Source organism: Mus caroli, unplaced genomic scaffold (genome assembly GCF_978045245.1).
Source record: "Mus caroli unplaced genomic scaffold, Mus_caroli_1 scaffold_16, whole genome shotgun sequence".
NCBI classification, from domain to species: domain Eukaryota; kingdom Metazoa; phylum Chordata; class Mammalia; order Rodentia; family Muridae; genus Mus; species Mus caroli.
This window is the reverse complement of record NW_028227271.1, coordinates 37,706,740-38,283,455: the sequence shown is the minus strand read 5'-3', so window position 1 is coordinate 38,283,455 and position 576,716 is coordinate 37,706,740. Positions and strand designations below refer to the sequence as shown.

At 41.5% G+C, this 576,716-nt stretch overlaps 4 protein-coding genes and 1 long non-coding RNA gene across 10 annotated transcripts; 1 reads left to right on the top strand and 4 right to left on the bottom strand.

The window, feature by feature from the left end:
* The first annotated feature begins 11,307 nt into the window (after positions 1-11,307).
* Efr3a (EFR3 homolog A) lies at positions 11,308-97,535 on the top strand. 3 transcript variants are annotated; one of them, XM_021182859.3, is made up of 23 exons: positions 11,308-11,522; positions 41,913-41,989; positions 45,921-46,048; positions 47,204-47,354; positions 52,069-52,190; positions 57,223-57,372; positions 60,473-60,610; positions 66,286-66,364; positions 69,574-69,709; positions 72,192-72,353; positions 73,926-74,040; positions 75,249-75,300; positions 77,090-77,262; positions 77,653-77,728; positions 78,459-78,620; positions 79,244-79,375; positions 80,367-80,434; positions 81,308-81,435; positions 85,457-85,548; positions 89,686-89,734; positions 90,552-90,655; positions 91,090-91,139; positions 94,855-97,535. In XM_021182859.3, the coding sequence occupies exons 1-23, from the start codon at positions 11,513-11,515 to the stop codon at positions 94,958-94,960; spliced, it is 2,460 nt and encodes an 819-aa protein (XP_021038518.1). In that variant the 5' UTR covers positions 11,308-11,512; the 3' UTR covers positions 94,961-97,535. The 3 variants fall into 3 exon arrangements, with proteins under 3 accessions (XP_021038518.1, XP_085687470.1, XP_085687471.1); XM_085831344.1 differs by lacking the exon at positions 11,308-11,522 and adding an exon at positions 12,639-12,657; XM_085831345.1 differs by lacking the exon at positions 11,308-11,522 and adding an exon at positions 12,641-12,657 and having other exon boundaries at positions 41,913-42,056.
* Positions 97,536-101,986: 4,451 nt separating this feature from the next.
* On the bottom strand, positions 101,987-133,760 carry Oc90 (otoconin 90). Of its 4 annotated transcripts, XM_021183995.2 has the most exons (14): positions 133,715-133,760; positions 125,777-125,839; positions 124,891-124,947; positions 122,011-122,185; positions 117,588-117,700; positions 114,855-114,983; positions 114,678-114,716; positions 113,671-113,721; positions 113,157-113,204; positions 109,475-109,528; positions 108,178-108,291; positions 107,146-107,317; positions 104,375-104,481; positions 101,987-102,276 (listed from the first exon to the last, which is right to left on the bottom strand). In XM_021183995.2, exons 1-14 carry the CDS (start codon positions 133,758-133,760, stop codon positions 101,987-101,989), a joined length of 1,458 nt encoding a protein of 485 aa, XP_021039654.1. The 4 variants fall into 4 exon arrangements, with proteins under 4 accessions (XP_021039654.1, XP_085687756.1, XP_021039655.1 ...); XM_085831630.1 differs by lacking the exon at positions 113,157-113,204; XM_021183996.2 differs by lacking the exons at positions 113,157-113,204; positions 113,671-113,721 and having other exon boundaries at positions 107,146-107,320.
* Positions 133,761-147,923: 14,163 nt separating this feature from the next.
* On the bottom strand, positions 147,924-184,499 carry Hhla1 (HHLA1 neighbor of OC90). Its single transcript, XM_021182717.1, has 16 exons — positions 184,421-184,499; positions 183,379-183,438; positions 179,062-179,118; positions 178,168-178,224; positions 177,325-177,405; positions 173,112-173,195; positions 172,932-173,015; positions 167,423-167,506; positions 166,681-166,737; positions 166,490-166,576; positions 160,747-160,974; positions 158,084-158,320; positions 155,272-155,340; positions 154,883-154,957; positions 148,692-148,848; positions 147,924-147,972 (listed from the first exon to the last, which is right to left on the bottom strand). Exons 1-16 carry the CDS (start codon positions 184,497-184,499, stop codon positions 147,924-147,926), a joined length of 1,545 nt encoding a protein of 514 aa, XP_021038376.1.
* A 14,085-nt stretch (positions 184,500-198,584) lies between these two features.
* On the bottom strand, positions 198,585-482,775 carry Kcnq3 (potassium voltage-gated channel subfamily Q member 3). Its single transcript, XM_021183338.2, has 15 exons — positions 482,387-482,775; positions 243,152-243,242; positions 242,291-242,417; positions 240,421-240,593; positions 236,870-237,025; positions 235,389-235,499; positions 233,472-233,567; positions 232,015-232,109; positions 228,142-228,168; positions 217,526-217,728; positions 216,482-216,584; positions 213,974-214,105; positions 211,746-211,844; positions 209,432-209,516; positions 198,585-207,647 (listed from the first exon to the last, which is right to left on the bottom strand). The coding sequence occupies exons 1-15, from the start codon at positions 482,773-482,775 to the stop codon at positions 206,913-206,915; spliced, it is 2,622 nt and encodes an 873-aa protein (XP_021038997.1). The 3' UTR covers positions 198,585-206,912.
* On the bottom strand, positions 346,532-352,480 carry LOC147000763 (uncharacterized). The gene is made up of 4 exons (XR_015045652.1): positions 352,378-352,480; positions 350,889-351,031; positions 350,345-350,397; positions 346,532-346,594 (listed from the first exon to the last, which is right to left on the bottom strand). It is a non-coding gene; the product is annotated as an uncharacterized LOC147000763 (long non-coding RNA).
* Positions 482,776-576,716: the final 93,941 nt, after the last annotated feature.

The window sequence follows — 576,716 nt, the reverse complement described above, 5'->3', positions numbered from 1 at the left end:
AATCCATAGTGTTACATAGTCAGGAGAAAAAGAAAAGTGCATTGCTACTCATAACAACAACATCACAAATCAGTCTTACACTCAGGAGCCTACCTTAGTCCATTTGTGCCTGTTTAGCAAAGTACCACAGTCTGGATTAACTCTAACAAATTAGAGGTTTGTTTCTTAACATTCTGAAGACCATTAAATCCAAGATGCTTTTCTTGGCACTAGGACCTGATGAGAGTTTTCTTTGTATGTGATGGAAGGGCCAAACAGGACAAAAGGGATAAACACCAGAGCCTCATCTGGCAGGAGAGTTAAAGGACGGGAGAAAAACAAAACAAAACGTATCTTGATACTTAGAACAGCAATCAATTCATGAGAACAAAGCCATCAGAACTTAATCACTCTGTGTGTGTAGGTGTGTATATACAAGTGTACACATGTAGAGGTCAGAGGTCAAACTAGGTCTTGCTCTTGGTCCTGTATGTATGTATGTATTCAGAAGACAGAGTCTCTCACTGGTACCTGAGTCTCATCTACTAGGCTAGACTAGATCACCAGCAAACACTAGGTAGGGATTGATGTGTGTCTGCCTGCACAAGTTGAAAAAGACACATCTAAGTCACTCTACCAACCATATAGGGATGCATAGGTAAACCTGGCCAAATTCCTTCATATATGGCCCAGATCAGTAGGACCTCCCAAAGGATGCACAACAACTGGCCTAGAATCCTAGCCCTTATTTCTCTTTGATTCAGAGTCCTTATTTGTACAGATGAGTAAGTGGTCATCATCTCATAGAGCACTAATGAGGAATAAGTATGATTTTTCTATTAAATGAGGTAGTTTGAGAATGATCAATACAACTTAACGATAATCATCTTAACTTTATCGCTAACATGTAAGTATAGTTTCAGGCAGATGGATTTATATTGTCTACTTAAGCTAACTGTATTGATGGTTTCAATTTATGGTCTGCCTCTATGTATCATTGCCCTCTGATTTTTATTTTCTCCTCTTTGATGACAGGTACTGTCACATGATCTCTTCTGTAATAAGCCCTGATTAAACCAAAGCTTGAAAAACTGTTGCATATCAGCACTGTCTCCTTTGGAACCCTGCCCCTGTTATGTGAACCACTATAAGCTGGTGTGGTGAAAGTTGAAAAAGACATGTCCAAGTTGTCCCAGACGATGTTATGTAAAACCAGCCATCCCCAAGTCACCCTACCAACCAAATGGGGATTCATAGTTTGACCTGGCCAAATTCCTTTTTTTTTTTTTTTTTTTTATGGCCCAGATCAGTAGAACCTCCCAGAGGACACACAAACCATGAGAAACAATGGATGGGGTTGTTTTCCAACTCTGAGTCTCAGCTGGTTTGTCTTATAGCACTGTTGTGGCAATAAGTAACGGATGCACCGTTTGTTTATTGAAGCAAGATGGGTGCTTTGTTTCAAGCTTATACCAGTCAAGTCAGCACTTCTGATTCTGGGATAGGATTAACAGAGAGATGTTCAAACTGGGTTGATCCTTTGAGAGCTATCTCCTGGTCATCTCTTGTAAGGAAGTGTACAGAAAGAGAAATTAGCCAGTGAGATTTGAGAGAAACAGATCGTGCTGCTGTCTTTGACACTCTTCCATTTTATAATCCCAACCTTTTGAGTTTGTCAAATTTCTGGCTTACAATCCACATATCCTTATAATAAATTCCCTCCCCCTTTAATGATAGTTTTAAGCTAGCTTAAAATGATTATTAATTATTGTAAATGAATGTGATTTAGAGGTAGGGTTTTTAATCTAGCTGATTGTCTTATTTTGATAGGTACTAAATAAAGCTTCTCAAGGTGCTCATACTATTAACATAAGTTTCCTTTCTCCATATTTAGCCCAAGAAAATTTTGGTCTTGACATATACTGCACTTGGGATTTTATGCAGTGTTTCTCCTTAATTGTAAAATGCCAGACTTAATGGGTCTTTTCGGAAGGAATAAGCAACTCAGTAATGTAGTCCATATTTTAAGACCTAATAGAGAGAAACACAGATTTATCTATGATGCTACAGAGAACTTTTTTTATAATATTCATCAATGATTAGGCTTTATTTCACATCAAAGCACCCTCCTGAGTTTAGCTGTGCATATCATTATTGGAAAACATTATTTTTTAATGAATTTTATCAAATAGGTAGTCAAATATTCAGGCTGATCATAGCTTAGCATGGTGTGTATGTGTGTGTGTGTGTGAGAGAGAGAGAGAGAGAGAGAAAGAGAGAGAGAGAGTTCGACTGACAGACAGATATCAGGTTAAGTGTTGGTCCTCAGTTGCTAGCCACCTTGTTTTATGAGCCAGGCTCTTTCACTGTTCTGGAGCTATCCCAACAGGCTATTCCTTCCTTGAAGACCCAGATCTATTCCTTTCTTTACCTTTCCTGTGCTGCGATTACAAGTGTGCACCAGCTCTTTCATGTGGGCTCTCGGGATAGAACTAAAGTTCTACTGCAAGTGTGAAGCTCTATATTTACTAAGCCATCTTCTCACTCCCCATATATCAAGGTTTTAACTGCATTTTATATTTGCTTAAATTCATAGCAGACATGGGATTTTTGTTTTGTCTTTTGAGTAATTGGATTTCCAACCACATCTCTCAGTGTTAGTTGGAAGCATTGTCAGATGACAAGGGCTAGTTTCTGCATGATTCAGTCAGGCCAATGCTCTAAGCTCTGAATAGTTTATTGCCAATATTACCTGCTTCTTGTAATCTAAACAAAGCATGAGTCAGAGGCATATTTCTACTATTTGCCTCATCACTTATACAAAAGCATTTTGTTTTAATGCTGCATTATACTGTGTCCATTTAAAACCAAACGTAAGCAACAATTACGATTAGGAATATAAATGTATATAAAAATTAAGCCACCTCTTGTCCTACTTATAAGAATAACTGTTAAATCAGCTGTAGGGATGGAAGGATGGTTAATATACAGTTACAAAAACCACTATACAGACACACAGACTTCTCCAAAGCTCACAGCTTTGATATCCAACACCAGGAAACTAAGGATAAAAAGAAAAGAAAAAAAAACCTTAGGATATAATAAATATGATTGATTGATTGATTGATTGATTTATCAATTCGAGGTCTTGCTATGTTTCTTAGACAGGTCTCAAACTCTTAGACTCACATGATCTTCTTGCCTCCCAAGTAACTTGTACTGTGTATGCCAAAATATCTGACTAAGTCTTATGTTCTTAAAACAAAACATTTAAGTTGAAAATCTAGGACCTAAAGAGAATCACAGCACACTCAAAGTGCTATCCATAATATTGCCTCTAGGCTCTCTAACAATGCTACACAAAGAGGATTCCCTACAATGATTTCAGCTATCTGCTTGTGATATTTTATTTTATCTTTCCATGTTTGTATGGAAGTCTACTACTCTTCCATCCCAGGTCATTGTTTATGAATAGAACATGACTGCATTTGGATTTTTACTAAACTGCTTGGCTTTGTGTCTACCTCTTCCCCAGATAAATAGGATAACTTGTGATAATATCTAACTATAACCATATTTAATAGGCAGTTTCTGCCCAACTTCCCAGTTATATTTGGGACCAGGGCATCACAACCAAAGGACAAAAATTGCATGTTCCTCTGGAGGCAGTATTTTACATTTTATTTTTCAAAGAAGAGCATAAACATAAGTAGAATTTATTTTGAAATCAATGGTGAAAAAAAAAAGAAATCAATGGTAAATGGTCATAACCTTCTATTTCTACCTCATTCCCAAATGAGAGACAAGCAAACAATAATTGTGATTGTAATTTAGCTTCTAGCCCATAAAAGAAGAATCACTAGGAGACCTTCCAGCATTCTTTAAGTGGCAAATATGTATCTCTTTGTATAACCTGTATCTGCAGCTCCTGGTGGGTCTATTTACTTTTTAGCTAACTCTATTCTGTGGTTAACAGATGGGCTTTCGGGGCAGACAGATGAGAATTCAAATTTCAAGGTTATTCCTCACTTGTATGACTTCCAGAGACTCATTTAATTTTTTTCAAGTTCTGATTTCTACCCTACAAAGTTGAAGACAGCAGTGTGTATCCAACTGTGGGGAGTAGGGTTGGGGCTGTTTCTCTAGCTTATCACAGAGACCCTCTTCTAATCCTTCTCTTGTCTGTGCTTCTTATCCTTATACCCTTTGAGTTCATTTATACTCCTTTTTCTCCTTCCTGGTTTCTTTCCCACTTACCTTCAATATTCCTTAAGTATCTAATGTATTCGATGACAGGAAATGAGGCAGTAAGTCTGATGTACTCCAATTGTCATGAAAGTCTTGTACCAACCCTTACTGCCTAGAATGCTACTGTATTAAAGAGGGTGTTTTTTCTTCCTTTTAGCAAATCCATTCCACCCGAGTTAAATGCTAAAGCTAGTTAGCATTTTAGTAAATAGCAATGAGAGACAATGCTTCCTTCTAATTGTTTAAAATGATAGTGTTTCTTAAGGAAGGGTTTCCAGCTGTTTTGTCTGATTTAATCAAGAACTCTTAACCTTATTGGTTCAGGATTTTGCTCCCTCTCTACTTGAGGTTCTTTGTAGAAGGCATACATGACTGAGATGTTGGCTTAGGAAATGTTCAGGAGTGTGTGCCTTGCACAATGTCCATGTTGACTCAGAGAGGCTGGGTAATGAATAGAAGTCTGTCTTTTTCTTTGGTCTCATTAGTATTTCCAGTTATTTTAGCAAATTCATGAGTTAAAAAAAATCACTCTGGAATTCAGATGTCTGTAGTCTCAACATGGAGATGTGTAATCACCTTCAGAAATGGTCACATGAGGCAAAGGACTGGATGAGTTAGACCCCCTTGTGCTTCAAGTTTTTCCAATGCCAACTGATCTCAATCATGGTTGATAATAGACATAAAAACACATGGAGAAGTTAAGGCCTTTCAGTCAGGTCTAGGTCCAGGCCATGCATACTAAATCCCATCTGTAAGTCTTAGGATTGGGATCCTGATATTTGCATCTTGGGGCACTCCCATGGTGACAACAAAGTACAAGCAAGATTGAAAACTACTTCATGGCTCAGGGATTAAGAGTACTGACTGCTCTTCCAGAGGACCCTGATTCAATTCCCAGCACCCATTTGGCAGCTCACAATTGTCTGTAACTCCAAGATCTGACAACAGACATATGTGCAGGCAAAAACATACCAATGTGCATAAAATAAAAGTAAATAAATTTTAAAAAATGATTGAGAACTACTGCTTGTGAAACTAAGGATGTGTTTCTTTATTGACATTCCCAATTGATAGTGAGTAAACGTAAGTCCAGAGAGATTAAAAGTATCAAGGGAACAGACAGAATATCCTCCAATAACTATGATTTCACTAGCACTGAATAGTTAGTTAGGTTTATAATATCAAGCACGAATTCCTCTTGTTGAGCAGGCCTAAGCCCAATTAGATAGCAGTTGGTAACCACCAAGGTATGTGTGCCACTACTACACCCATAGGGTTATTGTGCCATGCTGGTCAATGGTGTTGCTCATGGGCACCATAGCTGGGTAGGACTCTTGGTTGCTTCCCTCCTTTCGAAGCTTGCATAGTGTTTTCTGGTACTATGAAATCTAGTTCTCAAGGAGGGGGCTTTCAGGTCAGTTCTACAACCAATAATATAGTAAACCAGAATAATCCCTAACAATAATCTATAAATCTATTTGTCCTTATACTCACAACTATGTATGGTATTCACCACTCATGAAGGAAGCTCCTCTTCCACGGTGACCACCACAGGAAACCAATCAACATGCAGAGTGGTGGAATTCAGTTCCAATGGAGGCACCTACAAAAATATTTCCATATCTAAGGTTCAGGGAACATGGTGAAAGTTTACACGATACAGGTACCAAGGCTTTTTCTGAGATTGTGTCTCCTAGAAACATCAGAAATTTGACTGATAAAAATCTCACCAACACAACTGCCCACACAGGAGCTAAACAAGGAGGGATCAACGGACATTCGAAACTAGGATCTCTAGGATAAGTTCATGAGGCCTCAACTGTATACCAAGAACTACAGGCAACAGAGTACAGTGGGGAGAAGGAGAGGTTGTCCTCCACAAGGAAGAACACACCAATTAGTTATAAATACCAAACAGTTAGCCAGAAAAAAATACATACAAGTAACATTATATGGACTCAACAGCTTATACCTAGGCATACATATGAATATACAAATACATATACACGTGCAATAACAATTGATGAAAAAAAGAGGCCATGTAATAGAAAGCAAGCAAGGGGGAATATTCAGAAAGATTTGAACAGAGAAAAGGGAAGAGAGAAATGTTGTAATTAAAATACAATCTCAAAAATAAACAAAACTACAAGTAAACAAATGGAAAAAAAGACAAGATAAGTGGAATGTACAACTCAAATGCAGGGATTGTAAGTCCCAAATACATCCAATGTGTGTCTCATAAGAATTGGAAAGCTGTGTCGTTAAGTAACGGGAATGGGGGTGGGGGGAGTGAAAAGAATTAAACTTTCAAAGGAGGAAAATTAGTGGTGTTATTTATTTTGAAAATTGACTAAAGTTGGAAAAATCTGATCACATCATGACTTTGGGGGAAGATAGTTTCAGGAGAATAGACACAGTTATCTTTTATAACCTGCAAGTTTGTTTCCAGCTGCTGTGGAAGCACTAAGATGCATGCTAATTAAAAATGAATCATCCCAGAGCAGGGTGCAGAACCTGAAGCACATATTGGCCTAATCTTGGAGCAGAGCTATTTTGAGGAATTGGGGCCAAAAACCAAATGCCCTAGTAGGAATGTGGACAATGACCTTTCTAATATAGTTTTGATCTTTTAATTATTTTCTAAGAAGGGATAAAACACCAAGGGACAAAGGACTTCTATTTTTAATGGCCTATATTATGAAAGTGTACCAGTAAATATAGAAAAGAAAATGTTTCTCTATTGAAGTACTAATGAATGTTTTTTTTTTGATTCAATGCTAACAGTTTCAGAAGACTATAAATACAATAAAAGGGCCTTATTACTACAAACTGCCATTAGCAAATGTCTCAGGCCTTCCCAGCAGAGAATTAGAAAGGAGAGTGTGCTAAGCTCAAATTCCATTGCCTCTTTGCACATTTCTCTCAAGAACCTTCTCCAGTTATCTCTGGGAGTCTCTGCTGCCTCCCACGTGCCATACAAGGCAGGAGGCATTGAGGGACACATTGAGGTATGTTTACATGGAGGTAAGAAGTACCTTAAGATCAATTTATGACTCTAGGTAAGTCTCTGAAATTATAGATCCTATTATAAATACCAATGCTGTTTTGTATATTTGTCGCTTATTAAAGCATTACTGAACCACAAATATTAATGATCTTTTTGTCAGTCATCTCTGTATTTTTCAGAGCAAGCCATGTGGCTGATATTTATCATGCACAGTTCCAGAACATTTTACAGGTGATGAACACCTGGGTTTCCTGCACATCCTACCCTTACCATAGATACAATGGACTCCTTTAGCATAAACCTATATGGGCTCTCCTAACAAAAACTTTCAGGACATATGCCAAGGAGAATAAAGATTCGATTTTGAGCATTCTTAATTGCATTAAATACTCATAGGAGTTTGGAAGAATGAACAAAAGTTTCCTAGAATAAAGGATGCAGAAAAGCCAGGTTTTGAAAGGCCTCTACATTCCAGTAGTAAGTGAAGGGAAAGAATTTTGATGCTGAGCTATAATGAGTTTTAAGCAAGGCATAGGTATCATTATATTTGCATATTAGACAGTGTGCTTCACCTCCTACATACCCTGACAAAAACATAGCCTCAAATACCCATGGATCACACATCAACAAAATTCATCCTTTCATGAAGGGAGATCTAAAAGGTGGGCACACCCACCCTGTTCCTGGACAAGAGATGAACACTGCTGTGATGGATGGGAAAGCCTAGATCTCAAGTCCTACTTGAGATTGGCTCAGAGAGAATGGGTGGGGGAAAACATTTGTAAGCGGAAACAAGAAAGCAGCCTGGGAGAGGTCAGTCATTTGTTCTTAATTCATATAGCCCAAGAAGTGGTGATGGATTCATTGCTCTGAGCAGTATGAGATGAGGAAATACACAGGCATTCTTTGAATCCATTTTTAAAAGCCAAAACACTGCTTGCTATATGGGAGAAGGGCTACCCAAATCTTATGTGCACTCACTAAGAAAAAGGTATGAAACTCCAAATGTTACGAAACTCTGTCTCCTGTCTTTCAGCTGTCCTTGTTCAGAATCCTTGGTTGCTGATTTCACTTTTGGCAACAATACAAACCCAAAAGACCAAGGGGACAAAAAGACAAAGATATTATGTGCCAGACTCTTTCAATGCTTTGGTATCTTTTTTTGGTAATGTAAGTAGAGATGTCTGCTTTTGGGAATCATACCTGCCTTCTAGGGCACAGTGTCCTCTGAGTCTCTCTCTCTCTCTCTCTCTCTGTGTCCCCCTCTCTCTCTTTCTGTCCTCTGTTTCTCTGTATGTGACTTTGCTGTCTCCACATCCTTCTTCAGAGGACTCTCTTCAACTTCTACATTTAGCAGCTTCTGTCTCTGGGACAATAATTTCCAAATTTTCCTTCCTGAGTTCTTTAGAATGGGAATTTACAATCTGGTATATCCAGCTGGCTTCAGCCCTTTCAACTTGGATGTCTCTCCTGGATGACTCTTTAAGCTCAAGATAGCCAAGATAAGCTCCCATCCTCTCCTTGTATTGCTCTAAGACAGCATTCCTTTCCAATTTTTCTTTTGCTCCCCTGGCACCACGAGCTTCCTTGTTCCAACCTTGGAGTTATGTAACTAACAGATGCTGCTTTATTGCTTCCTATTCAGCAGCCAACAAATCACAGGGATTCTTTTTCAGAGTCAAGATTTGGCTCTTTCTTTTTCTACAGCTAAGCAGTGCTAAGCACCCAAGAGTCGTTTCTGCACCAGTATTGATGCCTCCTAAGTGGCTGATTACCACCAAGATTTCTCTACCAGGCAGCCAGTCTATGCCTCAGTCCTCTGTTACTGATAACTTGATACTATTTCTCCAATAATGAGCATAGAATAGTTTGTTAAATAATGAATCCAGAGCTTGAACACAAAGTTGCTTATTGACTCCTTCTTTTTTACCTTCACTGTTTTTGTGCACTTGAATAAATAGAACCATACTTTCTTATCTAGAGGTATTATTCCAGGATCTCCCTTGAATACAGAATGGCTTAGATTTCAAGTCCCTTATACAAGACACCACTGCATTTGCATATAACATACATGCATCTTTCCTAATACTTTAAAATTATCTCTAGATTACTTATAAAAAGTACAATGTAAAAGTTATGTGAACAGTTGTCATATTATATTATTTAGGAAAAATAAGGAATACAACTCTTTGTTCTCATCACAGATAAAAATGGTGGTTTTCTCTTATACATTTTCAATTTAACCTTGGTTAAGTCTGAGGATATGAAACAAGAAGAGCCAATAGTGTGTAGAATTATTGAATTAATGGGCTCTAGCTCACCACTATCTGCCAGGCAAGAATATGGGTGTTACAATGTACATTTGTATTCCTACTTATAAATATGGACATTTTTCTATTCCTTTAAAACTAGGTATCCCAATGGCAGAATATCATTGCTTGCAACAGTATCATTAATATTACAAGGGTAAAACCTGACAGTATAGGCATACAAAGATAGTTAAAGTCTTGGAGAGACAAGTGAGACTAGGAAATAATTTAGAGGTCACACTTCACTGGAGCCTAAGTTACTTTTTCTGTAACTATGATAAATTTTCTGATATAAGCAACTTAAGAGAGAAAGTGTTTACTTTGTTTGGTTGATTTTTAGTACAGGATCTCACTGTGTAGCCCTAGCTGGCCTGAGACTTTATATACAGATCCAACTTGTCCTTAAACTCACAGAGAGCTGCCTGCTCTGGCTGGAACCAAAGGCACACCCCACCATATTGAATCTAATAGAAAGGGCTTCTTCTGGTTCACAGTTCAAGGTTGCAGTCAGTTCTGGTGAAGAAGTAGCAGCAGTGGACTGTACTGCTGGGAAGCCGAGTGCTCTGTGTGTTCTGCTGCTGAGCTGTCTCTTGGCACTTATGCTGTCCAGGTGTTCCCACCTCAATTAACCTAATCAAGATAATCCTCACAGGCATGCCCAGAGGTCTGCATCCCAGGTAATTCCAGATTCTGTCAGATTGACGACTCTACAATCACAAAACCTGTTTAAGTATGGGCTTCATCCTTGCTGGTTTGTCCTTCCCTGTCGGCAAGGGACAAGTCTCACATCTCTTACGTGTACTTCCCTTCACTCGTTTCTATGACTCACTCGAGAAATTGCTTCTATTCTCCACCCCCTTCCTCCAAGGCCTTTGCTAATTCAAATTCTCTTTTATTCCAAGTTGACTCAAAGAGTAATTGCCCTCAGGCCTTCCTGCTTACTTCATCTTCTTTATCTCCTCCTCTTCAGACTTCACAATCTTATTTCTTAAGCAGAAAGTTGGCACTACACTCCAGGGTATAGGTCTGCAAACCTAAGTGTATAGTTACATCATCCCATATGCTATCCAGCAGCATTAGCTCAGGACTTAGTAATATACTCATTACTAATTCTATAGTAATTCTATAGCAGAATTCTATGTCTATTAAATGAGCCACTTTGGAAACACAGTATTGGACTTCTGGACATTGCTTTTATTTCTCTAAAGGGGCTGTGGCCAGAGTATGTTATGTGTACTGCCCACATTAGAGATGCCCTGGCTCTAGGGTTGACCCAGATTTGTGACTCCTAATAGACCCATTAAGTAGAATATTAATGATACCCAGAGCTAAGAACAGGGTTAGCCAAGTGTTCAGAACTTGTTCGAAAGAAGAAGACCAAGTCCTGAGGACTGTCTCACTTTGAAAGTTACGGGAAGCCCCAGAAGGAATGACATTTTCTTCTGTCCCCAGAGAAAATGCTCAACCATCACCCCAGATAACCCAAGTGCATTTCAAAGGCATTGGGCTTTCCGACACAAATCTGGCAGTTAAATAGATCCGAACGGGAGCCTGGGTAAAGTCGCTACACTCAAGGCTATCGGCCTTACCCTCACAGTCCTAAAGTGACCTTGCAGTTAAAACAGTCAGCCTTCCTGCTGCCCACTCTGCAGGTAAGGGCAAAGCCAAGCAGTCACCGCTTGGGGGCCGAGTTTAGCGCTTGGGGGCCGAGCTTAGCGCTTGGGGGCGGAGCCTCCCAGTGGCAACGCGCTGACGTCACGGGCGTGGGTCGGCCCACCGCGTCGTCGACGGGGCGCGGATCACGGCCGGTGGTCGCTGTACCCGGTCGGCGTCCGCTCTCTCGGCAATTCGTCCTCCGCCCCGACGAGGCGTCCGTGGCCGGGCTTTCGCAGTCATGCTGCGGTCGGCGCGGCTCGCGCTTCCCCTCTGAGTCCCGGGACGGCGGCGAGCGCGGCGAGCTCGGGTCGCCATGCCTACCCGTGAGTGTCGGGCCAGGCCGGGCGGGCGGGCAGCGCCTCCAGGAAGCGCCGGTCCTCCCTGAGTTAGTTTCGCTTAGACTTCAGCGTCCCGTGGGCGGGGAGCGCGGGATCTCTGTGCACCCTCGGGGAAACTGAGGCGGGAGCGTTACGGGAACTGACGGCGGCCCGCGGTGACGGCGCGGTAACGGAGATCAGTGCGACCCGGGAAGCCCGGGCTGGTCCGCTCGCCGCGCGGGCCCACCTGGACTGTGCCCCCAAGGTCGAGGCCTGTGCTGCTTTAGTTTGAGGGACTTAGGTCCGAGGGACAGACTGGAGCCCTCCCTGCGGCCAGAGGCCGGGCTGCCCCAAAGTGTGTCAGTCTGACTACTTCTTGGCTGACTTGAACGCGGTTTTGGCTTGCCCGCCTGCGGTGGGACCCGGGCTCCACTCACAGCAAGCATCCCGGCTGTCCCAGAGGGACGATAGGTTTCGAGATGACCCTGGTAGTGGAGGCTTAGAGAGAGAAACACTTGTACTACAAGGTACTACAGTTGCTAAGAGTGACCCAGATACTCACGCTGAAGCTTTAAATCATGTGGCCCACATTGATTACGTGCTAACTGGGTGGCTGATGCTGGTTATGGGTTTTTGAGGGTCTTTGCAAGTAGTGCTCTTTTAAGTGTCTTACCATAGGATGTTTAAAGACTTGTGAATGTTTTTCTCGGAATTCCTAATTAGCCCTGCATGGTTTCTGTAGACATAAGTACGGAATTTCTAGGCAGCTTCAAATGCACAATTTCTTCTAGTGTTGGGTAAAGATTTCTTTCTGAATAATAGAATGATTTGCCTCAGAGCTGTGTCAAACCTTTCATCATAATGTAAAGGTCACTTTGACCCCTCAAATACCAAGTGTGTTTTATTTTGTTTGCACGTTATTCTGTGTTTCTCATTTTACATTTCTGCTTGATTCCTCCAGCCTGGAGGTATATTCTCTGTATCTCATGTTCATGATCATTATTGCCAGTTTATTAATTCTTACTCTCATGTTCTGTTATTTGACTATTTGGAATTAGCACCGTGCCAATCTTCTTCTGGGAAACGAAAGGGGAGAAAGATAAAGGACATCAAAAGATGAGACTGCATATGGACTGTCTTGGTAAAATTCCCATTAAAATTCTGCAAAATCATCAAGCTTTTAGTTATGTGCTAGCATTATCTAGTTTCCTTGAGACGATGCTGATAGTTACATTTTTAGGATGTTTGATTTATTTACTCTGTCCAGTGAGTTTTCCATGAACTCCCATGTCAGATTGCTCACCGTCAATAGAAGGTCAAGAGAAATGGTCATGAGTTATCTGTCAGTTTGTTGCTGTGCATCTCCTGTAATCCAGGGGAGATACTGATGTGGACAGAAGTTCAGCTCTGAAATGGTAGCTCTTGCTTTTTTTCTCCTGATGGTCAGAGCCCTCAAGGTGTCCGAGATACTTCAGTGGGCAGGAGTGCTTCTTAGATGTCCCGTGTCTAAAGTAGACACTAAATGTATAAACAGAGACTGTGACACAGCCAGTCACTGTATTATGGTATTATGGGTGCTTTTAGGAAAAGAAATTAATTTTTTTTTAAAAAAACATCGTTATTTAGATGTTCAGCCAGTTAACCGTTAAGTGTTTTAGCTAATGAAATGCTGTGTTTTTCTACAAACTGAAGGGTTAAAGAGGATCGCTTTAATCTCGGGTTCTAGAACTCTGCAAGCAGCTCACAGATAAATCATTCTATTGTTGTTTTTGTTGTTCACTTGGAATTGAAATGACACTGATAGCAGAAGCCACCTTCACCTGCTGGAGCCACGCTGGCCAATCAAGTGTGTGCCTAAGGAGTATTGTTTAGTTGGAGTTGTCTAGTGAGCCAAGAACTCCTTGAGGAAGCATCTAGAAGGATGTCTGCCAGAAAGGTCCAGCACAGAACAGCTCCTGTCCTTGTCATTCCATGTTTAGTCTGTAGTTGGCTGGCTGACATCAGGGCTCTCATTAGATGATTTTTTGTTCAAACCTAGACTGAAGTTTAACTTTTAATGTCAAAGGCTTTTGAGTTGGAAGGAAAGTTTAGGTTTCTTAATCCAATCTTTTTATTTTTGAAGATCAGGAGGCAGAGGCACAGATTTTTTTTTTTTAAATCACAATTTCATTTTGTTTTTAGACAGTGGCTCATTATATAGAGCAGGCTATCCTAGAACTTGTGATCCTTCTGCCACTGCTAAAGGGTTGTGGAAGTGTAACACCATGTATGGGTTTTAGTAAGTCTTGATGGCTTCTTGAGGTCATAAATAGAGAGGAACCAGTACTTGGACACATATTTGGCCCCTTTACCCAATATCTTCATTGAACATAGATAATGTTTATTTGTCTTTAGCCAAAGTTGAATAAACTTTTTGTTTCTGTATAAGCTATACTGACAAAAATGTAAGCTATGCCAAAATTCTATGAATTTTTTTGTAAACTTCAAGAGACATTTGCTTATAAAAAAGTTGATCATTTGCCCAGACTTCAGCCCTGCCTCAGGAATCTGGGAAGAAGGCGGGATTCTGCAGGTGCGCTAAGCAATACTCCATTATAAAGGCATGGATTTAAAGTCTAACAAACTGCTTTTATGGAAGGGGCTTCTTAATTCATCCACATCTTGTGTTTAAAAACAAGCCCAATAAGATGTGCTCTTATGTATGAGAAATTATTAGATATTAGCTGGGAGAATTCACTGAACTGTTTGTTGTTTGTTATTAAACTGTTTTCGGTGTGTGGCTGATGCTTTCTTTTGACACTTAGATATCATTGCTATTAGGTTAGGTCTGTTAGACGGTGGTAATGTGGGTGCGACCGCCGACTGCCTATACTTGAATAAGGCTAATTATATTTAACTGTTATCACTGTCTTACAGACGAAGTGCAGAATGAATCCTGAAGGATGGGTGATAATTGGAGTTTTTAGAAACATTACATGTTGTTTTAGCTTTATATCACTGTGACAAACCTGCAAAAAGACATCTTGAGAGAAGATTAAACTTGACTCATGGCTTCAGAGGTGCCAGTCCAGAGTCCACTGAATCCATTGCTGTTAGACCTGTGGAAGTATAGAAACATGGCCAGAAAGGATGGTAGAGGAAGGCTCTCACAAGAAAGCTGTTCACCTTTAACAGCCAGGAAAGAGAGACATAGAGGAGGCTCCAGAGGCCCACCCCACAGTTATTTCTTTACTTTAGTGCACGTGTGTTCCATTTGCTACGTTAAAGCTCACTAGCTAGCAACCAAGCCTGTGCTCTTTAGTTTTACCAATTTGACAGAATCTGGAATCAACTGGAGGACAGGTTCCCGAGCAGCATACTCATGGGGAATTACCCTGATTGGGCTAAATGAGAGGGAAATACCAGTCCACTGTGGGTGGCATCATTCCTTTGCAGGGAATCCTGGCTTGATAAATTAAGGAAGACTGCTGAACTCCAGTATGCATTCATCATGCTCTGCTTTCTCATCATGCATACAATATATCCACTGCTTCAGACTTCTGCTGCTTTGAGTTTTCTATCATAAAGGACTATACTCTTGAGTTCTTGAGCCAGAATAAACCCTTTCTTCCTTGAACTGATTTGTCAGACTATTTTATCACAGCAACAAGAAAAGAAACTGAAGAAAGCTTTTTAGCAAATGAGGTCAGTGGGCATTTAACATTGAGACCCATAGGACATTCAAATGCATTCATGTTATTTGGTTTGGAGTCTTGATGTTCATTCATATTTATTTATATTATCGTTTGTCCATGTTTCTCCCCTCCCATATTTCCTTCTTTATCTCTCCAGCCTTCTTCCTTCACCCAGAGTTGTATTTTTGTATTTTTTGTTTTGTTTTGTTTTGTTTTTGTTTTCTTCTCACAGGATAACTTTTACCTTGATACTGCTTTGATTGCTATTTGAAAGACTTCTTTTTCTTTTTTTTCTTTTTCTTTTTCTTTTTCTTTCCTTTTCTTTCTTCTTCTTCTTCTTCTTCTTCTTCTTCTTCTTCTTCTTCTTCTTCTTCTTCTTCTTCTTCTCTTTTTCTGTTTTTGTTTCTGTTTCTGTTTCTGTTTCTGTTTCTGTTGTTTCTTTTTCAAAAATAGGGTCTCTGTATTGTTGGCCGGCCTGGAATGTACTTTGTAGACTTGGATGGATTCAACTCAGAGATCTGCCCTCCTCTACCTTCTAAGTGCTGGGATTAAAGACATGCATCCCCACAGCACATGAACCATAAGCTTCAATAAGTTCCATTCATGAGTAAAAGCAGACCTGTTTTAAAGATTATGCAAATGTTGAGATAAGGCTGGAGGAGGTAGGAGCCAGAAATGGAATAGTTTCATTTACTCTTGTAGTGCAGAGGAATGGAATAGTTTCATGTGCCATTGTAGTGCAGAGAAGCAATTAAGGACTGAAAATATGTTCACAGCCACAGTGGCTATTTGTAGGCATACTAGCACTTTCCAACTTACTGTTTGTTTTGTTTTGTTTTAATAAAGATATGTTATAATCAGATTTTTTACCAGATTTTCCGGGATGTTTTTGAGATGGAAGACAGTGCAGATGTCTGCACTTCATACTATAAATGAGAATTTTCAGCCTTTGTACCATTGGTCCCTTGGACCAGCTATTTTGGTGGTGGTGGTGGCTAAAGGAGGAAGTGGTAGCAGGAGCCTATGTTTTATAGAATACTAGCAACATCTTTGGCTTTTATCTACAAAGGCCACCAGCAGTACCTGCCTCCCACCAAAGACCTCCACAGTTGGAAGAACCAAAACTGTTTACAGACATTACCATATATCCCCTGGAGGACAGAATTAAAATTATAACCTCAAAAGAACTGCTCTAGTTCTAAATATTTAAATATTACAAATCAAGCTGTGTCCACAGCCTGTTCTGCTTTCAAACCATTAGGATGTTCAGCCCACCTGTGACCTGAAATGACTCCTTAACCCAGAGGCTGAGACAGCTTCTAGGCCTGTTCTGGTCAGCAGTGATCTACTTGAACTTGACCCTAGAATTGACTCTAATCAGGTTCCTTCAGGGACTAGGGATGTATAGCACCTCCCTTGCAGTATCTCATTTTTTTCACCAGCATTTAAGGAATGTTTTATGTATTTCAGTAAACTGTCTGAATAATTGGGCAGATGAGAGGAAGAAGCTAGTTTTCTGGGGGAAGTCAGTTTCTACTACTTTAATTTTGAATGGGCAACTTAAAAGCAAGACCAGTGGAAGCCAAGTTCCTCTGGTTTTCTAGGGTAATAACAACAACAATAATAACAGCAATAATAATAAGCTATTATTATTGCTGTTGTTATTATTATTGCTAGTTGTCCCTTACCCTTCCACATACATAAAAGGAAAAAAATAAATAAAAGGTCCTTTGTGGTTTAGTAGGCAGAGCTAGGAGCTGAGTGTGTGAAATGAAAAGAAATATCATGGTTGAACTCTGACATTGGATGATCTAGTCGTCATTTAGTATTCTTCTAGTAGTGTGATGGGCTATAGTTGGCAAACCTCATTCTCTACAGGATAGCATATTTCTCCTTAGTCTAGTGACTGTTTATATTCTAGATAGTGCAATTCTGGATTTTAGTAAAGATGGTACCATTACTCCTGTAGTTTTAGAGCATCTCTGTTACACCCTGAGTGTTCTTGTCTGAATAGCATTTTGAATAGGGGCTCCACTATATGTGTGTGTGTGTGCATGTGGGTTTGGGTGTGTTTTAATTATTTCTCTTTTTTTACATACTCCATTTTTGTATGACATTAAGGTTGCCTTTTCGGGCTTTAGGCAGGAAATGGTCAACCTGTTAGTCTATGGTAGTAGGAAAATCTTTTGTGGGTATTATTATTGAAATATTATGTATTATAATATATAGTAGAAGACATGAGAAGGCCCAGTTGGCCACCAACTATTTCAGGAAAGATGGCCAAGAAGATAGGATATCAACATTTTATCCAGGTTAAACATCTTATATATTTTGCTAAATGAATCCTATTGAGAATCTAATGAATATCCTGATGATTCTTCCTCAGGAAAATGAAAAATGTTACCCCAAATTTCTCTATAGTTTGAAATGACTTACGACACAGCAGAATTTGTTAGAAAGATCAAACAGATCACCACAATGGCGTGAAGTCCATTGTTACTCAGCAGAAACATGCCGTTCTCAGTACTCCGCTTTTGCTTTTTTTCTGCTGAGTTTTACATATTTTCCCCAAATATTTTAATTATGTGGCTGAATCTTCAGCATATTTTTATAAAAATAATGTGTCAAGAATTATAACTCAAGAATCACTTAAGACAGTCGTTGAGCCATGAGGATATTTAGTCCAGTTGGCAAAGGGGCAGCTGAAATCAGGAAGACTGTGTACCACTCATCTGGATCATGCTTTGCCTCTAGAACCCAGGCTGTCTGAATCGTGAGAGTGTGCTCACTACATACATCCCATTCCTCCACGACAGAAAGAGTTGAGGAGAGAAGTTTGGTAGAATCACGGCTAACTCAGGAGCTAAGATAATTTATTAAATTAAAAACTGACAGTTTTATTTATACAAATCTGAAGGTAAAATACTACCAGCCTTATATAGTTAAGAGTACACACTTATATCTGCTATCCATTTTATTAATAAAGAATTGCAGATTAAAAGCTGCTGGGGATTGGTTCTAGTGCTTTGATTTAATTCTGAATCTTTGTGTCCAAACAGTGAAGGTCCTTGACCCCTATTGGTTTTTGATCGATCAATAAAGATGCCAGTGGCCATTGGCGAGACAAAGGGAGATGGAGTGGGACCTTTAGATATGTGCAGGCTAGGAACTGGGAAAAAGCAGACAGAATTGCCATGACTCAGGGGAGAGAGATGGATCAGATTTAGAGCTGCAGAGGGAAGATCATCTGAAACATAGGAGGGTAGGGAAAGTGGTCCCAGAAGGGCTGACCAGAAGCATCTTAGGCAACAGAGACCAGTGAGCCTCACAGAAGGTAACAGGGTAGCAAAGTTAAAGGTAGATTTTAGGAGGTGTTGAGCTAGGAGTACAGGAAGGAAAAGTATGCTAGCCATGGGAGGATTAGAACTGCCCAGTCTTTGAGTAGCCAAGACATTTCAAAAATATGCTAATATATGTGTGTGTGTGTTTTCATTGGAGGATCCAAAGAGTTCCTGGACAAGTGGCTGAAAGTGCTTGACCTACTGGGAGCCAAAGTGGAGTAGCTAAACTCACTGCTACAAAAAGCCAAACCATTTTTGGTTTGATAGGTTGTCAGAACAATAATATATGGAGGCAGTGAGGTTCAATACAAATGCTAGAACTGCAGATTGGTTCAAATTTCTTTGGAAAGCAGATTAAAAATGTATTATCAACTGGTCTAGGGTTTATATCCACTGGCCCAGTGACTTCTAGGAATCTATTCTTAAATGAATTTTTTTAATTATTTATTTTATTTATTAATCACTTTATTTGTTTACATTTCAAATGTTATCCCTCTGCCCGGTCTCCTTCCATGAACCCCCACCCTCACCCTCACCTCATCCCCATCCCTTTTGCCTCCCCTGCCCACTCACCCACTCCTGCCTCACCCCTCTAGCATTTCCCTTCTCTGAGGCATCAGACCTCCACAGGACCAAGTACCTCCCCTCTCACTAATGGCAGATCTGGCAGTCCTCTCTTACATATGTAGCAGGAGCCATGGACTGGCCATTGTTTACTCTTTGTTGGTAGTTTAGTCCCTGGAAGCTCTGAGGTATTGGGTTAATTGATATTGTTGTTCTTCCTACAGGGTTGCAATCCCCTTCAGCTTCAGTGCTTTCTCCAACTCTTCCATTGGGGTTTCCGGGATCAGTCCAAAGGTTGGCTGTGAGTGTCTGCATCTGTCTTAGACAGGTGCTGGCAGGACCTCTCAGGATAGTCATACCAGGCTTCTGTCTGTAAGCAGGTCTTACCAAAGAACATCGAGATATTTTTGCATCAAAATGTCTGTGAAGCCGGGCGTGGTGGCGCATGCCTTTAATCCCAGCACTCGGGAGGCAGACGCAGGTGAATTTCTGAGTTCGAGGCCAGACTGGTCTACAGAGTGAGTTCCAGGACAGCCAGGGCTATACAGAGAAACCCTGTCTCGAAAAACCAAAAAAACAAAACGAAACAAAACAAAAAAATGTCTGTGAAAACCTAGAAACTTGTTTCCAGTAACAGGGAATTGATACATATAGAACATCCTTTGAAGCCATACAGTGGTGGCCCACGCCTTTAATCCCAGCACTTGAGAGGCAGAGGTAGGCAGATTTCTGAGTTCGAGGCCAGCCTGTTCTACAGAGTGAGTTCCAGGTCAGCCAGGACTACACAGAGAAACCCTGTCTCCAAAAAACCAAAAATCAAAAACAAGAAAACAAAAAACCAAAAAAACCAAAATATTATGCATTAATTAAAAAGAATACTCATGAAGCCACGCTATAGTAATTCCAGCCCTTGGGACACTAAACTAGGATTTGAGGCAACCTTAGGCCACATAGTGAGATCCTGTCTCTAATCAACAAATTAGACTAAAATAACACCAAGCAGACTTATGTACAGTGTTTTACCCATAACACAGGCTGAGCTGAAACTAGCATTCCCACTGCCTCAGCTTCCCAATTGCTGGGGATTATAATTGTGTACTAGTATGCCTGGGGAATTTGTTTTCTTAATTTGATTTCCAAATTTTCTACATTAACACTCTATAATTAGAAAAAAAAAAGAGCTTAAGGTTATAGCCTTAATGCAACTTTTTCAAAACCGAAAACAAGACATTGGAACTACTGAACAGTTTCTTCTTGTAGCCTGCAGACTAGGAGAAAAAAACAAACAAACCAACCAACCACATGGTGTTAGCTACATAGGAAAGCGGTGCCTGGCATCTGATTGCTGTGAGATGCTCAGAGATGTGAGCTTCAGTGAGTGCTTTGCCAAGGTCGGGCAGTGTGTTGGTGAACAGGAAGCACAGGAGGGGGCAATCTATCACTTGTCTCTTCTGATTGAAGTGTTTTATGCTTTATTAAGTAGTGGTTTTAGTCTTGAAATCCTGAACAGGTGAGATGAGTCACTGTGGGGGAGTTCATTTTATGGGAGTTGATAGTTTTTTGTATCTTCTTTGGAATGAATGTCTATTGTGGAGTGAATACAGTTTTAAGCAAGTGGGATCACAAAGTGAATGTTGGCAGTTCCTGCTATGATTAATGTCAGACCTGTCAAAATTCTGCCAGGCTCATTCAGTTCTTGAAATGAGCCAGTTCTTGAGGATGTTCTGAAGGAAATAGAAGCTAAATAGTATTTTTATTCTTTCCATGGAAGGCATCCCATTCCTCTTTGGCACCTTTGTCTCTTGCTCTCTAACTCTAATTATTGTTGGCATAATTCTATATTTTATTAAGAAATGAACCACTCTCTCATTGTACCTCTGAACTAAATTTATCTATTCTAAATTTAGCCATTAAACCATTTGTTGCATGCCTTCAGGAGGAATTATTTCTAACTGCCATCATTTCCCCTCTTACTTGATGAGTTATTTAACCTCACCTTTTCTCTTTACCATTTGCACTCCAGTAGTTTTCTGGATAATGGTAAATATTCTTCACATGTGACTCCCTAATGGGCATTTTTGAGCAGATGTCTTGATAATTCACTACCTTATTTTTGGTGCTCCAGTTGCAAGTTAACTTTAAGTGGCTCTCACACCTGCTGAGTAGACTGAAGTACAAGGTACCACATTTGCTGTTATGATTCCTGGGATCTCATGAACATGCAAAACACGCTTGATTAGCACAGGTCCTGAGAAATGAGAGGAGTGCCCCTTTTGTGACATCTAACTTAAATTGTTGGTTTTAGGAACTTAGTTAAAAGGGTTTTGTTTTGCTTTGCTTTCCTAGATAATTGACTCAATAACTGGGAAAAGATAGTATCTCTTAAAAATTTGTAGATGCAATATTATATTTATGTAATTGTTTGGTTTTAGAGGCAGAAATACTTGTTAATGTTTTAGGACAGGCATGTTGGCAGAAAAGGATAGTTACTCAGGACTTAGGTTGACATTCAGAAGTTCATTGTCTTCAATTTGCTGAAGCAGATGGGTAACTTGTCCACTCCACCCTAGCATTTTTAATGGCTTTAGAAAGGTGAAATATACTTGGCACAATGGACAGTCTTAGCCTTGTAACACAGCACTTCACAAAATGGAACTATCTAGATCCCAGAAAGAGATGACAGATAGATGGGTCAGTTCTTTTCATAGTGACTTTATTTACGAAACTCCATTCCCTGGTGTGGCACAGGATGTTTGCTGCTTTTAACCCTCATTGACAGGCAGAGGAAGGGAAGCCTGGGGTGCCTCTGAAACATGAGTTTTCAAAATGCCCCCTTCCATGCCAGGTGTAATAATGTGAAAAAGGTGCCAAAGACATTGAGCAGGTGGCCCACCCAGCGTTGATTAGAGTAGCTTTGCTTTTTGGTTTTGGTTTTGGTTTTTTAATCTCTTATATGTGATGTTCTACATTCAATTTCTGTAGGAAAGTGACATTGACTGCTTTTAAAAAGTAGATAGAAAATACAAGATGTTTAGAGTCAAAAGCTCATGAACTCTGAGGCAAAACCCAAAGCAATTTAGCTGATGGTGTCTCACCTTTTTGGACTACCAGTCTCCAGGACTGAATATATTATAGCTCTTCTATGTAGTTATTTCTGTTACAGATGATGCAAGTGTGCTAGTAGATCCAGGGATGTTCTCTTTCAATTTTGCTTTTCTGGTGGATATGTTAGGGACATACTTAATATTTTAATGCCTACATTTGCATGGCATAGACTAGATAGTGAATGCAGGGTTGGATAAAGAAGACCCTAGCTTCAAAAAGGTTATACCATTTATTATGCACATGCAACATAAAGGAGATTAAAAAAAAAGCCTTGAGAATGGCTGTGGTAGTTCAGGAGAGAGAGTATCCATGACACTAACAGAAAGATGAATAGACAATACTTTCAAAAAGCAGAGCGCCTTAAATGATATGACAGAAATAGTGAGCATACCAGAAAGGCTAGCGTAGGGGAAATACTCAAAGTAAATCATAAGAGTGGGAAAATGACCGTGCACAGACACACACACCCACACAGACACACACACACGGGGGGGGGGGGGAGGTTATCAATTCTTTTGTTCAGTGTCAGATAGATATTGTTATAGCTGTTGTCTTTGGTAGAGGAGCAAAGTCTAATGGGGGAGCACAATCTATTGGGGAACAAAGGTGTGTTTAGCAAATTTATCCTAACCAGAGAGTCACATGAGGGTTTGTACTTGTTTTCTTTTTTTGTTTGTTTTATTTTGTTTTGTTTTTCGAGACAGGGTTTCTCTGTATAGCCCTGGCTGTCCTGGAACTCACTCTGTAGTCCAGGCTGGCTTTGAACTCAGAAATCCACCTGCCCCTGCCTGCCAAGTGCTGGGATTAAAGGCGTGTGTCACCACTGCCTGGCAGTTTCCTATGCTAGTCAGGCTATCTGTTTATGGTAGCTTTTGAGTAGTTCAAAGTAGCAAGAAATAGTAGTAGCGACATTCTCTTACAGTCTGACCTGATATTATGACAATCGAGAAAAAATTTATGGAGCATCAAGGAAGGTGTTTTAAAATTTTGAACTTCAAAGTAGTTGTCATATTTCAGGCCCAATACATGTAATCCTATACTTCTGTTCTTAACTGTCTTGCCACTGCTTCCTGTCTGGGAGAAGAGACTGTCAAATTATGTTAAGTGTATGCAGACTGGTAGTTGGGAAGTTTGCAAATAGAAGTTAGGGCACCTCAGTATGTGTAATCTAAAGCAAAGTGTATAGAACCAGACTACTAGTAGCTTATTCTATTGCTGCTGTGTTCAAGCTTCATTGCATTATGTATTTGTGAAAGAATGGAGTGGTTTTCAGGCAGCAAATGGCTGTGTGCATGTAATAACGTTCTTGAGGAAAGGCTTATTTCAACGACAGAATTGAAGAGTGATTAGAGACTTGTTGTCTGTCACTAAGAGCATCAGTTTGCTTCATTGAGACCTTTTTCCTACACTAATACTGCTCTCTCTTCCTTCCCTGTGAGCTCTTCAGGGTGGTGTGATGTGGTGATCAGGATCTTTTTGCTGTTTAAACTGTGTAGATGACTGCTCTTGCTGTTGGGTCTTCCCTGATAGGTATAGTAGCATGTAGATAAAATATGGAAAGATGATGGTAGTTCCCAGCACCATGGGGAGGGCTGAATGTAATTACTGGTACTTTAGCTGCTCTGCTTTTGCCACAGTGGCAGCTGATTCAACCACTTTGACATTTCTGTCTAAAGTTGTCCTGTGACTCAGTCAGTGTTCGTAAGTGCTTAATGGTGTTTGCACAGGGGTGAGATGATTTTCTATTGATCCTTTCCGTTTTTAAGAGTAAACCTATTATTTAAAATTTAAAAAGTACCACAAATACTTAGTTTTCTAGATTCTTTATGTATAATTCCACAGAAAATAGGTTGTTTGCTTATATCTTTACTTTCAGACTTGAGAAATTTTAGCAATAGATTGAAATCTTATGGTAGTATAATATGTTTTATGATCCATTCCAAAAATATTGATTAGAAAGTTTCTTTTTACAGTCTTGTTTGTTTGTTTGTTTTTTGTTTTCATAATATAACATTTTGCCAACGTCCCATCTTGACTGGGTGAGGGCTCCTGAGGAAGGGGCTTCTGGGAGCTGCGAAAGTAGCAACTTGAAGTCAAATCATGGGTTACATAGAAGCTGACGGCTTAAATTCTGCTTGAGACAGCTTTCCAGACTCCCCCACCTCCCTGAGACAGCTCTCTCTTGCAATTCCAAAAATTCTCTAGATAGCTCATCTCTTGCAGATCAAAAGCCCAGTCTTTTATTTACACATCAATTCAGTCATTACACCAGGTTCCTTTTTTATTTTCCCATGAATCAGCATTCCTTAATGACTCCTTGAGTTTCTTAGAAAGAGACAGCAAACACATTTTTCTAACATTGCAAATGAATTCAGAGATCTGCCTGCCTTTGTAAGCACAGACTATGAGCTAGCCGCTTGGGGTCCTGTCCTGGGATTACCATTTCTACCATGCTTGGGTACAGCCTAGCTTTGTCTCAGGCTGACCTTGAATTTAGGAATCTACCTACCTTTGTATTCTGACAAACTCATTCCAAGTGCAGCCGCCTCTGTTCTTTTAGATCTACTAAGTTCCGTATACAGTTCATATTGCATCCTTATATTTTTCATAGTTGAGAAGTTATATATTCTTGAACTGAAGTTTTCAGAGTTCTTTCCCACAGGCTTAAGGACTGTCCTGAAGGTGTCAGCATTTACCATTTTGCTGAGACATTAGCCACACCCTTGTCTCTTGACTTGTGCTATCTGTGATTATCATGGCATCATTAACCTTGGCAGAGGGCATTCTTAAAAGGAAGAACATGAAAATACGGACTGTATTATGCAAACAAGCCTTAAGGCCCCAGCAGCCATCAACACTCATGGAGGCCCACACCCTGCTGGCTCTGTTCCAGGGGCAGGAAACCATGTTACACTTGTCCCTTACACATGGCCAAGCAGGACTCTGTAATATTTTTATTAATCCTTAGGGAATTCCATAAATTATGTCTTGATCATGTTTACCCCCACTCCTGCTCCAACTCTTCCCAGAACCACTCTACCACTTGCCACTTAGTGTTGTCATCATAGTTGTTGTTGTTGTCCTCTTCGCCAACCTCCTCTTCTTCCTCCCCTTCCTCCTCCTCTTTCTTATTTAGAAGAGAGTGCCTCAAAGCAAATATCCTTGTCCAGTGGCTCCTAATAGTCTATTCATCTCCTTCCCTGCTGTTCCTTGAGCCTTAAGTGTAGGGGTTACTTTGTAAATGTATATTGACCCTCCTACCCCATAATTAGTTTATCTCTGCATTTTGACCACTTTGGCTTTTTTAATGTTCTCTGATGCAAAAAGCTTTTTTTATTTTTTATTTTTATTTTTAGGTTTTTGGCAGTTACTCCCAGAATACAAGTGTCTTTTAAAATATCCTGCCATGGTGGTTATTGTTGTGGTTTGTTGATGTTAGGGCTGGATAAAATTACTGATTTTTTTTCAGTTTGCAATTTGCTTGGCTCCTCCCGAAACTATAAGAGAGAGTTCTCAGTGAGGAAGTCTTCAGGCCAAATCCAGATTGATTCCTTCAGATTGTTTATCTGAGGTGTGTGGTCTCTTCAGCAATAGGGTGTTACCTTCATTTCTGGAAGGCATTGAGAGTGACAACAGTGTAGACTGTCTGGGGCATTCTCTTAGACTTCCTTCATCAACAGCTCAGAAGGAGCCTTTCCATGCCTGGCACTGGATTGTTTGTTACATATCCTTATTATTGGAGGGTGGTATTTTTTTTTGTTTTTTTTTTTTGTTTTTTGTTTTTTGTTTGTTTTTTTTATATTTTTTTATTACATCTTTTCCTCAATTACATTTCCAATGCTATCCCAAAGGTCCCCCATACCTTCCCCCTACTTCCCTACCCACCCATTCCCATTTTTTTTGGCCCTGGCGTTCCCCTGTACTGGGGCATATAAAGTTTGCATGTCCAATGGGCCTCTCTTTCCAGTGATGGCCGACTAGGCCATCTTTTGATACATATGCAGCTAGAGTCAAGAGCTCCGGGGTACTGGTTAGTTCATAATGTTGTTCCACCCATAGGGTTGCAAATCCCTTCAGCTCCTTGGGTACTTTCTCCAGCTCCTCCATTGGGGGCCCTGTGATCCATTCACTAGCTGACTGTGAGCATCCACTTCTGTGTTTGCCAGGCCCCGGCATAGTCTCACAAGAGACAGCTATCTCTGGGTCCTTTCAGCAAAATCGTGCTAGTGAATACAATGGTGTCAGCCTTTGGATGCTGATAATGGGATGGATCTCTGGATATGGCAGTCTCTAGATAGTCCATCCTTTCATCACAGCTCCAAACTTTGTCTCTGTAACTCCTTCCATGGGTGTTCTGTTCCCAGTTCTAAGGAGGGGCATAGTGTCCACACTTCAGTCTTCATTCTTCTTGAGTTTCATGTGTTTAGCAAACTGTATCTTATATCTTGGGTATCCTAAGTTTTGGGCTAATATCCACTTATCAGTGAGTACATATTGTGTGAGTTCTTTTGTGATTGTGTTACTTCACTCAAGATGATGCCCTCCAGGTCCATCCATTTGGCTAGGAATTTCATAAATTCATTCTTTTTAATAGCTGAGTAGTACTCCATTGTGTAAATGTACCATAATTTCTGTATCCATTCCTCTGTTGAGGGACATCTGGGTTCTTTCCAGCTTCTGGCTATTATAAATAGGGCTGCTATGAACATAGTGGAGCATGTGTCCTTTTTACCGGTTGGGACATCTTCTGGATATATGCCCAGGAGAGGTATTGCTGGATCCTCCGGTAGTACTATGTCTGGGTTAAATCTGGGTCTAGATTTTCGGTTGTGTTGGGGTGCCCAGGACTAGGTGGGGTGGGAGTGCTGCGTTCTGATGATGGTGAGTGGTCTTGATTTCTGTTAGTAGGATTCTTATGTTTGCCTTTCGCCATCTGGTAATCTCTGAAGCTAGCTGTTATAGTTGTCTCTGGTTAGAGCTTGTTCCTCAGGTGACTCTGTTAGCCTCTATCAGCAGACCTGGGAGGCTGGCTCTCTCCTTATTTTCAGTGGTCAGAGTATTCTCTGCAGGCAAGCTCTATTCTTGCAGGGAAGGTGCCCAGATATCTGGTGTTCGAACCTGCCTCCTGGCAGAAGTTGTGTTCCACTCACCAGAAGCCTTAGGATCCCGTGGGGAATCCTGTGTGGGTCCTTGCGGGCGTCCGGAGACTCCTCTGGCAAGGCACCCCAATACTCGAGTGGACTGGAAGGGACTTGTGCCCCTGCAGAGGCCGGGTTGCCTGCTTCCCTAGTTAGTACAGTCTCAGGTTCCGCAGGATTGGATTGGAGCAGATGCTGTGTTCCACTCACCAGAGGTCTTAGGATCCCGTGGGGAGTCCTGTGCGGGTCCTTGCGGGTGTCTGGAGACTCCACTGGAAAAGCACCCCAGTGCTTGAGTCGGAGGGTGGTATTAAGTGGCAGAACTTCAATTAAACTACACATAGCCCCCCCCGCCCCCCAATACTGTAAAGTAACCATAAAATAATAGAATTCTCTTGGCTTTTTCAAACTCCTTAATGTGATTTATCCCTTTATCTTATCTCTTCCTCTGTGTGGTCATTCCTTCTTCAGTTTAGTTTTTATATTCATTTTTATCCCTGCTCCCCACTTCAGAGCAACTGTATCATGAGTTGGTTATTATAAAAATCAATCATTTGTATAATCAGTGGCCACAATGTATTTATTATAAGAGAATATGTGCAAATTTCAGCTTTTGAACTTGTGAAAGTATCTTCTAACATATGTATCATCTCCTGTAGGGCTTGAAAGACTGTTGCTGTAGCTCAGTGATAGCTCCTGCCTAGTATAGATAAGGTCATGAACTCAGTCTCCTCACTGAGAGAGAAAGAGAGGGTAGCTGGGGGAAGGAAGGGAACAGAGGTAGGGAGAATGAGAATATTCAAGGTTTCTGTGTTTGAGTTGGAAGTATGGGGAAATATATCAAACTGAACTTGAAGGTTGAAATTATGCTTTTGTTGAACTTTTCCTTTAGTTAAGCCTGCCCAACAAATTCTGTGCTATGTTTTTTCCTTCCTAATTTAAATTTAAATAATAGAGATATTTAAAATATTTTACTAAGATTAATAGTTGAGACCCTACAATACAATTTAGGCAGACATCTTAATCATTCAGTTAAAAGGAAAATCTTTTAACATATGGTGTAGATGCTGTGGGTGTTCTAGAATCTATAAGAAGAATCAGTGCTGTTGGCATATTAAATGTATTTCTTCTAAGAATAATCTTGGAATTTACAAATACTCCCACAGATTTAACACCTTTGTTACATTATGACTAACTAGGAAATAAAATATTGTTGAAATTTAAATAGTCAATTAGAAAGCTGTTTTGAATTTTGCCCAAAATACCTCATATTTTATTTGTCAAATATTCATAGGATGTTTAGTTAAAAATAACGTAACCCAGCCTCCTCATCCTGGCTAGACTTATGAGAAAGGCATCTGTGGATGGTCACTGTCTGAAAGGTCCCTTGTGCTCATACTTGGGAAGGGTTGTTTACCCTTAATTCAAGGATTCCTTTCTCAAAGCTCTTTTACCTGGGTTTATTTAACTGGACACTCTACTTGTCTCCCCACCCCTCCTTTTTAAAAAAATGCTCAACTAAAAATCTGCAGAAAAACTCAACTCTGATTTTGGCTCTATCAAGTATTCATTGTGGACAGCAGGGTAGCAGTACATTGATGCTACGTACATATTTGTAAAGTCACAATAAAGATGTATTAGAAAAGAAGAGGTTTTAAGAGATAGCATTTACAGCATATAATTTGAAAAATTAGCCACAGAGTGTACCTGGGTTTAATGTGTAGTAAGACTGTTTTTTATGTTACTCATTCATTTGGTCTCCTTTTCCCAAAGTACATTAGTAGGCTTGTGAAAATGAAAGATTATTAAATTTCAGTTCTTCAACATCTCTTAATTCAAAATATTTATGTCTGGATTTAAAAAAATCATATCGTATTTTTTTTTAGTTTAAAATCTGTAAACTATTCATTTTCAGACTACTGTAATTGCGACTTTTAATGTGTAGACACGGAGAACTAAATGGAGTCTGTGTCCTTAGGTTATAGTAAATCAAAGGATTCCCACTCTATAAATAAAATGAGCCTAAAGCTTTGATGGACTTGTATGTGGATGGATTTACTCACAGAACTTTTGTGAATGATTTGTATAAATACATTATTTTTTCTGTTTGACTTGAGACATTCTTTCAGTTGAACTATGGGTGGGAAAGCCTTAAGATAGCTGAGGTCCTCAATGGCCTTGGCCATTTGAGGTACTGTGCAGTGGTAGGATTCTCTCCACCTTTTCCTAAGAGGTGCCTGTAACAAGGATGGTTGAGTTTTGCTGCAGCTCTCTTTCTGATCCAGCACCCAGGTGACTTCCCATAGGAGCAAACTCCTCTCTTCTTGCTTTTTGATAGTCACATAGGTATCTAGGGCCAGAATTGAATTTGTAGCTTCTCTGCCTGTTCCTGTGTTCTTACATCTGTAGAGTTATTATAGAATCCAGCCTAACGAATAGTAGGAAAGAAACGATCTTCTCTGGAAGCATTAAACTCTGTAGTCTGGTAAATTCTCTGGTAGGCTTTTACTTCTCATTTTGCTGCTGTCTTCTGCATGTTTGTGTCCCTGGAGAGCAATGGCAATGATTGTTTAAGCTTTTGTAAGCTCCCAAATACTTTAAATGTGTTGCTTTACTCTTCAAATTAGACCGTATAATCCCCCCTCTTCCCCAGGCTATCTCAGGATATCAGTAGAGTAGACAGCCATAATTAAGAGCACAAGTTAACTAATCTACCACACCTAGTTGTATGCATGACTTTGTACAGTGTACCATTTTGTCTCCTTATTTGTGAAGTTTCCTATCTTAGGGTTATTCTGAAGATTAAGTAGGGAGAACCCAGATGTAGTGGACACTCAGACATTTGTTGAATGCAATCTGAAAGAATGAGGCTGGGGGATGAAGGATAGATAGGAGCTGGGATGTCTGGGTGGATTAGGTTCTGGAGCCAGTTAGAACCCCTGAGACTTTACTTCTGTGGAACACTGACTGTACTGATGCTGTGTTAGTGTATCATGGCTGCTGTAACCAAGTACCACAACCTGAAGAGTTCAAACAACAGCCTTTTTTTGGCTAGCAACTCATGGACTAGAAATCTGAAATAAAGGTACAGGCAAGATTGGTCATTGTGAGCCCTATGAGGGAAGTAGCTGCTGAAGGCCTGTCTCTGGTTTGTAGGTGGTTATACTCTTGCAATTCTCTCCTGTGTGCCTGCCTTTAAATTTACCTTTTTCATGAGAGTGAACACTAATCAACTGGACTACAGACCACCTTGATGGCTTCATCTAATTAGATGACCTTTGCAAAGACCTAATCTACTAATTTGGGTACATTGAGAAGGACCAGAAGTTAGGGGTTCAATATAGGGATTTTAGAGGAAGACTTATCCCATATCAAGTGTATTTCAGATGCTTAGTGAAGCAAATTTGTTTGCTCAACAGTGCTTTTATTTATTAAACTTTGGTATGAACTGATGGTATAGTTATTTTTTCTTTTTCTAAAGTAGTATATATTTATTTATCTAAGTTAATAAACTATATCTAGTATATTTGCTAGAATTGAGCAGAGTCCTATTTTCTTGCCTATTGCTTTGTTTCCTCCTAATGGAATGGGAAAGGAATATATAAAGTTTGACTGAAATATCAAGAAATGAATGTAATTCTCTGGAGGCCAAGTTAACTTTCTGGAATTTGAATTAATTTCAGAAATGCTATCTTTGTATTATGTACAAAATTTAAGTAGAACATTTAAAGTATGAGTTGCCTGGACCTCAAAGAACCACAACCAAGTGGCTTAAGACAAAGTCAGGTCCAGACAGAGTTGTTGGCATTGTTCCTGAAGGCTGAGAGAAGCAGCTTTTCTTGCCTTCTCCAGGTTCTGGTGTGGCCAGCAGAGCTTGCTTGGCAGCACATCTCTTACACTTCACCTTTTCTCTCATGTCTTTATTTTCTTTCTCCTTGTAGGGATAGCAGTCATTAAATTGAGGCTTCTTAATCTAACATGACTCACCTTAATTTGAGTGCATCTATCTGCAAAAAGCCCTATTTGCAAATAAAAGCAGAGTCCCAGGTATTTTTAAGGGAAACAGTTTCAACTCACAGCAGTTTTCATTACTTTAAAATTAGCTGTGCTTCTAACTCCTCATTTTTTTGACACAAACAATGTGCTTGAGCTTGGGCCTTTTTTGTAAAATATAGTTGTGCTTTCTGCTTTTAAACTTTGTCTTCCTGTTTCAGCAATTTTGTTGGAAGCTATGTTAATCTTACAGTTTTCTTTCTTTCTTTGTAGTCCTTCAATGGTAGGTGTGCTCTGATACGCAGTACTACTAGCATATTTATTTTGTATAAGCATTTTTGTGTTTTCTATGTGAGACTGTTACTATAGTTGTTAATGTAGTTATACTTTAGAGCTGTAGAAAGTTCAGACTGTGGTGAAGTTATTACTCTTGTACAATGTATTTGATATGGGAAGAGTTCCCAGGATACTAGCTTATGTGACGTACAAACCACTTCAGAACTCACTGAAATGCTGTTGAGGAGATGGCTCTTATGGTAAGGTGTTCACTGTGCTGAGTTTGCTGCCTAGCACCCACATCAGAATAGCCAGTTGTCACAGTATGGATTTGTAATCTCAGTTCTTGGGATGAAAATACCCAGATTCTGTGTGTTTCATGAATGTTCATTGAGTGAGACAGCTTCTTTAAGCTGTTTTTTTGGTAGGAATAGATAACTTATAAGCAGGTTGAATGAAAGCAAAATTGTAAATTCATTTTCTTTGGTCCTTTAAATTAAAGAAACTTGTTACCAGCTATTGCACATACACGTTGTATTTTATTTTTGACGTTATCAATAGGTATATTTTTAGCTGCGATTGGGATTTTATGTATTTATCATGATTTGCTCTGAGAAGTAAAATGCTAAATTTGAGCAGAGAGAGTCTAGAGTCAGAGGTGTTGATATATACCCCAAAGACAAGACACTGTCCCCTTGACTTTCTCTATCTTGCCCTAACTGGACATTAAAAACATTTTTTTTTGAAGCTAATGGGTTGTTTCCTCACCCCACTTTTTAAAATTTTTTGCTGGCTAGTATTTTCAGTGATTGAAATTGGTGCTATTGGTGCTTTGATGTTTAATATTTTCATGTTTTTCAGTTCCAACATAAATTTTCTATAGCCTTTGCCTTTTCTCTGTTTTTCTTTTAAATCATGGTTCCTAGCTTTTATCTGAGATAATTATAGACCACCTCTTCTCTTTAAACATATCATCTCCGCAGTGTATAGTAGTTTGAGTTAGAGAAAAAAGCCATTGTTTACTTAACTGCTATAAACAGTTACACTCAGAAGAATGTAAAGTTTTTTAATACTTCTAATAGTGCTGCCAACACTTTGTAGAGGACATTAATATACCCACACACACAATATCACACCAGTTTAGTTTTCAACTATGTGCAATCTTCTTACCTCCTTTTTAAAAAATATTTTTTGTTTAAAAACACTTGATTATGATGAACTTATAAATAAAAAAAAAAGCACACAAGAAAATTAACCACCTACTTACCTCTTGACACATATGGCTTACTCTCTTTGTCATGACTGCTATCCAAGCATATTTGAAGTTGGTCTGTCACTTTTCAGGGTCCAAGGACATGCTCTCAGGATTAGGAGAGAGCCACAGTCTGCACTGGGTGCGTCAGAGACTAGCAGCTTTTCTGTCCTGGCCACAACTCTGCTCCAGTTTCTGTGTCATTCACTGGATCCCTGCATATTTGTTTGCAGACAAAGCTGCATCAGATACATTGAGAAGGAAATTCTATTTTCTTATTTTAATATATCCATTAATTTTTCCCAAATGGTGGTTTCTGACAGTTTTCAAATAAATTCTGTTGTGTTATTTTCTCAAAGTCAGGATTATTCGGTGTTTTATTGCTCTTGTCATTGGGTACCTCTGATATTATTTTTAAAAATCTGAAGTTAGTATACCATACAACACAGTTAAATGTAGATATAAATCCATATGCTTACTTCCTTTAAATAGCGTTTCTAGTACCCAATTTTATTTTTAAACTAAAATTGCAATAATATGGAGGGAAAGTTGTTGGATATAGATCAATAACAGGCTGACTAAAGAAGAAAAGCTAACTTAAAAAAATGCAGATGGCATCTGTCTCAGAACAGTTTGAGAAAGTAAGTGTGCAGGAGTTTTCTATAAGCTTTCCTGCTGTAGAGCAAGGGATTTCAGTGCCCTGGAGGCCATCTTCTGAACAGAGCTGGTGCCTTACTTCATACATTGCACTATTGCCCTTTCTACCTATAAGAGGGATGTGCCTTGGAATAAAAACCAAGTGGTGAAATCGAGACAGAAAGGAGAGGTGGTGCATAATTACATGTGGAAAGACTTGTAATAAAATACTCCTCTAATGGATTACAGTCGGGTTTTAAAGGGAACACACTCCTGAAGGTAATACTTTGTTGCCTTTCCTCTCCTATGACCCCACGTGTAGTCGCCCAATTCATCCCATGCTTTCTTTGGGACTGTTCCTTTCAAGGCCATGTCCCTAGAATATGCATTTTGATTTTCCCTGGGCCACCCTTGCATTCCCGCTTGTTCTATTACTGTGCAGTTGTTTCACTGCCTCATGATTCCTGTACCTCAGTCCTTCCTCACCAAGCCTCACATTCCAGTTGAAGTGCAGGGTCCTCAATGGGACCTTGCTTGACTTGAGCCATAAGTATTTTCTTTCTCCTCTGAGTTTCTGTGGCTCTCATGACTGTGTAGTCCATCTGACACTCATATCTCTTGTCTTCACGTTTATGTCTCATTTTAAAGCCTAAGTTTTAGCCACTGTGTCTAGTCTAGTCTAGGTTACCTTTTTTATTCCCATAATTCTTGTTCTTAATGTAGTATTATTCTTAACGTATGTATGCATGTGCATTGAAGTGGAGTCATAACATGAATATAGTCACAACAAGAGAGCAAGAGGTGTACTGGGGCATGGGTGAATCCGACTGTAAGGTCACTGATTTTGATTGCATGAGGCAAACAGCCTACTTTGACATAAGCGAATGACTAGCGTAAGCACTCTCTTCTAAAAAGGTTTTGGGTATCACAGAGATCTTAAAGTGCTGATGTTTTTAAAACTTCAAATAAGAAGTTTATCCCTTTCACCTTACTGAGTTTATCAGCCTGGGATGTTAACAATTGCTCAGCTGACAGTCACTTGTTTTCTAGAGAAATGATTGTCTAGTGATTTTTTTTAGAAAATCCTATCTTGTAGGGGGAGTAGGTTTTATCATTACTGACTTGATTTTTAACAGTATATAGCAGCAGGTATTAAATACACTTTAAGAATCAGTTAATTTTGAGTCCTTGTTCGTTTGCTGAATAACATTTTTGTCAATGCCTGCTCTATGCCACACATTCAACAAGAGCTTGAGGGACTAATGTTCTACTGGTAAAGAGACATGCGAGTAAATAAGTGCAGCAGTATAGGTGTCATGATGGAAACCGTTTAGTTGGGCACATGAGTTATCATGGCCTTTCCCACTGCAAAGTATACATTGTAGGGCTTGCAAGAAGGCTGTTGGTAAAGTACTGAGTCTTTTGCTTTTTAAATAATTTATTTTATTTTAAACTCTGCATATGTTTTTGTGTGGGAATGTGTACATATAAGTGCAAGTGTTCAAGGAGGCCAGAGACATTGGATCCCATGGACCTGAAGTTACAGACAGTTGTGAATTCAGGCCTTCTTGAAGAGCAGTACACACACACTCTTAACTGCTAAGCTGCCTCCCAAGTCCTGATAACCTAAGCTTGATCCCAAGAATCAATGTGAAAATAAAAGAAGACAAAAGACTTGTGGCACACATGTAATCTTCTTTTTTTGTTTTCTGATTTTTTGAGACAGGTTTCACACATGTAATCTTAATACTAGAGAGGATCATAGGGGTTGCGTGGCCAGCTGTTCTAGCCACCTTGATGACATCGGGACAGTGAGAAACCCTGTCTCAAAAGAAAAAAAAAAAGATATAGAGGTAGGCAGCACCTGAGGATCAGCAACTGAAGTTGTCCTCTGGCTTCCACATGCATGGTCATAAAGGTACACCTACACACACAGACATATAACCTTCATATATACACAGGAACACATAGCAAAGCAGTCTGAAATAAAATAGCCTTTACATATATCAGTGAATTCTTCATATGTTACATATAAGAACTGAAAAGGCTTATGTATTGTTTAACAACAGAAGAGCAAAAAGACAAGTGTTATACTAGATCTTCTGATAATGACAAGTAGTATGGTTAGTGTTTGCCTGGTCATGTCCTTAGGCTCAGATTGTACCTAAGTATGTCCACACAGTACCAGAATGTAGTGTGTGGCCCTGTTTATTGTTTTGTTTTGTTTAAGGGTGGAGATGTTGGTTTGCTTTTGCTGCTGTTGTATTTTGTTTGTTGTTTGTTCTGTGCCTATTCCTCTGAGGCAGGGTCTCTTCTTGAACCTGAGGCTTATGTTAATAGGCTTTCCTATTAGAGTTGTGGTTACAAGGAAATGCAGGATAACGAGCTTGGTATGTAGGTGCTGGTATTTAAAACAACGAGCACAGTTAACTGCTCAGCCATCTCCTCAGCCTTCTGACTCTGCATCGGATCATAATTTTCTGTTTCTAGTGTGTTGAGTTTCATTTCCTATTCCTCTTGAGCCATCCAGACATACACTATAGAAAAATAATAGCTTTTAAAAGTTATTTCTGGCCGGGCGTGGTGGTGCATGCCTTTAATCCCAGCACTCAGGAGGCAGAGGCAGGCGGATTTCTGAGTTCGAGGACAGCCTGGTCTACAAAGTGAGCTCCAGGACAGCCAGGGCTATACAGAGAAACCCTGTCTCGAAAAACCAAACCAAACCAAAACAAAACAAAACAAATTTCTGTTTTTAAGTAATATAATTGCATATGTCCCCATCCCTCCTTCCAAACCCTCCCATATACCTCTCCTTGCTCTTATTTATATGCCAAAATTTAATTAATTAAAGATTCATATGTTTTGGATTCCATTTACTCAGCATTTTTGTTTTGTTTTGCTGCTTGTTTATATGCATAGTCTCTTTGCTTTTCCAAAGATAATCCTGGGAAAGTTCAAATAGACATGACTAGGGCTTGAGTGAGTTTGTTGGAAGGGATTAGAAGCTAGTATCTGCAAGAAGGACTCATAAGGAGAAAGGGCACAGGTAGGCTCACTTCTTATTTAAATTCCAGAAAGACATCTCTCTTAAGTAGCTATATAGATGTTTTAAGGTCTTACTGAATGCTAATTGGTCTTCGCAGAATTCGATAAGGATATTATCCAGTTCTGAATAGCTGTATCTTTAATGTCAGCAGGAACTTAGATAAGCCCCAGCTCTCTACTCTCTGTTAATTAATTAGCAGTAAAACGAACCAGATACTTCCTCACTAGTAGGCTACAGGATCATGAAGCAGGAGGATGGACTAGAAAACAGTCTCACAACATGAAGGACTATGTCCAGGTGCCTGCCGCTGAGCCGGAGAAGCCATATGAGTTCACCTCTCCAGGAGAGTCATCCCCATGGCTTTATCTGAGTAGGTCTAGGGCTTCTTATCTACAGGTTTGCCGTGTTCATGTGTGTGTGTGTGTATGTATGTGTGTGTGTGTATACATATATATATATACATATATATATATGTATATATATATATATATATATATATAATTCTCTTATTTGACTACTTAGAATAGTTGCTTCTGTAATTTTTATTGCCATATGCTTTTTAACTATATATTGCCTTTAATCTAATTTTACAGAAACTTGAGTAAATTGAAATTTTTTAGTTAATTTCCTATGCTGTGTTTGGTTGTTTGATTGTTTTTTATGAGTATTTTCATTTGTGAAAGGAATTTTGCTTGAGGCTCTTCTGAGAAAGTGTTATTTCCTAAAGTGGCAGCACATTCCTTATCTTTGAGGTGTATGATGTGTCACTGTGGTAAGGTTTGTTGAAAGAAATTGGTACATGAATTAGTGTGGCAGTTTCTGTTTGAAGCCACCAGGTCTGGTCTGGGATTATAGGGCCCTTCACCCTTACTAGCTTTGCACTTTGGGGTAGATGAGCTGCTGGGAGCACTCCCTTGCTGTAGGTAATGACTTCCTCTGAGACTGGCTAGAGGAGTCATGCTGTGAAAAAGCCCTGAGTACTGTGCTATGCAGGTCATGTTCTGAGCATAGCGCCTACCCCTCCTTGTTCTTGCTCATTATTGAAGCTGTGTGAATCCTATATGACATGTATTGATGTATTTATTGTATTTATAGCAAAGGTTTCACACTGTGGCCAGTATTCTCTAAAACATTCTCCATCTTCCACTTTCTCTTACTGTGGAACTGCTTTCACTTTGTCACTAATAATAGCATTTTCTTGAATGCTTCCTTACTGAGAGCTTAATAGATACATTTAATTAAGTATTTAATTAGTGTGGTACTAGTAATGGTCATGTCATCTTTACACAAGGAGAGGACTTGGGTGTAGGTGGGTAAGTCTGGCTGGCTGGTTGTCTCTTTTGCACTTTTCCCTTTTTCTCATCTGCAGTCATGAATAGTAGGTCAAGGCTTACCGAAAGTGAGGACCAGGACTGTCATTTGTAGTGCACATTCAACTTTGTTTTTCAAGTTCTCTCAACCAGAAAGTGCCCTTTCAGTGAAGTTAGCTTGCTGAGAATCTTCTCACAGGTAGTACTGTATTGTGGAGGAGACATAAGGCACTAGGACCCATGTGCAGCTCTACTGCCAGTCCTTCCCAGGGCACAGTATTGGGCCTTCCATTGGTGCTGGCCGAGTGTGCACCTCCTCACTGACTGTTGGCTTCATCATCTTCTCAGCACCTCAGTGACGGCGGCAGTGGCATGGTGCACAGTCGACTTTTATTTATCTGTCAGAAATACAATCTCTGCTTTTTAGCTTTCAGAGCCAGCTCTCCAGCTCTTCCACCTCAACCCCCAAGATTCAAGCCTCTAAGTTAGAAGCAGTAATTTAGCTGTCTGCACCCCTCCCCAGTACTCAAAGGATTGCTTTATTTTGGGGTCTAAGTATTATTTGAATATCTTTGATGTTAATCTGAAAATATAACTATATAGTATTTGAATTATATGAATTTTTTCTTATTAGAAAAGCCTTTTGAGTATTAGATAACATTAAATAGTATCAGATACACTGCCCAAGTAGTATTGCTAAATTGTTTGCTGTTTTTATGACAGTTTATAACTTCCTCAAAAAATATTCTTTTATATTTTCTTATAACAGCAGTGTTGGGAAGAGCTGGGAATTTTAATTTTAGACACCGAATTCTTACCCAGTCATTACTGATCAGCCAAATTACTGATTTCTTTTGCTACAGACTTTTTTAACCTTAAAATTTGTATTTTTTTTCTCTTTGGTTTTTCAAGACTAGGTGTGCAGTTGTGTATTATCAGAAAGGGTAATAGTCCTGACTGTCCTGGAACTCTCTGTCTTGGACTAGATTGGCCTCAAACTCAGAGATTGGCCTGCCTCTGCCTCCTGAGTGCTGGGATTAAAGGCATGCGCTATCACCTCCTGGTTTATTTCATTATTTTAAGTAAATATAAGTATTTGCCTTTATGTGTGTCTGTGCCCTGTGTGCATGTTTGGTACCCTTGGAAATCACAAGAGGATATTGGATCCCCTGGGGCTAAAGGTACAGATGGTTTTGAGTCACCATATGGATCCTGGGAATAGAACTTGGGGCCTTTGGAGTAGTCAGTGCTCTTAACTACTGAGCCAGCTCTCTAGCTTCTCCATCCCCATCTCCAAGATTCTTGCCTTTATGAATCAGTAATGATAATCAAGCCTTGTTTGCTAGGAATGCTGAGTGATACATACACAGTGGTTTCTGATTGGGAAGGATGAGGGACAGATCCCCCTCAGATGAACTCTTGTTTCATTATTGCTTTAACAGTCTCACTTTATTGCAAACCTAGGCTCATTTCTCTGTCTCTCTGTCTCTGTCTCTGTCTCTCTGTCTCTCTCTCTCTCTCTCTCTCTTTTGGGGGGTGGTGGTGATGGGTGCTATGCCGAGCAGTCAGTTGAAAATTGGTAAAGAGCATATACTTCATAAAGAATTTGAGACTCCAGAAAATTGCTTCATACTTAGTATTACTTGGTATAAGAACAAGTTTTCCTCTATTTTCAATATTCTCCATATCTTGTCTTGGTTACTAAATCCATGTAAATGTATGGTGACACAGACTTCCCAACTCAGCTCATAAGTGGGGGAACAACCATTTTATATTGTCTCAAGGCCAATATTCCTATTAAGTTATTGGTGTGCAGGGTAAGTTCTTTCCAAATAGCTGAAGTGCCTTACCCAAGTCACATAGCCATCCATAGAAGGGCCGGGATGAAGCCGGTTTGTTGGTCATTCCCACTGTTAAGTCTTGTTTTTTTCTGTTAATCTTGTTTCTGTGGAAGGCTGTATGTAAGACAGAGAGTGCAGATTCTCCAGTGTTTGTTTCCATTTACAGTTTAGGGTTTTTTTCATTTTTTTATTAGATATTTTCTTCATTTACATTTCAAATGCTATCCCAAAAGTCCCCTATACCCTCCCCCCGCCCTGCTCCCCAACCCACCCACTCCTGCTTCCTGGCCCTGGCATTCCCCTGTACTGGGGCATATGATCTTCTCATGACCAAGGGCCTCTCCTCCCATTGATGGCCAACTAGGCCATCCTCTGCTACATATGCAGCTAGAGACAAGGTTCTGGGGGAGGGGGTTCTGGTTAGTTCATATTGTTGATCCTCTTATAGGGTTGCTGACCCCTTTAGCTCCTTGGTTACTTTCTCTAGCTTCTTCTTTAGGGACCCTGTGTTCCATCCAATAGATGACTGTGAGTATACACTTCTGTATTTGCCAGGCACTGGCATAGCCTCACAAGAACAGTTTAGTTTTAAAGCCCATTTTTTGGACATATTTTCACAGTCTAGAACATATCCATTGAAAAATTAAGCTATTTTTTTATAAAGTATAAAGAATGGTTAATAACACAAAGGCTTTATATAGGTTTGAAGAACTCTATAAAATACTAGAACATTTTAATGAAGTTATTCAAGTATCAGTGAATTCTTGAAAGCATCAGTGCCAAAATATTGCTAAAAATAGACTGCAAATACCATTCCTGTGTTGGAGCCCCAGAGGGAGATAGGAAGCATGTAGGAAGCCATAGAAAAGGTAAGATGTGACTCAGAGACAGAAGTGAAGAATCCGGCAACAGAGGCTTGGTGAGATAGAGCATCACACTCATTCAAGAAATATCCCAGTGCTCTTGTGTCTTGTTCCAGTTGCTTGGGATTTATGAGTAAGCAAAAGAATGTGTTCTGCCTTCCTCTGAGCTTATCTTTTGGTGAAGGTGACTGATGGTTACCAATACATAATACGACAGTTATTTAGTATGTTGGACGAGAAGCACATTTAGCAAAAGTAGAAGAGAGTCGGGGCAGCCAGTTAAATGAGCAGTTCTAGACAGAGGAGTCAGAAGAGGTTCCTAACTCACTGACACAGCAGGACCACTGTTTTGGCTGCAGTGAAGTAGATGAGGCACGTAGATGAAGGTTGGAGGTGGGCAGAAGATAAAGGCAGGCAGGTGCTGCCATGAGTTTACCTAACACATTTAATGTAGGGGTGTATGTGTTCCTGCACTCTTAGGAAATGCTGTTTTTCAAGGAAGAGAGAAGAAGTAACAAATGTCCTTCTTTTTGAATTTGCATACCTTTTCTCTTGCTGCTAGTTTAAACTAAACTTTTTGTTTGTTTGCTTGTTCAATACTCTATTGCTCGAGACAGTCAGTCACTTAGTAGGTACTCAGTACTTATTTCTTGAATGAGCAGATGTGATCTATATGAGCAGAAGAATGTTCTACACATTCATGAGAGATGTAATAGAACATGACGTGTAATGAGACACTCATGAGTCACATCCCTGGCTATAGCTCAGCACTGTGTTCAGAGGTGCTGAGCACTAGTACTGCAAAGCACAGAAAGCACGAGAGAGCCTAGCATCTCTCCTCACATCCATTTGTTCATTCTTTACTGCTTCTTTACTGAATTCACCCAGTATTACACCCGCAGAGTTTAGAAATGAAAGATAAGGCCTGTCCGTAAAGTTAGCATGTCCCAGGAAAGACAGATGAGCCATTAAATTAGAGGCTTATATGCTACAGTAGGATTTGTGAGCATCTGTGCTTAGGTACCACTGTGTCAGAGTTTGTTGCAGCTGATTTTGTCTTCTGACTCCTAAGGTAAATTGAGTAGGGAAGAATCTACTAAGTTGATCTCTCAGGCAACTGTTTCTGAACGTACTTCTAGTTCTACTTAAAGCCATATCCTTCATTTTTATGTCTTACTGGATGATATAGTTATCCGCAGCAATGTCTAAATTTGATGTGTGATTGAAGATGTAATAATTAATAGACTATACCCCTGTTAAACTTATCTTTAAATGGACAGTGAGTGTTCAGAAGCATGAACTTCTGGGTCATTTTGCAATATTAATCTTTCTATTCCCTTTTCATTGTTTTAAACAGGGGTGTGCTGCTGCTGCTCTGCTTTGCGTCCTCGCTACAAACGTCTGGTGGACAACATATTCCCTGAAGACCCCAAAGTAACTTGATCTCCATGCACTGCTCCTTCTCTTTCTGACCCATTCTGCCCCTGCTCAGCTCCCTAAGGTTCCCCTCATTTCATTGCTCTTTTGTCCCATCATCTCATCAAGTGAACTTTAAACTTTTAATTTTTACATGCCCCGTGCTTGCTTACCTTTCTCAGATAATAGGAACAAATTTGAAATGATAGCTGCATGGTGTCCTTTTCCATTTAGATAGATTAGTAACACTCATCAAACATTCAGGATCCCGTGCCATATACTATGTGCTCAGGATACAGCTGAATCGTGAGTGGTTTCTGCATTCAGTAAGCATAGATAGAATATCAGCAATCTTCACACAGTGAAGTGTGATAGAGAATTAAATATATGCAGGGTGCTGCATGAATAGATGAGAATGATGGCCAGTTTGGGATTAGGAGAAGAAAGACAAAGGAAATGAAATCTAAGCTTAGATCAAACAATAATTTACAACAGTTAGGGATAGGCCATCTATTCTTTTTGTTGTTGTTTTGTTTTTTTAAGAGAGAATTGAGATCATGAGAGACTTTTGTAGACAGAAGCTATTTGCCTTTTTAAAAAGTACTTCTTAGCTGGGTGTGTTGGTTAGCTTTATGTCACCTTAACACACTATGTCCACAGTGGAAAGAGGGGACCTCACTCATTTAAGAAAGAGTCCTCACCAGATTGGCTGGACAAGTCTGGTCACAGAGCATTTTTTTAATTGATAATTATGTGAGAGGCCAAGCTCACTGTGGGCATTGCCACCTATAGGCTGGTTCTCCTGAATGGTTTAAGAAAACAAGCTGGGCAAACCACGAGGAGCAAGCTAGTAACCAACATTCCTTCACAGCCTCTGTGTCAGTCCTGCCTCTAGGATGCTGCCTTCAGTTTCTGCCCTGACTTTCCTTGTAAATGGACTGCAAGCTATAAAATAAATAAACTCTTTCTTCCCTAAGTTGCTTTTAGTTGTAGCATTTTATAATAAAAATAGAAGTCCTAACTAAGATGCTAGGTATGGTGGTGGTATGTAATTATATTCACAGCATTTGTGAAGCTAAGTCAGGAAGAATGTGAGTTTGGGACCAGCCTGGCCTACATAATGAAACCCTGCCTCAAAAACCAAAATAAACCAATTGGAGTTTGGAGGATAGCTAGGCTGACTGCTTTCAGGGAGACTGGGTTTGCTGGACACTGCTCAGCTTTTCTAAGGCTCTTAGCTTTTTGATAAAGGTACATAAAATGTGATGCAAATTGAATTCCAGAAAAATTTTTAGTGAAACCAACTGTCTTCTGGTTATGTTAACATTAGTTTATGGTTGATATGTTCTTTTGATTAAAAAAATTTTAAGGGGTCATCTGTATATAAGAATTTATCAGTAAATACTATTGGCTGTCAAATATCATGGATCATTTGTGATATATAAAAACCCTGAAAGACATATTTGCTTTTTTTGACTCACATAAAGGATACTAAATTATGATAGATAAATTAGTCTGACTCACATAAAGCATACAAATCATGGTAGATAAGTTAGTAAATAAAATGCAGGTGGTAGTAGTACGGTCTCTAATGTGAGAAAGTGCCATGTTGTGTTCATATTCTTTGGGAAGCATTCTTAGAGGAAGTAAGATCTGCTAAGCACTGAAGGATGCCCTCATCTTGATAAATGAGGGTTAGTGTCTTCCTTGCAAGTGAGAAAAATTCTTGGAAACTTACTTGTGTTCAAGGTAAAGACAAATGGATCAATTTGACTAAGTTAATGTTCTGTTGTTTTATCTCTAGGGCATAGTGGATAGTTAAATTGTTGGTGACAGATAGACTGAGTAGTTACATAATTGTGTTCCAGAGAAGTATATACGTAGTTTTTAAAGCCCAGGTAGATGGCAGAGTATGGAGAAACATGAAACAGGCCAAGGTGTCTAAATCATTCTCTTTAACTTGTACTAAGTGCTGAGTTTTGAGCTGTTGTAATGACAACAGGTAAACTGAGGAATGATTACAAAAATAATATTTTGTCAAAGATTGAGATACATTTTATTGAAGTAACAATCATCTATAAAATAGATTTTAAAAACAAGTTTTACAAACGTAACCTCCATGTTGTAACTACTACTCAGTTGTCACCTTTGCTGTTTTATTAAACACAGGCATCTTGTAATGCATTCAGAATGATTCAGACAGTAGGTGCTCAGATGCAGAAGGGTGTGTGCCCTAATCGCTGCCTCCAAAGAGTTGAGGGAGACAAATAAATGCTTTCCTATAATTCCCATGTGTCATTTTATGGAAGCAATTAATAGGACCTATCTCAGTTCTCATGGGCTCTCTCACTGGGCAAGTATAGTTCTTTGCTGAGTTTGGCTTCTGTGATGTCTATGCTGCCACTGTGCAGCATATTGAGTGGCATGTAGTTGACACTCAGTATCTATTTAATGAATAAGATAACTGCATGCTAAAATATAATATTGAGGATAAGTTCCATGAGCTAAAAGATATTACATACAATAGAATCATCCAATCTCTGAAGAGCGTGAGTGAGAATGGAATTTAGTTCTTTGGAGGACCTCTTTTTTTTTTTTTTTTTTGAGAACAAAAACTCTCACCATTTTTTTTTTTTTTTTTCAGTACAAACTAAAACAGGCAACTGGTTTAAGGTCCACGACTTTCTTTTTTTTTTTTTTTAATATTTTTCTTACATATTTTCCTCAATTACATTTCCAATGCTATCCCAAAAGTCCCCCATACCCTCCCCCCCACTTCCCTACTCACCCATTCCCATTTTTTGGCCCTGGTGTTCCCCTGTACTGGGGCATATAAAGTTTGCATGTCCACTGGGCCTCTCTTTCCAGTGATGGCCAACTAGGCCATCTTTTGATACATATGCAGCTAGAGTCAAGAGCTCCGGGGTACTGGTTAGTTCATAATGTTGTTCCATCTATAGGGTTGCAGATCCCTTTAGCTCCTTGGGTCCTTTCTCTAGCTCCTCCATTGGGAGCCCTGTGATCCATCCACTAGCTGACTGTGAGCATCCACTTCTGTGTTTGCTAGGCCCCGGCATAGTCTCACAAGAGACAGCTATATCTGGGTCCTTTCAGCAAAATCTTGCTAGTGTATGCAGTGGTGTCAGCGTTTGGAAGCTGATTATGGGATGGATGCCTAGATATGCCAGTCTCTAGATGGTCCATCCTTTCATCACAGCTCCAAACTTTGTCTCTATGTTTTGTTCCCAATTCTAAGGAGGGGCATAGTGTCCACACTTCAGTCTTCATTCTTCTTGAGTTTCATGTGTTTAGCAAAATGTATCTTATATCTTGGGTATCCTAAGTTTTGGGCTGATATCCACTTATCAGTGAGTACATATTGTGTGAGTTCCTTTGTGATTGGGTTACCTCACTCAGGATGATACCCTCCAGGTCCATCCATTTGGCTAGGAATGACCTCTTACAGTGCAAGCTTTGGGCTCAGTCCTCAGCTCTGGAGATGGGAGAAAGCTATATGTATGTTCACTGTTGTAGATATTAAAAAGTACAAACTACATATAACATTTACAACATTTAAATTGAAGCAAATTTTGTTTGAAAATTTCTTTTTAGTAAAACATATTTCATTGCCTACATAGTGTTAGCTACTTCCCTATAATGAAAGTTCTGGAAACAGTCATTGTTTGTGATGGTCCTTCAAGTACTTTGCTTTAGTGGGATTTTTTTTTATATCTTTTTTAGTGGGATTTTTTTTTTATATCTTTTTTATAGTTCTGAGCATGTAGAATTTTTAACATTAGCACCACAGAGTTTATACCCAAAAGGTTTCAGCAAAATGTGTATTAATTTACAGTCTTCAGAGATGAGATGTAAATTAGACAACACTTTGAATGAATAAATGAATAAATAAGTTAGAAAATGTAGATCATGCACTTGTTATTATTTTCAGGATGGCCTTGTTAAAGCTGATATGGAAAAACTGACATTTTATGCAGTATCTGCACCAGAGAAACTCGATCGAATTGGTGCCTACCTGGCGGAAAGGCTGAGCAGGGATGTTGTCAGACACCGTTCTGGGTAAGAACACGAATTACTGAACGATCTCTTAAAAATCTTTCTAGGCAAAGTCATCTCATGAATTTTTGTGCCAGATAGGCAAAAACAAAAACAAAAAAAAACCCAATACACAGAGGATAAACCCTGGGACATAAAGAAAAGTATGCGAGCCATGTAACTGCTGCAGCTTCCTTTTCCTGTGACTCAGGTTCTTATGCAGGAACTCATGCGGTAACCACTGCCTCTAGCTGTGGCATCTACTAGTTTTGTTAACTTCTCATTGAAAATAGGTTTAAAGGTGTGATACAGTGTTTAAAAATCCATGTCTAAATTGAAAGCAAATCAGTATCCTGTTACCAGTTAGTTTTTGACACTGCAGAGTGAGTGAGTCCTGTCAGACTTAGATGCTCAAGTGCTGACTGTGTAACACCCTGATTTGGTACTGCCATGTTTGTTCCAGCGTCTGCTGATAAAGGAATCCCGTCTTAGCCATTCTCTGCCTGAATAGTTGTAGCTTCACAGTTTGAACTGAAAGTGCTTTGTATTGTGACAGTGTATCAGCCTAATTTCTAAGAGTACCCTGTTTTCCAAGTGACACATTGCCTTGTTGTTCCTCTACTCTGTCACCTCTTAAGATATTTCATGGGCAGTTTGACAGTTGATCATTGACTATCAACTAAAATGGAATCTAAATTTTATTGTATAAAATCTTCAAAATCTGTTGATTTAAAAAGGGAATTTAATTCCCTTATATTGCTCTATTGTTGCTGGCACTATTTTATTTTTAAATATAAGTATATATATTTGTATTCACAATAATTATATATTTATATGTAAGTAAACATATAAGTACATATATCCTTATTTACAAGTACAAGGAAATAATGTTGGAGACAGAGATAAATTCTTGTAGTACTATAAAAATCATTTACAAATAAATATGGTTAAAATCCTGTCCGTGGCGATCAAGACAGATTACAAACAGGTAGCATCAGTAGCTCTGAGGTTTCTTAGGGAAGTGGATTAGTACGGTCTAGCTTTGATGGACTTCTAAACTAGGTTTTACTTTGCCTTTCCTTTTTCTGTGCATCTAAGTAAACCTATTTGAGTGAAAAGCAATTAAAGAATTAAGAGCACTGCTTTGACTTTGTTTTGTTTTGTTTTGTTTAAACTTAGGTACGTTCTAATCGCTATGGAGGCATTGGACCAGCTTCTTATGGCCTGCCATTCTCAAAGCATCAAGCCATTTGTAGAAAGCTTCCTTCACATGGTAGCAAAGCTCCTGGAATCAGGGGAACCAAAGCTTCAGGTTCTTGGAACAAATTCTGTAAGCAAAGCAGTTGTTTTCACTAAGTTTAAAGAGGAGATCTGGAGTTAATCTCTTCTTAGAATGATGATATCTGATCCAAGGCCATTTCCCAGTCAGGGCATTTGGACACACAGTACAGATGACAGTGATCACTGCGCTCTCTCCAGTGTCTTGGTCTGAATAGAATCTGTGAGATTCATCTATCATGGAACACCTGTGTCTAGATGAGTCTAATCCTGTCAGTTTGATTTTTCTCTTGACCTTCTCGTTACAGTGCTAACCTTGCATACTACTGTTTTATTTAACTGCTTTTCCAAAAGCAAGAGTGTTATTGAGAAGCATCTGATTTGTAATGAACAGTTACACAGTTTTCCTATAACTCACCAATACACTCACCTGAGTGGAAAGCCTGGGTCTACCCATAGACTGAAGAACCAGTGTTCACCATAGCCAAAAAAGTGAAGAAATCCTGATGTCCATGGACACCATGGTTAGATGAGTGGATAAATCAGAACATAGTGTAGTGTTTCATTGTGGTTTTGTTTTTTTTTTTTTTTCTTAAACCTTCTTAGTTTCTGTCAGTCTCTGAATAAATGTCTATCCAAGTTCTTATTTTTAAAATTAGGTTGCCTTTTAAAATTCTCCACCTTATCAGATATATGACTTGCAGTATATTTTCTAGTTCTATGTTTTGTTTTATACTTTATTGATGAGTTGCTTTGATGAAATCTGATTCATTTTTTTATTATCACCCCTTTTATGTGCTCTTAGTATTCCTTATAAAAAACATTGCCTAACCCATGGTCAAAGATTTACCCTCAGATTTCTTCTAAGCCTTTTATATCACTTCTGTTATCTACTTTGAGCTATTTTTGCAAATGATTACATATGACTTAGGGATTCAATTTTGTATATATTATATATATATTCAGATATCTCATTTTCACTTATTGAATATTCTGTATTCTCCCTACTACTTGACTATATATAAAACCTGAATTTGTGTTTCTTTCCTTAGACCACTTCTGAATTGTTGCTTCTCACTATATTCAGTTCCTTCTCTCCTGAACATAGTTTTTAAATTAAAAATGGGAAATAACATGCCATGATAATAAAATAGTGATGTTTTTACCTTTCATTTCTGCTTTTGCTTTATAGTTTCAGTCTTTCTGAGGAAGCTTTAAGTTATTCAGCCTATGAGACTATTTTGTATGCCTACCCATAGTTTACTAGGTCTTCCAGAATCACAAGATTAGTTGGTGTTTAGGCATTGTCCCAATTAGTGTTGTGTTGGTGTGAAAAGAGAGCATGAATAAGGCATCTTGTAAAGGGAAGCATTTAATTGGGGGCTAGCTTACAGTTTTCGAGGGTGAGTCCATGAGCATCATGGCAGAAAGCAAAAGGCATGGCCATGGAACAGTAGCTCAGAGAGAGCTTTACATCCTGACAAAGAACGAGACTGACCTGGCCTGGGTTTTTGAAACCTCAAAGCCCAAACCAAACATACTTCCTCTATCAAGGCTATGCCTTCTACAAAAAACTAGACTGCCTGATTGTTCTCAAATAGTTCTACTAACCCAGGACTAAGCATTTAGACGTATGAGCCTTTGGGGGCCGTTCTCATTCAGAACACCACATGTGCAATTACAGATACAGGAAAATATAATGTAGGTTGTGACTCTGACTGTGGATCTGAGTCTGTGTTGCATGTGTACTTACATTTAGTCAAGTTAGACAACCTTCATTTCAGTAAGAACAGTAGTGCAGTCTGATGAGAGCTCTGTGTGTGTGATGCTCCTCGAGTGGGGCATAGCATCATTAGTATGATCATAGTAGATTGTCATAAAAGCTCCACAGTGTAATTCTATAGTATACTCAAAACCTCTAACATGATTTTATCTCAGAGACAAATAGTGGATATTTCCAGATGAAGTTAGATGATATGATGGGCTTGTTTTCAGGTGTGGGAGATGCTAAAGGCTTTTCCTATTTCCTTTCCAATTGGATGAGGAACTTTAGGGAGATGGCTTAATAGCTGGGGATAATGTAGAGCGGGTAAATGTGCATTCCCAGAAGTTTAGTTACTTGTAGCCAGCAATGCTATTATATTATTTCAGTGTGTCATACAGGCAAAAGATCAAAACCCTCATATCTTACCTTTAGTGAATGCACTAAATTAAGTGTTGTATTACCTTAGGCTACTTTTAAAATCTATTTGCTGAAAATGTAATTTTAATTTTGTAGAGGTGCTGAATACCTTATATCATCAAATATGATGAACCTTTTTTTTTTTTTCGAGAAATATGATGAATCTTGATTTATTGTGTTCAGTATTTATTCATGGTTATTTGTATATTTTATTTTAATTTGTGACATTTACCTTTTTATGCTTGTGATCCAGCATGACAATAATAGATAAAATGTACTTACATTCTCCTTTGTGTCAGAAATTGTGTTAGAAAAAAAAGGCATGAAGTTGGAAGTGGGTGTAGGGGAGCAGGAGAGATCCGGGAGGAGGGGGTGATGGGTATGATTAAAATACATCTATTCACATTAAAATTCTAAAGAGTTAGAAAAATATTAATCAGTTTAAATTTTAAAAAGACAGTGTATCAGGGACTTTTTATTCGTATTTACTCCTTCTTTGTTGTACATAGCTTCAAAAATACAAAAGCATAGAAAATATTACATTATACCACATATACATTGATTTACAAATGTTTAAAATAACATAAAATGGTGTAAATACACTTTAGACCTTTCTAATAATCTGAAATCAGAATTGCTCTAAAGCCTACAGCTTTTGAGCTCTGTGATAGGTTGTCAGATTTACGATGCTCCATGGCCAAGTTAAACAAATATCCCATGCATTCTGCATCAATATTCTGAGATCTGAGACACTATGAATTCGAAAGGGGTATGGGTCTTATAATAAAAGAATTTTGTGAGCATGCCTGGAGAGATGGTCCAGTGGTTATATACTGCACAAGCATGAGAACTGAAGTTCAGATCCTCAAGGCCACATAACGAGCCTGGTATGGTCTCCTGTGTTCCTGTAATCCCAGCACTGTATTAGGCTATGACAGGAGAATCTCTCTGGATTGTTGGCCACCATCCTTGCTGCAGATTCAATGAAAGATCCTGCCTACAGAGAATAAGGCAGAGAGTGCTAGAACACCACACAAATATGCTCCTCTGACCTCCATGCATACATATGGGCACATGTACATACACTCACATACACAGGCCCAGAAAACAACTAAAACGTAGCTTGTTAAATATAATAGTAATAATAGCTATAAATGTCAATAATGTGCAACTTTGGATCAAGTAGATTTCTTTTAGATAAACATGTTATATACTAGGCTTTTCAAATATATTGCATTATTTAGTTCACAATTGGAAGTGAAATTCCTATTTGATGTGTGAGGAATCACAGGTAAATGATTTGTCATGAGACAAAAAGAACATTGTACCTGTAGAGAGATTCAGTCCTAGGTCTTACTCTAGAGCTTGTGTTTATATAGTTTGTGCTATAAAAGTACTCCATAGTTTTGTGTACTATGAATCAGGGAAAATATAGATTGCTTTTATGCTTTAACTTGTTTGATCCTTGCCATTATTCAAGCCTCATCCCTAATCTTAATAATTTTCTTTAAGTATTGTTGAATCATATCCAGAAGGAACAGTCAGCAAAATTGGTTATTACAGTAAAGCATGGGCCTTCAGCCTGTCTGTCCTGCCATGTATGATGAGTGTCTGCAGGCATTTTGGTTTGTTGTACAGTGGAGTCTGAAGCGTAGGTGTAATCCAGGAGGTGAGAACTGCTCGACATCCTGCAGTCCCCGAGGAGGTCCTGTAACTAAAGCTTTATCTGGCTCCCGATTTTAGTAGTGTTCCAGATGAGGAAGCGTGCACCTAAAGGATTGCATGGTATCTCAGGGTATCTCTTAAACATGTCTGTTTCCCAAATAATAAAATAAAGTTTTTTTCCTCCTCCTCCTATTCTGTCTTCTCCTCCTCCTTCTTCTATTATTATTATTATTATGATGATGATGATGATGATGTGTGGGGATGTATGCATGTGTGTATGAGTTCTCATACCCATGCATAAGTATGTAGAAGAAAGAGCTAGACATATGTACCTTTCTCTGTTGTCTTCCACCTTAAGAAATTAGCACAAAAGAACTTGCAGTTTGCAGAATTAGGACTTCCATGAACTGGGAGAGCTCCTCTGGAGTGTCCTCACATTTTATGTCCACTCTTATATCTGCAAGGGCAGTAGAAGCTGTCTGCCATAGACAGTTACTTAGATTATCTTTGTATTTATAACTTTCAGTAACAAAAGAATTAAGGTTTATCCTCTTCAACATCCCCCTCACATCCCCCTTAGTGTCCATTTTTGTTTTGTTTCTACCTTTTTATTCTATTTTAAAAGTGATGTGTTTATTATAGCAAATTTGAAAAATACAAAAAACAAAAGTGTAAAAGTAAATGTCTTAGAGAAAATCAGTCAGGTTGCAAACTTTTTATTTAGAGAGCTGTAGTATTGGTTTTCTAAAAGATAATTATTACAAAATCCCCTTTGTACATATACAGTATTTGTTGTTTTATGTGTTCCATTTGCTTATTTGGATGTTGCTTGTTAGTGTAATAGATAAGGTGGCTAAATGTGTTTATTCACTTTTAAAAGGTGACGTATTTTGTTTGTATTGTTATTTTTGTTTTTTAGTTTGTCAAATTTGCAAATATTGAAGAAGATACACCATCCTATCATAGACGTTATGACTTCTTTGTATCTCGATTCAGTGCCATGTGTCACTCCTGTCATAGTGATCCAGAAATACGAACTGAGTATGTACTGTTTTACCTCATGACTTACCTTAAGTGATTGATACAAGAATTGACTGAATATTGTGCTGCTCTACTTCATAGTGACTACAAAAGGCACGAGAGATGCTCATGAAACAGCCTCCATTGTTAGAACATACAGTATTCAGCTGAATTTGCAAGGTGAAAGTGGTTGAAATTCAGAGGCCTTATTCTCGTCCAGAGGGACCCACATCCTCCTGCCTGTTTCAGTTCCTGTTATCCTGTCATTTCTCTTACTTTCTGTCTGGCCCAGGCACATGGATCTGCTTGCTGTCTTGGGATCACTCTGGGCATGCCCCTCTTCAGTCCATTCAGAAGCTGTGTTCTCAGTCTAGTGTGCTCAGCTTTGTCCTCACTTCACTCAGGGTTCGCTCCTGGATGACTTAATTACTAGCCTCACTCTCCTCTTACCTACTGCTTAGCTACTTGTGGTTGTTCCTTATCTTTTCATTTTTATTCTGTTTTTGTTTTGTTGATACAGGGCCTCTCTCTGTCATCCTAGTCACTCTAGACCTTGCTTTGTAGACGAGGCTGGCATGAGCTCAGAGAGATCCTCTTGTCTCTGCTTCCTGAGTGCTGGGATTAAAGGTGTGCACCACCACTCCGAACCTTTTCCCTTTCCTGTTCTCTTGGTAGAGAGCAGGACAGGAGGCCAGGGGTTTTTGTTCTGAGCACTGCTGTATTACTGAGCACTTTGACTAGTGACTAATGGTGTGGAGTTAAAAATCAAAATCAAAATGATGCTGATAAACAATATTAGTGTGAGCATTACTGCTAACCTAATCAGAGGTTATATTAGTAATGGAGAATCAGTGTATTTTCTCTGAACTACTTCAGAGTGTGCAGAACTTTAACTGGAACTTGGTAGACCCCCAGCAGGTACACACAGTGAAAGCAAGCGTGAGACTTATGGGTCCCTGGAGAAAGGATGCTGAGGAGAGACTTTACAATCATTTTCTGCCATGTGACTGGCCTGACTATAATTTCTCCTCATTACAATCCAGGCCGTTTATTCACTATGTGATGTCTTAGAAAAATATTGTAATGACTTAAACCTTCCTGGCCACCTCATCACTACTAAAATTTTATTTCCTAACAGACATTTTAAAATGTTTTTAATCATATAAGAAAATGTTTTTGAATAAATCAAACATGACCTTATCTTTAACTATTTATTGCCCCCTGGTGGAAAACCTTGTATTTTGAACATACTACTAGAATTACTTTTTTTTTACTGTATTTGCATAATTTCTCCTCCCCTCTCTTCCCTCCAACCTTTTCTATCTTCCATCAAGTTCATGACCTCTTTTTTCTTTAATTATGATTACTTTATATTTGTGTGGGAGTGCATGTGTGTGTGTGTGTGTGTTTGTGTGTGTGTGTGTTTAAATTTATAAATACAACCTGCTGAGTCCATTTAATGTTGTTTATATGTCTTTTTTTTATGGATGACCAATTAGGGGTCATTTATCAGCACAAGTTTCTGAAGTTAGGAATTGCCAAGTTTTCATTTGAATCACTGTTAAAACAATGTGTCAATTAAAATGCTTGAAGATACAAGTTGTACTTTTTTTCCTTGAGTAAAAGTCAATTCAGTTTTCTTCAGTTTATTTAAATTTCTTTTCAGGTTCCAACTTAGATTCTTATTTTTTATCCTTTTACACTTTAGTAAAATACAAGTCCTGCAGAACCTTGAGGCTTGGACAGTCAGAGATGAGTCTAGAAATTATTCTCCTTCCCTTCCCTATCCACCCAACTTTAGTTTCTTTCTCAAAAACAAATAAAAACCCAGTACAATAATGTTTCTCCAAACCAAACCAAGAATACAAAATAAAGCAGTAATTCACCAACTGTAAACAAATGTAAATGTGTAGGATCTCGAGCGCATGGGCATTTGTGCACGCACACACAGACTTGTACTATGGAGTCCATTATATGGTGTTCATCTACTCCTGTCCTGGAAGGGTTGCTATACTTGGTGTCACACTCTGTTGGAGAAAACGGATTTTCTCAGTGACAATTCTTTTGTTAGCCTTACCCTAGTAGCTAGGTTTTTATCCATCTATCCATCCATTTTTGTTTGTTTTTTACTTATTCATTTTATATTCTGCTCACTACTCCCTCCCATAATCCTTCCCCCCTCCCCTTCTCCTCTGAGCAGGTGGAGGCCCCCCTGCGTATCCCCCAACCCTAGCATTTCAAGTCTCTGAGGCTAGGTGCTTCCTCTCTCACTGAGGCCAGACAAGGCAGCCGAGCTAGAAGAACATATCCTATATACAAGCAACAGCTTTTGGGATAGCATCTGCTCCAGTTGTTCAGGACCCAAATGAAGACCAAGCTGAACATCTGTTATATATATGAGGGAAGGCCTAGGCCCAGCCCACGTATATTCTTTGGTTGGTAGTTCAGTCTCTTAGAGCCCCAAGGGTCCAGGTTAGTGGTCTTCCTGTGGAGTCTCTGTCCCTTTAGGACTGCAATCCTTACTTCTGTTCTTCCATAAGAGTCCCTGTGGGTGTCTGTATCTGTCTGAGTCAGTTGGTGGGTCTGGACTCTCAGGATAGCCATGTCAGCCATTCCTGTCTTGTAAGCAAAACAGAGTATCATTAATCATCAGAGATTGGTACTTGCCCATGGGATGGGTTGGGTAGTTATTTGTTAGCTACTCCCTCATTCTGTGTTCCATCCCCAATCCCTGCACTTCTTGTAGACTAGATAAGTTTTGGATCGAAAGTTTTGTGAATGGGTTGGTGTTCCTATCCCTCCACTGGGGTTCCTGCCTGGCCACAGGAGGCAGCCTCCCCAGGCTCCCTATCCCCAATGCTGTGAGTCACAGCTAAGGACACCCCCGTTGATTCTTGGGCACCTCCCCTATCTGCCCATCCATTTTAAAAAATAAATTAAAATATAAACTAAAACAAGAAGAAACATGTCAAAGTTGTACAAAATATACCAACAGAAGGAAAAGAGACTAAGAGATGGCTCAAGAATAAGAGACTCACTGGAAGCCAAAATACATAGGTGTAGGACCTGGGGTAGATCCATGCAGGCCCCATGCTTGCTGCTTGAGTCTCTGAGGTCATTTGCGCTTTGCTCAGTTGATTTAGAGGGACGTGTTTTCTTGGTGTCCTCTACCCATCTGGCTCTTATACACTCTTTCCACTTCTTCTCAGGGATTCTCTGAACTTTGAGGGGAGGGATTTGATGGGTACATCACATTTAAGGCTGACTATTCTAAAGACTTTCACTCTTTCCATAATGTCTGGCTGTGGTCTCTCTATTTGTTCTCATCTGCTTCATGAGAAAGCTGCTCTGATGCTAGGTGAACAAGGTGCTGGTCTGCGGGTAGAGCAGAATAGCATTGGGAATCATCTTATCACTACATTTGGCTTTATCACTACATAAGTTTTATCTTAGGTGCCTGAGGTATGTAGTCTCAGGTTCTTGGTCACTCAAGCAGTATTGGGTGTGGGCTCCATCCCATAGAGTGGACCTTAAGTCAGATCAGACATTGGCTGGCCACTCCCACAAGCTTTGTGACACCGTTGCTCTAGCAGATCTTGCAGGAAGTACACCAAAGCATTTGTGGCTGTATTAAGATTTTCTTGTATTTCTTTACAGAACTAGTTAATACTTGTAAATGTATACATCATAGTCTAATTTCTCTAAGAACCTGCAGCTATAAGAGAAGTCCTCAGTATTATAGTGACTGACACACAAATAGCTAACGCTTGTTGACTGTTTACTGTGAGCAAGTTCTTGTTCAGCTTATCACTCGACTGTTCACAGCACCCTTAAAGCATATATGATACAAATTTATTCATGTGGAAACTAAATTGTCTTGGGGACCAAGACTAGATAGATTATACTGGTCAGGACAGGCCTTAGAGCTGGATTAGGTGCTAGCTGTGTAGCTGAAGTGGCTCATAATGGTCACCAGCATGCACCCTCTGCCTTACAACAGGTCACCACCGTCTCCTGATCCACTTAAGCTCCTGTCCTTTCGATAACTTGTGCTTGTCTTCCTTCCCAGGGAATAGCATCAGGTATGTAGAGCAGACACCCTCTGTAGTGCTGGTAGATTTGCACTCTTGTGATCAGTACTTTAGAAAGAAGCCTGTATAGGCAGAGCTTTGAAATAGGCAGAAGTTGTCTTAAATCTTCCATTCCATTTCCCGTTGGTGTCTTATTCCTGTCATCCCCATTCTCCCTACCTGTTGCTTTTGAATTTTTCACTGTACCCCCATGGGTTTGTAACACATTACCACTTCCTTCTCAACATTTTCTCTTCTTTAAATATGTTACAGCAGTGTTAGGTGAGCAGAACAGAATTCCAATTGCTAATCAGATGGTGGAAAGGAAGGAAGGAATTGAGAGTAGGACAGAAGGAGGTAATTTGAGCAGTACCTTGTAAGAGACATGGGCTGGCAGCTGACTCTTCTTGAGACTTTGTCCATCTGCAGTCTGTGCAAACTCCATCACTTCTCTTCAGTCTTTTTTTTTCCCCTAGGAGAATGAAGGCATGAGGAAGCTGGGGCTTCTGAGTGGTGATAGGACGCTAGGGCAGCACTGATGAACCACAGTGCTGTGAGCATGTCTATAGACAGCTTTAAGATGAAAGCTCTCTTTCTAAGGGAACAATGGGCAGAGTATATAGAAGTACAGTGCCACCAGGAGCTGGGAGCTCCTTGCTCGGCTCTGGGACTTCACAATAGCTAATGTTAGAGAAAGCTTTGCTTTTGGCTGCTTTTTATTAACACATATTACATGTACTAATCTTCCTGTAGATTACTGCCTTTAAACTTACTGATGTATAAAGATGATGGCTAAACCACCTTTTTAAATATATCTCTTTCCACCTTAGACTTTTGAAATTTCAATTTCATACCTATATTATATATAATTCTAAAATATTTTACGGTTGAGAGAGCAATATCAACATACATTCTTTTAGGTAGATAAACAGACTTGTTTAAATAACCTGTTTTCATGGGTCTTTCTTTTCCCATCCTTATAGGATTCGCATTGCTGGAATAAGAGGCATTCAAGGTGTGGTTCGAAAAACAGTTAATGATGAACTTCGGGCTACCATTTGGGAACCACAGCATATGGATAAGATTGTTCCATCCCTTTTGTTTAACATGCAGAAGATAGAAGAAGTTGACAGGTATTGTATACTGAAGTTGAGTCTGCAGAGATGGTTCAGTATTTAAAAGGGCACACTGTGCTTGCAAAGGACCAGAGTTCTCTTCTAGGTACCTGGTTTGGACAGCTTGGAGTTGCCTTAACTAAAGTTCTCAGTAGATCCATTGCTCCCCATGGACACTTTCATTCTCATGCACGTACACATACACACACACACACACACAGACATTTACATGACATTAAAAATAAAAATCTCTTTTCAGAAAGATACTGAAGGCTGTATTGCATTGTGTATGTGTTCGTGTGCTTGCCAGAATAAGAATGTTTGATTTCTCTCATTGTGTATGTAATAATGTCATAAAGTTAAGGGGGTTTAAACGTATGGACCGTTTTAGAAATATATTAATCAGAGTTGTTAATCACAGGCACATATGGCACATAAGCATACTGCATCAATAAGGTAATAATACATTTTTTAAATGAAAATTTTATTTGCTAGATATATATACGTGTGTGTGTATTTGTTTAAATATACAGTGGAAAATAAATTATTATTTTAGTATGTAGTACTACTTATAGTTGTAACCATGAGAAACAAATTATAGCTGAACTTCTATTCTTCCTTAGAGATCTACTCTGCTTTCTCTTAGGGATATAAAACTAATCAAAATAAAATAATAATGACTACTATTCACTGCATTTTCTTTTTTGCTGAAATAAAAAATTTTATGTAGTGTATTTGGATCACAATTTTTTTTTCATTCTCTCTTTTCCACCTCCCCATTCATATGACTCCATGCTTACTCTCTCTCTCTCTCTCTCTCTCTCTCTCTCTCTCTCTCTCTCTAAAACAGGCAAATCAAAAACCAGAATAAAAGAAAAGAAACAGGAAAAACATGAGGAACACATACATATACACACAGAGCTACAAATACAACATCAGAAACCATAATATATAAACAAAGACCAGTGATTAAAAAAATACCGAAGCAAAGCATTATGAGACAAAACATCTCAAAATCCCATGGCCTTTATTTTGTGTTGGCCATCTCCTGCTGGGCCCCGAGCCTGCCCTTACATGTGGTTTTTATACCAGCAGAGTGAGTTAGGGGTGGTGGCTTGTGTTTACTTACCTGCTCAGCTCTGAGCCCTGAGAGAGGGCTTCGATGAAGAGATCCCATTTAGGACTAAGTGTTCCAAGATATCTCACTCTGGACATTGTCCATTTGTGGGTCTCTGTATTTGACCCCATCCAGTTCATGAGAGAGCTTCTGTTACAGTGGCAGAGTGAAACACTGATTAAAAAAAACAAAACAAAAAAAACCCCAAAAAACTAAAAATCAGGCATGGTTGGTTTCTAATCAATATCTCTAAGATATCTGAAATGACACACTACTTTTGGGTATATGCTGGATTTCTTCTTACCCCCACAGTGCTCAGGTGCACTTGGCATTTTGAATGTTACCCAGCTTCTCTAGGCCAGAAGCGTGCAATCCCCCATGTTACTTATGCAGGAAGGATGTTATTCAGTAGCTAAAATAGAATTATCCAGTTATGCCTATGGTTCCTGCTCTTGGAAGAGGAATGCACAGCATCAAAATGGATTTGGAAATGAGGAGCAGTTGATAATTTTATGCTAACACAGATGGAATAATATATATTCTGGTTAATGCCAACTTCAGGAAGGATTGATTTTTAAGCCCCGGATGTGACTATCTCTAGCTTTGTAATCCTCCCTAAAAGTGGGATATATTCTAGAACCTTCTGTATTTTTCTTATTTTTAGTGCTATAGCTAAGGCTTAAGATTTTCCTATCTGAAATATTTACTATATAAAGATCTCTAGCTAGTCAGGGGCCTGTTTTCCAATGAGACCTGATGCTATCATAAGTAAGCTAGAAGGAACACTGGGGACACAAACTACTCTTAAAAGAGCAGGCCCCACGCCCAGCAGTAGATGGCCAATAGAAAGTGAGCTCAGTAGCACCTTTGGAGGTTATTTGTCTTATAATGCTCTTCACACTTCTTCCCATTTTATTAATTTTTTTCTATCTATCTGTCTATCATCTATTCTCTCTTTTTCCCCTGCAGGTCCTATGCATGTGGATTGTGGCTTCCAGTTTAGTGTTTTTATGGGATTACTGAATTTGCACATGAGTGGGTTTCTGTTTCTTGTGCCTTTTTCTTTTTGTTTCTTTTGTCCAGTTCCAATGTGTTAGTTTTTGTTTTATCTTATTATATTTTATTTATTATTCTCCCTTAGAAGCCTGTTTGTTTTCTGAGAGACAGACAGAAAGGTGGTGGATCCTGATGGGACAGGAGGTAGGGAGGAGCTGGAAGGAGTACAGGGAGGGAAACATAGTCAAGGAATATTGTGTGAGAGGAAACAAACCATTTTCAATAAAAGGAAAAGAAAGACAAATGAAGCAGAGACTATGGGTGCCGCATCATAAGTTGTATGTTTCTGGTGTAATCCTAGTGCAACAGATGTATATTTTTTTATTGTTGTTACAATAAATATGTTGCAAAAAAAGCATAAAAGTATGTCCCAAGATGCAGACAAAACATACTTTCTACTGAAAAGTCTCTATATGCAACTATTCTCATTGGTTTAATTTTTTTCATTTTTAATTCTTGGATTCTATTTGGATATATTCTTCAGCTCTTTTCATTTGTCGCAGCTATAGTTACGTAGGGGGTGGGCCTGTACTCACTCAGATCTGTACTGGTGTGGATGTTGATACTGTCTATGAAAGTGAGATAGGAGCTGCTACATTCTGCTGCTTTATTTTTGAGACAGGGTCTCACTTACCAAGTTGGCCTTGAACTCAGAGAACTTCCTGCTGGGGTTAAAGGTGAATGCCACCACACCCAGCCTCTGAGTGTTTTACTGGCATAAAGGACATCCTATTAGAAACAAGTTCCTACCTACTGGAAAGATTGTATGCTTAGCTCTGAGGATGCTAAGTTCATGAATTAACTTTTGAGTTAAGCTTTAATTTTATTTGGGGATAAAACAAAAACAAATATTTTTTAACATTTCTGAGAAGTAAAGTTTATTGTTTACCCTTTAGAACTAAAATAGACTTTTTTTTGCATTGGCCTTTTTTATTTCTTTTTCAGTCGCCTAGGCCCACCTTCTTCCCCCTCTGCAGCTGACAAAGAAGAGAACCCTGCAGTGCTGGCAGAGAGCTGTTTCAGAGAACTGCTGGGCCGAGCAACTTTTGGGAATATGAATAATGCTGTTAGGCCAGTTTTTGCGTGAGTACTTGCTATTTTTCTAGTTATCCGTGAAGGTCGCAATGGGCATCCATTATGTGTTTGTTTGTTTCCTTTAAGTATGAATACCATGTACTACATCACTTTACCATGCATATCTCCTTATATCCCTTGAAATACTTATGTGGAGTGAGAAATTAGGCAGTGTCACCAGCATGTGATGCACATTGCTGCCCTCCCTTCTTCCCTCTCTATTTCTTTTTTTCTTCAAATTGAACCTAGCACCCTCCTGTAGAGCTAAATCTTACATTTTCTTTCTGCCTTTACTAGGAGCTTAAGATTCTGTTGACTTTTCTGAATAAACTCCTATTTTACTCAGAGTCTAATCAAGATAAGAATATTGAAGACCTCACTGATCCTTACATGGTGTCTTCCAGGCTCTTATGCAGTAAATTTCTCTGCATAATCAGTATCCTGCAGGCAGGCCTTCCAGGTCTTGTGCTCCTAATCCCATCATAGCATGATAGATCAGTGTACTCTGATATCCTGTATAATTACTGGGTGGTTTTGCTGATCTCTTCTTTGTTACAATTCAGCACCATCTCCTCTTCACCCTCTGGCTATAGTGAACATAGCGTATGCAGAATATTTTCCATGTAACGTCTAGAATTCTTACTGGGGGGGGGGGCAGGCATTTTTACCTCAAGTTTCAGAGTTAACCTTCAAATACAAGAATTATTAAGTAGCAAAACCATACTAAAAATCAAGAGTATCATCACCTCTTCAAAATAACTTGTGGTCTTCCCTCTTCCCTATCACAGTAGCCTTACAGAAATACTACTAAAAAGTAACCAAATTGTGTTAAATATAGTAAGGCAGATTATATTGACGTATGCCCAAAAATTTAGGCCAAAAAAAAAAATTTAGGCTAGTTAGATACAAGGCCAACTTTACCACATTAACTACTATACTTGAGTCGAAGAATTTAAACTAGGCTTTTGTCTTCCCCCCACCTTTTTAAATTACAATGTTTTTCATACTATATATTTTGATCATGTTTTTAACCTTCCCTCAACAACTCAGATCTTTCCTCTCTTCCTGTCCACCCAATTTTATCTTCCTTATCTTTCTTTTAAAACAAAGCAAAAAACTACCACAAAAATCAAAACAAGCAAAAGAATGAGACAAAAAAAAAAAAAAAAGAAAAAAAACCACCACCAACAAAACAAAGCAAAGTGAAACTAAAAGTCTACAAAAATACCATTATTTGTTTTGTGCTAGTCAGTCAAATATGCATTGGTTCTATCCTAGAGTGTGGTTTGACATTCCCAGTGAGACTCCATTGGAGAAAACTGCAGAGCATCTTTGTTAAGGATGGAGCCCTGTTTCTACATCCCCCACTCAGTGCTGGGACCTCATTTGGGTTCAACATTTATAGATCCTCTACATGCTGTTGCCACAATCTTTGAGTTCATATGTATATCAGTCCTGTCCATCTGGAAGACCTGGTTTCCCTGTGTCTGAAGACAATTCTTTTTTTTTTTTCTTTTTTTTAATTTTTAATATTTTTTATTACATATTTTCCTCAATTACATTTCCAATGCTATCCCAAAAGAACCCCATAGCACCCCATGGGTGTTTTGTTCCCAATTCTAAGAAGGGGCACAGTGTCCACACTTTGGTCTTCATTCTTCTTGAGTTTCATGCGTTTAGCAAATTGTATCTTATATCTTGGGTATCCTAAGTTTTGGGCTAATATCCACTTATCAGTGAATACATATTGTGTGAGTTCTTTTGTGATTGTGTTATTTCACTCAAGATGATGCCCTCCAGGTCCATCCATTTGCCTAGGAATTTCATAAATTCATTCTTTTTAATAGCTGAGTAGTACTCCATTGTGTAAATGTACCATAATTTCTGTATCCATTCCTCTGTTGAGGGGCATCTGGGTTCTTTCCAGCTTCTGGCTATTATAAATAGGGCTGCTATGAACATAGTGGAGCATGTGTCCTTCTTACCAGTTGGGACATCTTCTGGATATATGCCCAGAAGAGGTATTGCTGGATCCTCCGGTAGTACTATGTCCAATTTTCTGAGGAACCGCCAGACTGATTTCCAGAGTGGTTGTACAAGCTTGCAATCCCATGTTGAGTCATCCATCACTTCTAGCTCTAAACTCCTTTCTTCCTTCCCTTCTGCACAGACCCCTGAGACTTGAGGGGAATAGTTTGTTGAAGACATCTCATTTAGGAGTGAGTGCTCTAAAGTCTCTTGTTTTCTGAACATTTTCCAATTGTGGGTCTCTGTTCAATCCCATCTGCTGTAAGAAGTTGCTCTAATGTAGGTTGAGTGAGGTACTGATCTCTGAGTATAGCAGTATGCCACTGGCAATCATTTTATTGCTGTTCTTTTAGCAGGATAATAGTAGTAGGCTTTCCCCTAGACCCATGGCATTTCTAGTTTCAGGTTCTTGTCCACTTTAGGAGTATCAGGTATGGGTTCCAAACCAGAGAGTGGGTGTTAAATTGAGGCAAGAGGTTGTTGTTTATGCCTATAGTGTTTGTGCCTATATTACACCAGTGTATCTTCCACGTAACTCCCTCTTGCAGGCCTCAGGGTGTGTAGATAGGTGATGATGATGAGTACCTTTCTCCTCTGCTAATGCACAGAGTACCTTGAATACTAGTCAGTAGTAATGAAGCTTCTAGTTATATACCAGCTTGAATTCCCCATGTTTATTGACAAGTATGCGTTATCTTCATCAATAGGGTCTTGCCTTATGTTTTTATAAACTATTTAATTAGTTAACTAGATGCTAAAAATTGTCTACAAGTAAGCTACTACGTAATAGAATATATGAAGAATAACACCAGATAGATGAGGGACATGCACAATAATTATACATGATGAGAAAAAGGTCAAAAAGTGTCCGTCATATAAAATCAGAAAATTCATACCTAACAGAATTTGAAGTAGATTTCTTGAATTAGATGTGGCAAATATTAACAAAATTGCTTTGGTAGTGTTATTTGTAAAGTATATTTTGGTTCAACATTGAAACAGGCATTTTATTTCAATTGTTACTTGATCTATAAAAAAATAAAAGAGTGTCCAAGAATTTTAAACATCAAATTTTCAGTCAGCAGCGAGTACAGGACAGCTGGCATACTGGATGCAGTGAAGGAGTTAGTGTGAAACAAGAGGAGAAAGCCTAAGTTACACGGGGGAAATCTCAACATTTTATCTTTAAGTTTTTAGCTAGTTATTAATTGTCAATTAACAATTAATTATTAAGTCTTTAGGTAATTATTGGCAATTTTAGCTAAAAGTTGAGAAATGCCCAGAACTAGCCTTTGAAGTGTTATAAGCTAGCTTTGAAGCAGGGTCCCTATGTTAGTTGGTTATAGGAATGAAGTTCTGTACAAGGTTTTAGGCCTGTGAGTCATGGCCACCAGGGCTTGTTTAAGTGGACACTTAAAACTAAGTGTACTGTGTAATCATCCTTATTTTTTCGATTGCTTAGGTTGGTTTTCACCAGGTCCTTGTGGAGCCCTGCGTTTCTTTCCTTTTCATCAGCTGACACCTCAGTCACTGACTCTTACAAATCTTGAAGATGGTTCTCAGAGTTTAGTGTTGCTTGTGTATACATGGAATGATTGTTGTAGCTTAGGCTCTCAAACTAAACTCCTAAAACTAGTATCTACTTAATTGTCTTTGACTTCATTCACTGAAGCCCTTCCAGGGATATCAATGAAATATGGCATAACAAGTTATAATAAGACTAGGCACAAACTTTCATATCAAGGCTAAATAAGGCAAACCAGTAGGAGGGAAAGGGCCCCAAGAGCAGGCAAAAGAGTCAGAGACAGCCCCACTACTACTACTAGGTATCCCACAAGAACACTAAGCTATACAACCATAATGTATATGCAGAGAACTTACTTAGACCCATATTGGCTTCCTGATTGTCCATTCAGTCTCTGATCCCTTCTGAGCCATGGTTAGTAGATCCTGTGAGCCAGTCCTTCTTCCTCCTTTTCTGAGGGGATCCCCCAAGCTCCACCTAGTATTTGGCTATAGTTCTCTACAGCTGCTGGATGAAGCCTCTCTGATAACAGTTGGGCTAGGCTCTGGTTTATAAGTATAGTGGAATATCACTAGGAATCATTTCATTGGCTCTTTCTTTTTTTTGTTCTTTTCTTTCTTTTTTTTTTTTTTTTTTTTTTTTTTTATCCAGTCACGTTTGGTTCTATCTTAGGTCTCTGGGATATCCAGCCTCTGGTTCCTGGACCTACAGGGAGTGTCATGCATGGGCTCCCTCTTCTGGCATGGGTCTCAATATGAACTAGTTATTGGTTGGCCACTACCACAAGTTCTGTGCCATCATTACCCCAGCACATCTTTCAGTCAGGACAAATTGCAGGTTGAAGATTTTGTGGCTAAGTTGATTTCCTAGTCCAACCATAGGAAGCTTTGACAAATGTCCAGTTCAGACTTTGTATCCCACAGTATTAGCAGTCTTTTTTTTTTTGGTTTTTCGAGACAGAGTTTCTCTGTGTATCCCTGGCTGTCCTGGAACTCACTCTGTAGACCAGGCTGGGCTCGAACTCAGAAATCGGCCTGCCTCTGCCTCCCAAGTGCTGGGATTAAAGGCGTGCGCCACCACTGCCCGGTTTATTAGCAGTCTTTGATAGGGTCACCCACGTAGATTTCAGGGTATTTCTATTGCACTAGGTTTCCATATCACCCCTGACCTTTTCCCCAATTCCAGTTATCTCTCCAAGTCCTCTCTTCCACCCTTCCCTACCCCTCCTCTTATGCCCCTCCTGTTCCCATCCCTACCTTCCTGCAGTCCGCCTGTGAAGTCTATTCTATTTCCCCTTCCCAGGGAGAACTTTGTGTCCCCCCTTGAGCCCTCCTTGTTGCCTAGTCCTTCTGGGTCTGGATGATACAGTTACTGTCCACTTACATGTGAGTACCTAGCATGTTTGCCTTCAGAATCTGGGTTACCTCACTCAGGACGATGCTTTCTAGTTCTATCTAACCTCTCACTGTACTTACTAGCCTGAATCGTAGGTGTATGGTTGACATTTCTGGAAAGACATGCTTCTTATAGCTCCCTGAATTCAGAGCCCAGACTAAGACTAGGGGAGTTTTGACAGTCTATTTCTACAGAAGATACCCCTGTTTTTTGTTTAGGTTTGTTTTTAAATTTCTTGTACATTTGCTTGTCCGTCTGGGGAATCGTGTCTTCTAGGCTTGTGAGTAGTGCTGCGAGCTCTGTAGTCTGATGGGACAGCCTGGCCTTCACAAGTGCTTCCTCAGCTTCTCTGTAACTTACACATCTGACACTCTTGACACCACTAGTGCTGGGCATGAGATGGAAGGACATGTATCTGCATCCTTTGGATAGGCTAGTATTTGTTATTATGGTATGGCCAAGGGAGGCAGTTAGAAATGTATGCCATAGTTCTGAAACTATGAGAACCCTGCTTGTTTCTTTGTTTTTCGAGAGAGTATTTTTCTATGTAGCCCTGGCTGTCCTGGAAATCTCTCTGTACTGTTGACCAGGCTGGTCTCAAGCTTAGAGATCCACCTGTGTCTGTCTCCTTAGTGCAAGGATTAAACATGTGTGTCACCATGTCTGGCTTTTGTTGAAGGTTTTAAAGTAAGATGTGCTTAAAACTGAGTTCTTAATTTTTAATTGTTATTTACAGGCATTTAGATCATCACAAGCTGTGGGATCCTAATGAGTTTGCAGTTCACTGCTTTAAGATTATAATGTATTCTATTCAGGTAAGGTTTAATCAGCTCTTTGTTTATTCAATGAGTACTTATCATTCTGATGGATGAGGGTATCATCAAATAAATGGACAACTAACATGCAGAGCATTGTTTTTGTTTTGTTGGGTTTTTTTTGGTTTTTTTGTTTGTTTTGTTTTGTTTTGTTTTGTTTTGTTTTGTTTTGTTTTGTTTGAGACAATCTCACTCTAGCTCTGCTTGTCTCAGAACTTGCTCTGTAAACCATGCTGGCCTTGAACTCAAAGAGAGCCGCCTGCCTCTGCCTCTTGAGTGCTGGCAATAAATACTATCACACCTAGCACAGGCATGTGTTTATTTGTATATTTTTTTCTCATTTACTTTTTGTTTTTTTATTACCAAGACAAAAATATCTAATAAAAGGATTAGATAATGTTATTGGGCCACTTTTAATTGTGCCATTATTTAAGTCATGTATTTTGAGTCCCTGTTATGCAGGTGAATTGGAATTTGTTCTAACTTCTAGTCTTTATAGAATCGTCTGTGTTTTGTTTTCTCCAAAGGATCACTTTGGGGCTTTTTTTTTCTCCTCAGAATCTGAACAGACTTGATTAGCTCTTAATTGAGATGGGATTTCATGTCTTCAATTTTGGATTTTTCACTCTGCATTCTTTTTAATATATTATACTATTTTAAGCAAATCCCTTGTAAGTAAAACGAATATGGGTCCTAGTTTGCCTAGGACAGGCTTATTGTATATATTTACTAAGAATGTCTTCATCCTCAGTTACAGAAGTGCCCTCATCAGACAGTCAGCTAACTAGCTACAGCAGGCAGGCTTCCAGGAGGTTCATGAGTAGCGTTCGGTTTCCCAGGCAGGAAGATGGTAATAGTGGTGTGTGTGTGTGTGTGTGTGTGTGTGTGTGTGTGTGTGTGTGCGTGCACCCTCGTAGTTCTACATAAACCAAAGTAAACATTGACTGGCTTCTTACGTGAGGTTGTTAACAAAGTGCCAGTGTCAAGACAGAATGTCAGAAAGCTCTAGAGATACCAATGACATTAATACCAATGGAAAGAACTTTGTGCTTTTGAGCAATAGTTTCTTTTTAATTTTTTATACTGCATGAATGTTCTGTCTGCACATACACTTACATGCCAGAAGATGGCATAAGAACCCATTCTAGGTGATCTTGAGCCACAGTGTTTGCTGGGAATTGAGCAGAAACTCTGGAAGAACAGCCAGTTTTCTTACCCACTGTGTCAACTCACCAGCCCCTTCTTTTTCATTTTTCTTTATAATTTTATTATCCTGGTTGAGTATTTTTATGCAATATTACATACATTAATCAGTTTTACCATACTAATTTCCTTTGCCTCTCTAGTTAGGCCTCTTACTTCACCTAGACAGTTAGCTTCATTTTCTTCTCTTCTCTATGTATATAATTTTACATATATGATGTATATATGCACATATACAATCTAGGACTCACACTTGACTTAATTCACTTAATTTAACATCCAGTTCCAGACTCTATTTTCCTTTAAACAATGTAACCTCATTCTTAATGGCTGGAAAAAAATTCTATTGTATACGTATACCACATTCTTAATATGCAGTCATCCACTGCAAATATGAGAAAGGAAAGCCGCTTGGGAACAGGTCTGTGGGTCTGTTGAAAGGAGGCAGAGACTGAGATTTGGGGATAGTGTCACTTTGTTCTCTTTGTTCTAGCATCGTGCACAGTAGTGGACTCACTCATGAGCAGGTAACACGGATAGGTTTCGAGGGCAGGAGGCAGAGCTCTGTTGGCAAAGTACTTGCTGTAAATGTGAAGACCTGAGTTTGAGCCATCGAACCTGTAAAAAGTCAAGCATGGTAGCACAAGTTTATGGTCGTGGCACAGGAGAGGTCTACTCAGATGAATTACCAAGGACAGTGTGACTGTCTCAAAAAAGACAGGGTGGATGGTATACCTAAAAAGGTATACCTGAGATTTATTTATGGCCTTCATGTGTACTCACAGCACACAGTAAAGGTTTGGGGGAAAAAAGAAACATGGTCTCCATTTAAAAGAGTTCAATCAGGAATGGAGATACACATTTTTAATTATATGGGAGGCAGAAGTAGTTGGATCTCTGAATTTGGTGCCAGCCTGGTCTATGTAGCAAATTTTAGACCAGCTAGGACTATGAATGAAAACCCTGTGAAATGAATGGAAGGAAGGAAGGGAGGAAGGGAGGGAGGGAGGGAGGAAGGAAAGGAAGGAAGGAAGGAAGGAAGGAAGGAAGGAGAAAAGCAAAAGAATTAAACTGGAGTTAAATGTTTTTCTAGCTATATTACTTGCTTTATTTGTGTGTGCATTTGTTTTATGTCCTAATATTTTTTTTACTGTTACTTATCAAAGTCATTTGTGAGTCCTCTGCTCTGCGTTTTGTCAGTTACACACTGATAGATAGTATTTTCTATCTATCACTGACTTGTGGTTATATAGACTTTGACTAGAGAATGTTAAGGTGGCCATAATAGAGTTTATCTATTGGTGATAGATAGCTTTCATAATTGATTTTCACTTTTTGTCCAAATGATAGGAGTATATTAGGTATTGTTCATGAAATTCTCTAAACATATAAAGAGATTAAAATTTAGCTATAGTTTTAGTCATCTTTGCTCTTAATATATTTATGTGTATGTGAGTGTTGAATGTGCACATATGTGTACTATGACATGCATGTAGAAGTCAGGAAAATACAAGACTCAGTTCTTCTACTTGTCAAGGTAGGTTCTCTCTCTCTCCTTTCCTCCCCTCTCTTGTTTTTAAAATTATTTTTATTTTATTGATGTGAGTGTTTTGCATGCATGTATGTACACCACATGCATGCTCAATGTCTACAGAATCCAGAGGTAGGTATCAGATCCTTTGGAACTAGAGTTAAAATCAGTTGTTAACTGCCTTGTGTGTGTTGGGAACTAAAGCCTGAGTCCTCCAAAACAGTGAGTAATCTTAATACCTGAATCATCTCTTCCCCCCGCCCCCAAGTTAAATACAGCATTTGGTAATTTCCTGTTTTTATTCAGGATATCACTAGTTTGCAGTATCACTGTTTATTCTTTAAAGAAATTTTTTTTTTTTTTTTTTTTTGGCAGTCACATGTTGTAAATTCCAGTCACTTATAAGGAGTGGTGAAGGACCACATCATGCCTTTTCATTCTTATGGATATACCATATGCTGTTTCCTTCCTTTAGGCTCAGTATTCTCACCATGTGATCCAAGAGATTCTAGGACACCTTGATGCTCGTAGGAAGGATTCTCCACGGGTTCGAGCAGGTATCATTCAGGTTCTTTTAGAGGCTGTCGCCATTGCTGCTAAAGGTTCTATAGGTGAGTGACAATAAAACACAAAAAGTAATAATAGTCTCCCCAGTATTTGTATAGGAAATACCCTTTAAGATCACTCCACAAGCCCGGCGTGGTGGCGCACGCCTTTAATCCCAGCACTTGGGAGGCAGAGGCAGGCAGATTTCTGAGTTCGAGCCCAGCCTGGTCTACAGAGTGAGTTCCAGGACAGCCAGGGCTATACAGAGAAACCCTGTCTCGAAAAACAAAACAAAAACAAATCAAACAAAAACAAACAAACAAAAAGATCGCTCCACATATTTTCACATGGCCTATAATTTGAGTGTACATGTATGTGATTAGTCTTTCCTTCTGTTTTCCCCACATTCTTTTCCTTCTATTTCTAATTCTAAAGCCTTTATTAAGGCTTCAGGATATGATTTGTGTACTGAACATTGTGTAAATATAGACTTACAAAGCGATGCAAGTCAACCATTTCTGTCTCTCTGCCTCTCACTCTTTCTTAAAGTTCTCAAGTATTCAGCCCAGGGCCTTGCACATCCTAGATAAGTGTTCTACTACTGAAATACATCCAAGCTCCTTTTAGTTTTCATTTTGAAATGACATCTTAGTAGACATTCCAGGCTAGCCTCGACTCACTGTGATGACCACGTGGGCCTTAAGCTTGAAACCTTCCTACCTTAGCTTCCTGAGTAGTTTGGGATTTTAGGCATGCACTGCCAAGCCTAATTCAGGTTCAAAGTTCCTAGTCCAAAATCTGAAATGCTTCAGTGTTGAAACCCATGAGTGCTGACATGAAAGTGGGCCACAGTTGTTGTAGTCCCAGCATTGCAACCTCACAGTATCGCCATGCTGAGGAGTATAGTAAACACTGATGAATTTGGTTTGCATATGAAGCCTGTCTCTAAACTATGCACATGTAGCTGTTACTAATACTCAGAAACATATATATGAAGGCCTTCTTCCATGTGTAGTTTACGTAGATAATTCTAATTCTGTACTATAAAGAGACTTTGATCACATATAGCCTGAGATAACCAGGGATCAGAAAACTGGAAGGATGTGGATTAGCAAAAGCAGAATATTTTGTGGTCCAGTTTGCTGGAATGTGAAATTACAGTGCAAGCAAGTCATTCCACAGTTCAGGAGACCTTTAAAGACTAGAGGCGTGCTGCAAAGGGTAGGACTGGCTAAAGAGAAGTGCTGTCACTGTTTTAGGTGGGAGGACAAGAGCTCGACCTTGCTCAGCATGCCTGGGAAGCTGACCCTGTGTGGGGTAGCCTAGACAACGAGCTTGATGTATAATGCATCTATGACTAGGGAAATAAGGGACTGTGATAAGGTACGAAAGTTAGAGGGAGAGTATAGCTATAGTTTGATTGCTCAAAAGTGAAGTGGAAGCCTTGTCTATTGGATATTCTAATATTCCTTCAATGCTAAATAAGAGTGAACATTTTGGGATATGGACTTTTCATTATTTGTCTTGTAGTTTAGCTCATAAAGGTAAAGATAATGGAGTCTACTGGTGTACACTGTTAATCACCCAGCACTTGGGAGACAGAACAGGCTGATTTTTGTAAATTCAAGGCTAGCCTATTCCACACAGAGTTCCCAGTGAGGCCTTGCCTCAAATGAGAGAGAGAGAGAGAGAGAGAGAGAAGGAGAGGAGGAGGAGGAGGAGAGAGAGGGGGGAAAGAGGGAGAGGAAGAGGAGAGAGAGAGAAGAAGAAAGAGGAGGAGGAGGGAGGGAGGGAGAGAGAAAGAGAGAGAGAAAAAAAAGGGAGGGAGGGAGGGGGAAAGGAGAAAATAGATGAAGGGAAAGAATTAGTTGGCAGATTAGTTTAGCATATGAAATGGAACACGGGTGATATATTGATCATCATCATGTTTACTGATGCCCACCCACTGTGTGTTAGGTGTAGTGAGCTAAGATCTTTGTATGGGGGGACAGTATTTAACAGTGGCTTCATTTCTGGAGAAGTTTATAATTGTGTGTGGGTAATAGGTATGGAACCTTAATTAACAGATAATATGATTGAGAAAAAAGCAGAGAAAATCAGTTCACTAGAACTTGGCAGACTGAAGAGTTTCTGATAATTGGAAATTCTTCAGTTTTTAATCTCAGGAGAAATAAAAAATTTCTCTGACAATGAACTACGTAGCTTTATGGATTCAGTCCTCAGTCAAATTACATATCATTTTAGTAAACATTCTTTTGTACAGACAAGGTTAGATCAGTAGAAAGATTTGGATAGTCCTTTGTGTATATGAATTTGTGTAGGTACATGCATGTATTTGTAAAGAGCAACTAGTTCCTCATATTTGCCAAGAACATGTTTGTAGTGTGATGGTGGGACTTTGTTGTTTAGTTAGACAACCTCAGAAAAATGATCATGACAGCTCATAAATTATTAGTACTATTGACAGAAAAAGAAGTAACTGTAAAGTCTGCTGAGCAGTGTGAGAGTCACTCTCAGGTATAGAGACTCACAGATGATCTGTCACAGGGCCGACAGTGCTGGAAGTCTTCAACACCCTGTTGAAGCACCTGCGGCTCAGTGTGGAACTGGAAGCCAACGATTCCCAGAAGGGGTCTGTAGGCAGTGTCACCGTAAGCTCCAAGGACAACGATGAGAAGATTGTGCAGAATGCTGTCATCCAGACAATAGGTTTGTGTTTCAGTTCTCAAGTCACTGCATGAGAGCCACTGCATGCCGATGCCGGTGTTCTCACAGAGGCTGCCTGGCTTGTGCTGTGCATTTGTCAGAGTGCATTTGTCATGGTGTGGACCTCTAAACAAAGCATAAGAATGCTATCCTCTACCCATTTGTGCCTGCTGTTGACACTTTAGGCCAGTTCTTCCGTTTTAACTTCCTCGTCTCGTTTATGTAGACATGTGTGCATGAATGTTTATGAATATGTATCTATAAGAAAAACATGTATACACATTTATTTTTTAAAAATAAATTTACTAGGTATAATAAGTTATATAAATCATGGTCTTTTTCTCCCAAATTATTTTATTTTAATTGAAAAGGATTTCTATACAGTATATTCTGATCATGGTTTCCCCTCCTTTATCTCCTTTCAGCTCTTTCCCACCTCCTTGCCCTCCACCAAACCCCATGTTCTTTCTCTTTAGAAAGAAAACATGAAAACAAACTAAAATCTAAAATTTTAAAAATGAAAAATAAAGAATGAACCCAAATAAGACACTCACATAAACACCCAAACAAAACCCATAAAAATGCAAAATCTAAAATTACAATATACAGACAAGACCAATAAGACAAAAACAAACAAAAAACACAAAGCAATAAGTTACAAAACGTTAATAAAAATACAACTGAGTTTGTGTTAGCTATCTACTGTGGGCCATTTGGTCTGCCCTTAAGTATGGATAATATACTCAGTGAGATCCCATTGAAGAAAACTAACTTTTCCTTTACTACTAAATTCTTAAGTATGTTTTTCCACAAAGAAAGGTTTTGTTGTTGTTGTTGTTGTTGTCTTTTTTTCTTAATGTAACCAAAGTTTTCAAAATTGGTAAACATCACTATTATTTGTGAGTGCTTACCTTTTTTATTCTCATTTCTCTGAGAAGAGACTAAATGATCTAGGCTGAGAAGGATACTGTGAAATTCTGATTTTTAGGTGTTGTCTGGAGTAATCTACAGATGAGTATTACCCTGCATGTGGAGCGATGCTAAAGTCATTAGGTACTACTCAGTATATAGTGTTTGGGCAATTGAGGTTTTCTGGTATTTACCAGATTTAACAGCACAGGAATTTAGGTTCACAATCTGCAGATCTGCTAAAAACTACTAACAAGTTTATCTAAATATTTACATTATATTTGGTGTTAGATAGAAGAAATTATAATTTATTTAGCATTATATGTAGCTTGAACATAGTCATTGTTTTAATCTACTTAGCTCTGTTTAAAAATTTCAACTCTGTGGGCTGAGGAGATGTTCTGGAGAGACAGCACAGGGGTTAGGAACACTGTTCTTCCAGAGGACCTAGGCTTGATTCCCAGCACTCACATGAAGGAAGGCTAACTACACGTGTAACTTCCTCCTGTGACCTCCCTCGATTCCAAGCATGCAAGTGGTACCTAGACATTTGTGTAAACAAAATGCCTATGTACACAAAATACAATAAAATAATTTTTAAAATAATTTTGGGTTACGTGGGGAAATTGCCACTTTTTAATTTGTTAAATTTGTCTTTTTTTATAGGATTTTTTGGAAGTAACTTACCAGACTATCAGAGGTCAGAGATCATGATGTTCATCATGGGGAAAGTGCCTGTTTTTGGAACATCCACTCATACTTTGGATATCAGTCAACTAGGGTAAGTTCTCAGACTGCAAATGAACTCAGTGTTAGATTTCATTTTCTTTTAACTCAAGAAATTGTTAGTGTTTTGAAATTTTGGTAATAAAAAGCAACAACAGTGTTTTCTTTGGTAGTAGATCATTAAGCTATTAAAGCAATGGTTAACATACTTTTGGGATCATTTTAAACGTAAATTCTTGGGATTTTTTTTCTTTTTTATTGAAGAAATGGAAGATTATTTGGCCTGTGCATTGTGTGTCTGCACATATGCATGATAAAACTGAAAGTTTTCTGAAATCTTAAAACATTGAGAGTGAATCAAGAATACTGACTTAGGATGCTAATGATCCCTCTTTATAGATTTGATTTGGTAATATACTTAAACCTTAGTTAATATGTTAAAATGACCTCATTATGACTTATAAGTGTACATAATTATTCAGTTGTCATAAAAAATTCTTAAAACTTTTAAGGTGATGGAAATCCACATGTACAGCACACTGTAGCCCATCGGTTCACATAGTCAATAAAGTGCTAAAAACAAGCACTGTCAGCTGGAGAAGGTGGGATAGGACCCTAAGTATGGTAGGGGAACATATTTCTTTAACAAGTAGCCAGGAGTGACAGCTACTTGTTAAATGGAAAGAATAAATGGGAAAGGGGTATTAGTGACACAAAGAGTAAAAACCCACCAAAGAGTATTCTGTGCTTACAAAAGTACTATAGTTCTATCTTTTGATGGGGAAGAGTATAAGTATCTGTGCAATGTGCAGTGTTCAAATAGATCAAAGTGGCATTTCCATCTCCATTCTTAATAACCATAACTGTTGTGTTCATGTTGGACAGTTGGCATATCTGTACATTCCTGGGTCACTTTTCTTATATATTACTTGGAGGATTTAATCTTCATATCGGCACATCAGTTTTTGTTCTTGAAGACACAATTCAATAATTTGAATTTTTTTGTTTAAATTATATAGATAGACATATATATATTTGTGTGTGTGTGTATGTGTTTGTGTGTGTCTGTATATATAAATATATATACTTAATTTATATGAACTTTATTTTAGTGTATAAAGTGAGTCATGGCATAAACAATTGAAGAAATAAATAAGTTCTATTTAGCCAATGAGAACAAAGTTTTAAAATTAAAGTATTTTAAGTAGATGAAGTTATAAATATAAATTATTAGTAGTAACACCAATACTTTGTATGTTTTAGGGATTTGGGAACCAGGAGGATTCAGATAATGCTGCTGAGATCTTTGCTCATGGTAAGAAATTGAACAGTTGTGCGGGGCACATCCCTTTAATTACTGACAAAAGTGGCATCACTGCCAGCTTCCTTCTTCCGTCCTCAGTGAGAATCTGGCTGGTTATTTCTGCATCTGTGCACTTGAGAACCTCTCCCTTCATCTTCTATTCTGCCGGACTTCTCACTAGGCGATGCTCTTCTGTCCTGGCATTTTGTTTGATCTTCATTATGATCAAGTTTACAGTAGTCAGAGACTACTACTGTACTGGAACATTTTGTAGATAAAGATAAGTACTATGCTCAAAGGGGTTAGGCAGACAGAGTTGAAAAAGTCCAAGGTCAATGACTTCAAGACTAGAATTCAGACATGACAATCTGTAGTGGCTTCTATAAACTGACCAGATAATGGTTGGTTGCTGACATTTGTTGTTTTAATGTTTTTAGTGGCAATACATAACAGAAAATGGAATAACAGAGGTCCTCCAGTACTGTATAATAAATATGCTCACTTTTTCCTTTCTTAATTTTTAATTAAAATGTAGGTACTTAATTTTTCCCCTCCCTCCAACCCTTTCTTCCCGAATCCTTGCCTTCAAATTAATGGTCTTTGATTCTTTATTATCATTACATATAGCAAATGAATTAACAAATGAAGCTTGCTGAGTCCATTTATTGCTGATATGTATATGTTTTAGAGTTGACAATATAGGAAGCTTGTCTCTGGGGAAGATTAATTCTTCCTTTCAGCAGTCTCTAATTCCCTGTAGCTCCTCATCTAGTGGCTGTGGCCTTGTGAGATTCCCTCCATCCATGTTGGCATATCAGCTGCTGTTGACTGGCATGTCAGATCCTATTTAAGATACACTGTTTTCATTTACCTCCTGTCAAGGACAAAGCAGGGACTGGTTTTTCCAACCAGTGTGTTTGAAATTCATTTCAGAGACCTTTCCTATGCATCCTTTCATACTCTGTGTTTCATGTTTGGGCACAGGAGATGTTCTGTGCTTTCAGTCTGAATTCCCTTCCTGGTGTGTGTTATAGAGGGCGTTGGATCTAGTTGAAGTGATGCTTATCAGTCCTTTCCCATATGGTTTTATTTGTTGTGTCTTTGTATTCTGATGACATAAATATTGTTGCTTTGGTTTCCATAGAAAATTTTCTTCATAGAAAACAAATTTTGCAAATATTAAAATACCACCATGCTTCTCATCCTAATTATACCAGTCAGCTTTGTGAATTCTTCTGTGGCATAGTTTTTAAATGTTTAATAGCACTTAAGTATAGTCTCCTTCAATGTTTAAAATTAAAGGAAGGCTAAATATTATCCCAAGTATTAAGTTGAGTAACAAACACAATTTTCCAAACTGAAAATATTTCCTATTCCCCAGTAGTTTCATTGAAAATAACAGTTTGCAGGGTCAGCCTTTGCAGTTTTCCACCTGTACTCTCTGTAAATGTGTTGCCCCTACCTGTCTCCCTGGCTTCCTCTGTGTAAGGGTGTATCAGCCTGCTTGACAGACAGCAGCCAGGACAGAGTTGACAGGCATGTAATGTAGTACTTACAGTTGAGCCTGCACATGGGACCACAAACCACATATGAGATGTGCATCTTAAACTTGCTTCAAATTACTGATCCTGACATACTAACATCTTGACTGCCCGACAGGGTTCCTTCATATATTTCTTTAGGCTTGTGCCTATAGTTTCTGTTTCCCAAACAGAATTTTGTGATTAAAAAGAGAATGTGATAATTTTGCCTAAAGACTCACGAGAACATCTTTGTTTGTTAATTTCCCCCTTGTAATCAGGTGACTTCTGGATACAAAGCCAAGACAATTGTTACTGCACTGCCTGGGTCATTTCTGGATCCTCTATTGTCGCCATCCCTCATGGAAGACTATGAGCTGAGGCAGTTAGTCTTGGAAGTAATGCACAACCTAATGGATCGCCATGACAACAGAGCAAAGCTCCGCGGTATCAGGTGACTCACCAGACTGGGCTTCTGGGCTTCAGGAGAGCTTTTAGTTTTCTCAATCAGTGTGTTGAAATCTGTGTGTTGGGGGGGGGGGGTATATTTAGTTGGTGTCAAAATGACTTATTAATTTGATGACTGCACATGGATTAAAAACTGGTTTTTTTTTTTGTTTTTTTTTTACTTTTGCTTTAAGCCGACAAATGGCACTATGAAGGAAGATAATATAACTCCTGGTTAACCATGATCATCTAGTAATATCATTTCATATAAACATTTAAAATGTTTGTAGCTGTGTCACCATTCAAACTTCTTAGTTCAAATATAGTTCTTCACGAAATACAGGGTATCAGAGCCAATGTGCTGTTCATTAAAAATGATTGATTATATTGTTTGTAGGATAATACCAGATGTGGCTGACTTGAAGATAAAAAGAGAGAAAATTTGTCGACAAGATACCAGCTTCATGAAAAAGGTGAGGCCACTGTGTGAAGTGTAACTGAGCACTCTAGATTATCAGGCGGGTGTGGACTAATCTGCAGCCTTAACTGAAGCTATAGCATGGAGAAGCCCTTTCCCGGCCAGCCCCAGCCTCCCACTCCCACCACACTCCCTCACCTGTCAAAAGTGCATGTGCTAATTTAGGAAAAAATGACTTGTTAGTATGAAATGCAAGTATATGCGCATGGCTATTTTATTTATTTTAAAGCGATCCACAGTTTAACAGAAGCATCTCTTGTATCCCATTTTCTAAGTCCGTACTCTTTCTTAGAGGGAATCTTAGAGCGATATTACTATTTTTGCCAGTTTTTGTATATTGAATGAAAAGAGTCATAAATTATATGTTCTTTTATATTTAATTTTTTCAATTTAGTTGTGTTTTGATGAAATACATCTTAAGTGTTTTGGTGACACCATACATATTATATTATATGTGGTGTAAGATGATCCAAATTATGCATTTGTTGGCTGATATTTGGGTTTGTTCCTCTTAGGATACCACTAGTAATTCTGCTGCAACTATGCTTGCCCCTGCATTATGCTGTACAGTTCCGTTTCTCCATGGCATCCCATATTGGGGATTCCTGAGTAATAGTTTTAAATGATGCAGAGGCACTAGAGAACACCAATTTGCTTTGTGCAGTCATTGCTGTTATGTGTACTACACTGTTAACATACAAAATTACCTTTTCTGTATCTTTCAGAATGGGCAACAGCTATACAGACACATATATCTGGGCTGCAAAGAGGAGGACAATGTTCAGAAAAACTATGAGCTGCTTTATACATCTCTGGCGCTGATAACTATTGAGCTCGCCAATGAAGAGGTGGTTATTGACCTCATTCGATTGGCCATTGCTTTACAGGTATGCTTTATAACATTCCACTGAAGAAAAATTCTTTTTAGTGAAATAAATATCACTTATAGAAAAGTATGATTATTTAAGAACCTGATTTTTGATTAGCAAGGTTTTTGGTTATAGATTCAATTACAGTGAATATAAGCTGTGTACTAAAGTCATTTAAAACCTTTCAGCACTTGATGAAAAAGTCTTTGTACTTAACTTCCAGTCTACTGGAAAGGATAGTTTTTAATAATTGCTATGTATTTGTAAATTTTTAATTATCTCTTTATTTACTTTATGTGTATGAGTGTTCTATCTGCATGTACACCCTCATGTCAGAAGAGGACATCAGATTCCATTACAGATGGTTGTGAGCCACCGTGTGTTTGCTGAGAATTGAACTCCGGACCTCTGGAAGAGCAGCCAGTGCTCTTAACCATTGAACTATCTCTCCAGCCCACCAAGTGGCGTTGTTTAGTTGGATTTGAGTCTTACATAATAAAGGGGCAGCATGTAGTGCATTTGCACACCCACCATGTGTTAATGTCAGCTATCTAGACTATCTTCAGTGTCCCAGTGGAATCACCGAGAGGATGATACAGTGTGAGAACTTGATCTTCAAATGTGTTTATTTTCTACTTAAGGACAGTGCAATTATCAATGAAGATAACCTGTCAATGTTTCATCGTTGTGGGATCATGGCACTGGTTGCAGCTTATCTCAACTTTGTGAGTCAGATGATAGCCGTTCCAGCATTTTGCCAGCATGTTAGCAAGGTGAGAGATGGAGAAAAGTTCTTAAACCTAGTTTTCTGTAAAGACAGCTAAGTTCTGAGTACTTAAATAGATAAGTGGACAGACAGACAGATGGGTGGACAGATACATGGATGGATACATACATACATATATGGATGGATGGATGGATGGAGGCTGTGAAAATATGAGGTTCTAAATCAAAAGTATGGTTAATGTTGTCATGTTTGGGTTGCTAACAGTTTTTAAGTTGTTGTTGTATAGAATAGAGTATTTTCCTGTTTCACGTTGAACCATTGTGAATCTTGACATCTTCAGTTCTACTTCTTTGTTGAGTGAGAGCTAGAGGTGGATGATTAATATGCCTCTTTGAATTATACCATCTTTCAGCATCGTTTAACTTTCTTCAGTGGTCATTACAGTGACTGACATGATTTCATATCTATTTCAGAGTCCTTAACTTAGTGTAATGGGAACATGCACCACTGAAAGCCTTGGTCGAAGAACCTTGTTTTTTAAGAGAACTTGTAGCACATTTTGCTAAATGTAGGTTTTTGGTGCATTCTAACAGTTCATTCACTTAGAACTCATTTGCATATTTGTGGCCTGGGTATTGTTAAAGTAATCAGGCCCTTTGGGGAGCCACCCTTCCCAGTGCTCTGAGCTGTGTGCGACTACTGAGCAGAGCACACAGGGAAAAAAGAGCTCTTGAAGAGATTTCTAAAATAAGTCTGTATTATTTTGCCACATGCTCTGTTTTTCATAGTATGTTTAAGTAACTGTAACACATTGTTTTTCACTTCGTATATTTTATTATCAGTCTTTTGATAGCTGATGATTCTTTAGTATTATGTGAAAACAAAATGAGCTTAGTTTGAATTCAGAGGTAGACTTGTAGTGCTAAAAGGTATTTTTTCAGTTTTGTTCTTAGTTATTCTGTAAATGTTCATTGCAATGTCATAAGAAGTGAGATTTTTTATTTTTAATTTTGCTCTGTGTTTTTTCTTGTTTTCAGGTTATTGAAACTCGAACTATGGAAGCCCCTTATTTTCTACCAGAGCATATTTTCCGAGATAAATGCATGTATGTGAATTCTTTATATATGAAGGAGTATAGAGAGAGAATATATAAACTGGTCTGCTTATAATGATTACAAAGGATTAATTATTGTTCTAGGTTCATTATTATCCTGATTGTCTCATTTCTGTCACTTAATCCATATAACCTTTCCCTTATGTTATAAAGTACTTGTACTCTATAGATGTAGATATGCACATAGTCCTGAAAATACCAACTTTATCCTACTTTGTAAAATGTGGTAATATATTTCTTAATTATAGCATGGTTTTGGTATGTGTTCTCATGTAAATGAACACTTCTATTCAATTTTCTTGTTGAAGGTTTCCAATAACATAACAACACATCCAGCTACAAGGACAGCAGTAAAAGCAAACTCATGTTATACATCTTCCTTGTGTTACACAGGGGATGGCTGCGCCTTGATAACACTCTGGGCTCTAAGAGCAGAGGCTCAGTACTGGAAGCACCGACATAGGCTAGAACACCCCAGTGGGAAGAGAGCATGGACCTCCTGTGCCTACACATGGGCTTCCTGTCCTCCGTGGCTCTGGGCGTTGCATTTACTCAGCTCCATTTTCACTTTTTCTCCTCTATATTTTACTTAGTGTGAAAAATAAAACCTGAGCTTAGTGTGGTACATCCTTTAATGTTCAGTGATGTTCAGACATTAGCAGAGTGACAAGGCTTAGTTTACTAGTGATGCATGACTGAAAGAAGAGTCCTAACAACAGGGATTTGCTCACTTAAAACACATGCATTTTCTCTAATCTCCAGGTAGCTTATACTTCCATCTTTCAATGTAGAAATCCTTGCTGTCTTACCTAATCTTGTTCAGGAATCAATATTGAATAATTGTTGTTTTGATCAACTTGACAGGCTTCCGAAATCTTTAGAGAAACATGACAAAAATTTATATTTTTTGACCAACAAGATTGCGGAGTCCCTGGGTGGCAGCGGATACAGTGTGGAGAGGCTGTCAGTCCCTTATGTGCCACAGGTGACAGGTATGTCCCGTAAATCACCTCATTAGAAACTTTTTGTAAGTATCTAAAGATGGAGATAGGATCAGTCCTTTCATACATAGGAAAATTAAGTGTCGGTTTTTCTGTTATTTTTAACCTATTATTCATTCATTTGTAAGTTTAATACGTTAATATTTCTTAAATAAGCAAAATGAAATATTTTTTAAACAACCAAGTTCACATTTGTCATTTAAAAGACAAAAAAGCAAAAAATAAAACCATAGAAGAATTCTGTAATTTAAGTTTGTTTTGTTTTGTTTTGTTTTGTTTTTTTAAAGCGTTTAAAAGATTAAATACTTTTACTTTGGATTTAGCTGTCTTTTCTTCAGGCCCAAAGCCTCATAAACCCAAGCAGAAGTACAAAGGTAACTAGCTATATAGTTCCCCCTGGTGTCGCCTGCCCGTCCTGTAGGGAAAGCCCTCCCTGGATGCAGTGTTTAGAAAACGGAGCCTTGCACTGTGTATTTAGGTGCCTTTCTGCTAGCTGTCGTTCTGCTCTGTCCTTACCCGTAGAGTACTTTGCCATCTTTCCTCTCCCCTGCTCCCTTAACTGCAGTTCATAGTAAAAGGTCTTGTACTTATTCTCACATGTAACCTTGCTTCTTTTATTTCCTTCTCCCTCAGAACAAGCTGCATACTCTTTCACAGTGCCTCCTTATCAGGGTATAATTAGTTACATGGCTGGGTAGAAATCCCAAAGTATAAATAGACGTTTTCCATTTATAAAGTTGATGTTTAAAGTTGCCTAGTGTGTGGACCTTGTATCATGTAGGAGTCTTAAGAGTGATTTTTTTTTTTTTTATGGCATACCCAGTTTTACTCAGTTATTCCTTTTTTTTTCCTATGAAGCAGTTGTCTACTATTGATTTTAAAAATTATGAGCAGTTAAGAACAGTAAGGCATTAGCTCCCTTCCACACTAACATACTGAGGTTGAAAGTAAGTAATTTGATTAGCTAACACACTAAATTTAGCTGTCTTTCTGCTCTTTGAAGTGCTTAATAATTTTATTTCACTGACTTTTAATGAGATCAAAGATTGGCAGGCATTCAGAATGATCCAAGACAGCCAGGAACAATAGTCACCATCTTTGAGTCTCATGACCATGAATCCAGTTCGTGCACAACTCTAGACCTGACAGCAAGATCAGTGGTAGAACATTTGACTGCAAAATGATACAAATTGCAGTTTTGATCCCCATTTCTTGGGAGAATGAAAATACTAAGCTATCAGCAGAAGGTCAGGCATGCTGGCATATGCTGATAATCCCAGCACCCCGAAGGCTGAGGTAGCAGGATTGCTGCTTTGCCATGCTTCTTAACTGAGTAGGCTTACTGTATGTCAGACAGTGAGGAAGATGGTAATGGAAGGATGTAAGGTTGATTACTATCTTGAGAGATTACAACCTCATGGGGAGGCCAGGTGAACAATTCTGTAGTTCTGGAGATGATCTGCCTGATACTGCTGAACCACTAGTGTCTGAGCAAGTATTGGCTGACCCTGCATTGTTTCTCAGTCAAGCTAGTGAATGCATCACTGTGAACTGCATACCACTGTATGGTGGCTAGACCATAGGCTCTATCTACAATAGTTAGTCGTAACTGCCCCATAAAGTTAGTGCATAGCTCTATGCAAACAGAATCCAAAGCAAGCAAGGTAGGTAGAGGTTCTGATTTTCATAGTCAGGTTACAGTATTTCCTTCATAAGTGTGGTTTCTCCTAAACCCCAAAACACAGGTGGTTGAATGACTTTGATAATATTACTCTAGCTGTATAGGACAGAAGTTTGATCCATTGTATAATTTGGTTTTAACATGACAACCAGTGGGGCAATTATAGTAGTTCTTAAAGGAGATAATGAGGATGTGGAGTGAAATCATAGTGCATGCTGAATGAATTCCAAAGGGAATGTTGCTAAATGCTAAAGTAACTCTGTGCTTACTTATTCTAAACAAAGGCTTCTGTAGAGGTACTGGTTATAAAGGTGTGTCTGGACATTGCTCTTATTAGGTAATTTGGCAGTCAGAACTTGTTAGGAGCAACTTTTTCTGTGTCTCTCTCTTTCTCATACAGACATCATAATTTATGTATATGCAGTGCATTAATCAGTGGGCTTACAGTTATGTTTATATGTCAAAGCTAGGATGGAAGACATTTACTTCAGAAAAGGTTCCTCTAGCAGGAGAATGGAAGAAGACATGTATTAGGTTATTCTTAGTAAAAGTCTAAGTAAGACAGATGAAGATTGCTTTAATGTAGGCAGTCTTGAAAGAGAACGATATAGAGATAAAGATGACTTGTTAGGCACAGACTTGGGATGAGGACTTTGCAAACAGAATTGATGAATTAGAAGTTGGAGGTGTTAAGTTGGCATTTAGTGGAGATGGTGTTGAGTGCTGGTCAGCCTGGAAGGTATCTGTAGAGTGCCTCCCAGGTGCCCATTACAGCCAGAGTGTTATTGGCCAGATAGATCCCTTCTAGCAATGAGAGTAGGACAGGACGCAATTGCTCTGTTACCACATGTAAATGGTCATCCATAACAGAGGAAACATGATGAGCTGTGCTTTCCAGATGCCTCTCGCTCCTGTGGTTCTGACTGAGAGAAGGTATTGGAAAGTACTTGTGTGGTTCTGAAAGTCAGAGAGATGGAACTATATCCTTTAGGACTAAGGCATACGGGGGCCCGCAGCTCACTTAGCATTTCTTGAGGGTGAGCATGTGCCTTGGAGTGCCTGATAGCTGTCCTGAGCCATTCCAGTAGGGGTCGAATAAGCCTCTGGTTCTGTGGGTTGGGATGCACAACATACTTTCCTTCTTCCTTATAGAACCATGGTTACTAGCTGTATCCTGTCCTTTTCATTACAATGCTTGAAAGAAACATGCAGAAAACCCATAGTTATGTGAAAAGCTCAACTCTATATCTATAATCATAAAAAAGAAAAAAGAACAGGACAAGATGATATCTTATTACTCTTAGGCTTGCTGTTATCACAGAAGTTAAAGATGACAAGTGTCAAGAGTGTCCATAACAGAGCCTTCCACATTGACGGCTCTCATGATCAGTGATACTGTAAATTATTATAACTAGGATTGAGGTTTTTTTTTCCCAGAAAACTGGAAACGTAACTATCATATGGTCCAGCAATCCCACTTATGAGCACACCCAGAGGAGTTGAAGTCAGTGTTTGAGCTGTCTGCACACTATCTCCCCTGTAACACTCACTACTCACAAATGCCAACATGCAGATATCCATATACAGTGCCAGTACTATTCAGAAAAATAGTTCTCCATATCTATCAACAAGGTGAATCTAGAGGACATTGGGCTGGGGGCATGACAAATACCAAAATACCATATGACTACATGCAGTCACCTAAGAAGACTTGCTATCCAGTGTTTTATTACACAGCATGGTGATCATTGATAAGTATTGTGTGTATTTCAAATTAGCTAAAAAAGGAACTAAGGCTGGCAAGATGGTTCAGCAGGTAATTACTCTTGATTCCAAGCCTGATGACCTGAGTATGAGTTCTGCAACCTACATGGTAGGACAGAACTGGTTCCCCTTCATTCTGCTGTGACCTCCATATGTGGACCAACATATAGGTGTTATATATGTGGATGGGCATGTGCATGCACACACAGACACCACTGACAGAGAAATAAATACAAAACAAGTTCTTTTAAAATCAATTCGAGGATTTTAAATGTTCTTACTACAAGGAGATGGTTATGGCTGAGGTGGGTGTTGCTGATTAGCCTTTGTGCATTCTCTGCAGTCCAACATTGTACTGCACCCTAGGAATAGCAAAAGCAAGTGCTTTACAATCTAAATAACATCTTCAAAGTTGAGAATGCACTGCTTTAAATATTTAGAAAGAACAACTCTACCCTCCCCCGCCACACTCACTTTGTACATTTCCTTGTAATCTAAAATAGTTATCTGACTAAAACTCAACATTTCTTACTAAGGAATAATAGAAGAAAACAATTTTCATTTCAGATGAAGATCGCCTTTCTAGAAGAAAAAGTATTGTGGATACTGTATCTATTCAGGTGGATATTTTATCCAACAGCATGCCTTCTGATGATGTGGTAAGTTGCTAGAAGGTTTGGTGGAGAACTGTCTTAAGGTAGTCATTATTTAAAAGAAAGTTTTCCCTTCACACCTATAAGGGGGAGAAACTACAAATCTAAATTATCCCCAAGTCAACTGAATTGTTAGAAGAAAATATAATTTAATTTTTGTGAAGCCATTTCAACTGCCCATCAAGTTGCATAAACTTAATATATATTATTGGACTTTTGCATTGGCGTTCTATAGGACAGAAAGAGCTATGAAACAGAACCAGGTTCTCTGATTTGTTTTGTTATACTTTAATTATGGTATGTTATGTATGCCTTCTTAAGCTCTCCAAGTCCTGCTTATTTTTTTTAAATACGTGAAATACAAAATACAAAAACAGATGGAACTATACACCTCCCAGGACGCCATATCTCCACTTCAGAAGTTCACCTGTAAGGAAGAACTATTTTTCATTTTCGATATTAGCTATTACGAATGTGACTTAAGCCATTTCAGTGCACTGCTGTTTAAGCCCTGGGTGCTTGCACTGCCATCCACTGGATGCTTTCCTCCTGTTTCAGCAGAGCACAGACAAGTACCCTGCTGAGTTGGAGAAAGAAGAACCAGCCAGCACTCAGTTGATAGCAAACTCAGAGTGACACAGTGCTAGCTCTCAGCTCAGCTTCCTCTTCCTGACTTACCCATTGGTTTTCTTCCTAGCTATTTCATTATTTCTCATTGATACAGTATAAATAATTAATGGATTATCCAAGCAAGAACCCAGGAAACTGAGTTACCTGAATTCATACTCTTCTCACTCCCTTAGCTTTAAACTCTTATCAGTTCGTTTGTCATTACTTAGTGCTCAGGAAACAAACAACTTAAATCTTTGCTACTCAACTCTTCATTATACAGAATTATTTTATCCTATCAATCACTTATTAGTAGAGTTCAAGAGCATTGAAGTGGGCTTAGGAGAAAGCTTGCTTGGTAAAGTCCTTAATGCAAGTCCCTAGCATCCACATAAACAACAAGGTGCTGAGATGTGGAGACAGGCAGATCCTAGAGGCCCATGGCCAGCCAGTCTAGGCCAAATGTCCAGCTTCAAATTCAGGGAGGAGACATTGTCTCAAAAAAAAAAAAAAAAAAAAACAAATGGAGCATAGGAGATGGCAGAGTGGATAAAGCACTGCCAGGTATCCATGAAGACCAGAGTTGGGGTCTCTGGTACCTCAGAAATGCTAGCAGATGTGGCATCGACCTGTACTTTCAGCATTCAGACTGTAAAGACAGGATTGCTATGCCAAGCTAGCTAGCTGGGATTGATGAATCAGGGTTTATCAGGAGACACTATCATAGTATATAAGGTGGAGAATGATCAAGGAAGATATTAGACATCAATTTTGGGGCTTCCAGACCTGCACACAAGTGACCTCTAAACATGTGGTGTTTTACGTACACATGTGCAACACAAGCATGCAGGAAAAAACGGGGTAATGCTACTCTGATGGAAACCTGATGGGGGCAGTGAGGGAATGAAGAAAGAGTAGATGATTTGGGCTGGAGAGATGGCTCAGTGGTTAAGAGCACTGACTGCTCTGCCAGAGGTCCTGAGTTCAATTCCAAGCAACCACATGGTGGCGCACAACCATCTGTAATGGGATCTGATGCCCTCATCTATTGTGTGTCTGAAGACAGCTACAGTGTACTCAGATAAATAAAAAATAAATCTTGAAAAAAAGAATAGATGACGTACAGAGAAGACAAGCTAGTGCCAGTGGGAAGTCTTTATCGGAGAGCAGTCTCAGGTTGTGGTCATTTGCGAGGAGGAAGCTGTGCCTGGCAGTTTTTGCGCACATTCTGCCAGTTTCCTGAGCCTGATCCCAGGGGTCTGAGGCATTGGTCCTTACTGGTAGTACACATTCATTCAGGACTTGCATTCCTTACATACTCCTTCAAGGTGTTCTCTGCTCCCCACACTGAAGGTAGGTAGAGAAACAACTGGAGAAGACATCCTCACATCAACGTTGGCCTCGGCATGCTTGCACTCTCCACCTGTGCACACACACATATGTGCATGCAGTTAGAATAAAGAGGCCAAACCATCCTGCTCAGATCTACCTCTTTCTTCAAAGCCACTGTAATGTGTACAATTCTGTTAGTAAAGAGGAATCATGCTAGCTCTTTTAATGAGTTGTGAGTTTCTCTTGTTATCATTTCAGTGAAGAAACTTACTCAGAGCCTTGGCTTCTAGGCTTAATTTTAATCAGGAACACAGAATATTTTAATGGTTGTGCTTTCATTTTTTGTTTTGCTTGCCTTTTTGTTTGTTTGTTTGTCACTTGAGACTGTTGTAAAGAATCAGTTTGCTCTGATAAAATAAACTGAAAAATATTTACATGAAGACATTATAGGGGGAAGATTCTCTGAGTTTTACATTAAAAGTTTATTAATACATTAACTTTTCAAAGACAGTGTGCTGTAAGTCCTCAGTTATATACATCAAACACTGGATGTCTGATAAATACAATTTAGTGTCACATTTACTTAAGCACATTTGAGTTTCAAACTCACTGGAATTTGCTTTTATACATTAGCAATGGTTATTCAAATGCCAAGAGACGTAACAGAATTGCTTTGTAGCCAAAAATAAGTACCTTATAGTGAGGATAGGAGAACTATTGGTTAGATATTTCCAGTTACTGGTAAATATTTATTTCAGCATTGATCAGTAAAAGCTAACATAACAAGAAAACTAGCCTTCTCACTTTTCCTATGTTCTTTGTCCTGTACTGTATATAGTTTGTTTGGTTGGTTGGTTTTTATTCTGAAGTGATTTAGCGCAGTCTAAGAAAAGTGAGTTTGGTTTTCTTCATTTAAATGCTACTGCTAGATTGCTTCTGGTACGAATGATTAGCCAGAGCCTAATCTTGTATATCTGCTCCAAATATCTAGAATGCACCTGAAGATTCCAAAGTTTAATCTGACTGCAACTAGAACTGTGGCCCTCAGTAGCAAAGCTGAGGTAGTGGGACTCTTGCTGCCTGACTTCCGGCTAAAGCCTTTGTTAAGAGACGCTAAGGTGCAGAACATGAAGTCTTGCTTCCCTTAGTCTTGCTGCCTTAGACTTAGCAAAAGATGCTCATGAGCTAAAATTAGGGATGACCGAAGTGCCAGGCAAGTACTCGTGTATCCTACCTTTGCTTAGCTTTTACTCAGATTCTATAGTGACGATGCATTGCTCGCTGTGAAATGGTTGCTGCCTCCTAAAGTACCACTCTCCATTTTTTTCAACCTCAAAAGTACTAACTTTTAAAAGTCATAAAACATTAAACTTTATAGTTTTGCACATATTTCAAAGCAAGAAATATTTGAGATTCCAAGCTAAAGGGTATTCATAGGAAATAATAATAATAATAATAATAAATGATGGGTGACCTCAGAAAACCCAGAATGTGCTATTTCAAGGCAAATACTTCTCAGTATAGTTCTTGAAAGCTTCATTTTTAAAAAATGTGTGTGAATGTTTCACTTGCATATGTGAGGTCAGGGGAGGGTGCTGAGTCTACTGGAACAGGAGTTAAGGACAGATGTGAGCCACTGTGCGGGTGCTGGGAACCAAACTGATCCTCTGCAAGAACAGCAAAGAGCAGCAGATGCTCTTAAGTACTGAGCCATCTCTGCAGACCATTCTTAGAACCATTCAGAATCTTAGGTTATTTTATGTTTGATTTGTATACTATCTATAGTTCTAAAATTATAAAGGTTCTGTAATGATTAGTGCTTATTCACTATCCAGCTAAAAGTATATTTGTAATCTTGGCCTTGATTACTTCAAAGGGTCTCCTTACCAAGCACAGTCCAGTCACTGGGTGTCTTATGGGTCTTTATACACTGGAGGCTGTACCTTATCCAAAGGTGCGGAGGTGCTGCCTAGTCTGCCAGAAAGATACTCTTCTCTGTGTCCAATCAGGGATCCACTGCAGTAGGCCATTTCTATGGCTAGCGAAGAAGTGCAGAGCATTTGCTGTTTGAAATATCTCAGATCAAGCCAATTAAAAGAAGGAAAAAAATTAATTGTCAAAATGTGTAGATGACTTGTACTTTGGTAAGAATATGAATTATATTCACTTTTCTTGACTCTGTTCTGCTTACACTCCCTCTAGGTTAGCAACACCGAGGAGATCACCTTTGAAGCACTGAAGAAAGCAATTGGTAAGCTGGGGAGCACTGTTCCCTCCTAAAACTCATGTCTGCTTTGGTGGGTTTTAGATGTCACAACATGAATAGAAAAAGGAAAAATACTGTTGGTTTCTATAAATTAAATAGTTTATTTAAATACATTGCTTAAGCTTTTAAATTGTCTAATATATGTCTACACATAAGCAAACTGTTATAAACAAGGTAGACATTTCTTTATTATCTAACAGACTTTGTCTAAACCATTAGACAAATTAGGCCTTAATTTTTTTTTAAACCCTTACATTGTAAGGGGAATTTTACATATTGGCTGTAAATGACCCAGCTGTATTTTAGGTCTCTATTTATTGGGATCAAAATGCTGTTTAACAAATACTTAGCAACTCATGTTCAAGGGCAGAATAGTTGTACATAAAAGAGTTAATTCAAAAAGCCCTAGTAGCCCTTTGACTTCTGGTAAGTTACTGTTTTCCCCTGTATATGTCAGTATATATGCATGTGTATGAGTGTTTGTAGGTTTGTGTATGTGTATATCCTATCTATGTGTGCCTGGTATGTTTGTATATTTGTAAATGTATATATTTGGTAAGAGATGCAGGAATTACCTGAAAGTAGGCATTGTGCTGTGGAGCTTTAACTCTTTCTTAGATTTAACTTTTTTTCCCAGATATTTGTGTTGTCTAATATTAAGTGAAACATTTAAGGAATGTTTTTTTGCTTTTTCTTGAATAAAAGTAGCCCTTTAATCACTCTTATTTGGGGGTGTATAGATCATTGGCTGTCATGGTCTTTGGTGGGATTTTATGACAGTCTTTATCTGGTCCTTATATAGATACCAATGGAATGGAAGAACAGGAAAAGGAAAAGAGACGTCTTGTGATAGAGAAGTTCCAGAAAGCACCATTTGAAGAAATAGCAGCACAGTGTGAATCCAAAGTGAGTGAATCTGTGTGGAATGGCTCTTGGGAGCTTATTCTGGTCACTGGGTGGCAGGACCCCAGCTTTAGACATAACCCACACATCCAGCCTCTGCAGGCAGAGGGGTGAAAGCTAAAGAATGCATTCCTGTGATGAAGCTGATGGGAATGGCAGGTCCTAAGCTGAGTGTTAATGGCCGTCATTGCTTTGATGTTCTATTCTGTTTTGTTTCCAATGGTTTTCAGTGATTTGCTATGGGAATTCTGTTGAATATATTACAGCTTGTGGCTGTAGAACTTGATAGTGTGGGGATGAAGAAAAGACCAACATTTAATTCCAATAGATATTGCAAATTAAAGCAGTTTGTATGTCAGCTTCATAGTTACAGTTGTGCTTTGTCTACTGGGTATCTGGTAAACAGTACATTTGTTAACATTTTTTTTCCTTTGCAGGCAAATTTGCTTCATGATAGACTTGCTCAAATATTGGAGCTCACCATACGGTAAGGGGTTAGCATAACAGTAACAGCACAGACTATTGGAAGCTCTGCATGGCTGTATGTGTTTCCTAACTGCCTTGCACTAACTTTAAACAAGATCCAGCTGGCAGCCCTTTGTCTCTGTTTACAGTGGGAAGCTGAGCAATTTCATGTCCACTCATCTGGCATTCCTAGGTTTCTCTTTTAGACTATCTTTTCCTCTGTGATGGATCTCTAAACATCTGAGTGGCTTGGAAGACCCACATCTAATGTCATGTTTAACTAGGATGTCATTTGTATTTACCCATCCATCTGTAGTTTAATATGCTTCCTTCTATCCAGAGCAGTAACACTGCTACCAGTGTGGATGGGTCATTTCAATCACTGGCTTTCCTTGGGTTTTCATATGTCCTTTTAAGTTATTATGAGAATTACATTCTGAAGTTTATAATATCACCACTGTTGGTCATTCTGAGTCTGTCTCTCCTTAAGTAATTCAGCCTGAGAAGGAGAAAGGCTCTCTGTGCCTTGCAGAGGTGGAACTGCCCCATGGTCTTACATTGACGTCAATGTGGAAATTGGCCTGTGGGTAAGGTAACCCCGTAGAGGACACACATATAGACTTGCTTCTGGAATTTTGTTTTGTACATTAGCTAAATCTTTTATCTTATGACATAACTCAGTCAGTCAGTCTCTCTCTCTCTCCATATATATATATATTTATGTGTGTGTGTGTTTGTATCTTAAGCCTAGGAGAGACTGGTCTCCTTGACTTGTTTTTATTCTACTGTTTTCTGCTTTCACATGTAAGAGAGTTTTTGTCAACATCACACATTTCTCACTGTTTTTATGTTGCTAAGGAGAGAATTGCTCATTTGCACAAGTTCAGAAGGGAAATGACTAAAATATAAAATGTGCTATAGACTTTCTTTTCAGAGAAAAATGCCAAATAAGGAATATTTAAAACTGTCTGTTAGTTAAAATTCCAAATACCTACTGTGTACTTGGCCTTGGGCTGTGCACGTTATTTTAGCTTTTTCTGTTCTCAGCATGGCCTGAAAAGTAAGTCAGTGCTGCCTCTCAGTTTACAGACAAGGACACCAGAGCTAGACAAGTAATGTAACTGCTATTGTCGTACTTAGAGACAGACAATTAGAATCCATAACCTGGGTTCTTCAGTGGACTGGGGGTCACCGAGTTAACTTGGGTCACATTTTTGTGGGTTTAAAATGTTAAGAACAGCATTCTAGTTTTAGTCTTCTTAATACCATGAATTCCTCTGAGCTTTGGCTGAAAACTTGGTTCTAGTTAATATTAGCAACACTTGGAGTGTCCCAGACACAGTGCTGGGTACACTGTTTCAGTAGCAGCCCATCCATGGCTGCCTCTTTGAAAAATGGATATTCTGGGACAGCCTGTGTGATACACAGAGGCTAAAGGCACAATGAGGTGCACTGCAGGTTTTTAGGCCTGTCTGCACATTTTCTCCTGATCAGCCAGAGAAGAGAGTCTGTGCTCTACAAGAGTGAAGCAGAACCATGTTATACCAAGCCCATGGCTTGGGAACAGAGGAGAATAAAGGAGAAATACAAAGCAGTTGTAAAATGAGCAGCAGCAGCAGCAGCCACCACCGCCATGACAGTCATGTATCCAGGATGCGAGACTTACTTGCTCTCACCCTTTTTTCCTGCCTTTGTTTACCGGACTCTCACTCTCTTCACGCGATCGTAATAGTAAACCTTAACATTCTTATTCAAATATTAAAGCATTTAATTAAGAAAATGCAAATGCAAAAATGGTGTGCAAGATTTAAATAGTGTCAGTAGCTCTCGTGACCCCGAGGGCACCAGCGGCTTCCTGATCTCACTGGCACACACACATTCTCACATGCTCTATCCAGGAGCCGCCCGATGGCTCTCCCCAGTAGCCTCCCAATGCTCTCTGAAGTTTCCTGGTACTTGTTCTTTAACAATAATGAAAATGTTTATTGACCATGCTTATTAAATAACACACTTAAGATATGTGCATTTCACTCTGAAAACGATCCATTACTAAAACATTAAAAGGTGTTACAAATATTGGAATACTCGCAAAATTATTTGCTAGAACAGTATATCATGGAAATAGGAAAAGCAGCTGCATAATGTAGTTCAGGGCAGTTCAGGATTAAAGATAATTATATGAAGCTAATACTTGTGCAAATTATTAATTAGTGAAAACATTCATAACCATAGGATACTAATTAATACAGACTATGAAATAACTCTAAGTCTGAGTTATACTTAATATTTATATACAAAAACCTCATACTTGGTCCTTTTTTCAAACATGTATTTACTTTTGTATATGTGTGACAGAGGGTGGGGCTCAGTGGATAACTTTCACATGTTGGTTCTCTCCTGCTCTGTGGATTCCCAGGTTTGGAGACAGCTACCTTTGCCCACTGAGCTGTTCTGCCTGCCCTCATACCTTGTTTTTAAAAAGTTAATGAGTATCATAAAGATGTCATCTCTATAAAGATTAACCCATTATTTTAGTCAAAGTGTTCAGAGAATGTAGTTATTAATTTATGTTTACAGAAAATGCTGAGGGCTGTCTGGAAGAGTCCTTCTGCAGGAGGAGATAGGAGAATACATAAGAGATGGATCAAAGACACCACCTAGGCCAAGGGAAACATGAAAGTCTAGTTGTTTTTTTCTATTACCATCATCATCACCATTAATGTATTTATTTATTTGACTTTTTTTCAGACATTGTGTCTCCCTGTAGGGTCAGGCTAATGTTGCTCATAGGGAGCCACCTACTTCTGCTTTCTGAAAGCTAGTATTAAAAGCATGCACCATAAAGCCTGGCCTCGTGGGATTTTTAGAAGGGTGGGTTTGTGTAGAAGTAGGTAGAATACAGAAAATTTGAGAGCTTCCATGTGTGGCCAAGGGTGTGTTTGTATATGCATGCACACATGTACATGTGACACTAATTAAAAGGACTGAGGATTAAATAATGGATTAGCAAAATATATCCGCATTATATAACAAAAGATTAATTTCCTAAGGTGTTTTGTCTGAAAAGGATACAGTTATTTATTTATTTATTTATTTTTATTTTTTATTTAAAAAACCAAAAATGGATGCCACAGAGCTGTTTATCACTAACAATAGCTCGAAAATTAAAAAAAAAAAAAAAAAAAAAAAACGAAGTAATACATTTATTTTTACCTTCCAGGTTGGCAAGGATTGCCTCTAGTCCTTAAACCACTATAAATTTCCAGGATACTATGAATCTACTTAGAATCAGAAACTCTTACTCATAAGTCATTAGAACAAGGATAAATGGGTAGATGCATGAAGATGTGTGTGTGTGTGTGTGTGTGTGTGTGTGTGTGTGTGTGAGATTTATAATGAAAATGAACCTTTATTTGTCCAGTAGATAAAATATCTTTATATCACACTGCCATAAGAGTGATATGCATTAAGATACATGTTTTATTTGTGAAACAGAGTAGCTCACAAAAACGCAGTGTTTAATACACACACACACTCACACACATACACAGAGATACATGGTCTGTTTTGGACTTAAAACAGCCAGCATCCCTATCCATTTCGTATACATTGTCATAGCTGGCCCACACCTCCTCTGCCTTGAGCCCTTCAGTTAAGGAATCTTACCTTGCTGTGTGCAGGCAATAGTTGAATACCATGCATGCACCTTCTGATGGCACCATGTTCTTATTTTACAGCCCTCCTCCCAGTCCATCTGGAACATTGACCGTTACTTCTGGGCATACCCAATACCAGTCCGTCCCAGTCTATGAGATGAAGTTTCCAGATCTGTGTGTATATTGACTGGCTCATGAAGACTACAGCATTTTAAAAGGACCTTAAAGCCTGCAAAACAGGGCCAAGACGAGTTTCAGGATTTGCATAGTGTTTACTGGAATGTCCTGAAGTGTTATGGGACTTGTCTCTACCAACACTTGTCATGCTGTATTAGAAGTTTAGGGACCCTGATTTAGAGTACCTCTGGAGATAGGCTTATACCACGTTAATTTGTTTGAGGTTCCTGTTATCTTTTTAGATTGAACAGGTATTGCTTTCACATTATGCTCTTGTTAAATAGTATATTTTAAACTTTGCACAAACATGATTTTAAAAAAATATATTGAAAATGTATGAAGTGTCTGCATAACTGCTTAGAAATGGGTTGCTTTTATTTTCTTTTTTTTCAAAAGTAAATATATTCCTAATTTTAGGGTTGCAAATTCTCTCCTGCTTTCTAAATCCGTGCTTCAGATGGACTGTGCACACATCCCTTCAGTCCCTCCATAGTAACATGTGGCAGGCATTCCTAGGGTGTCAGTGTTAGGAAATATCTACTGGATAGTATTCCCACCCACCTAGGTACCCATCTGGAAACTGGCCAGATCAAGCTGGTCTTGTGATACTGTGTTTTCTGCTTCAGGTTAAGCTCTTGAACCCCTTCGAGCTCGCTCTTGGAGTGGGAAAAGGTGCAGTGTTTCTCATATATGATGTGTTAGTTTACAGATACGCTTTGAAACTACAGTTGTATTTTGCTATGATTCCATTAATTAAATGAAATATATATTTACCATAGAAAAAGAAAGACATTTAAAAGAGCTACCTGTTCACCTGTGCAGAGTCTATGCATTTCAGTTTTTTAGTGAATTAATTTACATGTTATATTGTACATTGTTTGAAGTCTTTATTGTACAAAAATTCTCCCAGTAAATCTTTTAATTTGTAAGAGTTGAACCAAAACTTGTATGCATCTCTATGAAGATTAGTTACATACTTCAAAACAGTCTGTGTGTTCTTGCTAAGGTGGATGAGTGAGTTGCCTTTCACTAGTGAGACTTGTAAGACTACAAGAGCAATGTGTACTGCACATGCTAGGGACACCACCACATGCTAAACAGAAGCATTCTGCAATTAGAAAATTCTCTTTGCACCATTTTGTGGAATCACTTTGTATAACTCTACCTGTTCAAATTCAGTTTTTTTTTTATATAAAACAGTACTCCTATCAAAAATTGTAGCTCAAAAACTAATTAAGTTTTAGTTTTGTGTTTAAAAAATGAGATAAAGTATAGGATGTTTTATCTGTGTGTTTTTGGTTATTTGGGCACCATTAGTTCAAAAAGAAAGAAAAAAAAAGGAAGGAAGGGAGAGAGAAAGAGAGAGAGACCAGGCATGCCCAAAGCTTTGACTATTTACAGCAGAGTAGAACATCTTGCAGAGGGGGGTCTATTTGCTATCACCTCTGACAAGACAGCCCAGGCTGCTGATTAAGTGCAGATACACCAGACCTTGTTCTCAAGAGGGACAACGCAGCTGCCACTGGAAGACCAGTGCCCTGTGCGAGCTCCCACTGTAGCTTCCCTCACACCAGGGGTACGTCGCCAGCTAAGGAAAACCTCATGCACTTTCGGTTCCCTTTTTCTTCTTCATTTTAAAAGAAGGATATTATTTTTTGACTGCTTTTAAAATCCTAACAGGGGGACATGCAAAAACAATCATCATCCACTTGGATGTCATTTTATAAATTAACACTGTGTGCTTTTGTATGGAAAAATATATAATTTAATAGTATAAGAAAAAGATATATATTCACTTGCATTCATGCAGAACACAAGCTTTGCTGTACAAAATGTTGTGTTTCTTAGTGATTTTAAAAGGCATGCTTTGCATGCAAAGGAAAGCCATTGCAGTTAGTCTTTTCTCATACTTGTATCTTGGGTTTTATAAACTGCTGGTTTGAGTTTTATTACTCTTAAGCCACAGTACATGTCTGAATATCATAGGTCCATTAGACTGAACTGGTTTTATTGACAAGGGTTCCCAAACAATGGATATTTGTCTGATTCTTCCACTTTTGCAGGGATCACATTTGGATGCGTGTGCGAGCTGTGCTGTAGCTAGTTCAGGTACTGAATCTTTAGGACTTGCTGGAGTTTATTGCATCAGTCTATTTTGGCAGGTACGGGATACTCAAAGCATTTACTGTTCTCCTTGCGGTATTCAATTGGTTCTATTCTTGTGTATGACTCCAAGAGGTTAAGTTACACTTTCCTCCGATGCTTGTGATCCTGTGCGTCTAGCTGCTTACGTAGTGTCACTGAATCTTCCCTGAGCTCTCATACTCAGTCTCTCTCACTTCTCTTTCCTCCTCCTGGTCCTCTTGCTTCCCTCTAGCCTCCTTTAGAATTCATTATCCTTTAGAGTAATACCACCCTTAACCAGCAGTTTAACTCCCCACTCCCTCAAACGGAACTCATTTGTCTCACTAATGCTTATACATGTATTACTGTAATAAAGTAAGTTTTTTAATGTAAATTTTTCATTGTGCAATAATATGTAAGCAATAAAAGAAAAATAGCATCGCCTATGTATAAGTGCATTTTTGTTATAGCATTGTGTATGTAGAATTAAGCTTTTGCAGCAATCAGGTTACTCAGGTGGATTCTTTTCCACATATATGAGAATCAGAACCATAACTTAGGAGCATGAAGAGAGCCTAGATTAAGGGATGCCTCATCTAGGAAGTTGCTGTCTCCTTGTTAACCCTGGTGACTTTTTCTCACTACACTACCTTGCTCCATAAATTAAAGAAAGCTTCCCAACAAAAGTAACATCTGCATATAAGCCTTGTCACAGGCTCTGCCATGGGAAACCTAGGCTGCCTTCCTAATACAGCACCAGACTGCCACTGTCTTAGCCCTGTAGGTTAAGGACAGTCATTCCCTTTCCCTGACCCTGTTCCCACTGATACACTGAGAGCACTACACAAATGCAGCCCCAGGTTTTCCACTATGACTGTCAGCCTATCTTTTGTCATCTAGTATGAATTAGTGAAAAGCAAAACCAGAGTGTGAAGATACACTGCATCTTGGCTGAGCTGTGTGCAGTCACTAGCTTACCCTTGAGTTAGAGACAGCGTTGCTTCTAGGCCTTATGACGCCTGTGGCAAGGCTTATGTGCAGGTTTTACATTGAGAGGTGATCTCAGAGAACCTTAGCAAGGGGATGTACTGTGAAATAGAAGGACAAAGATATGTGTCCCATTTTTAACCCTCACTGGTGCCTGAAGAGATCTATCCTGGACATCCTAGAGAGTCTCAGAGCTCCCTACTCAAGACATGAAAGCCAGGAAAGCATTTCCCTTTTGATGTTTGCTCCTGAACAAGGGTGGCCCTCTAGCATTTTCTAACACAAAGTATTATCCAAATACCATGTTTGTGAGTGCAGATCTATTGCCCAAAACTCCTTACTGCCAGCAGAACTCAAGAAACTTCGGGAAGCAGGCCTGCGGGCTCCACTTCCACAAGGTAAGTCGCCCTTGCAGAAGTGGGGATTAGAGGATGTGAAGCCAGGCAAGGGTTTTAATAATCTTCATTTATAAGAAAATGCCTTGGGCCAAGGATAGTGATGGCTGGTTTTTTATAGTGATGGCTTGTAAGGAGCCGTCCTCACATTCGCCATTATAAGATGGCACTGACACCTGTGTTCTAAGTAGTAAACAAACCATCTGCACATGCGCTGGGGTAGTTTCCCACCCCATGTGCTCTGCCTTTCCCGTGACGACAACTCTGGCTGATGGGCTGCAGCCAATCAGGGAGTGACACGTCCGAGGCGGAGGACAGTCCTCCATAAAAGGGAGGGGGCTCCGCCATCTCTCTCTCTCTCTGGCTCTCTTCTCCACTGGCTCCTGATGGGGTAAGCAATAAAGCTTGTGCCGCAGAAGATTCCGGTTGCCCTGAGTGTGTTCTTACCAGGGGGAACAAAAGCGGCGGGCAATAAATGGTGCCGAAACCCGCGAGCTACTACATCATGGGGAAGGAGCGTTTAATGAAGTGTTCCCGGAAAACAGACTGTTGAGAAGGATCCGGTGTGGATTCAGAACTCTTCAGCTGGGGAACTGTGGTAATGAAGTGTTCCCACAAAACAGACTGTTGAGAAGGATCCGGCGTGGGTTCAGAACTCTTCAGCTGGGGAACGGATGGGCGTTCGTTACAGCTTTACAAGGTATGTCTGGTCTTGAACTTTCTCTAGTGTTAAAAGCCCTTTTATTTCTTTTCACATGTCAACAAGTGGTTAAGGCAGGGTGGAGAATTCTGGACAAAATTCAAGACAGTCTATCAGAAGTAAAGCGGGGAGAGAGAGAGCAGGAAAAAAGAGAAAGCATGGCGCGCCAAATAAGTATACAGGCCTTTCCACGGGTCTTGAACCCAAGGAAAAGTTAATGTCAGGGAAGAATACCTGGGGAGAGATTAGAAAGAAAGAGGAGAAAAAACAAAGGAAAAAAGAAAAGTTAATGTCAGGGAAAAATACCTGGGGAGAGATTAGAAGGAAAGAGGAGAAAAGAGACGAGTTTAAAGAGCCAGTTCTTAGTAGCTGTGAATCAGATAAAGAAATTAGCCCTTCTGAGAAAACAGACTTGGAGGAGGGAGCAGCTCGTTATGAGAGAGAAATGCGAGCTTATAGGTCAAGAAAAAAGCCAAAAGCGGCTGGCAAAGGCCAGCTTGCTGCTCGGTCTCCAGGCAGTTGGCTTCAAGGTCATAGTGCACCTCCGCCCTATGCGAGCCCCCTCCCTGCGTAGTGCGTCAGCCCTGTGCAGAGAGGCAGTGCGTGGACTCGTTCATTTCAAGAGAGGCACAAAGGAAGATACAACAGGCATTTCCGGTCTTTGAAGGAGCTGAGGGTGGGTGTGTTCACGCTCCGGTAGATTATACACAGATTAAAGAGCTTGCCGAATCGGTTCGTAAATATGGAGCCAATGCTAATTTCACCTTGGTGCAGTTAGACAGGCTTGCTGGCGAGGCATTAACTCCTGCCGTCTGGCAAATGATTGCAAAAGCCGCTCTCCCCAGTGCGGGCAAATATATGGAATGGAGAGCTCTATGGCAAGAGGCTGCACAAACGCAGGCCCGAGCAAATGCTGCCGCTTTGACTCCAGAGCAGAGAGATTGGACCTTTGACCTGTTAACGGGTCAGGGAGCTTATACCGCTGATCAAACAAATTATCACTGGGGAGCTTATGCCCAAATTTCCTCCACGGCTATTAAGGCCTGGAAGGCGCTCTCCCGAACAGGTGAAGCCACTGGACAATTAACAAAGATACAGCGGCTGAACGTCATTGTTCAGAGCCAGATAGGCCCAAAGAGATGGTTAAATGGAAAGATGTTTTAAATAACAAATGGAAAGGCCCGGATCCTATTTTGATAAGATCCAGGGGAGCTGTTTGTGTTTTTCCATAGAATGAAGACAACCCATTTTGGATACCAGAAAGACTCACCCGAAAAATCCAGATGTCCCTCATCATGGTGATGCCCAGGGCGACAACAGCAAAGGGAAAGCAGCGTTGGGAGATACAGAATTGGACGGCTAAATTTGAACAGACCCTTTGAAAATTGAGACTTGCCCCACGCACTTGGACCTGTCCCTGACCTAAGGACTATCTTTTCAACATTTTCCTTCTTTAAAGAATGGGTGGGGGTGGAATTATTTGGAGCTGTTCTTTGCTGTGGATTAGTGTTGCTTCTCTGATTGGTCTGTAAGCTTAAGGCCCAAATTAGGAGAGACATGGTGGTTATTTCCCAGGCGTTTGCAGCACTAGAACATGGTGCTTCCCCTGATATATGGTTATCTATGCTTAAGCAATAGGTCTCTGGCCACTCAGCTCTTGCACCCCACGAGGCTAGTCTCATTGCACGGGATAGAGTGAGTGTGCTTCAGCAGCCCGAGAGAGTTGCACGGCTAAGCACTGCAGTAGAAGGGCTCTGTGGCATTTATGAGCCTATTCTAGGGAGACATGTCATCTTTCAAGAAGGTTGAGTGTCCAAGTGTCCTTCCCCCAGGAAAAACGACACGGGAGCAGACCAAGACCCATTCGGGTGATGAGCCTGGGAGGAGGTTTTGTGTAAAGCCCCTATTTTACACACTGGGGATTTGACCTCTATCTCCACTCTCATTATTATGGGTGGCCTATTGCTCTTAAATAAAAGAAAAGGGGGAGATGTAAGGAGCCGTCCTCACATTCGCCATTATAAGATGGCACTGACACCTGTGTTCTAAGTAGTAAACAAACCATCTGCACATGCGCTGGGGTAGTTTCCCACCCCATGTGCTCTGCCTTTCCCGTGATGACAACTCTGGCTGATGGGCTGCAGCCAATCAGGGAGTGACACGTCCGAGGCGGAGGACAGTCCTCCATAAAAGGGAGGGGGCTCCGCCATCTCTCTCTCTCTCTGGCTCTCTTCTCCACTGGCTCCTGATGGGGTAAGCAATAAAGCTTGTGCCGCAGAAGATTCCGGTTGCCCTGAGTGTGTTCTTACCAGGGGGAACAAAAGCGGCGGGCAACAATGGCTGTGCCTCATGGTGCACTCCTAACAAAGGTAACAAGTGTATCTGATCATACAGAAGCACTGTCGTCATCATTAGTGGGTCATTCACAACCATGGGCAGCCATACTCCCTTACTTTCTAACAGAAGAGCAAAGTAGCCTTTAGAGGCTAGGAAATCAAGCGCTCTCTCCAGTTGTTCCTGTCATCACACCTTTGCAAGCCACTCAAGCACCCATCCATCCACAGAGGCGGCTCTTGACATGACACAAGCCATGTGGCATAGAGAATTTATTGAGCTTCCATAGTGAACTACAGGAAGAAAAGAAGGGCTGTCATCTGCAGTCATTCTCCAGACACATGTATCTGTGCTGACAAGTTTCAGGAGGCTCATGGATAAAGGGGAGGCTCATGGATAAAGGGGTGGCTGTCCCTGCTCCCTTGGAGACCCTACTAAGGTTCCTATGGGTGAGCCAAAGGACTCAGGCAGCTTAGAGCTACTAGCACGTAGCATCTTATCTCCCACCGAGGGATCTGGCCCCCAAAGGACCAGGAGGCTTTTCCAGAAATCTTCTTAGGCGTTCCATCTGCGGTGGAGCTTCCTCACTATTCTCCTCAGAACTGGAGTCCACAGAAGAGGCCAAGGTGCCCTGGAGCATGCCATCCTCACAGGACACAGGCTCGCCTTGACACTCAGCTCCGTCTGGTGACTTGAGGCTTTGATTAAAGAAGGCAGAGGCCATGCACTCAGCTGCCATCTGGTCACAGGCACATAGTAGCTTCTCACACAGGCTCTGCCCCACACCTTAGCAAGAGCAGAGGAGCAGATTTGAGACACCAGATAGGGCACATACCAAACCTCATTCATTTGCCATTCCTGACCCCATCTTGCACAGTTCCGCTGGTGGCATGTAGTGTTTCTAATGGTCTAGTCTGTTCCTTCTGCTAGGAAGTAGCCCTCTGTGTTGCTCATCTGAGCCTCGCCAGATTCACCTTGCACCTCATCACACTTTGCCTTACTTCTTGTTTTTAAGCTCCGGAGTATTCCAGAATACTGTGGAAAATGCCCATGCCATCTCAGAACCTGTTAGTCTCCTATCAATCTCACCTCCTTTCCTGACCTCCTACCAAGTCTTTGGTGTGAGCAATTTGAGGCAAGGGTCACACACATTTATTGTCATTGCAGTTTGAATCTTAAATGCCTTTCAGAGGCTGTGCTAAAGACCTGGTTTCGAGCTATGGGGTTTAGGATGATTAAATCCCAAAGGCTCTGGCCTTGTAAGTGAACTAACACATTGATGGATTTGTAATTGAATGGCATTAGGTGATGAAAACAAGCAGTGGGGGTCAGTGGAGAAAATAAGTCATGGTATGAATGGTGGTTTGAGCAGGTTTGGCCCCATAGACTCATATTTGAATGCTTGGCTCATGGGGAGTGGTACTATTAGGAGGTGTGGCCTTGTTGGAAGAAGGGTGTCACTGTGGGGGCAGGCTTGGAGGTTTCCTAAGCTCAAGCTCTGCCCAGTGTGGGAAACAGTTTCCCCTCTGCTGCCTGTGGACCAAGAAATAGAACTCTCAGCTCCTCCAGCACCATGTCTGCCTGCAGGTTGCCATGTTTCCTGCCATGATGATAATGGACTGACGCTCTGATACTAGAAGCCAGCCTCAATTAAATGTTGTCCTTTATAAAAGTTGTCTCGGTCATATTGACTCATCATAGCAATGAAACTAAGTCTCTCTCTCTCTGTCTTTCTCTCTCTATCTCTTTCTTTGTGTGTGTGTATGTTTGTGCTATTTAACTCTGGCCTAACTGACTTCCATTCATTCATCTCCCTACATTTTCAACCTCCATGAAGAGAGAAACTTTGCCATGATGTTCTGCCTCTACACAGGCTCTTAGCAATAGAGCCATTATGACCATGGGTGGAACCCATAATAAGCCAAACTACATCTTTTGTTAAAGGTTGATGATTCTCAGCTGCTTTGTCACAGTTATTTCCATAGTTCCAAATGAAGGTTTATTGGCTATGTGGCAAGCTGAATCAGTAAGTGAGCGAATGACACAAGCAGTGTCATAGAGACCTATGTGCTGTGCATGTCATGTACAATCAACAAGGAGGACAATAGACCCATACAGTTGCTTCCCCAGTTAAAAAGGAGAAAGCTTTGCAGAACACAGGTGAAGCTCCACAGGAGTCATTTCCTTCTGAGCTACAGAGCAGCCTAGGGGAAGCACATTTGCTGCTGATCAGTTTCCATGGGAGCCAGTTGTAAGGGTACTTTCTCATGTTCTCAGGACTGACACTTACAGAGGTAGGACCCATTGTCTCTGCGGGAGACATGATGCAGAGTGGAGCTGTGTTAGGTCCACCATCAGCCAGAGCCTTCCATCCCTCTCCTTCATGGCATTCTTTAGGTGATCAAATCTGGAACAGGGTCTGTTTATTAGGAGAAGGCGGAATACTTTAAAACCCACTGGATAACTTAAAAGGAGGTTCCAGGTCTGAGGCAATGCTATTTGCCTGCCTAGACCTCAACTCTTCTACTGCCTTCTGCCTGTCTGATGTCTGAGGTCATTTGCTTCCTCTGTAAAGTAGAAAAAGCAATGGAGTTGCTGCTTAGGACTAGTTTAAGGATTAACTGTGCCTATCAAAGGCTTAGAACCACGCACAGCATGCATGGGCTCAGTAGGTAGAGATTACTGAGACCATCAATTAGTTTTGACGCTTAAGGTGGTAGACTTGGGGAAAGGATGTAAGCTCATGTCTTAAAGTAAAAAAAAAAAAAAAATAATGAGACTGATGAAGGTGTGCCAGGAGAAGTGTCTGTAACTCCGCTCCAGCCAGGATACAGACAGGAAAAAAAAAAAAAAAAAAAGGACTCTAGGCAGCCATCACACTTACATTTGGCCATGTGGTCTTCACATACCACAGATGACCGAGAACGCCTTCCATGGAGGCAGCCCACTTGTCTCATCTGCTCCAAACAGCAGTGATGGGACAGACAGCACCTAAGACCAAGGAAAACTTTTATTTACCATAGTTCCCCACTGATCCAGGTCTTTTTATCTCAACACTGCATGGGGTGCTAAAATTTGCCAAGGGCTCTTTTGTCAGAGTACATGAGACTGGCTACTACGTGCCTCAAAGTCTGTTGAGGTCATGTACAGCACCAGAAAGCTGCCTCAGACACAGCATTAACCCCATTGTGTATACCTGAATTTCTACATTTTTCTTTTCTTTTACCATGACTCTAGATGGCAAATCCACTTGTCTACATATATTCCCAGCAGATCAGAATGAAGGGTTTTTCAAGAAGGGTGCCTCTTGTTTTTGGTTTGGTTTGGTTTTCCTAGACAGGGTTTCTCTGTGTAGCCCTGGCTGTCCTGGAACTCACTCTAGACCAGGCTGGCCTTGAACTCAGAAATCCACCTGCCTCTGCCTCCCAAGTGCTGGGATTAAAGGTGTATGCCACCACAGCCTGGCTAGAGTGCCTCTTTAGTTTGTACAAGTGTCCATGACAATATAGTGACCCATCTACATCCAACTTTCTATATAATAGAACACTTAGCTTCACTTATATAAGTCACCTCTTTAACTCTCTACCTAGATGATGGGAGCCACAAAGATCTGCATCCAACACGGGTCCCAGCATAAAGCAGGGCTCCAGTAAACAGAAATGAATGAGTCACTGTCTTGTATTCAGATCCACCTATCTGGCCTGACATATCAGGATCTTCGATATTCTCCTTAGCCAGATGTCTATTGAACACTTGTGACGGTGCCAGACAATAGAAACTTATGATCATTCCCTAGTGCTCCATTTTTAGCTGTCTACGGACCTTTAAAATCCACTGGGTAGCTAAGAGGAGGTTTCAGGTCTACAGCAACACTGTTTTCCTGCCCATACCCCAACTTTCCCACTTCTGCCTTTTATATAGGTTGCTTCCTCTATGAAGTAAGAGTAATGGAGCTGCCTCCTTGGATTGGTGTGAGGATTAATTAGCTATGCCTTTCAAGCACTTCCTCCTGGAGACCAGACTTGTAACTTGTTCTGAGCCCCACAGCAGCTTAACCAATGATGCCAGGAAGAATAATCCTACCTTACACACTCACAGTACTCAGTAGCTGAGGTCAATGTCTGACCCAGTTTCTACTGCCACTACAGAGGAGCCATGCTGTTTTACATGAGGATTTTCCAGGGTTACAGGGGTGGAGTGGAAAGTGAGCACAGTGGTTGCAATCTAAAGTCAAGGTCATTAGGAATCAACCTCTTCATGCAAATCACATGTTTATGACTTACAAATACATGGTAGTGAGATTACATTCTTGCAGAACATGACATCAATGTGACAAACTGCCATTCAGAGTTTCTACCTAGACCTTTTGGGATTTAATTTCTTCCTGTAGATGCCAAAGCCATACCAACTTATTATCCCAACCACTCAAATTTTATATTTTGATAAAATATAGTCAGGGATTAGAAGGCACCCTCAAAATTGCCCAATTTTTTTGTCCCTGCCTTCGATACCTCAATGAAGAGTTCTGTGTGCTCTGGAATCTCAACACTATTCAAACTCTGTCATGGAGGACAGAGGGCAGGCTGTGGAATCACATATAACCTCACCATATATAATAATTGCTGCAGCAGCAGCTTTAACTGCTATAATTAAATTTTTAGTAGGGTCACCTTGTGAGAGGTTCTTTGGGGGGTGGCCCTTGAGTTATTTCCTTCACTGAAAGCCATAATGACTGTGCAGTAGAGAAAGAAGAAGCAATCTTAGTGGTAAACACTAAATGGCATGGAAGGTAGATGAATGGATAAGTAGATGATGGGCGGATGATGGGGGGATTATGGGTGGATGATGGATGGATGGTGGGTAATGGGCAGATGAGTGGACAGGTGGATGGGTAAGAAAACTAGTAATCAATCTCCCAGACCCTATCAATTATGCTATCAATTATGCTCTTGGCATATGTTTTCTACTCAGGGTAATCCCCATATAAGTACTTAGTTCATCAGTGGACTTTTGTCTGATTGCCTATCTCTTTCACTGGGAAATCTCTTGTGTTCAAGAGAGTTGGGTTTGTTCTGTTTTTGTTTTTGTTTTTTTGTTTTCTGTTTTGTTTAGCTATAATCATGTTTGTATTTCTACTACCTCACTTAATGCCTGGCACAGAAAACTGACCCCAGGGATGTGTCCAGAGTGTATATCTATGTGAATGGATGTGTATATGAAGTCAAGGAAATTCCCTGAAAAGTGGTCGCTATAAAATTTAGCAAATACACTTAAAAGTTGTTAAGAAGTTAAACATTGCCTTCTTCTGAGTTAACCAAATGCGTACCCCTATTATCTATGTGGACCATTGCACAAGAAGTCAGTCTAGAATCACTCAAAATGTGTGAACAAGCCAGCCTTTCTAAGATGCAATCTGTGGTTGTAATGAAGCATCAAGAGATCAGGCCCAGCCTGACCTGTCCCTTTGTTAGAGGAATAGCTAACCTCCAGCTGCTCATTAAGAAAGTTGGTCTGTTATGTTATCAGCCAACCTAAGTGAGAACATATCCATAGCCCATTCCTTGAGAGACTGATGTAAAGCCCAGTACAGATGAGGGTCCTTACAGATGTTAGTGACCTCATTTGCCATCTGTCCCCACCCTTCTCCATCCATACCTATCCAGGGTGTCCCTTGGCTCTCCTCTTCCTTCTCTTCCACAGTAGCAGCCGTAAGTTTCAAATTCCTCTGGGCAGTGGGATGTTAGACAGAAGAGCATCTCTCCAAGCTGCAGCATGGCCGTCATGCTGTCCCCATCACCCAGATGCACGAAGGCCAATCTGTCACAGGCTGCTTAAGAATACAGACGCTCAGGAGAGATAGGGCCAAGTTCCAAAGAGGAGTGGTATTTCCACATTGCATGAGAACTACTTTGGGAGGGCCCTTGTGTGCCTTGTTCTCTTTGTTTCAGAGAACAGCTTTTCTTCAGCTTCTGATACTCTGTTGAATTACTTATTAAATCTCCATAAGAAATGGGACTTGTCAGGACTAAAGATGCTGTGTGGACCACACCTTATTGTTGAGAGGACTCTAGCAGCCTGCAAGGTCTTAGCTATCCTCTTAGGCTTTGCAGGCACATCATGTTAGCAAACCTTGTGGCTTTGCATTTTAAGGCCTTGGCTTTTCTCACCCCGCTTCTGTTTCGCTGTCTCTCCTCATACCCTTTCTTATCTGCTTGAAACTTTCATATGTATGCTCCACAGCTCTACACTGGAAGCCATTGGAGGCTTTCCCAGATGGGGCTGGGGGCTCTTCCAAGGTCGTTTGGGAAAGCATCCAAAGGAAGAGAGGCAGGATGATCATTAATACCCATGTGTTTCGTCATTCTAGTTAGGCAACCACACACAATGTGGTTTTGGTCAAGATCCTGTATCCTAGGCCAGTAGAAGCATAGTGATGACAGGACAGAGCCAGGGGACAGAAAACCCTGGTTCTTGCCCCATCTCAGCCACATAGCAGCTGAGGGGCAAAGGTAAATTTTGTATCCTTGAGCCTCAAAGAGCTTATTAGTAAGGAGGCGAGGGTGATACCTTCTATTCCATCAACAGGACATGGTCAGAATCTACAATTTAAAAGGCTATGTTAACAGAGAGTTTTAGATTCCAAGGATAGGATAGGCCACATACTCCTAGATTCTGGCTCTCACCTACCTTTTCCAGTTGCTTCCTGGGAACCATTGTCAACAGATGAGACTCCCAACCTCAATGGTTTGATGCCAGCAGAGTGGGTTGTACCTTTAGCTAGGGCAATAATCTCCGCAGATTCTGAAAATATACAGCTTGATGACTCAGAGTTATTTGCAGATGAACTCAGAGACATTTGCAGATGAACACATACATGGTCAAGGCCACACACAGACATAGAAGGAGAGTGCACCTCACATTGTGTTTGCAGACATGAAGGAAGCTTCTTAGACACTCACAAATTCTACACAAGTATCTCTGAGTGTCTAGACTTAACACTGCCAGGACCATGGGATAGCCCATCTGCATTGTCAGCTCATGGCTGAGAACTGTGATGATCTTTCAGTCCTGAGATTGGATTATGTCTACAATTGTACACCTGCCACGGGATACATCTAGATGCTCAAAGCAAGTCAAGAGGCAAAGAGAAGGATAGAAAATGTAGGATGACCCATGGCAAGCAGAGACCCACCCTTAAACCCTTGCACCCTCCCAAACTTTCTTGTTCAAATACTGCAGCTGCTCCTCATCATATTCAAGATTATGCCAAGGTCCTTCATCCCACTTGCAGGTTGCCTGATTGCATCCTTTGCCCAGTGAAGCTGCTTGGGGCAAGGTGTGGTCATTTGAATGAGAAAGGCTCATGTGTTTAAATACTTGGAATTGTTAAATACTTGGAATTGTTAAATACTTGGAAGTTTAGAAGGTATGGCCTGCAAGAGGAGGTATGTCACTGGAGGCAGGCTTTGAGGTATCAAAAGATTGGCACCATTTTGAATCAGCTGTTTCCTGCTTGCTCTTTGAAATGTGAGCTCTCAGCTGCTACTCCAGCCACCTACCACCTGCTACCTCTTTGCTATCATCATGGACTCTAGCCCTCTGAAACTGTAAGCTCCACATCAACGATCTCTTATAAGTTTTTCTTCACTATGTTGTTTTATCTCAGCAATAGGAAAGTTACTAATGGAAGCGGCTACTAGAAAATACCTTGAATATTAAATGTATCTGATTTTACGTAATGGAATGACAATTGATTTTAAATGGGAAACTAAATGTAATTTCACAAACACATATTTACCTGAGACCCTTTCATTGCTTCCTCTTCATGTGTCTTTTAATTCCACACTTGTACTTTATAGAGGAATATAGAGACCTTTTTTTTCCAATTCTTTGTTCCATTCAGGACTTGATCCAAGGCTCCTTTGGAACTCATTTATGTCAGAAGCTTCTACATGCAAAGGCAGAGGGAGTTAAATGTGCTTACCTGGACTTGATGTGGTCCTTGAAGCTTGTGTGTCTTGAAGATCTTGAACAGACTCTGCTCACAAGGAAAAACAGACAGAATGAGTGTCAACTTTACCCTATGTGCTTTCGTCTCTGGAGGCATAGCTCTGGATCCAGACTGACATGACCTGCTCCCACTGAGATATCCTAGGGCAACTGATGTTATCAGGGTCACTAGGGGACCAAAGGGAATCCCAAAGAGACATGTGTGTTTGCAAATGTCCCAGCAGTTTGCAAGACAGGGAATTGCAGAAAGGCTTTAAGCCTGTGTATTATGCAGAAATTGGAGGGGGGAAATACTTAAAGGAAAGAAAATCATGTATTTTAAAAAAAAAGCATCAGGCAGTCCAGGACAGTGCAATTGCATGCTGCTGTTGGCTCAAGGAGAGCAGTTGAGCCATGGGTTTTTGTGAGTTGAGTCCTTCTTAACTCTTACAAAGCTCCTATTGTATTCCAAACTATATGTCAATACAGACTTTGTTTTTCTGCCTCACTTAATGGCAGCTCACAAGTAGGGATCTCCTGTTCACCCTTGTCACCCCTCTTGGAGAGATGAGAAGACAGACATACAGGAGAGTTAAGACATGCCTCAAGAATGAAGAAGTTAGGTAGTGGTGGTATGAAAAGCCATGCCAGCTGAGGTCGAGACTCAGGCACTATGCTAAGTTCAGATTTCACTTTCCACTGTACCATACAGAGGCGAGACAGCAGCAGCTTAACCAGTATAAGGGAAGGGAAGCACTGACTTCAACTTAACTTACTTGCAGATGAAGACAAAATGTTGTAGAAAATTCAGGCTTTGAAGCTGACTTGTATGAACACAGTTGCCACATCAAAGGGACATCTGGACCATCCTCTGTTGGGGCCCACTGATCTTTTCAAAGCAAAACCTACCAACTCAGACCCAAGGAGTTCTGAACTGACACATCCTGGGTGAGTGACACCACCCTCAGAGTTTCTCTTTCATGGGATAGCAAGATTCCTGGGACAAGGGAGAATCCAGAGTGTGTGTCTGGTAACTAATGTCTACACACTGAAGACCTTCAATGATGGTACTGCCCATCAACAAGTATTCGCTTACTTATTCATTCTGAGTAACTAGTGAATAATTATTGTCAGTTGCTTACACTCATTGTGGTAGTTTGAATATGTTTGGCCCAAGGAGTGACACTATTACGAGGTGTGGCACTGTTGGAGTAGGTATAGCCTTGTTGGAATAGGTGTGTCACTGTAGGCATGGGCTTTAAGACCCTCATCCTAGCTGTTGTCTCTTGAACAAGATGTTGAACACTGAGCTCCTCCTGCACCACACCTGCCTGGAAACTCCTGCCATGATGATAATGAACTGAACCTCTGAACCTGGAAGCCAGCCCCAATTAAATGTTGTCCTTAAAAGAGTTGCCTTGGTCATGGTGTCTGTTCACAGCAATAAAAACATAACTAAGACACTCATTAATTAAGAAATGGTTGCAAATCACTACGAGCATGTATGGGTAAGTCAGGTTCACCAACTAAAATTTGGCCTAGATATTTTTAGGTTTGATGGTCATGCTTGCATTGAATTCAGAGCTGAGTCCAGCTCACTACACATTTCTGGCTGAGTGACAGAAAATTTAAGATTCCTGGGCATTCATGTCCTGCATTGTCTTAGTCAGGGTTTCTATTCCTGCACAAACATCATGACCAAGAAGCAAGTTGGGGAGGAAAGGGTTTATTCGGCTTACACTTCCATGCTGCTGTTCATCACCAAAGGAAGTCAGGACTGGAACTCAGACAGGTCAGGGAGCAGAAGCTGATGCAGAGGCCATGGAGGGATGTTCTTTACTGGCTTGCCTCCCCTGGCTTGCTCAGCCTGCTCTCTTATAGAACCCAAGACTACCAGCCCAGGGATGGTCCCACCCACAAGGGGCCTTTCCCCCTTGATCACTAATTGAGAAAATGCCTTACAGTTGGATCTCATGGAGGCATTTCCTCAACTGAAGCTCCTTTCTCTGTGATAACTCAGCTGTGTCAAGTTGACACAAAAATAGCCAGTACAATTGACCCCTTGTCAACTTGACACACAAACACATCACTAGTAAGCCTCAACCCTTACATTCTTATTCATCCCCAAGATCTAAATAACTTTAAAAGTCCCACAGTCTTTACATATTCTTAAAATTTGAATCTCTTTAAAATATCCATCTCTTTTAAAATCCAAAGTCTTTTTACAATTAAAAGTCTCTTAACTGTGGGCTCCACTAAAACAGTTTCTTCCTTCAAGAGGGAAAATATCAGGGCACAGTCACAATCAAAGCAAAAATCAATCTCCAACCGTCCAACGTCTGGGATCCAACTCACGATCTTCTGGGCTCCTCCAAGGGCTTGGGTCACTTCTCCAGCCATGCCCTTTGTAGCACACACGTCGTCCTCTGGGCTCCAGATGCCTGTACTCCACTGCTGCTGCTGCTCTTGGTGGTCATCTCGTGGTACTGGCATCTCCAAAACACTGAGTGACCCCTTCAGTCCTGGGCCTTCAATTACAACTGGGGCTGCACCTTCACCAATGGCCTTCCATGGCCTCTCACAGTGCCGAGCCTGAGCTGCTGTGTGATCCCTTCATGCCTTCAAAACCAGTACCACCTGGATGACCCTTACACATTACCAAGTTCCACTGCAGAAGGAGTACAACCTTGCCTATCTCTGGAACACAGCCTCTTTGTGCTTTCAGAAAACACTTCCCAGAAGATGTCACCTCAACGATGCTGGTCTCTTCTTAATCACCGCTAATTGCTTAGCTCCAGCTAACCAGCATCAATAGTCCCAGTAATGCAAAGTTTTTGCTTTAGTAGTTCTGGTATCTTGTTAATCACAGCTGATTCTTCAGCCCCAGCTAACCAGAACTACAAAATCTTCACAATAAAAACAGCAATGGCCCTGAAGAGAGTCTTTAATTTTCCCTCTGAAATTTCACAAACCAGGCCTCCATCTTCTGCACTGTTCTCAGCATTATCTTCCAAGCTCCTACACAACATCTGACAGAGCTCTTAACAACAAATGGCTCTTCAAGCCCAAAGTTCCAAAGTCCTTCCACAGTCCTCCCCAAAACATGGTCAGGTTGTCACAGGAATACCCCACTCTGCTGGTACCAATTTGTCTTAGTCAGGGTTTCTATTCCTGCACAAACATCATGACCAAGAAGCAAGTTGGGGAGGAAAGGGTTTATTCGGCTTACACTTCCATGCTGCTGTTCATCACCAAAGGAAGTCAGGACTGGAACTCAGACAGGTCAGGGAGCAGAAGCTGATGCAGAGGCCATGGAGGGATGTTCTTTACTGGCTTGCCTCCCCTGGCTTGCTCAGCCTGCTCTCTTATAGAACCCAAGACTACCAGCCCAGGGATGGTCCCACCCACAAGGGGCCTTTCCCCCTTGATCACTAATTGAGAAAATGCCTTACAGTTGGATCTCATGGAGGCATTTCCTCAACTGAAGCTCCTTTCTCTGTGATAACTCAGCTGTGTCAAGTTGACACAAAAATAGCCAGTACATGCATAGTCTGAAAATGAGCACCGTATTTCCTCTGGGGCCCTCTCTAAGAGTAACCACTGAAAAAGAGCACATGGATTTGGGTAGCATCTCCACTGTGTCCCACGCCTCCCTCTTGGATGCCCTTTCAGCTTACTTGTTCTGGAGAGGGTTGTTGGTGTGTCTGCTCTCACCTCACCAGCCACTGTGGAAAGGAGACATAGTTTTAGTATGGATCAGTAAAACAGATTGAGAGTAAGGACTGAAGACATGGGGAAAATCCACCTTCTATGAGGAAAGACTCTGTAGAGTGACTGTACTGATAGCTACTCATACATTTAGTATGCCCACTAAATTTGGATTTCAGATAAGCAACAGGCACTTTGCTGGCATAAGTGTATCCCAAGCAAGACTTGGAGGGCACATTAAAACATATGTGTTGTCCATCCCAGCAAACCTGCAGCTGTGCATCTGGGCCAGCCTGCAGCATTGTACCTCTGGTCCTCTAGAGATGAAGACAGAGGGGCTAGAGAAGGCGAAGGAGTAGAAAGGGGATCCTTGCTCAGAACAAAACAGGCAGGGAACATCTAAGGGAGCTGATGTCATCAAGCCAGTATGGAGTGGCATAAATGGGACAAGGGTGGTTGGGTCACCTGTTGCTCTATGCTTACCTTCTCCGGACAGGGCTATCTGACTGGTATCTGTGGGCTTTTCAGGAATCCCTGGGAAAAGAGAGTCTCCAACAGCAATGGCACCATAATACATTGTAAAAACTGAATGTAGAAGGTACACAGAGATACATGTATGTACATACATCCTATGTACACATGTATGTACACACTCCACCTTCATACAAGTACATCCCCATACCCATGAATACATACACACACACCATGCATGCACCATTGATGGCCATACACACATGCATGCACTATCTTCATATCTATGCACACTCTCCACATATACAAACCCAGCTCCACACCAACCTACACACTGTGGACTGCTCCTTAACAAAATTCCTTTAAGGATGGAGACCTGAGCCAGAGAAAAGGATACAGGAGATGCCAAAGTGACAGTGGACCCATCCCCAGATGCCTAAAGGTATCAGCAATGAGAGGGCAGAGAAATTTTGATAGACAAGTAAACTTGTTTTTATTTTTTATTTTTCATAAGACCCATATTTTAGAGTAAGAACTATGAATTATATGAGTCCCACAAAGACTCACCGGATAAGCAACCTCTCCTAAAAAAAATCTCCTGAGTCAGGCTGTGCTTTCTGCTCAGGTTCTAGGGGGATGAAGAAGTGGAAGAAGAAGTAGAACCCTCTCCAGGGAGGCCTAATAGCCAGGATGTCAGGGAGTGGGAACCATCTTCCTCTGAACCAGAGGTGCTGCTCCAGTCCTGTGATGTACCAGTCCTCTGACCACACAGAGAGAATGTGGGCTCTGAACCCTTGCTGGATTAAATTCACATCCACCCACTGGCAAGGGCACAGTTGGTACTAGCATCCTTTGATATTGGATACTCAAACTAGTCTCTTTACAAAGGGAGGCAGAGTCAATGTCATTGGTGGCTACACCCTCTGTGAGCCAGGTCTGCAGAAGAGATGCCTGCACCAGCTGCTACCAACACAAGTCCTCTGCAGTCCAAAAAGAACCAGCTATGTTGAGAAGTTTACCTCTAGGCAACAGTGTTGCAGCCTTCCCACTAGTTGTCTCTGTAAGAAAACACATGGGAATGTGGATAAAGCAGTGGACTTGGATGTTGAGGGGCTGGACTTGGTATCTGAAGTCACCCACTGCAGCTCCTGTCCAAAGCTCAGCTCTGCTGCTGGGCTTAAGCCCAGATATCCTACCTGGAGTCTGAGGGAGGCAGAAGGAAGCATCCAGGAAGTTCAGGGAGGAGTTGATGCCAGACTGAGCCAGGCACTCCACAGCAGCCTTGTCACACGTACACAGTAGGCGCTCACAGGGATCCTCGGACTCTACATACAGGAAGGGTGGAGCAAGGTAGAAAGATCAAACTTGGAATCCCAGTAGGCAAGGGTGGCTCCTGATCTGGGCTGTCCAAACTTGTTCTCCTTGCAACTTTCTAGCAATGATGTGACCTCTTTGGTTTAGTAGACCCAACTACATGTCACATATATCCAACCCACCAATCTGATGTACAGGGTCCACCTGTATCCTCTATGGGGACTGGCCACACCCATACAAACTTTCTACCTCCATCTCCCATCCACTCATGTCAGTGGTCCCCAGACTAGGCTTCCCAGTTCTGTCATTCACTGTCATGAAGAGTCTAGAATAGGGCAAGGGCTAGAGCAAGATGAGAGGGGTATCTCAGTGGTAGAGAGTGCTTTTCTAGTACATGAAAGGCCCTGGGTTCCATCCAGGAAAAAGAAAAAGAAAAAAAAAAAACACTTTAATTGAAGTCTGTGTATTGATTCAGAACCTCTTCCTGACTTTCCAGAGTTACCTAGGGAGTGTCATGTGGCTATCGCTGGCTACGGCATCCATTGCTCCTTGGATGTCATCTTTTCCCACACTTCTTGCCAGTTTCCTCTATCCCCCATTCCACACTGGGCACCTCAGTCCTGTCCATGTTCTGCTTGCTCATTGTACCCACACAGCCATTTAGAGTAAGAATCGCTTACTACTTCAAATCTTTTCTCAAGGAAGATTTTAATGCCCTTCCTGTTTAAACAGAGTACCACATAGCACCATCTCCCTGACCTACATAACTCCTGACACTATCTAACACATTTGCAGGGTCTGACTGCCATGCTTTGAATGTTAAATGACACCCAGAAACTCATCTGTATTATTGCTTGGTCCCCAGCTGATTACATGGTTTTGGGAGAGTGTGTTTGGTATATTTAGAATGTGTAGCCTTACTAGAGGAAGTGGATCACTAGTTGGAAGGTCACTGGATGTCAGTTATGGACCACTATCCTCCAGGTGTGGTATGGATGTTTCCATCCTAAAATTAGAGCAACTGTGATAATCCACACAAGACATTTACAAGATTAGACCTACCAAATTAGCCCCAGAGAGAGGAGGGAGGGTTCATGAACTGTGGGCTTATAAGGTGGTACAGGAGAGCACTCAGGAAATTCTCTAGGAGGCCAGAAGTTTCAAGAGACCCTGTCTCTGTCTGCCACAATACAGAACCAGGTTAAAGTTGCTGGGTGAAAGACAGATCTTCAGTGGAAGCCTGGTAACTTGCCCATGACCCTGTAGATCCCGACTAAACTCACTGGCTCACCAACTAGACTTCGGTGGAATTATTCCTGGGTCTGTTGTTAGTACCCTGCCAGGGGTATACAGATGTTTATTTATCTCCCCATTTAAAAAATCCATACAATAAGATAACAGCCTGGCCCTGCTTCTAGCCTGAAGGATCTGCTTTCAGACTGATGCCACATCACCAACTGCTTTGTTCTCCTGATACCATAGCATCTAACTAAGTCTGCTACTATGCCTTCTTCATCACCGTGAACTATGTACTCTGACCCCAAAGCCATCTTAAAGCTTTCGAAGTCACTCCTATCAGACACACTCTCAAAGGCTTGACAAAGGTAACTAATGCACGGACGATGCAGAGAGAAGTCCAGGAGGTCAGGACCACACCCACCCTGCATGGTTGCGGCAGTCTCAGTATCTGTGTGCAGAGTGCATGAATGGATGTCCTTTTCTATTTCCACTGGCTTCTCTGCCCCCTCCTTCCTCAGTGCCTCCCTCTATCTATTGTTAGTGCCCAGCCTCCACCAGGCTGAGCACCTGGTCCTGGGAGTCACTGGGGCCTTGGTTCAAAGTCTGGCTCTACAGGTGAGCATCTCTGTGACTTTAGTCAGGTTGTTTCATCTCTCAGAACTTTCCTTCTCTTGTCTGAAAACTAACAACAGTGATTTTCATTTAACACATTGCTGGGAGGGAAGATCAGAGTTGCTGTGCATGAAGGCCAGGCTCTACAGCGGGCACACAGGAGACTGGCTAAATCTAACACTTTGACCTGCAAGACTCTCTTACTACTCCATGCCTTTGCCTATGACTTCATCCAGGACTGCCTAGACATGTGAAATAATATTCCTAGAGTCACATGATAAGTCACAGGAACATATGATTTGCACCTGCTTCATAGAAACAGCAGCCACCACCAGCCTGACCCCTCATCTCTATATCTACCTCCACTCACGACAATGCACCACCCACTGCTTCAATCATTTCTCAAGCTGGCTTAATGTAATTTCCATAACATGTCTTTGAAGGTGATTTTTCTCCTTTCTGTTCTGTAGTTACGTTAAGGAAGTATTCTACTGTTGCATGGTGAATAAATAGCAAACAATTTGCCACTCACTACAGTTACCACAAGTATAAATAAATTATAACTCAGATGGTATTCCAATCAACTGTTTCAGTCATTAAAAAAAAAGCATTCATTGCACATTAACTACGTGTGAACCACAAATGCATCAATCAATTATGTTTCAGCAATGGCATTGATGATGGTGGTGTCAGAGCAGATGGATCCCACGTGGACCACATTGGTCATTTCGTGCCCCTTCTCTGGGAGGCCTGAAAATGCTCACCACATGTGATCTGTTTGTTGGTGCAATCCACATCTGCACTGAGCTTGGCAGGGTCCTGGAGACAGTCCATCTCAACAGCTTCCTCATAGCACCTGCGATGCTGGAAGCAGCAGCTGAGACAGGTTGGGCAGGATCAAGAGAGACCATGGTTAGGATCCAGACAGGCAGGCACGCTGAGATCATGCTGATGTCTGGATGGTATCTGGCACTGATCTGTTTCAATGCTCAGTCAGTGTGCACATGCACACACAATGCACATGTGCCACCTGCTGTCCTACATGCTTCAGATGAAAGTGTGCATCACCTCTGCCCAATCAATGTGCAGTTGTATGTGGTGAGCCACATGGCCTAGATCTCAGCTGGAGGACATAGTGTAAAAACGGTCCAGGGAAGAAGATGGGCTGGTATACCAGGCCATGTCTGAGCACTTGCTTTGGATGCTACTTTTGCTATTGTCACCACATTCTGCATTCACCCGAGTCAGTATAAATAACGGAAGTTGCCCCTCCCCATCTGCCTCTGTCACTCTTCCTGGCCTCACATGGGAGCTGACATCTCTAAAAAAAATCCACCTTTGCTAGAGATTTCAGGGGCACCTCTATGACTTGCTTAAAATAACCAGTGGTGACAAAGCCAAGGCTATTTTGAAGGGTAATTTCACATCCCTAAACAAAGAAACCAACACTGAAAGTTAGCTATCTATCAATCATTCATGCACTGGAGAGGCAGAACGGTTACAAGTTCAAGATATGCCTGGGCTATATAGGAAACTCTGCCTCAAGAAGGCAGAGAAGGATAGGCACGAAAAGAGGTATAAGATGAAGAGAAAAAGAAAAGAGGGCCATGAGGATGAGAAAGAAGGGGTGGATTAGCCTTTAATCAGGGTCAAGGTGAGAGAGACCCCAGCAACTATGCAGAAAACAGAAAGTGGCAGTAGTCACTGAGCCAGAGAACATTTCAGCTTGCTTTATGTGGATTCCTGTGTGAGATGCACAAGTCCTCTTGCAGCACAGGTGGTTTCCATATTGCAAAATTGTCTCTCTCCTACCATGTCCATGCATTCGAGCTCTATGAGAGACGTTTGAGATGCTACTCAATGATAAGCAAGTGACGAATGGGGAAGGAGCTTATGCTCTGTGGGTCAGTTAGGAATCTATCAGTGAGAAAGAGTAGCATCTGTAAACAGCAGCTTGGATTATGTGTGATGGTGATATTAAAAGGAACATTAAAGGTAACATTTTAATGCAAACATGCAGTTCCTTTCTGCGTGTGCAAACAGGACCTTCAGGACCCAGGGACCCAAGGGACTGCTATGAGGTTACACAGTGAGATGGGACAGAATATCTAGTATACATCAGTCCTGAGGAAAGTATAGACATGTATTACAGTTAATGCTTGACATAGCTTGCAGGGTGTTGTTGAGGGTCAAACACAGAAATGAATCCGAGCTAGAGAAAAGCATGAACTAAGGAAGTCTGTGGTCTTTGGTTGCAAATAGGGGAGACCTCAGACTTCAGGAGAGAATGGGAGGTTCTAAGGCATTGAGAAGACAAAAGTGTCTGAATACCAGGGAAGGAGACAGCCATTCTCTTACAGACTGACTTACAGACTCCAGGCTAGGAGCTACTGCCTCTCTTAGTATGGGCAGAATTATGGGTGGCTACCTTTCTCTGAGGTCCTGGGACACAGGAAGAGGAAAAATGAGACCTCAGTTGTACAAGCAGCCTTGATGTTCAAGTTTGTGGTACAAGGAGCTGATGACTGGGGTTCTGCAGCTGGACAAGCTCCAACAAACACCAGGGATTTGCCTTGGGCACGTTACTTATCTATTTTTAAAAAAACTAACCTTACATGAGTCTCATGGTAATAGCTAACACCTTTGAGTATTCCAGCAACTGCTCCAAGCATTTACAAGTAATGTTCTTCTAGTGACCCTGCTGTGTATTGCAAGTCTAGAGACCAGGGCCCAAGCAGGGGAGGAATGGATATGTTGCCAAGGAAGCCACAATGGGAACAGGATGTGGAATTGGGCTGGCAAAGATGCTGCTGATTATCACTGTCTGTTTCTCAGAGGGAATGAGGAAGATGCTCATCACTGCTTTTGTTACAGCAGCTAACATTTGCTGAGCTCTAGCCATGTTCTTCCTTCTCTGAGCACTGGATAAATACAGCACTTCTCAACCTCCCCTGAGTGCTGCTCAGCAGGTGTGACCACAACTGTGAATATTTATATATGCAGACTCTGAGAAGCACGGCTCTATAACCTGGCCAAGACTACCCAGCAAGGTGGCACTGCTACCAGGTTCAGGGAAGCAGTCAGTGGAGAACACTGCAACAAAGAAAACATGCGGAAGGATGGTGACCTTCAGTACATTTTGTTCTTATCCTGCCTATGGAGGATTTCTTAGATTTAAGAAAACATCTATTACAATAAACAGCAGCAGGGAATCAAGGTGTGTAAGTTCAAGACAGAAACAATCTGTTTTCTAGGGTGTTTGGAAACACCCACCCTATTGACCAAAATGGACAAAGTCACTGAAATTAGATTCAGCCCACCATTCCACCTTGAGGACATAGGACCTTTGATCATTCTTTCTGGGTAGGAGACAGTGATGAATGACTCCTTTATTTATTTGACTTCTTGGTTTATTGGGTGTTCAAAGCATTAAAGGAAGCAGGAATGAGGACTTAACAGAAAATTATGTTCTTAGAATTGGACCTGGCTTCACATGCCCTGCAGAACCAATCCTTTAGCATCCCAGTGTCAACTACCTGACCCTGGTCCCTAAAATGGAAAACTAGCCCTTTGTTCCAAATGCAACTTGTATCTTCTCCTGAAGGTTTGAAAGGAAAGTAGAGATGGTTCATTGTTTAACTGCAAAGCTATTATGCTATGTCAAGCAAGAACATATCCTTTTCAATGCATTCATTTTTAAGCTATGAAAAAGAGTTAAAAGTTGGTCACTTCCTCAGTCAGTGGGTCACTAGGACCGGTAGTAAAAAGAAAGACCATAGTGTGTTCCCTCCTTAGAGGACAATGAGTGGACTCCAGAGACAGACTGTGTGCTTGCACTTGCCTATGGAGTAGATACAAGCAAAAGAAGCTCCACAATGTGAAGAACAGAGAACCAAGGCAACTGGAAAAGGACGTCTTTCAAAAAATGCCAGGGCGAGTATGAGCTGTCCATCATGGGGCTCCATAGAGTTTCTGTCCTGCCTTCTCTGAGCCCACATGGATAAAAAAAAAAAGTGCATGCCCTGTGGCATTTCATTTTGGGCACAAGATAATGCCAGAGAGATAGGACATTAATTATGAAATAGACTTCAGATCAGGTTCAATTTTCTAGTTCTGATGCTGTTACCATGGTTACAGCCACTCTTACTAATATACTAGCCCTGGTCTTCCCCTGCTATGGCTGCTGCTATTACTACTACTACTTCAGTCTCATTATTGTTGGCATTGATACAACTATAGCTACCTCACTACAGTCATTGCTACTACCATCCCTACTGTGACTGCTTCTACAAGCCCAGTCTTGTTTCCATGGTTACTGTTACTCTTCACCACCTCATAACTAGGCACAGTCACAATGCCTCGTTCAGTTAGTATTTAATCATGTAAACCAAAATAGTGACTCCGAAGTAAGCACTACAATTACCTTCACTTTTAAAGGGAAAGAAAATAGAATATAAACAAGTTAAGTGACTGAGTAAGGAGCAGAGAAGGAGAAGTGCTGAGTCATGGGTAACAGTGCTTGAATTTGAACACATAGCAACAGATTTCCCAAGTCAGTCAATAGCTCAGTTGGCCCTCCTACTTCCATACTTATTGACCACACCCCTGTTAAAACTTGCTTAATGTTTTTAGGTTTCAGTTGTCATTGCCCATCTTGCTACTTTGTTCAAGGGTGCAGCTTCCTTGTCCATAGGGATGAAGCACATCTTTAGTGGCTGTGCACATTTTTTTGCATTCTATACTAAGGCAGGAGTAGTGATTTGATTATCTTTAGCACAGCACACATGGGTTGTTATTGTTTATGTTTATTGAAGGTTGGATAGCAACCCCCATAGCTGCTTTTTCTCTAGTTGGCAGAAATGCACTGGATAAGGCTTCCAGGTCCCCCCTCAATGTATTTTGTATTGATACATTGAACTGTTATAACAAGGATCTTATGCTATTAATGTAGGGAACCCCATTTTAGAACAACCCTGCAATATAGTGTTTTCATGACAGATGCTCTTGTGTACCCACCTACAACAACATCATTAGTTATACTGTACTGTGAAGAGATGAGTACCAGTTACCCTCCAGTAGGTAACAGAATTAGATCTCTCCTGAGTCTCTCCTCTGGGTCTCTGTCTATATTTGTTCCATCCAAGGTGTCATCCGGCTGCAGTGAGCTCACCTGTGGTTCATACTCACCTATCAGACTCGTCCACAGGCATCCCTTCCATCTCAAACCTACAGGCACAACCATAGTCTTCAAAGTCCCGGGGGCAGAGGCCAGTTACACACCTCATACTGTTTACAAACTGGAGGAGCAGTGGGAAGTTGGTGAAGACAGCCTGCAGCCAGGTGAAGTGGGAACCTAGGCAGTCTGTGGGTGGGGAGAACAAGTATGGTGGGCACAGGGAACCCAAGTGCATGAGGAGTTCCTTCCTTGGACTTCCTGCAACCCTGGCTGATGTGACATCTTGAATGTAGTTATTACATGTAGTGTAGTCAGTCAAAAGCAGCTATGTAGCTCCAGCCATAGTATACCTACCTGATGTCTTCCTTACTAACAAAACTAAAAAGTTATCAGGAAGGTAAGCCAATTTGCAAAATTTCACTATTATTCTTAGCTGGTGACTATACCATGACTATACCTCCATGATAGTGACTAGGCTCTGACTGAGCACATCCCCCATATCTGGGCAGAAAAAGACTTGAGGGAGTTTGTCAAAGACTTCTAGAAAATATTTGCTTCCTAATACAGAAGTAGAAACATGTAAGAAGGTACCATTGGGGCATGGGGTGATGGCCCAGCTTCTAAACTGCTTGCATTCTCAGAATCCATATAATGTCAAGTGGGTATGGCCAATCCCTGTAATTCCAGCCTCAGAAAGCAGAGCCAGTAGATCCCTAGAGCAAGCTGACTAGCCAGACTGCGCCTATTGGTGAGCTCTGGATTTAACAGAGTTACCCTGAGTCAAAGAACAAGATAGGGAGCACTTGAGGAAAAACATTAATATTTAAGACATCAAAACTGGGCCTCCGTAGACATATGCACACATATACTGTAAACTCTCATATGCACTCCACCACTTGCGAATATGCACACGTATGTGCATACCATATGCAATATATATATATATATATATATATATATATATATATATATATCCATCTTGCTACACTCAGACTGTTGTGTGAGCCTAAGGACACCACAAGGACACAGCCTACATAGTCAATTAACCAGGGCTCAGACAGGGTCATAGAGACTGAAGCAACAATTGTGGAGTCTGCATGGTTCTGACCTCGGTTCTCTGTACATATGTTATGGTTGTGTAGCTTGTGTTCTTGTGGGACTCCTAACAGTGGGAGTGGGGTCTGTCTCCAACTCTTCCTTGCTTTTTGGACCCCTTTCCTCTTACTGGGTTACCTAGTCCAACCTTAGTATGAGGGGAGGTGCCTAGTCTTACTGCAATCTGGTATGTCATGATTGGTTGATATCCATGGGAAGCCTGTACTTTTTGGAAGGGAAACTTAAGAGTGAATTTAGATGAGAGGTGATGTGGGGGCAGGAACTTGGAGGAGATGAAGGAGGGAAAACTATGATTTGTACGTAATATATGAAAGGAGAATAAATTAAAAAGAAAAAAGAAATGCTGTTATGATCTATGGAATGATTAGTTTGCTGAGTGAATCTCTAGTGGCTTAGTGATGAAACTATACAATTATAAGCTAGTGTAGAAAGCAGATAGGGAGGGCATGCAAACACACAGTATTTGAGCACCTAGTCTGTACCAGTGATTTCCAATAGTTCCACAATCGTTCACACATGTGGTATATTACAAAGCTTTTGCCTTCAGTGTGATAAACTTCACAGAAATCCTGCCAGGTAGGGCAGTGTTCTGTCACTTTCGCATCAGAGGTAATGTCGCCAATGGTCAGAAACTTGCTCAAGGCAATAGCTGACACTCTCCCTTCAAGTACACAGCGCAGAAACTAGCAAGAAAAACACTGCTTATTTCAATTCTAAACCTCAAGCGTCATATTCCCATCCTCTGCTTTTCTGGTGAGAGGACCATTCTATGCTGAAGGAGGTGACCCCACACTGCCACTCAGAGTACACAAGATGACAGAAGAAACTGATGGGATAGAGGTGTGGCCTGTGAGCAGCAGCCCCACTAGCCTGTTATGGTTTCTTTCTACCTTATTCAGGCTCCTCTTCCCTTCTCTTGCTTTGTTTGTTTCCATGATGTCTACCACTAAGTGAAAAATGACTCAGTGCTGTTGGAAAACCTTTCTAACGTTTGTGTGCTTACACAGATGTGCATTTTCATTCAGAGACCTCCATGGCATCCACAATGAGTGGCTCCATTCCCAGCCTCTTCTAACCAAACAGCAGGTTCCAGTGGCCCTGACTGGGCCAATTGCAGTATAGCATTATTTGATAGGCATCGTCCATTTCTGATGGTGAGCGACCCTCATGGTATACCAATAGTTGTATAATTGAAATGAGACACACATGAAGTGGGTGACGATCTTTGGAATCTTTAAGATTCACATGTACTTGCTAGTTGGAAGAGGAATCCAAAGCATATTAGTATAGAGGATTAAGGTCTAGGCATGAAGAATGTCCCCCTTGGGTGGGTGGGAGGGAGAGCATCCTCATAGAAGCAGGGGGAAGGGAGATGGGAGAGGGGGTTTTGGAGGAGAAACCAGGAAAGGGGATAATATTTGAAGTGTAAATACATAAAATATCCAAAAAAAAAAAAAGAAGAAGAATGTCCCCCTTCTTGATTTGCAGTCTTGAGGAATCCACATAATTCCCATGGGCTCAGCATCCACACTTGTGCAGCAGGGATACCATTCTCTTTCCAGAACAAGGAACCAAGGAAAATGAAGGCACATGACTCTCTGATGTGCCTCCCATAACATTCCTGACCTCTTAGATGCTTGCTACATGTTGGCAGTTGGCTGAGGAGGCCAAGGAGATCAAAGACAGAGAGCAAGACCCCAGTGATTTCCTCTAGCTTCCAATACCTCTTTAGTCCTGACCCTCAATGGATTAAAGCAATTTCAGATTTCACTTACCAAAAATTTCAGCCACACTTTCCACGTTTTTAAACACTCCGTTGAAGAAAGTGATATCTAAGTAGAAGGAAGACAAACCTGAGTCTTGGTTTGGCCTCTATTTCTCTTTCTACTCAGAGATGTTAAACCTTTTCTCTTTTCCTAAGAACAAATTTAACCTTAAGCTAACTTTTTTGTAGCATGGGTTATCATGGAAACCAATACAGATGTGATTGGAGCAATATTCCTAGGCAACTTTGCCCACTTATTATAAAGAAAACCCATGACTTCTGGGTGGTATGGAATGTTTCAACTGAGAAGTACTCCAGAGGATAAATGCATAGAGCCAAGGCATGGTGCCTATGGACATAATATTTAGGATATCTATCAGGGAAGTGTACAGTTATGAGAGTGACAGGATCCCAGGACTCTGCAATATCTCACCCGTTTCTTTCTTATCAGGAAGCCTAGAGTGCATTTATGTTTTTTTCCTTTTTTGAGATTATAATATAATTACCAAAATTTTCTCTTCCCTCTCCTTCCTCCAAATAGTCACATATGCTCTTCCTTGTTCTCCTTCAAATTCAAAGCCACCTTTCCCCCTATTTGTTACATACAAACATTTTCAAGCTAAGATTCAATCCCCACAGTAACCGTCAATATCACTACATTTACTGTCTTTCCTGGTTTAGTATTTCCATTGAAATCGGGCTCAGTTGAGAGAACACTAAAGCATGAGACACCAGGAGGAAGGCTAGAGAGATACTTTTGAGAACCATCTAAGTGCCTACTTGCAGATGCTAAAGCAATTAGGATCCCAGGGTATATTCAAGAAGGGTCGTTGTCTCTGCCAGTATCCTAGACAACTTTTTATTTAGCTTCTGGGCAAAGGTCAAAGGATTCTTACTTATATTTTTTGATAGTCCTGGAGGCAATTCCTGGGGATTTGGTGTGTCCAGAGCATGGCCCCCTGTAAGTAAGTCAGACAAAGAGAAAGCAAAGTTAGCACAAACATTGTACTGCCCCTTGCTGGGCTGAGGCAGAGAGGTGACAAACAAGACAATGAAGATACCTCCTGCCCCCAATTCAATACCACATGGATTTTTATAATACATATGCTGTGTTTAGTCTAGGTGGATCTGAGGAAATAAAGAGGTGACATGAAGATCCCTGGTGTTTCCTAGTGGATGACCTTAATGGTTGCATTCTAACCTGAGGGAGAGACGTGGTAACTGCTTAGCTGTTCTCCCCTGAGAAGCTAGAGTGTTATTTAAACTGACTGTTGTCTGGAGGCTTCTAGAGATAAAGAACCAGCAGAAAGAAGTGAAGGCATAGATAAGATTCCAGTTCCCAAGGAATTCATATTTATGGGCAAGGCTACCCTCCGACTATTAGGATCCACATCTCTTTGATACAGGGTCAATACGCATTTTGATGCAACCAATATGATGTAGGATTAGCTCAGGTTTCACATATTCTTCAGTTGATTTTGAAGACAATCTCCTAAAAGCCTGCCTTGAACTATGCTGCCTAGAGGTATATGACAGAATGGGGTAGGCTTCATCTTATCCACCTGTCAAGGTTTGTATAAGCTTGGTCCAAGGAACAGCGGCGCTATTTGGAGGTGTAACCTTGTTGGAGTAGGTGTGTCATTGTGGGCGTGAGCTTTAAAACCTTCATCCTAGGTGCCTGGAGGTTAATCTTCCACTAGCAGCCTTCAGATGAAAACGTAGAACTCTCAGTTCTGCCTGCACCATGCCTGCCTGGATGCTGCTATGCTCCTGCCCTGATGATAATGAACTGAACCTTTGACCTGTAAGCCACCCCAATTAAATATTGTTCCTATGATGTTGCCTTGGTCATGGTGTTTTTCACAGCAGTAGAACCCTAACTAAGGCACTATCCCACCATGGCAGAAATATGGATGTACCTGGGCCAGCCAATGGAATGAGATTGGCCATAGATCCATCCCCTGATGGATCAAAGGCACATGGGTTGCCTGACACTATCATCATAGTTAAAAAATGTGTGTGTGTGTGTGTGTGTGTGTGTGTGTGTGTGTGTGTGTGTGTGTGTTGTGGCACTTGTGTAGGGTAGTTCAGGTACTCACAGAGCCCAGAGATATCAGACACCTTGGAGCTGCAGTTACAGACAGTTGTGAGCCAACAGATGTATTGAGAACAGAGAACTGAAATCAGGCCCTCTTAAAGAACAGTCTCCCTATGCTCTGTCTCCCAATTTCAGTAATATTTATTATTCTTTGATGATTGTGTATACTTTTAACTGTGGAGCCCTATCTTTAGCCCCTATCACATCATCGTTGTCTTTCTTCATCAAGTTGACAAACTCAGGCCTGAGACTTTGTCACTGTTTGGAAACCTTGTTCATCTGAAAGCCGCAAGAATCAGCCCTCAACGATGCATGAGAAATTCAGTCTGTTCATGAAGATGCCCTAGTTGGTCTGCTGCTTGTTTCTGGTTTGGGCTCTGTTTGGCTCACAAAAGGCTTCGCAGCTTTATGTAATTGGCACTGGGGATTGGGGGGGTGGTGGTAGGGAAAGAATTGTCTTGTGCATATAAGATGTTTGGGCAGGAACCCAATGGGTGATATAGTTGTACCTAGCTAGTAGTATTCTCTCTCTCTCTGTGTGTGTGTGTGTGTGTGTGTTTGTGTGTGTTTAAAAGTACTACTGAGAGAGAGAGGGGAGAGAGTGGGGCAGGAGAAAAGAGGGGGAGAGGGAGGGGAAGAGGAAGAAGGAAGAGGGAGAGGGATAAAGAGGTTTGTCATTATCTATTTCTGCCCCCTCCCATTATATCTCTGCTGGGATCAATCTCAGGGCCACACATAGCTAGGTCTTGCCACCCCCCTACTCCATTATTACAAGGTTGCCTAGAATGCACTGTCTTTACAATGTTTTTGGTTCAACCTTCTGCATACCTGTGATTGCAGGTGTAAGCCAACATGTCTAGCTGGCCTTCTCCTGATACTCACTTGACTAAGATTTGAGAGCTGCTGCTCTCAATGTCTTCTTACACAAAGACTTAAAGCTGAGCTGAGAGGACAAGTAGCAATTGCTTGAGCCAGTTGTGCCTGTGGCTTCTGTACACATTTTAGCCCCTCTGTCCTGCCTGTTTTTCACTTTTAAGGATAGAACAGGAGCTAAACCTTTCCATGAACCTTCACAGATCAAAGGTCAGTGCCCTCGATTTTCCACCCATTCCTTTGATGACACCTACTGATAACAAGAGAAAGGCAGGGAGCAAGCCTGGCTTGCTGCTATCAGGTAATCACCACTTGGTCAGTAGGGGCTCTCTGAAGATGACCTGGGACAGCAGAGAGTTTTTCAGATAAGAAAGAGACAAAAGTGAATAAGTTCAGCTATAAAACTCCATGCTGCATTAGAGGGAGCACAGCAGGATGGTCCAGTAGAACTCTGCTCCTCTGGGCTACTATACTCCAACTGCAGAGCCTCTCTCCATTCTTCTGACATGCTCTGAATCTTTACGCCGTGTGTGGTCACTGTTGAAAAGCCTTGACCTTGACTCAGTTTGGCCTAGCCTGCTCATCACATGAGGCACAATCAAAGAGCACTGAAGATTTCCTCACTCTCCCCTGGTTTCTGAATTCTTTGTGTATTTTCTGTTCTCACCTCCCAGCCATCACCTCTAGCTGCCAAAGTCTTTCCATGTTGATTCTCTATGCTGCTGTGAATCTCTCGAGGACAGGAGCCTTCTTATGGCTACTGTCCTGTGCCCTGGTGTCCACTGGACACAGTAAGAGACAACTCATGTTTTCATGTGGATGAGGGAAGACTGTGGAGGATGACTCGGAGGGACATGTGATAGGAGGCCCAGAACCCAGTCTGTCTGATGTGGCTGTACTTGTCCTGAATGATGGGTGAAGATGAAGATCCTTGCTACTGCCCGAGGCTTCAAATATGTCTCCCCAGGGATAGCCAGAGAAGTAACTGACAGGTAGGAGTTTGAGGCTGATTACCAGTAAAGGAACAGTAGGAACTGTGGAGATGTAGGGGGTGGGGCATCTGTGTCACAGTGAGAGCCCAGCTGCCTTAGGCTCTAAGGAATGAGACCCATTACTTGAATCTTTCAAGTTTTGCTGCTAACCTGAATTCTTTGCATAAGAAAACATTGCGGTTTTAGGCTGCCAGTCGAAATTTAAAATAGCGTGTTTTGTAATCCAGAAAACACGCTTGTAAAATGTCATCAGTTTAGGGAGTGAAAGAAAGATACTTTGCCTTGAATAAATGCAGGGCAGGTCACAGAGGCTGTGAATGGACTGTAAGTCAGAGAGATCCAGTGGAGCACATGACCTCTAGGCTATTTGAGTGGCTTTCAGGGAGAATGGATTCCTTCCTGTCTGAGATTGATGGGCTTTGGGGGTGAGCCCTGCAAAACCTTCCTCCTGTGGGGCCAGAGAGATGCTCTGGGCTTGCTTTCCATTTAAGTCCTTGTCCCTAGACCCTGAGCAAATTCTTCAGCACAATAGCATCTGGCACAATTGCTAAACCTACTGCTTACTACTGCAAAGGCTGCTTAATGCTGACAGCCTTTGGTGATGTCTTTTCTGTGTTATCTGTGCACACAAGCAGTATTGCCTTCCTCCACGGGGAGCAGGAAATTGCTCCTTGCCCAGGCAGATTGTAAGGTATATGAATCTCCTCCAACATACCCACACTGTATACACAGTGAGGATGTTGGCATCCATGCCATTGCACTAGGGACTTAAAAAGCCATCCTGGATTCTAAATTACCTGTTCTAGAAACTGATTTAGATCATAAAGGAAGTGCAGCCAGAGGTGGGGCAGATGTGTAGGGAAGGAAGGATGACAATGGTCGAAGATACAAGGTAGAAGCAGGAGCATCCCTGTCAAGCACATTGATAGTGCTGGAGTTTGCCTGGATCATTTTGTCTAATTTCCCCAGGATGCAGTCTATACCATGTTGTAAACAATACATATGAAATTCAGCAATGAAGCAATACTGACTGACCCGGCACACAAAGCTTTTCTCCATCTGGCCCATGGCCCATCATGCCCTACAGTGCCAAGGCATTGAAGGTCATGTGCTATGTACCTTGCCTTGTGCCGTGTCTGGATTTGGGCCCCTTCTCAGAACCTGCTTCCCTTGTCTGATTTTCTGGTTCAACTTGAAGTATACAGAGTCTTGCTTGACTCCTAACCTGGACTGTGTTACAGACACAGTCTGGGTAACCTGTCTGGTTACACAGACAACCTTCCTTCACTGTGTACCCACTCCATGTTGAAATAATCTACTTAGGCAACTATTTCTACATTATACTCGGGACCTACTGAAAGCAAGTACTATCATATGTCATATGCATACATAGAAATTTTGCTGACCATATGAATTCTTTGTATAAAAAATTCTAATTTTAGATTACTGGTTCAAATTTAATATTATACATCTTGTAATCTCAACAAAACTAGCTTGTGAAGTGCCATTAGTATAGGGAGTGATATTTATATATCTTAAATATATATATATATATATATATATATATATATATATATATATATATCTTTTAAAAAGTTTTCTACTCCCCATATATATTTTGATGTGTGTTTATGTATATATGATAGACATTATGCATATGAGAAAGAGAACATGCAGACCTCAATATATTTGTTGGTGAATGAAGGAATGAATATATATCAATAGAACTACATGCTGAATGGTCAATGAGTGGTTACCTACTAGAATTATAGAATCTTCATGTAAAGAAATATTTTTGTAGTTTTAGTTATTTATTATTTATATGAGTATACTGTAGCTGTCTTCAGACACACCAGAAGAGGGCATCAGATTCCATTACAGATGGCTGTGAGCCATCATGTGGTTGCTGGGAATTGAACTCAGGACCTCTGGAAGAGCAGTCACTACTCTTAACCACTGAGCCATCTCTCCAGCCCCCAAGAAATATTTTTTGTCTGTTTTTAAAGACAGGGTTTTTCTGTGTAGCCCTGGATGTTCTGGAACTCCCTCTGTAGATCAGGCTGGCCTTGAACTCAGAGGATCTGTCTTCCTTTGCCTCCTGAGTGCTAGGATTAAAGGTATGTACCACCACTGCCCAGCTAGTGGTTTTTGGCAAGGGGCAAGAACTTTAGAAAGTAGAGAACTTTAAAAAAAGTTTTATCTTATGTATTAATGTGTATAAATACGTGTTAATATTTGCTTTTATCTATACCACACATTTGTAGAGCCCACAAAGGTCAGAAAGAACACAGAATCCTCTGGAACTGGAGTTACATACGGTTTTCAGCCATCATGTCAGTATTGGGAACTGAACCCAGGTCTTCTGCAAGAACAATCAGTGCTCTTAACCAGTGAACCATCTCTCCAGCCCCTAAATCTATGCCTGAAGAAGGATTTTTCTCAAATACTCTTCCACAGTAATGAAAAACTAACATGACAACTAAGGCATTTTGAAATTTTACCTCAGTGACCTCAGGGGCAGATACAGATGTTATCTCTTGGAGAATGGAAGCTCAGCTTATTGAGGGCCCTATGGCATCTTCAGACAGGTGTCATCCTCTCCACACTTCATAGTCCCTATATCTCTCTCCAGCCCAAGAAATTGCCAACAGGTATACCAGCAGACCTGGTTTCTGGGGACTCAGGACTGCTCAGGTAGACTTCTCCTAGATGGCCTTTCCAGACCGTCTTCAAACCAAACTGCAGCCCCAGAATGCATGAACTGCCCCAATTCTCTCTTGCTGCAGAGCTGGACCTTCCTGCTTGCTGCTCTACTTCTTATGGATATTTCTTCTGATGAGAGACTTTTGTGCCCATGATAAGGCCTTAGTCTCTATCTCACAGGAGATACAGACTAACATATTTCTTCCAATCCTATTGGCAGAACTCCTGAAATGTCCTTTGTACTCTAGGTTCTAGCAAGTTGATTGGTGAGGCAACCCCATCTCAGTGGTTGTAAGACTCAGCAAAACTTTGGGAGTAGGCAAAGAACACATTCAAACCCACACACAAATTGGTGTGATGGCACCTAGAATGTCCATGACGGTCATGTTTTCAAAGCCAAGTGTTTGTGTTTGAGGGTAAAAAAATCTCCAGAGAACAAAAATATTTGTCAAATGATTCCTCATAATAGAGGATAACAATTTTCACTTCATTACTGAAATGTAGCAGTCAAGGAATAAAGGAGGTAAAAAGAAAGCAAGAATAACAGAAGGAAATATTTATTGGTCACAATTTTATAGGAAAAATATAAATGGTACACATGAAAAAAAAGGCAGCTTTGAGCAAAAGGAAATTTACTCTTTAGAAAGAAGAAAGCGGTAGCTGCCAAAGAGAATAAGCTTTTAAGAGTATGAGAGGATTCAAATCCTGACAAGATTGTTTAATCTGGAAAATACACATAGATGGAGGTCAGAGAACAAGCTGTTGGCCAGTTCTGTTTCAGAGGGAAGGCTTATCTGCAGGTGAGCAACTGAAGTCCTCTCTAAAACATTAGATTGCCATTGCCATTCTGAACTTATGTGCTTCTGGGCCAGGTGTAAGCCTCATGTGTTTCATCTGCTTGCTTGGGTCTTGGCCAATATAAATGACATGCATGCATAACATGTGGTGCCACTCACTGTCCCTGCTGCTGGAAGAGATGCCTGAAGAGCGTCTCAGAGGCAGTGATTAGGCTGAGAGTGTCTCTTAGGATGAGAAAACAAAGAACAAGGGGCCTGATCCATGAGTGATGGGAGCCACCTTGGAGGAAGGAATGCAGTGGGTTTATGTGTTTAAATGAACAAGGAGTTTGAGGGTCTTCCAATTGGCTGGTGTGTAAGGAATAGAAATGTTTGACTTAGTGGTTCATATGCCCACAGAGACAAAAAGAATGTTGTTTCATGTCAGAAAGGCCAATGTGCCCCAAAGACTTAGCAAATTAGATGGGGCTATGTAGTAGCTCACAAGCAGAGGGGAAAGGAACTGCACGCCTAGAAGGAGGGAGGAGCTTACCAATAAGACACTTGGGTTTTGACCCAACTCTTCTCCATTCTGAACCTTATCCAATACTTTTAAGTTCTGGACAGGGTTTCTATTTAAATTAATTTTTATACACAATATATTTTGATCATATTATTTTCCATACCCCAGCTCTTCTTCACATCTTTGCCAACCCAACTTCACATTCTGATTTTCTCTCCCTCCCTCTGAATAAAAGAACAGAACAGAAAACAAAAAGCAAAGGGAAACATAAACATGGAAAAATAAACCCAGTAAGATCAAAATATGAAAACAAAGCACATACACATACACACTACACACACACTACACACACATACAACACATGCAAAACAGTACACAAATCACACACATACTACACACATACAACAACACATGCAACACACACTACACACATACAATACACATACCACACAAACACATACACACACACACATATAACCAACAACAGTAGCAATAACAATAACAACAAAATCATGGAGCCTGCATTTCATTAGCTAGCTACTCCTGGGCATGGGTCCTGTCTGAAGTGGTTGATATGCTTATTGACACAACATTGGAAGAAATTGATTTTCCCAATAGAAATCAATTGCAAATAGTGTCTTGGTAAAGGTTGGGGCTGAGTGTCCACTTCCCCTCTATGCTGGGATTTTTCTGAGCAGGGATTGAAATAATTAACATTAACTCTATAACCTAATACTGATGTTTGGTTCCCTTCACTCACTGGGCAGAGGAATGAAGAGGATCTAATGAGCAAGTCAGCTGGAGGACAAGAGAACATCCCTGCATCCCTGTGAAGTTATCAAATGCTAACCTGGAAAGGCAGTACTTACCAACACAGGGGGCCATCAGCATACCGACCATGAGCAGCATAATCATTGTGGCAGTGCAGAGGACAAGGTGTAGGCATAGGCTAGAGCAGCTTCCTGGGAGAGCCAGCAAAACATGACAAGGATGCTTTAAAAAACCCCACATGAGAATCAGCAGAAGCTTCGCATTCCCTACGGCGACTCAGCTTATCCAGCTGTAAAACGGTAAGGTAGCCATATTCTCCCCCAAAGACATGGCAGTGTGCTGTGCTTTCCCTCGTTTATTTCATAAGCATTTACAGCAGATCTAGCATGAGGGAGGTGGGTTTGAACCCTATCAACACCACCGTAGATATGAATAAATCTGGTGACCACATGGTGGTGCTGCCTGCCAACAAATTGTGTGCCTCACCCCTACACCCTCCCTTCACACAGCATCTCAACCTTTCTTTTCTTCCTTGGTTTTTGAGCATCTGGATTATTTGGTTGCTGTCCTAGTATATCACTGGATAATCCTCAGAGGCTGTTCTGGGGACAAAGAAACAAGGTAGGAACAAAAGTCCTGGAACCCTGCCACGCTTTATTATAGTTTCTTGTGTTCAGATTACCAAGTATTTGACTTCAATAGGCACCCTAATGCCCAACAACTGTATAGTTAATAGCACGCAGGGGATCAGAGGGATTTTAGGATAATTTTCTCCCTAGTTATAATCCCCTAAACAGTGGAAAATGATTGGTTGATTTGTGCTTTAGATCATGATTTCAGGACATCGTTTGAATGGCAATAGAGCATGTTCCAGGCTGCTGGATAGATCTGTAGATGTTGGGCATTGCACAATGGAGCTTGGCCAAGAGGGCATATAGAAACCCCCAAACAACTAGGCTAGACTCTCAAGTGTGCCCTCTGCAGAACACTTTTATAATGTGCTTCTCTAGAGGCAAAGGAGGTATTCCAGAGGTTAGGGGTTGTCATGCTGGGGTCACCCTGCCCATAAACTCAGTTTACTCTGAGTGAGAAGACATGTGGACTTCAAAGTGGCTTCTCTACAAACCTGTCTCAAGCATGGCCTCTGGTGGCTACAAAATGGATGGTGTTATATGAAAGAAAGAGCAAGGAGTGAATGCTTGAGGAATCTGTTTGGACTGAGCGCCCTCTAGTCACTGACTGCTATCTGATTTTCCTTCAGCACAATGCTCTACTGTATTCATTTCCTAAAACAGAAGAGTCCTTGCTGTCCAACAAGCTCTTCTGGCTCTTTGCAGAGCCAGCCTTGATTGCCTTCTGTTCAGGCTAAAGCCAGATTGAAATGAACGGATGATGAGACAAGTCTCCCAAAGGGCTGTGCTAAGGACCTCTACTAGTGTGCGGCAAAGGCATCTCAGTAGGAGGAGGATGAAGACCCTTTTGAAAATCAAAACTCATAAGGCTGAGGCTACCATACCTTGGGCAATGCAGTCACCATCTAGCACTTATAACGTCTTGTGGTCACTGTTTCTTAACTTGGAAGGGCCATGCATGGGCATCATCTTAGTCAAATTGCAAGTTTTAAGATGAAGCCTTCAAAGCTTGGAGGCTGTTGAATTATGGCACAAAGGTCCCACTTGTGCCTGACTCCCAGGTCAGCACTGTTACTGTGGTAGCACCTGCCTGGTAGCTCTTACAGGGCCCAAGTGAGTTAATCTCCACCCACAAACTGTGATAACTGAAGTACAGAAGCTGCTCATGAAAGGGGGATTGCAATTGCAGCAGCTGGCTACACTGTAGCCAAAGGCTCTTCTTGTCCCCTGTTTGTGCTGAAGCCCTTCTTTGGGAGATAAAGTAGGGGTACCAGTTAGAGCTGCCACCTTTGACCCAGGTCTCAGGAGTATATTCCCCCCACTGTCCTTGATCTCAGGTTACTTAGGCTGAGGGCTACTTGACTTCTACCTCCTAGAATTTATGGGAGCGCAAATAAGAAAAGTCACTGAAACATAAGGCATGGATCCACGACTAGTCTATTTTAAGAAATAACTTATCATAGAGAAGAGAGGAGAGTGGTGGGGAGGTTGCTTTGTACAGAGTTTCAGTTTGGGAAAGGGACATATTCATTTCTGAAAGTGACAGTGAAAATGATGATAGAAAAACAAAAATTTACTTCACACTACTGTCCATCGAAAATGGACAAGATGGTAAATTTACATGTATATATATATGTGTGTGTATGTGTATATATATATATGTGTGTGTGTGTGTATACATATAACATATATTGTATATGTTATAGATATCCTAATATACAATTTTAACTAGGTTATAAATTTATGGATCTTGTTCCTTACATTAATTGGATCACAATTTGTGTCAGGTGGCCCACCAAATGTGCTCCATGCACTGTCCAGAAACAAAACCTTAAGACTTAAAAATGAAAACAAAACAAAACAATATAAATATCAATATGCCAAATTGCATTTAAACGATGCACAGGCACAAGGGGAGCAATGTGAATGCCAGTGTCTGTGCTTCAAACCATTAACCAATCTAATCTAAGTCTTTGCTCTGTAGATTCTACCCTCACCTGTCTGGTCAGCCACATGATCCTAAACAATTAGCTTCCTAATTGTTGTTACAATTTAGTCAGGAAGCCTATATCTTATACCCCGAGGCTGCCCTTTGTGGCCATCCCCCAGTAGAATCCAGGCCACCTTCTGACAACTTATCCTGTGGCTACTTGACTCTATCTTGGAACCAGACCATGATGATTGGCCTGGATCAGCCAGGCTCAGTTGCTGGATGGATGGAGCTCATTTTTATGAGTAACAGTTTGTCTGAGACTCCTGGAGTTGATCCAGGAGAATCTTGCCATGAGTTACCAGGCAGGAACTCTATCCTCAGGTCCACTGATCCACTGGAGGCACCCTAGACACAGTTGTTGACCCACAGATATATGGGACCCTTGCTGAAGTGGTGTGTGTGGTAGGGAGGTTGAGCAAAGGAGTTCCTAGTGCAGTTTAACAAGTGTTGTCAACTTGGCACTGCATCTCCTTCTACCAGGACCCAGAGTGCCTTTGGAGTCCAGCAACACCCCAAGTACCATCCAGGAATCACACAGTGCTAAAGATCTGACCCTTCTTCCCTTCCCATCTTTTCTTTTCTACTTATTCCCTCTTTCACACATTCACTTCTGCCATCTATTTCTCTTTTCTTTCCTCTTTCCTTCTCTCCCTTCTCCCACCCATATCTGTCTTCCTCAATCTATTTCTTCCATCTATCTGACCCTGCCTCCTTCTCCTTTCCCATTCCATCTTCACCCTCTTCTTGCTATCTCGTTATGCAATCACAAGGAGGAGGTACCTACCGTGAAGTGAAGCTCCACTCGAAGGCTGTTGAATGATCCAGTGTTGCTTGGCTTTGAGGAAATGGGGACAGTGTCTTTTATATTTTAGTCAAAGACCCCTGGTCATGTGAGCACCTTCCCAGACTCATACCAAGAGCTTTTCATGCACTCTGGCAGGTGGGCTGCATGGGAGGGGAGGAGGTATCATAATGCCATGTCTTGGCACAGGTGAAGGTTCTATATTAAACAGTTCCATCTTGAGCCCTCTGAGGAGACCCGAGCTCTAATTAAAGAACAATGGCTGCCTTGTTCCATATACCCCACCCCACTTCAATGTCTCAGAGGCTCTCTGATTATGTCTGAGGATCACAAGGGAATAACTCTGGAGGCCGAAAGATGTTGAAAGTCACAGGCTCCCTTGCTGGGAAAAAGGCAGGCTTTGTCTTGCCTAGTCATTGCGACAGTGACTCTTTAGAAGTCCCTGCTTAGACATGGGGATTTGCTTTCTCATTCCTTTATAGTTTTCTATCCAAGTTGTGGGGTACAGTCAAATGTGGGCCTTATAATTAAACTCCCTAGGTTCTACTTCCAGTCCCACTGAGCTCCATCTTGGCTTTCATGTCTGCTACCTGGATGCCATCCATGCACTTAAAAACGCTTTAGGGGCTTTTCAGAATCTTCCCTTCTCTGCATAACTCTTTGTAAACCGCTTTCCTTTCCAGTAGTATGCCACCAGTGGTAATGAGGACTTTGTCCTTGTCTCTACAGTTATCACAGCAGGATGTTTGTGTAATCTTAGGGGGAGAGAACAGAGAAGCAAGTGTTTACAGAGGTATTTGTCCCGTCTCACATGTGCTATCACATATGACACAGATCAAGTCAGCCTGGCCATGAATCCTCTGAGGTTGAAGCTCTTGAAGGAGCAGAACTAGTCAGATGGCTGTAACAGGGTCAGTGGAGTCTTCCCAGAAGACTCCACATTTGAAGGGCTTCTCCACATAAGAAGTTGTCCTTGTGTGTTAGAACTTCTGTCTGTATTTGCCATTAGGTCACTCAGATGCACTGAGGGTCTGAGCTATATTTGCTTAAGTCTTATTCAACAAACGCAGATGAGCTACTGTCTCTAAAGCTGTCAAGTCAGTGGGACACATGTCTCAAAACAGCCAAACTGATCCTCTGTGGATCTCAAGAACATTGCTACTAAATGATGTTAAGGCATTAACAATCTACATAGGAGGGAAGTTCTAGACATTTGCAGAGGAATAGAAGATTTTTCTCCCATAGCTTGTAAAAGAATGTGATGGTTTAAATATGAACTTAGCCTGTAAAAGGATGTTATGGTTTCAATATGAACTGTGTTCCACCATAGGCAAATGTGGTGAGTACTTGGTCCCCAACTAGTGACACTATTTTCAAGAAACTTTGGGAAGTAGGACCTAGCTAGAGAAAGACTAGTAAATTACTACCAGACAGATCTTGTTCCTGGCTCTTTGACTGTCTGTCTGTCTGTCTGTCTGTCTCTGTCTCTCTCTTTCCATTCCTACCTTCCTATCTCTCTTTCTTACTCTGCTTTCAGTTGGCCATGGGACAAGACCCCCTCTCTGCCATGTGCTTCCAATGTGCCAATCGCAGGGGTGGGGCAAGCAAAGTTTAAATCTTCAGAAACCAGGTGCTGAAACAAAGTGTTCCTACTTGAGATTTTCTATCAGGTAATTTTTCCACAAGGAGGTAAACATATCTAACAGAAAGAATGTATTTTAGAATCTGTTATTGATACTCTTGTTCAAAGGATTCTTTTCCTTGGGTAATGTCTTGCCCATTAAAAGATTGCCCATGCACCTATTGGATGCCTGTGGTAATCCCCACCAGACCCTCTAAACAACATAACTAGACATCTCCATAATGCTAAATATTGTCTAGAGCCATAACTTTCTATTTTCTTCTGGTAGAATAGAGTGAAAACTAAGTTTCCCTAGAAACACAGACAGAAGACAGAGTTGTTCTCAGTAAGAGTTTAATGACAGATTCCACTATGAAAGCAGCTGAATTCTTTACTCACACGAGCCCAGAACTACACTTTGCAGAAAGAGAAAAATGCATGCAATTACATAGAGACATGCTCTGGGACTGAGATGCTCTCTCTCTCTCTCTTTCTCCTCTACTACTTTCCTTCTACTTCTCTTCCACTCTTTCTCTTGCCAACCTAGATTTTCCTTTGTGTCATGGAGTATATAGAAAAGTTCCTTTTCCTTCCAGGAAGAGTGTAGTTTAAGTCCAGGTAATCACATAATCTCCTTGGTATCTGGGGCATACAAATTTTCCATCTACTTTACCTAATTAGTTAAGCACTGGTAGCCATATATCCATGAATTAGAATCCCAGTTCTTTGTCATCTCCTGAGGCTTGCTACTCTTCTTCCCTATCACATACGTCAAGATATACTTGTTTTAAGTCTTTCTTAGGCTCTGGGAGACCAGCAGACTCAACCATTGGGCAAGCAGTTTGCATGTGGACTTTGTGTGTTTCCCACCATTGTTCACTCAGAAGGTATGATTGTAGAAAACTGGTCCCATATGGACCTCTGAGCTCTTGTCTAAATACACTATCAGATCCCAACACAAGCTTCTGAAGTACTCCATATTTGAGCCTTGTCAAAGTATAGTCATGGCTGGTTAGTAGTCTCAATAAGGAGAGTAGTTGAGTCCACATGGGCTCTCCTCAATACAACAGCCTTGCATGTAGGCTTGAGCTACCAACCTATCCTAGGTGATAAGTGGCTTTCTGGAGACCTTTGGCCATCCTTTTGTTGTCAGATAATTCCACCAGAGAACAAGGAGACAGTCTAAAAGCTGAATAGAAAGTCTGTTTTGCCAGATTGCAATTGCATGGGGAATTTGCCCAAATCATGTAGCCCTGAGACTTATCTTTCTTTGCCTTTGATGCATAAAAACTATACCTTGGTCACACACTTCAGTTACCAAGAACAGTTAGTGAGGAAACTACAGAAGTCAAAGAGCAAGGTTATATTTAGAGTCTTCCACAGAGGCTAGCCTGGGTCTTTAATGAATTAGAACTTGACTCCCACTTGGGCAGGTAGTGTGAGTCTACATTGCTGTAAGGTCAGAATGGTGTCTCTAACATGGTGTCAGTTGTGCTAAGGTCTCAGGGCCTGTTACTCTTTCCTCCCCAAAGCCCTTAATTGATATGAACTTTGTCCATTAAAAAAATGGCCCAGCCAAATTAACTTAAACACACTAAAAGGGACATCCTTTTTACTCCATTGAAGTAGGCATCCTTTTTGGTCCTTAGAATACTGGTTGTAATTACCTCATCTTTGCAAACTCAAAAGGTCATTTCTTAGCCCCTCACATCATAACAATGGGTACTAAGGAGCTTGACAGCTGTGTAAAAGTCTTAAAAGTGTTCAGACTAAAAGCGGACCTTTTTGTCTTTCTCGATGGGAATGCACATGCTGCTTCTCTGTACATGCCCAAGCTCTATACCCTGAGCCTCTTCTTGTTCATGCAAAGAAGTATCAGGACATTCAACTATCTTCTGGAAGAAGGGACTGTTTAGTTTTTGGATTATAAAACTAAAGAATCCTTTAGAAAGAGACCTATGATAAGAGAGGGACACCAGGAGGAAAACTGGCCTTGGTGATGAAGAGCAGAGGGTTCCCAATTGGACAGTTGGAACGTGCAAAGCTGCTTAGATATGCTTTATACAGACCTGTGCATTTAGTGGGAAATCAGAGGACTAAGAATAGTGGAAAGGGACCTGATACAATTAAGGGGCCTTTTCAGTATGTGGGTGTGCAGAAAAATCTGGTTCAGCAGGTAATAGGTATTCAAAGGAAGTTCTGATCCCCCAGCTCCCAAGAAATCACCCCTAATGTCTGGAATAATTCAAAAGGAGAATCTTTACATAATAAACTCCAGGTTGCATGTGTAGTTTATGCAAACATGTGACTTATAATGGGCTAGGAGTACTCAAATCCAGCCCTTCAGTCACCCCATGCTTAAGTGACCAGACACCTAGGTTCACGAGTTTCTGTCCTGACAATGTTCCATATGTATTATATATTACCCATGTATATTGTATGCATTATCCCATATTATTGCTGAGGAGTGATGTATAATAATTGTATGTGCAAATGTCAAGGAGAACAAGAAGCCTATGCCTGAGCTCTTCTGGAAGCTTCTCTACCTGTCTTTTTCTTTCTATGATACACAGTGTAGATATATCAGTTTTTCTGAGCTCTGCTATCTATCTACTGAGTGTCTGAGCCCTGGGGTTTTCTAAAGGATGACAGAACACAGTGGGACATACAGAAGAGAAGTCAAGTTGGGAGAGAAGTCAAGATCTCCACATCTCCATGCTCACGGGAAATGTCTTCATCACCTCCTCCTTGGGACCTTAGAAGAGAATCTTGATGCTGTAGCACTGTAAGTCTGATTGGTTGTATGTAGCCAAGTAGTCATCAGTTGTACAGTGCCATATTGAGAGCTCTCTGGAGTGTGTCAGGCCTTTTCAGTTTATCCTCTTGTGGGTTGTATGCACAGTAATATGAAGCCTACACCCCAGTCCTCCTGGTATCAAGACTGCTGCAGGCATAATGGTAGGTTCTCAAACCCAAATCATAACTTTCCTTTGCACTGAGGCAAGCAGAGAAGCCTGGTGTTACCCCATTGATTATAAAGCTTCTGCCTTTGATGCATTACACAGATTGACAGGACACAAAAGCTCTCTGCTTCCAAAGAAAAACCCTTCCCTTCTACAGATGACTTGGCTCGGGCATGTTGGATTCTGAAAAATACAGCTGAGCTGGAAATGAAACCAGGGTGAAGGTTTGGTGCCAGAAGTTACTGTTAGGTGCTCACACAGACTTGCAGACATTCTCAAGACATTTTTGCTTCAAGGCTGAAAGAGCAAGAAAGGGCATCAAGATTGGAATAGAATAGAGACATAAAATCAAACAGTACCAGCTATAGTTCAGGCTCTTCTTGAGGGAAAGCACAGGTCAGGTCCATTCTAAGGGATTCCTAGGAGAGCCCCCTTGCAGCAGCAGAGTGGGGGAAAGCACAGCCATGTGTTTTCACTTTCTGCACAGCTGCTATTGCCCTAATACCCAACTGTATCCAACTCATTTCCCCAATTTGCATTTAAGTCATTTAAACTCATTAATACACTGATCAGTAAATGTAATATGTGTTTAGAGGTTTCAGCAGGGTAGGAAGGAAAGACGAGATATTAGATAATGTGCGGGCTAGCTATTCTATGCCAAGCACCAAAGTGAGGGATTTCTGTCCTTGATTCGGAACCCTCACCCAGTGAATGGAGGATTTCTTGTCCTCTCTGCTTTAAATTATTTGCATATACCTTGGATGAGAATTCCAATGTTTGGTGGGATTTGTTTTCTGTTTTTTGTTTGTCCCTTTAGCTTGCATTGGAACTCAGAGCCTAAGAACCTTGCCTGGGTCCACACAGAGACAGCAGTGAGTGGTTGGCTGACTCCAAAGCCTTCTGTACTTCTTGCAAACACTGAGGGGTTGACTGAACACTAGGCCCCCTTGACTTGATGGTATCTCTATGAGCTACCGCAGTCCTCTGGTCTTGGTTAAGGTGAGACAACCTATCAGAGTCACAGAACCTTCCATCAAATGAACTCGACACTGAACAATCACATAAGTAAGCTGTATACTTACTTCGAGAATGGGACACCCTCTTCACCCTCTGACAGATAAGTGTAGCATTCTTCAGAAACCAAGAATAGTATTCCAGACAATACCTACAGGTTCAATCATAGTTGGGAGTGGTCACTTTCCTGTGATGGCCGGCCATAAGACAGCCAGAATCAAAAAGAGTAATTACATAAGTATGAACAAGGCCCCCTTTGCACATCAGAGAACCTCCCCCCCTATTTATCTTTATAGAGTATGGGAAAAAGGGTAGAGAAGAATGCTTGCTAGGAAAGAGCTCAGACTTTGTAGCCAATGAGATTAATTTTTAATCTTAGATCTATAGTTTACTAGGATGTGTGAGTTTAGGTTGGCTACTTAATCCTCTAGGCCTTAGTTTCTTCATTATGTAAGTAAAAGGCAATACTACAAGATTAAGTGAGATGGTATATGTGAAGTCCCTGAACTATACTAGTGTCTATATGTTCAGTTAGAATGTTCACTTCTATTTGTGGGAGAAGGAACAAGGAGGGAAGAATGCTATTATTACACTTATAGCAAATACATTGCAAAGAGAAACTCAGCTCCTGGTCTGAGGCACTCAGGGTTGCTTTAGAATGCCACAGTATAGAGATCCCATGAGCATGCTGTCAGGAGAGGTTTCAGCCCAGGCTATCAATGACTTATTGTGATATATCTGGCATCTGAGGTGGTTGAGTCAGGCAGGCTGGAATTCAAACTCAGTCCTCTGCAAGAACAGGTCTGTGCTCTGAACTGCTGAGTCATCCCTTCAGTCCCAGCTATTTGGATTTTATCCTAAGTAGTCCAGCCTGTGCTAGAAAATACTGTAACTCCAATAGTCCAAAAGATCAATATTTCAGTCAGAACCTCATCAGGAAAGTGGAAACAACGAGGTGCTTTAATAAAGAAAATTCACACTGGATAGTGGTCCCAAACAGGTTAGAAGAGAAGAAGCCAAGGAAAGAAGGAAGGAGGCACCCCTGTGTCTGTTGGACAGTGAATGAGCAGCCAGAAGAGACAGAAGTAAGTGTGTGAGGAACACAGAAGGGATGGGGTGTTCTGTGTTGTTATGGCAGGTGGAGCCTCAATAGAGACACCTATTTCTAGAAATGCAGAAGTGTAGAAAAATTTATTGGCCTCTCCATTCTGCCAGTGTCTTCCATTTTCATGAACAAACAAGAAACTGGATGGCTAGGCATTCTGGGAAATGGAGTTTGCACAAGCCAGATGGTTCAGTATAAAGCTGACTAGAAACAGAGCAGAGGCGTGTGCATCTCAATGACTGACACAATAGGATCACTCTTCTCAAGAACCTGGACCTCCTCAAGGACACTTAAAGAAGGGATAATGGGTCAAACCTGGCCAACCCAGTACAGTTCAACACAGTATCTAAGCATTTGGTTGCCATAGTTACAGTATGTCAGAAGTCACAAATGTGCCAGAGAAGGATGCATGCAGCAAGTGCAAGAGAGCAATGCATAAGTTCCAGCACAGTCACTAGCCCAACAGTACAGCATCCTTTGTTCTGGTCAGAATACCATCTACATCATCTCATTTAATTTTCCCAACACTGTCACAGTCGCAGAACTATTGCAGTCTTTCTGTGAAAAGAGCTCTTGGGTAGGTGGGTTGGAGATCAGGGGTAGTGGCGAGGGGATAGGGGATTTTTTTAGAGGGGAAACTAGGAAAGGGGATAACATTTGAAATGTAAATAAAGAAATATCTAATAGAAAAAGAAAAAGAAAAGAGCTCTTGGAACTATGTGACATGTGGCCTGGAATGTGGGCAGGATTAGGTACATTCTGGGATAAATCAGATAAGGTTCAAAGAGACTATGTGAGTAGACCCCCAACACCACATTGCTTGTAGGTTACAGAATCTAATTTTAAACTGAAGCCTGCCTTCTTCCAGCCCAATACAGTAGTTAGCCAGCTAAATACTGGCTTTGGGCCCTTGACTCAACCCTTCTTAGCCAGGATGATCATGTATAGGGATTGTTGGTTTTTTTTGTTTGTTTGTTTGTTTTTTTTTTTTTTTTAATTCAACACGTCTCATCTGTTTCCACTGCAGTAAGGATGTCAAACTATGCAGTGAAAGGAGCTGCATTAGGATGTGGTACTAACAAGTGAGGTGCTTTGTGAATCTTCAGACAGGGTCAGAAGTTCCATCGTTTTGTGGCCTGTTCTCAAAAAGCTTAAGTTCCCTTTTGGAGTCTTACTTCGCATAGCTTACTTGTTGGATGGAAAGTTTCTGCCTCTTTGATCAGGAAAGAGTACTTCATGATAACATGGCCATGGCCAAGCCTAACGCAGAATATCCAGGTCCTTCCCTCAAGTTAGTACAGCAAAGCAAATCACTAGTAGGTAAAATAGTCATACGTGGCAGGGAATAGAGTGAAAGTTGCGTTAACAATGAGCTTTGTTGGATTACTTAGAGGATACAGCCCTTAAACAGAAAAGACTAAACTAGTGGTTCTCAACATTCCTAATGCTGTGACAACAGTTTCTCAAGTTGTGGTGACTCTGACCCATAAAAGTTATTTTTGTTGCTACTTCATAACTGTAATTTTGCTACTTTTATGAACCATAATGTGAATACTTTTCAAGATAGAGGTTTTCTAAAGGGGTTGAGAACAACTGGGTTAAATAGTCATGGAGGAAAAGCTTTAGTGTCTGCTGAGTTTGTGTTCAGGCTTTGGTATCAGGGTTAACTTCAGTGCTATCAGTATGAGCTGAGCTCTGAAGTACTCACTGATGTCCAAGTTCTTTGCATCATGAGCTACAGATACCTGACAGCCTTGGGGATGTCAGTATTTGTAATCCATTAGAAGTGATATGGACTTAGTTTCTGTCATCCTACAAGATAGGAAGTCATGTCCTCATGATTGTGCTAGGGACTTCAAAATTGGAAAAGTCTCAACAGAGGACTGTGTTGAAAGAGACTTTAGGTGAGAAAGAGAAATTAAGGAATGTGAGTTTTAGAGCTGACAGAATAAATGGTTGAGCATCTAGGGTTCTTTTTTTTTTTAATTAGGTACTTTCTTCATTCACACCTTTAGTGCTATCCCAAAGGTCTCCCCCCTCCTCCCCACTCCTCCTCCCCCCCACTCCCACTTCCTGGCCCTGGTGTTCCCCTGCACTGAGGCATATAAAGTCTGCACGACCAATGGGCCTCTCTTTCCACTGATGGCTGACCAGGCCATCCTCTGATACATATGCAGCTAGAGACACGAGCTCCGGTGGGCACTGGTTAGTTCATATTGTTGTTCCACCAATAGGGTTGCAGTTCCCCTTAGCTCCTTGGGTACTCTCTCTAGCTCCTCCATTGGGGGCCCTGTGTTCCATCCAATAGCTGACTGTGAGCATCCACTTCTGTGTTTGCCAGGCCCCAGCATAGTCTCACAAGAGACAGCTATATCAGGGTCCTTTCAGCAATATCCCGCTAGTGTATGCAATGGTGTCAGCGTTTGGAGGCTGATTACGGGATGGATCCCTGGATATGACAGTCTGTAGATGGTCCACCTCTTCGTCTCAGCTCCAAACTTCGTCTTTGCAACTCCCTCCATGGGCATTCCGCTCCCAATTCTAAGAAGGGGCAAAGCGTCTACACCCTGGTCTTCGTTCCTCCTGAGTCTCATATGCTTTGCAAATTGTATCCTATATCTTGGGTATTCTAAGCATCTAGGGTTCTATATGTTTTATTTCTTTTAAATTGAGGGAATAGATTAGAAAGACACAGAAAGCTCTATGGCAAGACTTGAGGGGAATGAGTTGATAAGCAACAATGTGGGTAATTGAAATGACAAGGTCATTTTAAATAGGGATAAAGGAAGCAGTGGGGTCTGCCATTGTTGCTACAGACACAGCTAACACCCCAAAAGTCCTAAAAGTCTCCAAGCCATCTTCCTTTCCATCTCTGCACTTGCCATTTTATTCTTTGCTGGACTGACTTCTCCAGTTTTCTACTTCCATAACTTCTATTCCTCCATCAAACCCTGGATGTCTCTCTTCTGATGGGGTCCTATAGCATTTGGTTCTGGATCTCCTATGTCACTATTACACTGGTTTGAAATTTCCTGCTTTATATTACCAAATTCTCCACTAAATAAAGCTTTGATTTCAAATTTCAGAAGTACTATTATTCAAAAACAAAAATACTATACCCAGTTATACAACCCTCTCCCACATTGGTATTCTTGTAATGTATTTAATATTTTACATGACTTTCTGGAATAATTTACTATTCAGTGAAAATGTAAGGACAGAATGAAGGCCAGGTGAGCAGGTGCTTTAATCCTAAAAATTAACCCAGAATTCTCCAAGGGAACTTCATTCTTTCCTTCTTATTCTTACCATTCTGTATGTGTATGTGTGTGTGTGTGTGTGTGTGTGTGTGTCCATGCAGAAGCCAAAAGGGGATTTGGAACTGGAGTAAAAGACAATTGTGAGCTACCTGATATAGATGCTGGGATCTGAACTCAGGTCATCTAGAAGAGTGTTAAGTGTTCTTACCTGCTGAACCATCTCTGTAGTCCCATAGGAATGTTTGCATTTGTGATGCTTGTCAAGGAAGTATGACTAACACATTTTTACTTGGATAGGAGACTTAGTCCTAGCACTTTTATTTTTATTTTAACTTGAGCTTTACAACTATTATGTCCCACCAGCCAACTATGACCCAGTTCCTAGATCTATTTGTAATTCATCTTTAAAACACCTGCCTTAGTATAATACATGACTGACAGAGAGTAGAGACTCAACACACTTTCAGTTAGTGAGAGAAAAATCTGTTGAAGTGGGCTGACTCTAGATAATACAAAAAGCATTGTTTTGAAAATTTTCCTTTTCTTCACTGTGAAGAAATACCCCTTCCTTGTCTGTTTACATTCCTGGGTCTGTCAACTTGTTTATTCCCCTCTTCATTTAAGTAAAGCACCCAAGCCTATTGAGGCAAACTAGATCAAATCTAAAAACAGACTAGGGGAAAGGGTACAAACCTGGGATTGGTGCTCAGATTTGGTGGATAATGGAGATTTTTAAAAAATGAAAGATAAAGTTAGTAAGGGATAAAGTTAGTAAGGTTTTAAGATGACACTGAGACTTGAGAAATTGGTCCTCTGCTTACTGGGGAAGGACATGAATTTCTACTGTTTAACAATCCAGAATAAAGCCCAGAAGCATCTTCTATCAGTACTGGAAGACATAAAGATGCCTAGATCCTCTAATGAAGTGTGATCAGCCTCCTGATTTTCTCTGGCAGGTAACAATTGCTGTGAATTAAAGAGCTGTAATTTAGATAGGTAAATATTTTGATTGTATTTTTCCTAGAAAATTCCCTCAAGTATAGGACACTGGTATCCAAAGTCCTTGGTAGTAGGTAATTCTACCACACATAGTGTGATTCATCTCTGTGCAATCTAAACTCAACTCACCGTACCTAAACTCAACTCAACTCAACTCAACTCAACTCAACTCAACTCTCCCATCATTTAATCTTAATCCAATCTAGAATATCTAAGCACAACTCTTCTTTACACAACTCATTTAATCTGAAATTACCTCATCTCTATTAGGGCAATCCAGTTCAACTCAATCAACTCATCTCAACCCAACCTAATTCATCTCAATTCATCTCAGACAAAATTCAGCAAAGCATAGCTCAGCTCAACTATATTTACCAGATCCTGCATTTTGTTTTGAGAATGTAGAGATGAATAAAGCCCTGTGCTCAGAGATGTAAAAATCTAGTGGGGGCACATTGTAGAGTAAATTCTCTTATGTCACCTGTCACCTGCCTGGGAATTATCTAATGCCTAGCCTGATAAATTTCAGAGAAACCACATACAATAAGAAGACTATAACTATTTAGTATTCATTGCCTGCCTGGGGATTATTTAGTGCCTTGCTACCTGGTAACTTTCAGAGAGACCACACACAATAAGAAGACTATAACAATTGAGTGTGCAAGGGAGTCACTGTCCCAGGTTACCTTGTGGCTTCTGAACTGAAATCCCGCTTTTGGATTGCACAGAGGCATTGCTGGAAGAAGCGGCAGAGTTCCATCAGACATGGGGTGAGTTTCTTCATGGCCAGGGGCAGAGGAGTATCTGTAATGGCCTCTTCTTGGAGGAGTGGACGAGGACACTCTGGAACATGCAATCACAGACATATGAAATCAGTAAGAGCTCAGCAAACATCTTCTCTTAGGTATGACTTCTGATAGGTTTACACAGTCTAGCCCTTATTATAGGTAGATTGGAAACAGACAATAGAGAGGGTGGTTTCATTACTGTTCAGTGAAGCTACTGTGGGAATGTCAAAAGACTGGTAGAGAATGATAGTAATAGGGTTCAGGAGGAGACCAGGCATGGGTTCTCTGAGGAGCATACATCTAAATTGTAGAATAGAAATGCACTGGGGTCAGGGCATCACTGGTACAGAGGGTATCTTACTATCATGCAAACGGATAGTTGGTAGAGGTTGGGGGAGATGGATAATGCTTTAAATACAGAGGGTGTGCTGCGGTATGTTGTGTGTGTGTGTTTGTGTGTGTGTGTGTGTGTGTGTGTGTGTGTGTGTGTGTGTGTATGTGTGTACATGCACACACACACATGCATGTGTAAGGCCTCAGGAAGGTGTGATGATTAGTATTGACATGTTGAAAGGATCTAAAATCACTTGGAGTGGATTAATTGAGGTGGGATGGCTCACTTTAAGGGTGGGTGACAACATCTCATGAGGTGAAGTACTGGACTGAATAAAAAACAGGAAATATTCTGGGAACCAAGATTCATCTTCCTCTGTTTCCCAGCAGTAGATACAATTTGAGAGCTGGCTCTCAGCTCCTCCCGCCAGGGTGGACTGTACCCTTGAACTGTGTGCCCAAATAAACCTTAAAATCCTTAAGTCACTATTGTCAGGTAATTTTGTCACAGCAGTAAGAAACTAATGCAGAAGAGAATTACAGATTCGAAAAATGAATCTAGCAATCCAAGTCTGGAAGCTGGACAATGGCTTCTGAGCTCTCCTCCTTTGGGAGTAGGTTGATTATGTATCATGTAGCCAGATCTTCATTATTGTTTAGTATGTGACATTTAGGAAATGAATACAAATATTAAGCAAAGGAGAAAATAAGTTCTTAAAGACCTCATCTTATCAGATCTCCTAAAACTGCATCAAATTCCTGGGGCTGCACCCAGGCAATGTTACTGAAAGACCCACAACGTGAGGACTCCCCCACGTTCTGACTCAGGAGAGGCGACACCCCAAATCACACAAGAAACGGTCTTGCTGCAACTGCAAGAGGATTTTTATTCGAGAGCGTTCTCGGGCCCATGGTCATACACCACGCAGGGGTAGAGGACCATGGCGCCCCGGGTAGCTGTATAAGGGGGTATTTAAAGGAAGAAACCACAACTCAAGGAAGTGGGGAGGGCGTTGTTGGAAAAATACCAAAGATACCAGTTAAGAGTCACAAGGAAGTGCAAAGTCACAAGAGTCACAGAGAATACCTGGTAATTGTTCTGGTTAACTCTCAGTTTCTAAGAGCCCCTAACAATAGCACATTTGCATGGCAGTTTCCGGAGTTGGTCAGGGTGACTTTCTTTGAATGAACACTCTTTGAACCCAGGAAGCAGGTAGGTGGAGGAAGGAATGTCACTATCAAGGTATGATTAGCATACCTTGGAGCAATGAGTCACAAAGGTCACATTCCCAAGCCTAGAATTTTGTTACTTCTTCATTACAAGAAGAATGACTCAGAGTCAGCATGCAGAGCAACTGAGAGGACTCAGGAAGTCCTTCCACACAGAGCATATGGCACTATTCCTGCCGTGGAGCAAACATAAATAATAGCTAGTATTGTTGATTTACTTATTGAAAGATGTTGAGAGTCTACCATGTGCCAGGCACCAACAAACTAGTAATACAGCAATGAACAAGAAGGAGCAGGGCCCTCCTCTCACAGGGCTTGTCACCTAGGACTAGAAATTATATTAGGATGTTACAATTTACACAGGATGGGCCACCCATCACCATTAAACAAAATGACACAACATCTAGAAATGAACAGACAGGGATAGTTGCTTCTCTAATGTTGTTTTGACTGTTGCCTAGCAGACACCCTGGGACTATCTAGTTTTATAGGAGGGTGAAGCTTTTGATTTGATTTGATTTGATTTGATTTGATTTGATTTGATTGTTTTGAGACAGAGTCTCAAAAGTTTAGGTTGACCTAAAACTTGTCATATAGCTGAGATAATTTTAGAGTTGTAAGAATACAGGAATGTAACTATCTGTAAATATAACTTATTTTCTATTGAGCATTTTTTGTTTTTTACAGCTCTGTAGTGGTACAAATTAACTGATACTAACATGTAGCTACTGTCTGAAAACACTACAGATAACTCCTATTTATAGCAATGTAAGTGTCTGGCAAGTGTACATTTGTTTTTTGTCACATTTCAGATAGAAGAACTATAACTATAAGTTATAAATCAGCAAGCTCCTTTGAAATTACTTCCCTATATTGGCTTGTAAATCTGATACCCTACACATACAGTGTTAAGACCTTTCTGATCTTCTCATCAATTACTGAATTGAATAGCATCTTTAATATACTACACACTTATATTCTAAATTTTACAAGACTTTTCTTGTGGTAGTATGGATGGAACCAAGGTCTTCATGCTTAGCAAGAGACCAACAACCAAACCTAACCCCACTCTGGGAGTTTTTAAATAATAATTTATCAGCAACTGCTACCCTCACTCCAGTTAAGTCTGCTTGACAGGCCGAGAGGCCTGGAAGCACTCATGAGGCAAAGAGTTTCAAGGAAACTATGCCTCCTGGAACCTTGGCATTCTCAAAATCCATATACTCAAACCCTATCCCGGTGTTAGTATGGTGTATCCTCTCTTTCAGTATTGTTTTATTACAAGTGCCTTTAAAGATTGAATTTTAACATAGGTGAGCCTCCACCAGTGTTCCAACATCCTAGAAAATCCTTGAAGCCAATGAGCTTGGAATTCAGTAGGAATTCAGTGAGGTTACCTATTCAGTAACATTCAAATTTACTTCTAGTAGAAACAGTGAAACTAATTAGGTGTTACAAAGAATGGAGCTAGAATAGCTCAGGGCTAGTCTGCAGAGTGATTACTTAGGACAGTAGTCAGTTTCACCCAAACAAGGGAATACACAATGGCCTAGTGAATAGGTGGATTTACCATAAAAGAGTTAGGGAATCCTCCTGAGACAGGTTTCTTCACTAGGCCCAAAGGAACTGCATGATCAGGCATTTACTAAGAACCCCTGGTGGTAGGCTTACCAATAGACTAGCATTACACTTGGCTCCCTTCTTAGTGGTAAACAAGGTCTGGTCCCCTCCATCTTTTGATGTATACATTCCTTATGTTTTGTGTCACTGTAACTTAGCTGATGTGTCTCGCCTGGTTTCTTGTTATTCTCCTGTATAAAAAAGTTTGATGCTCGATTTGACAAATTACACTCAGATTCAATACATTCTCTCATGTAGTTTTTGTTTGTCATTCGCTGTCTCCTTCACCCACCTGCAACCAGAGACCTGTTCTATGCAGGTAGGAGACCCAAAAAGGGGGATAGTCTATGGCAAGCAACATTTAGCAAATAGAGGGTTCACAAAGCTATGGAATTTTAAAACATGTAGAAAAAATACTTTTCCATGAGTCTGCTAGAACATTAACTACCCCCATACCACAGAGAACAGCCAGACTCCCATCAATGTGCCATTTAGCATCTACGATGAGCCAGGTACTTCCCTCAGATTTTTTCCAATGATTACCTCATCTAGTCCTTGTAACAACTGTGAAGCAGATATTGGAAGTCTTGTCATATAGAAGAGTTTACTGAGCATGAAATAGATCAGTCACACTATTGGGAGGGAGTGATTCTTCACAGACCTGACTCTAGGCTCATGCTCAATAAGCACCATACCCCTACTGTATAACCAGCATCCGTAAGAATGGATTTGTACACATCACTTCCATGATACACTTCATATGTACTTCTTGGCTTCAGGGAGTGACCTCAGGAACCTACATGATCTAATAGAGGTCACTCCTACAGTTCACTCAAGTACCAACACATCACTTTAATTCTGATTCCTAAACATGACCTGAATCTCGCTGACTATGCAATTATGCTTTACTCTTAGCCACATCGTCATATATATATATATATATATATATATATATATATATATATATATATGAGTCCCCTCACTGCACCTTTTATCCCAGTATCTCTGTAGTTTTCATTCTGAGGTCAGGGATATCATTGCACAGTACATATCAGGACATATGGCTTTTCATTGCCTCAGAACATGGGCCAGATTCCTTGTCAGGGCAGCATCTTGCTCTTAATTTCACTCTTTCTGGCCTCAGTTCCTATGGATCTTACTTTCACCACAAGAATTCTAGCTACAGAGGCCCTTCTCAGTCCCCAGGAATGTCAGTTTTCTCGCTTCCGTGGGTTTGCTTATGCCAAGGCTCTGTAGGAGTACATGCTTAGCAGCATCTTGTCAGAAAGTACTTTTTCACTTGGGTCCCTGCATGACTTCTTCAGCTAAAAGGATTCTCCTCCTCACTAGCTGTACAAAGTACTGATTATTTCTTCACTCAAGAACTGTATAATGCTCTTCCTTTACTAGTCATTTGTAGTGTGTGTGTGTGCATGCCACATCTTAGAAGAGGTAATACAAAAATATAAAATGATCACAGATATTGGAACTAGGCATATATGGTTTCCAAATTCAGCCTCTTGTCTATAGGACCCATCAGAATCCTTTAATGAAGATAGCATTATCTGCCTTCAAGAATTATTGGACAGATAAATTGAGATATCCCTAACTCTAGGCCTTGCACATAGTAGGAGCTCAATATATGTTCACTAAAGAGATAATTGAATGACTAATAAAAACCTTTGTGGGATATTTTAAAAATGATTTCTGAATGAGTAAAATAATTTACTCAAAGATGTCAGAACCTCTTTTATGAAGTAAATGCTTCGTGAGACAGATGATAGACAGAAGGATGGAGATGGCATGCAGTAGATAGGCAGATAGCAATGTATTAAAGAATCATCAGCAGAAATGGCTAGGAATATATGGACAGATAATACATGATAAACAGGTGGATAGACAGACAGAGATAGCTGTATAGATACAGCTATAAATATAAATATGGATGTAGATATAGCTGATGTGTGTCTTAGAACTTTGACAATATTCTTGGCACCACCAGTGTTTTTCTTTAGATATCCTAGGACAAGAGACACAATTTCTTGGTAGCACAGTTGTGCCTTTGTGTCTAAAAGGCCCATTCATCATTCACTGGAGCCTGTTAGGATTGAAGTAAGTCTGAGGATTTATGAAACAGGAGTCTGTGCAGGCTCCAGCAACTTAATAATGCCCTGTTGACATATGACTGACCAGTGCTGAGACATTCAGGAAGTTTGTATGGGAAGATATTCAGGAGAAGGTGGGGCTTAAGGACCTATCCATCTTTGAGGGCTTACTTTATCTCCCTTTTGTAGGGAGCTAACAGTCCAGAAAAAAAAAGTATGTGATAGCCAAAAGTTGAGAATAGAAATTCAAGTCTTGGGAGTTCTGTAAACTGTATCTAGGACATGGCAGCTTCTCAAACCCATTGAATGGAGTGCTCAGGGATACGGCTAGCAGGGCATCCTTTAAAACACAGTCACAGGGAGTTGTGTCCTGCAGTTGGGGCTTAGATTTTGCAGCAGTCATTTAGGCCTTCTCTCTCTGATCAGTCAACCAGCAGCCAACAAGCTCATCACGAGAGCAGCTTCTGCTTGCAAAGTGATCAGCACATTTTCTAGATGTTCACTCAATGAATGTTGATCAAATTAAATAACGCAGAGCTTTAAAATCCCAAGTCAATTCAGCATGCATTATCTTAATACAAAACAATGTAGAAGGGAATAAAGAGAACAGATGTTTTTAGTGTTCACAGTAATTGCAGTGGTTCTTGCTTTAAATTGAGAGTATCAATCCTGGAGGCTACCCTTCATAAAAGTAGTTGAGCTAGATTTGCATCCTAGCAGTCTGAGTTTACATTGATAAAACAAACCTTATTAGACTATGCAACCACATTCGTAAAACACAAGCTTAAGCAACCTACTCACTTGAAACTTGATGGGCTGCTGGGACCCGGGCTGGCTCTTTCTCAGGGATGGATGGCCACTCTGCAGGAATACCATCTGTAAAAATTAAGAAGAACATTCTCCAAAACTGAAATGAGATGCCCTTGGGCCATTATACACAAACAGTCCTAACACCTTCAAGGTGAGGGTTCTTACAAATCCACAGAGGAGTGATAACCCAAGAAAAAGAAGTGGTTTAGCTACAATTTTGCAGTCCAGCAATGCCATGAAATCAATTCTTCTGATTCTTTCCCTGTAATAATGTACAGTGAACACATGCTTGCAGGTGCTGCTGCGCCACTGTTCCTCTTCTCCCAGGCTACACTTTCTTCTGAGCTATGCAGTTTCTTGGTCAGACCAAGCAGTCTCACCTGTCTGTGGGACTCTAGGAGCTGGAGCTTGGGTTGGGTTTGTAGTCTGTGTTCCAGGCATGAGTGTTCCTGAGAAGGGAGGAGAAAGATGACCATGCATCGCTTAAAGGGGAGCACCATCTAAAGAAGATGCTTACATTCTTACCAGTTTGACTGACTAGGCAGACACTAAGATAGATGTTGAAGGTGCAGGAGTAAGAAATAGAGATGCAATCAAGTTCTTCCTGGAGTACGTAAGGGAATGAATGTGTCCCACCAGTTACTGGTAACATATGATGGAGCCATTGGGAACTTGCCAATATAGTAAGATATAGTGACACTGTATGGCACAACAATGATACTGAACAAGGAAGTATATGAGTATGGACCCTCTGAGACAACTTGTATTGATCTGATACATAGTCTACATATGGACTTCAGCCAGATTTATGATAATCACTTGTCAATCATTTTAATAATAGCCTAGATTCTCAATTCACCATCTGTCTTTCATGCTCATAAAGTTTTGGTTTTAGGACCACTTCAGGCCCTGATCCCTGCTGATATGAGTCTGGTCTCTAGCAAGTCAGCAAAACAGCCATCAGAGAGAGAGAGAGAGAGAGAGAGAGAGAGAGAGAGAGAGAGAGAGAGAGAGAGAGGGAGGGAGGGAGGGAGGGAGGGAGGGAGGGAGAGAGAGAGAGAGAGAGAGAGAGAGAGAGAGAGAGAGAGAGAGAGAGAGAGAGAGAGAGAGAGATCCTTTCTGAGGATGAATGAGAAGAATAAGGCTGGGGTACAACCTGATCTAATAGATTGGCACCCAGTTCAGCAGGCACCATTGTTGACTGCAACAAGGAACCTATGGCTAGTGAGAGTAGGTCTGAAAGGCAGAGCAAAAAGCGTCTGCAAAGAGGAAAGAGCAATTAGTATTGTTCTGTGGATGGACTCTAGGAAACGAAGTGGAGAGTTGGGGGGAGGATGCTGGGGAGCTCATGTTTCAGCCAACACTACTATGATGTAGTCTACTATTTATGATTGCTCTTCTGCTGGGACTAAGTTTTATGGTGTCCAGTTTGACATGGCTGTCACTCCATGATCCTCCATGTGAATTGCAGAGATGAATGCTACAGATGAATGCTCATTCACATTTAGTCCATAACTATCAGAAACCCCAACTCCAATGGTAAACTCATTTTCTCAGGAAGAATCACCATCTTTTGATTTCTATTCAGGTAGAGTGACTAGACTATGACCTCCACTAACGAAGGTACCAGTAGCGGTTGCTTCCTTGATGGATCTCTGTGTAAATCTTGACAGTTGAGCCACATCCAACTTGACTATGACTATCATTTAGTTTGACAGACTGGCTCTGTGATCACAGAATACTGAAGTTTGTAAGGGACTGAGGGCCCTTGATGGTGCCTGTTGTGGGTAGCTTGGGTAGCTTACAAGAGTTACAGGAAATGATTGCTGTCCAAATGCTTATATCCTAAACCAAACTCCTTGCCCTGAAAACTCTTAATAATTACAAGAAAATGGAAACTCAGAGGCAGAAGAAAATTTTCTCTGAACAGTGTATGTAGTTAAGGCACGATCACAGTCCAGCTGTATCTAAATCTGAGGTAGAGCTGACTTTTAAGGTGACTGTGGTTCCATTGACTAAAGCAAAGTGAATTTGTTTAAATTTCCTCTACACTAGTACAAGGGAAAGAGGGAAAGGAAGTCAAAGGAAGAGGGTTAGAAGAGTGAATATGGATGAAGCATGTTACCAGCACACATGGCAATGACATCATGAAATGCTTTACAATTAATATGGAAAAGTAAAGAGGGGCAGCTGGAGAGTCCTGTGAAGAAGGGACATTTGTTTTTTAATTCATAAATAAGAATAAATGAGTGGAATAAAGAAAAGAAGGAGAATAAGTTTGTTTTATAATCATTTATGAAATCACTACTTTTTCCTACTTTTCAGCATGTGTATTAGATTTCAGAACATTAAAAAGGCATACAAGGAACCCCAGTGGAGTAATGGAGACACCAACCCACCCACAAAAGTTGCATTCCAAAATTTGTCCTGTCTACAAGTAATACAAGCACAGGGGATGAAGCAGAGACTGAGGGAGTGGCCAACCAATAACCAGTCCAACTTGAGACCCATTCCATGGGTAAGCACCAATTCCTAACACTATTAATGATACTTTGTTATGCCCGCAGACAGGAGCATGTTGTCCTCTGAGAAGTTCCACCCAGCAACGGACTCAGACAGATACAGGCACTCACAGCCAAACAGTGGATAGAGCTTGGAGATTCTTACAGAAGAATAAAGGAAGGTTTGCGAGCTTCAAAGGGGACAGGAACTCCACAGGAAAACCAACAGAGTCAACTAACCTGGACCATTAGGGCTCTCAGAGTCTGAACTATCAACCAAAAAACATACATGGGCTGGACCTAAGCCTCTTGGCTCATATGTAGCAGATATGCAGCTTGATCTTCGTGTGGGTCCTGAACAACTGGAGTGGTAGCTATCTCAAAAGCTGTTGCCTGTAGGTGGGATATGTTCTTCTAGCTGGGCTGCCTTATCTGGCTTCAGTAGGAGACAAAGTTCCTAGCCTCAAAGAGACTTGAAGTGCCACAGTAGGAAGGGAGTGCCAGGGGCCCCCTGCCTTCCCAGAGGAGAAGGGGACAGAGAAGGGGAAGGATTGTGGGAGGAGGTGACTGTGAGGGGGCAGTGAGAGGGATATAAAGTGCATAAGTAAAATAAAATAAAATTTTAAAAAGAGGTTTTTTAAAACAGACTTGTTCAAGTGTGATTGCAAAGAAGATGAATGGTGTCTCTCACCTGAGGCCCTGCTGGGCTGTGCTAGTCGGCTGGGTGTAGTCAGTATTCCAGTAGGATGCAACAGGTTTCCTGTGCTCCTGAGCTTCTGGGCATCTTCAGTGGAGGCTGATGTGGAGGGAAGGCTTGCCCAGGGTGGTCCTTCAGGTGTGCTATCATCCACAGTCAGTGGCATAGGCATGGATACTGTAGGTGCTTGTGTGTATCTATTTGTCCCCCATGGTGTTCTGGTCATGTTCCCTGAAGTGTGTTGAAAGGGACAACCATTGGTATTGCTGTACTTGATCTCCTTGATCATGTGTAAAACTGCAGACATAAAAAAATGCTCTCAAAGGGCAAGTGAAATATTTATTTATAACACAGATAATTATTACATTTTACTGGGGAGTGAAAAAGACAGATTAAACTGAATTTTGTTTTCTTTGGCAACAAGCCAAAAGAAACACCTGGAGAGATGGCCTGGTTTTGCAGAAGACCAAAATCTGTTCCCAGAACCCATACAGTGGCTCTCAATCACCTATATCTGCACCTCTAGGGGATCTGGTGTCGTCTTCTGGCTTCTGGTAGTTTCATGCAAGTGATGCACATACATTCATGCAGGACACAGGCACTCATGCATACACAGAAGATAAAACTAACTCAGTCTTTGAAAAATAAAACCCCCAAATCCTCTCTAAACCTCTTAGACCCCTAGGAAGCTAGTGGATGTGGTTGGGGACAGGGGAGCTGTCTCAAATATACGAGATTTATTTCTAATTATACAGTAGGATGGGAAGGTTGTTTGAGATGAGGAGATCTGCAGGCAATGGAATGGCCTGGTTTTCTTCACACTGTGAAGCAAGTTACTTATTTTAATTATTCAATTTGTTCTTGGTTTTAGTGTTAGAGAATTCCGGGCCTTGCACATGCTGTGTATAGTTTTGAATATGATTGTGTTTGAACAGTAGTTCTCTTACATTGCTTCTTGTGTTTGTTCACAGCAGCAAAGAGAGTACCAAATACACTAAAGAAGCACTTGGCACTGAGGTACATTCACTGCCCCTTTTAGCCTTGACATTAAATTGGAGATAATTAATGATAATGGTGATGGTGGTGATGGTGGTGGCGGTAGTGGTAACAACTCACCAAGCTTTCCATAGTTAAGCTAAATATTCCCTAATCGTCTTTAAAAAAAAATGATAGTTTCACATTGGTTCACGTGGAAAAAAAGCTAATAATCTTTTCTCTCAAATTACAGGGCTAATTGTGATGGATGATTTTACAGCTGTGAGTTAAGTGGGGGAACGTTTGCTTATCCAGAACACCAGCTCTCCCTTCATGTAATGATGCCATTACTTTCACGAAAGTTCTGAGGTTTGCCTTATATGAAGCAGTGTTTCCTTTGAGGACCATGGGCAGGGATTTTATGACTTTTCTTACCTCCAGAAATCATATATTTTTACATTATACTGGAGTATTTTACAATTTTGTGTAGTTTTCACAATGTAAGTTACGGTATTAGCTTTTGGTAGAAAATCTAAAAAGTTGTAGTTGGTAGAGTTGAATTCTATTCCACTCCACTGTTTGAGACACACCCTTTTCACAGCCTGCTTCTTCTTGTCCATCCTTACCTCCTTGAGGGAAGGCTTTTTGCTATGCTAGGATGTCCTTCTTGGGCTTATACATGAAAGAGCTCAATGTAAGTTAGTTTACATCATGAATATAGTTTGCTTTCCTGTAACTCCCTTCTATCTGTGAGCTTGAGAGACAATGGGAACATTTAAAGAGCCATTTTCAAACTGTCCTCCTGGCTGGAAGCAAAGGATATCTTTTGATGAGCGAGTGAATGAATGAGTTGTACTGATGCAGATCCATCCTCGGCATAGATAATACTGTTACTGAAAGAGATCACTCAGTTTTGTACATGTCTCAGGTCACTGCATTGTACCTTTTGTGTTTGGTGACAATACTGTCAATATTGCATACAATGTGGTAGGATTGACTAGGAAAAATCTTGCCCAGTAACTGGTGGCATCATTTCATGTTGGTGTGGAGTCACTAACACACCTTTTGGTATGGATCTCCAATGAGGAGCAAATTAACCAATCTGTGCCTTAAAATGTTGACCTCACTGTTTCCTGTGAATTTGCAGAGAAAGACATCTACCTACATTGTTGAAGTAAAAATGTCTTATTCCAGCAGTTACTATCATCATACAAGATATTGTCAGTGGGGGAGGTGACGTTAAGGATATCAGAGAACTCTTGGTATTATTTTTAGGACTTTGTTTGTTTGTTTGTTTTTTGAGACAGGGTTTCTCTGTGTAGCCCTGGCTGTCCTGGAACTCACTCTGTAGACCAGGCTGGCCTCAAACTCAGAAATCCACCTGCCTCTGCCTCCCAAGTGCGGGGATTAAAGGCATGTGCCACCACTGCCCGACTATTTTGGGGGACTTCTTAAGACAGTGGTTTTCAGTATAGATATCTATTAATATGAATTCTAGAAGTACATATCATCAGTAAAATTTCCATCATTGACTGACTCTTCTGAACCCTGCTACATTAAGCTGTGGCATCATTTTAGGTGCTGGGAAGAATTAGATGGACGTGTTTTGTTTAATTATGTGAGACTAAAGGAAACAGAAGAGAGACACAGCAGAGTAAAGAAAAACCAAGAAAGCATCTTACTCGAGCTTGGGGAACCACTGTGTGTGCCTATGGTTCCAACAGGAAGCTCTGGAAACATCTGTTTGCTTTCTGTCAACTCTTTCTCTGAAGGAGCACTTGTCTTTGTCCAGGGGAGGGACTTCAGAGCAGATACCCATTGTGTGCTCCAGCGTGCAGAATATGGTCTTAGAAGTGACTGCTGGCTTTGAGTTGTGAGCCTTGGAGTCCTTGCTGTTCCCCTGGTGGTTGCTCCTCAAAGGAAACAGCCAATGGTAGTTTTAACTTACTTGCCACTTTGGGCACATAGAACTGTTGAGTCACGAAAACACAATTAGGCAGTAGTTATATAAAGTGCAGACATTATGATATTACTGTGAGTGGTACCAAATGTCACCAAAGGATGTTTTCTCTTGAATGAACAATGGGGCTAAATATCATACAAGTGCTGTGTGATAAACTGCTGTGAACAGAAAGTAAAGTTGTCAGATCTAAGAGTGCCTGGCTGACTGTCTCTCCTGATGACACTCAGTGACTTGTCAGAGCCTGAGTGTCTCTCTGCAGTCCTCAGCTGCTCCATGACTCAGATCCTTGTCTCTGCAAGAGTAATGAGGCCCATACTATCTGCCCTATGGCCACATGTAGGAACATAAAGTGAAGCTGGACTTTCCAAAAGAAACTACTTGAAAGACTGACCTTCAGCAAGACTGGTAGATTTTTTAAAATATGAATTTGTCTAATGACCTTGCTTATTCCACAAGGGATAGGAAAAAGAGGTACAAATGTTAAATTGACTAATGCTCTCCTTTAGGAAGACTGAGATGATGTTAGGCTGAGATAAGTGGACCTAAGGTGAGAGGTACCCATTAGCCTACAGGGTTGCTTTTGCTGGGTGGAAAGGTCTGATCCTCACTTAGCCTGTGTTGGATTTTATTTGCCACTTGCCCTTTGGAAGGTATTGAGTAAAGGGAACTTACTATGTAATTGCAGGAGGTGATCCTATTGGAAGAGGGTTTTGTGCATTGTGTATTCAGATGCTGATTTCTGTGCCCTGAGATCTAGTTATACTCTGGACATAGGCATTGTCATGGATATTGAAGACTCTCCTGTACCAATGTGGTATCAAGTATGTTCCCCAATTGGTTAATACAAAGCTGAACAGTCAATGTGGTGGTTTGAATATCCTTGTCCACTGGAAAGTTGCACTATTAGGAGGCATGGCCTTATTGAAGTAGGTCTGGCCCTGTGGGAGGGGGCTCTGAGGTCTCCTCAGTTCAGGCTCCATTGAATGTGGAATCAGACCCTCCTTCTGGCTCCCTTTGGAAGATAGTCCCCTCCTGACTGCCTTTGGATCAAGATATAGAACTCAAAGGTCTTCCAGTTATCATGTCTACCTGTATACTGCCATGCTTCCTGCCATGATGATAATGGATTGAACATCTGAAACCATAAGCCAGCCCCAATAGAATCTTCTCCTGTATAAGAATTGCTTTGGTCAAGGTGTTTCTTCACAGCAATAAAACCCCAATAAATCCCCTATTGGGGATCTGCTCTTCAGAAAGAGCACTAAGACAGCCATTGACTGCGCAGAGAAGACAGGAAGGCTAGACTTCTAATCCCAGTCTGGGGTTCCAGGGAGGAAACCTAGGTAGAAGGAGTTCACCAGGAGGCAGGTGAGGATCCAGGAGAAGGGCCATAAGATGAAGGAAGAAGATGGTCGCCATGAGGTCTGATAAGAAGGTCACCAAAGGAATTCTCCAAAAGGACAGACAGCTACAATAGAGTGAACAGACCAAATGCATATAACTCAGGACATATGGTTAGCTAGTTAGCATAGAACATGCTATGTTTGAAACACCTGATCAGTTATTGTGCTTAAAATTTGTTGAATAAATCTAAGCCGGGCGTGGTGGCGCACGCCTTTAATCCCAGCACTCGGGAGGCAGAGGCAGGCGGATTTCTGAGTTCGAGGCCAGCCTGGTCTACAGAGGGAGTTCCAGGACAGCCAGGGCTATACAGAGAAACCCTGTCTCAAAAAACCAAAAAAAAAAAAAAAAAATCTATAAGTCTCCATCTCAAACATTTGGGAGCTAGCTGCATCAGAAAAAAAAAAAAAAAACCTGCCTTTTAAATAGTATTCTATAGACTCCCAATTCTCCTTTCTTTTCTCCTGTTTCACATTTAGACCTCAAACTTCTCACATTACCTAACCCTTGATCCCAAGTGTTAGACCTGGACTAGGTCTTCTTAGCCCAACTGTCACCTGACCAGGCAAATGCCCATCAGGCATTTCAGCAGCACTGCCAGTGTGTAGATAGCTTTTCTTTTTCCAGAGGATCTGTCCTTACTGAAAGAGGACTACTGGGACCCAGGATTGAAAGTGGGGGTGAAAAGCTGAGACTGACTCAGCTCTCAGTTCCATCCTCAGAAGCAAGCAAGAAAAGGTACCTTGTTATAGGCCTAGTTCATCTCCTTACCAAGTGACCCTGTCCCTTGCAAAATGAGCTTTCTTCTACACCATGGCCAAAAGATGTTCTGCACTAAAACAAACCAGACTACTGCTATAGAACTGGAGCATCACTGATTGTGTTTCTCCATTCACTGTTGAGACACTAATGAAAAGCTTACTCTGTGCGAATGTCATGGGACACACTGATGAATAAGGCACTCCGTGGGATAGCAGGTGGTTGTTCTCCTTCAAGGTTCGTTCACTGAGGAGGTTCACATGTAAATGTCACTGTGGTGTAACCTATTGTGACTGAGTTCAGATGACAAACAGATACTGAGTTGAGCCACAAAATATAGACTATGGTTGGGAATCTTTAGGACATGAGAAGATAGCATCTGGGGTGACAAATGACAGACCTTCAGGAGTATAAAACACCACAGAGTAGGACAAAACCTCCACATAGAGATGACAGAATAAACAAGCTTGAACACAATACTGGGAAAATGTTTTGTGCTACCAACATGGACATTGATTTCAAATTGAATGTAGACAAAGAATCATGGGAAAATAACAAATACATGAAGAAGAAAATGTGTTCTCTCTAAGGGCTCTGGAGCCTCTGTTGCTGCTGACTGTTGGGTTTGATCAGGTAAGGGACATACCTAAGTCATATCTAAGGACCATTGCTCTTGTGCCAAAGCATGGACAGTTTAAAGGGAGAATGCAAGAGCATGACAAAAGGAACTTAGCCATAGTCCATTTTATGTACATGATGAGAACTGGAGACACACACACACACACACACACATACACACACACACACACACACACACCAGGTGGACTCAGAGGAGAGCTAGATTTCAGACTACGTGTGAAGAAGAAAGAGGACTTAGCAGTGGTTCCTAAATGGCACCTGGTGACACAGAACACAGATGTTGTTGAGAAAAGAGGTATGGGAAGATCCTGAGAATTACAGAGGAGCAATGACTCTAGAATGAGAATCAAAATTTTAAATATCTTCAAAAGCCCAATAGTGAACACCAGCTGTCTTAGTCAAGGGTTCTATTCCTGCACAAACATCATGACCAAGAAGCAGTTGGAGAGAAAAGGATTTATTCAGCTTACACTTTCCACATTGCTGTTGATCACCAAAGGAAGTCAGGACTGGAACTCAAGCAGGGCAGGAAGCAGGAGCTGATACAGAGGCTATGGATATGTTACTTATTGGCTTGCTTCCTCTGGCTTGTTCAGCCTGCTCTCTTATAGAACCCAAGACTACCAGCCCAGAGATGGTCCCACCCACAAGGGGCCTCTCCTCCTTGATCACTAATTGAGAAAATGCCCCACAGATGGATCTCATGGAGGCACTTCCCCAATTGAAGCTCCTTTCTCTGTGATAACGCCAGCTTGTGTCAAGTTGACACACAAAACCAGCCAGTACAATTGACCCCTTGTCAACTTGACACACAAACACATCACTATTAATCCTCAACCCTTACATTCTTATTCATCCCCAAGATCCAAATAACTTTAAGTGTCCCACAGTCTTTACATATTAAAAGTTCAATCCCTTTAAAATATCCAATACCTTTTAAAATTCAAAGTCTTTTAAACACTCAAAGTCTCTCAACTGTGGACTCCAATAAAATAACTTCTTTCCCCAAAAGGGAAAATTTATCAGGGCACAGTCACAATCAAAAGCAAAATCAGACTCCAACCATCTAATGTCTGGGACTCAACTCATGAGTCTGGGCTCAACTCAACTTCAGGGCTCCTCCAAGGGCTTGAGTCACTTCTCCAGCCCTGCTTTTTGTAGCACACATCTTTTCTTCTAGGCTCCAGCTGCCTGTACTCCACTGCTGCTTTTGTCCTTGGTGGTCATCTCATGGTACTGGCATCTCCAAACACTGCTGTCTTCTGCTGTAACTAGGCTTCACTAACAGCCTCTCATAGGCTCTCTTCATGATGCCAAGTCTCAACTCCTTTGCATGATCTCTTCTGAACTGGGTCATCAATTGCAACTTAGGCTGCACCTTCAACAATGGCCTTCCATGGCCTCTCATAGTGCCAAACCTCAGCTGCTCTTCATGACCCCTTCATGCCTTCAAAACCAGTACTACCTGGGTGACTCTTACACCTTACCAAGTCCAGCCACAACACAAGGTTCAATGTTGGCTATCTCTGGAACACAGCCTCTGTGCTCTCAGAAAACACTTCCCAGAAGATTTTACCTCAATGATGCTGGTCTCTTCTTAATCACCTCTAACTTAGCTCCAGCTAACCAGCATCAATAGTCAATAGTAATGCAAAGTTTTTGCTTTAGTAGTTCTGGTATCTTGTTAATCACAGCTGATTCTTCAGCCCCAACTAACCAGAACCACAGAATTTTCACAATCAAAATAGCAATGACCCTGATAAAAGTCTTTAATCTTCCCTCTGAAATTTCACAATCCAGGCCTCCATCTTCTGCACTGTCCTCAACATTATCTTCCAAGCTCCTACACAACACCCCACAGAGCTCTTAACACCGATCTTCTAGCTCAAAGTTCCAAAGTCCTTCCACAGTCCTTTCCAAAACATGGTCAGGTTGTCACAGGAATACCCCACTTCTGGTACCAATTTGTCTTAGTCAGGGTTTCTACTCCTGCACAAACATCATGACCAAGAAGCAAGTTGGAGAGGAAAGGATTTATTCAGCTTACACTTCCATATTGTTATTCATCACCAAAGGAAGTCAGGACTGGAACTCAAGCAGGTCAAGAAGCAGGAGCTGAGGCAGAGGCCATGGATGGATGTTTCTTACTGGCTTGCTTCCCCCAGCTTGCTCAGCTTGCTCTCTTATAGAACCCAAGACTATCAGCCCAGAGATGGCACCACCCACAAGGGGACCTCCCCACCTTGATCACTAATTGAGAAAATGCCCTACAGCTGGATCTCATGGAGGCACTTCCCCAACTCAAGTTCCTTTCTCTGTGATAACTCCAGCTTGTGTCAAGTTGACACAAAACCAGCCAGTACACCAGCAATAGTATGTAAAGTGTCAGTGTGGGAGTAAAGTGACAGGTGTTCCTCACTGGGGAGAAAGGATACAGCAGCTACTCAGGTCCAGTTGCTCATTGTCATTGAGAGGAATATCCAGGGTGGCCAATTATTTTCCCCAAATACTCCAGACAGAAATCAATTTTTTAAATAAAAAAAAATCATCTGATTTTAACACTATCTAATTAAAAGAATACCTGATGGTCACATTTCTTCTATAGTAAGCTGAGGCCTGGTGGAGGGTGGGGCACTCTGGCCTATATAATAATTTACACTCACCCAAAGCACTGGACACACCACTGGTAAATGTGTAGTTGATAACAGGGGATTTCTCCACCATCTCCCAGAAGTCAGAAAGATTCCTTCCTGAAAAAAAAATCATATCATGAAGGTGGATTGTAGGTCTGCATGCTGGAGTATGAAGGAAGCTCAATGCTCACCCAGAGAACCTCCAGGTCATTGCTGCTCACCTGACTTTCCCACCATCACACAGATGAAGACACAGTCCGATTCATTGGTCTGACTCACTGTAAGACAAACCAGCACAAAACCACAATATTGCAATGGCCAACCAGGACATGGTCTCTAGGATCAGCTGTAAGGCTAAAATATTGGTTCTGTCTGTCTGATCCCCCATTCAGCATATCATGTATACTGTCTCACTGAGCCCTCATTACCATCACATGAAAGATGTGAGCACATGTCTGCAGACCTTTAACAGAGCATCCCCAGTGTTTTTAGAGACCAATGTGTTTAGGAACACAGATTTATATAAGATCTCCCAGCAGCAACCCAGGAAGCCTGCAGCAATCTCATTCATACCAGCCATTATTCATTTGTAAAAATGTTTGACCTTTTGTAGTATGTAGAAAGTAGTCACTTTCCCCGAGTTTACCTTTTTGTCTTTAAAAATAAAGGGGGGAAGTTATAGCCACTGCTAGACTCTGATGATACCCTCCCTATGTTGATTTTGATATTTGCCCTTCAATTTGTGGGACTTCAGAAGATCCCTATTTGGATGATGGAGACATCAAGGACTGGTGTTAGAAACAAGCCCACGTCTATAACCTAAATAGAGCTTACCTGAGGGTGTCTGGCAGCCTGACCCATAACAGAGCTTGGCATGTGGAAACCTACCAGGCTTTGCTATATTTTTTTTTTTTTTGAGGAATACTAGACCTGAAGCTTGCCAAACACCTTAAAAATACACACCAGAGAGGATGGAGGTTGACTTAAAAATCTCAGTGAGGTAGCTTGTAGAATTTCCAACAATGTCCACCAGCAATGCTGTGAAATCTGCAAGATAAATTGAAGAAGCTCTCTCAATTCTGAAACTGAGACACAAGGGGAAAGAGGTTTCATTTAGATTTTCCTTTTCTCAGAATAGATTTTACAATTGTAGTTTAAGTTAATATGTTAAAGACTATTGATACTCACACATAGAAAATTACAAATGAAAAAACCAGTAAAGGCAAATCCAAGGAGAGAACTTTTATAATCCAACTCTCTCTCTTGTAATATCCAAGAGCTACTAAGATCTCCCTTACTTCATCTAATTTTGTTAAGCTACCAGATCTATGCAAGAGGAAACAAGCCCTCAGATGTGTAAGGTCTATTTATACAAAGTTGGAATTTGAAAATACAGCAAAATTTAATGTCAGGTTGTGAATTACAGACTTAAAAATAGACAGGATCTCTACACAATATCAACAGGAATGTCCTCTTTGCCCCACTTTATTTAGAGCATGGAAGAGAAAGTCTGGGAGACTTCTATAACACTTTTGATTGCAGAACCATTGAATACATTCTGAACGAGAAGCCCACTGGATGACCTCCCATTGTGCCTCTTAGAGATGCTTCTTTTCCTCATCAACAGGATGGAGAGTTGCTTGGAAGAACAACCAGACTTGAAAACACATACCCTGTAGATGCAGAGTGATGCCTTATGATAATCAGTAGTTGGTGGAGTAAGTCAACACTAGCAGGAGATGGGAGATGAGCCTGAGTCACAATGTGACAGTGTCTTTACATGGTTACCCTGTGTGCTGTCTGGTTTTGTGTGTTAACTTGACACAAGCCAGCCATCAGAGAGAAAGAAGCCTCAGTTGAGACAATGCCTCCAGGAGATCCAGCTGTAAGGTATTTTCTCAATTAGTTAATGGGAGAGGTCCCAGCGCATTGTGGATGGTTTTGTCCATGGGCTAGTGATCCTGTGTTATATTAGAATGCAGGCTGAGCAAGCCATGTAAGCAAGCCACAGCAGCACTTACCATAGCTTCTGCAGAAGCTCCTGCCTTCAGGTTCCTGTTATGCTTGAGTTCTGTTCGGGCTCCCTCAGTGATGAACTACAATGTATACCAATGTGGAACTGTAAGCCAAATAAACCCTTTCCTCCCCAACTTGAATTTTGGTCATAGTGTTTCCTTGCAGCAATAGAAATCATAACTAAGACACCCTGGATGAAGGAGTGCTATGTAGCATACCTCTGCAGATGTTGACACCACTCTGTCCAGAAGGCTGGAGAAAACGATTCTCTTCTTTCTGTATTATGTTGTAGAACTTATTAATGTGTTCAATCTCATTACTCTTCCATCTAATTTTTTTCCACTTCTCAAACTCTCCTTCATTAATTCACTTATCCAACATATATCCATAGAATGTCTACAATGTGACAGACAGCTGCTAGGTACTTGAGATTCTTGTAATATATACAGAGGAAGTTAAAGTTAATTGGGGGGGCATAAAAATGGATCAGCATGCAAATATATTTGTCACAATTCTGCTGACTTGTGTTGGATGTCCAGGAAGGACTCACATGATGGAAGTAGAAAACCTACTCCTGAAAGTTGTCCTCTGACCTTTTCATGTGTGCTATGGCACACTACTATGACATGTGCATGCTCTCCCTCCAGCAAACACATAAGTAAATATGTTTAAAACACTGTAAAATTAATGGGAAAGAAAGACTTAGAAGTTGAATGATAAAAATGCAAAGATTCATAGAAGCTATGAGCAGCACTCTGAATCCAGATACCAAGGATCAATCCTAGTTCTGCCCAAGGATTAAAAAAAAAAGATGGTAGTTGACCAGAGTCCTATAGCATATTATAGAGCTTGGATTTGAGCTGAGATTCGCCTTGAGCCAAAAGTCCTCTCCTCCCAAGATATCTACCACCCACTCATACAACCTGTCACTTGGCATCTTCAGCCCACTTCCTCTTTGAAAGGATGTTTGCAACTCTTTCATTTGGGTTTGAAAAAAAAAAAGCCAGCCATTCTTACTTTCAAGTTGTTCATTGTTCCTACAAAAATTCAATTAGCTGATTTACTAACAATGCTCAGAGATGCTTTATGTCTAAGCCCCTTTATGTGTAAATAGGAGACAGGAACAAATTTTGGCTATCCAATTGGTGATGATTTTAAAACCACTTTTTAATATTCAGTGTAAACAGGCTGTGGAATCCATTTGAGCATTGCTGACAAAAAAGGGTAAATGCCTGTAAGATTTCTAGAAGTTTTAACAAATTGGATCACAACAAGATTGTTTCCCTGTCAGCCAACAATTCCATTTCAATGGCTTTATCCTACAGAGATAATTTGGCTAGTGCTTCAAGTGATTCTGCACAGGTGCACACCACAGCACTGTTTATAACAGGAAAGGTTGTCAGGAATGGGAAACAGGTGAATAACCATCACCTTGTCCTTCAGTCACCATCTTTTTGAAGGACTGGGCATATTTCCATATATTGAGATAGAATACATTTTAAGACACACACTCCATAAAAATTTATCAATTATACATATGATGGAGCATCAAGGCATCACTATACCTTCAAAATAAAAGCTTCTTCTTGCAGTAGATGGGAATTAATACAATGATTCACAACTGGACAATGTACAGACAGCACTTTTGGAGCATTCAGCCTAAATTGCATTTCATTATCAAACCCCTCCTCTCAAAGCTCAGGGATTGATTTTGAAGAGTTGACAGTAAGATCATAAGAGTCAGAGTTGATAGACCATGTCAAGGAAGCAAGACAACAGGACTGATGCATGTGATGTTTCAGAGACTGTGACAGAACACACATGACCTGCACAGATTCAAACTAGAAAGCCCCACCCATGGAGGACAAGTGGACATAAAGTGCCACCCTTAGCCAAGAATCTACTTGCAACTGACAACTTTTGGGAAAGGGAAAGTCAGTTTTCTCCAGTGGAGTGTCACTGAGTGTATCAACCACACTCCAGGAAAGATGCTGTGCTCAGAAATAACTGAATTCTATGTATGTTTGTTTTTGTGCACTCTTTATTTTGTTATGGTATGTTTCTTTTCTTTTGTTTTGTCTCATGTTTTAGTTCAATGGTTTGATTTTCTTTCTTTTTTTTGTGTGTGTGAGAGAGAGCATGTTAGATGCAGAGAGAGATGTGGAGATTCTGGGAGAAGTTGATGTGAGGAGATATGGTCAAAATATACAGTAAGGAAAATTTTAACAATAAAGTAGATAGAATTAAAAAGTAAGTTAAAAAATATGCTCTAACATTACTTTAGTAAAAGAATGTTAAATCTTAGTTAGGGCAAAGCTTCTTTTTTTCTTCTTAACAACATTGTATCTTCAAGCCTTCTTTTCAGGGGTGTGGTCATATCAGTGCACAATGCAATGTGAATGGTGTCTGCACTGTAAGTGTATGGCAAGTGAGTAAGCCTTCCATTTCTTCACACCCTTGTCTTATCACTAGAGTGTGGTGGTAAACTACCTTTCATCCACGAACAAAGGCAACACCTTATAGAAAGCAGAGCAACAAGTTAGAAGGAACCCGGGCCTTTATATTTAAAGGTTACATAGCTAGACTAAGTGTTTCCAAAACATATTAATATAAAAATACATTAAATATTTAAGTAGAAAAAAAGAACAAGGAAAAGAACCCCTTGCTTCTTTTGCAATCTATATTTTATTTTATTATTTTATTTTTTGGTTTTTTGAGACAGGGTTTCTCTGTGCAGCCCTGGCTGTCCTGGAACTCACTCTGTAGACCAGGCTGGCCTCAAACTCAGAAATCCTCCTGCCTCTGCCTCACAAGTGCTGTGATTAAAGGCGTGCGCCACCACACCCGGCTGCAATCTATATTTTAGCATGTAATCAGAGGAATCTTTTTACAGATGTGGTACAAACTGTAGGAAGTTGCTCTGGTGCTGCTATGCATCCAAATGCTAATTTCTTTTCCCGAAGATCCAGTTTCTCCAAAATGAGCAGAACTTCACATGCATCCACTTTTGTTGTGTAAATCTTGCCCGTTAAGTTATCTCTGATTGGTTGATAAAGATGCCTGCAGCCTGGGCTAGGCAGAAGATATGAGGCAGGGTAGAGGTTACCATGGTTTTTGGCGGGGAACAGAAAGAGAGGAGAAGGATGAGGAGGGAAAGGAAGAAGTTTCCATGGAATAGATGGATTGTGAGCACATGGCCATGAGGGCCAGTTTGTTGGGAAGGAGTGCTCTAGGCAGAACATGGCAAGAGATATCTCGGGGTTACTGAGTAGGAAGTAGGAAGTAGCATAGAGAGTTGATATCTGCCCAGTTCTAGTGCTTTACAGATTATTATTTAAAAAAAGGTTTTGTGGTTTTATTTGGGAACTAAATGATCTAAGGTGGGTTAGAAACCCCTAAATAATATGTACCACCATAACCAACTTTATAGTTCCTTGGCACTAGAGAATCACACTATTGCACTGAGTTCCTGAGTTGTCCTTGTGGCCTGTAATCTGCCAGGCAGTTATTGTGCCTTCATTTAATTTCTGTCCCTTCATCTAGACCAGTGGTTCTCAACCTTCCTAATGCTGTGACCCTTTAATGCAGTTAGTTTCTCATGATGTAGTGACCCCCAACTGTAAAATTATTTCATTGCTATTTCATAACTGTATTTTTCCTACTGTTATGAATTGTAGTATAACTATCTGATATGCAGGATATCTGATATTTGACCCTCCCAATGGGGTTATGGCCCACAAGTTGAGAATTTTAAGAAACATGCAATACATTTGGATTATAAAAGCAATATATAGTGGTGCACGCCTTTAATCCCAGCACTCAGGAGGCAGAGGCAGGTGGATTTCTGAGTTCCAGGTCAACCTGGTCTACAAAGTGAGTTCCAGGACAGCCAGGGCTATACAGAGAAACCCTGTTTCAGAAAAAAAAAAAAAAAAAAAAAAAAAGCAATATATAGTGTCATTGAAAATAATTCCAAACATTGCAAGTCCATATTTGTGAACAGTCTACCATTTTGAAACACTTTAATCTTGTCATCAGAGATAATAGACTTTCTGCTTTTCAAATAAATACATATTTTATCATTGATAACACTATACTCTGGATACTATCTAGAATTTCTTTTCCTATCTGAAAATTCTTGGGAACATTGATTCCCTCTTAGAGGCAATATCTGGCCACACACACTCATTGTTTACTATACAGGTTACATTTCAAAATTTCCCAGTGGTGTATATTTACATTTTTCCATGATTTTGCCACATAAACAATGGTGATGAATACCCATTTGTGTATATACAGAGATGTCTCCATAGAAAAAAAAAAACAGACAAGGAAATATGCACACATTTAAGTGTAATAAGCATCACTATGTTTTATTTTACTATGAGAAAAAAAATACACCCAATGGCACAATCAGAATTGAAAAAGCTACAAGGTTATAGTGGACTCCACCTACCTGATAAGTCATTGGTCCTATTGCTCAAACAGTAGCAGTGCCTGGTAGGGAATTTGGCTGGGTCGACTGTCTTTGGGTTGGAAACTGTGAAAAGAAAGTATTTCCTTAGTGCCATGACACTGTGCCTGTCCCTGAGCCCCTCACCCACCAAATCACCACAGGAGAACTGCTATCACTTACTGTTGTAGATGGCCACGGAAACCTTGTGAAAGGCAAATGAACTATAAGAAGTGATGCTAAGCACGGAGAAGAATTGCTTGCTATCTGTGAAGAAGGGGAGAAAGAAGCACAAATGCTTGCTGACACAGTTTTAAATAATTAGTACTACCAATACCTGTGACTTCAGTTCTGGGAGGCTGAGTTAGGAGGATTGTGTGTTTGTAGCCAGACAAAGCAATAAACTGAGACTTTTGTCTTGAAAAGCAAACAAAAAAGGAAGGACATGTGAGGGAGAGTGAATATGTGCAAGGTAAAGGATGTATTTATATCAAAATGTTGTAAATAGACATCTAGACCAGTGTAATAAAATAGAAGACCTGAACATGAATACATGTAACTATGGTCACATGATAGGTTTTAGTTAGGGTTTTTTTTTTTATTTTTAGCAAATAGAAATTTGAAGAGATGAGTTTATTTCCTTTTACAGATTGTGTCCATTATCCAGGTAGGTCAGGCAGGAAATCAAGACTGGAGCCTGGGGACAGAAACTGAAGCACAGATCATGGAGGAGTACAGCTTATTGGCTTGCTTACTTGAAGCTTTCTCAGGGCCATCAACACAGGAGTGGCACTACCTACAGTGAGCTGGACTCTGTCACATCAATTATCAAACAAGAATATATGCCACAGGCTTGTTTATAGACTAATCTGGTAAAGGCATTACTGCAGTTGAGGTTCCCTCTTCAAAAATTACTCTAGCCTGTCTCAAGGTAACATAAAATTATCCAGTACATAATATTTGCCAAAGGTGCCAAAAACACACATTGGAGAAAAGATAATATGTTCAAGAAGTGGTGCTGAGAAAACTGGATTTCTACAAGCAGAAGAATGAAGTTAGATTCATATCTATCACCTTCAGTGAAAATTAACTCCAAGATGAGCAAGTCTCAACGTAAAACTTGAAACTCTAAAACAGTTAGAAGAAAACAAGATACAGCTGTAGGAAAGGGCTTTGCAAATAGGATTCCATTTGCCCCATTATTAAGGACACAACTGACACCTGAGATGTTGTAAAACTAAAAGACTCTGGACAACTAAGGAGACAATGAAGTGAAGAAGAAACACATATATTGTGGGAGGATCTTTGTCAGCTATGCATCTTACAGAGGACTAATATTGAGAATAAAAACCCCAGAAGTTAAGAAAATAAATGACCAAAGTTAGGTAACGGGCTATGGATCCAAAGAAATAAAAACATCCAATAAATAACTCAAAAGTGTTCATCATCCTTAGCAATTAAGGAAGGGCAAAATGAAACAACTTTGAGATTTCATCTCATCCCAGTCAAAATGGCTAAGACTGACAAATATAAGCATTTCTATTTAGGGAGGAAAAAAATTTTAAAAAATGTAAATAAATTTTCAAAGGAGGGCAATATGTTGGAATAGATCCTAGCTCCAATGAACTTGTCTGCAGCACAACTTCTATACCTGGGGCTCAGGAAACATTGCAAAAGAGGAGAAAGAAATATTGTAAAACCCAGAAGTCTAGAAAGTCTGCTGTGATAATATTTCTCCTATATATCAAAGTGAAGCTACATCTGCAATATCAACAATATAGCTGCACCCAACAGGACCAGAACAGTTACAATAGTAATATTCAAGCTAAGAACGAAGGGGGAATATCATGGGTTCCACACCTAGACAAGGATCTATAGGCAACTATGACTCCTGAGAGAGGAAGAATTAAACCCTTTAATGGATGAAACTACTAACCTGTTATCTACTACAAAGTCATCTGTGGCCATAATATATTGACTAACAGGTTGTTTATCTATGATTCAATCTGTAACATAACAATAAAAAGTCATTGATTTGAAAGGGAGTGAGGAGCAGATATGGGTTAGAGAAAGAAAAGGAAAGAGGGAAGTGATATATTTTAATTAAAATATTTAATAAAAATATATTGTAGCAAACACCATTATTTTATATACATTCTGAAAAGAGAAAAAAGAACATAAAAGAAAATGAGAATAAAGTGAAGAAATGAGAAACTATTTTATGAGCAAATAGAATAGAAATGCAACAAAGTAATGATAAAAGTCAATACCAGTAAAAAAACAATGTCAAATATTTAATTATTATAGACTAAAATATTAACCAGCATGGCACAAAAGTACAAAAGCAATTATGCATGCCTTGGTAATAACTAACAGATCTCTAGCTGGACATAGGGACTACCTAACAAGAGGGAAATCATGCCTGGTCCTGAAAACCTAGGAAATCACCCATGGCTAATAAGGTCATGTATCTTGGAGGAGAATCTACAACCACTACTTTACTAAGCTGGTATAGCCAACTACATTATAAATGAAAAATAAAAATAAGTATAGGTCTCACCCCTTATCAAAGAAATGTCTCCCTGCAACAGACCAACATCACCACAGATAACCATAGCTAAATGCAAAGATCTGTGTGGTGTTAACCCCAACTGGTAAATCTAGAACACAGCATCTACACCCAAGGCTCAGGGATTGTAGAGGGAAGAGGGGCTGGAAAGACTGTAAGAGTCAGAGAAATAGGAACTTTGTTATGAGATGTTGACTCCTATCAATGTCAAAGAAGCCACCCCCCCCCCCGTGAAGTCTCATCGTCCATCGTCATGGCTTTCTAAGCAAGATCTGAACAAGGACCATACCAATAAACACGTTAATTGTGAATTGGGAGATCCCACAGAGCTTCATCTCTGAACAAAAAAATCCCAGGTAAATAAGGAATGCTGAAAGTCCAAGAAATAGTCCCTTCTGGAGAAGAGCCCAGAAATTGATTTTTCAACACCGAGTGGTAAATCCCGAAATCACATACATATGAGTAACATTACATGAACTAAGCAGGTTATATGTAAATATATAAAGGAATGTATACATATACACATATATATCTAACAATGATTAAGAAATAGAAGTTGATCAGGATGTGAAGTGGACAAAAAAATAAATTTTTGGAAAAAAAAACAAATGGTAAAAACAACAAAAGAGAAATAGAGGCTGCAAATCTGAGAAAGCTTAGCATGTATGCATGTGAAGGGTTGGCGGGAGGAGGGGGATGGGAAACACAATGTAATGTCATTCTATTTTAATTTTTAAAAATAAATGAAAAATAAAATGAAAACATTAAACAAAGAAACAAACAAAAACACCCTACTATAATAGCAGTTGCCATCAGACTATCTGATCCACCTGGCAACTCTAGAATTCTCTAAATGACCATCTAGGGTGTAGTGATTTCTCCAAGGTGTTGTGACAAAGTCCCACACAGTTAGAGAGAAAAACATGAGAAGTTGAAAATCTCATGATTTTAGAGACCAAAAGCCTGGGAAGGTGGGTATACAGAATTCTGTGTATGTATGTTGCGGTAAATCTCCAACCCAAATAAGCCTGGGCAATTAAAACACAACTCAATTAATATGAATACATGCTATGTGCCTAGATTGGGCAGATCTACGCTACCATCTTCCCCATATAAGAGAACCCTTATAACTTGAGATTTCTCCAGGCCAGGTGCTTCTGCTCCACTTCCTTCTTCCCCCTTCGTAGTCCTCTCTCCCTTTCTCTCTCAAAACCTTCAGCTCCACCTTCCCCTCTTTCTCCGCCCAATCACCGGCTCTAGCCTTTATTTATAAATTAAGGTGGGAAGGTTTGCAGGAAATCACCTGAGTGCCTACTCATTCCTTGTTCTCAGCCCCTCACAGGAGAACAGAATTAATATCAAATACAATTAACCCCAGGGCTATCTACAACATATGTATCTTTTAGTTTTTACTAAAATAGATTCATGAAATCCCCATCATTAAATACCTGCTGCCTATAAGTTATTTTGATAGACGCTAAAAGAAAATTACAAGAAGGCTAATAAGACAATAGCGTAAGCCTTAGAGCTCCTTTCAGCTTAAAACAACATATATTAAGTCATATAAACTTAATGAATAGCATTTCTTAGGGTGATACAGTTGTGATTGCAAATGACAGCCCTGCACATGATGCTCCCAGACCTCCCATTTCACGATGATGTATTCATGGTTGCCATGGGTTAAATAGGACAATGTGCTCTCCATTCTGAACATGGAGACACTATGGTATAGGTGTATAACGTATCCTGTCCAGGTCATAGATAGACTGAAAGGTAAGCCAGTACAAAGGAAGTCCATATAGACATGGTCTTTAAATAAGTGGTTACCTTTTAAAGCTCTATTGAGCATGCCATTCACAAGCTCTGTCAGGTTGAGTGTAGACAGATCCACTGACCTTGCTGGGAGTTCTGAAAGAGATTTCAAAACATCTCTGATAGGATGTGCTCTGTAACAGAAACAGTTTCTCATTTCCAAACTTGAACCAGAACTTCTTCAAGCACTTGTTGAACACAGACTAAGTGCCAGGCACAAGGGACTCAGAGGCAAGCAGCAATTCGTGTCGGGAGCTCAGTAGGTGAGAGTCAGTGGCACATACTGTGACTCACATAGCACTTGTTTTTAGGGATTAGTTTATCTCTGTGTTTGGAGAGAGCAGGAATTGACAGATTGCCCCTCATCCACAGGAGGAGGCTCAGGGTCATCACGAGTGTTCTCAGCACCTCTGAATTTGGAGATTCATGGTGGACACAAGTGTGGCACGGTACTGGCTTCTACTAAAATGTTATTATATTTTAAAATTCCACAACTCCAATATATTGGATTCAACCCCAGAAATGCCAATTTAAAAGAACTTGAATATGACCTATAAACCAGTATGGAGCATCAAAATCCCCCAGGTTTTGGTGTGTATGTTTACCAGGCTATTGGTTAAAATATTCCCTTCTCTCAGCTGTTACTGTGGACCAGAAAACAAGGTAGACAGAGTGATTGATGGTCATCTATCCTCTTTTAATGTACTTTATTGTTGGCATTATCTTTTCCAATTTTTACTTTATGCTTAAATGATATTACCCCTGCTGTGCCAATTGGGGATTCTTTTAGAGACGTGGAAAAAACTTGCTTAGCAGTCTAGATTCCCATACCATGGTGGAGGTAAGGAGACAACTCACCTGTAGTTGCGAGAACCTCTACTCCCTTTACCATCTTTTTTTCTTTGAAGACAGACTCTGGGAAAGAAAAAAAAAAAAACATAAAGCATACATCTCCTTCCAGCTCTGTGAGTAGGATCTAAGAAATTCTGAGAAGGGAAGAGACTGGGTCTTCCTATACTTGCTCCTCTAATTCAGTTTTAGGTCTAATCTGCAGACCGGTTGTGGTCCAGAGAACCATACACTCATAAATCAAATACATATAATGCAGTGTGTGTGATCTACCGACCTCATTAACTGAGTCAGGAAACTGGGCTTCAGAGAAAAGAATGACTGGTCTGACTTTGAACAACTAAGCACTCTCTCTCTCTCTCTCTCTCTCTCTCTCTCTCTCTCTCTCTCTGTGTGTGTGTGTGTGTGTGTGTGTGTGTGTGTGTGTGTGTGTGTGTGAAGGGCTCAAAATCCACTTTGTAGAACTACAGTACAATGGGCCTTCATAGTATCAGGCCACTTGCCTGTGAGTTTCTGGCTTCATGAAGCTTCTTGTGTGTAGCTTTGGAGGAAGGATACCCATAAGCAAAGGCAGTAGGAGTTGTAAGGGCAGCAACCTGGCCCTAGGGGAGGAAAAGGCCTCTTTGAGACAGTGACTGTCCAGGAGAATTAGTTGCTTTGAATCAGAGGGTGGAGACTTACACTGTACCTGTTGCTATCACTGCTGCAGAGATGACTGTTCATGGAAATTAAGATGAAAAGCACAGAATATTAAAGGTATAGAGCTTAGGAAACGTGCCCAGGGTTCCTGACGAAGGAAGGACGGAAGGAAAGAAGGAAGGAAGGAAGGAAGGAAGGAAGGAAGGAAGGAAGGAAGGAAGGAAGGAAGGAAGGAAGGAAGGAAAGAGTAGGGTAGGACTGTACCTGATGCATGAAGGAAGGATCCGTTTTTCTCCTTCTTGAGGCCTTCATTTCCAGACACTGAAACAGAAGTTTCCACCAGTGAAATGTACACTAGGGGACATCCTCACATAGTATGTAGCATCCTTAAAAATCATCTTGTCCATCACTTCCTTTCAAGGATGGAGAGACAAAACAAACAAACAAACAAACAAACAAAAACAAACAACAACCACCACCACCAACAACAAAAATCCACAAAGATTTAAGTTATAGACCCAAATCCCACAACAGGCAAAAACCAAGATAAAAACTGAAACACAGGCAGAAGGGATCTTCAGTAAAGCAACTCAGCTGTGATTTTTGTCTTGGTTCATTAAAGTATATTTAGTATGCTAAATAGTGTATTTCATTATAGTAGGAAGATATATTAGGATGTAATATGTGTCTTCTCCCCTTGCTCCAGATGCCAAGTCTTTCATTTTGTTTTGTGACTCACTGAGTATAACCAGGGCCACTCTGGTTATACTGAGTACACTAGGCAACTCTTCACTGGCTACATCACTAAAGAAAATGATATCCTCTCCTCCATCATGTCCCAACTGCCATTAGCTATGGAATTATCCATGTGAAATTGTTATTGACAACTGTGATTAAGCCAATGGAGTGGGTTGGCCTGATGCTGCTTGTATTCTATTGCTAAGTCTGGAAGAGGTGGTTGACCAGACCATCACATCCTCAAGTGATGCCCTGTGAATCTTCTCCCCATTTTAATTGGTTAATAATAGGCTAGAATCTGTGTCTGGTCAATGGAGCAGAAAGGTGGGACCAGAGGCTCGAGATGGGGTGGCAGTTAGAGATGAGAGGGAGAGGAAGAAGACAGAATAGGAAGAGGTTGCCATGGACCAGAAATGCATAGCCAGGAGAAACAGCAAGTAACAAGGGGCCTTATAGCTTGGGAATAAGTTAGTATAGTCCTAGATCTGCCTGTTATAGGGATATGGCTTATAATGAAAATATCTAAAGTGTGTGTCTCTTATATGGCTTATTAGGATTGAAAAACCCAGCAACAAGGCAACTTAAGTATTTAGTCCTTTTATTAATGACCAGACCAAGAGTGGGACTCGTGCCTCTGAAAAAAATCTCTTGGTCCCGAAGCTCAAGCACAAGATTTTAAAACATAAATCTATAATGAAATCGGTGTTTGAGCCGGACGTGGTGGCGCAAGCCTTTAATCCCAGCACTTGGGAGGCAGAGGCAGGCGAGTTTCTAAGTTTGAGGCCAGCCTGGTCTATGGAGTGAGTTCCAGTACAGCCAGGGCTACACAGAGGAACCCGGTGTCCAAAAAACAAACAAACAAAAAAAATAAACAAAAACAGAAAAAACGGTGTTTGCATAGAAGGCTACAATGGTGAGGGATTTGGGGTAGCCTAGTAAAATCTGCTTTCTTTGTATAGCTCAGCAGTATTTTTCAGAGACCACATAATATATTTGGACCATGGAAAAGGCCATGGACAATCCCAGAAGGGTTGACAAGGTGAATGTGACTGTTAAGACTGTGGACATCTGAGAAATGACCTGGCAAGCACAAAATAAAGTTAGGATGGGATATCATTACCCTAGTCATTTCGGATATCCGGGGCAGGTCTCATGAGCCCCTCCCCCAACTATTACTGGCTTAGTCTGGTGTGGGTCCTATGAAAGCAAATGCAACTGTTGTGAGTTTATGAGGGCACGCCGTGTCATAGCGTAAAACAGCGTTTCCTGGACATCCTTCTCTGCCTAGCTCTGATACTCTTTCTGCCTCGTTTTCCATGATGCCCTCAAAGTCTCCTCCATAAAAATTTTTGCTTAAAGAAATCTGTGACTCAACATCCATCCATCCATCCATCCATTATCTATCTGTCTGTCTGTCTGTCTATCTATCTATCTACTATCTATCTATATTTCAATCCATCAATCTATCACTTCCCTCTCTTTATTTCTTTTTAGACATTATTCTAGCTTTGATTTCAATATACCATTTTTATTAATTCTTTGGGAATTTCATAATGCATATAGTGAATTCTCGCATACACACATGCATACAGCACACACACACACACACACACATGCCCTTCTCATAATTCCTTCCAGATCAATCTGCTGTTCCTCTGTTATGTAGCACTGCATTCTACAGACAAACTCATTGAGACAGAAAATAAACAACTTAAAATAGTTTTAGGAAGCCTCATATTCACTAGGAACCTTCCTCCTCAAGATTATATAAACAGCAAAGACAGCTGAGAGTCACTCTCAGACAAGCCCGTCTGCCTGGCAGAAGCAGGGACCAGCTCAGTTGCCTGGGAGAAATAAAAACCAGCTGAGCTTCCTTTTAAGAGGATCGGAGCAACTTGGAGTGTACACTTTCCAACCTTCCTTAAGGCTGTGCGGTGCACTCCAGGTTTCTAGCTTTTGTGAGCTGTCAACATGTCCAGATGGGCTTTGGTGATGCAGCTATCTTTGAATAATTTCTGTTCCTGTAAGTGGCCCCTTACCCATATTCCTATAAGTAACCCTAGTTACTTACAGTTCACTAAGTTGGACTTTGGTGGTATCTGTACTTTGTTATGTTGTAGGTTGTGCATCTATGATAAGTAGACATGTGTGCTTCATCTCCCCAGGAAAAAATCTGTTCCATTCTAGAACACCCCTCCTCCATTGCCAACTTCATGTCCTCTTTTATTTATAAGCTACTGAATCCAGTTTGTGCTGCCCATATACTCATGGGTGTGGGACCATTCACTGGAGTGTGTTTGACCTAGTAGGGATAACATCTTTAAAGAAAATAGACTTTTCTTCTCCTAGAAGGCATTCACTCTGAGTAGCTCTTCAGAAAGGGGTGGGGCTCATGATCTCTTCCAACCCTGCAATGTATAAGCTTTGAACATCAATAGTTACATATGCCACTCTCTTCTAAAGTTAGAAATTCTTGTTTTTCAGTATTTGTAAATAAATTTGAAGTATACGGTCAGTGTCCCTGAAAACCAGAAATAGTTTTCTGTGGATCAAGTACATTTCGTATTATTTGCCTTTCAGATTGTCTTATTTGTGTGTGTGTGTTCATGTATGTTCACATGTGTGCCGGTGCACAAGCATGTGAGTGAGGACAGAAGATAAACTTGGCTGCTATACCTTAGACAATGCCTACCTTTCTCTTTTTAAAAGTAATGAACTTGGAACTTAGGTAGATAAGCTGGCTGGCTAAGGAACTCCAGAGGTTTACCCATCCTTGGCTCTCCAGCACTGGGATTACAAGTGCACCATCCCATGTTTGCCCTAAAACAAAGCAAAGCAAAGCAAAACAAAACAAAACAAAAAAACTTGGGCTCTGGGAATTGACCTTGGGTCCTTAGGAAATCACTTTACAGATTGAGCTATCCTGCCAATTCTTACCTCTTTTTTTTTGGTCTGAGACAGTATCAATGTAGCCCAGGCTATCTATCTTCAAGCATGCGCTAACTCCCTGCCCTTACCTCCTGAATGCTGGAATTTTAGGCATGTGTCACCATATTTGGAAAAATCTCAGGTGTCTAAAAGCATGTCACTCAGAAGCTGATTGCAAATAATTGTTGGACAGATTATATGCCTTTGCTTTTGGATAAAAAACCAAAACAACAAACAAACAAACACCCCAGCACACTAAAACTTTACCATAGCTGGTATCTGACAGTTTTCACACCCAACACCTATTATTTTTCTTAGAACAAGCACCTTTCATTCTTTCTCATTTCCTTTGGCATTGGAGTTATCCTCATTTAAAAGGGAGAAGCGTGGAGGCTCAAGTAGAGTAAGTAATTGTGAATAATTATCACACTCACATACAGGATACTGGTACAGCTGCTGGTTCTGGAGAAAGAGAAGTAGTTTCCTGTGGAAGTATTTTATGCCCATTTGGTACCATCTGCCTTTTGAAGTACTAGATGCTCTACTTAAGAGGAAAATTTAGAAAATGAGTAGAAACTTCCATCCTTCCTAAAAGCCCAATTGAATACTAAAGACGTCATCCCGCTCATGCTCTAAAAGTTCCGAATGGATGTGCAGTGTCTGGTTGCCATGTGAGCTGTTTTACCAGGTACAGTTCATTAGTCAAGTTCATACCATGTAAACCAGGAAAGGTAAAGGCAGGAGAGCTGTTCCACAGGTGATGATGTCAAACAACAATGCTTCCATCATAAATTTCATCATTTGATAGAAACCACAGTCTGTGCAGATTTGCTAGGATTCCCCGGAGGGATTGATTCAGAGAGCTCCAGAAATCTGCTGGAGTTAAATGAGCTGGGGGAGATGCCAACTCCCTACCTGTTGCAGGTGCGGGAGCCATTTCTTTATCTTTCTTGCCTTCTCCTTTAAGACCAGACACTACAATAAAATAAAATAGGCTTCATCAAAGAAGTTACAGTGAAACCATAACATCAGGCAGAAGTTAGTCCAACTTACCTATGTTTACAGATGAGAGAACTCTATCTAGAATCCTGTGATTTGTTTAAAATCCCATGTGTTTTGTTCACTCAGTCATCACATATTTATTGAAGACAAATGTGATTGAGACTGTTACTCAGCATCGGAATCTGTTAGGTATTGTATGTGTCGGAGAGGCAGATATAAAAGAAGGGAATTCTTTAGTGTAAAGGGTAGTAATTACAAAAAGTGCTTTGAGTGGAGTGTGACCATGAATGACAGGAAGCCTGATCTCAGCACAGGAATGTGGAAGTCTTCCCTGGGAGGGCAAGGTGAACTGAGATCTGAGAAGGAACAATGTCTGGGTAGGTAGGCTCTAAGTGGTAGAGTGCTGCCCTACATACAGTCTCAGTCCTGCATCACCTGTGAGCATCTTTCTGAAGAGCTGACTGAAGGTCAACATGTTGGGGCGTCAAGAAAGAAGGAGGTGGGTATTTTATGGGAGCTGGTGAAGATGAGGTAAGCAAGATCATTCGTAGCAAAGAAAGAACTTGGATTACCATCTAAACAGAAATAAGACATCATTGAATCATTTGTGTGGGAACCATGGAACAATATAATAAAGCGATGTAATCATCTAAATCCAAAGATCACTTAGGCTGACAGTGCAGAATGGTACAATAGGAGAATGAGTGAACTAGTTCAGAATACTCCCTTGGTGGGAGAGCAAATAAAGACCGGTGCTGTGAACAAGGATGGAAGAGGGACAGACTTCTGTGGTGCTCAAGCATGAAAGTCCACAGGAAAAGTAACAATGCGATTAGCATTTTGATCAAAACATTTAAGATTATGCATTGAAAGATTGCTGCTGGGTTTCTTAAAGCACAATAAGTAGCACCCTCATAAAACATACAGAATAGATACAAGGAAGTGAACAGCTCACCTGCATTCCAGAGAGAGAGGATACAGGCAAGACCCATACACAGCCTTATTGGAGGACAATGAAACAGGAAGCTCTGCATGCTTGGAAGCCTTGACAACCTGGGAGCAAAACATCAAGCTCTTAGAGGAAGCTAGCCTTGCTTAGTGAGCACTCTGATGTAGAATGTTCTGGAAGCAGTGCTGGGGGAGTCATTGGAATATAATCTCGTCAGGAAATGTTGAGGTTGTGCTGAGGTTTAAAAAAAATGGGTTCCGTGATTTCATTGGCTTAATTTTGAAACAAAGCTCATTTTTTGTTAATGCCCATATTTGATTATGAACCGTTGGAGAGGAAGCTCTGGCCCATATAGTTACCCAGGAGCCTAATTGTGTGGACTCTACCAATTTGTAGCTTTTAACCTGTTAGCTGTAGATTCCTTAGCTATGGTGATGGTGGGAAGGGCATAGCTTGTGGGTCTCAGAACAGCCCTCATGTGTTGGCAGAAAGGGATGTTTATTTCTTAGTTACAGTCGAAGTCAGAATCATGGGTCTACTCTGAGTGACTGCAGGAATCTGGGAATATGGCAGGTTTACCTGCGTATTTTAGGGGCATTTATGTAGTTTCCAAGATGAGAAATAGCCTCTAAAGACAAAACAGTGCTATTAACATTACTCTTAATATATTAAGTGTTAAAATTATGAATGTGGGTAACTCTTACAACTTGCCTGACTCTGTGGCATCTGTGACAACCATCTCTGACAGTTCATTCTGTAGCATGACAGCTAAAGTAGAAAAGAATATACTAATGACCAAAAAGTTATTGAGCACTTTCTGTGTGTCACATACCACACAGAACACTGGATGTACATTTTCCCTCAGTGAAGCCTTTCTGCCCTAAATTGAAGTCAGCATTGTCTTCAGCTTAGGGGCCATGAGAATATGCATAGGATGAAATCTTTCCTCCAGGATCAGGCAACATTTCTGTGCCCTGCTGATGATCTTTATGTATAAAATGAACAGTTGCAAGTGTATTCTGAAGTGAAAACAGGATCATGAAATCCAACAACTAGTGCAATTGTTGGTCTAGAGGGGGTGTCTAAGGATCTCAACTGTCTATCATGCCATTACCCTTGACTCTTTTCCCCCTCCCCTTCATTGTCTGCACTAGCAGAACTTCAGATCGACCCAGATGATGAGAAAATACAAGTTCATGCCTGAAGAAGTCGCTATTTCTATTTCTGTAACAGCTACACATATTTTATTGATTGCTGATCATCGTGTCAGCAACTTCCATTTACTAAAAGTAAATGTGTTAAACTTCATTGCTTTAAGACCCTGATTTCTTCTGATTTTTGTCCATGGAGGAAAATGTAATTTTTCCTTTAGTTTGGATTTCTGTTCATCTCCATTGGACAGAATCCACTACAGGTCTGGCAGAAGGTAAGCAGAATCAGCAAGTGAGAACAGAGAAAGCTCAGTTAAACTAAGCTTGAGACAAGCAAAGAATGTTATTTTAGGCTTTCCCACTCAGTGCTTGAGACAAACCTGACTTGGAGAGGCAAAGGGTTCTTGAAAGAATTTCAAGCTACCTGACTGTTTAACTAAAGATGTGATGTTCAAAGCGGTTGGTACTCCAACAAGCAAACAAATACTTTCCTCCATGTGATGGGCTCGTAGTCCTCAACGCTTATAAAATCTATATCACCTCTCAAATATTTTTCTCTGAAACTAAATTATCATTATTTGTCTCATTTCCCATGGCTACTATTATAATATCTGCAATCCACTTTTCCTTCAGTGGCACTTGCAAAGAAGTAAACCAGCAAAAATAATGACTTACAGTCAAGCCCCCGAGGGATTAAGCCGCCCGAAGACATGACACTTTTGCACATGGATTATTTTGAGTTGAAAGCTATTGAGAATTGACAGGCATAGGAAGTAACCTTTTCAGTGATTCCTTTATCTGACAAAAGGCATACATTTTCCAAGAATGGATTGTGCCATAATTTTCATGTCCAGAAAGATTTTCATGGCCATAAAGAAGATGGAAAATTGGCACGGAGTACAGTCTGCACACAGAGCTCACCTTAAAGTGAGCCTTGTCTTCAGTCTGTTTCCCTCATGGACTTAATGTCCCACCTCTTGAAGCTCCAATGACCCTTTCTTTGATTATATTTCCTCTCACAGCTTTATTGACCTCTTACTAAAAGAGTATGTAAAACTCTGGATCTAGTTGCCTCTTTCCCAAGAATGGATTTTCATTTTAAGTCTGTGAGGACTGGCATAAGCATATGGGACACCACACTTCATTTAATCGAACTTTGTTAGTTCAATTCGTAGCTCCCCAGGCATTGATTCTAAGATTAGAGGAAATATTACTTTTTTGTTGGTAGGCTAGATTCCATCCACTAAGCCTCCATGTTTAGACACAGTCTTTGTGTATTATTTTATATGCCTATCATATTAGATAAATAAGACCTTTTGTGTAACATCAAAACAAAAAGATCAGAGGTGGACCCCTTGGCTCATAACCACATGGTTTCTTAAAGGAGAACCATGTGTGATGGATCATGTCTATAAACCCAGTCTTCAGGCAGTTGAGACAGGAGGATCATTCTGAGTTCAGAGCCAGCCTAGGCTAGAAAGCAAGTTTCAGGCCAGCCTAAAATACAATGTGAAAACCTGTTTCAAACTAATAAAAAAATCTAAAACAAAATCAAACCCCAAACAAAAACAAAAAACCCAAGTCCAAACCAACCAAACACAACATTTAACAACAGAACTGGAAATTCTTTCCTACCTGCAAAAAACCTTCCCAGAAAGTCATGGAAAGGACCCGATGCTAAACAACAAAATTGATGACTTCCAAGTATTTGAATGGATGGGAGGGTTAGAAGCCCAGAAACTCCCAAGAAGACAGATAAAAAAAGTGACTTGAGACCAGTGGATCAAGATCCATCCAAGAGTCTTATGATACATCCTTATTTTTATCAACAACAGCTGTAGTATTTTTGGCATATGCAGTAAGATCTTAAAATTTAGAGTCTAGGTCAACATTTTATGGCTTCCAGTTAATACAGAGCACAGATTAATGTATGGTTTGAACTGACAAGCAAGTCTACTTTTCCCATTGCACTGTGAAAGGCTTAAGATAGCTAGCTCTTCGCTGCAGAAATCTCAGTGACCTACAGGGAAGAAATGCTCACACCGATGCACCACAGGTGCCTGAACAGCCAGAGTGAATGTGAGATATTTAATTCTCCATGTATCTTTATGATCATTTGCTCATTTGGTTTCTAGCTTAGAACCAGCTTCCTCTTCTTGAAGAGGAAGTGGAAGCTGGGTTAATAATTGCTCAAGGCCATTACGATGGTGATAACAGCCCGGGATTTTAATCCCAGACAGCCACCACCACAACCTTTAGAGCAACTCGAACAGGTGAGGGGCTGTCTTTTCAAAATATCTATTGAAGAGGAAAAGATGCCACCTTGACATTAGTGGCTATTATTGTCATTCCATAGTCTGAAGAAAATGAAGCCTAGAGAGCATTCATTTCAAGGCAAGAAGAACAGAAAAGCCAGGGGGGTTGTCTGTTTCCTGTCTGAGTCCATAACAGAGTTGAGATTTACTTAGCTCAGAAAGTTAAATTTGGCAGCAGCTACCTTGCTGTTAGACACATCTCGGGGCATTCTTCACTTATTGGTTCAATTTCTTGGAATGAAGATCATATTTTCTTTATCTCAGAAGTAAGGACAATCAATCTGTCCCCCCACTGGCTCAAGAATGCCTTAAGATCCTAATCAATACCATAAAGGAAATGGGCAGCCACAGATTGTGATCAAAGTATGCACTCTTCGCTCAACGTGCTGAAGATCTGGCAGAAAGGACTCTTCTATCTGTCAGCCTCCAGGAGCCAGAACATAGGAATTACAGAATTCCTTAGCTGAACTCACGCTTTTGGGGTGAGGAGACCAAAGGCAGCTTAAAATATCTATAGTATACAACTCACCGGTCTCCTGAGCAGGATGAATGACTTCAAAGAATTTAGACAGCCAAGAAGATTAGCAGTGAGGTCAGAATGGTAGGATTTATATGAGTTCTTAGTGAAAGATACAGGGCGGGGCGGGGTTGGGGGAGTGGGGAAGGCTTGATAACTTTGCTTTAAATCCTCTGGCTGGGGGGGAAGGGATAATAATCCTCCCCCAAACTCTGGGCAGTGAAAGAGGATCATCTCCATCAGAGAAAAAAAATGCCTGTGTGATAAGCTGAATAGAATCCGTGCCCTGAATGACAAAGCAGCGATTCAGTCAGGGATGGGAAAACTTTCCGGAGAGTAATTACTCTGTGGGGGGAATGGCACAGCAGGAAGCAGGCGATGAGTCTCCCTTCCTGTCCTGGTCATCTTTGGGCACAACACCATCTGGCACACAGTCAGCTAGAGTCTTGTAAAGAAGTGTGTCCAGGCTGAGGTCAAGGATGGCAGGTACCAAGAGTAGGAGACTCAAGCCAACCAACTGCTCATGTGCACAAGGCTTTGAACGAAGGAAAGATGTCAAGGTTTTAAAAGTCAGGGGAAATAAGCAAAGGAGACTATTCTGTTGACATAAAAACCACATAGACAGATTTTAGGGCTGATAGGTGCTGTGTAGAATAAAACCACTAAATGAAGTAAGGTTGTTTTTCCTAGACCCTGAATTGTCCCAATAAGCTAGTCAGGGCCCAGGCCCATAGGCCTGCATGTTTCTGTTTAGGTAGAAGCTCTTTTGCCCTTCCTCTGGAAGAGAAACTAAGTTCCAACTCCTGCATCCTAGTAAACACAACTGGCAAGTAAACTAAGGTAAGGTAGTTGAGGTGCAGGGCAGCAGAAGCGTCTTTAGGATTTAGAATTCTGACTTTCTCTGGGGTTTCAGCAGGGAATCATGATGACTGAGGTCAACACCCCAAAGGACAGCTAAATCTAACATCTAATGCTTGCTGTTTTACAAACCAACCAACCAACCAACCAACCAACCAACCAACCAACCAACCAACCCAACAAGTAGCAAAAAAGTCACCAGAAGTGTGTTTACTTACAATTTTGGTGAGAACTAGGAAGAGAAAACTTCTCAGGATCTCTCTACTTTTCCTAAACCAAGGGCTGCAGTTTATAGAAAAGACGAGAGAACAGGAGCTAGGGGACATGCATGTGTGGATTCAGCTGTGAGACAAGTTACCAGAACCTTTTTCTCTGGCAGTTCCTATGTGACTTCCAGGACATCAGGGTGTAATCACTTCAGCATGAACGTTTCAGTTTGTGGTGTGTGTGTGCACGTGTGTGTGTGTGTGTGTGTGTGTGCGCGTGCGTGTGTGTAGGCCATGTTTAACTGAGTCATCATCTATTACTTTCTGCTTTGTTTTTGAGGCACAGTCTTTCACTGAACCTTGCAGGGAGGCTCCAGGACCCTGCTGTCTCTCCCCTAGCTTTAAGGTCACAAATATGTATTGCTATGTCAAACTTTTTTTTTTTAATGTGGGTTCTAGGGATCTGAAGTCAAAATCCTCCTTCTTCCTCAGTAAGCACTTTACCCACTGAGCCATATCCCTTGCCCATTTACTTAATTCTTTAAAGTTTCTATTGCAGGATTACATTCAAGTGGTTCTAAAACATGGAATTTTAAAGTCTGAAATGTCACTGGCTCACAGGATTCTTAATAGGATCTGAGACCATTGTCTTCCCATGCCTGCTATTTCCTCCTTGTCTCCTATACTGACACCTGTGCTGCTGCTGATAGCTAGAGAAGAGACAAGGGTGCTGTCTGAGCTGTCCTGAAATTTGTCATGACATCAGGGGCCCTGCTGCTGCTGCTGTCCCAATACTCCATTTCCAGAACAACTCATTGGGCCATCTTGTGATACCTCAACCCTTGGGACCTTGCTCACCCAGGGACGTCCTCTTCTCTCTTCAAAGGCCAATTCCTATTTGCTCAGGAGCATGCTTTGTATTCTCACAACTTCCTCCTCCATATGATGCTTCTGGTGAACCCTTCCCCTGGGCTAGGCTACACCAGAGTCCCTTGATATGATTCCCTGGACCTTTAGCACACTTCCCATGCCTCGCCAGTTCCTTCCCAAGAAAACCCCGACAAAGGATCTTGGCTGTTTGCCTGTTGATCCCTCTGCTCCTGATGTCATGGGTGTACTGCAGGTGCTTTCCTGTACATCTTGTCATGCCTGCTGCTCTTAAAGCTCCTTAAGTAAAGGTCTTCCTTCATGTCTGTTGTCTTTCTTGTCCTAATTGGTGGAAAGACTGGGCTTCTGTAAATGTTGCCCTTTCCCGTCCTTAAATCCGTTTCCATCTCCCTATAGACTCATCCTCACAAGCATGCAAATATACTATTATTTTTTGAATAAAACAAATACCTCCTTGCTTCCTCATAGCTCTCCATGTCTTTCATTTTTATGGTGACAATTATCAAATTTGTTCTGTAATTCAGTGCATCTATCCCTTTCCTTTTCCTAACTCAAGACACAACAGTCAGGCATGACATCAAATATGGTTCCCAGGGATTCCAACTGACTGACCATCTTCTCATATAAGAACCCAGCAGCATTCAGTCCCATTAGCTTTTGGTTCTTTTTTGGGGACACTTCAAGCTTGCCTTCCTCAATGGCATACACTTGATTTTCCTTATTTTATTAGGTGTTCAAACTCAGCTCACATTGGTGGTTCCTCCTCATCTTCTTATTCTCAGTGTTGTAGGTTTCAATCCTTAGAGCGCCTCCTTTTACCTCTATGCTTGACTACTAGGTGATGCAGTTATACTTTATGGCTTTAAATGTGTTTCATGAACGTGAAAAATGATATGAATGTATAGATAAACATTGGTATATCTTTGGCCCTAAGCATTCTTCTTAACTTTGAATTCGTTTTGTGAATTTGTGCAATGATATGCATATGGAAGCTAGAGGACATCTCCAGTGTCTGTTGTTTTTTTTCTTTTTTCTTTTTGCCTTCCTCCTTGTGTGAAACAGGTTCTTTTGTTGTTGTTGTTGTTGTTCCGTCCTCTGAGCATGCTAAACCCATGTGCTTCTGGGGATACTCCTGTCTCTGCCTTCTATTACACTGAAGAAGAGCTGGGAGTATGGATGTGCGACTTTGTGTTTAGCTTCATACAGGTTCTATAGATGCTAATTCAATCCTTGATGCTTTCTTGGCAAGTGGTAAACACACTGAACCATTTCCCTAGACTCCATAGACCTCTGCTGCTCCATCCACTCATTCTCCTCATTTTTCTTCCCACAATTTATTTATTTTATTCACATTACATCCAAATTACAGCTCCCTCCCTCCTCTGCTCTCATCCCACCCTTACAAATCCCTCTCCCCATTACCCCTCCCCTTATCTGCAGAAAAGAAGCTCTCCTTTGGGTACTACCGCACTCTGGGACATCTGATCTCAGGAAGACTAAACACCTCCTCTCCCACTGAGGCCCAATAATCAGGCAGTTCAAATAGGGGAAGGGGAATGGCAGGTCACACAGTCAGGTAGCCCCAATTGTTAGGGGACCCATATGAAGATCAAGCTGCATATCAGCTACAAATGTGTGGGGGCTTTAAGGTTCAGCCATTGCATGTTTTGGTTGATGGTTAGGTCTTTGTGAGCCCCCATGGGCCCAGATTAGTTGACTCTGAGCACTTCTTGTGGTGTCCTTGACCCCTCCACCTTCCTCAATTCTATCATCTACTCTTCCACAAGACTGGCTAAACTCTGCCTGATGTTTGGCTATGGCTGTCTGCATCTATTTCCATCCACTGCTGGATGAAGTCTCTCAGAGACAGTTATACTAAGTTCCTGTCTGCAAGCACAACAGAATATCATTATTAGGGCCAGGGATTGGCTATCTCCTGTGGGATGGATTCCATATTGGACCAGTCATTGGTGAGCCATTAACTTAATCTCTGCTCCATTCCTGTGTATCCTGTAGGCAGGACACATTTTGGGTTGAGGTTTCATTTTGTGGGTGAATTGATGTCCCCCTCCTTCTACTGGAAGTCCTGCAGTAGGTGGCCAGTTTAGACTCTATATCCTCCACTGGTAGAAATCTCAGCTAGGATTGCCCTCACAGATTCCCCTTAGTCTCCCCTTGAAGAGATAGCTCAGTGGTTAAGAGTACCACTTGTACTTCCAAAGGACCTGGGTTCAATCATCAGGACCTACATGGCAGCTCCATGAAATTAAATAGTTCTCATTTGAATTGTTGCCAACATGATACTGTTCTAGACTGACCTTTCTTATTCTATTTTGGGCCCTTCAGACATTTTCAATACAGCAGTCATGGAAGCCAATTTTAATATAAATAACATCTCACCACCCTCTTCTCAAAGTATTACAGTGAATCTCTCCTGATTCAGAATAAGAACAGCCAATATCCTAAAAGCCCACTATGACTTGACCAGTATTACTTCTTTAATTTCTTCTCATTGACCGCCTGCCTCTGCTAATTCCCTTGGACTTGAACTCACCCGAGGCTGATCTGATCAGAATCAGAAGTTGACCTGCCATGAATGTTTTCAGACCTGATGTGGGGGCCCAGGACAATCATTCTTTTCTTAGGGAGGATACCTTACACATCCCTAGTGTGGGGAATCTATTAAGATCTGGGTCAGTCAGATGCTGGTGCTCATTGTAGGAAACTGGAAAAAACATAGTAGATTCCCAGGAGTGTCTAAGATGTGAGGCTATGAATGGGCTTTTGATCCATTTATGCAGATGGAAAGGGATTCTTTTCTCAGGGATATAATTTTTCAGGTCTATCTCTCATGTATTTGATACTCATGATACTGAGAGTTTTGTTGCAGAATGTGCACATGGGTGCATGATGTTCCCATAATCACCAGTTGCCCATAGGACCTTCCCTTGAAGCTAGTCACTGACCTTGTAGTTGAAGAGCAGTGATGACAGCCTTTATTCCAAGAGGCTCCTGGCATTAGAAATCCTGTTGTTAATGTTAGTCAACTCACCTCTGCTGGCCTACACTGTAGTTTGATTCTGAGTGCTTCTGTTTCTGTAAGTAGGATTTTACACTGGACTTGTATGCTACATTCTGGCACTGCCTGCCCCAGATCACTTCTGCCTGCGTTCCAGCTCACTGCAAGTTGAAGTACAGCTCTCTATGCAGATATCTCTTCACCTTATTTGACTGTATCTCCTCACTTCTCTACCTAAAGGCTGGAGCACCGTGGAGCTCATTCAGTTGTGGCAAGAGTGACCCAAGAGTGCCACTTAACATTATGGGATGGCCTTCAGCCAGCAAATAGTAGACTCTAGCAAGCTCCTGTATATTCTTGCAACATGTTTTTTGGTCTAATTTATGTAACTTCTCAGAAGTCTCTGTGAACTAAGACCATTAGGTCACAGAGATTAACTCCCTGGGACCTTCAAGGGTAGGAGTAATAATGTTCATGCTAAAGGTTTTGTGCTGTTTATAGCTCTGAGAAACCATGTTGTTCCAGGATGAAATCCTGTCCTAATCTTTATAACTAATCCCTTTATTAAGTCTTAATTTTGGGACAGAAGAGAAGGAGTCCTCAAATGCCTTGTCATATAGCATGGAGACCTATGTTAGATCCTTAGAACCTTAGTAAAAGAGCCAGGCGCAGCAGTATATACCTGTAATTGGGGACAGGACATTCTGGATAACCAATATAGCTTGAGCCATGAATTTCAGCTTCACTTGATCTATGAGAAAATTTTCTCTCAAAAATATTGTCATGCGCAATTGAGAAAAACACCTGACATCAACTTTTGTCCTTCACACGCATTTGCAAATGCGCCTACACACACACACACACACACACACACACACACACACACACACACACACACACATTAACACCTTAACTTCTGTAGTAACAAGGTGACTTTTTGATCTAGTTTGTCTTAGATGGGTACAACCCACACTGTCAAGTTACTGGAGAAGCCCAAGGGATAAAGGTGAATGAGCAAGCTTCATTCATAGATGGTAACTGATGTCGTCCTCATGAATTAGTGGCCAAGAATCAAGGCTCTGAAATGAGACTTTTTCAGCTCAAATTCTGGTTCTACCTCTGTGACTTTGGGTGAGTGACTGAACTTCTCTCAGCCTCCATGCCCCAATTTACAAAATTGGGGATAATAATAGTTCCACATCCAAGAAGGTTTGCTGTGCAGATGAGATGAGGCAATTCACAGAAAACAAAAGATGTTTATTCTCCATTAAGTCCTTGTTGGAATCAGCTCTCTTATTCTCATGATATCTGACAGCACCGAGCTTTGGAGAAGCTTTTAAAGACAAGATCCAGAGAAGAAACTCGACCCTTTGTAAAGGGGATTCTGATGATAGGCAAGCTAATTCTGTAGAGCAGGTAAAGAATTAACCATCCAGGAAAGACCACAGACCAAAATATAAACAAAACAAAACAAAACAAAACAAAACAACAACAACAACAACAACAACAACAACAACAAAAAGCCAGAGAGGTGGAGAGAGCGAAAGGAATAGAGCTTTTGTGGAGACAGGCTGACATGTCCTGTTGAGTTAGAGATGCAGGGGAACCTTGAATCAGTAAAGGTGATGCTATAAAGGAGTTACTAATAAAGTTGCTTAGGAAATATTAAGTTACAGAATGGAGAATTTAGCTAAAGGAGCAGTGCCTTCAAAAATGACCAGGGCATAAGTAGTACACTTGCCAGATCTAGTCCATAACAAAACCCTGACTTATAAGAGACCCATGGACCTTTTCCCATCTGAAAGAAAACACCCATAATTGGAAGCTCAAAGGGGATAGCACAGGAGAACAACCATCCTTGAGCTTTTGTCTGCCACCAAATCCTGGTTTTCTTATCAAGAAAGCATAATTCTGGCAATGTCTTTGCTGTGTAAATCCCACATTTGCCCAAATTCCAGACTTGCAGTCTCCTGTTTAAAAACAGAGTGTGATTTGGAGCCCAGACCTGAAAGAGATTTAAGGATGACAATGTATGTATAATGCAAAACCTGAGGTCAAAAACTGGCTTACATGAGCCAGTAAAATAATTGTTTGGGTTCATTCTTGTTTGTGCATTAGCCAGAAGCAGTCACATATTTTGTTAAAGAGTGTCTCCTTTATCCACTTTTAAATGCTTGGAGTGATTTTGTACAGAGAAGGCATATGAATCCTGTAACCATATGGATAGGTGAGGAAATACAGAATTGGGAGTTAGAGCTGGGGAGGGTATTCTAGGTTAGGCATTGTATACAACTCCTGGGTCTTCTCATCTTTATCTTCATCTTTCGCAGATGTTTGTCCCTGAGTGGGCCTTTTTCTTTACCCTCTTCCTTTCCCTGGAGAAAGGAAGCACTGCTGTCAGGAAGCTTGTCTCTGCTTTCCCTAACTGTCTATACCTTCTAATTCCCACCATGTATTTTAGCCGTAGAAAGGTTCCTTAGCATTGAGTTCCCCTTTCTTGGTCTGCGCTGACAGTGTGAAGCCCTTGCTGGCTTGAAGAAATTCAGAGTTGTCTAGTGTGATAGTTTCTACCCACAGGCTAGTCCCAGGTCAATGGTGGAGGTGGTGAAGAGAAGGCAGATGCTGCAACAACCAGAACATTGTGAAACAGATGTTATGTTAGCTTTCTGGGCAGGACACTCAAGGCAAAACATAAAGTGTTGCCCAGCAGATGAGAGATTCATCAAAGACTTCCCCATGGTACCAATGTCCTATCAAAGTCTTGGGAATGAGTTTCCAATAGGAACTTTAACATTTTCAATTAACAGCCTGGTGTGTGAGGGGAGCTGCCAGCTTTTATGAAGTAGGACACATAGAATATGTTTCTGTAGATAATGCACCAATAGGTGGGTGGAAATTTGACAACATACTAGAAGGTAAAGCAGATGGGGCATGGCTATCAATGATGACTTATTAAAAAAATAATTTAAGCTATAGGTGGCATAGAAAAGTAAAGGAGTAAGTCGCCCAGGTTTCTATTTCTCACAAGACCACTGTTTATAGGACTTTAAGGGATGGACAGATTAGATTCAGGAAGATTAGGTGGGAGAGACAAATGGTGTTGGTGGGAAGAGGATCTTGAAGAGCAACAAGATAGACCTCACAGACTATTCATGGTGACCCAAGAGGTCAAAGTCTACTCTGAGGTATCTAACTTGATGGGACTATGGTATAGAATGGGAATGTATGGGGCTAGAGGTGGAGTATGGAAAAGGCCAGATGATGGTATTTGTTATTGAGGAGAATAGGGAGTATTGGTCTTCCTGCAATGAAAGGAACTGAAAACATGGGGCTGGGAGAATCTTTTTGCTTGGTCTTTAGTTAGGAAAGGAGTTTTTCCTTGGAAAGGAAGAAATGCTGAAACTACAGTCTGATGATGCTGGTAGAGGCAGAGGTCAGAAAGCAGGTGAGGTTTCAGACCTTGCATATAAGCAGAAGTTCTCTCCAAGAGGAAGTGAATTTTTCCCTTTGTCTTGTGGCCTTTTTGACTTAGAGCCATTAAGTTCCAAGACTGTTGATGTGTCTGAAAGGCTCTGTCTTTTTGGACCCATATCCTCCCTAATGCTGCATTTCAAGTACAATATCTCCTTACACTTAGAGTGTTCTCAGTTTCCCCAAAACTATACACACCCCTGAGTTGCTTACCATAGGCAGAGGATACTATTAAAGAAAAGACTTTACTTTTAATAGAATACACCTTCTCTAATATCTGCCAACTCTTATAATCATCTTCCCATGTGGCTTTGCTAAATTACCTTTGCATTTTCCATCGAGGACTCATTTTCTCTTAAGGAGCATTCATATAATTGTACTATAGGTGAACACCTTTCTTTGTGTGTTCACAGACTCTTGATTCGCTATCATTACACGTCACTGAACTGAAATGATCTTGATGCCAATGTAGTCCTGGTATTCCGTGGTAAAATAGTGTACCTCAAATGCTAGGCACAGTGTAGAGGAACTCCAGTGAATGTCTATTAAGTAATAAACAAGTATTTTTTTGAACAGAACTAAATAGAGTTTGACATGAAAAAAAAAAAGCAAGAATGTTATATAAGCAAGGATCATAGATATCCAAATGTTTAGGAGACAAAATTGGAAAGTTGACCCATGTGTTTGTGTACTCACCAATATCCCAATTCACAACCAAGAATCAGTATATTCTGAGTTGATTATTTTGAAATGTGCACCATTAATAAGGAGACAACCTTTGCCAAATTCTGCAAATAAATTGTTGTCATGTGTATATTTGCAACTCTAGTCATTTCTAGGGAAAGTTTTTTGGCTTTAACACCAGTTCCTCATCCTGAGCTCTACTGAAGACTACACATCCCATCTTCCTGTGCAAGCTTGTTAGTACCACATGACAAGGTCTGGCCAATGAAAATGTGACCAGAAAGTCACTGAATCCCAGGGAGATAATAAGATGGTATGACTTTTACATTTTCTAATTTTCTGGCTATGCTTGATAGGTGGATGGAACTGGGTTCTAGTGTATTCCATGCTAAAAAGGACCACAAATCTTTGCATTACTTTTAACCACTGTGACAGTCTACGATGGATCTTAATTTGGACGAGAAATAATTTTTTGTTGTAGTAGGCCATGAATATTTTCAAGATTTTTCTGTAGCATCAACCAGTACCTTTGACCCTGTGTTACAAAACCCCGAAGAGCTGTTCTGACACATTTCAGAAACATTTTTTCACAGAATCATTGAATCATCCATTTATTAATAAGTGGTGCAATCTTTATTGATTTTGAGATAGAACATAAAAAAATCAGGTAAGAATTGTTTGCATAATATATATATGGAAATCAACCTATTAAAGTTGTCAAATATCGGACAGAGCCAGAATATAAATTACACATACAGTTTAAAAATTACAGGAAACCATATTATAAAGAGCACTAAAGGGCACTTGTGGAATAGTTGTGTTCCCATGTAAGCCAGAATGTGGAGAGCCTACTCAGAGCACGGAGACAAATCCAGGGAGCAAGGCACCAGAATTCTATGCCGTAAAAAGGGGTGAAATAAAATCAACCTAAAATCAAATACAGTGACTCATGTCATTGCAAACCTCAACTTGTTCTTCCACAGTAGGTGTCTTCCATCACTACTATATCAGGACCAGGGAGAGGGGGGTAGTCACAGCCCATCTTAGGCAAGAGGGAGAGATTCTTTTTTTTTTTTTTTTAAATGGAAAGGACTGGCAGAACTGATAATGTGCATCCATCCTAAGTTAGCTTTTCAGAATTGGGCATAGGTTCTCTCTCTAACAGCTTGGGTCTGCAATTTGACTGAAGGGCTATCCAAATCCTCCATTTAGCCCTCAGGGAAGGCTGGAGGTTGGACCTGATCTCTCATTCCCTGGAAATGGATTCAGAAGGGCAAAGCATGGCCCAGTTAGGAGATCCATTTGGTATCCGTGCAGATTCTTGTTCTCTTAATATTGAAAGATGGAGTAATAATTGATCTGCACTTTTGGCCTCTCAGAGAACTTCTTTTTTTTTTTTTTTTTTAAAGGCCTGTTTGTGTCTGCAAAATTTCAAAGCCCTGAAATAAAGATACAGTCTAGAGAAAGAAGATGAGAGTCAGCTGAGCCTGAGATACTTTTGAACTTGTTCAGGTAAATATGGTGACAGAGGATCTGTGGGGACCAAGAACAAAGGGTGTTTGTGGGAATATCTGTGGCTACCAAACTCTAAGGGCTAATGGACTCCAATGTGAACTGTGTGAATAATTTATGCAGCATCAGTTTCTGCCTCCGACAGCTGGATGGTGAAAACATCCAAAGAATTTGCTGAATAGTCAAAGGGAGCCGCTGACAGTCTTTCTTCTACTCTCCAGGGCATGGGTGGGTCTGTGATCATTTCATTGGAACGCTGACTGTGCAGAAGAGGGAATTGTTTTCTTAGGGACCACAGGGCCTGACTGGGGAGCATTTATACTGCCCTGTGAGACTTGGGGGGGGGGAGGGGTAGAGCCAGGGGATAGGAAAAACTTTTGAGATCCATGGCTTAGTGTAAAATCTCAGTTCTTTCTCTTGTACTATGTGACATCTAGGCAACTCTTTTTCTTTCAGCTTTTGATGTCTGTGCGGCCAGTGACAGCCTTCCGGTGGGTTTACACTAAGGGTGCAGCATGCAGGCATCAGAGAACTGCATCACACTCATGCATGCAACTCTTAAGGAGAACACAGAGGGAGCTGTTCTCCTATCCCAGACCTCAGTTTTGCAGGCAGAGTTGAAGAAAGGAGCACTGAAATCAAACTGTCTCGTCTTTTCATAAATCTTAAGTTTCCAATTGGAGTTTGGTATATTCCAAAGTACTTGGCTAGGCTTGGTTAATTTTAAGCCATTATCGGGTTGCTCAGATCTCTGAATTTTTAACATGTCAAAAGATTACTATTCTTTCCTGACACTTACTTCAATCTTGAAGGAGTGCCATTGGGAGGAGGGGAGATTCAGGCAGAATGACAGTTTTTAAAATAATCCAGTAAACCAAAGCCATACCATAATGTGTCACTTTTCTCTTTAAATCTTTCAGAAGTTTTTGGAACAGCCCAATCAGGATCACTAAGACATCCTATCTTACCAATGGGTTTAATACAGATTTCTGTGGGAGCACTGTTAAATTCTGGCAAATGTAAGCACAGCTCAAGTGGAAACTCAAGATTTCTGCATGTGAATCATGAGATACCAAATTTTTCCCTAAAGTGTCGCCACAATTACACAAACGTGATATGTTTTAAGAAGGACAGATCCAATGCAGCTTTTGGCAAAGAGTATGTACTCTTTGAAATGTCTATGAAATGGCAAGGATGAGGATCCCCTAGGGTCAAGTGAGAGGAACTAGACATGCTCAGACAAACCCCAGATATTCCAGTACACAGTCACCTATGGTTGAATAGGAAGTTTGCGGCAAGTCAGATTCCCAAAGAAATCAGATCCTTAAACCTATGGAGAAGTCTCATGCAGTGGGGCCAGTATCTGAGGGTGCAACCCAAGGATCTGTGAGTGGCTCTTAATGAGTCCAGGGGATGAACCAAACAGGTAAACCTGTCCAATCTTTGCAGCATAACGAGAGACAAAGCAGGAATAGTCAGAAGGGTGGAGAGAAGTTATACACATGGTTAAAAGGTTGTTCTTCAGTCTCTCCCCAGGTGTGCTCATTGGCAGGAGGTTTCTCTGAGCCCTTTGAAGATGAAACATTCAGATGGGACATCTTTGTGACATGGGAGAATAAGTCCTATTCTAGAGATAGTGAAGTCTCAAAAAACATTTCTGGTTCAGCTGTTTCTCAAGGGAGTCAGACAATTTATCTTTCAGCGTCACCAGAAATACTCCCATCTCTAACATCTGGACCAGGAGTCAGGACACCTGAGTCCTAGGACCACTCTTCTACCTGATCTTTATTTTACTCACAATGAGACTCAGAATCCCTGATGTCTGAGCATCTGTGTCCTGGCCTAAAAAAACATGGGTGATCATTTTCTTCCTCTGAATATTTTAGAACATGCAAAATTACACTTCCTCAATTCCGTTGAACTATGATTGATTCTAGAAGGATACTGACATTGAGGCTGCTGAAGGCTGAGACCATAGTTACAAGGAAGAATTTGAACAAGTTTTGACCTTCTTCTTGAAGAGGTCCTATTCATGGCAAGAGTGCTCCCTGGTAGTCATCATGCCACAGTTGGCTTTCCATTCATATTTAATTAGTTTTTTTTTTTTTTTGTCTACATCTCCTTAAGTCATGTTTTAGAGAACACTGTTACATCTGGCACTCTTTCTCCAATAGAACTTTCACCAGCTAGCAACTGAGAACCACATTCTTAATGCTCCTTCCAGTATTCCTTATCTTGCACATTTTGATGGGAAAAATAATTATGTTCAGTTGCAGACAGGTACATAGTTAACGACTAAAAAAAGAATCCTAGTTTTATCATGCAATAATTTGAATTATATCTCCACCAGCTTTTTTTTTTCCCTAAAAAAATATTTTCTGGTGTAAACTTAGAATCCGTAGGTGATATCACTAACTGATGTAATGGAGTCTATACATACTATAAAAACAGATACAAATAATTATTAACAGTTTTGGCATGGACCAGTCACTGCACTAAGAACTTTATACATAGTTGATTGTCTCACTTGAAATTTTAAATAGACTGAAATAGTTCTGAGTGTTCCAAAACTCAAATTTTTAATACAAGTCATCTCTATCCCATTTTTGTTTGTTCAACATTAGCTTCACACCATGGTTTCCAAACCTCTGAAAGCTACATAGGTACTCTGACCCCTAAGATTTATTTCTATAGCTGGGTACCACTAAGCTATATTCTGCTGCCCTGTTTAGAGTAAAGATAGCTCAGTTTTGAGGCATGTAAGAACAGTATGTCATTTTTGAATATTTTTCGATACAGAAAGCAAATGTAGGTTAAAGTTCATGGTGGAAATAGCATGAACTTTTGAAGACAAGTGAAGACAAATTTTAAACCAAGAACACCTCTGTGGTCCTGGATTTCTTGGGGGCACATGCTCATGAGAACCAAAGAGTATCTATTCTAGGCAGCAATGGAGTGAGAACTGGGGTCGGTCTGGCAGCCTTGTCAACAGTCTAGTTGACTTCTGAGAACATTTCTTTTCTTTCTTCCGTATACTCCGATCTTCAATTTCCCATGAATGAGTTCCTTCTTTTTCAAGTAGATGTTGTGCCATGGCCTGTGCTAGGCCCTTTTTTGTCAATATGGTGAAACAGATGCCATGGCTACTTGTCTGCCCTCCACCGTGACAGGATATAGAGAAAAAAAGCTTTTTTTTTTTTTTTTCCAAAAAACTTTCAGAGCCCAAGTGCTTACATCAATTATTGGATGTTACAGAGTCCAGAATGGTGAACTCAAATGCAAAATCCCCATTCAATGTTCCCAGTGGGGGAATATTCATATTGGTAGACAGTTGTCCACAGCCATGAAATCAAGTATGATGAGTCTAAGACAACTATCAACAGTTGAGGACATGAGTTTTCTTACAGCAGAGACTAGCTCTCTGGTCTTTGAATGTTTGTTGCATAATTCTTGGTATTCAGTGATATCTAGAACATCTTGCTAAATGAATATTTCGTTGTTACACTCTCAGAGTAGCATGAAATAATGAGAATAATTTTGGCAAACTGTGAGTAGATTCTGTGATGCTATCGTTTCTAAGGGTGTTTACTTTTGAGCTACAATGTTTAGAAATGCCTTGTACAGAATAGATATAGGATGCACAAGTGTTGCTTAATTAATTTGGTTTTACCTATACACTTTGGTGTTTTCTAATTATTTCTTCATAAAAATAAAATTTTAGAACATCAGTGTCATATCTAGTAAGTCTGAATTCTAAGTTTTAAAAACAGACAGTAATTGAAAAGAACTTTCTCAATTCAGTGGGTTTTTTCCCCCTTCTTTCTACAATTTCACTTTATCTTAAGTTTTCAGTATCTGCTTATATGGAAATATTTAATAGTTAAAATGTTACAATTTCACTTTTCTTCAGCCTGATAGAATTATCTTTAATTAGCATTTAAAAATTCATTCTTCTTATTTTTTTCTTGCTAAAATATGTCCGATTAATGTGTGTGTGTGTGTGTGTGTGTGTGTGTGTGTGCGCGCGAGTACACACACACAATGTGTCGTGCCATACTAGGGATCAAAGCCAGAATTTAATGTATGATAGACAAGTACTCTACCACTGAGTTATACTTTCATTCCCATTTCTTAAAAATTGTAAAGTTTAAATATATTTTAAAGCATGGCAGCCAAATACATATAAGACAATTCTTTAACCTGATAAAACCATTCCTGGTTTTTGTGATGGAATTAATTTCTCAGTCTTTCTGGGTTTCTGTTAAAAGTGTTATGACTTCCTAGGCAAGCTGCAGAGCTACTGATGTGCTTTCCAATACATATTATCTTGGATTATTCCGTCCTGAGATTCTTTTGTGTTACAAAGGATCTTTATAGAACTCACATTGACATTTCAACTGAGGATCAGAACACCAGCCATGACGACCATGCAGTGTATTGACATGTTCAGTTGAATACATTTGGTTGGCTGGTTTAGATATCTTTTTAAAAAAGGATAGTTCAATAGAAGGATTTCAGATTATCTTATCTTTCTTCTGTTTGTTTCTTAGATGCAAACAAGCAGCTCTTAGGGCCCTTAGTATTTGTCCTGTATTTGGCTGATACAGACAACTGACTAGACATATACCAGTTTGGCAACCAACACAAAACTAATTCCTGCCACTCTGATTTTGAATCACCAGGGAAGCAAGCCTATAAACTTAGAGCTTGTTTGGAAAAGAATGCAAATTCCAGTTCAAAGAATTCTTGGCCAAGATCCCCATTTGAACTCCTGAAAATACATGCACCAGAGATTGGGGAGGTAAGGAAGGGACCATAGATGAAATGCCACGACAGTGGGAAGAGGGAACTTACATAGCTCACCTCCAGCAAGAAGACAGGGCATCAAGTGAGGGAAGGGGATGCCATCCCACAGCCAAAATTCTGACCCATATTTCTTCCTGTCTGAAAAAACTGCAGGGATGGAAATGGAGAGGAGCCTGAGGAAAAGAAGGTCCAGTGACAGGCCCAAAGTGGGGTTCAGCTCAAGGGGAGGTCCCAAGGACTGACACTATTATTGAGGCTATGGAACACTCACAAAAAGGGACCTATCATGACCACATTCTGGAAGACCCAAAAAGCAGCTGAAAGAGTCAGATGCAGTTATTTGTACCCAACCGATGGATAGAAGTAACTGACCCCTTTGGTTGAATTAGAGAAAGGCTGGAAGAAGTGAGGAGGAGGGCAACCCGGTAGAAGGACCAGCACTCTCAATTAATCTGGAGCCCCGAGATCTCTCAAACACTGGGCTACCAACCCGACACCAGACACCAGCTGATATGAGGCCCCCAACACATACAGAAGAGGATTGCTGGGTCTGGGTTCAGCCAGCGATGATGCACCTAGCCCTCAAGAGATTGGAGGCTCCAGGAAATTTAGAGGTCTGGTGGAGTGGAGGGAGGGGAAGGACATCCTCATGGAGACATGGGGTAGGGAGGAGGTATGGGATGTAGAACAGTTGGAGGGTGGACTGGGATGGAGGAATAAAATCTGGAGTGTAAAAATAAAATAAATAAAAACCAAAAGAATAAAATAAAACATGAATTATTTGAAAAAGTGCATCTTAATGTAACAGCAATGTTAGAAGGTTGTGAAAGAATGTTAATGTTAGGAAAAACCATGCGGCACATATTATTCGCCATCATTTTTGTTTCTGATAACTCATGGACATAAAAAGGGATAGTGTAGGTTAGGTGCTAGGTAGGGCAGTTATTTATGGTGAAAAAATATATAGGAAGAGCAGATTCAAGAACCAAATCCCAAGGAAGAGGTGTAAGTTTTCTTAGATTATAGCCAAACTGGCACCACTGAAGTCATATTGAAAGATTTGCGGGAAGAGGCCCATAGCCTTTGTCTTTCAGATTGCCAGAAAAATCAATTGAAATCTGTAAGAAAAGCTTTACCTCTAGTGTGTGTGACTGTATTAATATATTGCCTGCCTTGGACTTAAATGTCACTATTCGTATATCCATTCATGAGACTCTCCATGTTGGCTATTTCTACCAACTCACAGTGCTTGCCATCATTCTTGGAACTGCTTTGGTTTAAGGTCCTCTCATCAAGGGGACAAACTTTCATTATCACTGTATTCTCAGCTCTTTATACAGGACCAATCAGCATGTAAGTTGTAAGAAACTGATCTCTGAGGACTCTTTCCCCAACACAGGGCAGAATACTAGCATTGGGAATTGATGAAAACATCAAGTAGGTGTCTGCTATGATATTTATGGCTCTTGGCAACACAGCAACAGCACTGGTGAGAGTCATATTCAAACACTAAATAAGGGTATTTTCATCATCTTGATGGTCATCATGGCAACCATTTAAAAACCATATTTAAAGGCATGAAATGACTGAGACACTAATACTGTGGTGATCCACAAAGAGTAGCCAGTTTAACCTCATTAGAGGTTTTCAGCAAGTAGCAATATCTCCCAATAGGCCACATAGTGGCTTGTGCTTAACATTCATCTTTCTGCAGCAGGGCAGGGATTTCCAGGCTCTTGGTTGTCACATCAGGAGCTCTTTTGATTTTGTGTGGTTCTAGTATTTTCATTGAGAAAATCTGGAGAAGTAAAAGTGGGTGATTCTGGGAATTCTTCCTATTTGTATATTTATAACTAATTTGCATTCCCCATCCTGGATCCCACTTGTAAAACATCCAGTAAACATGCTTTGCAGTCAAAGCAGACATCGTTCTCCCTTTAAGTAAAGACTGAAGATTACATCCCATGGTTAAAGAGTGCTGGTGTCTTGGTACAATTCCTGGGTTCCAGTATGCAAATGGGATAGCGTGAGGGGAGACTGTGGTAAGGGGTGAGTCCTCAGGTGGAGGTTTTGAGTCCTCACTTTCCACAGGACAACCAAGTGTCTCAAGGCATGTCATTTGCCTTACATCCAAAACATATCATTTTGAAATAGAGGACAGGGTAAGGTGATTGCTCTTGATTCTAATCTCCATTTTGGATTCAGGTTCAGGTAAGGCAGAAGAAGGTGTTGGAATTTCATTTTAAAACACCAAATTTAGCTCCTGCCTAGAAGGCCACCCCACTTCTGGTAAATTTTATTATCTTTGGCTACAGAAATTGGGAACTATTTTTTTATGTTTGTGGCATGTGTGCAAGATTTCTCTTCACCAGTCTATAACACATGTGATGTTATATTTTGAATCACCAACATCTTATGGTTAAATAAACTGAGGCACCGTACTGAACAACGGGTAGACCAAGTCTCCCTGAGAGCTTTTACATAATTTTGCCAGCCTTCCTTTAGTGAGATAATTGTTTTAAATCTTGGCTTTGGGGTTGAATGACTATCTTGTTCCTATTCTGTTTGCTCAGAGGATAGCCTCATTGTAATGCAGGATGTTTTGGTTGAGAAAATTATTTCCTTGCTTTAGAAAACAGTAAATTAACTGGAGCGTTTACACAAGGGTGGGGGGATGAGCCTAGAAATAATTTAAACTATGCTCTCAGCTTATCTGAATCAAAACCCAAACCAGCCAACCAAACAAATAGCACAGCTCATCAATAAGTCTCCCTGTACTTGTTCAATTGTGATTAAAGGAAGAAGAGCAGATAAATGTGTATCTAGAAGAGACTAACAGTGCCTTTTATATAGTGTCAAGTCATGCAAACCATGCTGAAAAGGAAGCGATTCTGTTGCAGTGAGATGGGGGAGGAAGAAGGCTGTGAGAAGCCCCTGCTTGCAGGGGGGCCACCACGCACATGCATGCGCTTGACACAGCCAGTGGAGTCCCCATTGTAAGCGCTAGTTGTGAGAGTAAGTGAGCTGTACAAAGTCTGTCTACAGTACCAGGAGTCAGCCAGTGACCCCTTTTAAGTGGGCTTGTTGGAAGGGGTCCATATGGAATCTGAAATACCATCTCCAGTGGATGACATAGGCATGGAACCACTGGGTGTGAAGGGGTCTGTGTCCGTGTCCGTTTCTCCTTCAGCCAGGTACCGCTTTTCCCTCATCCAGCTCGATCCCCCACTGGGGCCAAATACATAATCATCTCTGTCTTGTGAGATGCTGAAGCCACTTGGAGACCGCTCCAGTTCCTCGTGATTGACGGACATGAGGGACAGAGGTGTATCACTGTCCCTAGTGATGCTGCGTCTCTGGCGGGGTGAGATGTGGTCCGAATAGGGACCTTGCAGTTCTGTCTGGGAGTGGTAGCTCACACATGAGTCCAGAAGAGTCAAGATGGGCAGGACTGTGGGCCTCTCTGCATAAGTACTTCCCGAGGAGGGAAGGTTAGTTTGAGCCTTTGTAGAACTGGGTCCCCCTCGGGTCAGTTTCACAGGGTCATGTGCAAAAAACCCGTAAGGGCCAACTCTGTCGATGGGCACCTGGTGGAAGCTGTAAGGAGGGTCGGGGGGCCCTGCCTCTGAGTAGTTGCAGATGATGGTTTTCAAATCAGAGTACCTGTTGTCTTCTTTCTTCTCCCCTTCGGCTGGGGAGGAGGCCCCCTTAGTTGGGTAGTACTCAGTGACATGTACCTGCAAGCGTTCCATATGCTGCATATGCATGTCCACAAGGAAGTCCAGTTTCTTCCCCATGTCGTGAACCTGAAAAATAACAAGCACCAGGAGTCACTATTTCTCTGGGAATAAGGGTCACAGTCACTGTGCTGATGGGTTGTTTGGCAAGTCTTAGTATAACAGCTACAACAGTCTCCATGTCTCCTGCTAGAAGGCCCTGTATACAAATTAACATTCATTTAGAAATACACAGGCAAGGATGACACTGCAGTCAAAGATTGGAAATCCACAGACAGTTTGTGAATAAGTGTTACAGGCTCTCATTGTCCTCCTTTGGAAGATATGGTAAGATTTCAGTCAAGATGTGGGGTTCTTGTTTTGTGTAAATTTTCTTCTATGTAAGCATATAGGTTGTTTGTGTCTGTTATTAATACTTGGTAACCTAAGCACTGGAGGGCAGTGACAGCAAAAATGGAGTTTTACAAACCTAGAGACCCAATTGGGACCCTCAGGCAGTTATGGAAAGTGCTTCTGCTTTAGGTACGGCATTCATAAGTAGGAATGTGTGGAGCGCAAATGCAAAGTGCATGCACATCTCTGTAAGAGAGAGGTGGTCCTTCCCTGACAATTCACATCTGTGAATACACACAAGTCTGTGTACCTTTGTGTGTGCTCTTCCTTTTCAGACAGTTCACAGGTCACAAAATCAGGCAAATGAAAAACCTCATTGGCTTAATGAGGTGCTGAGTCTCATGACAGGTCATGGTTAATGCACATCTGAGGTGTAGTTATAAGGAATATTTAGGCCGTAGCTATTTGACTTTATGCCATGTACTTTATTGGCCTAATTTTTACAACCTTATAAGGTCAATGCTATTGTGATTTCTGTTTCACACATGACAAAGCAGTGACCAGAGAGATAACATAACCTGTGTAAGGTCACAGGGCTAGTAAACACAAGAATCAGGATTAGAAATTAAAATTTAAAAATAAGAAGCAGGAGACCAATCACTGACATTTTCTCTCAATTCCTTGATATTGGTTTAGTTTGGGGTGATGGATCATCCTGGAGGATATTATTCCTGGAGAAATGTAATGGAGGTATTTATCTAGTGGACTGCAGAGATAAGCTCCATTGGGGTGTATTATGTTAACCTCTCTTTGCACCCTGAATGACCCTTATCCATAACCGAGGCCTCCTCTTGAAAATAACCCACAGATTGGGACTAGAGCAAAAGAGAACAGAAAGGAACATGAAATGGTGGGCATAGAATTGACATCTATTAAGAAAGTACCATGGAATGCATGGACAGCAGTGACCATTCTACATAATTCACATGTGTTGGCTCATTGAATCCTCATGGCAATTTTATGATGTATTGAATTCCCTGTAGGACAGACAAGCAATTCTGAGGTTCAAAACAGTAATTAACATGTGGGTGATAACCCAGCCAGGAAAAGCAAAACTGGGGAATTAAAATTAATTTCCCTATCTTTTCTGTTTTTAAAGTGGTAGGTGATATTTATTATGCCTTATCTCCATATGGAAAAAAATGGCACCTGGAAAACAGTTCTATGGAACTGGAAGGATGGCTTGGCAGTGAAAAGCAGGTGCTGTTCTTGGGGATGACTTGGGTTTGGATCTCAGCATCCACCTAGTGGCCAAGAACCATCTATAGCTCCAGTTCTGAGGATCTCTGCAGGAATCAGTCATGCATGTGCTGCTCATACATTATATGCCAGGAAAACACTTATACATATAAAATGAGAACAATTAAATCTAAAACAAAGAAGAAAGCACACACACACACATACATGTGTACACACACACACACACACACACACACACACATGGCAATAGAAGGGCTTACCTGTCTTTCAACTTTTACAAACTTCCCCATCATGCTTTGGTCTTCAGTTTCTGATGTGGCTGCCCTGGCTACATATGGTTCATTCCTAAGGAAAAGCCAATAACCGTAAGATCATCGTATCTGTTTTGATTGTGCGAGGTCATTCCAACTTGGAATACCATGTACATGGGACCATGGTTTTTCACTCACACGGACAAAACCTGGAAGAGGTTCCTTTGGCATGCTTAGTCAGGACTGCGGATGCCATTCGTACCTTCCTACAGGAAGATGCTAAGATAGCCTGGAAGATGTGGCAAAAGAGGCTTTGCTTTGTGTTTGTGAAGTCTACCAAGTATCTAACAATGCCCAGAGTGTTTATTCTTTTAAATTAACTTCCTTGCCTTTCAGTCTTAGGGCTCTTCCACTGTAGTGTCTGATCTCTAAATTTCCATGGAGTAGGCATACGTGCTTCACATGGTTCATTTTGTTAAGAATGGCAAACACCTGCAGCATCCAGAAAACAATGCTAGAACGTTCCTCCAGGAATCAGGGGAGGTTGTATTTTCTCTGTGTGCAATTATTATCTTCCTACATTCTAGTTCATTCCGATATTCTTACATTATGTGGAGATAAGATATTTCAAAGACACTTGATGTTGCTAAAACCCATTCATGTTGGGTTTTTTTCTTGACAGCTGTTTTTCCCTAAGTCATTGCCTCTGCTAAGCTACTTCTTTGTCTGAACAGTCTTCAACTAAAGCAAATTTCAAAAATTAGTGTCCTGGTGCTACATCCAGTCCACCAGCGTTTTATTTCTCTTGCAAAGGTAAATTCAGTTTGATATTTAACTAAAATTCATTTTAATTAACATGGATAAATTAGAGCTTTGAGTGTCCCTTTACCTATTTTCTGGGTGAAGTTTTGCCTACATTGCAAATCTACAAAAATAGTCCCACAATTTCTTATTGTTACAGACCTCTTTTCAAGCCCCTAAACTTTCTTATGAGTTTTGTGACTTCAGGAGTTAATATCTCTCAGTGTCACTTTTCTTATGTATGATACAAGTGTGATGAAGTACCCACCAGGGAGGTAGAGGACTACATGTGAGAATGCACAGGATATGGTCCACATAATGCTGTTTTATATTATTTTATTTGATTTATTAGTTTGTTTATTTTGAGATATGGTTCCCTCTGTACCTGGGGTTGGTCTCAAACTCAAGATCTTTCCTGTGTCTACTTCTCAAAGGCTAGAATTATAAATATGTACTACCACACTATACTCTTAAAATGTTTAAAAACAGCCCTCCACACTATCTCATAAATGAGGAAGTTGTGAGTTGGATGTAGTCTTGCATTCCTGCAGTCCCATTAGTCTGGAGGTTGGAGACCATCCTGTGCTACACCGTTTAAGGATAGACAGGACTAGGTCATGAGACATTCTCTCAAAAACAAATATTAAACCAGCACAAAACCTCCAAAGTAATTAACCAATTACTTATAATAAAATAAACCAAAAATTTTAAGAGTGGAATTCTCCAAAACTATATTTACTTTTTATAAAAATTGCATTATATGAAAACAGGACTCTTTGTTAACATTAGCTACGACAGAACACAGCAACAGTCATTCCCACTAGAAGGTTCAGCGGCCTCGGGTCCCATTATTCTTTATTGTATGCCAAACCTACTCCTGAGGAGTAGATGCCTTCTTTTACCATGCCAACGCTCTTGACTCTAAGATGAAGCAAAGTAGTCCCTCACTTATTCATCTTGCTTGCCTTAAAGATGATTTGGAATAAAGAGACACAAGTGCAAACTGTGGACCTTAAAAAAGGACAACACTTGTTCAAACTTTAAAATATTTTTTTGGAGCAAGGAGAATTATCTGAGTTACAGCATTGTTAGAGCTGCTGGCATCTGTATGCTGTCTCTCACTTTGTCTTGGAAGGGGTATCAGTCAAGCTCCAGAATACTGTGCAGGAGGAAGCAAGTGAGCTGACCAAGAACGCATTAGCTCCTCTAACATTAAATATGTTCTCTTTCAACAAAACTCATGAGTGTCCTCTTGTTTTATAGCCAGGAAACTGGTTATTTTCTATTTGAAAAAAATCCCACAGAAATAAGTGTCATTTATATGTCTTTGGAATAGGAGCATAAAGTCTCCTGCACAAAAGATTTTCAAGTGGCCACAACCTGAACCTGCCTTCCAAGTCTCTATTCATTTTCTGTGGGAGAGGGTTGATTTCACATAAAGTACCCAAGCTGAGATTTGGGGATGGATGCACTGCATAGGCCTTGTCTCAACAGTGCATCGTTCCACAAACACAAGCCCCACCTTGGAGACTGCTGGGATGGGTAGGTAAATGCTGACCCTTTCTGAGACTTCTTATGTTTTGGAGTGGATGGAGGTCCAGGGGTGAAAATCATATCTATTCTGAAAGAAGAAGAAGGGGAAGAAAGCAAAGGAGAGATTAGATTAAACAAAGCTTTGTTGTTGTGAGAAAATAAATTCTTACATTTCTTAATTCAAATGTGGCTCTGTGAAAGGGGGAACATGAGAGGATGAGAAAAAGAGTAAAAGGAGAGATATTGCCATGCACGATATTGCTATCTTCTGAAGTCTGAGGGAGTGAGAACATTTTCTCATCTCCGGGGTACCAGAGGGAGACAATCCACAGACTGGGTTAAGGGTTTTGCCTTACTTCTTAGTGCTAATGTCACATGTATATTATGTCTATCTCATCTTCCACCTCTTTTGTTCATCCCCAAACTTCCTAATTAGAGAAGATCTACTGTCAGACTCTAGGTTCCATTTTTAGCTTTATAGATCCTTGATGCTCTAATGGAAGGATGGTTCAACCCTAGTTTCAGCACCATGCTTCTATTTCTGTACAAAATACCTGCTCAGCAGAAAGATGCTGTCCACCATGCTGTGGAGCAGGGGAAGAGGTGGTGGGGTGCAACTCAGGGTGACCACTAAGATGCATCCAGAAATAGTCTTGGGTTATGTTTTCCTCTAGAAACCCAGCTTTATTTCCAACAGACACTCACAGCATCATTTGAAGTCAGGCTTGTTTTATGTCTGGCCCACTGAAGAATGTAATGTAATCTTGGCAGGCAACCTCCAGCTAAAATCCCCCAAAACACATTTTCTTGATAACTATCAAAAATCATGACAGTGTAATGGTCTATCATGTAAACATTAAAACTGCCTGATAGTTTTGGAGTCTGGCCTGTTGTTGGGAACACGCTGTCTTCCTCTGTCTCCGGGACATCCATATTTGCATAGATGATAGCATGGAATGACTGAAAACTTGTTTATACATAATACATTTGTTCAGCAGCTACTGAACCTGACCACTGTGTGGGGGACAACTAGAAGTCATGAATAAATATACTTCCTAGATAACACTGTCACCAAGAGCTTCATTGGTGTAGTGCTCCTACTAAGTCAGGAGGATACTCCATTGGATGCAGAGGCAGAAGGCCATGTGACCATTGAATTGTGTCAGTTTCTCTTCAGGTCTCTCATATGAGGGAATTACATCACTCATGCCATGTGTATTTCTGAGCAAATGCATGCACATTTTTGTGCTAATACTATATATATATATATATATATATATATATATATATATATATATATATATAATATTGCTTCATATGATTGCCAGATCAAGGCAGAGTTTTGATATCATACATGACATACATATATTGATTTGTTAGGTTTTCAATTTCTAGACTGGGAAACTTGGAGTTAGTAAATTTGGACTCATAGCTTTGATTTCTCAATAATAAATAGGGAATATCTTATGGATAAATATCTTATGGAATTCTAATGAACCAGATGCATATATGTAAAGAACTTAGGAGATTAATAAGAGTGGTGGTATTACCTAAAAACAATCTTCCCAAATGGTGTCAATTTGCTTTGTATTTCCAGTTATGAATAACACTTAAATAATTCTTAAATTCTTAAAAAAGTGAGCTCGAGGTCAGCCTGGTCTACAAAGTGAGTTCCAGGACAGCCAGGGCTATACAGAGAAACCCTGTCTCGAAAAACAAAAACAAAAACAAAAGTAAATTCTTAAAATGTGGTTGAAATTTTACACTTAGAACAAAATCAGCTGAGATGTTAAATGATCAGAGTTTCATAATTATCCAAAGCACCATGGACAGGACCTAGTTGATATATACATGTCTTCTTTTCTCCATCAGACCAATCAGAAAGCTAATGTTGGCCAATGAAATAGACCAGGGCTTCTCTGGAGCTTTGAAAAATTGCCCTAAATAGAACATAGTAACAGTTGACTCCTTTAGAAGGGACAGAAGCCTGCTCACCATGGTCCCATTACTCTATTCCCTGCCAAGGCCAAGTCTGAGAGTAAAGCTCCTTGGCCCACATATATATCCACAGTGTTAAACGGGTCCTCCTGTTTGTGAAGTTTCTCTGCTGTATTTTGCATTACTTCTGAATGCCTGTCGCTTGAAATTCTATAGTCATATGACTTGGATTCCTTAGTAGCTGAGAGAACATAGTCCTTTCTCATCTGAATGGATTACCTTGTCTGTAGGTACTTTATCCTGGAAAGCATGTCAAGATGTCCGGCGGAATACTGCTCAATTACATCTTTCACGTCATAAGGCCTCAACGTCTCCTTGAACTTTTTTTTATATAGACGGAACTGTAGAATTCTGTAACGCAAAGGAGGGGCATTTGTTCACCATGGGCAGATATTGAAGGAAACAACTATGCCTATCCAGCAAACTCCAGACACAGAGGGAGAAAACATAAAGGGAAGGCCTGGTTGGCAGAATGCTGGCCTTGGATTCTGGTGCTTCCTGCCCCTCTGCTTCTACTGGGCTGGCTCCTTCAGTCATCTGAATAATTATAAAATTGTAGCAACAACAACTTTGAACAGTTGTTGACTAGTCATCACATAGAAAACACTACATTTCATGCTTTGTGACCAGTCTTCTAATAGATCAGTTTGCAGAGGAGCAGCCGTAGCCCTTAGAATGCAACATCTCATAGGTCTCCATGTCAGAACTGGATCAGAGACAGGTTTGGGTACCAACAAGGATGAAGCTCTTGGTTGCTCTCACTGTCACACTGTTTTCCATTTGAGGATGGCTGGTGTTTTTCCTCCTATAAGCTGCATGTTAGATTTTTCTCTGCTGTGACAGAATAGCAGACAGAAGGTCTTAAAATGGAAGGTTTTATTTCTGCTCATAGTTTTATGGGAATGTCAACTGGTGGGGAAGGCATGGAGGAAGAAACATCTCTTAAGGGTACCATCCAGAGCCCATAGTAGTTTAGTCACATTATAGACCAGGAAACAGAGAGATCAAGATACAGCAGGGATCAAGCTATAATAAATCTTCAAGTGCCATCCCCATATTATAGTCTTAATTGTGCCTGGCTAGGTCTATGTCAGAATATTCAACAATCGTACAAAAGAGCACCACTTCTTGCAGACCAGGTGTGCAAATACCTGGACATTCTACATCCAAACCACACTGGTAGTTAAGCATGGTGTTATATGTCTACAATTCCAGAACTTACAGGTAGAGACAGAAAGGTCAGAAGTTTAAGCTCATCTATAGATGGACAAGGAGAGGTAGACCAGGATGACATGGGACTCAGTTTCAAGATCTCAAAATGAGTAAGAAAACCAAACCAGAGCAGTAGTTTCTAATTCTTTTGCTCTGATCTCCTTAGGGCTCTGTTCTGTGAATTTATACAGGTTCCGTCTAGCATGGAGACACCTTCACTCCCTCCTTCCTGAAAATCAACAAGGCTCCCCCTAAAGGCTGCTGCCCTCTTTGGATTCCATCTTTCTGTTCATAGTGTCAACCTAAGCTTACAGCTTAGTGTCAGGAGGCTCCACCCCTCCAAACCCGACCAGTTCCCATTGGCAGGAGTCTTCTTGAATGACACAGTTCAAGTTCATTTTGTCTTAAACCTCATGATACAGAATTTCTTGCCAGTTTATACCTGCCCTTTACCTAGCTTCATGTGAAGGGGAACAACTTCTGTGGTTCAGAACAGTGGCTCAGAGATTTTAATGGAATTCAGCCCATGCTCCCTCTTATGCTGTGTGTGGCTGTATGTGCTAGGATAGCAACATTAAATTCTTGAGATGGAGACCTAGGGACCACAAAACCTAGAATATTGACCCTTAAAAGAAAAGAGTTGCTATACCTTTAATTAAGGCATCTGAAAAAATTATATAAATTGGAGTGCAGTTACAGGAGCCTGGAATATCTCAGTAGAGTCCCCCTCTGGATCAGTCTGACCAACTGGTTTTCCCTGAATGAGTCTGCACAGTCATTAACAAATGTAACAGATGCATTTTTACCTAACAGCCTTCCTGTCACATCAAACACAATGGAGAGGAGACACACCTCAGCCTTTGCTGGAGTTCACATCTTACAAGACTGTTTGGCTCCTTTGTTTATTAGACTGGCCATCTTGCTGGAGATAGTGTAACTAATTTCTGTCACCCATTAAAGTGAGAATATACCCAGAGCCTGATATATTTTCTTTAAGAATTAACATATTCTCTTGATTTCCCTGAAGAATTCTCAAGCAAACTAGAAACAGAGCATATTATGTTCTCTTGATCAGACAAAAGCATCTATAATTTATTCTTGTTAAAATGCTGATTCAAAAGAATAGATGGACAAAGAGAGGCAGGAAAAAAAGCTATCCTTAACAACTGAGGTGATCGTCGAGGAAAAGCTCCATGGGTTCTTATCACACACTCTGATGCCCCTTATAATATATGCTGGTTAAAGTCAGCCTGCGATGACACTGATGGATGTGCTGTCAGGAAGGTTAAAGCAACACTGTTTCCAAACAGATGTCTGACTATTGTGAAAGAAAGAATCATTGTACTGTGGGTAGCTTTCTTCATAGAGTAAGAAGTATTAACAGAACCCGACTCAAGGTGACCAGGAAGTGGCTCCTGTTTTCTTTCAAGTTCCAAAGGTTCTTTACCAGCTGTGTCCTATGGGCATGAAGGTGAAGCCTGGGGTTGGCATTTAGGTGGGGAGAAGGGTCATCACCTGACAGCTCGGATGGCAGCCTTTAGGGTAGGGATCATGTCTTCAATGAGGAAGTCATTCCCATAGCCCCTGTCTTCTGCCATAGGGTCGCCTGTCCCAGCATCTGTGAGGGAGAAGTGTATGTCAATGGAGTCCATCATAAATGGAAAATCTCAGAGGCCGTTGTGGAACCAGAATCTCCAGTGTGTACCTTATTCACACCTCAGCTTTATTCCCATATTTTGGACCCCAGTTGTGACATCATTTACCCTTCCTTAGCATCCCCACTCTGTGGTCCAGAAGCTAGAATCAGAAATAGGAGAAGGTCATAGCTGCTGTGAAGGATGATGCTAGGAGGTAATTCTGGAGAGCTATGCAGGTGTGTGTGTGGGGGAGCCCATGAGCAGCAAAAGGCACACATGTGGACCTCACACTGGGACAGACCTGAGTTGGGTTCTTGCTGTCAGAATTTCTGCTCATGACCTTGGCAGGTCACTTTCTGAGTTACTGGAAGCTTTCAGGAGAAAGAAACCAGTGTGAAGCCCTTGGCAGCTTCAGACACCTAGAATGACATTTTCCCCCTTGTTTTGCCTACTACAAAGTGGCATAGGTTCATGAGGCCATTGTTTCTATAGTTTTTAACACAGAGAACATTTTTTTCTGATGCCTTTTTCTCCATTCCTGAGGGTTATGGTGTGTATATTTCCAGATAGTGATGTACCTGACTCTCTATATCTGTCCAGTTGCCCTTCATGACAACTGGCTCATCATGGCCACCCTTATCAATCACAGTGCAGGTCCTATGGCTCCTTGGAAAGGTTTTGATTTGAAGCACAGAGGTGATACTAGCCTCCTGCACTGGGAACTTTCCTCATTTATGACTCTTCCACTATGCCACCGATACATCCAGCCCAAGTAAAGTGAGGCTTGAAGTTGGTTGAAGGAGGGATGGGAAAGATTTGCTTTGTGGATTCAGGAGGTCTTCAGCAGAGAGAGGGAAAGGTGAGAAGGAGAGGGAGGGCTGGGAAAGGAAGTGGAGAAGCTGAAAGAAGAGAAGGGCGTTACCTTCAGAACTCTGCCAGAAAGCGTAGGCTTTCATGCGGAAGGCGGTGCGGAAACGCTCTTTATTGTTTAAGCCAACAGGCTTTGGCTCTTTGGAAGGGCTTTCTTCTATGGCATCTACATTCAGAGGGGTAAATAGCTTTCCTTTAGTATTGCTACCACGAGGATTAGAAAGGCGAACCCGATCCAAGAGACCCAGCTTTTGGCTACAAAATAAGCAAAAGTGAACAATTTTCCTCCTTCAGTGCAGGTTCTTGTAACTTCCCATCCCTCCCTAAAGAATCACATTCTCCTCTGAGGAAGTGTGGACACTGTGCACCCAGAGAGATAACCTGATTCAGCAGATAGGAATTAGCTAGGTTTGGGGAGTGGTTCAAATCCTAATTCTACCTGTGAATATTTATTATTGGTTACATCTTGAGCAAATTTCCAACATCCCTGGATTTCCTCCTGTTTTTATGTGGAGCCTAAAACAGGGACAGGATATGCAGTGGCATCCTTTACCAAAGCAGTTTCAAGTGCCTGCAGTCAAGTTCTCTAAAAAAATACACTATAGATCAGGGAGAGTTAAGGTAAGAGGGAAGGTACATTTACCTATCTTTTCTGAGAATGTCTTTATAATTGTTAATTAGTTACCTTCATTAGTCTTTTCTAATACTTAATTGATTAAGCTTTATCATAGTATGCATGTATTGGAAAAGATGCAGTATCTATAGGGTTTGATACTATCTAAAGCTTGTATGGGGGGCTTGTAATAGATCCCCCACGGACAAGATACTACTAATGTGTAGTCATATACAACAAAAGTTCTTTGTTCTTCATGCTCTTCTTGCTATCAATAACTTCATTTTTCTCCTTACCATTTCATGGTGTCCAAATAGTGATGAACACAGATAAATTTCATCACACACCAATCAATCACAAAAGTGTGACGTAAATTACACAAAGAAGGCACATTTTAACCATTGTCCACAAACAGATTCCTCTGACAGAACCTAGTGGGTTCATAAGCTTTAATGGGGAAAGTTTGCTTTCAAATTATTAACTTTCAAAATTAAACATCCCTTTCCATTATTAGTGGAGGTGACAAACTCATTTCCAGTCTAATATTGTGAGGGTGTTTAACCCAGCCCCAGGTATATGTGGCACAAGGTACACCATAGAGAAGCTCTTGTGTGATTCCATCGAAACATTATTTCACAAGCCTGTTTCAATAGAATGTTTCTTTTATTACTATACATTACAATAAGCAATTTACATTTATTTATGTCGTGTGTGGTTGTGCAAGCATGTGTGCCACTGTGCATATGTGGAAGTCAGAGGATAACTTGCAGGAATCGGCTCTCTCCTTCTACCATGTGGCTTCTGGAGACTAAACTCAAGTCATCAGGCTTGCTGGCAAGGGCCTTTACCTCCAAGCCATCTTATCATATACAGTGTAAGTATTCTTCCATATATACCACTCTCCAAGACACACAACCAGGCCCTCTTGCTTGCCAGTGCCCTTTCTTGCTATCTCAGCCAGTCTCATCATTAAGTGCTACTTGAAACAATGTCTGTATATACTGTACTCTGGGAAATTCAGCACTCTAGTGCTTCAAAGGCACAGGTTTTCCTCTGTCACGGAGGAGGAACAGCCTACTTGGCACTTCTAAATGGCCAGCATACCTCACATATAACCTTCAAGGACAAAAATCGGCTGAGTGGGGCCATCTTGATAACCCATGTGACCTAGGACCATAACTACTTCTTTCTTCTTCTTCTTCTTCTTCTTCTTCTTCTTCTTCTTCTTCTTCTTCTTCTTCTTCTTCTTCTTCTTCTTCTTCTTCTTCTTCTTCTTCTTCTCTGGTTGCAAGACTCCTTATGTGTAAGATGATGACTTTATGCTTGCATTCACAGAACTTATTATATGTCAAATGTGCTAACGCACGGGAAATTCTTATCCCCATCTATGATGCAGGAAGCCTTCACTAAGCACTGGCTGTCACCACTATTTTAGAAAATAATCCTCTTCTCATAGAAGCAGTAGAAAGCTGATGACATGTGTGGAAGGGATCAACATAATTCCTTGGGGCATAAAGGCAGGCTTTTGTATTTCAGTTTAAAAAAATATATGAAGTGAGACAAGCGTGGGGATTTATAGAGCATTTTATATCTACTTAATGCTTGCCTTAAAACTCAACATTCTGCTTTGGTAAAAGATAAAATGTGAAGATATTAATTACAGATATACTAAATAAGGACAAAATTAATGACAGCTACTTTGTCCTGACCTGGAATTTCGGCATAACCTCTGAATACAGGAAGGATAATGAGAAGACTCTCTTGGTCTATCAGTTCTGAGATTCAAGATTCATTTTCTTGGAATCCAGATGCCCCATTGCATCTCTTTAGAGTCTGAATTGCTTTCGCCATGCTCATTTAATAGCCCACTGGTCTCAGATGACACTTTCAACTGTCTCAGGAATACAGATGCATCGGCATAGAAGCCTCAGCTCTGATTTACGACAGACTCCGCACCTAAGAGGCTTACAGAATTCTCCCTCCAGCAAAGTGGATGCTCAGCTTACTTATTAATTGGGTTGCATGAAATCTGAGACCCCAAAAGATAATGAAGTGCAAGGCAATGTTGGTGAGTGAATCTCAAAACCCATTTCTGTCCCTCTCCATATGGACTCCCAGTGCACAATACAGGCCCTGTTCTTGGAGTACAATGGAGAAGGTGCTGACAACAGTCTTCCTTGGAGAGTAAGAGTCCCTGGTTTGTTAAGTGCAGACAAATAATATCCATATTTGGATTTGAAAACTGAAAACAGATGAAGTGGGGATGAAAAAGTAAAATCAAACTGGTCCTGGGTTTCTATTTCTGATCCTAACACCCATGTTCAATGGGAACACTAGCCACGTTCCATGGTGAAAAAGTTATCTGACATTCAGAACTTTGATGTGCTCTGATATCTACACGGAGAAACTATATCTCTGTTTACTTCTGAATTACAATGAGTCTCATCTGAAACTTTGGCTGGGGCCTGAGCATTAACCTCCAGGATAACATTTCAACATATCTAGATGTTCAATATAATACCCAACATGCAATATTCCCATAGCATGTTCCAAGGGATTCTCATCTATGGAGCTTAACCACCGGCATTCAAAATCATCAACTCACTGATGATTTTTGTGCTACTTAAGATGGTCTTAGAGGGCATTGGTAGCATCTAACGACAGTTTAGTTAAACAACAATTTGGGAACCTCTACTTGGCCTCTACAGAGACCACGACAGAGTATAAAAGTGAAGAGCAAGTGCTTGTCTGTGTTGGTCTCCTAACAATGTTTTCTCCATGTAGTCACTTTTGTGCATCAACAGTACATCATTTGTTTGACATTGATCCCTAGAAGGCATTTGCTTTTCAGATGGAACAGATGCATCCCAACTAGCATGTGTGATCAGTAGTAGCATGGTTCTCATTTCAGTGTCTAGGACACTGAGACACAGGGAGGTTGTACAGGGTGCTCCAAGTCACCCAGAACACAGGACGAGTCATTTCTAATTCCTGGGACCACTTCTTAATTCTACTACCTTATTACTTTGAGTCCCTGGTGAGAAAAGATACAGGACTATAGATTTGAAGGGATCCAGGCAGCTGGGTTCAAAATCCAGCCATGGTGTGGTTCTCTGTTGCTGTTTGTAATCTCACGAAGCTCCATAATCTTCTTCAGTATGTTATTAAAATGAATACTACTATTACAAGAATGTCTAACCCAAATCTCTTGCCTTGATTCTGATGGCTTTCTACGATGTACAATCTTATCACATTTGCTTTTCCAGAAGGTAGTGAGATGGAACAAGTGGCACACATCTCCCTAGGCTACTGAGCCAGTATGGGATAATATTAAAGCATATTAAAACCTGCTAAAATTACTCTTAGTGTTAATGATAAATTACTTAAGTTCTGATTATCAGCACTCCTGGTATTTCATTTTTTCTTGAAAAAAAAAGCAGCCTTTGGGAGTTTGGGCATTCGAATTTTCTAGTTAGTAGCTATTGTATTATCTCTAGCTCCCTTAGCAGTCTTGAGCAAAAAGGCTGTCAGTCAAATGGTCAGCCAAATTACCCTCACGTTACTGCCAGCCATCTTGAACTGCCTGTGGATGTATCTAGAAAACTATATGACAAGGCCCAGCCTCAGTCAGGGCTGTTTGAAATAGTTCATACCATATGCTATGATTCGCTGAGGTGCTGAAATGGTGAAGCTGTAACTGGGCTAAAATTAATGACTGTGCTTGCCCCAAGAATAGACTCTCAGGTCTATTATCAAGCTGTTCAAGTGCCCTGAGTGAGGAAGCCTCTGGGAGCTGACTACCCTGTTCTTCCCACAGTTAGTCCAATTAAAGGCTTCTTTTGTCTGGCCTTTCCACAATCTTTAGTTGCGGGTTGATCTGGCAACACAAAGAAGGACACAGAAGAGACAGCAGTGGGGGCAATGATGGCACAGGCAGCAGGAAGATGTGGCCAGGGCAGCAAGAGCAGAGAAAACAGCAAGACAGTGAGGACAAATAGCTGAATAAGACACAGATGTGTTTGAGAGCAGCCAGGACAAAAAGAAGAGCGTCTGAAGTAGATGATGGAGAGAGAGAGAGACAGAGAGAGAGACAGAGACAGAGAGACGGAGACGGAGACAGAGAGTTGGGTGCTGAGAATTCAAGATGATTAAATCTGTGAGGAGGCAGAAAAGGAAATTTGTTGTTGGTCCAGGTCTCCAGGAGAATTCCAGAGAGCTGTTGAGTCTTTAGGATCAAAGGTTTCAAATAGACACCTCTCAGGCTGAGATTCATAACACTGGTTGTAGTCAATGACTGAAGAATCCTCATAGCTAACCCTTCCTGGAAGCTTCAACATCATCTCTATGAAAGGGTGAAGAATATTTACTTCATAGGATTACACAGGAGTGGTGAAACTTGTAGTACATAATGGTTCTAATACCACAGGCCTCATGAGCCTTGAATATTAGAGGGCTCCACCTGCAGTTACTCAGACCTGCTGACTGTTCACAGCTCACTGATGTCAAACACAAAATACCCAGGAAAACAAGAGATATCAAAGAGTAGCGTAGAACTTCTCCATCATTGGTCAGTTTCTATCTGAGTAGAAGAAACGGGTCTTGCCTAGATTATTACCACAATAGACCTTTGAATTATATCTTCTTCCACATAAGTTCAAGACCGAAAATATGCCTATGAGTGTGAAATCAATATGCTATATACCTATGAGATATAACCAAGTTAAGTCATACTGGAGCAGGTGGACTTTTAATCAAATGACTAGTGTCTTTATAGTAAAAAGAAAAGAGAGATTGACATAGATATTCTAAAGAAGGAAAAGACCGGGAGAGGTAGAGACATGGATTGGACTGATGGCAAACCAAGGATTGTCAGTGGTCACCAGAAGCTAGGAAGAGGCAAGAAAGATCATACTCAAAATTTTGGAGGGACTATGGTCTAGGCAACACTTTGAAATCAGAATACCAGCTTCTTGAACCATGGTAAATTTCATTTGTTTTAAATCATCCAGTCATTCAGCTTGTGGTAATTTTTTAAGGCTGTCTGGGGACACTAACATATCAATAATTGACAATTGAATGGCTAATTAAGTACTGCCTTCAGAATTGTGGGATGAGAAGAGCTGTGCCAAGTTCCTCTGAGCTAAGGAATGAGGAGCTTGTAGGGAGAGATGTTACATGACATGTATATAGAGAGGAACATCCTCTTTCATATTTTCACAGACACAAAAATGGAATTTCCATACGTTCTGAAGAACCTAGAACAATACATTAGCTGTCAGCTAGTTCCCTCCCTTTGGAGAGGTAAGTCATTTGCTTGGGTTATCAATGCAAATGGATACTCATTGCTTGAAGGAGTAGGTCACATTTTCATAATCAGTAACCATATATGGTATCTTTCCAGATTTTCTTGGATCAAGGAGTCATAAGGGTCATGCCATACATACCCTTACTTTGGTGGTGGGGACAGTATCTGGCATGTCCCTTTGTTTTTATCAAAGCCAGACTTGGTGGGAAGTATTATGAAATGTCAGGCCCAGAGCCAGTACTGCAGATAAAACCTAGGTATTGATTCCTCTCTGACATCTAAGTCCCAACCTTATCATAATCCAGTGTGAATGGTGTGTTTTAAATAGCTCTGATATCCCAATTATTTCCCAGGGAAAATAGAGAGATACATAGATAGCATTTACCACATGACAGGGATCACTCAGGATATAACACTTTGGCCAAAATCTCGGTCCAGAATCTATTATTCTGCAGCTTGGGCCATTGTTGTAGGTCTGGAGAGCAGGAGAAAATACTAATTGTACAGGGTCACACTCGAACCTCTTGTTTTGTACTGAGTAGAGATTTTCTCATCAGTAAAATTAGGGGATTGGGTTAAGTGCTGTCAAAATTCCTCTTTCCCTTTTACAATCACTGATTCTATGGTTTGGAAAGACTTTATTGCCAACAGCACACATGACTGTGAGACGAATTTCATGTGGTGATGTCAGAGGGACAGACAGTATGAACTGCACTGGGCTGCATGTTCTTCCTTGCACAATGGGTTCTGGCTCTGTGCCTTTTCTGGTCTCCATAGCCTCTTCTGCTGGCAAGGACTGCAGCCCTGTGAGCCAAGACAGGGCAAAGGAAAACAAACAAGCAAAGGAACACCTGCAGTGATCATATAAGCAACTGCAGAGATTAGCTCTATGCTTGGGACCAGGACCTGTTGACCAGACCAGCTAGATGCAAGCACTTCTTTGTAGATTTCTATATACAAAACCTGTGCATAGTCCTTAACCTCTTTGAATCTCAGTTATTGTGCATAAAATGAAGATTAAAAATAGTACTTAGATCATAGGTTGACTGTAAGGTTTGATATACATAGAGCTGTACTGGGCAAAAGATACTCATTCTTTTTAAGTTACTGCCATTGTTTTAAATTCTTTGATCCAAAGAATAATCTTCTACTAATTGAGAGAGTCATAATCCCAAGGCAAGAGAAAAGGAAGGTGTCTGCAATGATGTTTTTGCTCTTCAAAGACAAATACACATTCTAAAGGCTGTTTGTCATTCAGAGTGAATTGTTTGAAAATACAAATGAACAGTTGGGTTCAAGCAAGCAGCTGTCAACACAGTTACCTGTTTTCAGAATTTAAAACTCATAGTTTCCATCACAAAGACACCCTAACTTTCAGCAGGAGTCTTGGTGACTATATTCTGAGTACTTATAACTGATGGTTAAAGTCATGGCCAGAACATAAAATGCCAGCCGCTCCCAACACAGTTTAGGATAAATGAAGCTTAGTATAGTTTAATTTGGATGATCCTTGGTGCAATATTATTACCAAGACTTTGAAATTAATGGATGGACATTATGACCTGGCAGATAACAACTGTTTTTGTCTGCTTGCTGTTACATTCATCATTCATGTGGGGAGGGAGTATGTCATTACATTTAGGAACTTCCTCTATTCTTTCAGTTTACCCAAGTGAACTCTAATGGCATTTGTCAATCATAATACCTTAATCCATTGTGGTAGAAAAGTACCATAGGGGTTAGTCAGTAGTACTCTCTATTTCTAAGCCGAAGAAATTGTCCAAAACATGAATATATACTGAAACTGGGCCAATATGAAGGCTTCCCTAGGTTTTTGAAATGGCTAGCTCATGAGTATTAAGTCTACAGAGGAAAGACAACATTTTATCATGGGTCTGTTAGCAAACACAGATGAATCAATACATGGAAAGTCAGTGATGAGAGTAAAGCCATCATGGAATGAAGAAAGATAGAAGATGAAGGAGAAAAATCCAGAAAGTCCTTATCCTTGAACCCAGAGGCTTCTGACCTTCAATTAATGAATATGTCAGCTATTACATTTCTTTTAAAAGTTAATGTAAAGTAGTGTAAATTGACTTTATGATACTTATATAATATAGACTTTTCCCATTCATTATTCATCTACCCACTATCTATCTGCATCCATCCCTCATCCATCTATCTACCTATTGGATCATAACTTATCCATCTTGCATCTACCCACTTTCTATCTACTATGTATTTACTACCACTTTTACCTATCCTCTGTCTACCCACTTTCTCTGTGTATGTACACAAAGTTGACCAGGTTGTCAGGTTATGTTGAAGTGCTTCAGAGCTATCAGGTCTACTAGAGAAAGCAGACAAGAAAAAAGTCTATTAGGCAATCATCAGTAGACACCAATGACTCAGAAGGGCACTGAAGCAGGATCAAAGGCAAAACCACCGATGGGGTAAGAGTGAAGAGTCAGAGAATGTCACTTTCAGCAGAGTACATTGGGTAGAATCCCAAGTAGAACAGGCAACAGAGTCATATGGAGTCATACAAGAAGAGTTCTCTGCCAATGGAGACTCTGAGGCCAGATCATGTCTCCAGTGAGTTAACTGAGTTCTCTTGGTATTCATGAGGGCATTGACTACTTGCACTTTAGGGATATTCCTCTACCCTGATTATTATTTTGTGTTTGTGTGGAGTGTAAGGTGTGTGAGAATTTTCTATCAACCCCTTGAAAGTAGCATTGGGTAAGATAGGTTATTTATTCACTCATAAATACTTATTTATGGTGTTCCTTCTATATTTCAGACATAGGTTTAGCCTCAACACACACACACACACACACACACACACACACACACAGTAGATATCCAAAGCAGGTAAGAAGAGGTAGGGGAGCCAACTGCTTCCATTTTTATAAGAGTTAAGCAGCATATCCTATCAAGTGTTCATCTCTCTGTGAGCCTATCATGGAAGTCGTCTCTTTTTCTGTTGGTTAATCTCACGAGCATACATGCGAAGAAAGAAGTGTAACATTATCTGAGCCAATCCTCTAGTCAACCATAAGTATTCAGCTGTGCTTATGTTCCACAAGCCAGTCTACATAATCAAAAGAGTCAAGAAAGCCCTAACTAAACGCTCACGTTGTAAGCAAGCAAGAACTTGAGATCCCACCAATATGCTGACTAAGTGATTCCTTTCTTCCCCTAAAGAATATATCTGGATCTGAAAAGAAACAGGAAATGTAACTCTTTCCTCGTGTTATCAAACAAGCCAGAAAATGTGAGCTGTTTGTTCTAGAAAGAGGTAATAAGATAAAGTTCAGATTTTACTATATTTGGAGATAATAATGAAGTGGGACTGGAATGTCAGTTGATTGGCAGCCTACTGAAGAAGCTGATCGTAAGGTAGCAATGAACAGGAGCAAGTTTTCTTTCATTTAAAGCATCTGTTTACTGTTAAACATTTAGATGTCACCTGGCTTCTTGTAAGAAGGAACTGAGCCCATACTTCCTCAAGATCTCTCTGTCTCTTACTCTAGGATGTGTGTTTATACTTGCTCCCATCACCTCCCTCGCCAATCTACAAGCCCTCCCTGACTACGGTTCAAATCCTGGATGAAGATGATTGAGTGGCATCTGTAACCAACTTTGATCTCCTTGCAGGGAGAGCCAACAGACACCCAACTCTAACTCTAACAAATCAGGTAATAAATTGCTCTCTGTACCTTGGCAGAGTGGAGGGTTCTTACAAAGACACAAATAAGCTCATTGCTGCTTTTCAGGGAACCTCTTTTCCATTCCCAAAGAACCTCCCCTCCACCACCCCCCCCCCAGAAATCCTCAAATGTACCTATCTGGACATCAATTGAACCAGAATCAGAAATTCCAAGGCATATTTAAAGTAATATTTAGTACACGTAGCCAGTAACTATAGTGCAGTATATTCATATATGTGTGTAAATAACAGTTAACTATAATCCAAAACTGCTACATGGAAATTTCCAGAAAATAGTCCATAAATTTAAATCAATACATCTGTGAGCTGTGTGCTCACATCTCACTATATATCTCACACATCACCTCACACTATTTTACAAAAATGAATCATCTTGTTTTATAAACTAAAACAGGGTCCAGATCTTGGGCAACTTTGACAGAGGGTTAGGAAATTGAGAAAAGTAGTTATATACAACCCTGAACCTTTTCTTGCCTCTGCAGCAGCGTGCAGTATTTATGATTTATTGGAAGCCTCGGGTGTGTGGGGATCATGAATTGCAGTCTGTATTTGCTTTCAGAAATGCCATCTGGGAGTCCAAGGAACAAATGGGAAAAAGTACAATGGTAAACATTATTTTAACATTCAGATCTGAGTTTGATTTTTGGTTTTGTTAGTCCCTGTGAGAATTCAGAAGGGACAGATGAACCTTTCTGAATCTTGGTCTCTTTATACTCAAAGGAGGATAGTAGGACTAATCTCACATGGTGACTGTGCAGATCAACTCTGGTTACCTTTTTGGAGCTTAGCTCTAAGGAGATAGACATTTGGTATGTAGCTATTGCTATTATTCATACGAAGTTGTACTTGACTAAATTCACATGAAATGGCAGAGGAATTGGTGGTCAGCAACAGAGTGAGCACCAAAGACTAACTTGTGACCAACAAGGCTACCTAGCAGCTTTCCAGCATGCAGGGCTGAACCCTCCCCCCAAACCAATGGTGAAATGGAGAGGGTATTTATAATCAAAAATGTACCTGGCTGCTGCTTCCAGTTGTTCTTTCCTATGGGGGGGGAAGGGGGGAGAAAAAGAGAAAGACCCATAAACAGCATGAAATGGTTCATTCTTGCCCCAAAGTCTGTCTTAAAGCTTCCCTTGCAAAGCAGAATAGGATAAATGAAAAAAAAAATTCTGGAAAAGGACGGTAGGTGTGGAAGGAAACCGAAGGATGAGGCGACTTTGCCATGTGCCCCATGTCCCTGCCACCACCATTTGGTCCTGTGCTCCCATTTGTCTCAGCTGCTTATTCATCAAGAAAGTGAGTAACAGACTACTCAACACCAGGATTTATCACTGAACTCAGAAAGTTTGTTTTGAAGTAGAGTCACATCAAGAAGTCAAGACTGCCAAATATAGTTGTATATTCCCATCCCTCTCTACCAGCATGGTCAACAGTGTTCACTGGACAGTAAATTATTTCAAGTCTCTTCTCTCATCAGTTATTATTGTAAGTGCTGTTTTTTGGAAACATCAATTAAGCTTTATACCAACTCTAAGAGTAACTACTGTTGTCATACTATTTTTTTTTTCTGTTGAGAAAGTTGAGGGACAAAGAAGTTAAGTAAATTGCCTAAGGTTTCAGATGTAAAGCAGTAGAGTTGGAATCCCAACCCAGGCAGTTTGTCTTTAGAACATGCCCTGTAGTGATGAGGCATAGCACAGGCTGGCCACTTATTTACCACTCTGAGCCTTTGCTCATCTCTGCCCAGAATCTTCTACCCTCTTTCTCTATGTAGAACAGTCTTTCCCATCCAAGTCCACTGGGCTAAGCCTCAATCCATACAGGGTGTTCTAGCTCTGGGGTCACTAACAGTGGCTTCCTAAGGCTATAATTTCAGAACTCAGTGTCTTTCTTTCCAATTTCATCTCCACTGTAGTTCATGGATCCCTCCAGTGAAGACTTAATCATAATCGATCAAATAAATTGTTATGAATCATGTACCAAGACATATATAGTCATATCTTACTCCATTTTACCCTCACAACATCAATTTCTTCAGAAATGGGCATTTTTTTTTTAGATTTTCTTTTTTTTTTGCTTCATTTCTTTTTTTAATTTTTAATATTTTTATTACATATTTTCCTTTTTAACACAAATATCCCTTGACCCAACCTGTGGGATGCAGGTGAATATATGCCGGAGTACCAAATACTTCTTTTTAAAATAATTTTTTCTTCTCAGACACAAAATGGAAAGAACAAGAGTGTTGGCTGAAGAACTGGGCTCTGTGTTTTGTTCCAGCATATGTACTTGCCAGATCACATCAGGTATTAGTCTCAGTGTTCTAACTCTTCACTTATAAAAATGGTCATAACGGATGGACAAAGAGAGGTCCAGTAGAAGTCACAAATGAAGACAAGATTTCTTTCTGACATAATGAAATTACCCTGGAGTTAGTGTGTTTAATGTTATCCAACTTTGTGAATATACTCAGATCACTAAACCATCAGATTCTTTTAGAGGGAGTTAAATGTATCTCAATAAAACTGCATTTAAAATGTAAATAAAAGGAAAAAAATCCTTTAGAAACCAGGTGAGGAGACAATGGTGTGTATCTGCTTTTCCTCTGTTACTAGCATATGGTGTGGGTTGGCATTCAGGGACATTCCTTTCCCAAAGGAATGCTTCACTTCAGAGTGGTTGCTAAGCGAGTTTCTCTAGTGACTTTGTCCTTTTGTCCTTGAAATAAAACAAGAAAGAAATGTTCCCTCTTAGTTTAAAAGCCATTCCCATATTACAGCAGCTGTCTGCAACACAATGTAGCCCTCAAGTGTCTGACAGCCAGGACAATGCTGTATTTATAATAAATCAACCAAAAAGAATAGGCCCATTGCCAAGGCCTTGGGATGCAGAGTAAATGAAAATCTTCTAGACTCTACATTCAGTCTGGGTACACAAGTTCTTGGTTTTGAGTCCAAGGTCATTCTGTTTTTTTAAGGGGGAAGAAGATACTGTCATATTCTAGGGAGGCTCTGATTTATGCAGTCCCAGCATCTAAGTCTAGTCAGTAATAGCAGTAGTGGGATTTTAGAAATACAATTAGCAACATCCAAAAAAGTAAGTCTAAGTTAGAAGATACAGTGAATAACTCAAACTTGTTGCTTTATTTAATAATTCATCCATTGCTTCTTGCCTCTTCTACAAGTTAAGCCTCCTTGACTTCTTCCACAAGTCAGACCTTCTGTCTCTTTTCTCTTCTTATTAGTGCTTTATCTCAGCTCATGGCATCTGACCTTCCTGAGAAGTGAGAGCCCATTGATTGTGAGGCAGGAAAGGCTCTTCTGGGACAGGGCTTGCAAATCTCGAAGGTCATGGTCAGGATCTACAGTTTCATCTTGGTTATGGTCATCAATTGTAAAGTTTTAAAGCAACCAGTCCATAAAACCAGTGCCGTTCTATTTCCTTCAATCTTTTAAGATTGATTGATGAGTAGGGGGCAGTGTGTGTGTACCTGTATGTGGAGGCCAGAGAACAAAGTGTAGGAGTTGGTTCTTTCCTTCTGCATGGGTATTAAACCCAGGTCATCAGGCTTAGTGGCAAGTGCCTTTAACCACTGAGCCATCTTGTTCACCCAGTTTCCTTATATCCCTAGCCCTATATCATGGTGAGAGGAGAAGGACACATGGAGGCAACGTGCATTATCCAGTCACAGATCTCATACTGAGTGCGTGGGAGACTTGGGTAGGTGTTGAGAGAGCTACTTCCCTACTGTTGGGTTGCATTCTGATTCACTGAAATGACAGTGTACCATGCTTCAGTAAACACTGCTTCAAAAGCAGACAGCACCACAGCAATGAGCTAATTGTGCCTCTACCTTTTCTGTTTGGTCAAGGGTTCTAGAAGTTCAACATCTGCCTATATCCAAAACTATAGTTTCAAGGCCACAACATCAAAACACTGAAAATGAAGAGCTCGTTTTGGAATCCAGGCAATAAGAGCAAGTGCATCGGAGAACTATCAAAACATCCAGGAATTCTGAGCCCTAGGTCACTGATTGGTAAGCAGAGCCTGGTCTCATCATCTGTTATCCTGGTATTCGGTGCCCACCATGAACCATTATGGAAGAATGAAATAATGGCTCCTTGTCAAGATGGTTTTACCACCACCACCCTTCCATCATAAAGTCTGGAGGTGTATGTTGGCTCTGTATGTTCAAAAAATGCATCAACTCTAATACCCTCCTGTATTTGTGAGCACTGACTTATCTCAGAGAACCTGCCATAACTAAAGGAAACATAAACTTTGATATTTGAAATGCAGTGGACATCAGTGCATGTTGCATTCCTCAATCCTTTCCTGAAGGTGGTCCTAGGAAGAGGTTATCCATCATTATGACCTTCAGTTCAATCTTCCAACCCTGAGAACATGAAACACTGTTAATGGCTTTCCAGGACTCCTTGGTCATCTGAGCCCTTCTTTCCTTTGTGAAGTTGTCTGTGAGTATAGGTTAGACCAGGTGAGGGAATTATCAGACAGGTAGGAAAGCTGATTGTGCTGGCTTCAACTTCCTCTGTTTTCTGATTCTGTTCAGAGCAACATTTTCTAGCGCCATGTTGTTTACCTCTAGGTGCCCACTGGAATCATCTAGAGGTCTTTAAAGATTTGTGATGCCTGGTTTACTTTTGAGGATTCAGAGTTAATTAGGTTGGGTATGTTTTAATATCAAGGTTTTGTTTTTGTTTTTGTTTTTAAGTTATCCAGTGATGTTAACATGTGGCTCACACTGGGAACCATTTCCCATTGCCCTGGAGAATATTCTTTTGCAAACCCTGAGAAGATAATACAAAGACTAGACCATGGTAATGAATATCGCATATACTCTGAGCACTCAGATAAGTGACTACTTGCCTGAAGAATGGGAAAGAGACAACTGATTCATAAAATCTCCAGGTTGCCACCAGATCCAACCTGTTGGGGTTGGTAGCATAATATCTCCAGGCAGCCTGAGGAGGAGAAAAGAGGAAATGGAATGACATGGCCATCATATGAAATATTTACATAGCATTCTATGACAAAAAACTCTTAAGGTCTTGACTCCTAAAAATTTGAATTTGTTTATATAGCTAGGATTCAGAAAAGCAGAGATTCTTGGTTTCTGATAACTTCTTTGAAGAAAAAACATTCCTGACCATTTTAGAGCTACAACTGGTGTTGTGATGAGCTGGGATATGGAGAAATTAATTGGGATGGAGAGAAGAGGAGGTAGAAAATCTTTGAAAGGAACAGCGACTATTCTTTACAGAAAGCTCCTTGGGACTGACCAGTCAATAAAATAGGATAATAGACAGTCTTTTGTGCTACTTTTGTGTATATGAGAGCCTGGAAGGTGGCTCTCATAGACTTAACTTCTGGAATACTCTAATGGCCCAGGCTTTGAAGGTTTAAAGGAACAAGCAGACTTTGAACATTGAAACTGGTTTACAACCATATCATGTAGGATGCTATCTTGTTGTGTAGGACCACAGACACACAGCAGCACCCATTGCAGCTAGATAAAACCTCAGGATGTACATCAATATCCTCGGCACTCAGGAAGGCACGGCTGGGACACATGCCCTTGCTCCCAACAGCTCATACAATCCTAAGATATAAACTCCCCCTGTCGTCTAATATGAAACAGTTACACTTGTCTCATCACTGTTATTACTCTTCCTTCAGCCTATGGTTAGAGCAGTAACAGTGATGGGCAGAACCAGGTATCTAACATTTCCTCTTCAATGTTTGTTGAGGGTCAGGACAAACTGGTTCAGTAGCCAATATTTTGAACATGCTTGTGCTCCCCCCTTTATTAATGGGCTCTCTACTGTTGACAGACAGGAAGGGATCACAGAACTCATTGTAGTTCACTAAGTATCTGGGTTGTCAGCTATCTTTTGGGGTGTGTGTGTGCATGTGTGTCATTGGATCAACCCTAGGGTGGGAAGATTAAGGAGGCTAAAAGAAGTCACAGGCCTAAGCCACATTTTTCACTCCAAAATTATCAGGAAACCAAAAAATCAAATGGTTTTGCTCTTGAGTGTCGAATCCATTTCTTGAGTAGCTTAGAATTTGGGTGGAAAATGGTAAGGCTTTCACTATCAACACACATAGATTGTGTAGGTAACCATGGTGATGTCTCTAGCCACCTAGAAGGGAGCAAATGCAATCTGGTCCACTCCTGCTGAGGGATATGCTTTTGTTCTTTCTCTTTTTCTCTGTCTCTCTCTCTCTCTCAGATACACACACACACACACACACACACACACACACACACACACACACTCACATCCCTGGGCCCATCCTAGTTCATGCTCAGCTACACAGACCTGGATGAGTTCCGCGGCTGGCTTCCTTCTCTTCTCAAAGTGCTTCTGACGGTGCTGCTCCTGAACCTTCAGTGCCAGTCCTGAGCCAAGGATGCCCTGCAAAAAGAATTCAAGCCTGTATCAGCTGCACTAGGCTCTCTTATCACCCCAGCCTTACATCTGGGGTAGCAGAGAATGTAGGTCTCAAGGACACCTGAAGTCTGTGTTGACATTTGAATGTGAAGTATCACACACAGGTTCATGTGTTTGAACCCTTGGTTCTTATCTGGTGGTCTTTTAGGAAGGTTGTGGATCTTTGAAGAGGTGGAAACTTACTGGAGGAATTAAGTAACTGGAGGTGGGTAGAGATGTTTTGTAGCTTGGTCCTACGGCTTATCTACTCTGCTTCCTGACTGTCAATGTGATGTGACCAGTTATTTCCTGTCCCTGCCACCATGCCTTCCTTGCTATTATGTACTGTAAGGCAAAGTTAAATCTTCCCAACATATTGCTTCTTTATAGACATTTTGGTCATAACTATAAGACAAGGGATTCTGCAGTAGCAATAATAGGTGAAATAGAGCAAAGGAAGAAAAGTCCTGCTTTCTTCTGGAGAGACTAGGGAGTCTGGTAAAGTGAAACAAGCCTGAAACCAAAGACACCTGGCTTGCAATCTGATAGCCACAGTCCAGGTGTGACACTCTAGTCACTCTCTTATCTGTACTCTGTCTTTATAGGACCACTGGCTCACTGTGGGTCATAGTACCTATCTGACAGCGATCTCAGGGACAACAGGGAAAACCTAGAAGACAATCAGGAAATGTTCAATAAGAGATATGACACAGAAAAGATGCCCTGCATATGATAATCAAAATCTAAAACACTTTAGCTGCTTGAACAGTGTCCTGGGACATGTACAATAGGCAGAATTTCCAAGAATCAGATCTGCTTTATTTTACAGGTCAGATAGTCATGTGGACTAAGCAGATAGACACATACATTTAAAATGAAAGGGAATTAGAGATGGCACAATACCCTGCCCATCCTTTGCTTGTTTCACACGTGAGAAAACTTGTTCAAGAACATCATAGCAAAAGTCAAATAGCTGGGAACATACATATAAGTTGGCTAGTAATGAAGAAACAAATTCTCCAGTTTAGAAAAAAAAGATGGAGGAGCAGCAGAGGGATTTTGGGCTAAGAATGTTCTCTTCAAGCTGCATAATGAGGAGCCAGGCTTTAGAACTGGCTTGGCTTGGGGGTTCCTGGCTCCACATCCCAGGCGTGTTTCCAACCTTTAATTGCACCTCAGTTTTTAACTCATACCCTTGCCACAAAGAGCAAATGAGATGATGCAGGTAACACATTTGGCATGATTTAGGCACACAGTGAGTCCAAGATGAGCTTTCTATTTTCACTCTCATTATATCGCTGCAGAAGGAAGTTATTCTTTCACATGTCAAGAACAACTCTTGAGAGAAATGAAAACATTCAAAAATTTAAGGCAGAAAGTGTTAGGCCAAGAAAAAAAAAAAGTAATTCAGATGTGAAGTATGTGCGCTGTGTTAGGTTTTGGGCATCAACAGATGAAGACGGAGCTCTAGCCCCTAAAGATATCAGTCCTTGAGGTCAGGCAGAGATGGAAGCCTGCTAATGCACATGGAGTCAGAATGGCTATGGGAGGGGGCCACTGTCTTTGACTGAAGATGGTAGTACTGTTTAGCAAATGAGGAGGCATGTGAAGACATCACTCCTGGCACAAGGAAGCAGCACAAGCCATGGGGGAGGGGTGAGGCACCACTATGCTGACATAACAGTTGATAAATGATAGGATGTGGAACATCTAACTCAGGATACAAAAGGGTGAAATGTGAGGCTTGGAATTTGAGCTGGGTCTAGGCATTAAGGGGAACTTCCTGTCACAATCGAAGGAACTTACTGCCGGAAGGGCAAAAAAGGAGACGCCGATTAAAGAAAAGGTGGCAGCAATCAGACGTCCTTCCCAGGTTTTAGGTGTCTTGTCTCCATAGCCAATGGTGGCCAGTGTGATCTGAAAGAGAGAAGCGTTCAGACAGGGTTTCCCCAGATAAGGAACAGCAGGGGCAGTCAACAGAGCTCTGCTGTGTCAGCCTCTGCACCTGCTCGATGCTGCTCTCATTTATATGTAACAAGAGTCCTGCACCACTGCTCGATTTAAGGTTAGAGGTGTCCAACTAATTGTGAAAATGTGCACACATCCCTCTCTCTCTCTCTCTCTCTCTCTCTCTCTCTCTCTCTCTCTCTCTCTCTCTCTGTGTGTGTGTGTGTGTGTGTGTGTGTACAGTTGCTTCTTTATAGCCATAGCTTTCACATCTTGGGATTTAACCAACTATGCTTCAAACATTTCAATAAAACCAAATGATAAAATAAGACAAGTAAGAATTACAGCCTACCAAGCCTTTACATAGTATTCACATGTCATTAGGCACTAAAAGTAATCTAAGTTTGATTTAAACACATAGGAGGATGTCTTTGGCTCGTATGCAAATGCTACAGTGTTTTCTAGAAGGGATGAACACCTATACATTTTGATATCTTTAGAGAAGTGGAGGAAACTGAAATCAGCTTCCTGTTTCCACCACAGAATGGCTGTATTTGTGACTATATGGAATTTGTGACTATATGGATCTATGTGCAGCCACGTGATGAGTTGTGTTTGTCAGAGGATTTGTGTATGTCCTTATCTGTGCATGCCTGACTGTTCATGTGTTTGTCCTGAGCAGTCTATTCCAGTGTGTGCTTATGTGTTTATCGGGACACAGTTCACAACACCATGGCCTCTGGAGCACATTTGCTTGCCTTCAAATCTCAAGTGCCTTAAAGTAAGTATTAAACTATTTCACCTTCCTTCTATGGTTCTTGCCTCAGTTTCTCACTTTAAAAAAAAGGCTAACATGTGTTTGGGTTTAAACACTAGTTACTTAGCATAGTGATGTGAAGCAAATTAAGACTTCAGTGAGTGCCAGGATTAATACTTGTATAGGTGTTCACACTTTTATATGTGTCTTCAGGTCTGCATGTCATGCATATATCTGATACTGTTTTTCTTTCTTCTTCTTTTTTCCCCCCATTAACATGGCCTGAAAGATCTTTGCCTAGGACTGACAAGGCCAGGTCTCAGATAACCATGCAAAAAGATTGTTCTGGATTCTAATTTCTTACAAGCTCCATTAAAAAAAAGTTTCTAGGTACATTCCTCATTGGTAGAAGCTTCTTGATTCTTCTGTGTAAATTCGAAGGTGAAAGAGGTCCAGCCCTCAGTGGATGCAGAATGAAGTTGAGTTGAGTGTGCCCATACCCTGCTCTTCACTTCCCTCTGCATGTAGTGGTCAAGTCTCCATACGATCTCTCTAGGATCGTATTTCAAGGAAGGTGACTCACCAGGCCCCACCACAGAGCATCTGCATAGGTCTCAAACTCCTCCTTCATTTCCTCTCCTTGGGCATCCATTTCTGGCACATCCTTCTCCACCAGGTAGACAAGAAATGAAGAAAGGATGAGTGTCAGGAAGCCTATGTACCAGGCAGTGATGAGTTCCTAGAACAGTGAACAACAGAGGGAGTCAGCAGGAAGTCCTCGGTGGAAGCTTGAGCCAGGCAGTCTGGGAGTTGGAGTCCATGCTTGTTTGTCATGTTTACCTTTTCTGAGTCTCATGTCCTATCCATGGAAAACGGTGTGTGTGTGTGTGTGTGTGTGTGTGTGTGTGTGTGTGTGTGTGCAAGAATGCAGACATTCCCATCATTAACTACTGGAATGTTGTAAGTTCCAGGAGAAGAAAAGCCCTCTTCGTCTAGGTGACCTGATATCATAACTCAGGAGGTTTCCTGAGAAGGTGACTGGTCAGGAGAAAGTGTTCAGAGACAAGCACAGAATTTGGGAGACTCCATGTGTCACAGAACTGCACGGAGCAGTGAAAAAAAAATCAGCTCCGTGGGCAGATTAGCAGCAAAAGGCAGTTAGTAAGGCCCAGGAGACAAAGCCACGGAGAAGGACCCCACACTACCACCCTTTCACTGAGTGCTTCAAAGCACAACTAATCTCTCTTATCCATAAGATGAGAATTTTCATTTCATTAAACATACCAGTTATGTTAGGTGAATATAGTTTCGTTTTAATCCCAGAAGTGTGATATGGGGCTGCCTCAGATTGTCCCTAACTGCTAACTATCATTATCTCATGCTCTAGGAGGCCTGTGATTTTTTTTTTTCTATCTGCAAATAGTTTACCTTTGGAATGCTAGGGACACTTGAGAGGGTCTAAATGCAACAGCCCTGAGAGGACCTGGGGTAGCTGCTGGTGCCTGCTCATGCTGGTTCCTGCTGATGCTTTTGCTATTGCTGGATTATTGATCATCGGGGATATTCAGATGATGTAGACTGGACTTGCCCTAAGGAACGTCCTGCTCCTAAGCAGCAGGAAGTAGTCTAAAGAGGTCTATGCCCCTTTCCCTTCTAACTTTCTTTCTCTCCTACCTAGAGTTGAGGGGTTGGAAGGGATTAGGGAGGAATAAGGGTTGGAAGGGTATAAGACAATAGAAACCAGTAAAGTGGCTCAAAAAATGTGCCTACAATGTGTAGCATACTGATTTTCAAAATAATAATAATAATAATAATAATAATAATGTAGAACAAAAGAGTCCTACAGGTGTCCTGGATACCCTTGGTGGAATTCAGACAAGCCTTTTTATGTTAAAGTGATTCTTGCATATTAGAATATATGAAAACATAAAAGACAAACGTGACTTATGATCTCATAGATAGTGCCACACAGTGAGAAGCAAACACAGATCTGTGATTGGTTAAAAGGAAATGCTAGAGTAAGGAGAACCAAGAGGTGGTAAAGCTTCAGGCTGATGGAGATGATCCCTAGGGGCCTCTGCTGCTTGATGTCCTCTGTAGAGGCTTAGCCTGGTAGAGTGGGTGGGAGAAATCAAGATTATAGGGGAACATGATCTGGATGTAAAGCGGTGTTTTTACTGGGGCATCTCAGGGAGCTCTTGTTGGCAAAGCTGTCTTTCCCATGGCAGTCAGGAGAGGCTCACTGGCAATTCTTACTGCATTGGCTCACAGAGTTGCTGCTGCCCACACTACCCTTTCCTGCAGGACCAAATGAGGAGGCTCCAGCCATCTGCGTTCACTTCTTACCTTCATTATGGTTATTTCCCTGGATTGTTTTACCCCGTTAGAGAGAGTACTGTGGTCTGAATGAGAACTACCCTTCCTAGGCTCAGATATCGAACATTTCTTTCTGGGCTGGTGGTGCTAATTGGGGATGCCGTGGCAACTTTAGAGGTTAGGGCTTAGCTGGTAGAAGTGGGTCACTAGGGGTGGGACTTTGAAAGGCTTCCTTGGTTCCACTTCCTGTTCTGCTATCAAGTAAACAGCCTCCAACACACAGCCCTGCTGCCTCAGTGGCTCTGCCCAACCTTCCCCACAACAGTGTACCGAAACTCTGAAACCGTAAGTCAAAATACATCTTGCCTTCCTCACTGTTTTATCAGGTGTTGTGTGAGGTCAGTGTCAAGATAAGAGAGCCCAGTGGCTTTTCCTTAAGAGTGCCACTGTTTTGTATTCAGTCTGCTTCTTCCACACTATTAGGCTTCTCTTCTCATGGTCTTACTTTCCCCACGGTGTCGTACGTACACGGCACTCATGTATACTCACATATGCAAAGGCAAATGGTACCAATACTGGAGTGGGAGGTTCTCCTCTGAGGGTCTGCCCTCAAAGAGATCTGATAGGGGAAAGGAAGTTGCCCACTCCTTCCCCAGGGGCTTTCTGAAGACCCCTACAAAGCCTCTTGCTGGTGTAGACTGCAGCTGGGAACCTCTGCCTCCCTGGGCTCCTGCAAGCCCGAAGATTGCTTGGTTGTTTCTTTAGAAACAGCTGCTTGATCATGTGCAGCATGCAGATACACCAGCTGTGCTGGATCATTAGGTGGTGGGATAATGGCTGGCATCGGGAGTTAAAGTGGGTTTCGTAGTCATTTACAACACTGTTCAAGCAAATCCTGACTCTGTATAACTTTCACCAGCAGCTCGGTAGCGGAATCTATTCTCTCCCATGGCAAGTATTCCAGCAGTTAGCTCTGGGATCAAGGGACTGTGACTGCTGTATCACCAGTGTTGGGAAGTAGAGGCATCAAATCTTTTCCTGTTTTTAAAATCTGTTCTGCAGGATCTGCAAGGGCTTTTTTCCCCTGCCTTGGTGACTCAGAGCTCAGTTTCCTGACACATGAGACCCAGCCAGCATACCTGACTCTGGAAGCATGAACCGATAGAGGTCCTGGGGCACATTTGTCATGGGAGTGGTGCTTGGCTTGTTGTAACTATAGGATCAACACTAGAAATCTCACCCTGGTAATACAGATTTTTTTCTTCTCAGTGTCTCTGAATGTCAGAGAAGTCAAGTATAGAACTTGTCCCAGAGTGCAAAAAATGGATTAATTAAAAAACAAAACAAAACAAAACAAAAACCCAAAATAACACGGATAGAGTTTGGATCCAAATTAGTCAGTGGGACTCCAAAATTCTCCCCCCCCCTCACTTGTTATATGCTGCCTTGTGTGAGTTCATTCTACCCTTCAACCATGTGGGGGTATGGATATTACCACTGAGCTGTTGAATCATAAATGGTAATCTCAGCTGTAGAAATGAGAAAACTGAAGGCCAATGAGAGGTGAATGACTTTTGCCAAACTTACTAGCTTATAATGGAACTGAGACTTAAGCTCAGGTTTGCCTGTGGTCTATATCTACCTCCCTGGGCTACATCTACATATTTTTTCTCTACTTCCTCCTCTTTTTCCTTGTTATTATCATTGTCAGTTTTGGCAGCATGACTACCCTCATGGACACTGCAGGAAGATGGTTCTGTAGAAAGGTACAAGTAGGAGAGAAGCCTTCTTAATTGATGGCTTTTCCATAACACTTACTTTGCTGTGGGCACAGATAGCTGAGCCCAGGAGTTTCCAGGTGCCACCCCTTCTATCCATTCGAAGCATGCGCAGGATCTGCAGGAAGCGAAGGCTTCGCAGGGAGGTGGCCAAGACATTGCCCTGGTTTCCCACAGCAACCACTGGCACAGAGGCAATCAGTACGAAGATGTCTGGGAAAGAGAACAAACCGTGGCAGAGAACAGAGAGAAGGTCATGCAAAAGAAAGACCCCATTTCTAGCACTGTCTAGGAGCTGATGAACATGTATCAAGCAGAGGCTGTTCTAAGCAGTTGTATTGAGCGTGACGTCATGCCAGTGATAATGGATTATGCTGTGAATGATGAGGAAATGAACCTTTCGACACCACCACTGACTTCCTAGGAGCTAGGGACAGACCCCGTTAGGCTCCACCTCTGGTTCGTACCTCTGTGCACAGAGGTACAATTTCTCAACGTTCCTTATGTGGCACTTGGCATTTGATAGCAGATGAGTTGTGGAGAAGAGGGCATTAGGGATTGCTCAGGCTCCAGAAGTGAAGCCTGATGCTCAGGCTCTGTTTTAATGTGGTTCTTCTGAGTAAGCAGAAAATGAGACGGGATCTTGGGTGTTAGTCATTGAGCGATTCGTACAGGGGCGTTAGATTTTTCCAGAACTGTGGTGTTAAGGTGCTGTGGTGGTTTAAATGAGAATGGATCCCATGGGCTCATATGTTTGATTGCTTGGTCCCAAAAGGTGAAACTATTTGGGAAGTATTAGGAGGTGTGGCCTTTTTAGAGGAGGTGGGTCACTAGAGAAGGCGGGCTTTAGAAAGCTCAACGCCACATTAGGCTCAGTTGTTCTCTCTCTGCTGCCTGGGGATCAGGTTGCAAGCTGTAATCTTCTCTCTCTCTCTCTCTCTCTCTCTCTCTCTCTCTCTCTCTCTCTCTCTCTCTCTCTCTCAGCTATAATCTCTTAGGTGCTCTTCCAGTGTCATGCCCAGCACTGTGATCCATACTGTGATGGCTGCAGACCAACTTTCTGAAACCATAAGCAAGTGCCTAATTAAATGCTTTCTTTACAACGATGCCTTGGTCACGGTGTTTCATCCCAGCAATAGAAAAATAATGAAGACTAGTAGGATCTGCTTGCTAGTTATGAAACTGGAAGAACTCAGTTCTGTGAACTTCAGTTTCTTTCTCTGTAAAACAGGTAAAATGTGGTCCAGCAGAAACACACTGTTGACCACCAATGGAGTGGCACTTCCTATCCCCACTGGACTGGAAGACACGGGTGATTTGAGCTATTTTGGTGACCAAGTGTGCTTCTGTTTGGGCACTGGGGATATACACTATTTGGTGCTTTGTGGTTTCTTTACAACCCAAATGCAAAGAGTGAGCCCAGTCCTCAACCACCAAGGATCACTACCTGTCTAATATGTCAAGGAACAGTTCAAGGAGATGGATTTTCTCTTTTTTTTCTTTTTTTAATTAGGTATTTTCTTGATTTACATTTCCAATGCTACCCCAAAAGTCCCCTAAACCCTCCTCCACACTCCCTTTCCCCCCACTCCCACTTCTTGGCCCTGGCATTCCCCTGTACTGAGGCATATAAAGTTTGCAAGACCAAGGAGCCTCTCTTCCCAATGATGGCTGACTGGGCCATCTTCTGATACATATGCAGCTAGAGACATGAGCTCTGGGGGGTACTGATTAGTTCATATTGTTGTTCCACCTATAGGGTTGCAGACCCCTTTAGCTCCTTGGGTACTTTCTCTAGTTCCTCCATTTCAACACCAGATATTTTGGCACTCTTCACCCATAAAACTTTCTTAGAGAAATACTATAGGAGAGGACTGAGGCCACCACTGGACCCAATTCTCAGGGCTTACCCAACATGCACAGGGGCTTCCTGGCAAACTTTAGCCGTCCACGCCAGCCTTTGTATCGACAGCAACATCCTGCAGCCCAGATCCTCAAAGCAAACTCAGCTCCAAAGATGAAAATAGCAAAGGTTTCCTGTGTGAAACAGGGGATGGCACGAGGTTACCTAGTATCCAGTGTCAGGACTACTGAGCTCAGAGGAAATGGGTATCTGCTGCTGCTGCACTAGTGGCGAGGATACTGGGGCCAGGGGAAGAAGTGCATGTTGGTCATTGTGACAGCTCCTGTCTTCATCCCGCCATGTTAACCCTCTATGCAAAATGAATCCAGGTCTAAGCTTTTCTGAAGATTCCATTCCAACCAATCACTTTTTTTTTTGGTCCACTGAATCTATTAAAATACCCTATAAGTGAGGTCAAACACAATCTGCTAACCCCACCCAGAACACTCAGACTCTGCTATCCTAGCTGGCCAGTGTTGCTAACCTTAGCTTTTGAGCCAGCCATTGCCTCATGTGTTTTGTAGTGTTATCCTCAGTTTATGTTTTGAGAAATCAAAGAAGGGTCAAGGTTTAGCATGGAGTACATCTTTAGGTGAACTTTTAGAGGGCCAGGAAGCTATGTTTTTATCATTTAATACTGGTGGTTTGGGCTTGGACTACATGCTCCTTATTTCTGTCCAGAACAGTGGATCATCATCAGGAAGGCTATGCCTATGGCAGGCCTGGCAAGACAAAGGGGGCATTGCTTTTTCTTGGACCTTGACTTGGCTAGAGACATTAGGAATCTGAGATCTAGGCCAATAGTTTCCAGCTAAATGGCACCTAGAGCTTCCATCCTGGAGTACAGTGCCAATGAACCATAGCTTACCAGCAGCAAAAGCCAGTCTCCAGACACAGTCTCATATTCCTTGAAGGTGGTGAGCACGGCCAGAATCAAGCATCCCAGGACAATCAGGAACCTAGAAGGAAGGAAGAAGGGATGAGGGAGCTTTAGTCCTGGCTGGTGCAGCAGAAAGGGGGGGTCAGTGAGACACTGAACAGTATAGTGTCACATGCTTTATAGGTTACTTCATCCATCAGCCACAGCAACCCTGAAGGTGGGAAAAATGATGAACAGCACTGAGAGTGGTTAAGAAAGGAGCAGGGAATGCCAGTGCCAAGAAGTGGGAGTGGGTGGGTTGGGGAGCAGGGCTCTGGAAGGGTATAGGGGACTTTTGGGATAACATTTGAAATGTAAATGAAGAAAATAAAAATTGAAAAAAAGAAAGGAGCATGCTGTTGCTCGATCAGTTAGACATTTTAATTTTTTTTTTTTTTTTGTCTTGGAACACATTTTCTGACTTCCAGCCTTGTCTAGGAATTTAACCACAATCACCAACCTCTTCAATCTGTTAGGCTTTTTATTTGAAATGAATAGCTTTAACTTTTAAGTAAAACCTACCTACTCTGAGCCCTGAATCCTCTTCTCAGGTGAGGGTGATGACAGTGTTGATGGTGTCAACATCAGTACCTCTCCCCACTACATTTGGTCATCACCGTCACATGCCACTTCACACATGCCAGTTCATCATCCTTAGAGTGACTCTTAAGGTCAATATGGCCATTCCCCTGCTGTAGCATTTTAAAGAACAGTATTGTGTAAAATGTTAAGTGCTTGGTTCTACAACATACAGCACTAACCTCAGCTCTATGAGATGTGCCTTCAGTTGGCATTGAACATGGAAGTGGATGCCAAGGCTGAGTTGGTATATAAAGAAACACCACGTGTCCCAGAGCCCAACTCCTATAGCAGAAGTAGGAGTCTTTCAGACTCTTCCCAATATCTCATCTGGTATGCATGTAAACATGGGGATGGCTCCACAAGATGTACATGGCTGTACCCTGTGACTCATGCTCTTGTATGATTGCTTCAACCAAGTCCAAGCGGACACCAAGACTCACTCCTTCTTTGCTCTCTTCATTATATGTCAAAAGCCACTAGATAGTCATGCCCATGACTGTGCCACACTGCATCGAGTTACATCTCCACAGACTGGAGGTAGAGAATCTCTTTCTGGCCTCAACAAGGCCTCAGCATAGGACCGAATTAGACCACTGATGCTCAGAAACTGTGAGTTGCATAAAGAAATGGTATCATTAAAGTCCACCAAGATAGTGGCAATTTGTTACATAGAGTGGTAGAAAATTCAGTATGGGATGGGAATCGGCCAAGTGCATCTAACTTTCAGAGTTGGATGACCATGTGGTCTGTGTTGCTTGGTCAGTCATACTCCACTCCTGGAGAGCAGAGGCTGTACCAGGTTTGCTTATATTCAGTGACTAACCCAGGGCTCAGAGCTCTAAGTAACCAAGAATTGCTTAAAGAAAATATCAAAGTGACTTCCATAATTCCCTGTTGCTGGAATTAAAGACACAGAACACACACACACACACACACACACACACACACACTTTCTTACACAGACATGAGTACACTGGATAGTATGTATACAAGTTATATACATACAAATTATATGATTGGTAGATCACCAATGTCAGTTTCTGGTTTCAATCCCTGGCAACACACCCATATATGACACACACATATGATACATACATACACATACACACATATGACACACACACAGCACATAAACATACAGTGTATTGATCGAGCACTTGCTTAGCATGTGTTAAGGTCTGGCTTTAATTCCTAGTACCACATGTGAACACATGCACACAGAGGCATATACGATAGAGACACATAGTGTACATACATGTGTATGCACACATATGCATACATATAACAGCTTCCCTGTGTCTGTTGTTTGCTTTTCATGATTTTAGTCATTCATTGCTAGCCTACTCTGAGAATATTAAATGCAAACTCCATAAACAAGCCATTGATGGGTATTACATTACTTTATTATGATTTATTACTGTCCATGTTCTACTCAGGTTAGTTATTCCTATTAATCTTGTACTGAGCTTAGTCTGTAAATTAAGCTTTATTACAGGCAGGCAACAAATATAGAAACACACAGTATGAATAGTTTGCTTCTACCTACTATTTGGACATTTACCGAGCACCCTAGCACACATCAAAAAGGACCATGGAGATATCTGTATCTATATCTGTAGTCAGCTCAATGAGTGCTGTGGTCAGTGATTGCTGTCATGACTGGCGAAAGAGAAGGGATGAGGAGGTGATAAGGGTTTCCTGAAAGATAATCCTCCTGGTGGTCTCAGAAGGACTGAACAGAGTGACAGGAAGAGCAAGAGGAGCACATTGAGGCTCTTGTTGCTAGGATACGACAAAACAAATGTCGGGTGTGTGGTGGCCTCAGGCCCAAGAAGATGAGAAGCTTCGAGAGAATGTGCTGAATTTGAAGTCCAAGTGAAACTCTACATCGTGTCAATCAAAACCCAAGATTAAACTTTACAAGAAAGGTTGATATCCTATGGACCTAGTCTAACACTGTGGGAGAGGAGGTGGAGAAATCACCTTTATCCCACCATGCAGTTTCAATCTAGTTCTGATCAGTCTGCAGCATGCAGCACCCAGACTTAACCAGCAGGGGGCAGCCAACAACCACACAACTAGCTATGTACCGGAGTCATTGGGATCTACTTTCTGAGACTGGAGAAAGACCAATAATTTATGAAACTCAAATCATCTAGGAAGGCCTTCTAACCCCAAGAAGAGAAGACATTTTTCAGCTTCTTGCAAAGTTCAAACTGTCCTTAAAATAGCTCGAGTTCAGTAGTCAGCCTCTGTCAGCCTTGCTGACAGAAGCCAGATGTGTCTGAGCTGCAGCAGCACCTGCCCTTCAGGTTCCTTTGTCTGGTGCTCTGTAGATGCCCCACTAACATTTCTTTTTCTTCTCTCCTGTACCCTTTGCAACTCTGAGCTCCCTCTCTGCAGCCCTTTCTGTTTATTTCCCTTACCCCTCACTACCTTGCTCATCCCTGTGTCTCTTCTTCCACCCCATCCCTACCTTCCTAGGCTCTGCGCACTCACATCCTCTCCCTCACTCTGTGGTCTTCAGGCCTAGAATAGGAGGTTTGGGAAGAGATCCCTGAGGGGATTTAGCAGGGCCCTTCTGTCCACAGTTCCAGGCTGTGTTTGAGAGCAATGCTGGTCGGTGTCAATGCCGTCCTCATGCCCTTCCCCCAGACACAGTCACCTCCATGCTTCTCCTGAAGAACTCTTTCCTTATCTGCTACCATCTTTCAGCCAAGCAGGAGCTAAAGAAGTCAGGGGAGAAACACATCAGGGCACTCTGAACTGCACACTATTCGGAACTGTATGGCTCAGGCAATCAGTCCCAGGCTCAGTGCGTCCTGCCCAGGTCTGCTCAGTACCAGACCTCCACCAGGCAGCACCCAGGGAGACACAGACAGCTCTTCCGTCAAGAAGGTAAAGGAGGACATGCCATGACACTGAGATAAGGAGGTGGAAAATGCACACACATATGTTGCCATTTCTATTTGGTCTTTTCTTTCTATTTTCCTGAGAACATCAGTGGAGCCATGGGAAGAGTCACTACTTTATATACATACTTATATAGGTAAGGCCAGAGCTTCCAAGATCAGGTGACAGCAACACCAAGGGAACAAGAGACTCCACTTTGCTGAGAGCCAATAAGAGACCTTGATGGAGAATTTGCAGGGAATCCACCAAGTAGGTGAAGGTACCAGGCCACCCCATTTAACTGGGAGGATAGCTCCCTTTCTGCTCCTCTGGACTCTCACATTTGAGAAGTCTTCAATCAGGGAGCCTGCTGGGACTTTCAGTAACAGTGGGGCAACTTTCCACCAAATGTCCCTCAAGGCTAGGGAGGCAGGCAGCAGCTGGATACACTTGATTATCATTAGAGTTCCTTCATTGAAAGTGATGAAAGTTCTCCCATCCTAGGCAGGTGTAGGCAGAATGAACTAATGGAACGGGTGTGCCTGGCTCCTTCACACCTGACTTGCCTCAAGGCACTGCCATGGTTCCTGGTTCTTGAGCAGATGAAATACACCTGACAAAGAGTTGCTAATAAAGTCTACATATGTAAAGAACTCAAATATTTCAACAATAAGAAAATCAAATAACTAAATTACACTGGTCTAAAAATCTGGATATATGAAATATCTATGTATGTACATATACACATAATATACATATAATATAGATATACATATTATATATATATATTAAATCCCAACTGGTCAAGGTCTCAAAATAATATCTGATTATTTTTTAAACTCTAGTATGGACTGGTCGAGATTGCCTGGAATGCAGGACTCCAACTGCTGCCAACTTATCTGAAGGAAATGCTATTATCGACTGGTAATGTTTGTTAGATAAGAAACAGGACTAAGTCTTTTTTGTTTTTTGTTTTTTTTTATTAAAAAAAAAAAGACTTAACCAGGAAAAAAAAAAAAAGAAACAGGACTAAGAATGTGCCATCCCCTAGAGACATGGACATGAGCATATAAGCAATACTCTTATTTCCCTAGTGTTTCCTTCTCCTGACTCTGTTCATAATATATTCCCCACGAAAGTTCTAGCAACCACAACATTCAAGGAACCCCGAGAAGCCTGTTTTTGTCCCTTTAGAGGCCCAAGTAAGCATGTGAGCACAACATGACACTGGCGGCAGAGTGATGGTGACACCCTGGCCTTCTGCTCTCAGCCTAGTCTGTCTCCCACAATGCCATTTTTTGTTTTGTGTTCAATAAAGTGGAGAGAGCTTTGACAGGATGTAATGTGTTGCCTTTCATTAAATCCCAACGATACCAGGGAAACAGATGAACTATTACACACCAGGACATTTTAAATGTGATAGGTGTTTTCTTTGCCTTTTTTGAGATCTGACCTATGTTCTCCCTTTTCCTTCTGGAACTCATTTTCTCTGCTCAAATGTATCACATGCTTATTTATCTGCGAGGTTCAAATAGTTCAAAACAATGTCATGTGATGTCAGAATCTAACAGTACATATGAAAAAGTACAAAGAGTAATTTTAAAATGATTCAAAGTGATTGCTTCTTTTTATCCTATGATGAAAGGACTGCAACTACAACAAGTTAAGAACACCCTGTGAACAGAGGCCACATCTCAGGGTGAGCCAAACAGTACATACACAAGCTAAGCAGAGCAGTGCTCACATGTCATGATAAAGAACAGCTAGAGACGTATCATCTCTGGACTAGACACAGGGAGATTAGAAGAAAAGAGCCCAGGGGAAAGTACCCTCATCACTACCTTTCCTGTCTCCACTCTACCCTTAAAACACATTTTCTCATTATTTTTCTAAGTAGACTGATCAAGTCCCAGGTCTTTAGCAAGAAAATCTGGCTCTCCTACATCACATCATTCCACAACATAATGAATATGAGGAAGGATCCCACAATATGCTACCTACAAGAAACTCACTTTTGCACCAAAGGCCCAAATGTGTTGTCAGTGAAAAGACAGGAAATACTTTCCCCTGAATAGTAACCAAGGTACAGCAGAAGTGGCTCTAAGAATATCAAACCTTTAAGCAGAAGTGAAGAGCAAAATTGCTATGAGAGGCCCAGGAGAGCATCACAGACAAATAGGTTTCAATGCATTAAGAAGACATAGAAGTTGTAACCAAATGCACAACCAACAACAGAACTCCAAAATATACTAGGCTTCCCTATGCTTGTCTCCTCAGTCTTTATCTTTCTAATCATAGCAGATTTAAAATTTAATTAAAACATAGAAGACTCTCCAAATTCTATTTCCTTTCCTAACTCCCTATTTTTCTCTCATCCAATTGATGTATCCTTTGTCTTCCAAGGATGTCCTTAACTGATCTTAAGATCTGTCACCTTCTCTATTATGGTGCCCTCCTTCCCTCAACAAACTACCGGATAGTCACTTGTTACATATTAGGAGTTAAGAGTGGACCATACTTGCCTCTTAAAAGCTTGCACTCCATCTCTTGCTCTAGAAACAACAGTAGGAGAATATTCTTCTGATCACTCACATAGGATTTTGTTTTTCACTCTTCATAAACTTTTGCATCCCTTGACATGCCTGGGTACTCTAGGCTGTGAGCATCCAATGACAAGCACAGTGCATCTTAGATTGTTCTAATGAAGTAAGGATCCTATGATTTCCTTTGGGGGAGCAAAGCTCTTGGCACAAGGCAATACTTGAAGAAGCTTTCAGTTTTCATTTTATTTCCGACTCTGCTGTTTCACCTCTGTAAGCATGGGGGGAAGCTCTTTCTCCATGTTTTCATGTCTACATCTATGACGTATACAACCCAGGGAAATGGCACCATAGGTCTTTTTGGACTGTTTTTTATGGGTTCAAGATGGAAAAATCTGAGTTCAGATATCAGCTGTGCTACTTGCTACATGGAGGGTGGTTTCATCACTTGCAAATGGCAATGGCACAAGCTCCTAATTCAGGCTGCTGTGAGAAGTAAATGAGAGAATGCTCTTGGGTGACATAGTGTCATGCTTGTCACAGCATGCTGATCTGAAATTTCTTAGCTTGAATGGGTCATGCCAGCAGCTAGGTTCCACATGGTTAACAGACTCACTTAATAGTTCATCAACATCCCAAAATTACTTATTTAAAATTGAAAAATCTATGAGAAATTAAAAGAAGTCAGAGTAAGTCTGTGTGTCAGTTCCATCACAGACTTCCTTGTCCACATCAGGCTGAGTCACACGTTGCCTATTTCTAAAGAGCCTTTCAGATTCATTCAATCTTCTATAAGCAAACCATAATTTTGGAGGTTTGTGGCTTCTGCCTTGGGATAAGGTTATCGGCTTTCTCCAGACCTAGAAACTCTCTGTTCTCTTCTGCAACAATAACAGTTGAAATACACACCAAATTCATTAGCATACACATAACACTCCTTTGACTCTGTTCACATTTGACGTTTCCATATAAAGGCAGTGTTGTCCTAACTCTGACAGATTGCAAGGTGTCTCCCTGTTGAATGGTGATAGGAGCCATTGGCAAGGTCCTTCCATCTCCACAATGCCCCAACTGTGGTATCTGTTACTATCAATTTGGCATCCAAAATTTGCGTGACAGGCTTCGATATGCCACAGAGAGATGTAGAGTTATATTTTAAGGATCTTCCTAAGATCACGGCACCTGCAAGGTTTCCCTGAAAACCCAGAGCAACAAAGGAAAATATTGAAGGCTGTGGAGTAGAGCTGTAGCACACAGATACCAAGATGGCCCCAAGATTCATCTTAATGACATCCCTGGGGAATTCTCACCACTTAAAAGAGGCTAGGTAAGACTTGTTTCTAGTGGGTAGAATATGTTAAGGAGATGGGATGCTATTTTGGGGATTAGATTATAAAGGACTGTGAATTCCATTTTGCTGTAGACTTTGCTTTCATGAAGCAAGCTGTTAGGCTAGATATATCTTCATAGTATTGAAATAAAAGCACCATCCACCCAAAACTGAATCCTTCAGGAACTGGTGTCTCCAAACAGCCACTAAAGGGATTTTGATAGAGAACCATCTTTAGCTGAGTCTTCACATGAGACTCAGTCAAGGCTTATGGCATGATCCTGAGAATCAAACCTGAAGTCCTAATACAGAGGGAGAGTGTGGGAGGAGGAGATTAGGGAGATAGATGAAGAAGAAGAAGTGGAGAAGAAAAGAAGGAGGAGAGGAAAGAGACATTATCTCTCATGTGTAAGACTGTGTTTTGGGCAAGAATGCTACACAGCAAGAGATATGAATACAGTTTTACTTAGGTATAGATCTTGTCCCAGCTACCAGAAGACCTTGAGAAGACTTTAGTTTTCTGAAATCTCATTTCATTATCTATGAAACGGGAGTAACAAACAAGGGGATCTCTGATATCTGAATACTCTTTACTCAAGTCTTGTCACATGGAAGATCTCAGACAGCATAAATACTCCTCATAACTAAAAGGTATTTTCCTAATAGGGGCTCCAGGCTGGTGAGATTAACAATAAACATTGGAGTGTCATGGCTTTGCAGATCAGGCTCTGCTACCTCAGCAGACATCTTGAATAGCTCAGTCAAAACCATTTCCCAAAGAAAGAGGTTAAGCTTACAAAGCATACAGGATTGTATGACAGTTGATGGAAATGATGAGAGAGCTGATGACTGGTTGATTGATGGAATGAGACAAGGTCACTATATATATTGCATGCTGGCCTCAAACTCACAATCCTACCTGATTATTATAGACATGTGCTACCACAACTGGATGAAGGATGTTTGAAATACAATGGAACAAATACAAAGGATGCTCTTGAAAAACTGAAGACAAACCAACTGGTCCATGAAAGGGATGAAACATCCCGTGATCTTTGGATAAGTTCTTTTAAACTCTACACCCAAAACAATGAGAGAGCAATGTAAAGAGGAGTGGTTATTTATTTTAGTTCATAGTACTGAAGGATTGGTTCATAGTTGCTCGGCCTTATATAGTTGGGCTGAACAGCATGGGAGGGTGTGCTAGAGAAGAACTGTTTGCCACAGGGCAGCAGAGAAGAAGAAAAGGAATGATGGGAGGGCACAAAATGGTGCCTCAGTGACCTAATTTCTCCACCTAGATATCACCTCTTATTTTACGTAGTGCAATAATGCCACCATATTATAAATCCATCAAGGGATTAGTTCCCTCTAGAAGAGAGTAATTTTCTGCTGATGCTCTTACAGACATACATAGAGGTATGTTTCACTAACCTATGTTTCTAAATTTTATTGACTTAACAATCAAAATTAACCATTGCAATTCTTCTCTCTCAGAGGGTTGAAATAATATAATGTGAAGTCATGTGATGTCATATAATTTGGCTTTTTATAGCCCCACCCCACGTGGCTGCTGATAGTGTGCCTGCGCTCCAGTGGATAGTCCCACACCTGTGCACATTATTGTCAGTAGTAATTGGACTCACGGTGTTAATAATAACAATAATAACAGTAACAGATTAAATGAAATTGGGAAAGAAGTGGCGTGATTCCTGAAATCAATCTGTAAGCCCCACACGCTCAGGGACCAGGTAACTTCACAGAGCTCTGTTAATTACACATCAGAAGAATCATGGACAAGAAGCTCATGGACAAGAAGAATCATGGTATAGAATCTCATGGGACAGCCAAGCGAGTAAGGATAAGTATTCAAAAGTGTCAATATATCAATGTGCTCAGAATTAGGTACTAATAGGATACTAATCAAACACTAGATTTTTTTTCTTATGCTAATACAAGATATGCCAAGCACTCACTTAACAGTATATTTAAAATGATTGTTGTTATAAGCTTTTGTGCTCTTGAAAAGAGAAAGAAAAATGATATAACTAACAATACCTGGCCAACCATTACTCTACATGCACATGAGTACCCAACCCACTGTCATGTAAGGTAGTGCAGATTTTTACCATCTGAGTTAACAGGTAGCAAACACTGGTCCTCAGACCAGATATAGCTCACTGCTAATTTCTGTAAATCAAGTATTTTTGGATCACAGCCATGCTCACCTGTCAATGCATGACTGCTTTTATAACATGGCAGGAGAGTTGAGTAGTTGCAATGGAGAGATCTTCTGATGTAATAAATATGCTAAGAATATTTATTATTCCAGTTCTCCAAGAGAATGTGCCAGCAAATGAATAGCATCATCTCAGGACTATTTACATATCTGATGTCATGCAGAAAAATAATAAACCTAAAATAGGAGACTTAATCCTAAAACACCCTTGCTAACCATAGCATGCTTTGAGAAATGACTACATGAGTAAACCAGGCATATCCACATTTGTGAAGGAGTTCACTGAAGAAATTAACACAAATGATGAACAAAGACTATATTAGGATTTATATGCCTGCCATTAGAAACATCTGTATAAACTCCATGGTATGTCACCATGGTGAATTGTTTCCTTTCATTCACATCTCCCTTTCCTCCTTCTTCCTCCTTATCTATACTCCCTTTCCCCTCCTTTCCCAACTTCCTCTTCTTTTTCCTCCTCTCTCTCCTTCTCCATCTCCCTTCTCCTATTTTCCTTCTTCCATTTGTGGGACCGGGATTGAACCCAGAGTGTCCTTGGCCCTAGGCAATTGCTCCACCACCAAGCTCCCTTCATATTCTCCCTTCCCATGTTCTCCACCCAACTCTTAAATCCATCGCACCATGCCACTTCCATTTCAAATCCTAAGTCCCTTGGGCTAGCTCTGTAGCTGGTCAGACCTTGGGCTTGTAATCCTTCAGCATCAATCTCTCAAAGAGTTGAGATTGAGGCGAAAGCACTTCTTGAGTGTTTTGTCCTCTCATTCATACTTTAAAAGTACAACATCAATGTTTACACTCACTATTACTGCCCTAGGCTTGTATCTAGATGACACTAATTGGGTGCCACTTTGAGCTTTAAAGCAGTCATGGGAGATTTCATCATGGAAAGACTAGGGTTCCAGAGATAAACTGGACATGCCAGTGTCTCATGTTTAGCCTTCTCCTTGGTTTCTGAATTTTCATAGGGAGTAGCATGAAGTGCAGCCCTGTCAGTATGTTCAGAGTTAATGGCTGTAACATCCTTACTGACAATTAGTTGGCACTCAATAAATGCCACTTTCCTCGCAGTTTGCTGACAAAGGCATGCCCACTTACAAATTATTCATAATTGGGAGCATAAACCTAGAAGCAAAGGGGAGCTGAGATTAAATTCTGACCTCAATGATTATTGTGTAACTTTGGCTAGGTACCTTAATTTCACTGCTCCACCAATACCTCCCAGTTATTTTGAGTTTCCCCAAGAACTCTAACAAGAATGAATCATCCTTAGATTGGGGTTAGCCTAAGATATTGGGTTAGTGCTTGACACATATTAAAATCATTACTCCGAGTATTATTATTATTATCATCATCACAATAAAACAGCATCTGGAGAACATGTAAATTCTCAGTAGCTGGAAATAATTGTTTTTATTAAGTACTTCTGGGCATCGCCTTTAGAGAATACTCCCAAATGATGCTAACCTATATTTCTGCATCTTTTACACACTGTCAACTGTAAGACATTACAGCTGTATGTATATCCAAGAAGGAAAAACTTCTGATTAAGTTATGTTAGCCATTGTGATATCTCTCATCCTCCTTCTAGAGATGTGAAGCTGAGAAAAATATATTTCCAACTAAGGCCTTTTGTATCTCCCAATACCTCCTGCTCTAATGCCTATGATGTGCAGCTCTTCTCTAGCACACCTAATGCCACTGTCAAGCACACCATCATCACATCTCCCTTGGATCATTCTAGACTCCTGAATGATCTCCAGCGTCCTAGAACCTTAACCCATCCAGTCCATCTACCACACTCATCTTTCTCTGCCTCTTCCTTATTATGCCTGGCCTCCACATTCACTAATGCCTTTGATTGGCTCAGCTCCTTTCTTCGTCTCCATATTCCTCCCACTATGCCCCATGATCACAGAACTTAGGTCTTGGACTACTTGATTTCTTAGAAAGCAAGGCTCTGGGGAGTCAGGCAGACCTGGGTTTAAGTACTGCACCATATTCCTAACCCTGCAGACTTGATCACAAATGTTTCACTTCTAGGAAGGGTCCTGGCTAGTGAAATGCCTGTGTGAACACATCCAGAGAGGCAGGAGAGCATGTACAATGCTGTAATGTTCCTGGCCCTTCCAGCCTTGCGGCATGACTACATTTCAGTCAATTCCTCTTGTCAACTTTTAGCCAAGGTATTATGTCACCTTGAAAACCTCCAGGAGTGATGTCTCAGGGGAAAATAATTGCAAGGTTTTTTTGTGGATGAGGCCATTAATTTAGAAAAGATGATCCAGGGAGTTGGAAGAAAACTACTCAGCTCATTGTCATCAAGACTAGAAGTTTTACAATATTTATATTTCATTATATTTCATAATGTTATACCAGAGATCTGGAGAAGGTATGTTCAGTGTCTAGTAAGAGCTAGAAGCAAGAGGTGCTAGTATGCCTTCTTTGCAAGTGTCTGTGAGACAGCAAGGTAGACAAACAATGATGTCATTTAAAAATCTATAGACTACAAATTCCAGTTAATTCTGAAAACAAAACATTCTTTGCGTCACACTGGACAGTGTTTCCGAAGGTCAACATCTCTTTCCTGTTAGAATTATTTCAAGTATAAAAAGAAAGATTGGTTTACTTAATATTGGATAGCATCTACTCTGGACATTTAGGCACCATTGACTCTATACAAGTCAAGGAAATAGAAGTAGTATACTACCTAACCAGAAAACAGTAGATTCCTAGTGAGAGTCTGCCCTTGATCTTTGCTGTCCTCCCTCTAGTCAGTGTGAAAAAGACTGTGCTATTTGATTTCTCTGAGCCTTAGCTGCCTTAGTTTCAAAGTGGCAATAGCATTCATTGTGACCTTAGTAGAGACCCAAGAGAGAGGATGTGAAGCCCCTGACAGATGCCATGATAAGTAAAGGTGTTAAAAATGTGGTTTAATATCAGTATCAGCATGACTGCAGGCAATGGATAGAGTACTGTGTCCTAGGTCAGAGCAGTGACCATACAAGCAGGCTATATCTATGATTATCCAAGGATAAAAGTCACCTCTGGGTCCTGAAGAGATCTGCTGCTCTTTCCTGGGAGCAAGGATGAAGTTTTAGACACTCACTAGAAGGTAATACAGGAAATAAGAGGTAAGCATACGATCTGCCTCTGTTATTACAGAGTAACAAAAATAGAAAGAGGGCAGATGCACACACACACTCAGAGAAGGTATCTGCATCATCTCCCTAGTCCTGTTTCATGTCATCACAGGCAGAAGGATAGATCTCCCGAGAGAGCTCTAGGCTTTGCAGTGTCTGGTCCAGAGCACCTGCCCTGGGTCACCTTGGTTCTGGTGGCCTCCTAGCTTTTACAGTCCCCATTGCCGGCCAAAAGAATTACATCTGCTGACAAATTCCTAGTTACCTTGCAAGTCAACAGAGAACTTGACCCTATACTTTTCTAAGTCTATGAATTCAAACACTCCGTGAAAAACACTGGAAAGTAAAAGTCAGAGAATTATCATATTGAAATCTAACCTAATAAATCAACTACTTTCATTTTTTCCTCTGTCTCTTTCTGGCCCAAGGAAAGGAATAAAGATATATTACAAATTTGTATTGTCTCATCGCTGCACTCAGTGTTTTATCTTATTAAAGAATAAATATCATTCTGCTTGATTATAAAATATTCAAAACAATCATGTTTAATGAAAGAGCTGCATTCTGTGACATAGGAGCCCTAAAATATGCATAACCATCCCTCATTGCCAGCTATTTAGGTAGCATCCAAGTCTGTGCTCTGACAAAGTCTGCAATGGAAAATGTTTGTGCATCTTGTTCTTGTTTATTAAAGACCAAGTCTTTATAGCAAAGCCCTGAATATCTTTCTGAACTTAAGGTCCTAGAAAAAAACCCAGGTATACCTAGGTTACAGTTTCACAAGTCTGATTAAGGCTTTGTGATTACAGTGAAATGGAATTTTCCAGATTCAGAGCCAAATTATCTTGGGCTGTCTTCAGTACTCTTGATAGTCACTCATCACCCACCCCTGTGACTGACCTAATATCTTTGAGACTATCAGATAACACTCCTGGAAGGTACTAGCAGACCACTAGCTTCCATCAGCTCCAAGGTCCTCAGATATCATCTGAAACCTACAACTGAGATTTTTTTTTTTGCTTTAGCTTCGCTTGCTTACCTGATGTATACAGCAGCATATATTTACAATGCCTTGATTTATGACTTTCCTTTCTTTTGTACCTATGAAAACTTCTTGAGCCGGGCGTGGTGGCACACGCCTTTAATCCCAGCACTTGGGAGGCAGAGGCAGGTGGATTTCTGAGTTCGAGGCCAGCCTGGTCTACAAAGTGAGTTCCAGGACAGCCAGGGCTATACAGAAAAACCCTGTCTCAAAAAACAAAAAACAAAAACAAAAACAAACAAACAAAAAGTCTTGAACCCTATTCCCTATTGGCAGATGTATTTGAAGAAACCTAAATCTGCTTTCCTGGTCTGTGGCAATACATATTAAACATCTAAACATCTTAAGCATTTGTGAGGGTTTAAGATTAACTTGATAGGATTCAAAATCAGCTAGAGTGTAAGCCTGTTCGCATGCCTCTGGAAGATTTTCTAGATTAGGTTCATTGACATTGGAAGACTCACCTGACATAAGGGCAGCACCACTGTATAATCTGTCCACTGCATACAAGGGAGAAACTGAGCTAAACACAAGCAGTCACCTCCCTCTGCTTCTTGATTGTGTATGACATGATGACGTGTGGCCAGGTGCTTCAAGCTCCTGCTGCTGTGGCTTCCCCACAATGATGGATTTTGCTTGGAAACTGTAAGCCAAAATAAGCAGACGCCTCTTTCCTTCAGTTGTTCTTGGTGGGCTGTCCCAGGAATAAGGCAAATAACTAATGCAATGCACAGATTCTCAATGTATTCTACCAGGTTGTATTCTATAAGGATTGAAGTATCCACACTTTGGTCTTGCTTCTTCTTGAGTTTCATGTGTTTTGTGAATTGTATCTTGGATATTCTGAGCTTCTGGGCTAAGGAACACAGGGTCCCCAATGAAGGAACTAGAGAAAGGACCCAAGGAGCTGAGGGGGTTTGCAGCCCCATAGGAGGAACAACAATATGAACTAACCAGTAACCAGTAACCGGTAACCCCAGAGCTCTCAGGGACTAAACCACCAACCAAAAACCACAAAAAAACAAAAAACAAAAAACAAAACAAAACAAAACACCCAACAAAAACACATGGTGGGACTCATGGCTCTAGCTGCATAAGTAACTGAGGATGGCCTAGTCAGCCATCAATGGGAAGAGAGGCCCTTGGTCCTGTGAAGGTTCTATGCCCCAGTATAGTGGAATGCAAGGGCCAGGGAGCAGGAGTGGGTGAGTTTGTGAGCAGAGGGAGGCAGAGAAGGGATAGGGGCTTTTTGGAGGGAAAACCAGGAAAGGGATAATACTTAAAATGTAAATAAAGAAAATATCTAATAAAAAAATTAAAGGAGCTTGTTTCCATCTCACCTCCAATGGGACTGGATATTCACACCTGGTAAATATCTTGACAGCTTAAACATACAATATGGCACCTGGAATTTTCATTTCAGTGTGAAAAAGTCTCCTACCAAAGGACTAAAGATTTCCTAGGAACATCTGTGGAACAGGGCTTCTGTAAGAAAGGGTAGCTGGTCTTCTCAAGAATTATGAAGTTTCCTGACGTAATCAATTACTTCTACCTCTACAGCAGCCAAATCAGGCGCTAGCCTCTTCAACTGCACTCTGGATAGAGACAATGGGGGAAATGCTAGCATGTAACTGGCATGCGACTTTTCTTACCATGCTCTGCAGACTCATTCGAACAGAACTAATTGGTCCCCTCAGATGCAACCCAAAGGTACGTCTACCTTACAATGTCTTATCCTATTTGCTCCTCTCTACCAATGGGAGCACTGCTTCTTTTGTGAGCCACACACCTAGACACAAAGTAAGACCTGGGTTTCATTGCTGTTTTGTGTTTTGTCTGTTTGTTTTCTCCAAACAGGGCACAAGCACAGATTATTCTTTTTTCATTTGCAAAGCTCTTTAGATTGAAAACATTTAGTGGCTTCAAGTCCCCAAAGTGAGAGGAGATTACAAGGAATAAAGTCCCCCCCCTCCCCACCAAGTACATCATGCAGTCATTAGGATGGTAGAGAAGACATCTGTCTGCCCAGCTGTGGTTCTATAAACAATGGACATCACTGGAAAGTCTCTGAACAATTCCCTTCACTCCCTGGGCTCTGGTTCATATTCTGTTGCTAAGTCTGTCATCTAGTACATGTTTACTAAGTACTGCACCTATTAACAAGGGACAGAAGTGATTAAAAAAAATCAGCCCTGTCCACAAAATATTTATGGCCATCAATGAAAGCCAACTATTTCTAGTACCTAGTATATATGGCTTCTATTCCTGAAACCAGAAAGATGTTCAATAGCACCAACATTCTTGAAAACTACCAGCTTCCTATTATTTATCTTTAAGGCTAGATAGTATGGAAAAATAAGAAGGCAACGCAATAGTCACTGATGTGAGGATGTACTTTAATCTTGTTTCTGTATGTGCTACTCCCTGAACAGCATCGGACTTACTTGATCTTATGCAAATCTTATTTAAGCGAGAGACTTTGGGCAATTTACTTGGTAGTTATAATCTGAATTTTTGTGTGATCTCCTCTGTTGTATAACAAACAAGCACACACTTAGCAGCTTAAAAACTACGTAGTTATCAAAATCATGTTTGTGTGAAGTAGGAAAGTATAGGAAATGGTTTAGTAATCTGGGATTCCACTTCATTTGAGCCATGAACATCCGCCTTCTAATAATGAATTTAGCAGGCTGCAATTCTTACCTATATACAATAAACTTATACTTGCCTCTCAACAATGCACACAGCAACCTGGGACCCTGCCCTCAGCTGAACTGAGCCACACATATACCCTACTCTGAACAATAAAGGAAGTTTTTCCTACCTTTAATGACCATCAAATTTAGATTCTCTTCAACCACCTTCTGCTTACAAGAACAGGAAGGCAGATCCAGCAGGTATAGATGCAAACTAGACAAACCATGCCCTGCAAGTGAACTCTCAGGGGAAATTTTCTTTTTGCCATCTTATGTTCACATGCAATTGGGCATACACATGACTAACACTAGATGTTGGGAGAAGGGGCATGTGTAAAAGCATTTGTAAAATAGAAATGGTTATAAAACTTAATCTACCAATCAAAATACAGAGCCACCCAAACTCTGTCCCATAATAGCCTGCACTCCCTTCCTTTAAACACCACAAAAGATGCCCAAGGTAATAACATGGAGACCTTGAATACTGTAATGAGTATTCTTGGTTGTTATCTTGACTATATCTGGAATGAACTACAATCCAGAACGTATAAAGATCTTCTGTAAAGGTAAAGAAAGGTTTAGGTTCAGGTATGATGTCTTTAATCCCAGTACTCAGGAGACAGGGATGTAGATCTTTCAGTTCGAGATCAGTTTACAGAGCAAGTTCCAGAATAACCAAATGTAGGCAGTGAATGATGTAATAGAACATCAAGCAACAGAATTTGGTATATTTGGCCATATACTTCTGGCTTTAGTGTCAAAAGTAGAAGGAGTTACAAGGCAATTGATATTGGTTAGCTGGAGCTAAGAAATTAACAGTGATTAAGAAGAGACCAGGACTATTGAGGTAAAATCTTCTGGGACATGTTTTCTGAGAGCACAAAGAAGCTGTTTTCCAGAGCTAAACCTTGTGCTGGCAGCTGGAATTGGTAATGTATAAGAGTCATCCAGCCAGAATTGGTTTTGAAGACATGAAGGGGTTATGGAGAGCAGCAGAGTCTTGGCACTGTGAGAGGCCAGGAAAGGACACTGATGAAGGTTTAGCTTCAGTGTAGTTACAGGATGGAAGGAGTCATGCAAAAAAGCTGAGGCATGGCATCATGAAGAGAGCCTATGAGCAGCTATTGGTGAAGCCTAGGTGTGCGGGAAGACCCTAGGATATTGGAGATGGCAGTACCATGAGATGAGCACTAAGAACAGCAGCAGCAATGAGTGGAATCAACCAGATTCTGTAGTGCTTCAGAGGGTAAAGCTAGAGAAGTGACCCAAGACCTTTAGAGGATTTCAGAAGATCCTGTGTAGTCCCCAGACACTGGAACAACAAGTTGTGAAGCTGAAGTTGCCTTGGAGACCCCAAGAGGTTAGAGATGCCAGAGCCATGGGATACCTGTTGAGGAAAGCTGATAACAGGGAGTAGTGCTGCAGTCAACAAAGCTAAAAGGAGTTGGAAACTAGACATGGAGATACAGAGTTTGGAGTATGTCCAGATCATAAGGGAGTCTCCTGATGCTGTGTTTGGATCAAGATGTAGGACTCTTGGCTCTTACAGCACCGTGTTTGCCTGGACACTGCCATGCTTCCCACCATGTTAATAATGAAATGGATGTCTGAAATTGTAAGATATCATGAATTAAATGTTTTCTTTTATAAGAGTTACCTTGGTCATGGTGTCTCTTCGCAGCAATGAAACCCTAAATAAAACAAGTACCCTCATCTTGTGATCCACTGACTCTTGACTGTGTGTCCAACATATTCTCTTGTTTTACTTTCATAAGCTCTCCTTGCTACTTTGCAAATCTCTTTGAGCATTAATTTCAATTCTTCGAGTAAGAAGTAAAGAACCTGGAAATATCCATTCTAGACCCTGATCACCAGTAACATATGGATAGATAATTTAGCATAAGCAGCTAAGGTGTCAGTGCAGTTTCAATCAAAGCGTCAGACAATGCTAGTACTCATTATAGGCTTGGCTGGGGAAGAATAGCTTCTCAGTTTCTTGGGTTGTTGGCATAATTCATTCTCTGTTACTGTGGGACTCATGCTAGCTTGTTTCTTCAGAGTCAGCAATGAAGAGAGGACTCCAGCAAAATGCTGTGCACTTTGATGCTATTATGCATGTTAGGTGAGGAGAAAGTAATCATTGCCTTAAAGCATCTCTAGCATAATAGTCTGGAAGGTATGGAGCTTATAGATGGCCCTTGATGGATGAGCAAACTGAGCACCATGTTCTGGTCACAGAATACTCAGTAGATGTAGGCATTAATAGAATCTGTACAGAAACCACTAGATACCATGGTGTTTTCCTCTGTACATGGTGCTCTTCACTTGCTGCTTTCTAGCTCACACCTGCTTCCATCCATTAGATTTTTCAGATGCTCACTGATACTCTGCCATGTTCAAGGCATTGGTCAAAACGCTAGGCAAGGCATATGTCATGTTTTAAATCTCCCAGTATTCTGGTGGCATATAAGTATTATGACTTTGAGGAGGGGCAAACAAACTCTAAAAGGTGTAAAGTCATGTATGGTGATGCATGCCTTTAGTACCAACTGTCAAAGGTCTGGAGAAGAAAGATTATGAGTTTGTGGTTAGGGTGGGATGTTTCCAAAACCAAACAGACAACAGCATTTTAGAATAATAAAATGTAAAAGGCATTTATAACATCAGGCCTTTGTATTCTTCACATCATCTCATTCCACATTAATGTACCTTTGAGTTTTGACTACATTTCATTGCAAAAACTGATGGCAATTCAGAGCTGGCTCTAGCATGAAAAAGCTGTTGTTTAACTGACTTTTGTGTCTCTACTCCTTGTGAAAATCCAAGTCTGCCCTCATTTCTTATTCACCATTTTCTCATTTATGAGTATGTCTGATTTCTAGACAACACTTTGAATCCTTTGAAATATCTCCCCCAGAGCTTGATGGATGATTCCAAGAAAATCATTATTTTTACATGAGAATCAAATGTTTACTTTAAAAATGATCTTTTGACAAAAGTTACATATATTACTGTGTAGCTAATGAGAATAAGTAGTAAGAGCGGCATTCACATCCTACCTAAATTTATCTGGTCTCAAGATATATGCTTTTGACAATACACTCTTCCTCACTATTCAGAGTATTGTCTTCAGGGCCCTTGGTGGTACTCAATCCAAGTGCCATATGAAGAATATTGTAGGGTTCTATTATAACCACACAATCTATACATGTTCTCATATGTGTTAAGTCATTTACTGACTATTTATATTATTTTATATAATGTAAGTACTTAGTGAATAGCTGTCACTCTGTTTTGATTAGGGAGCCAGGACAAAAATGTCTACATGTACAATACAGACTGTACAGAATCACTTTTTTTTTTCTAAATATCTTTTCAACTCATAATCAGTTGAGTCCATGGACATATAACCCAATTTTAGAAGACAGTTTTAACCACAGTGGATGGCTCACTAGAATTTTCTGCGTGTTTGCCCAGTTGACCTTGGTCACCCTTGACTCCTCACACATGTTGGCACAGTTGCTACCATTCTCAGGAGGTTGTATTTCTCACCCCTCTTAAAGCTTCAAATACCCAGGCCTTCACCACTGGCCTCCCCTGAGAGTTCCCTTAGAGGAGTAGTCACTGACTCCCCGAAGTCTACCCAGGTGGCTTTGCCTCCCATCTGGAAACATCTGTAATGACATTTTGTTTCCAGACACTTCAAACATTTCAAGGCATCACTTCAAGTGGTCTGTCTTCTCAAGTCATGCTCTATAAACTTATGACAGACTCTCAGGCCTCTCTGCCATCTCATGACTGTCTCTAGGATGTGGCCAACTGTCTCTAGGATGTGTTGACTAAGGGATCCTTAAACCTGTACGTGACCCTCATTTCAACCAGGAAAAACAAAAGAACAGAATATAGAACAGGAACTTCTCAGACCTTGTTCTTCCACACATGTATCTCTTTCCTCTCTGCCTTGGCCTTCAGTGATGTCACCATGCCAGTGGAGCATGACCTTCATTTTCCCCTACACAGACATCCATAACACAAGATCACTCTGTCCAGACTTACGCCACACTTCATACCCAGCTTTGTAGCCTCCTCCTCACTGTTGGATGAGGCCACTCTAATGAGACAGGTGTCAATGACAGCTTCTGAAGTCATTAGAGTCTAGGTCACTCACATGACACCCAGACTATGGAAAGCAAACTTACATAGTTCCAAAGCTCCAGCCTGTTTATTTGACATATTTATTGTTAAGGATCAGCAGGTCATTCATCACTGGGAAGTAATTGACTTCTTCCAATACCTTACCCAGGCTTTCACATTTATCTTTTTTCAGTTCCACACTCTGAGTTGAGTCTACACCTCTAGCTGCTGTACTCATATGGGAACAAAATTCTTCTGCTGGAGTGCATTGCCCCTCTCAATTTGTAATCAGGATGTAGGCTCTCCCAGAGTGGCACTGTACACTGTTTCACTGGCCAGGAAGTCCTTCAATTCGACTGTCTCCTGGGTTTCTCCTTTCATCTCCCAGCCATCTTGGAGATAAAGAAGTTTTATTCGGGCTTGGAACTCCAACTTTCTGGGCCCAGATTTTCAGTACCAGACTTCAATCACTCTATATTTAAGAGCAGCTTCAAATACCATGCCAGGATTGGTCCTACGAACTGAGCACTGAGCGCCTGTATACTGTATCCCTTTGTGTTTAGCTGATTGTGTCTATCTGTGTCTTACTCATAGGCCAGAAGCTCCAAAGATGTGGGGTGAGGGAGGAAGAGAGAAAGGGAGGGGCGACAGAAAGAGAGGTTTCTGAGGGTCCCTTTGAAGTCTACTCCCACCTCGGTAGGCCATTGTAAACTGGCATGAAACCACCTTTGCCAGGGCCCATAGGCAAAGAACTCAGATTCACTTATGAAGTTCACTTAACCTCATGGGGTACTAACAGGGACTGAGTAGTCAGTGCTTGCTGAGAATGAGTTATAAGGGTGAAAGGAATAATATGCACACTGGACAGCTAGCTCTTGATTCATTCTGTACCATTCAGACAGGTAAGTATGAATGTGTATGCCACAGAGAAGGCAGTACTGGATAGAACAGTAGACGCATGTCTTTCATTCTATTCCCTGGGAATCTGAATCTGGTGCCTTGAACAGAGGAGTTGCTTAAGAAGCAGCTTCTAAATGAAGGTAGAACTTATGAACTTTCCTCCACTCGTCCCCGCCATGATTGAGGCCTAAATCATTTCAGATCTGCTCATTCACAGGTCCTTCTCCAGGACTTGGTTACTTCCAAATAAGTGGAATTACAGACTGCCAGGCAGGCTTCTGTAACACACTGTAGGGCTATCTCTACCATGGCTGCAGAAGGCAGACTGACCAACTCCCTTTGCGTCATGAATCTGTAGTCTTTGGAGAAATCATTGGGTCTTTCTAAACATTAACTTCATCACCTGTCTGAAGGATCAAGGAACTTCAGCTGACATCTGGGGAAGGGGTAGGTACAGAAAGTGAAAAATTTCACAAAAGGGGTGTGTGTGAACAGTGATCGAAGGGAGTCATGGGGCCGGGCAGGGGGAGACACATCCACCATATCCCACAGTAGGCTACTTAGCAAGCACTAATTGTCTCAGGGTCCTCTTGGACACCCAGATAGGGTCCAGGAAGAACTATGTTACTCTCAGCTTATATTTGTCAAACTGATAAGAGACTAGTATGCTCCAGCCAACTTGTAGCACCCTGACAGTTCTCTGTCAAATGCTCAAGAATTTTGCAAAACTGATAATTAAATATGGCCATCTCCAAAGACTACACTATATAAGCTTACACTTAAAGTGCTCTTGATACAAAGAGGTGGGATGATCCAAATTTTTCATCACCTATAACAATTACATTTCACTCTTATACCTGTATTTAAACCTGTATGATGGAAGATTAATGTATATTTCCCTGCCCAACTCTACTCAATGGCCTCATGAAATTTGCCAGGAAAATTTATGCCTCAGCAATTGGCAATCATTTATCCACACACCAACAGACAATAGAGAAGATACTGAAAATGTGTCCAGACTGAGTTCAAAAGAAAGAACTCCAGCTACTCATCTACTCCTCGGATCCGTGTTTAGTGATGGCTGTTCTAGGTTCATTCTGTTGATGTGATAAAAATTTCTGAAAAAGCAACTAGGGAGAAAGGGTTTGTATGACTTATAATCCCAGATTATAATCCATCACTGAAGGTAAATTAAGCAGCTAGTCACATGTCTCCACAGTCAAAACCAAAGAGAGAACAAATGAATCCTTGCTTGTTAATTTGCTCCTCAATACTCAACTGCTTTCTCGGCTCTTAAACTGTTCAGGACCCCTTGTCTATCAAATGGTGATACCCACCATAAGCTGGGTCAATTACCAATCAAGACAAATCCCCAAAGATATGTTGGCAGGCTAACCTGATTCAGATAACTCCTTATTATTACTTCTTCCCAGATGACACTAGGTTGTATTACATTAACGGTTAAAACTAACTTGCACATCACCTATGTGTACAGTAATCTTCATTTCCCCAAGGCTGATCTGCAGCAACACATTTAAAGAAGATTCTTGAATATCTCCTCAGTAGGGGGAAAGCGTCTAAGAATACCAAGTGTCTAAAGTATTCCATGTTTGTGCATCTCATGGGCTTTGTAACTCCTGGGCAGAATCCAAGCAAGCTATCAAAGAGGGGTTTCTTCAAGCCTGTTCCAATAAGGTGGTAAGGATGTCTCAAAGACAGATCATTGAGTGTTTTCATGCAAATGGCTTTGCCAACCTCTTTGACAAGCAATTTACTCTAAGGAAGTTAAATTTTTCAGCCTTGTTTATGTTATTAATTTGCTTAGCCAAGTGTGAGTTTGTGAGCATGCCTTTAATAGAGGGTGCAAAGACCTTGTGAAGTGAGTCTTAGCTCTGAAACCTAAATGAAGGGATTTTTATGAATCCTACCAAATGACCACACACTTTCCTGTACCACGGAGAGGCTAAATATCTCCTCCATGTCGCCTTGGTATAGGTGGAACCCACAGAAGAGGCACAAGATGAAGAAATGAATAGACTCCAGCTGTTGCATCCTGAACACACCTGACAAAGCACAGCACAGATGTAACCCTCATGGTGGAAGAACAAGAGATTGATAAATAGCAGCCCACTTTGCATTTCATCATTAGGGCCTCAAACAGCACCTGGTACATGGAAACCATACAGGAAGCCTCTGCTAAATGAGCAGATGAAGGCTTCCAGGCCATAATTTTAACAACAAATGTCTCGTAACAGCAGGAAGAAAACCATCATGGAAGGAGAGGATCGAGATATGAGGAAGTTATGAAAAAGAATAGAGATCTTTTCATGTCACACCATGCATAATCTTTACAAACATTTGGAATTCCCATATTACAGATTGGAAAAATCTAAGGTTGTTAAATTATACTTTACATTACTGTGATCTAACACCTGAAGATAGGAACTCAAGGGAGGAGAGGTTTTTTGTTTGTTTTTCTTTTTAACTTATTATTTCAGAGAAGTCAATGCATGATTTCTTAGACTGATGTGCTCAGGCAGAACATCCTGGTGTCAGGAGAGTGACCATGAAAGTCAGTTCTTCATCTCCTTGTAGACAGCAATCAGAAGTAAAAGGAAGGAACAAGGAATCAGATATTATCTTCAAAGGTAAGCTTCCAGATACCTACATCCTCAGCCTACGTGGCATCTGTTAAAGTTCCCAGAACCTCCACAAATCATGTCACCAGCTGGGAACCTGTGTAGGACAGTCCATACAAACTCAGAATTCTTTTCAAGACAAGTCCAGTATTGCACTGGTAGGAAAGGGCAAGAAGAGGGTGTCCATGTTGCATCTGTCTCACTGCAATTACACATCTGTGCTCCTTTCTTGTTCATTGCAATGGATGGAAAAGTTCCTGGAAGTTGTCAATTTCAAAAGAAAACCTTCACTATCTGTCACAGAACACATAAAGAATCTCTTTTATAAGACAAGCTAGAAAACTAGAATCTCAATATCAATGTTGGAAACACAATGGGGATCCAACATCCCTTCCTCACTTATATTTCCCCTTTTGACTATGGACTGATGAAACTGGAAAGGGGTGTGTGTGTATGGCCACTTGTGCATGCACTACTTACTTATTTCCCATGTTAAATTTTGACTAAGCGTAATGCTAAACTCTACTCAAAGGACCTCTGTCCCACAACTTTGGTTTAGGAGGGCTTACCCAAATTTCTCTCTTGTAGATGAGAAAATTCAGCAAGGTCAGAGTTATTTGGCCAAGGTTAATACCAACCTGACATTTGGGAACCTGGTATAGGCTTAATTGTCTCCAAGGCACATTTTAATTAACAGTTCTGTCAAATCCCAATGGGCTTGGGATCTCCTAGGGACCTTGCTATGTGAGTATTCTGATTCAGCATGTCTGGACTGAACTTGACAAGCTCCCAGAGGATGCCAATATTAAGACCAATCTGGACAGGCAAGACCTTGCACATACTGCTGGCTTCATGCACAGCTCAACAGAGCTTATCCTGGTGCATGGCATGACTTCTTAGTTCATCCTCTTCTGGTAGGGGTGCAGTGTTCAATTGATTAAATTATATTGGTGACTTAATAGGGTCAGGTAGGCAGCTTTTTCTTCCTAATAGAACCTGGTCCCCTTCTTCCCTGTCTTTCTCTTCTCTGGCCTGTGACACAGCTCTAGTCACTCGTGTGCCCTTTCAACTTCCCTGGTCCTCCCGTTTAAATTTCATGCAGATGCCTCAATAAATAGCACATGAACCTAGAGTCTTGCCCCTTTCAATCTAGCCCATAAATGTTGGTTATTTGATTGCAAATCTGGTATCATTTTGCAGATTCTTTCCACCAAAAGCCACCCACCACCTCTCTCCCCATCCCCCAAGTCCTCTCTAAAGATACTTTACCTGCTGTGGATACTCTAATTCAACATAACATTGAACAAAAGGAAAACAAAAGATTTTGCTGCTAAGAAAAATAAAGAATTCATCTAGCCCATTTAATCCATGCCTTCTATCTTACACATGAGGAAAATGAGGTCTGCAGAGGTGAAACAGATGCCTAAGGATCCCCAGGAACCACTAAGAATAAGCATGAATCCCAGGACACTATAGATAATGTTTAGGTTCTCTGGATCACTCTCTTATATTGTTCTCTTCATAGATTCTCATTCTCACTCATATTCTCATATTCTCGTAGTCTCATATAATCATATTCTCTCTCTCTCTCTCTCTCTCTCTCTCTCTCTCTCTCTCTCTCTCACCATACATTTCTTCTCCCAGATCTATCTATCATCTATCTATCTATCTATCTATCTATCTATCTATCTATCTATCTATCTATCATCTGTCTATCTATCTATCATCTATCTATCTATCTATCTATCTATCTATCTATCTATCTATCTATCTATCATCTTGGTCATGAGATCTGGAGCTCAGGGGCAGTTAAGGATAAATAAACAACACTGATTGCAGCCACTACTGATACCTTTCTCCAAAGTAGAGGACAATGTTAAGACACTATGGGTAACTCAACCTCAGTCCCCAGGCATAAGAAAATGGATGCAAAGCTGTTACATTAGTAAGCTTAGGTCTGAGCTCTTGGGCTTGTTGAAGGAAATATTATGCTATTTTTAAAAAATCAGTGACTTGTTAGTCACCTCCAGCTTAGGATGAGGTTAATCCTTGTCTCAATCACAGTCAACTAAAAATATCTGAATTTATCAAGTTGATGTCAGTAGGTAGTGATATCTAAAGTTAGTGAGCTTCTACATCAGCTCATTGATCTTAAAACTAGAACAAGTGGCCAGAAAACAAATTCATTGTTAGGAGTCCCACAAAACACAAAGCTAACCACAACAACATATATACAGAGGACCTGGTGCACAGCCATGAAGGACCTGTGCTTGCCACTTTAGCCTCTGTGAGCCTGTGTCCTTCTCTGATTTTTTTGTCTGCTTTTGAGACTCTTTCCCTCCTATTTGGTTGCCTTGTTCAGCTTCGATACTTTTGTCAGTCCTTGAGGACTTTTGCCTCGTATTATTGTGTCTTCTTTGGACCATTTGCTGTTGTCTCCTGGAGCCCTTGTCTTTTCTGAAGATAAAACAGAGGGAGCGTGGCTTTGGGGGAGATGGGAGGTTGTGGGTCGCTGGAAAGAGTGAGTTGCAGAAAGTGAAGGGACAGGAAACTGCGATTGGAATGTATTTTAAGAGCGAAAAATCCATTTTAACGTAAAAGTTAAAAATGAAACGACAAATTCACTATAGGTTATTAAATATGCCTTGAGTGAATTGCAGACAGAGAAGTCTATGGCTCTTAAGAATAGCAGTGGGTACTGTGGCTAGAGTTCTAGTAAACATCATTCTGTGCAGCAGGAAATAGGAAGAGGTGCAAAGAACTATGCTGGAGAACAAAGGCACACCAGATGTAGAGGATTTAAAATCTGAGATGCGCATTCTAATGCATCCCAGTGGATCTGTCCTAAGAGGAGAAAGGCATGACAAGGCATGTAGACAGAAATGGGACTTCCCAAGTCATAATGCTCAAGCTAGGGCTAGGTTCCTGGGAGTAACAACAATGAGTTTACTAAGAAAGAAAAGATTAATCAATACCAGCTTAGATGTGACAAAAGTTAAGAAAGGTGGGGCAGGAGCAACTACTAGAGACAAACACTTGGGAAAAATTGCAATGTGTTTCCAGCCATCACTGGCTGTCTTGTGTGAAAGTGTTCTACCATGTATACGTTCATTTATTTCTGATAAAGAAATCCATGCAATCAACAAAACTGGGGAAATAGGATTCTTTAGACAGTAATATTAGCTTCCCACGGGAAGGAAAAAGGGAGTAGTGGAAGATTTCCAAAAATCTAAGAGTTGAGCCATGTGCCACGAGCTATGGGGTCCAGATAGAAAAGAGGCACAGTGTACCTCCTCAAGTACTTCTTGCTGTCTGCCCAGCAGGAAGGCAAGCAACTATGGAAATCAATGGAATTCCACAAGAATGGTACTATGGTGGAAATGTATGCTAAGTGTGTGTAGACAGGAAATGGAACAGATAGCAAATTGACCTTAACAGCCTCAGAGGTTAGGGATGGGGGTCTTTGAGTTTATTACACTTTCTAGAGGGAAGTGTCCTCTTGTAATAGTTAAAGGAATGGTTCTAGAACATGGATCTCAGCACGCAATCATTGTTGAAAAGGCAGTGTGAGCTCTGACTATCACACTTCCCGAAGTAAATGATATCACATTTTAAAATGCATAAAGACAACCTAAGGAATTTTCTTTAAAAAAAAAAAACACTTTGGGATTGCCCCAACCCGGCATTTAAAATATGTGAAGCATATGGTTGAGCTACTTGTAAACATATTGACCCTGGGGCACTCTGGTGCTCCAGGCAAGTCCATTCTCTAATAGAACAGGATCTTATTGACTGTTGATTCTTTAGTAGGGCACTCAATGCCTGGCAGACAGCAGGTGTTGAATACATGTTCGTTAAACATTAAAAAAAAATCAATTCTTGAAATAAATAAAAAAAGTCTAAGTTTTAGAAGCATAGTTTATTTTCAGATAGATTTAATTTATTGATTTCAGCTTTCTATTTGCATCTTTCCAGTGGGTAATGGAGATAGGCTGCAATTAAAACAGACACAGGATGAATTGCTTTTCACAGTTTAATTTCATTGATTGATTAACTTGGTTGGGCTCAGGTTGATGGTGACGGCTGTTGTCCATGCTCCTCCTGTGGGTGGGGACTATTGGTATCTACTTGCCCTTGATCTGGAGAGTGTGTTCTTCTAAAGAACAACCTTCAGCAGCCCTCCAAGATTCAACTGCTCTGCTACTAATTGGTCTCAATTAGTGGGATCTACAGTACCTCTTGCCAATCCACAGGAACATACCGCACCTTAAGAATCAAACATGAGGTAAGTTTTCTCATTCTGCCACATTTTCCATCCCCTCAACGTGTTAAAATTAGATTGATTACGGATAATTGACTCAAAGGGAACAGGACAATCTCGCTTCGATGTGATGGAAAATATGCTGGACTCAGTCTTTACTGAACTCAAATACCCTGACTTGAACTTTTTTTTTTTTCTTCTTAAAGCTTTCAGCAATGCTCTGTGCTGTATTTCCATCCTGGCCATTGCAATTTGCTATGTTTCAGAAGAATTACAGAAAGACGATTCAATTCATTACAAGGATGGTAAGAGGGCCAGAGGGAAGAAAGAGGAGGGAGAGAACAGAAAGGAGGATCAACTCTCCTTAGCAGATAGGACCCTTTCTGTGCTTAAAATTTACAGTTAGAGGCTGCATTTAACTAAGGATTTACAACTAAGATTGAGACAGTGTTCCTACCAGTTTGTCCTCCTTTGCACAGAAATTGGAAGAGGTTTGGAATGGATCCCAAAGAGATTCTAGCAAGAGTTGTCATGTATGAGCCTCAAGAGGAAGACCTGTATACTTTGGTAGAAGTAATAAGAAGAGAATGGTGCCCAAATGAAAAGGACTCTTAAAATAACCTTAAAATGGTACAATGAAGATAAAACCGCTGGAGAGAGTGCCAAATCTCCACTCAGTGGCAAAGGATCGAGTAAGGTTTTACCCAGAGCTGAAACCATGTGACAGGAAGTCAGGCTATCTTCCTCGAAGGATTACTGGAGTCAATTTCAAAGAGAAGCAGACTATGGCTGGAAAAGCTGTGACATGCTCTACAGTCTTCTAAAGATCTCACCAGATGTGAATGTGATCAGGAAGGTGACAAAAGGCAAGATGGCAAGTGCATGGGATTCAGGAATGAGGTGTAGTCCCTTCCTCTCCTCATAAAGCCATCAGGATTCATTCAGTCATGAACACTTGATACTGAAGATCTGATCTAATCTAATGACTTTTCAGAGAACTCATCTCTAAATGCCATTGCTGAAGTAACTCCACATTCTTTTAATGCCTTGAGTGATTACTTTCACAGGCCTAGGGGGTCACTCACCATATTTACACCATCAAGCCTTGCTTGCATGTGAAGGCAACCAGGTGCTTTGACATAATGGGGCTGCTCACATCACTTTCTGAAAGCCAGAAAAGTCCACTGTTCCCCAATCTGGCCTTAAGTACTTCATGTTCATGTCTCAGAAGTAGGCACAGTTGGATATCCACACAGCAAGGTGGCAGAAACTATAAATCAGGGTGCTTTGTGAGATGTCACAAAGCATTCGCCAGCACATCACTGGCTAGCAAATACCAGCTGGCAGCCCAAGGGAGCTACAAAACCAGGCATCTAGAACAGCTGTTTGCAGGTAATACTGCCTGCCATAGAAGTGGTGACTTTCCTATCTGAGACAAGCAAGGAGTCTCAAGTACTAGAATGGGGAGTTCATCTCAACGGGCTCTCCCTATCCAGACATTGATGAAGGATACTGAGACTGAATTGTTAATGACATGCACATGGAAATTAAGCATCATGCTGTAGAATAAACAGAGTTAGGGGTATACATGTTGTTTGTGTGGACGTGGGAATTGGAGGCAGGTTAGGGAATTAAGGTTTTAGGCGATGTCTAAAATAAGTAAAGGAATTTATAGGGAGTGTATGCAATAATTGGAATAACTTCCCAGAATAACACAGAACTTGAATGTTATAAATTTATACCCAGGCTTGCTGTTTGCAAAATGATCCCAGGATCCAGCTAAGCAAGGGCCCTGCTGTTCTGGAAAATATAAACAGATGAGGCTCATAGCACTCACCTCAGGAAATATCACCAGCATGGTGTCAAGAGTAGATGATTGTGGAGTAGGAAACTATAAGCAGAGAAAAACTTAACGGAGCCTACCAAGACAAATGGTAAACAGCAACTATGCTAGAGAGGGAGGCTACTCCCTGTCTCCACTTTTGTCAGCTGGAACCATTTATGTTTTGTTGAAAGTGTCTCTGGCACATGGATCCGGTGGTTGGGTGGGTGGCAATGCCATTGGCTAGATTTCTGGAAATGACAGCTCAACTGAGCCTCTCCACTTCCTCACCTGCCCTTGGTGATTTCTCCTTATCTCTGGGCTACCATGAGCAGTGTCACTGAAATTGGTTTGCTGCCTGGACTCAGCCCTCTATACCACAGGCACTTAGTTTGCTAGTATTTCTTTTCTCTCTCTCTTTTATGTATATACTTAAGGTTGACTGTCCGCTGTTTGATATACATGTGCATAGTCAAATGACTGCCACACTTAAGCAAATTAACCTATACATAACTTTGTAGGGTTTTCATTTGTGTGTGTGTGTGTGTGTTACGACTACCCAAAGTCTACTCTTACAAAATGTTAAGGACACAATACTGTATTGTCAATGTAGTTGACAACAACATCGGGTGGTTCATTACCTTTTAAAGACTTATTCTATAAACACAACTCTACCTTTTGTCAAAATCTCCCCATTTTTTCCCATTCCTTTTCTATGAGTAGCTATCATTCCATACTTTCTGCACTTATATTTGGTGACTGTGTGTGCAGTGGGGAATGGATTCAATATAAAGGAATTAAGCAGTTATTTTTCTTTTATGCCTTATTTCACTCAGCAGAATATTCTCCAAGTATAGGCATGCATTCACAAAAGTCAGTGCTGCCATTGTAAAAACTAAACAATGTCCTGCTGCATAATTCATGATTTCTTTACCTATTAATCCACTAATTGACACTTAGTACAGAATAATGTTCAAAATATTCCAGGAACATACAACAGTGGGTAAAGACCATGAATCAATGCTTTTCCTGAAGAACACATACAAATAGCTAATCACTGTTTTGTTTTGATGTCGATCTCTTATCTCAGAGATGTATTTTATTACAAGAAGGTCTTCTACCTTTTCTACTCTATAGCTTTGTCAAATATATATTTGACAAATATATATATGAAGAACCTGAAGGTACTAAGAAAGCTATGTAGCAGGAAGACACTTTCAGCTTTGTTCTAATTGATTTCTCTGTGCCATACATCTAGTTCTCATGATCACACAATAGCCTGCATTGTTTGGAACTTCTGAGTCCCTTTTAATCAACAGTTCATAGGGAGGTATGACAGAGGTACACACACACACACACACACACACACATATATATATATAAAAGTTTTCTAAGAATATATGTCCTAGGCATGTCCATTTCTGATGATCTTTCTACATGATATGTAACAGCCAGTCACTACATGGATTATTATTGTTGTTTTATTTTGGAGGCTGTTTTGTCTTATCCTGTTTTCATTTATTCTTTATTCTTTAACAGTTTCATTCATGCATTATGGTCATACGCAAACTTCTGATTCTCCCTCCCATCTCTGCCTACATGCCCATCCTTTCAATAAGCTCCTTATTCAATTTCATGTCTTCTTGTTTTGTTTTGTGAGCCAGTGAGTTTACCTAGGGCTACCCATGTAGACATGGATTAGATACTACGTACTGGACCACTTAAAGGATAGAGAAGGTATAAGACTTAACACAATGACTCTCCATCATCAGAGGCCATCAACTGCTAACAGCTTCTAGAGGAAGCACCCATGAAGCCCTCTCATAATCATGACTGCATGTACAGGACAGTCTTGTGCAGTTTTTTTTTTTTTTTCCTGTAGGCAACCACAGCTGCTTGGAGTTCATGAGTGTGACAGTCATATCATGTCTTTTCCCTATCATTCTGCTATTAAATGTCTTCTGCCTCCATTTCCATGATTTTGCTTAAACCTTTAAAGGGATGATAATAGATGTGTGATTTATGTCTGACCAATCATCAGTAACTTATTCTAAGTACTTTGGCCATTTAGGAGTCTCTATATTAGCCACTGCTCACTTCAAAAAGAAGCTTCTCTAACAAAGATGTGAGAAGTACTAGTACCTGTATAAACATCTTTAGTCATTACTTTGACAACATGTCTATTTAGCAAAACAAAAGCAGTTGGTCCATCCCCAGGATCTATGATCTTCCCAGCCATAGACTTTGTATCAGGTCTACAGCAATAGCTCCCTCCTATGAATCTGGACTCAACACTAATTAGAAAGTAGTTGGTTACTCTTGTAATCATCATTCCACTATTGCACCAAGGGGAACATGTTGTTTGGTAGGTTGGCACCGTGCAAGGTCCACAGCTGGGTAAGACCACTGCTGACTTCTCTCACCCAGCTGCCTGCATCGTACCTTCAGGTAGTAAGAAAGCTATGCAGTGGGAAGACACTTTCAGATCTGTTCTAATTGATTTCTCTATGCTGTACATCTAGTTCTCATGAGCACACAACAGCCTGCCTTGTTTGGAACTTCTGAGGCCCTTCTAATCAACAGTTCATAAGGAGGTATGACAGGACTACCACTGGGATTTTGCTTAATAACTTATCAGTTCTGGGAAAAGTATTATTCACCTATGCAGAGTACCACCAGTGAATTGGTTTATAAAATGAGGGGAACTATCTCAATCTCAGTAGATATTACATGAATATGAATTTGTTCCCTCTGGTCTTGATGAGTGATACTTAAGTTTTGCCTCTTGTGAAATTAACAGCTGATTCTTCATTTTCAAATGCTTTGTGTAAGACTTCAATGGTATGTATAGTCCTTTCTAGTATCATAACTACTTACCTATTTCTCTACAAGAAACCCATGCCTTATGTATCAAAAGATGGCCTAGTCTGCCATCACTGGAAAGAGAGGCCCATTGGACATGCAAACTTTATATGCCCCAGTACAGGGGAACGCCAGGGCCAAAAAAAATGGGAATGGGTGGGTAGGGAAGTGGGGGGGGAGGGTATGGGGGACTTTTGGAATAGCATTGGAAATGTAATTGAGGAAAATACGTAATAAAAATATTATAAATAAAAAAAAGAAACCCATGCCTACCACCTCTAATTTCTGGTGTCCTCTTTGCCCTGTGAACTTAGTTTTACCTATAACAAATGGAAGTGAAAATTTCCACAGTTATTTCCATTCCTTTTCTCTTGACATGAAAGCTTATGTGTCTTATGTTGGGACTTTTCCTGACATTAGAATATATTTGGAGCATAGTTGCTGACTCACTGATAGCATGTAGTGCAAATGTTGAGTGGTCCTTGATATCATGAATCACTGAGAATGTAGGGTTGTTTGCAACAGTCGAAAATCTGACCTAAACTAACCAATATGGTACAAGAAGCTACCAAAAACATCCATGGAAAAGGCTATGATGTGTACTTTGTATGGTAATGAGCACAGGTCTGATAGCACAGAATTAACTGATGTTTCCAAAAAGCCCTGGACAGAAGAAACGACAGGAAGCAAAACAGTCAGCAGAAACTTAGGAACAGCCACAAATATGCTGCTACTGCTGAAATACAAGGAGATGCCTTTGAGGATTTTTTTCATGAATGGCCTCCTGAATCTGCCTTATATGCTATGAATGAGCGTAATATATGTGGGGATAGCACTGTGGGCATCATTAGATAACCAAAACAAAAGGAGACCAAAGTGATCTTGTATGCATTAGCCCTCACATTAGTGGCATGGAAAGTGTCATAAGCATCTGCCATCATCATTTTATGTGAGAAAAATTGATCTTCTCTTCTATGTCAAAGTTACTAGAGACTTCCTGTTTGCACAGATCAAAGAGATCCTAGATACCTAGCACTGTCTTCCAGACAGAAACAATTCACTCAGGACTCCAACTAAGGTGGGAGTTGTTTATTCAAATTTTAGAAGCAAAACTGAATTAGATGTGAGAATGTCACATTTTTTTTTCCAACTCAAGACACCAAATTCATGACTTTCTTGTGACATTACTTGAGTTAGAAGAACTGCCCCACCGATGTATATATATATGTGTGTGTGTGTGTGTGTGTGTGTGTGTATCCTGAGTCTACCGGTTACATTGCTAGCTTAACCTTGACATTCTGCCAGTGTGTAGAAAGCCTGGTACATTGAGGATATATTTTGGGTTATCTCTGAGCCACAGCTTCAATATTAGCACCAATTCAGAGCTGATAAATCCCCCAAGCAGCCTATTTTGAAACCAGGGACGGAGGACTGGTTTGTACTCAGACATTCACTGTGAATAGGAGGAAAGAGTTGGGGCGAACATCTCGCTCATTTCCATTCATCTCACACACAAACACATCATGCTCCTTCACTGCTTAGGGAGATGCCTGCCAAGACAGGACCCTTCATTTAACTCTGCTTTAGTCATAAGACGCAGAATAAAAATTTACTTTTATTAGTGTTTTACAGAAACTGAAATTAGATGAGCACATATATATCTTCTATTGGATTTAGACTATGGGGTTGGAGTGGCAGGTAAAATTCATTTATTAATAAAATTCATTTAAAATATCTCCCCAATACTCTAAGACATTTTAAGTATGTGTGTGTGTGCATAAATGCAAATGTTCATGAAGTTCAGAGCCATTGGATCAACCCTGGTGTTAGAATTACAAAAAATTGTGAGATGTTCAGTGTGGGTGTTGAGAAACAAACTCAAGTCCTCTGAAAGAATAATATGAACAATCAGTCCCCCTGAATATGAACCATCTCTAGACCCTCAGAATACTCTTTAAATTGGCAGGTTCCAACACTGGGTATTTTAGCTGAAGCTATAAAGTAAAAGGTCTAATATGACTCGTAGGAAAAATAATGAGGTGAATCAATTGAAAACCAAATAATTTGTTGTCTGAGCTAGACCACCTTTGACAATGCTTGATGGAGATATGGATAATGATGCTGAAGCAGTGGGTGCAACTTAAATAGGCCTGAAAAATCACAGTATTTGAGCATCCTATAAAGAACTGTGAAATTCCTCCCTACTTTGTGGATAGCTTAGTGCTGACTAGATTGGTGTACTGATATGAAATAAAAGAATTTTGCTGTGTTTGTACAGCCTGTTGTGATGTCCATGACAGTGAATACCCAAGGTTCAGTTCTAACTTTGGTGGGTTTTAATATCCTCTGTAACCAAGAAAACTGAGTCTAGTAGAGGTTTGATTAGTCCAAGACCTTACTAAGCTTATGGTGATTGAGTCAGAACTGGGTATAGCTCTGCCCTTAAGAAGTATATTTTACATGGCAAGTAGAGATCCAGCCAGATCCTTCAAATAACTTTTTTGGGAGAATCATTCAGGCAAATTTATATTGGAGTTATTGGTCAATTCCAAGTCACAGTTACCTTCTGCAGGACAGAGGAAAAGGAAGAGGAAGAAAAGAACAGAAGATTCAACTTCGGCAGTTTTAAGATAAGACACTTACAGAGCACACACTGTACCCTGGGCACTGTGTCAAGCAGGCACTCTTTGTACCTTACTTCATTTCATAGTAAATGTTAGACACGAGCATATGCTTGGATTTTTCAGGTAGGGAAACTGGGACTTAGCAACTTTAATGGCTTGTCCATACCTAGGCAGCTAGTAAGTGGCTGATTCAAAGTCAATTCCCATATCTTGTGCTAGTTCAGCAACTTTAATGGCTTGTCCAAACCTAGGCAGCTAGTAAGTGACTGATTCAAAGTCAATCCCCATATCGTGTGCTAGTTCTGGAAAATCCAGTGCTCCAAGAAAATTAGCTTCTCTCTAAGACCAGTGTTCTCAATCCAGTCCCCAGTCAGTCCTACCTGGGTGACTGCACAGGATTCATTGCATAGCTTTGTGTAATGCATTTTCTACCCAACATTTGAAAAATAAATTAGACCTAATAGTGGTGGGTGTGCTTACTGGTGAATATAAGACAAACCACCGAATTCTACATGTTAAATGGTGTATTTTCTAGCATAAGACGTGTCGCTTTAAATAAATGTTAGACACCATCAGATACATAAGTTATACTATATTTAAAGTAGAGCCCACCAATCTCCTAACACTCTCCAATGGTTTCCCATGATGCACTGCATTTGGACTAAGGTATGCTTTTCATGTGTTCTGTAAAGTCCCCTGTGGCAGGTGCCTCTCAACTGTCCATCTCTTTGACTAGCCATTTCTTCATTCCCTCTCCACATACTATGTGAGCTTCCAGTTCAGGGCTCTGCACTGACTTGCCATTGGGTTTGGAGCAGTCTACACACCTCTGTAGAGTTGGCTCATTCCTATTCTTTGAATCTCAGCCCATATATCATTTCTTTCCTATGTACTTCTCCATACCTTCCTGACTAGTTACCACAATCTATACTTCTTGATGACACATAATACCTTCAACTTCATCTCCACAGCCAAATACATGGGCATGGTGGCATGGTGATGGGATTCAGTGATCCAGTTGAATGAGCCAAGATTTTTTCTTTTCTTATCTTGAAGGTTTTGGGGTTTTTTGTTTGTTTGTTTGTTTGGTTTGTTTTGTTTTTGTTTTTTTGGTTTTTTTGTTTTATTTTGCAAAATCACAATTGCAAAGGTCAAACTGTCTTCATCTTTGTTTGAAAAATATTGACTTCTGCCTGAAAGTCTACATTTTGAAAAAGAAAAAAAAAAGACTTATTTTTCTGAGTGACAATTGCTTCCCATACAGACACTTCTCAACTATGGCCTCCACTTGGTTATTCAAGGTGAACACACAAAACAACCAATGGACTCCTGAAGTCTGAAAAAAAAAAGAAATACCAAACCCAAAAAAAAAAAAAAATCCTGGGAATGCTATTCTACCTATATATATGACAGTGGGGGAGGGCCAGGAAAGGCAGCAGAGTGACGGGAACAAAAATATAAACCATTACAGGCTGGAAGGACACTTAAGAGGGAGAGCCACAAGGGTACAAGGCACTGCTTGGGAGCTCTCCTCATGATTCATGGGTGCTCTCCAAGCCTTGACCCAATGTTAACTATCAGAGAACTGAGATCATGCAAAGAAACATGGGCTCTCTCCATCTTACTGTTTGCAGGCAAGGCTGCCTTCTGTAAGTCAATCCAACCCTGAGACTGAGATAGACCAGGAAGCTTGGAAGAGGGCTGTTCCAGGCAGACTTGCTCTGTTCCACACTCCTTCCTGTTTCGTTTCACAACATGGTCAGATAGCTCCGGCAAACACACACAGCTCCTCTCCTTTCAAGTTGCTGAATCCGAAGTCTAATCAACCTCGTTCTAACCCATGCATAAATAAGTGCTGAGCCAGACACTGGGGGAATTTAGCACCTCTGTAAGTACCTCTCAGGTTATTACTTGGAGAATGAAAGCGCATTTCTTGAAAGCCACTGATTTAAGAGGCTGGTGATGTAGGGAAAGATAAAATGAGACCCAAAGCAATTTGGGAAAGGAAGAAGTAGAAGGGGGACTGCTCGCCCTCAGGAAGCCTTCAATATCAGCAACAAAAGCAAAAGATAGAAAAATATAAAAGACAATTATGGCACTGCATCTTTGGAGTGCTGTAGATGTAGGGATGCCCCATGAAACGGACTGCTCAAAGGAATAAGCTAGACCTAGCAAATATTTAGGAGCTTATTTGTTGTTGAAAGTCTCTCAACGGAAGATAATGCAGAGAGGTCTGAATCTGAATCTTGGCTCTGACCCACGGAAGTTAAGTGAACCAGGATGAGTCATTGAACTTTCTGTGTCTTGGCTTCTCTGTTGGCAAAATATTCTCTGAGCTGTTGTGACTGTTTAGACGGGTGATGTAAACTCATAAAGAACAACCTTCAGCATGAGGTGCGCAATGGAATCCTTGCTGCAATTCTAATATCTCGTTCTACTTAAAAGCACAGCCTTTGGCGTCCTCTGACAGGATTTGAGTCCTGGTCCTGTGCTTATTTTATTACTCTGGAAGCACTCGTAATCTCAAAAAAAACTTAGTAGCTTGGGCTAAATGCATCATTTTCAGTGTGTTGTTGATGGTGGAGAGGAGGGGGAGGCTGCAGATTGGTTTCCACTTAGTCCTTATTATGTTTCCTCATGCAGCTCAAGGAATGTGGAATGTCCCTTACAGGCTCATGTGCTTGAACACTTGGTCCCCATCTGGTGGTGCTCCTTTGAGAACCTGTGTAAGCACTAAGAAGTAAGACAGACTGGAAAAAGTGGGTTACTGGAGGCGGGTGGAATCTTATGGGTTATTTATAACCTAGCTCTACTTATGGCCTGAGCCCTCTGAGTCCTCATCTGCTGTTATATAAAGAAGATGCCTTATAATCCTGCTGCCACAACTTAGCACTGTCCCCACCATCATGAAAACTGTCCTGCTTCTCCTGCTATGATGCACTGTATCCTCTCAATCTATGAACTAAAGTGTACCATTTCTCCCTTAGGTGGCTTCTGTCTAGTAGTCTATCACAATGTCAAAAAATAAGTACAGGAAATTGGTCCTGAGAAATCAGGTTACTGCTACCATAAACCTGACCTTGAGCATGTGGTTGTAGAAAGAGGGTAGACAATTTAGAGCAGTCTTAAAGAAGCCTTTGATGCTGGAAGTGGAGCTTAACCATCAATTTGATCAGAGTTCAGAAGACCAAATTGCTGATAGAAAGGTGGGCAGGACAGAATGTGCTTATGAGACTTCAGAGAAAGATAAGGATTATTGAGAACTGGGCTGAAGATCATTCATCTTACATCCTGGCAAGGCATGGGACTACATTCTGCCCATGTCCTAAACACGTGAATGGGCTTCAATTCAAAGGCAAGAGATTAATTTGCATAATGAAGGAAATTTCATGATAGCATAGCATTCATTCTGTAGTTGTTTGCTGCTCTCTGTTCTAGCAAAGTATACTGCGTGTGTAATTTGTTAAGGGAAGACACAAAGCTGAAGTTTGGACATGTTGGGTTGCAAAGAATTTGTACTTATTAAGGACATTAGAAACATTAAAGAGACAGTGCACATTTCTACCAGAAACCTTGGAAAATGTCTTGGGGAAAAGATCCTAACCACTCAAAGTTCTAGAAGATAAAGCTGAGATTCCATGAGATAAAGGTTCATGTGAAAGGAAATTGCTTGAAAAGATATCTCCTTTTCTGGTGTCCTATTAAAAATAGCTATCTAGGGATATTTTCCCAGGTACGTCTATGGTGACAGAGTCAGGCTATATCTTGAGCACACAGCAGAACTTATAGTTTACATGTTGCTGATATTTCATGCATAGAGAAAACAAGAGTTGCAGGGTCATGGGGACTTGTGTCAAAAACAAACAAACTAAAAAAACAGTCAATATGTGATAGAGTCATATATCTTAAAGCAGCCATTTGAGGCCACTGCATGAAGATCTGAAGGTAAAGCCTATATTTCAGCATTTGCACATGCCAAGAACATGGGACATCTATGGAAAGCTGAAGCCATCGAGAGAGGCTAGCTTAAGAGAGTGGCTATATTTGCTATGAGAAACAAGACCATGAGAGTGGAACTATCAAAGCCCACTGAAGCCCAAATAATGCCATCAGAAAAGCAGATGTCAACTATGGAGTTTTAGCATCTGGGTAGGTAGGGGATGTGTTACAGCCTGACCTGACCTGAGATCTTTACTCCTTGTTCTGCAGAGATGTGAGTAAGCTGCTTACGTGCTCTCTGACTTGCTCAGAAACTTCTCCTACTATATGAACCCTGCCATGCCTTTCCTGCCATGATAAACCCTGATTTTATTTGTGAGCTAAATAAATCCCTCTTCCCTTAAGACGTGTGTATTAGGTATTCTGCACCAGTACTGAGACAAGTAAAAATGCAATGACACACATATCAAGAAGGCCATTGCTAGCCACTCTTCTAGGAGCACATGCTATAATTTTAAACTTCTATCCTCTCCCATCCACCATCTTGCCCAGATCTCTGTACATCAGTCCCAGGTGACTCAATGCTAGGAACACCAAGCCCCAAATTCCTGACAAAACATAGCCCTACTCTCAACATCCCCATCATGAGAGGGTACTTATTTGTCAGCTATGTTCTATGATATATTCCAAGCACCTAGACCTATGTCTGTCACATAGTAGCTTCTTAAGAAGGTTCTTGCCAAATAATTGAAATACAGAACAAGCAAGTTAGCTTATGAAAGGTCAACTGTGTATCTGAGGTAGGTGATTTATACCTGCCCATCTTGACTGCTCACAACAATCCAGTGTCAGATTACATTGTGATAAAGACTTGACTGATGAGAGTCCCAGTGATGAGAAATAACTTACTCACGCTTATAGAGCTGGGGCCTCTAGCCATCCCTACTTTTCTATATAGTGGCTTCTAAGTACAGTGTATAATTCTGCTTGACTTAAGATATGCAATAGAATTATTGTACATAATCATTTGTTATCATAAGTATTACCCATTATCTCCTTTTCCCCTAAAGAAACAGTGTTTGGAAGGAACTGGGTTTTAGCCCTACTGCTATCAGAAGTAGAAACTAAATGGGGTATTGGCGACAAACTCATCCAAGCCTGCAACAAGTACAACACAGCCAAGGGCATCTGGGCAGATCAAGGAGATTTTAATTTGCTCTAGGAACTCATCCCTCTCTGAACAACCACTTAACAGCAACCGATTTCTTCTGAGTCAGGAAGTAAACTCAGCTAATTTTTGCATGCATTAGTGGGAAAGAGACATCTTTTTGAATCCTGTAGAAAGACAAGTGCCTCTTATCTGGGTGACTCAGAGTTGATGACCCAAGCGATGCTTAATGCATCTACTTGATTCTGTCCAGCAAGGTTTTACTAACCAATTAACAAACAAAACACCGATGGAATGTAGGCAGTGCACAAAGAAGTACTGGGGTAGGATGCATGGCTGGTGCTTATATTCCCTGCAGGAATTAAGGAAGTTGATGACATCTATGAATCAGCATACATCCCTTCCATCATCCAATCTTCAAGGCCAATTCAGAAAATTGGCCCTGTTATGCTTAGAGCTGTCAAAAGACCTGTCCGCAAACATATAATCAGCAAGTAGCAGAGTTAGGATTTGAGGAGGAAACTGTAGAAATAAGTAGAGTGATAAAACAGAATTGTGGCAAGATTACATCCATCCTGATGTTGTCTGCCTGGTGCTAAGCCAGGGAATGCACTTCTAACTTAAAAAAGAAAGGAAGAGAGAGAGAAAAGAATGGAGAGAAGGAGGAAGGAAGGAAAGAATGAAAAGAAAAGGAAAGAATGGAAGGAGGGGTAGTGAGAGATGGAGGAAGGAGAAGGAGAAAAGAAAAGGAGGGAGGAAGGGATAGTGAAGGGAGGGCAACGGTGGAGGGAGGAACATTTGAGGGCTAAGAAAGTGAATGGGAGAGAGAGGGAGTCTGGGCAAGCTGTAGATGGTACAGAAGTGTTAATAGACAGTCCTTGCTAGAGAAAGTACCCAGGGAGCCGAAGGGGTTTGCAGCCCCATAGGAGGAACAACAATATGAACTAACCAGTAACCCCAGAGCTTCCTGGGACTAAACCACCAAAGAAAACAAATGGTCGGACTCATGGCTCTAGCTGCATATGTACCAGAGGATAGCCTACTCGGTCATCAATGGGAGGAGAGGCCCTTGGTCCTGTGAAGGTTCTATGCCCCAGTATAGGGGACTGCCAGGGCCAGGAAGCAGAAGTGAGTGCGTTGGTGAGCAGGGGGAGGGGGAAAGGATGGGGGTTTTCAGAGGAGACACTAGGAAAAGGGATAACATTTGAAATATAAATAAAGAAAACATCTATAAACAAACTAACAAATGATCCACAGACCCCACAGCAGGGAACAGTGTTAGCAGAGCCTATTTCTCCCTTTGCTCTTTCAAAACTCTTGTTTGGGAAATCCTAGCTGAAACCCCTTATTGTGCATGTGTGACATTAAAGGCAGGCCTAAGGGTTCTTAGTTATGAGTCCTGCTGCACAGAGATGGGCTGTTGTCTTTTCTGCCCTATTTTCAAGGACCACAGAAGGCTGGGATGGAACATTTTCTTTTTGCCCTTGCCATCCCATAATCAGTTGCTGCCATCTGTAGTCTGGGGGTAAATACCTCTTTATTATGTAAAGCAATTTTTTAATCTTGAAACTATCGTGACCCCAGCATTCAATGCTGCCTAACTGATGGCAAGAAAGGAAGAGTAAGCTACCCACAATTCTACTCTCCTATTGTGCTAGAATCATCTCTGTTGGTGTTCTTTCTTTGTATGCATTTACATAATTGCAATCACAAGCACATCATTTTGAAAAGCATTTTGAGTCACCCTTTTCTATCTTTCAAGGGACGGAACGTTTAAGTCAGACCTGTCTATAGAAAAAGCCTTTTGAAGAACTTAGTTTCCCCAGTGATTATTTTCCTGTGACTCAGTTTCCTCCTTTACAAAATGGGATTGATATTATCGTACTTATTCAAGCAAGGGCTCAAAGATGACCAGCCCAAATACCAAGACTCTGAGTCATGGATAATGAGCCATCCATGCTATGGGAAGGTATCTCAGTCAATGCAATGCTTCCTGATAAGTATGCAAGTATCAGTTCAATCCCCCAAAGATCCCGGTATTTTGGTGTATACTTGTAACTTCCGTGCTGGGGAGGAAACGTGCAGATCACTGGAGCTCACTGATGGTCTACGCTACTTGATGATCTTCAAGACAATGAGAACCTGTCTCAGAAAACAAGGAAAGTAGTGTTTGAGAAATGATAGCCACATGTCCTCTGGCCTTGATTTGCCTACCATACATGTGCATGTACACCTCAGGCATGCATTTATACACACACACACACACACACACACACACACACACCATCACATGTCACATATTGATATGTCTTATATTGCGTTTATTTGGTTGACTTTCACTGGACCTAGGGTATCAAAGTTGAAGCTAGCATGGGATCAACAGCCCCTAACACCTAAAGAAGAGTTCTGAAGTTGGGATTATTTAGCTGCTCATCTAGTTACCCCAATATCTTCAGGATCTAATTCATATTTGTGTATGACTCATTTCTATTTATGAGCATGTTCTACAGTTTCATCATCATGAGGACTCATATCCACTCAGCCTGTGGAGATGTGCCTTCTTACAGGAAGCACCCGTTTCTCTGAAGCACTCACCTGTTATATTATGATAGCAGCCTGTACATGCATCTCATGATTTACATGAAACACATGAATCTATTTATTGATTAAATTTTGAGGGTTAAATATTTAGAAACTTCCATCTGTTTTTCACCCTTCTCTTGCCCCATAGGAAAATAAAAACTCGGTTGTACCCATCAGTGAACTTCCAAGTTAACCTCCAAAATGATTTTTGGTTCACATGCCTCTTACACAACGATGCAGCAGAGATAAAACCTATCAATGAACATCAAGGAAGGTCAGGCTGAAAGACAGTAAGAGTCAAAGACCAAAAAGTCTTCTGTGAGATCTTGTCTCCTAGCAATAAGAACAAAGTGTCACCCATGACCCTCAACAATATGGCTGCCTAAACAACACCTGAACAAGTACACTACCAGTAGACACGCCAACATGGAAGTAGATAGATCCCAAAGGACTCCAGCCCTAGACAAAGAACTATAGGCAACTAATGATTGCTTAGAGAGGAAGAATTAATTTTTCCCGGGGATGAGCTCTCTAATTGGTTATTCAATACCAAATCATCAGCCATGAAATCATGTACATACAAGGAATATTAAATAGACACAATAGGCTGTACTTGCATATTTATACATGTATACATATATGTAACGATAACAAGTAAAGGAGAAGATGCCATGAATTTGAGAGGGAGAGTCTTTATGTGTGTGGAAGGGTGCACAGTGAAGGGTTGGAGGTGGGAAGGGTTGGGAGAAGGAGAATGATGTAATTGTGTTTTAGTTAAAAAATGACATATATTTAAACAAACAGCAGCAAAAGACATGTAGATTATTTCATGATGTCTAAGTAGCACATCATATCCCACAGTATATGTCATGGGTTCTGTAGCTTTTCACTAACAGACATGCTGATATATCCTTGTATAAACCAATGAAATTGAGAATTCTCTTCAAACAGGACCCAAATCAACTCTCTGAAGTGGAAATTTCTAGTTTCGTTGGAGACCCAGTGTGTCATGTGATGTTTTTCTGGAAACTGTCTTATGAGAGGATGTTTTTGCTCAAGCAGGCATGTGGGAGGATGTTTTGCTCTAGCAGACACATGAGGAGTGTTTTTCTGAGAACAGACACATGGCATATTTCTGTAAGCTGTCTGGTGAAAGGGCACGCGATGTTTTGCTGGAGTGACTGCTTGAGAGGACATGTGCTGTTTGGGAAGAGTATAAGTGTAACCCAACAGACAAGGGATGACTCTCTGGTGTTGGTTCACCTTGCTTTCTTCTCTGATCTGGCACACCAAAGAACTTCTGGTGGTGTTCTGGTTACTTCTTGCCAGTTTCCTCCTGCTGCTTTGGGGAAACTTGCCGACCTGTGGAGCCTCAGTTTCTTCTGGATCAAGGCACTGCTGCTGATTCATGTTTGGTGTTTTGCTAGTGGACTGGACTGCTGACAATAAAGACTGCAATCACCCCAAGGAAGAAGACTCAAGACTACTTCTCCAGGTCCAGGCCCTCCCTGTCCTATCAGTCATTTTCCTCCTCTACCTTTGGTTGGTTGACCCACTTAAGAACTATTATTAAAGTAAGTTTTGAAAAATATAAGCCTGCAAGTATCCCATAGTCTTTCAACCTAGAAAAATTCCTCCCATACATAATAAGCTTAAAGGGTAATGATCAAATGAACAGACAAACAAACAAAATATAATCCAGGGATCCTTCTGGAATTCACATACATAAATGAAATTCTTAGGAATTGTTAATTTTTCCTTCTCAAATCCCTAGTAGGAGACTTGGGCACGTTGCTACATCCAGTATGGCCAGGGACCTGAGGCTAATGCAAAGAAACTGCTTCCAGCAAAAAAACTACCTACCTTGTTCTCTAATTCTTGTGCAAATGGCCAGAACCCTGTGGGCTAGGCAAAGGGGACTTAAATAAACCCAGGAAATAAATAAATAAGTGTCTCAAAATAACAAGATGAGAGATTTCCAATAAACGGCTTCTGCACAGGCTCTTGAGAGAAGAGTCATGTGGAGAGAAAATGCCAACCACTGCAGATTTACAAAGCGACTGTAGCAAAACGGAAATAGGTTTGCAGAGACACGTGCTGTCTCCACAGCACAGCTTCAGGGTTTCTTTTATGAGCCAGTCTTGAACATAAACATCACTTTAAGTCTTTATTTGGTTAAAGGGGAAGTGTGGAGTTTTTTGTTTTGTTTTGTTTTTGTTTTTGTTTTTATCGTTGTTGTTTGCTTGGGCAGGCCTGGCTGCCACAGTGGCAATTTCCCTGTTTATTTGTTTTCTTTCTCAAAAAAAAAAAAAAAAAAACTGAACATTTTTAAAAATAGATCTTGCATTTTTCAGGGACATTACTGCATCAGTTCACTTCATGGACTGTTCCACTTCAAAGGGAGACAGTGCCCTCTTTCTGCCTGCCCCACTCCTTCCATTAGCATTGGCTTTCCCTCTGTTTTTTGTTTGTTTGTTTTTGTTTTTTTGTTTTGAACTGTGGCTACTGACACCTTGGCTTGCAGGCTAAGCATCGCTTCCTCCAGAAATCTCTTAGTGCTCTGGAGAATTCTCCAGGAAGGGTTGTTCCTCAGACTGAAAACATTAAATGGAAAGTTCTGAAAATTACTCTGGACCGCTGAGCCCATAAGTCTCAAGTGAACATCATACTACGTACCAGGAAGCCGTGTGTCATTCCTTTTTGCCCTGCCGGGGATGTGAACCTTCCCTAAACTACCACATCCATTGCATCTAAGGTCCCCATTCTTTCACCTCCCTGCCACCTTGGCTATCAAATCCAGTGTGCTGGTACATCAGTGCTTGTGTTCAAAAGCTCCTTGTTCAATACACCATGGCTTCAAAGAAAAAAAGTGGTGATATAAGAAAATATAATGGAACAAACCACAGAAGGATAGATTAACTCTGGCACTAAGAGGAACCCTGAGAAACACAGTCCATACAGAACTAGAGATTACACGTATTTCTGGCTACTTTCTAGGAGCCTTGACAGTAACCTTTTATTGATAGCAGAGGAAGTCTACAATGCTGGCTCATTTACTACTAACCTATGCTAGAAGTACTGTTACTATAGTACCAGGTATATTGGGGTGTAAAGAGAAACATTAAACACTTTCATTAATGCCCACACAGACAAAGTCAGATCTGACATTTTAACCAAGTTTCTGGACACCACATCAATAGAACATTAGGACTCCATGACACGTACATGCCAAAAGTACAATCTACATGTAATGTTAGAGTCCTCCACTACTTCTCTGACATACTATGAGTTATAAAACTGTTTTAGGAATAAGAGTTTAAGAGATTATAACAGTCATTAGCTATTTTTCTAATTCTAGATAATGCGTTGGTGGTTCATAAAAAATGAGACTTTTTCCAGTCAACGAGTCTCCATATGGAACACGGATGTCTGGAATCCTTCCAATTAACTACATAAATAAATACACAAATAAATATCACATTCTGCTAATATAGCTTGCCTTTTGCTATCACTTCTCTCATGAAGATGGTGATTCCTTTAGATTGACCTGTAGGGGGAGCTCAAGACCCTCTTTAGCTGACTGTGGTAGTAGAAACAGTTCAGATCCTCCTCCTCCCTCCCTCCCTGTTTCCTTCCTTCTATCCCTTCCTCTCTCTCTCTCTTCCTTTTTGGACAGGTTTTTACTGTGAAGTCCAAATATGGTGGTGTCCTGAGACTTGTGGAAATACCCCTGCCTCGGGCTCTTGAGTGTTGCAATAATGGGTGTGAGCCACCACATCTGGTTTATCTATCCTTATCTTCTAACAGAAGCACTCACTGCCTTCTACCAGTCTCTTCACACCCAGAGACTCACCATATAGCTCACCTGGACCCTGCCTCTTTCAGCCACACCTCTGACCCAGCCAATCAGTGGATGACCACTGCTCCTTGGCACAGTGATTAGCTAAGGAAAGAGCCAAGACAGTACCATTAGAAGCAGTTCACGGACCTTATTTCCTTGAAAATAGATTTCTCTCCTCAACCTCAGAAGGTACTCATAGCCAGGCCTGAGTTGGCAAGCTACCTTCCTGCCTCTAGGAAGGGAGAGTCTGACAGAGCATCCATGGAGACATGTGGAGTCAAGAGACAAAGAGACACAAGTTTCTTGACAGCATCATTTTGAGTCCCTGTCTTCAACCTGTTTGGGATGTCAGCAATTCTTTCATGAAAAGGAAAAGAAAAGCTTACCCCCATAAAATACCTTCTATAAGTGGGATTTGTGTTTAGGACAAGTTAAATAGTTTATAGTTAATATCTTTATAGTCTGTGGTTATGGTGCATTTAAACTATTTCAGAAAGTCTTAAGTTTCTGAGACAAGCCAATTAAAGTGATACTTAGCTTAAAACATAGAGTACAACCTGTGGGGGAGCTGGCCAGTGGCCTAGTTGTATCTGAACATGAATAGATTGTAAAACACCCTCAGAGAAGGCTTATGACACACCAACAGACATCTTCTGCATCTCTGAAAAGATTGGCAGTACTCAGGCAGAGATACCGGTCTTCCTTGCAAGGCTTCAGCCCCTTCCCACAGGGCATCCTATCATCGGACTGTTGAGATGGAACTGTCACCCTCAGATGCTCATTATTCATCTCTACCTACTACCTACCTAAGTTTAGGCAGAAGGAAACTTCACTGAAGGAGGCTGTTGTAAAATTTATCAGCTATCATAGATATTCTACTCTATTTCCTGGTACCAAATAGGCTGAGTCAAAGCATACACATTGCCCTTTAAAACTCTACTTTATTGAATGATATGGAAGCTGGGAACATACACCAAATATAAGGTCTAGAACAGAAAGAACTATTAAACACCCACTCACTGTAAGGACTGTGCCTTGCAAGATGCTATGGAAGGTGGTATACCTTCCTGCAGAGCATCCTTCGAAAATGATAGAGGAAGCCCTGGGCTGGGCTACTCTTCCTAAACAATTTCTCTGTTTGGTTTTCTTTTTCCTTCTAAATGAGTTTTGTGTCTCATCTTTGAGAGGGAAGGGAGCCAGGTGGAACCACCTGAAAAGCATGTTGCTCATTACAGGCTCCCCTGGATCTACTTGGCTTCCATCCTGGTTTTCCTTTCCGGTTTGGCACTAACTGTCAACGTTATGAGGTTACAGCTAAATGTTCCTCTAACCAGGGTTCATATGAAATAACTAAGCCTAGAACTTCAGCTAAGGGGAGATGGTCAGACCACTGTGTCAGTGTAGGCATTCAAGCATAACCAAGTGGACAAGCCTCTTATGGCATCTTGTCTTAAGAGGAATCATTCTACCTGGATTTTTACATACCCCAGTGTGGGCTGCAGGGCTATTATCACTGCCTATAAAACCAGAGGAGGTAGGTAAAACAGTCCTAGTCAGAGGTGCATTAGTCATTTCCAGTGCCCTCAGTCTTTCCTAGGCAATCAGTACTTGTGTCTCTGCATCGGGTAAGTTTCTCTTTGTTTCTTTCTCAGTGAGGAGGCCCATGGTCTCTCACCATTTCTGATCACAGATGGCATCCGTTGCTACTTCTATATCATGTTCCCCAGAGATGTTCTTCAGCACCCCCTGATCTGGTGGGTCCTAACGATGCTATCTGATCACAGCTCCTGACACTCAGAGTGATGAGGTTTCTCTGGTTCACCTTTGCCTTTCTCACTGGCTTATGAACGCCAGGTCAATGTACTTCAACACTTGCAATCAGAAGAACATTGCTGGTAGGCGAAAAACATCTTTCCACTTCTTCAGGAAGGAGTTCCACAGGGAAATTATGCATCTGTTTCCAGAATTCACCTTCTCATTTAGGAAGGAGCCTGTATTGGTGAAGGGTGGTTGGTATGTCAGGCTCTGTGTTAAGATCAAACCTCACAGGATCCCTCAGCATTTAGCCTTCCAGTGGGAATGCAGAACAGCTAACCTTCACAGCTCTAAGTCTCGCTGAAGCCATCAATCAGATAGGCTACCCTCTCTGTGTCTTCATGACTTCATCTTCAAGGAAAGTAATAATGATGGCTCCTTCACAAAATTAGCAGTTAGAAGGCATAAAGAGAGCATGGACCCAGTAAAGTCCCACCTGACAAAAAGCAAGGCCTGTCAAATCAGCCCTATAGAGCTGAAAATTAGTGTGTAGGTCCTGATGATGAAATTCTATTTTATCAAAGAATTAAGACACAAAATCAGCAGCCACAGTGTCATATACCACCAGATCCAGCATTTGTGCTGGTGCTGTGGGACACCAGCAACCTGCTGTGTTCAGTTCCTAAAAGATGGCAGTTCTCAAGCAGCAGTTTTTATATCCTCTCCCTGTCATTTGTCCTCTGCGTACACACTTCCGTCTCATTCCTACACTTCTCAGTGCCACTAAAAAATGTCTGCTTGAGACAATTACTTGTTTTTGTAATTTTTCAAGTGTCTCTTGGCTTCTCCTAAATAGGGAACCACTAAAGCAAAACACTTGGAGAATCTGACTATGATTAACTTTCCCTTGACAAGAAAATTACTCCCCACCTACACAAAATCTTTGGCCAGGAATTCCCAATAATTCACTGCGGAGGTAAGTTCTTCCTCCATGATGAAGACCTCGAGACCTAACAGACTCATTCTGTGGTCCACATTCTACAGTTAAGGCACACATGGAGACAACCATGTGGAGAAGGCAGATGGAACTCCTTCCCAGGAGACGCAACAGTTCCAGAAGCTTTCAGCCTTGCTTCTAAAATTGTACTCTAGAGGCAAACATTACCTGGAAAAAGGAAAGAAACTAAACTTTCCAATCCTCTGAAGGTTAACCAAAGCTTAGAACAATAAGGGTTTGTGCATTCAAATGGAGTGGCTGAACATGTGCAAAGAGAACTTTGCTGTGTTCTAATTGACCTGTTTCTTAGTTTCCCTTGTCCCAAGCCACATAGGATAGTCCCCAACATAACATATAAATATAGTCAAAAGCAACAGCCCAGACATGGCTGTAGGAAAAGAGTTGGACCTAGAATTCCTTCAAAGCCTAGCTTACAGATAGCTTTCTTGAGTTTGTCTGGTGACTCCCTAGAAATCTCATTTCCTTGATTTGTCTTTACCTGACCTGACTCAAGGGTTTCCAGGATGAGAACAGACTCCCCGCTGCAGGGGTCTGCGGAATATAATCAGTGTCAAATTTTGTAGCTACATGGTACAGCAATTCGAGTTAGGAAAAGCAAGTTAGCCAATGACTGGAAAGGAAGTTTGTGCTACAGGCCATCACATATATCTCATATCATGGAGAATATCGGAAGCCAAGCATGTGTGAAGGGCTGCACATGTGCTTAGGTCTGCCCACGTGATGATGATACACCAAGGAAGGCCCTACAGTATTTTTGATGCTTTTGAAGCTGTGCAAATGTAAACACTGAACAAGTTCCAAGGTGGCTTTCTAAGCCTTGATGCTAACAGAACCTCTCACTGTTGGCTGGAGGACTCGTGAGCCCTAGAAATTTAAGGAAGTCCCAAAACAGAGTATTAAGTGAACCCAGACTTAAGCAGCTACACAGGATACAGAATGTAGACACCAATCTGGAAAATTTACTACATGAACAGCACCAATACCAGTCATAAGGGAATCTGATTTATAGAGTTGCCACATTTTAGTGTTTAAAACGTCCACTTCCCAAGAAATATGAACCAGCAAAGAAACAGGAAATGACTACTTACATGCAGGGGAACACACACACATAATTAACAGAAACCATCACCATGGAAGCACAAATAGATGGAGAGTGACGAGGCAAAAGTTCAACTCTGCTATTTTAAATATGTTTCTAAGTATACCACAAGAAATCACAAATGCAGATTTATAAAGAAGTTAAGAAAGCGACAGCTTTCCATATAGTGGATAATGATAAAGACAACATATATGCAAATTAAATTAATTTATAAGGACCTTAAGTTAAATGAAAACCTTGAGAGAACTCAATATCACATTAGTACTGGCTGAAGAAAGGGAGGCACCTCAGAGATGAGGAGACCAAGGTTTGCAGGCCAAGTCATGGAAATTAAAAATAAATGAAGAAAAACAAAAGGAGCCTAATACTTTTCTATGTCACCACTGTATGTACTAGTGTGCTCTTCCTTGGGGAATGCCACCTCTTCTATTCCCACAGGGTCTTACGGTTTAGACCCTGTGGCTGGCCTTGAACTTGTTCAAGTACTAGCAAAATACATAACATTAAAAGTAATTCAAGAGGGGCTGAAGGGAAGGCTCAGCAGTTAAGAACACTGGCTTTCCTCCCCCTCCCAAACAACTTCAGTTCAGTTCCCAGCACCCACATGACTGCTGACAACCATCTGTAGCTCCAGTCCTAGGGCATCTACCCCTTTTCTGCACCAGGCATGCACACAGTGCACAGACACACATGCAGACATAATGCCTATACCCTATAAGTTTTAAAAATTAAAAGGGTAATAAAAGAATTGAGTAATGAAAAAGATATTATGTATGTAAATAGTAGCAATATGTAAATATATAGCAACACAGTAGATGCAAATCCTACAATATCTGTTACTCCATTAACTAGGAGTGGCTTGTATATGCCAACCTAAGAGCAGGGACAGACAAAATTGGAAAAAAAATGCATGTTTGAGCTATAGACTCTTTACTAGAAGTACATTTCAGACCTAAATAAAAGACCACATAGCGAATATGACAGTCAATTCATCAGAATGGCAGGCCAATTAAAAGCATAGATGCAAGCCATATCAAAGCTCCTCAAGACACGGAGCAAATGTGCTATCCATGAGAACCACACAATTTCACACAAAATATCGGTACTTTGAATATTCTCTATGAAATAATGGATGGACTTAGTAGCTGGGAAGACTTATGTAACAGTACCAACCAGCTAGACCTGACAGACATCCCCAGAACACTGCACACAGCAACAGCAGAAGACATGTTCTCTCAAGTATACATGGATTGTTTCCCAGGATGCCCATATGCTGGGCTAGAAGATGAGTTTCAGAAAATTGAAAAGGCTGCCATCATACACAATATGTTCTTCAGTAACAACATTATAAAATTAATAATCAATAATAGGGAGAAGTTAGGGAAACCCATAAATGTATAGGATCTGAACAATAAAATCCTAAATAATCAAGGGGTCAAAGGTGAAATAAAATTAGGGATGTGTTTAATAAAAAATATACAAAGTTCACTATTCAAAACTACAAAATGGTATTAAAATTATTTTAAATTAAATGTCATAACATTTTATGCTTATAGACTAAAGCCATAATATTTCAAGATGACAACACTTGAAATTACCTACAGATTTTAATACCATCTTTTTCAAACTCTTAGTTGCAAAAATTGATAACTAAGTTTCAACCTGACTGGTATATTTCCTAAATACAAATCAGTGTCAAATATAATGAGAAGGTTACATAAATTTCATGATAATGTATTCCATATATTGTCTTTTTTTGAACTGGGATCTAGAAAGGATTTTTCATCTTTTCCCATAATGAATGAGACTATTCATATACATAATCTCTATTTATTGAACATAACCTTTGTGACAAATGTTATTCTATGATCTAGAAACTCAGATTTGAACTAAATAGAAAAATGCCTCCTATTGGTAGGAATGCTACTGAGGGGATATTCACTTTTAAAAATAATACTTACATGGTAAGTGCTATAAGTATTGGGAGATAAATGAAACAAATATTAAATGGAATGTGGGGGTATGGTCATGCTTTGAAATAAGTTGCTGAGATAAACATCTGGGAATTGTTTCTAATAATGGGGGGAGAATCTTAAGCCATGGTATTTTCTTGATTCTTATGTGGACAGTTTCCCATGCAGATCACTCCCACCATTTATAGAACAGCTAAAAGGAAGTATATTTGGAACCTCTGTAAGTTGTACATTCCTTTGTTCTTTGATCCATCTACCTTTCTATCTGCAACCAACCAGTCAGGCAGTCTGACACTCAGGTACATCCAACCTTCCATCCACGCTTTGAAGCGTGAAATACAGGGGGTTTTGGTACACTTACACAGGTGGATCACCATGATCAGCAAGCCCCATATCAAGTTATAATTCCCTGCATCTCTAACATACGAAAGATTCTATTAAAGAGGCATGCAAGCAACTCTGGATCTGAGTTGAATTGAAATCAAAAAAACAAAAGCAAAACCAAAACCAAACCCAAAACAAAACAAAACAAAAAAACCAAACCACTGGTCAGTTCAGAAGACTTGCTTTTTCTGTATCTCCTCTGAAAATGAAATTCCCATGTCCTTGTTGCTATGCTTCCCAGAATGGCCACCTCCACAGATGCTTGTTTCTTTGCCCCAACCAAAACTATCTGCGGTGCCAAGCAGGGCTCTCCTCTGCTAAATGAACCACCTATAAGATAGACTCAGCTGTGGTTTCTTACTTTGCATGCACAGCCTATGCCCTGCTGGGGTGTTTAAGTTCCCTGATGGGCTCACTTCCTCATTCCTGCTCTGCTGAAGGCTTCCTAAATGCCAGGAGATGTTTTGATGCTTGGGAGAGACAATGTGCAGTCTCCCCTCTGCTGCAGGAGAAAGGTGGGCGTATGCGTGGGTGACAAGCACACTGGGGACCAAGCTAGTAGGAGCAGATGCAAGTTAGAGAGCAGGAAAGAACAGAAACAGAGCTGCTGGAGAGCAGCTCTGACCTTGCTGCCCTATTGGTCAATCCTTTGCTTCCAGCCCACAGACACCAGATGCCCTCATCAACACCTCACTTAGAAATTAGACAAATGCCATACTGCAACTATGACATAAAATAGAACTCTTTATGTCTTAAGAGGAATGAAGCAAAGTAAGATGCGCACATTTATACATGGGCAGATTAGCATCGTTAGCCACCAGCGGCCCTGCAGTGGGTCCAAGCTAACCTGCAAACAACTGATGAGTAGACAAATGTGTTATAAAAATGGGATGGAATTTTATTTGGTGATGAAAATAAAATTCGGATAAACCCTGAAACCCAATAAGTGGAAGAAAGAAGCCAAAGAAGAACAAATAGTACTGCTAGAACATAAAGGCTAGAGTTCAGATTCCCATCAATCACACAAATGCTGAGCCTAGGGACCGGCCCTCATAATTCCAGAACTCTGTAGGTAGAGACATGGGATCACCAGGCAAAGCTGGTGGGTTAAGCTAAGCTAAGTCTGTGATCACCAGGCAAAGCTGGTGGGTTAAGCTAAGCTAAGTCTGTAGACTCTGGGTTCAGCAGGGACACTGTCTGAGCTTATCAAGAAGAAAGTGATAGAGGAAAACACTCAAATGAACCTCTGGTCTCCATGTCCACAGACACATGCACATTCCTCACATATGCATGTATGCACACCACACACACACACACACACACACACACACACACACACACACACACAAATGTCCACAACAGGGAACTGTATAGAGTTAAGCCAGTTTGAGTTGGGGAACTCTACCATGACAGCTATGATTGTGAAATCTGAAAAGCACTGCATTATGCATGATATTGTATACACTTAAAAAAAAAACATTCTTTGTGTGTGTGAGAAGAGGTGGGGGCCACATGCATCATAACATGTGTGCACGGGTCTGAAGACAACTTGTCTCACTTGGTTCTTTACTCCTACCATGTAGATTCGAAGGGTTGAATTCAGGAATTCCAGCCTGGCAACAAGCACCTCTGCCCGCTGAGCATCCCTGAACTACACATTTCAAATGGGTCAACGGGATGAAATATGAATTATATGTCAAAAAAGCTGTTATGGAAACAAATTTAAGAGGAGTGCCAACATCTCAAAAAATTCAAATTAATAAGATTTAATGTGATTATTTATTTGATAACTATCTAAGTGAGGGTTGCATTACTGTGAAGAGACACCATGAGCAAGGCAACTTCTTATAAAGGACAACATTTAATTGGGGCTGGCTTACAGGTTCAGAGGTTCAGTCCATTGTCATCATGGTGGGAAGCATGGCAGCCTGTAGACAGATATTGGGTTGGAAGAGCCCGGAGTTCTACGTCTTGATCCAAAGGTAGCCAGGAGAAGACTCTCATCCCATTAGCCAGACTGACCTCAAAAACCCACTCCACAGTGACACACTTCCTCTAATAAGGCCACACCTTCTCCAATAAGGCCACACCTTCTAATCGTACCACTTTCCATGGGCCAAACATACTGAAACCACTGCAATATTTAATGTTTAATACTTCAACAGTTATAATGCAAACAATTTGCAATGAATAAAATATCAAAATGTTGTAAAAACAATAGGCTCTAACCCTAGAGCCACACATTGTTATGCAATCTACCCTCATTCTAGCCTGGCACAGAAAATGCATTGTGCAATCAACTGCATGTCTGAAACAGTACTTCTCCAAAGGGGTTGGTTCACACACAAAGGGCACATCCCTGCGTATCCTCTGAAGTTCTCTGGGAATCTGGCTGTTTACTGTATCACTGTTTAGTTTATGCCATCTTGAACATTAGGGACAATTATTAACACAGTTGGTCTATTTGAAAAATAAGAATAGCTCCTTAAGGACTTCCACTAAGCAGTCCATACCTAGCATAGTCCCAAGTGCATAGGGGGCACTCAGCAAATCATAGCTATTGTCCTCAAGGAGTTCTAGAATAGGAGAGCTTGGTTCATGTCATCAGGATCTAGAAATATGGGGTGAGTGGCCCCTTACCCTTCTCATCTGAATGCAATAGTCCCTCTTCCGTTCTCCAGGAAATTTGTACTTGCTTGCCACACCAAGGCCACTCACTGTCCACTCTCCTGCTTACAACCTCAAGGAGGCAGCTCTAAGCCTGTAGCTTTAATTTGTGGCAGTGGTTCACGTGTCTCTTGGGCCCCACTCAGAATGCTGGATTGCAAAGACAGGGAAAAATCAGCATTGCCTTCTTTAGAGAAGGCAGCATTCTTAAGGCTTTTACTACCATCCCTGTTATATTCAGCTCTCTCTTTTAACCTCCAGACTGCATAGGACTCACAGCCAATTGCCATAGAGATAGGAACTTTTTCCGCAGAGGACATCCAGACAGCTTCTGGGCCAAGAGGCTAAGTGTCTTAGCCCTGTGTCAGGAAGGCAGCAAATTTTAGCAATGAAAGATGTAAACTGTTCAGCATGTCATATGATAGCATGACCCTGTGTCTGCTGCTCATATGGAATTTGGTTCATTTGGCCTCTTAATATAGCATCATATGAGTCAGGTTATCTTAAAATCTTCCTTTTTCTGTTTAGAACATGGGGGAAAATGACCCCCTCCCAAATTAGTTTTCAATGAGATTGAGAACCCTTTCAGCTTTAGTAAACCTTTCATAGCCTTGGTTATGTTCTGTCTCCATGATGACCTGACCAGGAAAGTAGAAAGGGTGAGATAGCATGCTTCAGCTAACACCTATCAGTGTGTGTGGGGTCCTTCACAGGGAATTTCCTTTCTTAAGGTTGTTGGGCCTGTACCATGTACGAAAAGTGTTAAATGGGATACTTTTCTGAATGCAGCAGGCAATAAATGAATGATACCATGCAGTTGATGTGGTTTTATATAGAAAAGTCTCCTTTTAGGCTGTCCTAAAATCAGTATTTACAGAGCCCAGGCTCTTGTTGACTAAGTTGACTTGTGGGCACATTTCTCATGGTAGACTCTTTTCAGAAACAAACTAAAAATGTACCCAAGTATCATCGAAGACGGAACACAAGTTGTCTTGTCTCTCTGAAGGCATGGGGGAAGTACAGAGAGAGGATGAAATGTATTAGCATCCTTTAGAGCCTGCAGTCAAGACTCTTCCTTATTACATAAACTCCCTCATTTTTTCTGTGAATGAGATATGGTAACTCCTATTTTACAGATGAAACATGGGGCAGGCTATGATAATTTCATCTCATCACAACCCATTTTATTATTCTCTGTGAACATTCAGATCTCAATCCCAGCCTGCCTTGCAGCAGGTGTGTTCAGTGGAATGGGCAGTCCTAGGTTGGCATGTCACATCCCCGAGCTGCATGGGAACCCATAGAGGGCCTCTGTGGAGCAGCTTTGTTCCCCTCCATAGTTTTGACTCATAAGGTCTGGACAGAGATATGGGAATTACAAGCTCCCAAATGCTGCTTCTGGCTCAGGAATATTTTTGGTGTTATAGTTTTATACATTACTGTGATAAAACATTAACATAAACAACTAAAGGGAAGGAAAGACCATTTAGGCTCATGGTTTCTTCCCCTTGGTCACCTGGATCTATTTTGCCAGTACTCTGGTGAGACAGAGTGTGGCATAAGGGTCTGAGCTCTAAGGAAATAAAGCTTCCTTCTTCAAGCTATCAGGGATCAGAGCCAGAGGCAAAAAAAGGGACAGCATAAAGGTATACCCTTTCCAAGCATGCCACCAATAACCTGCTTCTTCTAATTAGGTCCCACTTTCCACAGTTCTACCACTTCTAGATGGTTTACTAATTTTTTAAATTCATCAGTGGCTTAAACCCTTGATTAAGTCAGAGCCTTCATAATCTAATCAATTCTGGAAACACACTCATAGGTATAACCAAAGGTGCATTTTACCAATCTCCTAGGTGTCTCTCAATTTAATCAACTTGGCAACCAAGACTGAACACTACACTTGAGAGCATGCCTTCTGGGACATGGCACAGCCAGAAGATGAAATTTGCTGGAGTCCCTGAACATCCCTACAAAATGAAGTTTCCAACTGTGATCACTGTGTGAAATACTGAACCTTGAGTATTTTTTTCATCAAGGCTGCTTGCAGGACATTCACCATAAAGGCTTTCCCATAAGACATGAAATCTACAAATGAAGGAGCCCTGCATTTCACAGCTGACTACAGCACTCAGATCCTACAGGAGACCTCTGTCTGGTTTCTGGTGACTATAGTCATAATTTCAAGGGTCCTTTTAGATCTCACTGTCCATACTGAAGTGACTGCCATCCACTTTCTGGTAAATAGTCAATAATCCATGTCTCAAACTCAACCAGGGTTCATGGTTAGGCAACTGGAATTCAGCCACATCCCTTTCTCTTGAGTCCCACTGCCTTTGTCTCAACTCAGGAGGAAACACTTCTACCCAAGTATTACCTACGTCACCTCAGAGTATCAGGAACTCTTTAATTGCTTTGCAGGCATCCTAACACTCTACCCTGGCTTTCATTTCCTGGGCATGTGCAGAGTTTTCATCTGGCAGACAAATATCTGAAAAAATACTTTGAACCTGTCACTCTGTTCAAAAGCTTCAGGGCCTCTTCACAGTCTATGACAGCAGAGTCTAAATTCCTCCACATGATGTTAAATTTTCTCCAAAATCTCATACATAAACCTTGTCAACTATCAACTCAGATTACAGCCGGTATCCGTGATTCCAAACTGCTAGTGCACTTCAAAAATCCTGGCAAGGCAGTTGATAGGCAGATTTGCCAGCTCCTCACAAATTTCCCTTATGAGGCTCAGGATTCTGCTCATTTGCACATGTGTATGCTTATGCATTTATATGTCTTCGTGGTTGCATGTGTGTGCATGGACAGGTGGATCTCAGGAGACATCCTCAGCTATTATTTCTTGGGTGCTATCCACCTTAACAGATTTTATGGGTGGCCTGGGGGTGGTTGGGGATGGAAACAGAAAGGATGTGGAGCGGGGGGAGGGGGAGGTAGAGGGAGAGAGTACAGGAAAGACAGTGGAAATGTGGGTGAATTTAGATGATGATGTGGAAACCTAGTGCAGTGGAAACTCCCAGGAACCAATGAGGGTAGCCCTAGTGTATACTCCTAATAATGAAGGACATGCTGCCAGCACTTGCCATCTTCTGTAACCAGATAGGCTCCCAGTGGTGGGACCAAAACACCAACTTAGCCACAAAACACTCAACTTATCCTTCCTGTGGCGATGGTGGCTCAGAGCTTGTAGAAATGGCCAATCAATGGCATGTCTATCTTGAAGCCCAAGTCACAAGATGGAACCCATGCCTGATACTGCAGGGATGGCCAGGATCTAGAAGCTCAATGTTTCAGAATCCTAGGATAGAACCAAACACTGCTAACAAAAAACAAAACAAAAAACAAACAAACAAACAAACAAACAATCAACAACCAAAAGTCAAGAAATGATTTCTAATGATATTCTTGTATACTTAGACGGGTGCCTAGAACAGTCACCATCAGAGAGGCTTCCTTCATCAGATGGTGGGAGTAGATTCAGAGACACACAGCCAGACATTAGGCAGAGCTAGTGGAACCATGCAGAAGAGGTGAAGGAAGGATTGTAGGATCCAGAAGAGTAGGGGGCACCAGAACGTGGCCCACAGAATCAACCAAGCATGGCTCATAGGGCCTCAATGACCATCAGGCTGAATGGACAATAAGGGAGCTTGTGTGGGTCTGTGCTAGGCACTCTGCAGACATGCTGTGGTTGTTTAGCTTGAAGTTTTTGTTGGATTCCCAACAGTGGGAGTGGCTCTGACTCTTGCTTGTTCCCGAGACCCTTTTCCTCCTACTGGGTCACCCCTCCAGTCTTACTGCATCTTGTTATTCCATGTTCATTTGACATCACTGAGAGGCCTCCTCTTTTCTGGAGGGAAACTGAGGAGCAGTGGATCTAGGGGAGGTGAAGGAGAACTTGGAGGAGGGTAAGGAGGCAGGCTTCACGAGAGATGTATTGTATGAGAAGAGAATAAAAAGAAAAAATATATATAGGTTCTTTCCTTAGCCCAGAGCTGAACCGAATAAGCAAGAATCTCTGGCCTTCAAACTCAGAGATCCACCTATCTTTGCCTCAGCAATGCTGGGATCAGAAGCATAGGGCATTCATTCCATCTGCCTGGGAATACACACTGTCCATAGACTTAAGTTTAGGTTCCAGCAAAAATGAGCAGAAGAGAGGGATTCCCTATATGTTTTCTGCTCCCATGCATGCATAATGTCTCCCACTATCCAGCTTGCCCAGAAGACCGGAAACACTGGTTAGGGACACTGCTGAATCTGCACAGAGCCATCATTCTCTAAATGCAGAATCTAGTATTCTATCTGCTGTGCTATCTTATGGGTTTAGACAATTATAAAGCTAAATGCTGCAGTGTAGGCGAATGCTAGGGTGGTGAGGCGGGAGAAGGTGGGTGGGTGGGAGAACACCTCATAGAAGAGGGGAAGGGGCGAGGGAATAGGGGGTTTGCAGATGGGAAACCAGGAAAGGGGATAACATTTGAAATGTAATAAAATAATATATTCAATTAAGAGAGAGAGAGAGAGAGAGAGAGAGAGAGAGAGAGAGAGAGAGAGAGAGAGAGTCCACCAGCACAACACCAGCCAGAGAGTAATTTACTGACCTAAAACTCTTTGTGCCCAATTGGCCCATGCCTCTCCCTTCATTAATGCCTGTGCCTGGTTCTCATTCCTGAGTTTCAGCTTTTCTTGGAGTGGGATAGCACATATCCTGTAGGTTTTTATTTCCATTTGGTGATGTGCAATTCTTCCTTCTGTATCCTTTCAGGACTTGGGTGCTTTGTAATGTGCTATGTGGTATTTAGCAACACAGTTTCTGCATCTGCTCATTTACTGAAGGGCATCTTGGTAGCTTCCAGGTTGGGGCGATTATAAGTTAACAGTGCCATCCATGTGCAAGGTCCTGTGTCACCATGCATGTTCGACTCCTCAGTGCAGACACTGTAAGAGGATAGTTTTGTAAGACTTCCAAGTCATCTTCCAAAATGGATGCACCATTTTGCTGCATTTCCACTAACAGCGAAGGAGTGTTCCTGTTGCTTCACGTCCTTGACAACATTTGGTGTCCTCCGTGGGTGTCCTGGATTTGGGACCTCCAAATTGAATATTGCTTCACTGTTGCTTGAATGTGCATTTCCCTGAAGAGAAATGTTCACATGCATGTGCAGTGCAGCCTCTTCTCAGTCATGTCTTCCCATCTGGTCAACTTACTTTTAGGTAAACAATAGTGTTCTTACTGTTAAGTTTGAAGATCTAGTTGCATTTGTTTTTCATGATAGAATTTTCTTTTTAATTTAACAAATACTGAGGAAATGTTCACGCCCAGCCTACCTCTTACCTCATTTCACACTGTCATCCATAAAGCAGAAAAATTAAATTTTAATGTAGTCCACCCCATGCATCCTTCCATAGATCACTTCTTAGGGATCGTGTTTAACTCACCAACATACTAAGCACATCTCGATTTCCTTTTCTATTATCTCCCTGAAAGGTTCGGTGTTGTATTTTACATTTAGTTTTGCCACCCACTCTCAGTTGCTATTTTGTGACATCTATATAAACTGTGACTGGACCTGTCACTGCATGTGAATACACAGTCATTTCATGTCATGTGGGGGTGGGTGGGGGGACTCACCTCTCCTCTCTGTAGTATTGCCTTTGATAGAATCTATGTTTCTAATATGCTCTTTTGTGAGTTCTGGTACATTGGCTGAAGGACCACATTTTGAGAAACACTGCTTTTAACACATTGTCTTGCTTTTGCTAGTGGGTATAAGTATTAAAACAACCAACGCTCTGTTCCTTGTTGCTAGTTGGGATTTATGTCAGAAACCATCTCTTACTGACAGCATGCAGAATTACCCAAAGCAAGGAGTAAATCTGCCCTTCCCTGCTGGGCTGTGAGCTTTTGATGACAAGCTTCCAGTTTTGATAGTCCTTGCATGTATGTCCCCTGACTCCTTCTCTCTGTTACAACCAAACTTCATGAAAGAGCAGTGCTGAATCAGGGCTCAATAAACTATTGCCAAAATGAACATTTGTTTCCTGCATTCTGTTTACATATGATTGTGCGACAGGTTCACAGGACAAAGCAGCAGGATCCTGCTCCTGTCTGGTCTACGCCCCTTCCCCACTAAAACAAAGCACCTTTAAAAGGCTCTGCTCCAAAGTTTGCACACATCCTGCTTTCTATGAGGACCAACTTCCTGAACTTTCCCACTCTCTAACCAAAACACCTGCAGCTTCCCTAAGAGTTCTAAGCTGCATAATTTCTTTTTCAGCAGAAAAAAAAATTAACTTTAATTTTAATTTCTTCAGCAGATTTATTCAGCTTTGCTGAAGTAATCAAGAAACTTTACATGCTCACACCACAATTCTGGCAAATGGGTGTGGACACTGACAGATTGGAAATGGGTAGATTCTAAAAGGCCATTTTCTAAAATACCAAATTAAGAATTCTCCACTTTCCAACACTATGAAAGAGGACTTCCGTCTTTACGAGCTCCTAGGCAAAGGCACTTCCTTACAAACATGCTTGTCAAAGGCTGTCCTTCTGGGGGGGACAAAAGGCAAAGCTCAACCTACCATTTCCATTTAACTCCTCCATGAGCAAGACTTTGAGCTTCTTGATGCCTTGGGAGTCTCCCTGATAACATAGGCATCTATACTCTGGGACTGTTGGGAGTGGCTGTATGAATAAAGTTTCATTTGGACAAAGCCACATCCATTCTTACGAGTGTTGTCTGTGGATGCTTCTGCATGGTTATTGAAAGGAAACAGACTAGTACCAGTAGAAATTTCTTTCCACTGCAAAAACGTTTGTCAGCATGTTTTTGAAGAGATTTTTTTTTTTACAAAATAGTTCCTAATAGGTACTAACTAGTCTCAGAAATATACTCTTTCAATTCTATATAGAGATGTCACACACTTATTTATTGACCTATGCGCAATGAGTATGGGTTGGGTCCAAGACCATTCTCTTGATTGAATTTTCCAGGAGACTCACATGTGATGAGCACATTGAGGGAAGTGCCTGTCTTGGCAGTTCCATTATAGTGGTTCACAATCCATCTGATGACCAAAAGATGGATTCAAGATTTCAGTACTTGATTTCTGCAACTCAGTTGGTTTGTCTATCAGCCATGGCATGGCTGCTGGTGATTTCATTCTTAATAACTTTAAAAAATATATCTTTCCCTTCTTCTTTTTATGTATATGTAGTGTGAATGTGCATGTTCATATGTGCATGAGTGCATGGGCAGATGAGTGTATGTATTTGGAAGTCTGAGGTCAATGTTGAGCGTCTTCCTCAGTTGCCCTCCACCTCATTGTTTAGGACAGTCTCTCAGTGAACTTCTAACTCATTCATTTTGCTACATTGACTGCTCATTAAGCCTCAGAGATTCTCTGTTTTCCTCTTTCCCAACGATGGGATTATAGGTTGATGCTGTACCTGGCTTTTTAAGTGGATGCTGGCGATCTGAACTTAAGCCCTTAGGTTTGCATTTACTGAACCATCTCCCAGCTTCCACAATTTCTGGCTATTACTCCTTTCAGTACTGCTACACTAATGTGGGATGTCATGTGCCAGGGTAAAGGGCATAGATTGAGATTCAAAATGGGGAAGCTAGATCAATGGGGAGTTGTAAATATAGCTGGAATATGAGTCATTAAAAAAACTAATTGGGAAAAACCTTTGCTGAAAGCTGGATAAGTATCCACCCTTATTTGTCTCCCCAGAGCAATATATACCCATGGCCAACATATAGCAATAATTTAATAAATATGTATGGAATGAGCAAAACAAAAAATAAATTAGGACTTTTGGAGAAATGTGTATGGTACTTACTAAATTTCAAGGGATCCTGCATATGAATGGAGGTTTATTCCCATTTAAGGTCATTTATATGCACTTTCAAATCAAACAGAAGATGGCTCAATGACTTCACTACACAATTCCTTGGGAGAAAAGCCCTGAAGTGGCACAACTGGGTTTCTACAGCCAACCCTCCATACCCCTGTGATGATCAGCAATGGCATGTCCCCTTGTCCACTTTCCTTTGAAAGCCAGTAAGAGTTAGAATAATTGTTTATTCACCCTAGAGGTCAACAGAGCTTCTCAGGGAGTGTTCTCTGGAGCACTCCACATGTTGACCAACCCTTGGGTGCTGAATGCTTCCATTTGTTGTCATATTCTGAGCCCAAATAATAAAACTAAAATGTTACCACTACTGACCATGACATTCTGAGCACATACTAGGTGCTGCCTTTGCACCAAGCATTTGTAATAACCTACTGTGCACAGTAGCCCAGCAGTGGTGATCATAGAACAAGCCATGGCCGTATGGATTGATTTCTAGGAAAATGAGTTAAATGATAAAGTTAGTTTTTATTTGTACTGTAGTTGGAGAAATGAAGAGCACGCCAACATCTACATCATTTTTTCATCATAAGAAATGATTCCTGTAATTATACATAGCTTCTTATCTCATACAATACCACCCAAATCAAGAACCTTTCAAAGGTTCCAAAGAGAAAATGTGGCCAGAGGTGCAAGCCACTTAGCAAACGGTAGAGACAGTCAAGAATTGTTAACAGAGTCCCTGGAAATCTGGAGTCACCTGGTTTTCTACTTATTTTGACATTAGCTACAGCATAGCAGCTTCTTGACTACACTCTTAATGGTGAGGATGTCACCCTGGAGTAAGGCAGTCCCCTACAGATACAGGCAGGTGGAGTGTTTGAAAGCATTTGGGAGATAATTCAATAGGTAAGACACTTGTTCCACAAACAAGAACACTTGAATTTGAATCCCCAAATCTCTATAAAGTCAGATATGGTTACACGGATCTGTAACATCAGAACTCCTACAAAGAGATGGTAGGTTGAGACAAGAGAATTCCTAGCAATTCCCAGACCATCTACCTTAGTGTGTACAATGAAACAGCAAAAGGGCTCTGGTGTCAACGAGAGGGAAAGTGAGGTTGACACTCGAGGTTTCCATTACATACATGGAATGGCATTCATGTGCCCATTTCTCTCTCTCTCTCTCTCTCTCTCTCTCTCTCTCTCTCTCTCTCTCTCTCTCTCTCTCTCTCTCTCTCTCTCTCACACACACACACACACACACACACACATGTACTCACTCACATAAACACATGCATCATACACCATATCAGCCCAAATGAGTCTCCTACTTCCAACTCACACTTCATCCCACTCTTCCTTGGGCCACCTTCTCATCCTTGGAGAACAGCACAGCCCTTCAAGCTAGTACCGTCAACCTAGAGATAGTATAGAGTACTTATATTACAGAGAGAATGGACGGCACCTTCCCATTTCACCAATCAGAGCTGACTGACTTTTAACAGGCTGTGTCTTTGTATGATATGGCAAACTAATGCTTGTGACAACACCAGTCTCCAGGGCGTGCTGCACAGACAAGAGCTAGCATAGATAACACACTTGGAGGCCATGCAGGATTCTCCTGCCTCTTCAACTTCTTAGTAAGTTCATCAATCAATGGAGGAAAAATAGACACAACAGGAGAAACTTCTAGATGTCAAAAAGAAAACAATATTTTTCAGGAAAAGAAAAATCTTTACTGATGCTTTCAAGGTGCTAGATGATATGGTTAGCAATATTGTGATCTCCTTTATATTAATTTTTGTTTTTAATCCACACATAATATTTTATGTACTTATGAAATATGGTATTATGATTTAAAAATATATGCATATAATATGTCATTATCAAGATAGTTTCATTTCCTCAAACATCCATCGTCGATGTATTGAGAAGCTTCAAACCCTTTTCTTATGAAACATTGGAGATTGAGTAGCTGAGTGTTGTGGAGTATATTTACCCTACTGTGGTCATAAACTCCTTTTACCTGAGAAATTTTAATGTGCTCCAGGTATATAGGTATAGAAAAAAAGAGATGCAAATCAAAGACTTATTAATAATAAGTCATAAAGGAATTTATGTTAAAAGAACTCTGATGTATATTTTAAATATCAATATATTTGAACTGATATCATATATATTTCAGAAAGAGATGAAACAATTTATTAAGATTAATGAAAATCTACATGCCAATGAGATAGATGTACTTGTGTCTTCTTACATAAAGAACTATATTTTGCCTGAATATGATACATCATAATGTCAAGCACTTCGTTTTCCAGAACTGTCTAATATTTGGATCTTTAAATTGTCAGTGTTGACGACTCTGTTTCACACAAATAGGTCATTCAAAATGGCAGAAGTATGCTTAGGGCCATTACAAAATGGTTAGAAAAAAATCTGTCCTAACCCTAAGTTAAAAATCTATTTAACGATTTTTTTTAAAATGAAACTCCAATCAGCCACTCATGTAGTGGTTCTAAAAAGAAACATTCTAACGCAACACAATGTAAAGATATATTCATCTGATACATGCTGAGGGGTGATGGTAGGAAAGTATTAAGTTTTTGTTTTCTGAAATTAAGCCATCATCTTTCCGACACAACTGCAATCTACTTTTGTGGCATACAAACACTGACGCTCATAACATAGAAGCCTCACGTCTGAGCTTAGGTATTTCGGACAGCGTTTGTTAGTGTTGTGCGGTGTGACAGGATGCACTGTGTAAAGTGTGCATGTGGTGTTTCCAGAGCCAAGGTTGCCGTGAAGTTGCATAATGCAACACAGGTCAGCCTGCCAGAAAGGACTCCGATTCACTGAGAGATGGATTTGGAATTGATGTTTGGTCACTGTGTGTTCAGAAACCTTTTATTGTTGACAAAATTTTTCTTCGCCTCCAATTCCTTCTATCTCATTCTATCTTGTTCCCAATTATCCAATTCTGTCCAATTCTCTCACTCTTATTAGCCTCTAGTGGCCATTTTATACTCTCTCTTATGAGGTCACCAGCTTTAACTATCACATATGAACAAGAACTCACTTTTGTATTTTCTGTTTTAAGTTTATAACCTCTAAGATCTCATCAAGCATCATTTCACATCTGAAAACAATTGACACGGTGATGTCAAGTGTCTTACCCCAAATTAAATAGCTTTTAAGGAGTGAAATCATATTTAGGACCCAAATCTAGTCTTGTTCCCCTCTTCATAACACCTGGCCAAGTCAAGGCCATTCAGTGTTTGCTCATCCCTGGAGCAGATGGAGACCATGCTGAGATTTACAGATTATCTGCAACAACAAGAAGACACCCAAGTCTGCAGAGTCAGGAGCTATGAGGATGTGGATTAATCTACAGGAGGACTCAGGAGGAAAAGCAGGGCAGGAAGACCAGCTGGGGGAAACAGATTTTTTGAGTGTCTTCTGGCAGAATCTAAAAATTACTAACCTTCTGCATGTCAAAGATATTTCTTGTCAACACATGTGAAAGCATCATGCTGAGAGGAAGCCCAAGTGAGCAGATGGGGGAGTATACAGACTCAGAAGTTGATGCTGGAGAAATCCCTGCTGACAACCTCCCAAAGGCAGGCCCAGAGCAGGTCCCAATAACCCCCTACCCTATCCCTTCCTTGTCCCTGTTATGATTAACGAACCTTTCTAGTGCCTACAGCCTTCTGATCTCAGTTGAGGTAAATCTTCCTCTTTGGAAACTCAGATAGGTGCAGGGCCTTAATTATGTCCTTGTTCTCATGATCTCCTGCCCCTATCTTCTGTCCTTACCTCTTTCCTCTGCATCTTTTGTTTCCTATCTGGCTTTCCACAAGCCCCCCCCCCCCCCCATTGTCCCTGAATGATTGGGAGTCATTTCCCTCTGTGACAGGCAGAACTTGCTCAGGACCACATAGCAGAACTAAACAAGTCAGGAGGCTATAATGACACAAAATCTACCTTTCCATTAAGTCTATGAGATTCCTGCAATAGCATGTGCCCTTTAAGTATATAGAGAATCCTCATGAACTGTAGAAATTCACAGTTAAAGATGGCATGCACACAGAATGTCGCACGAGATGGTGAGAAAAATAGTGCGTAAAATCCCTGTGTCATTTTGAATTTGGACTGCAGTTTGATTTTACTATTCCTGGGGCCAACAAAAAAGAAAAAAGGGAGTAGGGAAAGGGGAAGGGAGAAGGGGTGAGAATAAGAAAGGGGAATGAAATGAAGATGTGGAGGAAGCAAAGTGGGAAGGAAGAAGGAAATGGGAGAGAAACAGAAGAAAGAGAAAGAAAGGGAGAGATGGATAGAGGGGCACACAGAGAGGTAAGGAACAAATGAGAAACAGAGGAAGGGGAAGGGTAGAGAGTAAGGAAGGGAAGGAATAGAGAGAGAAATGGAGGGAGGGAGACAAATATGAAGGAGAGAAAGAAACAAAGGATGGGGAAGAGGGAGGAAGAGAGAGAGAGGAAAGAGGAGAGACAGGGAGCAAATGTCTAAGAAGCATAACTAGATATCAGATTATTCCAGAAGAGGTATCTGGCAGTGCTGAGGCTCCTCTTGTGACTGGTTCATTTGAAGGAGCAGCTCGCTGGGCCAGCCATGACATTGATCTTCCTGTTTCTGTGAGATTGCTTTTATGTCAGTGAGTGAGACCACTGGACAGACTTGGATAGAACTAAATTCAGATACCTGAATTCCAGTTAGTGTTATTCTGGATTCTTCTAGGAGTGTGTTCATGGATGAAGTTTACGCTTAAATGAGTAGTTTCTCACTAAAGAAAATTGTCTGCCATCCTGTGAGTGGGTACTTGCAATCAGAAGAAAGTCTGACTACGCCAAAGGACTAGGCTCCTGGGAAAGGAAAGTCTCCAGTAAAAGACATTTAGATTTCAAATGCAATTGTTCCTTAGGACTCCAGAAAACTGATTCACCCTATAGACATTGAACTTGGCACCTCTTGGTGCATAAGCTGTTTTGTTGGTTTTTTTTGTTTTTGTTTTTGATTTTCCATATCTTTATACATATATACACAGACACATGCATATCCTTGGTTAGAATAACAATTGGTAACTATCTTTGTGTATATTTATTAGGGTTTGATTGTTTGTTTATGACAAGAAACCCAGGGCCTTGCACATGTAGGCAAATGATTTATTAGTAGGTCACAACCACAGCCACAGGAGTGCTGGCTTTAAATGAGCATTGCAAAGTATGATTCATGGTCTGACCCCAAGAATACCTCAAAAAATGTGTGTAATTATGTGTGTGAGGAAAGGTTAGGTTAAAGCTAAATAAACCTCAAACACACAGTAGATCTCTCACCCTTTGGGACTCTGAAAATATTATATCTCATAGAAAATGTTGATTAGATTATATCATCTTTCTGAATGGATGTTCAAGATATTTTAAAATTGGGATCTCTCAGTGAGTGCATGGCTTAAATTCTGTGGTTTCAAGTCAAGACCTTGAGAGGTATGGAATATTTAATTGCACCGGCCACTAATTTAGGCACTAGCAAACTACAGGGCATGACCCAAATTCATTTACTGTCCTTTTGTTTTGTTTTGTTTTGTTTCCTCTATGTAGTCCTGTCTGTCCTGGAACTAGCTCTGTAGACCAAATTGGCCTCAAATCCAGAGATCTACCTGTCTCTGTGGCCTGAGTGCTGGGGTTAAATGCTGTGTGCACCATTACCTGGCTTTAAAAAAAATAAATCAAGTTGTACTATTTTATTGAAACACAGTATCACATTTTTACTTAATTTTATCTTTGGCAGTTTCTTGCCCCAGTTGAGCACTTATGACATTTGCTGTACTGTACCTTCTGCAAGCCTGAAAAGTCACATTTACTATATGGCTACTGATACTGTTGCATAGTGAGCCATAGTAAGAAGCTTGGCTCTCATCCTGGTCTCCTGGCACAGAGACCCAGAACTCTTGGATTTGATGTGCAATAGGGGAGATAGGAACAGCTTTTGTGCCAAAGGGTCTTTTACATAGTTACTTAAACAGAACTATTTCCTTGGATTTTTTTCCACAATGGAAATGCCTGTTCTTTTAATAAGTAAATTATCTTGGTAGATTCCTGGATGAGTGGATTCACAATCAGATCCAAGCAATGTTTAATGCTATTCCTATCCACATCCTTCAGCAAGGTGTAAGGGAAGAAGTTTGAACTAATAGATCATCATACATATAGGAGGAAGGCTTTGTTAAACTCTCAGATCTTCCAGGCAGGTAAGCAAAGATCTTTCTGGTTTGAGTGTGTTGTTTCAGAAAACCATAGAAGTTAGGAGGAGATATCTTAGAAACTTTGGATATATTTCCAAGTTCAAAAAACTGTGGGTCACCTCAGACCTACAACATCAATGCCAAATGATGGCCAGTGTGGGGAGTCTGAGTCCTTAATCTGTAGGTGATCATGCAATCCCCAGAAAAATCATGTCAGAATTTATCTAAATTGAGGGGTTCTCAACTGGTTCTCAATTGGTAACCATCTTTGTGTATATTTATTAGGGTTTGATTGTTTGTTTATGACAAGAAACCCAGGGCCTTTCACATGTAGGCAAATGATTTATTAGTAGGTCACAACCACAGCCCCAGGGGTGCTGGCTTTAAATGAGCATTGCAAAGTATGATTCATGGTCTGACCATGATTTTCCATACATACGACTAGTCACAAAAGAACTGAGTATTGAGAAGACTAATTTTCCCTAACCAGAGCATGAAGACATGTAGTCTAGTTGAGCATTACTGATCTCTTCAATCAAAAATGTAGGCACATTGCAGTGTTATCCATGCCTGGGATATTTTAATATTACAGCATACCTGCAGCAGATGTCTTGGAATGAACTGCACTCTTAACTACTTTGAAATTATAATTAGGCCTATTGCCATATCTTATTTAAAGTGTTGATAATAATACCAACAATAAGCCTCATATATCCCTATTTAGCTTTAGAAAATTAGCTGTATCTTAATATAATTAGCTTCCTTTGCCATCACATCAATTTTATTTTATGCTTATATAAGTTTTCCCCCCTGAGGGTTCCCTTGCGCTGAATACCAAAGGGTTCTGTAGATAAGAATGCTAACCTTAGAGGCTGACTTCCTAGGGTCACACTTGGGTCACTTTGAGTGTTTTCCCAACTCACCAAGCCATGAGGAGGTGCAGAGGATAACTGCACATCTAAAACAGGAGCCACAACTTGGATTTTCATGTAGGATGGAGAGAACACTATCTCCTTAAGACAGTGTTCCCCACAGCAACTGAATTGTTATCAGGTATGTGACTTTACTGTTTGGGAAGTAGTCCTCCACATCTTTTGAGTCCTTTAGTTATTTATGGCTGAAATGGATTCTGACTGAAGCATGACAGAGGCCTGTATCCAGGTCGGATAATAGGACCTTCTCTATTACTTTCCAAACACTGGGAAGAACTGAAATATGTGCAAGCATGGGCAGATATGGACCACTTCAGTCTGAGCCTCACTTCTGTAAGTTCAATTCGGAAATATGGTTTGCTCTGACTCTGATGATGCACATGAGCACAGAAGGATGTGTCCCTACATTTATATACATATGATTATTTATATAATACATGTTTTCCTGAAATAATGTACATATGTATATACATATATAAGGTTTGCTACATATACACTCTATCTATCTATCTATCTATCTATCTATCTATCTATCTATCTATCTATCTATCATCTATCTATCTATCTATCTATCTATCTATCTATCTATATATATATATATCTGCATGTACACAGAAGATTATAGGCTCCCTATGAGAAGATTAGGTAAATTCTAAGACTATTAATAGTCATCTATTTGTTTACTCAACACAATTTGCTGATTATCTAAAGTATGTCAATAATGAAGAAGAAATCCAATTCTCTGCTCCTGGTAAAGTCATGCCATGTTTGTTGGAAGAGGAAGACAGGTCAACCACTAATGAGTTGACCCAGGAGGATCACTTCAGACAGTGAGGAAGTTGCTAAGCTGAAGAGATCCCAGGGATCCATGACTGAGGGGGATGAGGTATTTTTTATTTAGGTGATCAAGACCTTTGGATGGCAGTGATACCCATGCCTGGGATAAATAAATTTGAAAGATGAGGGTCCAGGGGACAGTGATGAGGGTATGCCTTGAGAATGTTCTAGGAAGATGTGGAGTCTGATGTAAAGAACTCCATGGTCATGTTCAAGAGACAATCACTTTATCAATTTCTGGGTGTGTGGCTGCCTTTATGGTGTCCTTCACAGTGTGGAAGGCAGCAGAATGCAATAGGAAACTAGCACCAAGGACTATGTCGAGGATTGTCACCAGAGCGGTGTGCAGTTTGATTTGTGAGAAAGCCTGCATCCCAAGAAGAACAGAAGGTAGACCAAATGAAGAGTGGCTAGTTACCTTGAGCAGGAGGAGGAGGAGGACAAGGAGGATGAGGAGCGGGAGGGGGGAAAGGAAGGAGGAAGAGGAGGAAGAGGGAGAGGAGGAGGAGGAAAAGGAAGAAGATGAAGGTGATGAAGAAGAAGCTGCAGCCACAGCAGCAGGGGGTGTAAAGCTTCCCTGCACTGGACAATAGCTCTATCTAGTGGTAAATAAACATTGCTTCATTTACTGGTCCACATCAACGTCATGACGATGCACTTCTAGCTCTACAGGACAAAATTATAGACAGAAACCAAGACTTAAATATTGTGTAATGTTACATCACTTGTACCATGTGCCCTCCATTAAGACAGCAACCATTCTTGGAAACTTGAGCTGTGTGCCAGCACTCCCTAGGGAATCAGCTCCAGGATCGCTGTGCAGTGCTTGCCTCTCCTCACTTGCTACCTACATTGGGAAGGACCCACAAAGGGATCCACCTGACTTGCGCGTGCACTCCATCTCCATCTCTATCCTAGAGTAAGTTTCCAGATAGACAAACCAAGCACTGCCCAGCTGGCCCTTTGTTCATTCCAACTTAGAAGCAATTCTCTGTAGCCAGGCTGAACTTCACAATGGTAGGACCGTACAGATCCTGCAGGTTCAAAACCCCACAGAAGCTCTTTGCAGCTACTTTCTTAGCTCCTTCTGAGACTTGAGGAATTCCCAGGAGGTGTTATTTCCTCCTATCTTACTCTGATGGTCATGTGGCTCTGGGCACTTCAACTTTGCCACTCTTCCTGGGTCCTCATATATACTCTTCCTTATCTCACCAGTCCTTTTCTAATTCTTCCTTTAGTGGTGGCTTGGAGGCATTGACATTACAAGGCCCTGAGTGATTGCCTCAGGCCATTACATATCCTCAAAATACCCCTTGAGACTCATTTGAAACCCCACAGTCACTACCATGAGTCAGACACTGGGCTTCTCTTCCCAGGCCCCAGCAGAATTTAAGAACCATATCTGTCTAAGTGAATCAAATATCTACTTCCTAAATAGCATGGTATAGAAAGAGCTACCATGGTATGATTTATCTTGCAGCTCTTTCATGGGTAAAGGACATGTCCTTGCCTTGAATATTGACAGGGGAGAACCTTCTTTGTTCAGAAAGTGATTCACAGGGGGATAGCAACTCATTATTTTTCTTCATATCACATTTATCACTCTTGCCAAGTTTAGGGGGAAGGAGAATAGCTTAATTCCTGGACATAGTCCAGCATCTCCCAAGCTCTTCTTTGTTTCCATCCCAGAATATTTATACCTCCCCAGTCATCACTCTTCTTTCCTCCTATTCCTGCAGGAGAATGATCCAATTTCTGGGACTTCTGTTCCACCAATGATGCTTGGCAACGGGGCTGTTTTCTCCCTGAGATGCCTGCCAGACCAACTCACACCCAGGGTGGTGCCACCAGCCACCCTTGTACTCTGTATCAGATGTCAAGAGCTCGGTTGGCTTGAAGCTGCAAAAATAGGATAATCCTGTGGCCTCCACTTAGCAGGTCAGTCTCCCGATAGGCAAATCTGCCTGTATCCTAGTAGCCAGGCCTGAGGACTGCTGGATTGTGTGGGAGTCACAAGGCCAGTGGGATGTTAGCAAGGAGGAGGGAAAGCTGACAGAGGAAGCCAGAAAGACACCAAATGAAGGAAAAAAACCCAGTGCACAGCCCAGAGAAGCCTGCAGGCAATGACCAGAAAAAGGACCTCATGGGAAAAAGAACACGAAGAAAGCTGGAAGAGAAAGGACAAGAAGAGAGATCTCTGGAATTGTGTTTTACTTGGTTAACAAATAACTACAGAAAGTCATATTAAAGATCTACCTAATTGTTCAAATCCCTCCTTAGAGCTCTTCACCAGACCTGAAGCCTCAATAATTATTATTTTTCTCGAGAGGCAGAGAGACTCAATATTTATCTTTAACTGCAGCATACAATCTCATCGGTTTGCAATGAAGATTTTATCAAATGTACTATAGAAAAGATGAATACAAAAGTAGGTTCAGAGTGTCTAGTCTAAGTCCTATTCTTTGGCCACTATACTTTCTGAATAACTTTTAACAGGATGCACATACACATATTAAAAAGCCAGTGTATCTAGTGAATAAGTATGATTTATTCACTTCCCAGGGTTCTGTGTTTTGCTGGCAGGGACTCCAAGTCATGCCGAAACCCTTCTTCTGATCATTTTTGAATCTTCAGCAGCAAAGGTCATCTAAGCTTGTGTGCTGTTGTTTCCAGAAACTTTCAGAATATTTATTTTATTAATGTGTATGTGAGCACATGTGTGGATGTGTATTCCACACTTGTGGATCCCTTGAAACTCAAGTGACAGATAGTGATGATCCAACAAACGAGGATGAGGGGAACTGACCTCCAGTCCTCTGAATGGGTAGGAAGACCTTTAACTACTGAGCCATGACTCTCCTACTCTTTCAGACACTTCTTAGAGTTCTAAGTATCCTCTTGGCATACTATCCTATGCCAGTCAGGGACCTGGGAAGGAGTTATAAGAAGTATGTCCCATGGGATTTGAAAGGTACAGGCAACACAGACATGGTTTTAGCTCTTGCATGGCATTTTTCATGTGAGCTGGCGTGTTTCTGACATCTACCCTTATAAGCCAGTTTCTCACAGTGCTGGGAAAATGGGGTCCCAGGATTCTAAGTCTAGTAAGATCAGGTATGGAGTTCTAATCCTTTGTTATCTTTCTTGGGCTGTGCTATTTTAGGCTTATACTTAATACTAAGTATTATCTATAGTTAGGGGGATAGATAGGCTTCTGTGAGCCTAGACTTGGGGAAGGTATCTTAGTTTAATTTCTGTTGCTGTGACAAATACTTTGACATAAAGCAACAAGGCGGGGAGAAAAGGATGCATTGAACTTACATTCTGGCTATGGCGCATTGTTGGGAAGTCAAGGCAGGAACTAAAAGGATCATATCCATAGTCTACTGCACACATGAGAAGGCCAGGATGTGGTACTGGCCTAAAACCCAAGTGCTCTCTGTTCCAGAACAGGTTACGCTGTCTAGACTAGCCACTAGAGAGCTTTAAGTTAAAGTGAGACTTAATACATAAGCTGAAAAAAAAAATCATGGAAGACATTCAAACTCAACCTCCACAGAGGAGCACATAGATGCATGTGCATCTGTTTATACTATGCTCCTACACATCTGGCCCCCACACAGCAAACATATACACATATGACACACACACATAAACATGTCCTCGAACCTTCCAAAAATGTCTTATATTCTTTTAATCAGCTAACATTTTCATGTTGGACTGTACTCATAGTTATTTTAGCCACACGCAGCTGCCTGCAGCTCATGGACTGACGGTTGTGTAAGCTGGATGAATGGTTGGCATATTCTGATAAAATGCACTTACACCTGTGTCTGCCTCCCTTCCTTGATCACTTTCACATCATTTCCAGTGTCCAGGATTCAATCCACAAATTGCCTGGCAACAGCCTAACACACAAGTAGGACACACTTAAAGTGTAGTAGATATTCAGTATAACATGGGAATAAGGTTACTTACAAAGTAGAGGGAGTCTTTGTAACAACTCAAGAGGGTTTGGAACTAAAAGACAAAGTCAGGCAGACCCAACTTAATGTAGCCAAACCTTCAATGACAAAATCAGATAATCAAAACTAAGCATGTATTTAAAAAAACTAAAAGTACATATCTTAATAAATCTGTATGAATGTTCCCAGTAGCAAGATTCACAATAATCATAAATGGGTGAATGAATAAACAAAGTTAGTCCATCCATATAATGGAATGTTAGTCAGCCATTTAAAATACACACACACACACATGCACTGAAGCATGCAACAGTTTGGATGAATTTTGAAATTATTTTTAATTGAGAGATGTTTGTGGTTAATTTCTATAATTTAATTTACAAAAAAAAATCCCAGAAGAAATAAACCCATAGAAACAGGAAGCTAGCCAGTACCTTTCAAAGACTAGGGAAAGATGGGAAATTGAATAGTTGCACAATTTCGATTTATAGTGGTGAAAATGTCTTGGGACCTAGAAAGCAGCAACACTATCCAACAGTATTTGTTAAGTACAACTGCACAGTAGACCTCAAAGTAGTGTGTTTATGCAATGAGAATTTTATTTGTTTTTAAAATGGACAAAGGATCATATTTCTGGTTCTGACCTTTGACTGTCACCTTGTGAATTCTAGAAACCATGGCCTGATTATCATCTTCCTCTGTGCATGCAAACTGTTTCTCGTTTCTCAATCACAGAGCTGCTGCAGTATACACTCTTGTGCATATTATTTTTAGATTTCGTGTTACTCTTTTATGCTTAATTCTGAGAAGCCAGCTGTATTTTCTAGTAAAACATGGATGTTATAGCTTTACATGCCATACTATTGAGTTCCATTAATGGCTTGATAATATACCTAACAAAGGTAATTTATGGAGGGAAGCATTAGTTTTGGCTCAAATTTTAAGAAGGGCTATGGTCTAACATGGCAGAGGGTATGGGGGTAGGAGTTTGAGGCACATAAACATCTTCAGTCTTGGAGAAGAAAGGGTTGAAGAAGAGGGCCCTGGATGATGTCTCCATAATCTTCCAATACCAGCATCACCAAATAGGATATTTGAGCCCATGGGCTCCTGGGAAATTTCACATCCAACTCACAGATGCATACTGTCAAGTCACTGCCTGATAAAACTAGACTAACCCACCCCCAAGAGATACCACATGAGAGGTGCCAACCTTGCCACCCACTGCATTCTCCTGCTTCACTTTCTATTTGTCACATGTGTCCCATGCTTCCTTTTGTCTTGTTTTCCAATAATAAGTAGCTTTGGGGGAGCTCTCAATACAAATGCCAGCTGCTTTATAGTTTTGGAGCACTCTGTTCCCCCCTACTGCCCACTCCAGCTCTGCCTAATGCTTCACACACACTCCTCTCCTTCCCCACTTCCCTGACTGAAAAGTATTCACGAATCCATCAAGGCCACCGACACTCCAGCACTGGACTGTTTCCACCTCTCTACTTTCAAAGCCCTTTGTTCCTGCCTCTTTCAAAGGGCAACACATTTTAAGGGAGTTATTTTCTTATGTATATATTTTCTTCTCTGGAGTTTGAGATGCTTCAGTGCAGGATGAAATGCTTATAAAACGCTTCCCTGAAAGGAACCCATTATCACTGCTCCTGATCCATTGTTCCACATGAGTTTTGTGTATTGATTGACCCAGGACATCTTAACAGCATGAAGATGCAGATAAAATACTGTAGTGTCTTGGCTTGGGTAACCAATCAGGAGGCTTGTTCCTGGATAAGGTTGATTATCCCTCTCTCCGTAGTTATCAATTGACCATATTTCCTCATCTAGGAGTGGGGAAGCAGGCATCACTAAACACATACCTGTAAGTCTAATACTAAATGGATTCAGCAGAATATGTGTGTGTGTGTGTGTGTGTGTGTGTGTGTGTGTGTGTATGTGTGAAGAGTTCATGAATTTGAGAGCAAGTGGGAAGAATATAGGAAGAGTTGGAGGGTACAACATGGAAAATATAAATAAATACAATACTCATGTGTGGAATTCGTTTGGAATAATAACTTAAAAGTAAAAAGTAGAGAAAGAATACTGAGGACAATTTCAATGGAGTCTGTTACTGTTTACTGGGTGGCAAGGCCATATGTATGGTACACAATTACAGGGCTTACAATGTAAACCAGAAAACAGGTGCTGGACCTGTGCCTATGATTCAAGAACATGAGGTGGACTTCTAGGTAATTCTAAAAGCAAAAATTAAAGTGATGTGTTGGGGAGAAGTGAGCTGCGAAATGAATCATTAAGACATGTTCCCATCTCAATGTTATATGCAGAAGCATCATTTCAGAAGAATATGGATAAGAGGGCTGGAAAGGTGTGGAAGGACAGCAGACTGTTGTGGATTGGTTCTCATGTGATTTGTGTTAAATCACTTGGTATCCAGCATCAATGTCTGGGCAGGGAGACAGAGGCAGGACTTTAGAATTCCAGGGCAAGGGAGCATGAGGGAGGAAGAAGTTTTAAAGTTGCCACACCAGGAATGGAATAGGATACAAGCATGAAAGCTGTGGAAGACAGCAAACCAACCGTGTAAGAATCAGGGAAGAGTGGCCCCCATGGGCAACTCCCTCCACTGGGTCTTGGGTAGCAGAGATGAAATACAGATGTTAGTAAGAAATAAGGAATTTTGGAGGGGAGAGTGTGTTAGCCCCATGGAGCTTTGGAAGTAGACCACCTGTTCAGCTGTGTGTGTATGTGTGTGTGTGTGTGTGTGTGTGTGTGTGTGAGTGAGTGTGTTTGTGTGTCTTCCATTTGTGAATCTAAAACATGTGGCAGGAGGGGATAAGGGTGTGTGCCACCTGGGAGTTTAGAGCAAATTAACAAATTAATGCATCAGTGGGCATCTATGACAGAGTCCCTATGAAAAATGGCTGGAGTGGGTGGGTAGGGGAGCACTCTCATAGAAGCAGGGGGAAGGGGCATGGGATAGGAGCTTTGCCAGTTTGCGAAGGGGAAACCGGGAAGGGAGGTAACATTCGAAATGTAAATAAATAAAATAACCCATTAAAAATGTTTCTTAAAATGCATGTGTTCTCATGTCAGCTCTCACATCACTTATATGAAGAATACCTTGGGCATGATGTTTACTGAGGGTTCCACATCAAACTACCAAGAATGTGGTGGACTAAAGAAGTAGAAGTGTACTCTCCCAGAGTTCTGAAGTTTTGAGGTCAGAAATGAGTAGCACTGGGATAAAAAAAAGAGGTGCCTGACTGCCACCCTCTCCATGTCCATGTTTGGGTGGCTGATTCCATGTTTCAGTTTGTGGTTGTGTCACTCTAATCTGTATAGTATTTTAGCCCCCAATGTCTCTACTGTGCATGTGGCTGATCTCTACAACCTCTGTAAGATGAATATATGCCATTGTGTTTAGTGTCCTTCTGAGGAACACTTGAGAATATCTTCTCACCCGAAATTCTTAAAAGTCGCATCTTCTGCGGTCTTTTTTTGGCACAAAAAGGAGTATGCACAAGCTTCACAAATACTGGAGGCTCAGAAGCTACAGACAGGCAACTTCCTCATTTTCCATGAAATTTGCAAGACAAGTAATGTACTTACCTAATCTCCATCTCAGTGTTTACTATGGACCTTGAGAATTATACTCAATCTGTAACTATAGCTTTTGTTGTAGGCAGAATAATTCCAGCTTCTATGAGCACAGCCAATACGAGCCTCCTCCCTATACACTCAACACTCCAGTTTCCACATGTGTTGAGAGGAGATGTTACATGGAGCAGACTTCAATTCACCCCACCAAGGTAGATGGAATTCCCAAATTTATCAGAGAAAAATCAGAAAATAGTCTTCCATACGAGGTTTGAATCCTCATAATAAAAAAAAAAATCTATAATTCAGGTTGCAAATGCAAAAGATCTGCTCATGACTCTGAATGGTCACTAAGTTGAAAGAAAGTTAAAGTTATAGGTCTCATCTTAGTATTTAACATCTGCTAGACAACAGGAGAAACATTTGCTTGTTTGTTTTGATAGGCAGGGCTTTTTGCAGTTAAGTTAATCTTGGCAAGGAGAATGGGGTGAGACCTCATTGCGAAGACCAGTGACCAACCCATCTTAAGGAAAATAAGAGGTTGAATCTAGGTTTCTTGTTCCTCTCCAGAAGGGGCATAACTTTAGAAATTCTGAGATGTCCATCATTCATCTATGAAACAAGCCTAACATATGCTTGGGAGAGGTCTGATAGGTCGGTTTCTTGAAATATTCTAGACTGGGACATCTGGACTGAAAGTTTGGCTTCATTATATCATGCTGGCCACAATACAGAAGGGTTTCATGCATTCTTTGTCCTTATGAATATAGATCAGATAAACATGGTAATTATCAAATTAAGCAAGTACTCTAGATAAGGTATTCTACAATACCTTTTAAGGCTCATGGGCACTGGAAATAAAATTAGTGCCACTTGAGAATTAATTTATATATTTTATTTCTTGTATCTTAATTGGTATAAATTTAAATACTCACAAGCCGTAAGTAGGAAACACAGTGGATAAAGCAGACAATCCTACTGGGATTTCAAACCTCACAATAAGGTTCTATGGATTATGTTTGGGTGAAGAAAGAAATTAAAGCAGAGGCAGCTATCCATTTCCCTAGCAAAACAAATGTGCCAAGTAGCAAAGCTTAGGAGTTAATCTCTGGTCTCTCTCACATCAGAGTCTGATATTTTTATGACCCATGCTATGTCCAACTTATATTTCACATTCAATTTATTGATTAACAATTTTCCTTGCCCCAGAAAGTCTAATGTGGATTTCCCTTGGGCATATTCGCAAACTAATCCTATACCCTAAGTACACTATAAACTATTTTGAATATATACGCCCATACAAATGCAGAGACTAATCATGAATAGTTTATTTTTGTGCCAGCACACAATATTTTTTTAATTTTTAGTATTTTTTTATTACATATTTTCCTCAATTACATTTCCAATGCTATCCAAAAAGTCCCCCATACCCCCCACTTCCCTACCCACCCATTCCCATTCTTTTGGCCCTGGCATTCCCCTATATTGGGGCATATAAAGTTTGCAAGTCCAATGGGCCTCTCTTTCCAGTGATGGCCGACTAGGCCATCTTTCTATACATATGCAGCTAGAGACAAGATCTCCGGGGTACTGGTTAGTTCATCATGTTGTTCCAACTATAGGGTTGCAGATCCCTTTAGCTCCTTGGGTACTTTCTCTAGCTTCTCCATTGGGAGCCCTGTGATACATCCAATAGCTGACTGTGAGCATCCACTTCTGTGTTTGCTAGGCCCCGGCATAGTCTCACAAAAGACAGCTATATTTGGGTCCTTTCAGCAAAATCTTGCTAGTGTATGCAATGGTGTCAGCGTTTGGAAGCTGATTATGGGATGGATCCCTGGATATGGCAGTCTCTAGATGGTCCATCCTTTCATCACAGCTCCAAACTTTGTCTCTGTAACTCCTTCCATGGGTGTTTTGTTCCCAATTCTAAGAAGGGGCATAGTGTCCACACATTGGTCTTCATTCTTCTTGAGTTTCATGCGTTTAGCAAATTGTATCTTATATCTTGGGTATCCTAAGATTTGGGCTAATATCCACTTATCAGTGAATACATATTGTGTGAGTTCCTTTGTGATTGTGTTACCTCACTCAAGATGATGCCCTCCAGGTCCATCCATTTGGCTAGGAATTTCATAAATTCATTCTTTTTAATAGCTGAGTAGTACTCCATTGTGTAAATGTACCATAGTTTCTGTATCCATTCCTCTGTTGAGGGACATCTGGGTTCTTTCCAGCTTCTGGCTATTATAAATAAGGCTGCTATGAACATAGTGGAGCATGTGTCCTTCTTACCGGTTGGGACATCTTCTGGATATATGCCCAGGAGAGGTATTGCTGGATCCTCCGGTAGTACTATGTCCAATTTTCTGAGGAACCGCCAAACTGATTTCCAGAGTGGTTGTACAAGCTTGCAATCCCACCAACAATGGAAGAGTGTTCCTCTTTCTCCACATCCTCGCCAGCATCTGCTGTCACCTGAATTTTTGATCTTAGCCATTCTAACTGGTGTGAGGTGGAATCTCAGGGTTGTTTTGATTTGCATTTCCTTGATGATTAAGGATGTTGAACATTTTTTCAGGTGCTTCTCTGCCATTCGGTATTCCTCAGGTGAGAATTCTTTGTTCAGTTCTGAGCCCCATTTTTTCATGGGGTTATTTGATTTTCTGGAGTCCACCTTCTTGAGTTCTTTATATATATTGGATATTAGTCCCTTATCTGATTTAGGATAGGTAAAGATCCTTTCCCAATCTGTTGGTGGTTTTTTTGTCTTATTGATGGTGTCTTTAGCCTTGCAGAAGCTTTGTAGTTTCATGAGGTCCCACTTGTCAATTCTCGATCTTATAGCACAAGCCATTGCTGTTCTATTCAAGAATTTTTCCCCTGGCCAGCACACAATATTAACATCTCTTCAGCTTAAGACAATGAACGCCGATTTATATCTTACTCAAATGATAAGTTATCACTTCTGCCCCCACCACTCTTATACATTAGAACCCAGAGCTACTGACCAGGACTAAATATGTTGGTTCCATTCACATTACAATCTACAGGAGGTTAGGGAGGTAGTGAAAGTTGTAATGAATTCTGCACGTAATTCACTGTTTTGCTAATTTTCTCTTTTTCTAACAAAGGACTTTCAGTTCTTCAGTTTCAAAATCACAAAGTTTATGCTTTCAGTGGGCATCTTAGATCAAGGGATCTCTTGAAACAGCGTAGTTCCTACCTACTTGTACAGAAACATACTGCCCAGAGGGGTCACAAGTTTGCCCAGGTCTGAGAAGTTTCCCAGAACATGACAAAAAAAGGAATAAACCTTGTCATCATTCACAGCCTGTGAGGCTGGGTAGCTCCCTGAACAAGTAAACAGATTACTTACTCCATCCTGTTCTGGGGGATTATGACAGAGGTGAAGAGATGCTTTGGAAACAAAAATGGGTCACTTCAAAAAAGAAGGTAGTGCTGAGATTGTTACTGAGAGGCAGTGGAGGAGGAACCAGGTAGAAGGAGCTGCACACCCAAACATTGGGGACCAAAGGGATCATGCCTCATTCAAAGAACTATGCATGATTACAAAGTGTAGCCAGGGTCCAGTATTTGAATAGAACATGCTATTTCTTGGTGATTTGAATGAGAAAGAGTTTTTTTTTTTTCATTTGCTTTGACTTTCAACTTGACACAGCCTAGAGTCACCTGACAAGAGAAGCCTCAGGTGAGAAATTACCTAGACCAGACTGACCCGTGGGCATGTCTAAGGGGAATTCTGTTCATTCTTAGTTGGGGAGGAGGGCACAGGCCACTGTTGGTGCTGACATTACACAGGCAGCTGGTTTGGGCTGTGCAATGTAGTATGAAGCACTGATTGAGATAGCAAGCATCAGTCGCCCAAGGTTTCTACTTCAAGTTCCTGCTTATAGATCTTGCTTTGATTTCCTCAATGATTTATTATAACCTATAATCTGAAATAAACTCTATAAACTCTTTCATATATATATATATATATATATATATATATATGTGTGTGTGTGTGTGTGTGTGTACATATATATGTGTGTGTATATACATATATATACATGTACACATATATATACATGCATATGTATATATATCTACATATATATATTTATATGTACATATACATATGGTATTTGTCACAGCAACAGAATGAAAACAGAACAAAATGGGAAATTTACAATTTTGTTGAATTTATAGAGCTTTAATTCAGGCATTTTCAAATTGAAATAGGATTGGCCTGAGTCCAGCAGGGCATTCAGCCTTCTGCTCTGTTTGTTGTCTATAGAATTAACTGGTCCTCTTTTCACAAGCAGCGGGTGCTTCTCATGTCTTCCATATTTTTCCGGGCATTCCGTGCTAATTTTTTTTTAAATGCATATCTTCCCTCAAAGACTCTTAGACAGATGTTATCAGCCTACACCTTTTGATAGTTTTTTCATCCCTTAAAAAAAATCTAGGGCTGGAGTGATGGCCTAAGGGTTAAGAGCACTGACTGTTCTTTCAGAGCTTCTGAGTTTAATTCCCAGCAATCACATGATGGTTTCCAACCATCTGTAATGGGATCGGATGCTCTCTTCTGTTGTGTGTGAAGACAGCTTACATCAGGAAGGTTATTCAGAGCCCCATGAGTGAGTTTCCCAAAAGAGTCTGGTGGCTATCAATGTTAGGATCCATGGGAGAAGCTTGTGGATTGTTCCTTGCACCCTCTGTACCTGAGTATGTTGTGCAAAATTACAAATGGATTGAATCCTAAGAATGAATAAATGTATAAAGAGAGAGAGAGGAAAATGCATTTCATAGGAGATAGGAATGGAAACAGGATGGAGGGACCCGATTAATTTTTAATCCCTTGGAGGACTCTTGCTCCAAGATCTGAGAAATGCCATGCCCCCATTTTGGAAAATGGAATACAATTAAAGAGGTGGCAGCCTGCTTCAACCTGGGCATCCCTTTGCCTCTTCTGTAATCAGATATTCAACTTCTCCAAAATCTCTTCCTCGCTATACTTTTCTGCCTCTCTGACAAATGAAGCAATTTAAATTCTGCTTATAAGGTCACAGGAATGCATTTAAGACCAGATGGTGATAGAAAGGCTTCAACTGCTGGTTGAGGGGATTCTGGCTTGTAAAGAGGTCAATGCCCTTTTCTATACTCTATCAGAGGTCCCTAAATTGTCATTATGTGTTTGTCTGTTTCCTAGAGAAAGACCTCTGAAGACAAGGAGTATGTCTCAGTCACTTCCTCCAATAGCATGCCTAGAGCAGAGCTAGTGTACATAAACCCTAGTTCTGCAATCAGTGATAAACTGAATAAGCAGAGTATGGCAGAGAGGAGCAAGAGAAGGCAAGACAGAACATAGATCTTCTACAGTTTGTTTTATGTTCCCCACCCTTCCAGGGAAAGCCCTTGCTTGATGTTTCCGGTGGCAGAATATTGGAAGCTTGGCTGGCCAGATGACAGGAATGCCCTGCACAGAGCTAAGAATATACAGACTGGCCTCAAAATTTCTATTTTTGTTCCCAGTAGGAAAGCCTTTTTCCATCTCAGCTTTGAGGGGCTGCTGAAGGCAATCTCACTGTCGCTCACACTGGCTGTTAGAAAGTGTCACATTTGAAAAACAGGTACTCAATTGAGAAGTCCATTAAGAGACACTCAGAGGTCTGGGATGGTACTAGGATATCCCAAACTCAGGAAACATCACTACTGGACACTGTGACCTTATACCTGTAGCAGGATCCACAGGCAAGGAGAAAGCAGCTGTGGTTTCCAAAATTACTTAGGGATCTAGTTCTCCTAACATGCATTTAAGCAGAATCATAGGGGAGCCCTCCCAAGGACATTATATCTTAAGATATACCAATGGCCATGTAAAGGAAATATTATCCAAAATCATTTTGGGATGGAATTCCCATTGATGGCCCCAATGACCTGGCTATAAGCCCCTCCTGGTGTCCAAAAAATGTGTCACCCATAAAACAACCACCAGGGAACATGGGCTCACGAGCCTCAAGATACTGAAGATTGTTAGCTAAAGACTTCAACAGGTAACTGAGCTATACAGGAAACATAAAAGCCTCTCTTCCAGTGTTTCTGGGTATCTACAGATACCCAGAGTTTCTGTCCCAAACTGTGTCTACCCAGACACACTCTGGTTTCTTGGTAGCTTCTTGATAATCCAGTTTCCAGGAATCTCCATCCCCATTAATATGCATTGAGCCATTACCATCTCCAAAGCCTTAGTTTGTACACTGTGTCTTTCTTTGCTACACAGATTCCATGCTCTAGAAATAATAGAAGCTCCCTGTCTTCTGATACATAAATCCAAATATCTCCTCTAGGCTTCCAGACCTTTCACAGGAGATTTTTGGCTTATCCACCCCATCTGTCACTCTCCTACAACCTCCTCCCCTTGTTTTCCACGTCGATCCTGGTATAAAATGAACCCTTCCTACTGGAGATTCTAAACTCGCCTGCCTCAATTGCTATACTCTGATTTTTACATGAATGCTATCTCATTAAAACTGGAATGTTCTACTCAATTCCACTTTCCCTGATTGTCACTGTCCTGATCATATAATTTATTCTGAAATCTTAAATGATGATAGGTCCACAATCAAAGAATTAAAGAAAAGTTTGTAACTACCTAATCATGAGAGTAGGGCTAAACAAAGAGGATGCTGGCTGACAGAGAATGCTGGAAGGAGTTCTTCCCAGGCAGTTAATGGCATTAGGAAGGAGAGCAATCTCCTCTCCAGCCTGATACCTGACTGGGGATGCTGTCACTCAGTGAGATGAAGTAGCAATGACATCAGAGAAAGCCCCTTTGGCTACAGGATGAGAATTGGTTTCTTCTGAGGCAGGTTAGTTCTGAGGCTGCTGCAAAGAGCGAGAAGTGGGAGATGTGACAATTAGCTATGGGAATTGTACAGTCCTGGGGCTCAAGAGCTCTCTGCCTGATGCAGGAAATGTACAGGCAAGCTCATAAATTATAAAGTAGTAGATGGTACAGGCCAGGTGGAAGCCAACCAAAGTAGTCTAGAAAAAAAAGCAAAAGTGGAGAACCTGGGGGCTTTCGAGGCAGTGACCCCTGCCCTGGACCTGGGGAGGATAGGGTAGGTTTCACACGGTGTGACAGCCCTGATTTCCCCATTATAAATCACCATGGGTAGGTGGAGAAACTTCTGAGAATGTCTGTGATGAAATTTCTAAATTGGGTTAATTAAGGTTGGGCAGACTCATCCTGAAAGAGGCAGACACCACCCCATGGGCTGGGATCCTGGCCTGAATAAAAATGAGAGAGAGAGAGAGAGAGGGAGAGGGAGAGAGAGAGAGAGAGAGAGAGAGAGAACCAGGGTTTACTTCTCTTTGCTTCCTGGTTTGATGTGACAGCTGCCTCATCTTCTCACCACCAAGCCTCACCAGCCATGATGGCACCCTCACACTGTGAGCCAAAATAAATCTCTTCTACTCTTTCCCACCCTCCCTCCCTCCCACTCCCCCTCCATCCCCCTCTGGTACCTTAGCTCCCTTCTTTCACAGCAACAGTAAAAGTCACTAATACACATAGAGACGGACACTGCTCTCATTCTTTGTGAAGCATGGCCTGTGCACAGGTTCCAAGGTGGCCATGAAAACAGAAACAGCATTAGGGGAGCACAGCTGTGGAGAATCACAGCACATAGCAGATCCAGAGAGAAGCATGTAGGCAGATGGAAGGCCTGTGGACTTAAGGACTGAGGCGCTTATACACAACTTCCCATTCTCCTTCTCCACTGAAAGGAAGAAGGTGAGGACTTCATTCTCATGGGCGGCAAATGGAGAGGCCGAGCAGTGGCTGCCCTCTATGAGAGCCACTGGTGGCTACATTCTGCAATGTGCTGCCTTATCCTTTGGTCCCTGTGAGGCCTGGAGAACACTCTGAGGGCTCTGGATTTGTTTCTAATGAAGATGCCAAGCTTCTTAAGGTGGGGAAGCCCAGGTTAAGTGATATCACTTCTGTTGAGTCTTCCCCTAAAAAGGGTGAGCTCAAACTAGTTACCAACTCTTACCGTCAGACTGCTCTGGTCAAAAGCCCCTGTTTCTCAGGACTGTGTTTTCTCAATTCTCCTGCCCTCCCACTTCTCCATATGGGGCTGTGCCCTGGTTACTGAGTAAGGATGACTCTGCCTAATTTTATTAGGAAATCTGCCTACCCCAAACCTATTAAATGGTGGTGCTTTGGCCTGCAGATACCATGGACATCTAGAGGAAGCATTTATCTGAAGGAGGCAACAGGTCATCTGCATGTGGCTACAGAAAATCTAGTAAATGATATCACAACCTTCAGCTACTCTTGGTCTACCACTCTGCTAGAGGAGCATGCTTAGAAACATGTGACTAGGTAGAGGGGTGGGAGAATGACTTGAGTCAAAAGGACCTCAGGCTTAAAATACTGCACATCATAGATATTGATCATTACCAGGGAACAGAGGTAGGAAGGGAGAGATGTGGGCAGGCCTGGGGTTCCTTTCTCAGAGATCATGTTGGTCTGTAGAGTTGAAACCCATACAGGAGACAGATAATCAGCAACACCAAGCCCATGTTTAACATCACCAATTAGAACTTAGGGAACAGGCCCAGGAAGGTAAAGGGGATGGAAAAACTTCCATCTGCCAAACTTTTCTTTGTTCAGTAGTTATGAGGTTCTTGCCCTCAGAAATTAAGTCAACTTAGAAATGTACCCAGGAAAATAGAAACTGCTGTGAAACTGAGACAATCACGAAGAGCAAAGATGATATGCATTAAAAACACTGCCTGGTTCAATGCCACAGGAGTTGGCTAGGGCTCAAAGGCAGGTAAAATCCTGGGTTTCTGGTGTTGTAGGATATTTGATAACAACATGAACCCTGGGATTGTGTTATTTACTGAAAAAAAAAAAAAACCCAACTTTTTCTAGATGTGGTGTGGCTCAGTCCTTAGCAACCACCTCTAATCCTTCTAGTTGGAATACAGACATGCCTTTAGTACACACCTTTAATCCCAAACAACGAAGGTAAAGTTTGTAGAAGAAAGCCTTCATGTTTGAAAATAATATCTAATTGAGTGGCAGGCAAAGTGATGAATCAGAGAACGATTTGACAGAATAGGATATTCCTAACTCTCACTAGAGGAGAGGGGAAAGGGAAGGTACTTAAGGGACAGTGCAGAGAGGGAAGGAGGCAGTATTACCAAGAGAATTTTACAGGGATGGGTTAAAGACAGGTGAAGACAAAAAAAGTCAGAGAATGAGAAGGAGCTAGAAGATTTAAACAGATTGTCAAAGTTAGTATAAGGGCAAGCAATTCAGGAGAGGCTGAGAGAGAGAGAGAAGCCAGATTGAATCAGTCAGCTTGGAGAGGAATTTGAACCAGAACAGCTGAGTTGTACCAGCCAACCAGAGTTCAGAAAGAACTAGAAAGGGTGAGTTTATTCATGAGTAAGTCTCAGAGGATGAAAATATTCTAGGTCTAGTTAAGATTGTATGGCGGCTAGAATCTTCCATGACTAAGCTTATGATAGCAGAGGGAGGCAATGAGCTTCCAAGATGACAATTACATCAGGAGAATAAAAAATACTGTTACATTCTGGGACCAGGAATGACACAATTCTTGTCCTGGTCCATCTTTTACCATCCAAAAGGCTATGACCATCTTAACCTTTTTAAGAATCAGGTTTCTAATGTTTGAAATATTGATTCTGAGAGGAGCCCTGCATCGATTGTTTACAGCAACATTATCCAATACAGTTCCTGAAGCCTCTTTTGACCATCTATGTATCTGTTAATCAAAATTATATAAAAGTCAGAACTCTACTTTCTTATAATAGCAACAATAAAGATGTTCCATATGCAGGCATGCAATCCAGCAGGAGACTGGACAGAGCAGATATAAAGTATTTACATCATTACAGAAACAGTGTGGTTTCATTTGTTTAGAGATAGAGTCTCATGGCTAGTGTCAAAGTCACTTTGTAGGCAAAGATGAGTTTGAATTCCTGATCTTTCTGCCTCTACCTCTTGAGCGGTGGTATTACGAGCATATGCCACCACATCTGGGTGTTGATATGGGCTAGAGAAGGAAGACATAGCTCCATGCATTCTAGACCAGCACTCTATCAATTGAGCCATGCACTCAGCCACATGTAGAAAAAGTTCAATCAGGCAGTGTCTCTTATGTCTAAAAGACAACTCACAATAATATTTAGCACAAAAAGTTCAATAGTCACACATGTGCCTGTACATACACAGAGGCACATATAATTTTTTTTCCAATTTTTTATTAGGTATTTTCTTTTTTTTTCTTTGTTTTTTAATTAGGTATTTTCCTCATTTACATTTCCAATGCTATCCCAAAAGTCCCCCATACCCTCACCCCCAACCCCCTACCCACTCACTCCCACTTTTTGGCCCTGGTGTTCCCCTGTACTGGGGCATATAAAGTTTGCAAGTCCAATGGGCCTCTCTTTCCAGTGAGGGCCGACTAGGCCATCTTTTGATACATATGCAGCTAGAGTCAAGAGCTCCGGGGTACTGGTTAGTTCATAACATTGTTCCACCTATAGGGTTGCAGATCCCTTTAGCTCCTTGGGTATTTTCTCTAGCTCCTCCATTCGGGGCCCTGTGATCCATCCAATAGCTGACTGTGAGCATCCACTTATGTGTTTGCTAGGCCCCGGCATAGTCTCACTAGAACAAAATATAACACCATCTAGTTAATTATGGTCTGCAAAGGCCTAGGGCACAAATTCTTAAAGCGGGGAACAAATAGATTAAATGGAGACTTGCAGGTGAGGAAGAACTAGAAAGAATTTAGAAATTATTTTGAAAATGTTAGAAACAAGGCCACATGGGAAGAGGGGAGGAAAGGGGTGAGGCAGACAGCAGGCAAGAGTGCCTGTCCCCTCTCTCTCCTGCACTGGAGCTAAGTGCCATGTTTGTCCCTCTTTGCGTAGTGCTCACTCCCTCACAGAGATGCCTTGCTGACTGGCTGCTGTTGGGGCCTGGCTAATGGATGAGAGAAATAAAACAAAATCCAATTTGTAGAATGAACTATGACCTGCAGAAGGATAAGCTGAACCACCACTGATATGCGCAGCCATTAAGCTCTGGGAATTTGGAACATCAGCTCATTCGGTCCTGTGTATTTCCAGATAAGACTGCAAATTGTAAGAGTGTCTCCATCTGAACTCAGAGGCTCCCCCGATAAGATCACTGACTGTTGGAGCAAATTGCCTAGTTTGTAAGTTTTGACCAATCCTCAGTCCAGATTATTCTCATTCATTCCCATCTGCCCTAAAACCATTCCAAACAACCCTAGCTGGACAATCCTGTAATCCCAGTCCCTAAACCCCCTGTTTAGATACATGATTGAGATTGTGTGTCGGGGCTTTTCTTACTTGCCCGTGGTGTTTAACAAGCCCAGCTGGTTAAGACATCAGCTTTATGCAGTGTGCGGGATTTACTAGGAGGCAGAAGCAGGCTGGAGAAACAAGGAAGCATAGATATGCAGGCACTCTTTCAACAGCTTGGCTTCTTCCGAGCTCTGGCTCAGGCACAATTAAACTCACACCCCTGCTTCAGGTTCTGTTTGATGGCCCGTGTTTACATGTTCTAGTTATACTTAGTCCCAGTCTTGTTTCCGCCACTTAGGGGTGGTGGTAACAATGGCTTCTACAGGTGCCCGTCTGCTATGCTTCAGAAACCCTCGTTTTATGCCCTTTATGCTGCTGATTGTCTAATCCAACCCCTTTTATTACAAAGCTCTGATAGGTGTCAAAGTGAAGGAAGGGTGTGTGTGTGTGTGTGTGTGTGTGTGTGTATTGTGATCTATTCACATGAGCGTGCAGGTATATGCACTCATACTGGCATACAGGTAGAAGCACTCGTGTTGGCACATGGGTATATGCACTCCTAGTTGAACACAGAGGCCAGAGGAGAATGTCAGGTGTGTTCTATCATCTTCATGTTGAAAGGGTATTTCACTAGACCTGAAGCTGCCTATTGTGCTGAAGCCAACTAACCACTGAAGCCCTGAGATCTGACTGTCTTACTTCCCAAGGCCAGGGTTATAGGTATGCTCAGCATAGCTCAGCTTTGCATGCTGGTTGCTGAGGACTTGAACTGAGCTTGAAGAACAAGCACCTTTATCCACTGAGCCGTCTGCCATTCTCAAGCCTTGACTCATATCACTGGTTATATCTCTGGTCAAGCAATGTGCTAAGCCCACATTCTAGGTTGTCTTCATAAGCAACTGAACAGTAAGGCATCAGTAGCATCTCACACATGAGGAAAATGAAGCATGGTGCCAGGCATCCCATTGATGTGCAGTGCCAGAGCACAGGCCTCCCACAGTCCACTCTTTGATTTCTTCAGATCTAAACTGGACCGTGTATGTAAGCATTTGATATATGCGTCTATTCTACTCAAAGGTCCTCCATGCTCTTGGAGGTTGATCCCACTGTTTATGCTTTTGCTTTCTTTTTTTTTTTTTTCTTTCCCCATCTCAGGAACACTCTGATTTTCTACTATGCTTTCACAGTTTTTTGCTCAAGAACTGATATATCTGTTTTACTTCTGAGGAACCATTGCCAAAGAAGTCATATCTTTTCCTTCAGACCTCTGATCATCCATCTCCTGGACTTGGACATTAGTGTCCTGAAATCCAACACTGTAGGTGGCAGTTTCCACACTTAAGGAGGGTAAGATACATGGCGAGCGTCTTCATGGCTGCATATCTGTTTCCTATCTGAGTAGGCCTGGGTGTAACACAGCCAATCTTATGCCAACACATGTGTATATAAATCAGTATTATCCATAAATATGTTAAGAGTAAGACATGCTATCAGGGAATACTATGAACAGAAGTCAGTATAAAGGGTGCTTACAGAGATATCTCAAGAATGATCTTTAAAAAAAAACAAAACAATTATGAACTCACTTGTGCACATGTGAGCACATACACTTCCCGCCTGGGGAAGAAAACATAGTATCCTCTGCCTTCACTAAATGAGACATTGACTGCATCTTTGTATATTCTGAGCTGGTCATTGGTAGGAAAAAAGATTCCACATAGGGAGTTTATGGGATCATAGATAGGACTAATTCAAGACAGAAACAAAGGGACTCAGAGGCTGGCAGAATCCACATGGTTATAGCACTGGACGTGGCTGAGGCCAACTCAGTCACTCCAAGTGGGATTTTTCTTTGCCCCTTATGAACATAGACCAGACTAGAATTGAAAAGCTGAAAACACATTTGCAAATCTGTGGTATACGGAGAGCAAGTGCAGGGTCTGGTCAGCTGCTGAATTGTGCGAATCAAGCCACCTCTAGACAGCCTGAGATCCATGTCCAACACTGGCTCCATGTGGCAGTGAGCTACTCTAGGAGGAGTATATCAATGGAGGAGTGTATCAGGGAAGGTAGAGAGGGAAAGGGCACTGGCCCCAGAGACTCTGATTTAGTGAGCTGCTCATGGTCTTCCTGATGCTAAATTATAATTCAGATGGCTGATAGAAAGTATTGAACAGAATGGCAGTAGGAAAGGGGGGCAGATTCTAGAGTTTTCTCTTGTATGTAACTGGAGCCTCACCATGTTATATTTCCAGTCATAACTGTTTTATCTCTGAAGTCTCATTTCCATATCCAAGTCTCCCTCATGGCTATATACTCTTGAACAATGGGGCTGATGATTTGCACTGCACAGTCCCCAGAGCCCAGTGAATGGCACAAAGTATCCCTCATAACTGCTCATTTAATTGAATTGAATTAATGATGCCAAGTATGAGCTACTGCCAGTGGGTTTAGCCTTGAGACAAATGCAAAGAACAATCATCTTTAAGCAAAGGGACTCCTGGTCACTGAAGCAGTCACAGTGGTGGTCTGTACACAAAAGACAACTGACAGCAACACATCCTTTCATAACAGAGATCAGAGATGTTAAGCAACTCAGGGAGTCTCAGAGCTACCAAGCTCCCCTGGTGACAAAAACTTGTCTGTCCCCTTCCCTTTTCCCTGGGCCAGCTGGCTCCTCCTAAGAGAATCTTCTGCTTCTTTGGGAGCCCCCTGGGGGCAGGCAGCATTTGTCTCTCTTCCCAGAATGGAGGACTAAAGTTTCCTGGGGCTTCCTAAGTGTTTTCAGTGTCAGGCCCTGTAGGACACCAAGTTAGGAAGGAGAAAGAACAAAGAGCTTCAAAGGGACATCTCTAGAGGTTCACAACAGTGGCAGCTCCAGGATTGGAGTTAAATTAAAAACCAAGCTGAGAGAGGAGTTTTCCCCGCTAGGCTTGGAGCCTCTCAACTCCCCCTTTCCTGCCTAGTCTCCTGGGCCTGGGCTTTCTGTTCTGTCAGGAGCTCCATGTGCAGTTTGGGAGTCCACCAGCTAGCCAAGTGAGATGGTGGGTAAGTATGGACAGTGAGGGGTCAGGCTGCAGGGCTACAGGCACCACTGGAGAGAAATAGATTGAAGACAGGGGTGCCAGGGAAGGAGGCTATGAATTTGATATGCAAGTGACAGGCTCAACAGGGACTCAGTGAGGTATCTCCCTAGAAAATACAATTGGACAGATGTAACTAGGTCTCTAGATCCTTGTTGAAGATCCTTGTGAGGGGGCACATGTGAGACAGATCAGACACCAGGGACTGGGGGTGAGACCCTAGGCCTCCCACTTTTAAGATGCTGGTCACTCGATGAGAACAGATCCACACCCTTGCCAATTCAGTAACATAATTCTCACCTCAAAACAATAAGAATTTATTCTGGAGCCCAATGAGTGACCGTGACTGGGGCAACATAGGTTATGCCAAGTTCCACGGTTCAACACGGAAGCAGTTAAATGAAGATTTTATAGTAACAGAACAAAGATAAATCAAGCCACTTTTCTAATACCCTGATGGGTATGTTGGGAAGGAGAGTAATAGTACAGCTCGGGGGGGCAGGGGGGGTACTCTGCTATAGGCTTTTGATGCTCTCTGATAACATTCTTAGCCCTGTGATAGGTGGAAAGTAGAGTCAGGGTGTTAACCAGTACATTCCTATAGGTGTTTACCTGTTTGTCATAGACTATTAAGTCAGACACAGACTTGTGCAAGGAATGGCCCTTTAGAGGGCTCATGATAGCCCAAGATAAGTTGTAATTCGTATTTGAACCTGCAAAAGTCCAAATTCTCCATCCATCTGACAAAGTTCTTCTCAGTCAACCAGCCTTCTAGAAGATTTCAGTTTGAGGATATGGCTTCTTTCCAGAAATTTCTATTCACAGTCTGGAGAAATCAGGGCACCCCCCCCCACACACACACCCCCTATGGCTCTTATCTCTACCTCATGTTAGAATGGCAGGGGTTTATAGACAAATGTGTTTGCTTATCTCTGCTGCTCGGACCAAGTAGATTAGAAGCCTTAGAGTTATGGGAGGATCCCCCAACCCCTGGGGGTGAGTTATACAATTAATGGCTCCCCTTCCCCCTCATCTTTCTTCTTAAGGGTCCCTGAAGTGCTGTCCATGTGGCTATCTTTTGTTTTTACTTTATTCTACTTGTCTTAGTGAAGCGCCTCCCCCGGTTTTAAGGGGTCAACCTCTATCAATGAAAGTTCCTGGAAAGAAGCTCTGTCCACACAGCCTTGATTGACTAATTAGAACATCAATGGTGCAGAGATGGTGGGATGCTGCAAGCCCAGAGCCAAATTATCTTGGGGCATTTTTAAATGCCTTAATACCCACTTATTGGTCTCCTCTGCACATGCTCTAACATTTTGTGGCCATTATGTAAGTTCTTGTAGGAGCCAACTCCAAATTTCCAATAACCAAAGGGCTAAGAATAGCATCTAAGGCCGACAGCAGAGTTTCCCTGATCTTCTATAACCCACCTACCTGATGTACCCACCGGTAGATTTGAAAAGTGCTTTGATTTATGACTTCCTTCGTTCAGGTGATATAAAAAACATCAAACCACTACTATGTTGAAACATGGAATTTAGGGCAACTTTAATCTGTGTTTCCAGGCCATGGTAATTCATATTTAACTTCAGAATAAACTATCTCCTTTATCCTCTTTGAGTTGAGTTTCTTGTGTCAACAGCTCTCTTTACCTATAAGGCTCAGTGACACTGTCTCTGCTACAGTGTCCCAGATTTCCTAACTCCTCTCTCACCTCAAGGCTCATTATGGCCCCCATTGGGCATGAAGCTGGCTTTCCTAACAAAGGTCATTCTAGAAGGTAATTTCAGAGTACCATAGCAGATTGTGAAGTTGTATCAATATTAACATGAAAAAAGTCAATGTGTAGAGAAAGCCTCTCTTAGCCTGGAGACATCTAATGACAGAGTATGGATGAGAAAGGCCACAAATGATGACAAATACAAACGGTAAGACCACTACATATAACCACGTTCTATGTGGATAGCTATCGTTGGGGCTCTTTCTTCAGTCACTAGCCCACCTCCATTCTTGGAGAGTGTCTCTCCTCCTCCCTGCTCCATCTCTATTTCTATTCTGTGCTTGAGTGGCTTTTTTCTTCTCTCCTCCTGATAGTAGCTGCCAGTGTTTTTACCTAATCTGTACTGTTTTTCCCTCATACACTAATAAAATTATCCTTGAGTTTCCCTTTGAGGCAGCTTCTAAATTCTTTTATTAATGAGACTAAGAAGCCCTGAAGAGAACCTCAATTTTCCTGGTTACAGCATCAACTTATTTCTTGAAACTGCCTCTCTCTATCTCCTTAACATTAGGCACTATGCACATTAGTTTTGTTTTGTTTTTATAATTATCATAATCAGTGAGCAGACTGACACCTGTGAGAAGAAATGGTAACTTCAGGGCTTCTAATGGGGTCCGTCCTGAGATTGACATGGCTTACTCACTAATCGAGTCCTCACAACAACCCCATGACTTAGGAACATTTATTAAGCACCTCCCATTTGCTGGGTAAACACTTTATTGTGTGAATCTCCTGCTAGACAATTGACAGATTCCTAGGGCCTCGTCCATGGAACAAGATTCACACCTGAAGAGGTGGTGGAGCCAAGGAATGGGTCAGATCCCCTCTAGGTCTGGCACCCTGAACATCGGGGCCTGATTAACAGGTATATTTCAGAAAAGCAAACAAATGCCCAGAGTCATTGACAGCGAGCTGCAGCACCAAGTACCAAGGGCTGTACATAAAAAAATCCCACTGATGTCAGGTTGCAGTCCAAAGAAGGAACTGCTGATTGCACATAGGTTCTGCAAACACAAAATGCTTTGAAGATGTATAGGCGAGCACAAGTGTGCATCCTACTGAAACATATCTCTTGTCTGGGGAGCTGAATCTCGTTGTCTTACACAGAAAGAAGGTAAAAGGCTAACAGCTGGAAGAGCCCAAAACCCTTAGACTCAGCTCCCAACAGCGTCTGGACAGACTCCCTTGCCTTCATTTGTGCTTTGTCTAGAAAGTACCACTACTATCAATTATGTTATAAATGCATCTTAAATGAATCTTCCTTCCACATAAACCTAATCATAGCATGAGCAAAGGGAAATTTATACCATACCATTTAACAGGAAAGCCAGACCCCCTCACATAAAGGAATTACCTCAAGGATAAATGTGCTAGACTTCATAATGTTATGAAGTGAAAACCATTTTAAACTGAAGGCAATACATTTCTTTGTCTCTGATACTGCACAGAAGACAGAGCAACCCACAGAGATGGGCCCTGCTCAGAGCCACAGAAACACCAAGACAGCCATGCAAACTTTATATCCTCATCCAGACCTTTTCCCACTTCTGTATCACTGAGTGGTGTCTGTTCATTGCAATTTTGGCTGCTTGTCTGTCTGATTAATTGTGCAGCCTCAGACCTGTCTCCATTTTACCTTAAAAAAAAACCTCACTCTCTCTCTCTCCCCTAATCATCAGACTGTTATTCATGGCCACCGAATGTCCCCATCAGTTCTGTCCTTGGCAGACTGCACTGGTAGGAATGAGGCTCTTCATTAGGGCCACATAAAGGGACTCCCCCTTAAAGAGTTAACAGACCTGGCTGCAGAGCCTAGCCCTACTGCCTGAGTAGCCTTCTGTTTCTGGAACTCTTGATATAAGTCGGAAATACATTGGCTGAGTGGACTCTGCTTAAAAGGTGTTCAGAGTAATATTAGAATCAACTTCTTAGGGAGAAATCTACATGGCTAATTACATTTTTAGATCGAAAAAATTAGGGAAACACTGGGAATAAGGTTCACTAAGAACCAACTGTATCAGAATCATAAATGCCTGCCTTTAACAGGACTACTAGCCTGTTACATTAGGTTGGTGCTATCCAGTCATTCAGCAGGCCTTTCTTAGAGATCTGTCCTGTGTCCAAGAGTTTTCTGAGTGTGTAACACATATGACTTCTTTCTGTTGCACAGATACACTAGGAAGCAGCTACAAATAAAGAATCTGAGGATTGAGATATAAGACTGTCCTCTGGCAATGAGTTTGTTATAAAGGTAAGCAAACAGAACTGAAATACATATACATAAGCAATGCATACTTAGATATATACGCATGTACATACATACATACTTACAAGCACATATATACACATACACACATAATACACACATATACAACCATGTATGCATGCATTTTCTTTAAGGACTCTAAAGGGTTAAAGTGATATCAAGCTAGCAGGCTCTGTCTAGACTCGTTCCATACTTCATTAATATACCGGTGAGGTTATAAGGGAAAGTCAGAATTTCCGAACTCATAACCACACTGAAAATCAGAAGTGATAAGCCAATTAGTGACTGAATTAGGAAAGACATTTTGTTAGCCCTGTTTGGTAAATTCACACATGTGATGTGCTTAGGGCAATGTCTGGCACATGGAAACATTCAGTAATTGTGAATTATTATTTGCTTAAAGTTAAATGAGCTGCCCCCAGGGAAATAATTCAGAATTATGGTATGAATCAGCAGATACCAGCTTTAGTCACTTCTGATCTTAGCATATCCCCCAAAACAAAAGTGAAAAAAAGAGTTCAGCCAAAGCATAAAATCAGGGATCCACCATGACATGCTGAATCCTCAGAGATATGTCAGTCACAGAAAACATCCCAACAGGGGCAGAAACACAAGAAACATAGGGGTTCCATCTTCATATCTTGGGCTACTTTATTTGTCTCTCACTGCAAACGGATGGACCCATGACAGTGTAGAAACAGTAGCTCCCACCACAGTTCATCAAGACCACTACAAGGAGCAAAGTCCTGAGACTTAGATTGGGCACTGTGCACGTAAATATTACAACTGCCCATCTAGAAGGAGCTGGTGGTGGATGAAGCCAGGGAGAAGCCTGTTTATTGTTGTTTATTGGCTAGTTCCAACCAAGAAAAATACTTTTCTTAGATGAATTGAGACAATCAAATGGCGATGGTGGAACCTAGTGATGGAACATGCTGAGTGGAAAGAACATAATGATTTTACAACTGGATATAGGAGAACCCTGTTGCTATGCACTGGAAGTCACAAGGGGATAACTCATGAAAAAGGAGCCAAGCAGGAGAAAAGGTAAAATTATAATCGGGAAGATGGAAACAAAGGTCCATCCCCGAGAACCTAAGGTGAACTACAAGGGATAGCTTTACTTATGGAAAGAATAATTATACATAGACACACAATTCTGTGATATTTCCCAGGTTTCTATGGTCAGTCTATATTTAACTGGGTAATTTATGAATTTATGAAAACAGTTGTTTTCCCCCAGTTCTGGACGATGTAAAGCTCAAGTTGAGGTGAAGAGATCTGGTGAAAGCTTTTCTGGTTGCATCCTGGCACAGTAGAAAACTCTATGGCAAGTCAGCTGTCTGTTCCCTAAGACCACCTGATAGCAGCATCCCTATGTTCAGAAGAGTGCAACTTAAACACCTATCAAGAGGCCTTACCTCCCAACATAGGTAATTAGAGGCGGGTAGTCATCAAGCCAAACCATCAGTGTTCTTACAAGAGGACACATTGTGAAAGCCCACATGAAGATGGGGCAGAGATTAGGAGGAATGCATCTGCTAGTCACGGAGCCTTGATAGTTTCTAGCAAGAAAGGTAGTTCCTTGCTTTCAGAGATTATAACTGAAAATTATAATCTGGAAATTGTTTCCAAAACCAGGATTTGGGAGAATAGGGTGACACAGGGGCTGCTACCCTTGTATAATAACCACCCACATAGCCCAGAGATCTAAGGTACAACCAAACATGAACAGAATGTCAATGGAATGATTTCTAAAGGTACTCTGATATACTCATAGAGTGGAGACTAGCATAACCATCGTCAGAGAGTCTGATGGGAGCAGATACAAAGAACCACAGTCAAACATATGATGGAGCTCTGTGAATTCTGCAGAACATGGGGACAAAAGATTGTATGAGTCAGAGGGGTGAAGGACACAGTAAGAAAAATCCATAGAAGCAACTAACCTGGGCTCAGAAGGGCTCACAGAGATAAAGGGACAATCAGAGAGCCTGTATGAGTCTAATCTAGAGCCTCTGCATATATGGTATGGTTGTGTAGCTTGGTACTTTGGGGGGACTCCTGACAGTGAAAGCAGGAGCTATTTTTCACTCTTCTGCCTGATATTGGGGCCCTTTTCCTCTTTCTAGGTTGCCTCATCCAAACTTGATGTGAGAATATATAACTGGTTTTATTGGAATTTTATATGCCATGATTAAGATTGATATCCCTGGAGGGCTTGCCCTTTTCTTAAGGGAAACAGAGGAGGAGTGGGTCTGGGGAGAGGGGAAATAGGGTGTGGCTGGGAGGCGAGGAAGGAGGGAAAACAGTGGTAGGGATGTAATATGTAATATGCCAAACAAGAACAAATAAATAAGAAAAACCATTGAATATTTCTATCTCCCTAGAAAGTTTTATAAGGGACATTTTGAAAGATGAACTCACAGTGACTTAAGCAATGTTCTCAGGAGCCACAAGGGCCTAAAATCATCAAGGCAATTAATTGTTTGCATCAATAAAGCATTTGATCAAAGTCATTTTCCACTCTTGGAAAAAAAAAGAAAAGGAAACTGTAATCTGAGGCTAGGTAATTGTGTTGATATTAGAGACTATCTTGTGAGCCATGAGACAGGATCCAATTAATGTTCTTGAAGAACACAAGGACCCACATTATCATCACAGTAACTTAATATCATCCTTTCAAAAGCTATAACCAGGAGAATTAGAACCAGAAACAGGATTTCAGCTTTTACAAACTTGGAGATAAATGTGCCATTGGAGTCAGCAACCCAAATGTCTCCTGTAGCAGAGGCAACGCTTACTGAATAGTCAAGCAGCCAATACATCCATTTCCACTCTCCCTGAGTTCTCAGCTGAATCTTCCCAGTAACATGATTAGGGGGGGGGGAATTTGATGATACAGCAAATGAACAGAGAAGAGAGGAAGAGGTGCCTAAGAGTTCAGAGCAGAAAGCAGAGCACCTGTGTGTTGACTTCTGAGTCACATGTCACAAACATCCAAGTGACCACATCAAAACAGAACTAACAAACAGCAAACAGACCAAACCTAGACATCAGAACTAGTAAAGTAAGAGGTTGCCAAGGGGCTGCATCCTAAATTAAACAGACACTCCACGTTGTGGTACTTCCCTTATGAACAGTTAGGAAAGGTTAAATCAAAGCGAATAACTCCACTTAAAGCAGTAAGATCACCCCAACTACAAGTCCAGCAACTACATAAAGAGGGGAAAGAAAGTCATGACATCAGGGTCAGATGTATGAAGACAGAGCCAGGTAAAACACCATCCTGAAAAGGTGGCTCAACATTTTTATCAGTTCCCAGTTAATTTAACTTCCTTCCAAACCTAGACCTTTTTGTGGAGATATGGTTTAATGGATTGAATCTAAATTAAATTTGCGAATAAAATACCAGAAAGTTTAGGAAAACAGGGTAGCAAGAGGAATCTTGTCCTGAAAGAAAATGACAGTTACTCAGTGCCATTAGTAATAAACTAGGAGAGTACAGAACCTGTTATTTGTATCACAAGGTGACCAAGAGCACCAAGGTAATATCATGAGTTCTAACAACAGTGTTCTTTGATGTTTTCAAAGGAAATCTAAATATGAGCAGGATTTTATCAGATGCACAAATATGACAATCCTCATAACCAGCAGAGAAGGTAAGCAAGCATGCTGAGGTATAATTGGTTGGATAATCAGGAGTGGGAGAAACAAAAAAGAAGAACATGAAGTTAGAAGTTGGATTCCATGTCACATGTGATGGACATCTAGCTGAAGAATGACTCTAACAGACGGGTGACATGGACAGGTTAGGATCTGGGGATCAGCTGACTAGCTGGTATTTTATGTGAGTTGGTTCGGAGGAGCTGGAGAGATGTGATATTGACTGTAATGACCAGGTTTCTGGAAGAAACCTAGCACAGTAGGCTGAATTCTCATAGAGCCAAGAGAACGGGGCAACAGAGCTGAGAGCTGCTCAGCCCGGAGATAGATCAGAAAAAGGGAATGGTAGGGCATGCATAAGGCAGCATGAGAAGTTTTGAGAACAGAAGAGGGAAGGTCTTGGCCTTCGGGGAAGTTCAAGAAGGATCTCTGATAGAGAAGGAGATTCCTGGGGAATATTTAACACATGGAACCGAGGGAGCACAAGCTTTCTCTTAGCTCAGCTTCCCCAAGTCACAGCTCAGCTCTTTTAGCCCTGTGACGTGAGAACCCTTCCCTAACCCAACCCCGATTTTAACTGTCAAATATCCACCTTGAAAGAGAAGCTAGAGTATTTCACGGCTCTTATTTGGGGGATCTTTTGAGTTGTAATATGTAATATGTAATATGTAATAACATAAGTAGTTTCTCTAGGAGTTCCTACATTTCTTCAAGTCTGAAAATAACATTGCCCATGTTCTTTCTTTCTTCCTTCCTTCCTTCCTTCCTTCCTTCCTTTCTTTCTTTCTTTCTTTCTTTCTTTCTTTCTTTCTTTCTTTCTTTCTTTCTTTCTTTCTTTCTTTCTTTCTTTCTTTCTTTCTTTCTCTCTCTCTCTCTCTCTCTCTCTCTCTCTCTCTCTCTCTCTTTCTTTCTTTCTCTCTTTCTTTTTTTCACCCTCCAAGGGCAATCAGCATCCTTTATTTTTCCTCTATCTGAAATATTCCTATTCAATTAGCTAATTTCTCCCTGAAGTCATATCCTTCACTTTAATAAGAGGAACACGAGACTGCTCCATGTATTATTAAGCTTCATTTCAGGCTGAAATTGAATTACAAACTTCCAGTAGCTCCTCTCTGGATCGCAAGCCAGAGGTCTATGATTCATGCTTCCGACCGCCTTTCAATCTTCTGGAAGCAGTGGGAGAACTGTCTTAAAATAGACTGACTGTAGCTCAATGAATATTTGTGGAAAGTCTATAATTCTGGCAAAATTTTGGGGATTTTTTAAAAAAACTAACAATGACCCCTGAACAGGGAGGCTCCTTCGATTTTTAATGTGTGGGCTGCTGTTGGTTTCTTTGCTTTCTTTCTGTGAGCACAGTGGTACTCTTAAGACCTCCATTTATCCCCAGAGGAGGTACCATGATTAAAGAGGTTGCTTCTATCCAAACACTACCATTTCAGTGGTACAATTGAGCACAAAGTATGTCAGTACTATCCTGTTCTAACAGATTGCATTCACATGCTCATCTGGCCTATGCCCCTTGAATGATCCCTACCTTTCTTCTGATGAGCCTGATGATGACAGCCCCTGTCTCATCTCACAGTGTGGCTGTTAGGAAAGAGAGAGGAAACAAGTTAAACTTAGAGCCCCACCTTTGTCACATGCTTGGCTCTGTGACCTGGGGTGCGTTGCTGATTGACCAGGGCTCTTATTCTTCACTTGTCAAGTAAGAAAAGGTAGAGTTCTCTGGACTTGGGTCACAGTGAGACTCCTCCAGGATCCTGGGAAGGTTCTGGTACCCCATCCATCCCAGGACAAGGCTTCAAGTGTCATAGTATCATACAGTCTGAGGTTAGGAGCTGCTGCAGACCAGCTGTGTGGCCTTCTGCAAACCATCACTTTCTTTAAATTTGCATACTCAATGCCAGAGTGAAGGTACAGGATATTATCAGTCACTGAAAAAAAATTGCTTCCTGTCAAACCTGTAGGACACTGTGTTAGACACGGAAATGGTCTCACCTCTGTTAGAATGTGCGAACCCAGGGATCCAAGCTTTCTAATATTTAATGATAATTAGATCTCTTGACCTTGGAGAAGTACCTTGGTTTGGTAAAATGCCCATTAGGAACAGGAAGCTGGCAAGGGATTGAGAGCAACTGTAATGACCACTAACGACTGGGAGGCCAAATCACAAAGAGACTGAAGCCTAGTCTTACATGAGGGTTCTGGATAAGTTAGCAGAGTAAGGTCAGCTAAGAGATCTAGAACCAGAAGTCCAGGGAAGAGTATATCTGGGGAGGGGTGGGCATCATGGTGGTACTATTTCCCTGCCTAATCCAGCATTAGGAAGTATTAATAGATGCTGAGTCTTCCCATCAAACCACACAGTTCTATGTTCTGGGAGGCACTGAAGCACACATAGTTTGGCTTGCTTACTAAACTGAGATCCACGTATTTCAGATAATACAGTTTGAGCCTGGGTAGAAGAACTGTTTTTCTGTCACTGTCTTTTACAGACATTTTTCTTCTTAATCCTACAAAACTGAAATTAATGAAATCACAGACACTGCCTTCCCTTAGTGGGGAGCTTTCAGATATCCCAGAACTTAATGTAAACAGGAGGCAGTCTTGCTCTGACCGTGGAGTCACTGGAAGCTGGGAGGTGAAACCTTATTTAGTTCCAGCCTGTGTATGTGTCAGGTGGCAGTAATCATATCATTCACCTAGCACCTAGCACCAGGCAGACTCAGTACTTCCTGGTGAGTCACATAAAACAATCAATCAGTATATGGAAGTACCTTAAACACCCCTAACATCACAGCAGACAGCAAAGGCTGATTTCTCATCCGTCTGAGACAGGCTGCCCAGGATGCTGTAGACCCTGAGGGTGGTCTGACCCTGGTTTGATGGCCTCTACTAAAAAGAGCCCCTGAGCTCCCACTAGGAAGCAGCGGCTTTGCTGGAGGTGACAGATGATAGCTTCAAGTCCCCCTGGATTCTGCCTTCCTTTCATGCCCATCTATAATCCTTGGATCATTGACACAGCATGATGTAATAGGCTTTCCATTGCTCTAATAGTCTGGCCTGTCAGGGTGGATTTATCTCAGTATGTGTGGGGACATGGGGCCTGAAAACTGCTCAGGGCTTTGTGGCAGAGGACCTTTAGCAAAATGAATAGTTTACTTAGACCACTTTCCTTGACTTATGCTTTACTTTCTTGGTTCTCAGAGACTGGCTCTTTGAGCCCTGTAACACCAATGGCACCCAGCTGCAGGCAAACTTAACTACTCTCTTGAATTACAGTATATACACACACACACACACACACACACACACAAATCCTATATAACAACTCTGAGTTCTAATAAGCCCATGGAGTTGATGTCAATAAAACTAAAATCAGTATACTCTAATAGTATGCATGTGTATGTACACACATACACACACACACACACACACACACACACACACACACACACGCAGATACAAACACACACACATATGCATGCATAGTGTGTTGCATCTCTCTCTCTCTCTCTCTCTCTCTCTCTCTCTCTCTCTCTCTCTCTCTCTCCATATTTTACTAAATGATTAAGGCTGTTCTGGGGTCCTAGGGACATCATTAGACCTGCTGCATCACACTTACAAAACCCATGACTGTATACAAGTCACTGCACTTTCAGACCCATGTTTGCTCATCTGCTCAATGGGAGATACAGGAGTACTTGAGACCATATAGGTGACGAGCTCTTCTTATCTTTCCATCTCAAGACTGGCTTTGTCCTGTGGGTCAAGTACGACCTAGCTGCCATTATACCGATGTGGAGGCTGGGCTCAGGGAGGTCATAAGGTTTGCCTGATGTCACAATGCTACCCAAATCCAGATACTCAAGTTCCCTCCTGGCCCCAGCCAAGTCACTTCTGCTCCTCCAGTTCCCCACTTGTAGTCAGGGAAATCCTGACAACTCTTTTCCCTCCGCCTATTTCTGAGGCCAAATGGGATCACCTCACACTACCCTGCGAAGCAGCCAGAGTGCAGGTCTGGCAGGTCACCCAGCACTTGCTAATAGCCCCCTGCTCAGATCCAGTGCCTCTGGAGGTACAGTCACCAAGCAGAAGAGGGGAGACATGATAAGGGATCTTGAGCTGCTGTTTAATTATAACAGAAAACTAATGAGCACTGGTGCCTGGTGCAGCCTGTCCACATTCACAGCCTGTGGCTCCTCTCTGCCACCCACGCTTTCTGCTTACTTGACCTGTTGGAGGCCCTCTCTCACTACACTGTCGACACCTTCCTCCTTTTCCACAGGAGTGTCAGCAGTGGCTTTATCACTGCCTGACTGGAGTCATACTGAGCAGCTGAGGGTAGGAGTGAGCAAAACCTCACAGGATGCCTGTAATTCCAGCACTTTGGGGCAGATAGATTCAGCAGGATAGGTGTGAATTTGAGACCAGCCTAAGCAACAAAATGAATGATCCTAGCCCAAACCAAGCCAAACCCAAACCCAAACCCAAACCAAACCAAACCAAACTGAACCGAACCAAACCAAACACAGGACAGACTGTGAAACCCATCCACAGAGATTTCAGATCCCAGTGATCCAATGTGACATATGGTCTTCATGTTTTGTTTTGTTAAGCTCAAGTGGCAACGATGTTGAGGGCTAGGGTCACTGAGAATGCAGTTAGTTGTCTGGAAATGCATTATCTCATTTCAAAAGATGTCATTTCAGAAGTTGGTCAGTCATGGGAACTCCTAGTGGCGAATATAAGTGTTTTTCTTAAAGCAAGTTTCCAGCCTCTTTTGGAGCCTGCCAACATATTACCCTGCCTAGACCTATTTATTCTGCCCTGGTTAATCCTAGCTTTGTCATGCTATTTCACTCTGTTAAAACTTGGCATGCCACTAAGAGCCTTTCAGAACTCTCAGGCTTAATCTAAAACCGATATATGCTCCTTAACATTATATCCTGAGACCAAATCCATCCCTGAAGCCCACCTCTCCTCTCCTATCTGTCCTCATTTCTGAGGCCACATTAGGCTTCATGCTTCCATCTGTGTCTCTGTCTCCATACACACACACACACACACACACAACCACACACACACATGCATCTCAGGGAAGCTACCCCACTGTTATTTCATGAATGAATTCTAGATCCTACAGGACGAAAACAAAAATGTCACACAAGACCCATCATGTCATCTGGGCTCTTAAATAGTTCATCTTGCTTCCTTGTCACACAATATAGTATCTCCAATGTTATTTCCACTGGATCCAAACTAACCTACCTAAATTTCCAGAAAACACCATCTCCCATTATACCTCCAAGCATGCATTCAGGATTTGTTACTCACCAGAAACATCATTCGAATCTGTACAGGGGTAAACAGAGTCTGTTCTTTAAGACCTACGTTATATGGACAAAGGGACAAAAGGGCATCATGGAGAATGGGATAAACAGACAAACCTCCTCATGCTGGCCTCTATCTGTGAAGACTGGCAGATTCTCTCCTGATATCACTACTCGCCAGCCTCAACTGTGGGATCAATGCTAAGGTTACATCTGGATCACAGATGTGATACAGATGAGAACACAGAAGCAAGGAAATCTGCCTTTTTTATGTCTGTCTGATTTTTGTCCAGGCCTGCAATCCTGACAATAACTTGAGCATTGCTTGAGGAATGACGTGATAGTTCAGAAGGCAAACAAAGCAGGATGCAAGAGTGAGACACCTGTGATAGGTACAGGGAAAAAGGACTCACATGAAGATTTTGAAAAAATCTGGGAAATTCTTAGAGTTGTATTAACTAAACAAAAGGGATGGGTAATGTCTGTGATTAGTGAACTATTGTCTAGTTTACTAATGGTTCATTTCTCCTAAGTCTTCTAATACCCACTGTGATGGTTCATCCTGGTTGTCAATGTGATTGCATAAGAGGTCCCTGGGAAGGTACTTCCAGAGAGGAGTAACTGATGGGAGAAGATTCACCCAGAATATCGATGGCACCATCTCATAGTCTGGGGAACTAGATGCAGCAATCTTTAAAAAAAAAAAAAAAAAAAAAAAAAAAGGAAAACATCAGCCAACATTCTCTACCAATCTGCCTGCCTATCTATCTATCTATCTATCTATCTATCTATCTATCTATCTATCTATCTATCTATCTACCTGTCTACCTCTTCTCCCTCTCCATTCTCCTATCAACCTCTCCCTCCCTCTATCTTTCTCTGCTACCCTAGCATGTGAGCTCCTCTGCTTTGTTCTATCTTCCCCACAATAATGACAGAAATGTCTGAAACTGAACCCTCCCTTCTTCTTCTTTTTCTGTGAGATATTTTCTTACATCAGTGAGCTTTCAGCCTCCCCAAGTAGACAGTATAAGCCTCATAATGAAGATTTGTAGAGCAATCAAGACCAGGGCCTAGGAAGACCTCAGAGCAGGAGACTGAATGGGTGAAGCAGGTGCTACAGGATTCACCAGAGCAGAAACTCAGAGCCAGGTGCGCAGAGAAACATCTGCCTGACTCCCTCATTTCCCAATATTCAGTGAGTGGTGGGGAGTCAGTGAGAATGAAAAAGTAGCTCACTGAATCCCCAAGCATATGCAGAACAGAACTGAGCTGGCTCTACCTTTTATTTAAATGTCAAACAGAGGGTGATCCGACTGGTACGTCAAATTGTGATTCCCACACAGGGGAGGCTTTCAGACATCAAACAGCATGCACAGGAAGACAACATGCACATCTATACTTGCTCGTCCAGCTCAGAACCATCTGAGTGGGAATTTTGATGGAATCATGGCCTCCCATGATGTCATTTCCCCATAGAGAACTCAATATTCACACACTGCAGAGGTTCTTGATCTTGGTGACCCAGGCCCCTGGTCTGAGCCTCCTTTGCATGAGTTTATGAGCAGGCAGCAACATGCTGTCTGGTTTCTCTGACACTATTGTACCACTTCTTGACTCTATGTCTTGCTTCTGAGTGCCATTCCGTCAGTCTGTGACATACCTCTGAACACTTTCCGTCTGAAATGGCCTCCATGCCTTCCAACATTGCTCAGACATCAGCCTAGTTCCAGGAAACCTTTAGTGTATCCAGCCTTTTCCCAAGGGTATAGACAATTCACCCATTTCCCTCTCCAGGTTGGCCTCTGATTCTATTTCTGTGTTACTACTTTATGGTAACACATTTCATTGTGTTTTCTCTTCTATTATATAAAACTAGTTAGTTCTGGAGAAGGGGATCTATTCTATTTATCTGTTACCTCTAAACACAGTATGACCATATTTTCTAGGTGAATGAATGCATGAATCCATAAACAAATGAGTGCAGACAATCTGAGTCTCCACTCTGTCACCTAAGCTAACTCCTTCCTTTCTTACCTGTATGGCACCACCAGCATCCATGTCTCCAAGGAAAGACCCTAGTAAAATCTACTTCCCTGTTTAAGTAAAGAAGAGTAAATGCAATTTAATATGAGGACTGAGCATAACTCTTAAATAATGTCAGTTTAATATATATTCATAGAAAAATTTCATGCATGCATACAATTTATATTGATCATATCTATCCCCTTATCTCCTCCAATTACCCCAAAACCATCCTTTCTAACTTTATGTATATAATCTATGGCTTTCAACAGCATGGTCATATATCAATCTAATCCAGAAAACCAAACCGTCCATGATGTCTGTCTAAGAACATGTCCAAGTACATTGCTAATTCACTCCTTTTTCCTCTCCAGTTTGTCAGGATAGCATAATTATGCATCTGCACCTAAACGTACACACGCGCATATACACACACACAAACACACACACACACACACACACACACACACACATGGGGGGGGAGGGAGAGAGGGGAAAAGGGGAGAGGGAGAGAGAGAGAGAGAGAGAGAGATCACACTGAGTCCAATTAATGTTGCACATGTGTACAAGCATTTGGGGCTATACATATACTACACAACCACTCATTGAGCGCCTACTATATCCCACATACCACATTAAATTATTTTCTACAGTTTCACTTTCATTTTGCTTGTCTGAGTGTTTGGGTTGCATGTATGCCAGTGTACTGGATATGTGCCTTGGAGCCTTGGAGGCCAAAAGAAGGAAATGGATTCCCTGGGCTGGAGTTACAGGCAGTTGAGAGTTAGGTGTTGGGAAACAAACCGAGATTTTCCGAAAGAGCAGCAATATTCTTTATCCCTGAGCTATCTCTCTAGTTCTATGTATTAAGTTAAATTCTTCACATCCTTAAGCCATCACAGGGTGGACAAACATATTGAAAGTATCACAACCATTTTGGTGGAATAAAGCTAGATGCTAGGAGGCTTCTGGGTCCCAGCTGCTGCCTTTACCTACAAGGTCTTTCCATTTCTCCCACAATTTTGGTCTACTTTCAGTTTTGCTATTTGGAAAGCAGAGCAAGAGGCTTCCCAGAGACAATTCTGCATCCACTGTCCTAGTTAAATTAAAAAAAAAATCAAGAATGAGGGCAACATGTTCCCTGGCCTCACTCCCACTGTTCTAGGATTGCTGCTTGCAGCTCATTGGAACTTTGGAGTAGGTAGAGCCACACCACACACTGGCTGGCTGCCTCTCCACTTTGTCCCCGAGGCCTTGCAGGTGCACATGATGAAGAGTGCCATTGGAGCAGCAGAACAGGAGATCTGCTAATGTGAGGGGCAAATATGGATTTGGACAAGCATCCTCCTGTGGGTGAACTGGAAAGGGCAGTGAGGCTAGGAGAACTGGATTCCTCTAGACTCCAGAACAGACCCTCCCCTACTCAGGGCTTCATCTTTTACAGCAGCAAAGGAGAAGGCTGAATGGTGTTAAGGAGTATACTGTGTACCTCAAAATTCACATATGCCTATGCTATGAACTTTGTGGACTTCAACCTATCCAGGAAGCCACAAGTCTGCACTTATGTCTACAGTGTCTGTGTCTCATAATTCTGCACTCTCTTCTATAATGCTATACTGGTCTTGTCCAATGCTTCTCACCTGGTCCTTTAATAAGTAACATATTAACCTGTATACATATTTTGCCAGATGAAGAAGTGAAGAAACAAGGAAAGGGAGAGGGGAGAAGGAGCAGAAGTGTCTCAGGCTATGTTTCCTTCCTCTGCTTACTGACTATAAAACCAACCACACAACTAAAGTTTATTGTTGACAGCTACTTGTGTTCAGCTGCTTCTGTTTCTATACAACCTGTAAACCACCCCCAACCCCAAAGAATTTTTCTTTCTTTCTTTCTTTCTTTCTTTCTTTCTTTCTTTCTTTCTTTCTTTCTTTCTTTCTTTCTTTCTTTCTTTCTTTCTTTCTTTCTTTCTTTCTCTTTTTCGGCCAGGGTTTTTCTGTGTCGTCTTGGCTGTCCTGGAACTCTGTAGACCAGGCTGGCCTCAAACTCAGAAATCTACCTGCCTCTCCCTCCCAAGTGCTGGGATTAAAGGCATGCACCACCACTGCCAAGCCCAAAGAATCTTAAAATAAGATTCTTAGTTCATGGTCAGTTGACTCTGATATTTGGGTGAGGTTGGACATCACCCAAGACTACCCAAGGTGATTGCTCCAGGTCTCAGGGCAGAGGATCAGGAACGCTGACCAACAAAATATTTTATGTTAGAATACAGACTGTTCCTGCTCTTCAACATACATATTCTACCCCTCTTGTGAAAGTAACCCATTCCTCACTTCATGGGATCTGGTTCTAATCTTCTTGAACCAAAAGGGATGATGGTTTAATCCTTGTATTAAGGGGTCAGAAGTTGCTGGTCTATCTATTGTTTTTATTTTTCAGTACTGGCTGTACTTTTCAAGTTTGTTCTTGGAGTCTTTTTTATCTTTTTCTTTTCACAGCGCAGCTCAGCATCTCATCACGGGACCTGAGGGTCAAGCCATTGGACCAATTGTCTTGTTTATCACCACAAGCCTTTCCTCAAGATGTGCCTTCAATAGGAATTTCCTTCATCTTCCTTATCTCACCCAACTCCTTCAAGAAGCCTTTCTGATAAGCACCAGGAGTGTTTGAAAGTCATATGGTCATCTTTGAAGCCAGCACTTATTCACAATGAGAGGACATCGGATGGGTGGGTGGGTGGATAGATAGATGGATAGGATACAGGTGGTCCATCTATGGATGAAGGAGTTCATGGAAAGATGGATGGATGTATGGATGGATGAGTAGGTGGATGGATGTATGGATGAATGGATGGATGGATGGATGGATAGATGGATGAGTGAGTGGATGAGTGGATAGACAGACTGATGATGAACTGAACTGATGATAAATAAAAGAACAGATTGTCTATTCCTTATAAGAAAAGGTTTTAATTATAGACATCTACCATGGTGTCCTGATAAGAACATCTCTTTGTAAAGAGGTTTCTGTCACATTTAAAGTAAGGTTTGAGCAGTTTCTCAACTTCTCATGACTTGAGACCCAGCTAGCCTTTCCATTCACTTCTCTGAGCCCTGGTAGTATGAGTTAACCTATGGCTCAATAAAAATGTCCAGAAGGAGGGAGTATAAGAAAAGAAACAAGTTTGGGTGAAATATTTTCAGATTTCCTGGCCTTATTAATATGATATCAGTCAGATTTTGCCTTCTCCATAACTGCAAAATCAGGAGAAAGTATCTCAGGAAAAGTAGAAGTCAACACTTCAGAGGATCTGTTTCCTTTGTAAATGTAATTCCTTCTCACTATAAATAGCATAGAAAACAGAAATACAGAGAAGAAAGAAAACTACGCATTACTGAAAGTCTCACTACCTTTAACTGGCTATGTTAGCATTTCATGCATTTTGCATGTGTAGATTTTCTAGGTATAGACATGGTTGGATGATTCGCAGAATATGCTATTGTGCACCTTGATTTTTGTTTTTCCTCCTAAGCACAATAACACAAGCTTTTCCCTACTTTGTACTTTTTGGAAATGCAGAACCAACAACCACATAACACTATATCCATGAATGCAGCACCTTGAAAATTCTCAAAGTGGAGCAGCAGTGGAGACAGATATAGCTAATCTACAGTTTCTCATTTTGTGACTTGGGTTATTTCAATAGTCTTTGCTGTTACAATGTCACAGGAACCTTGTATAAAATCAAACTCCTTCCTCAAATCAATTTCCAAGAAACATAAAGAAAGATCAATATGGGAGAACATTTCTATGGGTCCTAACACCTGGTTACAACTGTTTCACAAAGGACTGTACACTATGCTTTCACTGCAAATTCTGGGATTGTCGATCATGCAATCTGAAGAAGTGAGTCATGTGACAGTGTTTATAACTTGGAAATGTCTAATCCAGGCAGCATAGTAATTAAAGCACAGTCTTCACTTGGATTCTCGAGGTCACTGCCTACTGTGATTGTCACAATACTCTTCGGCAAGGCATGATTCTCTTCACTATATACTGGTTATACTTTCTGTAATCCTATTGCTGTTTCCAGATTTCAAACCGTTGACTTCTTTGCCTACAGCCACACTGTTGCTTGCTCACCATCTATCCCAGGTCACAGGGCAGACTCCACTCTACTGCTGCTTTTGTCTGTCCCACTTGTCATACTGCCCCCTATCTTTCAGTCAACATGGTCTTTCCCAAGTTACAAATTCAGCACCTAGCATCTTAAACACTTGCTAACCACCTACTCCACACTGGGCATGCTTCCTGCTTTCTGTACATTATCCATAGGATATATTACTCATCACCCCTTTTTACACTTGAGGAACTGAGAGAGCAGCAACTAAGGGACATCCAGGGAAGGACAATTACCATGTGCCCTGTAATGGGAACCCCAAAGCCATGAGCCAGTTTCTGAAGCTGAGTACACTGTCCCAATTACCTTCTCTCTGGCCATCTAAATGTCATCTAGCCCAGAAATGTTAGCACTTTCTATCCCTAGTGGCTTATGGGGCTTACCCTCCAGTTCACTATCCCATCTCACAGCCATTAATCCTATCACCTATTACATCATGTAAGACTCAGGCACAACCCATAGCGCCATCTCTCTAAAATGATCACATGCAGATTTGACAATGTATAGGGTTACACAACTATCTGGCCATAAAACTTCAAGTGAGATTGAAATGCATTCCACACTCGATGCTTGCAAAAAGAAAGAAGTTCCCATTGCATTTCTGCCTGTGAAAAATGTAGACTACCCCTATTTTCTACTTTATAAGGGAATTTTAAAAGCTAGTATTTCTCATTGAATTCACATGTAATTCCAATGTAGGAAGACTCTGAATACCCATCCAGAGAACATCCAGTGGATAAACAGATTTTAGGTATAAAGATTGTATGGTTAGAGCTACATCATGGAGGGTGGGCTGAGCCCAGAAGACACACATTGGTCAACCAACACATTTCTTCAAACAAAGCATTGTCCCCAGGGTGCATAAGTCTCCACAGAGGTCTTGAAGTCAGCTGGCCTTGCAGTTAGGTAGTCACAGAGCAAACCCAGATGCGATAGGTAAAGGCATTCAGGATCAACTGTGGTGAGGTTAGTAACTGATGTGTTTAGGCTCATGTCTGGCACATACAAAATACTTAATTTACACTGCTCTGACGAAGTGGAGGCTGATTCTATGCTAGAAGGCTGCGCTTAGAAGATTGACAGAATAAAAATGAGCTTTGCAAAAAGCACTTACCAGGAGAAAAAGCTCATAAAATTCATGTCAGAATCTTAGCTGAATATCTTTTAAAAATCAATCCAAGACAGTGAAGATGGAAGTAGTCTGAGGCTATGTTGAGATGATCTGGGTAAAGGGAAGCTTTGAGTGGTGAGGCCTAGAGAGCCAGGGGGTTAGAGAAACTCATCTTCTACAATATCTCGTCCTTTCAGATTTACTAAAGATCTCTGCTGTGCTGAGCAGGGGGCAGGGGACACTCCTTTACAGCTCTCCTCCACAATAATTCTTCTTATTGCCTAGAAAGAAGGCATTCTACAATAGGTAGGAGATCAGGGATATAGAGAAGGCATCAAGATCACACACAAGTAATGCAAAGTCCTGCTCATACTCTTGCCTGTGTGGGTGTAGAGAACTGCACGCCCTCTGAGGGATCTAAAGCTGAGGGATTTGTGGCGCTTACCCAGAGGTTGCTGGGTAGCTATACAGCACACAGTGCTCTGTAGGAATAGCTTTTCCACCTGTGAGCTGCTCACTTCTGTGTTATTGATGTTAGGGTTTATTAGTGGAAAACCCAGAGTCACCCCAAGCTTCACTGGCTAGCCCAGCCTTCTTATTTGAGCGCACAGGAGTATACAAAGTATTTGTCAACAAATGACCTTTCCTGTTGAGAGGATATTGACACAGAAAAATCGAGTTGTTCCTGCCAGTAGGCAGCCATGGAGGGAGCTGATTCCAGAAGAAACAGTGACTCAGGACAAAAGAGAACAGCTGCAACCTCGTAGCAAAGAGAGCTCCCAAGCTTCTCCAAGAACCTTCCCTTCCTGGGGGCTTATCATGGGAGCAGGGAGAGTGGAAACCTCTGCTGAACCCAGAGAACATCTGCAGGGGCCAGGAAAGAGACAATGGGGTCCAGCTGCAGGGTGAGCCCAGTAAATATTCTGAACCATAGTAAAATAAGCTCCTCTTCCAACATTATAAAGCCCCTGTAACATGATGGGAGACAGCAAACTTGAGGGATCTGGGCTCAAGCCCTGGTCCTACCATTAATCAAGAAGCCACGTGGCTTGCACGAGGTTCTTCTTTGTGGGTCTCAATGTGACTTTTGTAAATAAAGTGAAGGGCAGGACAAACTCTGAACAGGGCTTTTACAGATATGAAAGGCTTAGGTTTGTAAAACAACAAAAATAGTTGTCTACGATGTAAGTCCTCTTTCACAGTTTCTCCTTCATTCACCAACTGAGCGTTTCATCCATGGACACCAGGATTTCAAACTGGGCAACCCAGAAGATCTCCCTGGTGTCCCAGAAATCCAAACAAAGTGAGTTTTTTGTTTTGGATCCAGATGACAGACAATGTAATTTGTCTCCACAGATTCCAAGATGCTTGGTTTGCCTGCTGGTTGGGGACTCTTTTAAGGAGAAGTATCAATTTTGAGCATTGATAAAAGGTTTCCCTCATTGTATCTGCACTGAGGACCTGCAGTGCAATGTGCCAGGACCTGGGTCAGATGCTGTCCTTCAATAAAGTAGCCACAATCCATATTCCATTATAAAATTTAAATTAATTACTCCCCATTTCATGGAGCTCAATCATCGGGAGTATCTGATGGTTAGTTACCATATTGGATAGAGAAGACATGGAACATTCCTGCCAGCCAAGAAACTTCCACTACACAGCTCTGTCTAGGAGGAATACAAAGGAGAGAGAGAGACGGCTCTGCCAGCCAAACCATCAAACATAGCAGGAAAGGTCTTCTTTTCCAGAGCTTGGTATTTTTGTCGAAGTAACCTTAGTCAAAAGCCACTGGTATAGCTCAATGGAGGGGACAACATTGGGAAGGCAGCACATTTGGTCTGTTTCAACTACAAAGTAAGAAGAATTACAGCTCTTCTTGAACTGAAGGCAAATTCTCTTCATCTCAAGGGCTTCAACCCTAAGGGCTTCTTCTCATGCCCGTTCTCTTCTCCTAGACCTCCTGTGTCTTCTCCTATGCTTTGTTGCTCTTTCTTCAGATTGTACCAGAGAGTAAAAAGATGAAACTTCATCTTTTCTGCTCTTGCTGCATCCCCAAATTGTCTTTTTGTCTGAATGCTTTTTCCTCATTCCTAGCATGGAAAGCTGATGAATAAACGAGTAAATGAATGAATGGAAAAAAAATAAATTAATTCATAAATGTACAGAGCTGTAAACTAAATTGGGTACAGTGGCCCATTCCATTGTGGGCATGTTGAAGCAAAACTCTAGTGAACCTCATCAGGAATGCTCTGCTTCCTTGCTCTGTCATCGCTTCTTTCCAAATTCAGTTGTTACTCACTGTAATAGTTGGTTTTAATGGTCTATTTTACATACTATAGAATCACCTGATTCTCAGTGACAGATTTTTATGGATGGCAGTGGCCTGTGGCATATCTGTGGAGGATTATCTTGACTGCATTGAGTTGGAAGGACCTGCCTATTGTGGGTGGCACTAATCCCTAGGCAAAAGATATTGAACTGTATAAAACTAGGAAAAGTGAGCACAAGCATGCACACATTAATTCATTACCCTCTGATCATGACTTTGTGCAATATATGACTAGGTCCATCAAGTTGGTGATTTCTTGGCTCTCCCTCATGACACACTATAACATAATTGTGTGCCAAATAAACTGTTTCTCCATAAAGTCGCTTCTGTCAAAGTATTTTACTGCAGCAATAGGAAAAGAAAGTAAAACACAAGTCATTCATAAATTCAAATGGACAAGACTTTACCATCTTTTCAACACACCCTGCTCTATGCTCTCATATTCCTTGCCTCTTTACCTCACAATTTAATTAGTTTCAAACACTGATATAATTCCACTTCTCATTCATGATAAAAACCTGACCTTGTCCCCATCTCTTGACATGTTTTTGAAGGACCACTGCTCCTGTTGTCATCACAGAAACTGCCAATGAATTGTTCCAGATTTTTCTCCTTCTGTAGTGTTGTATCAGAAAGGAGACAGGGGAACTGCACAGCGCTGGCCAGTGGGCGGCCCTCAGGCAGATCCAGGGCTTCTTGTATTTGGCTGACAAGGCATTTTAAAACTTGGGGGAAGTTCACATCAAGTCCTTGTCTTGTGACAAACCAAGTCTGATTATACTATGCCCCTCCCCACTGGCAGAAGTTAGGAATAGCAGTTGCTCCCTTTAAAGAAACTAGAGTTTGCCAGCCCCCTGCAAACCTTCCTCTTCTTTGTTATTCTTTGCCCTTCTCTTCCTTTTATGTCCAGTCTTATTTCATTATTCCCAAGTGCCCCATGGGTGTTTGTGTTTGTTTCTGCCAGACAACTAACTTCAAAATCAGAATAGAAATGCTTTTTTGCTTCTTCATGCTCATTTTACAAAGAAAGTGGTAAAGTAGCTCTTAGTGTACAGACATAAACAATCTGAACATGACTAAATGACTTGAACACAGATTTTTATCTAGTTTTATTCATGAGCTGGTACCTTATCTCCTCATCATATCCAGATTTATTGCCAAATTTTGTCACATTTGACTCTCTTTCAACTATTTTAGAAGCAGAGTCTACCTATTTAGTGCAGGCCTGAAACACAGTATGGTGCCAATGGATTTATAGCAATACTGTACATTTGTGAGCAGAAGGCAAATTCTGTCCATCTCAAGTACTTTAGTTCCAAGGTCTCCTCTCCTCATGTGACTCCTTTCTGTGCCTGCCAAGCCCACAGGCTTTTCACTGTGGGTCACAATCTCGTGTGTGTGTGTGTGTGTGTGTGTGTCATATGGCCATTTTTGTCTAGGAGCTCTCATCATTCCTATTGTGGAAATTTGATTAATGAATAAATGACTAAAATAAATGACTGAATAAACACATGTCCAAAGAAGTAAGAGTGTACAGGGGTCCATCCCAGTGTGGGTGTAATCCTGTGGACTGGGATTATGGGTGTGGAGCCATGAGCAGGTACTCTTCCAATTAACAGGCATCACAGGTACTTCTGCAAGGCAAATGTGCAGAGTACTGCAGACTTTATCTTCAAGCTGACCTCTCTGTCTGAGCCTGCTAAGCCTACAGCAGTGCAAACAGGGTGTCCATCCAACCTGCTGATATGGCAACATGATTATGGCTTGGACTGCCCTGCTTTTTCATTTCAGGTACCCTTCTCACTCTAATGATGTGCAATTGTATTCAATGGAGGTGATGGCTCTCTTTGTTTCATTTAATCAGTGATTCAGTCATCATAACATTTACTCATTCTTTTTATGCATCAGCCTTTTTAAAAGACTACTCAGTACTCCATATTCTGGAAACAACATCACACTAAATGCCTTCTTCGAGTTGTGTTTAGAAGTTCACGTTGCAGTTTGCATAATCTATACCCTCAACACCAAGCTGGGGTGGGGGTAGGGTAGGGGGATGCATCCAGAAAAGTTTTCTATCAGCTTGGGCTGTAGTAGTAGACCCATAGCTTGTACAGGTAGATAAAGATGTAAGATGCTCTATTACTTTTCTCATTGTTGTGACAAAGCAAGTTAAGAACAAAGGGTTTATTTGGGCTCACGGTTTGAGCATATAGGAAGACGTGGTGGTGGGAGAGTGAGGTGGCTTGTCATGTTTAAGCCACAGAGAAAGATGAATGGTCGTGCTTGCCAGACTTTCCTTCCCATTTACCCTGAAACCCTCGCCAATGGAATTGTATTGGCCATATTCAGGGTGATTCCTCCTAAACTTCTATGGAAATACTCTCACAGACACACCCAGCAGTGTCTCCTACATGATTTCAAATCAAGCCAAGATGACAATGACATTAGCTGTCATAGGAAATAGCCCAAAGCTCACCCTGAATGGTCAAAACAGGAGGATCAAAGTGTGACTTATACAGGAAGCTCGTAAAAAGTAAATAACTCTTAAAACTAGATATTCTTAAACTAGATAGTCTTAAAACTAAAGCTACTGCCTGCCAAGATCCTCTTTTCACTAGAGGTGACATCCAAGAATAGATGCTACCTGGTGTCCTGGATGCCTTAGCTTGTGGATATCTCAATCTTCAACAGTGTTCTGTCCCTGATGTCACAGTTTCTTTTCTGTCCAGCAATAAAAGGCCTATCTGTGTCCAATCTTCTCAACAAGAAGACAGGAAATGAAATGCGAATTTCAGCCAAGCTATTTCTTTCTATAGTCTGGAGATTGTGGCTGACCAGGGAAAGATATGCTGTGACGTTGCACAAATTCACTGTGGTTACATGAGGCTTGTTGTCACTCAGTATTGGCCTATGCAGACAGGTGATCTGGCAGGCAGTCCAGGGTTCTATGGGACCATAACTTAAATACTCGAACAAGGGATTCTGTGAAAGATATCCAAGAAGAAAAATGTTTCCCCATAAAGCACTCAAATCCCATCTATGGCACCCATGTAAGTTGTAAGGAAATCTTTAGTTTCTAGAGTTCTGTAAGCTCAGTAACTATTCCCTAGCATACCTCTCATGTAGAGCTAAATGTGTCACTTTTAAAGCATTGCCAAAGTTAGATCTTTGCACAATAGAGTAAAGAGCATTTTCCTGGTATCTCTGCAGTGGCTGCATATGTCCCATCACCCCTCTTATATCCTCCACTGAATCTATTCCATCCACATGTGAGGGTTCTTAGGATCATGATGTGTTTTGATGATGACCTAGGAATTTTTTCCAGAAATCTGTGGGTACTGAGAATCCACAGGTAGGCAATTTCAGCAAGGCACTAGAGATTCATAAATAAGGGAGCCCTCACTCACTGCTAAAACCAGTCTGGTGTAGTAACTACAGGAGTAGCTATTTGATTATAATTGTGATAAACCTTGCAAAGAAAAAAGTCTTACATAGAGTGATGATCCATTGAGGTAAGGAAATTTCGAGAGTGGATCTTGTCTTGACCCTTTCCAGATGAGAGATGGGTTTTACATTTATCCTGCCCTTCTGTGACTCTGAAATGCAAGACATATGGCATGGAGTGGGAAAATGAGCTCATTAGTACAGAACATGGCATATAAGAACCCATTAAATAGCTTGTACCAACAGTAACAAAGACAGTGGTGGCAATAGAATGGTGTCAATGCTGAGCGTGCTGGGTGGTAATAATTATAATGGATTGTGACAATAGAGTTGGGATGTTTTGTTGCTGAAGGTGGTTCTGATGGTGATAAAATGGTAGTGATGGTAATGACAGTGATGATGGTAACGGTCATGACGATTCAGCTATGATGATAACACTGATGGGAATAATAATGGAGATGCTGATGTTGACTGTAATGACGATGATGGTGATAATGTTGTTGCTGCTGTTGCTGCAGCTGGATGATGACAGTGATTTTGACTAAGGATGACAACAGCAGTAATGGCTGTAATGGCTGTGACCATCTCTAGTCCTGCTATCCCTATCACAAAGGATCCATGAGTCTACTCTGCCAGTGAGTCAAGAACCCTAAGCCATGTTGCTACCCTGTTCTGATCTCTTGATCCCCCCAAAAAGGAAGAGCAGCATTTCCACACTGGCATCTCCAACTGTCTTTCTTGTGGCCTCTGTTCATGTCAACATCATCTCACTGAGAAAGTGCCAAGCTCTTCAAGTTGAACTGGAGCCTCGATAGGTGGAGGTGGGAGCATTTGCAAAGGTTATGATGACTCAGGCATCTTCTGAGAAGCCCTGGGTAACAGGAGATGGTGATATACTCTCAGCAGGAGCAAAGACCAGAGCCCTTTCTGTTCCTCAGCACTGTAGCTACAGCTTGCTTCACTGCCTCTTTAACTGGCTTTGAAAGTCAACTAATAACGTCTCATTGCCATCTAAAGATCAACAGCAACTAACATTCAACTTCAAATCCTTTGAGGCCACTCTTCCATATCTGTCTAGACCAGTCTCGAGGAGGCCCCAGGCTGGAAGGCAAATTTCTACCAAGAAGCCACAGGTCTCTGATAAGCCAGAGCCTAGAGAGGAACCAAGAATCCTCTATTGAAGCTGATTGTTCCAAGTAGAGCTCTTTGAGAGGGAGAGGAGAAAAGCATAAAGCTGCCTAAGCTAATGTGGGGGATGGTACACAGGCACATACTTTGTTTATGCATGATTGAATTGAACCTTTTAAGGCAGAAGCTCTGAGTTCTGGTTTCTCCATCCATTGCTCTGCATGAGCTGGTACACACTTATAAGGTATCTCTCTGGGGCCTGTAAATGATGAACTATATGCTGCTGAACTGAGTGTTAGAAAGATCCATTTTGCTCCCAGATGCCATGATTCTCAGTAGGAAAATATGCTGCACAGAGAAGCTATGAAGTAACAAGCCTGGGTTCTTCAACTAACTTGCTACCAACAAATAGTGAAATCCTGCCAAGTTCCTGCTTTGCTTTCATTCATCAAGGTTTTCAAGAGCCTGGTAAGCCCCTTTTCCTACACATCCTACCCCACAGTGCAGTAGAGCAAAACTGCATTTGTTTGTTCTGTTCTTTACCCTTAGAACAGATGATGCTCCCATGCTGGGAATCTGAGCATAAACAGGGCTGTATTCCCTTCTCAAATGTGGAAGGAGCAAGGAAGGTTAAAAACAACCAGTTAAACAACAAAATAGGCAACACTGACAAATGCAATGAGGAAAAGGAGCAGGTCAAATGGAGCAGAGAACAGTTGAAGCCTCATTTACTTAAATGGTCAAGCCAAAGATACTCCTAATGAGAAGGAATGACTCAGGCTGAGACTACAAAGGCTGTACGAGAGTTATCCTGGAAAAAGGAGGAAAGACAACATCCTTATTTTAGATGAGAGAAATAGACTTTGTTGTAACTCCAAGGTAGCGAGCGATTTGACAGTTCCCCGAGCCCATGTTACACTTCTGTATTTCAATTTACACTGAAATAATATGCCAGAGGGCATTGCTAGGACTTACTAGGGACCTGGGATTGGGAGAGGCATTAGGAAGTCTATGAGGGTGACTCTAGCTAAGACACCTAACAGTGGGACATATGGAACATGAAATGACGACCAGGTAGGACACCCAATAGAGGGATAAGCATACCAACCAATCTACAAAACCTTTGGCCCAAAATTTGTTCTTGCTTTCAAGAAGTGCAGGAACAAAGATAGAACAGAGACTAAAGGAATGGCCAGCCAATGACTGATCCAATTTAAGATCCATCCCATGTGCAAGAATGAAACTATTAGTGAAACTCTGCTAGGATTGCAGACAAGAACCTAGCATAATTGTCCTCTGAGAGGTTCCACCTAGCAGCTGATGAAAATAGATGCAGAGACTCACAGCCAAACAGTAGACAGTCTTGTGTAAGAGTTAGGGGAAGGATTGAGGAACCAGGAGAGAATAGGAACTCCAGAAGAAGACCAACAGAATTGACTAACCTAGACCCTTGGAGGCTCCTAGAGACTGAACTACCAACCAAAGAACCCTGGATTTAGCCACTCCTCTACCTAGAACATATGTAGCAGAAGTGCAGTTTGGTCTTCCTGCAGGTCCCCCATCAACTGGAGCAGGTGTGTGTGTGTGTGTGTGTATGTGTGTAGGGGGAGGCTTACACTAACTCTGTTGCCTGCCTGTGGATCCTGTTCTCCTAACTGGGCTGTCCTGTCTGGCCTCAGTGGCAGAGGATGTACTTAGTTTTGCAGTGACTTGAGGTGTCAGAGTGGGTTGGACCTAGGGGCAATCCGCTCCTTTTCAGAGATTTAAGTGTGGAGTAGGGGCAGGGGTCGGGGATGAGGAAAGAGGAAGGGGCTGTGTGAGAGTGGTTCTGGGAGGAGAGAGGAGGGCTGCAAACTGGACGTAAAGCAAATAGATAAATAAATAAATAAATAAATAAATAAATAAATAAATAAATAAATGGGAAAAATACACTATAAAAGACTGTTCCTATAATTTAACTAATTCACACCTAGAGGGAAGTGAACTGATAAGCAGGAAGCAAGGCTGGGTAGATAAAGAAGCTGGGCCTGAACTGTTCTGATGGGGAATCAGCACCTTCAGAGGTGGCTACTTAGCACTTCAGATTTCTCTGGGTAAATTTACACCAGAGGTTTTCTAATTTGCATAAAAGCTGTTAGAAATAAATGTTTTATGAGTGTAATGAATAGTATTTGCATGAGAATCTGGCAGGCCCTACTGCCTAGAGTGTCCCTGCTGTGTGGGAAAGCCATAGAATGTTCTGGGATTAGGCAGAAGTTCTGGGGTTTGTCCTGTTCTTGATCCTTGTATGAATTGCATTTGGCTAATTTATTGCAGACCAAACCCTGATCCAACTTCCCTCCCTTCGCAGTGGCCCTGCCGTCCTATCAGATCCCACAGAAGGTAAGTCTTGGTCCCAAATATCATGTCCACTTCAAATAACCCTCTCGTGACATTAGAATCTGTCAAGTAGCTTATAATAATGTTCATTTATTTCTTAGCTTTCTATATGTGTGACACGTTCACAGAATTTAATCTTAGTTTTGCTGTCATGTATCACATTTCATTTGTTAACCAGGACATAGAATAATAACATACCCATTCTGTCTCCAGGTCTGACCCAGTGCCAGCTACAAGAAACCATTGGTGTATGTGTAGCTTGTAGCTCAGCAGTAAAGGACATGTGAAGTGGGAGTGAAGCCTTGGGTTTGTTCGCTAGCTCGTGCATACTTGTGCACTCACACACACACACACACACAACTCAACCCTCCCTCATTTACAAGCTATCAATATACTGAAAGAATCTGATTAGTTATAGAAGAGCTAGATTGAGCTAAGTCGATTTTCAATAGCCATAGTTCCGCATATGTAAACACAAGGAGTTGAGCAGGATCATCAGCTCATAGCAGTTCAGTACAAAAACCTAGACTGTCAAAGTGAGAAGAAACCCAACCACGCCCTAATGCTATGATATCCTGATGCTCAGAAGAAGAAAATAGCAAATTAGTGCCTGAGGTGTGCCTGGGTCACACTCACCCAGTTTTACTTCACTACCTTAAATGTGTAAAATGTACCTGGTTCCATCAAATGATACTGGAAGGAAAAAAAAGTTCTCCATAATGTCATGTTTTCAATAACAAGTTTAAACAAAGCATTGACTTGCTTCACACCAACGTATAGAAGGCAAGCAACAGGAATAGAAAGGAACAGAGAAGTTAGCCAGCTTTGAAGACATCATGGTCACATAGATGCCCCTGTCCCCTCAATACAGCTTCTCATATGACTTTTCCTGGGTCAAGAACCTAACAAGGACGTTAGCAGATACACCTTAAGCAGAGGTCAATGTGATGGTTACATGAGAAGATGACTTCGTGGGTACAGTTAGCTGTCCAGCCCTTCATGTTCTTGGGAGGTGACTTAGCGAAAGGAGTGACAGATCCAGCCACAAGATGGCGCAAGCAAATGACAACTCCAAATGAGTTTTCTTTCCCTCTGTTGATTTTATTTTTTATTTTTTTATTTTGACAGACATGGTGCTATTTTAACATTGTTATGGAAGAAAGCTGGGTGACTCATGTCTCTTTATTTGCATAACGGATCACATGCCTTTTGGATGGTTGTGGGGTGAATTCTAGTTAGGAGTCTTTTCCTTTTGGGGGATCTTTAGTTCCATCTGTGCTAAGTCCCCACTCTCCAGTCTCACCTAGTTCTACCATTAGCTTGATAACTGATACATGCCAGTTGGGTGCCCAGCGTAAGAGAATCACAGATGAGTACAAGGTTTAGACACAGCCCTAAATGGACAGAGAGAGAAGAAATAAAAAAGGAGAGGAGGGGACAGGAGGGAGGACAGTCTGCAGGACTGAAGGATTAGCAGAAGAGACAGGTGCTGTTCATCTCACTAGTTTTTGACAGGAATATTATTTTAGACTTGGGGAGCACTGGGATGTGTGCTCACTGTGCACCAGAAGCATCCATCAGACAGGTGCTAAGTGTCAAAACAGAGTGTGGAGAAGGCTAGATAATTCATATTTCAGTCATAGCTTTTTCCTGAGGAGAGGGACTTTGGGGTAGAACCAATAATCACCTAGGGTATTTTTCTCTCAAATGTAATTTGACTTAGTTGCTTCTGCTTGTAAACAAAAAACAACAAAATATGTATCAGAAGATGGCCTAGTCGGCCATCAGTGGAAAGAGAGGCCCATTGGTCGTGCAAACTTTATATGCCTCAGTACAGAGGCACGCCAGGGCCAAGAGGTGGGAGTGGGTGGGTGGGGGAGTGGGTGTGGGAGCGTGTGGGGGACTTTTGGGATAGCATTGGAAATGTAAATGAAATAAATACCCAATAATAAAAAAAATCTTAGATTAAAAAAATATATAAAATAGACTCATAAGCATAAAAACACAACAACAACAACAAAAACTTTGATCGTTTGTAGCAACAAGATGAGGCCAGGTGTAAGAAAGAAAAGTGACAAGGGTGGGGGGGGTGTTCATGGTCATCACAGTGAGTCCACATTTGTTCAGTATTTTCCCAGCTCCCTCTGGCCTCTGATAATTTCAACTCTGTGTATCTCTCTGCTGTACCTGGCTCAGATGACCAGAACAGGGCTTGGATGTGAGATGGGAGGGCTCTGATTCTCCCTACTGCCGAGCTCCTGCCAAGATCTCACTAAAGCTCCAATACACAGAACTGAGAAAATGTGAAGAATATTTACAGGAGAAGCTTCTGGCTTCCATGTTCTCTCCTAAGATGGAATTCACTAGAACTGTCCTTCCATTTTCCAGGCCTTCCCTTCCTATAGGTAAATTTGCATGTTCAAAACTCAAAATGTATTAGCAGCCTGTAAGACATTCCAGCTATAGTCTGCTATGGTCAAAGCAATCTCCACAGAAAGCAAACCAGCTGTAACTTGCAGTTGTATTGCAGCAATGGTTCCTGGCACTAGATTTCTAACGAGCCTGATATTCCTTCTGAGGGATGTGGAGTCACCAACCCCAGACAACTTGTGTTCTTGGAGCAGCACATCCTCCTGTCCCTGTAGACAACTCTCAAGAGGCCCTGCGTTGACTTCTCAGACTCCATATTTATACTTCTAAATGAGCTTCTTCTACTTTTAGTGGCCATAGTCTTCCTCAGAGAAATCTCAAAAAGCTGCAAGCAGTTTTGTCCTACTCTGGATCAAGAGCCATTCTCCCTTGAAAACCCAAGATCTCCTCCTCTGAGGTTCTGGCTCAGTGAATACCTCAGCTTTCCTTGAGTCTGCCTCCCTTACTAATGCCTTTTACCAGCCAGGCCTCTGCTCACTGATATTCTCAATGATCAGCCACTGGCCTACAGATGGTTTAGGTGCTAGGGTCCATGTTCCTGCAGCTTCCAAGAGCTCATCTTCCTATTGTTCATAAATAGGGCATACTCTAGTGGGCAATGAGGAAGAGCAGAGCTTCTAAAACAGTTCTCAAAGGAGCTAAAGGCTTGATAAAGACACAAGTGTATCCTGTTCTATATGCTACTTAATGAAGAGCTGGTCTATTTAAGAGAATGCCACACCACACCTCTAAAAACCCACTGAGGTCAAGATGTAGAATGTTTCCTTTCTCCTCAATGCAGAGCTGTGGGCTCCGAATGCTTAAAGTACTGTTATAAAAACCCTCAGGCTATTTTGTTACTCAGTAGTGAGCCACAGCCCTACTTCTATGAGAGCTTTTCTTTTTTCTAGTAAAGAATGGGATGCCCGACCAGGCCTCCTAAAGTACTTCCTTCATAACCACAATGGCCTGCCGTGGCAAGAGCATCTTCCCACATCCCTCCTGAGTTAACCTGCCCAGAACAGGCTATGATTTAGGTACAGCCAATCAACACCCTGCCCCTCTGCCACAGGGATGGAGATAAGGACTGGCATGAGGCCAGGAGTGGACCAATCAGAGCCATTGTCTCAGAATCTGCAATAAAAGTTTAATCATGAACACCCAGAGAAATAGCTTGTGAGTCATGAGCTGTCACAACTGCATGTTGTGGCTGTGGAAAAACTGATGGGGTGAAAGATGGAAGCCAGAAGGATAGAGAAGAGAGAGGGGAGAGGCACTTCGGGGGGGGGGGATGTCCAAAATTAGTATCCTATATCCTGAGCTATGAGTAACAGACCTTCTTGTGCTTAGACTAGTCCATGAAGATGCTATCACTTGAGACCATGTCTAGGCTCCATGGATGTGCCTTCACTTGCCAATTATGCTTGATCACTAGGCATAATCATCTGGGGCCAGAGCCAGCTTTGAGAAAGATTCCCACATGTATTCTTCTGAAGGGTGGCTGGAAGGATCCAGGAGAAACATATGTATCCTCGTGCCAGGAGGTCAGGGAGACAGGGCTCTGTGAGTAGCAGCTGTAGATAGAAACAACATTTACACGGGAGGGCAACCACTTGGGCTGGCAATCTCTTTCTGTTTTACCATTCTTGCCTGTAAGCTGGATGGAACCACAGGACGGAGCACCAGCCGCATGGACATATCAGCCGATGCCTGGCACATCTGGAGACCCCAGGAGTATTAGCCCCTCCCTACCCAAAATACAGTGAGAGACAGGTTTCTGTTCTCCCTATGACTTGACATCAAAGGTAAATGTCTGTGCCCATAAAATTTACCCTGTTTTCATAGGGTAAATGTGTCAAATGAACTTGCCTGAGGCAGCAGCTTGCACTGAATCTAGCCTAAGTTCTTGTAAATTGGAGGAGTTTATCAAACACCCCTTCAAATCCCCTCAACTTTCAAAGACTGCTATTTTCTGGGTAAGTGATATAATAATTGCTTTAAGAATTTCAACATGCTAAAGACCTCAGTTTATTGTACTTATTTAGTATTTATCACAGTTATATGAAGGAGAAAAAGGAGACTGAAGCATAGAGAGGGTAAAACGGCTTCTCTGATGAGCACCAAAAAAGTGGTAGGACCGGGATTAAGCTCTGGTTCTAGGCCCTGCATCTTAACTACTATTGTGAGAAAGTGCATGGGTATGAATGATAAACATGTACATACACCAAAGAATGCACATATACACTTCTATGCAGACATCCACTGTACAAATGTATGTCTACTTACATGCACATAAGCACACACATACAAGCTTATGTGTGTGTCTTTGTGAGATCTGCACACATTCATGATACATTATTTCTGTTATGTTGAATGTGCTGATACATAGAACATACAGTACGACTACTCATATCATAGCTGCCTCTTCACCAGCCCCTCCTACCACCTAGGCAGCTGATTCTTTTGGCTCCTGGCACATACTCTAGCTCTGAGCTTTCCTGATGGGGAAATTGGCCCAGGAACTGAAAGGAGAGTTCCCCAGGTCACACAAGCTAGTGCATCTTCCTTCAGGCATACCTTGTGTCTGGCAGCCCAGGATTGGCTTCCTAGACTTTTATCTCCCTCCTCTGGATGAGATCTCTTGGGGGAGAGATCTCAGGTATCCTGATAGAGGAGATGCTTTGGGGGAAAGGCCACCTTGAATCTAGCTCAGGACTCCCTAAATGCAAGCTTTGGGCCATTGTGTTAGCTCTGAGAGATCTCAGTTTCTATATCTACAAGATGGAGGGGAAAGATTTGGTTCAACAAGGGGTTGGAAATCTCAGCTCTTTTGAAACTTAGAACTGGATAGTGCTCTGTCATGAAGAGCTGTTCTGCATATAGAGTAGTGATCATAGTAGCATCACTGTCTTAGTTGGGGTTGCTATTGATGTGAGAAAATGCCATGACCAAAAAGTAAGTTGGGGAGAATAGGGTTTATCAGGCTTACACTTTCCTATCCTTGTTCATCATTGAAGGACATCAGAACAGGAAATAAAATAGGGCAAAAACTTGGAGGCAGAGGCTGATGTGGAGTCCAGGAGGGGTAAGGTTTACTGGCTTGTTCAGCCTGCTTTCTTCTAGAATCCAGGATCAGCAACTAATGGATGCAACCACCCATAATAGACTGGAACTTCCCTATCAACTGCTAATTAAAAAAATGTCTTATAGCCAGATCTTAGGAGAGTACTTTCTCAGTTAATTCTAGTTTGTGCTTCAATTTGACACAGGACCAACCATCACGATCTCTGATCTCTCTCTACTAGATGCTAGTAGCAACACATTACCAAGTTATAACTGTGTCTACAAATCTTGTCACATTCCCTGGGGTAACAACTGCCTCTCATGAAGAACTACTGGATAAAATGGCCTCCAAGGGGTCCCTAGATCTAGAGCTCTGGGTTCAGTATCATTGTGATACTCACACTGGTAATGGCATTCAGTGCCCTAGTCCAGAGACCTAAGGCTGTTAACTACTTGTTCGTCCAGGTCCTATATTGAGGCATCCTCACCAGGTTCTGTACTGGGGCAGCTTAAGTCTGAATTGCTTTCTTCCCCACTCTTGAGTGTGCCACTGTCTCTACAAAGGGTGAATCAGTGATTTCCTCCTCCCTATAACCATCAATTCTAGGAGAACAAGGCAATTACTGGATGTGGGGAAGACTAACATAGGATAGGCAGGTCTTTAGCTTTTCTCCACTCATTCTTAGACTAAAAGCATGACATGGTTGGAGGCTGCCTTCACCAAGCAAAGTGATATTTTGTTTGTTTCAATTTTTTAAATGTTATTTTTATCTGTGTCTGTGTCTATGTCTGTGTATGAATTCATGCAGGAATTGCAGAGGCCAAATGAAGGTGTCACCTCTGGACCTGGAGATGTCAGACATTATGAGTTACCTAATGTGAGTGCTTGCATGTGATGAACTCTGTCCCTCTGCAAAAGCAGCAAGCTGAGTCATCTCTCCAGCCTCAGGATGATGCTTTAAGGACCACACATTCACAAATCTCCCTAGATTATTTGAGCATGAGAGCTATCAACTAGAGAGACTCTAGACCTCCATGGAGTTGGCTAGGTATGTGCTCAATTTACAGGCTTTTCTTTCTTTTAGGAATGGCCTATGTTCTAGATTGAAAAAAGAAAAAGCCATTGGCTTTGAAGGAAAGACCTGCTTCCAGATTTACCAAGTTGATACATGAGCCAATCTGACTGTTGTGTTGTTCCTTAACTGCTTTAAGATACATGTGATTAATACTGTGATTAATTCCTCTCTCAAAACTCCAATGGCTAACTCTTCGTAGATGCAAAATAAATACTCATTGAACCAGAAATGGGATGGTCTGCCCAAGAGGAAGTGAGTTCCTCATTAAAAGATATTTATAAAACAAAACAAAACAAAACAAAACAAAACAAAACAAAACAAAACAAAACAAAACAAAACAGAAAAGAACAGAGGAGATGGCCAGATAACAAAAAAACACTACAGAGGCAATTTAAGTCTGAGTTTTCGGTTGGATTAGATGTCTTTTAAAACATGTGTGAGGCTTGAGCTGTCATAGTCCTGTGGCTTATGAAAGACTAAAGCATTATGAATGATAACAATTAAAGAACTTGGAATTCTGGGAGTTGAGTCACTTTCCCTATGAGGTCCAGGAACATCTTGAAAATCATCCTTTTTAAATGAGCCAAAGAATACCATGTTGTTCCTCTGATCAGACCATCTGGCATGAGATTCACTTGACTTAAAACAAAAATAACACCCACTTGATTCTTTATCTGTCTTAGTTTGGGCTTCCCCCAAAGTAGAGACTAAGCAAAGGGCACGAGTGGTTCACTGGGGAGGTGATACAAGAAAGCAGGGGTGTGAAAACAGGTAGAGCAGGGCAAGCAGATAAGACAAGAAGAGCGGGGATGTGTGCTAACAAGACCTTAGGTCCCCTGAGACCACTGGAGTTGTTTACAGAACCTTCTAGAAGTATCTGTATGAAGGGACAGTGGTCTATTCTAGGGTCATTTGCTTCTTTGTATCAGTCAAGCCACCTGCAGTAATGTTGTGACTATGAGCTGCCCCAGGAAGTTTCAACAAATATAATGAAGGAGACAAGAAAACCAAAGAAATCTTTTGGCCAAAACTCATCTTCTCACATCCTCCAGGAGTCCTGTAACTCTAGCCTGTCACTTCTATGATCTTCTTAAGGTGGGGAGGGGGGTGGGGGGTCTTGTCTCCCTCATTTGAAGTATATGGGACTACAAAAGAAGTTCAAAACAATGAAGTATTTCATGATAAGCCCCCACCCATTGGTTTATCTCAACCTCTGGTTGCTCCTCTTCTAGCCAAACATGACCTTTGTACCTTCTCTAGTCTTCAATCACCTTCTTTATTCTTGTGTCTTCCCTGTAAAGCCATTGTGTTTTCTCCCTTAAGTTCTATGTGCCAAAAGCACATTTTATCTTCCTTCCCCAACAATCCATGCATTCACCCATGCATGATACATACCTATATACATACTTACATACATACATACACACATATATACATACTTACTACATGCATACATCTCTAACCTTTCCTCTCAGCCTATCTAAAGCATCACTACTTCTATGGGAGTTGTTCCTTTATGAATACTTCATCAAGTTTCCTTGTTGTGTGTAAATGTCTGTATCTTCTTCTCCTTAGAAAAGCCTCTTGAGGCAAAAAACAGTGACAACAAAAAATTCTTAGTCCAATTGTAGAGCCTACCATAGAAAAGTACTCATGGATGTTGGCAAAGCAACTGCATTGCTCTAACAATCTCTCATCCTCAGTTCCTCAAGTAGAAGTATCTCCCACTTGAGAATGAAGGAGAATAAAAGGATTCATTTTTAGAACCATTTTATGTGAAGCTGCAACTTGCAAGATGCATCTAAAGAATACAATCTCTGAGGCCTAACAGATAAGGAGCTTACTCCACCTTGGACTTCTTTGGGAGTCAACTGCATTCCCTGGATCTACAAGAAGCACACATGGTTCTGTCTAAGTCATCAACATGAGACTTGCTCAGCATCCAGAGGATAGAGTATCAAAGAAAACACATGAGTTATGTGGGCCTTGAGATGTATCTGTTTCCTTACAGCTCAAAACTTCTATATTCATTATCACCTCCTGAGCCGCCTAAGAATGGCAAACTATGGCAAACTTGTCTGATTTGGGGGCTGGAGGTGGGAGTTAATATAGAGTTTTTCAGGATGAGGACGTAGTGAGCTTGCAAGCACAATTAGTCATTCAGGAAGAATGGATGACCCTTTAAAAGAATGGATGAATCCTGAGATAATACCTGAATCTTCATGGGTGTGTTCTGCTTTTCCACAAGACCTGACTTTTCCACACCTCATTTCTTTATATGCTGGAGTGGTAACAATACAGTATTACAGAGATTCAAATAACATGTTATAGTAACATATAACATGCTGATTAAATAGAAATAGGATACTACTACAAATAATGCACCATTTAAAAAAATGGAAATTCTTATTTTTGACACTTTTATCATGATCAGAGATACCCTGCTCAGCAAACTATATTTCATAAGTTAATCACTCGTGACTTTGATAACTCCCTTCATCTTGGTGTATAGTTTAATACCCTTGGTCTCTGACAGGTTTCTCATCCTTGGAGCAATGTCTAGGTTCTTGTTTCCTGCTGAGTTCTTAGGAGAGAGTAAGCTTCCTCTCTCCCTCCTATGTTGGGGATACGACACCAAATAACACCTCTGTGCAACTTTAAGATGCTGCTTGGATACAGTGGTATTTCAAGTTAGCAGAGTTCTAACCTGTTCACAATGAAGGGCTGAATTCATACCATGTGATCAGCTACTCAGGTAAGGAGAGCTGGAGACACTCAGCTAAAGCAACTTGACTAGTTACAAGTACTTAGTGTCCTTTGATCTTGGTAGTAGTTTTCCTCAACACACCAGGAATATGACCAAGTTTATTTCACCCTACTCACTACCAAAGTCTATGGCTCCTAGTTCCCACCTTCTCCCTGCTTGTTCTCACTTGGCTTCTGACTTGCATCTACTCTCCTGTACCCACATTTGATCCCTCGCCTAGAACACAGGCTTAGCTTCTCGGAGCTGAGCATGGACTCTTAACACTCTGAGGCAAAGCCTGGTTAATGATAGAGCTCCTTTATTTGTATAAGCCAAGGAATGAGGCTTTCCTTCCCAGGGCTGGCAAAGCTCTAGCAAACTGGCCTCTTAGTGCTTATCTGACTACCTCTCTTCACACATCCCTGCTACAATATACTTTAATGAGTCTGGCTTCATTCTTGTGTGTGGAATAAGCCACGTTACCCTCTCTGTCTATGTCTCTGCAGGACCTCACCCTTCCTTAGAACACTTACTCTGTAGTGGTCTGTGGCATAAAGCATTAACTGTATCTTCTTCCATCAGAAGGTAGGCTGCAAGCATTTAATAGTCAGAGTGTAGGCACACTGCCTGGCACATATGGAGTGTTGAAGACCTTCTAGTGGGATGACTAAAAGGCTGTGTTTGAAACTTCAGACACATTCGGAGGAGATCCCAGGTCCTGCTTGTCTTTGACCAGTTTCCTGCTTCCAAGAGATATCCAATTCACTTGAAGAGCTGGTAGTGTCCAGGCTGCCTATAACAACTCCATTCCTCTCTCCTCTTGTATGCCTTCCATATGCCCCTTGTCTAGTCTTTTATTTTCTCCTGTACTCCTAAGTGTCATGAAGGAACTTGAATATTTTGTCTTTGAGGCCCAGATACTATTGAGCAGAGAGCCATACCCCTGCGAGTTAAGATGGGGAAATGGGCAATGGACTGGCTCCAGCTTTGCTGCTCTGACATTCACAATAATGTTTTCATGGAGCTTTAGCTTGTCTCATCATTGTGAACAAGGTAAAGATACTTCCTTTTAGCTCCTCACACCTTACTAGTTTCCAAGCATGTATACTCTCCTCTGGTATCTAATGTGAGCCCCTCACATTCTAGTCTATGGACAGCTCTACTCATCCAGAGTCAAAGAATAGCAAGTCAATCCATGATTGCAGAGACTGATTTGGGGGGTGGAACCCCACCAGAAGTCAAAGTATCTGCTCATAATTAAAGCTGCTCCAGGGAGAGCCATATTCAAAGCATTGCCAAGGCTCACTGACTCATGTTGGATAAACCACCACAGCCCTTACACCCAGGTCCCTCCGCAGAAACCACCTGCTGTGGCCATATCTAGTGGCCTCAAACCAGAGAGGTCTCTCTCTGATATGACTTCTTACATACTAATCCTCTTTAAAGCAATGTTTTATCTTTTGCCCTCTGAATTTCTTGGGTGATGTCCTATGGTTCATTTCTGATGGTGTCTTAGGATAGCAAATCTTACCAGAGTATGAGATGCCTGCTTGTGGGAATGCCTCTGATAGAAAAAAAAAATAAAACAAATGAAGAAGGGACAGACAACTTAAAATAAAAAGAAACCAAGAGGTTAGCATAAGGTATATACCCAAAATAGTCAGCACGGACAGAAATCAAAGAAATGCAGTTGGAATTTATTCTTTTCTCTTCTACAAAATCAGAGGAGTCAAGAGGGCAGGAGAACAGGACTCTCAATGATTAGGAAAGAAAGAACATGCTGGTAATTACATTTTAGAAATTATCTCAGAGAAACTATATTTAGACCATTAAATTATCCATTCATATGTGTGAGTCAGGTCCACAGGCCCAGTAGTTTCACAGGAGTACTTATAATAATGTATAGTCAAATACAATCACTTCTTCCTGATATATGGACATATGCATATACAAGTACTAAACAATTACATTATAAAATATTGATGTTTTATGTAAAGGAGGTGAGCAATGCTTTGAATTATCTGATGAGAATCTGAGAAAAACAAAAAGGGTCCAGGAACCTAAACATGTTAGCAGTGCTTTACGTTTGCTGGGGTTTCTTACATGTATTTATTTTGTGGATTAAGGACAACTTGCTGGTGTTAGTTCTATTCTTCTACCATGTGGGTCCCAAGGGTTGAACTCAGGCCCTCATGCTTGGCCACGAATGCTTTTACCTACTGTACCATACTGCTGTTCCTCCGATAGTTTCCTCTATCACTATTTTTCTATTTTGAAATATGTCATAAGGATTCATTACTATTGGTTTTACACCAGAAAAAACAATAAGTGTAATCCTCAAGATTCAAAAGTCATAGGTGACCTTTTTGTATCTTAGCTTAGCTTTACCAGAAGATTCTAAGCTTGCTATCTTCTGTTTTCTCAGGAGGTCACCTTTGTGTGACCTCTACCTCCTCTGCAGTTATCCATATTCAAGCCATGCTTTAAGGACCTGCCAAAATTGTATTTTGCCAAGTCATTTGTAAACAGCTCCTTAGCTCCAACCAACCAGTTCCAGTGGAAGCAGAAAGGAATAAACAAAAGCTGTGTCCTTGAAAAGTTCAGGTCAGTTGGGAAAATCAATGATCAAACAAACAAGAAGATAATGACATGCTGGGCTGTGCTCTCCCAGAAGCCTGTGGTGAGTGTCTACCCTTGAGTAAACCTCAGATGGCATGGGTGGATTGGATTAGCCACTAAGAGACCAGACATCTCAAGACCAAGTGAGTCATAATGGACTGAGGACAAGAGATTAGCCAGGGAGAAAGGGGAGAGAATATGATAGAAAAGAATATGAAGAAATAAAGTGTGTGTGGGCTGAGGGGCATGTGCTGAAGTGGTCACCTTAAAGGAATGTATGAGGATTTTACACATGTAAGAATGTATTACAAACCTCACCTCCTGTGACTAATAGGCCTTCTGTACATAGGAAAATTAAACAAATATCTCATTAATGAAGAAGCTGTGAACATGGGAACAATGGAGCCTCACAGAGAGAAAACAAATATCCTCTGATTTCTATGGCCATGTTGGGCAAAGGGAGGGTATAGGTGTGAGAAACTAGATACACCAGCCAGCCACTTGCTTAGAGAATCCAGGCACTTAGGGGAGAACCAATAAGATGTGTTCATTGAACATCCTTGACTATTGAGCTCTAATATCTCAAAGAGTAACTGTAGTTCCAAAGGATATTAGTGGATATGTTGCAAATCCCAAAAGAGTATCAGATAGCAAGTGGATTTGGAGAAAGCTCAATTAAGGTAAAATCTATGGCTATGAACTGGATTTTTCAGAGCCACCAAATAATGTAGCACTCTTAATGATGGACAAAGGTTTCCCTAATTATTTTGACATTGTCCCCTTTCCCCATAAACCAGTAATGCCCTTTGGAATGTATTTGGAAAACACTAGCAGGCCATGTGGTGGTGTATTGGAGGTGGAAGGGGTGTGGGAAGCAGACTGGGTATCTATACAGTCACAGAGTAAAGATCCAAAGAGTCTGAAAAAGAGATATCAAAGGTCCATGCCCACACCTCACCAGGCACTGACCCAGAGTGTCCTGATGTTGCTATACTCAGTTGTCATCCACCTTGGACTTTAACCCACAGATGTATCACCTAACAGTGGACCCAGAAGACTCCCATCACCCACTTATTTGCTTTTACAAACCAAGTTTTGTGACAGGATCCTTCAGCACCTTCAAGTCCCACTGGCTCCCATTTCCTGTTTATCTTCTTTCTTCATTTCTGAGTGCCAACGTCATGCCAAGGATGGGTAAATCCTAAGATAGGCCATCACACTTTATTCCTAGTTGACTTTGTTTAAGACTTGGGTTTCTCAAAGAATGTAAACTTACATGCAATTCTCTCATCTTGAAAAAAAAATGCTTGTATATGACATTGAAGTCTGTGTATTGCTCTTCCCTGGGAACAACATAAATTTATTTCTTCACTGTGACCCTGATAGTCACGGAAAAGCCTTGTCCCCAAATGCCATTTGTTTCAACTCTTCAATCCATCTTCCCTGACAACTAGTCAATGAATTTGTGGCTATAATTCATCACATCAGACATAATGCAAAAAATGAATGAAAACATTTCAAGGTAGGTAGAATGCAGAGGATGGGACAGGATGTGGGTAGAATTGTGAAAGGTAGTACTAGAGGAGGTAAACTCAAAACATTTAGGGAAGAAATTTGTCTTTTGCAGGAAGGGGGGCTGCCTTAGTTTTCAGATGGAATTTTTGTCAACCTAGGTATGTAACTGATAGTTCATTGTTCTGGGTTGTCAATGCCTCGCTATGTAATATGGCTTCCCTAAGCCTTCTCCATTAAATTATTCCTTAGTATCCTAGAAGGAGGCCAATCTCTTCCTTTTCTAGGAATCCCAAAAGATGACAATATGAGAGTCTATTAAGAGGAGAGAGGGTCACCAATGTCTTTCCATAAATTACAGAAGGAAGATAGAGATGTGTTTGACTTGTGTGATCAGGACCAAGGACAGTTCCTCACAGTGTTTGTCTGTGTATGCATGTACACGCATATGAATTCAGTGGATGCATGGACAAACAGACATATGACTGGTATGTCAGGGTCAGTATATGGTGATGCCAATGCTGGCATTATTATTATGACCATTACTATTGCTATTTACCATAGATTAACAATTCTGATGCATCACCTAAGAACATATAAACATCCCCTTCAACAAAGCAGTAAAGTAGATGTATAGCAATCATTCTCCTTTTAAGGAAAAAGTAGGCTAAGAGGGTTGATTAAAACACAGAACTTGGAAGTGGCTGTCTCCTACTCTCTACCCTTATCTGGTGACATAGAATATCAATAATCAACACTATTCAAATAGTCTTGTGTTGTATTTTGCTGTTTAGCTTCCTTTTTCTATTTATTCAATCATTTATTAAGAATTGATTACATTTTTTTATACAAAGAGCCATGAAGCCTAGCACTCTCCAAAGGCATAAGAAGTCATGTTGAATCCACCAATGGGTAAATGTTAAGCACTCTTTTCCTTGAGCATCAATGCAAGCCCCAAGGAGCTATCACTTGCTGGGCACATACTCTGTACTCGGCACTGGGAATGTACACTATACTCTGGACCAGTTTGATTCTTCAACAGTCCCAGGCATGTTCTCTATAGTCTCTGTCCCATCAGAAGAGGGCAGGAGTGCAGGTACACATTCATGCCCTCCCAATCACATTACCTGCTTCGAGTTACTCCACATGTAGATCATGGTTGAAAGGGAAGGAGACACTGGAGGTAGACTGCCTATGCTTCAGGCTGGTGCTGCCACTTTGAAGCTGTGCACAATGGGGAATCAAGCCCCTCCCTCACTGCTGCCATTTATTTCTGCAGTTTGGAAATGGATGTAGTGATGATATTACCATGTGCCTCGTGGTTTGTTGTGGGAGTAAGTAGCAAAATCTAGAAAACAGTAACCTTTCAGTATATGCACCCACTGTCTATGTTAAGCTCTGCTATGTTTATAGTCTGTTAATTTCAGTTAATTTTATAAGTGAATATAAATGCAACGAACACTATTAAGTTGCTTAATTAAAGCCTGTCAGGCCCTCCCATTTGCTAAGAGCCTTTTGTTGCCTACTTTTAGAGTATTTTGACGTTTGTTTTCTTCATATAACTCTTATACATTTTCACTAGGGTTATTTGTGGATCCTTTAATGTTATATTATTACAACCAATAGATTTTCTGCTTCACTATAAATTGCATGTTGAATCCTGCATATCTGTACCTTGACCTCTTAGTTCCTTTCCCTGTTGCTATGATTAAAAACAAAACAAAACAAAACAAAACAAAAAACCCAAAAAACAAAAAACCTTGATGAAAACAACTTAAAAGAAAAATGGTCTGTTTTGGGGATGATGACAGTTAAAAGCTATGGGCCATCACAGCAGGGAAGTCAAGACATCAGAAGTTTGAAGTAGCTGGTCATATTGCATTCACAATCAGAAAGAAGAGAAAAACGAATGCTTATATTGAGGTCACTTTCTCCTTTTATTCCAAGGAATGATACCACCCATAATGGGCAGATTTTTCCACCTAAATTAACCCAATCAAAATAGCCATCATTAGGCATGTATAGGGGCTTATGATTATAGAACACAAGTTGATACTTAAGACTAACTACCTTACTCAGTTATTCAGAACTACATTCTCTTTGTCTAAATTGTCTAGCCATTATATTACCTAAAAATAGAAATGGCTTTTTATCACTTCTTTGCTAATTTCACATTGCTAAGTCCTCACTATTACAAATTCACATTTGCTAGTGTCTCTAGCATAATGTCAAATACCAGTACACATGGTAGTATTTTGCCTCTTATTCCTCTTTAGTCTGGTAGTCCCCATCATTTTCTCAGTAAGCATGATGCTGGATATTTTAAAATTACATTTATTCATTAGTGGCGTCAGCATTTGGAGTTTGCTCATGAGTTGGGATGGTTTTGATTGCTTGGCTATTCCCTCAGTCTCTGATCCATTCCCTGCCCCTGAATTTCTTATAGGTCAGATAAATTTTGGGTCAAAAATTTGGGGGGTGGGTTGGTGCTCCACTGGGGTTCATGCCTGGCCATAGGAGGTGGCCTCTTCAGGTTTCATATTCCTAATGCTGTGAGTCACAGCTATGGTCAGCCCCATTGATTCTTGGGAGCCTCCTCTACCCCCTGTTCTCTGGCATATACTCAAGATGCTCCCCACCCCCACCACGTGCACACTTCTGTTCATCTTCACAGCCATCTCCCCTGTCTCTCCTTCCACCTGATCCTGCACCCCATATTCCCCTCCTATCTCCTCTCTCACCCAGACCCATCCCTCCACCTGTCTCCTACTATTTTTTTTAAACCTTTCTATGTGAGATTCAAGCAACCTTACTTGGGCCTTGCTTCTTGTTTAGCTTCTTTGGGATTGCAGAGTATAACATGGCTATCCTGTATTTTGTAGTTAATATCCACTTACAAGTGAGTATATACCATGCATGTCCTTTTGGGTCTGGGTTACCTCACTATGAGCAAGCACCAATCCCTAGCATTATCAAATGATACTTTGTTATGCTTGCAGACAGGAGTCGAGCATGGCTGTCCTCTGAAAGGCTTCACCTAGCAGCTGACTGAGATGGATGCAGACACCTACATCCAAACATTAGATGGAGCTCGAACTTTGGAGATTGTTCTGGGACATAACATTATGTGATCTATAACATTTTTAATTTAAGTACATTAGCCTGTGAAAAACAAGCATATGCTCGTCTTGATAGACACTGAAGTTCCATTCAGCAAAATTCAGCAAAAACAAAACAACACAAAAAAAACTACATAAAAAAACAAACAAGAAAACAAACATAAAAAAATATCTTCCTTATGGAAGAGTTGGGGGTAGGGGGAAGGATTGAGGGGCTCCAAAGGGTTTAGGAACTCCACAGAAATACCAACAGAGTTAACCAATCTGGACTCCTGGATGGTCACAGAGACTGAACCACTAACCAAAGAGCATACACAGGCTGGACCACCCCCCCCACCTCCCCTGCCCTCACACACACATTTGGTCTTCATGTGGTACCGAACAGCTGGAGCAGGAGTTATCCCTAAAGCTGTTGCCTGTCTGTGAAATTTTTTCCCCCAAAGCTTGGCTGTCTTGTCTGTCCTCAGTGGGAGAAGCACCTAGCCCTTCAGAGACTTGATATTCAGGGGCTGGGGGATACCCAGGGGGAGCCTCCACTCTCTCAGAGGAGAAGTGGAGGGGATTGGGGAAGGGACTGTAGGGGGACCAGAAGGGAGGTCAGGGAACTGGATGTAAAATCAATAAATAACAAATACATTTATTCATCCATTTATTGTGTGCATGTGCCAGGTACGTGTGTTCGTGTGCACATGCTATGGTGCACATGGAGAGGGTCAGAAGACAATTTGCTGATGTTGGTTCTCTCCTTCCAAGGTCCCAGGTATTGAACTTAGATCATCAGGTTTGGCAGAAAGTGCCTTTAACTGCTGAGCCATCTTGCCAAGCCTAGATTTTGAATTAAGGCAATATACATTTACAAATAAAAGTATAAATCAATGTCAATTTTACTAAGAAAAATTTCAAGGGATAGATATTGAATTTTGCTGAATGGAACTTCAGTATAGATGGGCATATGCTTGTTTTCCATAAACTAATTTACATAGATAAAAATGTCACAGATCACCTAATGCTATGTCCCAGAAGAAATTCCATTTGATCACTGGAAGTTTCTTTGAATGTATTGATGTGCTCTGTTTGCTGATATATTATTTTTGAAGTCTATTTTATATTTATAATTGAGAATGGACTCTAATCACTATTATGATAGCTTCATAAAAATATTTTAAAATTACTCCTTATTTTTCTAATAGAGCTATACATCCTGAAATACTGGAATTATCAATAGGGAGGAGGTTGGAGAGAATTAAAAAAAAAGATGATACAGAGAAGACAAATATAAGAAAGAAGTATCAACGTGCCTCAGACTGAGGTCACAGCACACAAAGCCTTAGCCATTCACCCATCTCATAACCACTAACACCTAAGGCAGTTAACAATACATGGTTTGTTTTCCCTTATAAATTGATCATATTGATTCATGATTATTTCCTATATTATCATCATATTTTCTTCCTGTAACATGATTATATGCTCATATTTGGCCTTGAAAAGTTCTCGAGTTGAGCACTCTAGCAGAACACTGGTATTTAAAGAGCTAACTCAAGGCAACTCCCTTTTAAATTAAGCCATTCACACATTTACTCTGCCACTCAATTGTCCAACATTTAGCCTAATGGCAGCACCTATAGAAGATACAGCCTCATCTTTCAAAATCTTAAACTGGACCAAAAAAAATTCATAGTAACTCTAACCTTAATATTCACAGTAAATTAAGCCATTAGATGGATCTTTTTTTCTAACTGCAAAACAATTTTCTCCAGTGATTTTCTTTAAACCACTAGTGCCTGCCAGGAAAATCACAAAGAGGAAATCAGAGGATGAGCAGGATTCCTGGGCTATGTTCAAGGCACCAGCACTTGCTGAGTATTACAAGCACTTCTGGCAGACCCAGAGCAGAAGGGTCATTATGTACTTTCTACTAATGCCTTTCTCCTAGGTCTCTTCCCAGAAGGAAAGAGACTCAGGTGTCACTGTGCTCTGCATGCTATTACCTGCTCCCAGGAGCTCTGCCTTTCTCAGAATGGTCAAGAAGCAGAACTCCCAGAGCACTAGAGCAAATGGCTGAATACACAACACAGTAGGTGTTAAGAAAAATACCTCATCTTGACATTCAGCTACCTGGATCCCGAGTTTGCCTGAGGAGATTATTGCACCACTTACAAGAAAAGGCAAGGGGCTGGAGAGATGGCTCAGTGATTAAGAGCACACACAGCTCTGGCAGAGGAGCTGAATTCAGTCCTCAACACTCACAACTTATTGCCAGGCTGTTAGTGCAACTCCAGGGCACCTGATGGACCCATGAACACTGTACTCACATGCAAATGAGGGAACATACTTGCTTTCATAGGGGACTTGTGAACATTAAGTAATGATAACAGTGTTGAATTTTTGGTTAGAATAGTGCTATATTTACAGAAAACTTAAGACAACGGTGTAGCAACTAGCTCTCTAGTATCCATTCCCAACCATTTCCCTAGTGTTGAATCTTACATTACTGAGGTTTGTCATTGCTAGTATGTTATACTCATGTATATTATTACCAACTAAGGATCTATTTCTGTAGATTTCACCCAATTACAATACTTCCCTTTCCACTACAGGATTCTAGTGTGAATCTATTATGCTTGGTCATCATATTCCTTTACGATTCTGGCTCTTATGACAGCTCTGTACCCTTTGCTTGTGATTGATAATCTTGGCAGCTTTAAGGACAGATCAGGCAGTTTGTATATTTCTCAAGTTAGGGCTGCATGGCATTCTCATGATTATAAGACTGGGGTTTTAGGTGCTGGGAGGTAAAATAAATGCTATTCTCATTACATGCATGTGCTATTAGCATGACTGACTGCTGATGCTCACTGTGAACACCTAGCAGGGGTTACTCCTGCCAGGGGATTTTTCCTCTGGGAAGCTGTTCTGATTTCCTGCTGGGCTAATTGGAAGGAAGTTACTATGAATATCTCACACTAACTGGGTTGCACTGTATGCTCTTCTACCTCACAGAGGGAGAGTCCCCAGGAAAGTTTTCTGGAATTCTTCTGCCCTGAAGACTTTTCTAAAAGAACTCCCTTTCTCAAAAGTGCTGAGCCCACCAACCAACCAGATCTGCCTCTTTAATGTTATTCATCAGTTAAAGGAAACAGAGACCCCTTGGAGCAGTCATGGATAGATGTACCAGAGCAGAGACTGTGAAGATGCACCTAGAGTGTCCCGAGAAGGTCAGGTGATTGGGGTGGGGAGGGAGTGGAAAGAAAAAGAGGAAGAGGACAAGGACGATGCATCAGACACAAATAAAAGCAACACCAACAGTCACACAACTAGAGTAATTTGAACAATTAGATAAATCATGTACAATTTATTACATTAGATTATAACTCAAAATACAAAGTAAATAATGAGCCCATGTAGACATAAATATAATATTTTTACTATCTACTTTTAAAGACAATCACCTGTAACTGTGGTGATTTGAATGAGAATAGCCCCCATAAAATAATATATTTAAATATTTGGTTCATAGTTGATAAGACTGTTTGAAAAGGATTAAGAGGTGTGCCCTAGTTGGCAGAGATGTGTCACTGGGAATAGGCTATGCCATTCCTAGTTAGTATTTGTACCTTGCCTCCCTCACTCTCCTTCCCTCTGCATATGGTCATTGCCTCAACATGTAAACTCTATACTACAGCTCCAACATCATGTCTGCTTATCTGCTGCCATGTTACCCACAATGATAATCAGAAACTCACTTTCTGAAACTGTAAATCCCTAATTCAATGCTTTCTTGGGAAGACTGTCTTGGCCGTGATCACTAGAAAAGTAGCTAATCCAGTAACAACAATGTGCAGCTGTAGATTGCTCATGATTACATGGAAGATAAACATATAGAATTAAACCCATCCCATCTGACCCTGACAATGAATGTCTTTGAGCCTTAAAAATAGTCTCTGTTCCTGGAGGAAATTGACCACTGAATATAAGAAGACATCAAACCTGACAGAGCTTCCAGTGAACGTCTGCTGTCAGAATTTATCACTGTTAAGTCTTCCCCAACCACAGTGGGCTCCCCAGAATTACTCTCCTAGTACTGGGACCACTCCATATCATTCTGTCATTCTGTGACAATTCCCTTCTCCCATTCTCTCCTGCTTTAATCCCACTCAACACTCCAGGCTCAGGTGACATCTGGTGGGCATTTGGCCAAGGTAATTTTGACATCAGGACTTTCTTAGCACTTCACCTGAGCCCCTCCATCACCTGCCAACTTTCTCTGATGGCACAGAACACCAGTTTACCAAACTCCAAAAAGTGAGAGGCAATGCTGACACAAGACAAGTTCTGGACTAATATGTATGGCAGGCGTGAATGAGTGAGTGAATGCGCTGCTGTTTGTGATCCTTCACACATAAACAAAGCCCAGCGCTTGAGAATAGGAAATATTTAAAGCAACTTGCTGAGTTACACTTTGGTGGGCGGATGGATGAATAGGTGAATACATTTTGCAGAGACCCACCCAATCCTGTGGGAAGTAAAGGTATATTAACAGTATGTCCTGTGATAACCTCTGATGCCTGCCTAGGCCAAGTCCCCAGAACTCCTGGCCTGTAAGGGACAGCTTTTCTAGAGCCACCAACCTGCTCCCCTGGCAGGCTCTCTGTTTGTGCCATTAGAGCCCCATGTTTGCTCCCTGGCCTCAAATGGTCCCAATCAATCAAAGGTGATCAAGCCAAATTCAGCCACAGAGTAATGGAGTGTCCAGTTACACCATGGGAATTGCCCACTGAACATCTTCAAGCCAAGCAGATGCTGGGGAGCAGAGCCCACTGCCAGGAATCCCCTTCTTACTGGCCCTACTGGAAATAATAATTGTATCAGTAACAAGAGGCAGCATTTCACAAACACTAAACAAGGACTCAGGAACCATGCCAAGTGCTTTTCAAGCCTGATCCCACCTATTCCTTACCACATCCAGCCAGTTCAGGGCCACAAGCTCTTTTTTTTACAGAGCAGGAGACAGTGACATAGGGAGGAAGTAATTTACTAAGCAAAGGTTTGATCTTCTGAGCCCAGAGTCTTAAACTAGAGCCCCAAGTTTATCTACCTACCCTAATATACAAATTCTCCATAGCGTCTCTCATTTGTCAGACATCCACACCTCCCCTGTGTCTCTTTCATCTGAATGTCCTATGGGGCAGAAAAATCTGTGCATACAGGAAACTTCCCAGGGAATTGTTTTCCATAGCTCCTCTTATTTCCAATATGAAAGGGCAGAAATCGAGGTTTCTGGAATATGAGGCACTCAGTACACCCCTAATGTGCCCCGATCATCTCCCAAGGAAATGGTAGTCAATCTGTGCAATAGCAATGTGATCTACTGGAAATGACACTGAATTGAAAACAAATACTTAGTAATTTGGGTAAACAAGTTATTCTCTCTGAAATGCAGTCCTTGTTCTAAATAAGAATAACGTCTTCCTCTTGGGCGTGTGAAATCTGAGCATGAAGTCCGGGGTGTGAGTCGCTTGTAGCTGAATAGTAGACAAGCATTCAAATGACAGGCTCCAGCTAAGTATGGGGAAGGAAAATATTCAGGCAAGGTGGGAACGGTGGAGTGTGGGGAAAGGCTCCAAACCAACCTATGTAAGGGGAACAATTCTGAATGGAGGATTTGGCTGACACAAGATAGCAATACGAGGTGGGAATGACTGACCAATAACTGTCACTTGTGACAACCTTGAAGTCTCTAGCAGCAAAGAGTAAGATCATCCAGATCACACCCTTGGAGACCTTGCTTTGTTAAGAGAAGCATGGCTTGGCTCCCATCTGTAATTCAGTGCTGAGGAAGCAGAGGCAGGAGAAGGATGGAAGGTAAGGAGCCAGCCTGGGCTACACAATGAGTTTTAAGCTAGCCAAACCACATAGCAAGACACTGTCTCATGAAAACGAATAATCAATTAAGGTAGGATATGCATTTGTGACATGGAAGGTAGAAGGTGGCACGTGTCCTCTTAAGAGAGCAACGCCAAACAAGAGAAACGATATAGAAACCCAATAGTATCACCCACGATAAAGATAAAGCCCTGTCCCTTTAAAGTTGACGAGTACAGGCTGTATCCCACCAAGAGTAGCTACCATTAAGAACCTGGTAGCCCAGCATACATGCCCATGAAGAGGCTTTGTGTCTGCACTACACATAGAAAACATTTTGTTCCACTGCCCTCCAGTGAGTACACTTCTTTCAGCACCGTCTTGTCATCAGGTCTGGAGGGCTGCACGGAGGGAGTAGGCAGCGAATGAAGTCAGAGATTTGCATGCTGTTATCCAAGCCTTAGAGGAAAATGCATCTACTCTTCCAGAAGCATTTAACCCATGGTTGCCACTGCTTCTCCCTAGAGTCTCCAGGCTTCAGCTTGCAGCACTAGGAATGAGTAAAGCTCTGTCCTTTGAGTAGCTTATTCTGAGCTATCAATAACCTAATTCACTTTTTAGAGTTTCTCCCCCAAAGCGCAGCACTCCTCTTTTGGCTGATACCACCAGCTATAGTCTATTGGCTTTTCTTCCTAAGACTATAACTCCACAGGGAGCCCTGGAACCTGTGTCACCAACACTCCCCACCTGATACCAGCTAAGTGTTCAGAGATGATTTCCTCCATGTATCTAAGCGGGAGTAAGTGAGGACACAGCAGCAATGGGATCAAAGCACAGCAGGGTGGGCTTAGGAGGGAACCCATGGTGCTCTCTAGTGCTCACTCACAGGCCTGTTTGCAATCTCATTCATGCTGTGTGCATGCATATGGCAGTGCCAGGGGTCAAACTCAGGTTGTCAGTCTTGGCAGTAAGTGTCCTTCCACAGTGAATGAACCATTGTGCAGGAAGGTTCATTTTGTTTGCTAACTTAGTAGGATTTCAAAGCAACATGGAAACAAATGTTTGGATTTTTTTTTAGATTAAGTTCATTGAAATGAGAAGACTCACACTAAACATGGGAAGTACCACTCCACGGGTTGAGCTGCTCATCAATCACTGCTTCCTGTCTGAACACGCAACATGGCTAGCTCATGCCATCATGCTTCAAATGGCTTCCTGGCAGATATTTTGCCACAACCGTATATTTATAATATTTCAACACAGCAGAATATATACTGAAAAGAAGTTCAGTTCTTGCAATTCTGAAACCTTAAATGGTCAAGGTGAAGGTAGTAACATTTGCTGTCTTTTGTCTATGTCATTCTTGGCAGAAGAGAAAAGACTGAAAGAGTCCTTGAAAGATAGCAAGATGGCGACTGAGATGCTTTTTCACAACTTCACTTCCAAGATAACTACCCTGCCCCTGTGATTAGGTCATTAAGGCTCCTGTGAAGGCAGAGCATCCACCTTAACATCCTCTCACCATACTAGCAATGGGGACTGAGCCTCTAGACCATGGGGACACATACAAACACACCCATAATACATTTTGAATAATGTTTTTCAAACCATTTCTCCCTGCCAGATCAAGAGCCAAGAGCTTGATGTCTATTTAGTCATCTCATCCTCACATCCACTCTACAAGATGAACATTTTACTCAGAGGAAACTGCACAGAGCTCTTAGGTTCCATGTCCAGGATCACACTATGAATAAGTATCAGAAGAAGCTGGAAGTCCACAATCCCATTGCCCAAAATCAGTTAGTTCTCTGCTCACTGATGTTGATGTATAAAAGGTTACACCAACTATTTGTTTTTCTGACCCTGTTCTCTGGTGTCTCCTCTGGACTTGGCTTAGCATGAGACACACACAAGCACATGGTCAGCTCTGCTGATAGCTGCAGGAAGACACGTGCCATCTCCTCTGCTTCAGGATGGCTACATCAAGTTCTACCCTTGGCTGAATTTACTGACAGCTCCACTTCCTCTCTGAAGCCAGAAAGGCCATTGAGAGTACCAGAGTTGAATCACACCCTTGCAAATCCACACCAACTGGGACCGCATGTGTCCCCAAATACCATCAGGGGTCACCAAGGAAAATATTCAGAGAGCACAGGCTCAAATCTCTGGGCACATCTGGGCTGGGACCTTGAATATGTGCCCATTTATAGAACCAATCATGAGAAGTCTATAGACCCAAGTTAGACAGATCTAACTTGAATTCTGCCTTGGGCTATTTTGTTCCCTGTCTTGGGAAAGCTGCTTGTCTCCTTTGAGCTTGTCTTTTTCCTGTAAAACCTACAATCCACCAAACACTGGCCAGACACCATTTGAAATTACTACATGTGTTTTAACTACATTTTAATTCATCTAAACAACCACAGTAGCAAATCTACCATAGTTTAGGCAAAGTAATATTACTTTTAGAAAAGGTATCTTTTGCTAAAGTGGATAATCACTATAGAGGAAAAAACATGGTGCTGTTGTATTTTTCTCTGCACTCCTCAAAGGTCTGGACTAGATAAAGGCAGCTGGACCTGTGTGTCTGCCTCCACATTCAATCTTTGCCACAAGTGCCTCTGAGAAACACCACTGTATACTCACAAGAAAACGAGACTGAAAAGGACAACTGAGATGTTACCATTACTAGAAAAATAGTCTTTTCATCTTCTACGTCTCTCTCTAAAACTCAGAGACTGTAGGTTGCCTGGATCTCAGATTCCTGGATAGCACTTTGAGAACAGTTGGGTTTAGTCGACCTGGTCTTCTACCCACCCGTGTTGCCAGTGAATTCAGACTTTTAGGTCTGGTTCCTAAGGGCTCCCACAAATCCTAAGGTTCTGTCCAATCTCTAGCTATTGAGCCTCTGATGTTTTCTCCCTGCATAAATACCACCTTTCTCTGCTGGGCCCTCCACATGAGAACTCATGGCTGTGTTGCTCACTTGGATAGCTCTGTTTGTGTTGGCCTCTCCCTTCAATGCCAGCTCAGCCTCTTCTCCCAGGCCACTTCCTGTATCCTGCAGATGTCCACCACAGGCTGTTCCCAGTAGGAATTCCCATCTGATGCTTCTCTTACCTACCTACCACACTCTGAACAAGTATTCACCATGTTCTCCTAGCATTACTGCCTTGAAGTCAGTCATTCAGATTAGGAATCAGTTTCTTTGGCTGACCTTGGGTTCCTTGCGGGGTGGTGGAGCAGGAGAAAATCTGGCCATACCTATGATTTACCCTGAAGCCCAGGTCTGTCTCATTCCAGATATTACATGAATGTGAACATGCTTCTTCAACCAAATCTATTTTTTCTGTAACATCACCCATCCAAATTCCCTGTAGTTATTACTCTAATTCTTCAATTATAAGACTCGCTCTTCTTTCTCTCCACATTACATTTCTAAAGTCACAATGTCTTAAATGGATGGGTACATTTAATGCTTCTGATTTTTGCTTCTTTTTGAAAGTTGTAGTTAAATTGATGGCCTCTTTTACAATCAGTGGTATTTTACATCATAATAAGCATAATTACCCTATTACAAATAGGAGGCTGGCAATCCACAATCTCGCATTTAACCAAGGGCCTCTCTGCACTCCTCACATTGTTATTCCAATAACTCCCCCAGTCCTGGGTGCAACTGCTCATTGGTCTCATTAACTCCAGTCTTTTGGCAAAGAGAAAGGAATGGGAGAATTTTAGAAGAAGGCTACAGGCTGAGAACTGAGACAGCAGGTGCCTCTCAACCCAAATTGCCTGATCTAGAAAAGATGGCTCCTTAATGCATAGCCCCATTCAGATACCTACCAGTTTACTCCCAACCTCCCTATCTTTGATACTTTTAATGTCAATACCTCATTCACATATTTCCCACTTTTGCAATCTGGTTTTTATATTCATTAAAGTGTCTGACCTTCCCCACCATTCTCTATAGACATATGAGCAGATATTTGTTCAATTTCACTGAAGAGGAGTCCAAGGGCCCGGCAGATAAAGAGTTTAAACTAGAATAGACATCACATCCGAAACAACAGGGCTCCAGTTCTGGGATCCTCGGCAGGAATCTTCCATTGAACTGCCTCCAATAACTAGAATCAGGCAGAAAAAGGAGAATGGGGACGAAGCTGAGCTATTTAAAAAGTAGAGAGGGGGACTCAGGAACAAAATGGTAGCTTGCCTATAATCCTAGAACTCTGGAGGGTGAGACAGGGAAACCCTACCTCCCTCAGAGGACTCTGGATTTAAGCTTTTGCAATGAGAGTCTTTGCCTCCATAAGTAAGGTGGAATTTAATTGGGGGAGACAAATGTTGTCAAGCTCTTGTTTCTCCATGCTTGTGCACACACATGTATGGACACCTGTGCACACACATGTACGTAAACACACATACACCAAAAAGAAAAGAAAAGCACAGAAGAAGAGCTTTATTAATGAAAGTAGACAACGTGGCTATTTTTGCCAACTTGCCTAGACTGTGGTTGTCCAAAAGCATATGAAGTATGTCTAATGAGTGTTTCTACAAGAAACCAGAATTTAATCAGGAAACTGAGTACAAAGATTGTCGCCCCCCATGGGTCCCCCATGGGTTGCTGCCTTCCAGTCCTCAGAGGGTCTGAATATAGAAAAATAAAGAGAGACAACAGGTTTGTGTGCTCTTGCTGAGCTGGGCCTGGGCATTATCTTCTCTTGTCTCCAGATACCAATATTCCTGGTTCTTAGGCCATTGGGTCTAAGTTATATCTGCACAATGAGTTTTACTGGCTTAATCACTTGATAACAGTGAGTCACAGGCCATCAATTCTTCTGTCACCACCTCAGCCAATATGACAGCAACTCTTTCAATATAGCTCTGTATCCTTGGGTGTCTCTCTGCATAGTCCTGATCTTCATGGGAAGAGTGGGTGAGAAGAGATAAAAGACAAGAGAGAGCATGAAATAGGAAAGAGGAGGTGAAGGTTGTCATGGACCACATTTGCCTTGCTCTCATCTCACCATACCACTTGACATTTGACTGAACATGTCACAGTTCTTAATCTGTCTATTTTTGAAATCATAAATTCTGTGAGAGTGAAGACAGTTCTTGATTCTAATTCATTCCCACAGCTGAGCATAACAACAGAAAAACAGTGGCTCTTTGGTAAATATTAAGTGAATAATCATCACATGAACAGACCTTGGGTCTAGAAAATTATGGAGCAGACAAGTTGTCTCTGGCTTGGGTCAGTTAGTTTCTAGGTCCATTGAATGGGAATAACAAGATTTTTTTAGGATTGTGTTAAGAATTAATAAAATCATTCTGTCAACAGAACCCAGAACTTGCTAAGTTCTGCGACTGTTAGATTCTAGACTTTAATTTCTCACCATCAGTTCCTCACACGAGGCCTGTCCTGTGAATGAGTTAGCATTACTTCATATAGTCTAAGTAGATGGTACTATCATTACAGGTGATTTTATTTTAGAACGTGACGACCCCTTTTAAAACAAATGGAATTAGCTGGTGTGGTGGTTTGAATAAGAGTGGCCCCCAAAGGCCTATATATCATGCTGAGTCACCAAGGAGTGGAACTGTTTGAAAAGATTAGAAGGAGTGGCCTTCTTTGGAGGAAGTGTGTCGCTAGGGGTGGGCTTGTTTGAAGTCTCAAAATCCATGCAAGGCCCCGGTTCAGTCTCAAGCTCAATCTCCCCTTCTCTCCCTTCCCCTCCCTGTCTCCGTCCCCACTTTCTCTTTCTACCTCCTTCCTTCCTCTCTGCCCTCCCTTCCTACTCTGAAACAGGATGTAGCTCTCACTCCCTTCTCCAGTGCCTTGCTTACTGCCATGCTCTCTGCTAGGATGATAACAGCCTAAGCTTCTGAAAGCGTAACCAAGGCCCCAGTGAAATGCTCTCTTTTATGAGTTGAGTTGGTCTTGATGTCTCTTCACAGCCATAGCCCAGTGACAAAGATAGTTGGGTTTGACAATAATTATGCAAAACACCCTTCTCAAAAGTCAGGTGATACTGAAATACACAGAAAGTACATGCAAGTGCTACTCTAGCCTGACAGCAAAGCAAAACCATCGCAGCAATTGCCACGCTGGTGTCCCTCTTCTTAGGGACATGTTCCATTCGATGTTGTCCATATGTCTTTGGTATCTGGCACCATGTACTCAAGCAGATGTCTTTGCCTGCCCACTCCCAAACTGTTCTTCTGTTTCTTTCTGGCCAAGTATTTCTGTTTGTTTAGGAGATGGAGGGACCATGTGCTTCAAAGGAGGTCCCTCCTAGTCTCATAAAGTAAAGAAGGTCACAGCCGTTCTACCCTTCTTGCTAATCTGCATGTGGTTAAGTCTGGGCAGTAAGTCAGGAGGCGCAGAGTGAGGGCCAGTTAAGATTTTGTAGACTTGCAAAAGAGATCTGTGGGCAGAGACACTCACTTTCCTGTTTCTAAATGTAGCAACAGACAGATATGACATTTGGAATGCTAACAGTCGTTTCAACCACCAAAGCAATTCCCAGTAACTTTAACAGAATCACTGAGTAGCCAATGGGGGACATGACTCAAGCAAGGATTCCTATTCTATGGAATAAAAAGTGACCCTAAAGTGCAAGTCCTCTGTGGATGGAAGTCAAAGGCATCCTGAACTCTAACATGCCAACCACTACCTCTTTTACGATAAGCCTCACTGTTGCATGCAGATATCTCTAAACAACGAGTAGGTAATAACAACCTCTATAAGTCTAACTACTCCCGTATACAGTCATTTCTCAGTATTCAAGGAGGATTGGTTGCAGGAACTACACAGACATTTAAATCTTTGGATATCGAACCCCTTCCTATAAAATGACAGAATATTTACACATAACATACACACCCTTCAGCATGTTCTGCTACCTTTAGATTACATCTAAGTAAGAGTAATCAAAATAGTCATTATACTGTATTGTTTAAGGCTGCTTGTAAGCAAAACTGTACATTTCTACTACTGATGCATTTGTTGTCAATATTTTCCATCTTCTGTGGGTTGAGCCCACAGAAGCAGAACCCACAGGCGCAGGGGACCAATTGTACTTCATGAAACACATTATACGGATCATTTCATTCTTGATGCTCACAGCAAATCTATATGGTCAAAATGATTAACCCTATTTTTTCACATGAGAAAGAAAGAAGAGAAAAACAGAGGAAGTAAGTGGAGGACTTAGAAGGTGACAAGGGTCTATTAGTAGTGTCTGGCTTTTCTTCCACAGTTCCAAACCCCAGCATTCATAGTTGACAAGGACTCCAAAAATGTGACAAGACCACCAGCTGTGGCTCACAACCTGCAAGGTGAGCCCCCCTCCTCCCTCTATTCAACCTCCCAGCTGGTCCTTAGTGTTTAGCTTCTCCTAATTACCTTGATTCTCTAATCTGAAAAACAATAATATTCTCTAATAGCTTCCTCCTATAATTCCATGGAGCAGGTCCCCTCAATAGAAAGTCCTTAATTTTAATTGCATATTATGTTCCCTTTCTGAGGGCAGACAGATATTTATTCATCCAGCTAATTGTTCTGGAGACAAAGACATGGAACATATCACACCAAATTAAGGAGCTGTTAGTTGTTGCTGCAGTTAGGACCCAGCTTTCCCCTGATTTTCTTTCTGGTATCTCCTGAGGAAATCTTGGCATTTATTTTTTAAAACTATTTTTTTTGGCTCAACCCACCTATGATTATACAGAGGCCAACAAATCCTAGTCGTATCCTTACTGGTGATGATAACATGATTAAGACAAATATGTTGATGTGTCAGATATATAGTTTTACAGTGTAAGCAGAAGCAGTGTTGAAACTGTACTTATTCAGTACTCAGCCAGGTAATATGGCTGAGCATGAGAAAATTCAGTTCATTCTATCATCTTGTGCAAAATCTCATTGAGCAGAGACTATCACTATTGCTTTGACTGATGTTGATGGACATCAAACAACCAAGAAGTATACACAAAGTCTATATGACATCCTGTGGGTTTTAAGCTAAGGTGAGACCTAAATACATGCTTTAAGGCTGTGAAAAAAAATGGTGAGCCCTCCCAACATCAAAACATACACACGAGATTGAAGGTGAACTTCTTAAATCCCATTTCATTGACATATTTACCTTCACAGACATGATGGAATTTTTCCAAACATGAGTGGATTGAGCTAAACACCAGAATCTGGGTAAAGAGACACTGCTGTTCACACAACTCAGCCCACTGCTCTGCATCCAAGCAGTAGAAGGTGCAGAGTCCATCCTGCACCCACCCTGCTCCCTTCACCATCTCCCACTGTCATAGTGATGGCTGAGCGATTTGTCCACTACATTTAAGAGGAATAAGAGCCAGTGGTCGTTAATAGCCCAGGTTTCTCAGCTATGCCACTAAGAATGACAGCCTGCTTTAAGTGGAGTGGTTATAAGTAGCACCATGTCCTATAGAGACTTCTCTACTTCCAGGCCCCTATAAAGTTAAAAGAGCCAGAAGTGGTAGAATAAAATAAAGAAGACTTTCCTCGTGGATGGAAAATTCCCTGGAGGCAGATGTCAGAATCAAATGGAGTAGCTTATGTTATAAACTATTGGGGGTGGGGGTGGGGAGAGGGTGGAATAAACAGAAGAAGAAAGTAGAAAGAAGGTATCTCATGGACTCAGATTAACAAAAAGTTCCAGAGCCTCGGCCTTGTAGAGGGCACTGCAATCTCTCACACCGTGCAACCTGCTTCCAGAAGGTTGTGAGTTCAACGGTCTTCTTCCCACCCTGGGAGGGATGAAGCCTTTCTTATTGGTGCTTGGATGCTCTTATGACCCATCCAAAGTAGACAAGGGCTGTGTCTCTTCAAAATGTCTTTCAGGATGCTGCAGAACATCTTGTCAAGGTAACTCCTTCGAACCTCACCAACAGCCAGCAACTAGGACCCATTCTTTCAGTGAGTACTTTTTTAGCTGCTTAGAATAATCAGTGAATGGCCAAATGCCACACCACCAGTGTTGATGAACCCCACAGCCCAGCTGTGAATCCCAGAAGTCCAGATCCACAGAATACCCTTTCCTTTAGTCAGGTGATGCCCCGGATGGTTAGAGGGTTGTAGAGGCCAGTCTATGGGGACAGGGGTCTTCTGAGTCACACAAAGCAACAGAGAATTGAGGACTGAACTTTCTAGACATGAGGATAGAGCCCTGCTGAACAATATCACATCTCCCTATGAGCCTGGGACTCAACAGTGAGATCCTTCATCATCATGGCCCCTACTCCCTGTGTTACCAAGGCAACAGCAGTGTCCCAGCCACACAAATTATCAATGCAGTAACACCTCTTTTGCAGATTGTACTGTACAGTTTTAAATGATGCATACTTCAATATTCTACAGGTTTCTGATGTTATTTTTTTATGAGTCAAATTTCCTAAAAGAGGCTAGACCCAAGGCACAGAGGTATCTTTAATCTAAAAAGTCAGTGCAGATGTTAGCTCTGACCTGCTTAGAGGTTCAGATAAGGCAGAGAAGGAAGATGGCTGTGGTTAACAGGTAACACTGGGGGAGGACTATGGCTAGTAACACTGATATACTGCATTCAGGTCCAAATACTGACTTTCCTCAACTCAAACAACTGGGGTAAGTTTCTGACACCCTCTGAATCTCAGTGTTCCCTTTTCCCCCCATTTGTAAAGTTGAGATAAGGCAAATACATGCCACAAAAGCAATGCCAGGAGGAGGAAGAGAATTTCTCCAGAGGCAGACTAAGCCCCAAGCTTCCAGAGAAACAGTATCTATAATGTACATGTTAGTGTTTGCTAACATGGTTCTAAAACACTTTGTTAGGCTTCCCTGAGGAGGCTGAGAATCTGTAAAAATTGAGTTTGTCACTGACAAACTCCTACACACCCTGCAAAGCCCAATCAGAGCACACTCCAGCAGAAGGCATATCTTGCTGAAGACCTGTTCTAGGGCTGAAGAGTCTTGTTAGTTCTGTTTCTCTGACACATGCAGCACCATTCCTCTTGGCCATCGCCCCATCCCTGTGTGAAACAATAGCTGACTTCTCTGTGTGTGCCCAAATCCTATCACTGTGCAGGCTAGGGACAGGGCACCCATGTGGTTCAAATGTTGTACAAATAAAATGTGAATGAATGGATTTCCCTATGAGAAGAACAGGTAAAAAATATACAGTCATGGCATGGCTTTTCAAAAACCAGGACTTGGACAGGCTCCTAGGAGTAAGCAAGCGGAAACAGTGAGGTCAGGGCTAACAGAAGATGAAAGGATCAAGCCTGAATTCTTCTCAGCACCATCCATTAAACTCCAGAAGCTGCAGGACCTCTAGGCAGGGGCTTAATGGAGAGATGCTGAGGCCAGATTTCTACACCTGTCAGCTGCTCAGTGATGTGTAAGCGCAGCACGGAGACACAACTAAGGAGTCATCTGAGAATTCCAGGTTCAAGGCTCTAAAATACTTAAAGTAAACCTGAGTAGATAGAGAGAAGGATTTATTCTCCCAATCAGAAGCAGTATGCTGACATAAGACTGCTTAGTTTCCAATACCAACTCCGACACTCAAAGTTTAGGGGTAAAACGCAATCTGATCTAAGGATGCTGTAAGTTCCATTTTTAAAGTGGTAACTGACAAATTCCTACACACCCTGTAAATCCCAAGTCAGAGCGCACCTTCCATGAGAAGGCTTATCTTCTGAAGACTTGTCCTAGGGCTCTAAGTCTTTCGTTAGTTTCTCCCTATCACATACTGTGTTAGAATTTTGAGAGTTCAAGACCCTGCCCAGGGACATGGATATAACAGGCTAGAGTTGATGCAGCAATGCAACCTCAGAGGTTTTGTTTCTAGAACAAAACATCCCCCACTCAGGTGAAGAAGGAAGAGAGGACACCTTGGTGACCAGCCTGCCCTCCAAGGGCAGCCCAACCCTGCCTAATACCCCTTACCTGCGATCATGTCTCTTTCCAGAAATGGTCAACAGATGGTGACTGACCAGCATGAAAATAGAAATTCTGCCTCATTGTTTGAATTTGGGATTATATGAATAATGGTTTGAGATTCTGAGACCACCATGAAGATAGATGAGAGATTTTAGGGATTTAAGTGTTTCTAACTTTCTCCTTGTCTCTGTGTAATTTCCTTTTTGTTTTCTCTGCCTATGCAAATTCAAGAGCCCAGCTAATAGGATTCATCCCAGCCCTTCTGGAACCCAACCTGACAACAAAGATACCAAATTCGAACCCAACACAGACCATAACCTGTCCCAGCCAGCCACCTCATCCTGTGAACATACTTCAGCTCTTCTCAAACAACTTCCCCTTCCTCTTGACAGAAACAGGTCCACATTTCCATTATGGGTAGCCTTTTCTAGCTCCAGACCCTTGGCCAACAACATTGTATAAGGATTTGCAAGGTGGTAGGTAGCCTTGGCACTGAATTTCACAAAACAAGGAATAACTCAAAGGGTTCCTCTTATGGGAAGCAAGGTGTTGAGGTATATCCACAGCCAATGGCCAGGGAGCAGCAAGGAAATGTGTTGGAAAAATAAAGAACGTGGGAGCCTGTGTAAACTTTCTGTGAACGATGAACAGTAGAATGTTCTTTCTATGGTGCTTTCTAGAAAGAACTGTAGGAAGTATGGTAAGTGAATACAGTGAAAAGGAGGGACAGGAAAAGAATGATCTGGAATGCTCACTTTACCTCTGTGGGAAAGGCAATGGCTTGGAAGGAATATTCGTGGCTATTTTTACATGACCAAAGATGATGACATAATACCAGGTATATTCCCTCCTTATCCTTGTATTGGATTATGCTAACTATAAACACCACCATCTTTTGCTTGCTTTAATAATAAAAGTGAGAAATGCTTTGTGTGCACTACTCTTGAGCTCAAATACTGGAGCCCCCTAGCTATCCCCACATACCAGATCTTCCGAACATCCTTTTTTGATCCTTAGAGACTTAGCCTAGCTGGCCATGGAGTGGACTGGCCAAAGCAGAACAAGGTAGCAAGGTAGCTGCTGGAAGAAGAAAAGGGAAAAGGTGAAGTTAAGATGTCTGTCATGGGCAAGGCCATGCCAGTCTACTACAGGAATACTGTGGGCATCACAGGATCCTTCAGGGGCATTTGATACACTCTGTAAGGTAGCATCCTCTCCCAAAACATGACTAACAATGAGCACTTCTTACATAACTTAGAGGGGGCATCTAAAGCCATTCTCAGAGTAGAATGCAGTACCACCCATGTGGAAGATAGATTAACTCAGCGAGGCTAAAACTATTTTAAAGCTAGCGTATTCAAATCAAAAATGCAAAATTATCAATTAAAAATAAAATTAAGTTGGGTTTAGTGATTGAACTAGCTATAATTTATCCTTTGAAATATTGACTTTAAAATAAATAACCATGTCTATATTTATTTCAACTACCTAATAACATACTTTTTGTTTATATTTAGCTGGTCTCTAGATTTGTTTTTCTATTTTATTCTTTTTTTCCCATTAATTTGAAACAGGGTCACTGTGTAGCCCATGCTGACCTCACCTTTGAGATCCTTCTACGTCAGCCTCATCAGGGCATGCACCACTGCAACCAGTATAATTCTATCTTCAATTTATAATTTTGAATCTTTTTTAAAAAGTTTTAAAATTACACTATTTAAAAATAACATGTTGGGCTGGTGAGATGGCTCAGTGGGTAAGAGCACCCGACTGCTCTTCCGAAGGTCCAGAGTTCAATCCCAGCAACCACATGGTGGCTCACAACCATCTATAACGAGATCTGACTCCCTTTTCTGGAGTGTGTGAGGACAGCTACAGTGTACTTACATATAATAAATAAATAAATAAATAACATAAACCTTAAAAAAATAAAAATAACATGTGAATAACCAAAGTAATTTTTAAATGCCCAATATATTAGAGAGACACCATAAAAATTAGAAGCTCTCCTAACCTCTCAAAGAATATAGCATGAATAATTAATTCTTAGGGGTCTTGGTGAACAGCGATTCTTTAATCCAGTTTCAGACTCATTATATCAGAAAAGGGACCAGAATAAAATTTCAAAAAAACCAGACATGATATTATTACAAATGCTTATAGAACCAAAACTCCTAAGTAAAAGACTGGTATAAGAATCTAAGGAAAAGAACAAAATATGTTTTGCCCAAAGTAGAACACCACATCTAACAATGTCCCACTAGATCTGTGTCAGGAGCATGGAAGAACCTGAAAGGAGAAAAGTTTCGAAGAGGCGAAGAGGGTCTCTGTGATCTGAGGCCAGCAGAGTCTACATAGTGCGTTACAAGGACAACAGGGATACATAGTTGAAAGAAAGAAGGGGGTATGAATTATTCAAAGAAAAGGTATGAAACCTTGAAAGAAGTGGAGTTGATGAATTTTAAAAATATTGACAATTTGGGAAACAGTCACAATATGTTTGAAGGTAATGAGAGATGCTTATCTTGGACATTGCAGTAGTTATGAAAGAAGAGGCAAAGAGGTCATTATGAGAAGCATTTTCAAGGTCAGTGAAAATAGACAAATTGGAAACCACCACAATAATGTGATGTAGTTTTTTAATCTATCAATTACCCCAGGGTGTTGAAATAAAATAAATGGGGTAAACATTCCGGGAGACAGGCAGTACCAGTGTTTGTTTGGGAAAATACCAATAGACTTAAAAACATTTAAAAGGATTCAGTAGTAATCCTTTGACCTTGCTTGACCTGATGATTCTACTTCTAAAAGGCTTGGGAAAAGAAGTGGAAATGCATGGGAAAACTTCAGGACAGAAAATGATATTTATTTAGGTCCCAAAGCAGAAAGAAGCCAGGGCCGGGTGTATCTCAGTGGTATAACAATCACTTAACATACAAGAGGCCCTCAGTTCCATCCCTGGTAGTAGAGCACACACATGTATGTACACAGACACACACACACATGTGCATACACATACACACACATGCACAGGCTCACACACGCACACAGGAGGCAGGAAATATCTATAGCTTCACCATCAGAGTACTGCTTAAAAGCATTCTATGCACAATGGCAAACTTACTAGAAGCTTCAGCTTGGAAGAATTCACTACTAGAAAGTAGACAATAGCTATACTTAAGTGAATGAGCCATGTTGCTCAATATACAGCATGGCGTAAAATTGTAAAAATAACATAAAAGGTGGAAATAAATAATAGTTTGCACACATTCATGATGTCGTTAAGATATACTGATTACGTATCTAACAACCAGTTCCAGACACAGTCAAAGATGTGCAGAAAGGTGAGCTAGGGGTGGAGTTCATTGGCAGAATATCCACTAGCATATGTGAAACCCCAGATTATAACACAGAGAAACAAAACAAAAAGAACAACCCCAAACAAGATTATGAATGGGTATCTTTTTTTCCAAAATAATGTTCTTTAATTCTTTTAATTGGAAATATTTATTTTACTCTATGTGTAGGAGCGGTTTACTTGCATGAATGCACCACATGTGTGCCTGGTGGCCACAGAGGTCCGATGGGGCACTGGACTTCCCAGAACTGAAGGTGCAGCTAAGTTGTGAGCTACCATGAGGGGGCTGGAGACTGAACCCAGGCCCTTGGCAACAGGAACAAGTACTCTTAACCACTGAGCATCTCTCCAGCCTCATAATGTGGGTATTTCCTAGTGATGAGGTTAATGGGAATGACACACAAATACGAGCAAACACTCATAAATTATGAGTTTCAAAAGATGTTCCCATGAAATTTTCCTATCAATTACAGAAAGAGGGTAAGAAGGTGAGAAGAAGAAAAAAGGTTAATGTCTACCTCATACCGTATACAGAATCACTTCCGGTGGATGGTAGGGTTCAACATGAAAGAAAAGTACGAAACTTCTAGAAAAAAAAAATTGAGACATCTCCAGGGCTTCATTGTGAACAATGTGATTTATGTTATTCATTCCACTTCATTAAAAATAAGAATTTTTGTCCATCAAACAAAGCAATGACAACAAAAGCACCCACAGAGAAAAACCACAGAGCGAGAAGAATTATTTGCTACATGTGTAATTATTAATAAAGGGCTTTTATCTAGAGTATATGAGAAAAACACAAGCAATGTAATGGAAAAGCAACGTCAGACCTGGAGTACCCACTTTGCAAAAGAGGATCTCCAATGGCTTTTATTCAAATGAAAAGCAAGCAACCCCACAAGCCTTGAGGGAGATACAAATCCAACTCGCAAGACACTTCACCACACCCACTGGAATGGCTAATCTCAAAAGGAATGGCTATAGGAATGGTTGGTGAGATGAGATGGGGACAGAATTCTCAAATACTTTTGATATTGGGACCACGTTGGAAAACACACAGATATTTTGTAATATATTTCAAGATAAACACACCCTTTATGCAAGGATTTTGCTCCTAAGTACAAACCTTGCAAACAAAACATGCACATATCTGTACCAAAGAATGTGTACTCCAAATTTATAAGGCTTTACCTAAAATATTCCAGGGTAAGAATCTGTCTAAAGGTCCCTCCATGGTGACTGATAATCTGTCTGGTCACACAACAGAATTCTACACAGTAATGTACACAAATTTGTGGAAACTGCTTGGAATCATATGGTTTCACATCGCAAGCACAGGATAGACACAAAATAGCTCAGTCTAGATGGCTTCCGTGATGTAAACTTCTGAGCAGATGAGGAACAAGCACTCTTGGAGGGATGAATACTTAGGTAGGGAAATAGCTGTGGCTTAGGAGGGATGCTGTGGGTTAGGATGATGGCTGTGCAGGGCAAATCAAGCCCTGAAAAACATTTTCCAAGCAACTCTCTTGCATTGTAATATCTGGGATGTATGAGTGCCAAGTGTCAGAGCAGATCTCGTACTCTGTAAGCAGAAACTTCAAAAGAGCCACCAATTGGCTTGGTCTATGGGACTCTGGGCAAATCTCTGGGCTCCAAGTTCTTCTCGTGTAAAACAGGTGCAAAAATCTGATGACATTCTAAGGATACATAGGCCACTGAACAGGATGTAGTGACTTAATATTCAAGTGTCCAAAAAAATACTCTCTGACATATTCCTAAGGACAAAGAAGCCTTACATATATAGGATAACATCCTAGACAAGATCAAGGGAATTCCAAACATTTATTGGTACTTCCACATAACATTCAATTTAAATAACTAATTCCTACAACCTTAGAGCAGCCATGAAATGCGCCACAGTTGTGGAAAACTTTATCCCTTAGGTCTGGAAAATGTAGATACAATCAGAAGGTTGACAGATGTCACTGGGAACCATATAAGCTGTGAGACTCAGTGGACTGAAGTATGTGGGATATGCTCTACACTCTAGACTCCACGGCTTTTATTTCAGCCTATTCCCCAGGGGTAAAACCCAGGCCCTTCTTGTACTGTTTCTCCCAGTGTCCGTGGAAATGGGCAGCCCGCTTCTCTAAACTAAAGTGTATTTGTCCTGCAAGTCAGAGGCCATCCTAGGGTTGACTCACACTTGTAACCCCACCTTTCAAGAGGTTAAGTCAGGCAGATTTGCAAGACTGAGCTCAGTATGAGCCACACATTGGGAATTCTGGTCAATCCAGGGCTCCAGAGTGAGAGCAAACAACGGCAAAAATAAAACTACTTCCAAATATGACATCACAACAATATACCTTCTGAGGCACACGTCTTTGTAGGCTCAGTATCCGTGGCTGCTTATGGAGAGTTGAGAACAGCTATTGCCATTGTCCAGATATGTTAGTGTGGTGGAATCTAAAGGATAGAGGTCTGCAAAATCATGAGCCCACTGCACTCGGGAAAAAAATTGTGCAATGCTTCCATGCCTAGAAGATGGCTAAAAAAAGATAGATCAAGTACATCCTGCTGACAGAATGTACCTCAGGAGTCAGCAGCCAAAACAGAAACCTCCAGTCTGCGCTTGGGTACAGAGCACTCAACAAAGAGAGTGCAAACAAATCTTCCCCCACCGGTCCATAGCCATCAGACTGAAATGGGAAAACATGTTTCACACAATGGAAGCAGACTAAAAACATCTGCTCTGATTTTTTGCTCTTGGTACCTGCTCAGAAGGATTCTGGTCCACATGGTTGCCAGCATCCTGCATCACCACAGTATGTGAGGGACAGCCTTCTATAGCCTCTGTCTTGGTAACTGCCACCCACAAGGAAGAGGTGGACAGTACATTTTCTAGAGTCAGAAAAAAGGAAAGTAATCCATCCTGACACTGCTCCAATTGTGCACTGTGGCACTGACACAGACACAGCAGGTGTCTGCATCCCCATCTGCACCTGTAGGCTTGCACTCTGATTTCTATGTGTGTGACCTGCCCTCTCATAAACCATCCTGGACTTTAATTACCCATGGCACCAAGCCTAAGTTTTTAATGCCATCAGCATCTGCTTCCCCTGGAGAAGGATGTAATGCCTCTGACCCACATTGAGTCACTTCTTGGTCTAGGAGAAAAGCCAGTCTTCTACACTTGGGTCGACTTGGTTAACTTTCTTCAATAGAAACCCTTTCAAATTTACCTTCTGTTTCTGTCTTATGGTTGAGACTTTCTGCAGAAGAATTTACCTTGTGTGTTTAGACCTTCAAAACAATGGACTCTGACCACTGTCAATGGTACCTGAGATCTCTGATCTCTATTACTAGCACTGACTAATTGTCTTTGTATTCTATTTCTATGAAGAGACACCATGGCAACTCTTTAAAAGAAAACCATTTAAATGGTACTTAGTTAAGTTCAGAGGTTTACTCCATTGTCACAGTGGGAAATGTGGTGGTATGCAGATAGACATAGTGACAGAGAATTAGCTGAGAGTTCTTGGATTTGAAGACAACAGGAAGCAAGAGTGACACCAGGCTTGGCTTGAGCATCTGAAACTTCAAAGGCCACTTCCAGTGAAACACTTTCACCAACAAGGCCACACCTCCTAATAGTGCCAAGCCCTATGAGCCTATGAGGGCTATTTACATTCAGAGCAGCACCATTACTCTCTTCTAACTCAGCCCACACCACCCTTAGCTTCTTTTCTGCTTCTAAAAGATACCAGATATATTTATTACTGACTACGCGCATTAACTGCATCGCTTCCTACCTGGAGGTTCTTTTCCCACATGCCTGCACATCTCTCTTTATCTCCCTTTATCTCCCTATCAGCTACCTTGATCCCTGATGCTATAACTCCTCCTTTACCTTTCCTACTCCTCCTTATAGCTACTCTGTAACACTCTCCCTCGCATCACTTAAAAGTAAAAACAGAAACAAAACCAAACTTTTTGGAGAATGACCTGGTGAGTCAAATTGTTGAGTTCTATCTCCAGCACTCACATTATTGCCAAATGTGGCAGTATGCATCTTTAACTCAACTAGAGGTAGAAACAAGATGCTCCCCACCAGGGTTCATGGAGCAGTCAACCAGGGTTTCAGAGTGAGCAAGAGACTCCATCTCAAAAGAAAAAGGTGGTCCAGGCAAAAACACAGATCTTTCCTCAAAGAGAGTAAGAGAGTTGATTCTGGAGCCAATTTTGAGTGACCATGGCTATCTGATATCATCTATAGACTTTCCATTGGAGGAGAATAGGGTTTTGTTAAATTAGTCCATTTTCATCTGTTTATCTAGATGTTTGTTCTGATCAGGATTATTTGGGCAAGCACCGGCTGTATAGGGAGCTAAAGATAGCTAGAGAGAAACTGCAATAAAGATATCTGATCTGCACCACTTCCAAACTCTCCATAGTGACTGAAGTTTTAGCAGTCAGCCAAGGCAGACAGCTTCTTTCTAGTCATTCTCTTTTACAATGGAGATCAAGAAAGGAAGACACTTGTTGTCAGCTTCTGGTCTCCATATGAGTATTCAATACAAGAACCTGTTCCAAACCTGAACAAACATGTACACAACACACACACACACCCTTCCATTACCACCAAAATATTCTGTATCATCAATGTCTCCCCTATGTAAAACCTACCATATTAACAATTTTCCAATTTCTTTCCACTTCTCAAAACTATCATGAAGCAAGCAAAAGTAATTAACTAATCTCTGAACAGTTATGACAAATGTCTTATATTTTCCAGGCATGATGAGCACATTTTGTGGCTAAGGTAGGTAGTAGGTGATAACCGTTAATGGGAGATATCCATGGCAGGAAATTTCCAAAGGAGGACAGTGGCTGTCCACCTTAGGATCTCAGAAATGCATGAGCTAAATGTCATAGTTACATCATGGGCTTGTGGGGCATCAGTCTGGATCCACCTTGCATCTATGTGGGCACTGAAAGCATAGTTTGGCTTCTCTATGTGTCAGTGCACAACCATAATTCAATACAATCTCCCACTGCCCATTTCTTCTTGACAGTATAATGGGAGACTCCTGTGTGGCTCATGTACAGGCTACACCAGTGGGGAAAACATAAGAATGACATACCTGCAAGCTGAATGGGCCCACTCCCTAGACTGGGTTCCCCAAGACGTGTTCCACTGCCACTCCATCACAACTTACCAAATGCCCTGCTACCATGCCTTTGCCTCCAATTCCAGCAGACACCCACTGCTCAGGTGTAGGCCATACCAGCCAAAAAACAGAGAACTGAGAACTCTCTGCTGTACCAAAAGCCAAACTAGTTGTCTGAAGTCTAGCCTCTAACCTGGTCAGGCACTCCCTACTAGATCCAAGTCATAAAGGTCAGAAGACCAAAGAAGAAACAGAAATTAAAGAACAAAACACTCACAGAAACAAAGACAAATTCAGAAAACAGCACCCAGATCTATAATCATCCCAAACCTAGATGCCTAATCCCCAGTGTAAGAATACAACCAACAACTTCCAGGGCAATATGACAACACCAGAGCCCAGCTATCCTATGACAACATATTCATAAATATTTCAGAAGAACCAGAAAATATCCTTAAGGCCAACTTTATGAAAATGATAGTGGTTCTTAAAGAAGAAATGAAAAAAGTTCCTAGAAGAAATTCCAATAAAAAAATTGGAAGAAATCAGTAACTCCCTTCAAAATGTAGTAGGTTTGTATATGTAAAGCCTGTCTGATCCGTTTCAGGGATCTACAGAATGACCACCTCTGTCCTCAAGGGATGGGAGGGCTTCAATACAGGTGATATGGGAAAGTAAAGCACGAAGCATGCTGACTTCCCAGACCACAAGGCTTCTGTTTATTAAACATCCCAGAGCCACAGACTAGAGCACTTGCTTAGTTAACCAGCAGTGGCCACAAAGGATGGATTGTGGATACTGCCAAGAGACAACTGTTAAAGTGCACAGATCAGGACTATAATGTAAATGCACTGTGCTTCATCAATGTTCCTTTCTAGGCCCCCCTGTTTTACTTTATTTTTTTTTCTGGAACTTTCCACCCATACTATGCCCTGATAGAAGCGTCAGGGGGTTGAAGGCAATAGCAAAGAGATGGCTGTAAGTCTGTTTTCACACAATGCAACTCAAAGGAAAAAAGGTTCTCCTTTCTACTCAGTGCATCTTTTGCTGCCATGGGTAGTTCATTTTGAATTCTCCAAGCAACTTAGATCAGGAAAATACAGAAACATAAAACAAACCACAGGAAGGGTAAGACCTGCCATCACATAGCAATGGGGCCTTCTGTTTTTGTGTCCTCCAAAAACGGTGTGCTGGCTCTGAGGAGACACTCACCAGAAGACATTACCACAACGATGCTGCCCCCCTCTTATTTTTTTTCCTGAAAATAGATTCATCTTTCATACAATATATCCCAACCAGGGTTTCCCCTCTCCCCAGTCCTCCCAGCTCTTCCATAACTCTCCTCTCTCCATGATTTACTAGTCTCTTTTTAATCACCAAGTTTCTCAGTTCTAGCTGACTAGCATTGATTATCCCAGAAAAGCAAATCTCACCTTAGTAGTTCTGGTATCTTAATAATCACATCTGATTCCTCAGCCCCAGACAACCAGAACCACAGAATCCTAATTCAAAACAGCAAATGGCCCTGAGACTGCCTTTACATTTCCCTCTGAAAGACATAAGCCAGATCTCCCTCAACATTTTTATCTTCCAAACCACTACAGTGCAGGCCACTGAGCTCTCAATACTCAAGTATTTTTTTAGCTCAAATTTCCAAAATCTTTCCATAGTTCTCCCCAAAAAACATGATAAGGTCATCACAGAAATATCCAACACCTGGTACAAGTTTCTGTCCTAGCTAGGGTTTCCATTGCTGTGATGAAAGAACATGGCCAAAGCAAATTTGATAAGAAAGGGTTTATTTGGCTCGCACTTCCAGGAAGTCAGGACTGGAGGTCAAGCATGGCAGAAAGCTGAAGGCAGGGGCTGATGTAGGGATGCTGCTTACTGGCTTGTTCAGCATAGATCAGCCTGCTTTCTTATAGAACTGAGGACTATCAGCCGAGGAATGATCTCCCATTTCACATGGGGACATTGGGCTGGTCCCTTCCCCTCAATTCATTATTTCTTGAATTCTTAATTCATGAATTAAGAAAATACCTTATAGGCTTGATGATACTCCTATCTTATGGAGGCGTTTTCTTGATTGAGTTTTTTTTCTTCAGATGACTTTAGCTTATATTAAGTTCACATCAAATTAGTCAGAAGTTATGTTCTGGGGGTAGCCAAGGTGGCCTTGTGCTGATAGTCAAGAGTCACCCAGGTGGTGCTGGTTTGGAAGGGATGAAGGGATCATGGAGACCAGCTGAGATTTGGCACTATGCAGCAGCATGGTTAGAATCTCTGAAGGGGACCCAAAAAAGGTTATTAGTGAATGCACAGGGAGGTGTTAATTCCTTAATTGGTTCTTGAAATGAAGCCCAGGTGCAGCAGGAGACCCAGTACTTTGGAGGTGCTGGTACCATGAAACGACCACCAAGAACAGCAACTGCAGAGGAGTGGAGCCAGCTGTGTCCAAGAAGACAAACTGAGTGTGTGCTATAGAAGGGGCAGAGCCACAGAAGTGACCCAAGCCCAGAGGATCCTGAGTGCATCCCAGATATTGGGCATTAAGGCATTTATTTACACTGTAGGGGTTTAGTCTTGCTTTCTGCCGACTGAGATTGTGTCCTAGTTCTTCCCTCTTGAAGTAAGAAAATATTTATTTTTGGTTTTACAAAAGCCCACAGTTGAAAGACTTCAAATTTTAAAGTGATTTGGATTTTTAAAAAGGACCAAAATTTAAACTCTTTGAATTTGTAAAGACTGTGGGACATTTTAAGTTTGCAAAAATGTTTTTATTGTGATGTTGCTATTACTGTGTGATCTGGGGGATGAACAAAAATGGAAAGGTTGTGGTGGTTTGATGGTGATGCATTTGTAAGGGGTTAATTGTTCTGGCTAGTCTTATGTCAACTTGACAAAGATTAATTAGTGATCAGTGGCCCATCCCACTATAGATGGTGCCATCTCTAGGCTAGTGGTCCTGGGTTCTGTAACAAAGCAGGCAGAGTAAGCCATAAGAAGCAAGCCCATAAGCAGCATTCCTCCATAGCCTCTGCATCATCTCCAGTCCTGCATGAGTTCCTGTCCTGACTTCCTCTAATGGTGAAGAGTGGTGTGTAAGTAAAAGCTGAATAAACCCTAATTTGCTTTTTCGTCATGGTGTTTTATCTCAATAATTGTAACCCCTATCTAGCACAGAGATTTGACTCACCAAACACTTTCAGAAGCTGAGATATAGCTCAATTGTTACAGTGTTTGTCTAGCGCTCATAAGGCCCTCGGTTCAAATCTAAGCACTGTAAAAAGAAAAATAAACAAATAAAAAATAACAACATGGGGCTGGAGAGATCAGTCAGCGATTAAGAGTGCTGACTCTATCAGAGGCCCCATGTTCAATTTCCAGCAACCACATGGTGGCTCACAACCACCTGTAATGGGATCCGATGCCCTCTTCTGGTGTGTCTCGTGTAAATACTGGTGCTACAGTGTGCTCATATACATAAAATAAGAAAATAAATCTTTAAAAAATGAGAGTATAATGGGTATGGTGATGCACTATGATTTCATTGTTCAAAGGAAGAGGGTGAAAAGTCAACAAGACCTTTAAAATCATCCTTGGTACACAATGAGTTCAGGTGTAACCTGGGATACATGAGATAATTTTAAAATAAAGAATAACAAAAAGTATTTTGGAACTTCTCAGTGGCTCTTGGCTTCCTCAGATGTTCTACCATTGACCTTCTCTCTGTATGGTCTGACCATGAACTTTAGGGATTTATGTAAGCCACACAGGTAGTCCATCCCCCATGGGAATGACTCATCTCACGCAAGATGAGAAATGGAGAATTGTCCATCAGTAACTAGAATCAATGGTCAGGTTTTCCTGAAGCTGGGCCCATGCATTCTGCATGGCAATGATCCCTTCAACCTAAACCTCATTCACTTCCTCTTCTACCAGACAAGGCCTACAATTCCTCCTCACCCAAGTTTTATATGGTATTTATTCTCTATACCTGGAAATTGGGCATAGAGAAAAGTTCCTGTTATCATTGCCTGATAAAAAATCACAATCATGAAAGGAGTTCATTTTAAATCAACTCTCTGGTATATGTATAACGTTACCATTTATCAAAGATTAAATTAAATTTGCATACTAATAAGATGGAGGTGCTTGTTTGTCTAACACAATGCAATCCCAAACTATACTAATTTGGTACTTAAATGTTGAGGAATGCTGATGGGTAAATACTAAATTCTTTGTTTTCTGTAATTAAAGCGTTGTGTTTCTATAAGCAAAAAGAAAATTTGTGAATACAGTGAAATGCTGCAGCTCTTAACACAGTAGTCTCAAATGTGTGTTTCTGGGAGTATTCAATGGTACTGAACCATGGGACAACACATGCAGCGTGAAGTATGCATGTTGTGTGTTCTGAGCCAAGGCTGAGGGCTGGAACATTTGCTCAATAAGTAAAGCCCTCATTCTGCAAGTGTATGGGTCTGAGTTGGCATGCCCAGGGCTCATGTGAAAAACTAGGCCTAGCTTGTGCCTGTAATGGAAGTGCTACAGAGCTGAAACAGGAACAACCAGTGGGCTCGCTCACTAGCTAGTCTAGATTCACTGACAGATCCTGTCTCACAACATCAGGTGGAGAACATTAAAGGAAAATATCAAAGTCAATCCTTGGTCTCCATACATGCATAATTGATTAGACAAACTAATGTGTATGTGGATACGCATATACACACAAGGCTTCAGTGACTTTGTGCAAGTCAGTGTGAGCACTGAGTACTTCTGAAAAAAAAAAAAAACCTCTTAGAGTCTTTTATGAATTTGCCTTTAAATTAAATTTTGGACACTGATGTGGGATCTTTCACTATCCTCAACTCAAATTCGGTTGTGTGACCCACACAGGTCACAAGGTAGATGAAGAAGCTTTCCACTAGATTAAACCAACTAGTGTCTACTCCAGGATGGCTCCGTGGTCTGATGAAAATGGTCTAGGGCAGTTCTTGGCTCAGGGCATCATCACAATCTCAGTCTCTGATCAGGGTAGGCTACAATGGTCTTTGGACTTTAGTGCCACCCTTTGAGCACCTCAGGATTTCCCCCATTTTACAGAGTGGATAATAGACAAGGGGGGGGGTCTCTCTGGGTTCTGTTTCCATAGAAACTAGCCTATAAGCCATTTTGTCCACCTTGTAGTAGTGGTTTTCTGCAACCTACAACATATCTTCATAGAAACCAAACTCATATGGAAGGAAATTTCCACTCAGACTGAACAAGTAAAATGAAAAAGAAATGTTGACTTCACAAGCTATGTAAGTAGTGAAAATCAAAACCAGCCCAGGCAGCAACTCCTGTTACTGCCAAGAGGCTTCTTCATCTCTTCATTTTCAAAGCTGGTCTCTGATTTGAGAAAGTGTGCACACTCCCAGCCCCGGGAAATACAAAAGAGTGAGGGAGAACAGTGCTGGGTGGATTCTAACCTATTCCCCAGGATGGATCATCTCCCAGAGAATCAAGTAAAGCCTACAAGGTGGGGGTTCTACTGGAAAAGATTCTACAGATGTAACTGAGATTGTAAATCAGCTGACCATGCTGTCAGGCTGAGCTAGCTCTGATCAGTAAAATGCAGAGAGAGGTCATGGAAGTGGATGCCAAAGGACAGGAGACAACTGTATGAAATATCTCAAAGCAGGGATCTTGTCAGAGAAGTCAGATGATGTCTGAAAGAAAAGAAACTAGGAAGGAGTGGTAAAAGTGCTTACGTGTGTGTGTGTGTGTGTGTGTGCGCACGCACACGTGCGTGCAACCACATGTGTAAAATCTATGGGAGTCAAGGACTGCATCTCTGTTGGTGGTGCCAATAATTTTTTCAATTGGGTTTCTCATTATTTCATTGTCATTAAACACCATAGTGTAAGTCTGCTGGTTTTGTGGCAGACTGAACTCTCAGTTAACCCAATCACTATTTCAGACTTTACTACTCAGACAAGGTCAGCTGGGCCCACTGGATCTCATGGTTTCATATGGCCATCACTTCTACCTGAACCTACCTAAGCTCTCAATTTCAATGCACCTAGGGGCTGGGAGCCCTGGACAACAGTTCCTCTCTCTGGACTGCAGTTGTTTCTTTTCTGATTCATTACTCTGAAACAAATTATGACACACAAGATAGATATGGGGGAGTCCCATAAAGGGCCATGCTGGTAATAAAGTTGATTTTCCTGAAATGTTCTGATCATGATTCTTAAGGGAGCAGTACATTCATTTTAGATTAGAAATAGGTTTTCATTAAACAGTGCTCAGTACAGGCTTATAAGCTCAAAAATAATGTCATCAAATACAAAATTAAAGTAATAATAATAATAGGTTAAATAAGTTCCCAATGATCAAATGTTCAAAGAAGAATCCAAACATGTTACCTCACTCCACAGTCATCAAGTTTTCTTATGCACAGCTAAGTGTCAACTTACTCTGTCCACCTCCCTGTTTATCTATGTAGCTATCACTAAAACAACCTAAAATGGTTTGTTATTTAAGAAAAAGTAGATCTATTACAAGAATGCTAACACTCATCAATTCACCCATCAAAACCCCCTCACAGCCCTGGGTATGCTCATGTTGCAGCAGTCACACAGACAAGCTGGTGACAAACAGCATCAGAGGTAACCCTGAGAATCAGAACTCTAGAAAATTCCACAGAGATTGAAAGGGCCATGAAGTTTATAGAGAACTTTTCATTTTAATGAAACCAAGCACAGCTTCCAGTCTCTACTCTCTATGAGCAGTTCTCAAGGAACCAAAGATGGGAGCAATGGCTTTCAGACATCTCAAGCTCATCACAACTTGCTGACATGTTTTTCTACTTTTCACATGGCATAGCTCCCTTCCCAAAACTTTGGACTCTCTTGATTCTACTTTTTATTTTACATATTCTTTGGTAAATGTTAGAATCAAACAGAAACCAACTTGTAGCAGCTTTTATTTTGCAAATGGCATTTTGTAAAATGATTTGTTCATTATCCACATTTCTAAATTTTCTGAGTGCTTTCCTGTGTCAAAAAAAGGAATCAATTGTCAGAATCTTATTTGGGGGTGCCCCAAGAATTCAGCATGTTGGTAAAGGTTGCTTGCATAAGCCTTTCCCCTTATTAAAATGCTATTTTATTTTTTTTTTTTAGAAATGCATGAAGAATATAACTCTTTACAGGCTAAGCAGTTAGATACAGAGAGACAGGCAGAGACAAGAGACTGCTGAATGTGCACGAGTGGGAGAGATGGAGGGGTGGAAAGAGAAGGGCAGACGTGCAAGAAGAAAAAGAAGCCAGCAGCACATGACATTAAGCCACTAGATGTGCTGTCTCAGCCCCCAAGTGATGCTGACATCCACCCAGAGGGAAGAGAGGTTCAATTTCACAGTTCAAAGCTCCAGGCAGTGCTTCAAACCAGATCATCTTAGACCACCACCAATGCAACATGAAATCTGCTCAGGTTCATATAATGAAAGATGCTCACAGCGCTGTGGAAAATCATGCCAGCGACACAAGTAAGATGCAAAGTTATCATTCACTCAGAGAATCCTTGGACTGCAGGAGAATCACACCAAGTTGCTTTGTAGGTTTGTGTTAGAACAGTTGGAATAAGAACTCTGTTGAGTTACATGAGGATAGCTCATCTCTGAGAACGCACAGAGTAGATGGACCTCACCTTTATGGAGCATTTCTTCTAAGTACAGTTGATGGTGTCTGCAGCTCTCCCAGGAAGCAGAGAAATTAGAAAGCTGATATTCCGTAGGAGGGTAGGAAGCTTCCCTCATGGTCTACTTCCTTCAAGCCCTAGCCATGCTGACCTTAGCAGATGCTTTATATCTGAGATCCAGGGAGATGAGTTAAAAGAGAAAAGTATGTGGGAGTGGAGGAAATCCAAGTTGCAAACCTAAAGTTTTTATACCATCTTACATTACTAAAGCTGTAACACAAGGACCAGGTTCCTCCTGAATTGCCAGGAGATCTTCATTAACATCCTCATCAGAGCAATCACCACAACTCACTGTCACACTTGTGATGTGTCCCTTCTTTGGTGAGATACTCATCATCGGGACCATTCTACTCCACTTTTAGAGCTCACTGTTACCAGCTCTCTTCTCAACAGAGAAGCCGGAAACTTCTCAAACCCATATTAGCTTTTGTCATTTCACAAGCCTCCAGAAACTCAGATCTCCTAGAATCCAGGTCAAGACATATGTAACTCTGAGGCCTGGGTAACCTGACCATTCCTTATGTCTGTAACATCATAGCAGACTTCATGGTGTTATCATTTCACCCCTGCTACCATTGCAGAGAAACCCAATTCCTCCTGAACACAGGAACACATCTTTTATATGGATCTCAAAGGGTTGATAGAAAAGAACTAGACAATAAGATCCTTTCTCTGCATCCCACATATTTTGGCTTCCCTATGGTCTAGAGGTTACACAATGGATCCTGGATAAGGAAAACTTCTCTAACCATAGGCTCCATAGCTTGTTGAGTGGGGAACACTAACAGAGAACTTAAAAAAAAGAGATAACCTTTCAAGAGTGACTCAGTAACTGCCAGCTTTCATTGCTACCAACATTAAGCTTAACATTAAGACCAGACCCCCTCACAGCATGCCTGATTCTATATTTAACTTCCCTGGACCCTTGTCTTTTCTCTAGGGACAATTATCATACTCTAGCCTGTCCATGAAATAGTAACTAATATATCAGAACTTACACATGGACAAGCTAGTTACAAGAGCAACCTAGGGATATAATGATCTCTGACTAGAGTAGTCTATTTTGCTTGAGATTTGTAGAACTGAAAAATGTCTTGTACTTAGGAGGTTAAGATCAGATATGTATCACTTGGCCACTAGAAATCCTGACCTCACTGCATGAAGACATTTATTAGTCTGTGATCACCTAACGTGTATATAAATGTCTCTTAAAGCAACATTCTCCAAATGGGGTCTTCCATCCTCTCAAGAGCTAGCTTGTTGCTTAGTGAAGTTCTTTCTCCATGGACTGGCTTCTACCATGGAAAGCAGAGCCCAGAACAAGCCTCTTTGAAGAAACACAATGTACCCCAGCCTGATTTTACTCTATTCCCTTTTGTGTTACTTATATTGGGCATGTTAGTTTCCATGACACCTTTTCTAGTCCTGAATTTAAAGTTTCTCAAATATTTTCTAAAGAACAAATAAAAAAATATTTCAACGACTGAAATCATTCTCAGGTAGAGAACTGAGTTCAGTTACATTTGTTTGTTTTAATACCAGGTTCTACTTAATTTGAGACATTCTAATTCTCCAAAGATATCACAGAATGCTCAACCATATCACAATACCTCCTGCTTCTCCTAGGTCTACTAGAAATAAAAAATGAAACTACTTCAGGAAGATCTGAGCTCAGTGTGGTTGGACTTAGATCCACTAATCATTCATCCCTCCATTCATTTATAATTGTTCACACATAGTTTACTGCTCATGTGATATGCCACGCTATGCCAGGAAGCTTTCAAATGGACTTTGTAAAACTAGAGAAAGGAGGATAGAGGTGAGGTTGAAGTTAGGGTAGACCAGTAGACCATTCCTGCCAAAGAGGACCAAATCTACATTCCCACCTTGTACTGGGAACAAAAGCTGTATATATGAACACCAGGTTATAAACTTGGAGTACAAGCTGGAGGGATCCCATAGCCAGAAGCACAGAGAGAAGGCTTAATTTTATAACCAAGAAATATGAATCTTAGAAATTGGATCAAAGTGAGTGCTAATAACTATAATCAATACATCAGCAAAGCAAACTACATTGAGTGTTCACTTGACATAGCACCCTCCTCCAAGAGTTCATGCTGAGACAAAGCAAAATGTTTACAATTATGTCTCCTGATATAACTACCTTGGTGCTGGGAAGGGCAGTAGCCAGTCAGGAGCAGATAATAAAGTAGCTGAGGGAATTCCAATTCTGAAACCATCGGTACATTATATGTACTGATAAGGAAACCCAGTTTGCCCACAGCCAACTAGAACCAAAGCAATCCCATTTGTGTCCGTTTTCTGCTTTTGGACCTATGGCTGAGAGTGATCTCGTGTCTGTAAGCTGAGAAACAGACACAGTTCAAAATGCCTACTACCCTGGGATTACTCTGTCTAAAACTATCTGTGCCTGAGTGCAGAAGCATGAGTATAGGTGGGACATGAGGGTCACATGAGTGAGTCACGGATGGAATTATAGGTTGGCATTAAGTTTGTCCCTCACAGGCCCATGTGCTTTAACACTTGTTTCTCAGCTGGTGGCCCTGTTTTGGGGAGGTTGGGGAACTACTAAAAGCATTTCAAGAAGTGGATCATTGTTGGGGGGTGGGTTCTGGTCTTGAGGACTACAGTTTTATACTTACTTCTAAGTTGTAACAAGCCACGCCCCCAGCTCCAACCACTAAGTCTTGCCTGCCATGGTGGGATGATACTCCCTGAAACCTGTGGACCCAAATATATCCTTCCTCCTATAAGCTGCTTCAATCAGATCACAACATCATAAAAGTACAGGGGGAATGGTTTATTTATTTATTTATTTATTGTCCTATGAACTTCTGAATGCTAACTATTTCCATGCCTTAATGAGAATAGACAACTCAAGAATCAGACCTTATGGCCAGGCCACTCTTTATACTTCTTTGATTCTTATGCTAAATAACTTGCTTATTTTCAATGAGCAATTAGACCAACTGTCTTCTCTCATTCTCTTTCTTATGAACCACAAATCATAGCTAAATTAAATCTGCCAACACATTCTAATACAGAGAATCAATAAAGACTGACACTAAGGGGTAAAAATCTCTTATATGTCTCCCAGAAGAACTCAGAGTGACCTAATAGCTTATTTACCAATGTTCTCCTTTGGTCACTTGAAGGTTTTGTATGTAGCTACATTTCTAATAGGTAGAACAATGGGGACAGGGGTTAAGATAGTATAATACTTTAGTATAATAATATATATTATATAATATTATATACAACTAATACATAAAATATACAATATAATAATGACACTTTAGCACAGTAATAGAATGAAAATATTCCATATATAGCTATAATGGTACACATATGACATCATTCATTTTCCTAATCCCATACAACTGATGATGAAAAACTGGGTAAACCATCTTCATCTTCAGCACATGGAAATATACCATTACTGGCTCATCAGTTAAAAATAACATGTCATCCTAAGACAAGATATTAATAAAAGGGAAAAGTTTGTGTGGAAGGAGAAGGAATATATGAGAACTCCTCTGTATTCTGTTTAATGTTTGTTTTTTTTCTTTAAATCTAAAACTATACTGCAAAATAAAGCATAATAATAAAAAATTTTCCCAATAAAATGAAAAAAAGGAATCTAAATGAAGATATATCTCAAAGTCATTCATGAGCTTAGGGTGGGTGCCCTTAGGGTGACCTTCGGGTGTCTAGCAGCTCTCAACCTAGTTGTCCCAGTGGTTTCTCTGAGACAACCCCTGCCACATGCAGCTGAACAGCCTTTAAAGAGCAGCCAAGATAACACATGTTCTGAAAGTCCGTGGTACTCAACAGACAGGGGTACCCAAGTCTTCAGAAGATGATGGATTCTGCCATCTAAGAAAGCTTCCTTGATCACCCAAGCTCCTCTCTCCCTTTTCCATAGCAAGACTTGGAATAATTGATGATCCAACTTAGGTGGGTACAGTCATTAGTCACTGAAACAACATTTAATATTTCTTGGACAGGTAATTATAGAGGGGATTATCCTGATAAACTGGTTGCATTTTACTAACTTAACTGAAAGATATAAAAGCAGAGGTATAGTTTCTTTGTCAAATAAACAACCTCACTATCACATGGGGGCTTTAGTCACACAGAGAGCCCTCTCACAGTCACTTGAATAGATTCTATATTTATCTCCTGTATCCTGCAATCACAGAGGCCATACCCCTGAAATACTTCCTCCCTCCTCATTCTCCCCTCTCTCCCTCATGTATGTTTATGTATATATATATGAGAGATAGGTAGATAGATGATAGGTAGATAGATAGATAGATAGATAGATAGATAGATAGATAGACAGAGATAGATAGATAGATAGATAGATAGATAGATAGATAGATAGATAGATAGATAGATAATCACCGATTTGTTTTACCTATTTCTTGGGTAGTCATCATAGATCAATTCAGAAGGATGAGACAAAGCAGGAGCTGAATATTCAGCAAATATTCTATGTAAGTCCCAGGAACGTAGTGTGAAACAAGCATTGGGGCATGGAAAATACAACTACTATACAAATACTAGGACCTGGAACAATAAATCTTATATGCAATATGAATCTTTGAAGAAATAAGTTTGGAATGTTAAGAAAAAAACGATGCATCTCAGGTGAAAAAAAGAACAAGCCAAACCTAAAAGTAGGTGATAGCAAGAAAATATAAAAATTATGGATAAATCATCAAAGTGGATACTAGTTCAAAATTAATACTTAGGGAAAGTGATAACAGACTCTGGTGATTCATAGAGAATCATTAGGGGATAATTTGAAACTAGAAAGTTTAAATGTATAAGGGTAGATATTCAGGATTCAGTTAGGGATCATGCTGTTTTTAAAGAAAGTTCTTTTCTAAGATCCATGACCTCACTAGCCCTGAGTGTTTGTGTAGGTTTCCATCACAGGGCATAATTTCCCTCCTGTTGATTAGAACTTAAGTCCAAATACAGAGCTGTTGGGCATTGCCAAGAAAAGTGTGCTATGGTTGCGCCATTGGGATTAGCATAACATGCCAGCTGCCATTGTAGTTCTTCGGTGTTGCAAGTAGGTAAGACTATTGGTTGCTTGGAAGCTTCAATGGCCCCTTCTGGCACTATGGAAGCTAGTCTAGAGAACTCAGAACCTCAGCTTCTTGTGTATAAAGTACATATTGTCTTCAGCTACAGACTCACCTTCACCCCTGGAAGGCTACCAAGGGCAACAGAATTAGCCTAGACTGTTTTGGGAGTTTTTTGGACTTCCATGAACAAACTCTTAAAAGTCTTATGCCTGGTACCAGGGTTTTTGTTAAGAGTCTTTGGCTTTTGGGAGAAGTATTTTCATTTTAAGTAGGATAACTTCATTTAAACTACATATGTACATTATACATATATAGACTTAATGTATTATACATAATTTAGGTAAAGAAATAATAGTATGATTCCTTATGTGTTTTTCAGACATATTTAGTGTTGTTTTAGCCTCCTGCCCCTCTCCTTATCTCAGTCCCTTCCTGCACTTTTACCCATTTCCTCTTTCAAATCACTTGTATCTTTCTCTTCCCCTTTCTGGTGGCCCTCTGTTATATTTCCTTCTTGATCTTTTGTGATTTCTACATTAACTTCAGGTATGCACTCACACCTGAGGATTAGACTTAGGGATACAAATGAATCAGTGTAATAATGCTTGTCCTTCTGGATCTAAGTTACCTCATTCAATGTAATATTGTCCAGTTCCCTCCATTTAACTGCAAATATCATGATTTCATTTTTCTTTACAGATGAATAGTATTCCACAGCTGTTGTGAGGTTGTGCCTCCAAGAACCAACAGGAAAGCTTCACCTATGATACCACAACAGCACAGCTACCTAATCAAAACTTGACAAAGTATAACACCAGTAGGCAGTTAACATGTTAAATCATGAGAAGAGGAAAAATCTCTTGGATCTCCTTCCATAAACAAAGAACAACTGAGAGCGCTGAGAGATAGAGAAATGAAGTAATCTTCCCCAGCCATGATCTCTCAAATTGGTTATCCAATTCCAAGTGCTCAATGCTGATTTATATCCATACAAATAACACTAACTGGACTGAGGAGGCTATATTCGTGTGTGTGTGTGTGTGTGTGTGTGTGTGTGTATAAAATAGTAACAGTAAAAGAAAAGGGACCACGGCCTTGAGAAGAGTAAGGGAGGGTACATAGGATAGGTTGGAAATAGGAAAAAGAAGATAGAAGAGTTGTGATTGCATTTTAACTTTACATATTAAAAGTACTACAACGTGTAGAAGAAATAGATAAATTTCTAGCTACATATGGCCAACTAAAATTAATTCAAGAGTTTATAAATAATTTAACCAAATACATAACAAGCAGTAAGACTGAAGCAATAATAGTCTTCTGACAATGAAAGGGAACCATACAGATTCAAGGATAAATTCTATTGAAAATTTATAAAATAGAACTGAATTCAGTACTCGATGAACTTTATCATAAAATTGAAAAGCAAGTTATACTATCAAATTCATTATACAAATCCAGCATTACTCTGATATAAAAACCTAATGAGGAACTCAACAAAAATAATATACACCTCCATAGATACACACACACACACACACATACACACACACACACATACACACACACACACACACACACACACAGAGGGGGTGAGGGAGAGAAACCTCTTTTATAAATATAGAAAAATTCTCCTTAACATACTTAAAAATTGAATTCAAGAAAACATTAAGGAGATCATATACCACGACTATGTTGGTCTCATTACAGAGACACAAGTTTGATTCCACATGCATAAATCAATAAATGTAATACAGCACATGTATAAAGACAGTAATTATATATAATCAGTGTGATAAAGGCCTCTGCCAAAATTCATCATCACTCATTAATAAAAAATATAAAGAAAGTAGGAATAAAAGGAGCATACCTCAACATAAGAAAGGTCATATACAACAAACCCATTGGCGATTTTACACCTAAATAAGGAAAAACTGAAAACATTTCCTCTTCAGTCAGAAATAAGGCAAGGGTTTCCACTCTCTGATCTTAATATTCACAATCAGTACCTGTCCTGACTCTCCAGCTGAGGAGAAGAGAGAGACACCTAAGTGATCCATCATGAGCACATAAGTAACTAAAGAGAGCTTGGATACATGTCTGTAGGAGGGCAACATGTTTCCTCCCTCATAGGATATGGGAAAACAAGATAGAATCCTGAAAGAAATAAGAACATTACACAGGATGCATCCTCCTGCAGTTTTTCATTTGTCAGAAATGAATGTGTCTCAGACTTGACTTTAGGTAAGACTTCAGAATGTGGTCAGATGAGAGGGATTAGCTTTTGCTAGAACACATTGGAGAAGTTGTGAAAATGGAGCAGGACCCTACAAGCCACCCATCTTCATCCCCAGGGAACTTTTTCAGCTCCACAGAATCTCCATCTCTACAAAGAACAGCTTCGAGATCAAGTCCTCTCACTCCACTTTAAGCTCCCTGCTGCCCAGTGACCTGAAAGACACAGCTTGCTTCCAGAAGAACCCTCAGGAGTGTTGAAATGAGACAGTGGCTAAGACTCATTTACCTAACATCCAATCAGTGAACTTGAAGCATGGCTGGCTGATGAGCCCTCTACTTCATCCCATAACTCGAACATAGCATCTACTTGGTGTTAGGGGCTGTGCTGGTAGGCAACCACATGAGTTGCAAAGGGAAATGGGTATGGTGACTCCAGGAGTTTGTAGCTAATGGCAGAGTCTAGCAAAATTAAATGTGTCTGACTCTGTCAATGCATGAGAGACTAACGGGAGACTCAATCCTCTCTTCATTCTGTCAGTGTTTGCTCATTCAGGGAACACTGTAGATTTACATATTGAGTGCTAAAGTCCCTCATCATTTAGAAGGATAGGACATCCCAACACAGAGAGCAGAACTTTGGAAGGGTGACATAGCAGGTGGGGAAGTGAGAAGCCATATGGTCCAACAGAGTTACTCAAGAGACATTTCTCACAAGCCATTGGGACAGAAAAGGCAACATAAGCTCACACTCAGCTACAGAGAACACACAAGTCCCAGGAGGGAGACCATGTATGAGAGGCATTCAAATCTCTGTACAAATAGTCATCACTTGTGAATTGGGAATAAGAAGGCCACATTTTCCAAGTGTACATGAGTCTAGTAAGAGTTAGAACTTCTAGTGAAGGGAAGGGTGCTATTTCAAAACATTTAGCCCCAGCTACTGCCTGGATGGATACATATTAATCAGAACAAATGTTGGCCTGATTAAGGGATGGGGATCATTATGATAAAAAGAAAATTTTCTGAGATAGTCACTTATGCAGTGTAAAGAAAGGTTAGACATAATTTTCTTCCCCTTTCCTGTTAAAAAAGACTTTAACGACCAGGCTGAACACATATAAGGCTAAAACAGGAAAATCAAGACTACACATCCAGTTTGAGGCTAGCAAGAATTACACACACAATGAGACCATCTCTCATAATAATAATTATTATATGCACATATTTGCTAGTTTCCTCATGGTTCTGACAATAGATGATGTAAAAGCAAATTAAGCAATCTAGGAAGGTTATAATTTGGCTCAGGGTTTGCAGAAATGAAGGGAGAGCATGAAAGGAGGAACAAGGAGTGGCTTGCCATATCAAATCTTGCAGTCAGAAAGTGGAGAAAGGAGTGCTAGTTGGTGGTCAATATTCCTTGCTTTTTTTTTTTTTTTTTTTTTTTTTGCCTTTTTCCAACCTATGATATGGTGCTACCCACACGCAAAGCACGTCCTCTCTCTCATTTGAACTCTGGAAACACCCTTAGTGATATCCCAAAGGTGTGTCTTCTAAGTTGGCAGTAAAGATTAGCCATGACAGTGTATTTATGGTATACAATATGCTGTTGTATGACCCCCTCCTAAAATAATTGATATAGTACTGTACTGATTTTACATCCTGGGGCAAAAACATCTATAATCTACTGATTTAGGGAAAAAAAAGCAGAAAAACGATTCACCATGATAAGTGACAGTCCATGGCCATCCATGAAACCTTTCAAGATATTTCATTTGGGAGTTGAGCCTATCCTCTGTGCTCTTGAAGTTGGGAATATTTGCTCCCAGCTTTTCAAACCAAGCCCATTGTGTTTTCTCCTCTCTCTGGAAGGCAGAAGTTTAGGGCTAGATTAAACTGGATTTACTCAGCTTAAACTGGATTCAGAACAAACCAATGTGTACAATATTTGTTGCACCTAAGAACTGGACTGAATTTCAGATAGGCTTCAGTTGCATTCCAATATAACGATGGCAGGTTATTACTAGTTTCTGGATTTTCCTGCCTATTTCTCTTCTCTGGCCTTATCTGGGGCTATTCCTTTCCCTAGAACACTGTGATCTCAGTTCTGTATCATATTGTCCTCCAATAAAATAAGAACACCACAAGGAAAGCGTTGGTGTGCTGTCTGACTCCCACTCTAGCGGCTAAGCCAGCAGTTCACAGTTCCAATGCTTTTACTACCTAGAAAGAGCATAAACACTCCAGAGAGCCCAATCTAGAAATCTGTACAACCAAAGTTCAGCTGTGAGTGTACACTGTGAGAAGTTTTATGAAACTGATCAGTTCTACCTTCAACAGCCCCTGCAGGATGGAAGGAGGGGTCAACACACACAGGACAAATAGTAGACTGCCAAAAATCACTGGATGGGTGGCTTAAGTAGCAATAATGGACTCATTTACTCATATACCTACCAATCTGCTTATACCAAAGGCTATAAGACACCGCACATAGGCTACAAACATATTTATAAATGTTTGTAAAAGTACTATTAATAAATTATACATAAGTATTATTAAAGTATGAGTATATCTGTGTTTTGTTGTAATTGTCATGTATTAAACTCAGAGATCATCTCCAATGCAGGGTGTATGAAATATTGTTTTCCAAAATTCTCCCTAGAAAGTCCTGCCATATCACTTTACAAAGATGCTTTTAAGAAGCTAACAATTCCTTGAGTATTTGACAAAACAAAAACAAAAACAAAAAACAAAAAACTTGGTACAATGAGTTTGGGTCTTTGCTCCTGACCCATCATCTGGGTTCATTTCTGTGCCTCATATCCAGGAACCTTCTTGGAACTTAAAACAATGGACTTTGTCCCCTGTGACATGCCTGGAAGACATAGTCATGAAATCATATGGTCCCTGCCATAGGCAGGCTTGTAAGACAATCCGATACGATTCCCCATGCTTAGCATGTATGCCATATACAATGCCCTACCTTAGAGTGAGCATGTCTGAGACTTTGATAGGCCAGCCTGCTACAACTAATATGCTTTGCATGGTTGAAAGAACTTTACAGGTTCAATTAGGGTCAAGTTGATTTTGAATTAATCTCAAAGGATGCTATGATGGGTGGGTCTTCCCTAATTTCAAAAATAGATTAGATCAGAGCAATAAAGGAAGATACAGTCATATCATAGAGATAATACAAGCTACAGCCAAAGTCCCTTAGTGCCCCCCTGATGAATAATGAACATTAGTTGCCAGCCAGAAAGAGAGCAGGGTCTCAATCCTACAACCCCTGGGAAATGATTTTTGCTACAACCATGATCTAGGAAGAGGATCCAAAGACTCAGATGAGGATCAGCCTTGCAGAAGCCCTTTTTCTGCCTCCTGAGACTCTGATGAGCAATGATGCAGGGACTTCTGACCTGCAGAATCTAATGAGCATTTGAAATTCCTCTATTGTGGTGATTTGTTCTATAGCTGTAAATAAAACCCTGGAGTCTCTTTCTCCATGAACTCATAGCTATCCAGGGGTGAGGACACAGGCAAGCCATTACTGTGTGATATTTTCTCCAAGGTACAATGATCCTAAGCTTTATCACTTTCTAAATTTGTTCCCAACTTGCCTCCAGAAAAATTTACCTCTTACCTCTAATCCAACTCATCCATTTAAAGAACAAAACAAAACAAATCAACAACTTTGTGTTAATTCCCCATACTTTGTCTGATTTTAGGCTAGACTACAGGGACATAAAGATATGTATCTCTCTAACCTTAGTCCAAAATGTTCACCTAAAAGAGGCCTGTTTGAGGTTCAGTTGTGAGAGGCAGATGCACAGATTCCATGAGCAAATGCCCTGCAGGAAAGGGACCTGCCTCAGTGTCTGGCACACAGAACTACACGGTAACTGTTACCAGCAGCAGGTACTGCCATCGTCTTCTTCTCCTGCAGGTATTTAAAAGGAGCTGGGAACACGTAACCATTTCCTTCCGCTACAGCTCTGCAGTCCTGCTTTTTCAACAAGGATTTGGGATGCACTCAGTTCCCCAAATGTCAAGGTCATGTCATTAACTCAGGAGAGGTATTTTTAGAGACTGCTCAGCTAATTTATAGACAGTGTGACAGATGGCAAAATGGGACTCCTTTGCCTCGGTTTCAGCCAGGCCTTCATATAACAGCTACCACCACTTTTCAAGCAGGGGCACAAACCATCACATCTCTGGCTTCACCGTACATGCAAAACAAAAACAAAACAACAAACAAACAAAAGCAAACAGATGTCCTATGTCAGTAGTTTCTGAACCTCTAGGGCATGGGTGAGCTTAGGAAATCCCATTTCTAAAATGCTGAAAATCGTGCTGCACGTATACAAGAGTGATCACTTCCAGGAGCAGGGGCTGGACCAGTAAAGTTGGCTTTCCCAGAGCAGGTCATCAAGTAAGCACCAGGTGTGAGACATAACCCCATAAACTGATCAGCTACTGTAAAGGCTTGGCAATGGCAAGGGCTATGCTTAAGGGAATCTACATGGTCTCATGTGAGCTCCATATATATTCTCTAGGGGAAGGAAGGAAATACCCTCCCCTGCCTCCTCTCTCCTCAGACCTTAGGCAACCCGGAAGGTACATTCACCTGACCCTGGAGAAGAGGAGGATGTAAAAGGCTGAGGAAGGACCTAGCCAAGGCCAGAGCACTTGCAAAATCATTGTGTTTCCACAGCTCAGTGGTCCAGCAGACTTGGCTTCCAGGTAGGTACTGGAAATCCCAATCCAGGAGGTAGAAATGACTTACAGATAATGCCAGCGGACCCATGGCCAGCTGGACAGGCTTGTTCCTAGGAGAAGTTGGGGGTGACCCTGGGTATAGCAGTCAAAAGGACAATCTCGGACAAACTCTGCCAGAAGTAGAAGGTCAGACAGGCTTAGTGCAGCCAGCTCTTAGGAAAGAGCTGAAAGGCCACCGAGACTATCAGTTCTGAAAATGTACCACGATTCAAACCATCATGCCATCAGGACTATCATTATCATGATTCCATGCAGAAAGCCTCACCCTGCCCCACATTCCTGTCTCTCCATCTTCCCACTCTTGGGAACTGGAGGCAGTCAAGGGTTTGGGTAGGTGGCCTCCTACACTGAGCACTTCTAGAACGAAACACAACTGGAGAAATATGGATTCTTTAAGAACACGGATAAACTGGCACTGACAAACTGTTACCAAGGCATGGAAGCCCCAGCTATCAGGAACAGGGGGTAGAGATGGCAATAGGGAGATACTAACACAGCTGCCGCTTCTGCTCCAGACATTTGCTCTCTTTAACACACAGGTTCTTGGCTTTGGGGCTCCAGTTGAGAACCGGCTGGCCTTTGTGGGATTTGGACCTCAGCTTCACTTCAGCCTCATACCTCACTGACTGCTTCTCCTATGGTGGTCCAGGCCTGCAGAGAGAAGGAAGCAAAATGCTGCAACTCAGCAGGTGCTGAGCCTACAGACCCCAGCTGACTGCAGAAGAGCACTTGGGGCTATAAAATGCTGTGTCTCCAATCTGAAAGAGCTTCAGAGTCCCTGAAAATGGTGATTAGAAATACAAGCCCATGGCTTCTCCCTCGTGAAATTTCTTAAGATTACTAGAGACTCAGGAACTTTCATGTTAGCCTTCCTATCACAACTAAGCAAAACCATCTCCAACCGGGGTGTAACAAGAATCTCGGGGTTCCATAAATCTTCCAGGCAGTCAATAGAAGTCTTTCGCAAAACATTGCTGGCCAGCTGACTTGTTTATGCACACTTGGGCATTGCACACTCAAGTTTGAAATGCTTAACGGGAAAAAAGAAACTAAAGCAAATAACAGAAAGAGAGAGGGGGAGGGAGAGCGCTAGCTCAGAGAACCAGGTGAGAGAGATGCCTGTGTATGATTCAGCTGCTGGAGGAAGGTCACCATGATTACTGCCACTGTAACAGCTGAGATAGGAGGGTCAGTTGCTTTGCAGCCCAGCAGCACACCCAGGGGTCCAAGATACATCGACGGATGAACTCTGTGATGGTTGCTAAACAATCTAGAATCAACTGGAATAAAGCATCTCAGTGAGGAATTGTCACATAAGGTTGGCTTATGGGGACACCAATGAGGAATTTTAATTGGGTTAATTGAGGTGGGATATCTCACTCTGAGTGTACGGGTGGCACTCATGCATGGATTGGGCCCTGGACTAAATGAAAAGGAGACAGTAAGCTAAGTACTAGCGTTTGCATTTGTTCCTGGCTCTAGACTACAGATGTAGTGTGATTAGCTGCTTCAAGTTCCTGCTGCCTTGTTGTCCCTTCAATGATGAAGTGTGACCAAGAACTGTGATCTCAATAACCACTCCCTTCCTTTGCCTGGCGTAGGCATTGTATCCAAGTATAGTGGAAAGAATCTTAGGGCTCTGCTGCGACTCCAGTCAGACTGAGAACTTAGCTCTCTTGACTTCATCATGAAAAGCAAAAGGATCCTGAACTGAGCTGAAAATCAGCCTTGACTTCTCCTCCTAGGTACCCCACACTGTAGCTAATATTATGTGTTCAAGAATCATGTATTACGACGACAAAAAGATGAGAGGATGGGTCACTGAATGTGGTGTGTGGGTAAATGCAACTCATTCCACCGTCTACAAGTCTCCTTTCTTCAAGCCATTCTACAGGAAGCAGTCCATGGGCTCTTGCCACAGTATCATGGATGCCACCATATTCTACTCCAACATCCTTCAGTGGCTTACCCTGGATTCAAGCAGAGAATAGTGTCTTGGGCAAATTGATTCTAAGGCCTCTGGGATCCAGATCCTGCCTGTATTTCATAGACTACCTACTGTACGCACTCTGAAAACATCATGAGCAATGATTGAAGCATAAAATGCTCTGTGGTAGTTAACTTGATAGTTCATTCGATTAAGTTGCTAAACTGTCTCTGTATGAATACGCAACCCACATGTAACACTAACATGCATACCCACCCAAGAATGTTTATAACAATAGTGAAGCACATCTGTAGGTATCATTGAGAATTTTAATTGGGGTAGATTAATTGGGGGAAGACACTCTGCCTTGAATGCGGGTGACTCCAACCCACCAATCTGAAGTTTGGGATCCCAGAGTCAATATAAAGGAAAGGAGCAAGACAGCATTCATCTCCCCTGCTTCCTGGTCTACTGGGAGATAAGCAAGCAGTCCCCACACACCCACTGCCACAGCCTTGAAATGCTTCAGCCACCATGCCATCTTGTCATATGTCATATATCATGATGGACTGTACCTGCAGACTATGAACTAAAATAAATCCTGCCTCTACTCCTGCTAGCACCATACTGCTTCTTGATAGTGTTTTGTCACAACTTCAAGAAAAGTCATTATTGTGTTACCCCACCCCCAACACACACAGGCTCTTGTGTTTGGGTATGTTTTTCCCTGGCTGATGGTACTGCTGTGTGGCAGGTAGTAGAACCTTTGGGAAGTAGGTCTTAGCTAGAAGTAGGTTGCTTATAGTCCAACCCCATTTCCTATCCAATACCTGTTTCCCTGTCTTCTCACATGTGAGCAAGGGGCCCCCAAGTCCTGTCCTCACAGCCAAGAAGTTGACACCCTCACTGTGATGCCCAGCGTCCTCAAACTTGTGAATAAAACAAGCCTTCCTTCAGGACACTCTGTGTAGGGTGTTTTTTCACAACAATGGCAAATATACTTAATGTTCCAATTCTCAAAAATAAAAATCTCTCCTCTTCCTTATCAAGCGACCTTGTAGATGGCAATTAAATTATTACCTTCTCCAAGAGGCTTTCCCTGACTACCTCAGGCTTGGTGAAGTAGCTGTCAACTAGCTAATACTTAGTAAACTCCTACTGTCAGTAACCCCAACCCTTGTGCTTCTAAAAGATTTTATACAGATCTCCATTTATCTCTATCCTCTCTCCCACACCTAACTCTGGAACACAGTAGGAATGGAACAATTGCAGAAAGAATTAATAAGCTGATTCTATGATTCCCAGGAGACGGGTGTTCCCCAACGGTTAACTCGTTGCCAAGCAGGCGTTGTCAAGGATACTGCAAGATGGAAAATACCCTTTTTCTTCCAGAACAGAACAAAGCATTTGCCCCATATGGTACAGACAGCAGATCCACTGCCTCCGACTGCAGAAGCTGAGGCTCCCTCCTGTCTCCTCCAAGAAGCAGGGCTTCCTCGTGTGTCTGTGTGTCCCGCTGTCTGCAGGCACACGTGACTGGGGAATCCCATCTGCCTGCACACACGCCCACCCATGACAGATGAATTCATCTACAGTGTTGCCAGGAGCAGCCTCACAGCCTCGTGAGCAAGAAGACAGTGATGAATTATTCATAGAGAGAGAGGCTGGTCCCATCCTCTCCCAGGGTAGGGCAGCTTGGAGAAGCCCCTATCCTGCAGGGTTTGGTCCCTTAGATAAAAGGAATGGGTAGCAGAGATCAAGTAGCGTGCCTACCTCCTACCCTTTTGGAATCCCAATCTATAAGGTGCCATTTAATTTCATTTTCTTTTGAGGAAGAAAATCCATTGTCCCATTGTTAAATAATGGATCAGCAGTACAGAGTTGGGGACACGAGGCATAGTTGTCACTGCCAATGTCCTTTAGTCTCTTGAACAGGGACTTTCCCTGTGCATGGCAGCAGGGGGGTGGGGGAAACTCCGGGAAAGCCCAGGGATACCCACAACAGAGCTGGGAAATGTCTGGCCTCCCCTCACCCCACTGGCATTAGCATGCAGAGAAGCACTTCATCAGGCTAGAAGATGCTGTGAGAGTCCTAGCCAGATCCTGTGTGTCAAATACAGCTGCTATTTCCAGCAGCTTCTGTGTCAGAGAAGCTCTGTCACATTCACTATGGCTGAATCAATGACTCCAAAGGACATGCAGCTAGTTATAAGGAGTTACAAGGGGCTGAAGAGGAAGGAGAAGAAGTGGGAACTCAAGAAACCTCACCCCTGACACAGTGGTAATGTCTGACCTCATGAACATATCACAGGAAAAGAAAAGGGATGAGTGACACAGTCCTCTCAAGAGATAAAATAAAAACAAAAGTGGACATGAAGCAAAGGATGCTGCAGAGGGTACCAATAGGGATGCTATGGAGGGTGCCATAAGAGATGCTACAGAGGGTACCAATAGGCACTGACTCTTGTTAGGGGTTTATGATACCTTCGATTCACAAGCGATCTGACCTCACCTAGGAAGTGGCACACACACTGGAGAGGCAGAAATAAGCACAGTGGAAAGCAAGAAGAGTAATGATAATGAAAGAAGAGGTATAGAATAGCTGTGTCATGGCTTCAGGTTCTCAATCACCACCTGGGATTCATCCACACAGTCGTGTGTTAAGGACAGATGTCAGGTCACTGCATTATTCTGATGTTCTCTGTCTGGAGTCCGACCTCACCAGGATAAAAGAAATTAAAAGCCCCCAAAGCAAAGTCTGCTGCAGAAATATACAAGTGGAAGCCACCTTGAGGGAGCCTAAGTCATATTGATTCATGCCCTGCCCAACCTCTACCTCATACTCAGACTGTCCTCCAGTCTGGGTTCCGCCCAGATCTGCTGTCCAACATGATGCCCTTGCTACCTGGGGCTCAGGCAGGAATAAAGATTCAGCAGTTTCTTCTCCATCCCAGGCTAGGATGATACCATCAGAGGAGTGTCAACGCCACTCTGGCCCATGAAATGTCCTCATCCCCTCCTTCGGTAGAGAGAACATGCTGTTCTCTCTGAGTTTGTGTTTTTCTCAGTTCCCTTCAGTGAACACTAGTTGTTGGCCACATCTGAATTCCTAAGAGCTGGCCCTCAGCTGCTATACTTACCAGCAGTGACATCTATCCTTGGAGACTGAAGTCCCCACAGTGATAGTACGTAGGGATCTTCATGGTTCAGCTGACCCTAGATTCAGGTAGGACTCCCTGTCTGACAGTGCTGACTTGAAACTTTGAAGAGTGTATCTAAGTCTAGATCTGTCTCTGTCCAAGGTCCCAGACATTTCTTCTGTTCCCAAAGTGGGAAGAGCCACTTGGCTTTTTTCCATGCAGAGGGAGAAATGTTACCAGGAGAAGCGACAGTATTCTGGCCATTATAATGGCCTATGGACCTTCCAAGGATGACAGAGTATATGTGAAGTTAAAACACTCCAGGGGAAATTTTCTAAACAGGTCTGCTGGGGTGATGACTATGCACTGAGAAGCACTAATTCCTCTCACACAGAATAAGTCAGTTGATGTCCAGTTCCCAGCCACGCCCTAGTTCTCAGAAGAAGAATCCGGCTTTTATGTCACATACCTCACCCCACATCACAGAGGTCTAGCTGCAAAGGACCTAGATTTGGGAATTACTGTGACACTTCCACCTGTGGAAAAGGAGGCATATGTTTTCGGGTACACAAGTTTACTGTTTTGTTTTAATTTAATTTTTTTAGCAAAAAAAAAAAAAGATTTTTCTGTTAAAAAAAAAAGAAAATGAAATGAAGATCTTTAACTCTTTATTACTAAGATGGGATTTCCCAAAACCTCTTTAAGTTCCCAGCTGGACTTCTTTGGAATTCTGGAATTTGTCTCCTTGGAATTCCAAATTGCTCAGTGCTTAATAATTCATAAATTCACTCTGGAGTTGGAATCACTGAGTGGCTTCAGGATCTTAGTCACTCAGCTGAGGGAAGGATGATACGGAGCCTGTCCTCTGCTGAGGAGAACTACAGGGCAGAGGAAGGAAGCTCAGAAGGTTGGAAGTACAGAAAGAAAGGCAGAGCTACTGCAGGCTTTGCAGGAGGGTCATTCAGCGCTGCGACTTCAAAGCAAGAAGACTTTTTCTGCTGGGCGAGCCAGCCATAGTTTAAGTAGAAAGGCTATTTCCCACAGGAGAGGGGGTACATGTGAGGGGGCATGGAGAGCTGAGAAGTCATCAGTTCTCAAAGGAAAATTAAGTCTTAGAAACAAGTCAATTACTGGGTTCTCTCTCTGCCCCCCCCCCAAAATCTGAACAAAACAACCCTGTCCCATTTTAACATAATAGACTATGTATGCAGGTCCTGAATCTCAAATATAAAGGACTAGGGAAATTCAGTAAGAGAAATATTTACAAATGTGGGCTAGGTGGTTAGGGAAATCAGTAACAAGGGAAGGTCCCTGGGACTGGCAATAGCAGAGTAATTAACATCCTGGGGGTGTGGGGTACTGGAGAGAGAGCAGGTGACAGAAGCAGGACAGCTGGTACCTATGCAGTGATGGCTACAACAAGAGCTGGGACCAAACCAGTACAAAAGTGGAGTGTCAAGCTCTCTTCCAGCTGCCACCTGTTTCCCTCTTTACTGGAGTCTGTCATACTCTGCATCCAACCAAAATTCTATTTCAGGATACCTGCAGATGAAACACAAGGTGAGTCTCCTGTGGGGCGGCTGAAGGATGGATTTGGAAAGGCACACACAAAATTCTTAGCATCACATAGATGGCTGTGAAAGACATATTTTCCTCCTTAGCCTGCTTATTATTTCTGTCCTAGTAACGTGTGAATTCCATGTGGTTGGGATGGGACATGTCCCCTAAGCAACAAGTAGGTCCTGTGACTCAGGACTCGGCAAATTCATCCATCCATCTGGGCTTTTTTTTTTTTATCAAGTATGGAAGTCCATCTGTGTGAATGGTATGAATCATTCATATACATCTTATGTTAAACTGAATTGGGCTTCTTGTGCCCATTGTATTTGATTAGAAGGAGGACCAAGTAAATAGGAATGGCTTCTAAGAACAGTCTCTCCAGAGAGCTATTGGCTCTAGTCTCCTGACACTGCCTGATAGGTAGCCCCTGTAAAAGGATACTCTTCCATCTGCATCCCTTATTTCATCCCATGGGGAAGCCACTACCTGGCTTCTAATTTTCCTTGTGAAGTCTCAGCATCAGACCAAAAATGCAGGAAACACAGACCATAGCAAGCCACTCAAACACATGGGCACAAGACCTATTGAACCACAGTTGTTTCAAACAAATGGCGAGGTCACGGATCTATAGGTCCATGTACAGCCCGGGAAAGAAAATAAGGAACTGGAGGTCAGAGCCAAGCTGTGTAACACAAGCTCCCCTCCTCACCCCCTCCCCAGAGTTTTCTGAAAGGCAGCTATCAGGGGGGACAGGGCACATCACTGGTCACTGACTGCTGTGCCTGGGATTAACAGCTGCTGCTGGGCTGCTTAAACACATATTTACCCACATGAGTGACCCGTTAGGAAAGGAGGAGGAAACAATTACTTTGAAGCCCAAGGACAAGATAAATATAAGCTCCCATCACAGGATCCTTGTCAAGGACTGGCAGCCAGGGGTAGGATCTGTGACAGACCTGAGGGACCATCTCCAGCATGTGTGTAGGAGTAATGAGGCACTGGGGGATGCAAGGTGGGAGGATATAGAGGGTGCAGCAAGCCACAGAATTGCAAGTGAGGCTTGGTTTCAACAGGACTTGAGTGACCATAGGGCACGTTCCTTATCCTTCACTCTTGGGTTCATCCCTATCATTTGTAACAACAAGGACACAAGTAGCCATAAACAGGGGTATAGGGAAAGGCGGAGAAAATGCATGGCCAGACCTCAGTTCAAATTATACCTGAACCTGTGAGTATCACATGACTTAAGGCTGTCTTTGCCTACCTGTGAAGTGGAAGAAGGGATACAGATACCTAGAATACAGGAGAAATGTCAGAAAGGGCAGCCTCCTAGAGAAGGGTCTGGTCCTGGAATACCAGAGCTCTTGACTGTGTCCTCTCAATTAAAGCTGTCACAGAACTGAAGGGAACTGCTTTTGCAGAACAAACAAAGACATTTTTCCATGTGCATAGTGCTTTTAAGAGCATCCCCTCACACTCTCTTGCTACTGTGACATGGCCACACAAAGAGTCTAGCATCGTAGGTCCTGGAATCCAGAAGAGAGTTCTTCTCAGCCTTAAAGTACTTCCCAGAAAAGCTGAAAATCTTCTACAAGGCCATAGAAAATCCAACCCATGGCTGTTGTCCTCTCTGCTAATGCCTGGTGCCACCATCCCAGTGCCCTCGGGAAATACGTTCTACAAGTAGGAAAAGTGGAAACTGCTTTCTAAGTGGCCACTACACTCAGAGATTATTCTAGGTATTGCACTATGACTGCTGATCCTCAGAAGAAATCTATAATGGTCTAGATTTGAACCCATTTTAGAGATAATGAAGTGGAGTCTTAACTCTCCCTCCACGGCTTGCCAAGCATCACCATAAAACACCAGCAGCAATAAGTGAAGAGACTAGTGTGTCGGCTCAGCCTGATTAACTAGGAATTCTGTGTTCCTCCAAACATGCTACCCTCTTCAAAGAATGCAAACAAACAGCTGTCATTTTGGAGTAAATGGTTCCCATCTCCAGCAGTTTGGGCTCTGCGATTGTCACTGAGGAGAAACATTTCAGTAAAATGTCCTTGGTAAGCCCCCAGATTCAGCTCAAATGTCTGACAGTTTGTCGGCAAAAATCACACCTCTTGCACTTAGTTGATTTAAAAAAAATCACTATTTTGAGAGGTCTCAGCTAAGCAATATATCATTAGTTTCCCACTAGCTCTCCTGTAGATAACACTTCTGACATGTGGGTTATGATAACAGTTGCCTGGGCTATTTCTCTGAAACCTAACTGCTGATTTTGCTGAAAATCCCAACTCTTCATTCAGGCCTGCAGACAGCCAATGCATGACAAAAACAGGATCTAAAACTTGGCATCTCTGCCTTCACTCACTTGTGGCTGTCCCTCACTTGCCTTGGCCTGTAGACCTGGCTCTACTCAGTTTTATATAGTGACCCACTGATTATTTGAAAGATGTTTTATTCATAATGAAAACACAGAGTGAATTTGGCTAACTGCCTATTGCAATCCATGTTTCTTCTGTCCCACCCTTGTGAGCTTTCATCCACTCTATGCCTAAAGTCAAAACTGTGTTATTTATGCAAGACAGCTCCTGAGTTAAGTCAACTGTCTGTGAGTTCACAGTCTTCACAGCCAAGGATGGTGGGCGCAGAAAAGAATACATATTTCAAAATTGTACCCATGACCTGTTGAAAATTACCACATTGGCCCTCTCAACCAAGTCACCATAAAGTATGGCCCTTCCTTTGTCAAAGGCAAGCCAGGTCTCCTCATCCATCAGTCTTGGTACCTCTTGGCTATCAAGCTATAGTCCCAGTAATGAAGCCTTGCCTATTTTGTTATAAGGTTTGGCTTGGTCACATTTCTATTGACTCCATGGAAAAGGATAATGGAAACCTTACCAACAGACTTTTTTGAAGTCTCAGCTCTAGAACAGTATGTTAAATAACCTTCTACTTTTACAAACTGCCTGGCCTCAGGCAATTTGCTATAGAAAAAGAAAACAGACCGGGAGCTGCTAAAACAAAGCATCACAGTCTAGGGGCTTAGGTTATGGTTTGGATATGAAATGTCTCCCACCGGTTCGTTTGTTTGAATACTTGGTCCCGATTCGCCACTCTGTTTTGGTAGATTGTGGATACAAAGGGAAGTGAAGCTTAACTGGGGCAAGTAGGTCACTAAAGGGTAGGCCTTGATGTTTCTACCTCACCGCACCTAGATTTCTCTACTTTTTGACTGCTGATGTGAAGTCACTAGCCACATCACCACCCAACTATCACAGTCACAGCCACTCTGACTGCAAAGTCTGCTTCATCATGATGGACAATATCCCCTCAAGCTACGGGCCAAAATAAGCCTCTCCTCTCTCACTCTGCTGCTTCTCAGATTTTCCTAAAAGGGGGAGTTCACTGTCTATAGTTCTGGTCACTGGGAGCCTGGGATCAGCTGCAAGCATGTCTGGGTTCTGGTGAGGGGCCTTTCTCTGGGGTTACTGCTTCTAACAAAATAACCCATTGGCAAGGCCTCATGTTCAAGACCCCTAAAGGTCTACTTCTGTCTCCTTCCACTAGGGACTAAGATTTCAACTCAGCAATGCTAGGGGGATGTAAACATCCAGTTCCTAGATGTCCCACTCAAGGGGACACGCGTTTGGCTAGGCAAATCCTATTGCATCTCCAAATGCATCGATCACCACAGTTTTCCAGACATGAAGGATGGAGTCTGTGGATCCTATTGGCTGCCATAGCTAGATGAGCAAGCCTAAACTTTCTGTGAAGCCAGAAGCATTAATCGCAGCACTTGGTACATCTTGCTGACACAGAGACATATGTAAGCTGTGTTCTTAGAGAAAGGTGAAATCGAGCCAGTGGTACACCCAGAGGTCACTATGGTCACAAAGGTCTTCATAGGGAAGATCTTCCAGACAGGCACACTTGTTTAGAGAACTGCCTTCTGTGTGGACAAACAGCTAATTGGCTGAAGAGTCTCTATGTGTCCAAGAAGTAGTGATAAGCTGTACCCAGCAGCACTGTGTTTCTGTACCTGTAATATGCTTGCATCTGCTAAGACTGCTGGGACAGTGCCAGCTTTTCAGGTGAGACTTTGGATGCCTGGCATCACAGCATGGAACACACCTTCATTTCTCCTGGGCAAGGACTGTACCCTGTACACGTGTCACCTCAGACCCCTACACTAGCTCTTACCAGATGCTCTGACATGCTAGTTGAACTGGCCACCAGGAAAAAACATAAATTTCAGTCAGAGAGCCCAGGATGCTATTAAAACCTAAACAAGAAGGCAAGGTTTGTGGAATACACAAATGGTAGGCCAGAGGAGAGGTAGTGGGCAGAGGGGGATGTTTAAAAGGCTTAAGCACTCATGGTCTGTGAAGGGCTGTGGGCTACATCTTGCAACTTTTCCAACTCTGTGTGTGTGTGTGCTTGTGTGTGTGTGATCTTATGCTCCATTTATCTGTAGCTAGAAGTGTTAATATATTTTTAGATATTTGAAGACGAAATATATTCACACATGTGACACATCAAAGCCCTCCATAAAGGGGTAATTTTCCTCAGCCAAGAAAAACTCCAAAGAAATGAAATTTCCAGTTTAGTCAAAAATCACTTGATAAGAAGTCTCAAGAAAACAGTGTGTCGAGAAATGGGACACGCTCTTTGATAACAGAAGGGCAGGTGATAAAAGGCAAGGGGACATGAGTTGCAGGATACATTTATGAACACTTCAAATCCACAGAAAGAGCCCAGAGATAGGATATACACACACTGAAGAACCACTGAAACAAGAGGGGTTACCTATTCCCCAATGGCACTGATTACCTACGGTGAGGCAGGACAGAGAATGGGGCTGGCCTGGAACAGGACCTTGATAGGTAGAAAAGAGAGAAAGATGATTTCCATTTTGGTTTGGTTGATTCTGCCTACAGCTAACGTGTAATGCTCAGCCTAACAAAATCTGAAATCACCTAGGAAACAAGACACCAGGTACACCTTTGAGGGTTTATTTGGATTAGGCCAGAATCTGGGCATTCCGAGAGGACTGTCTTGAATACATTAATTGAGGTAGGCAGACCCTCAAACTCTGGCTTGCTATCCTGTACTGAATTGGAAGGAGAAGATGAGCTGAGCCCCAGCGTCCATTACTGTTTCTTGGATGTGGATGCAATGTAAGCAATTACTTCAAACCCCTGCCACTGGAACACCCTTACAATGACTGACTATAATCTTTAACTACGAGACTTTTCCTACGTCATTTTCTACAGTGACAAACAAGTAGCTAAGACAAAAGGGAATGTTTACGAAACTGAACAGTGAGACAAATCTCTCAGTAATCAGGACTAGGGCAGGAAAAATACCACCTTCAAGACACTAGACCGTTCCGTAGTGCAGAATCATACAAGGAGTCTCTTTTGTATAAGGATCTCCTTTTTTGTATATAGGCCTGTTTCAACAAGATAATTGATCATGTGTCTCTGGTATTGAGCTACAAGTATGTGGGAGAGGAAATCTGTAGCCATCACTCAGATACGCTGCCTTTACCCAGCTCCTTTCTCCTTAGAACTTTCAGCGTCTAACCTAGCAGAACATGCCCAGGAATGGGTGCTCTCCACGTGTGAAGCCTGGCTACACTGTAAAGCATGTTCTTTCTATGTGCATCTCCCTCAGAGCTTCCACTTGCCGTTGCTCTTCTGGACTCACCTCCTATGCTTCTCTCACCATGGCAAGTGCCCCAGTTCCTCTCACCTTCTGGAACTTCTAGGATCACATGTTCCTGCGCAAAGGTCAGATCAAACACATGGAACTGAATCCCTCCTCAGCTCTCCTTTCTCCACCTGGAACTCAGAGTGGGCGAAGCTGGGTTCAGTACTAAATGGTGGTCCTCACTGCTGCCCAGCTATCTGGAAAGGAACCCAGGAAGAGTGGTGGAGTACAGGCTCACTACAGCTTGACTCCTGCTCCAGGCATTCCATCTTCCTGGGATGGTTCTAGAAATTAAAATGAGCCAATTCCAGCCAGATGAGATTATATTAAATGCAGGTTTATTGGGATGCTGTTCTTCAGCAGGAGGCCAGGGAAGTCACCACGGGACGGGAGAGAGAGGAGAGGGGGAAGAGAGAAAAAGCACACGCACCGAGTGGAATAGATTAGAGAGAAGGAGGGAGAGAGGGAGACCAATATCTCGATAATATTAGGAACGTCTCTGGAGGAATCCCTGGGCTGGATAGTTCAGAGTTAGGGGCAGAGTAGGCCAGGAAGGGACTGAGGGATGCTGGGAGAACCTAGAGGTCAGGTCTGCTTTGGTGTATAAAATATGCACCTCAGTCCCTTGTCCTGGGGCCTGAAGTCAAACAGAAATACAGTGGTAACAAATCTTCAACAGTAGCCTGAAGTTATTACAGCTTCTACATCCTAGGAATGTGGCAAAATATAAAAAAACCCAATCCCTTGAGAAGGAAGGAACTTTTTTATCGTCTTGTGAAGCTGAATAGGCTGGGGTTCAGATAAGTCAGTAATGAGTCCAGCATGCCCTAGATACAAGTGTCATAGTCAAGTCTTATTCCCAAACATTCCTGGTCTATAGTGCACTGACCCACTCAGGTTTTAGGTATCGTCCAGCCAGGAGCCCATGAGACCCAGCAGACAAGTAACTCGAAAGGTGGCTGGGGGGTATGGGAAACCATAGTGTGCTTTGTCACAGCTAAACATACACTCTCTGAGAGTGACAAGAACTAGGTCAAAAGAATTATTTCGAGGGGTGGAGGGAGGAACCTGCATAACTGTCCTGAATGCACCCTGTCATTTGCAGCCAAATGGCCCCACTTGAAAAGCTCCCTCTTTCACACTGGATCAAATGGCTGGAACTCACTAGATTGAGCTCCTTCCTGTAAGCAGGCTGTACACCCCCACACAGCTGTCCCCAGGGATGATGAAGCGAGAGGGTACAGAATTAGCTCTGCCTTCCAAAGGCTCCAACACTCTTTACTCTGCTCCGTCGGCACATTCAAGACAGAAGTCATATCCCCTGGGCCTCCACATCTTCCTCCCTCCATCCCAATGGCTGAGACCCTGCCCATCTCTGAATAGTGCAACTGCTCCATAATTCCCAACTCCACAGCTCTTGGACTCCAGGTTCCAACCCACCCCTCAAGCTTTACAGGTAAGAAAACAGAAGTGCAGAAAGGAAAACCATCCCGATGCCATTTGTGGAAGAATGGAACCAAAATCCAGAGCTTTGGAGACCTAGACTGACCACATCCCTAACCTATCATAGTCTTGGGACTCCCAGATATGGCAGTTGCCTGAAGTTTCTGGAACAGATGAGCACAGACCTAATGTGCGAAATAGAAATCTATCCTGTGACAACCCTGGAGACCAGAAGTCTGAAATCAAGGCTGACTGGGAAGGTTGGCTTTAAGATTTCCAGGTAAGATTCTCTCTCAGATCATCCAGTTTCTGGAGACATCACATGTTCACCCTCTTGCCACAGCACCATTACAAACCCTAGATGTCCTCACAAGGCCTTCTCTCCAGGCATCCATGCAAAAAATGTCTAGTCAAAGAAGCTCACATTCATAGGTTCTGCAGATGATTGGATGATATCCTGGGACCCAGAGGCTGTGCCAACCCACTGTAATGAGTTTTATCTTTGTAAATCAGTAATTTGTGAAAGCAAGTGTAAGTTAAAATTAAAGCCCCCAAAGAATGATCCACTGCATATCTGCCCACAAATTAGAGCTTATGGATTTACAATGAAGGATTTCCCTCCAAGGGATATCACAGGAGACACAGTGATAGATGATATGTGCATAAATACATCAGCTACAGGCTGGGGAAGATAAGCTGCATAGTAGGCTAAATTATTATGATTGTTGTCCATCTTTGAAACCATCCTTAAAGTGAATAATAATTAAACCCCATCAATAACTGGTTAGCAGATGCTATGCAAGTCAATTCCCTAGCATCTATTTCTTAATCCTCAGGATAGTAATAATCAAGATTGGAGAGATGACTCAGTGGTTAAGAACGTGGTCTGCTTTTGTAGAGGTCATGAGTTTAATTCCTAGTGTGTGTATATATATATATATATATATATATATATATATATATATATATATGGCTCACAATCATCTATAACAACTGTAGCCTCATAGAATCCAATGACCTCTTCTTGTAGGGAGATATACAATGAGACAAAATATCTATCTATCTATCTGATACATAAGTAAATAGTTTTTTAAAAAGTCATAATCACCATAAGTGACTTTTTTTTTCTCTTGTCCACCTGAACTGTATGGCTTGGGCTAATGTCTTCTGTTTTCCCAGATACTACACTGGTAACTGTCAAGTCCAAAGGAAACTCATTCCTCCAAATCTTTGCAGTTAAGACAAAAACCCATCATTCCTTGGGAACTTGTTAAGCCAGTTCCCCTCTACAGAAGGAGCTATTACCCTTACCACTGGCAGAAAGGACAAATGGCTATCTGTGGTGCCTATTAGCATACAAATGGCCGTGCTGGCCTCCAGGCTCCCTCAGTGTCACAAGTACATATTACACATTTTAGAGTTCACACTAGGTTTTCTCATGTCCTCCCCTCTCCTAAACCTATTCTAAGTCACAGGAGTCCCTCCTCCCAGCCACACACTTTCCTTATAACCCTGCTCTTTCTGCTAGGCTCACTCTCTGCCTCCATCTCTCACTCTCCCCTTTCTATCATTCTGCTCTGATGCTTTCCCAGCCAGGTCCAGTCTGCTGGCCATGTGTAGTCTGACTGTCTCTCTAGACTCTTCCAAATACCTCTGTCTGTTCTCTTTCACATCTACACTAAAAACCTTCCCCTTACCCATACCATAGAGCAGCCATGTTGTCAGTTTATTTAGTGGTCAACATTCGACTAGCTACCTCTGTCAGTATGACTTGTAGTTTGTACATATAAAGCAGTATTTGCCTCAGACCTGGCTTATTCACTTAGCATAATGTTCTCTGAATTCCCTTTATTCTTTAGGACACTTTAGTGGTTTCTAAGTCTTCATTCCTGTAAATGATACTCCAATGATCATGGGAGCACAGATAAATCTCATTGACATTCTGGTTTCATTCCATTTTAATTTGTACTCACAGCAGGAATGCTGGGTCATAGGGTAGCTTTATACCTGTGTGTCTGTGTGTGTGTGTAATATCCATACTGCTTTCCAAAATAGATGTACTAATTTACCAGCCCAGCAACAGTATATGTATAGGAGGTTCACTTTCTCTAAATACTGTCTGCACTTATCAAAGATGATGACAATCTAACAGGTTGGAGGTGACATCTCATTGTGATTATAATGATATGCACACCACTGTAATTACAGCCAATAATAATATAATAATACATTGATTGTATGTATATGTATTTGCATGTGTGTTCACACAACTGTGCAGGCATCCACACTCTGCAGGCATGAGTTGAAGTCAGAATAGTTCCCTTCATTGTTTCCTCACCTTATCTTTTTGTAACAAGATTTCTCATTGTTTGGGCAACACCAATGACTGCTGATCCATCTTCTCAGCCTTTTAAAATAGCTACAAATGTTTCACCACAGACAAGTATGCCATGTAAGGAATGGACTAATTAGCCTGACTTAGTCATTCCACAATATATACATGTACACGAACATCACATGCTCCAGAAAAAAATAAGGAAAACTCTTAAAACAATAATCAGGTGTGCTTTGAGAAATACCAAGCTGCGGGCAGCCCCATGGCACACAGACATTCAGTACAAATTTTATCACTGAAAACTTCATCATAGTACTTCTCACTGTTCAGTCTCACATCTGATGTTCTAACAAAAAGCTATGCTGTGTTTCTTTCCACAACAGCAATGACCTAAAAGACTTCATGGGATGAATTTAGTAAGTCTACAATTGGAAGGTGACTGTAGGGTCATACAGGAAGTTTGTTGTTTAAAGGAATCCCTGGAGGTTCCTGCTTTAAGCCCTGAAATCCTCTGGCAGTATTAGTCCCCCTAGGGTACGTGCCAAACTCATTTGCATTTTTGGTCATGTCCTAATTATTAAGTGGGGCACAACTCCCATCAGCTCAATGAATCTCTGTTTTCCAGCCTCAGTCCCGTTCACTGTCATTGACTAGTTGTCTCATTCTCTGATTCTTAGACAATGCCTGAATTAATTCACAATGTTTTGGTTCTCTCAACCACCACAATGTGACAACACAAATGGAAATTGAGAAAGAAATGAATTCTATCTTTAAACAATGCCCAGGTGCAATGCAATGCAAACACATACACAGCGGGGAGAGTGGCTGACAAGGAGGAATGAGCCATTGGCATAACAAGATTCGGCTCAAGTTTTGGTAGGAAGGAGCTTTGAGGTTCAGGATGGGAAGGACATAGGCTCCAGGGTCAGACAGCCTGGTTTCAAGTCTCAGGCCAAATACTAAGGCTAAGTGTAATGTGGTGCCTTGAAATCTGGAGAAATGGAGGAAGGGTGCTCCAATGGACCCATTCTTATTGTTCCTTATACAGCACCTCTTCTTAACAAGGGTCCTGGCATAGCCAGTCACATCTTATAGGAACTTAAAGAGGGGACTCTACCCTATGATACTACAGAACCCGCCTCACACTGAATATCACAACTCTTGTTCACTAGCAGGCCCCATGTAGTTGTCCCATAAGCATGAATAAATTGATGGTGTCTCCCATCATGTGCTGTATGATACTCTGCCATTGGCCACATCTGTCAGTGCTGCCCTTCCAAGAACCCATAGTTTTGGGTGGGAATTTCTCCCTCACTCCTGAGGTGATTAAAATACCAACTGTGTGAGCTTATTCAAACTCACTGAGCAATGTTTCCAGCATGGTCCAAGAATTTCTCTGTCAAGAACTAAAACACAGACTGCTATTACTGTGACCACAGGTACTCTCCAAAACAAACACAAATCCAAGGAAATAAATGGTCATGGAGACTGACCTATATGTATACTTACACTTCGTCCTACTCACTCAGTCCTGCTTACTCACTCCCAAACAGGAACAGCGGTCAGACTCAACTCCTAATTCTAACATTATATATACTACCATGAACCAGAGGACAAACCATCACACACTAGCTCCATCAAAATGACAAACACACATCAGCTTGTTATGTAATGCAGGAAAGGCAGGAGGTTTTATCCTGTTTTCAGAATTCAACTACCTGCTGGTGCTTCTCAGCACTGTCAATGGTTTCTACTATGACAGGGCAAGACAATGCAGAGGTTTTTCTATCTTCTATTCTTGCTGAGGCCATCTTAGATTTAACCAGAATTTAATATCCCTGATGGGAAGCCCCATGGAAAATTATCCAACTCTATTCGAGGAACCTGAGGTCAAGATACCCCAGTCATCTTATCTTAGCTTCTGTTAAGCTGCTTGCTTGTGCAAAACTTTCCTTGCAGCTACTAAGGAAGATGACAAGATGTGCTGTTTGCCTTTAAAAGCCCATTTCTCTACATGCTAGGCACGACACTTGGGTACTGAATACCTGAGTGCAGTCTTTGCTAGCTGGAATAAAGACTTTCAAATGACTATGTCTAAGAGTCTTCCTTAGTGGCACCTCACAACTGTTTGAACGGATCTCCCAAAGAGTCATCAGTTTTAAGTTTGGTCCTTAGTGTGGTAATATTAAAAGGTTCTGGATCCTTTAAGAGGTAGAGTCTAGTACATGGTAATTAGTTATGGTGTCAAAATGCTCGGAGGGGCTAATGCTCATCTCAGACAGGTGAGTCAGTTGTTATAGAAGAGTTAGCCTGGCCTCCGTGTGCCTTGGCTCTTTGCCATCCTCTCTAGAAACGATGTAAACTCTTCTTTTCATAAGTCCTTGCCATGTTGTTATATATCCTGTAGTGATGCACCCAGGATGCTAGCCTCATGCTCCTAACATTACTGAAGTGCAAGTTAAACAACCTTGTTTTCTTGATAAAGTGCACAGCTTCTGGGGCTTTGCCATAACAACAGAAAACAGCTAATGTGAAGAGGGTCTATGACAGTTCTGAAAGTGGGTCAAGATAGTGCTGAAAGCATGGGACTCTCCTTCTTCAGAGGCAAAGCTCAAGGGCTCTGCTGAGTGCCCCTCTCAAGGTCTCAGTCTCTGGGTCTGTACATGGAAAGAGCTCAAATGTCTCTGAGGTTCCCACCACCACCACCCTTCCCCCCTGCAGTCCCTAACCTGCATTTACAGTCAAGGACAACAATGGGACCATTCATCTCCGGAACAGGACATCAGGAAACATCGCAGGCACCATTTGCTATCTATACTATCTGCTTGGTTAGCCTTAAAATTCCTAGCAGGTTGGAGTCTAAAGAAAGCCTCCAAAGTCAGGAGGGAGCTGTGAGCTGCACTTGCTCTTTGCCACAGCAATTTAAAATGTAAAAATAACACCTTTTGTTCTGGCAACTTGGCTTCTGAGCAACAAAACCCAGGAATCCGAGGAGGCCTGTCTATGATTTCTGAGTTCTCAGGGGAGAGGAGGATCCCCAACTCTACCTCTGTGAGCAACTGCAGAGAACAGCCTCCCAGGAGCTGCTGAGACAGCCTCTCAGAGGAGAGGAGTCATCTTAGCCTAATCTTTCCTCACCAAAGAGCCCAGATCTCTCTTCAATAAAAACTGCATTTAGTCAATAAATTTTCCCATGAACCAAATACAGGCAATGCTTCCTAGCCGTGATGTGTCCAACATTTATGTTCACACTCCGCTTTCGTTCTCATGACTCAACCTCAAGACATACCCTGGGCCTGCTGTCTGTCCCTCCTAGTCTCTCCCAGAATGTTGTCTCTGCATCCTGGACTTGAGTATATGTATGCCTCCACTCCTGTTTGCAGCTCCATCTATCAGCCTCTTGGTATCTCTGCACACCCTCATGCCCACTTAATCTAACAGGTTCTGCCTTGCCTGTCTACCTCAGTGCAACTCTCTTTTTCCCTACCTTCTCCAGGCAATCCCTATGTTTCTCTGTGGTCCTCCTTTCTCTGAGTCAGAGTCCTGCTACCAATGATTCTTCTTCTTATTTCAGCTTTTGAGGAAATCTTTTCCAACTCTTCCTGGTTAGCAGGAATTTCCTTGGAAACATACTCTCTAAGCGTCTTGTACATAAGACAAATTATTTACACAACATTATTACAATAATTAACGTAAACAATTTAAAATAGCAATCACAGCCTCTGGTCCCTGGAAACCAACACATTGAAATTAGTCATTACTCTTTCCTTGCCTGCATGACCTCAGAAAAAAAGAAACACATACACACACACACACACACACACATAGGTACTTACATACATACACATACCACAGCTATCTGTCCTAATGTTCTTTAAAATGACTAAGTCTTACAGTGCTACTGGCTTTGTGATTTCTTTCATTACATCTCCAAAAATGGAATCTCAAGTTGTATATGCAAAAATCTCATTCTGTATTTAGCACCACCTTCAATAAGACCACCACTTACATACATTTGAGAACATTTTACCCTGGCCGCCAAACTATACTTCCACAGATAAACAAGCAGATATTAAGAATGTGTTGTTTTCTGGGGGCTGATATATAAGAAAAGGAACATCCACCCTCTATATGTACAAACAGAGCATTACTGTACCAATGATAGAATGATAGAAAGAACAACTCGGGGTGGTCAGGAGGACCTTCTCTATGGGTTAGTTCTATAGCTTAGTTCTTGAAGGATGGATTAGCTATTGCAGGCTCTTTATGAGGGGGTAGATTTGAAGTACAGCTTTGCATCTGTCAAAACTTTGAAGACACTCACCATTTTTGTCCTTACTATATGTCTGTCAATGAGCCTAAAGGAGTGAACAGTACTGGTGCATTTGAACAAGCAACCATCAAACTTGGTTATCTCTGCATCTACAGCACCTTGTCCACATCCCACCCTCAACCAGTAGGCTATGTGTGCGTATTAAATGAACATGTGGGAGGGGTAGAAAACAGAGGCCTTCATATTCTGATAAGATAGTTGGCAAAACTAGCATGGAAAACACACTCGTTGATGCACAGTCACGATAAATGACAATTAGGAGAATAAATGACAATGTAACCGTGACCATTCTGAGACCTGGCTACCAATTGGACATGCCCTATTTTTGTCAACTATAAAAAGCTTTTCTCTTTTTCCAAATAACAATCACATCTAGACCATCTCAAAGGGACATCTTAGAGTCATCTCATGAAATAAAAGCAAAAAGAGTACTAAACATGGAAAATTTTCCCATCAGCTTGATGAATGAATTCCTCTGTTCACAACTTAGGGGCTTTCCAAATCATTCATTCATCCATCCATCCATTCATCCATCCATCTATCCATCAAACACTCATGCTCAAAATACCTGTCCCCACCAGTCTCTGTCCCACTAGGCAGTTAGGACTTGCTTTGCCCTAAGCAGAGACTGTCAGGGAGACTTTATATCAACAAGAGAGGCCTCTTGCTTCTCTTATGAGCTGTTTCTTCATAGAAATTGTGTTTTACATGCACCGAGATAAAATTTCCACCCAGATGTTCTGTCATAAGGACCATATAGAATTAGCTATACTGAATCAATGGTTCTCAGTATTTACTGACTAGAGAATTACTAAAAATATGAAAAAAATACTATCTCCATCCTTATTCCAGATCAAGTAAAGCACAAACCTTGAAGTAGAAAAAAGATATAGGCAGTGCATCTAAGAGGTCTAGATTTGGTAGGTAAAGATGCTTGCCAGGTAAGCCTGGAAGCCCGAGTTCAATTACTGAAACCACATAGAAGCGAAAACAAGATATGATTCTATAAGTTGTCTTCTAACCTCTACACAGTAGCAGCAGCATTTTCACCCACACATCAACTGTGCATGTACACACACACACACAAAGTAATAAATACCTTTTCTCCCCCAAAATTAACAGGACTCAAACAATTCTAGCAAGCCAGCCTACAAGGAATCATGAGCAAATTGTTCTATAGGATCCTCTAAATAAGATCTATGTCACTGAATTTGTATCAAAGACCCTAGAGGCAATTTTGTTGTGGCCTTGGGCAACTTGCTCTGTTTCTCTGGTCTCCATTTTCTCCCACTGGAAATGAAGTTGGACATTAGGATTTATCAGGGTCTTGGCTGGAGTTTCATACTGTGAGTCTACAGTATTTCAAAGCCGTCTGTAAAGATCTTTAGCATTGAAGATGAACATTGAGAAATTCTTCGTTGATTTTAGCTTTGGACTTGAACAAACCACATTCAATATTTTGACAGATTGTAGTTTTGTTATGTCTCAAGCTTTTGCCATATTTATTTCCTGCCTTAGGCCCCAGATGTCTTGACTGGTCACATCTCAACCACTGGGGAGCTGAGTTGCCATGGATTCTCACCCTGGCCCTGATTAACTCAATTGCAGTTCATTCCACAAACATGCACGCAGGGTCTACCAGATGGCCATCCCACCCCAGACACTGCAGACATAATGAGAAATGCGATATGATCCCTTGGGAGTGTGAGTTACTGTTTTGAGTCAATGGAAAATTCATAGGAAACGCTAGGATGTGAATCAAGTCAAATGACATCCCTATGGGATTTCCTCATGGTTCCCAATGGTTTCATTCAACAGGCCCAGGAAGTGGGTTTCACTGAGACCATTCTGGACAAAATTGAGGCCTAGGGATGTGAGCATCTGAAGCTTTCACACATGCTGCATAGAGGTTCCCCCTTCCTTCCTCCCTCCCTCCATCTCTCCCTCCCTCCTTTCCTTCCCTACTTCCTTCCTTCCTAGGATGTCAGAACTCCAAGCCTGTGGCCTACCCCTGGATGCATGTGAGCATGTGAGTGCACACAGACACACACACACACACACATCCCTTGTCCTACATCTCCTAGATTCTCTGCTTCTGCCTCAAGCTGAGAGTTGCAACACTGGTGATTATGAGGCCTTCAGACCTCAGCTGAAACACATAACCACTTTCTCAGGGCCTTTAGCCTCTATACAACTTACAGTGGGCCTCGTCAACCTCTATAATCAAAGAAGCTAATTCCCAAGTAAATCACTCTTTTTGTTTGTTGGTTTTGTTTTTTTGTTTTTCAAGACAGGGTTTCTCTATATAGCCCTGGCTGTCCTGGAACTCACTCTGTAGACCAGGCTGGCCTTGAACTCGGAAATCTACCTGCCTCTGCCTCGCAAGTGCTGGGATTAAAGGCGTGCACTACCACTGCCCAGCAAGTAAATCACTCTTATATCTCCATCTACATCTGTGCCCATTTCTCAATCTGGAGAACACAGTTATCCCGAATGAAAACCTAGTTGCTTTCCTCTTCTGACACATAAAACATTCCCCAGTCAGTAAGCATAGCTCTGGCTCTACTTACCATCTAGTCCCAACCTACCTCTCCCAACTCCATCTTACCTTTCTGCTTTTCCAGACACACTGCCCTTAGCTGCTCTTTATTATAGTTCTTTAAGTCTGTCCTGCTGAAGTGCCTGCAAGGGACCTAAAGGCTAGAAGTCAGTATGAACTTCTTATCTCCCCAGTGGCCAAACACATGAAGGCAAGCACAGAAATGGTTCAAGGATGATTTGATGGACACATAGTCCGGTTCACACTAACAACTTGTCACCACTTGAAAACAAGTTCAGTAACTAAATAACTCCTAAATCTGAGGCAGGCAAAAATCATTCTTGACAAGGGACATAAAAAGGATTTCAGTGTCCAAAGTACTGACCCACACCACACAATGTTTTGCCCACAGTGGTCTGTAAGATTCAATTACCTAGTTGTGTTGGTAGTTCAGGGACATATTACTCATGATATATTTCTCAGAATATGCCCCACTCTAAGTGATGTATAGCTGCAACTGGGACTGAAGAATGATATGTCACCCAAGAAGACCATGACTTTCTCAGCAGGTTTTTCTTTTTCTTTAATTTTCAATGCCTCAACGTCCCAGGAGGCAGCCCGCTTCATCTCAACCTTTTGTCTCTACTGTCTTCCAATGCAATGAAAAGCCATCACAGCTATTCTGTGGTGAAACACCCTCCACCTACCTCTGAGTGTGTGGTATGTGAGCTGGCTCTGACTCAGCAGAGAGGGGTGGGATACTTTTCCCTTTACCTTCCCGCTTGATTTCTCTACTAGCCAACTATATGACGGGAGGACTGGACGGTACCTCTGGGACCTGGAAGCATAATGAATTACATTTACAGTCAATAGAGTATCAGTGATCAGACCATATTATGTTTGTTGACTTGATTCATTTTAGAATGTGATTAGTTTGAATAACCATATTTTTAAAGATTTATTTATTTTCATTCTATGTATACAAGTGCTTTGCCTACATGTGTGTCTGTGCACTGCCAGTGTGTAGTGCTTGCACAGGTCAGAAGAGGGTATGAGATCCCCTGGACTTGCAATTACAAAGGGTTGCTAGTCAACCTATGGATGTGGGACCAGAACTCGGATCCTCAGCAAGAGCAGCCAGTGCTCTTAAGCACTGAGCTATCCCTCCAAGTCCCAAGTATCTATAATTATAGCTCAATGTGCTAAAATATTCCGAAGACTAAAATTGTGACTAAGCAAATTGAGCACACGGACAGGAGTGGGCTTCTTCAGTGGGCATGTGGAGTGAAAGTCACTGTGCTCTATTCATTTGGACACTCGAGGCAATCAGAGATGGAGATGTCTCCCTGGCAGTGAGGAACTGAAACCTGGAAAACTTAAAGAAAGATGCATGTACACAGCCTACTTATGACTCGGGACCTTCATGACACTGAGAAAACATGATGCTTCAGTCAAAACTATCCCAGAAACTTTCATGTGTGGCATGGCTGGTGGCGTGGGACCCAACCTTCTCTCTCAAGGCTGGCCTGAGCAGTGAGCTGTGACCACCAGTCAGCCACAGTCAAGTGAGGAAATGCCAGTACCCTACAGAATTCTGTTTGACGAGGCTGCAATGCACAGTAGATTAGGTGTGCTAAATGCACTTTAAGTTTTTGTCTGTTCATTTACAATAGTTTTATTACTAAGCAACCCAATCAGCTGTATATGAAGAATACTATGGAAATGTGGTGGCAACCCCAGCATAACTCCACCAAGTTGCTTTTGGTGCATTTATTTAATCTTAGCAGTAGTGTTGGGGGACACTTTGTTATATCTATTTTATTGAAAGGGGAATTGAGAATGATTTTTTTTCTCGAAACACAACTGTTATGGTTTGTATATGCTTGGGCCAGGGAGTGGCACTATTAGAAGGTGTGGTCCTGTTGGAGTAGGTGTGTCACTGTGGGTGTGGGCTTTTTAAGACCCTCATCTTAGCTGCCTGGAAGCCAGTATTCTGCTAGCAGCCTTCAGATGAAGATGTAGAACTCTCAGCTTCTCCTGCACCATGCCTGCCTGGATGCTGCCATGATCCTGCCTTGATGATTATAGACTGAACCTCTGAGCCTGTAAGCCAGCCCCCAATTAAATGTTGTCCTTATAAGAGTTGTCTTGGTCATGGTGGCTCCTCACAGCAATGAAACTCTAAGACATAATTTCAAACTCACCTTGAGAATCGCAAGGAACTAGTAGAGACAACTTTTCCCTGAGGTCTCCCGTGGAACAAGGACCCTGGAAGTGATTCTCACATTTATGCTATTCTTATTCAAACTACCAAGTCTGTTGTTCTCTGTTGACTTCTACACTTCACTCCATACTGCCAGAGTTGGACCCTGTTAAGAGGAGCGGAGTCCAAACGGATTAACTGGCTTTAGGAATTCATAATTACCCTGTGTTTATTCCATACAATGTCCTTGCCTTCCTTCCAGTCAAAGCATTAATTATGCTCCACAGTCAAGGCTGCCGCCCAATACGCACTCCATTGACAAAATGCCAAACGAGGCGACTTTGCCTGAGTCAATGTTACAGTTTCTGAGACAGTTTTTAATTAGCTTGCATTTGGAGAAGTTTCACTCTGCCTAGGCAGTACCCACTAGAATTGTCAATAGTTTCTAAAACAATACTTACATTTGGAAATCGGCCACCCTCACACACCAAAGGAGGAGCCACCTGACTTTAATTGAAGATTTTGCCAAGTATTTAAATTTGTTCATGTAGACCTCCATCACTGAGAATTTTAGCATTTATTGCTCCATATCTGGATCCATATGGAATATTTTAAGCTGCCCTTTCAAAGTTTGCTGCTGTCATCTATAAAGAAAGCTGACAGCACCAGTGTGCAATTCTGCCTTCTTTAAGTCACTTCAGATAAGACTGTAGGTTCCCTTCCAATGGACAGAAAGAAGCGATGTAAACACCAGTTCAGGAATTACAGGACACAAATCTTCTGCAGGCAGGCAAAAATATTTTCATTTCCTCATTTCAGCTCTCTTGTATTTTATAGAAATGTCATGGATTTTGCATTTATTGCATATGGAGAATTTTAAATTTTTCATAGACAGAAAGATATTGGTTTGGAGGGCAGGGGCACATATGCCCCACTGTGCTTGTGGTCAGCATATAGGCTAGGCTGGCAAACTAGTGATGCCCAGGAACCACTTATCCCTGCTTCTTTAGCTGTGGGATAGGATGGGTTCCTAGAATCATGCTACTGACTGATCTTCCCATACTGAGCTACTGTTTCTGATAGCCTTGCCTCCACCTCCCAAGAGCAGGAATTACAGGTATGTGTCACCATGCCCACATTGTATGGTGACTGTCACTCGCCCTGAGCCAGTGCCTTTCATGGAAGATGAAAGTAATGAGTAATCAGTGCCCAGGCTTCTTCCAGCAAACACAGATGATATTATAACTGAAAGCACGCCGAGTACCTCCTTCAGTATCTAGTGACTCATCTGCACCAACCAGGAAATTCAGGACAATCTTCAAGGTCATTTCTCCCTGGACCTTCGCTGGGACTTTCACAGGAATTCCAGACCACCACCTACTCCTGGAAGCTCAGGTAAGTAAGTCTCCTGCTCTTCCTTGACCTGATGGTTTTCAATTTGGGCTTTTCTGGAACCAGGCATAGTGCTAGCTGTCTCCCCTGCAAGTTGAGGAGAAGTCCTAACATGGACCAACACTACTAGTTTGGGTCCTGGTATGCATCTTTGGCTGAGTTCTCTTCCTCACTTTTCCACATACAAAATTGAGGACAGCAGTCTCTCTCCTAGACAAACATGGTATTTATGGCATTAAAAACAAATGTAATTTTTTTTAGAAAGTATTAATTTTGTAATTGTGCAAACTTTATATGGTAGATGCATGTATATTTTAAATTTATTTTTCTGTTTTTCTTTATGAATCCTGGTTCACTTTGCTTGGATGCAAGAACATATTTTCCAGTCATGTGGACGAAGCTTCATCAATCCTTGGTGCTCCTGGTCTACTTCCAAACAGAAGAGAACAGAGCTGGGATTCACTGTCTCTGGAAAAAATCCTAATCTGTGTTGGATCTTCAGTTGTTTACCTATGGCAGAGCTTCCTGCCAGAGTTATGTGCCATACTGCAGTCTGTAATTACCAGCAGAAGTGCTCAGGGGGAGAAATGCTCCTTGCTCCAGAACCATTGGTGATGGACCATGGTATCTCTGGGAATGAGGGAGAGGGATGTGGATCAGCTGGAAGGCCAAACTCGGCTAAGCGATGGATAATGGAACAGATATGAGGGTTGGCAGTGAGCTGACAGACATGTCTGGCTTGGGAAGTATGCTTCTCCAACAGTTCATGGTGAAAATGTAACAGCTGAAGAAGAGAAAGAGACTGAACTCAACCAATGTAGAACAATATATTCAGACCCAGTCTTTCCAACAATGTCTGTCTTGCTTCAGATCTTTCTTGCTTGCTTAAGACAAAAGTTCAGGCTATGATTATGGAGTTTTGAGGAAGAGGTTTTGTATCACATTCACCATTTCATTAGACAGACTGAGACCCAACCTGGATAGATGTAAGATTTGACTTAACAATGCCTATTATTGCCACCATGCATTCGTAGGTCAGCCTTCAGCCACTCTGTGATAAAAGTTAAGCACAGTCAAAATGCTTGTCCCCGCCTACTCCCCCACTTCCTAGACCCTCCACACCCTATACTAAGCATCTATTTTCCCATGCAGCTTTAGACTTTCTATGTTCCTATCATACAGTTAAAACTTAGCCACCCCCAGTAACATAATTTCTGGAATGAGTGGCCAAGAGAGGCCAGAACAAAGGCAGTCCAGGTAACTGTATTCATTTTCATGTACGTTCTGAAGTCTGCTGCCATACTCACAAGTCATTGTTTCTGTATGCATTTTTGAGATAAAGAACTGTGGCTCAGAATCAGCAACTAAGCTCTGAAGCAAGATCTGCCTTCCCAACTGGATTAACACAGCTGCTGAAAGATTGAGTCTTGAACCGAGCTCTCATCAGCCTTTTCATCTTGTCTCCTGCTCCCTCTTTCACCATGTGGGTTCTTTCAGACATAGGTGTTTCTTCCACTCAACACAGGTTGAAACCACAGCAGGTCCTCACCAGAAATGAAACAGGTATTGGGGTTGATTTGCTTTGAATTCCCGAAACTGTGAGCTCAAATCAGCTCCTTTCCTTTACAGATGACCTAGCCTTGGGTATTTTGTTACAAGAACAGAGGGTGAACTACGACAGTAACAGAAGAACTAAAGTTGCAAGTAACATATAAAGGATATTCATCATGTAATCTTAGAATTGACAATCCTGGATTAGCCAGGTGGGCCAGATGAAATGACTACAAGGCAGAAGAGGAGGCTAGAACCAAAGACATATCTGAAGACAGTGTGATGTTAAAAGATGGAGGAAGGAGTTATGGCCCAAGTATGGTAGGCAGTTTCTAGAAGCCAGAAAAGGCAAAGTTAAATGATTCTTCCCTGAGATGCCTAGTCAGAATACAACTTAACTTGTATAAAGTTTAGCCCGTGTAAACTTTGTTTTGTCTACTGATATCCACTTGGGATAGTGACGTCCAGACTTATAAGATAATCAGCCTAGATTGTTTAAACCCTTTTCTGCTATGTGTTACAATGGGAAACTAGGTACATGTCTGCTGCTGTCACTCAAGTCTCCAAATAATGTCATCTAAGAAGAGAACTGATGGGAAGCAGGAGAAACTGCATCTGCTCTGAATGCCTCCAATCAGGATTTGGACCCACTTCTGCCATTCACCTCCCACAGACCTGTGGCACCTCATCCACAGAGTGGATGTCAGTTCTCATTTCTGCAATATGGAGGTCAGGATGGGAAAGGATGTTCAGACTGAATCACATGGCCCAAGCCTTGGATGTCCTGAAGTGACAGTGATGGTTTATAAGAGATGATAAATGAACTAGGGGCTCCACGCTCCTGTAAGACCCCAGTCTTTGTTTCTCCTTCTCAAGTCTGTTATTTTCAGACTCCCCAACTGCCCTGACCACTCACAGTCCCCTCTGGTTAGTCCCACTGTATATATAAGATCACTGACGTTCTGGGGATGGGCACTGACTTATAAAAATCTTAAGTATAGTTTATCAAGGAAAAGCTTGGCAGCAAAGGCTGTAGCCAGCTCCCTTTTCGCACCATAACACCTAAGAACTCAGGATACATCAGGCCCTCCATTTTTCTGTTTCATGGTGCTTTCTAAGGAAGCAACACTTTCATACACATACAGTCTACCTGGGATAGTATTTTTCTGTTTCTTTCTTTGTGTTCTTCTTTGTGTATCGTGTGTTTTTGAGGGTGTGTGTGCATGAAGACATGTGTGCACATGCATGTGGGGGCCTGGGGTCAACATCTAGTGTTCTTCCTCACAAGCCATTCAATTCATCTTGTGTTGGGGGTCAAATTCCCTTACTGGAGTCTGGGGCTCACTGATTAGACAAGGTTAGCTAGCCAGCAAGCCTCAGGGACCTTCCTGTCTTCTTCTCCTCAAACCTGGGATTACAAGAAAGCATTGTCACATCTAAGTTTTTAAAATATGAGTGCTGGGAATTAAACATAGCTCTTCATGGTTGTATAGCAAGCAGTTTGTTGACTCTGACATCTTCCAAACCTCTGGAGCGTTTATCTGTGGGTGGTACTTCGTTTACTTTGTGATAGCCACAGTTATACGTGCCTTTATCCACAGGGTTTAAATGCCAGCATCCAAGTTAGTAGAATTGGGTTCCCAATGGTGCCCCTGCTGCCTGGCACAGAGCCTGCCACACAATGTGCCGAAGTGTATTTGCCACAGAAACCCATGGCTGCCTCATCAGGCTCCAACCTTAACAAATTTCTCCAAGGATGGGATTCAATTAGGTTGAAGCAGTGTCATCTTCCAGGTAGGTCTCACAGTACCTACCCGGAAACCTGTGAGTCTCTCAGTCTGAGGAAGAAGGTGAGTGTGTGCTCCCAACAGGAACCAACAGCCTTTTGCTGACCCCAAGAAATCAAAGCATTCTCCATCCCCAAGAAGTATCAGGGCAGCAAGGCGGCTCCACAGTGCTGAAAGCATTTCCTCCTTCAAACGCTTTCTTGCTTCTTATTTTATTCATGCCAGGCAACCTGAAGTTACAGCAGAATGTTTAATGTGGTTTTTTTTTTCCTCTTTCTCCTCCAGATTTAGAAAACGAAATATTTGAGGTATTTTTAACTAAGAACACCCAGTCCCTTCCCCCACCCTACACCTTCTCTGTGCAAACATCCCAGTTCAGCTCCAGAAAGGGGGCACCTGCACTGAGAGACTGGAAATGGCTCAGGCCATTCTTCATCTAGGGCTGATAATCCTCACAGCAAGCAATGACAAATGCTCTAATTAGCCCTGTTTCCAAGGGAATTAGAATTACACATCAGCACTATGCTAAAGCCCTCTGGGGCATAACCTTTGGAAATACAAGTGGGAGAAGCAGGAAGCCTGGCCTTTGGCTGGTCCCTCACTGTCAGCTTGGCTGTTATAGAACTCTGTCCCCAGGATGGGAATCACCCTATACTGCCTATGCACAGTCAATTAGAGGCAGGCCCTGGAGTATAAATCTAGCTTTGGTCTCCAGAACACACTAGACCAGGTAAGCAATTGCCTAGATAATAATAATAATAATAATAATAATAATAATAATAATAATAATAACAGCAACAACAACTTCTTTAATTGAGTAGATTTGGAGCCCTGATGAGATTCAAAGGGGTTTGATGTGGCCAGGACAGACATATCCACATGTAAAAGATGGTCCAAAGCTTTCACTGTATAGAAAAGGACTTGATCCCCAGGAGCGCTACCCAAGCTATCCCACTGGCCATGTTTCTCCAGTCTAGCCTGTCCACAGGCTGAATGGAGTCCTGTGAAAGCTAGTGCCTCACTGCAGACATGCTGAGGGCACGCCTGCCACACTGCATTTCATTTGCTTGATCTTGCAGCTGTCAGTGAGCTATGGGCAGCATGGATTCATCTGGCCAGCCCAAGGGTCTTGAGTTGAGGTGAGAGTCGCGCCACCATCAGGAAGCAGATGGCATCAGCAGAGCTTTCAGGTCCTCCTCTGCCTATTTGTTTTCTTTTACTTACTTTACTATGTCACCACACACTCCCAGGCACCATACTCTGAGCTTTGGAAAAACGAAATAACCCAGTACTTAGCACAGGCTGTGAGGGAAGCTATGTCCCCTTTGCTTTATATCAGATCTCTGGAGGCACAGAAAACTCCAGAATACGGCCCAAAGTGTCACAGCGGTTAACTCGTGGGACTTGGATTCAAACCCAAGGAAGCTGGCATGTGTGTGTGTGCATATGTGTTATATGTTATATATAAACCCACACACATATATATAATGTGTGTGTGTGTGTGTGTGTGTGTGTTAATAACATGAAGACACTATCATTTTCAGTCTCCTTCTCAGAGCGGCCTCAGGAGACATGGGACAAGTGGCTAGGTACACCAGTGTCCTGAACAAATGGTTCAGCCCATGCTCCTCTTACCTGGGCCATGTGCTACCCCCAAGCCCTGCTCATACAGTTCCCACCACTGGCTCTGACCAGAAACTGTGGTAATCCGAATCCGTGTCTTTACCTCACAACCTGGTTTGGACCTTCTGCTTCTGCTGGGAGTCTCCATTGACTATAACAGAGTGAGCCTTGTCATGCCAACGAGTAAGCCAAGACTCACAAGAAAGTGGCACTCTGCAAAGGGTAAACAGGGATCTTTCAGCCACAAGGTATGAAGAAGCACACGAGATCATTCCTGCAGACATTAGTAAATGTACGGCCATCTTGCTGAGTGACAGGCATCTCCCCCTCAGAATCACATTCGGTCCCGAGGATCACCCCTCTACAGATGAGAAAACTCAGACGCTCCAAAGTTACGGGACCAGTCTCGGGCCAGACAAAGGCCTCAACAAAGAACCTCAACCCTGGAAACAAAAGTGTGGTTTCCAGGCTAAAACTTAGCTGGCTTTCTGCAATTCTAAAACACTTCTAGCCATATTTCTGTCTGATGGAGCTGGTAGCTCCAGGATCTTGTACAGAACTGTGACGATATCACTGGTCTGTCTATCAAGCTCTGTGGTTCCTCTAGGACCAGGATCTAGCAGAGACATACAGCCAAGGTGGCTGTTACCCTTTGAACTAGGTGATGCAGGCAGTGATCTTAAAGCTTTTGGTTAGTCCTCCCGGCTTTAGCTTAGATTCTGTAGCCCCCTTCTCCACATACATCCCAATCAAAACAATCTGTTATCTTCAGCCAATAAAATTAGTCCCCAATTAACTACTAATTCGGGGAGTACCATGCAAAACTACTTGGCAAATTACATGATGCCACACATTCTCATGACGAGAGCTACTTTGCCTGGAAATAGCACAAAGGAGCGGAAGAGAGGCTTAGAACTTGGCGTCTTTTGCCAGGAGCAAGCTGTGTGTTCTCAGGTAGTCTTTTTGTCCTCTCTGAGCTTGGGCTCTTCATTCTTCCAAATGAAAAGCAAAGGATATGATTAAAGGCAGGCAAGGCAACCAGGCTGAGCCACTGTGTCAGCAGAAATTCCCAGGGAACACATAATGACTGGTGCTTAAGCAACCCTTAGTTAACTCTGGGTAATTTCTAGAGGATTTACTGCAACTCCGAATGTTATTTTGCAAGGGAAGCTATGTATGTGAAATGTCGACAATATAGGAGTCCTCTATCTGGAAGCCCATAAATTATCCTGACATCAAGAGGACGAGACTACCGAAGGTCTGTTATACCTGAGCTTCAGAAAGCACATATACAGAAGTCTGCAGAAAGGATGTAGTAAGCCACAAGTTTAAAGACATGTGAATGGGGTATGAGTGGGGGTGGGGGAGTACTAGGAAATGAAAGCACAGAAGTCACAGAAAATATCCAATACTTCCCATTCTGATTGGTTTGGCTTTTTGTTTAATCCTACTCAACCAATTTTTTTTAATTTATAAATACTTTACTGACCTTTTTGTATTTTAATGTGTCCTGAGCATATATTATGTATAATACTGAGTCTCACTATGATACTTTCATACATGTACATCATTTATTGTTATCATATTCACCCACTAAATTAACTTCTGCTGTTTGTTCCTACTCCTAGGAGTTAGCACCCCTTCTGTGCTAAGTAGGCCTCCTCCACTTTCACGTTTGTGTATGTGCCCAGTGAGTTTCACTACAGTTCCTTACAAAAAACATGAGTGAGAGTTCGCTTACAGGATCTCAGGTACCCAAAGATGACAGCAGCTACATCACTGAAGAAAATGTCTCTAGGTCAACCATTAGGTTCTATACATCCTCAGGGAAAGGCAAGGTCCCATAAGCTCTTCCCTCTTCTATGATTGGGTTCAAAAATGTTCTTGAGCTCTTATGAGCATAGAGGGAGATGAAGAAGAGTCACATGAAGCCAGAGTGTGACCGAGTTTGTATCCAGGTACCTGTTCTTAACTGCATACCTCCCAAAAAGAGGACCCAAAACTCTATGTCATGGGGTGAGCCAAAGGTCTCAAAAACAGCACACATAAGAAAAGATGTTCAAATATCAGTAATAGTTGTAACTTTAGGTAACTATAGAGACAAGAGAACATCCAGAGTCACCAGACAAGAGGACAAATAGAGTCACCAGACAAGAGGACATACAGAGTCACCAGACAAGAGGACATACAGAGTCACCAGACAAGAGGACATACAGAGTCACCAGGCAAGAGGACATACAGAGTCACCAGGCAAGAGGACATACAGAGTCACCAGACAAGAGGACATACAGAGTCACCAGACAAGAGGACATACAGAGTCACCAGACAAGAGGACATACAGAGTCACCAGACAAGAGGACATACAGAGTCACCAGACAAGAGGACATACAGAGTCACCAAACAAGAGGACATACAGAGTCACCAGACAAGAGGACATACAGAGTCACCAGACAAGAGGACATACAGAGTCACCAGACAAGAGGGTAAGGACATCCAAAGTCAAAACAAAACAAACAAACAAACAAACAAACAAACAAACAAACAAAAAAGGTAAAAAGGAAAATGATGCTTGCTGAGCTCTCAAGATGGTACAGTGAGAAAAAATACTTGTTACACACACACACACACACACACAGAGAGAGAGAGAGAGAGAGAGAGAGAGAGAGAGAGAGAGAGAGAATCTAAATTTAGATACCAGAACCCAAGTAGGCAAAGTCAGGCACTACAGTAACAAGTCCCTGGAGAGGTGGATCCTTGGGCTACTCAATCAGCTTCAAGTCAATTAAAAATAAATTAAAAAAAAAAACAAATGCAAGGTGATCAACTACCTGAAGAGCAACACTGAAAATTAGCTTCTGATACACACACACACACACACACACACACACACACACACACGGAGGGAGGGAGGGAGGGAGGGAGGGAGGGAGGGAGGGAGGGAGGGAGGGAGAATGCCCAAAGTCTTTGGACCAGAGGCAGGGGAACATCATTATGAAAGAAGACAAAGAACATGGTGACTGGATGTACAGAAAAGTGAAGCAGAAAGAAAAGTGGAAAAAGGAGAGGTAACCAGAGACTAAAGACACTGAGGGGGTATTCTGCATGAGTTAGGGCAGAAAGAAAAGAGAACATAAACCATGAAGAGATAGAAAATGCCTAAGGTTGATTTATCAAGAGACAGTCATACAGACAAATGATTGGGACAAGATGAGAAAAGCAGTTCCCTCTGGGAAAGGAATTGGGGTGGGACCAGGAAAGCGGGTTGTGGAATTATACCTTAACTCCGCCTGTGTGGTGGTTCAGATGATGGACACACACTACACCTGCACACATGTGCTTGTTATGTTTACAAATCTATATACTTGTACTGTTTACTTACACATACACACACACACAATTATAAGGTGGAAAAGGAAAGCAGGCATGGGGCAAAGTGCCTACAGTACTCAGAAAGGACTCTCTAGTACCTGTCTGTCATGCACCAACACCAACACCAACACCCCTTCTCGAGCTAAAGTCTCTTCCTTTGCCAGGTACCTGCACCCTCCTGGGCTGACTAGGAGAACAGGGAAGCTAGTGCAGGTGGCGTGGCTGTGACAGTCATGCTTGGTGCAAGCTCATTTCTGTGAATGACAAGCCTCCCACCCATTGCCTGAGAACTGCTCTTCATTGCTCATAGCACCTGGCATGCCTCCTCATGACCCCACCTTAGGGACACAGCTGGGGAAAGATGTTCTTTGAGTTGGCACCTGGCCCCAGCTAAGTCAGTGAGTCTGCAACCTAGAGAGAAAACCAAAGAGAGGTAAGGAGTGTCTCTCATAAGGGATGTTTGAGAAAGTCCGGTGCTGAAGGTGGCCATGGTTCCCACCATGTGGAAAGCCTACAGGGAGAGGCAGGAACATCAGCTCACATCAGTGTTCTGTTCTGCTCTTGATTCTGGGTATCCCTGATTCTCAGCTGAGGCCATGCCTGCCTCCCTGACACTCCACCTCTTGACCACCTCTTGGATCCACGAACCAACAATCTCCCTGAGATGGTTGAATTATTTGGCTGTCAACAGCCTCCCAAGCGTCAAAAAGAGTCAAAAACCACCCTCATGCAAGTCTCTACGTGTCTCCCAAATCGAGGAGCTGTACTGCAGTGTGAAAAGAGAAAAATACAGGAAGAGGGGATGTGAGAGGAAAGGGAAAGGGAAGACTGGGGAGGGTGGAGGGAAGAAGAAATGGAAAAGGAAGGGAGCAATGGAAGAGAAAAGAAAGGAAGAAGAGGGGCAGGGGAAGAGGGGTGGGAAGGAGAAGAAGGGAAGGGGTGGGGAAGAGGAGAGTGAGGGAGGGGAGGGGACCCATATGCACACTTGGGAGAGTCTGAATTTACAGCCAGGAAGACACTCTGTGAAAGCCAGCCTCTGGTCACAGCTAGCAAGCTATTCTTTGCATTTCTATCTTCCCAGCCCACATTCTGTGCCATTTGGATTTCATAGTCTAAAAATATCTCCCAAACTTCCCAGTCTGCTGGCATGGGCTGGTGGACTCTCGTTTTAAATTCACTTGCAAATGTTTTTACACAGCTCTTTCCCCTCCAGTCCTACTTCTTGCTGAATCACTTCCATCATCCAGCCTGGCGTTTCTGTGAGCAGGATGAGAATCATCATGAACACAAATGTCAGGCCTCATCCTGAAGGCACCTTCAGCCCGAGGAGAGGGAGAGAAAGTGGAGCCAGAGGGCAGAGCGTTGCTACGGTCAGGGGTATGGCGAGCCCAGGCTTTAGGGTCTGTTATTCTGGCTGGGTGGCTCTGGGTGAAAGTTGGCCTTCCTGGGCATTTTTCTCACCTACACTCTGTGACTAACGCAATGTAGCCTAGTGGAGCTTCTGCAGAGCCTTGGTGGGTTACAGCATCCCTGAAACCTCCATGCACAAGGCTGGAGCATCACAGATAGCCTCTAAATGCCTGCTGCCATCATGGAGCTGCCTTGTGCAATGACCTCACACACATCTTCCTTCCTCTATCTAGCCTATGGACAGGCATCCTTACAAAGCATACGTATGACCATGTCAATTGCAGGTGTGGCTTCAAGAGGTTTCATTCAACTCTTCAATGTTCTCTGTGATCTACACAGCTAATGGATCCCTTCTCCCAAGCCACAGAGGTCTCCCCGTATCTCCAGCCATGAACCCATGAATCCTCCTTCTCATCTCTGCTTCTGCCCTTGTCATTCCTCCTTTCTTTCACTGCCTGGGACCCTTAGAGGATGAAAGTTGTTTGTATTTTTTCTTCCAATGGCTCCAAATGGGCCTTATTTTCTCCCTGTGATCAATTCCTGTGGCCAAGGAAGGAAGGCTGAAGATTGATTACAGACAATGACTATCTCTTTGGTTCCAGCAAGAAATGATCCTAGCCTATCATGTTGTAAAGAACAAGAGAAAGCTCTCAGCAGAAAAATCATATAACAAGTGATGGGATGGATGTGGAAACACCCGACAGCCTGAGGGAGCCGTAGATTACTGGTAGATGATGTCTACACCACGGCCTCAAGACCACCCTCTCTGCTGACAGCATCAGGCCAGTCTGAATGGTGTTAAGTGTTCAAGTTAGTTGACATCTGTACCCAAAGATGACAGTAAACATACAGCAAAGAACTAACAGTCCCCTTCGCTGGATGTGATTGGGGGAAGTTAGCAGGTTTGAAGAGGAACTAGAAGAAGGAGCCACTGGCCTCTTGACTGTTCATGGGCCACTATGATATGAAGAGGACATCAGAGTGGTTCAGATCCCAGGGACAGGAAGAGTCGGCTGGGTGGGCTGTGCCCACTGGCTTCAGGCAGCCTTGTCTACTGTTACAGGCGCATAGCTCATGGCCTCACTCCTCTCCTGCAGCATCTTGGTGCTGGCTCTTTCCCACTCAACCCCTGTGCAACAGCAGTACATTTCTTTCCAGGGTGAGTTCGATCACAGACCCACACTGGAAGCCTTCACTGTTGCCAGTTAACTTTGGAACACATCCAGTTCCTCATGGTTAACAGTGGCTCCCTCTCAGGCTGCCAGGCTGGCTCCTGAGCCCATCTGTAGGATGCTCACAGAAGCCAGCCACACTCAGGCTTCCAAAAGTGCCTTCCAGTACTGGGCTCAGAGCTGGGGCTTTGATTGGAACTTGCATAGGATGGGGCATGGCCAATAAAAGTAGTGTATTCGGCAGGGACCTACCTCATAGCCAGCCTGTGCCTGGCCCCTGAGGATATGCAATGGAATAAGGATTTGGTTGGCATGTTCATGGAGGAGCAGAAGACAAGGGTGAGAAATAACATCTGTCCTTGGGTCTTTTGGGGCTCCCAGCTCCATGATCTGCCATCTCTTTGCCTCTGCTCCAGACAAATAAGCCAGCCCCACCCCCATGTTTCTGTCTTCAGCAAGCTACAGTGAGATTACTGTATATACTGGGTCTGGAGCAGTTCCCTTGTTACCGGGTATATTGTATTCAATACTGCTACAGATTTTTTTCGTTAACTTCTTTTCCTTTAGGAGCACCCTATAGAAGAGAACAAGAGATTTCCATCTTGCAGTTGGAGCAGAGCAGACCCTGAGGGATGAAGAACCTATCCAATGTTACTCAGTATAGATGACAAAGAGTGCCATACAGTAGTCTATCTTCAGCCAGCAAATAATTATCTCCCCACTACCCAAAGAGCCCTTCTTTCTGTCCACTGCCTACCTAGAACAGCAAATAAAACAGGCTTACGGAGCCAGAAAGTCTTGAGAGAGGGGCTGGGTGTGGTTTCTGAACCCTTCTTCACAGCAATACAATTCAGAGTGGCCAGGAGGAAGAAACATATACAGTCATAAAAAAAGGGAACATTTTGATATACACCACAGCAAGCTTGCATTAATTCAGAGTATTATGTGCCCATCACCAAGGCATAACCACCCTATAGTGACACTCATATGCTATTGTGGCCTCAGGCTTCTGTGTTCGGACACCTGGTCCTCAGCTGAGAGTGGGCATCCAGGTGGGGCACAGTTGGAGAAAGTGAGTCACCCCAACAGGCCCTGAGGCTTCTTAGCCCACACAACTTCCTGTCTGGTTTCTGCTTCCTGACTTCAGAAGCAATCTGACCAACTATCTCATGCTCCTGATACCATGCGCCCCCCACCAAGGGAATGTCTATACCTACTTAAAATGAAACCCAATATATACCTTCCTTGAGCTGCATCTTGTCAGGTATTTGTGTCCATTGATAATAAAAGTCACTGGCATGTGTGTATTGCTTACAGTATGCAAAAGCCCCCAGACGAAAAGTAGAATGGTGGGAACATGAGACTGAGAGGAGGTGTTTGCAACCTCATCCTTGCCCCGCCTCCCAAATAAAAGGGCTCTGGCTCCTGATGAAGTGAATTCTGCACCCAGTGAGGGGGCTGCGACCAGCCTATGCACCAGCAGCAGAGGCAGTGGTTCTGCTACTTCCAGCAGAACCAATTGTGGATGTTCTTTTTCCCTTTTCCAAATGGAAGCAAGGTCCCCAGCTTGAATTGCTCTGTGCAGTGACACTAATTAATGTTCCAAACACTGGGGCCTGGAATTGAGGTGTGGTTAAAGTGCAAGCTATGTATGTATATGAGCCCCTGCCTGCGTTCTGTGCTGTGTATCTATTGCCTTCAGGTTTACATGTGTGCATGCATGATTGTGTGTGTTTGTGCATATGTATGTGGAATACAACTTTAGAGATTGTCTCTGAGGCCCTGGCTACCTTATTTTGAAACAGGTTCTTTCAGTGGTCTGGAATACTGCAAATAGACAAGCAAGCCCCCAGAGAGTCCCTTGTCTCTGCATCACCAATACTAGGGTTACAAATATGTACTACCACCTCTAGCTTTGTGGTTCTTTTCTGTTTATGTATAATGGTAGTGGAATGGTACTATTTGAGAAGGAGTAGGAGGTGTGGCCTTGTTGGGCTACTAAATATGTCACTGAGGGTGGACACCGAAGTTTCAAAGGTCCATGCCAGGTCCAGTCCCTCTCTCTTCCTCTACCTGCTTGTGGATCAGAATGTAGAGCTCTCATCTTCTCTTCTCACTCCATGTGTGCTGCCATGCTCTCCACCATGATAAGGAACTAAACCTCTGAAACTGTATGCAAGCCCACAGTTAACTGCTTTCTTTTATGAGTTGCCTTGGTCATGGATTCTCTTCACAGCAATAGGAAAGCAGTGACTAAAACAGTGGTGTACACATTTGTGTGGGTGCATGCTCACGCACAAGGGCTCACATGTGTGTGCAGTTTATGTGTGACCCAAGGTTGACACCCTGTGTCATCTTCAATCCCTCTCCAGCTTATATATTGAGGCAGGGTCACTCACTAAAAGAGCTCAGCATTTTGGCTGGTTAGTCTGCTTTTTCTGAGTGTTCCAAGACACTGCCTCCCACGGTATGGGATTACATGCCATACACTCCTAGCTTTTACATGGGTTCTTAGGATCAGAACTCTGCCCTTCATGTTTGCAGAGAAAGTGCTTTATCCACTACCAGCCCACCCCCAGCATTTGTTCAGATGAGCTCTGGAGACTGAACTCAAGTTAACACTTTGCCAACTCAGCTATCTCCAATCCTACTCCTCAAACTCTTTAAATGATGTCTATGTCAAGATTTTCCCCTGAGCTGAACTCTTTATGATTCAAAACACAATTTAGACTTTCTTGGAGTCATAGAAAACAGGAATCTTTGCACTGGCCTCACTTGTAGGGTCAACCTTCATGGTCCCACATATGCCATTGCTCTGACTCATCACATCTATTATGAGCCATGCCTTTAAGTCCCAGAGAAGAGCTTCATTAAGAAAGAAAATAAGAGAGAGATAGAAAGGGAGTTGCCACAAAGAGGGATAGTGAGAAGAGGCCAGAGGACCCTCTTTAGAGAACAGCTTTCAGGGTAATCTTCCAAGGAGTTCACTTGAGGAGTCTTCAGATCAACCCAAGAAGAAAGGAAAGACTATATACCTTTGTTAAAAAAAAAAGAAAGGAGGTCATATTGGAGTCTAACCACAGGATAGGTAAAGACTTATGAATCCTTACTAACATGCGAACATGACCACAGGATCAGAGCAAATGTCCACAGGTGTGTGCTGTCATAAGAAATCAAGCAGGTGGACAGAGGTGGGAGAGGCCGGTCTTCTCAGAAGCACTCTTCTTGCTTCTGTGGGTTCTTTGCCTCTAGGAGAAATAGAGTGCAGATCACATAGAGTGCCTTCCTTCCAAAGAGTAGCTATAGAAAGAAATGCATTAAGAAATGGAATGTCACTCCCAGCAGTGGGGGAAGTTTCACACCATGTAACTTAGGTGAACACAGTGCTACGAGACAAAGAACACCGAGGAGACAGGTACTAGTGAGGACCATAAATCAGGACCCGCTATAGTCTTTGGCAGAGACAGTTATAAGGAGACATGGCCAGCTTCATGATGTTGGATCTGGCCTAAAGGAGGAGTATAAAAACACAGCATAGAGAACTCCCATGTAACGTGCACTCAGATGTCCTTATTGCTGACAACTTAGATTAGAAGCATATTGTTATAGTTGAGTGATATTAACATTAATGCAGTTATTATCTAGCATCTAAATTTTACTCAAGGAACCAAGTTTTTCAAGTGACCTTCTATTTCCCCCAGTATCCTAACCAGAGGAAGAAGCTCTTGGCTCTCTATGACTTTCTCTGCCTTTCCTTGTTAAGGCGACAGTAACAGTTTTGTGAGCATGGGTAATGTCTGTCTCTGTTAGGGTTTTTGTAGCCACCATCCCTTCTGAGGTTAAACTGAGGTTGTGGGCTTTGGGAAGAAAAGTCTGAGCACACTGCCATTTTTGTTCCATCATGTCAAGGATGAGTTGGCCGGATACAACTTGACTAACCACAGGGGAAGCTGTCCTGGGCCATGTGGCTGGGAGTGACCCTCAGACATTCCATTTCTTAATGCATTTCTTTCTATAGCTACTCTTTGGAAGGAAGGCACTCTATGTGATCTGCACTCTACTTCTCCTAGAGGCAAAAAACCCACAGAAGTAAGAAGAGTGCTTCTGAGAAGACCGGCCTCTCCCACCTCTGTCCACCTGCTTGATTTCTTATGACAGCATACACCTGTGGACATTTGCTCTGATCCTGTGGTCATGTTCGCATGTTAGTAAGGATTCATAAGTCTTTACCTATCCTGTGGTTAGACTCCAATATGACCTCCTTTCATTTCTCAAATTGTTCCTGCTTTGACCATGGGAGCTCTTTTTCTCTTGGCTAGTGTTCCTCTGGCAGATTACCAACAGTGTGGGATTTTTTTTTTTAAAGAGCACTCTCTGGCAATGCAGGATGTCTGAGGTTAGTCTCACATACGTCCTGTCTGTGTCTTATAATCAGACAGTTGTTCAAGAATCAATCGCCTTCTCTTACACACCAGTATTAGTCATCCAGATTTGGATGCTACAAATCCTCTTTCCAAGGGTTTGATAAGTCAGGCCTCCTCAAAGCACAAGGAAATGTATCTAGCCCATGTGTACAAATGGACTAGAAATTTAGATACAGTCAACTGTAGTAATATTAAACTTAAAGCAAGCTCATCTCCATGCTATGTATATCTTCAACTCTAAGCCATTGCAACATAGATATAATAGACTCCTCTTGCTTTTCTAGAAACTTTCTCCAACAGTGTGAAAGGGGGACCAGGCTGCACCATTACAGTCTTTCACTTTAACTGCAACTCTTGGTGCAAGACAGTTCTATGGACTTAGAAAAAAAGCAGGAAGCCAAATTCCTACACTGCAGCTCTCTATATAAATTCCTACACTGCAGCTCTCTATATAAGCACTTCATCACCAGAAAAATCATCCGTAGTTCATCCATTCAACTTCCTTCTTTGCCATCTCCTTCCTGGAAATCACTAGTCTTTTTTATGATATCCATAGCTTATAGTTTATTTTAAAAATGCCATATGATTGAAACAGTACAGAATGCCACCATTCCAGACTATCCTTTGTCACTTATCAATACACAATGCATTTAAGGCTCATCTCCAGCATCACAGCTGATTTATTATTTCTACTTCTGAATAGCAATTCGTGGTGCTGATTAAACAAAATCCTAGATACAGTGTTTTTGTTAATTGTGAATAGAACTACTATAAACATTTTCAGGAAAGATGTGGTGTGGATATAAAACTTCAAATGAGGAAACACCCAGGAGAGTAACTACTGTGGTGAATTTACCTTCTCTCTGGAGGAAACTCTCTTCTAGGGTGTCTACTGGTTTTTATTTGCACAAGCAAGAATTTAATATTCCCATTGCTCTACATCTTTGCCCACATTTGCATTTGTCCTTGTGGTTCTTAGCCACACCCATTTTAATCTCTCACTGCTGCTTTAATTTACAATCCCCTAATGAAGGCATATCAGACATCATTTTATATGTATGTCTGCTACCCATGGTAAGGAGGAGTCTGGCTTATGTATTTTGTCTGTTTTAAATATATGTCTATTATTGCAGTCTTTAAAGGGTTTGGGGTTTGTTGCTGCTTTTGCTATGCCTTTAAGCCCACACCAGATTTGTGTTTCAAATACTTCTCCCAACAAAACGTTTTTTACTGTTGAATTTATGTGATCCTGGTTTTGTCTGAGACAATCAATGATTAGGTATGTGTTTTGTAAATACTTCTACCACTATTAACTTGTCTTTTAATTCTCTTCCCCCATTAACTTCCACAACTATTCCTTTACTGCTGAGTATAGTGGAAAACCCTATTGGTTGCTTCTAATAGCAGCAGGCTAGTTTTGACTAAACTAGCATTGACTGTGGAGATACACTAACACCCACTGGACTCCACATATAAATGGTGACATCTATGGAGGTATTTTTCAACTATAAAGCAGGTAGCAACACCAGAAGGCAGTGGGTGAGAGTGTTAGGAGAGGAGCTGGGAGAGGGGCCAAGATGGAAGCTCAGAACCTCTGACCCCAGGACTGCCCCTGCATTCAAAATGTCTGAGGCTAATTCTTGAGAAAGACAGGTAATATTTTCTGGCCCTTGCTGTCCTTCTTGATAAAACAGGAGCCATTCATACATGTCTGAATGTTTGACATACTGTCAAAGGGATCAAATGTCAGCGTTTTAAATGGTTAACCTAACAACCAGGGTAGAGGTGATAATTTTTTTAAAAGCAGGGAGTCCTGTTATGGTTATTACCTGGAAACTAAGTTTAATTTCCCTCCCTCATCTCCACATATCTTCCCATCCATGCCCACACATACATCATGTATGAATAGACATGCCTAGCTCAAATCATACACTTTGAGTATCTGGAGAAGACATAAGACATGACCTTAAGCCATCATCAGATTTTTACTATGTAAAATAGCTGTGATTAGGAAGATATTATTTGGTATTAACTGAGATCCTATTATGTTCCAGGCTCTGTGTTTATCCAGAAGAGCCTGTTCCTGCCGAAGACTAAGGCACATGGAGAAAATGCATAAAACACAATGGTGAATACAGAAGAAAAAGAGCGAGCATCAACAAAGCACTTGGAATAGGAAGAACAGTCCTTGGAAGCAGAATAGAAAAGCATTTAGAGGGAGAAAGAGCCTAGAAGCAAAATCTAGAAGGTCATTACTCCAGTCAAGTCAAACTGACCCACAATCCTGGCAGTCAAACCAAAAATGCAACCAAATATTTCACACAGGCACACGCACACACGCACACACACATGCACGCACCACAGGCACATGCACATGCACACACAAAATGTTTTGTTTTCTTTTTAACTCAAGGAAAAATCTGTATTTCTATGAGAATCAGTGAGAGTGTGTGTATACACATTCCACTGTGTGTGTGTGTGTGTGTGTGTGTGTGTGTACACATGCGTGCGCGTACCCATGTGTAAGTTTGAGAGTCTCTTGTTCACCACTGCATATGGCAGGCTAGCTCTGGAATTTCAGACATGTGCTTCCACCATCTGGCTTTACATGGGCTGGAAGTATCCTAACTTGGTCTCTCATGTTGGCACTGCAAGTGATGTAGCCACTGAGCCCTCTCCTCAGCCCCAAATGCAATTCTTTTTAATGAGATAGAATCACTGTCATTCATTCGGGGAAAATTGCCCCTTAATCAGCCAAGTGATGCTAGCTCCTCGTAGACACTTCCTTAAGGCACAGCATGCAGTGGGCACGTCTGTAAGTTAATATATATGGGTGTAGGCTCCGTTAGAAAAGCTCCTTCCTCCAAGCCTGATGGCTTGAGTTCAAGCATCAGGACTCACAAGATGCTAGAAGAGAACTGACTCTTGCAAGTTGCTCTCTGGCCCCCACATGAATACTTGTGTGTGTTTGTGTGTGTGTGTGTGTGTGTGTGTGTGTATGTGTGTGTACAGATGCACATACAAAGGAAATGAACAGAACGCACTCACTCATTCCTGGGTCACCCGAAAGTTGTATGCTTAGGGCCAGTGGTTCTTTCAAGCCCCTCTGCTGCCATAGCAGAAGTGAGGCAAAGGTAGAATTACTTACTCGGCTCTCTCTCCTTCTCAGGGCAGATCCCTTCCTTCACCTCAATGGTGGGAAATTCACGTCTGTAGAGTCTAACAGAAATGTATCCTACCAGGGAAATAAGCCTTGAAGTAGACACAATTTTCACTTCACCAGTGCTTTTATTTGGGAAAATCATTCTATCTTTTTAGATTCTGGCACGAATGGGGAAATGGTGGCCATTCATTGAACACTTAACCTACTACATCCACACAAGGCTTTGGACTTCATGAGCCCACAGTGTGTAGGGAAAGAATCTGTTTTGGGCTTTGTAGCTTGTTCAGTGACATTTGGCTAAAACATAGAATAGCCAGGATTCAAAGCCAATAGCTCTGTCACTGGCTCTGTACATCCCTTGAGACTGGCATTGTGTTTGTGTATGCAGTGAGACGGAGGATGTGGTGAGCGGTGAACTGCATTAGGCTCTGAGAGGTGAAAAATCCAAGGTTTCTAGCATGCAAGGTATAAACATCTAAAACCTGGATCTTCGATCTCTTTGAACCGTTCAACCAGTTTTCACCAGGCTTTAAGTATAAAATGCCAGGTGGTTCTCTCACATCAGTTTTAATCTCCTTCTATTCCTGAGGCTAAGCCAGACTCTGGTTGGAAATACACAAACTCATCACGGTCAGTTATAGCTTACCAACTAAGTCAGAAGTGAGCACTGAGTGGACAGTTAAGCTAGTTACAGATCTGAAGGGCAAACTCAAAGGCTTATGATTTTCCTATGAATTTCCTTCCCAGCTGAACAAGGTGTTCTTGGTACTGAAAAAAGAATTCAAGGGGGAAAAAATAATGTTGCCTTTAGCAGCTCCAAAGTATGAAGTAGACTATGGTTATCTCAGCACCAGAGTGTAGGCAAAGGGAGGAAGTATCATACCCCCAGCTCACACCCAGCCCCTTAGCTCACACTCAGGAGCCTGTTACCTTTGCAACACAGGTGTACAAACACAACCTAGAGCCACTAATGTGTTTCATGTTATAAATTAATATAATTCTCAAAAGGTATATCACAAATCGGCTCATAACCACAGCTGTCTGTGCTTGTTTGAGAGTCATTTCTGTTTTGTCTAATGAAAAGTAGCCATCACAGAACCCAGCAAGGCGATCATTTCTTACCCTAGAGAAAGCAGGCACGAGTCAGGCTTCAGGGTGATTTTTGCGAACTACTTACTGTGGCCTAAGGGAAGAACTTTGAGAGGCTGGCTGCCCAAAGATACCTGGCAGCAAAGCCACAGATTTGAAGATACTTTTAATTCAGACACTTTTTTCCTCCTGAATGATGATCCTAAATGAAAAATTCATGATGTCAAAAAAACACCACAGAACAAGCACGGCCACTCAGGACTCCAAACTTCCTTTGCTCAAGAACCACTGAGAAATCAGCCCTATCAGGACGTCAGAGTCACAAGAAGACTGAACCAAGCACAGAGCAGCCCATTATGTACTGTCTAGCATGTGAGACATCTGAGACCAGCTCTAGCATCTGTCTGCAACAAATGTCACAGATATCTGCCGTGCATTGCTGACCAAAGGAGTTCTCAGACTTCTACTTCAGCCCTAAACTGGATGAGTCCTGCTGGGATGATGCACACAGCCTTCCAAGTTAACAAAAGATGGAGCCTCAGTAACCCCAGGGTACCACGCTTGGTGGTATACACCTTTAGTCAGTTCCCAACTTCCTATCTGATTCTGCCACCTTTCCTCAGTTTTACCCTTTGTATTTGTCAGACTTTGAGCAACAGGACAAAGCCCAACAGCATTCAAAAGAAGGAAACATTGTGGCTTCAGAGGTTTCAGCCCAAAGTCATCTGGGACTTCAGGGAGGGGTAAGTCAAGACTGAGGAGCTGGTGTCAAGCCAGGAGCAGAGAGAGACAAGAGGAGACACCAAGGCAGATCACATCATTGAAAGTCTCACCCCTGGTGACCTGCTTCCTTCAGCAAAACTCCTAAAGTTTCAACACCTCTCAAAAGAGCTTCACTAGCTGGCAACCAAGCCTTCAGTGCATGAGCCTATTGGACACACTTCATATTTAAACCCTCATACTCTTTTATCAGATCACCCTCAGATTTGCTTCCTAAATTACACCTTCCTGATATGGGATGTAAGTCTGAGACTTAGGAGGTAAAGGGTGGACTGATGGAAGAAGAGTCTCTGTTTATTTCTCAAGCCCAGAAACACTGTGTACAAAGACAGACATTGTGTGACGGCCTGTCCCATCATTGTTTCTGGAAAGGAAGTAGTTGGAAGGGAAATATCTAAAAGGAATTCACAAAGGAGGAAGTAAGAGCGGGCAACTAGCTCAAGCAATCGCTAACACTTAAGCTTCCTCCAAGCTGTCATCAAATAGCATAGTTCTGAACACCCACAAAGGGAAACTCAGTGAGACCAGAGAGTACTTAATAGGACTCTCATAGAGTCCTGGGTTAGTGGAGGCGAAAAGAGAGGGTATCAGTTGTGGGCTGCCAAACAGGAAGAATGGTCGTCTTCCAGACTGGGTCTTCTGAAGTCTCCTACATGATTCCAGTCACTCAGCCTGCAGCTGCCTTACTTATTCATGTATAAATCAGGGCAAGAATGGCCCAGCTTGCTCTTGACAGAACATATTCAGTGCAAATAGTCTTTCTGAGGAACAATGGAAGACCTCATCACATAGGACTGCACTTTGGGTGGGATTTGAGGTTTCTCACAAGACAGCTGCAAAGCCAGAGGAAAGAGACTGTAGTAAGAATCTCTTCCCACTGTGGCCACTGTGTAGAGGAGCAGCAGGGAAGGACAGTCATAAAGATCTGCATTCTAGGTTGCTGCTGTTTTGCTGTGATAAAACATTGACCCAAAGCTACTTGTGGAGGAAAATATTCATTTCATCTTACTTCTTATGGTCCATCATTGAGGGAAGTCAGGTCTGTCTTTGTTTGTTTGTTGATTTACCTGGCATCTCCAAGAGGAAAAGCATCTGTAATGGATCTATATAGAAGGAAATAAAGTGCAAGGTGGGGGCTGTGGTTGAGAAAGGGACTAGAAATGCATATTTTGATAGTCCTAAGTGGTTTCCCATTGAAACAGAACTCAGGATTCTAAGCCTTGTTGGAAAAGATTTCACCCCAGATATGCAAGAAGACAACAGAAACAAATGAACTTAAACCCTGGTGAGAAATTGACATAGAAGTCCTTGCCTTGCCAGCTCCTTTGGCACAGCTCTGGCTCCAGAGAACCAAATCTAGGCATCTGTGAGGAGGTGCCTACTCTTGGTGTCATGGTGACTAAATCAGTAAGCAGGGTGCCCTGACATTAAGCAGATGGTGGCACAGCCCAGGATGTAACAGCATCAACTACAAAAAGATGAAACGAAGATTTGGTGTTACTAATATCCCAGTTAGCTACTTTAAAATGTGGTTATGTTCTTAATGAATTTCCAAAGATTTAATCTAACTCTTGAAGGAGGAGGAAGAAAGGCAAGAGGCACAAGGCCTGAGGTCTTGAGCAGAAGGAAGCCAACACCAGAGCCTATATGTAGGATGCTCTGTAAGTATAAGGACTAGTATATTATCCACAGATTGCATCAAGAATCAACCATGTTCTTGGGTTATCAGGCAATTTGTTATTTGAAGAAAACATTACAAAGTCTTCTAATACTTCTGTGACTGAATGAGATGTCTCAGCCCACAAGGCAACAAATTCATAATGGTTTGAAGGTCTGGTGTTGAAACTTCATGGCCCATGTAATAGTATCAAGAGGTAAAACCTTTAAGAGATGATGATGTCATAAAAGCTCCTTCCCTTGTCAGTAAAACTCACACCCTCATAAAAGAATCTTCACATGATTGTCCCGTCCACCTTCCACCTTCTGAGGCCCTAGTGTTCTTCCCACAATGGACATAATCTTCAAGACATCATCTTGGAAGCAGAGACCAAATCTTCACCTAGCTAAGACACTGCCATCCTCTAGAATTCTTAGAAGGATGCTCTTTTATTTATATACTGTCCAACCTATGATGTTCCAAGTCTCTGTCTCCAGAGAGGAAAACTCACAACTCATTTCCATCCAGGTGTGGCTTAAGCAGCCCTGAAATAAGCAAGCAAGTACAGCAAGTTGTAGAACCTTTTGCATCACATATCAGCCATCAGAGGACAAAATCTGATGCTGAAAATGGTGCCATGGTCCACACAGAGGACCGTGCAAGAATCTAAGAAAAGACAGTCTATCATTTTATCTAGCCAAGATTCTCAGCTTGGCTTCAACTGAGGAAGATGCCTCTAAGCAGTGCATATTTGGAAATCAACAAATGTGACAAACTAGATGGGGGAAAGTCCACAAGGTCTCAACCCTAGACAAGAACTACAGGCTACTGAGTGGAGCTGGAGAGGTAGTTCCCCAGGGAAGATTCCACCAGTTAGTTAACCAGTGTCAAATGGTCATTCTTGAAGACATACAAACAAGTACCACTATATAGACTAGACAGGTTATATTTAGCAATACATATGTATATACAAATACATATGTGCATGTAATAACTATTGATTAACAAGCAGGTCATGGATTTGAAGGAGAGTAGGAAGGGGCCTATGGGAGAGTTTGGAAACAAGAAATGGAAAGAAGAAACATTGTGATTAAAATAGAATCTTAAAAATAAACAAAAACAAAATACTATTGGCTATTGAAACTATTACCTTACCTACCCCTTCAAACAACTCAGGAAGCTTGAAAAATGACCTGACAGAGGAGCAAAGATCAAGGCAAGGAGATCAGACAGTAAAGAGAAGAATGAAGTGAGATTGTCGTGGAGCAGATTGGATGTGGATTTCATGGGGGCAGGGGGGAGAAAAGGTGGTAGATTATACATGACCAGGAGGAGACACAAAACAGGAAGTATTTGTCAAATCTCTTTATTTTCATATGTAGGTATTTTCCATCAACCCCTGGGTAAACTCTTCAGACTAAGGTCAGCAGCCAGGTCTTTTCTGTTCCCGGTGCTGGAAAAAAGGCTCTAAGCAACCAGCCTTGCCTGCCAGATGCTTGGAGCCAGCCTCCCTTAGAAAACAGCAGCAGGTGTTTTTCCAGATCCTTTCCCTTTGTTTTGTTAACAGGTGGCAAGGGACAATACCCAGCTGGCTGCAAAGACATGGCCAGGGCAACAGGATGCCTTCCCAGTGCCAAGCTAGCACCAATGCCAAGATGAAGACAGCATCTCTCTCCCAACAGGCTCAGGACAATGATAGTATCAGGTATGTGTGACTTCTAAGTAGATCCTGATTCAGTATCAACTGACTGCCGAGTACCTAATGTACACCTAATGTGTCATGATGGCTCATTTAAGCATGAAGACCATTCTTCAATGTGGCAGGCCCACCATCCTCAGCTTCCGGGTCGTTCCTACTTAGTGCCTGCAAAACCATATATGCAAACTCAGAACCCAGCATGTTTCCTGTAATATCAAAGTTTGCCTTAGCCAAAGACAGGGCCTCAGTGATCTTTTCTTGAAGCCAATCAAGAGCTCCACCTCGTCCATCCCCCCACCCCACCCCCAAAGTCCAACACTTCCAAGGAAGATTCTCCTCTTAAAACCCTGTGGTGCTGACTCCAGCTGCTTACTGCTGTCGCTGTTGTAACAGTAAAGCTGTTACAGAAAAGTCTTGATTAACTAAGAATCCTGAGAGAATTCTGCTATGTATCCACACAGCAAACACTTACTAAGTACCTATCATGGGTTCTATGGTCTTCCAGGGATTGAGAATGAAAAGAAAACAGAAAAAAAAATCAGAAAAAAAAAGAGAGAGAGAAATACATCCCACTTTCACTCTCAAGAAGCTTTTGGGTTCATGGGGCAGAGAAGCAAGCACATCAGCTCAAAGCAGCACACATAATTCTATGCCTGGAGAAGACATAGGGGTCAACTTGAGCCTAACCAGATTGAAGTGTGAGAAAAGGTGCCTAGTGAAGGTGAATAGCTAGGAGCAGGGGATGGGCCTTTGAGGCATAGGAAGCAAGATGGGAGAAATGATTTATTTTCACTTTTATATTTAGGACAGAAAGGAGAGAAAGTAACCTCACTTGACAGGCCTGGTTAATTTACAAAAGAAAGAGAGTGTACTAAACTATGAGCTCATGGTCAACCGAATTTCTTGGTCTCCTCCTGCCATTAGCCACGGCCCAGCACAGGATAATGGGCACTTCACAGTCTGAATTTTAAAATTCTGCAAAATCCAGAATCGTCAATGAAACTGTGTTCCCTTGTCTGGGCTCCTCCTGAGCTTGAGGAAGGATGTAAAATGAGGCCACTAGGTAAGCTTACCTGAGTATTAAGGAACCCAAACCCAGCCCAAGCTTTCCTATAAAGCATATCTTTAATCTGAAGCCACAAAACCTAGCCCCAGCCCACTTCCCATTTTCCTAACAGTGGCTCCTAGGTTCTGATCGGATCCTGGTTTGATTTCCTACTTGAGCTAGAAAAACTGATTATCAAGAGCCTTGCATTATCAATGGGCAATGGTGACCCAGCAATGCTTAGCAAAACGCCCCAAGGGTCAGAAATGGAATCTGAGTACAGCCAGAAAACCAGATGTGTTTAAAACCATTATCCCTGCAATGCTGGACAACTGTCTTTATCTCTTGCAGCGGTCAAATTTTCATCCATGAAGCATAAGTTACAGGCATTACCTCATTGTGGTCACGTGAGAATCAAGCACAATGTGTATTTATCTGACAATTCTAATGGTCTTGAGTTTTCTGAGGTCTTCTCTGGGAAACTCTGGCTATAGATTTGGCACTTACAAGCTGGTTTCTAAGATATGAACAAGCATACAGTAAAATAACATTGTAGCTGATTCTATAATAGTCTTTATCTATTCTCTCTGCAGACTGGGCAAGGCAAGGCTTCAGATTCCAGCTAGAAAAGGTGGGAGGAGAAGAAAGAGGGAATCTCAAGCTTCAATTAAACACTAGGTTCCAAGGCCATTGAATACACACTGAACACAACTTTATGCTAAGGGACATAGGACCTGCTCTCAGATAATTTGTTCAACCTTTTAAAACTACATATACCCTAGCATTTATTTCATTTCAATTTGAACATGGTTCTAGAAACCAAAGAATGAATGCCAGCTAAACCTCATTTCACTATGAAAGAACAACACATGTTAAGCTTTGGGTCAGACGCTTTCTGAAAATACAGAGGAATCAAAGGCTTGACCAACCAAAATCCAAGTCCCTGGCAAGGTACGTCATCCTTATTCTTGCTGCATCCTGAGTTTTCAGGGATGCATTCTCGCAAGGCTTTTGTAACCTGGAAGCAACCTGTTGCACAAAACTGCGATCCTGTGTGGACGCCCCACCTGGTGGCCAAACCAGGAAAAGCTCTTCCAACCTCAAAAGACAGGCAGGTACTTAAAAAAAAAAACAAAAACAGAAGACATTCCCTGACTTCTTCCCTCTTTGTCAGTTAAGGGTCAACTGGAGGGAAACTAATTGCCTTAAATTGGAAGGGTCAAGGTCATAGTCTACTTCCTACCCAAACCATGACAGCCATACAGCTTCCTAAGCCAAAGCCAGGAAGCAGCTGGTATCAAGAAGTGCCTTGTCACACACATCCAAGGTGTTGTGGCGCTCAGGATTACAGTCCTGGGTGAGGACTCCCTCTGATAGTATGTACCCTCTCTTCCTTCTTAAACACGGGTGTGTATTTTGCATCCCAGGAGTCGGTACATCTGAGTTCCATTTTCCTTCCGGCCTAGGATTTACTATCTGGGCTAGCATAGAGATTATTTCTAGAGGAGTCCCAGGGGACAAACTTCTCTTTTCCAATGCCCTGGTAAGCCAAACCAATAGATGGGCAACAGTTGTACCTACAGAGATAGTAGAACCTAAACTATGGGATGTTGCACCTAAATCATACGGATGTTCCAGCATCAAATAGCTTCACCTCACCTATGGCTCAGCTAAACCCTTTGGACTAAGCTTGGAAATCCCGCCCCCTTTCTATTCTCCTATTCATTTTACTAAAAGAACACAAAGAGCTGCATTTTGGTCTGTCTAAGCCTCCAGTTAAAGCAAAACCCATTACTCTTTTACTTCAGCATCCATCCCAAGGAAGGGAAGCACACACATGGAACACGCATGTACACAGGCACTATGCCTATGGGCAGTGTGCACCGCTACTATCCACAACTCTGGGATATATCATCTAAATTGAGTGGTGATTGCAAGCTATCCACCCCAAGAAGAACCGGTGCTTCTGAAAGGACCGTTTTTGTCCCACTCAACTGCTTCATTAGAAATATCATCTATTTCTTTTAAGCTTCCATGACAATATCCCAGAACATACAATAAATGCGCAGTTGCGCGCACTCGCCAGTTCAAATCTCCAAGTCAGCTTGAAAGACACGTTTGGTGCATTTAAGCCTGCTGTCCCAGGCACCAGGAGCACTCTGTCACACCGCAGAGAACCACTGGCTAAGGCCAGACTGGTGTCCCTCCATCCCCAACCCAAACCAGAAAGCGCTTCTGAGTGGTCAAAGACACAACACTATGCCAGCTCTGGCCCGAACCCTAAGGTGCACGGCCGCCAAGGGGCGCCCCGAGTGGCCAGGTACTCACACAAGCGCGTGGTAGAGCAGCGCCCAGCCCCGCGGTCTCTCCAGGGCGTCATAGATCAAAGTTTGGATGCGCCTGTACTTGGCGTTGTTCCTCTTGACTGGGCGGCTCAGGGGGGTCTTTGCCAGGAGCCCGATGCCCTGCGGGGTCCTCCTCTGCCCCTCTTCGCGGCCACCGCCCTCCAGCAGCAGGGTCCCGTCTTTGTCGGCTCCGGCCCCTAGTGCCAAGGTGACTTGCTCCACGTCTCCTGGCGCCAGCCCCACTTTCCGCTCCTCGTCGCCGGCCACCGCCGAGTCCCCTCCAGCGGGGTTAGCGGCCCCGCCGCCTCCGCCGCCCCCTTCGCCGCCGCCCCCGCCGGCCGCCCCCGCCGCCCTGCGAGCTTTGAGACCCATCTGCCTCGCCCCCACCGGGCACTTCGCCTTCTCCGCTGCTGCTCCGGGAAGTAGAAGCACTTGGGGTACGTGGACGAGGCGGCGGCGGCGGCTGCAAGCCCGGGAACTCCAATGCCATGATCCGCGCGCCCCTCCCCGCCCACCCACCCCCCAAAAGCAGGCAAAGGCGGGCCTCCCGGGGGCCAGGGGAGGTCGGGTGGGGAGTCAAGGGGTCACATCCCGAGCGGGTCCTCTGTGGGACCCGGAGGGGCGCGGGAAGCCGGGGTCCACGGGGAGCCCGGTGAGGGCGCGCGAGGCTGGCGCGGTGGCGCTAGGGCGCGCGACGGCGGGAGCCTGGCACCGAAGCTCCAGGGAGGCGGCGGCGACGGCGGCACCCGGGCCGGCGAGCCCGAGACAGCATCGCAGTTTATTTACAAGCCCTGTGCCAGCCGTCCTCCCGCCCGCCCGCCCGCCTGGCACACGCGCCGCCGCCTCCTCCCTCCTCTCCTCTCCCGCCCGCGCCCAGCCCGCTGCTCTAGCCCTAGCCCCGCTGCAGCGGCAGTAGCAGCAGCAGAAGCAGGCGCGCCCGGGCGGAGCGCTCACCACCCGCAGCGCTCTCTGCTTCCCTCCCTCCTTCGCAGGGGTGGGGCTCCATCGTCCCGCCCCTTGGTTGCAGGAGGCCCAGGCGGGGCCCCGCCTCTCCCCGCCGCCCCCCTACCCAAGACAGCCTTGAGGTCCAGCATCACCAGGGCTGTGAGGCCTCTACTACTGCTTCTGCTGGGTCATGAATCCTGAGGCGGTGAAGCGGGAGCTCCCCAGACCCCGTGGGCGTTGGGGTTTCCCCTGAGCGAGAGGAGAAAATAAAAGGGAGGGGATAGAGGCTGAGGCTGCAGCTTTATGTTCAATCTCCACCCTCCACCTCCTCTGTTTGCCTTTGCAGGTAAAAATCCAAGTTGCTCAGTTAGACATGCTCACACCTCACCCACTGGCTCGGTGATTGCAAAGCTTCTTCTATTCCGGGCTCCTGGGGGCTACTGCTTCTGGTAGTTTTGGGGTAGCCCCTTGTACATGTAGGTGGGAAGACAGCTGAGAAACGCATGTGAACACCAGAATCAGTATCCTAATTTCTTCCTGGCTCCTAAATCCTGCTGCAGGCAAATGCCCTGCGACTCCATTAGCATCCTTCAGGGAAAACACTGAAATCATGACATTGAGTTTGTCCTAAGACAGAGTACGGCTCTCCACCAAAGGTTTGAAACCCTTGAATTCATAAAACCTGAGTGACAGACAGAAGGCCAGAGCTAAAGCAAGTGTGAGCCAAATTATTCCTAGTGTGGAAACAGAATCACAGGAACCACTGGACTCTGTCCTAGGAGTCCCCATTGAGGAGGTGACAAGCCTTAAGGTGAGATTCAAGTGGCAAGGTGGGAACAGTTATGACAATTTCAAGAAGAGCCTTCTAGACAGTGGTGTGGAGGAGAAACGTAGTTCAGGTTTGCTGATGGCAGAGGAAGCAGTCTGGTCAGTCACTGGCACCATTGGCAGAGGGCAAGTGCCTCATTACCCAACAGGCAAGTTAGGGAAGCCCTCCTCCTGCCCTGGGGTACCATGACTCCTTACCACCCAGTCTTCCCTCATGACTGTCAGGTGGAGTAGAGAGGACAAGATAGCTGTGAGTAATGTTGGGGATCCCATCTTAGTCTACAGGGAAAAGCAGGTGTCTGCCTAGGAGAGTTGGATGAGTAGGACCAAGGAGAAGCTGAAGAGTGGGGGATATCTAAGGGTTTTACTGCTGTGAACAGACACCATTGACTAAGGCAACTCTTCTAAGGATAACATTTAATTGGGGCTGGCTTACAAGTTCAGAGTTTCAGTCCATTATCATCAAGGCGGGAGCATGGCAGCATCCAGGCAGGAGCTGCTGAGAGGTCTATATTCCTAGTAACTAGGAGGAGGATCTCAAAGCCCACCTCCACCATGGTACACCTACTCCAACATGGCCACACCTCCAAATAGTGCCAGTCCTGGGTCAAACATATTCAAGCCACCACAGTGGGCACCTGTAGAATGGAGAAAACAAAAGAAGTCAGAGAAGGACAGAGAAGGGAGGAACCTCCAGAGATTCTCTAGAAGAGTGAAAGTGTTGACTCTAGGATTGGCATAGCAATAAACTGCTTGTTATGCTAGAATACTTTTCCCAGCAGCTGACTATAGTATGAGAATGAAACAGAGAATTGGAAGACTTGTGGCCATCCTCAATAGAGAAAGATATTTATTGGTTAGATGGGAGGTATGTGTCTGAAACAGCCTATGGGACCTGACCTTAGTTCAGAGCAGGGTAGCCCTGGTCCCTTTATAAGTAAATCAGTGATTCAGAATGAGTTGAAACAGAGAAACAAATCAGAAAAAAAACAATTCTGAAGAGAAAAGGCTAAAGGAAAAGGAATTGTCTGGATTAGAAACACCCTCACATACACCAGACAACAACATGTCTCAGCTTTCCTATGGTATCCGTCAGCAAACACACATGACTGTGCTGTAGATGGGTTGAGTGTATCTCCCAGGGATCTCTGCATTGAGATTTGAATTATGAAATACAGAGTGGAAAATTAAGTTAATCAACTTCTGGTGTTTGGGATTGAATCGGGATTAGAAAAAAACAACAGGATGAGGCCTTCATAATGGATGCTTGGTGGCTTTGTAGGAAGAGAGAGAGAAACCATAATTGACATCTCTTTCTCTTCCCATGAGTTGCCTCCAGGTCTTAAGGCTAAAGAAGACGATTTAAAGATCCAGGCCCTTGTCTATGGACAAAATCATAGCCCAAACAAACCTCTTTTCTTTGCAAGATACCCAGCCTCCAGTAGTTCATAATAATATCCTTTCTGACCCAATTCAACACCAAACACTCACAAAACAATCTTCCCATATATAGAAGTTGCTGTTTGAAAATTGCCCTTCCTCCTCAATTCCTTCCTATTTTATTAGTTGGCCTATTTTATTTCCTATTTGTATTTGCCACTACCTAAAACTATGGTGTTTATATTTTGTTTACTTATTTCCTGTTGTTTTCTTGTTATGGTTTGACTTTTATGTGTCCTCCACAGATCCGTGCATTGCGTGCATGGCTCCCACTTGATGGCTCCATCATAGGACACTTAGGAGGAGGTGAGACCTAATTGGAGGAAGTAAGTCACTGGGGATTGAGTTCCTGATGCGTTCCATTCACCACTGATTTCTGTATCTCTCTGTACTTCCTGTCCACCATTAAGTCAGAATTCTACCCTATTACTGTGATGTTCTGCCCAGACACATGGGGCCACGCAACTATGACCTGAACTCTCTAAAGTGAAGGGTAGAATGACATCTTTCCTCCCTTAGGTTGTTCATCAGATCTTCTGTCCCAGTGATGAGAAAAGTAGCTAATATTCCCTCTAAACAAGATCAAGATCTAAACATCCTAGAAGTAGATGTGTCCTGGGATAGCCTCTTCATTCTCAAGTAAAGCATAAATAAGTGATGGGTAAAGGAGCAGAGTCAAGCCACCAGCACACAGTCAACAACATATGTTTTCATGTGAACATTTTAGGGGTTTTGTTTTGTTTCATTGGGAAAGTCTCTGTGCTTAGTTAAGGCTTAGTAATTTCAAATTAAGACCAGTTAATTTACGTTGATAGTGTCCAAAAAGCCTCACTAAATAAGCACACAAGATGGGCCTCAGGGCATACATAAAAAGGCATAGAAAAAAGATGAGTGGTCTTGATTGTCCCTTTGACTCACCTGGGCAGAGCCAATCTCAAAAGTGGATTTACTGCCATCAGATTGGTTTAGGGGCATATCTGTAAACATCTTGGGTGCTAGTCAGTGTAGGAGTACTCAGCTCACAGTGGGCAGTGCTATCCCTAGTCAGGTTGTCCTGTGCTATTTAAGAAAAGTAGCTGAAGGTAAACTTGGAGTAAGCAGAATTTCTCCCATGGTCTTCACATAAAGCTCCTGCTTTGGCTTCTCCCAATGATGGACTGTAACCTATAAGATGAAATAAACTCTTTCTTCTCCTAGGCGGTTTTTTGTTGTTGTTGTTAGTGCTTTATCAGAGCAATAGGAATAAAATAAGGACAGAAGCATAAGATTTTATTACTTGAGCCGGGCGTGGTGGCACACGCCTTTAATCCCAGCACTCGGGAGGCAGAGGCAGGCGGATTTCTGAGTTCGAGGCCAGCCTGGTCTACAAAGTGAGTGCCAGGACAGCCAGGGCTACACAGAGAAACCCTGTCTCGAAAAACCAAAAAAAAAAAAAAAAAAAAAAAGATTTTATTACTTGGCATTTAATAAAAGAAAAAAAATTGAAAATGGCACCTTGGACTTTCCAGTACATGAGGAGTTTTGGTGGAGACACAAAGGCCATTGCCATGCCTCTCATAAAAGGATGAAGCAAACTCAGTATCAAAGTTATGACTCTGATCCAATTAAACCTAAGAGTAGAGAATCTGCCAGGCATCTGAGTCTGGAACATTGATTTATTTCAATAGTTTTATAATCCAGTGGAGAACACTGTTCAGATTTCTAATAAAGGGCTTTAGAAATATCATAAAAGGCACAATGTGCAGTAAGTACCATTTGAGGGGCCATGTACTTACAACACAGTGCAGATTTTAGCTAAAAGGAGCCATATGTCCTATATCCCTAAAGTCTCTGGGATCCTGATATGCCGATGGGACATAACAGCAAGACAAACAGCGACCATGTATTGAAAAAGAATAGCCTGAGTTATAGTTCAAACAACAGAACATTCTAGCATCCTCTACTTTTAAGTCCCAGTCCATCCTATGATATTAAAATTCCATTCACTGGCTGGTCCTTAAATTTGCCACCTCTTTTTTCTCAAAATACTTTTGATTTTCATATTATTCCAGTTTACCTTGCTCTGTATCTTGACATATATCTTGCTCTAACAAAATATCTAAAACTGGGAACTATATAAAGAAAATATTTCTTTACGCACATTGTTGTTGGCAAAAAGTACAAAACTTCATTTGGGAAGACAGAACCAACAGGGTGAGTCCATCAATTCAGCCTCAAGTATAGGAATCAGGTCTCTGCTTTAGTTGCTGTATTAAAAGACTATGACCAGAAGCAACATGTAAAAGGAAGGGTTTATCAGACTTACATTTCCATAGAGATAAGAGTCCATTGAGTCAGTACTACATTGCAACAGGCTTGCTAACAGGATCAGAAAGCGGACGACATATATCTTCAAATGCAAACAGTAATCAGAGAGCAAGAACAGAAAGCTGAGGCTTTAAACTTCCAAAGTCTATCTCCAGTGAGTTACATCCTCTAGAAAGGCTCCACCTCCCAAAGGTTCTGCAATTTCCTCCAAACAGTGCCACCTACTGGGAACCAAATTTTATATATCTGAACCTGTGGAGCACATTCTTATTCAACCCACAGACTCCACTGGCTGGCTTATTGCAAGATGGATGGCAGGCAGCACAATGGCAGAACATTTTCTCATTCATGGGTGGGAAACTTCAGCAAATGAGTAATAGATATATGATGTCAGGATAGGAGAGTAACTTGAAGGATAGAATGGAGAGAATTATAATCCTATGACATTAAGTTTGTCACCTTTGGGCAAGTTGCTGGATTCAAACCTGGTCCAGAGACCATATGGCAAGACAGGAAGCCAAGAGTGGGAGTGGCCATTCTGCAACAACATTCTAGATTGAACAAACAAGGGTTCCAAAGGTCCATCTTCATCCTTTCCGAGGGCAGTTCCACCAGTGACCTAATGACCTTTCAATAGACCACACCCCTTAAAGTTTCTACCCATAGCCACATGTGTGACCAAACTTCTAACCCACAAAATCCTTTCAGTACAAAACAACATTCATAACATCAAACTTGGCCATTTTTTTTATCTTTACCTCATATATAGATGTGCCATACAGGTGCCAGAGAAAGTGCTTCCTAGAAAAGAACAGTAAGGGAGAGAGCCAGAGACTTTCTATGAGCCTCTGACTTTTCCTCCAGAAGTTTTGCTTTGGGTTGCAAACATCAAGTGGTGGGATGATTCTCTGGACCAGGTTACTATGAGTATAATCAAATGAGCAGGGCGAAAGGTTCATGTCCATGCGCACATGTATTCCTGGCTGCCCTCTTACCCCATTTCCAAAAAATATGTTATTATTGCAGACCTATTTTAAATCTACTTGCAATGTTTGCTACACACACACACACACACACACACACACAATGTAAAGTAGTTCAGGGGTGAAATATAAAGCACAAATGGGCCAAAGTGCAATGATCACAAGTTACCATAGATACTGTTAATATTCTGGCAGTTATAACTGCCAACGCAACCACAAAATGTAAGTGACAAAGAACAACACTGGGTCTTTCTTCTTCCTCAGAAAAAGAAAGTGAATAGGGCCAACCATCAAAGTGAATAGACTGGACCTTACTTTCGGGAGCAGGAGTGGGATACATCTCTCTGTAAAGAATGGGATTCTCTGCCAATGAGTCTCCTGATAATACCCTGTCCATACACTTTGGAATCTGTTTACTTAGTCGCCATTGCCATTGAAGAATAACTCATAGAGCCACTTTTTTTTTTCTCAACTACATTATTCCTTAGATGAGTGTTCTGGACCTGGGTATTAATCACTTCCAAGAGGAGTCAGGAAAACACAGCTTTCTTTGAATCCATGTAGAGTATGTCTTGCTTAAGGGAGGCACAGGGCACTGTGATTAAAAGAGAACTACCTTCCGTAAACTCATGTATTTGAACACTTTTCCTCTATATGGTGGCATTGTGTAGGGATGTTATGGAATTTTTAGAATATATTACCTCACTAGAGGAAGTATACCACTGAAGGTGGCCTTTGAGGGTCTTACCCCATTTCCAGTTCCTTCTCTCTTCCCCTCCCCATCTGTCTCTCTCCCTTCTCCCCCTCTGTTTTCTCCATCTCTTCCCCCTCCATCATCCTTCATATGAATGGTGATGTGATCTTGCTTCCTTGCCCATGCCAGTCTCCCACACCATTGTGGACTTTATCCTTCTGGCCCCATAAAGCAAAATATTCTTTCTTTTATAACTTCACACTCAGTTATGTGGCTATGGCCACAGCAACAGAAAAGTAACTGAAATGTGGGGCAAGCCGCATACTTTGAGTCTATTCCTAACGCGAGACAGAAGGAAATATGTTTGGAAAGAAAGGAATCCAAGATATCCTACACACACCTTTCTTCTTGAAAATTCAGAAGCTTCCACAGACACTGGGATTGACTGATCCCTTCCCCTTCTCCATCCCCTGCTTTCTTCTTTCCTCCCTGGTCTTGCTTTCTCACCTATAACAATCTTCCTGAGAAGGCATGGGAAGCTATGAAAGTGTATCTTCACGCTGTCATTCTGCAGAGGAGGGCACCCTGAAGGATAGTGTTGAGATAGCTCTAGCTCTGTGATTGATTCACCAGACCCAAATCTTGCATCAGTTTCTTCATCTAAACAGTGGACAATATTCTATCCAGCCTATTCATCTTGGACCACGTCCCATCTCCAGGCTGTGCACCTGTGATAACAACATTGCTCCAAGGAATAGCCTAAGGGAAAGTAGCTCCAGAAAGGCACAAAAAGAACGAATGAGTTCTTAGATAAGTGGTGCTCACCTTCAGTCCATATGACAATAAGACTTTCCCTCTCCTTGTAATTAAAATTTTTACATTAACCTTAATTAAAGTAATTTAATTAGGTGATAAAATCAATGTAATTTTCATGTTTATTAATAGTGGTTTTGCTGTTGTTCCTTTAAATACTTAGGTTGGGCAAAATAATCTATGCACTGGATAAACTCAGCTATTCTTCCTTCCAGTGAACATTTGCTTGTTTCCTGGTCATTCATTACTCTCCATCTATAGGAGATAGGAGAAACAGTAAAGAGACTCAGTAGTTAATTCAATATTGTTGTAAAAATGAGATCTACAAATGCAAAGCACTTTGTCATGTGTCATCATTGCTTTTCAATGTCCAGACTCGTGGTAGATGTTCATTATCACCATCACCATTACCATCACCACCACCACCATAACCTCCACCACCACCGCTGCTGCCACTGCCACCGCCGCCGCCACCATCACCATCATCACCATTTGCTGAATGCCTACTGCATACCTGTCACTTGGGCTGAGTCATTTACAGAGATTATTTTATTGAATCCACATAGCAATTTACAGGATCAACATTATACTTACTGTTCTCCATATTAACCACAAATTAAATGAAACAGAGATGTTAGGTACCTGGTCCAAAGTTATATGGCTGAAAAACAACAGCTATAGAAATCAAGCCTGGGGTGTCTTTTTCCTTTGTCTGTGCTTTTAATCGTAGTACAGTGTTCATAGAGCACACTGAGCCAGGTCGGAATTTGACACGAGCAAACAGTTGGACGTGAATCAGAGTATAGAATTTCCAGCATTAATAGAGGAGTTAATTGGCAGTAAGCGTGAACAGAATAGGGGCTTCGTGGCACAGGCTCATGAATATATTATGGATATCAACAGTGACCATGAGGTGCTTGAGACATAGACAGGTGTGACTGAGTCACAGGGATTCAAGAAAGGGCCAATGGCTGGAGGATAGCTTGGACTGGGAAAGCTAATTCAGTGAGACCAACTACAAAGCCAAGGCCAGCTAAGAGGTTCTAAGGACCAGGAAGAAAACAGTGGGATCCCAGAGGGGAAGGTCAGATGCATATGTAGTTTAGGGAGGGTTGGAAGCAAGATTCAGCACCAGACAAAATAGAGAATCATTTGACACATTAAAAATGGAAATGAGTTCACCCAGTGCCACAGCAATTCTTCCTCCTGATGAGGCTCCTTGACCTGTCTCTGGATCCAGTAATTGGCTACTTTCTTTCACTAAACCAAGAGCCTCTCCTTTGAGTCTTGAGTGTTAAAATCCCTATATGTCTATGTCATTTACATATTCCAATTACCCACTTCCATTTTCTTGCTAGTGAGCCCCTGGATCTGAGTTCAGGAATGCTTTACTCTGAGTCTGCTTGTGGGAGTTGAATGGTCACTCAGGCAAAGATACATGTATTTGAATATTCAGTGCATTTAAAGGAGGGACATCCAAGACCCATCTTTCCGTTTCCTTTGCCTACTGGGCACTTTTATGGAGAGCAGATTTCTATGCCTCCATACCTCAGCCTACAGACACAGGCTTAGTACTAAGAAGAGAACCACAATGACGCCACCTGGAAAACCTCTCCTTGGACCTACTCTGGTTGGAAAAGGTCTCTTGTACCCTAGTCAGTCACAGGCATGCATGTACGACATTGAATTCCAGGTCCTCCTCGATTCTCTTGAAGAATTCAATCCAGAGAAGAAGCTAAGAGTGGGTGTTAAGAGTGGGACAGGAGGTTGTGGATAACTACACAATGATGGACAGAAGTCAAGCTATTGAAACAACCTGTTCCAAGAAGGAATTCTACACACTCCTAATGCCAAATGTTTGACCATGGGCAGGCTCAATGATTGGTCTTAAGCTCCCCTGTAAAGTAGGAATACTATTAATTACTTTGAAAGGATATGTCAGTATTAAGAGAGTTAACACCTGTCAAACTTGCCACAAGGACTTAATACCTGCTAACTGACAAAACTATGAATATTATTGCATTCATAGTTTTTAATACTACAAATAGTTATTAATACTACATCCAATTTAGAAGAGAACTTTTGGGTGCCAAGTCTAATATTGATTCGACACTGACCCACATTTTATAGAACAGCTCAGCTGTATATTATGATACACACGTAATGAACTGAAGTGCTTTCTGTTTGTATTTATAGAAACCTGATTGTAGACATTAGTTTGCTAAGATTGCTGTGACAACCCCACCCCCACCCTCCGGCGGATGTATACCACAAAAAGGGCTTTCTCACAACCTGGAAGCTGAAGAATGACAGTCACATGCAATGCTACTGGGACTTGCAGAAGATGCTCTCTATGGCTTTCAGGAAAATGACATCCTGTTTATGGTCTCCCCGCTTGGTTTTGGGCCATCCTCTCTGGTTCTTTCTGACTGTCCAAATTTTCTCTTTGTAGGACATTAGTCAGATTGGCTAGGGCCCACCTTGACAGCCTCATTTTGATTCAGTTGCTTCTTTAAATATTTTTGAATTTGTGTGTGTGTATGTGTGTGGGGGGGTACACATGCTACAGTAAGCCTGGTGCAGTTCAAAGAACACTTTGCCAAGTTAATTTTCTCCTTTAACCTTTATGTGGGTTCTGAATATCGGACTCAGGTCTCCAGAACTGCATAGAAAGCTCATTTATCCACTGAAGCCACCTTGCTGGCTCATCAGTTGCCTCTTTAATGGGCCCTATGTGCACATATAATTACATTCCAGGTCCGGGGTGTTTGGACTTCAATGTATTGGGGATGAGACCCAGTTTGGCTAATGGCATCATCTTGCTGCAATGATCTCATGTTCCAGCCAGAGGTCATCAATCTAGGCTATCAAATGTTAGCCTAGTTTTACGTCTAGTCAAATCCTTTTCGTTCTGCATGAATAGCTCTAGAAAGGTGCAGAGGGTCCTTAGCCCTCAACCCTCCAATTCTTTTGTGGAGCAAGTGATGCTTCTACTCACTGTGCCCTGGAGACCCTCTGTGGCCAGGCTCTGAGCAAAGCTTTACCTTATTGTCACGACCACCCTATGAAGCGGGTTACATGATCTCAAAGAGTTACCAAGCAGGGTTTTATTACATGATCTCAAAGAGTTACCAAGCAGGGTCTCTAATGTGTGCTTTTCTCCAGAGCCCAGAGGATAGTGTCATCAATACTGGAAAAAAATCTACACACACAAACAAAACCCCCATTTAATATGAATATTACAAAACATGCAATTCAGGTGTTTCCTGGGAAGCCAGTGTTAGCACAGGCTTTTGTGTTTAAAGTCCTTAGGTTTCTATATCAGCCCCATCTCTTTCTAAGTGGCCTTAGGGAAGCTCTGCCTGCCTTCTCATTATGGAAACTGGAGGAGGACACATATCTCTACTATGCTGTGGTATGGCTCAAAGCCAACAGAGACTCAGAGTCCTTATTGTTACCTCAGACTGGTCCCTTGGGTCACCTTTTTCTTTGTCTTTGCATCAGGGATCTCTGCATTTCATTTCTTTCTGTTGTTATTAGCCCTGTGTTATATGCCATCTCCTGGATAATAACTGACTTCTTCAGAAGGTTAATGAAAGATGTGATAACTTAATATGCAGGGTACTAGATTAGTCAGAATTTACCTGTGCCTTGGTTCTGTTCTTTGATGCTACAAATTGAACATGAAAAAAAAATATGAAGATAGCATCTTTCTTCCTCAAAGAAACATCTCTTTATCTTGTGTTAGCATTTTCTTTGTATACATAGCATTTGATTTTTGTTTCTTATTAAAAAATAGAATTTGTGAATGGAAGTTCCCAGGTCGGGATTAGCAAACCAGTTGTCTTCAGGGGACCAGGCAGATAGCTAGCAAATGCAGCTCATTTAAAGCGCTATGTACAACACCTGCCACAAGAGGGAGCTGTTTATAAATCGTAGCAACAGGTGTGATTGTATGAAGATGAAGAAAAAGAGAACCAGGAAGGGGCAGGGGAAGGAATTTTGCGAAAGAGGAGAAACACTTGGTCTGAGCCTCTGGGAAAGCAGGGGTCTTGTTGTCTGTCCTTCCTCATTTGTCCATACACAGGGCCACATCCTTCACACCACCTGTTCTGGGGAAGGCCTTGGGAACTATAAGCACGTCTGACCTTGGCTGCAAGCTGTCTTCTGAGAGTAACACTTCAAGTGCTTGCTTACACAGGCTGCAAATTTCTTCTTCCTCTTTAGTTTTTTTTCCTCATGAGGTGTTGATCCTACTAATTCTTGTGTCAAAAAACATAAATATCTTGAAATGAGCCCATGAAAATATTATCTATCCCTATAGTCTCTGTGTGTTGTACTATTGTTTATAGTTATCAAACTGGAGGTAAAATGTCTGCTCAGGAGAATCCTCTCATCTTGTAGTTCCCAAACAATTCTGCGCACCAGAGGGATAGATGATGTGCTAAATAACCGATTGTTAGTGCCCCGCATGTATTTGACAATCAAGATGAGAGTAAAATATACCCATGGACATCTTCCCCCACTACAGTTGACAGACTCAAATAGCAGACCATGTTTGTCTACAAACTTGACCATGGTCCACCCGGCCACGCTTTGTTTCACCTCAGAAAAGGGACAAATTGTCACAGCAGGATCCCTGCATGCTTCTACAATGCCTGTGCATGAAATTTCTTTTTCACTTTGAACCCAACTTGTTATGGATTGAAAGTCAGGAGAACAGTTACTTTTCAGAAAACACACATATGCTCTGTGTTTGAGAGGTACGGTCCCAACTGATGCTGGGTTTGTTCGCATAACTGCTGGCTGGGAGAAACATGTCCAGAAGTGAAATCAAACCCATTTCACCCTTAGGCAGCGAAAGGGTCACAGGTCCTTTACTTGCTTCTCCACTTGCACTGAGAATAAGACACCCCAAGTGAAGCACAGGAGTCCTACCACCTCACATACCTATGATCAGGCGAAGAAAGCACTGATGGAAAGTAATTCACATTTTTTTCCTAAGAAAAAATATTATTTGTCAAAAGTTCTTCTCTGAAGTTCTTTCAGTGGGATAACAGGACCCTCCTAAGAACATCTGGTCCAACATGTATTGTCTGAACCCTAGACTGATTCTTGTTGGAGATGTTATTTGACAATGCAGCAGGCACAGGCTAAGCCTCCAGAACACTGACAGCCAGGCGAGTGAGCTGCTGCATCCTGGCATGCCATGATGCAGGCCCATAGGAAGGAAAACTATACATGTTACGTTTCATGGTCTTTTGAACATTAGCCTGGTTGGCATCTGCTACCAAGTTTATTTCCGCTCTCACCCTCTTTTGCGCTCTGTTCTATAAAATTTCTCTGGGCTTGGTCTTACTGATTCCTTCATATTTGGCACATTTGAGGGCAAACTTTGATGTATATTCATAAGTAAATATATACATATTTATGGAATGTGTTTAGCTTTAAAAATAAGCTTTATTCTTCATTCTGAAGAGGGGTTCAAACTTGGACTTCTCAGTATAGGCTTAGTCATAACTGAATGGGCAGCTGGAAGAAGTTGCCTGTCCTTACAGTTTCAAAGTGTGAATATAAGGTGAAGGGATGGAAACGATGGCTTCTTGGTTGTGATCTGCAGTTGGTTCTCCTGTTGTGTTGTCAAATGGAAAGAATGCTGCAAACTCATTTTACATCTGTAGATGCCAAGAAGTATCGAGACTCAAAGATTTCCTCAAAGCACAAGACAGGTGAAAACCTTCAGGGCACAACACAGGTGTGCACACATGTACATAGCCGCACATCACACACACACACACATGCTTCATTAATCTGTAGCTGGTTAACATTGGTGAAATATCCCTCAGCCTCATTTTCCTGGCGTATGAACATGGAAATAAGTATGAGTGATTCATAAAGCAGCTATAAAATGACAAAGGACGTGTGCCCACTATAGTGCCTGGCACACAGCAGCTGCTCTATGAAGGCCATGTGGTCCCCTTTCCTCTTAGCAAAGTCAGTTTATTCAAGTGAGCCCAAAGTTCAAATCTAAGCTGGCCTGCTTTCTTCTTGCGGCTCTGAGAAGTTTAGAAGGCATTCTATGCCTTGGATCTACTGTGTGCAGCATGGGGATGCCAGGATGCCAGTCCAAGCTCCCAATGCAACACCGAGGACTGATGGGCACAGGTACCACACTATAGTTACTAGAGACGTTCTTTGCCTCATGAACAGGTGAGGAAAAACAGGCAGAGGGAAGGTCAGAGGAAGGACCAATGAGCCAGTTTGATGAGGAATTTTGAGCTAACACTGTTTTAAAAGGCAGACCTACATTAACAGAGACTTAGACCAAAAACTACAGATTGGGGAAACCAAATTAGCAGTTGGAAGGAGCAGAGTTACATGGTAAAATAGTTCCTATTTAATCAAGAAATTATATAAACCATAATTTCTAAAAATGTTAATGGGGAGTATTATGTATTCATATGCAATTCTGGAAGATTTATGCCAGTCTTAATGTCTGGAGATGCCCTTCAAATTTTCCATCTGCCCTGGAATAGGTCTAATGTGATAATAAACAGGAAATTGACTGGGCCAGGGGACATGCAGTTCTGTTTTGTACGGTAAAATATAGGAGGCTGCTGACATTGCATATTAATTAGCTGATCCCTTCCTTTCCAAATTAAGAGCTCAGTTTTGAATTACTTGCACGGATGCAAAACTTGGCTCTGTGATTTTTGAATGCATTAGATCTCATTCACCAAAAAAATTTGGAGTACCTAATTGTTTCTAGGATCTCCCAGGCAAAGGATGAGGTAAACACACAACACAAGCCATGGAAAAGTCTCTCTTCATCTAAGAAACTGACGGGGGAGGGTGAAAGCAGAAGTGCTTATGGGAAATTGTTCTAGAAACAGCCTGGCTTTTCCAGAGTATCAAGGAGACTTTAGCTCATAGTCACTGGAAACCTATGAGCTTTGGCCTCCTCTGTTTGGGTCAGAGCTCCTTTTTCTCTGCGTCCTTGTTTATTTGTCTATGTTAAAAATCTTTAATTAATTGTTAAATAAATAGTCATTTCACAGTCACTACATGACAAGTATTCTTTTAGGTGCAGAAGTGTAGTTATGGTCAAAGCAGGCATGAACTCAGAAAGTCCACATTCAATTAAGGGAGAGCAACAGTAAACATGGCATAGAAGAGCTGTGCTGTATTATATAAGCATGAGATTGTGCCTGGTATTGTCCATTGCTGTGTAACTCACATCCCCAGACTTACTGCTACAATAGCAACAGCGAGTCTAAATCCTGTTGAAAACTATGGGTCCGAAATTTTAGGAAGACAGCACAGAATGGGGTCATGTGTTTCTGTTCCATAATGTCTGGGCTTCGCTTGGAAAGACAGGATTGTCTGTCAGTGGCTCCTGTGGGACAAAGTCTACTTCTGGCACACATTCTGCTAAGAATGGTTAGAAGCTGGTCTAGCCTGGGGCTGTTCATCAGAAATCCTATATGTCTGTTTCTAGTGCAGTCATGCCAGGATAATGAGGCTTTGTATATGGTGACCAAGACTCCAACAAATGACTGATGCCTCAGAAGTTGCCTGGTGTCACTTTTAATGCTAAGCAAAGGAGATGTGTCTCATGGAGATGAGACACAAGTTCAGAAGAAATGCATCAAACAATTAGTGACTGTGCTTTATAACCAGCACCCTACTTTAGAGTTAGCCCATTGTCAGGTAAAGGGCTTTGGATTTGGAGTTAGGCAGACCCAGAGGCAGTCAGTACAACTGGCAAGCATCCTTATGTTAGCACACATCACTGATGGGCGGGTAGGTCAGTCACTACACTGGGGGGTGGGGGTGGCGCTGTACGGTGAATCACAAGGAGTACCTTTCCCCTGAGTGATCATGGGTGAACATGAAAGTCAGGTGACTAGGCCTTGGTCATAACGGTCTGCTGAGGGAAAGGACAGGACACACAGATGGCTGTGGAAGCATCTAGGTGAAAGAATTCACTGAGTGAACCAAATGCATCATGTGCTATGCTCTGCCCTTTGTTTGTTTGCATAATGAGACTAATGAGAATTAGAAGGCTGGTACTAGGGTTAGACGAACTGCATAATCTCACACTCTAGCATCTTCATACTACTCTACTGGACTGAAGAAGCCTCCCATCACTCTCTGCTCTCATCCTGTTTGCCTGTGAGTCTCCTTGTTTACTTATTTGCTTTCTAGGCTTCCCATGCTAGGAGGGAAGATACGCAGACTGTTGTCCTAGCTTTTGAGCCCAGAAAACAAGCTGCTGTACTGTGTCCAGATAATCCTCCCCTTCAGGGATCTCTGCGGCTCAGTCTCTCACTTTTCACAAATGCTGCTGAGACTGTGCAGTCTTCTGTTTGTAACTGTATCCCTATAGCCCTGCCCTGATTCTCTCCCAGCTTTCTTTTCTTTATTCCATGGACGTCCTGTAGCATATTCCAAGCACATTTCACATTTACTATGCCTGTCGTCTCGCCCCCAGAACAGGAGCATTCCATAAAGACAGAGATCTTTGTTTTCCTTAGTGACACACTGAACACAGATAAACATGCCATTTCACCATGGAACTCCTTTGAGAGAGCTGGAGTGAGGTCTCTGCCAAGTCACCAAGGGTCTCTATAAGCAATGTGAGTTCAGACTTTTCCCCTTAAATGCCATAAGAGAAGCATTATAGCCAGTTTTTTTACAGAAGTGGACATGAGCTGGTTTACATTTCTATGTCATGCTAGTTGCCATGGAGAGAACTGGAGAGTTCAGGGGGACCAGTGGAAGTCACTACAGGAAGAAGGAGAGTTGTAGGTGGCTCCAGTCCAGGTGTGAAAACTGGGGAAATAATGGGATTGGGACAGCTATGGGCAGACTTGGAGCTGTCAGGACATGCTGACCTGCTGAGCACAGGGTGGACAGAGGCAGAGAATCAATGAGCGCTGCCAAGTGTGAGACTTGAATTACAAAGGACAAAGTGATATAGTTTACTGATAAAAGTAAGGCTGAAGGTGTGTGTGTGTGTGAGAGAGAGAGAGAGAGAGAGAGAGAGAGAGAGAGAGAGAGAGAGAGAGAGAGAAAGAGAGAGCACACATGTACACTTACGTGAGAGAGGTGCACAGTGTGCTATGCATAGTCTGCTATGCATGTGTGTAATGTATAGTGTGCTATACATGTGTGTGAGAGAGAAACAGGGTGTCTTATATTGTACAGTTTTTTTTTAAAGCTAAGACCTGGACTTCTTGGTCACCTAAAATCACACTGTGTACAATTTTAGGTGATCAGGCAATCTGGGTTTTACACCCTCTAGAATACACCTGAAGCAACTGTCAGCAGGCTTGTGGTGATTCAGAGTTTTCTCAGAAGTATTGGAGCTTCAATTATAGGAAGAGGCTTCAAATTCCCAACACTTTGAAGATAATGTGGACCCTAGGCTCCTCGCAGGACGGAGGGGTGGCATCCTTCAGAGAGCTGCTTACAGAACTTTTTCATTAATTAAATAGCTGGGTACGTATTTACGTTGTGGTGTGTGCCCGTTAGTAGGGAAATATCACAAACTATACATATTACATCATAGGAATTTATAATTTAAAGAAATATAAAAAATCATCATTTTAAAACACATGCTGTATTTGGGAAGAAGAAAAGCTCCACAAGATGTAGAAGGGGGAGATGTGTAGGCTGGAACTGAGAGTGACTTGAACCTTAGCCACTGGCTTTATTGCGATAATTTAGCTTCGAAATTCTGCAAGCATCATGTGATTTCTTGTCTCCCTTCTTAGTTTATCAGTTAAAGAGACAGGTGGCAATTGCCTGGACTCCCCTCCTTTCTATGTCTCCATGGTTTGGCTGCTATCTCAGTTAGTGTTCCATTGCTATGAAGAGACACCATGAGTGAGACAACTTGTATAACAGAAAAGCATTTAATTGTGGTTAGTCCATGACCATTATGGTGTGGAGCAAGGTGGCAGGTAGGCATAATGCAGGAGCAGTAGCTGATATATTTGCATCCTTATCCATAGGTAGGCAAGCAGAGAAAGAGAGAGACAGACACAGACACAGACACAGACACAGACAGACACAGACACAGCAGACATGCAGACGCAGACGAGGATCTGGTATGGACTTTTGAAATATCAAAGCCGCACACTTCCTTCAACAAGGCTATACCTACCCCAACAAGTCCACACTTCCCAATCCTTCTAACCTTTCTTGGTTTCAATGCCTGGTAACTAATAATTCAAGTATATGAGCCTATGTGGCCATTCTTGTTCAAACCACCACAGATGCTTCTGGCCTCCTTATAGCATAGTGGTTCGGTTCTAAGAAATATTAGTGTTCCTGGTTCTGTTCACATATAGTTTGGCTCATGTAAAGAAGGCAGAAGGCCTAAGGGCACACTGTATTACTGTGAATTTCATCTTATAGCAAAAAAAGACAGAAGCAAATGGAGGAAGTAAAAAATTGAACACAAGAAGAAAATCTGATGATGAGAGAAAAATCAATTAGCCTTCTTAATCTAAAAAAAATACCCAACTTCAACTTTAATTGATTTCAAATAAAATGTTTATATCTGAATTTATGAGATGTCTTAGATAATGGAAAGTTATGCTTGCATTAGACATTAGTGTCTCTGAGTAAAATCTAGGCTTCTTCAGATCTGTCTCCTGCATCTAGTTTCGTCCCCACTTAAGACATCCAAATCAAGTTTCTAGAAGTGAAAATGTATTACATCATTATATCATGTGCATCCTATAACACCTTAGTGATCTGTGTTTCAAATGATTCAGTGGGTACCATTTCCCATGAGACGAAAGGTAAAGTCCAAATCCTGGCTCCCACCTACCTAAATATTAGTTTCTTCTCTCTGTCATGACAGAATACCTAACAAAGCCCTAAGAAACAGGGTTGACTCGGCTCACGGTTGAAGAGGGTGCAGTTCTTCATGGCAGATATACAGTGATAGGAAAGACTTCCCTCCTTGGCAGTGGGATTGCTCACACTTGGAGAGTTCCAAAAACAGAAAACAAGGGAATCCTGTCACACATCTGTCTTTCTTCTTTGTTCAGTTCAGACGTCCATACCATTGGGTTGTATCACCCACATTCACTGTGTGTGTTTCCTCCTCAAGTAATCTTCTCTGAAACACCCTTACAGACAAGCACAGAAGGACTTTAGGAGACTCAAACCCCAGAGATGTTGATATGGGAGGTGAACCATCACACTACTCACCCCATCGTTGGTCTATCAGTCTCCTCTCCCCATCTGATTCCCCACCCTGCTCCATGCTGCCTCACCCCAAATACCAGTTTGTTCCTCCACCTTCAGCCTTTGCTCATGCTCTGCCCTTGGAAGCCTTTGAAAGACTGTCCTTGAAAGACTCTCCTTGCTTGGTTTCCTAGGAACACAGCGACTCATCTTTCCAGATTCAGCTGAGCATCATCTTTTCGAGAAGTCTCTTCTGACCTCCCATGCCCTATTTTGAGTCTCTGATTTGCTTCTTTGTAGATTCTTACACAGAAACTGACACAGGCTGCTTTTCTTTTTCACAAAAACTTCACAGCATTTGTTTCTTTACCTTTCAATTCCCCCAACACAGGCTAGACGTTACCTGAAGCCAGAATATGTTGTTTCAACTTTGTATTTCTAATACTTAACATAATATTGTCATTCATTCATTTTAGGAAAAATTACAAGTCTGGCCCAAGTTCCTTGTTCTACACTAGTAGACATAATAGAGGCAAAGGCAGTAGGATTGCAGAGGGTGTCAGGGTTTTGTTTTGTTTTTTTTTTTTTTGATTATTATTGTTTTTGTTGAAATCTGCTTCTTGACTGGTGGTATCTTTTCTTTTTCAGTAGCAATTTATGAATGTCAGCCATCCTTGCAGGAACGTACTATGAGCATTGAACGGAATGGAAGACAGTTGAAGGAATGGAATGTGAGTAGAAGTGCTGTGTGCACCTTCTGAGTTATTGTTTCAAAGGAGGAGGAGACCTTTCTTTTCTTCCCCCTTCATCTGGCTTGGCTATAATCACAATGGTAAGAGAGGAGAGCTGCTAGCCTGGCTTATGAAGATGCAACTAGATTCAGGACAGTAGAAGAAGTTAGAACTATGGTATGTCGCTTCAGCTTCAAGCCCTCAAGCCACATCTGAAATGCTTCTAAATCTATTTGAGGAAGAGAAGTTATCATACAACTTGTTTAAAGAAGGCACTTGGGTTCCTCTTTGTTACAGTAGCCCATGGTATGTTTGCTTAGGTAAGATATCATCTAAATCAAGCCTTGGATTTATTTAATATATACACAGAACACACAGGTAAGTAAGTGTGTTACTTACACAAAATAAATACTTTGAGGACTAGCAAGAACTAGCTAGATAGCTAGATAGCTAGATAGATAGATAGATAGATAGATAGATAGATAGATAGATAGATATAGATATAGAAGATATAGATATAGATAGATAGATAGATAGATAGATAGATAGATAGATAGATAGATAGATAGATAGATAGATAGATAGATAGTGATTTGTCACAATGGGCAGGGCATCAACTGCTATTACCTTAAGTGGTATGACACTAAGAGCAGTGAGTTGAGGCTTCTGCTTCCTATTTCCCCTGCCAATCCCACCACACATGAATCATGAATTCTCTTTGCTTCTCCCTCTGCACGTGGCTTTATTTGTTCTCCAGTAGGCTTTTCCCAGGCCATCGTTTTAATTCATATCCTCGTTACCTGTTTCCTTAACCATGGCACTGGAGAGTGAGCTAGCCACTCCTCTCTGCAGGCATCCCCAGAACTGTTGCCATGGCAATCTTCCCCTGGCATAGAGCTGATCAAAACCTTCAAGGGCTCCCTATTGATTTCAGGTAAAAGGCCAGCCTCTTTAAATTAGCTCTGTGCTTTGGACCACCCCACTTTCCCAGCCTCGCCTCCCACGTATGTCCTCACCCATGCTGTTCCTCTGTCTTATGACACACTTGCTGTTTCTGTTCTCTAGACCTGTTTTCAAGATCATCTCTTTCCCTAGAATGAGTTCAGACACACTCATGGCCACGTGTGCCTGTTAAAACTGTATCCTTTCTTCAAAGTCCAACAAAATCCCTGGTTTTTCTTTGCTTGCTTGCTTTTGTAAGAGTCTTTTTATTTTTAAGCCTTTGAACAAAATATCACTATCGTTTATGGGCATTCTTCATCTTTTGCATTCTCAAAATACCATTTAGCACAGCTAAATTATGGTCGTATGCATGATAGAACATGATAGAAGGGAGAGATAACACTCATACTATTATTAATACTATCAGCCATAATAGCATTTATCCATCTGTAGAGTGCTCATAAGGCACCAGCTCCTACCCCAAGTGCATTATGTGTAGAAAAACATATTAGCCCACAGTAATCCTGTTGAGGTAACACCCCTTCAGAACTTAGGAAGCCAGCAGTCAGAGTAATAAGTTATCCACTCTGGGTTACCTGCTGGGATTTTGAATCTTGGACATTTAACTCAATGCATAAATATGCTCAAACTGCTTCATCTCACCAAATCTTAATGTTGGCATCTCCCAACAGTTGCACTGAGACTGTTTGCATGGTATATGTGGGAAGTGACTATTCTAAGTGGAACATGATAGCTGCTTAATTCATGCTAGCTCCTTGTCTTCAGAGCCGCATAAGACCCCTCTCTTATGTCTTACATTTCTCAGGATAAGGTGCATCCTTATGTTTGTCTATGCTGAAAATGATCATTAGTGTTGAATGTTAAAGTCCAGGCCATAGACTGTTCAGTGTTTCTCAACAGCATGCATAACGGCAGAGCCGACAGTGACATAGGATATAGGTCTCCAATGGCATACTTTTCTTCACTATTATGTTAGTAGTGGCTATAGTCCATGTTAACTAAAGACACTTTTAACTCATTCACATGCCTCTCTTGAACATGAACATGACCAGGGTTTGCGGTTTTGTCCTTAGTATGTGAGCAAAAGAGACAGAGACAGTACCCGTCCTTCCCCTTCCTTCTTCATGTCACCAGGGATAAGGATAGGATGGTTAATGCTATGGATCATGCAGAGAGACAAGTATGCTAAGGACTGCATAGTGTTAGATGCCATAGGAAGGAGTCTGCTCACAGTCACACATACAAAGACAATGGGTGAAAAAAGACTCACTTTTGTTTCTTTAAACCTCAGTATGTGAACCTATGTTCCTGACATTAAATAACATCCTAACTAGTATTGTCACAGGGTCTCAGGGGAATGCCACTGCACTGCCTGTGAGTGGCCCTGGAGATAGCACATCCTCAATGGCGCCTGTGCTGTAAGGTTGAAATGAAGAGAGATGAGACAGTATGTATTTAATGCATGGTTCTTGGCACATGCTAGGAGCTCAATACACTTTAAGGATTATTATTATTTCAAGTCAGGCCAAATTGCAGGTTTCCAGGTACCCCTGTGTCTGGCTGGGGGTGCTGGTTCTGTTCCTGAAATAGCTGGTACGATGATCTCATCCTCCCATGTTTATTGAAGCCTCCACACAAATAGGTTTCTCTCCAGTCCCTCTGGCTGATGTCATCCTTGCCCTCCCTCCTTTGGCTTTGTGCTAAAGCACAGCATGGCTCATCTCATCTCAGAAGGAAAGCAGAGAGGAAAAGTCACATGCCACTGTCACCGTGGTACATTCTAAAATGGCTGATGTACTGCAGGCTTTATGCCCAGGGAGGATGTGTTTTTACAGAGTTTCTCCCAGAGCCTGGAACTTATGTGGGTACCACCCAACTCATGAAATCCCCATGGGTTCCTCTGTTGTCACTGACACAATTACCCAGATGGTAAAACTGAATGGGAGAAAGTGGAATAAATTGTCTAGGTCCACACTTCTGGCCAGTGAAGGAATAAAGGGCAAAGAACCATAGGAAAGCTGTGCCTTCCCTCAGACTGGCTTGCCATCTGAGAATGAGAGCGCCCATGGGCACAATTTGGATTCCTTTTGGAATTCAGGGGAAAACATTCTTTGGAAAACATTTCTGTTCCCTGCCACTTGCCTTTAAGCAGTGAAGCTCCAGGAGGCTCCGCTCTCAGTGAGAGTGGAACATTAAGGCACCTGAAAGGAGACAGCCCCCACCCCCACCCCCGGGCTCTCCAGCTGCTGCTGCAGCTTGTTTCTAAACTGCATTCTCTCTGGCTCTCCAGATTATATCTGAGTCTAAGGAAGAGAGATGCCCCCCAGGTTCAGGAATGGAGATTTAAAATAACAAGACTAACATCAGATGACCTATGAGCGTTGCTGTTCGTTAGACTGAATTTATGAGAGAAGGTGCCAATGTCCCATGATCAGAGGGCTCTTGACACAGAGGACCAGGGGTTGGTCTCAAGCCTACAACAGAGAAAAGCAAGAAGACACTGCCAGGCTCAGAGAGACCACACGAGCAAGCTACTGTTCTCACATCCCTAAATTCCTCCCTAGCATCTTAGATATGATCTTTGCTGTACATTTGGATTTTATTTTTGAAAAATTAAAACTCACTGTTGATAGAAGTAAACTTGAAAAGGATGAAAGTATGCAGGCCTGCAGGGGAAGGATGTCCTGGGCTCTGAGTCCTGTTTCCCTCTTGTGAGTTCTTGGACCGATTTCCTCTCAGAACCTCAATTTCTCTATTTGCAAATGCAGAAACCAACTCTCAGTTTAGAGACCTCACGTCATTGTGCCTATGCCACACTCAGAAATCTCCCAGAAGACACAGCTTCTCAGCCTCTTTTCTGGCAGAAAACATGGCATAAAAGAAAACAAGCATTCAAAAGTTACACAATAAGGGCATATGTAAACCAGCATTTCTCAGAATAATTCTTTGATTAAAACGTGCTCACTGGGAGATGGCTTGGTGTGTAAAATGCTTGTGTAATCCTGAGGACCTGAGCTCAGATCTGCAGAACACAGGTAAAGGAACATGTAGCAGATTCTATCTGGAATTCTATCTGTAATCTCTGGCAGTGAGAAGGGAGGCACCTAGACCAACGAGGCTGGCATTCACAGCAGAAAGCAGCAAGAGACCCTGTGTCAAAAGGCAGAATATAAGGACCAGTATTCAAGGTTGTCTTCTGAACTCCATACACACTCAGAGGCACATGTATGAGTAACCCTCCCTCATTCATACAGGAAACATGAATGCACACATATATTGTATAACAAATCACACACAGACACACAGAAACACATATTACATATGTGAAACACATACATACACATACCTCACAGACAAAGAGATTAAAACAAAAAAAACATGCCTATTAATCTCAGATCTCAATTCAGAATGAACACATGAAAATTAATCTTCAGAGGGAGCAGTCCTGCTTGGCCCCGGTTAAAGGTAAACATCTTTGGTAAGGTTGATACAAGTTGTGATGGTTAAACTCCTTTATCAATATGACCGTGGTCTTAGGGCTACTATTGCTATGATGAAACACTATGAGCAGCTTGCGGAGCAAAGGATTTCTTTGACTTACACCTCCACATCACTGTTCATCATCAAAGAAAGTCAGGACAGAAACTCAAAGATCTGAGCCTAAATTCAGGAGCTGATGTGGAGGCCAATGCATGGTGCTGCTTACGGGTCTGTTTCACATGGCTTTCTCAGCCTGCTCTTTCATAGAACCCAGGACCATCAGTCCAAGGATGGCTTCACCCACAGTGGGCTGGTGGGGAAGCCCATCAATCACTAATAAAGAAAATGCCCTACAGCTTGGTCTAATGGTGGAATTTTGTCAGTTGAGGCTCTCTCTCCTTTCAGATGACTCTAGCTTAAGTCAAGTTGACATGAAGCTAGCTAACACAAGGGCATTTGGAGTCAACAGGATGGCACGACTCCGGGTGTATCTGGAGTTTCTACGAGAGAAGTTTAACTGAGGAGACAAGGCCCAGCCTGAATGTGGAAGCTTCGTCCCATGGACTGGGCTCCTCGAGGAGGTGAAGAGGGAAAAAGACTAGCTGGATGAGCACTGGAATTCTTCTGTCTCTGTTCCCTGACTACAGATACAATATGACCGACCAGCTGCCTCTTCCTCCCAGGGCCACACCTTCCCCTCCAGGGTGAATTGTACTCTCCACCATCCACAATAAACCCTTCCTTCCTTACATTGCTTATTCTTGCTATTCTGTACCAATAATAAGAAAAGTTACTCGTTAACATGTAGACATAGGAACGTTGCTGGTTTAGGTGATCGTAATCTACATCCATTCCCCATGTAATCCACAAATGGTTGATGATTTAAACCACCCAATACCAGCAAGGTATTGGAGTGACTAGATTGACCACAGGCATCCAGCAGTAGTTTAAAGTACATAGGCCTCAGAAAAATAGAAGGATCTACTAGGCCACACCACACACACACACACAGACACACACACACAGACACACACACACACACACACACACACACACACGCACACACACGCACATCTTTCCTCTGGTCCAGCAGTCCCAACACAGGGACCATACTGAAGAGAACAGAATGTATAGATCAACTGCCAAGCCATACAAAAATAATAAGTTGATAATAATTCCAAAGTATAAATAACACGAATCTCTATCAATGAGCAAACCGAAGTGTGTTCATATTAACAGAGTATTTTCTCAGACTCTGGAATAGCCAGTGGGACGCCTCAAAGTGCAATCCTTTGTATTGTCTAGAGACCTCCCAGGGTCATCTGAGTGGATGAGAGTGTTAGGAACTTGACAACTCCAGAGGGACAGGGGAGAAAATTCACTGTGATGTAAAGGTTCCATATTCACTTCAAAAGAAACAAATTCTGCTAGGTAAAGATCATTTCAAGTGTGTCAGATTCCATCATAACCTATCATTAAGGTTCCCCTGAACCACTCACTAATAATGAAGTGGATAAAATATTTCACACATAATCAACATTGTAGCTTGGGTTAGCCTCAAACTTGAGATCCTCTTGTTTCAGCCTGAGTACCACGCTTTCAAGAGGGCACCACCACACACGGTGCAAAACAGTTTTTCAAAGAATGAAAATATATGTTTCCCTCCCATCAACGGTACTAGCCTGAAATCCTGCTGTACTTAAGCTGGTTCTAATCTCTTGACCCCCAAAACAGGGTCCAATGGGAGGTGAGGAAGGCAGATTCCCCATGACTGATGGCTTTCTCCCAGGGTTGCTGCTGAAGATGCTCTCTGACCCAGGCCTCCTTAGTCACAGCTGGTCACACTTTGTCACTTTAACAGACTCATTAAAGCAGCGGAGGGCAAAAATGACCCCAGGTCTAGAAAGCCTGGAGAAGATAGATGCTCCTCATCTCAAAGCTCAGCAAACTGGGTTTTAGAGAAGCCCTAAAGAGCTTTACAAGGGAAGTCTGTCAAGAGTCATCACATGATGCCACCTCTGAAACGGCCCCATCAGCAATGTTTTTATACAAAATCAGATCAACACAGGCTCCTCGCCTGGCAAGAAAATGTCCAGGAATCCTTAAGAACCATTCCCATCTGCAGATACCCATCTTCAGTTCTCTCTAGAAGATCCATATGATGGCTCATCCAGCCTTGGTTACTGGCAAGGGAGCAGCTTTTTTGCTCACCATTTATAATTATGTTTTACTTGACAACAGACCACACATATGATGGTGCTTCATAAAGACTATATGGCCACATAATGCAGATACAACAGGTTATGTAAGTAAACTCTACAGTGTTGGAATAATGACAAAATTGCCTAATGATGCTGTCATCCAGCAAAACATCTCTCGCAATGCATTTCCAGGGTTAAGCATTATGTAACTGCTACTAGAACTTTCTGAATGGTTTACTCTGCGCCACCTCACGAAATCCTCACAGCTCTGTGAAGTGGGCGGGATTAGTATCACCCCTTCATAGCTAACCAAACAGGCTTACCTAGGTCAACTAACTACCACAAACCATAGTGCTAGTGATGGGGAGGGCCAGTCCAGTGACCCTGTATCTATGTAGGCAACACCAGACCACATGACCTCTCAACTAGCTTCTCCTTTTATATCAGCCTGGGACCATGCTGATATTTAGAAAGTCTGTTTTTGCCATGAAGACAATGCCTGTCAACACCCACAGTCTAGTTACTTTTCCTCTACCCTGGAGCCATAGGGAGCATCTATTCTTCATCTTCTGTTCCTGTCTTCATTTTTACACAGAAAATGTAGATAGCTTTGCTTTCTAGAATCCAAACATGTGGGCTTTCCCCAGGGAACTTGTCCCTGTAATGGGAAATTTTAGTTGGGACAGCCCTGGCAAACAAGGTGTTGGTCATACGAATATCCATTGTGTAGTGATAGTTACATTGTTTCATTCTCTTTACAAGGTACATTCTAAACAATGACCACACCAGTCAATATTGTTATGTGTTTGTTTGTTTGTTTTTGTTTTTAGTACTAAGGGTTAAGCTTGGGAACCCATGCATGTTAGGGAAGACCTCTACCACTGAGCTATACTTCCACCTCTCTATTTACTCTCTTATGAGACAGGTTTTCGCTAATGTTGGCCTGCAATTTGTGATCCTCTGTTCTGGCCTCCTACGTAGCTGGCCTCTGCCACCACTCCTGGCTAGTTCCAACAGGTATTTCAAATGTAAAAAGCAACCCAACTCAATGAAGTTGCTTTCAAAAAAAGAAAGTAAGGGCCCGTAAATCCAAAGCCTAGGATTTCTAGATACTCTTGGGCAGTGTTCTCAACCTTCTTAATGCTGTAACCCTTTAAACTATCCCTCATGTTATAGTGACCCCCAATCATAAAATTATTTTTTGTTGCTACTTCAGAACTGTAATTTTGCTACTGTTATGAGTCATAATGGAAATATCTGTGTTTTCCAGTGGTCTTAGGCCATACCTGTGAAAGGATTGCTTGACCACCCCCTACCCCAAACACAGGTTGAGAAACTCATTGTGGTTGCATCTTCTTATCTTTCATCTTTAGCCACACCACTTTGGGAGACTGCCTGGAGAAAACTTCCCTGTTTTTCAAGGTTAGTGCTTTCAACCCAGGTACTTTGCAAAGTTTCCATTTCAACAGACGGTGGTCTTCTACATAACCCACTTCCTTGACATACTTGTTCAGAAGAATTGTAGCCATTCCTTAATAAATGCATTGCACACATGGCCATGCCCCTCTTCATACAGTGAGTCCCTGGATATCAGGATCCATGTCCTAGTTGCCTCCATGTCCCTTCTTTTCACCTTGTCCTTCTCGGAGCACTTGGCATTCCTTGAATGAGTAGCAGTTGTCTTACTTGTGGGAGAGACCGCTCATTGTTGCACAGTGCACAGCTTGCTCTCCTTAATCTCAGGCACAGGATTTCAGCTTCACTCAGTGTGGCAATGTGCCCAGCGAGGAAGCAGCATTTCCCAGCTGTCCATGAAGCACAGAGAGGCTAGGAGACTAACTTACAGCCAAAGATATTGAAGTGGAAGTATCACAGGGAAGTTCTTGGAAAGTTGTGTCTGGGAGCTGCGCCAGGAGGGAGCAGCGGCAGATTCTCCTGCTGTCTGCTTGGAATGGGAACCCCATGTTGGACCTCGGCAGGCTTTCTGAGTTATGATTCATTTGGAGGATGGAAGCCATTCAGGGAGGCAGGCTGATCAGCTAGACAAGCAAGCAATTGGCTCCCTGAGGCAAGTGTAAATCTGCAGTTGCAGCCTCGGTGTCTGTTCTCCACATCTATGTGAGAAATAAACTCTTCTGACTGAATTATTGTTGGTTTGTGTTTTTTTTTCTGTTGTATGTGTTACAGACAGCTGGCTTTCCTTTAGTTGATAACTATTACATGCTTGAGTGAAGAAGTGTGGGTACAAATGGTGCAGATGAGGCTAGCCCTCCTGCAGACTAGTATTGAAACTGAAACTTCTTTGATCATTTTTCATAGCTACAAACCTTTCACATTCTGCTTGAGCCATGAGAGCAAGGTACATCTTGACTATCAGAGCCCAAGGCAAAATAAGAGTGCGTGTCCACTGTGTACCTTCCAATTTAAAGACTACTGCAAAGTCTGTTGGAGAGAATTGGTTATGTATGGGCCAGGGCGGGATACTATCAGATCCAACTCCTATGACACAGAGGAAGCCTCTTCCTTTAGGACAACTGTGTCTGTTTCTGGATCAAGGCATGTACTGCTTGTCTTGGGCTAGATAACAACCGACCCAAGGTTTCAGCAGTGAGACGATGAAGGGGACAGGTTTTAGAGAAAACGCACAAAATACTTAGAGGCCCCCTCTCTAAACAAAGACTACATATACTCTGCCCACGTATGAGACATGTAAAATGTTTCTTGCTTTCAGGAGAAGAAAGGATGCTAGGTCCTCTATATAACCTTATGAGAATTGAAAGTCATAGAAGTCTCAAGACTATTTTCAAGACCCATGCCTGCATCAAGTCTCACAACCTCACTCCTTACCATACCCAGACACTTTTGTAGGAAACCTGGCAAAACGATACACAGTTTCTTTTTTTTTTTTTTTTTTTTTTTTTGGTTTTTCAAGACAGGGTTTCTCTGTATAGCTCTGGCTGTCCTGGAACTCACTTTGTAGACCAGGCTGGCCTCGAACTCAGAAATCCGCCTGCCTCTGCCTCCCGAGTGCTGGGATTAAAGGCGTGCGCCACCACGCCCGGCTAATATACAGTTTCTTAATGAAACTCTGCTTGATTTTTTTTATTTGTTTGTTTGTGTTATTTTCTTCTTTTCTTTTTCTTTCTTTGTTTTCTTTTCTCCTCTCTGAGATGAGGAAGGAGCATCCTACAGTACAGCTCAGCTTTCTGAACAGCTGGGATTGCAGAGTTCACCACCCTCTTTGCTTGAGAAACAAGATTTTGAATTAAAGCGATCCTAGCCCTTGTTTCCAGCAGTCTTTCCCTTGAAAGTAGGAGGTAATATCTTCGTTCAATACCTTGAGGAAGAGTCGGCCTTTCTTAGGATTTTTGTACTAGCAATTAATTATTGTGATTTTGTTTTTCTCATTTCGAAGGCCACAAATGCCATCAAAATTTCCCACTCCATATCGCAATTTTGTAATTATTCCTGTCTCTACATTGAGGATGAAGCAGCCATTTGACCTCCTATGCCTTGCTAGAATTCTATTTGGACCACAATCCAAGTCATGGTGAGACTTGAGCAATATTGACATCATTTCATGTATCAGAGAGGGTTATAATTACTTAGCAAAAGCAGTAGAGGTTTTTCTTGGCTTTAGACTAGTGGGAAATTCAACTCAAAAACCTCCCCCTAGAAAGCCTGTTTTCCTAGATTACTTTTGGACCAATTCTCTTATCTTGGATTCCCTAGAAAACAGACTGAAGCTAAACTTAATTGGATATGTGTTAGCCCAGGAGAGGGAGAGAGATACAGAGAGAAAAATAAGGTAAATATATGCTGGGTATATCTTCTCGAGGATGTTCAGCTGCAGGGCCTGAGCATGACGGTTGTTTATAGAAAGGTTTTTATGGAACTGATCCATCAAAGTGAAGAAGTGCAAGGACACATTTTTGCAAGCTTCTTAGTTCATGCCTCAAAATCCATACCATAGAGGAATGAACACATTTGAACCTTTAGTTTGCATTTTTCAGGCTTCCAAAGGCATCCATTAGGGGAACTAGGGTTTGGCTGACTACTTTGCTTATACCTTGATAGTGCCCAACTTCAATTCACCCAAGAAAAGACCTGGTGGGAGACTTAAAATGAGGCCAAGACTATGATATTATTAGGACAAAGCACCAGGTTCACAGTGGCTTTAATCCTGAGAGGGTATGAGCTAGGATCAGCCTGGACAATGGCCACAGAAGCTCTCTAGCATCACACAGTAAAGGATAGAATCCGGATGAGGTAACCATCCCCCACTTCTCGGGCCCCATCCCTTTTTTTTTTTTTTTTTTTTGGTTTGCCCTGTGACATGGAAGGTGGGCCTTAAGAATTTGTTCTGGGTTGTTTTCTGGTGCTGAAGTAACCACCATGACCAAAAGCAACTTGAAGAAGAGGAAAGGGTTAATTTAGTTTCTGTGCACCAATTACAGTCCATCAATGAGGGGAGAGAGGGCAGGGACTCAAGTAGAAGTAGAGGCAGGAATCATGGAGAAAATCTGCTTAGGGGGTTGTTTCTAAGCTTATAGTCAGCTTTCTTTTTTTCATAGGTCACATGGACAACTCCCCAGGGGCAAACCATTCCTAGTGGACTGAGCCTTCACACATCCATCAACCAACGAGAAAATGACCCACAGACCATTTTCTCAGTTGATGTTGATAAGAAACTTGTCAAAAAGACTCTAGTTTATGGCAAGTTGACAAGAACTAAACAGCACAAGACAGTGTTACCTTAGAGGGCTTTTGTCATCTTTTCTACTTGAGTTCAGCCCAAGGAAGATAACAGCAGTAGATCAAGAAGGAGAAGAGGGTTTTTGTTTGTTTTTTTAATAGGTTTCCTCCTCTGCCTATGTCTAATATAAAAGTGGCTTCACTCTGCTGTGCCTTTCTTCTATGATCCCATCAATGATGGGTCTTCTATTATACATATCTCAGCTTAGGAGTCATTAGTGTCCTTTGTACAAAATATGTCTCTTTAGGTGTACTAAAGGAAACATTGGATTTCCTTCACGATCCCACCTGAGAACATTCTCTTTTCCATCAAGACTACCTGTTTCTTTTTATTTCTTTCTGAGGTTTATGAAAATCAAATTTTATTTCCATTTTTTAATTTTTAAATCTTCTTTGTAAACATTCTATGCTATAAAACACTACAGGCTATCTCTTTCCCTTCAACTAGCAATGTTTTCTTATACATCGGTGTCCTTATCTTCAGCAAGCTGTGTTCTCCTCCGGATGGCATTTCTTTCCTCTGCACTGTTCTTGCTTACTGACTGTGTCATCTCCTTCCATCTGCCCACTACACACGCTGCTGTCTGCAGATGTTCTATTTCCTCTAAAGCCTTGGGCTGATTTATTGGCCCTTCTCATGTTGTATATCTGAATCCAGTTAATTTTCCTTTTAAGCTACTCTCATAGATTCTGCTGTCAACTTGATACAAACTTATCAGCACCCAGGAAGAGGGACCCTCAGTTGAAGAAATGTCTCTCTCATATGGGCTTGTGGGCATGTTTGGGGTGTTTCTTTCTTGATTTCTGATTGATGTGAGAGAGGCTAGGCTACTGTGGGCAGTACATCCCTGGGCATGTGGCCCAAAGCTATACAATCAAGCAAGTTAGAACAAACGAGTCAGTGAGTGGTATTCCTTCATGATCTCTGTTTCATTTTCTACCTCTAGGTTCAGTGATGGATCATAATCTACAAGCCAAACAAACTCCCTCCTGTTGCTCTTGGTCAGTGTTTTATCACAACAAAAGGAAGCAAACTGGGACAGCTATATAGTATGGGAAATGAATATTGAGTTGTCCACTTATTTTCAAATACAGAATGCCTGAGTACACATATATGAATATGTGTGTGTATGTCTCTGTCACACACACACACACACACACACACACACACACACACACACACACTGTACATATTACAGCTCAGTTGCTACCCAATTTTCATTAAACTGAATCTTTCTGTCTTCTCTTTTCTCATATGGAGTGTGCATCACCTAGTTCTAAAGCTTTGGATAAGAAGTCCTGGGACTTCAAGTCTGTCTCCAAATCACAGACATGGAGGTGCCTGCAGATGCCTTGGTCTTCTGATAAGGATATCTGCAGTTAAGCTGAGTATTAGCTTATGAGAACTGCTGTGATGGGTTATACATGCAGTACAAAGAAATGCAAACCTATCATTGTATATTTCAAGTCCTTCTAGGTGCCATAGGAGGAGAGACCATCTGCTCCCAATCCATGCCTATCCCAAATCTCTAAATGCTGTTTTATTTGGAAATAGAATGTGATTGAGACAATGTCAAGCTAGGTTGGGTAGGCCTTACATCCAATGACTGATGTTCTTGCAGAGTGCAGGAGATTCATAAATACAGGGAGGATACTTTTGGGAAGCTGAGGGAAGGCATTGGAGTGGCATACCTGCCAGCTGATAAAGTCCAAGAACTGTTGAAGACCCTTTCTTTGTTGAACTTAAACACTGTTGAATTTAGAATTCAAGCTTACTGGATTGTGATAAAACAGTTTTTGTGCATTGTGATATTCTGTTATGGCAGGATTTATATACAATTATAGACTGAATCAATTTTCCACAATACTTACAATGTACCATAGTAAATAGCACACCAAAATATTTCTCATTATCTATAATAGTAATAAATAATTGAGAGCTGGCAAGAAGGTGACCCCAGGCTCCTCAGTGGAAACCTGAGATGGCCTCAAGTTCCAGATTCTATAGGCTGCCCCCTTTCTTGGTGGTCTCCCACATCAATATAGTCTCTCTTTCGATTGCCACATCTCCGCAGTCTCTGACCTTCTTAACATTGTCTATAAGGATCCATTTGTGTGTTTACATTGGCTTGGCTCATGTAATCAACAATATTCTCCCTTTCATCAACCCTTAAGTTAATCACATATCCAATGACCTTTTGTCAAGAAAGGCAATATATGGGTTTCTTGGATTCGAACAGGAACATTGGGGTGCAGCCCAGAATTGATAAGGAAATATTTAACCATATTCAAGCTGGATTGGCTCATTGAAGATTGAGATATGCCAATACCCTATAGTGAGTCAGTCAATATAACCATATAATAATATAGTGTCAGAAGGCTCAAATAAAACCTGAGTTTAAACCCCCTGTTCATAAATATGTTTTATTGAATGGATTCCATAGAGATGTTCCGGTGCTCATCTACAGGACACGATTGACAGAGATATTGCCGTGGATCTTAGTTTGCTGGCATCAACAGAAAAGGTAGAACTCCTGAAGTAGCAAAGAGGGGTTTGCTCTTAGCTTCTAGGGCAAAAGTGAACTTACTTGTTTATTTTGGTGGTAAGGCTTGGATCAAAGTACTTTGGCCCACAGTAATTCTTGGCCCTGGCTAAGAGATCATGGTGATTTTATGGGCAAGACAGATGGATTGCTTACTATGTATAATAATAAATAGCACACCACAAGTACTGCTTACTATTTATAATAATAAATGAGAGCTGGCAAGCAGAAAGCTGATGTCAGCCACCTTGGTGGAAACCTGAGGTCCCATGAAGTTTCCAAACTTAGTTACAGATGCCATCTAATTGATTAAAGGAGAAACCAGGCTCCTTTGAGGAAGGACCCTGGAAAGTCAACATAAATGTATACTATAAATACCCCTGCAATGCTTCCTGAGAAGTGCCAAAGCCTATTTACCAGAGTAAATGTCCACCAGGGTAAGGGGAAATATTTTCATCTTCACAGGTCATTGCATATAAAGCACCAATAGCACTTGGATCTCTATGTCACTGAAGTTAAAGTGTCAGTGTGGTTTCCCCCCCCCCCCCCCCGTTAGGGTGAAGGTATATGAAACAGAAGCTGAAAAGATCTGAGCCCATAGTGCTTCCACAGGACCCCACTATGTCCATCAACTAGTCACCAACTTCTTAGAATTTATAAGTACACTTGACATAATCTATGCTTTCTCAGTCCATGGAAAATGAATTATTAAAGTAGAAAAAAAAACCCTCTAAACACCTAGGAACATTTCCTTTCCTATACAGCAACCAAACCAATTCAGATGCCCTATATGTTTGTCTGCTGTTTCAAGTCCCTTTGTTTCCTATGCACATCATGTAAGTTTGCTAACTAGTAATTATTCTGAAGGGCAGGACTTAGGCAAACATTGAAAACAATCTTAAACATCGGGCATTTCAAGCCTTATTTCCTACACTTATGTCTAGTCTGGAAAGTAAGTATCTCCTTCCTGTCTGAATTGTAGACAATCAGGAAAGCTTAGGAAAGACAATCATAGTGAGTCGGTGGGGGGGCAGGGGGAATGCCACCCAATAATGAAAACACAACAGCCATGGGTAAGGATCCTGGCTCCTGCAGGGAATCTGTATTGGTCACTTTTCATCACTGAGACAAAATACCTAAAGAAACAGCACAAAGAGGAAAGGGTTTACAGGTTTTAGCTTCTGGACCCATGGATAGTGAAGCAGAACAAGATACCAGGGTCCATACCTATAGCAACATGGCTAATCTCACTGTGTACCAGAAGCAGGGAGTGAGCAGGATAGAAGGAAAATACACACCTTCCAAAGCATGCTCCCATCACTGTCTCACAGTCTTAATGTTAGGCTGGGCAATAGTAACTGGTTAGGCTGTGAACGAGTTCATGGATTAAGCCATTGCAAAGTTAAGAAACCATCATGATTGAATGAGCTCTCATAAACCCCTGATCTGCCAATGAAGGCTGTCACACTTGAAATTTCTAGAGGACCCCTCCTATTCAAGCCCTAACAGCACCATGGAACAACCATACTATCTCTGACTCCAACATACAGTAAGAAAGTTAACCCCCTTCAGGGCATAGATTGCTGTGGTAGGGTTATCTGTTGCAGCTGAATACAGTCCTAATGGCACAGTGGGACTGTGTGGATTTGTTCCAACTTTACCTCTTCCAAGCCCTAGTGGTGTCTTTTCTTCATTAGTGAGTAGGAAGAAGTGTGTTACACAAGTCTATATTATGCTTCATATATATATAATAATGTCCCAACATAAGCTACACTGGCTTGCCAGCAACCTGCAGGGATCTGCCTGCCTCTGCCTCCCCAGTGTGGGGATTACATGCCTGGACCACCATGCATGTTCTTTTCTTCTCTACTCTTGCACATCAATTATCAGGGGTGGAGACTGAGTGCTCATATATTTGAGAAAGGAAGAACAGAATAAAGCAATTGTGTTTCCTGCAAATAACCTGTCTACCTCATCGGTAGGATATAAGTCGATGGGAAACATTGATGTACTAGAAGCTTAATGTGACTGTGAGCCTCAGTTTCCTCCCATGTGTGAAATGGGGAGAAGACATTGAAGTCCAATTTGCCAGGCCACTAAGAGGACTGAACAGAAGCTGGCAAGGGATGGCTGAGAGAAAGGACACCTGTAAGATGAGTGGTTTTTCCTAGCATCTCCTCCCCTCCAGGTTAAGAAAGCATCTCAAACTCTACCGTCATATTGACTAGTACAGGATCCAGACTGCAGAAGTTTGAGGAGTTTGATGAATATATGCATTAAAGGCTCACTGGATAAATGATTAGTATGTGTCTGTGTACATGTATGCACATGTGTGAGGGTACTTGTGGAGGTCAGAAGTGGGACTAAGTCCCCCCCAGACCTGGAGTTATAGTTGTGAGCTGCCGAATGTAGGTTCTGAGAACCGAATTCCAGTGCCTCAGAAAGTTCTCTCAACTGAAGAGCCATCTCTACAGGTCTTCATTTTTCTCTGAAAAAATAAAAGCCTCCCAAGGCAATACATAAAATACCAGGAGCTTAATATTTATAAAGGACTTTCATGAAGTGTGGCCCTACTGTGTCTTCTTCAAGACCTACCAAAAAAAAAGTTTTTTTGTTTTTTGTTTTTGTTTTGTTTTGTTTTTAATAGAGTGTGTAATGAGGGACTTTCAGGAGATCACAGGTCCAATTATGCTACAAGGGAGTGGGGTTCATTCACTCCTTATTTGGGACTTCAGCCCTTTATAGATAAATACGAGAATTACTAGAATTCACAGCTTAGTCTCAGACAGAAGCCTCAGAAAGCCTCCATCACAGCGTGAGCTTGGCCTCTATGAGCACATGTGATCTGCTTATCTGAACAAGGTCCAGAGGGATAGGCCATGATCACCCTTATCTAGGGAATGGGGTTAAGCCCTGACCTCCTTTTTAAAGTACCTTCTCTGTGAGAAGCTTCATGTACTCTTTATAACATGTGCAGCTAGAAAAGAGGTTCCATTCCTTCCTTCCTAACAGGTAAGAAGGTAGACACGCCACCTCAAGCTCTCTGGATACAAGAGGCCACTGAGGGGCCATGCCAAATGCCAGAGACTCAAACTGAGTTGGGAAATCAAGGTGCAATCATAATGACATGTGCTCTGGGAAAGAAGCATGACTTTTGGCTGTTGACAACCACTGTTCCTAGTGGGTCATTGCAGCCATTGTTTCTCCCTCACTTGTCCCTTTATAGCACTGCTGGTGTAGCAGGAGCAGGAAACAAGAGCCTGGAGATATCAAGTGTCCTATCCAAAGGACAAGAAAGGGCAGAAAACTGGATTTGAACTCTGGGATGTTTCAAAGCTGGATTCTCACTGGTGAACAGAGGATGCTGAACAAAGATGCAGGATGTAAGCTCATCTCTGAGGAATTGCAGACAATCTCTTCAGCACCAGAGTTAGCTTTTCTTTGTGAGAGAGCTAGAAGAACTCATAGGACACCAGGAGTAAATTTGTGATAAATCAAATCAATGATACCCACATATACAGAACTGAGAGCACACAGCTCAGGGTCAATGCTGGCACCCCAGACATGTTTTGGCATTACACTTCAAGGCCAACAACCCTGTAAGAGTGGGTTCAGAAAGGCTAGAGGCTGTGTGACTGGTCACACAAATGAGCAGATATAAAGCCTGTATTTACTGGCAATGTTCCTATTCCAGCAGGGACTTGAAGAGATGACTCCACTCAGGGCAGATGAAGAGGCTGCTGAGCCCTGCCTCAGGCTGGGGTGCTGTGTGACCTCAGTCAGTTTCCTTTCCATCTCTGTATATTGCCACCTCCTAATTTATCTTGCTGTTTCTGTGCCGGAATGCCAGGATTAAAACTGGCATCAGGTCACAAGGCACAAGCTATTAATGTAGAGAGTTCAGTCCTGCAGGATAGTAACTGAGAGCTGAGTGTTCTCAGACGTGGACTAAGAGACCCTGCAGCTGGTCTAACATGGGTCTGACTTTTCAGTGGCAATTGGATTTTGTGTGGATCATGGTCTGGTTGTTCCTGAAGTCCCAGTTGCAGACTGGTTCTGACCAGCTGGCATTGTGTGTTACTGGGGGCAAAATTAGAGTGACTTGCACAGGATGTGGCTTGCTGGCATGTTGCAGGTCTGCTCCCACACTTTGCCTTGGCTCCTAGTCATAATGGCATGGGGACATTCTAGTTTGTGTCTCTAAACAGGACACTTGGCTTGTCTTGCTAGCCTAAGTCTGCATTTCCTCCTATCTCTCCCTAACCATGGAGTGGGAGGGAAGCTATAATGTGCAGGCTGCCCTTTCATCATAGTGTGAGCCATACAAATGCTTTAATCCTCGCTCGCCCTGCAGTCTGTGCCCAGCTGCCAGGCTGCTGGAGGGGCTGGAGGCTAACGTGAAGGGGATTCTCTCCCATGCATTATTCACGCCAGTGCTTCCCTTTCTATTTTTAATGTTCAGCGTGGAGCAGTTCCCTCCGCCAGCTATTTTTAGCATCATTGCCGCCAGCTGACAGCAGAGACAAAGGCACCGAGGCACCTTGAGAATGACAAATGGCGATTTCAGGGATGAAAATAGAAAGGCTATTTTTCTTCCTGGAAAGAATGGAAAGAGAATGTCTGTAGTTGCAAAGTTGCTGGGGCTTGAACTGAATATAAAATTTGGAACATATGGACCCCATGCACATATGGGAGACACACACATACAAACACACACACACACACATTCGAACACACTCTTGCTTACTCTTTGTCTAGATCTCCTTCTTGCTGTTTCTTTGATGTTATCCTCTGTCCCCTCTGTCCTCTCTGCCCCCTAGGCCTTCCCATCTCTAGATTCAGTAACTCTCTTATTGTGATTCCCACATGGCACTGACAATATTGCCCTCCAGACTCCGATTTCCCTTACAGTAAAGACTTATTTAGATTGCCATGTCCAGTGCTAATTCAGAAGCTGGCTGGGCCATTACAACAGAACCATCCCTTTCTCCTGTCCGACACAAACACTCTCATAGCATAGTGACATAGTATAGCAAGTCAGAGTATAGGAAGTGAGACCAAATAAGTCTGTTTCATGAGTTTATCTGAGCATAGATGAAACAAGGCTCCCCTAAATCCTAAATACATAGTAAATACCACCTTTTCATAATTACAATGATCGATGGCTACTCCTTGACCTGTCACTGTGTTCTCTCGTCTCTAGTCTGCCTTCTGTATAGATGAACTTACAGAGCCACCAAGTAATACAAGCACCCCATTCATCCTAAGCCTGGGATAAATCTTTGCTTCTTTAGAACTGTTCATAACCCCCAAGCAAAACCTGAATCCCTTAAAGAGTACTTTCCAGACCCTTCCTACAGAGCCTTCCCAGGGCACTCATTCTCCATTGATGCAATGAGTGATGAGCTTAATGTGTTCAGCCACATGCATATCTCAGAGGCTTTGTGCTACAAGGAATTGACAGCACAAGCAGGCACATCCAGGTGTGGGTCTGCCCTGGGCACGTTACTCCAGGTGCTCTAGACCCAGAATTGGAGGAGCGAAGCAGTGTATAATGCAATTCTTTGTTCTGTACATGTATTATGTGTTTAGTTCTATCTCACAAGGGTCCTTGAGGCAGTAATTAGTATCTCAATCAATTTAGGCATTGAAATGCTTGTTAACCCTTTATCACTTAGTCTTTAGGGATTCTGAAGGGACAGGTCTAAGGTTGCATTTCTTCTGCTAGTGAAAACATACTGCCGTATATAAAACATACATGGGTGGAGAGATGGAGAGATGGAGGTAAACACATAGACTTAAATCATCTCATAGAGATTGTAATTTGAGAACTCAACCTGCATATAAGATGATGAGCAGGATGTAAGATATGACACCGAAAGTTATAGAATGAAGTCAGTGTTGGGAGGTGCTGCGTTTAGCAACTCATGTTCAAGCCCTGTGTAATTATATGCTTATTGCCAGTGACTCGTTCAAGAATGGAGGTTTTCTACAACCCAAGGGACTGAGACAGGGAAGGGAAACCTTCTGTATGGCTTTTGAGAATGGTTTACTCCCCCTTCATAATGAATCCTGGATGATCTGGCCTTCATCCTAACCATGTTAGCTTGCTGAGATGTGACCAGGAAGGACATAGTTCCATGCGCAAGGTCAGGGTAACCCTGATCATGGCTGAACCATTAGCTCAACTACAATCACCATTTCTATTACTTGTAACACATTCATATCCTCAGACCTTTGTTCAAGTATTTGTCCATCTTTTCTCTTTTCCTTTGATTTGTAATACTTACAAATGACATTCATCACAACCTGGAACTATATTACTCACTATTCACTATTCACTATTTACAACTCGATTGTCTTCTTCCATCACTATGATGGAAATTGCATTAAACCACACTCAACACTGGATCATCCTCCCATCTTCAACACAGGTGAAACGCAAAGAACCGCTTCTTCAGAACTGAGTGGGTGGAAGGGTGTTTGATTAGTCACATATATTCAAGTTTAATTATAACCTCTGTTCTTTATGTGCATATAGTGAAGGGGGCAGGGTGTGGACAGCCTGAGTGGCTTGTGCTGCTACACAGGAAAAAGAGAAGAGGCTGTGAACCAAAGACCAGATATCTCTAAGATTATTGTTCTTAACCAGGATGAAAGTCTTTCTGTTTGTGTATGTGATAATCCTTGACAGTGTTCAGTTTCGGTGCAAGACCTATTGTTTGTGAACAAGACTAGAAATAATGAAACTAAAGGCTCCATTTATTCGGTTCATCACACATAGACTCTTGGGATATATTCCCAATAATATGTGTTTTCAGATAAAATATTTAGAAGAGGGAAATTTGAAAGGTGATAGATAGCTATCAAGGAACTGGTCAAAGGGCAGTAGAAGGGGAGTGGGAGGAAGGAAAGGGAATTTCCAAGGTAGTATATTCTTGTTAAATTTCCACTCACAACTAAAGGAATCATGTATCACTCTTATTAGGGGGGTGGTAGTGGGGTGTGTGTGTGTGTGTGTTCATATAAATGACATGATGAATGGATGAGTAAGAACCTGTTGAGACTGAGTAAGGAAGGCTTCCCTCACACGGTTGCTATTATCAGGGCTTCTCCAACTACATATCAATACTAGTTCAATGGTTTATCTACTTTCAGCCACATTTTGTCTCCAGATGAGGAAATTCTTCATGATACTCATTTCATACCTTCCTGAGTTCTGGGAGCCCAAGCAGCCTTGGGACTGCTCCTTAGTAGTTACTTCAGGCTGTGACATGTGGCTATCTGTCTTGCTAACAGCTGTAGTCCAGTTCTTCAAAAGATGGATTCATCACCTACCATGTTGGTCCTCATACAATCCCTTCTATACCTACTTTAACCTGAATGGGTGTAAAGTGTCTGAGTGTCGACATTAAGTGGTCTGTCCCATGAAAGACAGCTACGTGTATCTTCAGTGGGCTCCTTGGGAGAATATCCAGAGATTTCAGAGATAGATTGCATCTTAGCACATGAAGAAATATGAGTATTAAGAAAGTGACTTAGAGATATGGCAACTATCTTTATGTATGAAGTATTGAAATTTCCGACATGACACCCACAAGCAGACAGCAGAGCCACTCCTAAATGATCTAATGATCTACAGTATCAATAAGGAGTATAGGTGACTCTGAGAACCAGGAGTCAGTTGAAGGAAAGGTCTTTAAACTTATTTTCATCTCAAAATCCATAGATGCCATCCTCTTTTACATGTCTTTCATAAATATGTGGTCAAACGTGTATCTGTGCCATTGTAATTCATAAGATCAAAATTCACTTTCAAGGGTTCCGAGTTTGGAGTGTTGTTTTTTTTTCCATCAATGGATATTAGATGTGTTAGTGATGTTATATAGGCATATGAAATTGCTTTGCACGTACATGTGTTTGAATGTGCATGGAGGCATGTCAGTAAGCAGGTAACCATGCACATGTGCATGGATATGGATGCTAGGAGTTGTTTGCTATAGGAGTCCTTCATACATGGTTGCTGCTTTACTTATTGAAGGAGACTCTACGAGTGAAGCCACAGCCCTTGATTCTGAATAGGCTAGCTGGCCAGCTAGTTCCAGGGATTAGGATGCTATGCTTCTGCCTCTAGAGTGCTGATATTATAGAGGCCTGGGTTTTACATGGAGTCTCGGGATCAATCTGGTCCTCATGCTTGCACACAAAGAGTATTATCAACTGAGCCATCTCCCCAGTCTGTAGTAAAACAGGACTTTACCTTAAGAGTGGCTCCTTATTCTTGAAAGGGTTGAGAACTGTAGTTTTAATACATCCAAACACATAATGAGAACAGCATGTTGTAGATTTTTATCTTCTTCTATATGGTGTGAATGCATGTATCCTCCAAAGTTTACCACTGAAGCTTAACTTTAAAGATGATGGGGTGGATTTTCTGGGATGTGATTTCCTCTGTAGTAAGAATTTTGCAAAATGAGACTTGTCCTCTAATAAAACAAGGTTTCAGACAGTTGCTTTAACTGTCTGTCTTGTGGGACTATGTTGAGAAGGTACCATGTATGAAACAGAAAATGAAATAGGGCCTCTACAAGAATGAACTTTGCTGTCACATATATTTTATACAAATACATCTATAATATTTATAAGCCACTATATTTTGTGACAGTTTTGTAATTGCAGTCTAAAGGGACTACAAGACTTCTAGACCAATTCTTAGATCCTCACCATTCAATCGTAACATGACATTATTGCACAAAAGGAAAAAGAGACACAAGCAATTAGCAATAATGAGATTTGTGCTTGCAATTTAATTAGTCACTAAGAGATAAAAGATTTACAAACATAAAACAAATAAGTCTGTTTAAAAGAGAAATTGTGTCTCTAAAGTCAACATCCATATATCTGTCACTAATGCTCAGGGTTATTTTCAGTCCATTTGGATGGGCAATGAAAGGTGTCATTTATGTAGTTGTGGACTTTAGACATGAACTAACATTTTTGGAGGAGGTGAGTCACTAGGGTTTGGGTTTGAGGTTTGGTTTCAAAAGCCATACCATGCTCAGTTTCTTCACTGTCTCTCTCCCCAACTTCCGTGTGTGTGTGTGTGTGTGTGTGTGTGTGTGTGTGTGTGTGTGCAACTTGTGTATTAGATGTAATCTCTCTGACATTGCTCCAGCATAATGCCTGTCTGACTACTACCATGTTCCCTGCCAATATGGTCATAGACTCATCATCTAAAAATGAAAGTTCCCCATTAAAAGATTTTTTTTACAAGTTGACTTGGACATGGTGCTTCTTCACAAACTAAGATAATTACTGAGTCAGATTCTCAGCCATATTTATCCCTGCCAGTAAGCTGGAGCAAGTAAAACCAGCAGCTTAAGCCTGCATCAGACGTTTTCAAATCAGCCATGAAGTGGGACTTGCTGAGCTTGAATGTCCAATTTCACAGGTCTTTCTGAGAGGGCTAAAATGCTTCCTTATAGATTAGAATGAATTCACACTTCGTGGAGCATGTGTTAGAGAAGATATTTGCTTTCTTACCAAGTTTACTGAATGATAGAGAAGAGGAAACACAATGAAGGCATTTTTAAAAAGCATTTTTCAGAGAGAAATGACAACGTAAACCATTAGGTGGTCATGTTTTCATGTGTTTTTTTTTCACTATTTTTATTATGTGACTTAGAGTTACTATTGCTGTGATGAAACACAATGACCAAAGAAGCTTAGAGTGAAAAGAGCTTATTTGGCTAACACTACCACAACACCACTTATCATCAAAAGAAGAACAAGAATACAATCAGGGCAGGTACCTGGAGGCAGGAGTTGATGCAGAGGCTATGGAGAGGTACTACTTACAGGATTGTTCATCCTGCCCTGCTCAGCTTGCTTTTTTACAGAACTCAGGACCACTGGCCCAGAGATGGCATTGCCAGCAATGGGTTGGGTCCTTCTCCATTGATCACTAATCAAGAAAATGCTTTATAACTGGACTTTAAGGAGTCATTTTATCAATTGAGGTTTCCTTTTTTCAAGTGACTCAAGCTTGTGTCGAGTTCACATAATATTAGCCAGCACAATTAATGCTAACATCAAATCAAATGGAGGAAAACTTAAAGCCATTCCACTAAAATCAGGGACAAGACAAGACTTCTCTCTCTCTCTCTCTCTCTATATATATATATATATATATATATATATATATATATATATATACACATATATATATGTTCAATATAGCACTTGAAGTTTGTATATTTATTCACAAGATGATATGATAATATTCATAAGTCACTCCAAAAAATTCTACCATAGAACTCCTCCAGCTAATAAACACCTACAGCAAAGTAGCCAGATACAAAATCTACTAAAAGTAACCCTCCTTTATACAAACACTAAATATGCTGAGAAAGAAATTAGGGAAACAACACCATTTACTATAATCACAAATAATATAAAATAACTTGGTATAACTCTAACCAAGCAACGGAAAGGCCAGTATGACAAGAACTTTAAGTCTCTGAAGAAAGAATTTGAGGAAAATGTCAGAAGATGGAAAGATCTATAGTCATGGATCGATTGGATTAACATAATGAAATGAGCCATCTTACCAAAAATAATCTATAGATTCAAGGTAATTCCCATCAAAATTGCCACTCAATTCTTTGTAAACCTGAAGGAGCAATTCTCATTTTTCATATGGAAAAACAAAAAATCCAGCATAGCTCAAACAATACTGTATAATAAAAGAACTTCTAGAGGTAGCAGCATCCCTGATTTCAAGCTGTACTACAGAGCAATAGTAACAAAAACTGCATGGTATTGCCATAAAAACAGACAGGTTGATCAATGGAATAGAATTGAAGATCCAGAAATAAACCTACACACCGAAGGACACTTGATTTTTGACAAAGAAGCCAAAATCATACAAAGAAATAAAGAAAGCATCTTCAACAATGGTGCTGGTATAACTTAGAAAATGGATGTCTACTTAGAAAAGAATGCAAACAGATCCATATTTATGCACAAAACTCAAATACAAGTGGATCACACACCTCAACATAAAACTGGATACACCAAATCTAATACAAAAGAAAGTGGGGAACTGTCTTGAACATATTGGTACAGGACAAAAATCCCTGAACAGAACACCAATAGCTCAGGCACCAAGATCAACAATTAATAAATTCGATCTCATGAAACTGAAAAGCTTTTGTAAGACAAAGGACACCATCAATGGGACAAAAATGACAGCCTATAGAATAGGAAAAGATCTTCATCAATCCTACATCTGGCAGAGGACTGATATCCAAAATATATAAAGAATTCAATAAGTTAGACACCAATAAACCAAATAACCCATTTTAAAATGAGGTACAGAACTAAACAGAATTCTCAACAATGGATTCTCCAAAGGCTGATGAGCACTTAAAGAAATGTTCAATATCCTTAGTCATTAAGGAAATACCGATCAAAACAACTCTGAGATTCCATCTTATACCCCTCAGAAAGGCTCAGATCCAGAACTCAAGTGACAAGACACGTCTTTGAGGTTGTAGAGCAAGGGAGGCACTCCTCCATTGCTGGTGGGAGTGCAAACTTGTATAACCACTTTGGAATACAATTTGGTGGTTTCTTAGAAAATTAGGAATAATTATACCTCAAGCCATAGTTATACCACTTCTGGGCAGTCAGGGAAGGGTTATGTGAGGATGGGGTTTGGAGGAGATGAGAGTGGGAGGCTTCAATTGGGATAGAAAATGAATAAATAAAAAAAATGAATCCATGTTTTTAAATAATATGAGATAAAAATGTAGAGACAAAATTGTAGCTCCTCTATTCCACTGATGCTCCAGAATAAACATAAAATTAAAAAATACATTTGTTTGCATATATGAAAATTCTCAATGAATAAATACAAGTATTACATGAAAAAGCGAAAATGGCCCACTCTTCTTCACGAATTGAGAAAGCAGTGGTTCTTGGCTTTCTCTTGCTGTTTCTTCTTTAGCATTCCCTTATAAAGTTTACAGGCTGGTTTTCTTTAGTGTGCTACTCCCAGGTTGAATGAGGTCTACAGTCTTTGTCCTCCAATGACCCAATACTTCATCAAACTCATATTTCACTGGCAAAGTCAGCTTAGGCAAGTGCAGCTTAATTAAATTAAATTTGCAAACTTGAACCTTCATCTTCATTTTCTTTTTGAGTCTTTTTAAGGCTCTCTATATAGTTTTAAAACTCACTAAGGGTATATAGACTCATTATAGCAAATGAAACTAGATTACAAAGATTTATAATGGCAAAGATAATCATCTTCCCTGTCTCTCTGAGGAAACAAGTGCTATGAGCACACCTCTTTCATAATTCTTGCAAATATTCAAAACCACAGAGGGTTTATCTTAATGTTTTACAAGCTAAAATTATGTCATACTCATAAATTGACAACTTACTTTTTCAATTTAAATTATATCATGAATAGTCTTTATAAATCTGTGGAAGAAACCCATCTAATCCAAATATTTTCTTTGTGTATACACATACAAAAATTCAAAATTTCCAAATACACACATTAATTTACCCAAAGTTCCATTTGGTTCTATGCAAGATGCATGTATAAGGAACATTGAGGTTTATTTTCTTCAGGTTTAGATTTTTCTAAACCTACTTTATTTAGGGTTCTAGAATGCTTCAGATTCCCTGTCACCCATCAACTAGAGGTTTGGAAGAAAGGTTTATAGGAAGCAAGGTTTGTGGATCTGCTTAGAAGTAGTTTTTTTGACGGCAATTCCACTTTTCCTTGTCAATATACCAGCAGTCCAGTCTAATAGAAAACACCAAACATGAATTAGTAGTAGTGGCTCAAACCATCAGAAGAGACAAGGCTCTGCGGAATAGGCATGAGTCAACAGCAGCTAGAGGCATCTGCTGGAATATGACTACAAAGTTCTCTGGTGCCCTCCTCTCTTTGAATTGAAGACCAACAAAGTGTTGAATGAAGCTCAGTGAAGTCCAACGAAGCCCAGCAAAGCTACTCATGGCATCCTAGTTCAAGAGTGACCTCTCACTGTTTATGGGGTTCCTTTGATACTCTTTCCATACATCACATGTCCTCATACATGTCTGCTTCAGCAAAGCATCCCTGTCACATGTCTGCTTTAGCAAAACTTCCTCTCACAAGACACCTTCCAGAAAAACTTCACATGACACAACTGAGTTTTCAAAAAAAAACCAAAACCAAAACCAAAAACAAAAACAAAACAAACAAACAAACAAAAACTTCAGAAACTTCCATGTCCAATTTCCATTATTTAATGGGCAGCTCAGTAACGGGCTGAATGGGGCTGATATGGTGAAATCCTTATCCCCAAGGTTTCATGTTTTTTCTGCCACCATTCTGCATATGCTGCCTTTATGGCAACATAAATAGCCCAAAATGACTGCTCAAACTCTAGTCATATTTTTGCCTTCCAACAACAACAAAAAAGGCCATTTAAAAGGTAACACTCCTTTCTCTTTAAGGATATATATTCAGTGATGTACACAACATTTTCATTTACATCTCATTGCTAGAATTTGTTCATATAATGTGAGAAAAGCTTGAAACTGTTGTCTTCTTTTTCAAAGAAGTCATATGCCTGTATAAAAGTAATTTGTTCCAGTACTAAGAATTAAAAAAAAAAGTAGACCCAGAGAGGCATACCTTAGTGCATGAATGTGCATGTAAGTGTGTGTCCTTGTCTGTGTGTGTGTGTGTGTGTGTATGCACGCGCACGTGCATGTGTGAATTCTTATAGATATAGGATCATAAGTAATCAAATATCAGTGAGGAGACTGTGGTTTCTATAGGAAGTTCTTAGCAATAAATTCCTGGGTCTGGTGGTTTTATATAAAGTTTTATTTTTTGATACTTTGATTTATTAACAATGAGTTCAGGAGTCTATCCTAATTTTCCATTAGCCACTGTAAAAGACTTCACAGAAATCACCTAAATCCATGGTTCTTGGTTTCCTTGTGAATTTCCATCTTGGTCTGAGCATGGTCATAAGCAGTGGCTTGTGACTTAGGGAATCTGCATTGTCAGCCACTATGCTTCAGCTGCTGAACAAGTTTTCTCCTCACCAATATCCAGGTCCTTCCTTCAGATTGAGAGAAATGTTAAATTCTCTTTCATGGATGATGAAAAGAAATCATATCGGGGCCTCTTAGGAACAATCTTTAGCTCTATGTTGATAGATTATTATGAAAATATGCCTTGCATTCAAAGAGACTGGATCCTCACATCTGAGCATTATGTCTTAAGACTTAAGACCCCTATCCAATGGCCAGGCATGAGGGGACATGCCTTTGATCCCATCACTTGGGAGGCAGAGGCTGGTGGATCTCGGTGACTTTCAGGACTACCAGCACTAAAATATACCAGAAACTGTCTTTTAAAAATAAATAAATATTAAAAAGTCAGCTATCCTACTGTGTACTTGCCTGTTTGTTTCACCTGCCTTTGAGAGAACAATATAACCACTAGCCTTACCTGTCTTGAATTTCTCATGTAATCAAAAATTTCAGCCTAAGGTCATGCATGGCTTTAATTTTGAGTTATGTCCTCTTCCATGCTCTGAACCTATGAGCAATGGATGTGGAAATAGATGGTATATTAATAAATGCTGAAAACAACAAATAAGTTGAAAGAAACTTTGCAAAACAAATATTCACTGTGGATACTGGAAGCATAGGTTGATAACTATGTGTGCAGTGATAACTGCAGTGCTGTTCGTTGTCTCAGTCAGTTGGAGTCAGTAAAGTCCATTCTCTTGTAGAACGAACTCTGTGAAAAATCCCCATAAAGTATTCCTTATTCCTTCTCCATCTGATGTTTTCTGCACTGACCAATGACATCAGGCAAACATAGGCACACAGATTCAGACACACTCAACAGAGAGCAGAAAACAGAAAACACAGGAACAACGTAGAGAATTCAAACTGGGGCTTACTATTGGTAAAAATACTCCGAAAGAAAGCATTCATTTGGTTCCCTTTTCTTAATGCAACGCTGATGCATGTTTGGATATTCTGAGTTATTACTAGTGCATTTAACTGACAAAAATAAAACCTACCATTGTCTAGTATTCTAGGAAGAAAGAGGTTTAGTTGAAGTTTCCTTGTCTATGTAACTAATCTCATAACAACTACCTGATGCAATAGTTACAAAGATTAGAGGCTGACACATGTTATGTATTGAGCAGAGTGCCTGATACATACATGGTGTTCAATAAATGGGTTCTTAGTCCCTTGAAGAACATCCATGATTGCTTTATCTTTCTAAGTATCTCTCAAGTCAGTCTTGATTATGATTCTTTCATTGTGCCTGGACCCCCAGTGATAACAGCAACAATAAGAACAAGAAACAGCACTTGTTAAGCAGGAGGTTCAGTGGAACTGACCTGAGGAGAGTTACCTATTTTAGAACCAAACAACATAGTAGATTTCTTCTGTAGAATTGAAATACGTGGCGTTGTTAATGTTTTCCGGGCAGTTGGATATCCTAAGTTAGTGGGATGGAAGAATAGATCTTTTTGTGGTCACAGAAGTGAAGACACAATGGATACAAGACATCCGTTCTCATTCCCAGGAAGAGTCTTGGAACTGGTCTGTGATGGGGATGCTCCTGTTGGACCTGAACCTCCATGCTGCCTTTGTTGACAGGACCTGTCCTGTTGATAACTGGGAGAAAAAAAACACATTCAAAAGATGGTCAGAAATGACAGCGAGACACATGGCTTTTAGAGGAGGAGATGGAGAGGGTCTTGTGTCACAGGGCAAAAGAGAAATAGTAAGGGGTCTGGAGTCAAGTGCATTTGTATTCTGGAAGGCTCAAGCATTCTCAAGTTCAGGGAAATCTGCCACAGACTTGAATCAAAACTGCAGTGAATAGATGTATTGCAGAGCGCCATCGCTTTTTCTGCCTGTCTGGCACTCCTGTACCTTTGCAGGAAGTCCTAGAATACCTGAAAAGAGAATGATATTTATTTATTTTTTTTATATATTTTTATTACATATTTTCCTCAATTACATTTCCAATACTATCCCAAAAGTCCCCCATAGCGCCCCCCACTTCCCTACCCACCCATTCCCATTCTTTTGGCCCTGGCATTCCCCTATATTGGGGCATATAAAGTTTGCAAGTCCAATGGGCCTCTCTTTCCATTGATGGCCGACTAGGCCATCTTTCGATACATATGCAGCTAGAGACAAGAGCTCCAGGGTTCTGGTTAGTACATCATGTTGTTCCAACAATAGGGTTGCAGATCCCTTTAGCTCCTTGGGTACTTTCTCTAGCTTCTCCATTGGGAGCCCTGTGATACATCCAATAGCTGACTGTGAACATCCACTCCTGTGTTTGCTAGGCCCCGGCATCGTCTCACAAGAGACAGCTATATTTGGGTCTTTTCAGCAAAATCTTGCTAGTGTATGCAATGGTGTCAACGTTTAGAAGCTGATTATGGGACGGATCCCTGGATACAGCAGTCTCTAAATGGTCCATCCTTTCATCACAGCTACGAACTTTGTCTCTGTAACTCCTTCCCTGGGTGTTTTGTTCCCAATTCTAAGAAGATGCACAGTGTCCACACTTTGGTCTTCATTCTTCTTGAGTTTCATGCGTTTATCAAATTGTATCTTATATCTTGGGTATCCTAAGTTTTGGGCTAATATCCACTTATCAATGAATACATATTGTGTGAGTTCTTTTGTGATTGTGTTACTTCACTCAAGATGATGCCCTCCAGGTCCATCCATTTGGCTAGGAATTTCATAAATTCATTCCTTTTAATAGCTGAGTAGTACTCCATTGTGTAAATGTACCATAATTTCTGTATCCATTCCTCTGTTGAGGGACATCTGGGTTCTTTCCAGCTTCTGGCTATTATAAATAGGGCTGCTATGAACATAGTGGAGCATGTGTCCTTTTTACCGGTTGGGACATCTTCTGGATATATGCCCAGGAGAGGTATTGCTGGATCCTCCGGTAGTACTATGTCCAATTTTCTGAGGAACCGCCAGACTGATTTCCAGAGTGGTTGTACAAGCTTGCAATCCCACCAACAATGGAGGAGTGTTCCTCTTTCTCCACATCCTCGCCAGCATCTGCTGTCACCTGAATTTTTGATTTTAGCCATTCTGACTGGTGTGAGGTGGAATCTCAGGGTTGTTTTGATTTGCATTTCCCTGATGATTAAGGATGTTGAACATTTTTTCAGGTGCTTCTCTGCCATTCGGTATTCCTCAGGTGAGAATTCTTTGTTCAGTTCTGAGCCCCATTTTTTAATGGGGTTATTTGACTTTCTGGAGTCCACCTTCTTGAGTTCTTTATATATATTGGATATTAGTCCCTTATCTGATTTAGGATAGGTGAAGATCCTTTCCCAATCTGTTGGTGGTTTTTTTGTCTTATTGATGGTGTCTTTAGCCTTGCAGAAGCTTTGTAGTTTCATGAGGTCCCACTTGTCAATTCTCGATCTTACAGCACAAGCCATTACTGTTCTATTCAGGAATTTTTCCCCTGTGCCCATATCTTCAAGGCTTTTCCCCACTTTCTCCTCTATAAGTTTCAGTGTCTCTGGTTTTATGTAAAGTTCCTTGATCCACTTAGACTTGACCTTAGTACAAGGAGATAGGAATGGATCGATTCGCATTCTTCTACATGTTAACAACCAGTTGTGCCAGCACCATTTGTTGAAAATGCTGTCTTTCTTCCACTGGATGTTTTTAGCTCCCTTGTCGAAGATCAAGTGACCGTAGGTGTGTGGGTTCATTTCTGGGTCTTCAATTCTATTCCATTGGTCTATTTGTCTGTCACTATACCAGTAACCATGCAGTTTTTATCACAATTGCTCTGTAGTAGAGCTTTAGGTCCGGCATGGTGATTCCACCAGAGGTTCTTTTATCCTTGAGAAGAGTTTTTAGTGACCCTAAAAATTCCACCAGAGAACTCCTAAGCCTGATAAACAGCTTCGGTGAAGTAGCTGGATATAAAATTAACTCAAACAAATCAATGGCCTTTCTCTACACAAAGAATAAACAGGCTGAGAAAGAAATTAGGGAAACAACACCCTTCTCAATAGTCACAAATAATATAAAATATCTTGGCGTGACTCTAACTAAGGAAGTGAAAGATCTGTATAATAAAAACTTCAAGTCTCTGAAGAAAGAAATTATAGAAGATCTCAGAAGATGGAAAGATCTCCCATGCTCATGGATTGGCAGGATCAACATTGTAAAAATGGCTATCTTGCCAAAAGCAATCTACAGATTCAATGCAATCCCCATCAAAATTCCAAATCAATTCTTCAACGAATTAGAAAGTGCAATCTGCAAATTCATCTGGAATAACAAAAAACCTAGGATAGAGAATGATATTTATTTGAAAACATATTGTAGTTAGAGCACTGTGATGGGCAGGTCACAGGAATGCCTTCACTATCCATCGTGGTTGCCCTAGGTGATAAAGACACCCATTTTGGAGATGTGGAAAATGAGACCACAAGAAACCAAGTGTCAACTGGACACATTTATAAACTGGGCCAATAAAGCTAATTAAAATATCATAGAGATGTTCGGGAACCCATTAGTTCAACGGTTGAGGGCTATTTTGTATGAAAGGGCACAAGAAAAAGAATCAGAAACCCTTGGAAGGATTTTGTTTGGTTTCTCCGAGTTTTAACTTCCTGAGCTACATATGGCTCCTGGGACTACTTTCCCTTGGGTTTTCGGGTTTGCTACTTTTAACAGATTCATAGCCCAGATACATACACTTAGCACCTGAGATTCACACAGCTTCCATGCCTGGAACTTCCCTGTGCAATGTCACCATCTGAGTGGCAGGATTTCCACCTGGATGTCCCAGAAGAACAATGCACTTATGTCCAAACCCTCCTTCACCTCATGTTCCTCCTTCCATGTCTACTATGTCTCCAATCTCCTAAGCCATGAATATGAAGCTGCCCTGGGATTTTCCACATCCCTTCCTGTCCTGCAATTGGGCACTGAATTATTTAAGCTCTTTAGGCTGTAGCCTTCCTGATAGGTAACTCTCTTTTCCTTCTCTCTGTTACTATTCTCATTCAGAGTCACATCTTACAATTTATACCTATGCATATACTCTTGTTTGGCTGTCCTGTATCCTGCAAAATGGCATATAAGTAAGTAAGCCTTTTGGTTTTAGTAAGTGCATAGTTAATCTAACAAAGTCAAGGTGGGCATGTTTTCCCATAAGCAGATACTGACCCAGATATTTATGGACAAATGATTTTGAGAGAATGTTCCCAGGAGAAGGGAAGAGATGGGTAGGGAGAAGAAACCAAGAAGGCTGTTATATTGGACTCTTCTGCTTAGTCTGGCAGGGAATTCTGGGAGAGTACAGAATGCTCCAGAGAGTTTGGTCTCCCTTAGATGAGGAAGCTGTACTTTCTGAGAGCTGCATTAGCCCTTGACATTGACCAAGGTCTATCCAGGAATATTGATTTCCCAGTCCTTCCTGCTCATTGCATGTGTTACTTGAAAGCCATTGGCAGAGAGCTACAGGTATAAACCAATAGGATCTACTGAAGGAAGTAGTCAGACACCACAGAGGGACATACAGAAACAGGATAAGGAGTTTTAGGGTATGTGCCTGAGCACTGAGAAATCTGCTATGCAAATCATCCAATTTTAGAGATGAAAGATGGCCAGTCTTTTTCGAGTATGCTGCACATTCACAAGTGCTCTGCAAGTGGGTGTCATTGTTCTTATATTATTAGAATGAGACAAAAATAATGTCTTAACCAGTAGCTCTACAGCCTCTCAAATGGAAGGAATACTTTAATATTTAATATTTTAATATTAATTTATTATTTTAATATTTTCCCATTAATTAATTAATTTATTCACTTTACATCCCACTCACAGCCCTCCTCTCATTTTAATGCCACCTCACACAGTCCCTCCCACATTGTCCCTCCCATTCTTGAACAAGAAAGAGAAGGCCCCACTGGGTACCAACCAACCCAATACAAATCATTGTGTTTCACAATAGTACAGTCTGAGGCCTGCTATTTAAACTCTCTATGTCCCATCTACTCAACACCAGGTAAGCACATTTGTCCCTAGGCCGTTTCTGAATAATCTCTAGACAGCTGTCTCTTCAGCACATGCTCAGACCTTGTTTCTTCAGTACCCACCCATCACTGTATCTGCTCCAGAGATGAAATATAGCTGACTTCGTCCTCCAGAGTGTTCTATGATCAGCAAGCACAGCTCTGTTGTTCCCAGAGAAGCTGATACCTGAGACAAAAGGTCATGGCCTGGACTTTGTCTAATTTTTGAGATAGAATCACACCTTGTGGCCAAGATTGAATACAAACCCCTGACCCCTCTGCCTCAGTACCCCAAATGTGGCAGTTAGAGGCATTTGTTATTGTTCCTGACTTGGGTTTTCTTTGTGGAGGGCAGCATAAAGACACCTAAATATGTGGATGAACAATGAAATTGAGTGGAAAATATAGGCTCTGATGGTCAAAAACGACCCTGTCATCTTGTCTTTGGAGCTGGGCTCTGGCTGAGCACTCTGTCCTTCTTCAGCTAACGAGCAGACAGCTACACTTGTACTCATTTTCAGCCTTGCTCCAGTGCCACACAACCCTGCATCTCTTGTGGCTGGACCCAATCTCTTTCTTAGAGAGAATGCTAGAATTTCAGACCACAGGACAACCGGTGTGTCTTTCTGTTTGCTTACTTTGCATAGTCTACTGTTTCCCAAGCCTTCAGGAAAAATGAGTGCATTACAGGGTTATTATGATAACCTTTCTTGTTGGTAGAGTCAAATTCATTTTTTTTTCTTTTTTTAATTAATTAATTTTTTATCAGATATTTTCTTTATTTGCATTTCAAATGTTATCCCCTTTCCTAGTTTCCCCTCTGAAAAATCCCCCTATCCCCTCCCTCCACCCCTGCTCCCCAAACCACCCACTCCCACTTCCTGGTCCTAGTATTACCCTCTACTGTCAAAGCATCGAGGCACTATGTTAGGAAACTGTCTTCGATTACAGCTTCATATCCTCCATAGGGCAACCTGACAAGTGGACAGAGCTTGGCTGAGCTTCCTAGTTCCTATGCTTGACCCCCTAATCTCTGTTGGTTCTGTAAACTCAGATGAGTCAGTTGGCATCAGATTAGATTGCATGTCAATAGTCAATAGGTGGCTGTAACTCATGTTCTTTCAGAGAATTGCAACACTAATAATAAACAACATTTATGAAGCTCTACCTATTTGCTAGGCACATTTCTGGCATTTGCATCAAACTCTCCCTATCTCTCTTGTACCTGTTCCAGGGTTCTCTCTGATGCTAGAAGTGGGTGCCACCAGTGTCAGTGGATCTAAGGGGCTGAGCAGAGACTGAGGCATGGGAAGACTAAATATTCTCTAGTGCTCACATGCCAGGAGTATCACAGGCAGTCTGAGTCAGATGGGGCATGCTTTTACCCACACACAGTCTAGCCACCCATCTCACTGACATCTGCCCTGTATCTGCCATACCATTTGAGGGTGATGGCACACAGAGTAATCTGGCAGACTTACCCACCAATAAGAGGCAGAGAAGAATTATAACCAGTCTTCCCCATGATTCCATTTGCAAAGCTCATGAGGCAGGTTTGGGCGTCCTCACCATCCCTGAGGAGCTGCAAATACAAAATGATCAGAAGATTTGCTTGTAATCTTATGGCCAGGTGGTGACAAAGTCACAGTGCCATTCTCATCATCTGGTACTATCCTTCAGCACTGTCTCAGAAGAAATGATGTGATCATAACACTGAATTCTGGTAAGGATTAGCAGTTCTATATCCTTTTAACATTCTCCAGAAACATCCCTAAACAGTTCCTAGAGTACAGAACTGTATTGATCAAGCAATGGAAGAAATATGTGGGCATGGTATGTATAAGAGGAGCTTCTGTGTGCCTTTGAGAGATTAATGGAGGAGAGAGACATGCAGAGAAAACAGACAAATGGAAACCAACTGCTCAAAAAGTATTCAGAGGAGAGCAGGAGATATCTGCCCTGTAGTCTGTGGTGTGGTAAACTATACGTGCACACCTGCCTTGGGTGCATGCTTATACATCAGTGTGCACCTGTGTGTATACTTGCTTGAGCATGTGTGTTTTGGGAGACAATGGGTGCATGGACTGAGGAAGTACCACCAAGCCACATAAGAGAGGGAGAAACAGAGAGAGGAGGAGAAAGAGAGAAACTGCTAAGGTGGGTTCAGAGACCAGAAGAATTTATAGGGTATGAGTAAATGTGTGTGTGTGTGTGCACATGTGTGTACATATGCATATGTGTGTGTATTTACGCCTATACTGGATGTACACACAAGTGGGTGCCTGTATGTATATATGTGCTGATCTGTGTGTAATTTTAGTCATATGAGTGGAACCAATACCTCCAGTTCACTTACATTTCTATGTACCAACATAAAATGTATTCTTTGCCCAAGAAAGATAGGTTTGCTTGTTTTTCTCCCTACCACAGGCTCTCCTGTTAGCTATGAGATGGCAAGTGCTCCACTCCTTCACCTATTTGGTATTTACTCTCCTAGAGTTATCTCCAGCTAAAGGAAAAGGAAACCTACAGCATGCCAATTTCAAGAATGAGTTCTCATACTGTCAGTGTTTTGCTCCTTAGGACGAAGTATGGTTAGATTGATTATGTGAAGAATTTGCTGAATTAGACATGACAAAATAAAATTCCAGGTCTCTAGTGAGGCAGAGGTGCCACGGCAGAGGAATTCTGAAGCTCCATTTGGGAGGGAATGAAGAAGGTGTCAGCCCTACACACACACACACACACACACACACACACACACCATGTGCTGACAGCCCAAACAACTCTTCACAGAACACATGCCCTGCTTCTATAACTTGGCCTAAACCACCCTGAACATACACTCTGTGCCTCTCAGATCAAATCCCAATGTGTGCAGAATACACACATTCCTACCAGTGTGTGCTCTGTCTTGCCCTTCAAACCCCCAACTATAAGAAAATGTAATCACCCTTCTCTAATCTTCAAGACCAACGTCTCGCTGTGTCCAACCACAAGTTCAAGTCTTCTGCAGCTTCAACGCATGCTAATTTTTCTACCATCAGCTTTCTGCTGTATTTGGAGAGCAGACTTTGTTATTCATATTCTATCAGGGCTGGGAAGGCTAAGTCAGAAAACATGGACACAACATGCTCCACCTAAGCCCGGATCATTGTATGAACCCCATGGGAACTACAGGTGGGTGTAGCCTGAAAAATCTCAGATAAATTTAAATGTCTTGGCTATTCACGGACCTGTGTACTGAGTCTCACCTCTGAAATTAGCTGTTAAGTGTGAAAGGAGCTAGCTAGCTGAGTTTGCAGCATGAGGTCTGGGGTGTTACTTGGGGTGTCAATCAAGAGGCAATTTCAGAAGACACATTAACAATGTTTAAATAGAAATTTGGGGTAATCAGTAGCTGAATGAGAAGTGAGAGATTTTTTTGTTGTTTTTCTGAGGTCCTTTTTCAAAACATCTTCAGCAATGTTTTTTCATAGATAATTTGCCATAATAATTGATATTTAGAACCTCTTTGACCCTATATGTGCATTCATACTGATTTAATGTGTATAATCTACATAATATATTTTATTAGAATTCTGCCACATGAAGGGAATATAATTTGTCTTACATTCATTTACTTACTCCTTTTGGCCCATTAAACAGATGCTTAGTGAATACCTAATAAGATAAAGACCTTGTACCAAGAATTTCCTCTCCAAAAGCCTTCAGTTCTGTGTACAGAGATTAAGACCAGGCATGCAGGGTAATGGTATTGATGGTGATCCATAGATATACAGAAGAGTGGAAGATTTCTTTTACCTGAACCATTGGTTTCACGTGGTCTCTTTTGTACCTCTTTGGTCTCCAGCCCTTCTTTGCCAGTACTGTGTTTGGAATGGCAGAATGGAATGGCTCCTGCTCCACCAGTTCTCCTGCCTGTTCTTGCTCATATTAACCCTTCTACATGCCAAATCCTAGTGTTTTGGCAGGTCATTTGGATATGGCTAACCCTCTTCTGCAAGTTTCTCCCCCATATCTCTGCTTCTTTCTCCATGGCTTTCTCAGTCCTGTGCATTTTCAATAAATTATTTTCCTGTGGTCATGCCTGCCATAGGAAAAACTTCATTTTATGGAAAAAGAACTCTCTAAGTTTTACCAAATACTGCTTTATCACATGAGCTCATATTTCATTAGTGGTAATAATGTCAACACTCTCTGTAACACGCTAAATGCAACGAAGCGAGACTAGAGGCACAGAGTGATGTGCTGATAGGGTAGTTTACAATGAGAAGGTATGATCTAGACCCACCCATTACTCCCTCACTAAACCTAGAGAGTATACAGGAGTAAGAACTTGAAGGTTGCTTGATCAAAAAGCACAGCATTAATTGGCAGTAGAAATTCCATCTTTACACCAGGTCACACACACACACACACACACACACACCCCACACACAAAGAGAGAGGAGAAATAGAGATAGATGATAGAAAGATCAATATCAATAGATGATATAGATATACATAGATAATATATAGAAGAATTATATGTAGTATAGATAGGTATAGATATAACTAGATGACATAGATAAATATATAGGTGTAGATAGATGGTAGATAGATAGATAGATAGATAGATAGATAGATAGATAGATAGATAGATAGATAGATAGATAGATGTATATGAGATAGGGACAACCTCCCCTGAAAGCCCTGTCTGCCAGTGGCCCATTTCCTCTAACTAGCTCCTTTCTCTTAAGGTTCCCAGTATATTCATAAATACTGCCTCCAGCTAGAGAATGGACCTTAAGTACATGAGCCTATTAAAGGAACACCTCATAGACATATCATTAAGTGTGGTTTTCCAAGCAGTAGCTGAAATTGAGTCCTGTGTTTTCAAGTTTATCACTCTATTTCTCTTTAACAAAAAGAATCATGATGAAGGCACCCACTCCCTGAGTGCATCAGGAATAGTAGATCTGAGCAGGGACAGATATACTATCCAGATCTCATTACTAAGAAGAACTACTGCCAGATGCAGAGGTGGAGTCGGCACACAGTCTCTGAAAATTTCCCCTTTAAGAAATCTAAGAATTTAGTGTTCCAGAGAGAGGCTAATTATCTTACCATTACTAGTTGTGACTTTCCTATAGGTTTTCCATATCTTTAGAAAAGTATTCCTCATTGTGAGTTGCATGGCATGACTCCAGATGAAACTACAGTAACCAAGACCTTTGGGTATTCCCACAATGAGATGACCTGGAGGAGATATAGTTTATGATCCTTCTCTTTAACAAGTTAGTGCAAAAGGTAGGAAAACCCAGGCTTCAGACATACACAGACATGCCACATGTGTTCTGCTTTGAATGCTCTGAAAGGTTTACCACATGTTCTTATCAGCACATACCTGGTGCATTTTGTTCTCTTTCCAAGCAGCCAACTGTCTGTCTTTAATGTCACCTATTGAATGTTGCACTGACTGGCCACCATCAATCAGCCTGGAGATAGTCTCTTTTCAACACTTCATATCTCGCCAGGATCAAGAAAGCATTTGTTCTCTGGGGGCTTCCAAAAATATTGACAGTTCTTGGATGAAATTCAACACTAATTTGGGGACTTTCTCCTTTTCTTTTCCATAGTGACAGCTTCCCTGACAGCATGAGACTGAGCATTTTTGCTGTTCAAATGGTGGCGATGATCTCATCTCTGTGGCTCTTTCTGGGTTGCACAAGAAACAAAGAACTCAGGATCTAGGCTGTGTTCTGAGCTCTCAAGAGAGTGAAGACTCATCCCACTACCCTGCTGCTAGCATAACTGTGCTCCTCTGGTTTGGCTCCTCTGCATCCAGGAAATCTCTGTGCTCCTTCCCAGTGGGTATCTTCTCTTCTGTACCTGGCATCACTTGGCATGTTCTTCACCAGCTGACACCTTTCCAGAGAGATTCTATATGAACATATGCTTTCTTTTCAAGGTCCACTGCACATGTCAGTCCTTAGATGTGCCTTTTGCTATATGGTTTGGACACTTGCCATCCCTGACATCTGGGATCCCGGCTTCCCCATGCCAAGTTCCTATGTATTCTACCTTGGTCATCATCCATATGGAGACTCCCCCCTCCTAACTTATCGTTTGATTTACTGTCTCCCTTTTCTGAACATCCATACCATTATGCTTCTACTATGGCCAAGAAGTAATGCCTGTGGAATGTTCCACAGGTTTCAAAGTGCTTTACCCATACATTATTTAATCCTTAAAATATAGGGCTCTATCCTCCATTTGTTGCAAGGCTAATCTGCTTTGTAATTCATGATTCCAAGTTCTCTTGGTGCATTTCAGTGCCGCACTTTCCTGACCTTATGAGATTTGGTGAAGCCACATGACTTGCCTTGGCTAAGAACCCATAACAGACACATCATTTCTGAGTCAACATTTTCAAGGCCAAAGTGAAATTGTCCCTTCATCAGACTTGTGTGTGTGTGTGTGTGTGTTTCTGCATGTTCACATATATGGGCAAATATGCATGTATTTGAGTGCACTTGCATGTGAAGGACAAAGGTTGATGTCAAAAGTCTAATTGGATTGATTTCCACTTTATATATTGTGGCAGGATCTTTCACACGAACACAGAAATCATGAATTCAAATATTCCATCTAGCCAGATTCTTCCATGGATCATCTGTTTCATTCTTCCAAGCACTGGAATACATGCAAGCTATCACAGACCACCTGGCATTTACATGGTTGTTGACTCTGACCACTAGTCTTCCTACCTGTGCAACAGTATTTTATCCATCTCCCAATCCCCGATTCTTCTTTTTTCCCTACAATGAGGATGGAGTAATGTTTCTGGCTGGATTTTATTCTAGGTGATGATTAAAGCTAGTCCTGCCTGTGGATGTTCATAGGATAGTACAGGATGCCGATACAACAGAGTACACATTGCTAGTGCCATTGCATGGGGGACTATGAAAAAAAAAAAAAAAAAAAAAAAAACAAGAAATCCTAACTGTAGTGAGAAGATTTTAAAAATAGTCTAGGTATGTGGAAAAATATTTTTCCTGAGAAATTAATGAAATTGTCACCTTTGAGTGGCTTCCCAGAAGATGAGTACATGGTAGCTGGGCAAAAGGTAGGAATGAGCACACTCAAGAGAGAAATGGAGAGAGGGGGGAGAGGGAGAAGGAGAAAGAGGGGAAGAGGGAAAGGGAGGGGGAGGGGGAGGGAGAGAAGGGAGGAGAGGGGAGGGGAGGGGAGGGGAGGGGAGAGGGGAGGAGAGAGGAGAGGAGAGAGGGGAGGGGGAGGGGAGGGGAAGGGGAGGGGAGGGGAAGAGAAAAGAGAAAAAAGAGAAAAGAGAAAAAAGAAAAAGAGAGAAAAGAGAAAAGAAGAGAAGAGAAAGACATGGGGAATAGGCCTGTCCCATCTTTCTTCCCAGGTAAAACTCTGAGGGCTCTTTTTTTTCATATTTACTTTATCTGTAAGAAAGAGGGTCATGTACCTGGTGTTATGCTATACCTGTGGAGGTCAGAGGTCAACATTTTGGAATCAGTTCTCATTCTCTAGCTTGTTGGGCAAGAGTCTCTCTTGTCTTCATCACCCTTCACACTCCAAAACAGCTGTATCATGAGCTTCTGAGGGATTCTTCTGTCTCCCTGTCCCATCTCTCCAGAGGAGTGCTAGAATTACAGATGCATACCACACATTCTGCCCATGTATGTGAGTTCTGTGGACTGAACTCAAGGTATCAGGCTTGCGTGGTAAGTGCTTTTACTGCTGAACCATCTCTCTGCCTTGACACTGATGTTTCAGCAAGCATATAAATAATGAGTTTCCATAGTCAGCTATTGGATGGATCACAGGGCCCCCAATGGAGGAGCTAGAGAAAGTACCCAAGGAGCTAAAGGTATCTGCAACCCTATAGGTGGAACAACAATATCAACTAACCAGTACCCCCTGGAGCTCGTGTCTCTAGCAGCATATGTATCAGAAGATGGCCTAGTTGGCCATCAGTGGAAAGAGAGGCCCATTGGTCGTGCAAACTTTATATGCCTCAGTACAGTGAACGCCAGGGCCAAGAAGTGGGTGTGGGTGGGTGGGGGAGTGAGTGGGGGAGCGTGGGGGGGACTTTTGGGATAGCATTGGAAATGTAAATGAAATAAATACCTAATTTTAAAAAAGGGAAAAAAACAAATAATGAGTTTCATCATGACATTTTAATATATACACTATACTAAGTAATACATAATGTACAACAAATTATATAGTGTATAATATATATGTGATCCATGATATGTGATATATGATATATGATTTATATGTGATATGTGGTAAGTGATAAATGATATATGATGTGAGCTGTGAAATGTGATATGATATATGATAAATATGTAATATATTATGTTGTATGTATGTTGCATGTTATATGTTATAATATATTGTATATTCAAGTTTATATTTTATCTTCCATATTCTATTTTGTATATTATTACATATTATATATTATACATTATATGTTCCATCTTCCATATTCCATGTTCTGTAATCTATATTTAAAATTCTATTTTATAATCCAAATTTTTCTCTATTGTATATTTCATAGTCTACATTCCATGTATAATTATTGTTCTTATTCCCCACTTCCACTGCCTTCCAGTTCCTTCTCCTTGCTAGTCTTGGTACCCTACATTCCTTGGACTATTCCCTCCTCACACTATCATGTCATCATATATACTCCATTATCCTTTCTGTTGACTCTCCCTACTCCCTTTAGAACATCTCTCAAAGTCCCCTTTCTACTTTCATATACTGCACATACTCATAAACACAAAAGGTTAATAAGACATTTAGCTCAGCATATGCAAGTTAATAAGTATAATATAGCACAGAGACGGATGCACAATCACAAGACACGTGATCACCTAAGGTGTTTTTGAGGATGGGCATGAAGACTATTCCAAAGCCCGTAAAAAAGTTCTACAAAGAGACCTGGGTTTCTATTTACCACTATCTTTTCCTTGCCTTGAAAAAATAAGCAATAACATATTGAGTCACTGCCCTTATTTAAAAGAAGTGTTGATGATCCTTTACTACCTTTATAAAAATTTTAAAAGATTTTTATTTTTAATTATGTATATGAGTGGGTGCACATGCATATATATGTATATATGTGTATATATGTGTATATATGTGTGTATATGTGTATATATACATATATACACATGTATATATATGTATATATATACATATATGTATGTATGTATATATATATATATATATATATATATATATATATATATATATATATATACACGGGTAACCACAGAAGTCAGAAGATGATGTCAGATTTCCTGGATATGGAAAAATGGAAAGGCAGATAGTTCTAGGCCACTGATGTGATCACTGGGGACCAAATTTGTATCCCCGGCAACATCAGCAAGCACTTTTAAGTACAGATCCATTCCTTCAGCCTTACTTCTTCACAACCTTTAGCAGAAAATCCAACTCACAAGGATGTCTTCAAGATCATCACATGTCTCTATTTTCCAGTTGCGATTTCAGCATGTAATTGTACTCTATTGCTACAGAACCACAGGTCCTGACCTGGGAACTCTAGACTATAAGTGCGTCCATCTTTATGCTTTAGTCTATCAAGCAAAATCCTACTATAGTTCAGATATAACTCAGCCATCATCTCCTGGTCACAGCCACATGGTTTTCTGTCCTGTGCCTTCTTTCAGTAGCATGGATTGCCTGCACGTGTGGATGGCTTTTCCCCTCTAGATTGTAGGATGCTTCACACACTGTTTTCTTCTATTAAAGGTGATGTGCTGATGCATAATTTTCTTCTTTATCCTGACTGGAATTTGCAAAGATTCTTAAATATTTATCGCAGCAGTTTTGTCAGACTTAGGGAAGCCCTACCCCATATGTCTTTTAGTGTTGTTATTGACCCACTTGTTATCTTTCTTACCTTGCAAGCTCCATTATACTCTCTGGCATAGTCTGCCCTTTCTATCCCTCTGTGTGTTTCAATTTAAAATTTTTTTCAACTTGTTTTAATATACTGTTGAAGAATCCATTGTGTTTTTTAATTCAATTGCTGAAATTTCAATTTTTTTAGTTCTATAGTTTCTGGTCTATGGGCAAATTCCTCTTGCTTTCTTTGATCTTGAACTATGTCTTTGGCATGTTTGTCTCATAATATGATGATGACACCTCCGTTCATAACATCTATGATTTTATATCATGTGCTTGCTTTGTTCTTTCTAAATACCAGCTTGTCTTCTTGTGTACTGGTTTATTTTATCGTGTTTCATGCACTATACATGAAAAACTATGTGAAATGATAAAAAAATTGCATAACTCTAATCCGAACAGAAAAGAAACACGTGGTGAGTCTGATGGTTGTTCCAGTTTTCTGCATCGAAGGATTTTTGACACTGTGGCAGAGAGAGAAGCCCAAACAGTGAGAAATGCCTCTAGCAACCTGGAGAAGCAGATCAGGGGTGGGATTTCAGCTAAAGGCTGGGGCTTGCAGAGCCGGATGCCAACAAGTGAGAAGCCAAATCAAGAAAGAGCTCCAGAGATATGCATTGGTTCTGATTAAGTTCCTTTCATTAATTAATTTATTCACTTTACAGCCCAGTCATAGCCCCTCCCTCCTCTCCTCCCAGTTCTACCCTCCTTTTCCCATTCTCCACTCCTCATCTCAGAGGAGACCTCCCAGGTACCACCCCACCCTAGCACATCAAGTTTCATCAGGACTAATTACATTCTTTCCCACTGAGGCCAGACAAGAGAGCCCATAGGAAGGGATCCAAAGTCAGGTAACAGAGTCCTAGTCAGAGACAGCCCCCACTCCAATTGTTGGATAACCTATATAAAGACCAAGCTGTATATATGCTACATGTGTGTAGGGAGCCTAGGTCCAGTCCATACATGCTCTTTGGTTGGTGGTTCAGGTTCTGTGAGTCCCATGAGTTCAGTCTAGTTAGCTCTGTAGGTCTTCTTGTGGTGTCCTTAGTTCTTTAATCAAATGGTAATGGTATATACAGAGAATGTGACCCTACTAAGGCCAGCAGAAATTACAGAGGAGCAATGAACTACAGAGAGACTCTGCAGTGAAGTTCCAGGGGTAGAGAATAGGCATTCTGACAATCTGGAGAGACACAAAAGACATACATCTTTTAGGTAATACCCAGAAGGGACATTTTTTTGAGTGGAAATATCTGTGTCTGTTTCTTTGGCTCATTCCCTTTGTGTTCTTTGGTAGAGAAAAAGCTACCCAGCCTCTTAAAAAATTTTTTAAGTTTTTTTTCTTTATTTTTTTCTTGGATATTTTCTTTATTTATATTTCAAATGTTTTTCCCTTTCTAGGTCTCCCCTTCTTAAACCCCCTATCCCATCCCCCCTCCCCTGCCTCTATGAGAGTACTTTCCCACCCACCCACTCCCATCCTCCTGTCCTGGCATTCCTCAACATTGGGGCATTGAACATCCTCAGGCCCAAGGGCCTCTCTTCCCACTGATGTCCAACAAGGCCATCTTGTGTCACATATGCAGCTAGCTCCATGGGTTAACCTTGTGTATTCTTTGGTTGGTGGTCCAGTATCTGGGAGCTCCGAGGGGTCTTTCCTGTTGGCATTGTTGCTTCCTCCATGGGGCTGCAAACCCCCTCAGCTCCTCCAGTCCCTTCTCCAACCCTTTTAAAGCGCTTTATGTAGGTTTGGGTAGACACATGAAACACCTAATGCACCCCATCTGAATACAGAGTTGGATCTGGTGACTACCATCCAAATCTCAAGTAAAGGATTCATTGAGTGGAAAGAATGACTATACTCAGTGTATGGATAATCTGTGAGCAACCAGAAGATGAACTCTTGTAAAGTTGAGTGTACATACTTTGATACTCCTCCCATTGGGTTATAGAATTTCCCCCTTTTACTGACCACTGAACTTCACCCTCAGCTGAACAGTCACAGTCCCTATCTTGTCTTTGGGAACTTGGATTCACAAAACCCCCACCAAAAAGCCTTTCACGATGCCCATAAACTTGCATACAGTCATTTTGGAGCTGACCAACCAATATGGCAGACAAGCAGTGCCACTGTGATGAATCAGTTTTCCCTTGTGCTGGAGATCATTTATTCTTATGATCGTTTCTCTTGCCCCCTCTTCACTTTGGTTTTGGGGAAGGGAAACTTCTACCATCCTCTGTTCCCTGGAAGATGAACATAAACAGGATGGAAATGAAGGAACATAATTTCTGTGAACCCTCCCCTTCTCTCCCCAAGCCCTGTGTGTTTTGAAGGTACATTTGGATGTACATTTAGGTTTGGATGTACGTGTTTGTGGAGGTTAACAGGTCAGAAATAACCCTCAAGTTCTATCCACTCCCTCCTACCTTTATTTAGTCAGAGTTTCTCACTGACCCTGGAAGTGCCAAGTAATTCAGGAACTGCCTGAACCCTGAGCCTCCAGAATCCGATTGTCTGCTTCTCTAAAGCTTGAATTGAAATCATATGCCATCACATATATAAAAATCCCAGCTGTTTTATATGGGTTTCTATGGGGGAGCTCAGGTCTTTGTATTTGCAAGGCAAGCACTTTACTGGGCTGAGCCATCTCCCACCCCTTTCTCCTGTATTTCTAGGGAAGCTCTTGTTGTCTCAGGCTTCCTCTTTTTTGTAGGCTACTGATACACATGTGAACTGCATGAGGAGGCAGTGGGAGAAACTCTTCCACTGGAATGATACTGCTCAGCTCACCATGACCACATGGAAGTGCTCATTTAGAAAACGAATCTCTTATCCTCTTCTGTCTTTCAGGTGTGACCCTGAGTTTCATTCCAGGAAAAGAAAGCAAGGCTTCATCAAACCTCTAACAACCACAACCTTAATCTTCATCAAAGCCCTAATCTATGTACCCCATCAGTACCACAATGATTTTTTTAATCACAGAATATAGATTTAAACTATACATAACAGTGTTGTTGGGAATTATGCTGGTTACTAAAATAGTGGTTGTGGATTCTTCTTTAATCACCATGATTTCACTAACACTTAGTAGTTAGGTTTCTAGTACTAGAAATGATGCCTCTCTTGTAAAATGTGTCCAAAGCACAATTAGAGAGCTACTAGTTACCACCAAGGGATGTTTGCCACTATGGCACCAGTAGGGTTATCACATCATGTTTACTGTTGGTCACAGACATCATAGGGTTACGGATCTTGTAGCATAACCTACAGTTGACAGTCCAACAAACTACTGCAATCCCTAACTACAGGATAAGTATTTAACCTCACAGATAAGTATAGTTCTTGCCTCTCATCAAGGAGAATTGTCTTTGCAACAGATTGAAACTGTAAGAGAAAACTAAAACTGATCCAAATGCAGAGTTAAATCCCAGCCCCAACACATACATCTACAAAACAACTCCAGGACTTGAGGCTCAGAGATTATTGTGAAAGAGGGGAGAAATACTGCAAGAGCCAGAAGAACAGAAAGTTTGTTGTGAGGTTGTTTCCTAAAATTGTCAGGAGCTGCACCCATCAAGTCTCACCAATGTAGCTGAATAACCATGACTTGAACTAATAGGACATTAATAATTATGCTAATATGGATGGGGAAAACTTACAAGGGATTGACCCCAAAGAAATACAGATAACAATTGCTAAGAGTGAGAGAAGTAACTCAGGGAAGAACATTACTGATTATCCAATACCAAGAGGTAAGCATACACACACACACACACACACACACACACACACACATATACACACATTTTATGTATGTGTGTACATATATATATATACAAAATATTAATAGGCTATATTTATATATTTAGGAATATACACGCATACAAACACACATACATGTAAAAACAAAGAAAAAGAGGCCACGAATTTGAATGAGAGCTGGAGGGAGTAATGCATGGGAGGGTTGGAGGAAAAAGGGGGAAGGGGAATGTAATGCCATTATATTATAATCTCAAAAATGTATTTAAAATATTAAGCTTCACAGGCAGAATGAAGCATCGTATTTTTGTATAGTCCTTTTTTATTTCAATTTTTCTTCATGATAAGATTGTAATTTAAACACATTGCTTCTGCCTTCCATTTCCTCCCTCCAAACCCTCCCCTAGACCTCTCCCAGATCCTCTTCAAATCCAAGTCCCCCTTTTTATTTATTGTTATTGTGTGTGTGTGTGTGTGTGTGTGCATGAGTGTATATTCATAAATATAAAGTGTTGAGCCCATATGATGTTATTTGTATGTATGCTTTCAGAACTGACCATTTGACACTGGAAAGCCAGGTGGGATACTCGTCCCTGGGGAGGGCCACCTCTCCCAACCCCAGTTTACTGAGTTGTCTCTAGTTCTTTGTGTAAGCCTAAATCCTCGTGTGTCTTTCATTGTCTTGTGTGGTGTGTGTGCTGGTGTCCTTGTTTAGCTCATGTTTGAGAGTTCACGTTGGTGAGACTATACACGCAGAGCTTCTGATGGTACTCATGGTACCAGAAGGTACGGTGCCTGCCTCCAAAGGATAAAGGCGACCAATAATCCTTGCTGGTAGTAAGCTAGGTTTCCAGAATTTTCTTCTTTTTGAATGAACTCAAGCACAGTTAGTTCACTGTTGATTGCCACCAAAGTGTATTGCCATAGTAATAAACCCTTAGGGTTATTGTGTAATGCTGTTGTTGTGTTTTATAGATGTAATACCTGGTAGGATTTCTGGTTATGTATCTCCTTTGGAAGTTTGCATGGCACCTCTGCTAACCATGATCAATAGCTGTCAGGAAGGAAACATAACTTTTGGTTTTTTTTGTTTTGTTTTGTTTTGTTTTGTTTTTTGAGGCAGGGTTTCTCTGTATAGCCCTGGCTGTCCTGGAACTCACTTTGTAGACCAGGCTGGCCTCGAATTCAGAAATCTGCCTGCCTCTGCTTCCCGAAGTGCTGAGATTAAAGGTGTGCACCACCATGCCCAGCTGAAACCTAACATTTTTAAAGCACCATTTTCCATGAAAGCAATCTTTCCGAAAATAATTATTGATGCGTACAATCAATCTACTTAACAATTTCTACCTTGAGATATTAGATGATTTGAAATATTACAGAATTATAATTAGAGCCAGGAAGACCATCTACACACTGAAATATTTTCACATTTTCCTGAGGGATAGTTGGTCATAGGGCATAAATAAACATCATGGTCTTGCTGCACTTCAAAAATATGTCCAAAAGTACAGCACCATTCAAGCTGCAGGCTTCAGTAAGTAGAGGCACTCAGATATACTGAGTTTGAAGGGGAAATCAAAGGCACACAGGGCTTTCCCTGTCCTCAGAGAATGATATCATTTCTTGGCACCCCTGCCAAAACTAACTCTCTGTTGGGTGGACTGTGAAGCGTGACTTCTTTTTAAGCCAAGGAAAGACTGTCTGAAAATGGGATTTTAATTTTTTTCAAATGAGTGGGAGGCCAGCTGGCTCAAGATCTGAGTTTAGACATAGAAAAAAATTCAACTGAGATACAATTTCTTTTTCTCTTAAATCAGAAATTCACATGAGAATTTTCTTCCATCTGAAAACCGCAGCGGAAGTGTCATGTACTGAGTATCAAAAGATGCCTTCCAAATTGGCTCTGATGCTGAGTCACTAGCTGGGTGATCTCAAATGCTGTTTGTAACCTCTGCAATTGAGTTTCCTTCTCTGTTGGTGTGGTCACTAGTGCCCATTCTATATGTTGGAAGGATAGTTTAAGACCACTTACATAATTTTCTGCTCTGAACTCTGGACCTCATCTGCATTCAGGAAAGCCCATTTCCTTTCATGCTCAAGATTGAACTTGCCATGTATTTCTGCCCCAGGAATAAAAGAATGGAAGAAGGAAAAAAAGAGGGAGGGAGGGAGGCATGGACTGGGGAGGGAGGAAGGAAAAGGAAATTCAGAATCTGGCCTCAGTTCCTAGCTGTCACTTCTATCCTTAAGCCCACAATGCCTCTGTACTATCATCACCACTTCATATGCCCTTGACTTTTCTCCTCACCCTATGATAGACATTTTGGAAAAGTCTTATTTATAGTTTCATCCTTCCTGTCTTTCAGTACCCTCTATCACTGGCTTCTGCATTCTCTCCAAGAACAACAAAGAACTTGGAGAGAGAGGTATGGCCTCACCACCCTGGCCCCTGTTCTCTCTCTCTCTCTCTCTCTCTCTCTCTCTCTCTCTCTCTCTCTCTCTCTCTCTCTCTCTCTCTCTCTCTCTCTCCCTCCCTCCCTCCCTCCCTCCCTCCCTCCCTCCCTCCTTTCCTCCCTCCCTCCCCCCCTCAACACTTGTTTCTTCCTATCCAGATACATGACCTCCTGGTCAATGTCTAAGTACTTATTCCTAACCACAGAAGAAATATTGCCCCTCCCATGCTTCTCTTAATTTCTTCCATTCTTTCTCTAGACCTCATAGATCATGTAGTTGCTTTGTTTACTCATCTGTCTGTTTATTCTTTTTTTTCCTTACATTAGAATACAAATTCTGTAAGCACAGAGACTCTTGTCATTTTTTACTGATTGCTGTTTCCTCGGTCTGTACTCAGGATTGGCTTGAAACAATAAAGGTCATACAGTAGATACCTAACAAATGCTAGTTATCATTATTATTAATATACAGAATTAGATTAGCCTTACTTAGCTAAATGTATCATAAAACAGTGTTGCTGAAATCTATTTTTGTGAGTTGTCATTTTTAATAGAAGAATATATATAAAGTCATACTTTAACAAGTTTTCCCTAAAAAGAAAGGCAAATTAAAGCCACAGTTCCTAGCTTAGTTAACACTGTTGGTTCATGGAATATACTTCATCTAGTCTAATTAAAAAGCCAGGCAGAATTACAAGCCTTTTCTAGAGAACACTTTATAGGATCTCTAAGCAGATCTAATGAAGGAGATTGTATGAGGAGGTCAGAAGATCCCTGCTCACCTAGGAGTCTGAGAAGACTTGTTTTTTCTTAGATGTGTAGGAAAAACTTGAACCTTTCATTATTTGTGCTATGATAACCAAGATTCTTGTTATCTGTTTTTCATGTGGTCTGTGTACTGAAATCTTGGATCCCGTGACTATCTGCTGGGTCATTTCTAGGTCAGTGATGTATCTTTACTGCCCAGTTTGTTTATCCATAAAATCGGGGCCTCAGAAGTGCATGGAATGCCAGGGCCAAAAGAATGGGAATGGGTGGGTAGGGAAGTGGGGGGCGTTATGGGGGACTTTTGGGATAGTATTGGAAATGTAATTGAGGAAAATATGTAATAAAAAAAAAAAAAGAAGTGCATGGAATTGTTAGAATGGAGTATTGAGTGCTGTGACCTCAATTCTCAGGATACTAGAATCACTGTGGTGGTTTGAATGCTTGGCCCCTGAGATCTGGCAGTATTAGAAGGTGTGACCTTATTGGAGGAGGTGGAGTCCTTTTTGCGGAAGTGTGTCACTGTGGGGGACTCAGCTTTGAGGTTCCTATGTTCAGTCTCCATCCAGTGTGGAAAGCCAGCCCCCTTCTGAATGTCTTCAGATCAAAATGTAGAACTCTCAGCTCCCCCAGCTTCATGTCTGTCTGCAAGCTGCCATGCTTCCCATTCTGATGACAATGAACTGAACCTTTGACAGTGTAAGCCAGGCCCAGTAAATGTTTTAATTTATAAGAGCAATCATGGGGGAAGGGGGAAGGACCTGGGTGTGAAAGGGGACAGGGAGGGGAAGAGGGGAACATGATCAGGTTGGGGGTGGGGAGGGAGAGGGCTGAAGCCCTGAGGGCCAGCAGAAAAAAAGGAAACAGGCAACCTTGAGAGGTAGGAGTTGGGAGGAATCTCTAGAATTTACCAGAGACCTGAGAAGTGAGAGACTCTCAGGACTCAAAGGGAGGGACCTTAGTTGAAATGCCCTACAGTGGGGAGAGAGAACTTGTAAGTTCTCAAGTGGAGGGATGGGTTTGCTATCCCACAGCCAAAAACTGACCCAGAATTGTTTCTTTCTGAAAGAACTGTAGGGACAAAAGTGGAGAAGAGCCTGGTGGAAAGGAGGTTCAGTGCCCAGCCCAAATTGGAAACTAGCTCAAAGGGAGGCCCCAAGACCTGACACTATCACTGATACTATGCTGTGCTTACAAACAGGAGCCTATCCTGACTGCCCTCTGAAAGGCCCAACAAGCAGTTGAAAGAGTCAGATGCAGGTATTTAAACTCAACTGATGGACAGAAACTGGTGACCCCTGTGGTTGAATTAGGGAAAAGTTGGAAGAATCTGAGGGGGTGACCCTATAGGAGGACCAGCAGTCTCAATTAACCTGGACCCCTGAGATCTCTCAGATACTGAGCCACCAACTAGGCAGCATACCCCAACTGATAGGAGGCCTCTAACACATATGCAGCAAAGGACTGCCACGTCTGGCCTCAGTAAGAGAATGTGCACCTAATCCTCAAGAGACTTGAGGCCCCAGGGAATGGGAAGTTTTGGTGGAGTGGGGGTGGGTAGTGGGAACATATGGGATAAGGAACAGTCAGAGGGTAGATCAGAAGAGGATAAAGACTGGGCTGTAAAAAAAGAATAAAGAATAAGAAAATAAAGAGTTGCCATGATCATGGTGTCTCTTCAAAGCAATGAAAACCTAAGTATGACAGCCACCACTCTCTTTTCAAGACGGTCCGGGTCTAGGTGCCATGTGAATATCAAATCTGCTTCTGTAATTCCAGGTCCTGACATATGGAGCTACAGAAAGATCATCATAGCCTGGTGGGAAGGAAAAGAATCTCTCCATCTCTGGGAATACAATTTTTCTGGAGAAGACCCATTTGAGAATGGACTGTGCCCTGATTCTAGGCTTTAAGTTGAAGATGAAAGAAGGAATGGCCTTTGGTGTTCATAATGAAATTATTCATTTCCTGAATACACAGAGACACAAATTTCTCAATACCTAGTTTAATCATATCCAGCACATGGTAGCACATATGACCTATTACTAAGGTTATTTGGCCTCTTCTTGTTATGGGAGCCAAACATGAATAAAGAGCAGTCTGACTTCTTTGAAAAGAACTCCAGTGATGTCTGATCCTTAAATGGTCTTTTAATATTTTTCTTTTTATATAGAACTTCATATGGCTTCTTCACTGTATACATGTCTCTGAGTACTTGTGTCATGGTTGCATTTGCATTTCTGCCTTTAATCAGCATGGCATTCTTAATGTTCTCACTGAGTTTCAGTTCTCTCTCCTCAAGGAATCTCTTAGCCTTTTTAGTTTTTGGCTTTAGAACTTTGTCCAAAGCATTTATAGCTGTAAGGTCACTTAGCAAATGCACATGTACCGCTTACATCCTTGCCTTTTTAAAAAACCGCTGCACACACCAGCCATTTTCAGTTGTAAATTTTTGCATATGGCTGAGATTAAATTTTATTTTCTCCATACAAAAACACACTCAACACAGCACCACTTATTGAAGAAAACACATATAAGCATCCTCTGCATAAATGCCTTTACATAGGTATCTTCTGTTGCTTTCTATTTCTTCCTTTGTTATAGGTTGAGTGATCCAGTGGAGTTGTTTCATTTTTGCATCCTATTTAGTTCAATTTAATCTTTTTAACTCTTTATATAAATTCTTTTTCTCCATCTTTACATTAACTCAGCAAGAATCATCACCACCATCATCATTATCATCATCATCTCTGTCATTATCAGCACCACCATGTTTATAGTTATAAACTCTTTTGTTGATGTGATGAAATGCCCTGACCAAAAGCAACACATGGAAGGGTTTATTTGGCTTATTGTTCCACAGTGTCATCAGACTCCAGGTCCTTTCCTATGTATATTACCCCCTCTGTATACTTAGATATTTCTACAGCTCCAGGGAGATGATCCATCCATTTTTATCTACTCTATTTGTTACCTGAGAGTACAGTGATCTCTGTTCAAAAGGGATGTGGCAAGACAGTGAACAATATATTACTGTACATTGTTGGATCATCTCTGGGAAGCAAACCGAGGGCCACTGAAGAAGAACTACCTCTTTGGAGTGGATGAGATTAAAAAGGCACATGTTTCAGTCTTCAGCAGATAGCACCATCATTTTTTAATGGAATTTTCTGATTAACAAGAAAGAGAAAATGCCCTCCAGAGTGTAAAATGCCCAGTTTGGATTATGCCAACTGCAGGATGTATGGACTGGGGTAAATGATCCAGGCAAAATGGAAGCCTCTGAATTTTTGTGCTGTCCTTTCATCTGTGAGTATATATGGAAGAGAGGAAGGGAGAGGAGAGAAAGAGAGAGAGCAAGTGCAAGGAAGGAAGGAAGAAGAAAGATGACAGATAGATAGATAATAGATAGAGTTGATGGATTGGAAAATAGAATGGGAAGAGAGTACCTCCCTGAGTGGACCAAGCAAGAAATGAAATGAAAGAAATGACAGGAGAGGCAAAAAACAAAAACAAGCAAAACTAGGGAATTGGGGTAATAAGAAGGAAGGAAGGGAGGGAGGGAGGGAGGGAGGGAGGGAGGGAGGAAGGAAGGAAGGAAGGAAGGAAGGAACGAACGAACGAACGAACGAACGAACGAACGAAGGAAGGAAGGAAGGAAGGAAGGAAGGAAGGAAGGAAGGAAGGAAAAGTGAGCTTTGAATCAGAACCTTGGAGAGCTCCACATGGAGGTGAAAACTGGTTAGTTGGAGAGAAATGAGACTTCCTTTAGGGACTATGGAGGAAGAAGCTAGCTTTCAGAGCTCCTGGAAGCAAAAATAAGTATTGGTAACTGACGCTTGCAAGAGATAAGTTGTCTGTTTGCAACAGTAGTCACTATATCCTCATAGGGCTTCCCCAGCTACAGCACCATGCATGTGAAAGTGCTCCACACCAGGACCTGTGAGCAGGAAACTTGCAGCCTACCCTGTCCAGTCCTGAGAAACATGATGGCATCCAACTGGCAATAAGAACTGACAGCTCACCCCTAAGTCATTCCTTCTGGTTGCTAGGCAAATAACACAAAGGAAAACAGAGGAAGCCAAATAACAAGAGGCTGCTCTCACCAGGTGAATGAACAAAAGAGGCAGAACAGATGGAAGTCTGCATAGACCCAGAGCATAAACTATTGACTCCCCATAGAACCAGAATTACCACCTCTGGCTACCCAGTTGATATTGTTAGAGGGTAGAACACATTACATATTTTTTAATTAAAACAATTTTCTGAGTTCTTTCTTTCTGTCTGTCTGTCTGTCTGTCTTTCTTTCTTTCTTTCTTTCTTTCTTTCTTTCTCTCTTTCTCTCTTTCTCTCTTTCTGTTCTTTTTTTTTCCATAGAGACAGTCTAAGTTAGACTGAACAGTTGAAATATTTATATTGTTAAATACCCAATTTCTTTGACTTTCTCTGTGCTGTATTGTTTGGGGTGTTGTTTTGGTTTTAGTTTTGTTTTTCATTTATATTGGTTTGGTTTGGAGTCTATGTTTTGTTTTGGTCAAGCTCTCACCACAGGATATACCTGTCCTGGAGCTTGTGATTGCCCAGCCTTTGCCTCCTGAGGACCTGAGGTTTAGATGTGTGCTTTTTACACCCTGGTTGTAATATTTAATTTTAATTATCTTTTTTTTCTATCTGTTAAATGAATTTTTCTTGTCTTCTTCATCTTTATCCATCCTATTTCACCTTTCTATAAGACTTTTTTGCTATTTTGGTGTTTCCCCCCTTGTTTTACCTTTAGCTTGATGGAGTTAATTTCTTTACTTCTGAATTGACATTTCTCCTTCCGTTGAGTGTTTCCTCTTCCTTTCCTCTTCTAGTTTTACTACTATTCACTTACATTATTTATTTTTCTGTTCATATCCATACCAACTAATATCTTATTTCTGTACATGTTATATTTGTTACTTTTCCAATAAATCTAATGAAGTTGTGCTGATTTTTGCAATTGGTTATTAATGCATTATCTAAATTTTTATTGACTCATTGTAACTTTCACATCATGTGTCCCAAGTCCACTCATCTCACCATCCTTTCTTATCTCCCCTTTGCCCTTGCATCCTCCCTTTCAAGAGAAAATAAAAATAAATAATAAAAATAAATATCTCACTAAGCCATATGCAGTGTCAGTGTGTCACAGAGTACTCCCTTTAAAAAAAAAAGATTTATTTTTATTTATATGAGTAGCTGTCTTCAGACACACCAAAAGAGGACATCAGATCGCATTATAGATGGTTGTGAGCCACTATATGGATGCTAAGAAATGAACTCAGAACCTCTGGAAGAGCAGATTGTGCTCTTAACAGCTGATCCATCTCTCCAGCCCCCCAAACATTTTTACTTACAAATATTCATTACAGTGAGCCATTGGTCTGGTTCAAGGCCTCTGGTCTCTGCCACAATCAATAGTGGATCTTCATCCAGATTCCTATTACATACCTTGTTGTTACCCTGTGTGTCATGGAGCACCTGCTGCTTTAGAAGATCTGCAGGGCCAGTCCCTTCCCATACTCCAGCAGATCAGAACATCAGCCAGATGTTGGGGTTGACCATCTCAAAGCCCTAGATCTGGGTTTGGGTGTTAGCTGAGTTGGTCTACCCACCAGCTCACTCTCACACACAGTGCTAGGGTTAGCTCTCCAACAATGTCCCAGTTAGCTCACCCAAGTGCTACAGCCAGCAAGGAGTGGGGCCAGCTCTCCTGTTCTCATTCCCTCTGGACCAGATCTCTCTTGCTTGCTGCAGGCAGACAGGGGCAGTAAGTGGCATCTCTCCCATGCATATACCTTCAGACGGCAGATGAATGGTGGTGTCTGTTCTTCCATGGTCACACTGTAGGTGCTGCTCACCCTTACCTCCACTACCAGGGCCAGTTCTATTATGCTGCCCAGGAGAGATGCAGGGTCTGTTCTCTGGAATGCTACAACTGGCATGGCAGCAGGAAGGCATCTGGGTGTCTCTATAAATGTATATTTATGGTGGGTTTGTCCGTGGTTGTTTCTGCAGCACTTTTTATTTTCTCAATGGTATTACTTCATTATATCAAGAAGATACTTGAAGCAAGCTAATTAGTTGGCTGCTGAACTACACTTCCAGTCCAGTTTTAAAAATCTGCATAGCAGCTCTGCCATAACCTAGTCTCACCTAAACTTTGGGAATACAGGTCAGACCTCATCAGAGGAGTTTCGGTGTGCTATAAAACTGGGCAATGCAGAAACTTACAGCCTGTCAAAGTGTAAAGAATAAGTGGCAGTGGAGTGCTTAGCCACAAATAGGTTATCTATATAACCTCTCCTTCCAGGTTCTAGGAACAAGGTTTGAAAAGGGTATGAGAGCTAGAGGTCATAGAGCCCCAGAGCAAAATGGTGTCTTCTGGACAGAACAAGACTGCTGTATTCAGGAATTAACATCTGTGGTTGCCTCACAAGGATTATCCAATCAACATTCTAGCATGAGGCAGGAAGGTGTTCATGAGCCTTCACCACTACCTAAGGAGGTATGGGAAGCTAGTGGCTTAAAAGGGAGGAAGAGTCAGTTTTCTTTAACGATGTGACCAGTGGAAGGTCAAACATGCTCCAGTGGATGGCCCTACAGGATATGAAATTTGTGGGGGAAAAGGAGGTGGTGATAGATCTGCTAGGAGGTAGAGGGAGAAGTTATGTGTGAATTAATCCAAACTACATTGCATGACATTCTCAATGAATTAATAAAAAATATCTTAAAAGGCACATGGGAGGTATAATAAAAGAAGTGAGGGATAATTTATAGCTATAAAGGTCTACATAATCAGGGATATCTCAAGTCAAAATCTAATAAAGCCTTTCATAGTCTTAGATAAACAAGAACAACCCAATTTTTAAAATGCATAGATGGAAGTAAAGAATGCAAATCAGAGCTAAAATAATAAAGTGGGAACTGGAAAAGAATACAATAAATCAATGAATTAATGCATTGATCCTTTGAAACAATAAACAAACAGCCTAACTTTTAGCCAAAGATCCAAAGAAAAGATGAAGAAACTACCAATTAATGAAACCATTTACTAAACTAGAGAGGGAAATATGGTAAATATAAAAGGATAATCCAGAATTTATTAGGCAACATTTTAAAACTTGATTTTTCTAGAAGGAAGGACATTTAGAAGAAAGTGATAGCATTCTAGACACAAAGAACCTAACAAAATTAAAGCAATAAAATTTACACTACAACTAAATAGAGTAGTAATGAATAAAGCTACTAAAAGATTGATAGAGAAAACAATCATTCAAGATAGATTCAATATACTGCTGAATTCTATCAGGCATTTAAAGAAGAACTGAAGAAGTGTTTCTTGAGCTATTGAGTAAAAGAGAAGAAATATTTAAAATCTCATACTAGAAAGTCAGCATTATCCTGCTACAATAACTGAATGAGTACACACACAAAGTAGATCTATAAGCCAATTTCCTTGGTCATTATGAATATAAAAATCCTCAGTGAAATACCTGCAAACAGTTTTCAGCAATATGTCAAGAAATCATAGATCATGATCAACTTAGATTCACTCCAGAAATGCAAGTATGTAACATATACAAATCAATAAATGTAGGACATTAACATGGTTAAGAATGAAAATCACATAATCATCTAAACACATACAGAAAAAGCAGTTATCCAAATTCAGGGTCCTTTCACAATAAAATTCCTAAATTACCAAGACCAGAAGATCATACATTAATATAAGTTGGATATATATAACAGAACTATAGTCAGCAATATATTGAATGTGCTAAAATAAAAAAGCATATCCTCTAAAACCAGGATTGAGACAATGTTGCTCACTCTCACGGCCCTATTCAACACAGTCCCTCACTACCCTATTCAATACAGTGCTAGAAATCTTAGCCAGAGCAATAAGACGAGAGGACGAACCAAGACAGATACAAATAGGAAAGGAGGAAGTTAAATCATCTCTGTTTGAAGATTAAGTGATTCTACATTTACAAGACCATACATATTCTACTAGAACTCTTGTATCTGAAATAATATTTTGTTGTAGAGTAGGAAACAAAATTAGCATACAAAAATAAGTAGCTTGGGTTGGAGAGATGGTTTATTGGTAACAGTGTCTGCCATCAAACTTAAAAACCTGGGTTTGATCCCCAGGAACTACACAGACAGATAGAACTTACTTAAATGGTCTCTTGGCCTCTGTTGTGAACACTGTTGCATGTATACACACAGGCATGCACACACAAGTATATACTATGCTTATGTGTATATATATAATAGTATACTAGTATACTAGTGTATATGTATATGTATATGATGTATATAGTGTGTGTATATATACAACGATTTAAAAATAAAAAGATCAGTAGCTTTTTTATAGTAACATTAGAATTGCTGAAACATAATTCAGAAAAATAATCACAGTCCTAAACCTTGAAAACTGACAACACCAAGATATGAAATTAACTAAAGCAATTATAGAAAGGAATTACACAATGCATCACTCCCCACACATATATCAATCTGCAGAATTAACTATGAAAATGCTTCAGAAGCAAAGGCAATATAAAAATTTTATAAAATTCTCATAAAAATTCCAATAGAGTTTTTGTTTGTTTGTTTGTTTGTTTGTTTGTTTACAAGCACTAGAAAAGCAATCCTAAATCTCATACGGAAGCACAACAGACCTCAAATATCCAAAATAATCCTCAGCAACAGGTCAAGGCAATACTATAGCATCTGCCTTTAAGCCATAGAATATCGTGTGACTAACAAAAACAGACATGTAGACCAACAGTAAACGGGGATTCCATTTCACACATGTCCTGGTGGCTATCATCAAGAATACAAAGAAAATGCTGGTGAAAATTCAGAAAGAAGGCGCACTTCCTTTCATCCAGCAGAAATGTGAATTATTGCAGCCACAATGGAAATCAGTATGGAGATTTGTCAAACAATTAAAAATAGAAGTCCCATATGATCAAGACCACATCTCTGGGTGTATAGCCCAAAATAACCCCAAATAACCTATGCCATGTTATTATAGAAATGCTATTAGATCTTTTATTGCCACACTTTTCACAAGAGATAAAATATGAAATCAACCCTAGTTCCTATCAGCAAAGTCGATGAAGAGAATATGTTGTATAAATGTGATGGGGTTTCACTCAGTCATCAAGAGGATATTATATTATTTGAAGGGAAGTGGGTTTTACTAGAGAACATCATGTTAAGTGAAATAACCTGGTCCCACAAAACAGCAATGGGCGCTTTGTCCCATGTGTAGAGAAAGTTGTGACAAGGTCTTGAAACTGAAATGTGGAATGAGGAAGTCAAAAGAAGAGGAAGAGAAGAGGACAGGAATCTAAAAGTGAAACATAAGGGGCTGAATCAGGGTACATTATATGCTTGTATGAAAATGTCATGAAGAAACCTGTACATTGTACAAGCAATACACATCAATTAGAAACTTAACAGACAGATCTAAAACCGCAATAAGAACAAATGAAACCATGAGCTAGACAAGCAGGGTTCCAGACAAGATCAGGCATCTTTGGTGGGCCAGAATCCTGAGAGCTAAGAACTGCAGGTGCAGAGGAGAGGGCACCTGTGGTGATCAGAGAGATAGAAAGGACACTGGGAATCAAAGAGAACTTGGCCTCCCCTGACCCTGGGATTGTGCTGTTGTTTCTGCTGAATGACATTTCTTGGCTAAAGTCAGCCACAGAGGGGGTGCTAAGTACATTCAGGCAGAGCCTCCCAAGACAATTTCACGCCCCGCCTCAGTGCTGATTGGGCACTATTAATTTGGGGACACTTTAACACCACTTCACTGTGGCAGCTTAGCAAGCTGGTTAATTAATAGGGCAAAAGAATAAGGAATGCATTTAAAGAGACATTGTGATAAAATCATTCCTTGCAATATTTTGGTTAATGGAGGTAGCTTGGGATCTATGTATGTACACAGTGAAGCTATGTTCATGTTGACACACAGCTATAGAATTTTGTGTTTTCTTTATTATCTCATATGTAGAATGCACATTTAAAAGAACATACATAATGTGAAGGACCTGGGTCTGAAATGAGATGGATATGAATTTGGATTTGGACTCATTTTTTCATTGAAATAATGTAGAAAATCATTCAACTGAAGAACCATCTTCCACATATTAACTTGGGTTATCCTGGGGATATGGAATGGGATCATATGCAGCATGTATTGGCCATTCTACCATAAAGTTTATAAATGAGAGTCATGTATGATTCTCTTCTCAACTAGCAAAAGCATTCCTGAAGTAGGTTCTATGAATGTATAATTCATTGCTGAATTTTCCTCGATCTGAAATATTGGTATGAGACTTGAAGGTTCAGCAGCAGTTTGTGTCTGTGAAGATGAAAGTTGTATGCCCATAATGTTGGAGTGGGAAGATGGTTTAGAATCATCAATGTGTCCATGACTGCTATGTTAGACATATTCACTATAGTTTGTACCGGAGTGTTGCACATGTGGAGTCTAGAAGTGGACATTGGATTGAGACAGGGTTTTTCAGGGAACCTGGATCACACAAATTTGGCTAGATTGACCTCTGAACCCCCATCTTTGCCTTCCCAGAACCAAGAGCATGGAGCTGTGTCTGGTTTTTTGTTTGGTTGTTTTGTTTTGTTTTGTTGGGGGTTTTGTTGTTGTTGTTTTAATGTGAGTCCTGGGACTGCCATTCCAGCTACCCATGCTTGCATGACAGGTGCTTTTCTGACAGAGCCTTCTCACCGGCCGCATTAGTATAATTTCGACGTTTTGGGTTATAGTAGAGAAAGCAATTGACTTTAATTGCTTAGCTTATAGGGCACAGCTTAAGAAATTGTGATAAGCTATGAACTGGCACAAGGGACACCGTGAGCTGCATAGAAAAGCTGAGGGTCAGAACATGGTGACAGAATATTCTCACTGGACAGATAGCAGTGACAGTTTTCAAAGTTCATTCATGCTTTAAAGCAAGTGACATGTGATCTGACTGGGAAGCCGGGTATTTATTGGATCCTTTGAGGAACTCTAAAGACCAAAACTTCAGGGAAGCAATCCTATGGAAGACAGAAGGGAGATGTGGGTACTAGAAAAAAATGAGTCATGTATGTCAAGGACTCACTTTTCTCCTCTGTAAAATGGGGCAGGAATCAACCTGGTGAGAAAAGGTCTTCATTCTGGTCCAAGTAAAGCCATCTCCTAAAGCTAAACTGCTCAGTGTGAAGAGATAGGGACCTAGGAATATGGTACAACAACCCTTTGGATATTGTTTCTCTCTTACATCTGCATGAAATAGAGAGGTTGTACTTCTTTAAGCAGGGTGAATGAAGTTATCTTATGGTCCTAAAAGAGGAGTTCATGCCTGGAAGAGCTCATAAAGGGTGATACTATGGGTTCATGGCAGAGACTTCTCTGATTTTAATTCAGTTCAGTTCCTTATGAAATTATGCCATCTGCTATATTTGGTGGAGACTGGCAGCCTATATTTGTGAATATCCTTTTAAGGTGGACGAGTTGTTGTGCAGAGCATCCCTTACCTGCTTGTGAGTCCAGAATTGCCATGTGCGTAAATTTTTGTCAGTGAGCCAGACATACACATATAAGAACTTCAAAAGGACTTCTGAGTGGCAAGTGAACCACAGACAAGTTTTTTTCCTTTGTCTAGATGATCCATGAATATAGTGGATGGCACTGGTCTAACCAGGAGATACTTTGAAGTAATATCCAATAGAGAATTATGTTAGTGGACATAGGGAGCAGGAACGTAGAGGATTGTTGCTTGATGAGGCGTCTACAAATGCTTCTGTTATCTGATAAATTTCTTTCATTTTGTTATATGTAACCAAGTGGATCATAACTAAAATAAGTAACTCCTAACTAACAGAGCCAATGCCCCCAATGATACTCTTAGCTTATCCTCAGCCTAGGGGAATGGGACCCAGAGTTAACTCCCAGGAGCAGTATCTGAGTGATATAGAGCACATGAAAGGGTGTATCCAGATAGCCCAGTCCTCTGGGAGAAGGCACTTCTGGGTCTTCCATGCTCCTCCAGAGACTGAGCCTCTTGCTGGCTTGTGGTAAACTGCAATGAAGATAGGGGAGCAGGCTGTAGGTACATAGAGTGGTTAATTCTGACTAGACACACTGAGGAGGAGGAGGATGGCAGAGTCAAGGAGTGATAAATGTGTGACTTCCGATCTGAACCTGTTTTGAATTGCATGATGGCTTTCTCAGATTTTCTATGCAGACTGTTAGAGACAAACCACTGATCAGTAATCATTCTCCTTTGGACTGACTTATGGTCTAAATATACTAGAGTGGTTCACATTTATTTAATCATCCTTTTCATTGCTTTATGAAACTACAGTGTGCTTTATTTCATGTTATGTGTGTGAATGGCTGTGTTTCAATTATTTTCTCTGTCATCCTGTTTCCTCACCCATTCCATTCATTCAAAACATCTGAGCTACTTTTATTTTCTCTCCTTCAAACTATCATTTCTTCCACTGATTTTGGTATACGTGTGTGCTTTGAGGGCTGGCTGGCTGGTTCAGTGGTTAAGAGAACTTGCTGCTCTTCTACAAGACCCAAGTTTGTTTCCCAACACCCACATCAAGAAGCTTCAAAAATGCCCATTACTCCAACTCCAATGGATTTAATGTTTTGTTTGTTTGTTTGTTTGTTTGTTTTGTCTGTATTTCAATTTTCATCCCATCTCTCTCTCTCTTTTTTTTTTTTTTTTTTTTGGTTTTTCGAGACAGGGTTTCTCTGTATAGCCCTGGCTGTCCTGGAACTCCCTTTGTAGACCAGGCTGGCCTCGAACTCAGAAATCGGCCTGCCTCTGCCTCCCGAGTGCTGGGATTAAAGGCGTGCACCACCACTGCCCGGCTTCATCCCATCTCTTGCTTTTCATTTAAAGACCCTTAAAGATCCAAGCTTGTTTGTGCACAATTCTCACTGTGATATTTGACCCATGATCTGAGACACACATCATGCTAAACATCCATTTCCCTATCAGGCATGGATTGCTCTCCCTCCGCGCTATTGCAGACATCAGTGCTCTCCTAGTGTTTTAATTGGCGGTGAAAACTCCTCCAGGGTTAAGAAGTAACATGCATCACCTACTGTGCACCCTCTGTACTCAGTGCCCACGGTTTGGTTGTCTACATCTCCTGGATACATACCAAAATTGCAGACTCCCGAAAAGGAACCAGGTGTTTGTTATACACCTTTGGCTCGAAAAAATTGTTTCAGCATTCTGATCCATCTTATTAGTTCTGAGAATGTTTATAATTCTCCCAAAATCCCAGGTTCCAAGTACCAATGATGGAATCATGCTTTTCTATGGATAGAGGTCTCAGGCTTCTTCTGGCCACATCTTTGAACATTTGGAGTATCTCAGAGGAGAAAACAACACCATGCAGCTAGGGACTGAATTTTAGAACCACTTCAGACACAGACTTCAACCTTCTAGAATAGTATTGGCTCAGAGTAGAGCCTGGAGGCTATTTCCAACTCTGCTTCAACAGAAGAGATTTTAGAGGAAACTGGATGGATCCTAGGAAAGGCAGTATTTTGTGCCTTAAATTAAATTAAAACACAACTTACTTAATAACCTGATTGGGGATGTCTGTTAAAATTTGGTAGTGCCTGGGCATAGAATACATCTGAGGGTGTTTCTAAGTTTTGTTGAGGGGCAGTATCTCTATGAATGACCTCTAGACTTATGAAGTACAGGGCTGTTCATAAAAATGAGGCTAAACTTATGCAACTATCATATAAAGTCCAAGTAAGAATGTCAGGATCTTGGGTATTCTAAGTTTCTGGGCCAATATCCACTTATCAGTGAGTACATATCATGTGAGTTCTTTTGTGATTGGGTTACCTCACTCAGGATGATGTCCTCCAGGTCCATCCATTTGCCTAGGAATTTCATAAATTCATTCTTTTTAATAGCTGAGTAGTACTCCATTGTGTAAATGTACCACATTTTCTGTATCCACTTCTCTGTTGAGGGACATCTGGGTTCTTTCCAGCTTCTGGCTATTATAAATAAGGCTGCTATGAACATAGTGGAGCATGTGTCCTTCTTACAATTTGCAAAACAGATGAAACTCAAGAAGAATGAAGACCAAAGTGTGGACACTTTGCCCCTTCTTAGAATTGGGAACAAAAAAACCTATGGAAGGAGTTACAGAGACAAAGTTTGGAGCTGTGATGAAAGGATGGAGCATCTAGAGACTGCCATACCCAGGGATCCATCCCATAATCAGCCTCCAAATGCTGACACCATTGCATACACTAGCAAAATTTTGCTGAAATGACCCTGGTATAGCTGTTTCTTGTAAGGCTATGCCAGGGCCTAGCAAACACAGAAGTGGATGCTCACAGTCAGCTATTGGATGCATCACAGGGCCCCCAATGGAGGAGCTAGAGAAAGTACCCAAGGAGCTAAAGGGGTCTACAACCCTACAGGTGGAACAACAATATGAACTAACCAGCACCCCCTGGAGCTCGTGTCTCTAGCTGCATATGTATCAGAAGACGGCCTAGTCAGCCATTATTGGAAAGAGAGGCCCCTTGGTCTTGCAAACTTTATAAGCCTCAGTACAGGGGAACACCAGGGCCAAGAAGTGAGAATGGGTGGGTAGGGAAGTGAGGGGAGATATGGGGGACTTTTGGGATAGCATTGGAAATGTAAATGAAGAAAATACCTAATAAATTAAAAAAAAGAATATCAGGATCTAAATGGTCATGACATGGCATAGATTTAATAGAAAATTTAGGCTTGGTCATTTTTGTAGAGAAATCTAGTACTTCCAAGGAAATGGGGAAACTGGGATCACCTTGGAGAAGAAGGAACTTGAGAGGTCAGAGAGATGGCTCAGAGGTTCAAAGGCGTATTACTTTTTGCAGAGGGCTGGAATTCAGTACACATAACCCATGTCAGTTGGCTCATAAACATCCATAAATCCAGCTCCAGAGGATCCAAGACATTCTTTTGTCCTTCCAAGGCACTTGTACTAAGGTGTACATGCCCCCTCCAGACACATGCACATAATAAAAATATTTAAATAGTGTACTTGAGAAGAAGACTATGAAAAAAATCATAGACGTTTGGGGAAATCCTGCAAGTTCTAGGGTACAATGCCTTATACTAGAGGAGAGGGAAAAGATGTTGATGGAACCTTGTTCTACCACAGAAGGACTTCCCATGCCTCCCATTACCACTCAGTACAAGTCATGGTCTCAACTCACACAGAATTAGACAATCTCCTGAGTTCTCTTATGTCCAAAATCAACTCTTGTAGAACTCCTGGTAAACATCTTGATTTCTTGGAATGGTCACAGGCTGGGATTTTGTGGTGGTCTAAGAACCAGCATGGAAAATATGGGGCAGAAAAGAGAGAGTCCCTCTCTGGGGGAGCTTGCAGCAGCACAGATGAGTGCCTGCTTTTGAGGAATTCTCCAGGAACATCAGGACTCTGGCTAGCATTCTTCCACCAGCAGGTAGACAGGACCTAGACAAGTCTGAGCAAAGGTTTTTAGCAGTCACTTCATATAAACCCTCATACTTATCCTTGAGGCCTTGGAAAATGTTAATCATGCTAGAAATAATCTAAGGATATTAGCAGGAAAAAAATGTCAATCACCTAATAGGTAAATAGAGCCATATAGTTGAGTGCTACTCTTAAGGAAATATAGTCAGAAGTCTCTTTTATCTGAATAATGTAAGAATCATTAATTCTTAGATAAAATTAATAATTCTAAACAACCTAAAATACTTGTGAGTATTTCTACTTGTATTGATTTGTAAATTTCCATTTATAGATTCCTCTGAGTGAGGGCATGCATACAAATAATGTGGGTTGTAAAAAATGGTCCCAGGATAAAATTAAAGGTGCCTCTCTTCTTCCGATATTTTATTCACACAAGATCAAGCCAGCTGACACAGCTTTTTTTTTTCCCATCCAGGGAAGGAATATGTGATGTCACTTTAGCAAATATGAGTTTTATTGAGGAGAAAGTGAAGGGCAGCATTGAGGGTCACCACATTTTCCAAACTTCTTGCAGTCAGTATCTCTTGTTTCACATGCTCTGCTAGAGCCTTGTCCCTTGATCAGTGAGAGGTAGATATTGTGTCTCCTCCAGCTGAATCTGGAAATGTCTTTTAAATTGTTCTGTATGGTAGAAGAGAGGTGTGGAACCTCAAAGTCTAAATGATACAAATGCCATACACTTCTCCAGTCCAGCACCAAAGATGATAATACCTCTGTGGACCCATGCTGTGCTCAGGTATCAGACCAACTGAAATCTGGTCAAAATCAGCATCAGCTATGAGATGTGATGACACCAACCTCCAGATTTCAAGTTAGCATTGGTGTCTGGGTTGTTCAGGCTGAGGCCCGAGGTTGTTTGCCAATGTTCTACCTCCCTACCCATCCTCCCTGTAAATACTCCCTTGACTTACCTGGAGAAAAGACAAGTTGCCTCCATTAAGTATGTCAGTCTCTCTGACATAAACAACCTGTAAACATAATAACCCTGGTGGTTTTTATTATTAAGCACAGAATGATTGTGAGGTACCCACAAGATGAATATCCAAAGTTCTTCCTTTGATGGTGGAATTGAACAGATGCACAACATAATTGTCTGTGGCCCTGGGTGTTCAAGTTGGAATGCATAAATGACCATGGACAGTGACTTTTACTCTGATGGCATCATGGACAGTGTATTGTTCCAGCATGGCTTTAGCATTATGGTAGTCTACCCTGTTAGAATTAATTTAGTTCTGAAAAGAATTCCATTCGGTCACAATTATTCGAACAGTGAAGGCTTTTGTCAAGTAAATGGTCCTCGTGTGTTTTATCCAGACTTCTCCTTTACCCAAAGGCCCTCCACTAGGTTCATGGTTCTTGGAATGCCTATAAGCTGCTTGCACTAACCCTGAGGTGAGTGTACCTCTCAGATGTTCCTGTCTCCCTCATCAGGAATGTCATGATATTCATGGGGATCAGGGAATATTCAACCATTCTCTGGGTATTAGAGGTGACAGAATCTTTGGAGGTGTGGGTCCATGAGGAGGTAAAATTGGCTTCTTCAGAGTCATCCTCAAGGTGGTGGTCTAAGTGAACATACATAGGGAGGATGTATAGAAAGGAGGAACCATGGCAATCAGACACTGTAGGATTTCAGCAGACACGGGGAATGGATTGCGAAAAAATAGAGAAGGGTTTCATGAGGTAGACTTGAAAGGGTTGAGTTAACAACTGATTATTGAACATAGGAGGCAATGGTGAGTTCCCCCTACCTCTGGATAATTTAAAGATGAATTCCTAAAACAAAAGTCAGGTGGTAAGGTGGGGCAGCAGGAAACCATAGAAGAATGTGGCACTGAATGCTCAACCTGCAGATAGGAGACTCCAGAGGTAAGTTTATCTATCTGGAAGCAGAAACCATGGAAACAGGGTCTCTGGCTTACAAAAATGGTAAGAAACACAGTAGCCTGGGGGGACTGTCTTCTGGTGACTGGTTATGACAAAGCCCTCAGTAGACAGACAAGAGAAAGAAAAATAGGCCCTGACATCTAATAGGTTTCCTTAAACTTAATGGCTACTTATGTGTGTACCTATTGAAGAGACACTACAGCTGAAAACACAGAAATTCTGTTACAATGAAACATCAGACCAAATGAGAAAGAATAGTCAGGGGGAGACACACAAAAGGAAAGCTAATTTTAGCTTAGGCCTGCTAGGATGGCAGACACCCTGGCCTGACATGCATCAATTGCAGATGGCAGATCACTTCCCATCACAATGTGTCAGGCAGGCTGTGAGAAGCTGTGAACGGTGACAGACACACATAGACTGTCACAGCCCCAGCTGTCAGACAGAGGGCAGTCTTTCCTCCTGTGAGTGAAGACTGGAATCTGAGTACCAGCCTGTTGTCTGGAGCCTCATACCTTCTCCAAGAGTCACTGCTGGTGACCTCACCTTGACCTTTGCTGTCTGTGCACACATGAACATTCCTCTACATGTCTCCTAATGGCTTTGATCCACTTCCAGTTTGTTTTCTCTCTGTGTGTGTATCTTATTGGTGCCTGGATATTTACTCTCCCAGATTTCTGCTCTGGCCATCTCCCATACCACCATGGACTAAACCCCAGGATCTGTAAGCCCCAATACGTAATCCTATCTGAAAGTTGCCTTGCTCCTCATATTTTATCACAACAACAGAAAAGTAACTAATTCAGGAGGACAGCCAGCTGATTGCATTGACGCACTTCTATCAGAGAAGGACAGGTCCTGTGTCTCACTCAAGATTCCCTCACTGAAAGAAGGTGGACCTTCCTTCTGCTCAGAATTTCCCTTGAACCCACTCTCTGTAGTCTTAAATGACAAATACTTTCTCCACTGCTACAATGTTTCATGGCATGTTACTTAAGTCAGGAAACTCACATTGCAGCAATTGAAATGACCCAATGGAATGATGTCATGAGTCAGTGGATTTATTGTGTTCGTCATTATCCTGGATTAGATGGCATGATACAATAGTAAAGTGGCCTTTTGAAAATTTAACGCCAGTGCCATTAAATGGTAGTATAAGACTGTGTGTGGATGATGTCATATTCTAGGACAAAGCTTATGCTCTGGGGCCCCATGTAATACAAGATGCTATTTCTCCCATAGTGAAGATGCACAGATGTGGAACAAAGAGGTCAAAAATGAAGATATTCCTCTCATTATTATGCCATATGCTCACACAGTCTATATTTTTCTCCATGTTTCTACAATTCTAATAGCTATACTGCCTTAGAGGATGGGTTTCAAAGAAAATAAAGCATCCTTCTCAGAGTACAACTCTGTCTTCCCAGTAGATGCTGAAAAAATGGGCCATTTAGTATCCTTGTACCAATGAACAAGAAAGCAGTGAAGAAGCTGATGGACTGTCTGACTATGCTAAGATGATCATATAACAATTTTTACCTGAGGGGTGGTAAGAAAATGGAAGATTACAGTTCAAATAGGGCAGGTTCCCAGAGATTCTCTATGGAAACAGGACATGGGTAACCAAATACATCTCGATATATGCATACCTGATAGTGGTATAGGAGTGTGAAAATGAAGGTTGTATATCTCCCCAGAGCAGGAACTAGTGCTAGGTAAAAGGTGTGCTAAGAAAAAGATCAGTGCTTGTCTTGTTTTCACAGATCATGACATGTTCATAACTGGTAAAAACACATCAGGCACTGGCTGCAAAGCTACCTCAGGAACATGGTTATAAGCCAATGACCCAGCCACTCAGTATGGACAACACTTTTAGTAGATGGGTGGTTTCTGTCAATCTATCAGCTCCCTGCCTGTGATTCTGCTTCAGCATCTGATGCAGATTCTGGCCCTCAATCTGTACCTCTGCTTCTGTCTTCATACTCCATCTTGCTTCTGTATCCTCTCATACTTGGGTTAGATGGCATTCCTACAACCAGCCCTTTATTCCCATCATACCCAGAGATGCTCCATTTTCTGGATTGAATACTGACTTACACATTTTATGTCCTCCAGATAATATAATCAGCACAGCCTTCTACTGGAAAGCCTCTTTGTTGGAGTGTGGCTCTACCTGAAAGGGGACCCTGTTGCCCTCTGTCCTCTGACAGGGTGACTCACTCATCTTTATTGGACATAAACCATTGGCACATGTTGCTGCTTATTACCTACTGTTGATATCATCTTTTCTGTTTCTACAAAGAAACCCAGAAGAGAGACAAGGTTTTTAAAGCTCATAGTTTTAGAAGCTCATTGTGTACAACTGAGTGGATTTCAGTGGTTGGGACCATAACCACAGATAGTTCTACATTGTGGGAGGAACATGTATAAGGGAGGAGCTACATGTATAAACAAGAAACCAGAAATGACTCCCAGGCCAGGATCAACCTTTTATAGCCACTGTTTTCATGAAAATCACTGCAGGCCACCAGCATTCCCTTCTCAGTGCTTCCAGACCTCACCTAGAGGTAAATCGTGTGCAATAAGGGTAAGCAATAGAAACCTATATACATTATACATATACATACATATATGTGTGTGTGTTGTATATATGTATCTATATATAGTGTGTATTGTATGTATGTATGTATGTATGTATGTATGTATGTACATGTATGTATGTATACTAGAATAATGTGGTCTTGACCATAGGCTATGGTCCAACAAGTCCACCAATGGCTGGATATGAATGTAGAGTCCAAGAACCCATCCAGAAATTGCTCAATCTACAAAGCTTAATGTCTCAGCTAGTTTTCAGTAGACACTGGAGACCCAAAGAAGAAGTTTCTAGTGCCATTGAAGGAATATACTTGATACCAAGGTAAAAGCAATCAGGCAACCATCCAAAGCTTCTTTCTTCCATGTCCTTATATAGGCTTTCAGTAGAAGGTGTGGTCCAGATTATAGATGTATCCTCCTGCCTCAAGATCAGGATGAGAAGTGAATCTTCCTACTCCAAATTAAGTTTAAAAAAAAATCCCTCAATTGTGTGCCTCTTATATTTGAATTTTAGTTAGTTCCAGATATAGGCAAGTTAACAAACAAACATAGCCATCACACTAAGCAAATCATAATCCTGGAGATCAGAGTTCTCATTCTGGTTAGTAGCACAGCAACTATAACAGGGAAGCAGTCCTGTAGGCTGAACAGCCATTGGCTAAGTCTCAGCTCTCTACAGTAATCCCCAGGCTATATTCTCTGTAGTAAGTTCACAGCTTGCCACAGATAACAAGGCAGCAAACCATCATACCCTTCATGAACTGAGTCTTCTCTTATCTGCACTTTTCAGCAGGTTTTTTGTAACAATGCTATGCATGTGCATCTACAACCAAAAACTAAGCCAGGATCTTCCCAGATTCTCTGACACACCATGGCTAAACGTACCTAGGCATTTCAGTTGTGATTATTCTTTATTTTTAGGTCTCCATAGCATCTATATCTATAAGAGTTGGTACCCTCTCAAGATACCACCTGTGTACAACACTGTAAGATATGGGTAATGGCAATGTGGGATTCTCCGATTTGGACCTGATGTAAAGAATGAATCACTTCTCTCCTGCTGATCTTTACCTAACTTGTCACATCCTAGTGTCATCTGAGAGGAAAGCCATGAGTAAGAAATTGCCTAGATCAGATTGGACTATGGGCGTGTCTTTGTGAATTGATGTAAAAGGACCAAGTTCCCTGGGGTAGAATTATCCCTGGAAGGTGGCCCTGACTGCATAAGAAAGCTAACTAAACAGTGAGTGTATATCTAAAGAAGTAGCATTTTTTTTTCATGATTCCTGCCTCTAGCTTCCTGTCTCAAGTTCTTACCTTGACTTTCCTATATGATAAATTCTAACCTGGAAGTATAATATCAACAAACACTTTCTTCCCCAAGTTGCTTTTGATCATGGTGTTGTTACAGCAATAAAAACTAAAATAGAACAGAAACTGGTACCAGGGTAGGGTAGCGCTACAGTGGACCTTGCCATATAATTTTTTTTTTTTTTTTTTTTTTTTTTTTGGCCAGAGGGTTCTGAAAATGTTTAGAACTTTGTGGTAGAAAAACCATTGAGTTCTCAGAGCTTAATGAACTATTGTTGTAGGCATTTACAAGAGAAGAATTCTGAGAGGATACAGACAATGGAGGCCTGGCTTCTGAGAATACAGTGGGAAGCAGAAGCACTACTAGGACCATTTGTGTGATATTTTAAGTTTAAAAAAAAATTCTGATTCATGGTCACATAATATAGAAGAATCAGCTGTGATTGCTAAGCGATCAGCACCCTTGAGTGAACTTTTCTCTGGTTCACTTCAACTTTAAATGCACAGAAGCTGTGGTCCAAGGTGGCCAAAACTACAACTCATGCTGGCAACTCGATCTGGCAATATAGGAGAGTCTCCCATATAGTATTGGTTGAAAAAGCATGAAAGTTTCAGGACATAAAGGATCATGGAAAGAAGATGAGACTTTGCACTATGCAGAAGGATTAGAGTCTATGTGGAGAGACCAGGAGATGCCTGTGGCAAAGGTGTAGCCTTAGTTGCAAGGGAGGGTCACAAGACATTGGATGACTGCTAATACCAGAGTCAGGTGTGAAGTGATGGAGCCAGTTTAAAGCTGCAGTGCAAGTGGTGTGTGCTGCGGATAAGAGGTGGAGAAGGGACCTGCCCAGACACTATGTAGCACAGAAGGTCAGAAGTGAGTCCCAGATGTCAGATATTGAGCTAAAGAGTTTGGATTTTTCACTGTTGGAGTTTGACTTAACTTTGATCCTACTTATTAGGCCTCATTTCTTTTATTTTGTAAATGAAAAAAAAATGCAAGTTTCTATTTTGCAGGAATCCACAGGTGAGAGAATTTGGATTTTAAGACTAGGATTGAAGAAGTTGGACTGTGATTTATATTAGAATATTAACATGAGATATTACATGCAGAGAATGAACAGTTAGAGCCTAAAGTGGTATGTTTGTGTGTCAAGTTGACAATAAACAGAGCATTCTAATTAGCTTTGCTTGTCAACTGGACACAAGCCTAGAATCACTGAGAGGAAAGCTTGACTTAAGAAGTGCCTAGATCAGATTGGCCCTCAAAAATTTCTGTGAGGGACTTTCATGATTATTAATCAAGAAAATTTAAGAAGATTCAACCAACTGCATGTGTCACCACTTCTAGCCAGGTGGTCCTGGGCAAAAAAAAAAAAAAAGCTTGCTAAGCATAGACCCATAGACTAGAGGTGAAAAATAGCATTCCTCCATTGTTCTTGCTTCCCAGTTCCGGCCTTGAGTTCTTGCCCTGTGATGGACTGTGACCAAGAAGTGTAAGGCCAAATAAACCCCTTCCTTTTGCAAGTTTTTGTTATGATGAGTGTAACAGCCACTTGATTCAAGGACTGAATGAACTATTATGCTATATTGCTAGCACAGATAATTTGTTGTCTGGGGTTTGCTGACTTACTTTGTAGTTGTGACTTCTGATCCATCTGTGCTGAGAGCTGGGTTTGGAACTGTGAGATCTTACCTAATTTTCGCTGCATCGTTTGTGACTGTAAAACTGATTGTCACAATGACTAGATTAAGATATACCTGTGGCAGAGGCTACAGAGATGGTTCAGTTGTTATGAGCACTAGCTGATCTCTGTATTATGTCTGTTCCTGTCATAAAACAGCATGGCCAAGGCAACTTAGAGAAGAAAGGGTTTATGAGCCTTACAGTTCCAAAGGGATAATAGCACAGGGTGGCATAACAGCAGAAAGCTGGAGCAACAACCAAGACCTCAAATCTCA

Coding starts and splice junctions, on each gene's coding strand:
- Oc90 (XM_021183995.2), bottom strand. CDS start 133,760: ATGATTATGCTGCTCATGGTCGGTATGCTGATGGCCCCCTGTGTTG. Junction 125,840..133,714: donor GCTGATGGCCCCCTGTGTTG/GTAAGTACTGCC, acceptor ACTTACTTACAG/GGGGCCATGCTCTGGACACA. Junction 108,292..109,474: donor AAGGACCACATCAAGTCCAG/GTAAGCACATTT, acceptor GTATATTTTCAG/AATCTGCGGAGATTATTGCC.
- Kcnq3 (XM_021183338.2), bottom strand. CDS start 482,775: ATGGGTCTCAAAGCTCGCAGGGCGGCGGGGGCGGCCGGCGGGGGCGGC. Junction 217,729..228,141: donor CAACTGGAAGCAGCAGCCAG/GTACATTTTTGA, acceptor CTTATTTTGTAG/CCAAAAGCTGGGTCTCTTGG. Junction 209,517..211,745: donor CCATCCCAGCAGTCTCCAAG/GTGGGGCTTGTG, acceptor GCTTTTCCTTAG/GAATGAACCATATGTAGCCA.
- Hhla1 (XM_021182717.1), bottom strand. CDS start 184,499: ATGCAGAGCTTCCTGTTTCATTGTCCTCCAATAAGGCTGTGTATGGGT. Junction 178,225..179,061: donor ATCCTTCCTTCATGCATCAG/GTACAGTCCTAC, acceptor TTTCTTTCCCAG/AGTCTGTCTTCAAAGAAAAA. Junction 158,321..160,746: donor CAGTGGTTCCCCAAGCTCGA/GTAAGATGCTTT, acceptor AACACACTTCAG/GGAACATGACCAGAACACCA.
- Efr3a (XM_085831344.1), top strand. Junction 46,049..47,203: donor GTTGTCAGACACCGTTCTGG/GTAAGAACACGA, acceptor GTTTAAACTTAG/GTACGTTCTAATCGCTATGG. Junction 89,735..90,551: donor AGCACTGAAGAAAGCAATTG/GTAAGCTGGGGA, acceptor GTCCTTATATAG/ATACCAATGGAATGGAAGAA.